Source organism: Rhyacophila brunnea, unplaced genomic scaffold, assembly GCF_057557595.1.
Source record: "Rhyacophila brunnea isolate RB1 unplaced genomic scaffold, BYU_Rbru_1.0 scaffold_21, whole genome shotgun sequence".
In the NCBI taxonomy this organism is placed as follows: Eukaryota; Metazoa; Arthropoda; class Insecta; order Trichoptera; family Rhyacophilidae; genus Rhyacophila; species Rhyacophila brunnea.
The window spans coordinates 4521377-5063547 of NW_028232871.1; the positions used below are offsets into that span (position 1 = coordinate 4521377).

At 32.9% G+C, this 542171-nt stretch overlaps 5 protein-coding genes and 1 long non-coding RNA gene across 8 annotated transcripts; 5 read left to right on the forward strand and 1 right to left on the reverse strand.

Annotated features, from left to right (window-relative positions):
* The first annotated feature begins 78638 nt into the window (after window positions 1-78638).
* Ugt50B3 (UDP-glycosyltransferase family 50 member B3) lies at window positions 78639-274224 on the forward strand. Its single transcript, XM_085948738.1, has 6 exons — window positions 78639-78695; window positions 241931-242070; window positions 260220-260403; window positions 267454-267957; window positions 268858-269089; window positions 273642-274224. Exons 2-6 carry the CDS (start codon window positions 241931-241933, stop codon window positions 274148-274150), a joined length of 1569 nt encoding a protein of 522 aa, XP_085804864.1. The 5' UTR covers window positions 78639-78695; the 3' UTR covers window positions 274151-274224.
* Window positions 274225-278807: 4583 nt separating this feature from the next.
* Window positions 278808-307338, reverse strand: LOC147070623 (sensory neuron membrane protein 1-like). The gene is made up of 9 exons (XM_085949222.1): window positions 307225-307338; window positions 300931-301088; window positions 298648-298798; window positions 297200-297454; window positions 296091-296305; window positions 295164-295449; window positions 294064-294189; window positions 292093-292334; window positions 278808-278931 (listed from the first exon to the last, which is right to left on the reverse strand). The coding sequence occupies exons 1-9, from the start codon at window positions 307336-307338 to the stop codon at window positions 278808-278810; spliced, it is 1671 nt and encodes a 556-aa protein (XP_085805348.1).
* A 44686-nt stretch (window positions 307339-352024) lies between these two features.
* LOC147070624 (uncharacterized) lies at window positions 352025-362433 on the forward strand. The gene is made up of 5 exons (XM_085948740.1): window positions 352025-352074; window positions 357603-357717; window positions 360456-360611; window positions 360896-361112; window positions 362229-362433. The coding sequence occupies exons 2-5, from the start codon at window positions 357637-357639 to the stop codon at window positions 362324-362326; spliced, it is 552 nt and encodes a 183-aa protein (XP_085804866.1). The 5' UTR covers window positions 352025-352074; window positions 357603-357636; the 3' UTR covers window positions 362327-362433.
* Window positions 362434-379363: 16930 nt separating this feature from the next.
* LOC147070625 (uncharacterized) lies at window positions 379364-395173 on the forward strand. Of its 2 annotated transcripts, XM_085948743.1 has the most exons (6): window positions 379364-379532; window positions 380709-380932; window positions 386581-386695; window positions 389122-389274; window positions 391863-392076; window positions 394020-395173. In XM_085948743.1, the coding sequence occupies exons 3-6, from the start codon at window positions 386615-386617 to the stop codon at window positions 394118-394120; spliced, it is 549 nt and encodes a 182-aa protein (XP_085804869.1). In that variant the 5' UTR covers window positions 379364-379532; window positions 380709-380932; window positions 386581-386614; the 3' UTR covers window positions 394121-395173. The 2 variants fall into 2 exon arrangements, with proteins under 2 accessions (XP_085804869.1, XP_085804868.1); XM_085948742.1 differs by lacking the exon at window positions 380709-380932.
* A 100771-nt stretch (window positions 395174-495944) lies between these two features.
* LOC147070626 (uncharacterized) lies at window positions 495945-508585 on the forward strand. The gene is made up of 5 exons (XR_015070864.1): window positions 495945-496013; window positions 498766-498888; window positions 503245-503400; window positions 506299-506476; window positions 508300-508585. It is a non-coding gene; the product is annotated as an uncharacterized LOC147070626 (long non-coding RNA).
* A 7663-nt stretch (window positions 508586-516248) lies between these two features.
* LOC147070627 (uncharacterized) lies at window positions 516249-535375 on the forward strand. 2 transcript variants are annotated; one of them, XM_085948878.1, is made up of 5 exons: window positions 516249-516335; window positions 522362-522484; window positions 523517-523672; window positions 530529-530706; window positions 534403-535375. In XM_085948878.1, the coding sequence occupies exons 2-5, from the start codon at window positions 522404-522406 to the stop codon at window positions 534504-534506; spliced, it is 519 nt and encodes a 172-aa protein (XP_085805004.1). In that variant the 5' UTR covers window positions 516249-516335; window positions 522362-522403; the 3' UTR covers window positions 534507-535375. The 2 variants fall into 2 exon arrangements, with proteins under 2 accessions (XP_085805004.1, XP_085805005.1); XM_085948879.1 differs by lacking the exon at window positions 516249-516335 and adding an exon at window positions 520444-520478 and having other exon boundaries at window positions 534403-535357.
* The last annotated feature ends 6796 nt before the right edge of the window (window positions 535376-542171 follow it).

Here is a 542171-nt window from a genome sequence, read left to right on the forward strand (position 1 = left end):
GAAGATTTGAGAAACTGCATATAGAACAGGAGGTTCGCATATCCGACTAATTGGTATTTTTAGAGTGCCGTGAAGACGAAAAGAGCGCCGCGAGCTGGGAAAGTTTAAAAACAAATGGTGTAAATAATACGAACATATGACTAAGCAATCACAGAAGAAAAATAAGATGTTTAAATAAAAGATAACAAAAAAATAATAACATCAATAAAATATAACAGTCTCGTGCTTTCTGATAAGTATAATTCTGAATCAAATAAAAATTGCCAACTTCGTGTTATGTCAAGTAAACACTGATGCAATGCACAAAAACACAGTTCTAATCTATGACGATGACGTTTTTATATTATGAATAAATATTATCTTCATTACGTCATATTCTGTGATAATCATGGAACTCAGAAATAGTGGAAACTGAAATAGCTAACGGGTAAGGAGAAGCAGGCAACCGATCTCGAGTTGCGGAAGAATACGTGACAAACTTAATTTAAACACATGTCGAGAATACGTCATATGTCGAATACCGACAACTCTATCGATTTATGTAATGACGCTCATTTAATATTGGTGTATAGTATTGGTGTAGTAATTAAGTAAGGTTGCAATACACACTATTGCACCTCTATTCGGGTTCATTTTCGTAAGATACTCAAAAAAAAAACACATTCAAAATTTACTATATTGGGATATAGCATATCGAAATTGTATTTATTAATCAGTTCTGTGATGATAATAACTCTGCTCAACCAAATCGCTTCGGATGTTGATATATTCCACATACGTGAGGGTGAGTTTAGGTGGACATTGTTTTATAAATTCTTAAAATAGGGTCTGCTTAGCTCATTCGGTGTACTTACTTGTATCTAATTTATAGTTTTTTTGTATTTACACTTTTCTTACTGTTAATAATTGAATACTGATCTGTTCCTTTTTTATATAATACTGTTTTTATAATATTTCTTTGTTTCTAAATGTCATGTTGTGAACGTCTTAAATTAATAATTTGTAATGTTCACTATAAATGTAAAAAAAAAAAAAAAAAGAATTGCAGTCTCAGTTTAACATCTCGCTATTTTCTGGACGCTGTGGTGTCATTATATTATTATGGTTAACATTTTTAAAATAAGTTATTATTTAAAAAAAATCGGTGTGTGTACGCGCGTTAGAAGTTATACTTCTTTGGCGTAACAAAACAAAATAAACCGTTAGGTACCTGAGTCTATTAATATTACAGTGGATAAGGTTGATGAAAACGTACGCGATTCATCTGTGTCTCATATAGCACATGATAATTGTAATTTAATTATTGTTTTGGACCAGAACTCATCTTTGCCATAACAGCGGTTATAATCGATTCAGAAGTAAGTGCCCATGATGAATTAATAAAAAACCAAATTTATTTATTTATTGATATATAATTTTACTCATAAATAATACTCGTACTTACATAAATATACCCCCAAATCTTGATACACAATCTCTACAATGAAAAATAAATTTCAATATAAATAAAGTTTTAGGAATATAAATTAACAGTGTAGAATGTGAGTCTCCAGAAATTTGATTAAAACATATATATTTATTATGACACAATATTGGTTATGTTTACAACATGTGCTCTTTAATGGATGTATTGAACGACTAACTAAATGACACTATGCGCATGCGGATGCGCATGTACACTTGAGACCGAAATGAATATAATCATAATAATAAATAAATTATGTGTTACATCGGGGCGCGCAACTTCGTCACACGCCAAAAATACACTCTGATCTGTTTTCCCAAACGCGCCAAAAGAAGTATAACTAAACAAAAATCAAAAATTTGTTTGCAAGTTAATTTAAGATACAATGTTGTTGACAATCCATCTAATATTCCAACGACATACTCCTTAAAACAAAATTATTTAAATCAACATACGAGTACATCTTATTCGAAACATCGCCAGTAGTAATGGTTTATTAAAAATTAAAATAATTATATAACTAGTCCTCAGTTAGTGTGTAACGAGAAGTGACAATCTTTTAACCATTCAAGTATGTCGCAACATGGTTAGTAATAATTTGGAAAGTGATGTTATGAGACGCGAAATATGGGAACAATATTTATTTGACATTTGCGTAGGAGGAATATTAATACGTTATTTCCATAACGCGATGTTTTTCCGTCCGTTAGGTATCATGCGAATTTATCCATACAGATATGCTGTCATGCAGCTCTAATATTATACAGTTTTATAAATATAGCTACTATCAGTGACGTCCTAAGACAAAAAGCCGCCCCATTTTTTTATACTGTATTTTTTATCATCCTTTCATGACACCAATATCTAATAAATGTGTTGTATGCAATGACATTAATATAGACGAATCATCTGGAAAAAAATGACACTCACTTTATTGTCGGGTCTGCCGAATGGCATAATCTGTTCTAACGCCATTACAATAAAGGTAATATTGCTATAAATTCCTGATGCTTTTTGTTGGGTCTGCCGAATGGTTCGGTTCGAACAGGTTCGCTCAAATGAATATTGACATTAGAAACACTGCTCTAACGCCATTACAATAAAGGTCATATTGCTATAAATTCCCGATGCGTGATATCGCATAATGGAAATTGCGTGACGTCTACCTATACATGCGAATGCGCAAATTTACTTCCTAGCTACTGTATTGAGTGCGTTGTCCATTAATAATGTCATTGGTTGTATGGATACATTACGAAAAGAGATATACCTACCACAAAACCTAATTTAAATGTCATCTCTGCTTCAATAGACAATATTGCGAGTCCACGGTTTCAGATACATTTAAAAATACACATGACAACTTCCAAAACTCGCGAGTGACTCTCAAAATTATTTGGATAAATATTCAATTAAGTAAGTAGGTATTGATACCGGGGGGAAAGATGAACTCACAGGTCTTCTGGGTAGATGTGTGGATCCGGCATCACTTGGGGTGCTGGTCATGTGTGGACATCAGGAGACACAATTCAAGATAAAACACTCTTTGATTTGACAGTCCCACGTGAAACTACATTTATTTACGCTAGGGCATAAGCAAACATTGATAATATTACATCATTTTACATCTAAAGAGGTCTTAAATTAGTCACCACACTGTCTTTATATTAGGGGTCGGTTTATCATTATTATCCCGCGCACTAAGCACTGATTCACTTTTTCTCTCACTAGGGAATTGATTAACTTTCGTTGGATTTTTGCGCGAGTCACCGATTGGTATTACAACGATTACGGGTTATTAACGATTGATTTAAAAATGGGCCGGGAGCGCCATCGATAGCGCGGTGGCACACCTTGCCGCCGCGACGGTTATTTTTGCGTTATCCCTTCATTGTAGGTAGATTCGAACTGACTTTTCTTTTCAAAAGCATCCTTTAATTTTGGCGGGTCCATTCTACGGAGGGGAAGAGAGAAGGGAAGGTTACTGAACAACGGTACATTCACTCGGCCGCTTGCATCCCGTGCTAGGTAAAAAAAATATGCACCCTCGTCCCTCGTTGGCACGCTGCGCCGCCGACAGAATGCGTTTTGCAATTATTATTACGTGGATCAGGAAAGCTAAACATTTAGCTGGGGCGTTTTGATGTGTTCGTTGTTAAATTGTTGATTCGGAATTTGAAACGTCATCGCACCATAGTTTTTTTTTATGTCTGGTGACAGTATGTACCTACCTATAATTCAATTTTAATTCGCAAATCTTCACATGTCATTGCTGATCATCAAGGACGCTACATCCAAGGACAATGGAAGTAAACTAGACATCGCGAACTCGATAAAAAAATACAGTCCTGTTAAACCTTTTATAGTAATTAATACATTTTGGTTCCAACCAGTGAGCAGATATTTTTAATGGAAAAATATGTTTGTTATCACTAAGCTGTTTAGGTATCTATTTCTATATAAGTATACCTAATGATTCTCCTCGATTTGCCGCCCTTCGGGTAACTGCCGCCCCCAAGCGACGCTCAATATGCCTACCCCCACGGGACGTCTCTGGCTACTATTTATGTGAAAATGATTTCATGCGCCAGGCTCCCATGGACTTACCGTGTACATAATATGCGGAACGCATTCTGACAATTGATATAGGTTCTAGGGGTCACAAATATATATAATATCGATGTTGCCAGAAAATATTAGAGGTCATTTTTTATTGAGGTACTTAATTAAAAACATAATAAAAACCAACCAAAAATTGTTCTTCAATAAAAGTAAGACCGAAGCACGGATCGATTGTAAATGCGATAGTTTTTACCATGCCATCAGCACGGTCGCAAGACGTTTCGTCCTCTTTGAAAAAAATAAAAATAGTCGGTAATACAATGTGTTCAAAATTATCAATTCTTGGGATCATTCTTGGATTAGATTGCCTAATTTAGTAGTAAGTATGTTTATATTATTATCACTCAATTTGGTTTTTTATACCACATCTATAAATATGACATGAATTTTTAGCAATCGAACATGCAAACATCCAGATTTTAGCCTTTCTGAAAATCAAATAAATATATTGTGACTTCACCGGTAATCGAATCCTGAGCCACCAGATGAAACGTCAGCGCATTAGGGACTGGACTACGAAAGCATATTATATCAAAATATTTTTATTCAATACATAATTTAATGTGCTTTACTTAAAGGTACATATTGCAATTTTCGTTGATTTGTAGTGATCTACTAAAAGTCCCCAGGTATTTAGTATGAAATTTAATGACTACCGGAAATTGAGTTGCTTCCAAACATCGAGTTTTGAGATAATCGTAAAAAACCATCAGAGCCCTGTTTTTTGTAATTAGAAGAAAAGTTTTGAACTCCCTTGAATATTAATAAGTGAGTAAGTCGATTTACATTATGAAATATATATATATATATATAATATAATATTCTTAAGGCTGCACCATGGCCCCCACAAGGGGGGGACTGACAGGGCTCTAGTCTAGGGGTTTGGGTTAAGGGAGGCCCCTCGACCACATAATTGAGATGAACACCCATCTTGAATTTGCTCTAATCGTAAGAAAGTCACCTGTGGCGCTATTTTTTTCGGTATTATTGCCATTTTGAAATATATCGTTGTGCAAGGCAATTTTTGGTTATTGTGTGTTGATACTCGACAACTCCAAAATTCGATGTGTTCAAAATCGCTAAAAATACAATGATTTTTTATTGACCTCGAACGCCACTGTAGAACGTCAGACTGCCTATAACCTTAGTGATAGATAGGGGGCCCGCTTCAGGATGTGGGAGCCATGGGCTGCAGATATACAGCACACTATGGGAAATAGACCTCCCTGATTAGTTAGAAAAACCTTGATGACAGAGCATTGAAAAATGTGGTTTATGACACCAACAGTCAACTTTGTCAACTTCACATAGTTTAAAGTGATATTTGATAGCAAACTATTTTTCTCTATATATTATATTAATGCCTTTAGAATCACTTGGTAAATTTAACTAAAAAATGACAAAATTGCAAAATGTGAGTTATTACTTTAGGCCACTCAATTATACTTTATCGGATGTTTTGCTAAGTCAAGCCTAAGTAAGAGCCTCCTAAGTGTCGCATGTACTTCCTATGAAAACTCCACCACCTATGTATAGCAGGAGATGGCAGCCAATTTTATAGTAACAGTTTAGAAGCTTGTTTGTTTGGATCCAGGTAAATGAAATAATGTCTAATTTATATTACTAATTAAAAACGTATGTAAGGTTCTGTCATCCGGGGTGAGATAGTGCATGAGAGCCCGGCTCGGAAGCCGCGCATTTATGTTCGATTTACACTCGGGAAATTTGATCGGGTAAAAAGTTTCAATGAATTTAATGGCCAATATGCTTGATTATGAGTAAATTAAAAAAAATCTATATTACTGTAGAAGTCCATACGCTCTATGTTGGAGACAAAATGGTTGATATAACTAAATAGTGGAAGCCAAAAAAATATCGACATCTAATTTACTACACGTAATTGTGTGATAATAAGAACTATAATTATTACAAACCAAAGGTTACGCTAATTGAGGTGCTGAGAATTGAATTAATAAAAGTACAACAGTAACCAAGTTGAACAAATCAACTTTAAAGTTAAATAATATTTCTTTTTTTTTCTTTTGACCATGATATGGAATATGGGTATTCTGCATGACTGTATCTAATATTTTATAAATGAGATCTCATTCGCAAATGTTCCTTTATTTACTATTCAGTGAAAAGATATTTATATTTCGTGTTTTAAGGAGGATAAGTCAAGCTAAAACATTAAAATTTCATACATTTTAACAAATATGTATAATGAAAATAATAACGAAATTAAATTTTATACAACTCGCAATGAATACACTCAAATGCTTAAAATATAAAGATTAAGTACATCTTTTCATTTATATCAAATACGAGTTTGAATCCTGTTTTACGGGTAAACATGCATTAGAGATGAGTTGGAAATACTGTCACCAGTTGTTGTACTCAAGTTTCGGATGAAACTACCCATACTCAGTATGTGTGGACCAATAAACTTATTCCCCAAAACTTGTGATGATATCATCGCGAGTCGCTGTTCTGTGCACTCGCCAGTTGGTAGACTTTCAACACTATTGACGTCAAATTCGCGCGAACGATATAGCACTTGAATATACGTATATTTTAATTTATTAGTCTACTGCGTTCAAATGTATGAATAATAGGTCATAAATTTTGTGTCGCAGCACAGTGGTGAGATGACGCACAGGCTTAGGTTTGTTATGTGACTGCTCAAAACATGTTTAAAATTAAAAAAATCACTGTTATTCATTTTTTTTTAACAAGAATATTGTAACCTAACAGAAAAACAACTCATAAATATAAAATGTGTTTAAAATTTTATAAAAAATATGATTTTTCGACAAGCGGAGCTCAGCGTATTTTTAGTGATTCTATTGAAGCCGATACACAGTCTGAGTTCCCTTAGCCGATACGTGTTTCAAATACTAATAAGGAGTTGGTTTTAGTTTCAGTTGAGTATGAAACTTTTGTCGCATACGCACGCCAAACGTTCTATATAGTATTCCAAATACTAGTAAGTATTTTGGAACAAATTTCTATACTTAGTATTTTTTATACTGGTAGTAAGTATACTTAGTCTTCAAAATCGACCTGTTTTCCCATCTCTAATATGCATGTAGTGATGTGAAAACTGGTCCAAACTCTTTTTGTAATTATATGTCACTTGTTCTGGCTTAATTCTTAGCATCCTAATTTTCAAAAATACGTATTGTAAATTTACTTAAAAAATACGTATCAATAACAATAAAAAGTAGTGAACAATTAATATTTATTCTCCGGATTTTTATTGGATAATCGCTATAAATTATAGATTTTGATAATAATTTGTGTATTCACGATGAAAGAAATATAACAAAAAAAAATATTTATTATCCATAAAATGTGCTTAGGAGAAAGATATTTTTTAAACAATAATGCAAAAAATATCTAATAATGGCAATTATTGTAAAATTATGTCACACAAAAACACATCCGAAATCATCAATTTATAGTTGAACGACTTTGTAATCTTGTTTTTTTTTTAATATATTTTTTGGTGATTTAAAATTAATTGGTATGTAATGGTAATTACTATTATTTCAGGCAGTTTTCACAATACTGCCTTTGTTATTTTTTTTTATAAATATCGATTTTAAAAGGTTTAAAGCAATAATAATAATATGTACCTTTGTACCGAAAAGGTCGTAATTCAAAGTTACCAGTGGGGGGAAAAAAATCATTTAAATAATTATGACAATCAAATTAAATAAATATGATATATAATTATATTTATATAATTGTATATATATATAATTATATAGATATAATTGCAGAAATAATTTTTAACAATGTTAACAAATCTTAAATATAATATTATAACATACATAATTTTGAAAACACTTCTGAGAAAATATATTACAACCAATAGAAAAAATCTTTTTGAAAAAACTTAGACTCCCCGCAGGAATCGAACCTGCATCTCTCGGGTATCGCGCCCACGCACATTGACCACAATGGTAAAGGAGTCATACTTAATTACTACAAATTTTAACTAATGGCTTTTAATACTCACTGAGCCCTTTCTATATATTACTCAGAAGTATTTTCAGATTATGTAAGTATGTTCAATAAAAAATTCTATATATTTCTCTATTTCTATATATACGACAAATTTTAACTAATGGCTTTTAATACTCACTGAGCCCTTTCTATATATTACTCAGTATTTTCAGATTATGTAAGTATGTTCAATAAAAAATTCTATATATTTCTCTATTTCTATATATACGACAAATTTTAACTAATGGCTTTTAATACTCACTGAGCCCTTTCTATATATTACTATATAAAGTAATTATATTCAATAAAAAGTATGTTACATTCTTAAATCTTGTTAATTATTCGTTGAATAAAAAATAGTTAATTAAATTACTTAATATATTATGTCAGAAAAGCCCTGCTGGCCCACAATTTCATGCGACTTAATATTTAATGTTTGACGTTTATGAGAGACCGTAAGTATTGAATATCTTAGTAAATTAAGTTGTGTGGATTATAGTATACCCACGCGATGGTATTTTTCCAATAACTAATTACAATAAATAGTTCATAACCTACTTAAAAGTTTTATTAGTTGTTTGTTTTAGATAATATCTTCATAAAAACCTCCAAAACACAAGAAGCATTTTATAACCGCTTTCGCTATTAACTTAATACTCACTGGTTTTGCCAAAAATTCATAGTCACATCGTGTTTTTTTGAGAATAAAACGATAATAAATTCAACATAGTTTGTTGTGATAGGGAATTTTGCGAAAAAAAAATCGGCGGATATCGTAAAAATCTGCATATATATATGGCAGGATCAGACCTTGAAATAATTTTAGGAGAAAATCGTAAAATTCCTGCCATTGTCCGAGATAATAATTACATATTGCCAAAATGAAGTGACGTAATCAGGTCAAGGTAAATACAGGTGATATAATATAAAGTTTTTAAGAAACAATTATTAATTAAATTTCTCCGTAAACATACATATACAGTATCGTTACGTATAAATATGCATGGACTTATATTATTAAACTAGAGTTCTGCAGTAAGAATATTCAATTTTGACAATCGATTTTATTCAACAAAAAACGAAAGCACAGTGTTGATATCTTTGAATACTAAGTACATGGCCCCCACAAAGAGGGGTTGACATGGCTATAGCCAGGAGGCTCGGCGTGGCGGTTCGACAATTGAAGTTAATTCCTCCAAACCAACCCGCCCCGCACCACACTCGGTCTTAATCGAGCGTATAACGGGACCCTACAGTGGCGATGTAAAGGATCTATTTAATGTATGACTGGGAATGTCTTGGGAGTAGATACCCAAGACTAAGGTTGCTACGCTGTAAGTGAGCTCTGACTGATTTTAAAGAATTTACTTTAATGCAAAGTGCCGGGAGAGAAGAGCATATGGAAATTACAAAAAAAAAAAAAAATTAAGTTATATGTAACAAACGAAGCTATTCATACAGACAGCAAAACTTATGTCAAGAAATCTTCACGTCCGCAGTAAGACGCCGCAAATTTTCTAAAAGGAAGATAATAAATTGGCCTTCGTAGCAACCAAGTCGGACGCCTTGATGGGCCCAACAGCTGGTTGGACCGACTTAAGCATCTCTTCCCTTTCGGAGCATATTCTCGTACGCGGGTCGACCAGTTAAGTAAGATAAACACACACCACAATTTTTCTCTAATTGCCATTCTTTCATTCGACCATGTCCGATCCTAATATGATCATATGGGCCTCCACAGAGTAGAGGTTTGTATTGACAGATTTTGTTTTTTTACGAGAAATGGATGTCAGCCACTTGCTCAACCTATTAGGTCCATACCCTGACACCCACAAATTGGAAAACAATATGTGTACTTACCAGACCCAGGATTCGAACCTGGGACCCATTGCATTATAGTCCAACGCCCAAGCCGCGCGGCCACCGTGGGCATTGTCATTCATCGGTTTACAATCCGCGACTCATAGTTATTAATTGGGTCGGACTTTTCGGATTTGTCTTTTTTTAGGTGAAACTATGATTAATCCATCATAAATATTACGTCATTATGTCGAATTAACATATTGTGCCATTTTTGGTAAATTGAATACGTGTATTAATTAAGGCGCTAAGTACCAAAGTAATAAAAACTGACATTTTTATAGAAAAATGTTCTACATACCAACGCCAATAACTTCAACTATAGTCTTAGTGCCTCAAGCAAGTCAAAAAAATACAGCAAAATAATTAAACCTGTCGACGTTGTAAGTCCGTTGGCGTGTTTTATTTATAATGGTGTAAGTAGCACTGCAGTGGCCAACGGCATTCAATATAAAATAGCTGACGATGGTGTGTTGATACTTGCGAGTTCTTAATACCTAAAATTATAGAAGCTGCCATGATTGCTTCACACTGTAAAACTACATTTTTCAAAAGGTCTGCTTCATGAAATTTTACTGCAATGACTCGGTATTTTGTAACTACAGGCAATACTACTTTTTGGTACTTAGAGCCTTATTTAATACACGTATTCAATTGTGATATGAATTGAAATTATAACAGAATGATGTTCATTTAATATAAACAAAATAAATACGTATTCTACATGTTGTTTATTATATTATCATTTGCTCATAAATTTGAGAAAATGTGTCGACGTTTTCATTTCGTTGTTTCCAAAAACTCTCCCTCTAGTACCATTAGTTTGTAGCTTGTCCTACGATGTAAAAATATCCTTCATATATTATTATAAAGTATGAAAAAACGGTAGGCAACTTTCTGACGAGGTAACGTGAAGTTTACATGAATAAATAACTGCCAGGATGAATAACAAGCCCTAACCTAGCCAAATATTATATTTTGTTATGTAGGTATGTGGGTACAGAATATTTATCACTGAGTCCAGTAGAATAGAATATTTAAACATTCTTTTGTAGGTATTGTAAGCTAATGACTTCATGTCATAATAATGAAAGCCGCAGACGATCTAGCGAGATTTCTAAGGCCGCATTTAAACCAAGCGAGCGAATGTGTGTTGTCCCCCTACTCCAGCGAAATTCTCTTGACTTAAACTTAATCTAAATGTGGCTTTAGAGAGGGTTGGTTTGATGTATTGAAACATTGCATTTGCCGGTAGATACACTTATTAAAATTTAAAACAAGTAAGTTACGTTTTGATATTATATATAATATTAAACACGGTTACATAATAATTAGGGATTGCAATACCGGTATTCATGAAAACCGAAATATCAGTTTTAAAAATTCGATACACCGGTATTTTCGATATTAAGCAACCAGAGAAATTGTTAAAATTACCTATAAAAAAATAACAGATAATATAATATATTTTGTGTGGAAAAGCTTTTGACTCTCTTTGATTTCAGATGGAATATTTTTTTTATCAATAAGAGGTAAGTATGTAAAAAGCTCGCGACCCAGCTTTGGATGAAATTTTGCATTAATGCTTTCATTTGACTTTCTGAGCTAAATTTCTTTTTATTTTGACCGATAAATTGTCGTTTGATGGAGTTTTAAAGGTTGAGTTTCAAAACCATAACAATAATCACATCACACTTACTTACTTCACCTTATTACGTTCTAGCAATGGCTATAAGGTAAGTACAGGGTCATGCTACATCTTTTTGGCCATCTTCATGTGTTGCTCCTCCCGCCACGTAAGACCTGATCGCTTTTCTAGCAATGCTGCAAGACGAGGAAGAGTTGGCCACGGTGATGGAATCTCTCAAGCTAGTAAGACGTAAAGGTAAGGCGTAAAACCCACTTAACGGAGCGAGTGGGGCTCTCGCGCAAAATTTCACAAGTGGCGTGTAAATCATCTAAAATACAACGTAATCAAATACGCCAGCGCACACTGGATTTGACGACGCATTGTGCCCGCGTGCCCCATGATTCATCGTTTTTTGGCTTCTCAGGCATAAAGTCCACTAAAGCAGGCTTGCGGGGCGCTCGCGCATTTTCTATGTGAATCTTCAAAAATACAACGTAATCAAATACGCCAGCGCACACTGGATTTGACGACGCATTGTGCCCGCCTGCCCCATGAGTCACCGTTTTTTGGCTTCTCAGCGATACGAATTAACGAAAATACAACGTAGTCCATTCATTGAACACGGCAAGCAAAATCACGCTCCTCGAAGCGTCGTCGATAGACGGGCGAGAAACCATTCTTTAAGAACAGTGAACTCTTTGTTTAGTTATTGCGCGTCCGATATTAATTACAAGCCCCGAGAAATTTAATAATATTTGTATTGCTTTGTTATGAGAGACGCTGATAATAATAATTATTTTGTGCTTCTTGGGCCCCTTATTACATAGGCGCGGGTGGGAGAGGGCCTACTCAGTAGTGAGCGCACCGAGCGCTTTTTTGGTGGACTTTATGCCTAAGGATACATAGCATCGTACTCTCTAGAGGCATCCGGAACACTCAACCAAGCTATGTGAATAATCTCTTCATGACTACATTACTTCTATCCAAAGTCGTCATAATTAATATTATAGCTTGTTAAAAGATATCGAATAATATTCTTACTAAATGAAATAACGTAGGCATCTATTTAATATTAATTAAAATTGTCTGCGAACTATCGAACGATAATATGAAGGTCTCACCAAAATATTGTGTGGGTTTTGCATTTTATTTGACCTGGTTTTATAAAATATATTATCATTTTTTTGTTTTTTTTTTGCCACCTTGAGTTTTCCTGAAAAGGATACAGTTACATAATAATATGCAACAATAATATCGATATTTATCATCATGATAATTGGTTGGCATTATGAAGAATACAACCATACAACAAAGTCCTATGGCGAGACTAAGTTTTTGCACATAAGCTGTCTCTTCAATGCTATACATTTTAAATCTAGGTTTTTTATAAAATATTTATTTACTTTATGATCGCCGTATTATTAATGAATGGACACAAAAAAGTCACTCATTTGATTGGATGTAAAATTTTAAAGGAGGCAATCCAATTTGTAGTATTAGAACTAATATAGACTACTGATGACTTGTCAACTGGTCAGAGTATATGAATAATACAAAAATGAGAGCACGCTATCACGCCAAAGCCTACTATATTCAGGCCTTGCCACTGATTTGTGAATTATGATGGTTATTGAATGAGGTGAACTGTTCACAATAAATGCAGTATTTCGATTACTTTTATTTTAATATGCCAAAATCATCATTTTCTACAAAGAATTTACAATATTGCATTCAAATTATGCGCAATAATTATCACTATCGACTGATTTAAGAGTTTTGTGTCACGGCCTGACTATAATGAGCCTTGCACCAGGCCATAAACGTTATTTACCCAAAAAAGTGGTCAATGCTTGAGTCATCTTTTGTAATGTCATAGTGTTTTTAGTTTCTACTCTATTCTATACGTTATGTAAATACATATTATGTATTTATTATGTATTATATAAGTTATGTAAATACATATTATGTATTTACATAACTTAAATGATTTGCATTGATCAAAAACGTGGGCAGTGATACAATACAGATAATAATTTTCATTCATTTAGAACATTAAACGATACATTTGGGAATACTGTTAGGTACACATCGAACTAACCTACCACTGATAATGTAAATTGGGACGGCAATATCTGTGTTCAATGAATTAATCAAATCGGTTCGGATATTGATAGTTTCTATTTCTATTTTTACTAGAGCAGTATCAGCACGAATTACGCGAAAGTCCGATGAAAATCGCGTAAGTCAAATTCGCGTAAGTTGGGGTACAACTTAACATATAAATATATATAGTATATATATATATTAAATTGGGACTAACAAAAACACTTCGTTATAAGAAAATTGCAGTTCTTCGTACAAATTAATATGTATAACATATTAAAAAATAAATAACACACGTAAAAAAGTTATTTTGATATCGATGGCTTCATAAAATCTAATAAATTCGTCAGACGACACACATCATTTCTTTGTAGTAAGCTAATATATTTTTTTATTCCTTGCTTTGTAGCCTATGTGCGAATAAAAATTAATTACTCTACAATAAAATTATATTTTTATTATGTTGGCAGCCTTAAAAACCAAATGAAGGCTCGCATTCTGATTTGAGGTCTGTTGTTTTATTAATATTATAACTTACAAGATTTTTTCAATGTTTCAACGTAATTTTGTATTCATCTTAAAAATAATATTCAAATTATCGTCGCTGTAGGATTGGTTTCCCGAATAGACCAAATGTTCAGGAGACGAAAAACAAATTTCATAATCCTATATTGAAATACATGGAGATACTTATATTGTTATTTTTACAGCATATGAATGATGTTTTCATTACCATTACAAAGTAATTTAAAGAAAGGGATAGTTATAGTCCAATTAGATACAAAAAAACATTCTGCATTAAAAGATCGATTTCGACAAAAACGGATATTCGGGAAACCAATCCTATAGCGACGTTATGTTGATTTTGGCTACCTATATAAAATTATCAAGAGAGTAAGTTTTTACCATTATTTATAGCGAAATTGTATGTTAAATATTTGGTGTGATACGGTAATATGTGATATTTCCACCTTATACGAAAAATCAAGGGCATGGTTAATTATATATAAAAAATGTGAGATTTGAGAAATGTCAAAATTAAGTCAAATTTTCATTAAACTCTATCCAATTATATAAATTTAAATAGTCAAGCCTTATTTTGACAGTATCTGCACATTGAAGAATAATGTATATAATATTGAGTTAATCTGAAATTATAGTGGAATGTAATATATACTAGAAGTGTAAAGTTATCTTCAAATGAACCGGAAATCGGTCGTAGTTAACTTAATCAGTAGACAAGATTTCCTTTTTGTTTGCTTCAATTTCATTGCTCCATCTCTATATATTATAAAAGAAGCATTTTTCAACATTTTTGCATTTATTATGTTTTGTCAGGGTTCTTCAACCGGTGGTCCGCAAGAATCTATTACCGGTCCGCGAAAGCTTTCACCGACTATGTATACCGCTTCACGATTCGAGAAATTTCTACTAGATGAAATGCTAGTCATTAAATCAGTGTTGGCATGTCTACTGAAATTTCAGTAGATCTACTGATATTTTTGCCAATATACTGATTTTTGATATTTATTTGACATCCAAAAAAATCTTTAAGATTAAAGTAACCTCTGGATAAATAATTCCTTTTTGGAAGATATTAAATCATGCATACTTAATCCCAGTGAGAAAGAAAACCTCGATCTATCTTCCGATATGACTCTGGTGACCAGATGTAAAATTCAATCATTGTCTCAATTTTGGATATCCCTCGATAAAGAAAATCCATCTCTGAGTTATAAAGCTGCATCAATCATACCACCCAGTATTATGAGGATGACACACTTCTATATTTATGTTTTGTTGTCAAAACAAATCAGAACAGCAGAAGCGATTGTCAGCATTTTTTCAATCATAGCCTAGTCCTAGATTAACAGTGTCTATTATGATTTATTTAATTGCGACAATGACTCTTGTATCGGGTCGTTTTTTAGATTTCCTATTTGTTGAGAACTGTTTCATATACGTCAGTAATAAAAACCATACAGAGAAATTGAATGAACACTAATGCAGCGCTTCGTCTTTCAGAAACAACGCAGCAACTACATATATCACATTTGTTTACAAATAAACAGCATCAGATGTCGCACTAACCAAAAATTGTAATTTATAACAATATAAGATTTAATAAATAAAATCCTATCTATATTGGTTTTTATTTCTCGCTGAGACCGTCCGTAATATTTCTTGTATATTCACAGGGCCGCAGGAGTTAAAAGGTTGAAGAACACTGGCATATTATGTTACTAGACACGTAAAATATTTTGATGGTGGCGTTCGTTATTCTTTCTCGAAGCGGTGGAAATCGAGTACTCTTGAGAAAGGTTAATTACTGTTACGTAAAGGTTATCGTTATAATCGTATCTCATATCAAACCTCACGAGAAAGTATCTATTACATAACTGCGCACCCTTTTGGAATAATCCTAAGTGATTTCGCTTACTATATGAACATATTATTTTTTTTATAAGAAAATATTGTAATTAAAATATTCCAAGACTGAATACAGAGTTTTAATTATAAAATACAGGGATATACCTATTTCTATTTCTATAAATTAAATTTAATGGATTCGTATGCTAGCGTGACCATAGTCAGAGTTCATTATTTTATTTCTACTTTGACTACGAATGTATCTTTTACTATCATTTTTGGTAATCGTGTAGATAATAAGTAACGAGTAATTAGGGATTGCAATACCAGTATTCATGATAACGCGCGTGTTTGAACATGTGCCGTTTTAAAAAAAAAAGATTTTTTTTTCGGCTAGGTACATGTTCAAACACGCGCATCAACATGTTCTTACTCCCTACTTCAGTTTTAGTTTGTCAATTTATGGGTACGGCCGTATGTTGTAGCTTAGCCACTGGGAAATGCCAATAGAAATGGTGTATTTCAAAAAATTACTACCTTATTCTTAGGTCAATAATTATTATAAAGCAATCATTATTCGTAGAATGTTTATCACACTTGAATGGTCAAAGACATAGCTTATAATTGGTATCTTTAAAATTATCTTCAAATGTGTTAATCTTGCCCATTTTTTGAATAATAAAATGCCTAATTCTTATAAAATTTGGGATCACAGAGATTATCAATATAATTTTTTATCGTAAATATTTCACTATAATAATAATTATACTGATGGTTTTATAAATGCGATTAGAAATTAATAAATGCAAATAATCTTAACACCACTGGAAATTTATGTACTGAAATATGACTATATTCTAAAACATTAGAGCGAGAGGTTTAAAAGAATACTATTTTATGTAATAAAAATACTTAATGCAGTCATCAAATGTTTAAAATAAATATAAAGGATAATAAGGATTCAAAATTATATAAATAGATTATCTACAACGCTTAAGGAATGTCCAGGATCATGCTTTTAAAATACAATAAAAGCTCCATTTTGACCTACGCTGAGCATGTACCCCCTTAAGCGATATCACGCAACGGGAATTTATAGCAATATCACCTTTATTATAATGGCGTTAGAACTGTGTTTCTAGTGTCAATGTTCATTTGAGCGAGCGATATTGATATTAAAATATGAATTATGTCATTCGACAGACCGACAAAAAGCGTCGGGAATTTATAGCAATATCACCTTTATTGTAATGGCGTTAGAACAGATTTTGCCATTCGGCAGACCCGACAAAAAAGTTAGTGTCATTTTTTTTCCAGATGCTTCGTCCATATTAATGTCATTGAACATAATAAATAACAATGACTAACATTATTGACTGACGATATGATTTATGGTTCGACAATTAACTACTAAACTAACTTTTTTGAAGACATCTTTTATCAGCATAGCCACTATAATATTTTTTATAATTTTTTTATAGACTAATTATGTTTTAAAAGAGATTTTTATAAGTATTGTGATTTGAAAGATACTTTTGTTTTTTCTGTATGTTAAACTACATCTGCTACGTACCTACGTTAGTTATAAAAATCAAAATATGTAATAAATTGACTATGACTTTATATGGTTGTGATCCTTGTGATTGATGCAAACTAGCAATTGTTTATTGTATATTTATAATATTGTTAGAGATAACCGAAACGCCCCTATCACGACAATAACGCGACTTAATCCAGATTCAACACGTTCAACAGAATATCGACATGCCATTGATTACGACAGTGGATTTAAAGTTTTTTGGCTAGGGCCCCGTTAGTCCTTAAAAAATACAATTAGTCGTATGGGTTCACCTGGTGTTCTCCAGCCAGTTTCTCAAATCTTTGAATCACACCAGACGTAGCCTCTATTATATTAGTTTACTAAGTTAAATGAACAAATACATATATTATTTTTAAATAACTACTGTACACCTACGAAGCTATTCTATACATAAGGCGACTATCGGTGGTTTTCTACAGTAGTAGGTATGTCATATTTATGTAATGAGTCGGTTAATTGTTACAATAAGTTAACCATCTAAACTACCAAAAAGTGCTATGTTTTAACAATCCCTCTTTTGGTTGTGTTAAATTTTAGAAAAATATACATAGTTTTGACTGTTTAGACCAAAGGGAGGAAAACTGCGAACCGGCCGCATGTGGCCCGCCGGGTATTTTTTGCGGCCCGCCATCATTAATTGTACTTCTAATTACGAATAACTTTTTTATAATTTAAAAAAAAATATTGATTTAGCAATAGTATGCGATCCATTTTCAATAGATATTGATAGTGTACCGACAGAGCTACAACTTGAGATTATTGATCTGCAGTGTGACACTGATTTAAGAGAATTGCATCGTCGTGAAGAAATCTTCAAATTTTACAATGCCTTAATTCAGACAAATTCGACCAACTTAAAGATTATGCAAGAAAAATGTTCGTTATTTTTGGATCAACCTATTATATATGTGAACAAACATTTTCGATCATGAACCTCAATAAAAATTCTTTACGCTCAAATATCTTCGATGCCCATTTACAAGCAGTTTTGAGAATAACAACTACAAAATTAACACCTGAATTTAAAAAAATGTACAACAGTTTCATTCTTCTCATTAATTTTTTGTAATAATTTTTCGTGATAATTAATAAAAAAAATAGTGTATACCTAAAATGGCATTTTACTTGCGGCCCGCCGCTCATTTTAAATTCTTGAATTTGGCCCTCCATCCAAAAAGTTTGCCCCTCCCTGGCTTAGACGGTTAACTTATTGTAACAATTATAATAATTCAATACATAAATATGATAAACCACCATCGACAACCGTAGATAGCTGCCTTGCATATGGAATAGACTGCTTGGACTGTTGAATTGTTGACTCCGGAGAAAATATTTTTAAAATCTGTATTATTTGCATCCCTACTTAATTACTCACCACTAAAATGTGTAAAACTGGGAAATATAAGACGTAACTACAGCCAGCCTAATTTATTGAATCCATGTAAACGTATTCATATTGTCTTCCTAAAAATAGAACTAGTTGCTATGGTGATATCAATGCTGTACAAAAACAAATTTATACCATGACAGGAAGTATTTTACATCAGCGCATCGTAATATTATTATATAGAATTAAAACAGCTTCAATACCACTGATTTATGAGAAACATAATTATCATATTAAATACATTCTGTCATTTGACAAATAAAATATTTTAGCTTATAATTTTTTTTCCAATAATTTTTTATCAAATTTATTATTGTAATTTATTTACTCAAATATTATAATTTAATAAATTTATTTCTCTCTAATAATTTACTTATATCGTCATCATCATCAGCCGGGGTCAATCCACTGCTGGATGAAGGCCTCCCCAAGCTTCTTCCAACTCTCTCGGTCCTGTGTCGCTCTCTGCCACGTATTTCCGCCGAACTTTACCAGTTCGTCAATCCAGCGGCTTTTAGGGCGACCCTGTAGCCGTTTCGTGCCCCTTGAGTACCACTGGATGACGGCATTTGTCTAGCGGCCGTCCTTTTGGCGAGCAATGTGCCCCGCCTATCTCCATTTCAGTTGTTTGGCAACGTCTATTACATCGCGTACTCTTGTCTGCTTCCTAACCCATTCGTTTCTCTTACGGTCTTTTCGCGTGATGCCCAACATACACCTCTCCATGCCTCGCTGTGCGACTCTTAGCCTTTGGAAATCTCTCGTATTGAGGGTCCACGTCTCGCAGCCATACGTGAGCACGGGTAGCACACATTGGTCGAACACCCTACGCTTAAGACACAATGGTAGGTCACTCTTGAAGATACTATTCAGACGTCCGAAAGCAGTCCATCCCAGCTTTGTTCTTCGAGCAATTTCATCGTGCATGCTTCCGTCTATGGACACCTGCTGTCCGAGATAGATGTAGCTGCTGACTTGCTCGAGTCGGGTGCCATTAATACAGATAATCGCAGGGTTTGAAAAATATATATTGACTTTTAATCTGTTTATAAAGTATTTTATTTTGACTATGACTCCTCTAGAATTTGCTTGGTGAAATGTTGAATTTTAGCATGTGAGTACATAGCCTCAAAAGAGCTACAGAAGGAGGCAGTGGCGAAGGGTGGAAGTAGGCTGTTAAAATCCGACATAAATAGTGCACACTAAACTTTGTCAGTCAAATGTATTTGTTTTCATTGAACTAAGTCTACAATTATTATTAACAGATAGTGTTGGTTAGTTTTTTAAATTCAATTAAACCCTGCCTAATCAAATTCATAGTAGATAATAGACAAAAAATATTTGTTTATCTATAAAATAATACTTTTATCTACTATGGTTTGCTTTAGACAGGGCTTAATGAATTTTAAAAAACTACCAACAACATGTCGACTGCTTAATTTGAAAAATTTAAATAAATTAAATTAAATTTCTTGAGATATATTATGTGCCAATTGTATTTCTACCAATCTTTAATAAAATTACACTTTGAATGAAATATTAATAGTAGCAAAATATATATTATGAATAGTAAATTCAATCAAAATGTAAGTATACTTACCTTATATGAAATTTATTATTACACTTCCAAATGCATTCTTTAATAAATGGAAGGTTAATTGGTATAGGTACTTAGATAAACAACTACTTCTTTTGCTTCCTAGATAATAAATTAATTCATATTATTATTTCAATCTTTTATGGACGACTTAAAAAATAATTTAACAAACATTTACATACTGGATTAAATATGACGATACCAACTTGAGTATTTTAAAAATCGATTCATATATTTGTAGAACTGAAAGGTGTACATTGGGCATAATATTTAAGGACTATAAAGACAATTTATTATTGGATTTTAAAGGTTAAGTTTGATAAAAAATAGGTGTGCGTACTTATGTACGCGCGTTAGAGGTTATACTTCTTTGGCGTAACAAAACAAATAATTATTGTATTGGACCAAAACTCATCTTTGCCATACAGCGATTATAATCGATTCAGAAGTGCCCATGATGGATTAATAAAAAAATGAATTTTATTGGCGTGTTATTATGATTATATTCATTTCGGTCTCAAGGGTATTTTATCGATATAGGTACCGTCAGCAATAATATTATGTTTGCGAATAAATATTATTATTGCAGAAAGCACCCACTTTGGAAGAAAAAAAATCTCAAAACCTGTGTTTAAAAAATGTAGCAAACCGCTATTTTGACCATCTTTGCTTAAACAGATGACTGTACAACTATTTTCGTTAGGTAACAATAATATTTTATTACAAATCAAAAATAAAACATAGCCTATTTAATGGTTTAACTGAAACGTGATATTGGCTTTTGTGATAAAACATAATAATTATTATTGTCTTCAATTATTATAAACCGCTAATAAATAAATTAACATGGGATATACGACGAATATTATCCAAAACTGTAAAAATATGTATTTTTGTGTATGAAGGGTCTAAATATTGTAAATTTACAATATACCATTGTTTGAATTATTTACCAACTCAACATTCACAAAATTTATTTATTTATTGATATATTAATATAATTTTACTCATAAATAATACTTACATAAATATAGCCTCAAATCTTGATACACAATCTTTACAATGAAAAATAAATATACACTATAATATATGTAAATAAAGTTTTATGAATATAAATTAACAGTGTAATAATAAATTGTGTTGCAACTTCCGTCACACGCCAAATGCGTTACATCGGCGCGCGCAACTTTGTCACATGCCAAAAATACACTCTGATCTGTTTATCCAAACGCGCCTAAAGCATGGTTCGAAATGGACCGGAGCGCACCGGAGCGCCGTTCCTGTTCGTTAAATCGGTAAAATTATCGCTCCGTCTCGTGGAAAAAAATGGCCGTCTGAGCTAGATATGCCATATACCTAATAGAAAATCGTACACACTTATTTTTATGAAATACACATAAAATTTGATAAATATATAAATATGTTCAGAAAACTGTCGAGCGCTCCGGTTCGTAAACTTTTCCATTTCGAGCGCTGGGCCCTAAAGAAGTATAACTTTAAAAATATTAAATGAAACGACCAAGATATAATAGAATAAACAATCGTAGAACAAATCTAGTAATAATTAGTGGTACCCAGCAGGTAAAAAATATTACAAAGGTAATAATAAAATGATTTCTTTTTTGTTCCACAATGTCATAGTGAATTTTATATTTTCTTCAACATCAAAATGAGAACATATTAGCTTTTTAATATGCATTTGAATGTTTGGTGGTAGATGAGGTGGAGGAAAGTTTATTGATCATTACAAGAATTAATATACTGAATACAATATAATAAGGTTGATAACGTGAGATTATAATCGCGGGTAATGATGTATTGGTGAGATTATGTGATGAACAGATCGATTATATTAATAAACTGAAAGACTTGATTCGAGTGGAGTAATGGTTAACTATGTTGAGTGTAGAACTCGTGACAATAGTAGTACGTCTCGTGGCGGACTAGATGAGTTGAGAGAGGATTCATGCATTGTCCCTCCTATTTATACAAATGCAGTACGTATATTACAAGAGATATTGTCGCAACTATGGATTCCAATCCCGGGATCCCGAGCTATTTTCGATACCTATGAATTCCGGGATTGGTAAACATAATCCCGAAGATTTCGAAAATAAAATAAAAACGAAAATATAACAGAAAAAATACTTTTAATAACCAAATTAGAAATAAACTGAGTGAATGAAATTTGATTTATAAACATATTATATAAGTTGCCGATTCATTTTATTTTTTCCCATAAATTAATAAAAACGAAGGCCATACACCACGATTTGCTTTACTATTTTAAATCTCGCTAACCCATTCATTAAGTCTTTACTATCAGAAACAGCAATCTCATATTAAATTCACATTATTATTTATATTACAATATTATTTACTCCATTAAACTTATGTATTTTCAAGATTGAACATACACAATATTAACAATAAAAATGTCTTAAATAGTATAAATTATACTAGATTTATTTTTGACCGATTTTATCAATGTTATTTCTAAATATAAAAAAATATATTAACTATGGAAAAAATGCCAATCCCGGGATTGTCAAATTATAATACCGAAATCCCGGGATCAGAATTTTGCCTGGGGATTGGATTCTCTAGTTACAACTAACAAATCAAAACAGACGCACTGGTCTTGTTGTGATTGAGGAAATACTGCCGAATTAATCGCTCTATTGTTTTGTTTTGACAACAAAACATACATAATTTAAAGTATGTCACTCATTTAATGCCAAGTGGTATGATTGCTACAAATCTGTATACAAAAATAATTATTAACCGTGGAGTTCATTTCTCCACGTACGATACGAATGAAGGTACATTTTTATATACGCACTATGAGGCTAATTTATAATAGGTATACCTAAATTCTACTAAACATTGAAGTATTGAGTATAATAGTACCTAGCTAATATTATATATCATAATGTATGCATTATTTGGACAAACTGTATTAAATTGATGATAATATTTACGAAAATACGTATAATATGCTCTAAAAATGATTTTCCTACCTAAATACGAAGGTTATTTAATAACGAGTTTTCTTGATTGTTATGGGGTCATCCACGTATGGCGTCACGTCACAAAAGAGAATGATATAAAAATTAAATTCAACGAATTGGAAGGATTACTAAAATTTGCCATAATTTAGACAGATACCTACAAGATTTTATGACGAAGTGTGATTACATGGGCAGGGGATGGGGTGAAAATAGTGATCATCTAATGTTATTCATGGACATCATGTCACATAAAACGAGAGAGGCAAACAGTATTGACAATATTATGTCTAAGAGGCATTCTACATTTTTTTCTGAAGGCTTATTCGGACTGTTCCAGTGACTTAGTCGAGTAGCGAGTGATTTGGTAAATAAACGTGTCTGAACAGACAAATTTAGTCGAGTAGTTTAGTAAAATTGTCAGTCCAGTCGTTCCATTTTATTCTATTATTTTGGCCGAGTAGCGACCCCCACCACCTCTCACTAAATACTAAACAAGCCACGAAACAAGTCTGAATAGGCGAGTTTATTAGTCGCCGACTGCCGTAGAAATGACACAGCATTGGAGCGAAGATACTACTCGAAATAATATAACTTATAATAATTATTATACTCGTACCTACTTCAATGCGACAAATATTAAGATAACCGTGGCGAACGTGTGTTGATAGATCCGTAAATAAATGGCAATATTTCACAGAAAGCTTGCTGTTATTGAGGATTGGTAAATTAAATTATCTTATAAGTTATATTCATTTATTATTCCGTTTATTTTGTATACTCAGTATGAAGGATATTATGTCATGTCGATAGGTAGTGTGGATAATTTGTTGATTAATACGTTGATAAATAATGGCAATATTTCTCAGAAAACTTGTTGTTATTGAGAATCGGTAAATAGGTAGGTACACATTATCCTAGTGTTCATAATAATAATTATAAGTTATATTCATTTATCATTCTGTTTATTTTGTAGTCAGTAAGGACAATGGAGCATAAAGTACCTATTTATTACCTAAACAAACTACAAAAATACGTCAGGTAAGCATACAAAAATTTATGAAACCACAAAAATATAATAGGTATCCTATGTAAATTAGTATACATTAATAGGAATTTGGAGCATAAATCGATTCAATTACGTGAACGCCGTTTTTTATCGTGTCATTTGAATTATTTTTGAAGTTACAGTTTTATCTGACAGACGGCAGCACTCTCGTGTCGCGTGAATAGTGTTCGTTTTAAAATATCCGTCGCTCTCGTCGCTCTGTTCATTTTGACTAGTCACTCACTAATGCACTGTGTTCAGACACTTTTCAGTTACTAATTCACTAAATCACTCGCTACTCGACTAAATCACTCGACCGGTCCGAACCAGCCTTTAGGCTGGTAGCTTCATGTTTCTGTATATTAGAATAATTTTGTTCCAAAATTTTGAAAATTTAAATTAGGAATTACTTTTAAATACTAATATACGCTTTAATTATAAACGTATCGAGAATCCTGGAATGTCATTCTATTTCAGCTATAATATACCATTAAAAAACTTGAATTTGTTATGAGTAGATGATATCATTAAGCAATCAAATAAACATTAAATATTTCAATCACAAACCATGATTTTCTTGTACCAAAATCAAAGCATTCACGCCATAAAAATACATTTATAACAGCCTGTATGAAAACCGGCATTCATCTATTATTTATTGTACACAATATGGCAATCAAATACCAAAAGCCTTTCAATTCGCCAATCTACAAAATATTAATTTCCTTATGACTACTAATTGAACTAGACATACTAAAAAAATTTTACACCGTCGTTTTACATATTTAATTAAGCCGCACTACTATACATTAGTTTAAACGTCTATTTACAGAGTATAATAATTTTTGTTTCATAGTGTTTATTTTTCACCATTCAATTCAACCATTTTAAAGTAGGTAGTAACCACAGAACAGATAATTAATAGAATATCGATAGGCAATATTCAATACACCGCATGGTGAAGCAGGCTTTTGAATGTGTGAGTGTCCTACGAAAATGAAGCACGCATTATGCACGTGCAATAGTGCGTGTAATACACCAACATTAAATGAGCGTAAATTCATAAACCGAGAGCAGTTTTTAGTATTCGACGTAAAACGTATTCTTAACACGTGTGTAAGTTTAACCCGGATTCTTCCTTACTCGAGTCGGTTACCTGCTATCGCCTTACCCGTTGTGTATTTCAGTTCCCATTATTTCTGAGTTCCCTGGTAGTAACACTTTTCGGATGTCATCAATAGGGCCCGGATTTATATGCTAGTGCATGTTTTGTTAGGGTATATTATGCACAGCTATTGGAGTTGCACAGAAATCTATTTCGAAAGACGCAGAATCCAAAAATAAAATTTTATTGTGCATATAAATGCACATTTGAGACGTTAGAGCATATTTGAGACATTGGTGCATATTTCATTAATAAATGCATATTTTAGGGCTTTTGCATTTATCATTTTATCGAAACATAACTAAATCAGGTAGATGCACTTGAATTTTTAATGGCATCCCCGAGCATTTCATTAATTTATCAGAAAAAGTGAAGTCAACTCGGGCACCTTTATTTAAATTTTGCGCTATCACCGCTGTGGACGTTGAGAGATCATTTTCCGCATATAAATAAAATACTGACAATAGATATGCGGAAAATTTAATGCCAGAGAATATTGAAAAAATTTTCGGACAAAAAAACAGCAAACATTATTTAGGAATAGTTAAGTGTGTCATTTTTGTTTTTTTAAGTTTTGTTTCGTTTAGATAGTTAAAATTTACATTTTGCATTTCTTGTTCAATTATTTGTACATACATGTAAACAAACTATTTTAAAAATTGTAATTAGATAATTAACTTTATATTGATTATTTGGGTTTTCTTGTTATTGTATTATATTGTTAATGATTATTAATTTGCTATTCGATTTTTTATCAGTAATATTGGGTTAAGTGGGTATTTACAATATTTTTCCATAAAAATGAAAATTTTTAACTGCATATTTCTTTGGTTTTAATGCATATTTCAATGATTTTTAGTACATATGTGCATGCATATAATTATGTTTTTTGTTGCATATAAATCCGTTCCCTAGTCATCAGTCACTGAGCGGTTGGTGACCTAACTTTCCGAATACAAATAGATAATTCTGTGTGAAACAATACATCATAATATTACAATCAGCAACTTTGATTTTGATTGTCGCTATAAAATAATTTAATAATAATATACATCTTTATGGTTATCTATTATATTTTTTTTATATTTTTTTTCCCTATTTATTTTGTTCGAACAACATTAAACACAATATGAATTTTGTGCGATTTAAAATTAACATAAAAAAATAAATAATAATATGATGTAATTGAGTCAATATCTTGATTAAAAAACTACAAATAATGTTTTTAGATGTAAAAGTTTTTATCATATTATTTATTTTTTATTATATTATCTAAGTACTGTGAGTGCTAAGCTATTAAAAAAATAATAAAAATTAATCTACATAATTGAATACGTGTATTAATTAAGGCTCTAAGTACCAAAAACAAAAAAACTGACATTTTTATAGAAAAGTGTTCTACATACTAACGCCAATAACTTCAGCTATGGTCTAAGTGCCTCAAGCAAGTCAAAAAAATACAGCAACATATTTAAACCTGTTGACGTTGTAAGTCCATTGGCCTGTTTTATTTATAATGGTGTAAATAGCACTACAGTGGTCAACTTCATTCAATATAAAATGGCTGACGATGATGTGTTGACACTTGCGACTTCCTAATACCTAAAATTATAGAAGCTGCCGTGATTGCTTCACACTGTAAAACCACATTTTTCAAAAGGTCTGCTTCATGAAATTTTACTGCAATGACTCGGTATTTTGTATCTACAGGCAATACTACTTTTTGGTACTTAGAACCTTAATTAATACACGTATTCATTATTATCATCACTGTTCTGGCAGAAGACACCAATTCGAAAAAATGACATGTTGAGTTAGTTATACCAAAATGTTCCTTATTTCACAATTTACCGTCTGGAAACCTTCTTAATAAATAAACAGTCTTTATTTTAAAGTCATTCTTTTTACGATTACTTAATAAACTCAACTCATTTCAAACATTTTAACAACTTCAAAGTCAAATTACTCAAAATTGGTATTATCCAGTTAGTGTGTTCTGCCAGAACAGAGACGATATTACCTACTTATATATTTTTTCTTGTATCTACGCACTGTTGTAGTAATTATTAAGCATTTAATTAATAGTTATTAGTGACAATTGACTGATTTTTAAAACGAAAGTTTTTTACGTAATACATTTTTTCGTACGATTTTTCCATATAGCACTTACATTGTTAGATAATATCATTTATATAATATGTACTATAAAAATTCAAAGCAACTGTATTATAATGAGCAATGACCAAACTAGATTACTAGTCTTATTCACTCGCATAACGGTAGTATGTCGAAAAATAACAAAATCATAGTAATATAAAAGTAAATTATCAAAATAACAGCATAACATAGTAAAACTTTAATCCATGTCATCTTGGTGGATGTTATTCTCATTAGTCAACAGGCAAACTCATTAGTTACGGGCCCTTCCTGCAGCATCAGTTCCATGCGGCTCCGTCTTGGGATGGAAAGAGGACTTAAACTCACTTCTTTCAGACACGTTTATAGCGTCATGGAAGGCGGCTGTGTATATTCACGGCTGTACATACATGACGGGTGGTGATAGAAACCTAGGGTCATTCTTTCTATTGATATTACATGTATCCTGTCACTTCAGGTCATGCATTAATCGCGGGGTCATCGGTTTTATTCTGCGGTGACCAAAATAAATTAACTACTGTCAAATGCACGATATAAAATACATTTAAATGTTCATTTGTGTATAAAAGATTTTATCATTATTTTAATACTGGAGAAAATGCTTTTGTTTTCCGTTGCCAACATATAATTTTTAATTCATGTTTTTTTTAATGCAAATAAATAATTCTACGTCAAAACGATTCAATTGGAAAACTAAAAAAAACTTTAATCAATAATTAGTTTTAAAAATTAAAACACAAGTAGTGATTTTCTTTGTCCCGGTGCGTGTTCCGTCATTATTTTTAAATTAAGTTATAAATTTATTTCAGAGCAAACAATGTGAGTGCAATTTCATCGTTAGCTTAGCAATTTAATTAATTGTTGTTTTTATTTAATATATATTATTATATATATTATATTATATTATATAATATAATATATATATATATATAAATATTATATAATATATATATATATATTATATTATATATATATTATAGTACTTATTCCACTTTAATTAATATATTAGGACCGGTTTCGTCCGCCTCACATTTTTTTAAAACAATATTTATCAAACAAAATTCAAAGCGATAGAAATAATATAACAATAGGTACATAATAATTATCCGTCCAATAATACCTTCCCAATAACGGACTAATTTAAAACTGAGGTTGGACATTAATATTTCAGACTACGTCAGGGGCATTAAACAAATTATTTAAAATATTAACAAACCACAAAATATGAAACAATCTACACTTACAATAACATTAATATCAACAAATAATTATGATTAGTCAAAATTTACAATATTTTTTTTTATAAAAAATAAAATAAAACAATATTATCAATTGAAGTGAGATCGAATAAAAAAAACAAATACAACCAAAATATGAGTCAAAATTAAATAAAAATTAAAATAATAAATAATGTACAATATATAAAGTTATGTTATGACAATCCCAAATATTAAATAGGGTATAATAATGGAGAAGACACAAAATATAATTGATCATTTAACAAATTAGAACTAGGCAAAAATTTATACCTATTAATTTCTAGGATTTCCTGCTTATCCAATTTTATAGACTTCTCATTCAAATGCAGGATTTTAAAATTTTTACTGATATTAAAAGAGTGATTATTTAAACTTAAATGATTACCAAAAGCTGAAGATTCATTACCATTTTTGGCACAGGCTAAATGTTCTTTGATCCTAGTATTAAAAGAACGTACCGTTTGTCCAACATATTTTTGTTTATTAAATATAATAATATACATATTTGCGTTTTATAAAATAAAAACAACAATACAATGCAGTTCCACCATGAATTGACAGTTAACAAAATAAAAGAAATTTAATTAATTATTTTAATGGGGCAATGTTTGCATCCTGTTGACATAGCGCTTGTCACCTTCGATAATCATCTCAATATGGAACACACTGTACATTATTAAATACAATTTAAAGTCTAAATAAACCATTAAAAATAATTTATTCTAAATATTAATTTTATATGCTGAGGTGTGATAACTCATCGTTAATTTTCTATAAACACGTATCTCAAAAAAGGCAACTTTTCAGGAGAGGCAAATAACAACTTTATTCTATCAGTTTTTAATTCAGAAAAAAATTTTCTTCTATGAAATATCCATTTAGAATAGTTTCGTATTTTCATAAAAAATGTTATGATTCGTCAATATATCGCACTATACTTTCGACCGATCAGTCATATTGTCTGAGATACGAGAATGCGTTGCAACTTTACTGTGAGTCATTCCACAATATTACTGCAGTAAACACGTATCTTGACTTACGAGAAAGTGCTTCAGTATAATCATCTGTCGCAGTCAATGACATTAATATGGAAGAAGCACCTGAAAAAAATGACACTTTTTTTGTCGGGTCTGCCGAATGGCATAATCTGTTCTAACGCCATTACAATAAAGGTGATATTGCTTTAAATTCCCAATGCTTTTTGTCGGGTCTGCCAAATGGCTCGGTTCAAACGGGTTCGCTCAAATGAACTTTGACAATAGGAACACTGTTCTAACGCCATTACAATAAAGGTGATATTGCTATAAATTCTCGATGCGTGATATCGCACAATGGAAATTGCGTGATGTCTACCTATACATGTGCGAATGTCGCTATGCGCGAATTTACTTGCTAGCTACTTTATTCAGTGCGTTGTCTATTAATAATGTCATTGGTCGGAGTACAGTATTCTATATACTTACAAACACGTAACTCAAGATACGACTTTATAATATTTATAAAAGTCTTTTATTGTGATTCAAGTTTTTTGTCACTGCTTAAATCTGTCATGTTATAAAGTATGTTTTGAGATACGTGTTAGTGGATTATGTGCGTATTCAAATTCTGAATTCATTGCATCAAATAACTGAAAACTGACAAAAATTGAGATACGTGTTTGTAGAAAATTAACGACGAAATAGTATCTACCTATGTATACTTTTTTGTTCACTTGAGCGTGTGAAACAAACATACGTCGTAAATATTAATATGGGGCATCGTTTAAAATTGATTGTTTGCATAAGAGGCAGTGTATATCCTGTTGGATCATAGTCAAAAAACTGATCGATTTCGTTGTTAGGGAAATTATAGTAATAAAATCAATAATCAGGTTCTAGTACTTCGTTAGGGATTATCTGTAAATAATATCACACAATTTCTGGTATTTCAAACCCCGTCCCACCGTCAAACTTTGCCAAAACTTATTTTATTCCTCAGTATAATATTATTTTGTGTCTAAAATCCGAAATTCCAAAAGGCGAGATCTCGAAGGTCGAAATCCCGAAAAATATGTTTTCTCGTAAAGTATGTCAAAAATGCATTCAATTATAATGTCAAATTTAGTAGACAACTTAAAATAGTTATTTGGTTGCTTTAACCCAGTGATCGGAAAACCGCGGCTCGCGAGCCACATGTGGCTCTTTGGCCCCTTGAGTGCGGCTCTGCCACAAATACCCTTTGCCCTATTTTACATGGCTACAAAGAAGAAGCAAAGAAAAACGGATGACGAAAACCGTGAATTTAAAATTGAATGGACCGAGACTTTGGCGTTTATTCAAAACTTAAGTGGCCTACCGACCTGTATTATTAAATTTATCGATAAAAATTGGCGCATAACAAGAAGTCAAATTTGGAAGGACACTTCTTTGAAGGATGCAAGGAAGAAAGCAGTTGAGTAACTCTAGAAGAATCAAGAAAAACAAGTTCTGTATTTAATTACTGAATACAATCTTCCAACAATGTTAATATTGCATGTTTTGTGGTTAGTAAAGAGATTTCTAAGAGAGGAAATCAAGAGTAAACTGAGAAGTCGTCTTATTGATAAGACTTAAAATTAAAAACACCAACATACAAACCTGACTTACCCAAACTTTCCAAGGAGATGCAAGGCTATTATTCACATTGAGTGTTTGTCAGTCCTGTCATTGTGATGATTTAATGTTATGGATACCTTACTTACAATTTAATTTTTATCAATAAATAAGATCATTATGATATCAAGTTTTATTCAGTATACCTATAGTTTAAATAAGACTTAAATCTTTAACTAAAGTTTAGTAAGTTAATAAACAGTGTACCTACATAGGTATATAATTTCAGTTTAATAAAAAAATTGGCTCTCAATTGTTGAACTCTTGGTATTTGGCTCTGTTGACTAATGAGTTTGCCGACCACTGCTTTAACCTAACCTTACTATTTCTTCATGTCCTTCGCCTCATTAAGTAATGGTGATCACTGAGTTAAATAACTTCACTCAGTAAGAATCATATTATATTATAATATATAGGCCTTATATAGGTCAGAAACTAAATTATAATTTATTTGTAAATAATTATATTACAGCTAAATGCAGGTATCTGGGTATAAATCAATATAATATAGGAATTATATACCTACAGTAGAAATGAAAAAAATATTTTTCGTTTGTCCCACACTCCACAGTGATTATTTTTTTTTACAGGAAGTATCAAGTAAATATTATTTCAAGGAGAGTGTGAAAAAATATTTGGTGTTTATTTTCAATAGTATTACAAAAATTGTATCCACGATTTGACATTATAAATAAGTGCACTTTAGCTATATTATTTAAAGCGGATACATAAAATTAATTTTTTCCGGATATCAACTTTCGGAATTTCGACCCCAACCCGTCTAAATTACTTCAAACTCCACTTTCGTTAGTAAACAAATTCGACAAAACTAATCGATTTCTTTATATCAATCTCAAGTAATACTTTATTCTCAGAAAAAATAGCGACCATAATTGGCCCAACCATATAGGTATTGATTTATGTTACCTTAATCCAAATCTGTCTATACATTGACTACAGGTAATCCAGTGTTGTTTCTACTTACTCAGAGTTAATGTTACAGTAAGTAGTTATTTATTACAAAATAGTAATATTATTGATTTAGTTTCTTTGTAGGTACATTTTCTTGTAATATTCACGTAATGAAGTTGTTAATCTGAATTACCAGAGAAACAATAATTATTAACAGTTTAAGTTTGGTTAAGAAAATTCTCTTACTCTCTTAGTGAAGCGAGAATATTATAATATCACGTCACAATGAATCGGAAAATATAGACTAAATAATTATATCGGTTTATGTAACCCTATTACAATAATTATTATTGGTACTCCGTCAAAGTAGCTTAAGACAAAACAGCCGCAGGTACAATAATCCCAGTCAAAACAGCCTCGATAAAACTGCAACCGTTAATAAATGTGGATTAAAAAAACAAATTTGTATAATTGAATATTATTATTAATGATATGATTGGTAATATTAAATTATGTATATATATAATATTATATTATAAATCATAAGGCGTATTTACACATATAAAAAATGTATATGTAATATTTTTTGTTACACTGAATATTCCAATTTTAAAACTATTTCTGCCTACTCAACTCACGATGACAGAAGATTTTAAAAACATCAATGTATACATTTGCTGTCATATTCATATAACGCATTAGCGTAGAGTGGGCAAGTTAATTTTTATTAATCGAATTACTAATTATATGATAATTATGTTCCACTTTTATAAATATATTTATATACATTTTATCACATTTGCTCGCGTAGAGAGTAGTAACGGGCAGCAAGTCTTAATATTAAAATCATAAGGGTAATTTTAATATATTATATTATGTTGTACAAAGTCGAATATTCTAATTTTAAAATACATTATTTTTTACTGAATACAGTGTTCACCATGGCCGCCACAAGGGGGGGTATGACAGGGCTCTAGCCTAGGGGCCCGGGTTCTGCGGAGCCCGTTCTGGCGGGTCGACCACACAATCGAGATAAACACACATCTTAAATATGCTCTAATAGTAAAAAAAGTCGCCTGCGGCTCTATTTTACTTCGGAATTATTACCATTTTAAATTATATGATTATGCGATGCAATTTTTGATAATTGTGTGTTGATACTCCACACCTCCATAATTCGATGTGTTAAAGATCGCTAAAAGTAGACTAAATTTATATTGACCTCGAAAACCATTTAGAAAACGCCACTGTAGATCGCCAGATTACCCTTAACCTTAGTGTTAAGTAGAGGGGCCCCCAAAGATCCTGGCCTGGGGGCCCGCTTCAGGATGTGGGGGCCATGGTGTTCACAGATTGTCAAAACAAATTAATGTAGCGTTAATATTAAATATGTTTATGAGGTATTCCAAATTAATATGTATGCTCAATAACGAATGCTATATTCATAAATATTCTGTGAAAGCGTTAAATAAAATAATTGGTCAACTAAAGCCCTCATGATAGCCAAGAGGTTACGCATGATCCGGATTCGAAGCCCGGGCATGGTAAATTTAATTTACATGTTGTTTTTCAATGTGTGTTTTGAGCTAGAGTTATGCATGTGTACAGGTATTGGTGTATTGGTAAATCACATTGACAGGAATTCGATGGATGCAGATTCAAGTCCCACTCGGTACCAAATATCTTCAAATCAGTATGTATATTTATGAAGTAGGCACCTATATTTATTTTAAAATGGCGCATGCACATATGAAACAGAATATACCAGTAAAACATGCAACAAAGGATAATAATATTAATAAATATTTCGGGCAGGTAAATTAAGACGGTACTTCAGTGAACGGCAAATAATTTTCAACTATAGGTGCGACGAAATTTCGGACTGGCTGGCAATCGGAGAGCGAAAGTCGAGCTGTGAACACGTCAATTTGTTTTGTGATGGCGACGGGGGAATTAATTCTTAAATCGTGTAAAGATGATTAAAAACGTTACCCATTTACTTGAAAAAGAAAACATGTCAATGAATATATTAGTATTATTAGTAATAGAACAATAAACATAAAATTAAATGGACGCATGTTGACTTTTTATGACAAATTATGTTTTGTTCTGCGCGCGTCATTTGCACAATCTACGCGTCGCGTAGTCACGATCGTTTTAGACTGTGCCCCAGCTGAAGTATAGCCTTAAAATTTATACAACAACAATAAATTCATTTATTAAGAAATTTTGAAAAGATGTTGCACTACTTGAGTGCTTGAATGGAGGTATTGAACATGTCAATAGAAAACTATTAACAAAAACAGACTGAAGAATAAACAGAAAAGTAGGCGTTGTATTCCTTATGATGTATGTCATTTAAAGTTATGTCAGTATGTCATTTAAATGGGAACTTTTTTTTTTTTTTTTTAATAAGTCAGTACCTATATTAATATTTGAGATTAGTTCTATTGACTTGCAAATTTTATGGGCAAACATTCTTCATCATCAACAAATAACCAAGCAATTAAAATTATCATTTGTGTATGCTTTGTTTCTTTTTCTTAATCTTTTGTAAATAAATTGTAGGAAAATTATTTGAAAATACCTACTACAGAAAAAATATTTTCCTTTTGGATGACTTATGAAAATATTTGAATACAATATTATAATATATACTTTCACTCATCGGTTTAACTTTGTACTTTGTTTTCTTGGTATTTATATAACATAGATAAAAGCATAATAGGACAGAGATATACCTTCTTGCAAACATATCGTAGAATTATTGTTTGTAAACTTTTGTTGCTACGTGTTGCTTATGATTAGTTTTGAATTTCAACGCATCTCCATAACAGCAATCGTATGTTATTAAACTAATTAAAGCGATTCAGACAGTCTGTATCGTAAAAAATATACCTTGATTTAAAAAAATCACTAAAACGAAAAACTTCACATGATTTCCATCGACAGCGTAATAGAAAAATATAATTTGTAAAAACGTTTAAAATATTTTTATAAAATTTTTGAAGAATTTGTATATATGTATATTTTCAAACAGATGCATCGGAATACATAGATCGGAATGTACTCAGTTTAAACTCACGACACACCCTTGTATTTTATTACAAACATTTGTAAAAGACATTGGAAGATATGTAAAATCAAGTGAGACCATGTTTAAAGAAATAGTTTTATTTTTAGTTTTTAAAGTTGCGACGCACGGTCTCGTGGAAAATGTTATTTTTATTAACTCATTTGTTTGCAGTAGTTGGCTATTAGATATAAATAACATGATATATAAATGTGGTAATTAAAACAATGTAAATAGCTGGTCAGCAGTGAATGTATTTTAATGCACGAACATTTTAAAAGACAAAAATAACTATCCAAACCACATTGAATTTCACAGTAATATTTACAGGTATGGACGTACGTTAGATTCGAACAAAAAATTGTGTACCGACATATGTGTTGAGGATTCGTGTAGTGCACACTAAATTTTGTCAGTCATACATATTAATTTTCAGACTACAATTTGCAGTGAGTGTTGGTTAGTTCTTAAAATTCAATTAAACCCTGCGTAAACCAAGCCATAATTGTTAATAGTCAAAAAATATTCGTCTACCTATAAAATATCTAAAATTATGCCATTAAATCATGCATACATTTGGATATTTTATAGATAGAAGAATATTTTGTATCTATCACGTTTTGGTTTAGGCAGGGGTAATTCTACACCTTATATAATATGTACCTATTCTTAATTCAACGAAAACAAATAAGTATGACTGAAAAGTATGAACTATTTTTATCGGCTCACACCCATAGCATACCAAAACTAATATAGTTTGCTTTAGACAGGATTTAATTATTTTTTAAAAACCAACCAACAGTATCTGCAAACTGTAGTGTTGGTTCAATGAAAACAATACGTATGACTGACAAAGTTTAATGTGCACTATTTATGTCGGATCTTAAAAGTCTACCTCCACTCTTCACCACTGGTTGAGATGGATGCTTGCAGACATTTATACAAGAGTATCAAACACTTCGACAAAATTTATTATATTTAAAAAAAATATGAAATATATATATATATGTTAAGACAGCGATACACGTCTTCTAAATGCAATAATGTAAGTATAAATTTTAGTACAAATAGATTTACTAGAAAATAGGTACCTATATTTAACGTTAATAAATTAATGTAACTTTCGATAAAACAAACATAATTTACTGGGAAAAGTCTGGGACTGTTAAACTTGTATTCGGTTTGTCGTAGTCATACTCCGGTTAATAGATTTTTCTATGTGTACCTCTACACGTAACTGGACGATAGTGTATCTCGATTTAAAAAAAAAATGTTAAAAACATTCATATTCATTATTAATAGTTAAAACTTCTAAAAGGTGAAGTTGTTTCAGGAAGCAGTGTTGTAGCTAGTGCGGAACTTGCTGTTTTCTAGCTTAAGTAGCTATCCGCTGTTCGTATAGCTTGACAATATCATATGGCTGCCAAAACTTTTCGACCGTGGTTGCCTTCACAAGATTGTTGAAGTATTTTACAAATATGCTTTAGTAAAAGTTGTTAAGACTTGGGGAGATAACGTGATACGCCAGTTTAGAGAGAGTAACGAATAAACATGACAGGCAGTGAGCATCCATGGGGATAATAGGTACACTGCCTTTCTACTACCCCCATGGGTAACTACTAGTACTTAGAAAGAAAGATATCAACGTAATAGATATTGTTTTTAATTAATTCTTTTTTTATTCAACGAATAATTCACAAGATTTAAGAATGTAACATTGAACATGTATGTTCAATAATTAAAATGCTACAACACCAAAATATCTTGGAGTAATCCGTGACGTCGGTTAGTAATTAAAGTAATAGGTACCTACATTGATTTGAAATACAAAAGCCGATAGCCAATATTAGCTCAATTTAGAAAGCGCTTCATATTATAAGAGGCATTAGTTAAAATTTGTCGTAATTAAGTATGGTACCTTTAGCATAGTGGTATATGTGCATGGGCGCGAAACCCGAGTGATGCAGGTTAAATTTTCTACGGGGTGTCAAACTTTTTTCAAAAAGATTTTTTCTATTGATGTAGATACGTTTAATAAGTATTGTATTTTATTTTACAATGTTTAATAGATTGTTTAGCTATGATAGAATCTTTCTGTTGCCAACTACCTCAGAACAGATTAAGGGCCCACATGCCCAACATAGGTCAAAATGGAGATTATGGTATTTTCAAAGCATTAGCCTGAACATTCCTTAAACGTTGTAGATAATCTATTTTTATAATTTTGAAGTCTTATTATCCTTTATATTTATTTTAAACATTTGATGACTGCATAAAGCATTGTTATTACATAAAATAGTAGTCTTTTGAACCTCTCGATCTAATGTTTTAGAATATAGCCATATTTCAGTACATCCATGTGCAGTGGTGTTAAGATTTTTTAGGTTTATTAATTTTTAAACGCATTTGTAAAACCATTAGTAAAATTTATGTTGACATTATTATAGTGAAATACTTACGATAAAAAATTATATTTATAATCTCTATGATCCCAAAATTGACAAGAATTAGGCATTTTATTATTCAAAAATGAGCAAGATTACCACATTTGAAGATAATTCTAAAGATACTGATTATAATTCTTTATCTTGGTCCATTTAAATGTGATAAAAAAAACTTACGAATAATGATTTTTTTATAGTAATTATTGACCTAAGAATATGGTAGTATTTTTTTGAAATACGCCATTTCTATTGGGATTTCCCAGTGCTTAAGCTACAATATACGGCCGTAGCCATAAGTTGACAAATGATAACTGAAGTAGGGAGTAAGATCATGTTAACACGCGTGTTTGAACATGTACCTAACCGAAAAAACGATTTTTTTCGGTTCGGTTACAAGATTGCAAACCCTATTGCTGACATGTGAAAATGTGCAGAAAATGGTACCAGATCGAAGGAAATATACTATGATTAAAAAATTATAAGATAAAAAGAACTTCTTATGTACAACGTTATTAAAATCTCTGTTGAACCATATAAACTTGACTTGACTAGCATAAACGATCGAAAAAATTTGTACTTGACACGTCATATTGATTTCCATAGTAACTCACGTATATATTAATAATTTAGTTGCTAGGACCCCAGACCCCTAGCAACCAATAATGGTGTCAAAATAAATTTTCATACAAAACAGAATTAACTGAAAATGAATTCAATTCTACTTAAAGATGGCTGAAAGTATTAAAAAAATGCATTAGCATCGTGTTCTAATATATTCTAAGAGTTTCAAATGTCTAGCTAGTCGGAAAGTTAGTTAAAAATCGATTGCAAGATTTGTACCGGACAAATAAGAATATGAGCTAAGAAAAACGTTGTAAAATAGGAGGGTTTTAGGGTGAATTACAGATCATCTCCCTCTGAGGCGGACGAAACCGGCCCAGATTTATTTATGAAAATTGAAAAAAGTACTATAAAAATTTTGCGTGTTATTAAATTTAAATAATAATGTAGTACCTATGTAACTAAATATATTACTATTACAAATGGTAATCATTAAGATAATTATTAATAACAATGGTCATATTTATTATTATATAATATATATACTAAATACATACGAAAAGTTGCAATACCTATTGAATAAAACTAATTATCATAATCTTCAATGTCACATTACAAAGTAATAATTAATTATTGACCGTATTGTACAAATGGTATTTTATAATACGGTTGTATGCCATTTAGTATTTTAAGTAACTCGAATTTACAGTGAATTAATTAGTAACATGAAGATAATGTAGAAATCACAAGGAAATTAAAAATGATAAAAAGCTAGACTTCAAATATAATTCAGTTTTTTTATCTCTGTAATACCTTTTTTCGAATAAGTGTTATATTATTATCTTGTATTATCACGAGCCCACATTTTGCAATGACAGTGATCGAGTTAGGAACCGAACCGATTCTCCGCCATTCGCGAAGCTACTCCTTCTCCTCTGGGCCAATCTCCAAGAGTCATATACATCATGCAACCGAGAGTCGAACCGCCAACCGGTCAGTCAGTAGTCTTTGGCACACCACGCGACTGCCAGGTGCGAATACCAGGTGTGACTATATAACACGCGAACGAAGCGACAAGTGAATTCGTTTTCATTAGTCAACCTGTGTCGGAACACAGAGAGTTGTTATTATTTACTAGGTATTTTAAAAATACCCCTTTCGCTGTTATAAAAGTTTTTTAGTTATAATAACAATTAATCTGTTTAAAAGTGTTATTTTAAAAAGTTTGTGAAATTAAATCAACAAAAAGCTTGCTTGATATTAATGGTTAAAATAATAATATTAAAGCTCTGTTTCTAATATTTATGATAATAATTTTATTTATACATTTTGTCAATATAAGAGGGTTGTTTGTCTATAAAAACAATAACAAATTAACTTATCATTATTTGAAATATATATACTTTGGGTTGTTTGTATAAAGTTTTCGACTTCAGAAACACTAGAATAATAATATAACTCGTTATTTTTGATTTATGATTTTGTCTATGTTTTAAAGTATTTTTTTTATAATTATTTTATTTCATATGAATAATAATAAATTATCAACTACCTTCTTAATAACATTCGATCGATTTAGAAAAAAAAATACACTCAGAACAAGCTCAATAAAAAATTGCAAAACAGTTCCTAATTGATAAAAAAAATGTACGCCTTTTTAAATATTTCGTGTTGCCAGCAGCGATTTTTTTTGACGCAATTGTCGTAATCGATACGTTAGAAGATTTAAAAATGTGCCTCGAAACATTTCAAACCAGTCATATAGTTATAGCAAGTTCGTAAATATTATATTAATGTTGTCAGTTAGTGCGTCGAGTCTCTGCGTCATTAAACACGCCACTGTGTGACTTCGTATTTTCATTTTTACATTCACAACTAGAAATTATGTAGGTATATAGAATTGAAAAAGACACTTTTATAAGTTTTTTTGTATTCGTTGAAGATACATTAATTTAACCAGGCAACGATAAATTTATAAATCATTATTAACACCTTTGTTTGTCTGGTGAACTTCAAACCCTTTTTTATTTGAAATACTTAATTAAAATAAATGCAAAATCCAATGAGATTAGTGTTTGTTTCTTTCTTTAGACCATGTCCGATCCTAATAGGATCATATGGGCCTCCACAGAGTGGAGGTTTGTATTGACAGATTTTTGTTTTTACGAGAAATGGATGTCAGCCACTTGCTCAACCTATTAGGTCCATACTCTGACTCATACACAAATTGAAAAACAATATGTGTACTAGCCAGACCCAGGATTCGAACCTGGGACCCTCGACTCTATAGGCCGGCATTTAAGCCACTCGGCCATCGTGGGTGTTTGTTTAGTGCAGAGAAATAATAATTATTTTTTTTACATTGACTCTAAAATCTGATGTGCGTCTTGGCTACCTTACGAAGAAGTTTCGTAACGTAGTTCTCCACTAATTGTTAAACATAATATTATAATGGTTTATAATTAACTATTTCTTTTATTCAACGTTTTAACTATTGGTCAATTTTAATACCTACTCAAATCAAGCTACTTTGCCAAAGTAGCTTGATTTGGAAGAGCACTGATGAGTAGGTATTAAAATTGACCAATAGTTAAAATTTATCGCAATTAGTATGTCACCTCGTAGCATAGCGGTAATGCAACGGATGAGGCATAAACTGGGAGATACGGAGTTCGATTCCCCGTCGAGTTAGCTTACTTTTTTTTCAAAAAAGATTTTTTCTATTGGTTATAATATATTCTCTCAGAAAGTGTTTTTCAAAATTATATATGTACAATGGTTTAGTTCAAACACATGTGAATTCTCTAGAGCCAGGATTCATATCCAATACCCATGACTTAACAAGCGAATACAATACCATTTAATATGTGTACTGTAAAACTTCACATTTTCCAATGCCTGGCTAATCACTTTGGAATAATGTACTTTAGCGATTTTTTAGTATGTCAATTTTTATAAATAATGTATTATTAGTGAATTGTTTATTTGTCATAAGTAAGTATGCACAGTACCTGTAGATATCGACGGACAAATACTGGGTTACGAAAAATTTATTCAATTAGAAAAGTACATAAATTAAATCATTAATAATTTAAATTTAAATTTTATCCAATATCCTCTGTTTTAATTTTCAATAAATATTAATTATTCCATATTAATATCGCGTTAAAAATTTTGAATACGAAAATACATTAAAATACCTTCTTCTATATGTATATTATATACTCATACAATGTTCGATGCTAAGAAGATCATATTCACAGTGTTGAGGTTATATTAACATGATTTTGTTTACGAGAAATAAATTAATATTAGCCACTTACTCAACATGTGAATTATCCAAGCAAGGAATTCAAACCCGGGACCTTCGACATTATAAGCCAACGCGGTAACCATTGACTTCTGTACAGATGGAACCTAAACATTATATTATGAAAGCGATGTAAAAACGACACCTAGTCTACTGATTAGATTAGCTTCAAGTGACTTCACATTGCAGGGTAGTTTGAAAGGACTTCATACTGTCTTATATTAAAATTATATAAAAAAAACAATCCAATACAATGAGTAAATCAGCAGTTAACACTACAACAATTCGGCATTACAATTTAGTTGAAAATCTTATAAAATCGTCTATAATTAATTGCATACAAATAATAATTAAGCGGTGTAATTACAATGAATATAAAAAGTGAGCCATTAGTCGAATTAAAAAAATCGGAAATACCAACTTAGCGGTGTCAAAATCTGTGCAGTTTACCAACGTAACAAACGCTTTATTCGTTCGGTGAATGTGATCAAATCATGTCATAATATTATAATGATGTATATTTTAGGTATATTATTATTGAATTCTTTGAGAATTTGTGTTATACATTCTGTTTTTTGTTAATTTATACAATGAACCACCACGAATTGGCATTTGATATCACAACATTGATAATGAATGATTGTTATGTAACTATCTTATAAAACATAATATTATAATCTAGAATTATTGGGAACACGGTTTTATTCAGTTTTATAGTCTGCATAAAATTAATACAGAGACAAAACAAAAACACTCTACGAAGTATAATATTATTCTATTTCATATTTTTCTTTTCAAAATAAGAATTTTATTTTCAAACTGTGTACCTGTGTGTGAGAACAAAACAATACTTATTACTTATGTTATAAATTTATTAGTACGTACGTATTATCAATAATAATTCACTAAAACAAGTTACCATCCAAAACACTTAATTATAACTATGTAATATCGAATACTATCCATAGTTATTAACTTTAAAACAAAATATTTATAGGTTTATTCAGTGTAGTTATTTATTTATACGTGGATATTCTCACTAGAATTTTACCAAACATTTAATAATGAATTTAACAAGTATTAGTTTGTGGTGTAAAAAATAGCGCTGTATTAATTAAAATAAAACACGGCAGACAGGACCGGTTTCGTCCGCTTTAAGAAAACATTCTCAAATAATAACATTATTTATTTAAGTATTTTTTAATCAACGAATAATTCACAAGATTAAAGAATGTAACATTATTTTTATTGAACATACATAATTTTGAATCTCTCTTTGAATTTGCACATCGACTACAATGCTATGGGTGTCCTATCTAATTAAATTATTAGCAAGTTCAAGTTAGTTACAACAAAAAATCTTAGAGTGATCCGTGATGTCGGTTAGTAATAAAGTAATTAATCTCGTAACTCAATTTGGAAAGCGTTTCAAGGGTATTGTAAGAGCCATTAGATGAAATTTGTTACAATTAGATTGGACGTTTATAGCATTGTGGTTGATGTGCGTGGGCGCGAATCCTGAAAGTCGCAGGTTCGATTCTTGCTGAAGAAGATTCCTCAGAAGTGTTTTCAAAATTATGTATATTATGATAATATCGTGTCTGTTCTGGCAAAACACACTAACTGGAGAATACTAGTTTTGAGTAATTTGACTTTGAAGTTGTTAAAATGTTTGAAATGGTCTATCATGTCAGTTTATTAAGTAATCGTAAAAAGGATGACTTTAAAATAAAGACTGTTTATTTATTAAGAAGGTTTCCAGACGGTAAAGTGTGAAATAAGGAACATTTTGGTATAACTAACTCAATATGTCATTTTTTCGAATTAGTGTTTTCTGCCAGAACAGTGACGATATTATGTTTACTTAAAAATATAATAATAATATAGTAATTTTATATCGTTGATTAAATTGGGTAGTAATATAAAATCACGTATTTCCATATGAATGAATGCCTAATATTTTTTTCCTAAGTAAGATAATATTATGGGACAAGTATCGTAGGTACATATTGCTAAATAATAACAAACTTTGGCTATAAAAAAATACGTAAACAAACTGAGATTATTGTTATAATAAAACAACGTAGTTTATGGTTGCAATAATAGTTTTAATTCTTTTTAGTAGATCAGTTGTAGGCAACATTTCCAGACAGGTGGGGTGCATTCAATTAATGTGTCGTCTTATTAGGGAGTGTAAAATAAATATGCATTTTTTTACTTATTTCAATATTTCAAAATACACACATGTTTACAACAGTACATATTAAATTTAATATGAAATAAACATGATTATAAAAATGAAACTGTATATAAAAATAATATTGAGAAAAAATAAAAACTTACAATTATTAATACATAACTATCTGTCCCCTTGCTAAATGGAAAATTTCAATATAATCATAGTTGTCGGTCAGTCGAATAGACAATAATTAGTTTTTTTTTTACCTCAAAGTAATACCCAATATAAAGAGAGTGTGTATTGTTCAGCTATATGAAGCCGTATTTCTTGCATATAACGCACAGTGGAACCTCAATTTTAACATTATTAACTTAACTATGAAACGTTATACCATAATGTTGCTTCTCAGTACGGCTACCAAATTTAAGCACACCATAGTTTACCATATTTTCTACTATATAAGTAAAAATAGTTACCACTATCTTTGGAATCTTTCAAACGAATATTTACCGGCGATGTGTATAAAGAATATTTAATTCAGCCATCGAAATTATATCTTACTCTAACGCATTTTGCGGAGAATATAATCGTGCTGGTTGCTTTCTCACTCGCACTTAATATGATTCGATTTTTTTCAGACCATGGTTTTTTCTAAATTCTCGTAAAACCCTCATGATAAAAATTGTCTTTAATGCCAAATGAATTATATTGTAATTTGAATAAATACATCTGCAGTTGCTTTGATGTCTATATTAAAATGGTACAATAAATCGTATTTTGCTGCTCTTTTTTTTAAATTATAATTTTGATAATACAAAAGAAAGTGCATTTTTGTTTTTGCCATCCAAATACAGCTACAAATTTTCAACATAATTATAAAACAATTTATAAATATAACACTCTTTATTAAACATTCATCATTTGAAAATATCTCAAAGAAATATATAACCATTAGAAGGAATCATTAAAAAACGCGCTCATGTGTTATGTACTAATTACGCTTTGTGCTCCTTAAGGCGTATGGGTTTATTCGCAAGAATCAAATTTGACGTAAGCGCCATGAAAAATAACAATGCTCGAAGCGTAAAAAAACAAAAATCGCTTCGCTCAGCTTCTCGCCTAATAGATACGAAATCAGAGGTTTTAAAAGTGTTGAATTAATAATATTTTTTTCCTAACAAATTTTATAAACATTTTTGTATTCGGTAGAATAAATTATAAGAATAAAAATAGTAGACCTCTAAATAAGAACCTCATATTATTGATATGCTGAATTTGTGAAGTGACACCTTTTCTTGAACCTATCATATTTAGGTTCAAATTCAGTGCAAATATTTTTCAAAAAAAAATCTAATACTAAAAAACACGAAAGTGTAAACAAATATAATTTTATTCATTTTCATAAGCTAACATTACAAATTATAAGTTTAAAACATTCACAAGATGGCATGAAAGATTTCTGTTATTATTGCGTTTTTATTAAATTATAAAAAAATGACTCATAAAAGAAAGCAATTCAATGAATATTTGTCGAGGAACGTTTTTTTTTTTTAAATTTAGTACACAACAATTATGATTTAAGAAACAATTATTATAATAGCATGTATTTGACGGCAGTACGTTTTGGTCGCCGCGGAGGATTTCGGAACATTAGTGTATAGAAAATTAATAATTGGTTCCTTAATTAGTGTATTGGTTTAACGGTATGCAATGTATTAGAATAACTATTATAAATTGTTTTTTTTTTATAATTTTATTTTCTTTTCTATTAATAGCTATTAATTGATAATTGATATTATTATTTGTTAACTTGATAATTATTATATTGAGGGTTTCTTATATCCATCGACCGTGTTAGTCTGATCAACGAGTTCAGGCAATACACAATTCATATAAATCTTGTCACTTGTGATGTGAAGAGTAATATTGTTTTTATTATTCAATGAAATAGGTTCTTACCTCAATATATGTTTTACTTGAGTTAAATAATTACTAATAAATGCCTAAGGTGATTCCATTCAATTCAACTCGGCATTAAATATATTAAATTCTAAAAGTTTTGTACTATTTCATTTGAGTCGTTTTATGCGATCCTGGTTTCGCCTTTCGACATCGTCAGGATGCGCACTCCTCAAATATACACTGACAACGAAAGCAGCTAATTCTCACTTAACAATAAATTAATACAATAAAGTAAGGTAAAAACTTTATCACCTACCTATTAAGTCAAAGTGCACAATGAAAAATTTAACAAACAATTAATTATGAATAGTTGAATTGTGGCAGTATGAAAAAAAAAGATTTTACCACAAACCATCTGAAAAATACATACATCATAAAACATATACGTGATTTTGTGCCCCAAAACACTTATTTTATTATTATTTTGACGATTAGGAAAATTATGACACATGTTTCAGTGGCCATTACTATGACAGCATTCGAAAACGTATTTTACTTTAAATTTTCTACAAATTTACTATTTGTGACATAAACCACTTAAGATCGATAATAAATAGACCTTGAAAAATAATATTATTTTGTTTCTATTGATAATGCCAATAAACATACTCCTGGATACGTCCCTTTGAACATAACAAAACATGGCGACCCAGGTACATAAAAACTGTATTAAGCCCAACCAAGTAGGTATTTATCAAAATAATTAAAGTCCACCTATATTTTATCTAAACTGCTCAAGTCCAAAATATTTTTTTTTATAAATGTTGCACCGAACGAATACCTTTAGGACTTCTTTGTAGCCATCGTGGTTATAAGATTCAATTATCTTACAATATCTCACATGCTGCAACCATTTGTATTACAAGATAATAAATAATATAATATAACTACATTTTTCTCAGTTTGACATTCACTGGTATTTTATGATGTTTTATTTGTCAACACAAATTATAACACCTGGTCTACGTTATGTGGTCTTGCCAATTTGATTGTTACTGCAATGTGAGTAAAGGTCATTTTTCTATGAGTTAAAATACTGTTCGCGACGGATAAAATTTTGGAAAAAAAAGACGTCCTCACCCGTTGAAATTCACAAGCCTACTAAGGTTAGAAATGAGAAATTAGAAAAACTATATGGATTAATCGATCAAATGGTCTCTTTTTGTTAATTTTGCAAAATAATTATATATCTAAATTGTCTGAAAATAGGATAAATACATGAAAACGTACGACGTGTTTTGGTAATATAGCGTCACTAATTGTACCGAATTTATAGGGTTTTATTTATTTTTTCATTGTTAATTATTATTTATAGTATTACGGAAATGTTATATTATAATAAAAAAATATTTTTATTGTGCAGTATATATTATTTTGTGAGAAAAAATCATTCAAAATTGGCTGATGTATACTCAAACTAAAATGGCTTTAAAATCTTTATTTTTCTGAAATTAAAAAAAGTACGTGAGTTAATCAATGAAATGTATTGTTTTACCCATTTCTTTCATACAATATATACCTGCAAAACTATTATTAAGTTCAAAAATTCACTGTGGCGTGACAGTCGTTTTGGCCAATTTCGAAAACAGGACCGACTATTTGTCATTTATTTTAAAAAGTAAAGCGAATCAGAAAATTTTAATGACACAAAAAGTGTTATTTGAATATTATTTATTAGATTTTAAATAAATAAAGTGTTTATTATGTGTCAATTCGTGTTAAACGTCCTTGCCATTTCCACGATTCTGAGAAGACAGGAAAAAACGGGTCCAATGGCCTTAACTAATTGTGACGAAATGATGTATATTATATAAAATTATGTCGGTTTTTTTTTCAATCATCTTAATTATATAAAAAATATCATAAGTATAACTAATTCGCTATAAACCATTTATGGGCAGCATGCAGGTCACGGGTTGCTCGTTGCCGACCACTGGTATAAATTGTTGAATAACACTTACACTGATTTATTCAGTAACCGTGAAGCATTCTGCTATATAACCTGTAGTAACGCATTGTTAATTTTAATTATTTCATCCTACTTCTAATTACTTTTTGTTATACGTACTACAATAGCATCATCAGTAGTAGAGATATATAATATATGCACTGTTATATGAATATCTCCTTTATTTCATTCTGCTTGACTCAGTATTTTGCATTGAAAGATGAAATAATTTAGTGGGTGTGGGGCAATTTTCGGGGCGATATGTATGGTGCAATGAAATGAGGCCGAATTTGTAAAATATGAACCCTATATCGATTAAAATTATTGTTAGTTCTTTTTAGATCAATCCAAATAAAACAATTTTGTATGGAGGATGTACTGATAGATTCAATTTTACCATACCTTCAACTTCAGAAACAATATTAGCTCACTTGCCATCGTATTCGGAAACTTATACATATCACCATGGCCCCCACAAAGGGGAGGCTGACAGGGCTCTAGCCTGAGGGCCCGGCGTGGCGAGTCGACCAGATAAATGATATAAATACACATCACAAATTCTCTCTAATAGTAAAAAAAGTCGCTATTTTTCTTCGTTAATACCTATTATTATTTAAAATTATGTGTTTGTACGATAAAATTTTTATTTGTATATCGATACTCAACAATTCCATATTTCAAAATTTGAAAAAATTTGAAAAATCCATTTAATGGATGTATTAATATACTAAAAAACACTAAAAATGTACACATTAATTTTACCGCGTACAGCATTTAGAAAACGCCACTGTGGAGCGTCACACTGCCTTTATCCTTAGCGATAGGTAGAGGGCCTGCAAAATATCCTAGTCTGGGGGCCCGCTTTAGAATGTGGGGGCCATGCATATCACAGTTCACCGTGTGCTGTTATATTGGAAATATACAACCCTAAAATATTGAGATCGAATTCATGTATACGTAAAATACTTAAAATATACGTAATACAAACTGCCGGTATATAAGAGTCAGTATAAAATAGTTAAGTAAGTAAATTAGGAAAACAATCATATCGTATATAATACTAAAGTAGGTTAGCTTGTAGGTGCTCGTAAGTATCAAGTCGTATCAATACTTAATCTAATAACAATGCGTATCAGATATTTGTTATCAATATCAAATTAATGTTCTTATTGAATCTAATGGTTGGTCCATTTATATTCCCATTCCAATCCTTATCTCCTCACCCACCTCCTAATCCCCAGTGTTATTGTTACCAGACAACCAATAAGCAATTACGGGTGATGAGAGACGGTGTTACAAAGAATATTCAGTTGCATCTCGACAGCGGGTGTGTGCGGGCTCCTAATAGTTTTCCGTCGCTTAAGTGTAAAAAATTTTAATAACAAATTTTAAAAATTATAACAATACCGTTTGCTATATTCGATGAACGACGCGTCATTTTTTTTTTTAAATCTTAATGCTATACGGTTATCTCTTTCCGGTATGACAGCTCGTGGTAAACTTCGCTACGGAGAAATAGAATACATACAATATGTAACTGCTTGCCATACTTTCTTATACTCGTAAGTCACTGCTTCTGGGTTACCAATTATTTGACGTCAGCATATTACCATGTCCATGGTGATGTCTTAGCATTACGTTAACCAAATATTTGTTTTAACCTTTTGTTATAAAGAAAAGTGTTTTTATGCAAAATGAAATTGTGTACAGAAAAAGCTAGTATTTACTTGATTTGAATAGCTGAATAGTATTTTAAAAAGTACTATACCATTGAATACAAAATGTAAAGTACTCAATAAATAAATATGTGCAATAATTAATTAGAGTGCTCGCGTATTGATGAAAGGTTTGGAGTACGTTTACATGTAAATTGCAAATAAAACATTTCACCGTGGCACAGTTCGCCGTGAGCTTTTTTATCGGAAAGAGATGACCGAATACTATATGGTCACCAATTTTATTAGATTCAATATGAACATTAATTCAATTTTAATAGCTGATTTTGGCAAAATTTATGAATTCACGAATGAAAACCCAACATAACCTAACAAATAATCCAGTACCTATATCAGCTATTTTCAAAATTTGTTTTGTGCTGGCTTCCTGTAAAGTGTGAACCGATAAGAACCGTGTTTTATTTAGACATGAATTTTATGTCAGTACTATACGACCCAATGAGGTTGGGCGGTCTTTAATGTACGGCCATATATTTCCGATACAATATTTCACGGTGAAGTGTGATACGGCATACGTACAAGTCTCCGGACACGCCACAATACAAGAGAGGTTCAGTAACAGAGAGTAGCGCAATATGATATAGAAGAGTACATGTTGGGCATAACACTTAAAATTCACAAAAAAATACTTTAATAATTTTAGTTTTGTCCAAGTAAAAATTTAAGAAAAAACAGCATAATTCATGACATAATATACCTGTAACAAACTTAGTCATTAGTAAATTCAAAATAAATTAAAATTCAGAGAGAACCAATCTATTTTTTTAATGCAATAGGTACCAACTACGCATATTATGTTTTATTGATAACGTCAATTATGTCGTAAATAATCTCGGTACCTACACAAAATAATTACTCACGGACATATTAATAATATATGGTAAGTATTATTATGAAACCTCAGGATTTAATTGATTTTTCTGAAAATATTTACATACTTTTATGTTATTTGAGTACTCACAAATTTTTTTGCATAATTATTGATGTCGATATTGCTATATTGTTAAAAGTATATTACAATTATTTTGAGCCATGATCACGTATTTCAGAAGCAAAGGTGGTAAGTACAAAATAAAACCATGTAGTATTTAATGCAATACTATCAGATTTGTTGGTGTTGTCCTTCTGATGATGGGGAGGTCACCACTGTTGTGTTCGATGCCTCGAACGCGAATGACGTAGGTTCGGGTGTCGAGGATGATGATGAAGAAGTCGAAGATGTATGCAGGAGCGAGTTTTATTAGGCGTAATGGTTGGTACAATAGTATGTTACAGCAGTTATGTTACAATACTAAACTTATGATAGGTACGGATCCGAGGTCCGCATCTCGGTACAATCAGATGTTGGGCGAAGCGATATAGAGACTGCGATGGTAACAGACTGGAAACGTATATTCGAGTGACATTTTGATAAATCATTATTCGTTATTTATACAGTCAAAAGTAATACCTAAACATTATATTCCAGTACATAATTATATTGAACGAGTTAGCGGTTTAAATACGAATAGCTGTGAATTTTATTTATTATTACAGTCATAATATAATACGAGGGTGGGTCAATAAGTCCTTAGAAAAGCCGACAAGTGGCGCGACTAGTACTGTAAGCGGTTTATTTTCATGCAGCGGCACTACCGATTCAGTATGCTGCGAAGTTTCAATCAGATTGGTCGGGTTGTTGTGTGTTTTTCGTACATTTAAAAAAAAAATTGCTTGTGGAAAATGGAAAAATGGAAAATGGAGAAAATTGAGTTTAGAGCTGTTATTAAACATTTTAATATAAAAGGGTTAACAGCAAAGGAAATAAAAAATGAGTTGGATTTAGTTCACGGCATATCTGCTCCTTCACTTGCAACTATTTATAACTGGTTAAATGAATTTAAACGTGGTCGTACATCAACAAAGGATGAACCACGCTCAGGACGTCCTGTAGAGGTGACTACACCAGAAATGATCAATAAAATCCACGATATGGTGTTAAGTGACCGAAGATTAAAGTTGAGTGAGATAATTGAGGTTACAGGGATCTCAAAAGGTAGCGTCATTTCTATTTTACATTACAAATTGGGCATGAAAAAAATTTCTGCAAGATGGGTGCCGCGTTTGCTCACAGTCGACAATAAACGCAATAGGGTGGTGGCCTCTAAAGCCCTGTTGTCGCTCATGCAACGCAATCCGGATGAATTTTTTCGTCGCTTTGTGACTGTAGATGAAACATGGATACACCACTATACTCCCGAGACGAAAGAACAGTCAAAGCAGTGGATTGCAAAGACAAACCATGTCCAAAGAAGGCGAAAACCGTAAAATCAGATGGTAAGGTTATGGCTACTGTATTTTGGGATGCACGTGAAATTATTTTCGTTGACTATTTGGAAAAAGGAAAAACAATAATAGGGGATTATTATGCATCTTTATTGGACCAGCTAAAAAACAAAATTGAAGAAAAACGGCCTCATTTAAACAGGAAAAAAATCCTCTTTCATCAGGACAATGCCCGTGTTCACACATGTTTACGATCAATGGCTAAAATTGAAGAATTGAAGTTCGAATTGGTCGACCACCCACCGTATTCGCCAGATTTAGCCCCCAGTGACTTTTTCCTTTTCCCAAACTTAAAAAAATGGCTAAGTGGACAACGTTTTTTTTCAAATGAAGAAGTCATAGATCGGACAAATGCTTATTTTGAGGACCTTCCGAAAACTTATTTTTCTGACGGTTTAAAAAAAATTGAGAAACGTCTTACCAAGTGTATTGAGCTCCAAGGAGATTATGTTGAGAAATAAAAAAAAAATACAAAAATAAAAACTGTTTTAATGCTTTTTTCTAAGGAATTATTGACCCATCCTCGTATGATACCATGGGATGGGAATAGATATAAGACTAATTTTCCATTGCGATACCGTATTTAATATCGCCATTCAATTGGCTGATACAGGTAATAAGTTGTTTACCGGAATATGAGTCGCTGGAAATTTATTATTGCGGTCGAATAATTTGATATATTGAACATAGATATTTGATCAATAATATACTGACAGCTACAAATTTAATTGTAAAAAAAATGTATGTAATATACGTGTTAATTAAAACATTATTTTATTGCGATTTAATGCATTAGGAAGCATATGTATGTACTATGTAATGGTAATTGCGAATAGTAATCCCGAAATATTTGGATTGAAAATTCAATACAATTGCAAGTAGGAGAACGGAGTCCGTCAGGGATGTGTTTTATCTTCCCAGTTATTCAATAATATATGGAGGCATACAATGCGGAGAGTCCTAGGTCATTGGCAAAGTGGAATAACAATTATTATTGGTGATCAGAAACTAAACAACTTAAGATTCGCAGATGATACCACCCTAATCGCTACTGATGAAAGATAACTCACATAGTTACTACACCAAGTAGAAGAAGAAAGTCGCAAATATGGCTACTTTATTAATATAAGTAAAACCCAGTTAATGGTTATCGATCGGGCTTACCTTTACCTCTACCAGCAGCAAGTATACTCCAAAACCTAGAAACAGTGGACGAGTTTACAAATTCGTCAAACTAAGTAAGCTGTTTCAAAGGATTCTTCTGTAAAGTACTTCAAATGTGTATTAGAGATATTATCTTAGTTTTTCTTGCTTTCTTAGTTATTATATTTTTATTTTTTACAATCAATTATAATTTTTGCGTTTATCTCTTTTCGCCGGGATCACCATTTGTAGTTGTTTGGTATTTTAATTTCGTATAATGTCGAACAACTAAGTTTAATTTTATATGTATAAATATTTGATTAAGTAACACTTTTTAATGTTTTTTATTGTTTTATATATATATTAATATTACATGATAGTGTGGCTTTATTTTTTATATAGTTTAATGTATATTGCGGAAAAAACACAGTACATATGCAAGGAACGACTATTCAATTGAGAGATTATTAAGTGTATTATTAACTGCTTGATTGAAAGGTTTGATAACGCCTAATATCGTTAGTTTCATTTTATGTCAATAGATGTTACTATACATTCAATCCATCAAATACCGTAATACAGTGGTTTCTAAACTTTATGTTACCACGCCTCCCTTTTCAAAAAATTAATCTTGGCGCCTCCCCCCCTTTATTTCAATAAATAAACAAGGTTTTTACTTATATTATATTAATTTTTAAATTAATTTGGTTTTCATGCGATGAATGTGCTTATTTATTAGCACAATCAATTTCAATAGAAGTCAATCCAAATTCATTATCGTTCATTGACAAATGGATTCTATCATGAGCCCCACATCCTGAAGCGGGCTCCCAGGCCAGGATCTTTGGCGGGCCCACCTACTTATCCCTGAGGTTAAGGGCAGTGTGGTGTTCTAATGTAGGGTTTCCTAAATTATACGCGGGAGTTATCATTTAAGTATATCAATCATCATTTAGGTATCACATCAAATTGTTTTTTTTTGTAATTGAATTTTTAATGCATTAATGGTCCTTGCATTAATTTATTCACTCATTTTTTTTAAATTTCAACCAAATATACAAGTTTAACAAGAAAAATTATCGTTCCTAAACAAATTTGCCTCAAATTTCAACATTATAGTTTGACCCTTTTATTTCATTTTTTCACGAGATAGCCAGCAAGCTTCACAATAGTATAGAAGTGAGGTATTATAAAATCGATCTCCATATTTTCAGACAGGTTTGCAAACAACCTTTTATACGACTGTTTTTTATATAGTTTATAACTAGCGGCCGTTTTATAAACTATGCATTTGCAAACTGCAAACTTGTAGCTACATTTAATGTGTTAAACTTTTCGCGCCTCCCTTTGCAACACTCCGTGCCTCCCAGTTTGGAAATCGCTGCCGTAATATATTTAGTATTTTTGTCATACTTTCGAGTATAATACGGAAATATATAATACTCGTATGCCAATAATAGGTAAAAAATTCTTTCTTTTCTTTCCTCAAATGGGTAATAAATTAATACAGCAAATATTTGTAAGTATTTCATAAGTCAAGCTATTCATAAATGATATTTTATTGGGACAGAAAACCTCACAATTGGTTTCTCAATTAGTATTGTTTTGTTTAGTTAATATTTTATGGTGTCTTTCAGTGGCAATATTGTTAATATATTGCTTATGATTATTGCAATGTAGTTAAATGCATGAGATACTTAAAACGTAATCTAAAAGCGCATATCTAAGTAGTGTAAATTCAAAACAGTCACGAATCAAAATGAATAGGTACCAATCTACCTACGACGTATTGAAAAAAATCAACTACAAAAAATTTAGAAATTGCGAGAGTCGATAGTTTTACATGGCGTCATCACCATGAAGAAGTTTTTAAGAAATATATACTTATATAGAATATGTAGTATTTTATAAGAGTTAGGTATAATCTAGCCGTTTACCCATTAAATATAGCATGGCCAGCGTGGCGGGGGCTATTAGCTATACCCAATAGTTAAGATGGGAACACGCTTAAATATTTTTTTTATTTTGTTAACTGTCAATTCATGGTGGAACTGCATTGTATTGTTGTTTTTATTTAATAAAACGCATTTTTTGTAGCACTTATTCCACTTTTAATCAATAGATTAGGACCGGTTTCGTCCGCCTCAGAGGGACATTATCAACTTTTATTACCATTAACAACAGTTGATAATGTCCCTCTAAGGTGGACGAAACCGGTCCTAATCTATTTATTAAAAAAAGTGGAATAAGTACTACAAAAAAATTGCATTTTATTAAATAAAAACAACAAGACGTTTAAATTATTTTTATTGTTCCAAAATAACACGGATTTCACGAGGAGCACGTCATTTACAATAATTGTTAGCACAGTTAATAAACACGTCTTACTTGATTCCAAGTGTATTCAATTAGAAACAAGTAAGACGTGTTAACTGTTATTCAACGACATCTGACAGCTCGCGGTTAATGCGGTTATAGGCGGCCGTGTTAAAAATATCACTCCTGATAGTTAACTTCCTGGGATAATTAACTGCCCGAATACGACTTATAATATAGCCATCGTGGTGCAGTGCGTAAAGCACATGCCTTTGATCCGGGAGTTCTGGGTTTGATTTCCGGTGAGGTTATAATATATTTATGTGATTTTCTCAAAGCTTGGGATTGTTTCACTTATATTAGGTACTAAATACGCTACTGTTCACTGCGCTACTATCATTGGGCCTCGTGGCCTGTTGTAGTGTTATAATATAAAGTATATAAATAATATAAATATATAGAATATTTACCACGTTTTTTATTTGTTTTGGATTTAAGTGATACGAGTATATTAGAATCGTCCTGCAGGAACATTCCAGGGATCAATTTTTTTTTTTTACTGATTTTGACTCTGAATCTGCTGGTTGTTACTTTGTCGTTCTTGAGTAAATGTTACCATCTTGGAAAAATGATGCAACCAATGCGATTGTAATATAATCATTCAATAATAAGATGTTTTGATATTTTTTTTTATTTTCTTGACAAACCAATACGCTACGAGGGGGGTATTTCTTGTTTTGGTGTTACCTTTTCGTATTATTAAGACCCTTAGAGAATATAATTACCCACTTTTTCCGCATTGTAATGGATAAAACATGTATATTTCAAGCACATGTGAAATGAACTGATACTTATACTGTCCTTCTAAGGATGAAGGCAGTAACTCAATTGATGGCATTCATAACTCAATTTGTGAAATTGAGTTATGAATGCCTTCCGTTAGGTAATTTTGAAAGCTTATTCTGTTCACTTTAAAATCAGTATTATCACTAAAATACCGTTAAAATCCTTAGTGAAAAAATAGACATCTTCTAAAATAATACATTTAGCAAAAAGGCAGTAATTGCACCTATTTATCACAGTTACTGCTTGTTTATTGTTACGTTGTTTGTATTTTAACATCCTACTAATAAAAATTACCACCGTTTTTTTATTTATTCACAGTACTAAAGTTTGAGAAAAAACACATTATGTCATTTATCTCGAAAGTGTGTGAGAGTCAGTTACTGCCTTCTTCCTTAGAAGGGCAGTATAATGCTATTTTGATTCTAATATGAGGAATAATACTTATTATTAATATATCTACATATGTGTAAACCATGTCCAATTCGAAGAAGATCATATTTTCACTTGAAATTTATATAAGCCATTTGCTCAGCCTATTGGGTGTATACTCTGGTCCAAACAAACATTGTAAAAGAACATGTGAATTTTCCATACCTGGGATTCGATTAAAATATTAATTTAATTAAATTCCAGAGTAAATTGATAAAGTTCAAAATCCATTTTCGCATAAAATAATACAAAATAATATAACAATAAAGATATGATGTTTTTCTTAGTAATATATTACTTAATTCATCACATTAATAAACTTGCTAATTCAAATTTATTCTATAGAAATATATGAATATGATTAACGAACTTACAATAATATCAAAAAACTGATCATTAACATACCCATTTTTAATCAAATTATTCGATTTTTTTTAAAATCATCTAAATCAGTGGTTCTTAACCTTGTTGGAGGTACTGACCCCCACCAGTTTCATATGTGCATTCACCGAACTCTTCTTAATTGGAAAAATAAAATATGTTTTTTTTCAAATTCAAAACACAGGTATATATTTTACTGGTGCACAAAATGAACCGTGCATCAACATCACTGTGTTCAAAGAACAAAACCATTAAAACATGATTTTCACACAAAAACAAAATAATGAATATTTACTGCAAATCAGTGTGACTTCTGCTGTTGCCTTTCAGAGACCAGTTCAGAAATGCGCGGCTTCACCTTGGAAAGTGCCACTCTCATGTAATTTTCGCAACAAAGTCTGTTCCTTTTCTTCATCTTTATGTCCAGCATCCTCGAAAAGTATTGCTTGCAACGATATGTTGTAACAAACGGTATGAAATTCTCCAGAGCTTTCTTAGCAATAACTGGGTACGTTACCATTTCGTCGCTATAGGATTGGTTTCCCGAATATCCGTTTTTATCCAAATCGACCTTTTGATGCAGAATGTTTTTTTTTGTATCTAATTGGACTAGAATCATCCTTTTCTTTAAATTACTTTGTAGTGGTAATGAATATATCATTCATATGCTGTAAATATAACAACTTAAATATCTCCATGTACTTAAATATAGGATTATGAAATTTTTTTTCCGTCTCCTGAACATTTGGTCTATTCGGAAAACCAATTCTACAGCGATGATTTGTTGACACCAAAACGTTGAGAGCGTTGTTGTTCTGAAGAGTTGCGGTTGAACCTGGCTCTGCTGAATTTCAATGATTTCATCGAGGTATTCATCAATGAAATCTGTTGTCTCAACACTAAACGTGAACGGCTGTCTCACCCATGCTGGATATGACTCTCTTGTAGGGAAGTATCCGTCGAGAGACTTTGCAAACTCATCTAAGTGCGTGGCAATTGCTTGCTTCAGTTCCTCCGTTCCACCTCCGCCGAACCCCTGAGACTGACTCACCAAACCTCTGGGGTTCGATCGAAGTTAAGAACCACTGATCTAAATGTTTATATTAGTACTATTATGTGTATTGAAATGTAAGTCAAAAGTAAATAATTATTTTGATACACATTGCATACAAGTTTCCCCAGAATTGAAGATAAGATAATACATGTTTTTATAACGAGGAATGGTTGTTAGGCATTAACCAAAAACATTAGGTATTTTTCTGGACATACTTAAAAGTAAACAAACAGCATACTATTTTTGCCAGAAGCGGGATTCAAACCAGCATTCACCGCTTACGACGAAGGCTATCTACTAACAATTCCACCTACATTCAAAGACATGTGATTTATATCATAATAAATTAAATCATTAAATAATTAATTTAATTGACTTTTTTTAGATTCGTTTCAACAAAATGATTCCCAACATTTGGAAGATGTTTTAATATGTTTTGTAAATAAATTGTACTGAAAAAAACTAATTAAATTCGAATTAAAGAAGAAAAAACATACGTAAAAGAGCCTTGATAAATGGGATCATCAGAGCAATCAGAGAACCGATAAAAATATTGCAAAACACTTCAATTATAATAACATTTGATATCTACTATATTAAATAAATTTAATGCATATTTTTTAAATATTTCAATTAGCAGATATATATTTATTATATATTATTGCAATATTAAATTATTCATCATAATTATTTAATTCCGGCAAAAAACGTTGAATATTTTAATCATTATATCCGGGTAACTGACTTACATGGAAATAAATCCAAATGGAATAACTGCGTAATAATATTATTATATTCAAAAATTAATATTGGTATTTCATTTATAATAAAATAATATATTTGGTTAATTAAACTGCATATATTATAAAGACCAATGAGATAACCACACCATAATTTATTTCGCTATTTAAAGTACCAACAAGTTTTTAACCACTGATCCAACCAATACAGATTGTAATCACATAAGAGCACTAATAAGTTGATATGTCAAATTACTTGACTTCTCATAATCGGTTAGTTAAGTATTATAAAATTCATTACTCGCTTACTTCGTTAACCAAGTGATGTATTGTATTTTTTTTTGATGCAAATATAAAACATCAATGATGCAACTGCAATAATTATTATTTTGTAATTAATGATGTTGAGCTGTATATATATCTTTGGGTTCACGTAAAATCGATCGCAGACAAAACTAAGGCTCCAGCTATAACTTGAGATGCGAGTGTTTGGAGAACCAATAGCTCTTAGTGACGAAGCTCACCAAAAGCGGCGGTCGGGGCGCTAACTACAAAGTAGGCCCCTTCCTACCCGCGCATTACCCTTTACCTATGTAATAAGGGGCACAATAAGCACAAAATATTTTTTATTATCAGCGTCTCCCATAACAAAGCAATAAAAAAATATTTTATTTCTCGGCGGCTTGTAATTCATATTCACGATGACATAATTCTACCAGAGAAATATCGCACACCCAGCAACTAAACAAGGACTTCATTGTTTAATGCTAAGGCTATCTATGGACAACGCGTCCAGAAGCGGATAAAATAAAATAGCACGCGCTTCTTTTGCTTGCCGTGTTCAATGAGCTTTGACATATTTGACAACGTAGTATTTATGTTAATTCGTCCCGCTGAGAAGCCAAACAATGCGTGAATCATGGGGCGGGCGGGCACAGCGCTTCGTCAAAACCAGTATGCTCTGCCATATTTGATCACGTTGTATTTTCGATGATTCACATTCAATATGCGCGAGTGCCCCGTTCGCTTGATTCAATGTGCCCGGTGCCTTAATACGCACGTTGCGACACTATAATCAAGCTATAGTTACCCAAGATTTTTTACCAATAATTATTGTTTGTTTACTTATTAAGTTGATACAGGATATTAATAAACTTTGTTGGGAATTTTTATTAACTTATTGATGTTTTTCTAATCCATACAATTTATCGGAAAAACCAATTCCTTATCCATAGAAGGTATTGATTTACTATTAAAACTAAGTGAATTCTGTATGATAAATTATTTGTATTCACTTTATAATATTGATGGATAAATTAACATATATCATATAAATGAACCACTATATACACAAGCTTCTTTTATAATTTGATACGTGACAAAATAAATAAGAAAAAAAAAACCGTACAATACCTGCGTAATATGTACATATTGTGTATACACGCCAGTGATTCCCAACCTTTCTAAAATATAATGAAATAGCTTGTTAAGTTATACATGGCTGCCAAATATTAGTTAAAGACAGTGATAAAGAAATATAAATTGCCAAATATTCCAATGTTATGTCTGGCTTACTGGTTGCAAACATTCATTTTGTGTTAATGTAGTATTACGAAAATGAATGAGAATATAGATCTTATTTTTTTCTGTGTAAGTAAAATATATAACCAAATCATCACCATACTCAATATCAGTCAGGGTCGATCCACTGCTGGATGAAGGCCTCCCTCCAGTCTTCTCGTTCCCTAGTTCTTTGGTGACACGTACACCCACAAAACTTCTTATGAGTTCGTATATCCAGCGTGTTATAGAGCGTCTTTGTGGGCGTTTAATGCCCCTTGTCCAGCGGTTATTAATTCGCCGAGCGACATTCCAGCCCATTATCTTTCATCTTCTTAGCGACTTCTATTACATCTCGCACTCTTGTCTGCTTTCTTATTCATTGTTTTATTTTTTAATCTTTCCACGTTATACCCAACATGCACCTTTCCATGCCACGTTGCGTTACTCGTTTTTTTTATATTAAGAGTCCATGTTTCACATGCATGCGTGAGCGTTGGTAGCCCATATTGGTTCAAAACCTTACGCTTAAGATACTGTAGCTGTTTATTTAATTTAAGGGGTCACCAATTTGCGGTGTCTTGGTTATAAGTTTATGTTTATGAGACGTAGAGTCAGAATTATAATTAATTAATACGCATAACTGTTTTTGATTGACCTTTCCTGCAGTGTGCTGTATTATCGACTGCGAGTTCTCGCAGTTATATTTTTCATCGATAGATGTTATTATAACACAATAGGAGGTCACTTTTGAAGAAACTATTCAGGCGCGAAAATGCACTCCATAATCATTCGAATATTTTTAACTAGACTAATACTAGATAATTAATTATTAATTTATTAGTTTTGTACATAATTCCAAATTAGATTAGGTTTTCATAATTAATGGTGGTATTACAATAAATAAAAATGAAGATCTCATCTTTTTCTGTAAGTTAATAAAATATAAATCCTTATAAAAAGAGGTTATTATCATAGTCTTGATAATGGTGTTTCAATCTACTTATATACAAGCTATCGATAAAAAATGTGAAGTTTATTATACTTTATATTAGTTGTTGTAAACCTTAATTGTTTAATTATTTACAAAAAAATCTATTTTTTCGCTCGCGTAACCTTGGTTGGGAATCACCGATGTATACCAAAGCTGGAAACGATAAACACTCGTAGAGGTCAAAAGTGTTGTTCTAGCCGCTGAGATTTGATAAAAAGATATTAATTACATATACTTATCAAGTGGATAAAAAGTATCTTGATCGTTTTATTTTAATTATCTGTTGGTGCATATAAAATAATTACAAGAAAAAAGAACTTTTTATATACAACGTTTTTAAATTTTCTGTTGAATCATATAAACTTGACTTGACTAGCTTAAACGATCAAAAAATTTTGTACTTGATAGAAATAAACCTGAAATGTCATTTTGACATTAATATTGAATTCCATAGTAACGCACGTATATATTAATAATTTAGTTCCTAGGACCCCAGACCTCTAGCAACCAGTAATAGTAGATTGGATTATGGATTTCTTCCGAAATAACCTTTCATTCAAAACAGAATTGAGTAGCTTAGTATCAAAGTGGGACAAGCCATTTACAAAATTTTACAGGAGACTCACAAACATGTGTGAAAAGTGTCCGTTTTTCATATAAAATACCAACTTTAAACTCAAAACTCAAAAGATTTTTTGAATAGAACATCACTTGCACTACCATAATCAATTAAAACATGAATTTAGTGGGAGGTGGCGTTTGTCCCACTTTGATACCAAGGTACTCAATTAACTGAAAACGAATTCAATTCTACTTAAAAATGGCTAAAAGTATTAAAAGAATGCATTGGCACCGTGTTCTGATATATTCTAAAAGTTTCAAATGTCTAGCTAGTCGGGAAGCAAGTTAAAAATCGATTGCAAGATTTGTACTGGATAAACAACCACCGGAAAAATAAGAATACGACCTAATAAAAACGTTGTAAAATATATTTTATATATATATATGTATATGGCATTCTGCAGAATGAAATTTATATTAACAGATTTTTTAATAGGAATAATTGTTAGCCGTCTAACATAATAAAAATAACGTCAATTTTTTGTTGAACCGCGCATCTATCTTACGACCAACGGTTAAATAGACACCAGCCCTACCAACTCTACTAATATACCTACACGTCTTCGAAATTTTTCAATTAACCCATCGGTATAACTTCAATTAAGGACGGATAGAGGTTATTTTTATTATATTTATTCAAACCGCCCGATTTTTCTCATTCCTATACGAACTGTTAGTAATGTTTGGTTTTTTTTTAATTTTATTTTTTAGCCATACATATTAGACACACAGGATTTATACTAAAAACATAATATAACGATAATACTTACGTATGACTTCAAACATAACAAAATACAATAAATACACAATTATTTACAGCATATTTCGCAATATATTTATGAGTTATTGCAAGTTTGTCTGTGAATGCATTACAAATATGTATTGTTTCGGTGGGATAAGTAATTATTGCAGTTGACTATTTCTTATAATCACAAACTGCATCTCCTTGACTGCAATGTTGAAAAGTCATATTTCTGTTTTGTCAAATATTTACACAATTATTATGAAAACAACGGTTTCTATGTAGTTATGCTAGTATCATGGAAGATTCTTAACAATTAAGTAAGTACTTATTAAAAAAACATGTTTTTGAAATACCAAATACGGATCAAAGAAAAATTTTTAATCGAAGAAAAATCTATCCTCATAAAATCAATAAATCAAACCATAGGTTGTCAAACTTTTTTTGGCTCTCCGCCTCTTTAGATATTTTATTTCAGATCAATCCTTCCAGAAAATTTTACCTCAACTGAACATAATATATAATATTCAACTAGTAAATTCTGAATTTATCAACAGTACCATGATTGACACTGATGCAATGATAAAAAATGTCCATATCTACGACGATTACGTATTTTCGGAAGTTTGTATAATAGTTTTACATTTAAGTGTAAGTATTTAACACACCCTCAATAGCACGACACAAATCTGGCTAGCTCACTTGTTAGTGCACGTACCATAGGGTGGTTATTAAATGTTTATAGTTTTTTTTTGGAAATGTATACAATGTGAATTAAAGTCTTAAAGAAAATATTAAAATCTGTTTATTTATTTATTTTGTTATAACACGGTTTTTATCATTTAAAACATTTCAGGGTTTATACATCTAATTTTTAACTTTATATAAAAAGGATTATTTATTTAGGAACTTATTTTTTAATATTCAATTGATAATTTTTACTTATTTAGTTATTAACTGGCACGCCATAAAGGAGCGTGGGTTTTATACTATATTCCTAGAGGAGCCGAATCGAACTCAACTATCCTATCAGAAGAGCGAAATCGAACTACATTACTATCTTATTGGAAGGACAGAATCGAACTGATCACACTACTTCTATTTCGGGAGAAGACCTATTTTTTAAAGCCTGTCCCCCTTCAGAGGCACCACCTAATTAGCAGTGCGATCGCGCGTATTATTCCTTAACATTTAATTTGTTATAAACTCTTATTCTAATCTATAAACAATTAGGTAAAATTATTTAAAACATAATTACGGAAGAAAGCTACGCAGGAAGTTAAGTATTTAAGAAGTTATTTCAATTTACAAATTATAAAAACATTGCGAAGAAAAAAATGGATAGGGAATTCCCAGCCGATTCGTTCAAATCGTATCGGTATAACAGTACACACATACTATCAAAATAATCTTCCGACTCACGCATATGCAGTATACAGTGATTTATAGGATAAGGCAGTGCAGTACGTGTATTATTTTAAATTATAAAATGAAGCTACTGAATTTAATTATACAAAACAAAACTACTGAGTTTAATAGTAACTCTCTGCGGTAATTATGCTATACATGTTACTATATTTTAATCCTCGCTTACATTTATTTATCTCAATTCTCATTTACTCCAGCATTCATCTCCTTTATAGTATAACAATTTTACATCTTCCTCACATACCAGTATACATATTTATTATTAAGATATTTCTTTATTTAAAACTTACGTGCTAGGTACATACCATATTATTTGAAAACATAATTAAACAATTTAAATATTTACTTAATCTATTGACTCCATTCGTCACCTCGCATACTTGTTTCAATTTACCAAATTCTTCCCACCTAGTGTACACCAGTGCATACACAGGGCGAGGACTTAAACTGAAATAGAAAAATAGATTGACGATTTTCCAAGGGATTTTAGTTACGAGTTTTATAAAGCCGCCGGGGTAAAGATTAGGTGACAATGTTTGGGCCATCAAATATATATTATATTATCATAGATATTTAAACGGTATTTTATGTTGGTGTTAATTCGCCCCTAATTTTTGATGCACAAACGTCGATCCCAATCTCACGGCCACGTACTTTGTCCTTTGGACGATCGTCAATACATGTTATGGTACATACATTTACATTTTATTTAGTTATACGATTCAAACTTTAAAGTCTTAAAAGACTTGTATTAGCCTACAATCCTGATAGGTTATTGGGGAATCTGGTTATATGTTTTTGTTAGATATGACGTAATTGGTTACGTTGTCAAAAGCGTTAGAACTTACTTTCGTTATTCATTTTATTTAGTTAATTGTTTACTTCTAGTCATCTCCTCAAGATGCCGTTGTGCGGGATTATTGAGTGTGCTAGGTATATTTATTTTATTTTCCAGTCATCCACTCAAGACGTCGTTGTGCGAGATCATTGAGTTTTGCTGGGTATATGTTTTTCGTATTGATGTCTAGAATATCAATCGTTTTTAGTTTTCTTTTTATTTTATTTTATTTCTTTTTGAGCGTCGGTCGCGTCTTTTGTCCACGTCGAGCTCATCTTTTCACTGGGTGAATAAGTGTTGTGTCATGAGGGACTGTACCCGTCGGTACAGTGGTTGTCCTCTGGCGAGAGGCGTCTAAGGCAATTTTCACCTCACTAAGCGGTATATCATCGTCAGTCAATCCTTCTACGTCAGGTACCTTTGTCAAGGAGAGATTATGGTTAGTTGTCCCGGTTTCGAACCCGGTTACCTGCCCCTCTTCCCCACAAGATTCCGAGGACGTTTCTGGAGTCCTGATTCTTTTCCAATTTCTCACTACTTTGTCACTTTTTGACATCGACGCTTCACATGTCCTTCCAGTTGCATCATCATGTCCCAGGGACAAATCATTTGTAGACTCGTCACGATACGGCGACGCAGGCGGGGAGTGTACAGTTCCCTGCGCTATGTCGTGTCCAGTGGTCGTGTCTCGTCTTGTAACGATGTCCTGAGTATCAGGTACTTCCTGAAGGGATGTGTTCGGTGCCTCCGTGTTATCTTCCTCTTCTTCTTCATCGGTATTACTATGCTCCAGTTCTGGTACAATCGGCGGGTAATACTTGCGTAAGTGGTCCACGTGGAACTTAAAAGGTCTGCCCCGACGCAATACGTAGTACGATACCCGACCTACCTTCCATATAATTTTATGAGGCCCCGACCAACGAGGGTCAAGGCCCGAATTCGCCCCTGGCCTCGACTTTGGAAATTCTTATATTTCACACTTTTATTTCCTATATTCTTTACATGTACGCCACTGTCAATTTTCTCAATATGTACCAACACTGCTATTGTATTAGATTATAATATTATCTATATCAGATGCCGTTGCATCATTCTAGAATAATGTCAAGCACGTTATGTTATTTTATTATCCTTTTCTTGAAACCAGCCGATGGTAACGTAATTGTTTTATTTTTATATTTAATAGCTATATGGCGTCATATACAAAGACAAATTTAATTGTTCTCGACTTGTAATATTTCGTAAGTCACGCATTTCACGCGATGACCCGCCACTAATATCTAGATGCGTAACATTTTTATGCGTTGATTTATCGAACGATGTCATTTTCGATGTTTTGTTTGTAGTCTTGTTATCTTGAATATTTCCACATTTATTATGGACATAACAATTTTTATATACATCTATTTTATTAGAATTTATTACATGAAAGGTTTTCAAAGGATTATACTTAAAGTTTTTATTCAACTTTGCATAAGGCATTTTTATATTCTGTGTAGGACAAAGAGAATATTTGTTTACAGTTTCGTAAGGCGTTTCAAAATTTTTACGCGCCATAATATGAGATGGTTTTTCTAATTTTATTAGCTCAGTCTCGGTATTTAAACAATAACTTACTGTTTTTCTGTGGGAATTCTCTCCAACAGCCGCATCGTGGAAGTCACGTACACCATTTTTTCCTGACATTCTACATTCATTCAACCTTTCACACTTATTAATATTTTTATCTTTAAGTAACTTATTATTTAAACAAACGTCGGCGAGCAATGCCTGTGATTTTACATCTCTTTCTTTTGAATTTACATTATTATTTTTTAAAATAGGTATTGGCATTGTCCGTCGAAGTATTGTTTCTATTTTCTAATATACCATTTAACTTCACAGGCTTTTTAAGAAAGTTACTATGACACTTTACACTAGTAGACTTTGGAAGAAAGTTCTCAAACGTATCGCCGTCATGTGGGGAGACATCAGCAGCGTCCGGGCTCCTAACCTTGACTCGGAGGCGGTGACCAGGCCCTGCGTCGTCTCCTCATTGTTGTGACTGGTCTTCTCGTCTTGATGCTTCCTGGTTCCTTCTCCAGGCTGGATAGTCCGGGCACGTGTAATACTCGTGACACCCGTTCCTGCAGATTTGGCACGGCCGGGTTCCACACTCGCAAGGCATTCGAGGTCTGCCACTTAAGAATCCCCTTCCTCCAATCTCCATAAATCCTTTGAAATCGGACCAGCCAGATTGGCCCACTCGTAACTGGTCTCCTTCATTTAGAAGCTCGATGGTCTGATGTCCAGTGATAGCGGAACAGTTCTTAATTTTGAAATAGGAGTCAGCACCTCCTCCTCCTCCGAAAGGTTGGGGTCCTCCGAATTATTTTTGGCCATGGTGCGAGTCTTGGAGCGCGTTAGCATTTATACACATGTATTATTATATTTAAAATTTTTTTTTTTTTTTAATATTTGCGTTTTACCAGGTCATGGTTCCGGAAGAAGCCATGCACTTCCTCAGCCTGCACGTTATGGGCGCCAAAATAACACACCCTCAATAGCACGACACAAATCTGGCTAGCTCACTTGTTAGTGCACGTACCATAGGGTGGTTATTAAATGTTTATAGTTTTTTTTTGGAAATGTATACAATGTGAATTAAAGTCTTAAAGAAAATATTAAAATCTGTTTATTTATTTATTTTGTTATAACACGGTTTTTATCATTTAAAACATTTCAGGGTTTATACATCTAATTTTTAACTTTATATAAAAAGGATTATTTATTTAGGAACTTATTTTTTAATATTCAATTGATAATTTTTACTTATTTAGTTATTAACTGGCACGCCATAAAGGAGCGTGGGTTTTATACTATATTCCTAGAGGAGCCGAATCGAACTCAACTATCCTATCAGAAGAGCGAAATCGAACTACATTACTATCTTATTGGAAGGACAGAATCGAACTGATCACACTACTTCTATTTCGGGAGAAGACCTATTTTTTAAAGCCTGTCCCCCTTCAGAGGCACCACCTAATTAGCAGTGCGATCGCGCGTATTATTCCTTAACATTTAATTTGTTATAAACTCTTATTCTAATCTATAAACAATTAGGTAAAATTATTTAAAACATAATTACGGAAGAAAGCTACGCAGGAAGTTAAGTATTTAAGAAGTTATTTCAATTTACAAATTATAAAAACATTGCGAAGAAAAAAATGGATAGGGAATTCCCAGCCGATTCGTTCAAATCGTATCGGTATAACAGTACACACATACTATCAAAATAATCTTCCGACTCACGCATATGCAGTATACAGTGATTTATAGGATAAGGCAGTGCAGTACGTGTATTATTTTAAATTATAAAATGAAGCTACTGAATTTAATTATACAAAACAAAACTACTGAGTTTAATAGTAACTCTCTGCGGTAATTATGCTATACATGTTACTATATTTTAATCCTCGCTTACATTTATTTATCTCAATTCTCATTTACTCCAGCATTCATCTCCTTTATAGTATAACAATTTTACATCTTCCTCACATACCAGTATACATATTTATTATTAAGATATTTCTTTATTTAAAACTTACGTGCTAGGTACATACCATATTATTTGAAAACATAATTAAACAATTTAAATATTTACTTAATCTATTGACTCCATTCGTCACCTCGCATACTTGTTTCAATTTACCAAATTCTTCCCACCTAGTGTACACCAGTGCATACACAGGGCGAGGACTTAAACTGAAATAGAAAAATAGATTGACGATTTTCCAAGGGATTTTAGTTACGAGTTTTATAAAGCCGCCGGGGTAAAGATTAGGTGACAATGTTTGGGCCATCAAATATATATTATATTATCATAGATATTTAAACGGTATTTTATGTTGGTGTTATATTCTTATCTGGATTTGTTTTTTGAGATCGTAATCATAATATACTTACCTAACATTCGATTCAACGAGCAAATATTATCTATTTGTTTTTTTAGAATACATAGAATTTTTATATTCGATATTCTCATAAATATTATGTTACCCAAAACATGAATACATAGACGCCATGAATATCTTTTTTGCTTAGCGTCAAAATTATTTCGTTAAAATAACGCTGTTAATAATAACAATATAGGTACCTATCTACACACAATTTCTATTTCATTTTTAATTACCTCATAATATACTTGGTAGTTTAAGTGCGTAAATAAACAGCTGGAATAAATAAGGCACTAAGTGCCAAAAACTAAATTAAAATATTGCGGTTTTAATGAATAAACACATTAAATTAGGTATAGGTATACAAAAATTGTAATTGATTAATTGAAAAAAAAGTGTTGTTCGCAAGCGATAACAGGATTCGGCATCATGGCGTCGGTTTTTTTTAATACAAAACACAGGTGCTGTCAGGTGTAACATGGATTATTTTAATAACTATTTATAAAACCAAACAAAGTTTCGATCTGGTCATTTTTTTAAATTTAGTCATAGAGATTTTTTGTGGCACGTTTTAAAGGATATCGACAATGGCACATAAAAAAAACTATTGTTGGTACTTGGTGCTTTATTTATTCCATGTATTTAAATAATGTGTAATATGAGTCGTGATTCTAGGATAACTCGAATGAAAGAACATTTTGATTTTAAAGTATTATTAAAAAAGGCCAGTTAAATCAATAAGGCACAAAGTATGCATCAATATTTAATAGTACATAGTACTTTTTTCATTTACTTTACATTGCATCACAGTAGTTGTCGTCTCAATGGGTCTAAGTAAATACCTACATACGGTTTAAAAGCAAGTCTTTGCCATTTTGTCAAGGTACGCGCTAAATCCACACAATTTACTTTAAGTTCTCAACCGTTGTAAAATCATCATTATTGAATATTGTCATGTATCAAAGTGTATTGCATATCGAATGGTTAATTATTGCTAATATTGAAATGATCCATAATGCACCGGTGATCAGAATGTGATATCTGATGTATATGCTATCGTGATGAACAATGAATTATTATCATGGTATCTTAAATCCAAATTTATATTTAATAACTTTAAACGTGTGGATATTTTTTGTTATTTCATTCACACTATGTTTTACCAAGCGTCACTGTCGTAAATGGGAGGTCTTGTGAATAGATTTCCAAAATGACATGAATTGCAATAATACGATACAATTCCAAAGTGAATTAAAAAATCAAAAAACCCTCTTCATATTATAGGTGAAAAAAACATACTATTCTCGCTTTTATTTCTCGATATGTCGATGTGAAATTTTAGTATTTTGTTTGACATGGTTTATAAAAATACATCAGAAAATGGATAAATAAATAAATATAAAAAAAACATATTTTATTTTGTTGTTTTATTCAAAATTAAATTATACAATAATATTATGTTCTTGGTCAGTTCATTGATTGAATGTCTTAAAACTTAACGCACGTCCACAAATATTGGTTTTAAATTAAACGTAAATGCAGAGTTTACGTCATTCAAATTTTCGCGCTTTAATCAAGACAACATATAATGAGACCACGTATCAGAAATATGGTTAAAATTGCATGTTTGTTACTATTTTCGGACAAGGTTTCAATCCGCGGCGGAAAATAAAACAAAAACTATTTTTTTTATTAGATTTAAGAATGTAACTTATTTTTATTGAACATATATAATTTACACTTTTGAGAAAATATATAACTAATATTGTACAATATAATATTATATAATATACGTAGGTTCTTAACAATTTTCCAAAAAAGATTTTTTCTATTGGTTATATTATATTTTCTCAGAAGTGTTTTCAAAATTATGTACATATGTAAAACAAAAACATTTGAATCAAAATATTTTTAATGTTCAAATACAGTTTTCATACAATATTCATTTACTCACGTATATATTATTATTTGTATTTTGGTCCGGCTAACCATGATCTTAAAAAACCACTACGTGATTTCGGATTTTATAGCAGCCATGTAATTAGTCATTTAGACTATTTAAGGAACTTGGAATGAATGACACTTAATTTTTATGAAATCTTTTGGATTCGGTAAAGAGGAATGCTTTGTAAAAAAATGACATACATAAACGTCAAAAAGACGGTCATATTAAAGCTTGATGAATGGAAATTTGTGTGTTCTGAGTCAAAGTGATTTTACCACAGTATATTTTCTGTTTCTATTACCAACGACAAATTGCGGACATACTAATAACACTATTATAACTAGACAACATAAGCATGGTGTTTTTGAAGTTCGGATGGGTTCGCAAGTTTTCGGTCAGTTACGAAAACGACATCTTGTATTACACGTGGCAAATTGTTCAAATTACTTTCAATATGAATTATTAAATTACTTACAATATAAATCACGCATTACTATGCCATCTTATCCGAAAATAAAAAACATTGTCGTCGTCTGACTCCACACTAATGATTATTATTAAGTTGTCCATAAAAGTGTGCTATTCCTAAATCACTTTCCCTATAATAATCATCGGTTTTTATATCGTGCTCACACCATTTTTTAGTTATGTGACTTAATTAGATGTTTATTTTAATTTAATTTCCTTCGAGCATATTGACAGTAAACAATATTGATAACATGGGTGCCATACAAAAAATCGCTGGGCTTCAAGATAACTCCTTGAATAGCAAACGTCTGATGATAAATACATTTTTTATTCAACGAATAATTCACAATATTTAAGAATTTAACATTCTTTATTAAGAGCGTACATAAATGAAATGGAAAATAATTTTCAACAGTATGTGGGACGTAATTTCAGCCGCGTTGCCAGTCGGAGAGCGATAGTAAACCTGTGAGCACGTCAATTTGTTTTGTGATGGCGTCGGAGGAATATATTATTAAATCGTGTAAAGATGACTAAAAAACGTTCCGCATTTACTTGAAAAAGAAAACATGTCAATGAATATACTATTATTATTATGACTATAATAATAAACATAACATTAAAAGGACGCATGTTGAATTTTTATGACAAATTATATTTCGTTTGGCTCGCGTCATTTGCACAATCCGCGCATTGCCTAGTCACGATCTTTTTAGACCATGCGTCAGCTGAGGTATAGCTTTAAACAAACATAATTTAGAAACAACTCAGAAAAGTATATAACCAATAGAAAAAATCTTTTTGAAAAAAATAGGTAGCCCAGAGGAATTCAAACTAGGACCTCTGGGATTCACACTTATGTGCTCTGCTAACGAAGCTATATACGTCCAATCTAATTGCAATGGAATTAACTAGTAGTTAGAAAGCGCTTCAGAGAAAATGGGGTACGAATCACGTTGGGCGTCATATTTTTCGTATCGACACCCGGCGGGATTCAATCCCAGGGCGCGCGGCTCAATTATATTATTATATATCGACTGTAGAAAGGAAAAAGGATGTAATCTACACAAATCAAACATACATACGTTTTTGTTATGGTTTTTGGTCAAAGTTAAAATACAACATAGACATAACCGAGAAGTGCATGATAATTAATATTTTGGTTTTATATCCCTAATCTGATATTAATTATTGAGTTGATTAAAAGAAAACCGACAAGTATGATGGTTAAGTCATTTTTTCCACTTCACTTTATTCTTTAAAAAAAAATCACCAGCTAAATTAAGATAATAAACTGGCGTTTGCAGCTTACATCCTTTGGACACAACGTGTACTACGTTATTACCCAATAAACCTATTTTAAAAAAAAACTGAGGGTTACTCCTTTTTTCCTTTCTACAGTCGATATCATATTAATATACCTTATATGATGTCTTATAACTTTGCAAAAAAAATCTCGAAAATCAATAAAATAGTCTTCAGATATCTCGCAGTTATGTGTTTCATACTATGTTCAGTCTTGGAGCAAAAATTGTTTCTTGTTCATTTTCTTTTAAACGTTATTTTTTATGTATCATGTACTGAATTACCTAGGTATGGGTAGATACATATAATATGTGCAGCGTTTACCTAGTGCAGGGGTCGGCAAACTCTTGGACCAAAAGAGCCAAATATGAGTATCACAACGGTTAATTTTTTTACCTACATACATTTTTATAAATATAATTTATTTCAGTGAATGTTATTGTTTATTTATCAAGTGAAGAAGATTTTTCCAATAAAACTAACGCAAATATAATTTTTTTTATTGTTGACATTATAAATATAATTTTTACAGAAAATGAGTTACATACAATTTTCACTCATTCCTTAAAACTAGTGTGCACAATAACCTTCCTTGCATTTCTTTGGAGAGTGTCTGTATGTTTGGTATGTAACTTGTAGTTTTCAATTTTAGGCGTGACTCCAAATTCTCATCGGTTATTTGGCTTCTCTAAATGTTATTTATATTGTTTATCGTAGTATCTACCTTATTATGTAGATCTTTTAGAGCGCTCCGCTGTGTTGTGAAATTAAATTGCATTTTTCTCTCTCCAAATCCTCAATTTTGGTAGCAAGACCTACAAATTTGGAGCTACATAACTCTTTGCTTGTTAAAACCACACAAAAAAAAATATTTCAAAAGTGCTCGTGTCAATATGAAATGGAGAAAAATTTAATTTGTCGAGTTTTGCAATGGGCGGATTTAAAACGACAACAATCATACCTTTTTTGTAAAAAATGTGAATTGGGAATTTGGCAAAGAGCCGCATGCCAATACCCAAAGAGCCGCATGTGGCTCGCGAGCCACGGTTTGCCGACCCCTGACCTAGTGTCTGCAAGATATTGAAAAATAGCACAGGAGTGAACAAAATCGGAAAACAGTGTTAGCATAAATGTCACTTTAAAAGAACGTGCAAAGATTGTCGACGATTGGAAAACAAAAATATTTCTCGCAACCTATTTTTTAGTACCTACCGATAAAAGTTTACATGTTTATTTTACAGATTCCAACGGCAACAAAATAACAAATAAATTATTGATTTTTCTGTTGGAAACAGGAGTTATGTAATACTATATAATAATACATAAGGTAAATAACAGCTTCTGCTAAATGATTAACATCTTTTTAAAATATATTATAAAAAGATGTTACCCGTCATTTTCATAGTTTTAATAAAAAGAGAAAAAACTTGAGTGCTAAGTGTTTAATCAACATAAAAATATGTAATATTATAATTGAAAGATAAATTATCAAAAATATTTCAAAATATAATATATTTCGTCTAAAATTCTTGCAAATTCGAAGTCTTAATGTCAAACAACACTATTTACAATAGTACAACTTTACAGGAGAGCCAAAAAAGGTTTTTTTTTTAGTTTCTTGTAACTCAGCAAATGACACGTTTATTTAAAATCTAATGTTCATATTTTATAATTTATTGTGTATTGTACATTTATCTTGCTAATGGTGAAATTTGTAGGTATGGTTTTAAAAAAATATATGAAAACAACGGTAACTTTATGTAGTTACGTTAAACTTTACTGACTAGAAAAGATTGAGTTAAAGTTGTTTGACTATTATGTAGCCAAGAATGTAAAATAAAGTTATCTAAAAAAAAAAAAGTTTTTGGTAGATAACGTAGTTTATTTCAAAGCACTCGATTTGAGAGGTTGACCAAATTAAAAAATATCTGTTTGAATTATCACACTAAGAAAATATCATTTTAATTGGTTGGATTTGGAATTAATACCATATAAATTTTATACTCGTAACAATGTTTGGGAATAATATTTTTTCAATTCTTTTCCAGTCAAGTTAGATGTTTCAAATTTATAAAGCTATTGCCTACTTTTTGACATTGCTAACTTAACTTATGCCACAATTAGAGTTTAAAATTATACGATTCATAATTTGATATTCGCAAATACTTGATGAATACGTCCACGGTGGCCGCGCGGCTTAAGCGTTGGACTATCACGCCGTAGGTCCCAGGTTCGAATCCTGGGTCTGGCAAGTACACATATTGTTTTTCAATTTGTGTGTGAGTCAGGGTATGGACCTAATAGGTTGAGCAATTGGTTGACATCAATTTCTCGTAAAAAACAAAATCTGTTAATACAAACCTCTACTCTGTGGAGGCCCATATGATCCTATTAGAATCGGACATGGTCGAAAAAATATATAACTCTATAATCTCTTCTCTTGAACCTCTTGAATCTATATAACTTGTATTGATCATTCGGGATTATTGTGCAGGATACTAGGACTAGGACTAGAACTACAACTAGGACTAGGATATCGGACAAAGTCTCAAATCAAGGGTTAGGCAATTGATAACTGGCACTTAATTTTCAAACAAACACTTATTTCGATACCAAGTAATTACACATTCGACAAAGCTCATTTTTATAATGATAATTTATACAATATATACGGTTTTGGAATTGATTTTAAAATTTAATAATTAAAAAGGGTTCGAGATTATAATAGGCATTCTTAAGTTAAAAAAGGTTAAATTTTGATTGAAATCTTGTTCATGTTCGCAAGGGTGGAAGATAACTTACCCACGGTGGCCGCGCGGCTTAAGCGTTGTACTATAAAGCCGTGAGTCCCAGGTTCTAATCCTGGGTCTGACAAGTACACATATTGTTTTCAATTTGTGTGTGTCAGGGTATGGACCTAATAGGTTGAGCAAGTGGCTGACATCCATTTCTCGTAACTCCAAATAACGTAAATCCTCTCTGTGGAGGCCCATATGATCTTATTAAAATCGGACATGGTCGAAGAAGAAACAAAATAGATTATTCGTTTCAGCCACAATGCAACGCGTCTTGCTAAAAATGCGCCAATTTCAATTAAAATTAAAATGAACCTGCTTTAATCAATCGATTACAATTATAATAATAATATTATATAATATCGATATGTTATATCTATTTACACGTGTTATCGATATATTATTAAGACGGTAACGGTATATGCTAGTCAATTCAGCGCAATTGCTGCATTTTCATATACCACGTAATATTTTCCACCCCCGTAAAATAAGCCAGCCTCATTATACCTTGATTTTTACTAGAGACATTTAAAAAAATATATTATTCCATCTATAGGTTATTAAATTACAATGAGTGTTTGGCGGTAGCGACATGTTTAAATAATATAAAATTATTCGGTCTATCTGGCAATTTCCACGAATGACGCGAACTTATTCTATTTATAAGTAATGATATAACATCATTAATTTGGTTTATTGTTATTTCCCTAGAGGAAATTCGTGGTATTTACAAGAAATTACAAACAGTCAGTAGTCAATTTTTGTCAGTTAAATTTATTTACGCATGGAATACTTACCAATTTTCTAAGTCGAGTGAAACCTTGTGATTATGCATAATGTTTGATTCGTTAAACGAAAAATAAACAATCAGTACAGTAAGTGCTCGGCCGTAGTGATTTGGCGGACGCGGCGCGGCGGCGTCTTGCGAAACTCATACGTATAACCGTGTGTATTATGCCCCAAAAAAACACTGTCTACGAACATTTCACACACGGTTATACGTTTGAGTTTCGCAAGACGCCACCGCGACGCGCCCACCAAACCACTACGGCTGAGCACTTAGACATTCGAGGAAGTATCAAATTCGGTTAGAATATAGCAGTGGCGAAGAGTGGAGGTAGGCTGTTATAAATAGTGCACACTAAACTTTGTCAATCATACGTATTTGTTTTCATTGAATTAATACTACAATAATTTACAGATGGTGTTGATTAGTTTTTAAAATTCAACTCTGCGAGAATCAAGCCATAATAGATAATAGTCAAAAATTGCAATTAAATCAAACATAATTTTAGATATTTTATAGATGGAATAATATTTTTTTTATCTATTATAGTTTGGTTTAGGCAGGGCTTAATGAATTTTAAATAAATGAACCAGATATATGTGGAAATGTATTCTTAATCCGACGAAAACAAATAAATGTCAATGAAAAAGTATGCACAATTATTTTGTCGTATCGCCCAACGGATACCAAACTTATTATGGTTTGGTTAGGCAGGGTTTAATTGATTTTTAAAAACTAACCACCTGTAAATAAATTGTAGTCTTAGTTCAATAAAAACAAATACATGTGCATGACAAAGTTTAATGTAGACTATTTATGGTAGATCTTAACAGCCTTCCTCCACCCTTCACTACTGATAGATAGAATACTATAGCATCATGGCCCCCACAATAGGGGGCTGAAAGGGCTCTATCCTGGAGGCCCGGGTTCAGGAAGGGCCCGGCGTGGCGAGTCGACCAGATAAGTGATATAAACACACGTCACAAATTCTCCCTAACAGTAAAAAAGTCGCCTGCGGCATTTTTTTATTGTGTATTGATACTCGACAACCCCATAATTCAAATGGATGTATTAAAATATACAAAAAAAAACACTAAATATACACATTAATTTTACCGTGTATACCGTTTGGAGAATGCTACTGTAGAGCGTTACACTGCCTTTATCTTTAACGATAGGTAAATGGGCCCGCAAAAATGCTAGCTGGGGGCCCGCTTTAGGATGTGGGGGCCATGGTTACCATATACACAAGCTATTGCAAAACTAAAAAGTTTTAGTAACAGATCTTTTTTATTAGAAATATAAATATATAATATAGAATTAGAAGAATAATTAGAAATATAAATAAATATAATATAGAATAAAAAGACTCCGATAGGTTTTGTTGTATAATATTAATAATTTTACGTAGTTGTTTCTATAATGATAATATTATAATCAAGTCAGTATGCTAATTAAAATATAACTAAGTGTGTTGAAGGATTTGTTATTTCTGATACCGGGTCTTTCCTTCAAATATTTACAGTGAAATTAATAATAATAATTGATTTTAGAGTGTGATGATTTCGAAAATTTTAATGAAGCAATTCAAATGCTAGAGTTTTAAATATACAAATATAAATTGTTGTTTTTTTTTTTATAAATGGAGGTATTAATAATTATTATTTTCAGCGAGTGATATAAGTGAAAATTGAACAAAAAGTGCTAAAAACAATTGCTTGTTATTTATGTAACTGTAGCCATTTTAATTTATAACTTTATAACACAAAGTTTCTTGTACAGTGTGGATCAAAACGTTGGTGTTTATTTTCGTTTGCTTAACTGAAAAAGTTTAAAACTTCGACAGAGAAAAAAAGTTTTTACAGAATTTAGATTGCTACAATATCTTTGTAACAAGAACAATCGAAGCACAGAGTGTGACAAATTTGTTGAATCATTACGAGAGACGGAGCGAGAAGAGCAACCGGCAGACATAATCAGAAGTGATTTCTCCGGCGGTGAACAAAGTAAGTAAATAATAATGACGGGTGACGGAAAAAATGGAAAGTATTTATGCATAAAATTTTGTTGCTATTCGCAAGTTTGGAACGCTGCTATGTTTTTTGAGCCACATTGTATAATGGTCTCACAAAATTTTATTTTAACTATACAGAATCTTCATACAGATTTTTCTCAATAGAAATACACGGTTCAATCAAGAAAGTTTTATTGCTTACTTACCGCCTATAAATTTAACCTTAATTTCGATTGAAATATTTACTTATTATCGCGGAACCCGCGATAATACGTAATATTTTGCGAAAAAAATATAACCTGAAACCATTTTTGTAATAAGATAATTACACAGTTTAACGTGGCCTATTGTAAAGCGATACATTCAGTGACGTCCCTAGATAAAATGCCGCTCTTAGGCAGCGCCAAAATGCCGCCTCATCTTTTCATGCATTATTTTATCATCCTTCATGAGTCCAATGTCTAAGAAATGTGTTGTATGGATACATTACTAAGATAATATCATTCTAGTTATTCACAAATCTACACGTGTTGTTTCTGGTCACCTAAAACGATAAAGGGCAACGGAAGTCAACTAGATATCGCGGTGAGCTGAATTTTTTAATGGAAAGATATTTTCGTTATTACTAAGTTTAGGTAGCTATTTATATATATTCTAAATGATTTTCCACAATTTGCCGCCCTTCGAGTAACTGCCACCCCCAAGCGACGCTCAATCTGCCTACCCTCACGGGACGTCACATTATTTAGTAGTATTCCATTTCTGTCGTCTTCTTGCACGAAATAAGACAAAAGTTTTCTGATCCAGTTCGTGCCTTGATTATAGTCATATCACTGACTTCGTACAATGTCGTTAATTTGTTCTGCAGTTTATTCATCACCACATTCGTAAATTGTGGAAAAATCTGGTCATACATGCTAATAATGTAGGTATTTGACAGTGACCTATTATAGATCCAAACATACACCGATGTTTTAATGTAGGTAATAATGTGTTTTTTGAAGTTATGCTTCTTTTGGCGCGTTTGGGAAAACAGATCAGAGTGTATGTTTGGAGTGTAACGGAAGTTGCGCGCGCCGATGAAACAAATAATTTATTATAATGATTATATCCATTTCGGTAAGGGTACATGCGCATGCATTATATTGGAGTATATATTTATTTTTCATTGTAAAGATTGTGTATCAGGATTTGAGACTATTATTTATTTAAGTATTATTTATGAATAAAATTATATATCAATAAATAAATAAATTTTGTGAATGTTGAGATGGTAAATAATTCAAAAAATATATTAAAATTTTATGTTTTATTAATTCATCAAGGGCACTATTCTGAATCGATTATAAGCGCTGTATGGCAAAGATGAGTTTTGGTCCAATACAATAATTAAATTACATTTATAATATTGTACTATATAAGACACAGGTGAATCGCGTACGTTTTTATCAACTTAATCCACTGTAATATTAATAGAGTCAGGTAACGGCTTAGTTTGTACGTACATAAGTACACACAACGATATTTTTTTTATTGTAAATTTTATAAACGAATTATTAATCAAATGTATGGTGTTATTAAATAATATTGTGTTATTGTGATTGTTTTATATTTTATTTTATGTTAATAATAATTTACAATACTTGGTTGTGTCCTTAATAAGGTACTATGAAATAATAATATCCAATTTAATTTCAATTTGATTGTTATTGACAAAATATTATTGGCTGGATAATTTAATATATTGGTAGATTATTTGTGTCACCTTTTGAATTTGTTTTGATAAACGCATGTTGTATAAAGATTATTTAGTTATGTTGCTCTAAGGCGGACGATACCGGTCCAGATATAATCAATAAAGCGAGAAAGGTATTATAAACATTTGCGTTTAATTCGTAATAAGGTTGTAGGAAATCACTTCTGCAGTGGATTTGATCACAGATTTTGTTCTAAGTACCCAAAATTCTTTTGTTGGCCATATCTTCTCTTAATTGGGGAATATGGACACTACGCGGCGCCTCCAAGAATCCCTGTCGCTCGCCAGTCGTCTTGCTTCGTTCCAGGTCATAACAGTATCCTGTAGCTCCGCCGTATACACTCTGTAGATAGTATTTAGCGGCCTTCCAAGACGCCGGAATCTGGTCGGCTTGAAGAACAGGCTAGCCAGGTTGAGGTTCTCTTCTGGCATCCGCAGCACGTGGCCGAGCCAGGTACAACGTCGCCTCTTCACTTTCAGCGTGATGAGAGGCTGCTTGGTGTGTTCTCTTATCTCCTCGTTGCTCCTAATGTCATGCCACCCCACCGCACACCTAGTATTCTTCGCAAACATCTGTTTTCGAAGCTCAGTATACGGCTGCTCTGAGCTTTCGTAAGGTGCCATGATTCGCTACCGTAAAGCAGCACCGTCAGAATGCAAGCGTCGAATAGGCGGCATTTGGTTTTGACCGAGTACAATCGTGAGTCCCAGACATTCCGCATCGAGTTGAATGTTGCTCCAGCCATTTCCATTCGGATAGCGAGCTATTTCTGCAAAATGTCATCTCCCGTGATGTGTACCGCCAGGTACTTGAAGCTGTCGACGCTCTCGATATTTTATCCGTTGCTAATCAGAGTTATGAAAATTAGTAATGACGAATAATGTGTAGATTCAATAAACGGTTACAAATTTGTTTACCAACTTAACCATGCTACACGTGTTTGCTAAATAATTGAAAATGTCATAACAGAAATAGCGTATAAGACTTCTTCAATTTATTGTCAAAATTCTTTAATTAAAAGTGATTTTTTCTCTGTAGGTATATAAGACACGTCATAGATACCCAATTAATTTGTAATAATAATTATTGTACAGTAATATGAATGCAAATGTGAAGAAAAATATGTCGACTAGTTTTTGTTAAAAACTTGAAGAGCATGAACAACCACGTGTTTTTTACGTTAACAACCGACTGCCTTGACAATATTTTTATTTATCTAATAAAATTTCGAAAACAATTTTGAGTCAGCGACTCAAAAATAGCCTGCATTATAAAAAAATAATCGATTCATTATGGTAATGACTGACATTTTTTATAATACTGAAAATATTTTCACTGTCGTTGACATTATTAAAAAATATTCAATAGTAGCCATCAATATGTAAATTTATATTATTATATTATGTAAAACAACGGGACATTATTCTTCTTCTTCTTCATTATGTTATTTTTTTATAAGTCTACTTGCGTCTTTCAAATCATCCCAGCATACAGTAGCTCTGTCTTCCATGATTTTGGAATTCAATAAATTAACGTAAAGAAAAGGAAGGTAATGTTCACATTCTTTTGAGTAATCCGTAGCTCATTAGTATCACAAGTTCATTTATATCATTTATATGTGAATTTATGGTCCTTTAACTTACAGTGCAACTTTCATATCGACTATTTTACGTCACTACGGTTGTTTCTGGAACTAAAACCCTCCTCCAAACACGCGCATTAACATGATCTTACTCCCTACTTCATTTGTCGTTTGTCAATTTATGTGATGGGGCCGTATATTCTAGCTTAACCACTGGGGAATGCCAATAGAAATGGCGTATTTCAAAAAAATACTACCTTATTCTTAGGTCAATAATTATTATAAAGCAAACATTATTTATAGAATATTTATCACATTTGAATGGTCAAAGATATAGCTTATAATTAGTATCTTTAGAATTATCTTTAAATCTGTAAATCTAGCCCATTTTTTGAATAATAAAATATCTAATTCTTGTCAAATTTGGGATCACAGAGATTATCAATATTTTTTTTTATCGTAAATTTTTCACTATAATAATGTCGACATAAATTTTACTAATGGTTTTATAAATGCTATAATTTAGAATTTAAAACAGACGATGGACCTCGAAATAACTGAGGTAGATAGTGAATAAGAAAATTTTGAAGGTATTTGTAGGGGCAAATAAATTTAGTTTAGATGTTAACATGTTCTTACTCCCTATTTCAGTACTAACTAGTAACACTAAAGTTTGTCAATTTATGGCTACGGCCGTATGTTGTAGCTTAACCACTGGGGAATGCCAAAAGAAATGGCGTATTTAAAAAAAAAACACTACCTTATTCTTAGGTCAATAATTATTATAAATCAATCATTATTCGTAATATGCTTATCACACTTAAATGGTCAAAGATATAGCTTATAATAAGTATCTTTAGAATTATCTTGAAATGTGTTATTTTTGCCCTTTTTTTGAATAATAAAATGCCTAATTCTTGTCAAATTTGGGATCACAGAGATTATCAATATAATTTTTGATCGTAAATATTTCACTATAATAATGTCAACATAAATTATACTAATGGTTTTAGAAATGCTCTTAAAAATTAATAAATATAATAAATCTTAACACCACTTTACATGGACGTACTCAAATATGACTATATTCTAGAACATTCGAGCGAGAGGTTTAAAAGAATACTATTTTATGTAATAAAAATACTTTATGCAGTCATCAACTGTTTAAAATAAATACAAAGGATAATACAGCTTCAAAATTATGTAAATTGATTATCTACAACGTTTAAGGTATGTCCAGGACCATGCTTTGAAAATAGAAAAAAACTCCATTTTGACCCACGCTGAGCACGTCCGCCCTTAATACAATCATAAATTATACACACTTTCACACAATATGACTACAGGATAGTATTAGGAAGACCGTAAAAACCTGAGCAGACACTCTAAAAGTTATAGAATCATAAATTTACTTATATAGATACTGCCAAAAGTTGATAAGTCGATAATTTAAGTATTTAGAGTTAACAACGGATTTGGTGTCTATATATTATTATTAAATTTATGATTGAAAAAAAAAATCAAGGTCATCCGATATACAGAATATGCACACAAAGCACAAAGATATGAGCTTTTAGCTGATTTTAGAGGGCATGTCAAACCTAAAATATCAATTACTCCATAACATGATTTTGAGACTTTTGGCAATAGCCCCACTATATACAATATGAGCTGAGACGTAGGTACAATATTCTTTTAACAAATAATAATTCTATTGTTTAAATATGTCAAAATAAAAATTATGTGTAATTAATTATTAATATATACCTATCAGGCACCATTAGAGAGGTGTGCAAGGCTAGTTAATGCGCTGCCAAAAATATTTTGTATTTTAGTATTTTGTTATCGAAATTTTATTTTTCTGTTTAAAATTGTATTTTTTTTATATTTACTTATTCTATCTTGTGAGGGTAATATTAGTTATAATGTATCTTATCTCACGCTGTGAAAGACTTGAATTTAGATTTGTTATATCCATTGGAATCAAACAGCGAATATTAAGATTGAAAACGAAATCAGTGGAGAGGTAAAAATTCGTCGCGGTGTAAGACAGGGTTGTATATTGTCACCTTTGCTATTTATATATATCGGTGGGTATTATGGTTAATGGTAAACATATTAACAATATACGATATGCCGATGATACTGTGCTGATTGTTGATAGTTTAAAGGGTTTACATCAACTGGTAGAAAAGGTTAATGAGGTCAATTATTCTTATGGTTTAAAAATGAACCTCAAGAAAACAAAACTATTACTAGTATCAAAAACAGCGACACCAGACACCAACACAAATTTTGTCATTAACAGCGAACCAATCGAACGTGTGACCCATTATAAATATTTAGGTACATGGGTCAATGAGAAATGGGACCAGTCTCAGGAAATAAAAACTAGAATTGAGATCGCAAGGAGCGCCTTTCTCAAAATGAGACGCCTCCTTAGCAATCGAGATCTTAACCTAGATCTGAGACTGCGTATGATACGTTGTTATGTGCTCTCAATTCTTTTCTGGTATGGAAGTATGGACGCTAAACCAAGAGATGTCACGGAGACTTGAAGCTTTCGAGATGTGGCTGTATAGACGCAACCTCAAAATTCCTTGAACTGACCGGGTGACAAATGTTGAAGTTCTCAATCGAATGGGGAAGGACCGAGAAGTTCTACGTAGTATCAAAACCAGGAAACTACAATACCTCGGCCACATTATGAGAGGACAAAAATACAGCATGCTTCATTCTTCATTATATGGCGGAAATAAATAGAATTTATATCACGTTTTAATGTTAATACTTATAATAGTATGTGAGTGAATATTCAAAAATATTTTAAAACATCTTTAAAGATCGCCATATCCAAGTTTTTTTTATAAATTTCCTGAATGGAAAATTACCGAAAACTTTTGTTCGAAAAATAATATATCCTGGTTTTTTTTTTAAAAATTCTCATTTAACAGGTATACAAAAATACTTTGACGGTCAATAAAATCGTATTATTTTTGTATTAATTAACAATATGACGTGTTTTCACACAAAATGCATAATAATCCACTACTGTTTTACAACGTTTTTCTTAACTTGTATTCTTATTTGTCCGGTGGTTTTTTGTCCGGTACAAATTTTTCTCGATTTTAACTAACTTCCCGACTAGCTAGACATTTGAAACTTTTAGAATATATCAGAACACGATGCCAATGCATTTTTTAATACTTTTAGCCATCTTTAAGTAGAATTGAATTCATTTTCATTTAATTCTGTATGAATTTTATATGAAAAGTTATTTCGTAAGAAATCCGTAATCCAATCCACTATTATTGGTTGCTAAGGGTCTGGAGTCCTATCAACTAAATTATTAATATATACGTGCGTCACTGTGAACACCAATATGAATGTCAAAATAACATGTCAGTATTATTTCTATCAAATACATTTTTTTTATCGTTAAAGCTAGTCAAGTCAAGTTTATATGATTCAACAGAAAATTTAAAAACGTTGTAAATAAAAAAATCTTTTTATCTTGTAATTATTTGATATCTGTGTCATTTAAAAAACGTAGTCATCATAGTCTTTAGCCCTACTAAAAACGTGGCTTTTTTATCTTGGAAAAAATTGTTAGCTGCCGCTTTATACCTTTATACTTTGGCTGAACGCCCTTAAAGGTGAGATTTAAAAAAATAACAATTTTCATCTCTTAATATAATATATCAATATATATATATATATGTACTATTGTTCTCTATAGAGTGTGTATTATAATATTAACAGACTTTTTACAAAGAATAGTTTTTAATCAGTCCAACCTATTGGGCTTGACGGTATCAAATACACTAAGTAAAAAAACAATTATGCATCACACAATAATTTTTTGACTTACAATAGGTTTAAATACATTCATTATATAATTTAAAAATCGTAAATTTTTAACTAAGTAATTAAAATTATTGTATTAAATTGCATCATTCCTATTCGTTTAGGTACATGTTCAAACACGCGCGTTAACATGATCTTCCTCCCTACTTAATTTATCGTTTGTCAATTTAAGGCTACGGCCGTATGTTGTAGCTTAACCATTGGGAAATGCCAATAGAAATAGCGTTTTTCAAAAAATACTACCTTATTCTTAAGTCAACAATATGAACGTATGTATTGACTGACTAAAACATTTTATTAGTAATTAAAATTATTGTATTAAATTGCATCATTCCTATTCGGTTAGGTACATGTTCAAACACGCGCGTTAACATGCTCTTACTCCCTACTTTATTTATCGTTTGTCAATTTAAGGCTACGGCCGTATGTTGTAGCTTAACCACTTGGAAATGCCAATAGAAATGGCGTATTTCAAAAAAATACTACCTTATTCTTAAGTCAACAATATGAATGTATGTATTGATTGACTAAAACATTTTATAAGTAATTACAATTATTGTATTAAATTGCATCATTCCTATTCGGTTAGGTACATGTTCAAACACGCGCGTTAACATGCTCTTACTCCCTACTTTATTTATCGTTTGTCAATTTAAGGCTACGGCCGTATGTTGTAGCTTAACCACTTGGAAATGCCAATAGAAATGGCGTATTTCAAAAAAATACTACCTTATTCTTAAGTCAACAATATGAATGTATGTATTGATTGACTAAAACATTTCATAAGTAATTACAATTATTGTATTAAATTGCATCATTCCTACTCAGTCGCTAGATATCCATAGTAGCACTACACTACAAATTAAGTGGTTTTATTTATCAATTCAGTAACCATTGTTATGATATTAAAGAAAAGTAGATGTTATTTTATTTATGTCAAAAGATTAGATTTTCACAAAGGTCAAGAATAGCAAGATTATAATGTAAAAAAATGGAAATTTTTGAACATTTCTGTGATTTAATTAAATTCTAGTCGTCAAGACATTGTGATAGAAATGAAAATATACTTCAGATGTTTTTGATTTGTCTAAAATACACATGTATAATATAAACTATACAATCGCTTGTAAACTTTTGTGGCTACACTGATGTGCATGAGTATAATAATTTGTTTTGTTTGAAACTCAAAGTAATAGTAACACCAAACATTGTTTTTAAATTAAACGTAGTTTGAACAGTCCACATCGTATATTTTACATGCGTTAATCAACACAACGTTTTAATATATTAAGTGTCACTTCTTCCGATGAAACAGTAGACGTAAAAAGAAATGCCTTAAAAGAGCAATCAAGAACAGGTATTGTATTCTACACAAAATAAAAGAAGATGAGTCAGAAAATTCTTTTGATTATCATCATCATATGAATACGTGTATTAATTAAGGCGCTAAGTACCAAAAAGATAAAAACTGACATTTTTATAGAAAAATATTCTACATACCAACGCCAATAACTTCAACTATGGTCTAAGTGCCTCAAGCAAGTCGAAAAAATACAGCAAAATATTTTAACATGTCGACGTTACAAGTCTGTTGGCGTGTTTTATTTATAATTGTGTAAATAGCACTGCAGTGGTCAACGGCATTCAATATAAAATGGCTGACAATGATGTGTTGACACTTGCGAGTTCTTAATACCTAAAATTATAGAAGCTGCCGTGATTGCTTCACACTGTAAAACCACATTTTTCAAAAGGTCTGCTTCATGAAATTTTACTGCAATGACTCGGTATTTTGTAACTACAGGCAATACTACTTTTTGGTACTTAGACCCTTAATTAATACACGTATTCATATGTCGAAATTGAAGAAATCTATGTCCTGTCTATAGATGGATGTATATTAAATTTGATGAAATTGTTCGCAGAGTAAAGCTAGGCTGGAGTGCTTTTGGCCGCCTGAATAATGTCTTCAAAAGTGACCTTCCACTGTGTCTAAGGCATAAAGCCCATTGACGCAGCGAGTGCGGCGCTCGCGCAAAATTTCTACAAGTGGCGCGTAAATCATCAAAAATACAACGTAATCAAATACGCCAGCGCCCACTGGACTTGACGATGCCTTGCGCCCCGCCTGCCGCATGAGTCACCGTTTTTCGCTTCTCGGCGATACGATTTAATGAAAATACAAAGAAGTCCATTCATTGAACACGGCTACCAAAATTACGCTGCTCGAGGCGTCGTCGATCGACGGGCGAAAAGCAATTATTTAATAACAGGGAACTCTTTGTTCCGTGTCCTATATTTCGCTGGTTGAATAATGTCGTCGTAAATATTAATTACAAGCTCCGAAATAATATAATATTTTTATTGCTTTGTTATGAGAGGCGCTGTGATAATAATTATTTTGTGCTGCTTGGCCCGCTTATTACATAGATGAAGGGTAATGCGCGGCGAGAGACGTGTGATTATGGTTATGAATAAACACTTCATACGCCGACTTCGCCCGCTCGACGCGTTCTATGGGCACCATCGCTAAAGCGCAAAGTTTTCAACCAGTGTGCTTCCCGTGATCACATATGGGTGTGAAACATGGACTCTAAGTAAAAGAGAGATCCAGAAACTTAGAACGTGGTATGGAGAGGTGCATGCTGGGCATAACGCGAAAGGACAAAAAGAGGAATGAGTGGATAAGGAAGCAGACAAGAGTTTGCGATGTAATAGAGTTTATTAAAAGCCTTAAATGGAGATGGGCTGGACACATAATACGAATAAGAGACACTCGTTGGACAAATCTAGTCATCCAGTGGTATCCAAGAAGTACAAAACGTCCGCAAGGTAGACCTAGAAGCCGCTGGATTGATGAAATGATAAAGTTCTGCGGAAGTACGTGGCAACGCAATGCACATGACCGAGAGAAGTGGAAGCAGCTTGAAGAGGCCTTCATCCAGCAGTGGATAGATTCAGGCTGATGATGATGATGATGATGTCCTATCAGAACTTCAATAATGTTGGCATAATATTCGACATAAATAATACGTATAATGTACGACGGAAGTAGCACTCGAACAGATGGCCAATATGATAACCACCCGACTCTCAAATAAGAGAAGAAGAAGACATTAAATCAATATCAAATTGTAAGCACAATTTTATTAAAAAAAAAAAAACTTCAATAACCTTATTTGAAAATCACTCGACTGGTGTAGACGTTTCAGAGAGACAATACGATATTAAATTATCATGTCATGCCAAAGCCTGCCTGTCATAGAGACTTTAATGTCTCTGAATAAAACGTAGACAAAATTCTTTTAAGACTCTCACTTTCTGAGTAAGTAAACTTTGTGGTTTTATGAGCGAGTCAACCTACATTTAAAAATAAAACTGTGCCACTTTTGAACAATTTCGTATTGAAAGCATTATGATGCTGAGTCAGTGGTGTCTCTTTCAATATTTTACAACGGTTTTTGCGAACCGGTTGATGGATTAACAACATTATTCATTCGCACAAATCAATAAAAAAATATAATTCTATTTTTGAAATTTGTAACACAGTTACTTGTATAGACTGTGCAACGATAGGTTATAGATAAGTGAGTTGCCTAGAGTCATAACTCACATATTTAATAAATCAAATTTTGAGATAATTGCTAAAAACCACCAGAACACTCTTTTTTGTAATTAGAAGAAAAATATTGAGCTCCCTTGAATATTAATGAATGAATGGGTCGATTTACATTATTTTTATTATATATATATATATATATATATATAATCAACTCTTCCCGTTGTTTGTTGATCGTGTAAGAAGTTAGAGGAGGTGTTGATCCACCTTTATAGCCATTTATCTTCGTTGAAATAGAATACGTCTGCGCGAATTGACAACATCGCTTCAATAGTTTCCTAGGTTGCCAGTTTGCCACTAATTCCAGTCGATGTACTCGCCATAAAAATATGCTCAAATTGTTCTAGAAACGGCCATTTTTCTAACAAAGATTGCCATTTTGTTGCTCTATTTATATCCTCAAAGCTGAACTAATGTTGGTCCAGAAGTTAATATATATTATGTATTTGGTAAGAAGGTTGGCATTTTGTGGCTTTATTTATATTCTCACAAAACCAAACTAAAGATGATCCAGAAATGAATATATTTATTATGTATCTGGTATGAAGGTTGACATTTCGTGGCTCTATTTATATTCTCACAAAACCAAACTAAAGGTGATCCAGAATGGAATGTGTGTGTAGTAGGTAGACAACAACAAAATAAATTGGTAACTAGACACTTTTATTGCGACGACCGAAAGAATGCAGTAACAAAAATATGAACTTTGCTAATCAGAAATTGATGGTACCTACCTAATTGTGAGTAGTGGAAGGCGATTTGAAAAAAATACATGCGTGACTAGTTCTTATCTCGTATCTTTAGTTGATATTGCAATAAATGCCAATGTGTTAATTTGTAGGTGTGTATCTCATGAAACAATATGCGCAAATTTTGATCCACCATAAATAGTGCACACTAAATTCTGTTAAACAAATTATTTTCAAAGTGAATAGGGTAGATTGGTATGGGTGGACAGTAGCGAAGGGTGGAGGTAGGATGTTAATATCCGCCATAAATAGCGCATATTATTTTTTCTTAAACAAATTGTTAGTTGAAGTGTAGCGAAGGTTGGAGGAAGGCTGTTATAATCCACCATAAATAGTGCACACCAGTAGCGATGGGTGGAGGTAGGCTGTCAAATCCACCACAAACAGTGCACACTAAATTCTGTTAAACTCATTGTTCTAAATATAAATAGAGTCGACTGATATGTGTTGACACCAGTAGCGAGGAGTGGAAGTAGGCTGTTAATATCCACCATAAATAGCGCACATAAAGTTTTGTTAAACCAATTGTTCTAAATAAGAATACGGTAGACTGCTATGAGTTGACACCATTAGCGAAGGGGAGGTAGGCTGCTTATATCCGCCATAAATAGCGCACATTAATTTTTCCTAAACTTATTGTTAGTTGTAGTGTAGCGAAGGTTGAAGGTAGGCTGTTAAAATCCACCATAAATAGTGCACGCCAATAGCGATGGGTGAAGGTAGGCTGTCAAATTCCACCATAAATAGGACATTAATTTTTGTAAAACTAATAACTATTCTAAATATGAATACAGTAGACTAATATGGGTTGACACCATTAGCGAAGGGTGGAGGTAGGCTGTTAATATCCGCCATAAATAGCGCACATTAATTTTTCCTAAACTAATTGTTAGTTGTAGTGTAGCGAAGGTTGGATGTAGGCTGTTAAAATCCACCATCAATAGTGCACACCAATAGCGATGGGTGAAGGTAGGCTGTCAAATTCCACCATAAATAGGACATATTAATTTTCGTTAAACTAATAACTATTCTAAATATGAATACGGTAGACAAATATGGGTTGACACCATTAGCGAAGGGTGGAGGTAGGCTGTTAAAATCTACCATAAATAGTGCACACTAAATTTTGTTAAACAAATAACCGTTCTAAATATGAATACCGTAGACTGATATAGGTTGACACCATTAGCGAAAGGTGGAGGTAGGCTGTTAATATTCGTCAAAAATAGCGCACATTAATTTTTCCTAAACTATTTTATAGTTGTAGTGTAGCGAAGGTTAGATGTAGGCTGTTAAAATCCATCATAAATAGTGCACACCAATAGCGATGGGTGAAGGTAGGCTGTCAAAATCAATCATAAGAAGGACATTAATTTTTGTTAAACTAATAACTATTCTAAATATGAATACGGTAGACTAATTTGGGTTGACACCATAAGCGAAGGGTAGAGGTAGGCTTATAATATCCGCCATAAATAGCGCACATTAATTTTTCCTTAACTAATTGTTAGTTGTAGTGTAGCAAAGGTTGGATGTAGGCTGTTAAAATCCACCATAAATAGTGCACACCAATAGCGATGGGTGAAGGTAGGCTGTCAAATTCCACCATAATTAGGACATATTAATTTTTGTTAAACTAATAACTATTCTAAATATGAATACCGTAGACTGATATGGGTTAACACCATTAGCGAAGGGTGGAGGTAGGTTGTTTATATCCGCCATAAATAACGCACATTATTTTTCCTTAACTAATTGTTAGTTGTAGTGTAGCGAAGGTTGGATATAGGCTGTTGAAATCCACCATAAATAGTGCACACCAAAAGCGATGGGTGAAGGTAGGCTGTCAAAATTCCACCATAAATAGGACATTAATTTTTGTTAAACTAATAACTATTCTAAAGATGAATACGGTAGACTAATATGGGTTGACAACATTAGCGAAGGGTGGAGGTAGGCTGTTAATATCCTCCATAAATAGCGCACATTGATTTTTCCTAAACTAATTGTTTGTTGTAGTGAAGCGATGGCTGAAGGTAGGCTGTCAAATTCCACCATAAATAGGACATTAATTTTTGTTAAACTAATAACTATTCTAAATATGAATACGGTAGACTAATATGGGTTGACACCATTAGCGAAGGGTGGAGGTAGGCTGTTAAAATCCACCATAAATAGTGCACACTAAATTTTGTTAAACAAATAACCGTTCTAAATATGAATACCGTAGACTGATATAGGTTGACACCATTAGCGAAGGGTGGAGGTAGGCTGTTAATATTCGTCATAAATAGCGCACATTAATTTTTCCTAAACTATTTTATAGTTGTAGTGTAGCGAAGGTTAGATGTAGGCTGTTAAAATCCATCATAAATAGTGCACACCAATAGAGATGGGTGAAGGTAGGCTGTCAAAATCAATCATAAAGAGGACATTAATTTTTGTTAAACTAATAACTATTCTAAATATGAATACAGTAGACTAATATGGGTTGAAACCATTAGCGAAGGGTGGAGGTAGGCTATTAATATCATATTAATTTTTGTTAAACTAATGACTATTCTAAATATGAATACCGTAGACTGATATGGGTTGACACCATTACCGAGGGTGGAGGTAGGCTGGTTATATCCGCCATAAATAGCGCACATTAATTTTTCCTAAACTAATTGTTATTTGTAGTGTAGCGAAGGTTGGATAAAGGCTATTAAAATCCACCATAAATAGTGCACACCAATAGCGATGGGTGAAGGTAGGCTGTCAAATTCCACCATAATTAGGACATATTAATTTTTGTTAAACTAATAACTATTCTAAATATGAATACGGTAGACTAATATGGGTTGACACCATTAGCGAAGGGTTGAAGTAGGCCGTTAATATCCACCATAAATAGCGCACATTATTTTTTCCTAAACTAATTGTTAGTTGTAGTGTAGCGAAGGTTGGATGTAGGCTGTTAAAATCCACCATAAATAGTGCACACCAATAGCGATGGGTTAAGGTAGGCTGTCAAATTCCACTATAAATAGGAAATATTATTTTTGTTAAACTAATAACTATTCTAAATATGAACACGGTAGACTAATATGGGTTGACACTAATAGCGAAGGGTGGAGGTAGGCTGTTAATATCCGCCATAAATAGCGCACATTAATTTTTCCTAAACTAATTGTTAGTTGTAGTGTAGCGAAGGTTGGATGTAGGCTGTTAAAATCCACCATCAATAGTGCACACCAATAGCGATGGGTGAAGGTAGGCTGTCAAATTCCACCATAAATAGGACATATTAATTTTCGTTAAACTAATAACTATTCTAAATATGAATACGGTAGACAAATATGGGTTGACACCATTAGCGAAGGGTGGAGGTAGGCTGTTAAAATCTACCATAAATAGTGCACACTAAATTTTGTTAAACAAATAACCGTTCTAAATATGAATACCGTAGACTGATATAGGTTGACACCATTAGCGAAAGGTGGAGGTAGGCTGTTAATATTCGTCAAAAATAGCGCACATTAATTTTTCCTAAACTATTTTATAGTTGTAGTGTAGCGAAGGTTAGATGTAGGCTGTTAAAATCCATCATAAATAGTGCACACCAATAGCGATGGGTGAAGGTAGGCTGTCAAAATCAATCATAAGAAGGACATTAATTTTTGTTAAACTAATAACTATTCTAAATATGAATACGGTAGACTAATTTGGGTTGACACCATAAGCGAAGGGTAGAGGTAGGCTTTTAATATCCGCCATAAATAGCGCACATTAATTTTTCCTTAACTAATTGTTAGTTGTAGTGTAGCAAAGGTTGGATGTAGGCTGTTAAAATCCACCATAAATAGTGCACACCAATAGCGATGGGTGAAGGTAGGCTGTCAAATTCCACCATAATTAGGACATATTAATTTTTGTTAAACTAATAACTATTCTAAATATGAATACCGTAGACTGATATGGGTTAACACCATTAGCGAAGGGTGGAGGTAGGTTGTTTATATCCGCCATAAATAACGCACATTATTTTTCCTTAACTAATTGTTAGTTGTAGTGTAGCGAAGGTTGGATATAGGCTGTTGAAATCCACCATAAATAGTGCACACCAAAAGCGATGGGTGAAGGTAGGCTGTCAAAATTCCACCATAAATAGGACATTAATTTTTGTTAAACTAATAACTATTCTAAAGATGAATACGGTAGACTAATATGGGTTGACACCATTAGCGAAGGGTGGAGGTAGGCTGTTAATATCCTCCATAAATAGCGCACATTGATTTTTCCTAAACTAATTGTTTGTTGTAGTGAAGCGATGGCTGAAGGTAGGCTGTCAAATTCCACCATAAATAGGACATTAATTTTTGTTAAACTAATAACTATTCTAAATATGAATACGGTAGACTAATATGGGTTGACACCATTAGCGAAGGGTGGAGGTAGGCTGTTAAAATCCACCATAAATAGTGCACACTAAATTTTGTTAAACAAATAACCGTTCTAAATATGAATACCGTAGACTGATATAGGTTGACACCATTAGCGAAGGGTGGAGGTAGGCTGTTAATATTCGTCATAAATAGCGCACATTAATTTTTCCTAAACTATTTTATAGTTGTAGTGTAGCGAAGGTTAGATGTAGGCTGTTAAAATCCATCATAAATAGTGCACACCAATAGAGATGGGTGAAGGTAGGCTGTCAAAATCAATCATAAAGAGGACATTAATTTTTGTTAAACTAATAACTATTCTAAATATGAATACAGTAGACTAATATGGGTTGAAACCATTAGCGAAGGGTGGAGGTAGGCTATTAATATCATATTAATTTTTATTAAACTAATGACTATTCTAAATATGAATACCGTAGACTGATATGGGTTGACACCATTACCGAGGGTGGAGGTAGGCTGGTTATATCCGCCATAAATAGCGCACATTAATTTTTCCTAAACTAATTGTTATTTGTAGTGTAGCGAAGGTTGGATAAAGGCTATTAAAATCCACCATAAATAGTGCACACCAATAGCGATGGGTGAAGGTAGGCTGTCAAATTCCACCATAATTAGGACATATTAATTTTTGTTAAACTAATAACTATTCTAAATATGAATACGGTAGACTAATATGGGTTGACACCATTAGCGAAGGGTTGAAGTAGGCCGTTAATATCCACCATAAATAGCGCACATTATTTTTTCCTAAACTAATTGTTAGTTGTAGTGTAGCGAAGGTTGGATGTAGGCTGTTAAAATCCACCATAAATAGTGCACACCAATAGCGATGGGTGAAGGTAGGCTGGCAAATTCCACCATAAAAAGGACAATAATTTTTGTTAAACTAATAACTATTCTAAATATGAATATGGTAGACTAATATGGGTTGACACCATTAGCGAAGGGTGGAGGTAGTCTGGTTATATCCACCATAAATAGCGCACATTATTTTTCCTAAACTAAGTGTTAGTTGTAGTGTAGCGAAGGTTGGATGAAGGCTGTTAAAATCCACCATAAATAGTGCACACCAATAGCGATGGGTTAAGGTAGGCTGTCAAATTCCACTATAAATAGGAAATATTATTTTTGTTAAACTAATAACTATTCTAAATATGAACACGGTAGACTAATATGGGTTGACACTATTAGCGAAGGGTGGAGGTAGGCTGGTTATATCCGCCATAAATAGCGCACATTTATTTTTCCTCAACTAATTGTTAATTGTAGTGTAGCGAAGGTTGGATGAAGGCTTTTAAAATCCACCATAAATAGTGCACACCAATAGCTATGGGTTAAGGTAGGCTGTCAAATGCCACTATAAATAGGACATATTATTTTTGTTAAACTAATAACTATTCTAAATATGAACACGGTAGACTAATATGGGTTGACACCATTAGCGAAGGGTGGAGGTAGGCTGGTTATATCCGCCATAAATAGCGCACATTTATTTTTCCTCAACTAATTGTTAGTTGTAGTGTAGCGAAGGTTGGATGAAGGCTTTTAAAATCCACCATAAATAGAGCACACCAATAGCGATGGGTTAAGGTAGGCTGTCAAATTCCACTATAAATAGGACATATTATTTTTGTTAAACTAATAACTATTCTAAATATGAATACGGTAGACTAATATGGGTTGACACCATTAGCGAAGGGTGGAGGTAGGCTGGTTATATCCGCCATAAATAGCGCACATTAATTTTTCCTCAACTAATTGTTAGTTGTAGTGTAGCGAAGGTTGGATGAAGGCTTTTAAAATCCACCATTAATAGTGCACACCAGTAGCGATGGGTGAAGGTAGCCTGTCAAAATCCACCATAAACAGTGCACACTAAATTCTGTTAAACTAATTGTTTTAAATATAAATAGGGTCGACTTATATGGGTTGACACCAGTAGCGAAGAGTGGAGGTAGGCTGTTAATAACCACCATAAATAGCGCACATTAAATTTTGTTAAACCAATAATTGCTCTAAATATGAATACGGTAGAGTGATGTTGGTTGACACCAGTAGCGAAGGGTGAAGGTAGGCTGTTAATATCCACCATAAATAAGGCATATTAATTTTTGTTAAACTAATAACTGTTCTAAATATGAATACGGTATACTGATACGGGTTGACACCATTAGCGAAGAGTGGAGGTAGGCTGTTAAAATCCACTATAAATAGTGCACCCTGAATTTTGTTAAACTAAATATATGTAAATAGTGCACATTAAATTTTGTTAAATAATTGTTCTTAATATAAATAGGGTAGACTGATGTGGCTTGACGCCAGTAGCGGAGGGTGGAGATAGACTTTAAAATCCACCATAAATAGTGCCCGCATTAATTCTGTTAAACTAATAACTGTTATGAATATGAATATGGTCAACGGATATGGGTTGACACCATTAGCGAAGGGTGGAAATAGGCTGTTAATATCCGCCATAAATAGCGCTTATTATTATTTTTTTAAACTTATTGTTAGTTGTAGTGTAGCGAAGGATGGAGGTAGGCTGTTAAAATCCATCATAAATAATGCACACCAGTAGCGATGGGTGGAGGTAGGCTGTCAAAATCCACCATAAACAGTGCACACTAAATTCTGTTAAACTAATTGTTCGAAATATACATAGGGTAGACTTATATGGGTTGACACCAGAAGCGAAGAGTGGAGGTAGGCTGTTAATATCCACCACGAATAGCGCACATTAAATTTTGTTAAACCAATAATTGCTCTAAATATGAATACGGTAGGGTGATGTGGGTTGAAACCAGTAGCGAAGGGTGAAGGTAGGCTGTTAATATCCACCATAAATAGGGCATATTATTTTTTTTAAACTAATAACTGTTCTAAATATGAATTCGGTATACTGATATGGGTTGACACCATTAGCGAAGAGTGGAGGTAGGCTGTTAAAATCCAATATAAATAGTGCACACTAAATTTTGTTAAACTAAATATATGTAAATAGTGCACATTAAATTTTGTTGAATAATATTTCTTCATATAAATAGGGTAGACTGATGTGGCTTGATGCCAGTAGCGGAGGGTGGAGGTAGACTGTTAAAATCCATCATAAATAGTGCACACTAGTATCGATGGGTGTAGGAATGCTACTAATATCCTCCATAAATAATGCACACTAAATTTTGTTAAACTGATTATTCTAAATATAAATAAGGAAGTGGCGCGAACTTGTGCTTGCCCTATGCCCCAATGTTGGGACATGCCAGGGTGGAATAAGAAGAAGAAATAGGGTTGACTGAAGTGGTTTGACACCAGTAGCGAAGGGTGGAGGGCTGTTAAAATCCGCTATAAATAGTGCACACTAAATGTTGTTAACCTAATTGTTCTAAATATAAATTAGGTAGACTGATGATGGTTGATGTCAGTACCGAAGTGTGGAGGTAAGCTATTAACATCCACCATAAATAGTACACACTGAATATTGTTAAACTAATTGTTCTAAATATAAATAGGGTAGGCCTATATGGGTTGACACTAGTGCGAAGAGTGGAGGTAGGTTGTTAAGATTCAACGTAAATAATGCACAGTAAAATTTGTCAGTGAAACTTATCTGTTTTAAAAATTTAACTAAGAATACAATTTGCAGATGGAGGTGGTTAGATTTTAAATTTCAATGAGACCCTACCTAAATGAAACCATAATAGTTTAAGTATGCTATGGGAGATCCGACAAAAATATTGCACACATTTTCAGTCATATTTACTATTTGTTTTCGTAGAATTCAGAATACATATTAGGAACAGATGGTGCTTGTTAGTTCATTTCAATCAGGTTTAATTCATTACACCCTGCCTAAACTAAACCATAATCGATAAAAAAATATTCTTCTATCTATAAAATAGGTAAGTATCTAAAATTATGTATGGTTTAATTTTATATGTCTTATGGATAAACTAATATTTTCTACTAAAACCTACTATGGCTTGGATTAGGTAGGGTTTAATTAAATTTTAAAAACTAACCAACACTGTCTACACGTTGTTTTAGTTCAATGAATACAAATACGTTTGACTGGCAAAGTTTAGTCTTAACTATTTATGTCGGATCTTAACAGTATACTTCCACTCTTCGCCACCGGTGTATTATCAGAATATGTTTAAGTTGTACATATAGTACGTACCTTTCTATAAAGTTTAAAACGTCAATTATATCCAAAATGAATTAAATAAATGCAGTTATCCAGTTATTTAGGGTAGGTATATTTATATAATTAACGTGTTATTTCAATGTGATAATTAAAGGGTAATTAAAAGTTCAGCAGTGATTGTGTTTGGTGTTTTGGTGACCCCGAGTTGTTGGAGCGATTGTCTATCAAAAAGTGGACCCAATCAATTTAAATGTTTGTTAATACAACGAAAATACAAAATGGGTTGGGCGAATGGCTAACAAGTTAAAACCATTCTTCGTAAAAGGTCTGTTAATGAAATCTCTATTCTGTTTAGCCCAATGTGTTGCAGTTTGGAGCAAAAATGTTATTTATTTTAGCTACCTACTGTATTTCGTTTACAAAGTAACACATACATACTTTATAAATATGCGCGTTTCATTTACGTTAGAAAATTATATGCATATTATGATACATAATGTAACTGTAAATTAGAGCTGAAAGTCTGGAAATCACATATTCAATATTTTCCAGGAGAGCAGTTTTAACCAAAAACAAATCAATCAACAAAACAAAAAATCAGTCTAATGTCTACAAATGAAACTTTTCAGATATCTCTGATTATTTTGCTAAATTAGTAAATTGTAAAGGCCATTCGAGGTTAGACTTTTTTTAATTATTTAATTCATAATTGTGAAATTATCTTCAGCTGCTCTAAGTTGGGCTTGACTTGAAGACTTGGGCTTTTGAATATGTAATAAAACGATAAAATAATATCAATTAAAATTATATTTTTGTAATAATAATCATCATAGGTATATTTTAAGCCATTACACACAATGCAAATACAAAAATAATAAAAAATAACAAAACACTTGTGTAATATTGTATAAATTTGATTTATTTTGATTTGCAGAAATTTTTTGCATTATAAAGTTTAGGTATAGGACATATTATTGTATTGTGCTTTCAACCAAAATGTTTTGTCTCCACGGACATAATATCAGATATCGGATTATAATATTTTATTCAATAAAAATACTTCACTCAAGAGGTGTGAAATCGTCAATACTGTGAACAATATCAACGTACCTATTGGGAATTTATTAGCTTTCTTTTGTAGAAACTTTAACTATTGCTTAGCAGTGGTATTGGCAAACACTTTTATAAATCCATCGATTCATGTTCATTTGAATTAAGCATAGTAATCCATTAGTAATTTTGAGAGATGGTGTCAAAGAAGAAAGATTTTCTGTAAGTGCAAGTTATCAGTAGACGTAAAAACAAGCTTTAGTATTATAAAACAAAAAAATAAATATAAGTTCGGACTACGTAGAATCTGATAATTCTTTTCAGTATCATTGCAATGAGCAATGTAGTCTTGTCATTCAAATCGCTAGTCTGCATCGAAGTTGAGATGCTAGCTACAAATTAAATTCACCATTCACCACTATAGAAAGACAAAGGTGTATGATATTATATAATATAGAATCAAGCCTTGATTAATCAAACTTGTATAACATAGTAAACCATCCTTATTGATTAGTTCATGAAATATTACACCATTTTTTTTAGGTTGGTTATTAGTATTAGCATTATCTGTAAACAAAAGTTAGGAACATGATAATAAACGAATGATTGAAAATGTAGGAATTCTTGGCGATAACTTACCTTTATTAAGTTTTTCCCTCACTTCCCGAATAAGGGATGCCCTTCTTGAAAGAATATTGTTTGAGACTGGCAAAGGGTGGAAGCAGGCTGTTAAAATCCGACATAAATAGTGGACACTAAGCTTTGCCAGCCATACGAAAGAATTTGTTTCCATTAATTGTCAGATAGTGGTAGTTAGTTTTGAAAAAAATAATTAAACTCTGCGTAACCAAGCCAAATAATATTTGATTGTAGTTTAATTTTTAAACCTTCAACAGACTACAATATTCGACGAGGCGGGTGATAGCCAATAATGCAGTCCAAGTGTCACTTCAGCATTCCTAATCTATTTTAAAAAAATACTCCCTCGCATTCGGACTAAAACTCCGTATATTGGACTTCCGCACTTTTGCAAGTCTTTTTGCTATAGCTCAAAGCAAAAATGACTTAAAATGGACATCCACTCTTTCAGGTCTAAAGTATAAATTGGTCTACCGTCGTTTAAGAAGTATGTATTTCGAAAACTATGTGACATTGGACTCCCAAAATTTCAGCATTAAAAGAACGTGAATACACTGCAATTGTATTGCAGTGCAATTTACCTATAAACGATAAAAAAATTATTTCCGCACTTTCATTTTTCAGGTTTTCATTTTAGACAAAGCCTAATTCTGAAAAATGTTTTTTTTTTTAATTTTTATAGGTATCGCTTAAACTTTATAGTGGTTTTGTAAGCGGACATCAAAATCTATTCATAGCTAGCTCAATTGATACTAATGTAGTAAAGGATAACCCGGTCAATGATGAGAATATCGTAATAGATCTTTGGGTTTCCCCCGTGTGTACTTCCTTCTTTCCTCGACGTTTCGGGCTCATTGCAGAAGCCATTATCATGCATTATCTACAACGAGCCCTAAACGCCGGGGAAAGAAGGAAGAAGTACACACGGTGGAAACCCAAAAATCTATTACGATAAAAAAACAACCATGAAAGTCTCAAACATTAATGATGAGAATAATTTACAGTTTATCAATTATTAGAACCTTCTTAACTGTATCCATTTCTCGAATAACAATTAATTATAATTATTTACACTATTTCCAAAATACTTTTAAATTATGTCTATATATTAAATCCAAAAGCATTTTATTTATACAAGTTTAAAGCCAAAACCCTTATGTATAGAATTTTTTATTAGCTAGGATCATTATTTTCCTCAATCCATGGTTCAAAGCCATTCACAGCGTGCGGGTGACTTAGTTTAGTCAGACATAGGTATTTACTTATAAATATTATCAATTCAAAATAACAATATAGTATACACAAGGAATTGTAAATATAATGTAATTACTATTTATTTACAATATAATATATAAGTGTTTTAATTTCGGTTAACCTACAATATTCATGTCGAACAATCATACGTTATTGTACCTACTTATGATGATGAAATTATATTTTTTAATCAATATAGAATACACACAAGGTTTTTTATTATAGAAATAACATTATTTTGAAAAATCTCAGAAACATACACGTTGGAATAAATCGTAGCAGACAAAGGGTTACGCAAGAAATCTGCAATTCGGTCGGGAAATCCCTTTTGTTTTTTTTCAAATGCTATTTTATCGCGGTGAACTCCCGTACGCGCGTTTTATAATTAGAATAACATACTGTCGTCGTCAATTTTCTACAAACACGTATCTCAGTTTTGAGTTATTTGATGCAGTGAATTCAGAACTTGAATACGTACATATTCCACGAACACGTACCTATCTCAAAACATACTTTATTTATAAACTAATAGATTGAAGCAATGGCAAAAAACTCGTATCACAATACAAGACTTTTATAAATATTATAAACTCGTATCCTGAGTTAGGTGTTTGTAACTATACAGAATACTGAACTCCGACAGATGATTATACAGAAGCACTTTCTCGTCAAGATACGTGTTTACTGCAGTAATATTGTGGAATGACTCACAGTAAATTTGCAAAGCATTCTCGTATCTCCGACAATATTACTGATCGGTCGAAAGTATAGTGCGATAGATTGAAGAAACATAACATTTTTTTTCAGGAAAATATATTCTAAATGGATATTTCATAGAAGAAAATTTATTTCTGAATTAAAAACTGAGTGAATAAAGTTTTTATTTGCCTCTCCTGAAAAGTTGTGTTTTTTGAGATACGTGTTTGTAGAAAATTAACGACAATATAGATATTAGATCTATTAGGTAGGTACATGATTATTATTCTAACTCGAAATATGACGCCGTATCAAGGCGCTGAAACATCCTCGCCGAACTTCAAAACCAATGGCAATGATAATGAATGAATAATGATACTTTGAGCAATAATGAAAAAAAAAATGAGGTGAGTAATTATATTCATTAATTAAATTAAATACGTATTGTTATTTATTTCAAACAATATTTCAAACACACTTATTCACCAGACTGTCAATGAAACACACGATCCCTCCACTTAAGAAGTATCTACCTAGCAGTGGCGAAGGTCAGAGGTAGGCTGTTAAGATCCGCCATAAATGGTGCAGACTAAACTTTGTCAGTCATACGTATTTGTTTTCATTGATTAAAATAAGACTAAAATTTACAGATGGTGTTGGTTAAGTTGTTTTTAAAGTTCAGTTATAGGTGCCCTGCGAAAACCAAGCCATAATAGAGAATAGTCAAAAAATACTCGTATATCTATAAAATATTTAAAATCATGCAATTAAAATCATAAATAACTTTTAATATTAATGATAGAATAATATTTTTTCTATTATAGGTTGGTTTAGGCGGAGCTTAATAAATTTAAAAAATTAATCAACAATATCTGTAATATGTATTCTTAATCCAACGAAAACAAATAAGTATGAATGAAAAAATGTGCATAATTTTTTCGTATCACCCAAAGTATACTAAAGCTTTTATTTTGTTAACTGTCAATGCATGGTAAAACTGCATTGTATTGTTGTTTTTTAAAAAAAATTGTAGTACTTATTCCACTTTAATAAATAAATTTGGACCGGTTTCGTCCGCCTCAGAGGGACATTTTGAAACTCAGTGGAATAAGTACTTACTACAAAAAAATGTTGTATTTTATTAAATCAAACAACTATACTAAAGCTATTATGATTTGGTTTGGGTAGGGTTTAATTGTTTTTAAAAACAACCAACACCATCTGTAAATTGTAGACTTAATTCAATAAAAAAAAAACGTCTACGCCTGATCTCTGACACAAGTGAAAACAATGACTTTGAAGAAGAAGAAAAAGTACCGAAGAGAAGGAAAAAGGTACACTTGAAATGGACAGAAGAAGAAATTCAAATTGTGAAAAAATATTTTAAAGAAAAAAAATCCAGGAAAAGCAAAATGCTTAGAAGTTTTGAAGAAAGAACCTACACTACATAAACGCTCCTGGGAGCAGTTAAATACTTATGTCAATAACATTTACAAAAACAAATTAAAATAAAGCTTGATTATAATAATATTTTATGTTCTATGACAATGTAGTAAGTAGGTAATTGCTGTTTTTTTACCATTATAATAAGTATTATATTCTTAACGGCTATCTAAAAAATAATGTTGATTAAAACAAATAAGTTAGTACCTATAAACAAAATTTATCAGTTTTCATCTTGGCAAGTCTAGTTACATGCGATAATTTTTCAACAACATTTCCTTTTTAAGTCCAGTTACAATTATAAATTATAAATTTGTGTATCATACATACAGAGTCTTGGATTCTTAATTATTGGTCTTATCTATTGTCTTCAATAAAAATATGTTAATAAGTGTTTACCTGCTTAATTATTGTAGTTATAAGCATAAACATGTTGTATACAACCACTTAATAATAATATGTTTTATGATGAAGAATATAATGCTAATAAATAAAGTTATACAAATTTTGTGTCGATTGATTCATTGGTTTTATTTTAATTTTATGGTTCCTTGAAATGTCCGAGCTGTCATAAAAGCGGACCATTTTTGATAAATGGGTCATAAAACTCATTAAACATAAACAATTATTAGGTGTTATACCTACTGCCGACCTTTTTGTAGACAAGAAATGCTTTGTAAGCACAATTTAATGTTTTGGCTATTTTTTACTCCTACCCACTTTCACTTAGTTCTATTAATATGTGCACAAAAATTATTGTTTAACAAACCTCTTAGACATTAAAAAAATATTATTACTTAACTATTAATAATACAACTGAGTGTATTTCTTAATAAACAGCATATTATTTATATAGGTACCTAGTACTTAACATTATTGCTCCAGTCCGGAACACATTGGCTGCACAGAATGGAGATTATCCACAAACATTTAACGAATAATGAATATTACTACTTGTTAGCCAATCTTGGTCTTTACGTTGGATTAACACACATTTAAAAAACAAAATGTATTTTTTGTCCAGTCACGGAATTGAACCCATTTTTTACATACAACCACTCTACCAAGTCAGCTACCATGGGTGTATTATAGTGGCGAGGGGTAGAGGTAGGCTTTAAGAGTTGACATAAATAGTGCACAGTAAACTTTGTCAGTCAAACGTATTTGTTTTAATTATTTAACTAAGAATACAAATTGCAGATGGTGCTGGTCAGATTTTAAAATTCAATTAAACCCTGCCAAAACCAAACCATAATAGTTTAAGTATGCTATGGGCTATCCGACAAAAATACTGCAGTTTTTCAGTCATACATGTTTGTTTACGTTGAATACAGAATCGGTACATATCGCCTGTTTAGAACCAATCTATTCTAGCTCACATGTTTAAGTTTCTGTGTCAATGTAGGTAGATCACAGATTCATTACAATAATGTAATATTAAAGGTTAGTTGTTAGGTTAATTAAGGTTAACCTAACAAATAATCCAGTTTATCGGCTATTTTCAAAATGCGTTTTCCGCTGTATTCCGTATAACCGAACAGTACCATTGGAGTTGTTCTGTAATACGTAATAATTTGTATGGAATGTATTGAATATTAAAAACCACAGAAAAGATAATAAAAAGTAACAAACACTATCTACACTTTGTAGTCTTAGTTCAATGAAAACAAATACGTATGACTAACAATGTTTTGGTTTAGGCAGGGTTTATTTGATTTTTAAAAACTAACCAAAAGGTAGGTACCATCTGTAATTATTTGTATTCTTGGTTCAATGAAAACAAATAAAAATGACTGACAAAGTGTGCATTATTTTTTCAAATCTTTAAAGCCTACCTCCAATTATGGTTTGGTATATGCATGGTTTAATTGAATTTTAAAAACTTACCATCACTATGTGCAATTTGTATTATTTGTTCAATTAATACAAATAAGCATGACTGACAAAGTTTATTGTGTACTATTTATGTCTAAACTTAACAGCCCACCTCCACCTTACATCAGTCTACCCTATTCATATTTAGAACAATTAGTTTAACAGATTTTAGTGTACTATATTTATGGCGGATTTAACAGCCTATCTCGACCCATCGCTACCGGTGTGCACTATTTATGGTGGATTTCAACAGCCTACCTCAAACCTTCGCTACACTATAACTAACAATTATTAGTTTAGGAAAAGTTAATATGCGCTATTTCTGGTGAATTTTACAGCCTACATTCACCCTTCGCTATTGGTGTCAACCTACATCAGTCTACCCTATTTATAAGGTATTTATATTTATAGGGTATATTTCAGAACAATTATTTTAACAGAAGTTAGTGTGCACTATTTATGGCGGATTTTAATAGCCAATTTTCACAATTCGCTACTGCTGTCAACTCATATCAGTCTACCCTATTCATATTTAGAACAATTACTTAAACAATATTTAATTGTGCTCTTTATGGCGGATAATAACAGCCTACCTCCACCCTTCCCGACTGGTGTCGACCTACATCAGTCTACCCTATAAATATTTAGAATAATTAGTTTAACAGAATTTAGTGTGCACTATTTATGGCTGATTTTAACAGCCTACCACCACACATCAATACTGGTGTGCAATATTTACGGTGGATTTCAACAGCCTACCTCCACCCTTCCCGACTGGTGTCCACCAACATCAGTCTACCCTATTTATATTTAGAACAATTAGTTTAACAAAATTTATTGTGCACTATTTCTGGTGGATTTTAACAGCCTACCTCTACGCTTCGCTTCTGGTGTCAACTCATATCAGTCTACCCTATTCATATTTAGAACAATAACTTTAACAATATTTAATGTGTGCTATTTATGGCGGATAATAACAGCCTATCTCCACCCTTTGCGACTGGTGTCGACCAACATCAGTCTACCCTATTCATATTTAGAACAATTAGTTTAACAGAATTTAATGTGTACTATTTCTGGTGGATTTTAACAGCTTACCTCCACCTTTCGCTACTGGTGTCAACCTACATCAGTCTAGGCTATTTATATTCAGAACAATTAGTTTCACAAAAGTTAGTGTGCACTATTAATGACGGAATTAACAGCCTACTTCCACCCTTCGCTTCTGGTGTCAACTCATATCAGTCTACCCTATTCATATTTGGAAGAATTAGTTTAACAAAATTTAGTGTGTACTATTCAGGGTGGATTTAACGGCCTACCTCCACCCTCTGCTACTGGTGTCAACCCACATTCATATACCTTATTTATATTTAGAACAATTAGTTTAACAGAATTTAGTGTGCACTATTTATGGCAGATTTTAACAGCCTACCACCACACATCGCTACTGGTGTGCACTGTTTACGGAGGATTTTAACAGCCTACCTCCACCCTTTGCTACTCGTGTCCACCAACATCAGTCTACCCTATTTATATTTAGAACGATTAGTTTAACAAAATTTAATGTGCACTATTTCTGGTGGATTTTAACAACCTACCTTCACCTTTCGCTATTGGTGTCAACCCACATCAGTCTACACTATTTATAGGGTATTTATATTTATAGGGTATATTTCAGAACAATTAGTTTAACAGAAGTTAGTATGCACTATTTATGGCGGATTTTAACAGCCTACCTTCACCCTTCGCTACTGCTGTCAACTCATATTAGTCTACCCTATTCATATTTAGAACAATTACTTTAACAATATTTAATTGTGCTGTTTATGGAGGATAATAACAGCCTACCTCCACCCTTTGTGACTGGTGTCGACCTACATCAGTCTATCCTATTCATATTTAGAACAATTAGTTTAACATAATTTAGTGTGCACTATTTATGGCTGATTTTAACAGCCCACCACCACCCTTCACTTCTAGTGTCAACTCATATCAGTCTACTCTATTCATATTTAGAACAATTGCTTTAACAATATTTAATGTGTGCTATTTATAGCGGATAATAACAGCCTACCTCCACCCTTCGCGATTGGTGTCGACCTACATCAGTCTACCCTATTCATATTTAGAACAATTAGTTTAACAGATTTTAGTGTACTATATTTATGGCGGATTTTAACAGCCTATCTCGACCCATCGCCACCGGTGTGCACTATTTATGGTGGATTTTAACAGCCTACCTCAAACCTTTGCTACATTATAACTAACAATTATTAGTTTAGGAAAAGTTAATATGCGCTATTTATGGCGGATATTAACAGCCTTTCTCCACCCTTTGCTACTGTTGTCCACCCATATCAATCTACCCTATTTACATTTAAAACAATTTATTACCTATTTATATTTAGAAAAATTATTAGTTAAAAAAAGATTGTGTGCACTATTTATTTATGGCGGATTTTGACAGCCTACATCCACCCATCGCTATTGGTGTGCACTGTTTATGGTGGATTTTGACAGCCTACTTTCACCCTTCGCTACTGCTGTCAACTCATATCAGTCTACCCTTTTCATATTTAGAACAATTACTTTAACAATATTTAATTGTGCTGTTTATGGAGGATAATAACAGCCTACCTCCACCCTTTGTGACAGGTGTCGACCTACATCAGTCTACCCTATTCATATTTAGAACAATTAGTTTAACAGAATTTAGTGTGCACCATTCATGGCTGATTTTAACAGCCCACCTCCACCCTTCGCTTCTAGTGTCAACTCATATCAGTCTACTCTATTCATATTTAGAACAATTACTTCAACAATATTTAATGTGTGCTATTTATGGTGGATAATAACAGCCTACCTCCACCCTTCGCGACTGATGTCGACCTACATTAGTCTACCCTATTCATATTTAGAACAATTAGTTTAACAGACTTTAGTGTACACTATTCATGGCGGATTTTAACAGCCTACCTCGACCCATCGCTACCAGTGTGCACTATTTATGGTGGATTTTAACAGCCTACCTGAAACCATCGCTACACCATAACTAACAATTATTAGTTTAGGAAAAGTTAATATGCGCTATTTATGGCGGATATTAACAGCCTTTCTCCGCCCTTCGCTACTGTTGTCCACCCATATCAATCTACCCTATTTACATTCAAAACAATTTGTTACCTATTTATATTTAGAAAAATTATTAGTTAAAAAAAAATTGTGTGCACTATTTATGGAGGATTTTGACAGCCTACCTCCACCCATCGCTATTGGTGTGCACTCTTTATGGTGGATTTTAACAGCCTACCTCGACCCATCGCTACCGGTGTGCAATATTTACGGTGGATTTTAACAGCCTACCTCCACCCTTAGCTACTGTTGTCAATCCACATCAGTCTACCGTATTTGTATTAAGAACAATTTATTATTAGTTAACAAAATTGAGTGTGCACTATTTGTGGCTAATTTTAACAGCCTACTTCCACCATTCTCTACTGGTGTCAACCTACATCAGTCTACTTTATTTATATTTAGAACAATTATTAGTTAATATAATATGTCCTATTTATGTCGGATTTTTACAGCCTACCTCCGCCCTTCGCTACTGGTGTCAACCCACATCAGCCTTTCCCATTTATTCTTAGAACAATTACCAAGTCAAATTATCAAGTAAACTGTAAGGGGCCGTTCATATACGACGTCACATGATTTTAGCTATTTTAGCACCCCCCCCCCCCCCCGCCTATCGTCACAACCTTTACCACTCTGTTTTTATTATGTCCTCCCCCGCCACATTCGTCAGAAATCATCACATTATAATAAATTAGACCCCTTCTAGAGCGTGACATAATATATGGATGACCCCTGATAGAATAAATCTCAGCGAAGATTCTCTTGAAAATTGCAATCGCAAATATCTATTTATTAGTTGCGCGGTTGTATTGATTTCATTAGAGTGCAAATCATAAAAATGTTCTTGAACGAATCTTTTAGGAGTAAACAAATGCGTCACATGCATTCAAACCAATGCCGAACAAGAAGCCCTCTGATTGGTTCATTCAAATTGGATCAACAGAAGCTAAAAGAGTAAAATGTATATGGGAGGGGAAAATGGGCGGGGCTTCTATTAATAGATCGAGACTTTTGTTGCTCCAAATGGATCAATTTCGTATGTCATCTTTGGCAATGGAGCAACAAATCAGGGTAGATCAACAATTACAAAATGTTCAACAAATACCTGGTGTACCGTCGCGTAAGATCAACTTAGAACGAGAAGAGATATCTATATATATATATATATATATATATATATAACTACTAAGGTTACAGACACACAGAAAAGAAACAGAAACACTATGAGAAATAAAGCTCCCTGATTGGTTAGAGAGGCCTTGATAACTAAATTGAATCATTGAAAAATGTGAGTTATGACACCAACAGTCAACTTTGTCAACGATTTTCACATGGTTTAAAGTGACTTTTGATAGCCGACTATTTTTCTTTATATAGATTAATACCAATCACTTGGTACCTATATTTAACTAAAAAATTGCAAAATTTCAAAATTAGAGTTATGACTCTAAGCGACTCAAGTGTCCACAAAAAAGTTAAAAAATATTTATTGAGCTAGAAATCTGTAACTAAATTAATAGTTTGATAATAAAAACATTATTAGAATAAACCTTTGAAAAATAAGGTAGATTAATCTTTTACTGTCCAGGTGAGTGGTCTTATTCTTTGATCTATTAATCCACATATTATACCTAACTCATGCGAATTAATTATAATAATATCTACCATATTTTAAATGTTTAAAACTCTCATAGAAAAGCACAAACAATTTAATATTAAATCGAACGAACGAAACAAACGAATCATGCGTACTAAAACAACATTATACATAATATATATATATATATGAAGACCTCCTTAGCTCTCTCTACTCTTCTCGGTCCCTAGTTATAGCTGCCACATAGGTACCTACATCCATCGAATTTTATGAGTTCGTCTATCTACCGAGTTTTATGGCCTCACTATGCCCCTTGAGTACCACTATATGACCACGATTTCATCTGCTTATCGCTCTTTGTCACATCGCGTACTCTTATTTCCTTCATTATCCATTGGTTCCTTTTGTGATCTTTTCGCTTTATGCCCAATGTGCACTTTTCCATCTCACATTGCGCTACTCGTAATTTTTGTATTTCTCTTATTTTATGAGTCCATGGATACATGAATTGCCTAGAGTTATAACTCACATATTCCAAAAATCGAGTTGTGAGATAATCGCAAAAATCAACAGAGCACTGTTTGTAATTAGAAGAAAGGTATTGAACTTGAATATTAATTAGTGAGTTAGTCGATTTACATTATGTTTTAAAATATATATAATACTCCTAAGGCTGCAGTATAATTAGAAAAGCCTTGGTGACAGAACTCACATTATTCATTGAAAAATGTGAGTTATGACACCAATAGTCAAGTTTGTCAACGATTTTCACAAGGTTTAAAATGACTTTTGATACCCAACTATTTTTATTTACAACGTTTTTATTTGGTCGTATTCTTATTTATCCGGTGGTTGTTTATCCGGGATAAATCTTGCAATCGATTTTTAACCAACTTCCCGACTAGCTAGACATTTGGAACTTTTAGAATATATCAGAACACGATGCTAATGCATTCTTTTAATACTTTTAGCTATCTTTAAGCAGAATAGAATTTATTTTCAGTTAATTCTGTTTTGTATGAAAAGTTATTTCGGAAGAAATCCGTAATCTAATCCACTATTATTGGTTGCTAGGGGTCTGGGGTCCTAGCAACTAAATTATTAATATATACGTGCGTTACTATGGAAATCAATATGAATGTCAAAATGACATTTCAGTATTATTTCTATCAAGTACAAATTTTGTAATCGTTTTAGCTAGTCAAGTCAATCTTATATGATTCAACAGAAAATTTAAAAACGTACTAAACTAAATTTTATTCAAAAACAATCACAGAATGCGATCAAAATCAGAACATATGACAGAACAGAGTGGGGTTTTCCTTTTAAAAATAATGTCGTCAACCAAACCGGTTGATAGATTTTTACGAGACCACACTACTTCAGATGAATTAAAAATTATTATCGAACATACCTAAATCAATCCGTACAGAAAAAATAATAATTATATCTGCGACTTACGCTTTTAACGAAAAAAACTGGTTCTTTTAACAGCTATGAATAGGCAAAGTACGTGGTGTACTTATTACATACATTTTTTCACTCGATTCCACCGATAAGGTATTACCAAACGCATGTGCGACTTGTACACATTAGTGAGTCGTGCTCACTTGGTAGAAATGATGAAATTCACCAATACTGACCTATGAGATTCAATACTATACTCAGATAAAATTAATATTGATTTTTTTCCGTTTCATTTCATTCGAGACCCACATTAACAAATATAATATTTAGTGAAACCAGTTTTTTATTCAATCAGCTGATTTTTGAAGGCTGTTTTGTGTAACATTTTTTTTTACAATTTTAATTTAAATATTTTGAGTTTCCATTGTTGTAACATTTTTGCCAGCGGTGTGACTTATTTTTTGAGTTTCTTTAGCAAATAAACCTGTATCCTCCTCATGATAATATTATGTAGAACTTGTTGAAATGAAATTGTATTTCGTTTCATACAATTTAATTTATTTCAATGACATGAAATATATTAAAAAAAGCTAATATAAAAAATAATAAAAAAGTCAGTGTTATTAAAAAATATATAGCTACACACACACATTTATATGAGGTACCTAGAAGAAAGTGCGTCGAGTTAGCCAAATAGATCTGCTGGCACTTTTAGCAGTAGACTGTATTTTGAAGGTGATGCTGGATGAATGGATTACGGATCTAGGGGAGGGGTTACACAGGATACCAGACACTGATCCCTATGTTGAGAGGGCTGGAGCCGCTTCGGTATTCACGCACTCACGCATTGGTAAACGGACTGTATACTTTGATGGATGATATATTATGAGGTTGATAAATAATGATGATAAGTTTAGGATGGATGACATAGACGTGACGTTCACTCAAACCGTAACAGATTTAGTGCGACATATATGTTTTGAATCACTCGGTAGTTAACGCGGCGCGGCAACACGCACCCGTTCGTATTCTTGAGATGACTGAATGTTCTTCGAAAAAACGGTCGATTTATGACCCGTAACTGTCGGTCACTTGGTCTTGTGACAATAATACATAAGGGGATTTGAGTGAGTGAGGAATAAGGATGACGGCCACCACAATTAGCGCAACCAAGAAGAATTTATATAACATTGTCACCTGAACTCACCATCATTCAAATAGAATAATATACCGATTTCTAATGTAGATTGGTATAACATGGTTGTTGCCCTCCCAATTGGCATCTACGATAAGAAGAGAGTTCTTCACTGTTAGAGAACAAACAACTAATGTATTCAGTCCATTGTCGACTCAAGAAGAAAGCCGATACATTCACAACGATTGGTCCTACTTTTCCCGCCCATCCCGTTGTTGTATATGGATGACCTGTCATTGTTCTGTACAGATAGAGTGCTCATACTGACGCATCTGTCGTATTCACACAGGGAATGGTTTGATTTGATAAATGAGTTACATGATAAATAATACACTAGCATTAACACACCTTCTACAAATGTAATCCGTAGATCAATGCTACATATTTTTTGGAAATCGATATTACCACTGGTTTTTGTGTGAAAAACTAGTCTGACTTTGACAGCTGATAAATAACAGAAATGTATACTATTTATAAATAACACTGATAGTTAATATATTTGCTTTGAGAATTTTTTATAATTGAATTTGAAACGAGAAAGGGCGAATCAATAAGTCAAGCAATCTGGGATCTGATTTTGACAGCTGAACAGTGGACTACTCGTTGCTTGTGCAAAAAGATAATATGCTCAGGCTTTATTAATCTAAAGATGGCGCTGATTTAGTCTCTTGGATACTTAACTTGGATTCGAACGGGGCCTCAGCTATTGGCGTGATTTAGTCAGGAGACTGGTAGGGCGGGTTCCAAAAAAACTGTATTAATTATAGAGTCGTGATACAGTTTAAATTAGGTATCGACAAGTTGAGAGTAAAGTCTATCTGACTATGTCTTTTTGGAATTTATTACGCCGACACATGATAGCAGGTATCGCATGCCTTCTCAGAAATGAGTGGTCTCAATCAATCTAACTCCGCTTATTTTATTACCAAATACAGCCATATATTTTTATTTAAACGAATAATACACAAGATTTGAGACTATTATATTCTTTATTACATATATCATTTTTAAACCTGAGAGAAATATATGGGGATAAACAACTCAAACCGTGTCAGCATATTGATCGGCAATATTAAATAACTGACGACAATTACAAATATTTTAATATCCATTTCCCGTACTGTCCAATTATGGCAAACTCAATAAATAGCTTACTGCAATTATTATAATTTCCTCAATATTCATTTTTCTACATAATCAGCCATATCCAATGACGTAAACTCCATATTATAGAGTAGCTGACTCAATTATAATAATTATTTCCTAAATATTCTTTTCAAGATATTATTTTGATTGTGAGTCCATCAATAAATAGCGGATCATAATTAATTGGACATGTCACTCGAATATAAATATAAGTTTCTGGTCTGTTAGTATCTTAGTCTCTATATCGCTCCGCACAATATCTCATTCTACCGAGACTCGGACCTCGGAACAGAATCATATTAGTATTGTTACATAACTACCGTAATATACTCTTGTACCGACAGTTTACGCTCCAAATAAAACTCGCTCCTCCATCCATCGGAGCAACGACCCCTATAGGTATATAACCATTGGAAAAAACTTTATGAAAAAAATACGTCACCCAGCGGAATTCGAAGCAATATACTTACCAACTAAGCTACGTATATCACTATTATAATTTATTGAAAAAATATATTATATGTGTCGCTGAGTTTCAAAACCCGCTATAACACTTTTTTTTTTTTAAATAATTAAGATATATATATCGTTGGATTCGTTATTCGTTAGTCGCCTCTTTCAAAATCCGCTAAGATTAACTGTCATTTATGAAACAAAGTCAATGTGTCTATCAAATTCCGCTATAACACTACTGAAACATTCAAAAACTTTTTAGTTTAAAAAGTTTTTGTTGATTTTCTCAACATAATGAAAAAGTGTTATAGCTGGTTTTGAAACTCAGCGACACATTGTTTCGCTAATGACAATGCTTATGAACCTATTTATGAACCACTGAAAAATATAACAGAGTATCTTATGCTCAACTCAATCATGCGATTACAATTCGAAAATGAACAAAAGATACTGTATTTTTGCGAGCGTTTGTGTCACTGTCTGACACTAAATTTACGGAAATGGCTTTTTATAATACTTATGTGACGGGATTCCCGAAAACCTTTGGAGAACATGTACAGTATTCTTTTAGAATATATAGCCATATTTATTCGTATTTTTTTTTACCTGATTCGTGCCACGGACGAATTAACTTGCCAAAGCATGTATGACGCGTCAGGCCACGGACGAATATATTCGCGGGTTCTTGTCAACATCATAACTTCAACATGTGTATATTTTCTAAACAATATTTATCATTTTAGTGTGAAAATATTCACGATAAACTCGATAAAAATGTTGTTTTGCTAAGTTTTCACAAATACGTATCATTCCGTTCCTATTTTATATTTTTTAAAGGATTTATTTTATTCCGAAAATAGCTGGCCTAAAAGTGTCCACCTAGTAAAAATTGGCTGACAGTGATAAGGTATGTAACTTCTTATTCATATAACGCCTGATTATAAAGAAAAAAATTGTATATAAAGCAATTAATATGTACTATTCTATTTGAATTGTTTTTTGCGACCCGTGTTTCGTTTTTCGGCATCTTCAGGCACTATGTAAACTCACTAAAAGGTAAATACACACTGACAACGAATACAATTAATTCTAATTTATATAATATATTAATACAATAAAGTAGGTTAACACTTTATCACCTACCTATTAAGTCAAGGATCACAATTAAAATATAGCATAAAGTGTAAGTTGTTTGGATTAATTTAAAAAAAATGTTAATAATTCTATGCAGTATTAATTTAAAACTTTTAACACTGTTCGACATCGTCCAACTACTGATGATCTTTTTTTTTTATTCGGCCGTGTCCAATCTTAATATGATCATATGGGCCTCCACAGAGTGAAGGTTTGTATTGACAGATTTTGTTTATACGAGAAATGGATGTCAGCCACTTGCTCAACCTGTTAGGTCCACACTCTGACTTATATACAAATTGAAAAATAATATGTATACTTATCAGACCCAGGATTCGAACCCGAGACCCACGACGCAATAGGCCAATGCTTAAGCCGCGCGGCCATCGTTTTAGGTATATCCAAATCTAAATTTGTTGATTTCATCAATGTAAAAACAAAATAAGCGAAATATTGTATACATTCATACAAATAATATTATTTACGCATTCAGTGATTGACCGAAACTAATTAATTTCTTAATTATTTAAAAAAAAAATTAATGGTTGCGTTAGCCAAGAAATATTATATTTTATAATAATTATGTTAAAGTACTGTTTATGAACTTTTATAAATGAAAATAAAATAAAAAGCTATAACCACCTAATTACATCAATAATTAGAGTTAAATTAAATAACATCGAATCTAATAGGTACAACTAAAAAAGCTCGATTAAATTTCGATGTACAATAATTATAATATTAAGTCCATTGCTAAATAATAATTGTATCTACATTTAAAAAATTGCGTATCTACTGTTAATAAATATTATATGTCATTTTTTATTTGTTTTAATACATATCTCGTAATATATTATGTACTTTTGTAACTTCGAGGTGGTGAATGTCATTTTTTAGTATATAAATAAATTTGTTATTGAGAAAAAGTAAATATACTTAAAACGTAGGTATGTCACTGCGTACCATATTGCGTATGTAAAATCGCAGGGGCGGCTCTACCTTAAGGGTTCGTAGGGACCATCCCCACATCGTTATCATGACGTCAAAAATACACGTCTGATATTTTATCATTGTCTTAATATGCCTATTTCTTCTTATTATTGTGCCATCCCCTAGCGGAGGTCGGCCACCATCAAGACGATCTTATCTTTGTCATCTGCTACCCGGAATAGTTCAGTGGAGCTGCACTCGTACCAATCACGGAGGCTCTTAAGCCACGAAATGCGGCGCCGTCCTCTGCTACGCTTCCCATTGATCTTTCCTTGAATGACAAGTTTACAAGTTGGGGAATGCTGTATTTTAATTAAATATTTATATTTAATTAAATGATTAAATGAACTATTCAATTTATTTTACCCATCTAAACCTGTCGCGATTTTATAGAAATATTTATTGTAATTATACAAATAAATAAAGCAATGATTGTAAATTATTTAATGATTACGCGGTATTGAAATAATTAATTAAATTAAATACTGTCTACAAATTAAGAAAGTTATGGCGTTTATTTTTCACTGATTCAGTTCTATCCCGTCGCCGCGATGCAAATCTCATTCTACATAATAATGTTAATGCATTAGTATTAGTATCGCATACTGGGGAGTGAATCAAAAGACCCTAGGTGAGTAAAAACGCTCGCTGTATGTCGTTGTTCAAAACTGATAATTTATAATAAATATTATTATTGACTAAGTTAATATTTTTAAGCATGCTTTTTAGATGTGATTAAGTAATGACTCAGATAATTCGATTAATTATTCTGAAAAATTACTCATTTCGTCATTAATAATATAATTATACGTGGTACATAAATTATAAAATGAGGAAGTAGGTAGGTATATATATATATATTTAACAATAATTAAATGACTAAACCCTACCATCTAGAAAGTCATCAAGCCGACTGGTAAAATGCATGTTGTCTTGGCGTAAACTGTAATGTCGTATATATATATATATATTTTTTTTGTGTGTAAATCATTGAAGTGTAAGTAATATTAATCCACCACAAACTATACTATTTTTATCTAATTTAGAATTTAAATCTGACAATGGACCTCGAAATAACTGAGGTAGATAGTGAATAAGAAAATTTTGAAGGTATTTGTAGGGGCAAATAAATTTAGTTTAGATATCAGGGATACTCGTGACTTTGGTCAAATCGAGGTTCACCTCTGGTTTGAATTGAACCTAAAGTTATGGTATAAATAATTTTGTATCTGGTTAAGGGGGGACATGCTCAGCGTATAAAAAAAAAGATTTTCTTTTCGGTTACGTACATGTTCAAACACGCGCGTTCAAACGAACTCCCTACTTCAGGTTTAGTTTGTAAATTTATGGCTACGGTCGTATGTTGTAGCTTAATCACTGGGGAATGCCAAAAGAAATGGCGTATTTCAAAAAAATACTACCTTATTCTTAGGTCAATAATTATTATAAAGCAATCATTATTCGTAAAATGTTTATCACACTTGAACGGTCAAAGACATAGCTTATAATTAGTATCTTTTGAATTATCTTCAAATGTGTTAATCTTGCCCATTTTTTGAATTATAAAATGCCTAATTCTTGTCAAATTTGGGATCACAGAGATTATCAATATAATTTTTTATCGTACATATTTCACTATAATAATGTCGACATAAATTATACTTATGGTTTTATAAATGCGTTTAAAAATTAATAAAAGTAAAAAATCTTAACACCACTGCACATTTATGTACTGAAATATGACTATATTCTAAAACATTATAGCGAGAGGCTTAAAATAATACTATTTTATGTAATAAAAATACTTTATGCTGTAATCAAATAATGTTTAAAATAAATATAAAGATAATAAGACTTCAAAATTATATAAATAGATTATCTACAACGTTTAAGGAATGTCCAGCATCATATTTTGAAAATGCAATAAAAGCTCCATTTTGACCTACGCTGAGCATGTCTGCCCTTAATAAAATGCATTATTTAATCAGGTACCTACGCTAGATTATAAATGCCAGTGTTAGGGATGAATACATAAAACCATAGAACACATAAATTATGGGTGTTTAACGTTAGCTGACTATTCAAGTCACTAAAATATTAAGATACATATTATAACGGCAGCACTTTTTGCAAGAAATTTAAATGCGATCTTCCACCATACATATCACATATTGGAGAAAGGATGAGGAAGGCTGTTAAAAACTGACATAAATAGTGCACACTAAACTTTGTCAGTCATACGTATTTGTTGTCACTGGACTGAGACTACAATATACAGATAGTGTCGGTTAGTTAAAAAGAATTAGTCCCTACGTAAACCAAGCCATAATAGATAATAGCCAAATTATGGCATTAAATCATATATAGTTTTAGTTATTTTATAGATTAAAAAATATTTTTTATCTCTTATGTTTGGTTTAGGTTTTAGCTTCATGAATTAAAAAAAAACTGACTTTATTCTTAATTCAACAAAAACAAATAAGTATGACTGAAAAAGTATGCTTTATTTTTGTCGGAGGGCCCATAGTATACCTAAACTATTTTGGTTTGGTTTAGGCCGGGTTTAATTGATTTTTGATATTATCACATTACATGGAATTTATGTCACAATACGTACTTAAAGACATAGGGGTGGAACAAAATGTTTTAGCGACAGGGCAGTTAAAAATGAGGAATTTTAAAAAAAGCTTTTTCTCAATAATAAACTTACATAATGTGTTAAAAGATTGATAATATTTTCCTACAAAGTTCATTTCATTTGAACATGTAAGCATGTGTCAGATTTTATGTGAGTTAGCTGGAATGCAGCACTGCTTTGTCATCTCATATTTAACAGAAAATAAACAGATTGTTTCAGAAAGTTGTAAGCGCTAGTTCGTAAAATTTTCCATTTCGATATTTTGACGAGGAAAATTAATAAAACTAAAAAGAAAATGGTTGTACGTAATAAAATAAAGCTGATTAAAACATACAGAGTGCAAGATAACTTAAAAGTGAACTTGGAAAATTCTCTAGAGATTGAGCGATGCATGAAGCCTCTTAAATAAAACTACTATTTATTAAGCTCACATAGCAAAATTTGTAATGGAATTTTATATATTACATATACTTATAAAAGTAAAATTTAAAAGTTATTAGGTGTATTACATTGTACATATTTTTAGATATATTTTGGATAAGCTTGCTCCTCAAAATTCTAGTTTGGCAATTATTAATTAAAAATAACATTTTATAAAAAAGGTGAAAGATGAATATTGTGTACGATTGTAATATTGTGTACGATATGTATGTACGATTATTGTTGCTATTCCAATTTAAAATTTGAGTTATTTGTCACATTTCAAATAATATTATTATCATTATTGTTTTTTCTTATTGTAGACAACATTTTTTCTATATTTCTGGCTGTTGATTTCCAAGAAATATTATTTAAATTTTTATTTGCAGTTATCGACAAAATTACGAATTTATATAATATTTATGATAATTGATTTTATGAAATACTTTTTCAAAACACTAATTTTCAAAAGGTATATTTTGTCAGCAGTGATTTTACAGTTCATAGGGTTGCAAATATTCAGCAAAATCGCGACAGGGTGTAGATATATCATAATGAAAGTCATTGCCCCCACATCCTGAAGCGGGCCCTCAGGCTAAGTTTTTTAGCCCCCCCCCCTACCTATTGCTACGGTTAAAGATAGTGTGATGCTCTAGAGTGGTGTTTTGTAATTGGTGTTTAAGTTAAAAAACAAAATAAGAGTATTTAGTGTATTATTAGCGATTTTTGTAATTTTAATGCATTATCTTGAATTGTGGAGTTGTCGAGCATCAACACACAATGATCAAAAATTATACCGCACTGTCACGTAATTATTTGAAAATTGTATTGGTCAAGAAGTAAAGTAGCCTGAAGGCGACTTTTTTAGTATTAGAGCAAATTTGTGATGTATGTTTATCTCAGTTATCTAGTCTACCCGCCACGCCGGGACCTCCTTGATCCCGGACCCCCAGGCTAGAGCCCTGTCAGCCCCCCCCCCTTGTGGGGCCCATGATGACAGCAGTGGCGGCTTTCCATGAAGTTAACGATGCTGTCGCTTCATTATAAAGTATCCATTGGTATCCTAAATTAAAAAAATAATTTAAGCATAAAAATTCCTGACAACATAACTGTTGTATTTTGATAGCCATTGTAATACATTTGTGTTTTATTACGCAGACAACATTTTCGCAAGGGCACCTGTTTTCCAGGTACCTAAAATCACCACTATTTAAAGTAGGTTTAATTGAAGGTGTGTCTATCAATTTAAAGATTGTTTGCGTGTGTGTGTCTGTTTCAGGTAGGTGGCTGAAAATAAATAATAAAATCTGTATGTAGATACCTAACAAATTTGCAGACAATTTGAAACAAAAAATAATTACAAGATAAAAAGAACTTTTTATATAATTACCACGTTTGTAAATTTTCTATTGAATCATATAGACTTGACAAATTATATGTATTAATAAATACTTTTTTTGTACTTGATAGAAATACTGAATAAATATAGAATACTGAAATGTCATTTTGAAATGTCATATTGATTTCCATAGTAACGCACGTATATATTAATAATTTAGTTGCTAGGATCCCCTTAGCAACCAATATTAGTGTTTTACTTTTTACGAATTTCTTCCGAAATAACTTTCCAAACAAAACAGAATTAACTAAAAATGAATTCAATTTTGCTTAAAGATTGCTAAAAGTATTAAAAAAATGCATTGTCGTCGTGTTCTGATATATTCTAAAAGTTTCAAATGTCTAGCTAGTCGGAAAGTTAGTTAAAAATCTTCAATCGTCCAATACAAATCGTGGACAAACAAGAATACGAGCTAATAAAAACGTAGTAATTAAACAGAACGGCATTCTAAGTGTGTTTAAGGGTGGCACTGGATGACAATATAGAAATTTAATATTTATACAGTCAAGAAATAGCTATAAAACTATGGAGACATCGATAGAACCAGAATGCATGCCAACAAGTTTTCACCAGTCAACAGTAAACTCTTCAGGAAAGACGTATAGGATGCAAACATCGTTATTGAACGTTGGCAATGATTATGAAAATATTTTCCCCGTATGTCGTCCCTCTAAACTAAACAGTGATGGATTGCTAAGTATCGTTATTTATCAACTTCTCAAAGAATGAAAACTGAGAGTTTTAGATATATTTAATATCCCTAACATCATCACCCTACACAAGGCAACACAACTCTTTTAAATAATAAACTTATAATTATAGCAACATCCAAAATATGAATTAGAGAAGCACACATTATTTTTTTCCCGTAATAATTCAATTCGATTTTTTTTTTTTTTTTTTTTTTTTTTAATACTGTGGACATTACAAATTATAAGTTTAAGACGTTCACAACATGATATTTAGAAACAAAGAAATATAAAACAGTATTACATAAAAAAAAGAGATAGCTCAGTAGATAAATTAGATAGGTACAAGGAAGTACACCGGTTGAGTTAAGCAGACCCTATTTTAAGAATTTATAAAACAACGTCCACCTAAACTTATTCTCACGTATTTGGAATATATCAACACCCGAAGCAATTTCGTTGAACATAATTATCGCCCTCCCAATTGGCATTACCAGTGGCAGGTTGGTTCTGAACCTTGGGAGAATAAACAACTGATGGTCTCTATTTCTAAGATAGTTATCAGGGACACACAGGTCAACACTTACCAGAATGGCAGAGTTCTCATTTATTATTTCTCTTATTAATATATTCTGTCGTAATGATTTTGGCCATCTTTTTCCTGTATATCTCTTATAAGGGATGTAGTCGCGTATTTGCTTTGTTCCAACTACATCCGTTATTCGTTTGATATCTGAAGGTTGCTCGTGTGTGTGACATGTGTTCGGACAGAGTTGAATTATATACGAGTTGGTGTTTTATATCGTTTTCATTATGGCGCACGTTAACTCATTTGTTATTACACGGCAAATAACAATATGGCATTATGTTATATTCTATCGCTAAGGTTTAACATGAATCTTTTAACTTGATAATTCAGCGAAGGACTAGAACACCCCTATAACCTCTACATAGGAAAGAGGTCTCTAGACAAGAGCCAGTTTCTTATTTCCGCTTTGCCGCTGTCTCTGCCTCAAACATAAGCATAAGCCATAGGGGCATATACGGTGTCGTGATTAGGGCCCGGATTTATATGCTAGTGCATGTTTTTTTAGGGTGTATGCACAGCTATGGGAGTTGCACAGAAATCCGTTTCGAAAGACGCAGAATCCAAAAATAAAATTTTATTGTGCATATAAATGCATATTTGAGACATTAGTGCATATTTCATTAATAAATGCATATTTTAAGGCTTTTGCATTTATAATTTTATCGAAACATAACTAAATCAGGTAGATGCACTTGCATGTTTAATGGCACCCCAAGAATTTCATTAATTTATCAGAAAAAGTGAAGTCAACTCGAGCACCTTTATTAAAATTTTGCGTTATTACCTCTGTGGACGTTGAGAGATCATTTTCCGCATATAAACAAAATACTGACAGATATGCGGAAAATTTTATGCAAGAGAATATTGAAAAAAATATTGTAACTTATTTTATCTGACAAAAAGCAGCAAATAATATTTAGGAATAGTTAAGTGTGTCGTTTTTGTTTTTTAAGTTGTGTTTAGTTTCCATAGTTTACATTTACTTTTTGCATTTCTTGTTCAATTATTTGTATGTACCTACTTGTAAACAAACTATTTTGAAAATTGAAATTGATTAACTTTATATTGATTATTTGCGTTTTTTTGTGATTGTACTATATTGCTTAAGATTATTAATTTGTTATTCGATTTTTATCAGTAATATTGGGTGAAGTGGGTATTTACAATATTTTTCCATAAAAATGTAAATTTTTAACTGCATATTTCTTTGGTTTTAGTGCATATTTCAATAATTTTAAGTGCAAATGTGCATGCATATAATCATGTTTTTTGTTGCATATAAATCCGCTCCCTAGTCGTGATAGTTGTAGAGTTGGGTAAAACCTCTACACCTTTATCTGATGGAGTTCTGAGCTCATACCATTGGTTGAGATTCCTGTGGTAGAATGTTTTCTTTCTGCCAGGACTTCGGAAAACACATATTCGATAAAGAAATCAGAATGCAGAAATTAATATCCTCTGGGATGATGCGTGACATGCCGATCGCTTTAGTTTTCTTGCGAAACGTAGGTACATAACATCTCTCGAGACACCACATGATTTGGCCAAAGTAAAAAGTTAAAACATACATTATCTATAAAACTACTTTAAATGTCGCTTCGACATTCATACGACGTATTGTCCCATGAGAGCAGTTGAATATTATTTCAAAGGGTGGTTTTATAACCTGTCAGAATATTATGACGTGAAATTGTCTGGTTTTATATTAGTAAAGAAGACAGTTTCAAAATATCCTAAAATCATTTTTATATTGAAGAAGACGCTACAGTCTACATTCTTCTTAAATATTTATATTAAATCCTGAAAAACAATATACCTATTCAAGAAATAACTGAATATTTAATGGAATAAAATTATTGAATATACGTAATTTTGAAAACACTTCTGAGAAAATATATTATAACCAATTGAAAAAATCTTTTTGAAAAAAGGCAGGCATCGAACCTGCATCTATCGGGTATCGCGCCCATGCACATAGACCACTATGCTAAAGGCGTCATACTTAATTTTGATAAATTTTAACTAATGGGTTTTAATACTCTCTGAAGCGCTTTCCATAATATTTTTTATCTATTATAGTTTGCTTGGGCAGGGCTTAATGAATTTAAAAAAATGAACCAACAATATGTTTAATTATGTATTCTTAATCCAACGACTACAAATACGTATGACTGAAAAATGTGCACAATTTTGTCAGATAGCCAAAAATATACTAAAACTATTATGGTTTGGTTTAGGCAGGGTTTAATTGATTTTTGAAAACTAACAAACAACGCCATCTGTAAATTATAGTCTTATTTCAATAAAAACAAATACGTATGACTAACAAAGTTTAATGTGCACTATTTACAGCGGATCTTAGCAGCCTACCTCCACCCTTCTCTACTACTATATACCTACGTATTAATAAAATAATATGTATAACAGTTCTTAATAAAGCTGATTTTTCTCTAATTTTGTTCTTTTATATAGCTGTTAATACGTTATGCGAATAAATGCTACTTTGGACATTTTAAGTCCCGCTTACTATCTCGTCGAACTAAAAGCACTCTTTACAAAACACTTGTAAAGCCAGTGCTCACCTACGCATCGGAAACCTGGACATTAACTCTGCAAAATGAACGAGCCCTGAACATCTTGGAAAGAAAAATTCTCCGCCCTATATATGGACCGATCAGGGATGGCACCAATTGGAGGAGAAGATATAATGCTGAGCTCTACGGACTGTACGAAGATTGCAGCGCAGTTCAATCAATTAAGATTGGGAGACTGCGATGGCTAGGTCATGTGCACCGTATGAATGACAATGAACCGGCAAAGAGAGTGATGTCCAGCAATCCAATAGGACGTAGAAGAAGAGGGAGACCAAAGATTCGCTCGTGAGATGGAGCTGCCAGTGACTGCCGTATTCTGGGGGTACCAAATTGGAAAGCGGCCACACTGGATAGGGACAGGTGGAGGGAGCTGTTGGAGGAGGCCAGGACCCACACCGGGTTGTGACGCCCCTGATGATGATGATGATATAGCTGTTAAAAAAAATCTCTTTCCAAGTAGAATTCGCATAGGTTCAATAAAAACTATGAAGCGATATCTAAACCAAAATAAGCTCAACATTTGAAATGATTATTCTATTATTTAAATAAATATAAATCATGTTAAATCTTTTCTTTAGCCTATTTCAAAAAGGTTTCAAGTTGTACTTACCTTTTGGTTGAGCATTATCGAATTCTTGCAGAGCCCTGTTGGGAATCACTAACCTAGAATAGGGATCGATCGATTGTTTGTTCTGTGAATATAATAACATGCATAGTAAGTTAAGGAGTATACCCATATGCTACTTATAATAACAGCTGTATGTACTTGTATAGAGGAAGTGAAGTGAAATTTACTTGCACCGGTTTGTTTTCGCATCAGAAAATGCATTGCGTCACACAACCCACAACGATATTGTAAACATAATATAAATTATATATAATATGTAAAGTATTTCCAAGATTTTCGACGTAGAATCTTTGAAATTGGTCCCATATGTAGTACCATCCTGAAGTTGGTATGGTACGAAATAATTAGTAGTATTTTTTAACAGCTAGGTATTCATTAGTAACCAGCAATACCAATTGATATTCCATTGTAAAGTCAAAATTTTTCATCACGATATAGCGAGCAAAATGCGGGACGCGCGGGGAGGGGAAGTGAGATAAGCATGCCTCACACAAAAGGGGAGCTGACAGGGCTTTAGCTTGGGAATCCGGGCTCGATCTGATAAGTGAGATATACACACATCCCAAATTTGCCATAATGGGAAAAAAGTCGCCTGCGGTGATAATTTACTTGAATATTATTAAAATTTTTAAATATCTAGTTGTGCGATGCAATTTTTGATTATTGCGTGTCGATATTCGACAACTCCATGATTCAAGTAGATTTATTCAACAATATACAAAAATCGCTAAAAATACACCGAATACCCTTAATTTTACCTATTACAACATTTAAAAAACGATTCTGTAGAGCCTCTTACTGCCATTAACTCTATCGATGGGTAGGGGGGGCGATTAAAAGTGTGGGGGCCACGAGGATAAGACTGGATTGCGTGGGACCGTATCTAGGTTTAAAGTACTCCTGTTTGCTAACGCCATTTTTTGGACTACTGCTATTGTAAGCGCTTTTTTTAAATATTTTGTGAGCTCTTTTATGTGGTCAACCCAAATCGTTTAAATATTTTTAAAAAATCTGGCTATATATTACGTTATTGAAAGTACTAAGTACACACTTCCGTCGAGCTTTTGGCTTTTCAAATTTATTGGCGCGAAAATTTATTTTACGTGCCCCGGGATACTTCTCAATCAATCTGGGGTTATGGGGTGCAGCCGCTTTATCCTAATGGTAAATGCAGGCCTCCTTATTTTTATTTCCGTTTCGGTGAATGTTACCTGTAATTGTTTTGCATTATATAAAGCTCTAGCATCAGCTGTTAAGGCCATACAAGTCAAATAAAATGCGTTAGTTACGTGGCGGAAGTTGAATGAAGTCAACGTATATAAAAACTCATATAATTTGAATGGTGTTGCGATTTGACCTTGATCGGATTTATTGATATTTATATAACTCACCGTAACGTCGATAGGTGCCATAAAATGATACTATATACTGTTATATGTATAGTACGTAATAATATTAGGCTTGGTAAAATAAATATGTTACTTCAGGTGTGTACAACCGGTGAATCAAAGTGTAAATATACAGGTTGACATGTAAATTAATATACCTACAGTATTATTAATTAATAATTCAGACATTAGCTACAACTAGTAATAAAGTAAAAAATAAAAGATGGTTAAGTAATATACAAGAAATAACTGCAATTTTTTAATTAAAATATTTTTATTCAATGAATAATACACACCTTGATTAGGAAAGTTAAACCCAGTCGCACACATAAATTAAAAGTTTATACGATTAAAACGACGGGGAATCACGCCAGCTTTCAAATGTTTATATAGGGAATGGGACAACTGGACGCCCGGACAATTGGACGCCGCACTGTCGTAGTCACGTAAACCGAACGTAGACGAGGAATTTTTATCAGTTTCTATCTACTACTTAGTAGTTTTAATTCATTTTATTCTTAAAATAATGTTTTTTTATTGCTGATGGAGAATTACTATTCCTAAGGATTTATATGAAAATAAAAAAAAACCCTTTTTTCGTTGGAACTTAAACATACTATATGCACGATTAAATCATTATTTACGTGTGCATATTTAAATTTTTACCAACTATTAAACCATAACATAATAATTTAAATAAGTATAAATAATAATATTAAATATATTTCTTAAAAGTAACTATAAGTACATAACGTCTATTTATTTTCGAATTCCGTGGCGTCCAGTTGTCCTGGCGCCAAATCGTCCTAGACCCGATTTGGACACGTCGAATTTGTCGATGTGATTTTATTGTCATTCAAAAAACATAATATTTATATAACTTAATATACCTACTGCCGAAAATAGCGTAGGCGCGACATTTTCGTAGACAAAAACATCTAGTTGAATCACTCAATATATGACGCAGGTTGAATATAATATTGGTATAAAGATAATGTTTTTTCATTCGTTTCGGCTAGCCGTGTGACGCCACTATCTCGGCATCGTTCCGCCTGTGCGGTTTTGATTTATGATCATGTTCCAGTCGAGACGATTTTGTATGTGCGACAGAGCTAATAACTACTAACAGTATCTAGCGACAAAATACAAAGCACGTTGTTTAATACAAGTATTTGATATTTACATTTTAAAGTGTTTTTATTAATACATAAAATTTTATTTAAAAACATTATATGTTTTAAATTAAAAGTTAATACATCATTTATGTTGTATTGTTCTTTCGATTTTTTTTTTAATAAATCATAGTTTTAATGTATTTTATAATTAAAAAAAATATGTGTATAAGTTGAAATCTGCAGTAGTTACATCTAATCGGTCTTCAGTAGGGTAACTTCCGGTTTCGGAAAAATTACAGCACCCATTACTTGATCTGTGAATTTGAAAGAAACTCTTCCGCGCCCTCTCTGATCATTTACTTATAATACGAGTAGGATGTCTTATATTTGTAATAAAAAGTTTTCACACAGACTATTAAATACATATTAAACGAGATAACCCATACAAAAACGTGCTTTATCAATCTATATTATAGATACTTAAAATTTGATACGTAAATACATAATTGTCAATATTGACTTAACACTTAGACATATGACTATTAAACTCCATAGCTATAAAGCTATAAAAAAATGGGCAAAAGTATGTGGATAGATTTTCACCAAATGGCATCATTAGTAAAGTGGAAATGGTGTAAGTCTATTCTACCATCACCACGAGAGGTGCCCTGGTTTGTAGAGTCTTCTTTGACGAGGAATGAGCTAAAGTTAATACTGAGGCTAAGAACAGGGCACACAATGGGCAAAAGATGTGATGTCCTCGTGGAAAGAAGCGAATCGCAGCACTGCGATGAATGTCATGTTTTAGAGGACATTGTACATACATCACTACAATGCCTTAAATATGAACTTCACAGAGTACAGCTGCGAATTGCGGATATCTATGAGAATGTCGACGAATTGAAAGGTGTCCTGGCGGTGGGTAAGACGGAAGAGCTAGGCAAAATTATAAAGTTATTTAACAGAATATGAGTGAGGACCTGATCGACGGATCCCCTTCTAGAAGAAAAGAGGCGATATGACAGTGAGTCGCAGTCAAAGCCTCTGTAAAATCACAAAAAAAAAATATATTATTAGTATAACAATGAAAAGGTTGTACTTCCATGTGTTTGTTAATCAGACTCAATTTCATTAATACCATTGATTTTTGACTTGCTACATATAAGTCATTTATTTCAAGTTTTTTATTGCATCTATTACTTAGCTGTATTTCTGCAATAAAATATCAGCTTAACGCTGTTGTAACAACCAATAAATATATTACTAATTGTTCCATTTATAAAAAAAAAAAATATTTACTTAATACTATCGACTGACAGTAGGTAGGTATTCGATGAATTTTATATTAAATTCTAATCTATGAGAGATTTTTACTTTTCCATTGGAATTGAGTTTATTTTCAGACTTCTATGGTAAGTATTCAACTGATAAATTATACTATTTTAGTTATATATTTAATATATGTAAAATATTATACATATAGCCTGTAGATGCTTGTAGCGAAGGGTGGAGGTAGGCTGTTAACACAATGCTTACGGGCCCTTTTAATTAATTTTGTAATTAACGTGTTAATTTGCATTTGAAAAGTAATTAGCAAAAACACAATTTTGTGCGGCCCGTAAGCTATGGGTTAAGATCCAGCATAGATAGTGCACATTAAACTTTGTTAGTCATACGTATTTGTTCTTATTGAACGAAGACTCCAATAATTTACAGACGGTGTTGGTTAGTTTTAAAAAATGCATTAAACCCTTCCTAAACCAAATCATAATAGTTTTGGTATACTTTGGGTGATTCGACAAAATTGTGTACACTTTTTCAATCATACATATTTGTTTTCGTTGGATTAAGAATACATATTACACATATTGTTAGTTCATTTTTTTCAAATTCTTTAAGCCTTCCTAAACCAAACTATACCTAATCGATAAAAAATATTATTTTATGTATAAAATATCGAAAGTTATATACGATTTAATTGTGTAATTTTAGATATTTTATAGATAGACGAGTATTTTTTGACTATTATCTATTATGGCTTGGTTTCGCAGGGTTTAATTGAATTTGAATAATTACAAGACAAAAAGAACTTTTTATATATAACGTTTTTAAATTTTCTATTGAATCATATAAACTTGACTTGACTAGCTTAAGCGATCAAAAAAATTTGTATTACGAATTTCTTCCGAAATAACTTTTCATACAAAACAGAATTAACTGAAAATGAATTAAATTCTACTTAAAGATGGCTAAAAGCATTGGCATCGTGTTCTGATATATTCTAAAAGTTTTAAATGTCTAGCTAGTCGGGAAGTTAGTTAAAAATCGATTGCAAGATTTGTACCGGACAAATAAGAATACGAGCTAAGAAAAACGTTGTAAAAACTAACCAACACCATCTGTAGATTGTAGCTTATTTCAATGGAAACAAATACATATGACTGACAAAGTTTAGTGTGCACTATTTATGGAGGATCTTAACAGCTTACCTCTACGCTACTGGTAGATGCCTATAATAACTCAAAACGTTTCCGATTACTGATGGAATAGAACAAATTTCTCATCAATTCTACTCAGTTAGCGGGATTTGAACCAGTAACCTACTTAGTAGAAGACTAGCGTGCTTAGCTCCACAGTGATTACCCATTTAAATCACGAATGAAAAATTACGGTACATTATGATTATTGTTGTTTGGCTAAAAAGGCTAAGAAGTGAAAATAATGCAATTATCTAACATTATTATATAGGTATTTGTCTAGAATTATCTGTAACGGATGAGAGAAAACATGGAGAAAGCATATTAAGCAAACACGTATAAACGCAAATTCTAAATTTGAAAAATCGGAACAATCGTTTATATTAATTGGGTCGTGAAATAAAATAAATGATACTCTCATAATAGTTTGACGTATGAGAAATTAATGTCTTATACAATAAATTTATGGGTAATAATAATATCGATATGGTTCTGTAACCTTCTGTAACCTTAGGCAACATATACGATCAATTTTAAAATATAGAAACATTATGGATGAGGAAGAACCATTAGCTGAGGGTCGGCGGTTGTCAAATGAATGAGTTCAACGATGGAGTTCAACGATCGGCAAAGTCAGGAGACTCTACAAAGCTCCACTATGTTGATGCAGGAGCTCACAGATAAATAATTGAGTCTGAAACATCAGAGCAAAGACAGACAGAAAATGTACGTAAAATATGAGAAAGACAAAGAGAGAGATGAGGAGAAGATATATGATAATGTTGACAAGTGGTACTGCCACCTGGTCATATTTGCTAATTTTTAATAAAACATAATCTTTGTGTAGTTATAAGAAATCGACGTAGCTAAGCCAATGGGTACGGGAGATATTGGTAAAAATTAGTCATTTATTATAACGTTTTTCTTAGGTCGTATTCTTATTTGTCCGGTGGTTCTTTGTCCGGTACAAATCTTGCAATCAATTTTTAACTAACTTCCCGACTAGCTAGACATTTGAAACTTTTAGAATATATCAGAACACGATGCCAATGCATTTTTTAATACTTTTAGCCATCTTTAAGTAGAATTGAATTCATTTTTAGTTAATTCTGTTTTGTATGAAAAGTTATTTCGATACCATTATTGGTTGCTAGGGGGTCCTAGCAACTAAATTACATATTATAAATAATATATACGTGCGTGACTATGGAAATCAATATGAAATGACATTTCATTATTCAGTATTTCTATCAAGTACAATTTTTTTTGATCCTTTAAGCAGTCAAGTCAAGCTTATATGATTCAACAGAAACTTTAAAAACGTTGTATATATAAAGTTCTTTTTATCTTGTAATCATGTACTTAGTAAGACAGTATTCATTTTTTTAATTTTTTTTTACACTAGAATATTAAAATGTTATGTTAAATTCCATATTTTATTAAATAATTGATAAAACATGTAAAAGATGACACGCTAGAAATCCCCCAACAAGTAGAACACCTTTCGAACTCAATTTATAGCCTGTATTGTACCTAAAACAGCGGCTGCATTAGTTTTACTCACCCGATCGGTAGTCACCAGTTTTCCTTTAAAATGACAGTGACAAATAACAAAATGACTCAGTGAAGAGGGTCCTTAACTTTCAAACGTTTCAAACCCCTCAGGAGGCAGTTGGATTGTTTCGAATGCCATATTCAATAGTTTCGATGGCTTAAAATAGCCATTTAATAAGTAGTTAGCTTATTTTGAAAATCATTTTCAACGTCCAAAAAGTGCCTTAGCAAGAATTATTCTGTCACAGTTAGAAATATTTTGAGAAGTGGTAATTAGTGCACAATGTAGTATAAAAGCCAATAAAATTTTCTATTTTTACAAATTGTCATCCAAGCTCTTTTTGCTTAGCTAACTATATCACTATAATGTATTATACATAGTCAGTAGCGCTTTTATTGTTTGATGTAGATAATGCATTTGATTCTACAGAAGATTTAAAAAGGGGTCTCGAAACAGTTCATACCAGTCATAAAATTATGCTATAATTTTTAAATTCGAAAGTATTCAAGAATTTCTTTTATTTTGTTAACTGTCAATTCACGATGGAACTGCATTGTATTGTTGTTTTAATTTAATAAAACGCATTTTTTTGTAGTACTTAGGTATTCCACTTTTAGTCAATAAATTAGGACCGGTTTCGTCCGCCTCAGAAGGGTATTTTTCAGTTTTCATTTTTCAGTTGAAAATGTCCCTCTGAGGCGGACGAAACTGGTCCTAATTTATTGATTAAAAGTGGAATAAGTACTACAAAAAAAATGCATTTTATTGAATTAAAACAACAATAGTATTCAAGAATGTTATTCACCTACCAAATAAATTTTAATCCGTACAATACATCTAGTCTATTTATGCAAAATAAATACAACAAGACCAAATTTTATACAAACAATATTATTTAGTATTTATTGTTTTTACTTAATTTTTCATCGTTAGGTCTCATATTTTTAATCAGTCCGTCGGACTTCCACGGCCCTAAACCCATCATTGACTATTTATAATAGTGATGCTAAGCTAGATAGAATACAAATTTTATTAATGGTAATATATTCTAACTTGTAAAATACTTTTTCATGCACGAAGTGCCTAATTTTATTTTAATTTTCGATTATATTATGTGAATAAATAATTGCGGTTACGTAACGCACAGTCAATGGAGATATTTATTTACGCATATTCACATTTTTAAGCACTTTTTTGATGCAATATTTATAATAATTTCTCTTCTCTGGTATGTGCGTCAAATTTTCACTTCGGATATTTGTCTGTTTTCTCTCATTATTGGCTTTTTGAATATAGGTAGTATATTTTCATGCAAGTATAAGAAACGTGCAGAGGTTTCTCTAACAGAAAATAAATTTAAAAAATAATTAATAATATTATTGATAATTAATAATAGAAAAAGTACATAGATCAGCGTTTCCCAAAATGTATTACAGATATCTATCTCATTGACATGCTCTCGTATTATTTATTACTGAAAGTAAATCACTATTTACTCTCAAACGCAGAGCATATAAGCGTCTACAGAGTTCAGACTTTATATGAGGAACGGTTGTTGGCTATTTGGTCCAAGACCTACGTTGGCTTAGTTGGTAGAGCGACTGCTTTTGTATCATCATCATCATCATCAGCCTGAATCTATCCACTGCTGGATGAAGGCCTCTTCAAGTTGCTTCCACTTCTCTCGGTCCTGTGCATTGCGTTGCCACGTACTTCTGCAGAACTTTATCATTTCATCGATCCAGCGGCCTCTAGGTATACCTTGTGGACGTTTTGTACTTCTTGGATACCACTGGATGACTAGATTTGTCCAACGATTGTCTCTTCTTTGAGCTATGTGTCCAGCCCATCTCCATTTAAGGCTTTTAATAAACTCTATTACATCGCAAACCCTTGTCTACTTCCTTATCCACTCATTCCTCTTTTTGTCCTTTCGCGTTATGCCCAGCATGCACCTCTCCATACCACGTTGTACTACTCTAAGTTTCTGGATCTCTCTTTTACTTAGGGTCCATGTTTCACACGCATATGTCATCACGGGAAGCACACACTGGTTGAACACTTTGCGCTTTAGGCACAGTGGAAGGTCACTTTTGAAGACATTATTCAGGCGGCCAAAAGCACTCCAGCCTAGCTTTACTCTGCGAACAATTTCATCAAATATACATCCATCTATAGATACTTGTTGTCCCAGATAAATGTAGCTTTTCACCTGTTCGAGCTGAGTGCCATTGATGAGGATCTCTTTTTGGCCTGCAAAGCAGTTGAACATGACTTTTGTATAAATAAATAAAAATCGTGGATCAAAAAATGCGTGTTATATTTCAAGTGTATATTTGAACAAGTGTACGGACTCAATTGATTATGCGAATGGCTGACAACTTTTTACGTATAGAAAATCTGTTAATAATATAATCTACAATCTTCAATGCTTTGATTATGAATGAGTACGGTAATTTACCTATTTTACTAGATCGAGAAATGTAATTTTTGCCAGACGTATATAATTAAAACCAACATTCACGGTGTTCGAGACGGGACTTTATAAAGCTTTGTTATACACTTCAGGTTAATAATGATTAATGAATAAATGAGCTTTATCAATTTCTTGAATTGAACTGAGTGGGGTCGGATTGTGATTGCAAGCAATATCTCAAGAACGGAAGATAAATACGTCATGATGATCTTCTTTGATATAGTACTGAAAGGCAAAATATAGTCAAAGATACCTTAACTAAACTGTGTAGAAAATGACACAGCACCTCTGTTTCTCGTGCAGTAGAACGCGCTTGTAGCAGAATAAAAGTTTTTTATTGCAAATTGCCCACTGATCACATTAAATTAATATGTGAGTATATTATTCTAATTTAAAAAAAATAGTACATTGAAATTGTTGTATAAAATTTTGTAATTGTGATCTTTGACGTCAAAATTACAAAATAAAAGGGTTTCTAGATGAATTAAAGTAAAGTAAAGTAGTTAATAGTATGAGTATAAGACAAGAGACAAGGGCCGTGAAGTTACCTGATCTTTTTCAAGCCGAACTCCGCAATCCTTCAGAAATCTCGCAACTGACAACTGTAATTTGAATTTAAAAAAAGGAATTACACGGCTGAAGGCTCGTGCAATCCAGGGTTTAAGATGTACATAATAAATTTCTGGACGAATTGGGAACAATAAAAAAAGAGCGATTTATACTTGACAGAAACAGATATTATCGCAAGGACAATAATTTAAAATTACATTAAAAAGTTATTCAGCGGCTCGATACTGAAATTTGAAATATTTACTTTAAATACAAGCAGCTAAGTTTGAAAAGAAACATAGGAAGAATAGTGAATCAAATAATAGTTTTAAAATACCTAAATTGGAACGATCAGAGACTCCTGACACGACGGCTGCATCGTGCTCCGTTAAGTGACGTCCATGATTAATATTGGGTAAATCCAAACGGAGCACAACTGTTCTGGTTGGCAGACAAAATCAAAAAGCCTGGTTGCTTCTCTCACACCACGCGACTTGCCGTTGCGGCCGGAAATTCCATTAGCGACATCTGTCTAATCGCATACGCCCTTTCAACGTGACCATCGATAAGAATCGGGGTTGCCAGCGGTATCAAAGTTAGTTATGTTAAAAATGAACATAACAACATGTGAGAAAGAGAATGATTATATGTAACACATTGCACACTGATTAGTTCTAAATAACTGCAAAAAATTAGAAGCATTCCAGATGCGGTTGTACATGCGAATAGGTACTGCATTTTTCAAGATAGTACAAAATTGTTGACCTACCTGATTGTACGGATTTGTTTTAAATTATGATCACTATTCCTTGGAATGATGACATGTAACCAAGATCACCAATACCAAAAAAAGCCACCCACCGAGTTAGCAGATGAATGTCTCGAAGATGAACCAACACCTAAAGACAATTATTATTATAAGCAATGCCATTCAGCTCTAGTAGGTCTGCAACTACAACTGTCTCTAAGAACAAGACGTGGTATGTATGCCGAAATTATACACTGTACAAAGTTGGAGTGGAGTACATTTAGACGTTTGAACATCAATGACGACCTTCAATAATTGTGCCTCCAGCGCAGGATGTTTGACAAATGTATACTACCAATGATCACGTATGCATGTAGAACATGGTCTCTTAGAGACATAGAAATTCCAGAACATAGACAGAAAAACAACCGATTGGATAAAAAAGTAAATGAGAGTATGCCGCCCCATTTTTTGTAAAGTGTTTTTTTATCATACTTTCATTACTACAATATCTAAGAAATGTGTTGTACCTATAATATAACATTACTATCAAATTATATACGCTTTAAAACATACAACATTTAATTTACATATAAAAGGGGAATAAATATAATATAATCAAGATAGACATTTACCCAAATCTCCAGTCTGAGGTCTTATTTGGTTGATATTTCTGACAAATTTGTTCTGTACCATTTAGCAATACACGATTTATTATTTTCAGACCATTTTCACCATGCTATCTATTATTGTACAACATGTAAACAAAATATTTTTTCTTGGTATTTATTTAATATTAACCTACTTTTTATCATAAATACACTATTTTATTAATAGTCTCAACACTCATCAACACTCAACGATTAAAATAAAAAAAGTTTCCTGGCCTTTTTTGCAAAGTCAGTAATTATGTCATCCAAATCTAATTTAAATGCCTCTCTGCTTCAAAAGACTACATTAGCAGTAATCTCTTTTTTTTAATCGAAAGATTTTCCGTTATTACTATGTTTAGGTAGGTATTTCTATATTAGCTATATACCAAATGGTTCTCCTTGATTTGCCGCCCTTCGAGTAACTGCCGCCCCCCAAGTGACGCTCAATCTGCCTACCCCCACGGGACGTCACTGAGAGTATGTGACGTAATTAACAAACGAAATATAGCACAGAATAACGTTGAATTGAAGAAGAACAAAGGAATTGGCAAGAGCAGATGTCACCATTAATCTATCAGTGAATTGAAATAAAGGTGTAGATGTAGAAATTATAACTTATTACCTTAATCAGCAGATTGATTGGCGATATTAAATACGGTATCGCAATGAAAAATTAGTCTTATATCCATTCCCATAGTATCATATTATATTATGACTGTAATATTAAATAAAATTCACAGCTACTCGTATTTAAACCGCTGACTCGTTCAATATAATTATATACTAGAATATAATGTTTATGTATTACTTTCGACTGTATAAATTACGAATAATAATTTGTCAAATGTCACTCGAATATACGTTTCCAGTCTGTTACCATCGCAGTCTCTATATCGCTTCGCCCAACATCTGATTGTACCGAGATGCGGACCTCGGATCCGTACCCATCATAAGTTTAGTATTGTAACATAACTGCTGTAACATACTACTGTACCAACCGTTACGCCTAATAACACTCGCTCCTGAATACATCTTCGACTTCTTCATCATCATCCTCAACACCATAACCTACGACACATCGACAACCCCCAAAGTGATAACACACACACATCGAACACCACAGTGGTGACCTCTGCCGCAATCTTCTACCGGCAAGTTCAACAAACCACAAAGGTATCACCATGACGGTGTATATAACATCATAGAGTTCTGAGCACCTAAGTAATATAATATAGATATAATATAGTACATAATAAAAGCCCCCAAGTCTAAATAGATTCAATATCCATGACCTAGAGTGTGATAACCGATATTTTTTTCATGTTGAATGCCAATCCATTGATTACGGTAAATAATATTATTATCGTCACACAGTGTGATTATCTAACATTTAAGTGGCCAATCGACATAGAGGTCGAGACGTTTTCAAATATTGTTGACATTGTACGCGCTCGAAAGTTTTGCCTACCGATCGACACCAATAATGCACCTTGTTGTGTAGCTCTCGATTTTAGCGAAATCGTCTTCTTTTTCTACTGACGTGACTTTTTTGTTATACAATTATTTATGTTATTATCAACATGATAATGCATTAATCCTATGTATATGAAGCAATTCATTATTAGACAGCGAAAATAGTTTTTGTGATAAATAACAACTTCATTTTTTTAAATACATACTACGAAAACATAGTAAGTTCATTGTGCTACGATTCCTGAGCAAACAAATTCACTCCTTTCCATGACCACCTTTTAATTGCCTACATCTATTATTTTGTAGATAATAAAAAAGGGAAGACGAAGAGGGGATGTTACCAGGGCTTGAAATGAACTGGAGTGCACCAAAGCGACATTCCGGTCCATGAAATCCCCAAAATTATCATTCCGTCTCGTGGAAAAATTAATTTTAACATCTGAGCTAGATAGGCTGGTAATACGTAAGTTGTACGTAAAACATTTCACCGTGGCACAGTTCGCAGTCAGCTTTCTATCGAAAAGAGATGACCGTATACTATACGGTCTCCAATTTTATTAGATTCAATATGAACATTAATCCAATTTTCATAGCTGATTTTGGCAAAATTGATGAATTCAAGAATGAAAATCTAACCTAACCTAACGAATATTCCAGTATATTGGCTATTTTCATAATAATATCTGCTGCTGGCTTCCTGTAAAGTATAAACCGACAAGAACCGTGTTTTTTTACACATGCATTTTATGTCACTACTATACGACCCAAAGAGGTTGGACGGTCTTTAATATAAGGCCATATATTTCGGATACAACACTTCACGGCAAATTGTGATATGTTGACAGTTTTCGGACACGATGTTTATGAAGCAATTCATTATTAGACAGCGAAACTAGTTTTTGTGATAAATAACAACTTGTTTAATTTTTTTAAATGCATACTACAAAAATCATGTAAATTCATTCTATTACGATTCCTGGGCAAATAATTTGACTCCTTTCCATGATCACCTTTTAATTACAACTATTATTTTGTAGATAACAAAAAAAGGAGGATGAAGTGGGGATATTAACAGAGCTCAAAATGACTGAGCGCAACGGAGTGCCATATAACATTTTCTTTATAAAATACAGATAAAATATAGCTATGTTAATATTTTCAGAAAATGATTGATGTTCCGGTTCATAAAATTTTCCATTTCGAATGCTGGATGTTATATACTATATAGTATGTAACTTATATTTTAATTATTGACTTCTTTGCAAGAGCAAGGACGTCTTTAATGAACTTGCTTCATACCGGACGTTCTATATAAGCTTGTTATTAAGATCATTAAACTTAGTCAATAATTACAAAGTTCGTTAATTTTGTACATTTTTCGTAGATAATCATATTTACGTTATCCATTACAAAGTAAAATTTTTATGAAAACAAAGATCTGGGAAAAATTATTAATTATAAAGACCATTTTTTCAAGACGATGACCAATACATATAAACCTAAATTTTATTTATTTTGTGTTAGTCTTACAGTGTGAATGGCTATAAACACTGCTAACGAGGTTGACTTACGATGTTATCCATCTTAGATTATGGAGTTGACACTATTTGATGTTTATTTTCACACACACCTACGTGGGTTTAAAATCACAAATTAATGAATGCATAATAAAAACTGTAGTTAAATTCTAATGGATTTAAGTTTTGTACTATTCCATTTAAGTCGTTTTTTGCGACCCAGGTTTCGCCTGTCGTCATTTTTTTCAAATTCTTGAGACTCCTTTATTTGAGGTTGTACGGATACTATCCGTGGCTTTATCCAACTGACTTTCTCTTAGGTATGCTTACATACTGCAGTTTGCAATTTAGAAGAAATCTTTATTTAGCTATGTATTTTTTTCGACTTATACGAGGTATAAATGAGAACTTTGCCATTCTGGGCAGTGTTGACCTGTGTGTCCCTGATAACTATCTTAGAAATAAAGAACATGAGTTGTTTATTCTCCCAAGGTGCAGAACCAACCTGCCACTGGTAATGCCAATTGGGAGGGCGATAACTATGTTCAACGAAATTGCTTCGGGTGTTGATATATTCCACCTACGTGAGAATGAGTATAGGTGGACGTTATTTTATAATTTTTTAAAATAGGGTCTGCTTAACTCATCCGGTGTATTTCCATGTACCTATATAATTAATATTTTTGTATGTACATATTTGTTTAATATCATACTATCTATCTCTTTTTTATCTCATGTTGTGAACGTCTTAAACTTATAATTTGTAATGTCCACAATATGTAAAAATAAATAAATTGAATTGAATTGAATTGAATTTTCAGGCGCTGTGTATACTCACCAAAAGGCAAACACACACTGACGAACGGACACTATTAACTCTAACTTATATAATAAATCAATACAATATAGTAGGTAAAAACTTATCACCTACCTTGTCAAGGATCCAATAAAAAAAATATATAATTATAAATAGTTGAAGTAGTGTTAAAAAATATATATAAATAAAAAATAGTGTAAAAAATCCCATACCGTATCAATAATAATGCACTCAATAAGCGTATAATAAATCTTCAAACCTAATATAGCATTAGTAATTTTATTATTATAACCACACGGTGGCCGCGCGGCTTAAGCAATGGACTATCACGCCGTGGGTCTCAGGTTCGAATCCTGGATCTGGCAAGTACACATATTGTATTTCAATCTGTGTGTGAGTCAGGGTTTGGACCTAGTATGTTGAGCAAGTGGTTGACTCCATTTCTCGTAAAAAACAAAACTCTGTTAATACAAAACCTCTACTCTGTGGAGGCCCATATGATCCTATCGGACATGGTCGGAAAATTTTATTATAAACAATAAAATACTACACTCAAGAGGTGTCAAATCGTCAATTCTGGGAGCAATGGAAATTGATGGAGTTAACTAATGAGATATTATATGTCTATAATATCCGTCTTTAAAAATTATTAGTTCAACAATTATTATTCAATCATATTCTTATATTATGATACCTACTTTTTTATTTTTTATAATATTATTTTTAAATAATTATTACAAGATAAAAATATTTTTTTATATACAACGTTTTTAAATTTTCTGTTGAATCATATATACTTGATTTGACTAGCTTAAACGATCAAAAAAAATGTATTTGATAGAAATAATACTGAAATGTCATTTTGACACTCATATTGATTTCTATAGTAACGCACGAATATATTAATAATTTAGTTTTTAGGACCTTAGCAACCAATAATAGTGTATTGGATTACGGATTTCTTCCGAAATAGCTTTTCATACAAAACAGAATTAACTGAAAATGAATTTAATTCTACTTAAAAATGGCTAAAAGTATTAAAAACGTACATTGGCATCGTATTCTGATATATTCTAAAAGTTTAAAATGTCTAGCTAGACGAGAAGTTAGTTAAAAATCGATTGCAAGATTTGTACCGGACAAATAAGAATACGACCTAATAAAAACGTTGTAAAAATGACTCAAATGGAATAGTACAAAACTGAAATCCCTTAGAATTTAAATTCGAATTCCATCAAATACTTACGGTCGATAGTATTAAAACTGTAGTTACTTAACCATGGTAGTGTTATAAATAGGGAAAAAAGAGAAAATTACATGCAACACTGCTTGCTCAACCAAACGAGTGTAATATAGTATAAATACATATATTCTAATATCAATCAATCAATCAAGAATATTTAATTGGGATGGTAGTTAATTAGCTAAATAAAATTACTCACCCAGAAAGTGAAAGATATATATTCGAATACCACCTTTTAGGAATTTTATATGTACATTTTAGAGGATTTTCAAAGATATATATTTTTAACAATTATTTACGTTGCGAAAAATCGAATTGTTATAAATGGATGCGCAATTTTTAAGTATGTTTTTATTTTTGTGGTTGTTATCTCATTAAAATATAATAAAACAGAGAGTAGTGGCCACTTTTGCTGCCGACTCCAATGCTCCTCCAGCCAGTAGAAAATCTATGCTTCACCAACTGCTGCAACAACGAACTAAGTCTTCTTCTTTTAATAAACCATTTCTTTTATTCAATGACTAATTATTCACAAGATTTTGAGAATGTAATAATAATTTCTTATATTGAACATACCGTCTCTGTTCTGGCAGAACACACTAACTGGAGAATACTAGTTTTGAGTAATTTGACTTTGAAGTTGTTAAAATGTTTGAAAATTAATGGTCAATCATGTGAGTTTATTAAGTAATCGTAAAAAAGATGACTTTAAAATAAAGACTGTTTATTTATTAATTAAGAAGGTTTCCAGACGGTATAGTTTGAAATAAGGAACATTTTGGTACTAACTCAATATGACATTTTTTCGAATTAGTGTTTTCTTCCAGAACAGTGACGATACATAACTCCCCGAATTGAACCCATATAACCATTGGTGTCTCGCCAATCTATGCATTAACTAATTATGCTACGAGCCTCCTATATAATTACGACAATTTAAAGTAGTAGGTTGTACATGAAATGCTTATCAAATTGCGTTATTATTGACTATATGGTTATACGGGTTCAAATACCGTCGTGTTTCGTATTTTTTTCAAATATAATTTTTTCTACTGGGTATATATCCGAGGTGTTTTCAAGTTATATACGTTCAAGTGCGTTTTAACTAAAATTTGGAGAGATCCTGACACCGGTTAGTGATTATTACGGTAATTGATACTTTGATACTTAACTCATTCGCTGCTGACTATATAATGATTTTTTAATTAGCACCTTTAAAATTCACGTTAATTACATCGATCGGCCGCCTGGTCATTACGCGCATGTGCGTCTTCAGCGTCCAAGGTATTAAATACACAATCTGGCTGCTAAAAATTAACGCAACTTATGAAGCACTTCAAGATATAAAGACTCTTAGTTAATTTCGCCGTAATTAGATAGAAGTCATATGAGTCAATTGGTAAAACATATTGGCGTGAATCCAGTTGACGTGGATTCCAGTCCCACTGGGCGTCGTATTTTTTTATCATAAAATATAATTTCTTAGTGTGTTTACAAATTATGTAAGTTCAATAAAATATTGTTACATTCTCAAACTTGTAAATAATTAATTGTTCGTTGAATTAAAAAATATAGTTCATGATTTATTCATTTGATAAATGTGTTCAAATGTCATAATAGGAAAAGTGTACAATTTGTCTCATTCTATATAACTAAAATTCTTTAGTAAAGAAAGATACATTCGCACGTTTCAAAATACGTTTATTTTCCGACGGTTTATTTTCAAGTCGAATTGCTCAGTAACGTCGGCGTATCAACCGCATGTTATAGCCAAAGTACGCATACAAATAATATAATATTAGTTATAAAACTTTTATGAATACATTTTAAATTGTAAAATTCTCTTGCAATCTCCGCGATCGGCATTCTTCATCTCGAATTGCGATCCAATGGAACTCGTGGAAGTGAAAGTTGGTACACTGGCCTGCAGTTAGCACGGGTTCCGCTAGCTAAATAATAATAAATGCGATAAAAAAAACCGTGATGTTTAGTTCTTTTGAATCTCCGCGAGACGTGACTCGTTCTGACCGATTTACACACAGACATCGATTTACACCTCTGTGATATGACTCGTGAGATTTAGTAATTATTCATACAATGAGAGATTGTAACAATCTTCAACTACATATGGCATTTAATCGATAATAAATCATTGTCTAATACCAACCAAACGAAAAATTTTATCGTAATATTGATGTCACAGAACTTTTGGAATATTTTTTAATTAAATTGGATACTGAACATACATAACTTGAAAACACCCACTAGAAAAAATCATATTTGAAAAAAATACGAACCTCGACGGGATTTGAACCCGTGTAACCATTAGTGGCGCGCCAATCTGTGCATTAATCAATTATGCTACGAGTCTACTATCTAATTACGATAAATTAAACTAGTAGGTCATACATGAAATGCTTATCAAATTGCGTTATTATTGACTATCGGTTTTTGTGTATTAGAATTATAATAATTGGATTAGTAAATTCCAAGCACTTGATTGGTTTACTCACGTTTTAATACAAAAAAATCTAATCCAAATGGCAAGGTTAGGTGGAGGATACTCTACTACTTTCGCTATTGACGGTAAAATTTCATCAAAACATCTATCTGTGTGTAGTTCAATTACGTACCTGCATGTCTGAGATTTCGTGCGCTACTTGCCCGCTGGTTGGTAAAGAGATTATTCGATTGGTTTAGTTGCTTCATGTTCCAGTTCATCTCTGGACGGTTAACTTGTAGCCCAGTTCACCCCTGACTAAATTTATTACCCACGATTAGGCAAATCAGAATATACAGATCGCCAGCTGAATGCAAAACTATTCTAACTCAAATTTTAAATATTTTACTGAGTTTTCATTGAAACATCCTATCTAAAGCTATTTATAACTTATATAGGCACATTTATGAATCATTATTTTCATCAATAGTTTTACTAAAATATTATGTATAAATTTATCTATACAAATAATAAATGATTTATATAGGTTGTATCAAAAAACTCCCTTCTAAAATATTTCAATTGTGAGTTCTGCATTCAGCTGACGAGACGTTAGAGGGTGTTTTGGTGTTAATGATCATTTTTGTCATGTTTTATAACGTGTGCCTACTGAAAAGCTTATCTCTGAAACCGTGGGATCAACCTCGGGTTTGTAAAAAAAACCATGTCAAACGAAATATCCATATTAAACATACATACTTTGAAAAGACCTCAGAGGCATATATAACTACTAGAAAAAATCAGTTGGACTCGAACTAAGGTTCAATGGATTCATACCGAAGTGCTCTACCGACTAAGCTATATGCATCCTATCTAATTGCGATAAAATTAGCTAGTAGTTTTTAAATTTTTGAAGCGTAGTCGGCTTGTATATTTTAAATCTAAGTATAAAATTACCTTACTTAATATTACCTACTAACCAGTATCAGGATCTCTCCAAATTTTAGTTATAATGTATTTGCGCTTCCTAATAATTAAATAAACTATATTTTTATCGAACGAACGATTCACAATATTTGAGAATGCAATATTTTTTATTGAACTTAATTATTTAAAAACACTTCAGAGAAATATATAACTATTAGAAAAAATCGTTTTGATTTCTTTTCTTGTGAATTATTTTTGAGTAAAAAAATAGTTTATGAAATGTCTACAGTACGCACCAAATTAAATTATTGAATAAATAAAGGGGGATAATCGTAATTATGATATGTGACATATTATATTCACTTAGATACAAAGCCTATTGCAATTTGAAGGGACTATTTTATTATTACAACGTTTTTATTAGGTCGTATTCTAATTTTGTCCGGTGGTTGTTTATCCGGTACAAATCTTGCAATCGATTTTTAACCATCTTCCTGACTAGCTAGACATTTGAAACTTTTAGAATATATCAGAACACGATGCCAATGCATTTTTTAATACTTTTAGCCATCTTTAAGTAGAATTGAATTCATTTTCAGTTAATTCTGTTTTGTATGAAAAGTTATTTCGGAAGAAATCCGTAATCCAATCCACTATTATTGGTTGCTAGGAATCTGGGGTCATAGCAACTAAATTAATAATATATACGTATGTTACTATGAAAATCAATATACATTTCAGTATTATTTCTATCAGTACATTTTTTTTAATCGTTTAAGCTAGTCAAGTTAAGTTTGTATGATTCAACAGAAAATTTAAAAACGTTGTATGTAAAAAGTTCTTTTTATCTTGTAATAGCCATTTTTTACGCCTAATAATATTTCAGAAGCAGATGCCGAAGACTGAGGTCACCACGTTCTCAAGTGAGCTTTACCCTAGTTTACTGAGTTAATAATAAGTTAATAAAAACTGCCAATGGAGAGAAAGGCACGGAGAACTAACATAAGATGAAATGAATTTAATATTAAATATAATACAAAAACAAAGCCAAACAATGCGGACATTCAAAAACTATGTGAAGAGATAGCTGGTTGTATCAACACTCTCGGAGCACATTCTTAGACATTCCTAAATGATGTGGCTTGCATCTTGTTGTTTTTCGCCACATGAACATGTTAGTCGGTTGACAAATCCCAGCTCAAAAAGCTTTGCAGTAAATTCACCATGACCAGTCAAAAAATGACTTTGTATGTATAAGAAAATGCAGTTAACATGGATACATAACTTGAAAACACCTCAGATATTTTTATAACTACTAGAATAAGTCACATTTGAAAAAAATACGACGGCCGACTGGATTTGAACCCATGTATCCATTGGTTTTGCGTCAATATGCTTTCAATTAAGCTACAGGCCTCCTACTTAATTACGATACATTTAAACTAGTCGGTCCTACATGAAATGGTATCGGTATCTGTGTTTTAATTCAAGGAATATTAATTGGTTAAATTACTAACCGACGCCAGGCTCTCACCAAATATTTAATTATAACGTCTACTTGAACTTGCTTATAATTTTCAATAAAGCATTTCTTTCATTCAACAAATAAATCACAAGATTTGAGAATGTAAGTGACATTATATTATTTATTGAATTCTATATATACCTATATAATATAGGTGTTTACAAGTTATGTATATTCGATATATAGAGTGTTATATTCTCGAATCTTGTGAATTATTCGTTGAGTAAAAAAAATGGTTTATTAAGACTGCAGTTAGATTAGTTTTAGTAGACAAAAATTACGATTTGCGAAATCATAAAATACGGTGCATTACCTACATTTACGTCACCGAATGATTATGGATCCTTTCACGTTTAGTTTTTTTTAAAACTATAATAAAACGAATTTATTACATCAATCTCTTCGTACCTGATATTATAACATATGAGTAGAAAAAAAGTTAAATACGATATATAAAATTAATCAACCAGGCATGACGTATTGGCCAATACTAATTCTTCGATTACTTTAAAAATCAATTGCATTCAAAAATCTGCATAACGAAATCAATATTGTGCAAACTGATAATGCAGTGAGTATAATTAGCCATTACGATATCATTTCATACTACAATATTATCGTATACCTACTTTTATAATTATAATATTATTATTCATCGTTCACAACTATTACAGTTATATAAGAAATGTAGCATAACTTACTTGGACCTTAATGCTACGATTACATTATGATCCCGTCATGTGCTGTCACGTGCACGGCGACAAATTTAGTCTATGGTTTCGTCATTCCACAGAATATTTCGATTGGGCACTATCTCTATAAATTCAATTATGGAAAGTACCAACTCTACTTAATTAGAACTTTGAATTATTATTATTCATTATTCATTATTCATGGTCATTTCAATTAATTTTAACAGCATACGTTAAAATTACTTGCGCATAACCTAACCAGCATAACACCAAACGTAGATAATAATTTAATGAAAAACCCAAAGAGAAAACAACTAAAAACAAAGAACACTCAATTTTGATGTGATCAAAAATGTGTAAGCCTGCAGAAAATAGAAAAAACGTTCACTGACTAGTGCGATGTGACCTCATTGTCGTTCTGGCAGATTTTTCTAACTGACAATGCTTGTTTAAAGATTCTAAATGTGCTATGGGATGGGAGCATCAGTCTGATAACATTTTCAATACCAAGAAAAACGACATTACCATTTTTTTCGTAGTGGCAGCTTACTGTGACAGCACATGATAGCACATAACGTGATAATAATGTATTTGAGGCATTACTCATATTTTATGAAATTCATGAGAAATAATAAGTTTCTGTGGCAAGACAAGTTCAGTCTTCGGTAAATGCTACAATATACAAATTAATACTACAATGTAAATGCAAATATATTTATTTGTATATTTTAAGTTTGTGAATAAACTGTGACATCTATATTATACTTTCAATGGAATCTATGGATTATTTGTAACACATTTTAAAAAAACCTACAATTATTTAGAAAATTACAATTAAGAAATACACAGCGTTTTTTGATGGTAAAAATACATTTCACAGTTTGGACACTATTTGAAATTAGAGAGAAAGGAAAGATCATCAATAAAGTATTGTATTTTTTTGTGGCACTCTTCTTTAAAATAATTTGATATGATATTATTGATAAAATAAAATTGATTCTACGATGAAATAGTGCTAAAATGTCCGCTTATGTGTGGCAAATTCATGTATTGTTTTAAACGTGTCTTTGAATCCAAAGTATGGACCTAATATCGTCTCTGTTCTGGCAGAACACACTAACTGGAGAATACTAGTTTTGAGTAATTTGACTTTGAAGTTGTTAAAATGTTTGAAATAATGGTCTATCATGTGAGTTTATTAAGTAATCGTAAAAAGGATAACTTTAAAATAAAGACTGTTTATTTATTAAGAAGGTTTCCAGACGGTAAAGTTTGAAATAAGGAACATTTTGGTACTAACTCAATATGTAATTTTTTCGAATTAGTGTCTTCTGCCAGAACAGTGACGATATTATATCGAGTGAATGACTAAAATTGTATATCTTATAAAGATAAAAGTTATTAAAACCTATTTTTCTGGAAGCGATCAAGACTCCCCACATCGGATTCACAAGTCAATGAAAAAAATCATGTTGGCTACTTATAATAGCAAATAGAATTAATATGTAGTTATTTAAATTTGGTAAATTATAATATAATAATATCGTGTTTTACAACTCGTGTTTAATTTTTCTCTATTATTTTTACAGCCATTAATATTTACATTACGTAATTGACGGTTTTAAATACGTGAATACCTAATCCGCTAACTAGTTTGGAAATCACGTTAAAAAAATAATACCTATATAAAAAAATCTACATTAATAAGTGTAACAGATTTAATTCAGCAATAGTTGTGTTATCTATATTTTTTTAATTGATACTGCAGGATATTAAGAGGGTAGTTTTAAATAGGTAATAATATAGTAATGAAAAAATTGTAGAAAACCATAGACTTCAGAGAATCACATAAGATGTAATTGTGACCTTATTGGGAGTTGAAACCGGAATACTTGGTATGAGAAGCCAGTATCTTACGCATTGGACTATGAAGCCAGCAATGATTTTTTTGCATGTTAATTGATTATGAAACGTACATACCCATATTTTTTTTTTAAAGATTTTCATATTTTTCATCTATTGACAGTCTATTGACGATCTGTTGAAAGTTCGTTGACATTCTGTTGACAACTTGTTGACAGTCTGTTGAAAGTTTGTTGACATTATGTTGACAGTCTGTTTACAATGGGGTGCATCCGTTATTTGTTCTCCCATGGTGCAGAGCTAGCCCGCTAATAGTAAGACCAATAATTGGAAGGGCAATAACTGTATTCAATCAAAGCGCATCGGTTTTTAAGATAGAGCCCACTTAGTTCACACGGTATGCTTCCATGTAGTTTTATTTTTATTATTTACTCATATAATCCTGTATTTGTATTTGGATATTATTAATACTTTTTCTGTCATATTATGAAAGTTTTGGATTTATAATGTGTCATGTTCTTTATATTAAGTAAAAATAATGAATTGAGTCTGTTGACAGTCTGGTGACAGTAACTGTCTGTTGTAAAACTCAAATTTCCACCTAGAACCTTTAATACCAATTACCCAATTAATTTGTCACAGTAGTCAAATATAATCCTTTCAATTTTCATAAGGGCAATGCCTCCATAAGTCCCCGATGCCCATATGCGTCTAGTGTCAAGGCTGTACAGATGTAAACAGAAATTGAATGCATTAACTCACAATATAACATGTACCGGTGGTGCTATTATGGCGATTGCTTGCTGGTAAACATAAATAAATAATAAATTAAACCTCACTTTTACTTTGGAACGGTGACCAATAATAACTGGTTTTGGCAAAGGAGACATTTTAGTTTCAAAACAATTCAATTAAAATGACGTCACACTGTTATTATTGCTTGCCTAAAAATATACTATATCTGCTTATTTTACATAATATAATATAAATTATACTCTAAAGATCTTTAGGAGATAATTATTATGCCTGAATAATTTGTTGAATTTGTAGTAGGTATATAATATCATAATGACGCTCTGTGTTTTTTTCATTCTAGAAACAACATTTTATATCAAACCGTTTTTTTTTATTTAGAATAATTAATTAGTATTTTGGTACATGAGCAATCCTTAGTAATAGTGCCCACTTTTTCTTTTCCTTTTCACTTTTCCTTTTCAAGGACCAATGAGAAATGGGACCAGTCTAACGAAATAAAAATAAGAATTGAGATCGCAAAAAGTGCAGTTCTCAAAATAAAACAACTCATTAGCAATCGAAACCTTAACCTAGGTCTGTGACTGCGTATGGTCCGTTGGCGAAACCCCGGTCGCAAAAAACGACTCAAATGGAATAGTACAAAACTTAAATCCATTAGAACACACTATTTTGTAGGATCCCCACAGTCTATCTGCACTCGTGTCCGTAAACTTGCACGTATGCAGTTCGCCGTATCACACTTTACCGTAAAATATTGTATCGGAAATGTATGGCCGTATATTAAAGACCGTCCAACCTCTTTGGCTCGTATAGTACGGACATAAAATTCATGTATAAATAAAACATGGTTCTTGTCGGTTTATACTTTACATTCTTTACAAGAAGCCAGCAGCAGACAATTATGAAAATAGCCGATATACTGGAATATTAATTTGTTAGGTTAGGTTAGGTTTTCATTCTTGAATTTATCAATTTTGCCAAAATCAGCTATGAAAATTGAATTAATGTACATTTTGAATTTAATAAAATTGGAGATGTATAGTGTACGGTCATCTCTTTCCGATAAGAAAGCTCACGGCGAACTGTGCCACAGTATTTTACGTACGATTTACACGTAACCAACTGAAATATGATAGAAATGTGAAATATGAGTTTAATTGAATTTAAAAAACTAACCATCACCATCATAGCTCAGTAAAACAAATAACTATGACTTACAACGTTTGCTGTACACTATTTACGTCGAATCTTAACAGCCTACCTTCACTGATAAAATACAAACATGTATCTCAAAATACTCATTATGATTTTAATAACTATGAAAAGAATCACTTTGTCACAGTTTGGGAAATTCTGTTCCATATGCAGAGTTTAACGAATATTGTACATAAATTTAATTATTTTATGCATTACATACTTAAATATTTCATTCTTACTGTATTCGATAAAAAATAAGTTTACAGTTTTGTCCTACATTATAAATAAATGTTGAATTATTATTTTTGAATGGTATGAGTGTCTCAACGTTATTTATTGTTATATCCGCCTGTTATTGATACAATTACATATTAAATTAATTTGGTTGCAATATGTACTTCACTTTAAATATTATATCCTTGTGATTTACTTAGTTCGTGGAACTTTATAATTATTAGAATCAAAAGAAAAAATCTTAATCATAATAATATACACTTTGGGTGTCATTGATAGTATAGTTCCGGTATTTTTCTTCACTGTGAAGTGTCACTCTTTTCGTCTTAACTGGTAGACAGGTTATATTCTTAACTAAGGCTATCGACCTGCAGCTCAGTTTCCCAACAGCCTTCAGGTAGTTCCGCTGACGCAAAACTGCATTATTGCAAACGATACGCGTTCCAAGTTCTAACCAACGTATTAATAATATTTAATGTGACAGTGCATTTATATTGTGAAATATAATTTATACTTGCTACACACAATATAACTTGAATATGTCAGTGCTCGAAATGGAAAATTTCACGAACAGGAACGTTGTATAATTTTCCGAAACTAAGTACTTATGCTAATCCTTTCTTTACGTACGTACGTACTTTTGATATAAAAATGCAACAATAAACTTTAAACTTCTTACGTGGATCTATATTGGGCAGGTTGGTAAGGATTGTCAGCGCCGCAGGCGAAATAATCTTGTTTTAACAAAGTATACCGTCAAAAATTGTATTATTCTTTATTTTTACTTTATCTACCACTATAACCAGTGCATGATACCTCTACCACCACTCGTCACTGATTATAACTTACTGTCTCATTTGGGATAGATAAGTTTGTAATTAATTAGTCATAACAAACAACATATCCACATAAGTACCTTATAGATTCAAATTAAAAAAATATTTACGTACTTATAGAAAATTTTACAAATTCCATTTAAATACGAGCACAGAATATCAAACATCAAGAAATAGTATTAAAATAGTGTTTAAAAAATAAAGAAATAGTATTAGAAAAAACAGTAAGTGCCTACCTATACCAAGAATTTATAAAATAGCGTTCACATAAACTCGTTCTCACGCAGGTGGAATATACGATTATCCGAAGCGATTTGGTTGAACATAGTTATTTCCTGCCCAATTATCATTAGCAATTATTGCACCTTGGCAGAACAAACAACTTAGATTATCAAGAAAGTTATAAAATAATATACTTATAATAAAATCAATACTAAGTACCAATAATGGCAGAGTTCTCATTTGTACTGGGTAGATATAAGTTGGAAAAAGTACGTAGCCTAAATACCTAGCTCTCTTTTTAACTTTCAGAATGCAGTATGTAAGCATACGTCTTGAGAAATCAATCGGATAAAACCATGGATAGTATCCACTATCCACACAGCTTTAAAGGATTCTCAAAGATTTATTTTGAACCTTCTCCACTATAAGGGGCATAAGGCCGTACCTACATCTAATAAAAGTTTCAAGTCATCCAAACAACGTAAACATAGCATTATTTGTAATTAAATTACCAATGGTGTGTCATTTTCATTTATATAAGATAAAACATGACGGAAGGTGAAACTCAGGTTGCTAAGCGCGATTCTTATAGAATAATATAAAATTGTCATTAATTAGTACCTACTATATTCAACATTATAAGGACTAATATTGTATTGTATGCATGTTATGTTACAATGGTGATGCTTTGGTTACAATTATTGTAATATACATCTACCACCGTATTTATTTAATAATCTATGACTAACACCACCTAAGATAATTAGATGTCCGCACTGGACTAGTAGGTACCTAATTTGTTAGTACCTACTTATTCTAAACGATTCAATCTATGTTGTTTGTCCTTCCCTACTCACATTATTATTGCCATGGAAATGATAATAGGTACCTACATACAATACAGATATTATGATAGTCGTACATTTTTATTAAAGGATATTCCTATATTTTTTTTAAACAAATTTACAAACAAAAATTAAATAAAAGTTCTCTCCACACTACCTATGTATTATTTCTATTATTTTTAAAGTCACAAGCTACAATGCATGTAATAATAATTGTAATACAATAGGAACGTCCCAAATAAATAAACTCTGCAGAAGGCTATTCAATATTTTCTGCCCAAACCATCAATGGCCCAAACACATTTTTGTAGAAAAAATCATTCATTATTCATTGTGAAAATTGGGGTTTACGACTTATCATAAATATTTTTTTAACACAAGTCAAGTTGTTGAGATGATAATAATTATTGAATCACAGAACAGATGTTGCCACTGTATTGTCCACCGGAAAGAATTCCTAATGTTTTAGCAGATTTACACGAAGTACCTACTACGTAATTAAGCCTTCATTATTTTTATAAATATCCACAAAATTATCAAATTGTGCGTGTGGCCAGAATTATCTTAAATCAGTTTGGATACCAGCGACAATAATATATGTAATAATATAATTATGTAAAAAAGGCGAATTTGTATCCCACAGGAAAGTACTTATTAAAAACGATAATTGTAAGGGTGATTATCCACTTAGTGTTACGAAGAAAAAGCGAATTTAACATAATAGACTTTTTAAAATATTATATTATAAAGCCTATTATAAGGAAAGTATTCATCCACAGGTAATTAATAAATAAATGTCAAAGGTTAAAAATTCTCCTCCTGTAATAGTATTTTGGTTAATTCGCCATTTTTACAATACACCGACGATATAAAGGTATTCGTATCGCCTGCTGAGAATTTTAACTAACTTTTAAGAGAAAAAATTGTTATTAAAAAATATGTTCAACACAAAGTTAAAATTAAAACACAAAACTTACCAGAAGCAACAAAATTCACTTACAAAAAAGTATGCTCATCATAACCTATGGCAAATAAATGAATGAATGTAGTAGTTATATCACAAGATTTATTGTACTATAGTCGCAATTCAACAATAATGTAAATTACAAAACAAATGTAAACATCGTAAAAAGAGGGGTTTACGACACGTCATAAGCTTTTTTTAACAAAAGTTAATTGTTGAGATGAATACCATCTGTTGCCACTTAAATGGTTATTGGAGTGAATTCCTAATGTAATGTAATGTGGTTTTAGCAGATTTACACGAATTACCTACTACTTTATTATACCTTCATTATTTTTATAAATAACCACTCAATATCATTTTTTAAATGATCAAATTGTGTAGGTATGTGGCCAGCGTTACGTTACCTGCGACAAAATATTTTTCAATAGTTTCGGTCAACACGTTACGCCTGATGACATTTTTGACCAACTTTTAGAACAATTTTTTATTAAAAAATCAAGTTAAACACACAGTTAAAATTAAAACACAAAACTTACTAGAATGTAGCAAAAAAACACCAAACTAATAATATAAACAATTTTGTTTAGAAACGTATTTATATCTTAAATAATACAAAATATTTTAAAAGGCAACTAATAGGAATATTATAGCGGATTGCACGAGTCAAATTATCAAACTTTTTTGTACTAATTTAACCATCGAAAACACAATTCATTCACCCGAAAATAAATGGCGAAGTAATAATTTTTGTCACTCCGAATAAAATAATATAATAAATTAGTAGGTAAGTAAATTAACAATGCGTAAGTCAAAGGCAAGATTGTATTGAGATTTGAAATGTTTCATCCTTTAGAAATTATTAAACAATGTATACTTTATTTTTTAAGAGTTTTCAAATAGTGTCAGCAAGGCACATTTTTTTGGGTAATAAAGTAATTTACGCTCGCTTGCAGCTGGTTGTTTCTTGTTATTTAGACAATGCATTTAGGCATGGACATATCGACACAAAATAAGAAGGTTGAAAGAAATTTAGGGATGTCATAATTTTTATTTTTAACCCTTGCACGCCCGGCATAACATAACTTCGTTAATTTTTAATTTTGAGAAAAACTTTAAAAGATACATTCATATATAATTATCTCAATCTAACGAACCGCAACGCAATTTTAAATGAATCCACGAGCCGGAACGGTATATTTTGGAATTCCACGAACCACAACGGCGCTCCGGTGCGTTCCTGTCCATTCCGAGCGCTGGAATATGTATGGTTTTCTTTTGCAATTTTACTATGTATTACTTCCCTCCATTTTGGTAAGTGAATAGCAAACTGTCACTTTTATTTTGTTGTCTGATTTTTTTTCCGTCTGGGTTCAGAATGTGGAGGTGAACAATAACACACCGGAATTGTTTCGGAAACGACGAGTTTATTTGGTGTTAATATATACTAGATTACTACATTTTATATAATTCATTTTTCGGATGACGAAATATGCGTAGCGCGAGCGAACAGTGTTTTCTGCGTGCTGTCAAAGAAGCTTCTGCCGCCAAAACAAACGGTCACACTTGCGAGCCGTGCAAAAATGCGGCGTTGCCATTCGTATTTTTTTTGACAATGTTGCCGGTCAGATATTTATTAGACAGATATTAAACATTATTTAATTATTTTCGCAATCAGCCGTTACTATTTGTTGGATTCGATACCGATTCGGGCCTCTCCGGATACACAAAGACGTCCCCAAATGGGGACCATACGGGGGTGTAACATATAGTTATCGAGTTTTTTGCTACGGTATAAATCGTATCTTAATAATTGAAATAATATAATGACATAATATAAATAATTTATTATATAATATAATGTAATATGCAAATTTACGCCCACGATAACCGAGCGGATAATCTGTTCACCACAGAACAGATTAATAAATAGAATTCAGATCGGTTGTATCCTAATACACTACATTTTGAAGCAGGGCATTGAATATGTGAGTGTCCTACGAAATTAGTCGATTTCACTAATTAATATTTTATTATCAGAAAAATGAGTTTACAATATTATATTGGTATTGTGACGTCACACTGTATACAACGCTTCTATCATTTTTATCACAAATCATCCCTCTCCCGTCTTAAACTAAGCCATTATTTTCAATGGGGTCCAATTAAAATCGGGCAAAATCGGAGCTGTGATACCGCAATTTGCGTGAATTTGCAGCCTCGTGTGGCTTGGCCCCTTATTTTCGTATTAAAAGATAACAAGATAACTAAGAAATCGGGAGCATAAATTGTTTGTTTTCTCCAGGTGCAAAACTAACCTAGGATTGGCAATGTCAATTGGGATGGTATTAGGTAATAGGTAATAACCACAGAACAGATTACTAAATATAATTCAGATAGGCTATACCCCAATACATATTGAAGGACGGTTTTGATTGTGTTGTTTCCTACGAAAATGAAATATATATTATAGACGTGCAATCGTGTATGTTGCAACCTTGAAATACACCAATATTGAATGAGCGTTTGTGCATAAACCGAGAACAGTTGTCAGAATGATGGACAAGCTTAGAATGATGTATTCTTGACACGTGTTTAAGTTTATCCCATATTCTTATTCATTCGAGATCGGTTACCTATTACTCCAAACTTGTTAGGTATTTTAGTTCCCATTAATTCTGTGTTTCCCATATTGTCTATAATGTCGTGGGTCTCGGTTTCGATTCCCATTTCTGGCAACAAAAAAAAACACATTTTCAACTCCCTTGTTCCTGCAAGTTGAAAATGTCCCTCTGAAGCGGACGAAACCGGTCTAGATTTGGAAAAAGTACTATAGAAAACTTGCGTTTTAAAATTAAATTAATAATACAATGCATTTCAACCATGAATTGACAGTTACGACAATAAAAGAAATCAAGATGAAAGTCTACTAAATTTAGTAATACATAGTAGGTAAGTATATACCAAATATTTAGTAGTAAGTATATACATTATAAGCTGTGGAAGTTTCATCAATATTGGTTCAGTAGTTTTAGAGTTATGTTATAACGCCGTCATATTATTTTATTGCCTTGTTACAATATCTTTATGTAAAAATAGGTTGATATTTATGTCAGTATGATTTATTTAATGTGCTACTAAACTGTGACTTATTTGAGCATATATACATTATATATTTTGTTTTAATGATATAAGCCTAGGATACATATAAATAGTACGTAACACATTTCACCGTGGCACAGTTCGCTGTGAGCTTTCTATCGAAAAGAGATGACCGTATTCCAATTTTATTAGACACAATATGAACATTAATTCTATTTTCATAGATGATTTTGGTAAAATTGATGAATTTAAGAATGAAAACCTCACCTAACCTAATCAAACAAATAATCTAGTATATCGGCTATTTTCAAAAATTTGTCTGCTGCTGGCTTTCTGTAAAGTTTAAACCGACAAAAACAGTGTTTTATTTCGACATGAATTTTATGCCAGTTCTATAAAAATATGATCCGGCGAACTGCATACTTACAAGTTTCCAGACACGATAAGCCTAATTCGGTATAATTATCTCATTTTTGTTCGTGTTAATTTTATCAAATTCTGTTTAAAAAGGTGGTAGTAAAGTTGGAAGAAGGGGAAAACATCACATTCACCCATGACCTGGATCTAAATTCAAAATGCATGTCAGATAGCTGGTTCTGAAACGCTGTAATTTTCCTACGGAGGCAGTTCTAAATTATTATGATATTAAACACATAACGAAACAACCCACGTAACATCTCTACATGCTCGAAGTTCGCGAGAAATTTTTGGTCAAGGTTTCTATTACGACGTTTTTGTGGTATCATTGTGAAAGTGAATATCGAATTAAACAATATACTTATAAAACAATACGTCATGTAAGTGCCTACTTAACTTAAAATTGGTATTAAAATATTCCAACATAATATATAAGCACATACTTAAATATATCGGAGATAATATATTCAAATAAATTCTAAACGTATTAGAGTTAATTATGTACAATTGCTTACATTATTCATATGACTACTGGTGGATACTAAGCTTCTGAGGCCTGGCTATATAACCACACTTTACAGTTTTGTGTGAAACTGCTGCGGTCGGCCGCAATTTTACGAGATCTTGCGACGTTTTGCGGCTTGGTTTTCCCTCAAAGAATTGTCATAGGAAATGTGATTTACAAATACGGACTTCACAATTTGTTAGCCATTAAAAACAAATGGAAGGATATGGTGTTAAGTATTTATTTAAAGAGGAAAATGGTCTAAATTGGTGAAAAAATTAAAAAAATTGGAGAGTTTAAAGCTAAAATGTTCATAAATTTTATCAGAAAGAAATGTATTTCATTGTGGTGCCCCATTTTCTCTTTATATGTTAAATACCTACATGATAATAATATAGTATTATATATATAGTAATAATATAGTATTATAAATATTTTTAAAATGCAAAACAGTCACTTTTTGAATAATGTTCAAATTGGATCAAATATTTTTTATTTTCAATTTAAGCATTGATCAAGGTAACTAAGTACCTAAACTATTTTAATAAATTAAAATAAAATGTATTATGTATCTAAAAACCTCTTGGAACTGTCAGAGAGAAACCCCTTTGGTTTTGACCCAGTCGTATGGTAAATAACGTTGTTCTTGCAAGATTTATCTAACATTTTTTAAAGGGTTGCATCTATTTAATACACAATACTACTAACGGCCACTATCGGTGGTTAACGAGGGTAGCTTATCATATGTTTGTATTGAATTATTATAATTGTTACAATAAGTTAGCCGTCTAAATAGTCAAAACTGTCTATCTCGCTCTAAAATTTAGCACACCCAAGAGAGGTGCTGTTAGAACATAGCACTTATTGTAACAATTACAACTAAATTATTACTTAGATAAAATAATATGAAAAACTACCCTTGATAGCTGCTGATAGCGGCCGATAGCCGTCTTGTGTGTAAAATAGATGCGCTGGTGTATTATGTTAAATCTAGTCTTTTTTCCCGCCACAAAGAGTTCAGAAAACAGAAAGCAAGAATTTTATATCATAATATTCGTTTAAATTTAATCAATATATTGGTCTTTTGACCGTTAAATTAAAAATGTTAACACACGATATTGAAGCGATTACCAAATTTCGTGCATACGTTCATTTTTAATTGTAGGTTGGTACAACTTATAAGTTTCAGAAAAATAAGTTATTTCTCAACCTTTGTTCTCGTAAAATCAATATTTATAATTGAAACTGATTTAAAAAACGGTATTTTATCGATTTGGAAACTAAGTACCCTATTTCACCATGTTACCATGTTTTTATTAGCTCGTATTCTTGATTTATCTTGTTTGTCCAAGATTTTTAACTAACTTCCCGACTAGCTAGACATTTGAAACTTTTAGAATATATCAGAACACGACGGGAATGCGTTTTTTTAATACTTTTGGCCGTCTTTAAGCAGAATTGAATTCATTTTCAGTTAATTCTGTTTTGTATATTTCGGAAAAAAATTCGTTAAAAGTAATATTTACTACTCACTATTATTGGTTGCTAAGTGGGTCCTAGCAACTAATGCTTCAAATACACTCTATGACGATCGGTCATATATATGTCGAAAAACCAGTTTCTTTTGTTGGCGTCCTGTGTCACAGGGTGTCACAGAGTGTAAATATGAAGTCATAGCTGTCATACAATATGTATGTATAAATGTCAGAATGGCATAGATTTGATCATAGACACTAAATCGCTCTTAGCATATATGTGCCCGATCGTCATATAGTCTATTTGAACCATAAATTATTAATATATACGTGCGTTACTATGGAAATCAATATGAAATGTCAAAATGACATTTCAGTATTCTATATTTATTAATACATAGAATTGTCAAATTTATAATATGATTCAACAGAAAATTTAAAAACGTGGTATATAAAAAGTTTTTTTTATCTTCTAAGTATTCTTACTTCGTTTGGAATAGTTTTGATAAAGAGAGTTAGTTGTTAGCAACAATGTTCATATCACTTATTTCAAATTATTACAAATTTGATTTAATTTACTCCAAACATTATCCAATACAGTATATTCGCTATAACTGTCAACTGCATTTTATATTTAGCATTTTGCGATATTTACATATTTGTCTTACTATTTATATTCCGCAATTATTTAGGTATTTTATAAAATCACATGCCATTATGAATTATATTTTAAAAATCTCATTAGTAGATAATAATTATACTAACTATGCTTTTGTATATTAATCATCCCCTTCCTGTGTTCAGTTTTATAAAAAAAAATCGGTGTGTGTACTTATATACGCGCGTTAGAAGTAATACTTCTTTGGCGTAACAAAACAAAAACAAAACCTGTGATAAACTAGATTCTTTGACTAGCTCTTAATTATCTTGTTAAATTGCACACTCAAGAAAAAGGACCGCTTATTGGAACGCCGTTGGTTTATTTCTATACACTTTAACTTATATTACTAACTGACGTTTAATCGTTTGTTTACGTAAAGAATTGCAAATGGCCGGCAATAATAAATTCGCTGCCTAGGCAACGGAACGATTCTAAACTATAATATTATACTGTATAATCGTCACGATTTCAGTATCATACTGTGGCGTAAAGGTAGTGCGTTCGGCAGATAACCGAACAATCGGTGGTTCGAATCGAGTGCGGTTTTTTTCGTGTGAAAAAATAAATTATGTGTTACATGTCACACGCCAAAAATACACTCTGATCTGATTTCCTAAACACGCCAAAAGAAGTATAACTTTAATAAATAAATTATTTGGCATAAATGAAATTTTCTACAGTTGGTATTATTTCACATAATTAGATAAGTTTAAAATGTTATGACTTATTAAACTAATTTCACTCAATAAACTACATTAGCATTGCATTATTTAAAAAAATGCACGAAGCATATTTTAAAAATATCGTTTGTGGTCATAATGAATTACGTGTGAAAATCGTTCGTTATAATTTTTAATAACACGTTACAATCTAATAAAAATATAATGAGTTCGTGTGATAATCGACAATTAAATGCCATCTTGTCAAATATTTTGACAGCGGTTCCATCACCGCTATCGTGTTTTTAATCACACAATTAATTACAGAAATGAATAAATTAGCTACTTACTTTCGTAATTTGCCAAGTATTCGATCACATCGTGTAAAGCGTGAAAGATCATTCAGTTGTCGATCAAAGCAATTACAACTCTAATATTGAACTACAACATCAATTAAAAAAGTGATCAATATTATTCAGATATTAATACTTAGGTAAGGGATGAAGTGAGATGGGGTAAGTAAATTCCAATGAGTAGAAGATTTGTGCGTGATAAAGTAGTCCCAGTTTATTTCCCTTAACCACAAAAAAATTCAATTCTTAATACAGATTTGAACTATGAGATCAATCAATTTTACAATTAATAATTACGTAGATTTTGTTGCGAGAGGATTACAAATCGTGAGATCGTAGATGCAACTAGAGTTTAAAACGGCTTTAATACGTGTGTGTTTCTTGATATCTCGCCCCCTTGGCTTTTATAGTGAATTGAGACAAAAGAAACGCTGCTATCAACTACTTAAATATTTTGATAATGATGCTTATGAAGTTTATTGTGCAATGCATGATTCTATCGTAAATTATAAACAATTGATTTTAATTTGAACAATTATGCAGTTTCAATAATTGAGTTAGATTGATTTTCAAACAAACAACCTTTGTTCATATCATAGCAAACTTACATAGCACTATTTCTTAATTTGCGATATTATTGATTCATTAAATTATTATATTATTTTGCTAAATTAGCTTTCTGTTGACATTTGATTGAATTTTAACAATATTATTTTGGAAAATACATTGTAGTTATAAATTAATGGTTTTCTGCCAAGTCATGCTAGATGGTAGGGTATTAAAACAAACTTAAGATGCTAACTTAAAAGTAAATTCTGCCTGGAGATCCGTTAGGCACCCACAATACTATCAACCGAAGCTAATGGATTCAAGTTTTGTACTATTCCATTATTTTGACTACTTTTATTTTACTACTCAAATGAAATAGTACAAAACTTAAAACCATTAGAATTATTCATTTATTTAATTATTCCGAGATGTGTTTTTTAACACGGCTATTTTATGATGAACGTGTTAGATTATTTTATGAACATGTTAGATAGAGTACGACATTATTTATTCAGAATTGAGATGCAGCGAATTTGAAAATCTACCGTGAGAAGTGTTATCGAACAGTACCTACTGCAACCTATTTTTTGAATATGCCATATTTGATTGCAAATGCGTCCGATAAGAATTTCCAATTGGATAAAAGATAAATTTAGAAAAAAGGGTGTAACCCACATAGGACAAATTTTACAGGAGGGGCAAAAAACTTACTTCCTTTTTATAGAACGTGTATTTAGTTGTACACATTGTTAATATCTAATAAAAGCACTTTTAGAAAAACGCCTTTTTTCCTAAACACAGTCGATTTGGAATCAAGTAAGATGCAGTGTGTTTTAGACCGTTTATCACCGTATTACCAAGTATTGTGATAAGAAGAGTACAGGGATTTCTGATATCCGTGTTATGTTGGATCAATAAAAATAACGGAAACATGTTAACTTGTTAGAGCCTTGCTGAAGTGAAGGCAGATTAAAATGGAATGTTAAAATCGCTGAAGTGTAGATTTTCCCCCTTTATCAACTGTTTAACGGATAGCGACAAATGCAAATAAACAAGATGTGTGTAAATACATGCGCGAATACAGTAGTGACAGGTGACATCTATCGGTGATGACTCACAAATAATCACGCAAACAATAAACACCATGCAATCATTTGATATATTTTGAATATCGATTAAATACGCAAATACGAAAGATAATCACTATTAAACAAGCCTTATTATGATATCAACAACGTTGACATGTACTTTTATAAACAGACAATATTTTATCGCGATATACGAATTTCTTGCCATGTTAATAATAAAATATATGAGTTCAATATAACTAGTGTTACACTGTATCCGTACCTGATGCATTAATTAATTGATTCAGTTAACCCTTGGTAAAGTCACTTAGTTAACATTGATAAAGTAAAGTACAAAGATTTAAAGTTTATGTTAACTATTAATTTATAATTATTTTTCTTATTGTGCCATCCCCTAGCGGAGGTCGGCCACCATCAAGGCGATCTTAGATTTGTCGTCTGCTACCTGGGACAGTTCAGTGGAGCTGCACTCGTACCAATCACGGAGGCTCTTAAGCCACAAAATGCGGCGCCGTCCTCTGCTACGCTTACCATTGATCTTTCCTTTAATGACAAGTTGGGAAATACAGTACTTTTGTCCTCTCATATCAGTATCCGTGACATTTCTTGGTTTAGCGTCCATACGTCCATACCATCGAAAAGCATTGAGAGAACATAACAACGTACCATACGCAGTCTTATATATCCAATATATACCAATTTATAATTACCTAATTAATAATATTGTACATTTGTCACTCCTTGTATGTCAAATATAAAAATATATTAATAATTATAGGGAAATTTATTAAAAAAAAAATGTGAACAATAACGCTAACGGAACGCGATGTGATAGTAACGTCACTAAGAGTTTTATAACTGTCATTATAATTTGATATAAATGCTTATTATTTTCACATTGTTCTGATTTAATTTTCATTCAACTAATTCAACATTCTATGCATCTCGGCTTAAGACGGTGATTAAAACAATGGTAACCTTTCGCCTCGAACATGAATTCCCAAAATGGGCACTAGAGGGATCTGGGAGACGTTGCTGTATCGAAGGGCAGTAAGGGCGGTAAGAAAATATACACTATACACAGAATCATTAGGTAAATTGATAGCACAACTTTACTCTAGGTTCAGGTTTCTCATTAGATAGTATTTTAGTAAGGGGGATGATAGTAAATACTATAATCATTTTTACAACGTTTTAAGCTCGTATTATTGTTTGTCCGGTGGTTATTTGTCCAGTACAAATCTTGCAATCGATCTTTAACTAACTTCCCGACTAGCTAGACATTTGAAACTTTTAAAATATATCAGAACGCGATGCCAATGCATTCTTTTAATACTTTTAGCCATCTTTAAGCAGAATTGAATTCATTTTCAGTTAATTCTATTTTGTATGGAAAGTTATTTTCAGAAACATTCGTAAAAAGTAAAAGACTATTATTGGTTGCTAAGGGAGTGGTCCTAGCAACTAAATTATTAATATATACGTGCGTTACTATGGAAATCAAAATGAAATGTCAAAATGACATTTCAGTATTATATATTTGTTTGTTTGTTTTTTATTTACTTCATATTATCATCTACAAGTTTGAATATATTGAGCATAATAATTCAACAGAAAATTTAAAAACGTTGTATATAAAAAGTTATTTTTATCTTGTAATTATTTATTTTTTTGAATAACTGAGTATTGACATAATCACATATTATTTTTAAGTAAAATTCGAAATTACATAAATTTTATATATTACATAATTACATACATCTATAAATAGTAAATACATTTTACGACATAGTTCTTATTCACTTTTATTAGCTAGCGTAAAATCAAATAAAAAAGGAAACAAAATTTTACTTTCATTTTTATAGATTATTTATTATAAATAATACCTAACGTGAAAATGCATAAATTTGAATATATTTTCGTTTTTTATTTTGTCCTTGTATCAGTCGAGACCTTGAGTCTAATTTACTACATAATATTATTTGTATTGCAAATAAAAATAAGGAAAACTGTGACGCAATTTTATAGGACAACATTATCAATAATTGACAACGTTATTTTAATTGATGCTATGTTCTCCAAACTTTAAGCAAATAAAATTATTCTTTATTCGAAACTAAATATAATTGAAAATTAATTTAAGAATGTAGCATTCTTTAAAAAAAACAGAGGAAAGCACTTGGGTCAAGAACTTTTGAAGGGAAGGTTTTTTTCCAAGTTTTCTCTTCATATTGTTCCAATCAAAGTATTCGAAGATTATCTAGTGGAGTCGTGGTCGAGAAATGGGTGTAAGCTATTTGAACAAGTGGCTTACATCCATTTCTCGTAAAAACAAGAATCGGTACTGTTCGGTTATCAAGAATACAGCGGAAAACACATTTTGAAAATAGCCGATAAACTGGATTATTTGTTAGGTTAACCTAACCAAACCTAACCTAACCTAACCTAACCCAACCTAACCTAACCTAAACTAACCCAAACTAACAAATAATCCAGTATATCGGGTATTTTCAAAATGTGTTTTCCGCTGTATTCCTGATAACCGAACAGTACCCAAAAATCTGTTAATAGAAACCTCCACTCTGTGAAGGCCTATATTTATGATCTTATTAGGATTGAACATGGTAAAAAATTAAATGCACACTGTATTTAAACACAAGATATAGTTTTTTTTTATTTCACTGTACATCAAAAGCTACCAGACTAATATTGACGAAACTGTAACGTAGATCACATTGACTTTAAATCAGTTCATTTCTTCATTATGTATAATCCGTCCACTTTTTATTTCTGTATTTCAGGCATACGAATAGGCCGATGATCGCTAGATGGTAGTGAAAAAATTTTAATGTGATATTATTAGGACCGGCTTGATAAGGTTTTATATTCCCTTAATTTCAACATTTCTAAAGGTGTTTTTATATGATGTAGTTAGCCTTCGAATTACTTTTATGATTTTTAACTCAATTTCAAGTACGAAACATATATTTAACTGTACATTACTCCAATGAGTTTCCAAGTCCAAAGCTTCACGTCATTCATTTAAAATAACTATACGACATTAGGTTATAGACCATAGTATATGCGAAAAAGAATGGGGGCGAGTTTATTGTTCCACTGAATACCAGTTGGTCAGTAATTTTGACAATGTCTTCACGAGCCATAGTTTCAAAAACGCTACAAAAATGATAAAATAAACATTCTTGAATGTGATAACACTGATAGTGGCACCATTAAAACAGTCGGTGGTCCTCGTATTATTATGCGTAAGGCACTGGCTCCTCACACCAGATGTCCCGGGTTTGATTCTCGTTGAGGTCACAATGAATATTTATAATTTTCACAAGACTGGATGTTTCTGTGATTATTTCACTGTCAATATTACACTACTGTTTCACCACCTACTACAAGATTACTATTATAATTGGACACTAAAAAAAACGGTATGTGTACTTATGTACGCGCGTTAGAAGTTATAATTCTTTGGCGTAACAAAACAAAAACAAAACTTGTGATAAACTAGATTCTTTGACTAGCTCTTAATTATCTTGTTAAATTACACTTTAAAAAAAAAGGACCGCTTATTGGAACGCCATTGGCTTATTTCTATACACTTTACTTATATTACTATATTATATAATGGTTTCTCGTTGTTTTATTTTAAGTACCAACTGTCACTCTGACGCTTAATAGTTTGTTTGCTTACAATTCTAAACTATAATATTATACTGTATAATCGTCACGATTGCAGTATTATACTGTGGCGTAAAGGTAGTGCGTTCGGCTGATAACTGAACAATCGGTGGTTCGAATGCAATCGAGTGCGTTTTTTTTCGTGTGAAAAAATAAATTATGTGTTAGGTACATGTCACACGCCAAAAATACAGTCTGATCTGATTTCCTAAACGCGCCAAAAGAAGTATAACTTCAAAAAGAGACAGAAAAACAGCAGCTTTAATTTAATTATTATCATTTTAAAGTATTAACATCCGCGTCTGTGTCCTGATACACGTCAAGGAAACAAGGTTTACAAGTTTATAATATATACATACAATAATAATAATAATATGTCAAAAATATTACACACTGCATATTATGAATCATTTCGAATTTCAAATTTCGAAAAGAAATCGTTACATAACATCCTTTCGACCTCTTTTCATTTTATTAAGTAAAAGTTTGACCTTGCAAACGTCAAAAAATCCAAAATGGCTGACCGTGAAATTAATATCGGCTCACGTATTAACAACATTTTAGTTTATATAACAAAATTGGTTATAAAATGTGCATTGTAAATAAATTACACTTGCATGTCTTTAATTGACATTCACTTTATCGCCAGCTTAACTAAGCAGTTGGTACACTTCCGTACAGTTTTAATAATATCGTCGATATATTATTATTATAATTATATTATACTTAATTTCATTGCTTTTTGTTTTAAAAGAGAAATAATATTTTTTTTCACGGACATTCCAATATTTTCATAGCTCACAATATTAAGGAAGCATTTCTTTATGACATAAATTAACGTGTTTATTATTTATAGTATTATTACGTTAATAAAAAATTCATGGTTGAAATTATATATTAATAGCAATAAAATATATAGGTGAAAAGTTGACACAAGTTTTTTTTTATTATCCATTTATTTTTTATTATTAAAATATATACACACATACAAACATAATATTATATACATATATAATAATGTCAATGGCGAAGGGTGGAGGCAGGCTAATAAGATCCGACATAAAATAAATAGTGCACATTTTTTCAATCATACTTATTTGTTTTTGTTGAATTAAGAATACACAATTTATTACAGATGGTGTTAGTTAGTTTTTATCAATTCAATAAGCCCTATCTAAACGTAACAATAATAGATAATAAATATTGTACTATCTACAAAATATCTAAAATTATGTAGATTTAATGGCATTATTTTAAATATTTTATAGACAGACGATGTTTTTTTCACTATTATATAATATTATGGCTTAGTTACGCAGAGTTCAATTGAATTTAAAAAAAAAAAGCTAACCAATACTATCTGCAATGTGTAGTCTTAGTTTAATATATATATGTGTACTATAAGTACACATATATTGAATATACTAATATATTATATTCTTTGATAACACTACAACATGCCGTAAGGCCCAATGACAGTAGTGAGTGTAATTAGTAATACAAGTGAAACAATCATAAAAACCTAGACCAGAAAATTTATAGAAATAATATACTGTGACCTCACCGGAAATCGATCCCGAAGCCCCAGCACCTTACGCACTAGACTACGAGGGCCGACTAGCGTAGAGCCGCACCTTGAATAAACCTTTTACCCATACAAATGACATGACGCGATATTACAAATGCATTCACATACATTATTATACTTATATATTTTTTACCACGTTTTTATTAGCTCGTATTCTTGTTTTTTCGGTACAGATTTTTTCTTGTGTGTTCAGTACAAATTTTTTCTTGTTTGTCCAAGATTTTTAACTAACTTCCCGACTAGATAGACATTTGATACTTTTAGAATATATCAGAACACGACGACAATGCATTCTTTTAATACTTTTGGTCATCTTTAAGCAGAATTGAATTCAATTTCAGTTAATTCTTTTTTATATGTTTCGGAAAAAATTCGTTAGAGTAATATTTACTTCTCATTATTATAGGTCGCTAAGGGGTCCTAGCAACTGAATTATTAATATATACCTACGTGCGTTACTATGGAAATCAATATGAAATGTCAAAATGACATTTCAGTACATATTCTATAATATTTATTCAGTATTTCTATCAAGTACAAAAAAAGTATTTTTTAATACATAGAATTGTCAAGTTTATAATATGATTCAACAGAAAATTTAAAAACGTGGTATATTAAAAATTTATTTTTATTTTGTAATTATTATTAAATTGATAGTGGTTGAGTAAAAAATATTTTTGACAATTGGGAAATAACGGATGCTGCAGTAAACAAATTTTGTGTATTTTGTAAGAAGTGTGCATCATTTGAAATATTACGTTCTGACGCGAAACCAGGGAAATCCGTTGAAAACATGTTATTATTATTTTGTATTGAGACATCTAAGCAGTGGCGATGCTCCCTTGAGAGCGCTGGAGCGGTGAACACCCACCCACTCAATTTATGCGAAAAGACTTATTTTTTTAAATAAGTATTTCATTTATATTTGATTAATTAAAAGTGTTCTGATCTATTACCGTAGTCATTAATTCATATACAAAAACAAATTCTAATATGTGTTTTTAACCGGCTATTTTAAATATTATATGTTGATGGGAGCGATATCCGACATCGCTCGACCAAAGCGCCCAGTTCGATTTCTTTGCAATGAGAAAGAGCGTCGTCTGTCGCATGGAATAGCAATATGTAAATATTTTTTCTGCGTGCTCCGGAGCGACAGCTTCAGTCGCTCCCGGCCCGAATGCGGCTTCGTCGGTTTTAAAACAATACAGCTCGTATCACACGTACAATTATTGTTTTAATTAATTTTTATTCAATATTATTATACAAATTAATTCTTTTCACAGTACGTATATTAAATTTCCGCACATGTTGACAACATTTCTCAAATTTAGGCGAAGTACAATTTAAAAATAAACTTCAAGTTGTTTTCAGTTTGATAACTAAATTCACAATGTTTATCAAGTATGATATCTCTCCAAACTAGCTCTGTGGGGGGTTTAATATGCGTGGTAGGGTGGAAATTGTAAAATATCACGGCTACATGCTTTAATTATGTCAATTTTGATGAGTTACTGCTTTCAAGAGCCACATTAAATCAGGTCACCTATTTTCTTAATTTGTTATTGAAGTAAGCCAATCCTTAATATGTTGCTTCTCATTAGCGGAAGTCCTATTTTTTATTGGAATTGAATGATAAATGGCATTGTTGATGATAATATTCTCAATAGTTTTTTTTTTATTTTTTGGTGAAGTTTTGATGAAGGCAAAGGCCTTTTTACGGCAATCAAAAGGTAAAAAAGTGATCTCCCAGTAAAATAACTCACCGGTCGCCACTGCATCTAAGAATAGTATTTTTTTTGCAAATTAATCGATAATATGATGATACAATAATGGACTGCAGGGTTGTCAGTAATATGTTTATTCTATATAAAAATATAATTTTCACCAGGTAATATTACGAATTATGAAAATAACATAGTTTCTTTACGCTTTACAGTTTTGATTCACGTCACAAAACCGGTTTCTTTTTGCAAGTGCTTCTGAAACTTTTAAGCGTTACGACACACTTTTCACGTTAAAATAAAACTATGAAATTAACATATTGTTTGTATTTAACATGTAAAAATAATTACGAGATAAAAATAACTTTTTATATACAACGTTTTTAAATTCTGTTGAACCATATAAACTTGACTTGACTAGGTTAAACGATCAAAAAAATTGAACTTGACATGTCATATTGATTTCCATAGTAACGTTCGTATATATTAATAATTTAGTTGCTAGGACCCCAGACTAGCGACCAATAATGGTGTCGAAATAACTTTTCATACAAAACAGAATTAACTGAAAATCAATTCAATTCTACTTAAAGATGGCTAAAAGTATTAAAAAAATGCATTGACTAAAAGTTTCAAATGTCTAGTTAGTTGGGAAGTTAGTTAAAAATCGATTGCAAGATTTGTACCGGACAAAGAACCACCGGACAAATAAGAATACGACCCAAGAAAAACATTGTAATACTAGAATTTGGGCAATAAATAAATATTCAGTAAAGTCTTGTATTGCGACTTTTTAAAATAAATTTAATTTTAATAAATGAGCAAGGTCTTGCAATACGAAAAAAATATTGTAAAAATGCACTACCCGAATAAGGCTGTAAAATTGCGAGGGATGACAATTCGATAAACGAATGCTTTATATTACACACACGTATATACTCGTATAATGAATTATCTTAGCAATCGCAAAATAAGGTTTTACTCTATGTATATAATATTATATAAATATTAAAAATATAGGTTATGTTTTGCGGCCTTCGTACTCCAGTTCATAAGGCGCTGGTTTGTCATTCAGAGACTCCGGGTTCGATTCCCTGTGAGGTCACAATATATTTATGTGATTTTCTCAAAGCCTGGGTGTATGTGATTGTTTTAGTTCTATTACTGATTACACTTATGTTTCACTACACAATTGTCATTGGGCCCCATGTCATGTTGTAATTTAAAAAAATGTTTTTTCAATCTAATCTATCACTGTGTATGTGTGTGTATTTGTATATCATTTAATGGCTATACTACAACGATTTTATTGGGGGTAAATTGTATGAGAAAATGCCGATTATTTATTCTTGTTTGTATATAATATTACTTATGTTGACATTATGTCATGTACATAATATGACATATTGTTTATATGCGATTATTTATTAACATCATATTACACTATATAAGTTACAGGATAGTCACAGTTTCAAAAGGTTTTTAGAATAATATTCTACAAAAATAGTGTCTTTTCAACACACAAAATAACGAACCAGACAGAAAAGTGCTAAACAACAACTATACCTATAAACGTTAACGAACAACAATTACACCGCAGGTGACATTTTTTACTTTATTTACAATTCATATAAGTAGAATTAATTGATGAGATAAATGTAGGAAATATTATTTTAATACGAATTTACGTGGTTTATAAAGAAAGTGGAGTGACGTCATGCGTCACACTGGTTGGGAAGTTCTGCGTTATGCAATAAGAGCATTGCACTTAATACCTATTTAGCACTATTGTTTTGTCACGACATCTTCCCACTTTGCAGCGGTATTAAATGGTTCTAAAAACCATTATTATTGCATAATATAAACATAGGATCTTACTTCAAAATTATTTATGCCAATCGTATAAGTTTTTTTTTTGGCTTATTAGATATAAGTCTTTCTCGAGCCGGATATTTTTTCTAATGTATTTTTTTCATGAAAATATGAAAGCTCGTTTACACATTACCTAATTGGCTGGTATTTAGCAACGAAGTGGAACGACATGGTGTAATACCCAGCACTGCCAGGGGAGAGGGGCAAGTGCTGTCATTTATAATGTAAATAATATGTACGTATTCGTCATTATTATATTATAAAAAAAGTAAGTTATAATTGTGTCGCTACATTTCAAAATCACCCAAGTCCATAATATATGAATAGAAGAAAAACAGCTTTTTGTTTTCTCAAGTAGGTACACAGTCACAGTGGTGAAAGTTTATATTAGTTGGAGTATAGAATATTTAAAATTAATAGGTTCCACATTCCGATAATGCAGAAATGTTAGAAAGCAGTATTTCTTCAGGAATTCACAAAAAAGTAAAAAATACCTAAAGGTGGACTTGGCTGATTTTGAAATCTAGCGACACAATTGTAGGAATACGGAGGTGAATCAAATACAAATATTACTTATGCAAAATATATCGTTACCTCAATACTACAACTAGATAACTCTAATTTGGCCATTGTTGGGAATATTAAAATTAAACTTTACTTATTAAATCAAAGTAGGTAGTTATTTTACTATTACAACGATTACTAACCGACGTCTAGGAATTTCTCCAATATTTTTTAAGCAACTTCTTGTACTTGCTAATAATTTTTAATTAACTATTTCTTTTATTCAAACGAATAATTCACAAGATTTAAGAATATATCATTCTGATTATTGAACATTATATTATTTAGAAGAACACTAACTGAGAGAGTATATCACAACCAATATAAAAAACTTTTTTGAAAAAAGTAAGCCAACCGGTCGGGAATCGAACCCGGCATCTCCAATGGGTAAACGCCCCAAACTAGTCGCATTCAGCCATTATGCTACGGAAGACATACTAATGACGACAAATATTTAAGCTATTGGCTATTAAATACCTACCACTCAGCGCTCTTCGAATTCCTAGACGTCGGTTAGTAATCGTTGTAATAGTAAAATAACTACCTACTTTGATTTAATAAACAAAAATCGATTGCCGAAGTAACATGATTTTGAAGAGCGCTGAGTGGTAGGTATTTAATAGCCAATAGCTTAAATATTTGTCGTCATTAGTATGTCTTCCGTAGCATAATGGCTGAATGCGACTAGTTTGGGGCGTTTACCCGTTGGAGATGCCGGGTTCGATTCCCGACCGGTTGGCTTACTTTTTTCAAAAAAGTTTTTTCTATTGGTTGTGATATACTCTCTCAGTTAGTGTTCTTCTAAATAATATAATAAACTTTACTTGTTTAACATAAATCTAGGCTATAATGATTATTAAAAAAAAAACGTAAAATTCTGCTTGTCTAATTGGGAATAAATAAATAATTTTCAATTGTATGAAAAAGTATAGTAGATATACTTATTATTTTATTTATTTATTGCAAGTATGGTTTTCAAGTTATCTAATATTTTCAAACACAAAATTAATACAGTTCCCATAAACTTCTGACTTACTTATCTAGTTTTATTATTTTGTAGAGAAGGAAATATAGAATCATATTCAATTGCTATCTCAAAAACAGTGAAAATCAAGTACCTAATCTAGTTATAGTATTGAGGTGACAATGTGTTTTCTTCTTCTTGTTAAACTTAGGAAAATAGACATCGCTCACATGTATAATTTTTGACAAGGTTATTTTTATTATTTAAACTACAAAGTCTCAGGTGAGGTTTATTTAGCTATACATTTATACGCTGTTAATTACATTTATAGAATATTAATGTTTATAAAAAAAAACATAAGAATACATAATATTAATCATATTAAATTGGTGATTTGTACATAATATTACATATTAACATCAATCATGTGGTATGATATTATTTTATACTTGCTGGTTACATTCTCCCAGAAACATTTAGAATGTAAACGGAATAATTACAAGATAAAAAGAACTTCTTATTTACAACATTTTTAAATTTTCTGTTGAACCATATAAACTTGACTTGACTAGCTTAAACGATCAAAAAAATTTGTACTAGACATGTCATATTGACTTCCATAGTAACGCACGTATATATTAATAATTTAGTTGCTAGGACCCCAGACCCCTAGCAACTAATAATGGTGTCGAAATAACTTTTCATACAAAACAGAATTAACTGAAAATGAATTCAATTCTACTTAAAGATAGCTAAAAGTATTAAAAAAATGCATTGGTATCGTGTTGTGATATATTCTAAAAGTTGCATATGTCTAGGTGGTCGGGAAGTTAGTTGAAATCGATTGCAAGATTTGTACCGGACAAATAACCACCTTATTTTATTTGTTTTTTATTTACTTCATGTCAAGTAAAAGTTTGAGCAAATTGAGCATAATAATTCAACAGAAAATTTAAAAACGTTGTATATAAAAAGTTCTTTTTATCTTGTAATTATTGACTCTCATATTATGTTGTGAAATCGAAATAAATGTAAAAAATAATAGTTATTTAATTATAAAGTTTAATATACCTGTAGGTACTTGCAGTTACAGTATCAGCGTAATTCAGCGCTGTAACATTCAGATAGCGAGAACTGAATGGCCGTTGGTCAAATGGTACAGACATTGCGTCCGGCCATATCAAATTCTATCTTACTCAACATTAATTAACTAGCTGAAAGCATGACAAGCAGCTGATCGTCTGAAAATAATGTTTACTAATAACGTTTCCATGACAACATTGTTGTCAAGACAGAAAATTGAATTTATTTTGAAAAACCGTTTTCAAATTTGGAACTCACTCAATTTAAATGGATGTGTTTGGATAATGTTATGGAAATAAACAAATTTACTCCAGATACACTATTAGAATTTTTAGCTAGCCTAATATCATCCCCTATTTCAATTAATTTAAATGAAAAACAATACAATAGTAGATACCTATCTATTACACATTATTGAATAAAGATTAGGGCTCGTTTCGATGACTTGGAAACATATTCTCAACTGAGTCATTTATTTCATCAGGTGAGATTATCACCCAAGTGAAAGAATACAGTCCGGACCGGTTTCGATAGTGGCAATTAATTGCTATGTATTTTCTTTAACTCAAGTAAAAATGCGCAATAAATATTTAAGTATGGTATTATCGGTAAGCAGTATTGTGACACTATTTAATCATCTTTTTCGTGCCATCTCCTAAGCAGAGATCATTCACCGTCAAGACAATCTTTGTTTTATCATCTGCTATACGGAACAGTTCGGTGGAGCTGCAATCGTACCAATCACGGAGGTTTATAAGCCACGAAATGCGTCGTCATCCTCTTCTACGCTTACCGTTGGTCTTTCCTTGGATGACTTGTTGAGGAATGCTGTACTTTTCTCTGCAATAATGTAGCCGAGACACTGTAGTTTTCTGGTTATGATACTTTGCAAAACTTCTCGGTCTATTCCCATTCGATTCAAATGTCAAAATTTTGTGAGTCCGGTCCGGAATTTTGAGGATGTATTTATACAGCATAGAGCAACATCTCGAAAGCCTCAATTCTCATAACATTTGACATATTATCATTTCATTCTTTTTATAGGTACTGAGATGATCTTAGTTCTAAATTCGAGCACCTGACGATGTATACACTATATGACTATAACATCCACGTTGGCCGCGTGGCCTTAGCGTCGGCATATAGCGTCGTGGGCCACAGGTTCGAATCCTGGGTCTGGCTAGTACCTACATATTGTTTTTAAATTTGTGTTTGAGTCAGAGTATGGACCTAATAGATTGAGCAAGTGGCTGACATCCATTTCTCGTAAAAACAAATCTGTTAATAGAAAACCTCCACTCTGTGGAGGCTCATATGATCTTATTAAGATCGGACATATCTAAAATAATACAAAGTGGTTGCGCCAAATTATGGTGGCCGTAATCCTTACTTCCCACCTCCCTCAAATCCCAGTATTATTGTCACAAGACCAGACAATGAGCAGTCACGGGTCATGAGAGACCGCGATGAAAATAACATTTAGTTACTCCAAGACCGCCGTCGCGCGTGAGTCACCTCAACGATACGATCGGGTGTGTGTTGCCACACCGCGTAAAATTCAGACTGATTCACAAGTAGTTCATGGACCCCGGCCGGGTCAGCTTGATATAGTTTGACCGTCGTTCAAACGATACTTCTGAATACCTGCCAAGCCGTGATACCGGCTTTCATCATTCATCAACCACATTATCATCCATCAAATAGTGTACCGCCAAGTTTCGCACACTGGGTAACCCAACAAACAATACCGCGCAAGTGACAGTGCAACCAGACCACGGAGCTATCATCAACATCATAAACGTCACTGCCTGGAATCCTATTAAATCCCACCCCCTAGATCCACCATCCACCATCACTTTCGAAATTATACAGTCCACTGCAAAAAAGCGCTACCACAAAGTTTCAAATGTAACTCTCTTTTCATATACATATTATAAGTTAAGACAGTAAGTTTTGGATATAATTAACTGTGTTTCATTTTTTGTACGATTTACTAACTTAAATGTAGTGTGGTAAATGTAATGTAGGAATAATTCATTCAATTAATTCAATAATTAAATATACACGTAAGCGTATACTAGTTACTACCTTAGCCGTTTAAAAAAACACACTACACAACTAAACCATTATTTTCCGCTTTGTGCAATTTTTACGCTCCACTTCCTATCACCTATTTGGGGTCGTTTGTTTGTTTGTTTGTTTTTTTACCTTACGGATTCTTTTTAAATTCCTCTTTGAGAAACAGAATAGCTCTTTCGATTGCTGGTGCGAACAGAAATCGTTGATAATGCTGTTTTTTGTTTGTTTGATTCGCTCGCTTTGCACTGCGATTGATTAAGGTGAGTTTTATATCGTAACCGAAATGTAGAGTGTGGCTAATAGTTGCGCAATCTTCAACGAGACTGAAGATTACAGCCACACTTTAACGAAAAAAAAAATGACTATTATATACAATGAATTTAATTTACTGTACTTACCGCCCTGATATAATGGGTCATTTAAATTCTACGAAAAATCCACTTGAATGCATGCCTACTTATTATTGTGCAAAATTATATGTAGTTTAAATAAAATTATAATAAATTCTGCTCGTTGATTTATTCGTATATATGTATTTTGATAGAACACGTTCACTCTGCTCTCACGTGGTATAGTTTCCAAACACGATATTCTGGAAAATTTGAATGTATACCTATTTTGTGTGAAAACTATCAGGCTCACCAGGCACCATTGGTGAGAGCTGTGCGACTGGTCAATGCGCACCCCTTTTAAATTCTTATTTATTGTTTAATTTGTATTTTTTTTTAATTATTGTTGTTTTTTTATTTTATTTCTTTTTTATACAATTATTTTTTGCTCCGTTTTTTCTCTACTAAGTTGATTGACCTATACTTTTAAATGTCATGTTGTGAACGTCTTGAATTAATAATTTGTTATGTGCTCACATGTTGATACTTTTCCTAGTTAATTAAATCCTGTGTGAGGATGCTCAATGAATATTCATTTTAGATTTGATTAGGGGGAGGCTTTGAGTATGATTTTTACATCTCCACGAAAGGTTGGTTAGGTATATTATTTTTTTAATTTGAACATGAAAAAATGGGTAGATTTATAAAAAGTGACCCATTAAATATATTACACACATGGCGAAGGGCGGAGATATGCTATGGAAATCCGACATAAATAGTCCACACTATTATATCAGTCACACTTATCTGCTTGTATTGAACTAAGAATACAAATTACAGATTGTTCTGGTTAGTTTTTAAAATTTATATTTCAAAAATCCTAAACCATGCCATCATAGTAGAGGTAAGACGTGGAGTTTCCATAAAAATAGTATGCAGAATGTCAGTCATACTTATTTGTTTTCAGTGAATTAAGTGTATAAATTGCAGATGATATTGGTTAGGTTAGTTAGGTTTTTTTAAATTCATCTTACCCCTATTAAAAATAAACAAAATCAAAACAGATAAAACTGTTTTTCTATCTATAAAATATCTAAAATTATATATGATTTAATGGCATACTTTCAGATGTTTTATAGATATTCGAATATTTTTTTAATACTATCTATTATGGCTTGGTCCACGCAGGGTTTAATTAAATTTTAAATTTACATCATCTGCAATTTTTAGTCTTAGTTCGATAGTCTGCACTATTTATGACGAACACAGAACAGATAATAAATAGAATACCGACAGGCTATATTCAATACGCCGCATGTTGATGCAGGCTTTTGAATGTATGAGTGTCCTACGAATATGAAGCACGCATTATGCACGTGCAATAGTGTGTGTAATACACCAACATTAAATGAGCGTAAATGCATAAACTGCGAGCAGTTTTCAGTATTTGACGTAAAACGTATTCTTGACACGTGTGTACGTTTAACACGGATTCTTCCTTGCTCGAGTCGGTTATCTGCTATCGCCTTACCCGTTATGTATTTCAGTTCCCATTATTTCTGAGTTCCCTGATGTCGATTCTCAATAATTTATCTCTATCTTTCGCCCAGACAATTAGTAGGTATATAATATGGGCCAACCAAGAATTTAGATTTCGGTTTGTTTACACGTTGATTGTCACTAACTGAAACAAAAAATGCATTACCATAGTCACTTGCATGTATTGACGTCGAAAGAGTATTGATACGTTAATACGTCGTTTCCATATGCTCCATCTAAGGAACGGATATAGACTTAGGAAGAAGATCTTACATACTCTTTCGGGTACCACGTTTTTCCAATTTCCTCAGGTACCTAGCTCATAATATCAATCATAATTCTTCTTCTTATTGTGCCATCCCCTAGCGGAGGTCGGCCACCATCAAGGCGATTTTATCTTTGTCATCTGCTACCCGGAACAGTTCAGTGGAGCTGCACTCGTACTAATCACGGAGGTTCTTAAGTCACGAAATGCGGCGCCGTCCTCTGCTACGCTTCCCATTGATATTTCCTTGAATGACAAGTTGGGAAATGCTGTATTTTTGTTCTCTCATAATGTGGCCGAGGTACTGTAGTTTTCTGGTTTTGATACTACGTAGAACTTCTCGGTCCTTCCCCATTCGATTGAGAACTTCAACATTTGTCACCCGGTCAGTCCAAGGAATTTTGAGGATGCACCTATTTAGCCACATCTCGAAAGCTTCAAGTCTCCTTGACATCTCTTGGTTTAGCGTCCAGATCATCAATTAACAGCACACAAACGTTCCATAGTTATTTCATAGTACAGCTATACTAAAAATTCAAAGGTACTGTGGATTCTTTGGTAGGTACTTGTTGTATTGTATAATAATATAATAATAATCGTAGGTTTTTATTTGTAAAATACCCAACAACGTATAATTTTCTAATACAAATTAGGTACAGTAAGAATGCAGTTTGAATAATAATTATTTATTATCTATGAAACCTGTTTGGTTAGCAAGCTAATAAAAATAAAGCGAATGAAAATTTCTGTAAAAACGTAATGGGAACATGTTACATTATCACAGTGTAATATTTTTTTTGTTTTTGTATGATAAAATTTGGCAAGGATTTAATCGTAATATTATTTAAACAACTTTTACAAATTTATTTCCTGTAGATTAGTCACCTATATTTAGTTGTATTTTACTACGTTTTTATTAGCACGTATTCTTGTTTGTCCAGTACAATTTTTTTCTTGTTTGTCCAAGATTTTTATTGGACGATTGAAGATTTTTAACTAACTTCCCGACTATCTAGACATTTGAAACCTTTGGAATATATCAGAACACGACGACAATGCATTCTTTCAATACTTTTAGCCATCTTTAAGCAGAATTGAATTCATTTTTAGTTAATTCTGTTTTGTATGGAAAGTTATTTCGGAAAAATTCGTAAAAAGTAAAACACTTTTATTGGTTGCTTAGGGGTCCTAGCAACTAAATTATTAATATATACGTGCGTTACTATAGAAATCAATATGAAATCTCAAAATGACATTTCAGTATTCTATATTTAACATACAATTGTCAAGTTTATATGATTCAACAGAAAATTTAAAAACGTGGTATTTAAAAAGTTCTTTTTATTTTGTAATTATTTATTAATTAATTATATGCACCTATCAATTGCCTACGCTCTACCCGGTCGCAGCCATGCAGCCGGTCAGAACCGTTTCCTCGAGTAAAACCTATCAGGCAGCATTAGCGAGGGGTACAAGACTAGTCAATTAAAACTACTACTAGCTCTAGACTAGCTCTTTAAAAACATAGACATTTTCAATGATGTTCTGTGCATTTTGTTTTTGAAACACTATTTTACTGTATAAAATTGTTTATGTTTTTTTATTTTTTATTCTTCTCTCTTGTAAGGGTAATATTTTGTTGTAATGGAAATCTCATGTTGTAAATGTACTGAGTTTTGATTTTTTTGTAACCAAAATGTTTTGTTTTCAATAGATTGTAAAAATATACGTTGATTTTAATTTGAATGTTATTTTGATATGACAATCAACACTTCATTAATTATTAAGCTTTTCAATATAAAAACTTAAAAAAAAACTAATTTTATGCCAAGACTAATGTCACAAGTATACGACAAGAAATTGTATGAAAAAACTACTAGCAATTTAACAGGGAAATAATAATATCTATTTATACAGTATTCAGTACAATATATTAATAATACATTATTATGTAGTGTCATTTACGCTCTAGTATAGAATATAAATATAATGACTTACTCGTACATAGTTTAAAAGTGTCATAATCAGGATTTGTTTTTATCTATGCACTCAAGTTTTTTGGTTTATACCTGGACACACAATTATTGTAATAATGTTGAAAAAAACATTTGAATTTGATCCAGTGATGGAATTTGAACCCGCATACAACCGATCAGGGGGTGAGCGTGCTAGTTGCCGATCCAGTGTGAGCCTTTATTATTTGATATTCTAAAATCTAAATTATTCTGATTTACTTAGTAGGTATCAAAATGTCAAGGCCAAGTAACAAATCTAAATTAGTATTAAATTATTTTGATAGTATATACTTATTTTGATAGTAGATAAAAAGTATAAAACTATTTTGATTTAAAATGGTTCAGATTTTAATATTACCCTCCTACATTCGCTAATAATAATTTTATTGAATCACTCGGAATAATTAAATTTAAATTTTTAATCGATGAGCTGGAAATAATGAATTATGCAAAAAACACCAATCTAAATATTATAGTCTGTTATTATTGAATCCATGATTATTTCCAACATGAATAATTTTTTTAATTTAATTAAAAAAATATATTGTTATAAGTATCAGGAAAGGGATAAGTAACAGAAAACGGAAGCTTTCCGTAAATCCACCAATATAATTTATTATGATGCGTAGCTCAGCATACACCCATAATTATTATCCCTGTATGACATTCCGTTTTTTTCGTTTTTTGTTTCCGCAAACTATCTTTGCTGTCTTGTTTATCCTTCCTTGCCTGATAACTGTTTTTAAATCTAGCCATTCCAACTATATTTTATATTTGGTTTGCAGTTGTACCTTCCCTGTATACGGCTTCGATGACCCTTGACAATAATTAACAATTTATCGTCCTTTTAAAGATATCCAGTTTCCTTTAATCTTTGTTTGATAATTTGATTCTATCTGTATGTTAATATACTGTGTTTGATGGTATATTTTGAGCAGTTTTGTTTGAAATCCGAGTCTCTGTAAAATATAAGCCATAAAAGGATTTGTTTTTCACTGTAAATTATTCTACTATTTTTTTGTTTGATATCATTTTGAAGAATGATAAGTGATACCAGATATATGAGGCATCTAATTACAAAAAGCGACAAGTCCACAATTCAATATTATCGGGAAACAACGTTTTTATCTTTATAGCTTTAATTATTAGTTTTAACGTGAGATTTTTTTCCGTTGTATTCTATGTCAAAATTAGAACCAAATGGCAATTTGTTTCAGCCGATAAACTCTTAAATGTAATAAATATAGGCAAAATAAAATTGGACTTAGCGCTAGTTGTACTTCACTTTTTAATTTATCCCGCATATGGCATATATTTCCGTAGCACTGTCATAAGTTTACCAGATGCTACAGCATGGGAGACGCCCTTTTAAATATTGAACGTTCCCTTATTGGTTGACTTAAACACGCGCGAAATCAACCAAGATTTAAATTATATGAAACACGGACTTGGCGCTTTTTGTAATAAATCGAGACATAAAATATTTTTTTTCGTAGGGTTATGTCGCGTTTTGGAATTTATAGATCAATACATATTGTGTAAAATTATACAAAGAATACGTGCATATTTTTTTCTTGATTTTGACCAAATGTGGACTTATCGCCGTTTGGAATTAGAAGCCTCATATAGTATATTATATTAGTTAAACTACCGATTTACCTGTAAGTCATGCGAATTAATTATCCGAGGTGTTTTAAAATCCTTCAATAGAGTGACCCAGCTTTATAATTAATCAAATATTTCGAAAATGTCAACCATACATATAAAAAAAAGAAAAACGCAGACGGAGCTTAAAGTAGAGATTCGCAAACACATTTGGCTAATTGTCCCTCTTTTAGAAAAAAAAAATGCCCAGCTTCCCTGAAAATCTATTTTCTTTAAACGAACAAACAGAAGGTTCCTGTGACATATTTGCATTATTTTGTGTAGTAATTAATATAGAAAGACGTTATGTGGATAGATTTTTACCATAGGGCATCATTAGAAAAGGGGAAATGGAGTAAGTCTATTCTACCATCACCACGAGAGGTGCCCTGATTTGTAGAGACTCCTTTAACGAGGAATGAGCTTAAGTTAATACTGAGGCTAAGAACAGGGCACACAATGGGCAAAAGATTTGATGTTCTCATGGGAAGAAGCGAATTGCAACTCTGCGATAAATGTCATGTTTTAGAGGATATTGTACATATAGCACTACAATGCCCTAAATATGAACTTCACAGAGTACAGCTGCGAATTGCGGATATCTATGAGAATGTCGACGAATTGAAGGGTGTCCTGGCTGTGGGTAAGACGGAAGAGTTAGGCAAAATTGTAAAGTTTTTTAACAGAATAGGAGTGAGGACCTGATCGACGGATCCCCTTCTAGAAGAGAAGAGGCGATATGACAGCGATTCGCAGTCAAAGCCTCGGTAAAATCACAAAAAAAAGTTGTTGTAAGATTGATGCTATGATGCTTGGTTTATATAAATATTTATAAAAACCACATTAATAACTTTTCCATTAAATACATACAATTAATTAAGATAACAAATCAGAATTATAATAAAAAAAATACGAATAACATTAAAAATAATCCTAATGAGAAAAATAAACCTTATGCGCTGCTAGGAATTTATTAATATTCGGGTCTACTTTTATCAGCCGCATTCTTAAATCAATACCAATAATTATGTGCAGTTTCTATTTTTTATTGAACAGATTTGTAAATATAGTAACCACTATATTGTCACCGTTCAGGCAAAAGTCACCAACCCTGAAAATGGCAGTTTTGAGTTGAGTATGTCACCCGAAGCGTAAAATTATGTTCTTTAAGATGCAAAACTCACCTCGGTGCATTAGTTAGTAAAATTTTGCTTAAATCCGAATTATTTGTTTTTCACTAAATGACTTTCGATAAAATCTTAACAAGCAAAAGTCATTATAGATGAATAGACATTATTGACTCTATAAAAAAAAAATCCTTCGTTATAAATATACAAGCAAAAGTCACTATACTATGGATGGTGAGTTTTACTGATGCTTCTTTTGGCTAACATTGTTCAGATTATTAACAAGCAAAAGTCACCAAACCATAATTTGAGCTACCTTGCCTCCTTTAAAACCTTCCAGATGTTTTAATTAGCATCAAAAAGTAAAAGTACCTTAAAGAAATTATTAAGAAGACATGAGAAAATAATTTAATGTAGATAAAACCTTAAAAACATTAAAATCTGATTTTTCCTGCATTTTCAAACTTTCAAATTGCGATATCTCAAAACTATGTTTTTAGGGTTGGTGACTTTTGCCTGAACGGTGACGATATTATATTTTATCCGTATGTTACACAAAGTATGAAATATATAGAAACACGTCTTTTCCATTTTTTTTCTTCTACTTTATACTTTATACTACTTTACGAACTGTTTGTTGGCGAATTAAACAGCGGGCGATTCAGCTACTGCGATTGCGATGATGACACACAACACTTTCCATTCGCTGAGAAGCCAGCAAGCTAGCGACTATTTTGACAGAACGTAGTTCGTTTTTTACCGGGAAGGCTCTACTGCGCAGACGCAGTAGGCCCACACGCCGGCGTGTAGCGTTTAAAGTTGACCGGCTTTCAACTTTTCTCGGTAGATTGTTTACAATCTGCTCGTTAGCTTGTTCGATGATGACACCGGGCGACTTTACAGGCAGATTGTAAATTTGCCAACAAACAGTTCATAAAGTAGCTCAATGTAATTGACGCATAAGACGATACATCAGTGAAATGGCAAATAATTTTCAACTATAGGCGCGACGAAATTTTGGACTCGCTGGAATTCGGACAGTGAACGTCGAGGTGTCAATACGTCACTTTGTTTCGTGATGGCGACGGGGGTATTAATTCTTAAATCGTGTAAAGATGACTAAAAACGTTACCCATTTACATGAAAAATAAAACATGTCAATGAATATATTATTATTGTTACTAATAGAACATATTATATAAGTGCCCACCACCACCCGTCATATATGCACAGCCGTGGATATGCACGGCCGCTTTCTATGACGCTTTAAACGTGTCTGAAAGAAGTGATTTTAAGTGCTCGTTCCATCCCGAGACGGAGCCGCACGGGACTGATGCTGCAACTATGCACCGTAGTGCTATAAACAGAACAATAAATGGACGCATGTTGTATTTATATGACAAATTATATTTCGTTTGGCATGCGTCATTTGCACTCGCGACCCGCAATCCGCGCATCGTCTGGCCACGATCTTTTTAGACCATGCCTCAACTGGGGTATAGCCTTAATATTGCTTTCGAGGTTACTGCTGCTCCCATGGATCGCTTCAGAAAAAAATTACTTAAAGGATAAGTGCACCCAAAAGAACAGAGAATAATGTACGTTCAAATCTCACTACATTTTCAAAAATATGTACATATATTATTCAATAATAATAATCCAACATTTTTTAAACTTGTGGGTAAGTATATTAATTAGTATTGAAAAAAATAATGACCTAGCTGAAATACATACATTTTAATGGCAAAAATTTTGTTATTTTTTTATCAAAGGTTGTTTTAACCAGGCGTATAAAATAAATGATTACAAATTGTACTCAGTTAAATTAAAATGCAGCATGCACATAGGAAATAATTCGAAATATCAATAATATGTAGGTACATACGTTAATCAATTAGCTGGCGTAACATATTTTTCAAAGTGAGCACTTTATTTGTTTTAACAGGTTAATTACTTACGCGACGATAGAATGATAATATATCTTTTTGAAATATTCTAAAATCGTAAATATTGAAATTAATTCTACCTGTTAATTTGATGTAGGTATTATTCTGATTTTTATTTTATGCAGATTAAAATAATTTCACCCGTTTAGATAAAAAAATATTTCAAGTTATACACATTTCTTTTCTTAGGAATATCAATGTTTTTAAAAATATATATAAAATACAAATACAAAACTGTAAAGTATTCAAAAATATTTTCGCTGGAAAAACTTAATAAACTAAATAATTTGAATGATAAAAATAGGTAATAATAAGATAATTAGTAATAAAAAAATCGGTGTATGTATTTATTTACGCGCGTTAGAAGTTATACTTCTTTGGCGTAACAAGACAAAAACAATAGTGATAAACTAGATTCATTGACTAGCTCTTAATTCTCTTGTTAAATATTACACTCTCAAGAAAAAGGACCGCTTATTGCAATGATACTCAACCTTTTTTTTTCTTCGGGCCAAATACATATATTTGTAAAGTAACGCGGGCCGCATGGTGTGACGAAAAAAATCATGAAACCCTCCCTTTTTTACAAAACATTTTTGAGATTTTAAAAATTATAAACAAAAATAATGTGTATCCAAGCGTTTATTTCAAAATTAAAAATCATGTTCCTGATAATAAATGTGTTACGGGCCGCACATAAAAGCTTGAAGGGCCGCATGTGGCCCGCGGGCCGCAGGTTGAGTATCGCTGGCTTATTGGAATGCCGTTGGCTTATTTCTATACACTTTAGCGTATATTACTAAATTAAATAATGGTTTCTCGTTGATTTTATTTTTAAAGTACCAACTGTCATTCTGACGTTTAATAGTTTGTTTGCGTAAGGAATTGCAAATGGCCGACAATAATAAATTCGCTGCCTAGGCAACGGAACAATTCTAAACTATAATATTATACTGTATAATCGTCACGATTGCAGTATCATACTGTGGCGTAAAGGTAGTGCGTTCGGCTGATAACCGAACAATCGGTGGTTCGAATCCAATCAAGTTTCGTGTGAAAAAATAAATTATGTGTTACATGTCACACGCCAAAAATACACTCTGATTTGATTTCCCAAACGCGCCTAAATAAATATAACTTAAAAAATCACATATAGTTTTTCAATGTACATTTGGAGCTTAAAATAGATAAAGCATATGGCTAACATATATACATCTTGCAATCGATTCGTGAGGCCGCCAATGTCCACATCTGATTGTGGAGCACATTTATGAATAAGAAGTGTAGCTAGAAAGCATTAAAGCCTTCTAATCATAAGATCACGTTTGTATGCAGTAATAAAAACATAATTTTCATAGCAAATGAAATATGAATATCGGTAGACATTTCGCTTTCTTCGCTATTACTAAAATATGACATTACGCATTACACACTTCCTAGATTATATCAAAGCTATTAACTTGGAAATATATTATTGCAGTCGTAACACATGCAAGCTGGTACAACAACAACTGTTTCGAGAATTTAATAAAATATAATGTTGTAATGGTAATACTAATTTCTAGGAATAGAATTTCGTTAGTTTAATACAATAAATAATTCTTGTTCAGCCTTTTTGTTGGTATAATAAAACATATACGTACGTTATATCTAAGTTAGTTAATTAAGACTTACGTCGTCTGTAATGTAAAATATGTAAAATAGTAAATGTGCAGAGAATTTTTAATTAAAAAATGAGCCTTTACTGCTGGATAACGCTTATATTCTAGATTGTATAGAAGATAATTCTCTCTAATGATCTAATACACCGGCAGACTCGAAGATTTGACGACTTATACTACTAGTACAACATAGCAATAATTGTCAACTTTAAATTTAATAGCAATTACACTGAACGATTCAACCGATAACGCGGGTTATTGGTTTATAATACACATAAATGTTGCTAGAGATAAAAAATATTTATTTGTCAGTTTAATATCAATATTAAACTGTTTTCCTTCATAATTTTCTTAAGTTGTATGCCAATAAAATTGATTGGTGATTGCATTAATTTGTTCTAGTAATAAGTTACTGGTCGTATTTATAACCATATTATTATTTTATCAAACTCGCGTTTTGTCTATAATATCTGTATTCTATTTTGGGTGTGCCTCGAACTTGAATAAATTGTAATTCGGATAATAATATATTCGTACGTTTTCGATTTTTAAACTACATTTTCTCGTATATTAAGTAAAATTATTGAATTGTTTTGACAGATTATCAAAATTTAATAGACACTGCTTAGAGATTATGTCGAAAAATCCAATAATTTTACATAATATAATATGAGAAAATCTGTCTTATTTCAGTAATAGTGCAGGATCCCATAGACTTTTCGTATAAGTACATAATATGCGAAACGCATTCTGACAATTGGAATGGGTTTGAGGAGTCACAAAGATATACAATGTCGATGTTGCCAGGCGAAATTAGTAGTTAATTTTTTTTATTGAGGTTTTAATTTTTTTTTCTTATAAACCACCAAAAATTGTTCTGAGTTCTTCAATAAAACCAAGACCGAATCAGAGATTGATTGAAAATGCAATAATTGTACCATGCAATCGGCATGGTCTTAGAACCGTTCGTTCCCATTTGAAAAAATAAAAATAGCGGGTAGTGCAATATGTTCAAAATTATCGATTCTTAGGATCCTCTTTGGCTTAAATTATTTTATTTAGTAGAATTTTTGTACATATATATATGCATATGACATTAGTTTTAGTATTATGGTTAATCCAGAAACAAATAACGATAACCACTAACCACACTAAGTACACATTTATTTAAAAAAAGAAACCACCAGTCAAGTGTTCCAGTTTTTACAAAAACTGCTAACACATTTGCACAATGCAATAAAAATAAAAAATAAATTGACCACTAATATCGCCTGGCAACATCGACATTATATATCTTTGTGACCCCTAAAACCTACAGAATGCGTTCCGCATATTATGTATACGAAAAGTCTATGGGATCCTGCACTATAAAACCAAAAACAGTGCCGGTCCGGTGGCTCGACTCTGCAAACCTATGAATCATTTTGCTTCTTTCAAATTAAGTTATTCCAAAATTTACAACTAATTATTGTATCTGGACGACTGCTATTTTGATTGTATTTTTCTTTTCTTATATTGTCTGTCTTCTCTTTATAACATGTTATACGTCTTTATATTTTTCCTATGATTAATACTTATGTGTTTTTCTTTTTTTACCATTTTCAATAAGTCTTCAATATATTCTTTGTAACTGTACTTAATAGGTACTTGATCTAATTTAATTTGATTTATTATGCTTTTTGTGTCCGCCTGTTATTGGGACCGTCGCATATTTTTTTAATCTATATTTTTTGGTGGTAGATGAAGATGGAGGAGATAAAGTCGTTTGAGCTTTGATGTTTTGAGATGAGAGTTTATTGACCGATACAATAATACATAAATATAATAATCATGATAGCGTGAGATTATAATCGCGGGTAATGATGTACTGGTGAGATAAATGTGATCGAGAGATTGATTATATTAATAAACTGAGAGACTTAATTCAAGTGGAATAACGGTTGACTACAACGAGTAAAAGACTCGTGACAATAATAGTGCGTCGCGTGACGGACTCGATGAGTGAGTAAGAATTCATATATTATTGTCCTTCCAATTTATACAAATGCAGTACATATATTAAAAGAGATATTATCACAATAATTAACAAATCATAACATACCCTACTGATCTATTTGATATTATTATCGCTCTATTGTTTTATTTTGACAACAAAACATACATATTAAAGTGTGTTACTCATTTAATACGGAGTGGTATAATTGCTAGATTTTCATTATACGTATTCTCTCTGATTGATAATGTTGGTTGACTTACAGAATATAGACTGGCGACTATAGGTGTCGCTATATTTCAAAATCAGCTAAGTCCACCTTTAGCTATTTTCGACTTTTTTTTGAATTGTTGAAAAACTACTACCTTCTAACATTTCTGTATTATCGAAATATGGAACTACTTAATTTTAAATATTCTATAATCGAAATAATATAAACTTTCACCCTTGTGACTATGTACTTCAGAAAACATAACGCTGTTTTTCTCCTTTTAATCCATTATGGACTTGGCTGATTTTGAAATCTAACGACACAATTGACCAATACTATCTTTGTTAAAAATCAATAAAATTACTTCGAACAAATTGATATCTTATTATTTTAAAAATAAATCAAATCTATGATTTTTTGTGATTACAATTACGTTACATGAGTGTCTATAATAAAAACGGCATTCCACGAACTCTATTTCTCATTACACCCATTCACAGAATCTCCGGACTTGTTCGCAAGATGTTATAAAGACACTATGCAACTAATATAATACAGCCGTACTGCTTTTATTACATTGTTTTGGTTTAAGTATACCCAGTGGGAAAATGAGAGTGACTACAAAACAACATTTCAACATTTTTCTAGCGTATAAAAATTTACTTGAAAATACCATATCCGTCCAGACTCCGGTAGAACAGGAAGTACGTAATAATATCGTGTTTAAACATTCCCCGAGTGACAGAGTAATGTATATAGCTCAGTTACAGAAGCTACGTAATTACTAATTAGTGAATATCTGAGACGTCTAATAATTTCTAAACTTCAAGTATAATAATTATATATTATTTATTATTCAAATATGACACATATGGAAATTCACGATACAGTAGTTCCCAACCTTTTTCATGTCACGGCACGCTTTTAAAATTATACAATATTTGCGGTTCACGGTATAAATTAACAACATTTTGCGTAATTAAATGAATAATCAATGATTGCGAATCAATGCAAGTGTCAAATCCTTGGTCTGGCAAGTACACATATTGTTTTTCAATTAGTTTATGAGTCAGAGTATGGACCTAATAGGTTGAGCAAGTGGCTGACATCCATTTCTCGTGAAAACAAAATCTGTCAATACAAACCTCTACTCTATGCAGGCCCATATGATACGGTCATGGTCGAAAAAAAATGAATAATTAATGTTTAATTATAATAATTAATGTTGTGATGAAAAAAATCTAAATATCAGTTGCTTTTAGATGTAAAGAAAACACATAGATCTTGTTCAATGAAAAATAATTAAGTTAGATAGAAGTTAGATAGTAAGGTCAGACTTAATAATACATCACATATTGTATTGTTTCGATGCTTGAAAGACCTACTGATAAATCATGGTCAATAAAATTTAAACTTCTATAGCCTACTATAAATACTAGATATGGAAATCAACGCTATTAAGTCGATGTCACCATGCCAGATGGACAACATGGAACGAAAAAAAATTGTGTAACGTTGGGTAGGCCCACCGTTTGGGGAGCGCTGTCATAACAGGCCGTTTGTCAAAAATTGGTTGTGGTCATTCCCTAATTTGTTCCATATTATATATTTTAAATTAAATACAACTAACATTTTATTATTATAAGCTTGTCTTCCGTTATTACAAAAATAAAGTAATATTTTTTTAAGATAATGACAATCATATTTTTTTTTGAAAACCGGTGGAATTTAATCACATATTTTCGCTTGACGGGGAAGTAGTCTAACCATTGAACTATCGATCCAAAAGCATTCCCTGCAAATCTACTCTATTACATATTATTATAATCTGATGGTTATTAACTTTCAGCGAGGCTATTCTAACATATCACTTAACATTCAAAAAGAGCTAAATGTGATAAATATATCACATTTATCACTTTACTACTTACGTATTCAAGCGGTTAATTATTACAATAAGTTAACCGTCTTAACTGCCAAAAAGTTTTATCTTTTAACCACTTCTCTCTTGGCTGTGTTAACTTTGAGAGCGAGATAGAGTACGTCAATTTTACATAATGAGAATTGAGATGCAAGAAATTTATATTTTGAAAAATAATAACACGGTTGCCGCCTTAATTTATAGTTCACCGAGAGCTATCTAATATTGAGTGGCTAGTAGTAACATAATATTTGTTTTACTACATGCTACAATCGCAGTGACATGACTAATGAAATTGTAGGTTATGTTGATATTTTTGACGTTTCAATAGAATATTTTTGGGTTCAAGCGTATCCGCTAGCACGAACACATCCGAATTTGACCGATATGTCTACCAACCTAAATTTAACCGCCGATAGCCGTCCCTAACAGCTTTCTGTATGCCTTCTGTGTTAATTTGGACCCATAAAAATGACGGAAACATGCTTAAGTGCAGGTTTTTTTATGACAAAATGGTAGAGGGGATATCAATGCGCTAAGTCACGTAACGTAGCGTCTCCCTGAAATGGTTATAAACATTGAGAGAAAATCACAATGTATTTTTTTTGCATCGCGGTCTACGCTCTATTTGTTAAGTGAGTGCGAGTAGGCAAGACGTAAACCAAAGTAAATCACACGGCATCGTTACATTAGTTGTTGACCCAACATAATTACTTAGTGGTGATATAAAATAAAGGACAGTTTCGTTTTCTAAATGCAGCAACTGAAAGTGACGTCACACGGGCGCGCATTGGTAAAGGGTTGATAAAAACCACATACCTAAGTAAAATAAAAATCATTTTCACATATTATATTCAATCATTATTACCAACTTAATTCACAAAAATATGCCAGGCACTGTCAGCAAAATCCATTCGATCCGGTATCTCCATATTATCATCTCTTGATAATGGCCTCTGCAACGAAAGCAAAACATCAAGGAAAGAAGGAAGAAATACACACTGTGGAAACTCAAAAATCTATTACAATAAAAGAAACAACCGTGAAAGCCTCAAACACTATATGCCAGATAGAAGAAAATAGTAAGAAAATAAGCTAGACAACTGAAAAAATTCGAAAAGCTTGCATTTCAACATTGTTTTTAAAAGAATGAATTGAATTGAAGATGAATTTTATATAAGTTACAAAATACCAGCATGTTGATTTTTAAGCAAATCTGGTATAATATTCTACCTTTTTTATAAGAAGCTTTAAGCTGTTTGCGATGTCGAAAAATGCAATATTAATACTAATTCATAAGTTATCCATTGTATTTAATATGTATATTCTTGAAAATATATTAGGCACAAAAAGCCAAGTAACTTATACATTGTATATACAATGTATAATATTGGAAAGCTATAATTTACAAAAAGCTAGCATGTTAATTTTCAAATGAATATAGTGTAATATTCTACCTTTTTTAATGGAAAGTTTTGAGGTGTCTCTGATATTAAAAAAATAGTTACAAAAAGTTAACTTTATCAAAAATTCGAGAACTAGTAAGACAAATACTGTTGGAAACGGTGTAGTAAATTAATATATTTATTTGTACATACACAAAATCACTTGCAGTACAATATTTGAAAGTTAAGCAAATATTAAATTACACCCTTCTGAAACGAAATCTGAGTAGCCAAGATTCTCTACCTCTCACGGCCAGCTGCTATAAGGTCAGAGTCAAGGCTGCCCCCAATAAGTTTCTTCACTTGGTGACTCTTCTCTTCAAGTTCGCCTTCCCTTAAGGCTACCCATAGCCACTAATTTCACCAGGTTATCTGATCCCCGACGAAAAATGTATCAAAAAATCTGCAGAATGCGTCTCAGACATATTGTCGAGAGCCGTTCCTTTATTTTGAATCTCTAGAGTCTAGATGATTGACTGGTTCGTCCTGTACTCTATCTAAGACATACGAAGCATTCGGTGTAACACCATTTCGAAGGCATCAATTGGCTTCTACTTCATTGCCTCTTGGGTCCATGACTATACTGGTACAATGAATAGAAGATAATAATGTTTGCATATTAAGCATAATTTTGGTGGCAATTCAAATTTTTCGATCCTTCCATATTTATTTATTTATTTAAGAAAACAACCTCGGCCACATTATGAGAGGAAAAAATACAGCATGCCCCAACTTGTCATTCAAGGAAATATCAATGGGAAGTGTAGCAGAGCACGGCGTCGCATTTCGTGGCTTAAAAACCTCCGTGATTGGTACGAGTGCAGCTCCACTGAACTGTTCCGGGTAGCAGGATAAGATCGCCTTGATGGTGGCCGACCTCCGCTAGGGGATGGCAAAATAAGAAGAAAACAAAACATTGTGGACATAAAAAATCTAAATTTAAGACGTTCACAACATGAGATTTACTTTATAACAAATAAAACCCTATATATATATACTATACTATACTATATATTATACATCCACGATGGCCGCGTGGCTTAAGCGCTGGCCTCTCGTGTCGAGGGTCCCAGGTTCGAATCCAGGGTCTGGCATGTACACATATTGTTTTTCAATTTGTGTATGAGTCAGAGTATGGACCTAATAGGTTGAGCAAGTGGCTGACATCCATTTCTCATAAAAATAAAAATCTGTTAATACAAACTTCCACTCTGTGGAGGCCCATATGATCATATTAGGATCGGACATGGTCGAAAGAAAAGAAAAATATTACCCTTACCAAAGAGAAGAAGAGAATAAACAACGTAAGTACAATTTTATAGAGAATTTATATACTGGTAAGAAGTAGCATGGCATTTATCACAATCTGTGTGTACCTTCTTATTTCTACTTCACATCCACTTTTTCACTAATGGTTGATCCCAGATATATAATTAAAATTTTACGCACATATAAAAAGATAATTCAATTATTCTCAATACAAGCCTGCATCGAGCTACTTTCCGAAGATAAATTTTGGCAGAGAAAACTAACAAAGACGCGACAAGACAAATGACATTTTAAATTTCGACATTTCTTTTATGGTCCACTTTTATTCCACGCCCATAAGTACTTGGCTCACCAACACTTTTCTCCCAATGGCAACACTTTATTATTCACATTGAGATGTATTGTTTATGGCCAAGACTTTCGTTTTTGAATCGCCGTAATTCCGTCGGCCGGGTCCAAACCACAAAATATTTTGAATTATAATCCGTACTATAAACAGTATAAACCAGTATTTCCCAACCATTTTATACCTTTGAACCGGTAAAAATAAGATAAATATTTTGGGGACCGTTAACGCATAAAAAATATTATTACTTAATACAGTAAGTGTTTATTAGTATTTAAATCATTTATTATATTTAATATATAAATTGGTGGGGTTTACTACTAGAAGTATGGGTACTGTTCGGTTATCAGTAATACAGCGGAAAACACATTTTAAAAATACCCGATATACTGGATTATTTGTTGGTTTGGGTTAGTTTAGGTTAGGTTAGTGATACACTCTCACATTAACCTATTGCTATGCCTACACTGCAACTTCAGAAAAGGCTGAAACATGTTACCTAATCTCAAAAATCGTCGGCTTGACAAAACATGCAACCAAGCTCCTTGATAACCCGTCAATATATTCTAGTTAAGTATTAAATGTATGTTTAGTTAATGAAACGTAAATTGTACAGCGTGATGGGTGAATGTAATTTAAATTCAGTAGAATCGTTTATAATAGTAAAATCATAATTCTAAATACTAAATACGCAATAATATTAAAATGGCAACACCATTGTAAAAATTATTGTTTTGGTCGCGTTACTGAATAAAGAGAACCCCATCGCGTTTTCGATATATATATTTTCTTGACTGGGTATTGTGAACCCTGTCGAAGTCAATTAGCGTCTAAGGTTCAACCGCTAAACACTGACTGTCGGGAAGTTTATTAATGTGCTCGTAAAAAGAAAATATTATAATAAAAGTGAAGCTGCCAAAAATTTGTGTTGCCCGTGAATTACTTATTATTTCACCCGTGTCCCTTTATAACACTACAGTCCCGAGTCTACCGAAATAAAGTTTAATAGATATAATAAAATCTTTGACACCTCGGGTCGCCGACTGAGCTAAGCCCCGAAAGACCTGAGGATATGTCATTAGGTTAGGTTAGGTTTGGTTAGGTTAACCTAACAAATAATCCAGTTTATCGGCTATTTTCAAAATGTGTTTTCCGCTGTATTCCTGATAACCGAACAGTACCGAAGTATGTAAGTCTTCCATGTGGAGTAATTGCAATTTTAAAGTTTGACATGCGCTCTAATATTAATTTCTTTTTGATTTATGTGCATGTTCTATATATCGGATGACTTTGAATTTTTCTAGCATACATATTATTCATATCTAGGCACTGATAGGTATAGGTTTACGTAGGGTGTTGATTTATTGATTAACTGATTCAGGGACATTGTAAGTATATTTCGCTTAACAAGTAACAATTAATAACATTTGTAAACGCACGCTTTGGCGCAAAAAGGTGGCAAATCGTATTTAAAGGCGACGTTCAAGGCTCAAGGGTAGGTGACCGACTGACCGTACTACCTACTCTCGATCCTTCGTCCGCCCAGAAACAGATAACGGTAACTATCTTTTTGTTTGTTTCGCTGTGCATCCTGGTCTAGCCTTGGCTCATTTACAGTTATAATAATATTACCATTATATTCCCAACTCTGTCGATTGGAGGATTTTGGCATTATGATATTTGGTATCAGCACATTGTCCGTTATTAACTTTAAATATCTAAATTATCCAATTACCAACTTTTGGCAGCAACCCCACCATATAAGATACAAATTTAATAACAGTCTGATTGAAAATATAACATTACACAAATACTTGAAAATACTATTGTTGGATTGAAATAATCAGAAACTGATTAGTTAATACATCGTAAATTTATAAGGTACTTTTGGAAATTTGAGGAAGTTAGTTTTAAAATAATTACAAGATAAAAAGAACTTTTTATATACAACGTTTTTAAATTTTCTGTTAAATCATATAAACTTGACTTGACTTAAACGATCATACAATACTGAAATGTCATATTGACATTTCATTTTGATTTCCATAGGAACGCACGTATATATTAATAATTTAGTTGCTAAGACAATCCGCTTAGCAACCAATAATGGTGTCGAAATAACTTTTCATACAAAACAGAATTAACTGAAAATGAATTCAATTCTACTTAAAGATAGCTAAAAGTATTAAAAAATGCATTGGCATCGTGTTCTGATATATTCTAAAAGTTTCAAATGTCTAGCTAGTCGGGAAGTCACTTAAAAATCGATTCTAAGATTTGTACCGGACAAATAAGAATACGAGCTAAGAAAAACGTTGTAAAATAATGCAAAATCTACTGCCACATCTATACGAGAGTTGATAACCATTAAGCTTCAATTTTATTTCAGATATACGATATTGCTACGACGTCCATTCGGTTTCTCTGTTTGGATTTTGTTACTGACAGATGAAAAAATTTTCTCTCATGAAAAGGTACTTATGTAGTCGAAAATGTGGACAATACTTTATTGGTTATGTAACTAAACATGTTTTTATTTTATATCTGAATACCAAAATGGCATCAACAGACAACTCGTTTAGTCTTCTTTATTGTCAAATATCAATTATATGCAAGCATATGGATTTTAAAATCAGAGATAACTATTTGTTGACCGGCACCGGTACGAGTACCGACGATTGGGAAACACTTTTCAAAACGACACCAGAGGTTATCTTTATGTAGTTTGTTTTAATCCGCCAGTTAAGTTCATGACAGTTTAATCTGCAAAACATTAGAAATTTAATGTCACCATAAAAAAATTGCGGGAAACTTTTTTTTTTATTACAAATGCTAACTACCTACTTTAAAATATGAAATCTGTTGTCGTTAGACAATGCATGACCTAATCGATTCCCAGAAACACCTTTTACGCTCCAAAACAAAACATTTAAACTGCTGTAGTTTAGAGCAGAGGTTGTGATTGAGAAATCTCGTTGTTTTTATTCGACTATCTACCACAGTTATTTCAAGATGTAGCATTTGCAAATTCTTGCGTAGCCCCTAACATGCCTCTCGAAACGCCAGTTGACAATCATTATATTAGATCGATAGTGTCAATAAGTTGTTTAAAAAAATTATATTTAAATTTCATTCAGTTATTTAATGGACATCTAATCTGTGAGCCCGACCAAGTTTGCATTGTGGCAATTCACGCGGATAAAGTCACAGGTTAACACTGGTAATTTGATATAGTGATTAATATATGTCGTTTAAATACTTCTTACAAATTTTTTTAACGATTTTCTTGTCACAAAGTGACCTGTGCAAACAATGAATTTTCTTAATAGTCACTTCAAATTATTTTACATAGGTATACTTTGTATAAAAAAATTAAAAATATCTCATGCATACACAAGAATAAATCATTTTATAGAAGAAAAAAAAACACCCGACGAGACTACATTCTCAAATCTTGTGTCTCATTCGTTGAAGAAAATAAATAGTTTATTAAATTATTAGCAAGTCTAATTACGTTATAAAAACTAAATAATGGAGTTATCCGCAACGTCGGTTAGTAATTAAGGAATTAATTGATACCTACCTTAATTTAATATTAAAACCGATAACCATCATTATAACGCAATTCGATAAGCATTTCCATGTAACTTCTACTACTAGTAAGTTTAAGTCGTCGTAGTTCAGTAAGATGCCCGTAGCTTAATTGGGAAAGCATACTAACTCAAATCCAGCAGATACATGTTCAAGTCCCGTCGGGTGTCGTATTTTTTTCTACAACATGATTTTTCTATTGTTTATGCATGAGATGTTTTCAAATTATGTATATTCAGTATATAGAATATTACCTTCTCAAATCTTGTGTTTTATTCGTTGAATAAAAGAAATAGTTTATTACATACACTTTGAATTACAATATTCATTAGAAGCCTAGGAATTTATTATACAGGCAAAGAACGGCATTCATTCAAAAAAACCAGCATGTTGATTCCCAGACAAATCTGTGTACATAATATTCTAGCTTTATAATTAGAAGTTTAAAGCTATTTGTGGTGTCAAAAAATGATAGATTTAACGTCATTCGCTAGATCGAAATTTTTAAAAATATATTCATATTAAAAAATGCTAGATCTATTAATAAACTTGTTAAGTTGGCAACATTGGTTCTTATACGGTAAAAAGTCAGACATTATTATATATTATATGATGCTACGATTCGGTGATTTTCAACACGTAAATACAAGACCAAACAAACATGATATATTATTATACAATAAAAGCAATATTACGCTCAACTATTTGTATCGGTCATATAATAAACATTACGATTGTCTTTTTAACAATGCCGTATTTTAAAATAAACGCTGTTTTATGTTTTCCATGGGTGCATTAGGAAAAATGATCATTGTTAAAAATGCATTCAAGTACTTACCTGATTCTATTACAATATTTTTCACGTTCAATTGCAATTAGACTGTTTATCTTCTTCCGCGCTATCAGATCGTGTCCACTTTCTAACGTTGGCAAAATCCATTGCATTTCCTGGGCCAAAACATACCAGTAACTATAACCTAATAACTTGAAAGTGAATATTTTCATTACAAGTTTAAATCAAGTTAAACTGTTAACCACAAAGGTTTAGTAGCACCACGCTATTAACACAATATTATTCAAAACATATATGTTCTAACATAATATTCCATCGTCTTTTTCTATGCATGATCTACCTATACTAATAATACAATAATTTAAGAGCGTACCTCAGTGAAACGGCAAATAATTTTCAACAGTAGGTGCGACAAAATTTATCACTAGTCACCAATCGGAAACAGATAGTCGAGGTGTCCGCACGTCGATTTATTTTGTCATGGCGTCGGATGAAAATATTTTTAAATCGTGTAAAGATGACTAAAAATTTTTACGTTTGTACTTACTTAAAAAAGGAAACAAGTCAGTGAACATACTATTATTATTAGTAATATAACAATAAACATAACATTAAATGGACGCATGTTGGATTTTTATGACAAATTATATTTCGTTCGGCACGCGTCATTTGCACAATCCGCGCATCGCCTAGCCACGATCTTTTTAGACCATGCCTCAACTGAAGTATGTGTGTAATATTTTCTTTTTGATCAGAGTTTTGGCAATTTTTACGTACGCGTGCCAAAATTTCCCAAATACTATTTTTCAACTGTCTGACGTGCCGAGCAGTTATAAAAAAATAGTTTTTAAAATTCCTATTTAAAAATTATCTATATATTCTAGATACCACTCACAGAACATGACACACATACTTAGAGATTTATCACTTTTTTCAATTACGCCATACATTTCGGGTCACCAGTTTTGAAACTGTCTGTCAGAATTACTACTTCTGGCTTCACCAAGTTTTTGTTCCTTATTTGGTGCAGTCATTTTTTGAATGTAGAAATGAAATTCTTTATTAATGTATTAATCATTACCATTAGTTGGTTATCAAAATTGCACCGATCAGATGAGGCATTCTCTCGTTACAGTGGTCTCAAGCATTGTAAATCGATCAAAATTAGAGGTTCATGGCGCGGCATTCCCCGCCGCCTGATGAGGTTAGTGCGATAATATTATATGACGCATAAAGTTTAAGGACCGATCTAAGCAATTATATATTTAAATTAAACGTAATGCTTAATCTTGAAAAGTATTTGCTTACTATATTTTATACGATGCGATCTGTCATTTATTATTATTATAGGTATTTTTTTCTTCAAACGTACGCCATAGGTTTGCCACCACTGGTATATAACCATAACATATTTTTTGTCTGTTTATTATGATTCAAAAACTACTTGGGTATTAATATTAATGAAACTTGCACATCTTATATAACACATAATTATTGGTTTGACTTGCGTTTCCCTCCACCACCCGCCACGTCTCCACACCCGTTATGCAGGCGTATACCGTGGCGTAACGAACGATAGGCGCTGTTCAAATTTGTGCTGAAAGTGCCCCAGGAGCAACTTCCCAAGACCTTGGTTGGCGTGCACTAGAGTGTGCGTGATCCCTAATTCCATATAATGCATTACGGTCAATTCTCGATGAGAAAAGACCTTCTCGCTCGCCGTATAATGCCGCAAACTTTTTAAAAGCTGAGAAATTTTACCTCGTAGATACCAAGTCGCAATGACCAACCGGTCCAACTGAGAGTCGGACCGACTTGAGAAGCTCTTCCCTTTCAACCGACATATGGGGACACTCCCAGAGGATGTGATCGGCATCCTGCAATTCGCCACATAAGCAAGTCGCAAGTTGATTTGACAGTAGATGAGGTGGATTTTTATTTATCTTGATGCAGTAGTACAGATAGTCGTTACAATGGTCGGGGTAAAATTACGGTGTAGAGTGACCAAAGGTTTGGGGATATTTATGAACTGGGAGACTTGATTCGATTGGGATATTGAGTGAAGGACTCGTGACAATAGCATTGCGTCTAGTGACGGATTTGATGAGTGAGTGAGGATTCATGCATTGTCCTTCCAGTTTATACAACTGCAGTACATATATTACAAGAGATATTGTCGCAATTAACAAATAAAAACAGACCCTACTGATCTAGTTATGATTGAGAAAATGCTGTCAATAATTATCGCTCTATTGTTTTGTTTTGTCAACAAACTATACATATTAAAGTATGTAACTCATTTAATGCTGAGTGGTACGATTGCTACATCTTGGTAGCAATTTTTGATGAATCTTCTCGGAAACAACGCACTTCCAACAATTTATTGTGAGTAGGTAAAGTTGTTATATAGTAACGGTGGAGAGGCGCGCTCCTAGATCCAACCGTTGTTTATAGCATTTAATTATTTCATTAAATTTTGTATTTTTCGTATTTTGCGTAGAATCTCGGCCTATCAATGGTAAGTACTGGCACTAAGCACGGAGCATAGATCAATTGAAAACGAAGCATGTTTTAGTATGCCAATTGCATTGACTCACATTCCATTCTGGAATAAATATATTATTCTAAAATAATACATAAATTCTAGCTATAAATTATAATATTTTCGATTGTAATCATATATATTTTTTTAAATGTATTTAATAACCAGCTGCAGTGACCATATTTAATGTGTATGATATAAAAGATAAAAAGTTCCAGCTCACAAAATCATGAAGCATAACATACATTCTATTTGTTCGAATATAATAGATGATTAATAATATATTATCATACAATTAATTATTATAAAAAATCGACGGGCATATGCTGTATGTAGAATGTGGGCTTTGAAGTGAGCAACACTTTCTACACAGTAAGTGAATAATTCAATTTAATACTTCTTAATATAGAGTACTCAATTAAATCATATTTGACATAGAATATAATTATTTAATTATATTATAATATTTATAATGTATGAAACCTAAAAATAAGTTTAAACCATTATAATAAATTACAGTAACTACGTAATTAAACTTAACTGTCCCTAATAGTAAGCAGTACATATTGCGTAAGACTACCTTTTTGTAAATTGTATAGCACAAATAAAATTTAATCATAAAATTACATACATAACGTATTCATTATTCGAATTTTTTAATGAATCTATGTAAAATATAGAAGAAATTATGTAGAATATAAAATATAGATATAGAAATGCAGAATAACTATGTAACTTTAAATTTAAATAATATTGTAAAAATATGTAGTTATATTTAAATAATACATAATGAATACACGAAATAAAATAGGCCCTAAGTACCAAAAAGCTGAATCTGAGATATAGGATGTTTATTAAAGGAATAATTCATTTATTTTTCATAAAATCACTATTTTATTAGCATCTCAATAGCTTTAACATACAATCTTATTAGAAGAAAAAATACACTATGTAAAACACGTTTGAACATCGAGCACTACGTTGGTACACTAATTTCTTAAAAAAAATGACTAAGTGGCAAACTTTAAGTATATCAATAACGAAGAACTAAGTCTCATGACTAGGGCCCGGATTTATATGCTAATGCATGTTTTGTTAAGGTGTATGTACAGCTATGGGAGTTGCACAGAAATCCGTTTCGAAAGACGCAGAATCCAAAAATAAAATTTTATTGTGCATAAATGCATATTTGAGACGTTAGAGCATATTTGAGACATTAGAGCATATTTCATTAATAAATGCATATTTTAGGGCTTTTGCATTTACAATTTTATCGAAACATAACTAAATCAGGTAGATGCACTTGCATTTTTAATGGCGTCCCCAAGAATATCATTAATTTATCAGAAAAAGTGAAGTCAACTCGGGCACCTTTATTTAAATTTTGCGCTATCACCTCTGTGGACGTTGAGAGATCATTTTCCGCATATAAACAAAATACTGACAGATATGCGGAAAATTTTATGCCAGAGAATATTGAAAAAAACTTATTTTCTCGGACAAAAAACAGCAAATAGTATTTAGGAATAGTTAAGTGTGTCGTTTTTGTTTTTTTAAGTTGTGTTTAGTTTCCATAGTTTACATTTACATTTTGCATTTCTTATTCAATTATTTGTACCTACTTGTAAACAAACTATTTTGAAAATTGTAATTGATTAACTTAATATTGATTATTTTTGTTTTTTTTGTTATTGTATTATATTGCTTAAGATTATTATTTTGTTATTCGATTTTTATCGGTGATATTGGGTGAAGTGGGTATTAACAATATTTTTCCATAAAAATGTCAATTTTTAACTGCATATTTCTTTGGTTTTAGTGCATATTTCAATGATTTTAAGTGAATATGTGCATGCATATAATGATGTTTTTTGTTGCATATAAATCCGCTCCCTACTCATGATACAATGTTAACTAAATAGTACCTACTTAGTGCCTATTTCAAAAATAATCACGCTGCCTCTTACACCAAAGCCATCTTTAAATATCCATAGAAGCTCTAATATATTTTTTGGCACTCATTTGGGCACTTAGTGCCTATTTTATTTCGTGTATTCATATGATCATGATTAAATTTGTATTATTTTATAGTACAACATAAATACTACAAATATATTATTAAATTGTAGTGCTGATCATACCCTCATGATATATGAGTAAAATTTCTTTAAAATGGAATTATTTACGTATTCAATCGAACGAAAACATAGTACAAGTTATATGAGTAAGATAATCAATATCTGACTATAATTGAATTTCAATTATATTTGATTGAAACGTAATTAATGAAAAAATCATCTCTTGAAAAGCTGTTCTTATATATAAAATAGTTGTAAAGAATCTTTAACCATTTTCAACTACTTATAATTTTTATAGAGTGAATACCCCACCAAACATACGAGCACATACTAACAGCCGTATTCATACAGTCTTGAACCGCGCTCAACGCAGTTAGTGGTTTATCGGCCGAATAAGAAAACTATAAAAAATGCATGCGTCACGAAGATGCGTACAGGAATGCGCACCAAACTTAAAATGGCGGCGATCTGTCAGTGTCACTTTAATATAGTCTAAAATGAGTTCATCACAACAAGCGTTTAGTAGGTTTAGTTCGTCTTGATTGAAGTTAACTGCCCGTCGTCGTTGGGCTATAGATGGATACATGATGGTAAAAATGCTAAAATTGTAAAAATGTATACAGATATCGAGGATCGATGGAAATGTCAATATTGTCAATGAGCACGCGAAGCTGTATTGCCATATTATGGAAATGTTTACTGGGTATACTGTATCTTTTTGTGCATTAGGAAGTATAAAATAAATATTATATTATAATAAATAAATTATCAAAAGTTCATGATCATTATTAAATTTATATGGTACCATTTGCACATTTTTACGCCTATTCACAATTTCAAAATTTTAAATTAATTATCGGGGAATCAAAATTTAAAGGTTGGTAACATTAGTCACGGTATGACGCATATTACGTCAGCGACGTGACGTCACTATTCAACGGACTCTATTTAGGTTTATTCATGCAAATTTGCATCAAATAGCTTGAATGCAGTTTGCTGTTATATGCATACGCCAATTCGAGACATTCATATGAGAATTTACATTTTAAAGTTTTTTAATTAATATATACGTGTCTAAAACATATCTCAAAGATTAAATTACAATTTAAAAGAAAAAGTTACAAAATGTGCAAGGATCCCATCTGATTAAAATGTTAATATTTTATGGTCATGTTTATTTTTAAAATTAAGATTAATAAGTTTTCTCTTACTCACAGAAATGACGTTTGACTAATTTTATTCATAGTTTTAAAGTTTTATATATTACTTACTTAATTAAAAAAAACATCTCTTTCATAAAAAAATATAATGTGTACAAGTTGAATTCCGTTTTATTTTTATTTATATTATAGTAATACATATTCACGTATCCTGATATGTTAGGTGTATAAAGAAAATGCTAATATAAATGGTTATATTTAGAAATTAGGGTTATAGAATCACCACAATTCTGTTTTAAATGATCAGGAGATAAATAATAGCTGTAAAGTTTTAGACATTACAATTTTAATATTTATACAAATTCAAGTGAATTAATAAAATTTTCTATTAATTGAACAATATATTATTAAAACATTTCATTCATATAATAATCGTCAGGATTGATTTCGCGTGGGTTATGATATTAACAATTCTATGAAGAAATAAGTTTTTTTAAATAATGAAAACGTAAATGATATTATATTGCTATTTTTAGTATGCAGCATTTATTATAAATCTATAGAAAACAACAAAAAAATCAATTTATTTTTTTTTCAAAATATTTAGTTAAATCATTTTTCTTTTTTACAGTGGATATAGCGATGCGAGAGTAAAACATTTAGTTTTAACCTTCCTTTTACGATGCTAATAAATTCCGTACGTTTTGGTGATGTCACCTCGGATACCATACCGAGATTGATTAGTATTTCTATACATACGCTTAGTTTCATATCTCTCTTTCTCCCAATTATTGAGTATGTCTCTCTTTGTCGCATATACTTCTATATCTCTCTATTTTTTAGGTAGGCAATGGAATGTGACCCTCTGTTTGCAATGAGCATTTATAATTTATGACAGGAAAATAAAATTTGATGAATATTTATAATTATTTGTATTTTACTGGGAAATGTTATCGGATTTTTTAAAGTATAATCTGTAATATTGATGATTCTATGTTTTGAAATATGAAGTGATGAGAAATATTGACTGCTGACTAGAAAATTATTTTTTAATTACCACATTTAAATATAATGCTAATTATATCGAATGGCCACCTAATCGTTACGCGCTGGGCGCATCTTTAGCGACCAATGTATTAATATATCGGGGGGAGGTCTGACGTTAGAATCTTACCCCCGATATTATGTATAGTTGAGACTGTTGCATCGTGTGTATGACATGTGAGGGGCAGCGTTGAATAATAACACGTGTTGGTATTTGTATCGTTTATATTATGGAACCAATAGATTTGTTGGTATTACACGGCACTATGAAAAGACAGTATATTAATAATAATTGAAGGTTGGAGGAAAGGTTTATAAACAGATATTAAAGGGAACGGTGAGCTGCTCGGGTTGACTACATTTTAGGAGTGCTTTATGACAACTATGTCATTTCCGTTGCGTTCTTGCCTATGCTCTAGAAATGAGCATAGACAATAACATGTCAGTTGTAGGCTTGTATAAAATCTCTACAAATATACTGTGTAACCTAAGGTAACATTACAGTAACAGGAGTGTTAATAACGTGGCTTATGTATATACATATAAATACATAATATAAATACACGATACGTCGTATTACATCAGTGAAAAACAGTCAGGTAAGCACCTACCTACTTTCGTGAGAGCAATTTTTTTAGTTCCAATACCAATTATTACATAACCAGCCTATAACCTTATTAAAACCGAGATGGAGTCAATCAGCAACAATCATTAATCACCACAGATGAATAGGAATACATAACGTAATACATAATAAGATTATATACTTTTATGCTAAGGTATTACCTACTTACATCAACTATATTTTTTATCGTAAGATCCTGTTCAAACATGCAATGCAAAAAAATGTTCAATTATGATTGAGAAGTCATTAGATTAAATTTTAAAACTAACGACCAAATTATTCAGTGTCGGATGATATCTGAGAAGTGAAGGAAGACTTTCTTTTAGCTATAAATAATTTTAAAAAAAAACTCTTTTTAGTGAGTTTATTTTATAAATTTGAATGAAATTTGAATTAAAAATACTCGCGTAAAAATTTCTCACCCTCTTTTGTTAAATTATTATTAATTTCTTTTTCGTTATTTTCGGTGTAAAAACTATGATAGTTAGCTTACGACATTGACAAATAATTCGTCGGCCTAATTCTAACACATCGTGAGTAGGGATTCCAAACCCGGAATCCCGAGCTATTTTCGATACCTATGAATCCCGGGATTGATTTTTTTATCAATTTTTATGGAAAATTAAATAAAAGCGAAAATATAACAGAAAAAATACTTTTAATAAAAAATAACTACATTAGAAATAAACTGAGTTTGAATGAAGTTTGATTTATACCCATGTGTAGGTTACCGATTCATTTTATTTTTTCACATAAATTATTAAAAATTAAAAGATTGGAAAAAAACAATGCTTCGCACTATAAACAAAGTAATTCCACCATGATATCATACGTTTTACGGCAGTTTCAGATTTGGCTGACTAATTAGATTTATGAAGCGGAAAGGCCACAAGTACGCCATGATTATTTGCTATACTATTTTAAATCTCGCTAATCCATTCATTAAGTCTTTACTATCAGAAACAGCAATCTCCTATTAAATTCACATTATTATTTATATTACAATATTATTTACTCCGTTAAGTATAAGATTGAACGTATACAATATTAACAATAAATGTCTTAAATAGTATAAATTATACTAGATTTATTTTTGACCGATGTTATCAATGTTATTTGTAAATATAAAATTTTTATATAAACAATGGAAAAAATGCCAATCCCGGGACCAGTCCCGGGATCCCTGGATTGTCAAATTGTAATCCCGAAATCCCGGGATCAGAATTTTGGCTCGGGATTGGATTCCCTAATCGTGAGTCAGTTTAACCTAAGTGTTCAGGAGGCAGTTAAAACTAAATATTTCAACTTAAGAAATCAAATTCATGTACTATTTTTGTTGTAGGTCAATCTTTCACTATTCTGAATTATACTTTAAACAATGAAATATAATGTATATATAGGAATTACATGTTATTAGAACTATCAAGCGGATGAGTTACGTGTTATTATCAAGTCAATGGTATTCGACTCCGATAGTTAGCTTACGACAAATAATTGATGATATCTAATTAAAAATAATACTAATTATTTGTTTTTATATTTTTAAACCCTAAAATTCTTCCACCAAACATTGGTTTTTAATGAATCCATATATTTTCAGCCATATGACGTAGCGTATCCAAAGATAATATTATAATAGGAGCATCATAGGGAAAAAAATCCGATTCATTTGTTGCAATATAAGCATAATATTCACAAGCTTATTTTTAAGACTATAAGAAAACAATATGTATCTATTTTTCACTTCGTTTCAATACTCATCTCCCTTCATGACTCCTACAGTCTTCTCCATGGCTTGGCTCCATACCTCTTGGCATTCAATGGCACTCACGGTTTTTATCAATGTGAAACCTGCGGCATTCTCGATTTGGTCTGTCTATCTGGAGGGTTTCAACACAAATAATCTTTAATAATATGGATAGGTAGTTATGCATATTATATTGATTCATTCCAGAATTATATAACAACCACAAAGCAGTGGTGGTGGGTGGAAGTAGGCTGTGGAGATCCGACACAAAATAGTCCAAAAAACTATTATAGCTTTTATATGTTTTAATTTAACTAATAATATAAATTGCACATGGTTTTTGGATAATTTTAAAAGTAAACCATAATAGTAGAGGTAGGCTGCGGAGATCTGGCAAAATTAGCGCACACTTTGTCAGCCCATAATTATTTGTTTTCATTGAACTAAGAATATAAATTGTAGATGATGTTGGTTAATATTTAAATTTCAATTAAGCTCTGCCTAAACGAAACCATAATAAAAATTATATATTTAATCGTTTAATTTAATTTAAAAATTTTATTCTTAGTATGACACAGTTTAGTGTGCACTATTTATATTGGATCTCCACAGCCCAACTCTACTCTTCGCCACTGCCAAAGAGTAAACAAAGAAATTGTCAAAAAGATCTAGAATAATAATAATATATCGTGACCTATTATAATAATATTACTCATGATTCTGAATGTAAAAGAGTCCTTGCACAGTACTGCAATGGTACAAGGAAACCAAGCTACAATTAATACTTAATTGTCCCAGTTAAATGGTGGAAAACGTTGAATAAATAGTTCTTTTCTTAAAGACTCTCTAGCATTTCTTATCATGAGTATTGATGAGGATGAGGATATTTCCTCATTTAAAAAAATGTGAATGTATGTGTGTTTTTACTAAAATGCTGGAGCTACACTGATAATGCAAGAAGTTCGTGCGCTGTCTACATCACTCACCTCTTTAGATTTGTGTCATAATCAGTGGGCAGTAGCGCATTTTTGGCATTTAGACTTTCGCTTTCATTAACAAACGTCGAAAGTCACGCACTGTCATCGTTATTATTATTATTATGCTATACCATACAAAACCAGAATTTACTGGATATTGGTTGTACACGTGGATCAATAAAACTGTCTGGTGCCCACCTACAAACAGATTAAAACATAAAGGCTTGTTGGCATAGAGAATTTTTTAAAATAAAATATGTTCTATTTTATTATAGTGACTAAAATTTAATGTGACCTCACCGCATATCAAACCCATAGCCCCCAGATGAAAGTCCAGCGTCTTACGCACTAGACTACGACGGTTTTTTGTTATGGGGCCATGGTATTGTGGATGAAGAAGTCGAGATTTGGTGATAGCTCCGATGAATGTAGGAGAGCGTTTTATTTGCAGCGTGAACAGTCGGTACAAGAGTATGTTACAGTACTTATGATACTGCTCCGAGGTCTGAGTCTCGGTAGAATGAGATGTTTTGCGGAGCGATATAGAGACTGAGATACTAACAGCCCATGAACTTATATTCGAGTTACATGTTTAATGAATTATGATCCGCTATTTGTTGACGTAGGTACTCTCAATCAAAATAATATATTGAAAAGAATATTTAGGAAATAATTATTATCAATTAAGTCAGCTACTCTATACGAGGTTTACGTTATTTTGTATGACTGACTATGTGAAAAAAAATGGATATTGCAGAAATTATAATTGCAGTAAGCTATTTACTGAGTTTGCCATAATTGTACACTATGGGAAATGGATATTAAAGAATTTGTAATTGCCATCAGTTATTTAATATCGCCGATCAATATGCTGACACGGATTGAGTTGTTTATCCTTCTAGTATGTTTGTGAATATCTTTGTTGTCGCTTTCGTTCCTACTGCGGAAATAAATGACTGAATGAATAAGTAGTTTTATTTTTTATTGCATAAATATAATTTCGTAAAACCTCAGAAACATAGGTACATAATTCGTGGGATTGCTACCAAAAGTTGATAAGTCGATAATTTAGGTATTTAGAATTAACAACATATTATGTGTCTATATAATATAAATAATATGTATGCTGGAAAAAATCAAGGTCATCCGATATATTATAAATAACATGCACATAAAGCACAATAAAATTACCATTATACTTGATTTTATAGAGTAAGTATGTCAAACTTACAATTGCAATGACTCGTAACATGATTTCCAGACTAATCAACTTTTGGCAGCAACAACATTATAAGAAAAAAATGTAGACAAAGGTTATCTTGAGGCTAAAAGTAACTCAGTTAAAACGAGTTTGGTTTATAATAAATTATTCGCATGAATCGTAAACATATCGTTATATTAGATGCATAATCACTCACCCGGAAAGTGAAAGACGTGAGTTATAGTCCCACGCGGTTATTTTTTTTTTTTTGTTTAACAACTCAAACATATACCTACTTGTACGTAAAAAAAAACACACTGTCATCATCAATAATAATTATTTTTAGTTGATATTTTCTGTTAGGTATGTTGGGGTCTGAAAATCTACTATCAGTTACTAGGGCCTCCACATCCCTAAACCCACCACTGCCTGTATGGTTACGTATTATAATTATTATAATCTGAAAAAAAAATAACGACGTATGGTGATTTTGGCAGATCAAGTACAACGAGAATTTGGTCGCTCTATAGCTTTAGATAAACATTTAAAAATAGTTTTTTTTTCTAGCATAACTCTACGGCTAATTATAATTGCTATAAAAAGATGATGAATCACATTTTTTTAAAACGATTATGGTATAATTATAGAAATGTACTACTTATGTCCAATACTTCCGAGAATATAAGAAAATCATTTTTAAATGTAGCTCATTTATGCAACTAAAGCTTAGCGGCCATTTAATTATATTTTCATACAGTCAAAATTACGTTTACTTTCGAAACACACAAATGAATTTCTTACGTAAATTTTGTATTTGTTTATTTCTTTGAAATCCATTCCAAAATAAAAAGTAACAGATAAAGAATTAAAAAGTATATTATCTGAGAGTATTATGAACATTATTATCTCACTAGTCATCACTTTTGGAATACTATTTTTATTTTAACTTTTGTTGAATATACTTTATTTACAATTTGGCATTTTCAACCATTAAGCGCGAATCAAATTGAGGTGCATGTCGCTTACTGTCGCGCTGTAGCGGTGTCTAATTTAGTCTATAGTTTCGTCATTTTGCAGAATATTTTGAACCATCACCATCTTTGTAAATTAGCTAAAGAATGACACTGATGAAGAGTGCCTACTATAATGTATTAGTAATTTGAATTATTATTAATTATTCATGCTAATTTCAATACATTTTAACATTTTCTACGTGTACGTACGTTAAAATACTTGCGGCATGACATCCATAGATAATATTTTTAACAGAATCCAACCTGCAGACCATGGATAATAGACATCGAAAATACATAGTGCCAACCGCTAAAAACAAAATAACGTGATTTTGACATGACATTCGAAAGGTGTAGGCATGTGGAATATGATAAAAACATTCAAACGTCATGCAGGTGTTGACGCAATGCAGAGGTGACCTCATTGTTGTTTTAGTGACTTCGGCAGATCTTTCCAACTGCAAATGTTTGTTTAAAGGTTCAAAATGTGCTACGGGATGGGAGCATTAGTCTGATAACATTTTAAACACCAAGAACAACGACAACACACACTTCGTTCCCGTAACGGCAGCCCGTGACAGTAGGCGACATGCACCATGACATACACCTCAATTTGGTTCGCGCCTAAATGCATTTTTTCAAATTTCGAATAGGCCTAATTCTATTGTGGTGCTCTCTGTCTGGTCAAATATGTATTATAATATTCTAAACAGTATGTACTATCAACTGCCATGCCATGCTGCACTTTCATAGATGATGTCGCGACAATAGATTAAATGGTGTCATCGTCAGCTCTTTATGAATACAGTATACTACAATAGAAATCGATTATGAGCTAAACATAGTATAATATAATTACAAGATAAAAAGAACTTTTTATATACCACGTTTTTAAATTTTCTATTGAATCATATAAACTTGACAATTCTATGTATTAATAAATACTTTTTTTGTACTTGATAGAAATACTTACTGAATAAATATAGATTATTGAAATGTCATTTTGACATTTCACATTGATTTCCATAGTAACGCATGTATGTATTAATAATTTAGTTGCTAGGACCCCCTTAGCAACCAATAATAGTGTTTTACTTTTTACGAAGTTTTTCCAAAATAACTTTCCATACAAAAAAGAATTAACTGAAATTGAATTGAATTCTGCTTAAAGATGGCTAAAAGTATTAAAAGAATGCATTGGCGTTGTGTTCTGATATATTCTAAAAGTTTCAAATGTGAAGTTAGTTAAAAATCGATTGCAAGATTTATATTGGACAAACAAGAAAAAAATTGTACTGGACAAACAAGAATACGAACTAATAAAAACATGGTAAAAATTGAGGGTGAATGATAAAAAAAATCGTTAATATTTTACTGAATTTTTTTTACTTTATAGAAATGGATACTAGCCACTTGCTCAACCTATTAGGTCTATACTCAAACATAAATTGAAAAACAATATATTATGTATTTTCCAGACCCAGGATTCGATTTTGGGACCAACGACGTTATAAGCCGACGATTAAGCCACTCGGCTATTGTTGGAGATCAATACAAATTACATTGCAATGTAATTTTACAAGCTTTCTCGAGTATTTACAGAAATATTTTGAATAATATTCGTAGTTTTAATGTTGTTTCTTAATGTTAGGTTGGTACTTAAAACATAGCGCTTTTTTATGAATTTAAAATCCTTTTTAATGTATAGGTAACTTGTCAGGTTTTTGAATTATGACAGATAATATTATTATCATCACATTATTAGTGTTATGACATTTTTTTAAATTTAGAACGCCTCCCCTGGCGTTCAATAATTGCATCATAATTATTATTATAGTATTGTTGTTTTTATTTAATAAAACGCAATTTTTTTTAGTACTTATTCCACTTTTAATCAAGAGATTAGGACCGGTTTCGTCCGCCTCAGAGGGACATTTTCAACTGAATACATTTTTTTAAAACAATATTTATCAAACAAAATCCAAAGCGATAGAAATAATATAACAATATGTACATAAATAATTATCCGTCCAATAATACCTTCCCAATAACAGATTAATTTAAAACTAATGAGGTTAGACATTAATATTTCATACTACGTCAGGGGCATTAAACAGATTATTTTAAATATTAACAAACCACAAAATATGAAACAATCTACACTTACAATAATATTAATATCAACAAATAATTATGATTAGTCAAAATTACAATATTTTTTTTTATAAAAAATAATAAAATAAACAATATTATCAATTGAAATGAGATCGAATACAAAAACAAAAAAACCAAAATATGAGTCAAAATTAAATAAAAATTAAAATAATAAATAATGTACAATATATAAAGTTATGTTATTACAATCCCAAATAATAAATATGGTATAATAATGAAGAAGACACAAAATATAATTGATCATTTAACAAATTAGAATTGGGCAAAAATGTATACCTATTAATTTCTAGGATTTCCTGTTTATCCAATTTTATAGATTTCTCATACAAATGCAGGATTTTAAAATTTTTACTGATATTAAAAGAGTGATTATTTAAACTTAAATGATTTCCAAAAGATGAAGATTCATTACCATTTTTGGCACAAGCTAAATGTTCTTTGATCCTACTGTTAAAAGAACGTCCCGTTTGTCCAACATATTTGGCATCACAAGATTCACAACTTAATAGATAAATTCCACTTTGGTTAAGTTTATCTAATCTATCTTTAGTATTCAGTTGAAAATGTCCCTCTGAGGCGGACGAAACCGGTCATAATCTCTTGATTAAAAGTGGAATAAGTACTACAAAAAATGCGTTTTATTAAATAAAAACAACAATACAATGCAGTTCCACCATGAATTGACAGTTAACAAAATAAAAGATACTATTATAGTCTTGTAATAATCAACAAATACGTGCAAATAAAAATATTAAAACTATAAAATACCACACCCATTTTGATTCCAATCAAAATGGCCGACCTATTAATATTGGAGTAAGTATATATTTTCTATTACGCTGTACAATCTAGTTTACATACGTCAGCTATGATTAATATTCAGGACCAAATAACATATATATTATTTTAATTAAATATACCTGAAAACCTGATTCATACATAGTAAACTATTTTGACCAAGCTAATGATATCTGCATGTTGAATTCATCACACAACAATTACAAAATATGTTAACGGATTCGCCGTTATGTGACGTTACATTACTTTTAAACACCCTATAATTATTGTATACCTTTAATTCAGATTAAAATGTCTGAGCTTAACCGGTCTGCTTTGAGTAGGTATGTAACATAATATATTTGTAAGTAGATCGTTGTTTCAAGTTGGTACAAGAATGAAATAATTCTTTAATAAAGGATGTGAACGTAGAGATTATAATAGCAAGGTAATGATGTACTTACTGGTGAGATCAATATGAGCAAGAGATTAATTCTATTAATGAACTGAGAATCTTAATTCGAGTGTAATAACAAATGAACTCGTGACAATAGTAGTGCGTCTCGTGATGGACTCGACGAGTTCAGTGAGGATTCATAGATTGTCCTTCTATATTAATGCAGTATAGGTATATATTACAAAAACTATTGTTGTAATTATGAATCAAACCAAATACTACAGATTTAGTTATGATTAAGGAAACTCTGACGATTATTATTGATCTACTGTTTTGTTTTAACAACAAAACCTACATATTAAATCAAAGTCATTCATTTTATCTTGAGTAGAATGATTGCTATATATATCTTTGTATTATTTCTATCAGATAACTCGATAATATGTAAGATGACAAATATTAAAAAAATATATTTTATTAGAAGCAAAAAACGATTTTGTCTTACATTATATATTATTTGAAGCAGGTATTCTGTTATAGATATCCTAACAAGTAAATTTGTTTAATTATTATGTACCATTTTCCCTCAAGGGCGACATGCTTAGCGTATGTCAAAATGGAGCTTTTATTGTATTTTCAAAGCATGATCCTGGACATTCCTTAAACGTTGTAGTTAATATATTTATATAATTTTGAAACCATATTATCCTTTATAATTTATTTTACACATTTGATGACTGCATAAAGTATTCTTATTACATAAAATAGTATTCTTTTAAACCTCTCGCTCTAATGTTTTAGAATATAGTCATATTTCAGTACATGCATGTGCAGTGGTGTTAAGATTTTTTACATTTATTAATTTTTAAACGCATTTATAAAACCATTAGTATAATTTATGTCGACATTATTATAGTGCAATATTTACGATAAAAAATTATATTGATAATCTCTGTGATCCCAAATTTGACAAGAATTAGGCATTCTATTATTCAAAAAATGGGCAAGATGGAGCATGTCCCCCCTTAGTGAAGTTGTTTTCATAGAATAAAGGCTACAATATTATTAACAAACATTTTTTATTAAAAGTTGGTATTAACTATTTGTCAAACCCTCGAAATAGTCTATATCAAACACGACTTGAAAAAAAAGAGCAGCACTTATTTCTTACAGATAAAATATTACATATTAATGTTCATTCTTAGATAAGAAATTTTATTCACTGTTTACAGTTTGATTTAATATGACATTCTCCGATTGGAAAACAATCGATATTTTTGCAAGAATCGAACATCTCTACCCACCGAAAATAGTTCGACGGTTGTCCGTTTAGATATACCTCTCTGGTATAATAATATTATTATTCTCTGGCACTCTCTTCCTATTACGTTTAGGCGAAACCAGTTCTGGATGTAGAAGACCAGTTTCTTGAGATGCCGATCGCCGATGCTCTCCTATCTACGAGTATTGGCAACAGCGCCGAAGAAAGTTGCAATTTATTCGCGACCTGTTTGTTACAAGTCGGATGTGATTACGTAGAGAAATGCACGAGTACGCATGCATTATTTGCGGAATAATCATTGACTCATACCAAGACAAGTCCTCATATACCAGGGATGGCGAACCTTTTTATGAACGCGTGCCAAAATTTCCCAAATAATATTTTTCGACTGTCTGACGTGCGAACAGTTTTTTTTATGGTGAAAGTTTTCTAAAAAAATAGTTTTTAAGAATTCTGTTAAAAAGTTTTAAAAATTACAATTGAGTTATTGATATTCTATCTTTCATCATATTTCTAGCCGAAGGCATAGGTATATCTTTTATTCTTTGAATATTTTTTCCTTGTTTTCAAATTACTCAAAGAGATCGTGGAAGCATTTATACCACTCTTCTTTCATATTATATTCTCCACCTCTGAGCGGTTTTCCACTTTTCAAGATTATGTTTGAGGTAAAATAACAAGCAGTTATTATATTTGAATGACTGCCGATAATTCATTTCATAAGGTTTGTTGATTGAATATTTTTATTTTTAATTCCCTGATCTTAAGGACTGATCTATGGAATTGTATATTTACATTAAACGTAATCATTATTCTTTAAAATGATTTTCTTGCATTTTTTTATACAATGCGATTTGTCATTATTTATGCATGAATTTCGTAGTTTCCGTTTCCGCATCGATTGGTACCTAAACATAATATGAAAAACCGAAGAAAATATGCATGGGCATGTCGTCATTATTTTTTAATATTATATATAAGTAAGTACTTAAGTACTTATAAATTTATTCGTAAAACATTTTTATAAAAAAAACATCTTTTAAACATTATAAAATTCTTTTCTCTTAAAAATGAAACATTCGCGTGCCATGCAAAATCATCTCGTGTGCCACTGGTGGCATACGTGCCATTGGTTCGCCATCCCTGTCATATACCATTCAAGTATCCAAATGTCTTACGTACACTCTACGTCTTATAAGTGCGTAGCATTCTTGAATATGGGTCGATTATCTGGTGTCCTTATGAGGTTTCTTATAAGCTTATTTTAGAACGCGTCCAGAAGAAACTTCTTCGATCTTTTTATTTTATGACATGTAACTATTGTCCTTTCGATAATTCATCAAATGATTATTTTCCGACTGCCTTTCTACAAGGCATGCTTCTTTTCACTCTCTTGAATCTCGTAGGTTTCTTCTGCTCTTGAAACACATTTGCCTGTTATCGCGACGGATGATTTCCAATTCTGGTCTCCTAATGAATTTGAATTCAGACGCGCCTGTCAATTACCTACCTGGTCGTAGCCATAATTTATTCTGGATAGATACCGTTTTCTCGTGTCAAGCATATCAGGCACCATTAGCAAGGGGTGCGAGACTAGTCGTAGTAGTAGATATTTTCGGTGACATGCTATGTATGTTGTATTCAAAATTTGTTTTTAGTTTAAAAAAAGATTTTTTTTCGGTTAGGTACATGTTCAAACACGCACGTTAACATGATATTACTCCTTACTTCAGTTATAGTTTGCCAATGTATGGCTACAGTCGTATATTGTAGCTTAACCACTGGGAAATGCCAATAGAAATGGCGTATTTCAAAAAAATACTACCTTCTTCTTAGTTCAATAATTATCATAAAACGATCATTATTCGTAGGATGTTTATCACACTTAAATGGTCAAAGACATAGCTTATAATCAGTATCTTTATATGTGTTAATCTTGCCCATTTTTTGAATAATAAAATGCCTAATTCTTGTCAAATTTAGGATCACAGAGATTATCAATATATTTTTTATCGTAAATATTTCACTATAATAATGTCGACATAAGTTTTATTAATGGTTTTATAAATGCGTTTAAAAATTAATAAAATGTAAAAATTCTCCACGTTGACCTACGCGGAGCACGTGGGCCGTTAAGAATGTTTTTATTTTCATTTTATTTATTATTATTTTATATATTCTCTTCTTCTCTCTTATTATAATGTAAATCTCACGCTGCGTATGTCTTGAATTTAGATTTGTTATATCCACAATGTTTTGTTTTCTTAAATAAATATACAAAAGATCAATATTAAAGTTGGCGCTCTAGCACATACAGGTCTCGGGAAAAATTTTAACACAGAAGCGACAGATACGAGTAGTACAAGAGGTAGATAGCGAGCTTTATGTCATTAAGCCTTTAAAACCTAACAATAAAGAAAGAAATCCAATATATAGACATATTATACCGGCGCAATCACATCTAAAATCAAAGAAAAGTTTTTTTTAGATTATCTAAGGAAATCTCAGAGCCAACTGCAGTGGGAATAATAGCCAAATAGCGTCGGGGGTTAGGGTTGCGACAGCTTGGAGAGACTGAAGAAATGGAAAGAACACCCGCATGTAGAAAGTTGTTATCTTTGCTCTGTAAAGGGTATTATTAGGATTGGGATGTGGCAAATTCAATAATCAGCATCTTTGGTGGAGAACGGTTTTTATGTTTTTAAAGATCTAGACAAATAACATGCAGTTTACAATGTTTTTTCTATAAATTAGAGATATTTGATTAAGATAAATGCCAAGTAAGGAAGACCATATAGGAAGACCCGGTAACTGGAGAAGTGTGGCGAGAGACCGGAGTGAGTGGAGAGCGGTTGTGGAGGAGGCCAAATCCCACCCCGGGATGTAGCGCCGTGGAAGAAATGCCAAGTAATATTAACATTTGTCTGCATTGCTGCAATTCCTTGCTATGAGACCGTCAGAAGTCAGTTTCGGCTTAATTCCCTGTGGTGGGTCAATTTAACTAGATAATATTCACAAAATGTACTTATAATATGCGGACACGTTAGCAAAATAGGATGATAGTTCTGTAAGGTCATAAATACTGATTTGCTATATTCACCGCAATGTATGCAGAGTTTATAAGGTATATTTAATATATGTTTACAGAATAATTACATTTTAAGTGAGTGGACGCAGATGTCTATGACCAGAGTGATTTTATATTTTAATTGCTGCATCCATTAGCAAAAAAATAAAAAAATACTTAGAAATTTATCTTTTTGATAACACATTTTAAGATTTGTACATTTCGTTCGAATGAACTGATTTGTTCCATGTATTATACATAAAGTGGTTATGATCAAACGAGTGACCTCTACTATGTTATCAGCATAATATTCGAATTAATGTAGTATAGGGATATGCTCACGCAGATAAATTGCATATTGGCAATTAAAATCAACAATAGTGGTTTAATAGTTTTCCGGTATCTTTCTAAATAACATTATTACAATTTACTAAACGACATCGCATGACCAGTCGCGAACTAATCTTTAAAACGCCAAAGATGCCAAACTAATTCCAACTATACCTTCGTTGATATGATAAAATTACGTAAGTCAAAGGAGAGTACTCTACGCCACCTATTGTGAAAGCTGGAGAGTAGCATCCAATAAAAAACAACTTGGGTAAAGTCGCGTTGGCACGGTCCAAGTACGATCCAAGTACACTTAGATCGAGTGCTATCCAAGTGACAGCTTCATACTAATTATTCCTATCCAACCTAACTTGGATGAGTAGGACGCGGTCCAAGTAGCTTGGATAGGATTAATTAATATGAAGATGTCTCATACGAGTGCACTTGGATGGCACTCGGTCCAAGTGTACTTGGATCGTACTTGGACCGTGTCAACGCGACTAAAAGAACATTTAACATTTTTATACAAAACAGAGAGCGTACAGTTTACAATCATAATCCTATAAATTATAAACTTAAAATGAACCGTGAGTGGCGGGCTCCTGACTGTGATTGCCTGTAATACTTCTCGCGTAACAGAAAGTGGCGATACTATCTAATTATCGTCCCCTCCCGGTATCAAAGTGTCATCTTGTCGGAAATGGGTCACTGGCAGAACATTCAGGTTAAGGTATGCTATGATAATACTGCTATTCAAATTGGTACTGATACATAAAATACAACTAAATCTTAATATATTTTTTTGACTCTGTCCGATTCTAATGAGATCGTTTGGGCCTACGAGAAATGGATTTTAGCCACTTGTTCAACCTATTATGTCCATACTCTGACTCCAAACACAAATTGAAAAACAATATGTGTATTTGCCACACCCAGGATTCGAATCTGTGGGCGTAATCTTAACATTTTGTAACGTAAAGTGTAATCCTACTTCTTACATATTAAATGTAAGCTACTCCTAGTTATAAGACCACCAGACGTTTCTTCAGGCCTAATCCCCAAAATATCGCGCCTTCTTCTAAAACTGTGAAATACTGGCGTCAATCTCATATCTGGCAAATTTACAGTATGGTGTTTCTAATTATTGTAAAATAAAAAGAAAAGTGTATCAGAAAAAAAACAAAAATACACGTACGCGTAAATAAGAGGTGATGTTAATTATTGTTATAATTTAGTTTATTAATTTTTCTCTAAACTACAGAAAATATTTTTGATAAATTCAAAGTTTTAACGCAGGCAACGCTACACTTCATATCCCGGGATAATTAACTGTCGAAATACGACATAATATGGTGATAAATAACTCATTACTTATATGTCAGCAGATTGATACAGCGATATTAAATACTGTACTGCAATTACAAATTCTTTAATATGCATTTCCGTAGTGTCAAATTATAGTACAATAAGTAAGCAAAGGCTATTTCCGCGATATCTATATTCTATACAATACATAGTCAGCTACTCGTATGTCCATTGACACAAATAACAGTAAGTATCTGACTCGATTAATATAGTTATTTCTTAAATTATAATGGATAGATATTATTTTGATTGTATGAATAGCGAATAATAATTCATCAGACATGTCACTCAAATCTAAGTACCTGGTCCGTTACTATCTCAGTCTATGTACTGTCAGTTTATTTATATTATCCGATTGTACCCTTGTACTTATATAACCATAAATAAACTATCACTCCTCCATCATCACGAAGAATCACGATCGTCTTTCATCTACATCAACACCATCGACCCTCACATCGACGACTCCTACAGATATATTATATTTATCACTTTTTTTTTATTAATTTTGGAATTAAGTGATGTGTTAGAATAGTCTTGCATGTGCCTATCCCTCACTCCACCACTGCACTTGTCTGGCGCACAGCGATAATTTGTAAACAAGAGTGAACCAAATCCGTTCCTTCTGGTCATCGAACAACAAAAACTTGCCCTTGTATTTTGATAATATTGTTAATTCTGATACGGAAACCAGTTTTTGTTACACGATCAGATCTAGTTTATTCACAAATAGCATTGTGATACTAATACCATTACAATCATTTTTTGTAGGTATTTTTTTTCAATTAACTTGAATTTTGGAGGGTAAAATAACAACCAAAGTTTAATAAATACTAAGACAATTTTATAATACCTAACTTTATTATATGTTCATCTTTTAAACACTGAAGTTAATGGCTCCACCAAACCACACCCAGTCTTAATCTAGGTTTGGATGTGAAGCGTCATTTTATTGTGACTGTGAATGTCTCAGGAGTAGTCACCCAAGACTGAGATTGCCATGCATTCAAATGTGCGTTGACTGAATTTACATGACTTTAATTGATGGGAGTTAAGAAAATTAATGGGAGAAATGAGCATGTAGAGGCAATATTAAAAATTGTAGTAAGTAACAAAAACTAAAACAAAACTGTGAAGATTCTGAGTTAAGAATTGTCCTATTGATATCTCAGATAGATTTTTGTCTAACGTATTTAGCCATCAAGGTGTAGCCCGGGCAACTCAATAATAATGGGAACTGAAATACTTAATGGGTAAGGAGAAGCAGGCAAGCGATCCCGAGTAAGGAAGAATACGGGATAAATTTACGTCAAATACGTCATACGTTGAATGCTCTCGGTTTATGCATTGGCGCTCATTTACTATTGGTGTATTACACACACTATTGCACGTCTATAATGCGTGGTTAATTTTCGTAGGACACCCTGCACATGCAAAACCCTGCGTCAAAATTTACTACATTCGGAATTCCATCTATTATCTGTTCTGTGGTGAGTAAAAGTAAAAGTAGTAAAAGAAGAAAAAAAGACAAAAAAAAAGAAATATTTAAGTTTTGGATTATAATTAATATTAAAATGTTTTTATAAATAGTTAGATGTCTTCTCATATCGGTAATTTATTTTAATGGTCGCTAATAATAAATTTATGAAATCCTGTATATTATATTATTCTTTTGTGAAATCTTTTCATTTTATTGTATGATTTTTTTTTTTTTAATATTTTCTGTAGCAAATTACACAATTCAATTTATATTTAGTGCAAAGTTTTTACCCATTGAATTAATTATTTTTACTATCAACTTAATTTTAAAATTACTAAACATTAAGTATTTTATTTTTAAAATTCTATTTTATTGTTTAATTTGTATTTTTCTTGAATTACCTTTGTTTTTTTTCTTGACTAATGTGATTTATTTACCTTCACTTTTTATTCTAAATGTCAAATTATGAACGTCCTGAATTAATAATTTGTTATGTGCTCAATGTGTTAGCTAATTTTTTTTTTATAAGTTGCTGATTACTTAAATCTGGATCAGTTGACGGCATTAACTGTCACTAAACTTGTAACGGATTGACATAGAATACTATTATTGAATACAATAAAACCAACTATATTATTATAGATGTTTAATCCAAATATTTGAATTTTAATAGTAATAATTATCTACCTTCAAAAGAACGTCGACGAGTTTTATTTAAACCATTAATTTTCAGAAAGTTTCTTTGCAATAATTATAATGCAACATCTTAATTATGTGAATTTTTTGAAGTACTTATGACAACAATTTCTTACCTTATAATTATAATATATGTAAGTACATGTGGAGTATAATGAAACCATTTACCTACATACAAATAATTAAAACCCGATTACAAAATTTAAAATCCGCTATAAAATTCTCAGGTGTTATAATTATATTATTCCGCTATTGCAAACGAGGTTTTTAAATTGACATTTGGCAATATCAGGTTAATAAATCTAAAGTAATGGTACATATCTAATACTTACACTTAAAAAATACTGACTAAAAATTATGAAAGTGTTATATACGAAATGCTTTTTAAAGCCCTAATTTATATTGCAGTTTTGAGGAAGTAATTATTGTTTTTAATGATATTTTTCAATAAAATTTAAAATATTAACATATTTTAAAGTTAATGAAAATACGTAATAACTGTAAGTACAGAGAAGGTAGAATGAGCTGAATGCAGAACTATTCTAACCAGTGACGTCCCGTGGGGGTAGTAACAATAATAATATATTCATTGACATGTTTTATTTTTCATGTAAATGGGTAACGTTTTTAGTCATCTTTACACTATTTAAGAATTAATACCCCCGTCGCCATCACGAAACAAAGTGACGTATTGACACCTCGACATTCGCTCTCCGAATTCCAGCGAGTCCAAAATTTCGTCGCGCCTATAGTTGAAAATTATTTGCCATTTCACTGATGTATCGTCTTATGCGTAAATTACATTGAGCTACTTTATGAGCTGTTTGTTGGCAAATTTACAATCTGCCTGTAAAGTCGCTCAGCGTCATCATCGAACAAGCTAACAAGCAGATTATAAACACTCTGCCGAGAAAAGTTGAAAGCCGGTCAACTTTACACGCTACACGCCGGCGTGTGGGCCTACTGCGTCTGCGCAGTAGAGACCTCAGAGTAAAAAAACCAACTACGTTCTGTCAAAATAGTAGCTGGCTTGTGGCTTCTCAGCGAATGGAAAGTTTTGTGTGTCATCATCACAATCGCAGTAGCTGAATCGCTCGCTTTTAAATTCGCCAACAAACAGCTCGTAAAATAGCTCAATATAATTGACGCTTAAGGTATGTGTAGAAATAGCTACCCAAACTTAGTTATAATGGAAATATCTTTCCATTAAAAAAATCAGCTCACTGGTTGGAAACAAAATATATTTATCAATATAAAAGGTTTAACAGGACTGTAACATTTTTGTCGGGTTTGCGATGTCTAGTTTATTTCCGCTGTCCTTGTACGTCATGTCCTTGATGACCAGCAATGACACGTGCAGATTTGCGAATTATATTTGAGTTATAGGTAGGTACATACATACTTACCTAATTTAAAATTTATTGCCAGTCACTCGCGAATTTTAGAAGTTATCAGGTGTATTTTTAAATGCACCTGAACTCGCAATATTGTCCATTGAAGCAGAGATGGCATTTAAATAAAATAAGATTTAGTGGTAATTATATTTTTTTAGTAATGTATCCATACAGCACATTTCTTAGATATTGGAGTCATGAAAGGATGATAAAAGATACTGTATAAAAAATGGGGCGGCATTTTGGCCCTGCCTAGGGGTGGCATATTGTCTAGGAACGTCACTGATTGTAACTCACAGTTGAAATATTTTAGAAGGGAGTTCTTTGAAACATCCTATTTAAATTATTTATTATTTGTTTAGATAAATGTATAAATCATATTTTAGTATTAATGCACATAAGGATGCATAAACGTGTATATATAAATAATAAATAACTTGAATAGGACGTTTCGATGAACATTTCTTTAAAATATTTTGATTCTAAAATGCCCAGTAAAAATTATTCAAAATGAATGCATCATCCAGTGTAATAATATTATTATGGCGAAATCCCACAAGTGTACTTGATAAGTATACAGCGGTGATTTTATTGAACGCAAATTATGTAACCGATACGTCAGAAAATTTTAAGGTGGCCTCCAAAAAGTTTAACTTAGTTATATAAATATTAAAATTAAACGTTAGGCAGATTATGGGTTGCTAAGAGACAAATTCAGGCAGATAATAATAATGTAAATATTATATCATCATAATCATCATCAACCTGAATCTATTCACTGCTGGATGAACGCCTCTTCAAGCTGCTTCCACTTCTATCGGTCCTATGCATTGCGTTGCCACGTACTTCCGCAGAACTTTATCATTTCATCGATCCAGCGGCCTCTAGGTCTACCTTGCAGACGTTTTGTACTTCTTGGATACCACTGGATTACTAGATTTGTCCAATGATTGTCTCTTCTTTGAGCTATGTGTCCAGCCCATCTCTATTTAAGGCGTTTAATAAACTCTATTACATCGCAAACCCTTGTCTGATATTATATTATATATAATATTATATACCTATATATTATTTTATAGGTATTTCGTGTAATTGTTAATTTTTTTTTATCGTAACTTGTTTTAAAATCAGTCAGTGCATCTGTCCTAAATGAGGTTGACCTACTTTAAAAAGTACACAAGAGAATATTGTCAATTGTTCCTACGACTATTGTATTTGGGAAATATTTATCCTCAAGCCATAAAACTATTCGCTGTTATTAGACCATGTATGTAGACCGTCGGGAAAATATTTGTCGTAAACACTGATCGCGGGATTCTGCCTTTGTGCTATACCACACGCATACACAATATCACATGTACATATTGATTATAACCGCACGCTATGAAGGACATTTGACTCGCTGCAGGCAATGACGACATTAATATGGACGAATCATCTGGAAAAGAAAATGACACTCACTTTATTGTTGGGTCTGCCGAATGGCATAATCTGTTCTAACGCCATTACAATAAAGGTGATATTGCTATAAATCCCTGATGTTTTTTGTTGGGTCTGCCGAATGGTTTGGTTCGAACGGGTTCGCTTAAATGAACGTTGACATTAGAAACACTGCTCTAACGCAATTACAATAAAGGTCATATTGCTATAAATTCCCGATGCGTGATATCGCATAATGGAAATTGCGTGACGTCTACCTATGCATGCGAATTTACTTGCTAGCTACTGTATTGAGTGCGTCGTCCATTAATAATGTCATTGGCTGCAGGGATCGAAAAGCCCACAGTTAACCGGTGCAACTGGACACCGCTTTGATACCCGCGCACATTCTCACTGCCCAGATACACCTTGCTTTGATTCTAGTGATAAACATATTGTCGTGTTCACAGAACAGATTAATAAATAGAATTCCGATAGACTATATCTTAATACAATGAATGGATGAGTGTCCTACAAAAATGAACCACACATTATAGACCTGCAATAGTGTGTGTTGCAACCATAAAATTTACCAATATTGAATAAGCGTCAGTGCATAAACCGAAAGCAGTTGTTAGGACAAGTTTCTTCTTTCTTTTTCTTTCAACCATGTCCGATCCTAATAGGATCATATGTGCTTCCACAGAGTGGAGGTTTGTATTAACAGATTTTATTTTTACGAGAAATGGATGTCAGCCACTTGCTCAACCTATTAGGTCCATACTATGACTCATACACAAATTGAAAAACAATACTTGTACTTGCCAGACCCAGGATTCAAACCTGGGACCCTCGACAGTATAGATCGGCGCTTAAAGTGAAGCCTTTACTGAGCCGTTTTTAAAGAGGCACCTAGCGGAAAAAGACGAAGCTTGCAATTTGCAACTTAATAAATTAAATTTTAATAATAAATATGACCATAACATAAATGAAATAATAAGATGCGGTCCGATTCAACAAATTCACATTTTATTCACAATATATCACAAGTTTATCTTTTTAATGTTTTCAGATACATATTTATTAATATTAATACAGTTGAAATTGTAAATTATCAAAAAAAAATCTCAAATTGCAAGCTTCGTATTTTTCCGCTAGGTGCATCTTTAAAAAAGGCTCAGTAAAGGCTTCACCTTAAGCCACGCGGCTATCATGGGTGTTTAGACAAGTTTATAATTACGAATACTTGACACGTGTTTAAGGTTATCCCATATTCTTATAGATCGGTTACCTGCTACTCCACACCTATTTCAGTTCCCATTATTTCTTAGTTTCCTCCACGTGTTGGCAGATTTATGGTGGGGGGGGGGGGGAATCTTTTAATAAATATATTATGATGTTGTGCCCGAGGATGATATTCGATATTAATACTCCGCACTAATCTCTCGGAATTAAAAATATACCAGACAAAATAATAATATTATGACATATTATATTGTAATATTATGTCATTTACCATGAAAATAAATAATACTAATTGTTTTCTTTAGATCTTATATTCCCTGGAATCTGATGAAACATAATATTTTCTTATATTTTTTTTCCTTAAAGATTCAGTAAAAAATTCGCCTGCGAACAATTTTATGTAATATGAAATAGATATAATATATATATATATATATATTATATGTAATCAATATGCTTGCTTAATAACTACTACATATTTTTTTTGTTTAGTATCTAGCAGTAGCGAAGGGTGGATATAGGCTGTTAAGATCCGCCATAAATAGTGCACACTAAACTTTGTCAGTCAAACGTATTTATTTTCATTGAAATTAGACTATACTTTATAAATGGTGTTGGTGAGTTTTAAAAATTAAACTCAGCAAATCCCAGCCATAATAGATAGTAGTTAAAATAATACTCATATATCTATAAAATATCAAAAGTTATGTTGAGTTTGTCTCTGTCACTGTCTCTTTGTAGATTTTAAAACCGCATATGACTCTATTGATAGAGAAGCTCTCTGGAATATATTGAAAGAATTTGAAATACCGTCAAAACTTATAAATATAATAAAAGTATGCATGGACGGATCCAGAAGTAGAATTCATATGCAAGGTAGTATATCAGAATCTTTTGAGGTGACAGCAGGACTAAAACAAGGCGACTCCTCTGGAGTTGCACTTTCACTCCTCTGGAGGACTTTTTCACTCCTCTGGAGGACACAGCGAAAAGGTTGAACCTACGAGTAAATGTGGGAAAGACCAAGTATTTGAAAATGACAAGAGGCATTGAACCCTCTGGAAACATTGGAATAAGAAACTCCTCGTTCGAGAGAACCTCTCTCTTCAAGTACTTGGGCTCCAACATTACCTCTAAAAATGAAATGTCCCTAGAGCTCTCTGACCGACTGAGAAGTGGAAATGCAGCGTACTTCGCGCTGAGTCGTCTGTTCAGGTCCAAAATGCTGTCCATCAAAACGAAATTCCGGGTGTATAACGTGGTCATCAAGCCAATCGTCATGTATGGATGTGAAACGTGGGGTTTAACAGAAAAACAAGAAAAGGCGCTCCAAGTGTTTGGAAACAGAATCTTCCGGAGAATACTTGGACCCGTCAATGAGAACCACCGGTGGCGCATCCGCACAAACGCTGAGCTCTTCGACCGATACCAACCTAGAATCACTAATATTCTGAGGTCAAGAAGGCTCAGATGGGCGGGCCACGTTGTACGATCTGAAAGATCTAGAACTCTCTATAGGATTTACAAAGGCACACCAGCTGGCACTCGACCTCTTGGCCGCCCTCGACGGAGATGGGCGGACAACATTCAAAGGGATGCGGAAAGGCTGGGGATAGTCAACTGGGAAGAGAGAGCGCTGGACAGAGATGCCTGGAGAAACGTTGTGCAGTCGGCCATGGACCTGAACGGCCCCTAGCGCCAGTTTAATAATAATAATAATAATAATAATATGTTGAGTTTAAGTTATCAGGGTTTAGGCAGGGTTTAATTGATTTTAAAAAAATAACCAACACCATCTGTAAATTTATTGTAGTCTTTGTTTAATAAAAACAAATATGTATTACTAAAAAAGTTAAATGTGCGCTATTTATGGCGGATCTTGACAGTCTACCTCCACCCTTCGCTACTGGTATCTAGATACCAGTAGAGTACGGTAAATATATGCTGGAGATGCTCCGCATCCCTAAAAATAATCGATATCAATAATATTATGTTGTTATTTATTATGCAAATCGTATGATCAATTTTATTTAAGGGCCCACATGCCCAACGAAGGTAAAAATGTAGATTTTACGGTATTTTCAAAGCATTAGCTTGAACATTCCTTAAACATTATAGATAATATTATATTTATATAATTTTGAAAAAACGATTTTTTTTTGGTTCGGTACATGTTCAAATACGCGCGTTAACATGATCTTATTCCATACTTCAGTTATAGTTTGTCAATTTATGGCTACGGCCGTATGTTGTAGCCTAATCACTCGGAAATGCCAATAGAAATGGCGTATTCCAAAAAAATACTACCATATTCTAAGGTCAACAATTATTATAAAACAATCATTTTTCGTAGGATGTTTTATCACATTTGAATGGTCAAATACATAGCTTATAATCAGTATTTTTAGAATTATCTTCAAATGTGGTAATCTTACCCATTTTTTGAATAATAAAATGCCTAATTCTTGTCAAATTTGGGATCACAGAGATTATAAATATAATTTTTATCGTAAATATTTCACTATATAATGTTAACATTAATTTTAGTAATGGTTTTGTAAATGCGTTCAAAAATTAGTAAACCTAAAAAATCTTAATACCACTGCACATGGATGTACTGAAATATGCTATATTCTAAAATATTAGATCGAGAGGTTTAAAAGGATACTATTTTATGTAATAAAAATACTTTATGCAGTCATCAAATGTTTAAAATAAATATATATGATAATAAGGTTTCAAATTTTTATAAATAGATTACCTACAACGTTTAAGGAATGTTCAGGCTAATGCTTTGAAAATACTATAAAATCTCCATTTTGACCTACGTTGGGCATGTGGGCCGAAGGTAATTATTTTCAAAAAATATCATAACCATCAGATTACAATGCCACATACTTGTACCAACCATACGTCATCGACCACCCGGCAAGATTCAATTAGTTACAGACCCTAAATATATAATTCCCATATAATATATGTATTTTTAAGAGCATTCCTACAAGCAATGTGCCCATGGAGATTTTAAAGTTTTGTGTGACGATCTACATTGGGAAAATGTTGTTGACCTTTGGTTTAGGTTTAGGGGAACCAACACTTTGGATAATATGTTTTATGGGTTGACGAATAGTCTTCTTCGGAAGTTTTGTCAGTTATCCAATTACAGGCGCGTAACTATAGAACGTTATTCCATTTTCAAAAAACCTTAATATGCCTTCAGTGGATCCCATCGCACATGGGTATTGAGGGCAATGAAAGGGCGGATGATCTGGCAAAGGAAGCTGGCCATTAGAAAATGGGTCAAAGTATTTGGATAGATTTTCACCATAGGGCATCATTAGAAAAGGGGAAATGGAGTAAGTCTATTCTACCATCACCACGAGAGGTGCCCTGGTTTGTAGAATCTTCTTTGACGAAGAATGAGCTTAAGTTAATACTGAGGTTAAGAACAGGGAACACAATGGGCAAACGATTTGATGTCCTCATGGGAAGAAGTGAATCGCAACTCTGCGATGAATGTCATGTTTTAGAGGACATCGTACATATAGCACTACGATGCCCTAAATATGAACTTCACAGAGTACAGCTGCGAATTGCGGATATCGATGAGAATGTCGACGAATTGAAGGGTGTCCTGGCGGTGGGTAAGACGGAAGAGCTAGGCAAAATTGTAAAGTTATTTAACAGAATAGGAGTGAAGACCTGATCGACAGATCACCTTCTAGAAGAGAAGAGGCGATATGACAGCGAGTCGCAGTCAAAGCCTCGGCAAAATCACAGAAAAAAAACCTTAACTGTTTAAAATTTTGTGACCATTGTTACAAAATATTACCCACAATACGTAATGATAAAATAGATTTATCTCACAATAAAAAGATTTGCGCAAAGTGGACGATCATTGTATCGGTGAAAAGTGAGCGTCGATCGAAGTAATAATAATATGTGCGCCATTTTAAATATTAACCTGTTTATTTTTTGCTGCACAAATATCTTTTACGAAATATTCATTACAGACTTGAATAATTTTTAACTCATTCGCACACGGTGAAAATATTTAAATTTGGAACAATGTTTATTTTTAAATATGTAAATTTAAAAAAAATATATTACAGAACGATCAAAGTCATCATATATTATCGGAGTCGTTATAGTCCGGCGGCACAGCTAAAAAACTGTTGATCTTTCATCACATAATGATTTAGTAATGCCATACTATTATTGCAGTCGAGGTTTTCTTGTTTTGATACTACGCAGAAAATTTTGGTCTTTTCCCATTCGTTTGGGAACGTAACATAACTCAATTAATTTTATTATCTCCAGGATAACTGTTTTACTCTTTCTATAGTTTATGACGACAAGCATTTTAAATACGGTTTGTATTCTCTAATTTCTCAACAAAAAATAGAACTAAGAGCGGAATGCAGAAACATTTGTCATAACTAAAATTTCCTTAGCAGAAAACACTATGCAGAAACATTGTCCTTAGTTAAGATCATTTCTATTGAAAATAATACCATATTTAAAAATTCTCTTTCCTATAGTTTAGGTAAATTATTTTATAATTGTTAAACGATGACAAAAATCTGACAACTGCATTTTATAAATGCAATTACTAAAAATACATATTAATATTTAATTATAATACTCTTATGTTTCCGTCATAAGTCATTATACGTGATTCCACAGGCACTGCAAGATATTTTTTTAACATGGTAACACTAGCGTCAAGTGTCATTCTATCATCTGGCATCTTGTATTTCTGCGGGCTGGCGTATAAAAGTAAAATAATATTCTGCAAGTACATGCCAAACGAATTAACACTATCAATATCCATATTGAGATACATTGTTAAATGAATTTGAGTGTTTTATAGACATGCGAATTTATTTAGACAGCAGCTGTCAGTGGTAAATGGTAATACAGAAGAAGGCGTGTTCATAACAAAATTAGTCTATGGTTAAGGATTCCTTAACTCTATACTCAGTATTGTCTATAGTTAAGTCATGCTTTTCGGCGACTTATCCTTAAGATCGACATCTTAGATTGTGCATGCCGCTCTAAAGATCTCAGTCGATAATGAAGAACTCGTCACTCGAATTTATAATATTATATTGTATTAGAGTTATTAGACAATATAATGAGGAATAGATATTAAACTTTTCAATCGAGCAGTTTACAAATAATCTCTAAATTTAATAATCGTTCCTCGCATACTGCTTGTCCGAGAATAACGTAAAACTAATACTAAATTCATATAAGTAACTAACTTAATATTATCTTAATATATACATTCTCTTAATATAATACAGTGTACGAGTACAACAGTATACAATAAAACAACCATAAAAACAGTTATTAATCAAATATTCAATTTCAATTTCAATTCAATTTATTTATTTTTTTAGCATATTGTGGACATTACAAATTATAAGCTTAAGACGTTCACAACATGACATTTAGAAACAAAGAGATATAAAACAGTGTTACATAAAAAAAAAGAGATAGATCAGTAGATAAATTAGATAGGTACAAGGAAGTACACCGGATGAGTTAAGCAGACCCTATTTTAAGAATTTATAAAACAGCGTCCACCTAAACTCATTCTCACGTAGGTGGAATATATCAACACCCGAAGCATTTTCGTTGAACATAGTTATCGCCCTCCCAATTGGCATTACCAGTGGCAGGTTGGTTCATATAAAATTATGCTCAGTAGTTGGACCTCATACCAGGTTAATTTTATCATCAGTCGATTGATATTTTTTGTTAATTATGAATGTATCTTATAACTTTGTAGAAAAAGTTCAACCCTTTACGATTTCAGTTTTTTCTGCCAATAATTTCCGCTGATTTTTGATCGAAATAGACTAGCTCAACGGGTCATGGAAATGTGCATGTTGGTCATAACGAGAATCACAATTAAAGACAGCTGACATGTCATTCGGCAACTACTGTAATACCGAGGTATATAAGAGACACTTATATTATGAACTGCCTCAAAATCCTGTTGTAAGTTTTTTAATTACCAGTTTCAAGCCTTATAATAATAATTATACTTGAACACGAATTGCACCCATATGTAATGCCAAATCTATGAATTTTGTTTATCTGTAAAATGTGGACATTAAATATACAATATTAATAAAAGTTATTAATAATAGTGAAACGATTGTTATACTATTTTTTTTAAATGTTTCCATCTTAGAAATGCGTCTTAAAATCAATCATTACATCACTTTTTTTTTAATCTTTAGTACCTTTCCCACATTTTTTGATATTATTACAATCCCACGATAGATTTCGTATTACAACGTTGTTACATTGGTCATGATTGGTTAAATGTGTAAAAGGAATAAAAAAAAAACAAGCGTACTTACATAAATAATATGTAATGTTTATTATCTATTTTAATATAATATTGAAGAAATAACAGTAAAAAATAAATTAATTATATAATTACTTATTAAAAGGAACTATCCAAGCAGTGATAAAGTATTTTTTTTAATGCCAAAAGTTTTTTCTTTAATCCAGATATTTGTTTATTTGGCGATTAATAACATAAAATGGAACTAATTACAACAAAATATAAAATACACTCATAAGTTTAATTGAATTCTATTGAGTCGTCCATTTCCAGAAATCATCTTGTCCAGTTTTGACCAAAAATGAACTGAATATGCAATTTTATTCCTATTTAAACTGGCACACACAAATTCTATTAAGAGTTCAAAACTAGTCTTTTAGAGTCAGTATAATGGTTGAAAAACAACGTCCAATTTCAAAATGCATCTTGTCCGTCTGGTGGCCACTTTTAAATATCATCATTTCTATTGTTCACAGAGTGAGTATTTGAAACTTTCGCTCGATACGGGAAAGTATATCATGTTCCGAAAAACTTTCAAGTGTTTGATTGGAAAAGCTTCAAAGTTTAAATATTAAAAGCACTCGCTCAATGGCCCAAGAAAAAATGGCTATATTTTATAATTAAAGGTTCCATACACGTTTTTTTGTGAATATCTCAAAATAAAACAAAATGTACATGGTGGATTTTAGAAATGGGAAATAAATCAAAATCATGCGGTGACTATTATTTATTGTAAGGATTCTATTGAAAAATATTCACGTGCCTACCTACTATGTGATTTGTAGAAATAATGGGAACTCAAATACCTAACGGGTAAGGAAAAGCAGGCAACCAATCTCGAATAAGGAAAAGTGCGGGATAAATTTTATTTAAACACTGACAACTGCTCTCGGTTTATGAATTGACGCTCATTTAATATTGGTGTATTACACAGTATTGCACGTCTATAATGCGTGGTTCATTTTCGTAGGACACTCACACATTCAAAAACCTGCATCAAAATTTACTGTATTGGTAAATACCTATCGGAATTCTATTTATTATCTGTTCTGTGGGTATATATTATTATCTTCAACTTAGGGTTTATTACTATTTGAATCTTGGCGGGCAGTCGTAGCGGATATATTTTTAAAATAACACCATAATATTAATAATAAAGAGTTTATATTCATAATGTTATACTATCAGTGGTAGTCAACCTTTACCGCCCACTTGTGTATCTCTGTAGTAGTAAATTTTTCTAACCGCCCACCGGTCCCACAGTAATTATTTATAAAGTAGGGAAGTAACTTTACTTTATAAATTTTATAAAGCAGAGTTACAGCGAGTTAAAGCATATAATAATATTTACTTACCAAATACAGGTCTAATAATTATAAGTCTGATTAAATTACATTTAATTAATTAAATTATTAATGAGATCCCTGAGGCTTGCTGCAAAACTAAATACTGGATATCCGGCTTAATATTTGTGAGGAAAAAACGAAGGTCTCCTCTTTCGGAAATATTCAGGCGGTTTTTTTTTTGGATCATAATATGATTAATAACACTAAAGCCTGATTCCACAAGATATGAGGTAGATAAAAGCATCAATACATGAATATAATTTTTTACATATTATTTAGATATAAGATAGGCATTTTTTATTTTGCCATAGGTTTACTATCGAATTTACGTTTACTTTCTTCATAATATCTAATTTCTAACAGCTTTTCTTGGCAAGTTGTGTCAGCTTTATTTATCAACATTTTTTAAAACCCTTACCGCCCACCATGAAAGCTGGAACGCCCACTAGTGGGCGGTAGGGACCAAGTTGATGTACAGAATCTATGGACTGCACGCAACTGGAAAATATAATAGAACAAAATTATCAATTTCTCTGTTAAATGAGTCTTTTGTTTTCGCTTTACTGTTTATAAAAAGTTTTCGTAATATCAAAATCGTTGCCTCCCTGTATAAAAAGAGCTAAAAATGTTCTTTTTTTGAATTTGTCATTTATCATTAAATTACTTATTTGCAAAGACGTTTGTTCTCTTTGAAACGGAACAAAAGATTTCTTAGATTGGTATACCATAATTGAATGCCAAAAACATTTCAATTTCGTCGAACAAGTAGGAAATCTAATATTATTATGAGCAAGGCTAGTTACGTAATAATTGAGAGGGTGATAGACCTACGTAAATTTGTTACCTATTGAAATTATTGGAGTATACTGGCATAACAGTGAAACACAATCTATTGTAATGCTTTACTGTTCATGCACAATAAAGAAGAATTTACTTGACTGATGTAATTGTATTACCATAATGATGTAATTTTAAAAGATATAAAGGCGTGATGCGCGAGTGGTGCTCCACGAGCTAATTGCGGCACTTTTTGGAATTAATCATTTAGGGTAGGACAAGATGCTGCTTGAAAATCTAATAAAACGTTTAAAATAATTTAAAATAATAATTACAAGATAAAAAGAACTTTTTATATACCACGTTTTTAAATTTCCTGGTGAATCATCTGTACTACTGTGGATTTCCACGACTGGTTTACTTGATAAATGTATCAATAATTTTATTAGGCATTCATATACCTAATTATCATAAGTGCCTAAGTCAGTATTTTTTATTATTAACTATACACACGACAAGTATATTTAGGAAATATTCATTCAAAACGATTTCCGACTCCTGCTAAATATATGAATGGGCAATATTAATTATTAAATAATTACAAGATAAAAATAACTTTTTATATACCACGTTTTTAAATTTTCTGTTGAATCATATAAACTTGACAATTCTATGTATTAATAAATTCTTTTTTTTGTACTTAATACTGAATAGAATACTAAAATGTCATTTTGACATTTCATATTGATTTCCATAGTAACGCACGTATATATTAATAATTTAGTTGCTAGGACCCCCTTAGCAACCAATAATAGTCTTTTACTTTTTACGATTTTTTTCCGAAATAACTTTCCATACAAAACAGAATTAACTGAAAATGAATTTAATTTTGCTTAAAGATTGCTAAACGTATTAAAAGAATGCATTGTCATCGTGTTATGATATATTCTAAAAGTTTCAAATGTCTAGTTAGTCGGGAAGTTAGTTAAAAATCGATTGAAAGATTTTTACTGGACAAACAACCACCGGACAAATAAGAATACGAGCTAATAAAAACGTTGTAAAAATGTGTACAGCTGAATAATTAGAAATTACATTATTCTGCCCTTTGAACTGTATCGATAGTCACTTGTTTTAAGTCGTAGGCGTCGAGAAATATATATTTTTATTCAACGAATAATTCACAATATTTAAGAAACTAACATTTTTTTATTGAACAAATATTCTTTTTTGACCATGTACGATCCTAAGAAGATCATATGGGCCTCCACAGAGTGGAGATTTGTATTAACAGAATATTGTTTTTACGAGAAATGGATGTTGGCAACTTTATCAACCTAATGGCGGGTCCACATTGGCAACATGTCGCCGGCAACCTCGTTAAATTTTACGATAATTATCATACTTATCGTAAAATTTAACGAGGTTGCCGGCGACATGTTGCCAGTGTGGACCCGGCATAATAGGTCCATACTCATACTCGAACAGGAATTGAAAAACAATATGTATATTTGCCAGACTCAGGATTTGAACCTGGGACCCACGACACTATAAGCACGACGCTTAAATCGCCCGGCCATCGTGGGCGTTAAAACAAGTTAAATAGTTTATTAAATAGGATTTCAAGTTATACACATTTAGATTTTTATAAAAATCGATGTTTTTTAAAATAAATATAAAAAATATTAAAACGATGAATTAGTCAAAAATCTAAACGTTAAAAAAACTTAATAAACTAAATTCAATAATAAATATGACCATAAAATATAATGTAATAATAAGATGTGACCCTGCAACAAATTCACATTTTATTACAATTGTAAGTTTATCTTTGACTTTAAAAAAATCTTTTTAATGTTTTCAAATACATATTTATTATTTAATTAATACAGTTGAAATTGTAAATTATCAAAAAAAACTCAAATTGCAAGCTTCGTATTTTTCCGCTAGGTTCTCTGTTGGCATAAGGATCCCCCTTAAAGAGATATACATCGACTTATTTGAATAAGTAATACTATGCAATGGCCCCTATTTTAGAACGTTTTTATTAGGTCGTATTCTTATTTGTCCGGTGGTTGTTTATCCGGTACAAATCTTGCAATCGATTTTTAACTAACATCCTGACTAGCTAGACATTTGAAACTTTTAGAATATATCATAACACGATGCTAACGCATTATTTTATTACTTTTAGTCATCTTTAAGTAGAATTGAATTGATTTTCAGTTAATTCTGTTTTGTATGAAAAGTTATTTCGGAAGAAATCCGTAATCCAATCCACCATTATTGGTTGCTAGGGGTCTGGGGTCCTAGCAACTAAATTATTAATATATACGAGTGTTAATATGGAAATCAATATGAATGTCAAAATGACATTTCAGTATTATTTCTATCAAGTACATTTTTTTTGATCGTGTAAGCTAGTCAAGTCAAGTTTATATGATTCAACAGAAAATTTAAAAAATGTTGTAATTATTTTTGTTAGCATGTTGGTAGTCGAACGTATTTATTATTTATTTCATTTAAAATGTCAAGCCACTACTTATTCCAATTTTTCATATGACGTTTAAATTATTTTTATTCAAAGAGTTAAATTTTAATTAAATACATTAGCTCTAAAAGTGTAATTTAATCAACAGTATCTAGGTAGAAAATAAAGACGTATGCATTTATGATTCATATTTTAGAAACATTTGCGAGACATTCTCTTACGCGGTCGATCAGATAAATCGTTCTTCGTTTTGCTTTATTTTATCTGACGCGAACGAATAATATTACATTGAAGACCGGCCGAACAAAAAGCGTTATTAATTACTCAATAAATCGAATTGCGTAAACACTTTCCATTTTAGACTTGTATGAAACAATTATCTTACTAATAATGAAGTACGAATTGGAGTTATCAAAATAATAACATGTTACATTAATATTTACATAAAGATATGATTTCAATAAAGACTCAAACCAAGGACAGAATAAAAACGATGCATAAGTGCGAGTGAGAAAGTATTCGGCACCCTTATAATATCTGCGACACGCGCTAGAGTAAGATAAAAGGTTTACAGATATGTGAGATGATTTGCTGTGGTGTCGCCGCCAAATATTAGTTTGTTGCATAGCTAAGCGTCGATAACCTGCGAGCGCGTTGCTAAAATTGATATTTTTTGTGTTAAACATAAAGTCAGTGGTAAATATTTTTAGTTAATTAAGTTAAAAATATGGTTTTGTGTGTTGTATTAAAATGTGGTAACCGTACTGATAAGCAAGAAGATGGTATTACGTTTCATATGTAAGTTGATACACGTTCGTGATAATTTATTTGTATATTAGGTATTATATATTTTAATATCAGTGACCTAGTGTTTCTTTAAAATAACTTAAATTATGGATATCTTTACCTAATTGTTGCATTTTGACCGCTTAAAAATACTATATAACGTAAAAAAAATAGAAAATTATATTTTAATTTTGAGCGTCTAGTGCGAGCACTAGCGAAATGGTCTATGGTCTCAAAAATTTGTGTACGAATGCGTTTGCTCGCCCACAAACCAAACGCACGGCACGCAGCTTCATCTAGCAATGAAATGGGTGGCGTCTAGATGTATCTATAGTCTAAGACCCAAACGCTTTGATTTGAGTATGACAGTTTATTCTATTACAACACCAATACCATCAATAAGGGCACAAGTCTATTAGTACTGATTCTAATAATAATATGTATACAGTACACCCTCGGTAATCCGCCGCTCGATTATCCAACAGCTACTATAATCTCCGTTATTTTTATTAGTTTAAAGCACAAAATTAAGCTCTATAATTCGCCGGTATTCGATTGTCAAATTCAGTAATTCGCCGCGTACAAGTATACAACGCAGATGAGACGGGCTTATTTTGGAAAATTCTCCTTCGTAAAACGTACGTTCATCGCGAAGAAAGTGCCCGAGGACCGCATCACAATTATACCCTGCTCCAATGCAACCGGGAAACACAAACTGAAGCTTTTGATCATAGGGAAAGTCAGGAATACTTAGCCATTCAAGAATATCTGTCTCACTGAACAACTGTTTAACTGCCGAAAGCGCGTTTACACACCGTAATTACAACAATTATTACGTTAATTACTACTAATTTATTAACTTAGTTTATAAATATGTATAATTTAGTAATTACTTAATTTTGATTATAAATAAAACCGTAATTTGCTAGTACAATTTTTCAAAAAATAAATATTTTTACGAAATACCTACCTGTTTTAATTTTTACCATATTTTGTATGTATTCACTATAATCCGCCGCTTTTACTAATTGGACACTTGTCTGGTTTTTGCGATGGCGAATTACTGAGAGAGTACTGCAGATCATTTACTTAAAAAAAGTGCATCCCTATTCTGCTAAGCTAGATTTCTTATTGTTCTGCTTGAGGCGGGGACGTGCCTTCCGGGAGGCAAATAAATTATGATGCTGTTATAATTAAACTTTATGCTCCATCAGTGATAGTTTAGATTAGTCTTTAGATCAATGTTTGATTATTTACGATAGGTACCGAAACTGATACATTATCTTTTTAAGATATTATATAAATAATATAGTTTATTTATTATATACTGTGTGCAGCTGGACGAAATTGTAATGTTTTAATAAAAAAAAATTCATGTCACCTACCTATTTATAATTAAGTAAGTGTAGCTGGAACATGTTTTTCATTAAATAATAAATGTTTCGGCTGGTCCTTACTCACCATACTATATAGTATATAAAAGGTAAAATTTGATACTGAATGTGCAGCAGTTTATTTATGTTAGATACGCAGAAGCTTTGTTATTTAATGTAAAGAGTATAATTAACAGTGGCGAAGACTCCATACTAGGCGATTATTTAAAGCCTACCTTCTTAAGAAAAATAATTTTTATTTTCATGTTGACGTATTTATATACAAATAACAATATATTCAATATGCCCAAAGACATCTATCGTATATTCGTCATAATTTTATTATCTTTTCCCATATGTCAATAAGCACCATCAATGGCATCTCTCGAAAGTTTAAAAAAATAGAACACACCGCGTTTTGCTTCACAAATTGTATAGGATTATTTTCGCGTGAATCGGCGGGTTTCTCAATATGAAGTTTTTTTCTAATTATTTTAAAATGTATGGCGTCCCGCATGCAAATGTACAAGCTGTTTTGTTAGCGCTTACGACGCGAGAGCACATTTAATCAAAATAATTAATAAGATAATTTAAATAATAATTTCTATGGGATTCAATCACATAAATATGTATTGATTGTTGTTTAAAATATAAAATAATTTATCTCGTGATTTTTATTTATTTATTAGTTCACTCATTAGACAATTTAGATATCTGATATTGTACCTACCTAAGTCTGTGTTTTAAATATAGAAGTATTTTAAAATGTCTAGTTTTACGGGTTAAATTATAAATTGTTATGGAACATAATATATATATACAACAACAGATATTTTCATAGATGATAGGTAATATATTTTGAGCGTATGTTACGTTTATAAATGTTTAGGAAAATACATAAGTAATTCAAACTAATTGCTTATTTTTATGAACTAATTATAACAAACCAATTAAGCTTTTGAAATTTCTTCGTTTTAGCGTACCTATTCATCAGTAGTAATATTGGGTTATCTTCTTATTTCCCGCGAATATATCTGACAAACATGGTTACTCCCACAGCCTACCTCTTTCAAAAAGTCACCCTTCGCCACTGATATAGAACATGTTATGGAAAACAGATTTACAATGTATCAGTTATCAAATTAGCCTCATGAAACAAATAAAGAGCAATAAATAAATATTACAACGGTCCAAATACTATCAAATTTAGTATTTTAATCACTCTTATTCTCTCTTAAAACAGTTTTAACATACAGGAGATGTTTTAAGTAATTAAAAATTTAAAAAAAAACAATTTTCAGTCCCGTTTTTCACGCTTTGTTTCAAAATATTTTAAAATTAATAAATAGCCAATATAAAAATTAAGCTTGACCACGTCACTGTCGTGTACAAGGGACGAAACACCCCTGTTTCCAAAAATTACCCCTCTCCATTCTGTCACAACGTGTGAGGTGATAACTAAAATTTGGTGTTTTAATATTTTGCTTTTATTTAATGACAATAAGTTATCGCTTGATTATACGGAAGAATTTTTAAATTAAAAACTGCTGGCTGATGGCAATAAGAAAGACAATTATTGTAGAATTAATAAAAAATATAATAACATGGTCATATTAATTCAATTAGAGTTTATTAAAAGTCTTCAATGGAAATGGGCTGGACATATAGCTCGAAAAAGAGACAATCGTTGGACAAATCTAGTCATCCAGTGGTATCCAAGAAGTACAAAACGTCCGCAAGGTAGACCTAGAGGCCGCTGGATCGATGAAATGATAAAGTTCTGCGGAAGTACGTGGCAACGCAATGCATAGAACCGAGAGAAGTGGAAGCAGCTTGAAGAGGCCTTCATCCAGCAGTGGATAGATTCAGGATTATGATGATGATTAATTCAATAAAGTGTTACTGCTCTCATTCTGGGTAATACATTAACAGAATTGTTATTTTTTCCAGATGCGGTGGTTGGCATGGTCCTGTATCCTGATGCTGTGTTGCAGGGCAGGAATCGGATCCGAGATTTTCATGGCGACGATGGGAGGCACCAAGTCACACAAAATACCATTTTGGGAACTAGCCAGAGGACTTATAGCAAGGTAAATTATTATCTTCCTACACAAAAGCATGAATCAAAAGTATAATTATACATAATATAACGTACTTTTACTAACGTAGTTTAATTAGCTGAAAAACTTTTTAAAATGTAAGTGTAGAAAATTAGAAGCGATTATAAAACCAAGCAGATAAAAACAAATTAGTCATTAACTAACATTTTTGACGTGCAGATTTAGCTGTCTGACCGTTAGAGCCGCTTAGTATCACTAATTAAAATTTACCGGCTGAGCTTTAAGCCGCATTTTTGACGATTGGCTTGAAAAAATGGCAAGTAAAATTACATTTACAAAACCTATTTTACTAATATCGACGAACTAAGCCTAATGTGTATAATATTAGTACCCATCAATGGCGGACTCCATACTGGGTTATTATTTAAAGCCTACCTTCTTAAAAAATAAACTAATTTCATATTAACGTATTTATGTAAGAAAAACTTGATCATTTTATATTCTACAAAAATAATTTAATTTGCCAATAACATCAGACAATTCTGTTGTATAATGTTGAAAAAATGTATTATTATAAATATATATAGAACCATCTGTTAAGGGGGAAAGGCACGCCAGCAGAAAACCTAGCGGAAAAATTCGAAGCTTGCAATTTCAGATTTTTTTTTGATAATTTACATTTTCAACTGTATAAATTAATTAATATGTATCTGAAAACATTAAAAAGATTTTTTATTTTTTTTTTAAATTTAAAGATAAATTTACAATTGTAAAAAAATGTAATAAAATTTGAATTCGTTGCAGGGTCACATCTTATTATTGTATTACATTTTTTTGTTAATATTTATTATTAAAATTTAGTTTATTAAGTTTTAAATTTTTTGTTGTTTAGATTTTATTTTTATAGTATTTTTTCTGTTATATTTTCGTTTTTATTTTATTTTCCATAAAAATTGATAAAAAAATCAATCCCAAAAGTTTCGGGATTAGGTTTATCAATCCCGGGATTCATAGGTATCGAAAACAGCTCGGGATCCCGTGATTGGAATCCCTAGTGTGTACTTCTTCATCAGTAGGTAGTAATATCGTATTATATTCTTTTTTCCCGTAAGTATATCTGAAAAGTGTGCTCTTTTTCTCTGATCTCTACAGCCTACCTCTTTCTTAAAGTCACCCTTCGCCACGAGAACCTACATATTTGTGAATTTTGAGATAAACGCTAACGCATCAGGAGACCGATCGGACTTGTAAAATGTTTGGGTTCACAACACCGCGTTTGACAGAGTCAACAATTTTGTATACTTGGGACCTCCCTAATAGTGAGAGTAGCATGAAATCGAAATTATGTGAAGAATTTTTCGAGTCAACAAATGTCGCGTTCCAAGGAAATTATACTGATACTTGATAATATAATCTTGTTCATCGTATTCCCGGCACTATAATACTATATAAATATTGGGCTCATCTAGCATCTGTCTCTATCCAGGTTCGTCCAAAGCTACTTTCCTATACTTTATGATATAAGGTCTTTAAATTCAACTATCATAATATATTGATCGGAAACCTGATTCGTGAGCAAAAACATGGAAAGAGTAATGAGCTGATTTGAATGGAGTGTGCTGCGACTTTAAACCCATCGATGCAGAATAATCCACAGCTGAAACATGAGTGGGTGATGAATATCCGATCAAACCCGTACTACTTGGGAGATGTATTGTTAAGATTCGACATAAATAGTGCACATTGTCAGTCATACTTATTTGTTTTCTTTGAACTAAGAATACAGTTTGCAGATGGTGCTGGTTAGTTTTTAAAATTCAATTAAACCCTGCCTAAATCTTGTCAAAATGTCTTAAATATGCGATGGGCGATCCGAAAATAGTAGTGCACACCTATACAGCCATACTTATTTGTTTATGTTGAATTAGGAATACATAATTATTACAGATTTCGTTAGTTTTTTTTTTTAATTCATTAAGTCTTGACTCAAACCATAATCGATAAAAAAAATATTTGTATAATTACAAGATAAAAAGAACTTTTTATATACCACGTTTTTAAATTTTCTGATGAATCATATAAACTTGACAATTCTATGTATAAATGAAAATTTTTTATTGTATTTGATAGAAATACTGAATAAATATCATAGACTATTGAAATATCATTTTGACATTTCATATTGATGTCGCAACGTATATATTATTAATAATTTAGTTTCTAGGACCCCCTTAGCAACCGAAAATAATAACTTTCCATACAAAACAGAATTAACTGAAAATGAATTCAATTCTGCTTAAACATGGCTAAAAGTATTAAAAGAATGCATGGTCGCCGTGTTCTGATATATTCTAAAAGTTTCAAATGTCTAGCTAGTCGGGAAGTTAGTTAAAAATCTTCAATCGTCCAATACGAATCTTGTTATTGGACAAACAAGAAAAAAAAATGTACTGGACACACAAGAAAAAATCTGTATCGGACAAACAAGAATACGAGCTAATAAAAACGTGGTAAAAAGAAGGAGAATACATGAATTATATAGTACAAAATAATATCTAACCATATTATCTAAATCCCTATTTTTTGTAATCCTGCCCCACTTGTAATAAATGCAAAATAGTATTTCCTGAATGAAAAGGAAGCGTATTACTATTGTCGATGTGGTAATTATCATCAGTGGACTTAGTCAATATGTCAAATTAGGCCCGTTTCAGACGGGACACCGGTGTCGCACTCGTTATAATACAGGAGGCCTTTGTATTATGTTTATGGACGCCCCAGAGCTAATGAGTCAACGTGTGCCCGGTACACTTTTCCGCCGGCCGCTACATTCTCAAGCCGCCGATACACTTGGTTTTATTACCGCAGCCAGTTTTATGTTCTAATTTATAACGCGAAATTATGCGTTGACTCATTTGCTCTGGGGCGTTCATAAACATAATACAAAGACACCTTTATTCGAATACAAAGGCCTCCTATATTATATCGAGCGCAATATCGGTGTCTCGTCTGAAACGGGCCTTAGTATCGTTGATTCCGAATAGTTAATTATTGGTAGTACGGCAGAGCAAACAAGAAATGACCTACATTTCAGCCAAGTAACAATATATCTATGGGCACATTGGACTCTTACTTGTAGACATTTCATTAACAATATCACGATATAGTCAAGGTAGATTCAGTGTATCATTTCAATGTCTTTGACTACTTGTATGTTAGATTTACTGGAAAAAAATATCGCAGATTTTTTTAAGTATTCTATGCTGTCAATCTAAAAAAATCCTTCATAACCGGATCAGAGACTATTTTTAAACTTTATAGTTTCCGTAAACATATGACTGGTGACTTAATTTATAAATAATTACAAGATAAAAAGAACTTTTTATATACTTACAACGTTTTTAAATTTTCTGTTGAATCATATAATATAAACTTGACTTGACTAGCTGAAACGATCAAAAAAATTTGTACTTGATAGAAATACTGAATAATGAAATGTCATTTCATATTGATTTCCATAGTAACGCACGTATATATTATTTAATTATAATTAAATTATAAGTATATATATTATAGTAAATTATAAGTAATTAAATTATAAGTATATATTATTTATTTGCTAGGACCACCCCCTTAGCAACCATTTACTTTTTACGGATTTTTCTGAAATAACTTTTTATATAAAATGGAATTAACTGGAAATGAATTCAATTCTACTTAAAGATGGCTAAAAGTATTAAAAAAATGCATTGGCATCGTGTTCTGATATATTCTAAAAGTTTCAAATGTCTAGCCAGTCGGGAAGTTAGTTAAAAATCGATTGCAAGATTTGTACCGGACAAATAAGAATACGAGCTAAGAAAAACGTTGTAAAAAGCAGCGATTTTATGAACATTTGATTTGAAAAAATCCAAAGATAACGCTATACATAATTGCCAGATGCTATTTTTTAAGGTAGACGACTGGTAAAGAATGTAAGATCTGGGAAAAAATGTCGAAATGTTTTTATTTTTGAAGCTTTTAGTTTCAATTTCCTCCAGCCTAAATTCAATATTATAAATAAATAATGGTTATTTTACCATGAGAGATTACATATACTAAAACATCCAGTGCTCCAAATTGTAAAGTTTGTGAACCGGAGCGCTCGATGATTTTATGAAAATATTAAAGTGTGCGAGTTTGTTAATACGTAATATGCATCTTATATACATTCTAATAGAAATAAATGTTTATATTAAATTATATGAAACAATTTTTTAGATTTTGTTTCATATTTTTTGTTATATTAATATTTTAGAATAATGTGTTTAATGTCCCTAATGATGTAGTATGAAATATTAATATCCATTCTCGTTAATTTTAAATTGATTTCTTATTGAGAAACTATTATTGGACGGATAATTCAATGTACATTTTGTTAGATTATTTCTGTCGCTTTTGATTTTGTTTGGTAAATACTGTTTTAAAAATATATTCAGTTGAAAAGGTCCAAATTTAATTAATAAAGTGGAATAAGTACTACAAAAAAATTTGCGTTTTATTAAATCAAACAACAATACAATGTAGTTCCACCATGAATTGACAATTAACCAGGGCTCGAAATGGAACGGAACGCACCGGAGCGCCGTTCCGGCTCGTGAAATTTGTAAAATTATCGCTCCGTCTTGTGAAAAAAATATGCTGACCGTCTGAGCCAGATAGGCCATAGAATGGAAAATCTGACACACTCATTTTTATAACATACACATACGATTTGATGACTATGTAAATATCTTCTGAAAATTGTCGAGCGCTCCGGTTCGTAAACTTTTCCATTTCAAGCGCTGCAATTAACAAAATAAAAGAAATTTATACAATACGTAGTACAGTTTACAGTTAAGGGGGTTTACTAAAAAATGTATGTTGTTTTCGGTGTGTGGGTTATCGCTTTGGGAGTCGTCGGTGTGTCGTAGGTTATGGTGTTGAAAATGATGATGAAGAAGTCGAAGATGTATGCAGGAGCGAGTTTTATTAGGCGTAACGGTTGGTACAGTAGTATGTTACAGCAGTTATGTTACAATACTAAACTTATGATGGGTACGGATCCGAGGTCCGCATCTCGGTACAATCAGATGTTGGGCGAAGCGATATAGAGATTGCGATGGTAACAGACTAGAAACGTATATTCGAGTGACATTTTGATAAATCATTATTCGTAATTTATACAGTCAAAAGTAATACCTAAACATTATATTCCAGTACATAATTATATTGAACGAGTCAGCGGTTTAAATACGAGTAGCTGTGAATTTTATTTATTATTACAGTCATAATATAATATGATAATATGGGAATGGATATTAGACTAATTTTCCATTGCGATACCGTATTTAATATCGCCAATCAATCTGCTGATATAGGTAAATAGTTGTTTACTGGAATATGAGTCCCTGGGAATTTATTATTGCGGTCGAATAATTTGATACATTAAAAATAGATATTTGATCAATAATATACTGACAGCTACATGTAGCGTCGCTGTAGGATTGGTTTCCCGAATAGACCAAATGTTCAGGAGATGAAAAACAGATTTCATAATCCTATATTTAAATACATGGAGATATTTAAATTGTTATTTTACAGCATATGAATGATGTATTCATTACCATTACAAAGTAATTTAAAGAAAGGGATGGTTCTAGTCCAATTAGACACAAAAAGACATTCTGCATTAAAAGGTCGATTTTGACAAAAACGGATATTCGGGAAACCAATTTATAACGACGGTATATTAATATAAAGGGTGTTTTTGAGTAGTGTACGGGATGTCACGAACTGAGCTGCGCTCCGGTGCGTTCTGGTCAATTGCAAATGCTGCAAACTTCAACAATAAAAATAAACCTCTACCAGATTATAAATAATTCACTGATTATATCTGATTGAAACATAATTCAATTCAAAACAAACAATCTAAAATTTCTAATAACAAACCGTGAGACAAACTAGTTACCTACTAATAATAAAAATGTTTATTTTCACAACATGACTGTTCTAATTCACGTCTAATATTTTGTTTTCTTTTGGGATTCGGAATTATGATCTGTTTTCTTGTATTTATATATGTGAGGAATTATAGGTTTACCAAAAGAATATACATATTATATATATATATTATAAATATAATATTTGAACAGATGGTTAGATTACACAGTGTAATATTTGTAATTAAATACCTATGTTTAGATATTATTTTAGGCTCATAAATATATTCCATAATATATTTAGAAATATTGCACGAATGTTTTTCTAACCTTTTATATTCCAGTATTTTATTTATCATAGAAAAAACATTCCATATTTACCTTTGGTTATTTTTGGAGATTTGGACAATGTAAATAGATTAATTATTATCTTACACGTGTAGCTTTCTTCTGAAGGAAATTTTGTATGAATATTATATATCTCATTTTTTGTGATTTGTCTACTTGCGTTGATATTATACACGAAAGGTCATGCTGCTAACCCTGGAAATAGACTTACATCCCACTCTCTAATTCTATTTTAGGGAACCCAGGTACTAGCCACAAAATACACTTTGACTTTGGATATGTGTTAAATAGCTTCCTATTATTTACTCGTCTTCATCAGGACCTCATGGTTAGGGATTGCAATACCGGTATTTCAAACCCGGTATTCCAATATTTATCAATACCGAAATGCCTGTTTTAAAAATCCAAAATACTGGTATTTTCGGTATTAAGAAAGCACACTCGTTTACGTTTTTGAAAATGAATTATAAGTTATGTGCTACTAAAATGAAAATATATTGAGTGAATCCAACAGAGGTGAAAAAATAATAAAACAATTTTCATCAAATATATTTATATAAGTGATTGTCATCGCTCATCGCCTAGTCACGATTTTTTTAGACCATGCCTCAGCTGAGGTATAGCCTTGTGTCTCTGGATTCACAATAATATAAATTCGGCGAAAAGCCAGTTGGAAGTTTAACAAAATGCATTATAGATTTATAACAAAAATTAAATTAATTTAAGATAGGTATGTACAAACATATTTTCCTTTGGCATTTAAAATTTGAATATATTAATTTAAATTAAAAAGGTGGAAATGTGTTTAAAAAATGTATTCGTGTTTAATTTTTTGATTGCATGGAGAATGCGTCAATTATTCAAGGAACGAGAGCTTTTGATTGAACACGGAACGATACGCCGGTTTTATAATGGCAATTCCACAAAATAATTAATTCAAAACTGAAATGCTTCGGAATAATTCAGTAATTAATTTCGTTCTGTTTATTTAATTATTTGCGTGTTAAAAAATTGCACTGCTTAGGTTTTACAAGAAAGTGATATTTAAATTACTTCAAAATATAATTATAATACGGGGACAAAGATCTAAAAGGTATAAGTTCCAGACAAGTAGAAAATATTTTAAATTCAACAAACAATCAGTAAAAATTGAGTTTTATCACGAATTGATATTTGTACAAAGTTATAAGAATCTTAATTTTGAAACCATTTTCGGTACTGTTCGGTTATCAGGAATACAGCGGAAAACACATTTTGAAAATAGCCGATAAACTGGATTATTTGTTAGGTTAACCTAAGCAAACCTAACCTAACCTAACTTAACCTAACCCAACCTAACCTAACCTAAACTAACCCAAACTAACAAATAATCCAGTATATCGAGTATTTTCAAAATGTGTTTACCGCTGTATTCCTGACTAACGAACAGTACCCCATTTTCTTATTCATTTTCCATTTGTAACAAGGCGCTTAAGATGTTGGGCTTCGTCATGCGTACTTCCCGGGTCTTTTCGAATGTTACGGTAATAAAACTTTTGTTTAATTCTTTAGTTCAAAGCAGGCTTGAGAGTGGGCACCGCATCAGTTGAAGTACGGCCTTATGGTCAAAAGGGTTCAGAAGAAATTCTTGATACTCCTTTACTTGAAGTTGGATAATATCCGTAGCTTTATCCAACTGACTTTCTCTTAGGTATGCTTAAATACTGCAGTCTGCAATTTAGAAGAAATTTTTATTAAGCTACGTATTTTTTCGACTTATACGAGGTATAAATGAGAACTCTGCCATTCTGGGCAGTGTTGACCTGTGTATCCCTGATAACTATCTTAGAAATAGCGAGCATCAGTTTTTTATTCTCCCAAGGTGCAGAACCAACCTGCCACTGGTAATGCCAATTGAGAGGGCGATAACTATGTTCAACCAAATTGCTTCGGGTGTTGATATATTCCACTTGCGTGAGAGTGAGTTTAGGTGGACGCTATTTTATAAATTCTTGAAATAGGGTTTCTTTAGCTAACTCGGTGTACTTCTTTGAAATACTATATATGTATAATTGTATTTTCACTGCGTTTGTATGTTTATATTATGTTATCTTTTTTATATTTTCATTTTTATCTCTTTTATTACTTTTTTTTTCTTATTATTATTCTGTGTAATGTCTTTCTTCTTCTTGGTCGTGCACTCATGGCTGAGGATCGTGACCACATTTAAATTTCGCCATCCTTTGAGCGACCAAGACTTTCCATCCTTGTTATGTCCACAATATGTAAAATAAATAAATTGAATTAAATTATTTTAAAAAATCATTAACAATAATTTTGACCGAGTGAGATTTTAACCAATATCAATTCTCTTTCCAAAATATGGCTGTCTTAAAAATACTTGCTAATTCCATAATAATCTATTATTATCTAAAGGTATTTTAAATTCCAGTAGGGAATATCTAAAGGTACGGTTGGATCGGTAGCTTAATATACAAGATCCACTGTCCGTCCTGAAAGTGAAAGATGGTAGTCCAAATCTCACTATCTCACAATCTAATAGGTTGAGCAAGTGGCTGACATCCATTTCTCGTAATAACAAAAATCTGTCAATACAAACCTCCACTCTGTGGAGGCCCATGATCCTATTAGGATCGGACATGGTCGGAAGAAAAAATGAAAAGAATTTTATTTCATTACAATATTCACCATACCACTTGTATATGAATACTAGATTTGCTTTTCATAGTAAAGTATCTAATTTTAGTTTTATCTAAAAAATGTGTCTTTAATGAAAATGGAAATATTTTTATAAAAACACAAACATTAAGGTTAAGGTTAAGAATAGTTTATATTACATAAGTAATTACGAATAATTTACATTTGCATATTATTATTAATTTTTTAAATGAATTTACTTAAACTACATACCTACCAAGAAATCAATGTACCTACTTTGATCCGTTGTGCTATCAGAACCTTGACAGCAATTTATATTTATAGCAGTAATTTTATCTGTTAAAAAAATAATATTTAGCCTTATACTTCGTTTAAAAATTTACGAATAAGTTAGAAGATTATGTTATTTTTAAATTTTTCTTTCTCTCTCGACCATGTCCGATCCTAATAGGATCATATGAGCCTCCACAGAATGAAAGTTTGTATTAACAAATTTTGTTTTTACGAGAAATGGATGTCAGCCACTTGCTCAACCTATTAGGTCTATACTCTGACTCAAACAACAAATTGAAAAACAATATGTGTACTTGCCAGATCCAGGATTTTAACCTGGGACCCACGACGCTATAGTCCGACGCTTAAGCCGCGCGGCCATCGTGGGAGTTTTAGATTTAGTTACCTTATAATAATTAATATTGGATTATTTCCAGGAACCGGGAATTTTGCGTCACTTGTGTAGTAATGGGTTCGGAGTTTTCCAGGGCTATTAGAATTATTATGTACTATATAATATTGTACAACATGTCAATATTTAGTAGCACTATTCTGTCATTTTCTATCCAAGGGAATAGTGTAGTGATATAATGGGACCGGTGCGCGCTACAGTATTTACTTGGATAGTCCCCATGAGTATTGAATAATATTATACATACAAGATAAAAAGAACTTTTTATGTACAACGTTTTTAAATTTTCTGTTGAATCAAATAAAATTGACTTGACTAGCTTAAACGATCAAAAAAAATTGTACTTGATAGAGATAATACTGAAATGTCATTTTGACATGTCATATTGATTTCCATAGTAACGCACGTATATATTATTAATTTAGTTGCTAGGATCCCAGACCCCTAGCAACCAATAATGGTATCGTAATAACTTTTAATACAAAACAGAATTAACTGAAAATGAATTCAATTCTATTTAAAGATGGCTAAAAGTATTAAAAAATGCATTGGCATCGTGTTCTGATATTTTATTAAAGTTTCAAATGTCTAGCTAGTCGAGAAGTTAGTTAAAAATCGATTACAAGATTTGTACTGGACAAAGAAACACCAGACAAATAATAATACGAGCTAAGAAAAACGTTGTAATGTAATAATAAAAATTAATAATTAATTAACTAATAAATTTCAATTTGAGGACAAGAAATATAACACGAATATAATATGCGTTCATGTCCAGTAAACTGGTCAGTCTAATTGAAGTGAGAACCTACGGGAAAATTTATTGGCTTTTTTTACTGGGTATGGTAAAATTTACTCTGTTCACTTATATTATTTACTTGCCGAGAATAGTTTTAATTCTATTAGGAAATTTTGGTATCTATCTGTCGGTATATTGAAAAATGTGCTTTTAAAAGTGGGGATTGATAAACGTTTAAATATCAGTGACCTGGCATTGTTTTATTTAGCCCTAACTAATGAAACAATATTGAATATTTATAGAGAGCGTGATGGATAAGTTTAATCAAATTGTTTTACATCAGCAGCTAAGAGTGGCGAAGGGTGGAGGTAGGCTTTTAGCTTTTAGGCTTACATAATGCAGTTTGCAATTTAGAAGAAATCTTTATTTAGCTACGCATTTTTTTCGACTTATACGAGATATAAATTAGAACTCTGCCATTCTGAGCAGTGATGACCTGTATGTCCCTGATAACTATCTTAGAAATAGAGACCATCAGTTGTTTATTCTCCCAAGGTGCAGAATCAACCTGCCACTGGTAATGCCAATTGGGAGGGCGATAACTATGTTCAACGAAATTGCTTCGGGTGTCGATATATTCCACCTACGTGAGAATGAGTATAGGTGGACGTTGTTTTATAAATTCTTAAAATAGGGTCTGCTTAACTCATCCGGTGTACTTTCTTGTACCTATCTAATTAATATTTTTTGTATTTACATATTTCTACTGTTTAATAACATACTATATATCTCTTTTTTATGTAATACTGTTTTATATTTCTTTGTTTCTAATTGTCATGTTGTGAACGTCTTAAACTTATAATTTGTGACGTCCACGGTGTATTAAAAAAATAAATAAATTGAAAAATATTGTACAGATTTAAGATCCGCCATATAGTGCACATTAAACTTTGTCAGTAATACATATTTGTTTTCATTGAACTAAGAATACACTTTACAGATGGTATTGGTTAGTTTTTAAAATTCAATTAAACCCTGCGAAATCAAACCACAATAATTTATAATAGTCAAAAAATACCTCAATCTAAAATTGTGCTATTAAATCATTCATAATTTTGGATATTTTATAGGTAGAATAGTATATTTTATATATTGTAGTTTGGATTAGGCAGGGCTTATACCCCAAAATAAAAATTAACCTGAACCATTTGTAATATGTATTCATAATTCAACGAAAAAAATTAAGTATGAATGAAAAAGTGTGCATAATTTTGCCGAATCGCCCAAAATATACCAAAACTATTACGGTTTGGTTTGGGCAGGATTAATTCAATTTTTAATAACTAACTAACACCATCTGTAAATTATTGTAGTCTTGGTTCAATAAAAACAAATATGTATGATTAATAAAGTTTAATGTGCACTATTTTTGTCAGATCTTAACAGCCTACTTCCACCCTTCGCCACTGGAAGATAGTTTACTAATAAGAAGGATAGGTATAAACACCTACGTAGTTATAACATGGTTAAATTACACAACCGTGGTTTATTATAAAAATATCAGACCTTTCGATATTATATTTCAATATTCAATTAAAAAAATATTAGGGCTATCAGCTACCGGCCACCTTACTTAACCTTATAATATTTAAAAATCTTTTTATTGAAAAATTAAAAATAAATATATTATTATAGACATGTTTTTTCAAGTATTCAAGGTTTAAAGCCTTACGGGGCTGGTTGACAAACAAGCTTCTTTTCGCGAGTCCTTGAATAGAGAAGAACGAAACTGACTTTCTGCACTGTAAAATAATATTTTATTTAATCGGATACGATCGCGGCTAGTCGATTTCAGGTTCGCTTTTTTAAATTTGAATCGGCTTGTCAAATTTAGCATGTGTTCGATCTGGAGCTTTACCTTCGAAAATCAAAAGCTGGGAAGTTGTTGCGTAAAATACTTGAATATAAAAACTGAAAGTCGTTCACTTTTTTTTAAATTTAATTGGACACACTACTTGTTTTACCAATACTGCAGTTTCAAAAAGTTGATATTGCACATATAAAAATAATATATATAATTATTACTTGTAATACCATTTAGTGTATACTCTTATAACTAGGGAGCGGATTTATATGCAAGAAAATACATGATTATATGCATGCACATATGCACTTAAAATCATTGAAATATGCACTAAAACTAAATAAATATGCAGTTAAAAATTGACACTTTTATGGAAAAATATTATAAATACCTACTTCACCCAATATTACCGTTAAAAGGGGAATAACAAATTAATAATCTTAAGCAATATAATACAATAGCATAAAAACACAAATAATAAATATAAAGTTAATCAATTACAATTTTCAAAATATTTTGTTTATAAGTAGTTAGGTAGGTACAAATAATTGAGCAAGAAATGCAAAATGTAAATGTAAACTATATAAACTAAACACAACTTAAAAAACAAAAACGACACACTTAACTATTCCTAATACTATTTGCTGTATTTTTGTCCGAAAAAACAAGTTTCAATCATATTTCAATAGTTTTTTTCAATATTCTCTGGCATTAAAGTTTTCACGTCATATATATCAGTATTTTGTTTATATGCGGAAAATGATCTCTCAACGTCCACAGATGTGATAGCGCAAAATTTAAATAAAGGTGCCCGAGATGACTTCACTTTTTCTGATAAATCAATGAAATGCTTGGGGATGGCATTAAAAATGCAAGTGCATCTACCTGATTTAGTTATGTTTAGATAAAATTATAAATGCAAAAGCTCTAAAATATGCATTTATTAATGAAATATGCACTAATATGTCAAATATGATCTAACGTCTCAAATATGCATTTATATGCACAATAAAATAGTATTTTTGGATTCTACGTCTTTCGAAACGGATTTCTGTGCGACTCCCATAGCTGTGCATACACCCTAACAAAACATGCAATAGCATATAAATCCGGGCCCTACTTATAACAACAGGTTTTCAAAGAAGAAAATGAATTATATATTTACGGCAACAAAATATATTATGCAATAATTATAAATGTGACATTATCCATTATCGAATAATCAAAACCTGACCCAATACAAGGGGCGAATAATTACTTTTAGTAATTTTAAGTGAAAACCGGTATTAATTAAAATAACCGATAAAATCAATGGGCGCCGATAAGATAGATAATAAAACATGCTTGTTTTTGATGGGCGCATTGGCGTAGTAGGTAATAGCTACTGAAAATGACATAAATTAGTTTTAAAGACCTATTCTAGTGTGTTTTACAGATAATAATATATCCAATTACAAAAAAAAATCAATAATCTATTATATAGATCTAGAATTTACTTTGTGAATCTGAATTTTAATTTGCCAATAAAATCTTATCTTACGACTTGGTGTTTTATTTTCAAATAATTCGTATATAATAGTTACACACTAACAATAATTATCAATGTGACATTTAGGTAGCTGATTTTAAATTAGGCATAATTAATTATTAGAATATCATATTATATCGTCGCCCCAAAAGCAAAAGGGCACATGTGCAATTTTGACGGTTTTTAGTTATGAATTCAGTTTTCTTCGTAATTTTTCTTTCTACATTATGGGCAAAACGGCATTTGATAAGCAAAACCCATAAATTCACAATTGAGCAAAGAAAATAAAGGTTACTTGTGTATTTGTAAACTGATCTTCATTTAATTTATAGGAAAAAGGTAACAAGTGTAATTTAAAAGTGAGTAAGGGCCTTTGTACAAAAAAAATTATTTCGTTGCAGAAAAAGGGCACTTGTGAAATTTGTGAAAAATTTAAAAACATGTTGGCAGCGGATAAAGAGGCCCAAATAAATATTTTGGAAGATCACAATAAGCGTAAAGTAGACGCTCGCAAATCAAAAGATGAAGATAAAGCTATTCATAAATGCATATAGGAAAAAGGTAACATGTTGACTTAAAACCTCCTAAAAATCAAAAATTGACAAATTATAAAAAAAAAAATTGCATCTCAATTTCGAGTAATTAGGTCACATGTGTTCCAAATTTTATTTCAAAATATTCAGTAAAAACCTCTCCACGATTTTTTTCACTTCAAAAATACTTAAAATGCGTTTTTCTCAAAATTTAATTAATGCACAAGTGCATTTTTGCTTTTCGGACGACAATATATAGCTCAATATTTTGATGTTAATTAATAATTATATATTTTTTTGAGTTGCATCCCAGCATCATCAGAAATATTTTGAAGAGTATAGAATACATAATTATTGTCAAAGTACCTATATTCTATGAGAATTGGTGATTGTCCATTTTCTATTCAACTTTGTCTCGTTTTCAACTTTAAAATAAATAGTAAAACGCTGATGACGCTTTTTATGTGGACTGTATTTAGGGTTTTTCTATGCTGGGGGATTATATTTATAATTAAATTAATTTTCTTTTATGTTAGTTCTCCGTATCTTTGTCTCCTATGGGACTTTTTATTAACTTAGGTCAACTCAGACAAAGCTCACTTGAGAGCGTGGTGACTTCAGTCTCCTGAGATCGTAAAAAAACCACGGATGCTTCACACCAAACCTAGAGCCTCGTGATACGCTCGATTAAGACCGAGTGTGGTGCGGGTGGGTTGATTTGGAGGGGTCTTTATTTGCGTTGTTCGGTACACTTTTGATGGATAAATATGAGGTTGATGAATGATGATGATAAGTTCAGGGTGGATGACATAGACGCGACGTTCACTCAAACCGTAACTGATTTAGTGCAACGAAGGTTGAACATATACGTTTAGTGTCACTCGGTAGTTAGCGATAGCTAAGCTATTAACAAGCTTGCAATACGTCTGCTTTCTGGATAGCACTTGAGGTAACTCCATGTTATTCAATCACAGTCGATTGATAACCTGTAATTGTTCGTCGTCTGGTCTTGGTGGGAAGAAAGGAATGCTAGCATATTTGGCCCAACCACACACGTTGAAAAAATAATGTACGTTTTTTGTTAAGATCAAACCGGCGACCCATGACTTCAAATGCGAAATGACCAAGCCCCTGTAGTTATAATATTATGTGCGTAGTGCGGATTTGCTTCTGATCTTACTAAAAAGTCGTTTATTTCTCCTTGCATTCTTATTTGTACCTAAGTTTACTCACTATATTACAGAACTGAGTAACCTAGGTTTAATCTACCTACAGATGTCAGTATTATAATAAAAAAAAAATGAAAAAAAGTGATATTCAATAACGCATGCGAAAAATGTACACATTAAGTCGACGCAATTGAGTATAACCTTATTTTTTTGTTACACCACCAGTTGAAGGTGTTGTCTAAACTCAAATTGTAGGCAGAATCAAAGTGATATATGAGAGTGAGTCGACGGAGTATACGACGGAAATGCCTCAAATTATATTGAAGAAATATTGAGTTACATACCTACATCATCGGCTGGAATTTTTTGAAGTTATACTTCTTTTGGGGCGTTTAGTAGAGAGTGAAATTGAGAGCTGCGCGCGCACACCGTTACGAAAGTGCGCGACAATATGAAGTTAGCTGCGAATCAGTAAGCTGTATACAAATGCAAGTTTGATAGTAAAATTTTTCCGTTGCATAGGCAACGAATTTATTAATGTCGGCCATTTGCAATTCCTTACTTAAACAAACGATTAAACGTCAGAGTGACAGTTGTTACTTTAAAAATAAAAATAACGAGAAATAATTATAGAATTTAGTAATATAAGTTAAAGTGTATAGAAATAAACCAACGGCGCTCCAATAAGAGGTGATTTTTCTTGAGTGTGTAATTTAACAATATAATAATTAAGAGCTAGTCGAAGAATTTAGGTTATCACAAGCTTTGTTTTTGTTTTGTTACGCCAAAGAAGTATAATTTCTAACGCGCGTACATAAGTACACACACTGATTTTTTTATACTGTGTCACTGTGGGAGCTGGAAAACTAAAAGTCCGATTTGACGCTTGTTGCGGTAGTTAAATAGGGTCCGTTCACTCCGTTTATAAAAGCAAGCATCTGATCCTGAGAACAGAGAATGAAAGGCCAATAATTCAGTCGATAGTATTAATAAAACACATTAAATCATGAAAAAAATAATTTGGCTACTAGTCACTTGAGCCCCTAAGAACTGAATTACTATAACTACCCATGTCACTGGAATATTATGTAGCGACCTTGCTGTTGATTATATTTAAGATGCATTTTTTATTCACCCTTGCTTTACCCTTGGCCTCGTTAAAAACAAGAGATTTTCTTTAACTGTGCAACTTATAAATAAGCTTATAAATATTGGCAAAGCAAATACTTCCACGAGAAAGCTTTAGAAAGCTTTTATGTACCAGACGGTTTAATCTAAACAGGTTTTATTAATTCACAGACTGATTCAACCCGTTTGTAGTTTTTCTTGGGAAAATTTTAACTTTGGACAAGTTTGGTAGGTAATTAAATAATATATTTAAAGCTGGTTTATTTACATGTTAAGTTTTAAATCGTTCCTATACAATCAAAACTAAATACGTAGTTAATTAATCATTATTGTGTAAAGTAAAGTTTCACAAAGTGGGCGAATCTGGAGAGTAAGTGAACACTAAAAGACAATAAAATTATTGTACTATTTAATTAAAAGTAGGGTTAGTACTATCGCATTCAAATCTTTTAATTAAAACCAGGAACGATTAGAAATAGTTCGCGGAGCTTTGACAATGTTGTTGACATATATTATATATATATATTACAGCGACTAGTACGGATAAATTGGCAGCATAACACCATGCTTATCTTTGGGGCCGGATTTACATTACATGGCTACCAGCGGTGATTTTATTTGACGCAAATGATGCAATCGATTCGACATATTATTTCAAAAGGAGCCTTGAAACAGTTCAAACCAGTCATACAATTATTAAATTATAACACAATTTTAAATGATATTTTAATCTTATTAGTCAGTGCGTTGAATGTCTGCGTAACTGAATACGCCAATCATGCGACAGTGAGCTAATAAATTTCACGGCTCCCTAAAAAACAGCTTACATTATTATTATAAGTTTGGTTTTAAAAAAAAAAATCATTTTTAATAATATTTTTTTATTAAATCATTTCTTTAATTCAACAAATAATTCACAAGATAATATGAGAGTATAAGATTCTTTATATTGAATATACATAATTTGAAAACACCTCAGATATTAACCTACTAGAAAAAACTTGTTTTGAAAAAAATACGACGTCCGACGGAACTTTTACACAGGTTCACACACTTTAACCATCGTGTTTGAACTATTAGTTAAATATGTCGTAATTAAGTAGGATACCTGTAGCTTAATTGGTTAAAGCACATTGGCGCGGATCCAGTGGCTACATGTTTAACTCCTGTCGGGCGTCGTATTTTTTTTTCTAGCAGGTATAATAATATAATATTATACTTATATCTGAAATGTATATTCAATATTTTTTTTGCTTTTTGGCTATTAAATCACTAATCATTTCAGACTGTATCCCGTGACTTATTTGAGCAAATGAACACTTAAGAGCTTGGTCAGATGTCGCTCGTCTTGCCGCGATACATCGCGAGTGTATATGGACGGCTCAATTAGGTCACATGTAACTGGAATGTGCGCGAGTCAAATCGCGCCATCTGGACAAGGCCTAAACAATGAGCCAATTGCGTGGCAAAAATAATTTACTTATTACTACTGTCAAAAATGTCAAGTTAAAAGTGCGGGAGAGAAAGATTAATGCAATATTTACAACAACCATTTCTTTCTTTTCAGAAATCACAATGTCACCTTCCTGAGTCCGTTCCCTGCTGACTTTCACATGCCGGGCCTTGAAGAGATTACTCCAGCGGGGCTGGTCTTCTATGTGAGAAACTACACCAACTGGGATCTGGTCGGGTCGAGGATGAAAGGAGAAGAACCTGTTCCGCCATACGACGTGATGAGATATGCTTATGAGGTACATAATATAGTTATAATGAATACGTGTATTAATTAAGGCGCTAAGTACCAAAAACATAAAAACTGATATTTTTATAGAAAAATGTTCTACATACCAACGCCAATAACTTCAACTATAGTCTAAATGCCTCAAGCAAGTCAAAAAAATACAGCAAAATAATTAAACCTGTCGACGTTGTAAGTCTGTTGGCGTGTTTTATTTATAATGGTGTAAGTAGCACTGCAGTGGTCAACGGCATTCAATATAAAATAGCTGACGATGGTGTATTGACACTTGCGAGTTCTTAATACCTAAAATTATAGAAGCTTTTGTGATTGATTCACACTGTAAAACTACATTTTTCAAAAGGTCTGCTTCATGAAATTTTACTGCAATGACTCGGTATTTTGTAACTACAGGCAATACTACTTGTTGGTACTTAGACCCTTAATTAATACACGTATTCAATTACATTTTTTAAGACATTTATTGATTGGATGGCGCTATATACGAAGAAATCAACTCACACTGTTTCGCAAAACGGTTTGAACTGTTTTTGAGTTAGTTCTTTTTTGGAAAATGGCATAATATGGGATATTTTTTTTTTTTGAATAATCTATGAATGAACTATAAAGTTATTGTACATTATTGTTATGTTATCATATATGTTATTAATTATAGTCAATCAACTTCCTCTAAATATTCAGTTTAAAATAAATAATAATTATTTATACTTCAAGAGAGATTTTTTTACCGAATGGGATTTGAACTTACAACCATCGTAATATGGGTGCTGTGTTTAATGAAGTAATTAACGCAAGTAAGTTTAAATGTCCTAATAATGCAACAGGGGTGTTGTTTAAAATACCGTTAATATTGGCTTCCATCTTTTCTTAAATGATGACGTGTAATCAGTGGAATAAATATTTTTAAGCAAGTATGTAAAATATCTTGGGGTTGCTGGAACATGTTGGTAAGTCGATAATTGAAGTATTTAGTGTTAAAACAGATGATGTGTAGATATATTCACGTCATAAAGTAAACTTGTGTGCACATAAAGTACAAATAAATTAGCAATATACCTGATTTCAGAGGGCATGTCAAAGTTGCAAATCAAAAATTACTCCATAACATTATAAATTAGAGACTTACAAACTTTTGGCAGTAACTCTCCCACAACTGTATCAAAAATAGTTGAAATCCATTGAGTCAAAGCTACAAAATATTGTCGCTAATAAATAATGCTTCATTATTAATTCATTGAATAAAAATATTTTTTTAAAACGTGCAATAACTTTTATACTGTTATTTTTTCTTCTTATTTTGTTAATGTCTCCTATTGAAGGTTCCTGGATATAGGCCAGTCGTATTATATACACTAACGCTTTGAACATTGAGACACTTACGGAGATTGCGTAGTCAAAAAACTCTCCCTATAGATACATATTCTTACTGCCCTTTACCATACCTTTACTTATCTATGTAGCAGTAGCGAAGGGTAGATGTAGGCTGTTAAGATCTGCCATAAATAGTGCAAATTAAACTTTGTTAGTCATGCGTATTTGATTTTTTTTTTGAAAGACTACAATAATTTACAGATGGTGTTAGATGGGGTAATACGAATAATGAACATCCTATCCAAAAAAAAATTTTTTTTTTGAAAATGGTACATGTTCAAACACGCCCGTTACCATGATCTTACTCTCTACTTCATTTTATCGTATGTCAATTTATGGCTACGGCCGTATATTGTAGCTTAACCACTGGAAAATGCCAATAGAAATGGTGTATTTCAAAAAAATACTACCTTTTTCTTAGGTCAATAATTATTATAAAGCAATCATTATTCGTAAGATGTTTATTACATTTGAATGGTCAAAGACATTGCTTATAATCAGTATCTTTAGAATTATCTTCAAATGTGTTAATCGTGCCCATTTTTTGAATAATAAAATGCCTAATTCTTGTCAAATTTGGGATCACAAAGATTATAAAATATATTTTTTTATCGTAAATATGTCACAATATAATATTAATATTAATTTTACTAATGGTTTTGTAAATGCGTTTAAAAATTAATAAAACTAAAAAATCTTAACACCACTGCACATGGATGTACTGAAATACGACTATATTCAAAAACATTAGAGCGAGAGGTTTAAAAGAATACTATTTTATGTAATAAAAATACTTTATGCAGTCATTAAATGTTTAAAATAAATATAAAAGATAATAAAGCTCCAAAATTATATAAATAGATTATCTACAACGCTTAAGGAATGTCCAAGGTTATGCTCTGAATATACCATAGAAGCTCCATTTTGACATACGCTGAGCATTTGGTCCCCTAAGTTGTAGCTATTAATTAGTGATCTTTCCGTATTCGCTATTTCGATACGTCGTTTAAATTTGTCAGATGGTTTGTTTCTGCGGAACTCTTACAAACAATTAATAATTATAATACTATATATTATGTATACTTCTGTAACAAAGGCAATATTTTGTTTGTCATATTCGTATTATGTTGATACAAATTATTTTTCAATACAATTATGAGTATAATGGAATCATAATAAGTATTAGATAAGTACCTACATAATTATTATATGTACCTACCTACTGTATGGTATTTACTTGTAAAGTTAGTCAGAGTTGTACAATACAGCGATTATCAAAGTTCTCGTTGCGTTGGCCGTATTCATCTCCTGCTTTGTTGATATTGTATATACTATATAATATCATTGATTTAAAACGCATTTTTTAGTACTTTTTCCATTTTTACAACGTTTTTTTTAGCTCGTATTCTTGTTTGTCCGGTAGTTTTTTATACAGTACGAATCTTGCAATCGATTTTTAACTATCTTCCCGACTAGCTAGACATTTGAAAATTTTATAATATATCAGAACACGATGCCGATGCATTCTTTTAATACTTTTAGCCACCTTCAAGTAGAATTGAATTAATTTTCAGTTAATTCTGTTTTGTATGAAAAGTTATTTCGGAAGAAATCCGATGTAAAAAGTAAAATAATATTATTGGTTGCTAAGCGGATGGTCCTAGTAACTAAATTATTAATATATACGTGCGTTACTATGGAAATCAATATGAAATGTCAAAATGACATTTCAGTATTCTATAATATTTATTCAGTACCTATTTCTATAAAGTACAAAAAAAGTATTTATTAATACATAGAATTGTCAAGTTTATATGATTCAACAGGAAATTTAAAAACGTAGTATATAAAAAGTTCTTTTTATCTTGTAATTATTAATGAATAAATCTAGACCGATTTCGTCTGCCTCAGAGGGACATTTAAAAAAATGCTTTTTATTAAATTAAATCAATAATACAATGCGTTTCCACGATGAATTGATAATAAACACAATGAAAGAAATTGTATAATATATCAATAATTCTGTGGTTGCAGGTTAAAAGTTATTAAGTCGCATTTTTACGAAATTAATATTTTAATGCGAATGTGTATAAAGAATTGTGCTCTTTTTGTATGTCATAGACTTTGTCCATTGTAAGCAAAATAGATATTTTAATTTGTAGAAATAGCTTAAATTGAGAGAATCATTTTAACTCTAAGTAAAATGATTACAAAACATAGAATATAACACAATATCAAAAACATAATTATATACAAATAATGTAAAGTAAATAAAAAAAGATACGAAATTGATTAATACAGTCACATTGACTGCTGACTATATAATTACTTTTTAATTACGATATTTAAATAGCATGCTAACTATATCGAATGGTTACCTAATCGCTACGCGCTGGGCGCGTCTTTATCGTCCAATGTATTAAGATTACATAATATACAAAAGATCAATCTTTCCATAAAACTTTGAGAACAATAAATTTTTCTATATTTTTTTTTCCAAAAATTCTTAATTTTTGAAGGTCCCATATATTTTATTAGCTTAATTAGCTTCATTAATATTTTTTTATATCTTAGTAAGTTAGGTACTGAATTACATCATGACGCACCGTGAGTGTAAAACCAAGGCATCTGCAAATTTTTCAATTTCGAGATTAAATGCAAAACAACTGCAAAAGTCGTAACTTGATAATGTAAAAGTGAAGTAACTGAAAGAACATGCAATATAATGTAGATAGAAACCAAATATTATGGTTTTTTTAGAAACTCTATTTCTCCTAACAAAACGAACCCTAATATATCCAAAATAATATGTATTTTGCAGATGCCTCGGTTTTACACTCACGGTGCGAATTGATATTATCATAAACTTTCAAACTTAAACTTCGCTCTTATTTTAGAAACCACTGATAAATGAAGTCAGTGACCTACGTTTAAAATGGCGTTAATGACTTATAATAATACGACATTATGCTATTTTCTTCCTTTTCATATTTTTAAAGTCGTCAAAGGGGCAAACATCCTTTGAAAAAGCCTATTTGAATTGGATGAACAATGGCTGTTTATCTAAGAGGATAATATAATAAATTATTATATATAAAAAAAGAAAAATAACTATTTGTATTGATGAGTATGGAATGGATTTATTTGGGATTGTTTTGTTTCCATTTTAAGCTCAGTGGCGGAGTAAGTAGATATAATTTTGAATATCGAACATATAAAAAACTGTCTTATTTTGTTTTGCAAACTATAGGGTAAAAATAAGTCATAATTGAACATTCTTTTGGAATAGATACGAAATTTAATTATTATTTTAATATTGTAACATCCATCTTATTGGTATGCATATGGTATAAAATATAAAAGACCAGCTTGTCGATTTTCATGCAAACCTAGGTTTTTTATGAGATATTTGTTTAAAAACGCTAGATTTAACGTCATACGTCAGAAGTGTATTTTTCAAGTTAAATGCTAAATTGGAAAAGTTGTTTTTGGCAATACCAGGAGAATGGTACAACTGGCCGTCAGGACAATTGTGCCCCGCACTGTCGAATAAAATAAATAGATTTGATTTTGTACAGAAAGTAGACGAGGAATTTTAATAAGTTTATGTCTACTACTTGTGTTCTTTAATTCATTTTGCTATTAAAATAATTTTTTTTTATAGCGGATTGAGAATTATTATCATGCCTGAAGCTTCGTATAAAACTAAAAGAACTTTATTCTCGTTGCAACTTAAATATATGCACAATTAAATTATTATTTACGTGTGCATATTTAAATTATCACCACGTATTAAATAATAATATAATAATTTACATATAAATAATATTATTAAATATATATTTTAAAAGTACCCATAATATTCACGAACGTCTATTTATTTTCGAATTTTATTCGATTGCGTGGCGCCCAGTTGTCCCGGCGCCGAATCGTCCTAGACCTAATGCCAGGTATTGTAGTACCTGGTACGTAGCAAAATAAATCATTATTTGCGAAAACAGTTTGTACAGCAGACGAGAAAAAATATCTTCAAAATCGAGATTTTACTTGATTCATCCCACAGAATTAAAATGTATTATTCAAATATTGAAATTGAGAGCTTTATCTTATTTTGAAAATATCTGACTGGCAGTTTTCCTGTCAGATTATCAAAGAGAGAACAATTTTGTTACATATAGGTATTGAATGTATGTGAATATTTTGAGCTTTAAAAAGAAAATATGTTATCCTTCTGAATACCATAATACGGTATCCCCAACCCTGGCTGACAACCTGTCCGCTTAGTACACTACTGGTGTAAATATACTATATAATATTACACCATTAACACTACAGTTTTATATTTTTGCATATAGGTAGTAGGTATAATACATTCCTTCTAATGAACATACTATTTTTATAATTATCGTATTCAATAGTGAATAAGACCGCAGTCAAAGGATCTTGTTGCTATTTTAAAAGTACGTTGACATTGACTAATATTGACCACGTAATTAGTAGCTATCTACGAACTGAGCTTTTGTGAAAAACTATGGAGCTTTATCTCACGTACGTATGTATTTCAAATCATTGTCTTTTCTGTTTTTTTTATATATTAAAACTATTACTAGTTTGGTAGGTACCAATTTATATAATGCTTAAAAGTAAATGAGTACACTAATGGTTGTTTTTTTGTCTAAATTTAAAATCATCAACTCAATTTATCCGTGGGAGCTTAGTATTAATAGAATATAAAGTTATTGGCATGCAGACAATAGATAAAAACAAAATATTCGTGGAAGAAAAGTAAGATGAACTAGTCTTCTCTGACAGGTTTTGTGCAAAACAAGACGTTCTATCCTAATGACATAATATGATATTGAATAAGCAGCATTTATCTAACATTTGTATGGTTGACAGGAAGTAGAACTCATACTTATAATTAATATTATCCTTTAAATTTGTTGTGCTATTTTTGTAATTTTTAAATATTTTAACTACAAACACCTTCCACATGACTTTTTATGCATGATGTGTGGATAAACCTTGCCATAATATTACGTAATTGTGGATGAAGGAGTTATGTTACAAAATCAAAGTTTTGAGTAAATTGAGGTCAAAGTTTTTTTGATGTATTTTTTTCAGTTGAGGATAATTTAACTAGTGATGTATTCAAGTGGTAACTAAGGATCACACAATTTTACTAACGTCAGAAATAGTTTGTTAAAACTTTCAAATGTGTAATTTATTTATAAAAACGTATACATGACACCTACATCCACTAGAGAAAATAACAAAATAAAACTAAAACCAAAAAAAAAAAGGAACATAGGCCCTTCATCCCTTGCCGTAATGCCAGACCAATGATTATTTTAAGATGTTTGATACATCCATATGAAAGATGGGTATATAACACCTTTATCCACGCAATAAAAATACTTTGTCATAAAATGTAACATAACACCTTTATCCACTTGTGTCTTCGTATGTATGTATACAAAGAAGAAGGACTACAATTCTGCCCTGCTAAGTAAAAAGGCAGTGTTTTTGGTTTTAGTGAAATGAGAACCCAAGTTTTAAACTACCTTTTCTTTTATATTATATAAAATTATTGGATTGTTTTGACATAATCTCTAAATTAACACTGTCTATTATGATACCATTAAATTACCATGAGAATTCTTTGTTACAGGCCTGTGATGCTGTCTTGGATGATCCAGAAACTCAAGAGTTACTATCCTTACCAAAGAATCGTTTTGACCTCTTTATCATCGACGGTGCCTTTCCTGAATGCGTATTGGGCTTCCAAACTCGCTTCGACGTCCCCTTCATGTTCATCAACACTGTAGGCTTCTACACTGGCAGCCTATCTCTCTCAGGATCACCAGCGCCATATGCTGTCACTCCAGTCTTCAACAAAGCTTTCACAGATGACATGGGCTTTGTTAATAGATTGTTCAATTCTATGTGGCATATGGTGATTGAAGCGTGCCATTATATCAGCATAGAATATATGCTTTATAATGTCTTGAAGAAGCACCTGGGTCCAAGTGTTGATAAGCCTTACGAGTCTGTGAAGAATGTCAGCTTCATCTTGCAGAATGGACATCATTCTGTGACGTACCCTCGACCATATCTGCCGAACGTAGCTGAGATCGCTTGCATTCACTGCAAACCGGCAAAGCCACTTTCTAAGGTTTGTATTGTGACGTTAGCATATTTAATAATTATTACCTACAAGAGAAACACCTGCAGTTGCTGGCTATTAGACTATATCAGCGTTTCCCAATTAAATTATATTACAGAATCCTTATTTATTTATAATTAATTATATTTTGTAGAAGTGAAACTTTTTTGTACCCAGTACCCAGTGGCGCGTTTAGTTACGTAGAGCCCGAAATTTAACCTTTTAAAGTACCTACTTTTATTTATCAAGACAAATTTAAAACATTAAAAAGAAATACAAATAATTTAAAACTTCAAAGATACGTTAACAATAAAATTATTAAAAAAAAACTGTCGTAATTCGTATTCATTGAAACGCCGAAAAATGTAGTTTAATAAATTCTTTAGTATATCATCAAGATACTTTTGAATAATTCGTATTTTTATCGTATTTTATATTCAATTAAAAGAACATTGTTTCGTTTTTTTTAATCGAAACGAGCTACGTAAGTATTACCATTCTGAAGTAGAAATAATTACTATTCAAAACTACGTTGTTTATAGGATAACACTAATTTAATCATATACCTATTTTTTATTCTATTGTTACTAGATTATTCTAATGAATTTCCACTTTATTTTTTATATTTATTTTCTGAAGTAAAAGTATAATATAATATTGTAATTAATTATCGGCAGAGACATCTATTGCGGTGCGTGGAAACGTGGAATTACAAAAATATTTTTTTCTGTACACAGATGTCAGTTTAATAAAAAAAAATCTTTTAGCGCAATATCATACTTTTTGCATTAATTATTTATTTATGATAATATTATAATATTCACAGAAACTCTTATATTGTTTTTAATCCAATTTGTAAATAAATATGAATGATAATGAATATTGTAATACTGTTTAATTTCTTTTCAGGATCTTGAGGATTTCATCCAGCAAGGCGGAGATTCCGGGTTCATATTCGTCTCGATGGGTTCCTCAGTGAAGGCAGCGAACATGCCTGAAGAACTTAGACGACTTTTCGTGAGGACCTTTGCCAGGCTGCCCTACCAAGTTCTTTGGAAGTGGGAGGATGAACTGAAATCCATGTCTGACCTCCCCAGCAATGTCATGCTTAGCAGATGGTTACCGCAGCAAGACCTTTTGGGTTGGTATAATTTATTAAATACAGAGGCGATTTTCTTTGACGCAAATGATGCAACCGATTCGTCATTTTTTTTAAAGTGGGCCTCTAACCATTTCAAATCTGTCATAAAATCATTAAATTATGTAAAAATCTATAAAAAGCTCCGTATTTCGCACTAATTAATGATTTTATTCTACTATTATTAAAAAAATGTTAATATCAATGACGTCACGTTCTGATTATATTATGCTGCACGTCGCATACTATCACGTGACGTCACAGTAAACTGTACGGGAAAAATGTGTGTAATGTCGTTTTTATAGGTGCTTAAAATATTATCAGACTGGTGCTCCCAACCCGTAGCACATTTTGAACCTTTAAACGAACATTGTCAGTTAGCAAAATCTGCTGAAATCACCAGAAAAACAATGAGGTCACCTCACGTTGTACGCACTGCATCGATACCTACATGACTCAATGAACGTTTTTTTTATTTACGTTTTTTTATCATTTTCTACGTGCCTACACATTTTCGACTCATGTCAAAATTGCGTGTTTTTTTTTTGTTTTTAGCGGTTGGCACTATGTGTTTTCAAAAGAATCTATGGTCTGCAGGTTGGATTCTATTCAAAATATTATGTTATTGTGTTATTACGTTAGTAGGCTACTCCATCATTGAATTTACAGAGATCATGATCGTTCAAAATATTCTGCAAAATGACAAAACCATAGACTAAATATCTCGCCGTGATAGCGTGACAGTACGTGAGATGCATCATAATGTAATTGAAGCATAAGAAACAGCAAATTAAGTCAGAAATTGTAAATATCATATACCTACCTAATTACTTACATCTTTTATAGTTTATTTCATGGACACAAAATTGTCTCCCATATCCTACCTTCATCGAATATACTCTCAAACTGCAGCATGTTTTGCTATATATTGTAAATTGCAATATATTGTAGCCAATGACATTATTAATTGACAACGCACTCAATACAGTAGCTAGCAAGTAAATTCGCGCATAGCAACATTCGCACATGTATAGGTAGACATAGTGTATAGATAGATTTCACGCATAGGAAATTTATAGCAATATCACCTTTATTGTAATGGCGTTAGAACAGTGTTTCGAGTGTCAATGTTCATTTGAGCGAACCCGTTCGAACCGAACCATTCGGCAGACCCGACAAAAAGCATCGGGAATTTATAGCAATATCACCTTTATTGTAATGGCGTTAGAACAGATTATGCCATTCGGCAGACCCGACAAAAAAGTGAGTGTCATTTTTTTCCAGATGCTTCGTCCATATTAATGTCATTGATTGTAGCCAATACAATATAATTATAGGTATTGTACACGTTTTTAAAACTCCAAGGTCTAACTAATTACGATATTATGACATTATCTCGTTTGATAGTTTTGAAAGTAGTTAAAATACTTCCTAAGTTTGTTGGCTTTGCCTGGTTATTCCGACGGGGCCAAGAAAACTTTTACTCGAACACGAAGCTTTAAGCGAAATTCAATTAGGGGATGCAAAATGTTCTCGATAACCGTCCAAAGTCGTTTTTATTCCGATTAATACGTGGGCTACCAAATTTAATAGCGTGTGACCTCAGGGACCTCTGAATTAATTAATGAATAGTTTATTCTCAGCGGCGTTCTCAGTTTTTTGATGCAAATGAGGCAATCGATTCGTCAGAAAACTTTAAAATTAACATAAACACAATTGTTTTTTTTTTAATTAAACTTACATGGACACAAAAATGGAATCTTTAATAATAATACATTTAAAATATATACCTAGGTATATGATTTCAAAAAATCTCATGCATATACATACACACTAGAAAAAATCTTTTTGTAGAAAAAATACGAGTCTGACAGAACTTGAACATAATAGCGTCTCTGTTCTGGCAGAACACACTAACTGGAGAATACTAGTTTTGAGTAATTTGACTTTTAAGTTTTTAAAATGTTTGAAATGGTCTATCATGTGAGTTTATTAAGTAATTGTAAAAAGGATGACTTTAAAATAAAGACTGTTTATTTATTAAAAAGGTTTCCAGACGGTAAAGTTTGAAATAAGGAACATTTTGGTATAACTAACTCAAAATGTCATTTTTTTGAATTAGTGTCCTCTGCCAGAACAGTGACGATATACCCTCTGGATTCGCGTCAGTTTGCTATTCCAATTATGCTACGGACATCCTACTTAATTACGATGATTTAAACTAGTAGTTGTTACGTGAAATGCTTATCGAATTACGTTATAATGGTGGCTATCGGTTTTAGTGTATTAAATTAAGGTAGGTTTCAATTAATTTATTATTTACTGACCGACGTCGCGGATTACTCCATTACTTAGTTTTTATAACGTACTTAGACTTAACCTTAACAAACTATTTAAATAAGACACAAAATTTAAAATAATTTAAGTCAATGATTAAATAAAACAAAGAAGTATATCTATGAATGATCACAAAGCGTCGGATAGGTACTATTATAAATAGAGTGTAATTAAATTTCTCTTTCTTTGTGAAATAAAATAAAGCAGTAATTGGTATCTTCCGTTAGTGACAATATTATTTTTGTAAATGCCGTTATAATATAATTATCTATGGATTTTCCACGCGTTTAAGCAGGCTAATGGCTTTGGCATTGATAAATTAAATAATAAATGTTTATTTTTAAAAAATATTCAAATAGGTAAGTACCTAAATATTTTTAACAATTCGAAACTGTTGAGGCTAAAAGGGCGTATCCAAGTGACAATTAGATTTTTTTTAGGATAGTGTGTTGATAACAGGTAGTTATGTGTTGTACTACTTCTACTACCTTTCGTCCCTATAAAAAAACTTGTAACTTCATCACGAAATTACTCTTTCTGACGAAAGTATATGATTCTGAAGAATAAAAGACTAAATAACCTGAGTCCATAAAAAAACTTATTTACACCTTAGATACCTTATATCATTTTGGGTAAAGAAGAAGAAATTGATACTTTGTATTCAAAGTTTTTTAATTCAAAGACAGAGTCCAGTGGGACTTCTTTCTTTAGAGGAGGCCTTCACCCGATGAGGGGTTCTTACAAACCAAACAAACTAGTATCTTAGCATTAAAAATATTATTTAAGCTACAAATACAAAAATATATACTAATATTATAAACGTTACATAGCACTGTTTAATATATAAACATTATTAGTATTATATAAAAATAAAAATCTTAATATAATAATATATAATATGTATTATAAAAAATATCATAGATAAAATATAAAAAATCATAAATAGATAGATACGAGTATATATACATGATAGATATAATCATAGGTCATATTATATACATTAGATAAATAGTCAATTCACTGTCATTTACTTTTTTTGTTTGTAAGAAATAATAAAGCTTTTTTTATTTTATATCATTTTGGGTAAACAATCTCTAATCACATACAAATGAATGAAATTGTATATTTTTCTAAAATACCTACACTAAATTAATAATTGAGAGGGTTAAAATTTTATGACAACTAAGTGACATCAGCTCTACCTTTCCAACCCTCTTTGCGATATCAATTAATTACTGTACCTAACACAATGATTATATTGTACATTAAACTTGAAATTAAACAACCCAAAAAAGTATTTTATAATATTAGATTTTTGTGTTTACCCCGTAAAGTTCTTCTTTCCTCGACATTTTCGGGCTCATGATGACCTTCAGTCGTATTAAAATGCCAGTTCTACATAATATTTGATATAAATCTAGTTTCTGAAATACGCATCTGACGTATCGCTTTAACGCTTCGTAACAGTTTAAAATTTCTTACAAAAAGCTAGAATATTACACAAATATGCTTAAAAATACTACTAAATTACAATATGTAACAATGATAATATTATCAAGTGAAGTAATTATGTTTTGGTTGTATGAATAATTACGTATGTATTATTTGCGAAACAATTTATTCTACTTTGTTGGTGCTAGTTTCTAGACATACACAAGGCTGCTATCGGCGGCTATCGATAGTTTATCATAGTTATGTATTGGGGTATTATAATTGTTACAATAAGTTAGCCGTCTAAACTGTCAAAACTGTCTATCTCGCTCTTAAAATTAACACAGCCAAGAAATCTGCTGTTAAAACATAGCACTTTTTGACAGTGTAGACGGTTAACTTATTGTAACAATTAACCGCCTCAATACATAAATATAATAAACTAGCCTCGATAGCCGCCGATAGCCGCCCATAGCAGCCTTGTGTATATAATAGATGCGCTGGTATTGCAATGGTAATAAAATGATTTTATCAAAGTATTCGTCACGTGATAATTATGTGAAAACTACTAACTAACGTCGCTAAAAAAATAAAATAAGCTCACATCAGTTACTTTCAGAATTGAATAAACGAATTTGTCCGTCAAAACCGTACCTATTATCCACTCTACTCCATCCATTCACAGATAATCTTCATAGAACTGGCAATATTCAGTACTGCAGTTGACATTAATTTGTGATACATTGATCGTTTACAGTGATTTACATATATTTTTTTTTTGCTTCAGGTCACCGCAAGATCAGAGCATTTGTCACCCACGGCGGCCTCCTGAGCATGTTCGAGACGGTCTATCACGGTGTACCAGTTGTCACGATGCCTGTCTTTTGCGACCACGAGTCCAACGCGGCCAAAGCAGTAGTTGATGGATACGCCCTCAAATTGGAGCTCCAAGAACTGACATCTGAAATGCTATTCGATGCCATCATTGCCGTTGTACACGAGCCAAAATACAGAGAAGACGTCAAACGGAGACAATACCTCTTGAGAGACCAGAAGGAAACCCCACTAGAAAAGGCAGTCTATTGGACTGAATACGTCATCAGGCACAAAGGAGCGAAGCATTTATTATCACCAGCAAGAAATTTCAATGTATTACAATATTACGAAATCGATGTCTTTGCTACGTTGTTAACAGTTTTTCTGTTATTTGTTTGTCTTATGGGTTGGTTGTTGAGAAGTGGATTGAGATATCTCAAAGATCACTACACGATATCTAGAAAAGTAAAGTTTGAATGATTTCTAAGCACTTGTGAATTGTGATCTATTCTTTATTGTCTAGTTATTTAAATATTATTATTGGTAACGATGTTGAGAATTACTGAATGATGTGTGACGTACAATTCAAAATGGCGATTAATAAAAAAAGTAAAGATTGAGATTCTTGGCAGTGCCGGCAGGACACTTAAGGCAAAGCTGCTAAAAGCTCGTGGGAAAGTTCCTTTCGTTAGTTTTACAGTTTGAATAGAGGATTTTTAATAGTTTATTGTGGCCCACCATCAGAATGTTTATTCAAATATTCTAATTTTGTCAATTTTGTTCTTGGTCGCAAGACTTACTGGCGTATGCATATAACAGCAAACTGCATTCAAGCAATTTACTGCAAATTTGCATGTATAAACCTAATTTGAATCTGTCGAATAGTGACGTCACGTCGCTGACGTAATACGCGTCATGCCGTGGCCAATGTTACCAACTTTTAAATTTAAATTTACCGATAATTAATTTAAAATTTTGAAATTATGAATAGGTGTAAAAATGTGCAAACGGTACCATATAAATTTAATAATTATAAATGAATAATTATCATGAACTTTAAATAATTTATTTGTTATAAAATCATGTTTATTTTATACTTCTTAATGCACAAAATGATACACAAAAGTATACCCAGTAAATATTTCCATAATATGGCAATACAGTTTCGCGGCCTCATTCACAATATTACATACATCTCCATCGATCCACGATCTGTATACATTTTTACCAGCATTTAGCATCATTTAGCATCATCATGAATCCGATTATAGCACAACGGCACGTTCCAAGTCTCATACTAAACGCTTGTTGTGATGAACTCATTTTAGACGTATATTAAAGTGACACTAAAAGGTCGCGCAGATCGCCGCCATTTTAAGTTTGGTGCGCATTCCTGTACGCATCTTCGTGGCGTATGCATTTTTTATAGTTTTCTTATTTGGCCGATAAACCGCTTACTGCGTTGAATGCGGTTCAAAAGTGTATGAATACGGCAGTTAGAATGAATTTGGTACTGCTAGACTGTTACCCTGCCTTTGTTCTACTTGGATTTTTTCAGTCTTACAAGATCTCAGTTTATTGTCTTTAATAAGTAGTGATGTTCATAGGTAGGTCATAAGCACCGCCCATTAGCAGAATACAAATAGTTAATATTTTATAAATTCTTAGCTTACATTATTTTATTCTTTTTATTCAACTATTTTAAACAGATATTTAAACAATATATATCTGCTGACATTCAAACTATCAATTAATCAGCGCTGCAGGCGAAAAAAAAACTCTTTTTCACAAAACCTACTCTTTCTTTTCATTTCTTGTCGCCTTTGAACTATTAATAGAAATAACCTGCATATCCTCACAGGATATCATTAATTTAAATAAAAATAATTTGATTTTATAATGTCTGTCGCCAAAATGGTTGCCATGTCCTGTCATCGTTCGGTGTATCTCAGCAATGTTACCTAATTATTGTTTTACTGGATTTCGGTGGTGGTAATGGGAGAGTGTTGTTATTTTTAATTTATGTGAATAATTGAAGGATTGAGAACACGTTGGGAACAAGTACGCTTTTTATTCATCTACTCGTATGGCAGCAGGTTGTCAATACTAAAATCAAACTCATACAAGTTCATAATTAACTATTTCTTTTATTCAACGAATAATTCACAAGATTTAATAATGTATCATTCTAATTATTGAACATACATAATTTTGAAAAACACTTTCTGAGAGAGTATAATATTATAACCAATAGAAAAAATCTTTTTTGAAAAAAGTAAGCCACCTCGATGGGGAATCGAACCCTGTATCTCCCTAGCAAGTTCAAGTAAGTTACATCATACAAAATATTGGAGAAATCCACGACGTCGGTTAGTAATCGAAGTAATAGGTATCTACTTTGATTTAAAAAACAAAAATCGATTGCCAAAGTAGCTTGATTTGGAAGAGCGCTGATGAATGGTATTAAAATTGAACAATAATTAAAATTTGTCACAATTAGTATATTATTGCGTAGCATATTGGTAAATGCGACGGATGGGGCGTGAACTCGGGAGATACAGGGTTCGATTCCCCGTCGGGGTGGCTTACTTTTTTCAAAAAAAGATTTTTTCTATTGGTTATAATTATTATACTCTCTCAGAAAGTGTTTTTCTAAATTTTGTATGTTTCGTTAAGTTCATTATAAACACATGCTGGATCTTTTTTTTAATACAATATTGCTTTGCTATGATAAATATCATGAAGCCTATAGGTACATGGAAGTATCATACTAAAAATAGACAGATTATCTATGTATTTTAATCTCCATACTATAAATCTGAATTGTTCGGGTAAAATTAGTTAAGTGGATTTTTCTCGAAAAAATATTTGATTACATTTTTTTGTAAGTCAGAAAAAAGTAAGCTCTTAAAATTTGATTTTAAATACTGTCAAAGAAAAATATATTCCATTTCAGATGTTCATAAAAACTACCTAGCGGCTATTTTACCGATTCCAATTTACTATAAAAAATAATAAGATTTGAATAGCATTAAGTATAGGAATCAATGTATTTAATTTAATTTATTGTACGCAGGAAAAAGTATAAACTGATTAATATTGTTCAAAATATAATATTTTCGAGTTACGTAGTTTAAATCGAATATCATATAAATGTTGTATACATATTATATATTATTGCGATATACCCACAGTGGCCGCGCGGCTTAAGTGTTGGATTATCACGCCGTTGGTCTCAAGTTCGAATCCTGGGTCTGGCAAGTACACATAATGTTTTTCAATTTGTGTGTGAGTCCAGGGTATGGACCTAATACGTTGAGCAAGTGGCTGACATCCATTTTTCGTAAAAAACAAAATCTGTTAATACAAACCTCTACTCTGTGGAGGCCCATATGATCATATTAGGATCGGACATGGTCGAAAAAAAAATATGTATAATAATTATTATAACAATATTATGAACTCGTGCTTTACTGGAAGTTTACCTGCGCAAACCGGTTTGTATCGGGAAGCCCGTATGTATGGACGGGAAAACTGTAGCTCGCGCAAACCGAAAAGCACTGTAAAAGTGTTCCGTATTTTTTGCACAAACTATACCGCGCAGGCAAGCCGCTGCCGGAGACAATGTTATCAACGTATTATAGGTTTTTTTTTTATAGATTACTCAATAATACGATTTTTGATTGCGGTGTCAGTTACTCCCTTCGTGTTCTCTTCTGTTCAATTGATTTTGTAGTATATTTAAAAAAATATTGGTGAAATGTATCGGAATGTAGCCTGTAATAATAATATTTTAATAATCTATTATATTACCTAAACATAGAGTATTAAAAAAAAACGTAATATGTCCTCCCACGAAAAGGATTTTTTTTAAATCGGGCATAATAAAATAATAGAACCAGTTTTAAATACACCTTTATCTTAGTTGAAGTTTCGAAATCTTTTTGAAACAATTTGTACCCAAACTTTTTAAATAACCACTAAACTTTCAAACAAAAAAAACTGTCCAAGTAGTAATTATCATTGAAAAATAATCAGTCAGCATTTAAAAAATATCCACTTGTATTTTGGGACCTTTTTAAGAATTCGGCATTTTGAATAAATCGCCAAAAATATTTCGTGTATAATATATTATAAGTATTATTAACATATATGTTTTGTATATTTTTTTTATTCACCTGTTGACATACATATACACTTATAAAACATTATTATAATCAGTGCGTTCTTAGTAATGCTGCACGACGCTAGCAATTTTTTAATATCTGTTGACAAATTTAATATGAAAAATAATTTCTTGCACACTTGTCTTGTTATTGGGGTATAATAATATGATAATTGATTTGAAATCTAGATCTCTCCAGACGAGACAAATTTATAATACCAATAGAATGATATAAAACTTAGGACCGTGTGGGCTTCATGCGACGCGGCTTTTCCAATGATCTTTAGCGAAGGCCAGATTGTTTGCATACCCTAAGGTTCTGCTAGCATCCCTTGAGTTTTACCGTTTACCTATACATATGTGGTTGGTGCTAAAACTATTAACCCTTAAGTGTGTGACGGCAACCCTTAAATATGTATACATATTTCTGTAATTCTTCTTCTTATTGTGCCATCCCCTAGCGGAGGTCGGCTACCATCAAGGCAATGCTATCTTTGTCGTCTGCTACCTGGAACTGTTCAGTGGAGCTGCACTCGTACCAATCACGGAGGTTCTTAAGCCACGAAATGCGGCGCCGTCCTCTGCTACGCTTCCCATTGATCTTTCCTTGAATGACAATGACGATGAATAATTGACCACATTATTTCATGTTTAATATTAAATTGTTATAAATTAGCAGTGGCATCTGTGAATAAACACTATAACAATTTTGTCAGCACACTTTATACCCTGTAGAAAACTGCAAGTTTTTAAATAAAATTTCATTTCTATACAACTATATTAAAAATAACACAGTTTGTTCTTCAAATGCAAATGCAAATGCAATCAAACACTATGCAATTAAGGGTTAAGAGGTTTTCTATTATCTCGGTGTTTTCTTGGAATATCCATAGCATGTTGCCAAACCAGGAATCAAATCGTCATCTTAGATGTGATAAGAGGACGTATGGTATATTTTATATTCATTCTTCTTCATTCACCCTGTGTCACCTTGAATTGGGGCATAGGGCAAGCAGAAGTTCGCGTCACTTCCCTCGACTCATCGCCAACTCCTCCGCCTCCCACTATTCCAGACCTGCAGTCTTCATCTTCATTACTATTCCAATAAAAACTTTGAAGTAGAAATTTTCGCTTGTTATTTCCCTTTTTTTCTGGCACTACACCTTTTCCACCTCAAAACAGATGTCCTTAATCTCTATTATATACTATTATACTCGCAACTCTGTCTATAACCTATAAAATCACTGAATACGTACTATGTCGTTTGATCATCCCATGTGTCACGTAGCCAATCAGCTGTGTTTTAATAAATCTGATGAAGTAAAAAGTCAAAAAGCTTATCGAGCTCATGATTGTAGCTACGTCACCAGATTCCATCGTTGTAGATTAGGCTTAAGTTTTCGATTGTTGCTAATTTGTATAATAGACAACAAAACCTATACTTAAGTACCTTCCTCCAAATGTATATATTTTCTATTAATTCAAATACATAAATCTTCGTTTTCGTATGGTTTTTTCCTAGATCTCGTATGGAAATCTCTCTAACGATCCCTATATTCTGCATATTTCATAGCTGAAGGCATTGAGAGATTCGTAGTGTTTTTTATTTGGTCAGATAATCATATGGACCAAGCAAGTCCAACGTGTCCATCACAGGATGAATATTGGTCGACACAGACATCCTTACCAGGGCAAAAACGCACTGATTATAATACCATTATCGCTCAATAAAATATAAGCTAAGTAGGGTTATGAGTTAAGTAGGTAATAGGTTTATACTAATATCAATTTACTATGTAAGTCTTAATTGTGTTATGTATATAATAATTATTCTTATTAATCATTATGTTATTTCTTTTGCAACTATATAATTGTGTATAGACTAGTCTTAATAATCTGTATGATTTGTGGGAAAGATGCATTTATATGTCGACACACAGAAATTACGAGCCAATTGCAACCTTTAATAGAAAGTTAACCAAAAATTTTTTATGCAATAATGTTATTTAACAATAAAATCATTACTTTTCAACAAAGGCTTTCGACATCTGTATATAAAAACTTCAGAATTTTTGAGACAATTAATTATTTATAGTTGATTCGGCTTGATTTTTATCTAGTCATTGTGATTAATTTAGAATATCCCTTTACTGCATGAGTTTTTTTTTTGAAAATTTTTATTTTTCTTGGTGTCAAAATGCCTTGTTCCATTAAATTTTGTATGTTACTGCGTGGTGTCGCAGATTTACGACATTAGGAAATCTTACATTTCAGTATGACAAAATACAAAACCAAATGATAACAATTATAAAAAAATAATGTACACACTTATTTGATGTGCAGGTATTTTTATTCAACCAATTTCAATCTTCTGTACATTTTTTTTTATTTATTTACAAATGCGGATTTTCGCATACATACGAATTCGTCAACTGTCAAAGCAGAAATGCAGAGACTATAATGCAGAAATGCTTTATTCCTTGAAATGTCCAAACAAAATCGGTAAAGTAGGATGTTTATGATAAAACAGTTTTCTAGGCATCGAAAAAGGATATTATTTGATAATTAACACAGATGGCATTGGCTATATCTAAATAGTTTGAAATGTCGCAAATTTGCGACACTATGCAGTAAAGGGATATATAACTATTTTTATAATTTCAAGACTAATGTAGAGCTTATGGCCACGGATATCTCATATATCTGACGTTCTGAATATCGTTTTTTTTTTATTGTAAAACAACAAAATTTATAAGAAACACAATGATAATGACATATTATGCACCTTTTCTATAAAGCCTACAAATCATTCAGGCTTGCCTCTCAAATAAACTCAAAACTATTCATTTTTGAACCTTTTGATAAACCAACATTTTGAACCAACTGATAAAACAAGACGAAATAAATAATTGTCGAAAACAACATGATTTGTGGCTATTCAGAAAAGTAATTTTCCCCTTACAACAGGCTAGAAATGGGGTGATCACTAAAGGTGGGAAAACTGGTCGATTTTGAAGACTAAATATACTTACTACCAGTATAAAAAATTCCTTAGTATCAAAACTTGTTCCAAAATACTTACTAGTATTTGCAATACGATATAGAGCGGTTGGCGTGCGTATGAGACATAAGTCTTTATCACATATTTTGTTAGTATATCCGAGTTCATTATTTTTTGTAAATGCATAAGAATGATTAATTAATAACATAGGTAACCATATCTTTGATTGAAAAAAAAATGTGGCAGATTTAGTTTATAACTGAATTCTTGCCACTGTAAAATATTTTACCAAAGAATTATTATGCAATAATACATAATATTTTTTTAATTACATCTCATTATTATCGATTTAAAACATTTAACCGATAGCATTAAATATTAATATTTTTTGTAGTAGCGTAAAATTATTTTAATTTTAAATTATATAAAATTATTTTTAAAAACCGATTTTTTAATTCCAGCATTTTTCCACTGTATTATATTTTAAAATTAGAACAGTATGCCCATTTTTATTGGAATAAATAGAAACAAATTAAAATGATATATTAAGAAATCTATTTTTATTTTTTTACTAAGTTTAAAAAATATATTATTTTAGCAGATTCTAAGTTGAATATAATATTATTTTTGTGTGAAATTACACAGAATACGTACGTATTTTGTGTTAGATTTTGACTAATAGTGAACTTATCGGTTTTTAGGAATATACGACCCATATAAATAGGATACCACAGTAATAATAATTATTTTAAGGAATGTTATTTTATATTATTGAATGTCCAGTAATCCTTCAAGGCATTTTTTATACATACATTTTTATTATTATGATTTTTTGTTTTACTTACTACTTATAAAATATAAATCGTGTAATTAATTAAAATAACACGATATTTGGAATAATTTAATAATGTTCACCGACTAAACCCGTCCTGTACCACATCTTAATCGTATCCCGATGCACAAAAGACTATATAACGCATATGCAGTCGTTTAAAACGGGAATGGGATAACTGGACGCTAGAACAATTGGACGCCGTACTGTCGTAGACACGTAAACAGAACGTAGACGATTCATTTTAATCAGTTTCTATAAATATTACTTAGTAGTTTTAATTCAATTTACTCTTAACATAATGTTTCTTTAATTGCGGATTGAGAATTACCATGCCTAAGGCTTTATATAAAAATAAAAAAACCCTTTTTTCGTTGGACCTTAAACATATGCATGATTAAATCATTATTTACGTGTGCATATTTAAATTCTCACGAACTATTAAATCATAATATAATAATTTAAATATAAATAATAACATTAAATATTTTTTTTAAAGTACGTGTACGTACCTACCTAACGTCTATTTATTTTCGAATTGCGTGGTGTCCAATTGTTCCGGCGCCAAATCGTCCTAGACCATGTAGCTTCTACAGAAGTATGAAGTTTCTTTTTGAACATGTAGTCACTGGGAGTCCTGAATATTATGTTCTTCGGCGCACAAATGTTCATGACCACTATTTTAAAATCCCAGTATCCCAGTATTCTAGCGATGTAAAACCATTCTAATTTTAATTATGTGTAAATATATATTAATTACTAGTCTTTGAAATGACAACACACTTGTTTTTTATGTGGATTTTATTTTAATTTAATTTTATTAAAATAAACATTAGTTTTTAAATAGGATTGAAATACATCTACTTACCAATATTTTAATTGTACATAACACTAATTATATTACATACTTATAGGATGTTTCTACTACTATTTAATAATTTATTGTGTATTTTTCATAATATTATTTTTATCAATATAATATACTTCAATAAAAGTCTACATGATAATTTATATCGAACAAAAAAATATCATTGCTTATATTATTATAAGCAATTTTCTCTCAAATTTAAAAATTTGCTGCGAGGAATAAAATATTTCTACTCTATATATTTTTTCTGGCGCTTTATCAAAACATTTTAAATTTTTTTGTTTATTAATTTTTCAATAATAATGTGCACGGCCGTAGTGATTTGGCAAGCGCGGCGCGGCGGCGTCTTGCGAAACTCAAACGTATAACCGCTACGTTCTTGCACTAAGCCTTCAACTAAAAAACAAAATTTTGTTATAAACCGAGTTACCAAATCAGTGGTGTTTACATAAATGATAGCGCATCTATTTTTATACAGAAGGCTGCTAACAGCGGCTATTGGCGGCTATCGAGGGTAGTTTGATTTGATTGAAATTGAATATTTATGTATTGATGTATTATGATAATTGTTGCAGCGAATCCACCATGGCCTGTGGAAAGTTTGACAGTTCAGACGATTAACTTATTATAACAATTAACCGCATCAATACATAGATATGATAAACTACCCTCGATAGCCGCCGATAGCCGCGGATAGCAACCTTATGTATAGAACAGATGTTCAGAAGAAACTATGACTGTAAGTAAGCAATATAATATTATCCATGTACTAAGTAATTATTATGATATTAAGATAGAATTCAGATTACAGATAAATATCGATATTCCAACATTCCAACTCGATTTCCAAACTTGACCTTTGCAGTGTAAACAAGTCTCTATTACAAAAAAAATACCTATTCACACAAGAGAGAGTACTCTCGGTTGTTTCTTTATAATTATGTAGGTACTTATATATGTTTTTCCATAAATGTGTGGAACCTACTACATGTCTTTTTACATCGATGACAAACTAGGGAATGCAATACCGTTATTTCATAACCGGTATCTCAGTATTTTTAGATACCGAAATACCGGTTTTAAAAATCAGACAATACCGATATATTCGGTATTGAAAGTGTGTAAATTTGGGTTACGCGATGTCTGGTTTACTTCCATTGCCATTCGACGTGTAAGTGTAAAAAGTGCAATAAACTAATAAAACATAATGCCGTGTCCACACTGGCAACCTCATTAAATTTCGATTAAGATAATTTTTGGTCAAACAAATTTTGATAATTATCGTGAAATTTAATGATGTTGCCAGTGTGGACACGGCATTAGGTAGAATTAGCAGTTACATCTAAGATCACTTCATAATATAAATTTTCTGAAAGATCATTCGAAGAAGAAAGTGCCAATCATTCAACTACCAAGTATTTGTAAACATCAACGTGTCTTGCGCATATTATCTTACCATTACCTATTTTTTAAAGGTTTACATATAATATGTACGTATTTAGATATTTTTTCTATGAAATATTAATGTTTTAAAGAGATTTATATATCTATATTGATTGGCAAACACTTATATTTTTTTCGTATATTTCACAAATACTCGTATTCAATAGGGATTACCAAAATAGCGGTATTGGTATTTTCATTCGCTATTGCAATCCCTATGTCAAACGTAACTTTATCCATACAAAAAGGTGTAGGTACCTAATTTTTAATTTATTTAAAGTTTTGGAATCTTTAATTAATATAAATCACATTAAATAGGCATTTGAAAATAAAACAACCCTACTATCTAATATAATTTAATCACCATTAATAAGTATCTGTTATCTTGATATTAAATGACTTTATTTGTTATAAATTTATATATGTTTGTAATAAAATTGTACATTTTTATATGCAGAGTTCAATAGTTTAAAGGTTATAATTAAACACGTGGTCTTCCATTTCTAGTTATATTGCAATATATAAAAAAACACATACCTTTGTTTATGTGTCCAAATTGTAATAATTAACGTGTCGGGGTTTTCCCAATGGCGATAATACATTATCGTATAAAACGGAGGTAACGTAATATAATATTATAAGAATACAAACAAAAATGTCCCAATTAAAACAATCCATCTTGTTATGAACATTTTAGCTCCGCTAAGTGTATTTTTTACTTACGTCTCCCGACTGCACGGGTTCAATTGCATCAATGCAATTAGGCGTTGTCCATATATGGAGGGCTGACAATACAAGTAGATCAAGCAGTGACATCCCTGGACAAAATGCCGTCCCTAGGCAGCGCCAAAATTCCGCCCCATTTTTTATATAATATTTTTTGTCATCCTTTCATGGCTCTAATATCTAAGAAATATGTTCTATGGATACATTACTAACAAAATATATAATACAAAATTGAATTTAGATATAAAAAGCGAATAAATATAATATAGGTAATTAAGTAAGACACCCAAATCACCAGTCTAAGGTTTTGTTTGATTGATTTTTCTGACACGTTTGGTTTGTACCATTTAGCAATATACAGAGTTATCATTTTCATACCATTTTTACTATGCTAATATTGTACAACATGTAAACCAAATAATTTTAGCTATTTCTATATAAGTATCATATTTCTATATTCCAAGTGATTCTCCACGATTTGCCGCCCTTCGAGTAACTGCCGCCCCCAAGCGATGCTCAATCTGCCTACCCCCACGGGACGTCACTGAGACCAAGCTTAGCTTAAGCTTTAAACGTTTTTGTCTACCTTTGATTAATTTATACATTTTCTTGAAAAGTTTCTGACTAACTAATGTGTAATAGGTAAAACAGACAAGTCACATATATTATTTTGAAAAATCTTTTTATTTTAAGATCTACTCATTGAAAAATTTCATTTTTTGGACATAGTCGATTTTTTCGAAATACCTCTCATTAACCTTACCACTACCAGCTAATTTTTACTAGGTGGACACTTGTAGGCCAGCTATTATCGGAATAAAATAAATCCTTTAAAAAATATAGAATAGGAACGGAATGATACATATTTGCGAAACAAACACAACATGTTTATCGAATTTATCATGAATATTTTCACACTAAAACGATAAATATTGTTTAGAAAATATAAACAGAATGTTTATTTAGAAGTTATGACGTTTACAAGAACCCGCGAATATGTTCGTCCGTGGCCTGACGCGACATACATGCTTTGGCGAGTTAATTCGTCCGTGGCACGGATCAGGTTAATACGCACCTTTTGGTATAGTTAACTCAATTTCGTACAAAAGTGGGCTTTGTCTACTTGTATTGTCAGCCCTCCATATGATATCGATACGATAGACTATATTATATCATATCAATCAATAGTATATCATAAATAATAATTGATAAAATGTACATTTATAAAATTTGCAGTGGTCGACAATTATTTCTTAATACACAATATTATTGTGCCAATTTATTATACTTACAGGTGTGTAATGAATATTGACGTTGATACAAAAATATAAATATTATTTTAAAATGACAATTAAACTATTGAATTATCTCCATATTAATATATAGGTAATATATTTAGTGCCTTTGTGATAATGTTTAATATGTAAGGTGTACTTATGTTAGAATACTATGAATTTATAATTATTCGTAAATAAAATGATATTTTTATAAATATAAAAATATGGCCTATTCATTTTTATATTATAATAAATACATCTACAGTATTTGTTTCGTTATATCATCATTGTCATTTTTATCACTCTTAAATTTAATGCTATACGAAAAGCTCTCCTTATTACATCTAAGCCGGCTCTCACATCAAAACTCGTCTCGTTTACAACGTGTCGAATACTTCGATGTGACATCATCGCTATTCACAAAACACACGTTGCCTTATGGAGCTCCGGAGATTGGTGGAATGCGACTGTAAATTTTGAAAAAAAAAATACTGTTGCAATCGACAAGTTGCACGCTTCTCGGGCTGAGAGTCAAAGACGCCAGGACGCATAAAAACACATACAAATTGGTCATTCCTATATCGGCTCACCGATCGCCGCATCAAAATATCTATACGTTTCGAAGGTTACATGTGACCGTCGATATGTAGATGTGTGCGGTCATCATATGTGACACTGGATCGGCGTTCTTGGAAGGTTTGATTCATGGTTGTGCGGCAGACGAGGCGAGTTTAGATGTAAGAGCCGGCTAAGGTACTATATATTAGTTGTTAGTCAATTGAAATGAAAGCTCAAATTCACGTCATACAAAATGATAGATTAAAACTCTGCTTAGTTTGATAGAAAAGGGATGATGAAATATGAAAATTTTCAACAGCGAAACTAAACTCATAGATCTTCCTTTTTAACCCTTTACTGCATGATTTTTTTTTTTTTGAAAAAAAATATTTTTTCTTGGTGTCAAAATGCCCTGTGAATGAAGGAAAAATAATAAAAAAAATATTTTTAATATCATTAAATTTTGTATGTTACTGCGTGGTGTCGCAGATTTACGACATTTGGAAATCTTACATTTTAGTATGACAAAATACAAAACCAAATGAAAACAATTATAAAAAAACTAATGTGCACACCTTATTTGATGTGTAGATATTTTTATTCAACCAATTTCAATCTTCTGTATATTTTTTTTTATTTATTTACAAATGCGGATTTTCGCGTACATACGAATTCGTCAACTGTCAAAGCAGAAATGCAGAGACTATAATGCAGAAATGCTTTATTTCTTGAAATGTCAAAACAAAATCGGTAAAGTAGGATGTTTATGGTAAAACAGTTTTCTAGGCATCGAAAAAGGATATTGTTTGATAATTTACACAGATGGCATTGGCTATATCGAAATAGTTTGAAATGTCGCAAATTTGCGACACTATGCAGTAAAAGTAAAATAAGTGTAAATATAGGACTGCACAGAAAATTATATCTATGTGAGCAAATTAAACTTTACATAAGGTGAGTGGAGAGACTTATTGGAAAATATTGATCTATCTTAGAAACTGCTCTCACATAATATTTAATTGAATACTTTCATCATTACATTTTACACTACCTACACATTATTTGTATTGAATTTTCTTTATTATATTATATGCAGCAACGGGTCTAGTAAAACTGGTAAAATTCGAGAGTGTAAGGATACCCGTTTACTAATTTTTTGAATATGAAAGTTTGTAAACTATGTACCCAATCAGGAAATTAATAAATATAATTACTTGAATCAATCACGCATTAAAAAACGACATGTCAATATTCCAAGCTGTACCCACAGCTTTAAAGACGAACAATCTGAATACTCCACTATTAACAACTCAAAAAATATCTTAGAATTATCAAAACTTTGTTTTAAAACCACAATAATTACTTGCACATAGGTATTAATGTCAAAAAAGTATTGATGTTTTAAAATATTAACACTAATGCCTGAACAAAAACGGAACCATGAGTGTGCGAGTGAGAAAACATTCTGCACGCTTATAATTTATACGGCTGAATTAAATATTTTTTGTAGGTACACGTCGCCGGTAAATATTGATTTGAATCAGAGCGTTGGAGCGGAGCTCGGGGCAGTGGAGCGATGGGGTTTTATCCGGAGCAGGAGCGGAGCCGGAGCACCGAAAATTTGTAGTGCACCACTGCTCCGGATGTTTTTTTATTATCAAATTTTCCTCCTATAATCCGATGAAAATATTAAATTTGACACTTAGCAACACTGGAATTATTTGAAATACGGCAATACTGCTGAGTGATAAATAATCTCACTTTTTTAACAGATGAGGCAGATAATGAAAGACGGTATGCTGACGGGAATTTTGTTTAATAGAATTAAGGTTATACCTCAGTTGAAGCATGGTCTAAAAAGATCGTGGCTAGGCGATGCGCGGATTGCGGGTCGCGGGTGCAAATGACGCATGTCAAATGAAATAAAATTTGTCATATAAATCCAACATGTGTCCATTTAACGTTCTGTTTATTGTTCTATCAGTAACAATAATAATATATTCATTGACATGTTTTCTTTCTAAAGTAAATGGGAAACGTTTTTAGTCATCTTTACACGATTTAAGAATTAATACGCCCGTCGCCATCACGAAACAAATTGACGTGTTTCCAGCTCGACGTTCTCTCTCCGAATGGCAGCGAGTCCAAAATTTCATCGCGCCTATAGTTGAAAATTATTTGCCGTTTGACTGATGTATCACCTTAATAATGAAAAGTACGAATAATAAACATTATTTCAAAACTACTTATTTTTTATTTTTTTAGCATTTGTATACATATAACACCCATTAAAACTTTTAACCCAGAGCGGAGCAGACCCTGGAGCGGAGCTGGAGCAAGTATTAGGTCCCGGAGCGGAGCTGGAGCAGAGCAACTCAAAAAGGGTCTGCTCCAACGCTTTGATTTGGATGACTACATTCATTTAAAAACTGCGAGCACGTGTTGCTGAAGTTTATTGTTTGTTAATTTAGTAGAAAATATTGTTACTATGTTGTGTTTAAATTTGCTAGCCGTATTGAGAAGCAACATGATGGTATAACGTTTCATAGTTAAGTTAATAATAATAAAATTGAGGTTCTACTGTGCGTTATATATTTTAGGTACCGAACAATACCCACTCTCTTTATTATTACTCTGAGATCAACACTAATTTTTGACCGATACTTCGACACTAACTCTAGTAATATGATACCTGTGTTGACATTTCCTTTCTATCTATAGTCTATACCAGTGGTCCCCAACCCCCGGTCCGTGGATCAAATGGTACCGGGCCGCCCAAGAAATTATTTCCATAATTTTGGATATCAGTGGAAGATGAATATCCATCTTTCAGCTGTAAAGCTATACATTTATTAATGTAAAGCAAAGATGCAACAGCAGGTTTCGCATTAGTTTGTTGAATTTTAATTGTATCAGACTGTTATATGTATATTTGTTATTTAAAGTTATGTCCATCTGTCACAATATAAGATTTAAAAAATATTACGTAAAAAACCTTTTTCTTTTTTTACCGGTCCGCAGGTGGAAAAAGGTTGGGGAACACTGTTCTATACGATACCTACGTACCACTACTTTAGTTACAAATTTTATTCTTTTTCAACTTTTTAGAGCTTAATAGAGAAGTTCTCTTCAACGAAAATCACTCGATACAAATATCACTACTTTTTCTTTATATAACATCCCTATTATTTGTAGGTATTAATTTTATATACTATTATATCAATACTCTTATTGTTACTACATGACATTCAATTTAACTAATTCTCATTATAATCTAAAGACCGTTTTAATGATTAAATATAATATTAAAGAAAATAACTATCAAGGTAAATTATATCCAAAGTATTAGGCCACCAATACAATTATGAACTGACTTTATTTTCATCTTATGTTTTCTAGACTTTCTTTACCAACAGCATGACCGTTGTGATATTGTTTATTATAAGATGTAATTGAATAACTACCTACTAAGATATATTGTATTCTTGAAACTATGACATTCGATATCAAATATTTCACTTAGTAGCTACCAATACAGCAGATAACATCCTACTGGATGAAAGTCTACAAAGATATTTCTCTCATAACATGTAAGTAGTAGTGTAATTGATACTATGGGCATCTACCGACAGAATACGAAAAATGCATTTTAATATATTATGATGTACTTACTGATAATTAACACATGAAAGTATTTAAAAAAAATCCATACATACCAAAGAATAATACAAAAAATCCAAGATAATAAACATCCAACTTTTATTAAACTATGTGCTTTATAATGTTTATAAGATATATCTAAGAAATACGTTGATTTTTGTAGAAAATAAAAATGATTAAAAATCCTTTTATTTGATACAAGCTGAAGTACCCGGCTTCGCACAGGGTCAGGTGTTACCACAACAACTGACGAAGGTTTTATCGCAATCGGATGAATGGTATAGGAACCATAGGAATAAAAGAAAATAGAATGAAGAAGAAGATGATGAGAATGATGATTTTTCTAATTCTGAAACCTTTGCGGGTGTGCATACAACCACTTACCAAATATCATCGCATTCGGGTGAATGGTATAGGAACGCATACGGGACAGACAGACAGACAGACAGACATTCATTTTTATATATAAGATATAGCCTATACTCTTCGCGCAAGTGCAAGCAATAAGTTGACAAAGTTTTATCGCAATCGGATGAACGGTATGGCAGCGCATAAAATACGAACAAACAAACAAATATTGATTTTTATATATTAGATTTGGTATTTGTCGATTATTTCAACATCAAGGAAATATGAAAAAAATGAGATTCAAAGATTGTGTAATTGTGTCATGCTGTTTTGCTACCGTATTACTTACTATATGACCACAGGATAGTCTAAGCGTGTGTTCATAGTTTCTAAAATATAACCCTCGTGAGATATATTGTATGATTTATTTTTTTATCTATTCCAATATAAAACACTACGAAATCAAAAAATACATATATATTCTAATTGCTAAATCTTATCGGTAAATGAAACGACAAAAATAGCGTTTGTTAACATCACCTCTGCCGGCCACGTTAATTAATAGAAAAACCCGCGAAGATAGATACTAACTTGAAAATTTGCCTATGGCCGTGCTACCAATTATTTTAGCTAACAATTAATAATACATTGTAGCATGCTATATTTATCTCGGATTCAGAAATATAACGATTAGGTGTTATGGTGTCATGGTGTTACGTAGTTGGAATAGATCTTCTGTAAGTCAGTATTTGTGTGGGTGATACATGGATCTTCAGACAGAGTGTATCTTTAATTTAGCATCTTAAGTTTGCTTTAATACCCTACCACCCAGCATGACTTGGCAGAAAACCATTAATTTATAACTATAATGTATCTTGCGACATAATATTGTTAAAATTACAAAACAAGCAATTTATGCGAGTCAATGAAATTTTAACAGAAAGTTAATTTAGCAAAATAATATAATAATTTAATGAATCAATAATATTGCAAATTAATAAATAATGCTGCGTAAGTTTGCTATGATATGCACAAAAGTTTTTTGTATGAAAATCAATCTTGCTCAATTATTAAAACTGCATAATTGTTCAAATTAAAATCAATTGTTTATAATTTACGAAAGAATCATGCATTGCACAATAAACTTCATAAGCAGGATTTCATAAATTGATAGCAACGTTTCCTCTGTCCCAATTCACTATAAAAACCAAGGGGGTGAATGATTAAAATAACACAAGTAATAACGCCGTTCTAACCTACAGTCGCATCCACGATCTCACGATTGGTAATTTTCTCTCAACACCAGTACATAATTATTAATTGAAAAATTCATTAATACCATTGTACTAGACTGCAATTCAAGTCTCTTATACTCATCGTAACCTACTGGGTCATCTTCATCTACCTCCCTTATCTCATTTGTATTCTTATTTTACTCATCAATAATAATCACATAATACACTGTGCTATCACTCATGCCCTTACTAAATATATGTATTTTCCAGACACATCAAAACCTCTCCAACCCGTGTCCATTTTCATACAGTTTTGTAGGCGGCGGTCTTGGAGGCTGGATAGCGGTGCCATCGGGCTCCGCTCTGGCCTCCGCGGACGCCGGCGTCACAGCGAATTTCATGATCCTGGCCTTATAGTGGAGAAGGGTTGACGCCAGGATGCCGATGATTCCACAGCAGACCATGGACCACTTGAGAACCCCGACTATTCGAATAGCTCTGAACAGCTGGCTATCTAGCATGTGTATAAATGTTGCGTTCAATGCGAGTCCCTGGAAAAGTCAAGAAGTATTACAATATATAGATCATTTGTAAATTCAAAATACACCCAAAAATTCAAAAACATATTGCAAAGTTGAGGATTATAAAGATCCAAGTGCATATTTTGCTAAATTAAGTAAAGATTCTCTAAAATAATTATGCAATTAAAATTCTATAATTGTTTTTAGCATTGTACGAGTATGATATGTAGTCAGGTATTGAAATAATAGATAATAGATAAACTATATATATATTCTTTAAAATAGTATTTAGTATTTGAAGAAGTATGAATTTTATATATGGAAGTTCATGGAATATAATCAAAGATAGAAATAAAATGTTTAACTATAAATTCTTTTGTTTCTTTTATTTTGTTAACTGTCAATTCATGGTGGAACTGCATTGTACTGTTTAATTTAATAAAACGTATTTTTTTATAGTACTTATTCCACTTTTAATCAATAAATTAGGACCGGTTTCGTCCGCCTCAGAGAGACATTTTCAACTTTTATTAAATTGAACAATAATTTAATTCTTTTGTATGCATTGTGTCATAATACAACCATAATATCGCAGCCGGGGAATAATAGTGCCACAAGTCCAAAGTTGTCATTTTTTAGTTAAGTATGCAGAAATGTTCCAAGATATCATTTCTATCCGCACAAATAGCGGCATAATTCTTAAAAATATAATGGTGGCTTTAAAAGCATTGTTGTCATTATCATATTATAACATTATACTTTTTTCAAGCATAAATAGTGGCACGATGATCATTGTGCCATTGTTATTGCGGATAACATTCAAAATTAGATGACTCAAGTGTGCCAACTTCACGTTATTATAAAGTAAATTTAAAAAACTGATTTAACACACCAAATTAAAATATTCAAACTGCTCTCCTGCGATAACAAGTTTTTCGAGTTGTGCCACTATTATTCCCCGGGTGCGATATGAAGAAAAAAAAACCTTTTTTAAACCAGTAATAAATTTTCTTGCTTATCCTGAATATTTTCTAAAATAATAATTATTTCACAGCGAGTTACCTACTGGAATTGTATTTTTTAATGCTCAACTACTCAATTATGTACATAATATAATATAATAATATTATATACAGTATTTCAGTAATACTATCCAACAAAGAAAGCGATACGTAATGCATTGTCATACTGAAAAGGAACGATTTGTACTTTTGAAAAACGGTTACCGCGGCATGGCATCGTTGTTGCAGCTGCTAAAATTATTGTCCTTCATCGCCTTTGATTATTTCGGTTTTATTGGAGCACCACTCATTGTAAAAACTAGTTGCAATAATATACTGATGTTATTGTAAAATATAATAGGATTTTATATGCAATTTTCATCAACCTAATTGATAGTGTTAGTCGGCTCTCACATCTAAACTCGCCTCGTTTACCGCACAGTCATAACCCAAACCTTCTAGGAATGTCACTCCGGTGTTGCATATGAAAATTGCGCACATCTACCCAGCGACAGTCGCGCATAACCTCTCGAAACGTATATATTATATTTGGAAGCGAGTCGGTATAGGAATGACCAATTCGTAGGTGTGCATATACGTTCTGGCATATTTGACTCGCAGCCCGAAACGGGTGCGATTTGTTTATAGCAGCACTAGATATTTTTTCAAACTAAAAAGTCGCATTAAACCAATCTTCGGAACTCCATTTGGCAACGTGTGTTTTTTGAATAGCGATGATGTATTTTAAAATCCAATACCTCTTCCACCCAGAACATTGGTATAAGTGTGTCCGGGAGATCTTTGAAGAGATCAAGTTTGTCAATTTTCTGCAATCTTATGTTGAACTGTAGTCGTTTTCTCGCCTGAAGAGGAGTTCCAGACGTCTGTATAAATGAATACTAAATATTAGTTTTAAACACATTATTAAGAGATAAAAATTAAGAAATGAAATATCATAAAACCAAAACGTCATATTTCAACTATCATTTTTTTCGTTTAAACTTATAAAACTATTTTTTGTATTTTTTTTTTTGTATGGAAAATTCCAGTAATATTATTACAATATTATTGAAGTAAGTTGTTATTTTATTGACAGTAAAATTATACATAAATAAATACCTACACAAATTTAAAATTCAATTTGAATAATATATAATATAAGTAATGTTAATATTAATAATAAATAGCTAACGATCTGATCTTAAAGATTTACTTAGGTTAGTGGTCTGACATAATAATGTCAGACCTCTAATATTATTATGGCGACCACATTCTGAAGTGAGCCCCTCTAGCTATCGCTTGGGTTAAGGGTAGTGTGACACTCTACAGAAGCGTTTTCCAAATGTTGTTCCAAGTGAAATTAAGGGGATTCAGTATATTTTTAGCGATTTTTTTTTAATAAATTCACTTGAATTATGGAGTTGTCGAATATCGACACACAATATTCGAAAATTGCATCACACAACCACATATTTATAAAATGTTAATAACCTTCGTCTAAAATAGCGCCGCATGTGACTTTTTTACCATTAGAGGAAATTTCTAATGTGTGTTTATCCCACTTATCTGATCGACCCGCCACATCGGGTCCCCCAGACTAGAGCCCTGTCAGCCCCCCTCTTGTGGAGGCCATGGGCAGGGATCCCCCGCTTCACGATGTGGGGCCATACTACTAATAATTGGCCCGTCTGTATCGACATTTTGGCGACTACTAGTCTAAGATATTGAAATGATATTGAATCCAATAATTAAATATAATGAAATAAAAAAATAATGCATGGATTATTTAGATGTACCTATCTACTATAAAACACATTATTTGTCGACTTATATTACGATTATTATTAGTTATAACTACCGGTTCAAAATCAACATATATCCCATGTTCATCCACATCAGGTCTGAGACCTTTGACGGATTCTTGAACGGATATATCAGTCCCCAAGAAGTGCGGCATGGACACGATTAACGGAGCCTTGACGCACTTTCTAATCTCCATCAGTCCTTTGCCTGGACATGTATCAGGAGTGTCACAGAAGCAGTGCCACTTGGGCTGGTTCGCCAAGTCTCCAAGGCCCGATACGTATCTGTGTCCTGGGATACCGCTGTAGACGGACTTTCTCTCGTACCAGGCGCCTAGAGATCTATAAAGAAGTAAATGGAGCTTTAGTGATTATTATTATAAAAGTGAACCTACACAAAACTTTTTTAATGTGCTCATTTTGTTACAAATTATTCTCAAAAATTGTTAGCGTATGTATGTGACTCTAACTTAAATTAAATTTAAATAATTACAAGATAAAAAGAACTTTTTATATACCACGTTTTTAAATTTTCTGTTGAATCATATAAACTTGACAATTCTATGTATTAATAATTTAGGACAAATAAGGCAATTGTCAACAAACCATTTTTTTGCTATTTAGCAACAAACAAACAATAATATAGAATACTGAAATGTCATTTTGATTTCCATAGTAACGCACATATATATTATTAATTTAGTTGCTTGGACGACCCCCTTACCAACCAATAATAGTGGATTGGATTACAGATTTCTTCCGAAATAACTTTTCACACAAAACATAATTAACTGAAAATGAATTCAATTCTACTTAAAGATAGCTAAAAGTATTAAAATAATGCATTGGCATCATGGTCTGATATATTCTAAAAGTTTCAAATGTCTAGCTAGTCGGGAAAATAGTTAAAAATCGATTACAATATTCGTACTGGATAAACACGAATACGAGCTAAGAAAAACGTGGTAAAATGATTCTATCACCTGCAAATATCCGGGGTGAACGACAATAATTCGTCATTGGCGGTAAGAAATGGTGGAAAAATTGTAGAATCAGTTCCGCCAAAGTCATTGCATTCAGGACCTCCCCAGATTGTCTGCGAAGTTTCTCCATTGAATTCCAGAACCTTGCCTAAATCCATCACGTTCTTAACTCCTCTTAGAACTTTGAACTTAGGAACCTCTATGGAGCCATTTTTCTGAAACCAATTTTATACGTAAGTAGTAATTTATAATAGTAAATACAAAATAAAACAGATTCTGATACGCCGGCTAGACGGCAGCGACTTTCCAATGCTGTATAGTTTGTGCAAATTACTTTTCCAGCGCTTTTCGGTTTGCGTGAGCTACAGTTTTCCCGCCCATACACACGAGCTTCCCGATACAAACCGGTTTGCGCAGGTAAGCTTGTGGTAAAGCATGAGCGTCTAGCTGGCACTTGACACAGTGTACTGGTACACTTCGTTTATCTAATGGAAAGTTTATACGATTAAAACGACGTGGAATTACGCCAGCTTTCAAATGTTCAAATAGGGAATGGGATAACTGGACGCCAGAACAATTGGACGGCGCTCTATCTTAGACACGTATACAAGAACTTAGACGAGGAATTTTAATCAGTTTCTATCTATTACTTAGTAGTTTTAATTCATTTTACTCTTAACATAATGTTTTTTATTATTGAAGATTGAGAATTATCATGCCTAAGGCTTTATATAAAATAAAAAACTCTTTTTTCGTTGGAACTTAAACATATGCACGATTAAATCATTATTTACGTGTGCATATTTAAATTTTCACCGACTATTAAATCATAATATAATAATTTAAATATAAATGATATTATTAAATATTTTATTAAAAAATTCCTATAAGTACCTAACGTCTATTTAATTTCGAATTGCGTGGCGTCCAGTTGTCCCGGTGCCAAATCGTCCTAGACCAGTTTAAATATTAACAAGGTGTTCGACAAAATGTGCATATTGTTATTTACATTAATAATTAACATCTATGATTAGCATAACACAGTAAATTAGCACTGGGGTTACACTATGCCACAGTATTGAGTAAATAGGTTAATAAGTAAAACTAACTTGCCCAAAAAAGGAGAATTTAAACTGATTTTTGCCAAACTGTTCCAGATCCTTTGTTTCCTTCTTCATTGCGGTGCATACGGCTTTTGGAGCAAAGTCAGTCCTATCGCAATTGATAACAATGCCATCAAATAAGATGTCTTTCGCCTTTGCCGTAAGAAACACTGAATCCGGTTCGTCGTAGATTCCTTGAATCGCCTTCCCCACCAGCGTAAGCATTGATGGTTTTTCCAATGCCACTGTAAATGCTGTGGTCTGGAGATATAAAAGTATAGAAGCTCAAATAGACATAAATAAATAATTACAAGATAAAAAGAACTTTTTTATATGCAACGTTTTTAAGTTTTCTGTTGAATTATTATGCTAAATATGTTCAAACTTGTACTTAATTAAGTAAATAAAAAACAAACAAACAAACAAATATAGAATACTGAAATGTCATTTTGATTTCCATAGTAACGCACGTATATATTAATAATTCAGTTGCTAGGAGCACCCCCTTAGCAACCAATAATATTGGATTGGATTACGGATTTCTTCCGAAATGACTTTTCATACAAAACAGAATTAACTGAAAATGAATTCAATTCTACTTTAAGATGGCTAAAAGTATTAAAAGAATGCATTAACATCGTGTTCTGATATATTCTAAAAGTTTTAAATGTCTGGCTAGTCGGGAAGTTAGTTAAAAATTGATTGCAAGATATGTGCTGGATAAACAACCACCCGTCAAATAAGAATACGAGCTAATAAAAACGTTGTAAAAATATGTTATGTTCCATCTTGCAATTTAGATAACCGCCTTATTGGTAAACATAATTTATCCAGAAGTTATTTGAGTTATCTTGAATTAAGAAAATAACTAAACTATTATGTTATGGAGTTAACTAGTTGGAATATAGCTGTTGGTATTTAAATTGATATGGATTAATTATACCATCGTATTATTTTCTCGAAATCATAAACATACTATAATAGTATTTGAGTATCAACCTATGTTCAATTTGAACTGGGTTATAACAATAATATACCCGTATATATATATATCAATAGTATGTTTGCTACAAAATCCACTCAAGTTATCAGTACGTACTTGCACAGGTTTGATTAAAAACTATGATGAAATTAACATTTTAAAAATACTAATTCATAATATTATTTTGACAGCCCTGTTTTCTGATCGGCGTACATCTTGCAGGTTTTTATAAAATAATAATAATGTTCAGCGGCAGACAATATCAATAATAATAATAATGTTTCTTGAAATTAAATCTCCGATGATTAGTGATTTTTGCGAAAAGATCGATTTAAATTAACATACTTACGACGCCGAGGTCCTTTTTATACTAAATTATATTTGAATGTCGAGCTCTTCAGCCCCCCATTAAAACGGAGACTGATTGTTAGAAAAATAAAATGCTTGTTATGAGTGTAGTACTCAAACTTACCATGATAATAATATGCGGCATGACAATTATCTCATCTCCGGTAAGTCCAGGGGCGGATTTTTCTTTGTTGAATATAAAAGTGTCTCGCCTGTTGTAGTAAATTGCATCTTCCTCTTCAATGTCCACCATGTTTACCTTTTCCTTCCATTCACTAAAACAATAATTACACACATGAGTGAGTAGAATGAACATAATATAGCGTCCAATCAAAGAATTTCGACTATAACAAGAAGAAGGACTATTACAACAATCCATGACAAAGCTGGAACGTTTTATCTTCTGCTTATAATCATGTACCCATCCTGTAATCATGTAATCAATGTATCCAAAAGTAATCACATAATTAATGAAAATTTGGTAATGCATTCGTCGCCACTATTAAATATAATTTAAGAGCATTATTAACAACATTATACTAATAATATTTTAATTGATTAATAATGTCAAGAAATAACCAAAGCACTTGAACACCGTACCTTCGATAAATTTTGTAAATTTTGATATCCATTAAAAAACTCACTTAGGGTTTCAAAGTATTAATAGTATTACAATTAATAATAAGTATACAAAGTCGTAATATTGTTTGAACGAATAAGAAAATGTATTCTGTCTCTATCTAAGCGTATAGTATTTAAGCAAAGGCCTCTGAATAGTCTTGATAATGGTGTTACAACCGAAATAGCTATCGACAAACCTTTTTATAAAAAAACCTGTAGAATTTAATATTAATTATATTTTCATTTATTTTAAAATGGAATTCTACCAAGTAAATGCTAAATCAATTATTGTACCCATCACCACATCCCAGTGGCGAAGGGTGGAGGTAGGCTGTTAATATCCACCACACTAAACTATGTCAGTCATACGTATTTGTTTACATTGAAAAAATTTTAAACAATTTTAAATTTTAAAAAATTGTTTTGAATTTTAATTGAAAATAAAATACTTGAACCAGATATTTTGTGTTATTAATAATTCAAATGCCATTAAGCACAATTTGTGAATATTGTCTCTACTAAAACTATTCCTTCTCCTTTGTGGTAAAGTTTCACGCTGAATAAAATAAACTTCACTTTATCAATTTCGCACCCAATAAATGCAGGGCTTGTCGCGTCGTTCGTGGTAATTTTCAAACTGCAGGCGCCGCCACTATCCGGCTAAAGTTGTAAAATTGCTTTTTCCGCTGCTCGGCACTTTGGAATTTTTAAAAACCTCGGCGGCAAAAACCTGACTCAGGCTTGCCAAGTTTTGCCGCTGACGGAAAATAAGTGAACATAAATTAAACAGAGCGATGTCGCTCGGTTGTGGTTGCGTTTTAAAAAGTTTCATAGTATTTTTTTGCTTTACATATAGACAAGCGCGTACACAGATATTTAAGATCCGAACCCCACCTCTAGAAACTGTAAAAATCCTAATTGAAGGGTTGAAAGTCTATAGGGTCTAAGTGCCAAAGAAATACGACACCCGACGGGACTTAAACCTGTATCTGTACATTTTTTCTACAAAATGATTTTTTCTTGTGTGTATATGCGTGAAATGTTTTCAAAATATGTTTAGTTAATAGTATGTCTGTATACTTTGGATGCCCACGGTGGCCGCGCGGCTTAAGCATTATACTATAACGCCGTGGGTCCCAGGTTCAAATCCTGGGTCTGGCAAGTACACATATTGTTTTTCAATTTGTGCGTGTCAGGGTATCGACCTAATATGTCGAGCAAGTGGCTGACATCCATTTCTCGTAAAAAAACAAATCTGTCAATACAAACCTCTACTCTGTGGAGGCCCATAATATGATCCTATTAGGATCGGACATGGTCGAAAGAAAGAAAGAAATAGTTAATAGAGAGAATTTCCAACATCGTTGGCTTACTCCATTTTATAGTGGAAAATTTTTGTTTATAATACTCTGAAAAATATTGTCCAATGTGCTTATAAAACTTTTAAAACTGAAAAGTTGACAAGTAAAAGAATATTAAAATAAAAACTTCATTCAGGCTTGCAGCACTTGGGTAAGTCATGGTCGTTATAGCCCTATCGGGATCATTGCGAGATTGACTTGTAGCTGACTTACACCGTAGACTTTTTGGATTTGATATCAAATAATATATATTTAGACTCACCGTATTTGGAAAGTTTTTTTCGGCATGTTTCCTACTGTCTCATTTTTTTTCAAATCTGCCCAAGCCACTACGTACATTTTCAGAAAATTCTGAGATATTGGAAAGTGATTTCATCACCATGAATGAACCACACTGTCTCATGTACAGAAAAAAATATACTAACTCATAAAAGTATGGTCCAATTTCCTGGACGATGGGTTTGTGTCCTTTCATCACATCAGGAGCATTCGTGCAGTTGAAGAGGTAGATTTTGAAGTCCAGAGGAAACGGAACCTTCGTCCACATTTCACGAATGTCCGTGCCTTTCGCCAGTGTCATTTGCTGTAACACATAAGCATATACTACTACAACTATCATTTTAATAATACTACTCCAAGGGTGGGTATTACTAATCAATAAGTATATACGCGAAACCAAACTTTGTACCATATAAGTCGTAGCGGTCCTAATTATGCACAAAACTCTTTTACTCGGCGCTCTCGTTTAAATTATAATAATATTATATATTATGTATTTCTCCACAGTTGATCCTTTTAATAATTAGATGGTCAGTTTATTAATGTGTGCAAAGTATTTTTTTTAAATACCTTTATCATTTATTACTACTGCACTATCTAAAAATTCTGTCGGAGGAATTGTTGAACACGATAAAAGGGGAAAGCAACCGCCATCAACAAAAATACCAGAATTTATTAAACAAAATGTTCGAGATCATATTAATAGATTTCCTGTTTTGCAATCCCAATATTCGAGATTATTATTAAAACATACATATTTTTGTAATATCATTAATTAATATACATTTTTAAATCAATATTGAGTGTACTTTATTCAACATAAAATATCCCTTCACTGACTGTTAATGGCACATAATACTATTTGAAGCAGTACTAAAAGTAACATAATATTTTTTTCTTAGAGCTAAATTGTATTAAGTGTTTATTTTCTATATAACTAAGTTAAAACACTGAAATATGCACATAGACTGTGATAAGTATATAAAATAATCAAATGTCTTCTCAAAAAAAATTAAGAACTATAAAATTTTTGTCAAAACGTTAATACAGAAGAAAAAAAACATTTCAATAAAATTAAAATGGCTCTACTGAGAAATTTTTGATATGGCACTTAATATAGTTCAGTTCTAGGGTACAGATATGTATATATTATATATATATATTTTTATGTTACTTTATTTTGTATATAATGTAATTATTCATTATTCTTCCTCATTTTTCTCATGTAAGTAATTTCTTTATATTTACGTTATTCTTAATCTCTATCTTGTTAGGCTTAACTATATTATAATGTAAGTATACATGGAAACTTTGCTGGTTGCAATAACTTTTCATTATTATATTTAAAATTTTTGTAATCAATATGTAACTGTTTGTTTCAAAAAAATAAAATAAAAAATATAAGTATTGTATTCCAGAAGCTCCTAAATCTGTTTTGATGGAATCAGATTTATAAAGGATTAACATGTATCATAATATTATGTAAGCACGTAAAATTCGATGTTTTGTCAATCTTGCAGTTCAAATGCAGCCTTACAAAATGAGAGAGTGCAATCAGCGCTCGAAATGAAAAAATACCAACCGGAAAACTCGATTAATTATCAAAAATATCAATGAATTTACATAATTACTATAATGAAACCAAGTGTGTTTGATTTTTTTAAAACAATATATATCTATCTAGGTTAGATGGGTATAATGGAATAATTTGTGACATGCATATGTTGTCACTTCATAAATAGTATTTATTTCAACATGAATCCGCGACAAGTTTCATATAAAATTGAAAAAAAATATGAACAATGTTAGTGATTTCAATTAATTTTTATAGAAGACGGAGTGATAATGTCGGATCCATTTCGAGCCCTGGGTGCGATACACATTAAACTTATTTTTGTACATCATCAATAATATTGTAATAGAGTAAATATGTAGATATATATTATATATTTCAATACAGTATCAAGATAATCTACTGTTACAGCTTTCTCTCTTAGAAATATATGCCAAAGTCAACTTAAGATTTTGTTATTTCGCTTTTTTAGACATAATATTAACAAAGCCTCCATAAGTTTCATTGTAATATAATGGTAAGTATAAAAATCGATCATATTTTAATGGTATACATGACCAGAGAAACATAAAAATTAGAAAAACATTTTTGATTGGTGTGGAGTGGAATTAATATGCATTGGAATCCTGCCACTGCGATTTCCATATATACATAAGCACGACGAAATTAAGGCGAATCCTCTACCTACCTGAGGCACCTAGCGGAAAAATATGAAGCTTGCAATTTGAGAAATTTTTTTAATACTAAGTAATAAGTTAAACTGTATTAATTACTTAATAAATATCTGAAAGCATTAAAAATAAAACTATTTTACAACGTTTTTATTAGCTTGTATTCTTGTTTGTCCGGTGGTTGTTTGTCCAGTACAAATCTTGCAATCGATTTTTAATTAACTTCCCGACTAGCTAGACATTTGAAGCTTTTAGAATATATCAGAACACGATACCAATGCATTCTTTTAATACTTTTAGCCATCTTTAAGCATAATTGAATTCATTTTCAGTTAATTCTGTTTTGTATGGAAAGTTATTTCAGAAAAATCCGTAAAAAGTAAAAGACTATTATTGGTTGCTAAGGGGGTGGTCCTAGCAACTAAATTATTAATATATATATACGTGCGTTACTATGGAAATCAAAATGACATTTCAGTATTCTATATTTGTTTGTTTGTTTGTTTTTTTATTTACTTCATATCAAGTACAAGTTTTAGCATATTGCGCATAATAATTCAACAGAAAATTTAAAAACTTCTTATATAAAAAGTTCTTTTTATCTTGTAATTATTTTATTTTAAAGTCAAAGATAAAATTAATTTACAATTTTAAAAAAATGTTATAAAATGTGTATTAATTTGTTAAAAGATCCCATCTTATTATTACATATTGTTTTATGGTAATATTTATTCCTCAAATTTAGTTATTAATTTTTTTATATTGTACTTAAAATATGTTTGACTAACTCGGAGCTTTAATATTTTAGTAATTATTTAAAAAAAAAACATCGATTTTTTTTAATTGTTTTCAGACAAGTACATAATATTTATTCATTATAAATTGTAAATTATCAAAAAAAATTCTCAAATTGCAAGATTCGTATTTTACCGCATTCATACAATATCCAGTCTATCTCCGTGAAAAGCGTACTAATTATTAACGTCGCATATTATTCTTGGTTACTCCCTTATAATATAACATATTAAATTCTTTTTCCATCTTTATGCATGTTGCCTGACATACGCCCCTCCATGCTAGATTATAGAACTCATCCTTTCTAAATATCTCTCATACTACTGTTATTAAATTCAAAATGATGTTCCACAGTATGAACACTGCCATCTATCAAATTTCTGTCAAAATACAAACAGCTGACATGTTTTGGTTGTGTTCCAAAATAAAAATGGCGTGCAGTCTGATGTTTTATAATTATTTATAATTTATAACAAATTTCATCAAGAGAATAGTACTTTTCATAAATTTGTACTATTTATATATATATATTACAATAACATTGTTGTATAATATCGTTTCTGTTCTGGCAGAACACACTAACTGGAGAATACAAGTTTTGAGTAATTTGACTTTGAAGTTGTTAAAATGTTTGAAATGGTCTATCATGTGAGTTTATTAAGTAATCGTAAAATGGATGACTTTAAAATAAAAACTGTTTATTTATTAAGAAGGTTTCCAGACGATAAAGTTTGAAATAAGGAACATTTTGGTATAACTAACTCAATATGTCATTTTTTAGAATTAGTGTCTTCTGCCAGAACAGTGACGATATGCGAGTTTGGCTCTGGGCTTCTTACATAATAATATTACATTGTCCATATTGTGAAAGTTTAAATTTTTCATTCATTATAGTGTAAATGAAAATAAATATTAATAATTAGGAGAAAATGATACAACATCCATGGTTAAATTTAATAATGTCCCCAGCTACAGCTAATTGAACAGAATAATTAATAATTAATCATTTGTGATTTCAATTACAGCATGTGGCCATTCATTAGACACTGATTGCTTATTATGTATGTATTAATAAATAATAGGCATGAATTGATTGAAGGATGACTCGTCGGCTATCTACTTATATGGTTAACTTAGAAGTAAAATGCATTTTGATCTTATGATAATAGATTAATAATTACTTACACTGTTATTACTAATTATTAACGAAGTTAGAGGGATTACATTATTATGTTATTCTTAGAAATAGTAATCGTTTTACACGAAACCTGTTATATCAACAAAACACAAGAAAAACGAAAAAATGAACATTATGTTTAAAAAAAAATAAAGTATGTAGGTAGATACCTACATTTAAATTTACAATAATAATAATTGATAAACACAGTGGTTTTGACATATATTTATTACTTCTTTGAGAAACGTAAATGCGATATTTTTATTCAACGTATTGCTAAGAACCAAAAATGCATTGTAACATTAATTTTAAGTTACTATGAATAACAAAATTATCTATTTGGGATAATTATGATATGGGATATGGGATCGTAAAAATAATATACATAATATAATAATACTATAATTAGTATGCATATAACTATGATAAACTGTTTTGCCTACTCAAAAATAAACCTTGTAGAAAGTTGAGAAACTTGATGCTCGTTTTTCGAGATTTATTTTCAAAAAAATTTAATGAGATTCTAGAGATTTTTAATAAATTTCAATACCTACGACTAAAATAAATAAGTACATTAGATTCTTCCGATGTTCGGATTCTGGAAAAGAGTAAATAAAAAAAAAGAAAAACCCTCGATTCCGATTCTGAAGGACGGATAAAACTCTACATACTCCTCGGTTGATATATTCCACCCAGTGACGTCCATAGACAAAATCCCGCCCCTAAGCAGCGCCAAAATACCGGCCCATTTTTTATACAGTATTTTTAATCATCCTTTCATGACTCCAATATCTAAGAAATGTGTTGTATGGATCCATTACTAACAAAATATATACCACTAAATCTAATTTAAATGCCATGCCTACTTCAACAGACAATATTGCGTGTCCATGGTTTCAGATACATTTAAATATACACCTGACAACTTTCAAAACTCGCGAATGACTGGTAAACATATTTGGATAAATTAATTAGGTCAGTATGTACATACCTATGTTGGTGTCACTCTAGTGTAGTGTTCGATGTGTAGGTAGAGGATGATGATAATGACGAAGTCTACGATCTAGCAGGGTGAGATTTATTAGCAGCGTATCGGTACAATAGTATATTATACATGATAGTTACTAGCTAAGTACTCTGATTCGAGTGACATTGAGATAAATTGTTCTTCGTTATTTATACAATAAAAATTAACACATTAACATTAAAATTCTGTTACATAATCATATTGAACTAAATATAGAGTCAGCGTTTTAAATTGAGTAGCAAAAAGAAATATTATTTGTTATTACAGTTGTAAGAAAATACTATGAGAAATGTTTATTCAGCTCATACACCGTAATGGTATAATGTGCTGTGATATGATGTAATAATACACCGTCTCTCATTTCGCCTAATCGACTTACTGGTCTAGCTGAGTTATCAACTGGAAATGGATTGGGAATATATTACTGCAAAGTAATTTGATATTTTTATAAACAATATATATTCGATCGCTTATTATTCTGCAGCTATACCTATAATTCAAATATAATTCGCAAATATGTACGTGTCATTGCCAGTCATCAACGATGTGACGTTCAAGGACAACGGAAGTAAACTAGACATCGTGAACCCGATAAAAAATCAGGCTTGTTAAACCTTTTATAATAATTAATAAATTTTGTTTTCAATTAGTGAGCTCAATCTTTTAATAGAAAGATATTTCCGTTATTACTATGTTAAGATACCTATTTCTATATACACCTAATGATTCTCCTCAATTTGCCGCCCTTCAAGTAATTGCCGCCTCCAAGCGATGCTTAATCTGCCTACCCCCACGGGACGTCACTGATTCCACCTACGTGAGGATGAGTGTAGGTGAGCGTTTTTTTATAAATTCTTAAAATAGGTTCCACTTAGCTCATTCGGTGTGCTTTCATGCTTTATAATTTTTGTACCTATTTACTTTTTTTACTATTTTTGTGATACTGCACATTATATTTCTTTCTTCTTTACACTGTTTTAATACTATTTCTTTATTTTTTAAATGTCATGTTGTGAACGTCTTAAATTTATAATTTGTAATATTCACTGTATCTAAAAAAAACCCTTTTTTTAATGAATTGAATTGACAATAAACAAAAAAAGTGAAAAAAACTGAATTTCTTTTTTTAATTCCCTAAAAAATATTGACGAATTGATATAAGTAATATTTATAACACAAATGAAATAATTAATTTACCTTCGATATCTGGCTGTGCAATATCTTGGGAAATGCCACCCATCCAAAAAGCAGTCCAAAAACCAACGCAGCCCCTGACCCCGCGCCTACTTTTACGGGCAATTGCATTTTCATCTTGAAAGTACTTATTATTAAGTATTCACTTTTTATAATTAATATTTATCCACATATCACTTAATTAATAGATATTTGGTGTCTTATTTATAACGTTTTACTTTTAAAAATGTAGGGAACAAAAACGTGATATTTTATGCTCGAATATGAAGTATGTAGTTTAATATGGAAAAGTTATCAAAAAAAAAATACACCCACATACAATCATATTTTTCTTTGCAAATATTTAGTATTTTTATTATTAGTATCATTATAAACGGCAAGTTCTATTAGTGTAGTAATAAATCGTGGGGTTACAGCAAAAAAAGTTGCTAAGTCTCAATGGAATAATTTCGATGTGCTTTTTGTGCATGTTCTATAGTATATCGAATGACCTTTTCTGGCATAGATATTTATATAATATAGACACACAATCCATTGTTAACTCTAAACACCTAAATCATCCACTTACAAACTTTTGGCAGCAACCCTAGCGATTTCGAGAAACGATTATCAAAAATAAGCCAGTTTTTTGTTTAATATTGTAATAATACTAGTTGATAATACTTTAATCATTGGCGTAGATGGTTGTGGCTTTTCCGTTTAATAATTGTTTCTCCAATATTTATTTTCCTTCTAAATTTATTCGCTGCTTTCGTTTCTGTAAGTTAAATCTTGCGGATCATTTCCTCTATTAAAATATTTTTCTATGCTTTTGTGGACAAATTTTGAAACCGGATATTCTTAAAATTAATATTATGTTAATATACCTACTCCTAATAGTAAATTATCCGTTCGGTAAATGTTATGATCATTTTTAACTTCCAATTTGTTACAAATTGCTGTTCGACTCATCAACGTACTGTCCAGATAACATATTCGACTGTGTTTAGGAAAAAGGGCGTAACCCTCGATTTTTCGAAAAGTGCTTTTATTAGATATTAACAATATATACAACTAAATACACGTTCTATAAAAAGAAAGTAAGCCGCAAATGCCGAATTATTATCGAAATTTAGGTTTTAAAATTAACTAATTTTTAATTTATGGAAAAACGCATTTATCCGCAATTTTAATGATTTTTCTGTAATAACTTCTTTAATCAATATTAAATTGTCCATCGTCATCAATCATCATACACCCAATGTCTGTGCCTATTTTTAAAAAAAATATTAAACTAAAAACTCTCAAAAAACGTTTTCTGCCTCTCCTGTAAAATTTGTTCAGTGAGGGTTACGTCCTTTTTCCTAAACACGGTATTAATTTGTGACGTGTTATTATGTTTATTGTTTCTTATTTATGTTGGTTGTCTATAACTATGTTTTTTTCACGAAACGACGTTCGTCAGTTCCCAGTTAAGTTCTATAGACAAATACACATATTATTTTTCAATGTGTGTTTGGAGTCAGTGTAGGTATGGACTTAATAATTTGAGCAAGTGGCAAACACCCATTTCTCGTAAAAACATATTTTTTTTATACAAACCTTCATTCTGTGGAGCCTCATATTATGATCTCCTTAGGATCGGACATGTTTAAAAAGAGTTCAAAAAAGTATGCGCCTAAATATAACATTAACTATGAGAAAGTCAGTCAGATAGAGCAACGGATAATATCCATACAGCCTTAAAAGTAAAGCAATCTCAATGTTTTCTGTTAAAGCCTCTCCACCATAAAACAGTACTTCAACTGATGCAGGACCCAAACAGTATGATTTCTGTATCCACCATTTATTGGAACCTTTACTATACAAAAATTTTCTAACCTACGATGATGGGATTAAATTTTGAAATCCATGTATTGATAGTTAGTAATTAATATTGACACTGGATTATGACAAAAAATGTTATATTATGCAGTGCCAAGCCCACCATCGTCAGGCCATAACGCAATATTATGGTAAACTGTTCGTAGAAAATGATGATTGTCGCAGATTGATTTTCTTTAAACAAAATATTATGCAATCAATAATCTTCATTTATTGCCAACGGGTTACTGCATTGCATTAAAAAAAATCAATAAGTAGCACTACTATCGTAATTGGCTGAATATATATTCGATTATATTTTTATGATATATTATGTTTTATTATTATTGCATTAATTCCATTAAGAATCGACAGTTCGAACCATTGAAGTAAAATATATGTTTTTTTATTCCTAATTCCGGGATTTAAAACTCAGCAAATGGACCGGAATCTTAGAATTCAGAATTCCGGGACTACAATTTTATTTATATATAACTAGCTGACCCGGCAAACTTCGTACCGTTTCAGAATCAATAAATCTTGTGTTAACTTATTAGCTGAATTAAATTCAGTTTTTTAATAAGTTAAAATGAATACTCAAAATGAATTAAGTACAATAAATGTGCAAAAATCAAATCAAAATGAAAAGTATTTTAATAACATTGAAATGAATGTAATTCACGTGGAAGAAAGGCATTTGCTTTATTGAAGCGAATCAAAATGATTCGCGTAGCATTGTTGCACTACTTTCTGTTAAACTATTTGCTGGATGCGTTTCACTCGGGTTGATTCCCTTCATTGAAGCACCTTGTGATATACGACATTTTTTGTTTTGTTGTCAGGTGCGAAAACGAACAAAGGGGATGGTTTGCCGACACGTGAACATGCTACGTACAATTGACCGTGAGAGAAACATTCATTTTCTAGATTCAGGCCACAAACATTCAAGGATTGGCCTTGTGATTTGTTGATCGTCATGGCGAATGCAAGATATATCGGAAATTGAATTCTTTTAAACTCAAATGGCATATCGGTTGGGATCATCGAAATTCTCGGAATAGATAACTACCTCACCTTTGAACATTCCTTTGATTATCGTCGCGTGCATCACATTGCTCATAAGTTTTCTCACCACCAAAAGCGTTCCGTTACATAGTTTTGGTTGGTTCAGATTTCGAAACATGATGACTACCGAGCCAACCTTCAGTTGTAAATTGTGGGGTGGCAAGCCACGCAAATCCAATGAGAAAATGAATTTTCTTCATAATTTTTTTTCCGTGATTTTATCCGATGTTTTAATAGTTATTCTGCTATTCGGGGCGAAGACAAATCCAACAAATTAAAGATCATCAAAATCGGTCCAGCCGTTCTTGAGTTATAAATGGTGTAACTAACCTGACTTATTTGTTTTAACTATAGATGAACGTGTTTTCTTTGTAAACATTCCTGCTAGTAGACCTAAATATTTTTATTTTATATTTGATGATAATTTGACGTCAAAAATATTCTTGTTTGCTGGAACATATACCAATTACCTATACTATTAGCTATCACTTAATCACCCAACCTTACACATATTATTATGTGTTTACACTGTCATTTCAAACAACTTCATCTTAATTATTTCCGAAGTATTAAATTACGCAAGTGAGGTCAAACAATCAAGCAAAGCGTAGTAAGTATGTACCTCATTTTTTGGTTCACATTCACATTATTTTTGCTCAATATTAAATAGTTAGTCACCTCGTTTATATTATTTATTGAAATTGTTAGATGTTACCTATTAATATGTTTGTATGGTTGGTAAATATATGATTAGTCTTTCTTCTTTTGTATCACTCCTAATGAAGAATAAAGTTGTGCTTATATTGAGATGCATGTCGCGGACAATTTTAGTCTATGGTTTCGTCATTTTTCAGAAAATTTTGAACGAACACGATCTCTTCAAATTCAATGATGGAGTAACCTAGTAACGAGTCTCTGTAAATTCAATAATATTTTGAACAGAACCTAACTCGCAGACCATAGATAATAGACAACATTTTTATAGAAAAAACATGCGATTTTGACATGCTCTGAAAATTTGATTTCGGCAGATTTTGCTAACTGACAATGTTCGTTTAAAGCAGCGATCTCCAAACTGGGAGGCGCGGAGTGTTGCGAAGCGAGGCGCGAAAAGTTTCACACAATTAATGTAGCCACAGGTTTGCAGTTTGCAAATACATATTTTATAAAATGGCCGCTAGTTACAAACTACATAAAATAACAGTCCTATAAAAGGTTGTTTGCAAACCTGTCTGAAAATATGGAGACTAATTTTATAATACCTCACTTATGTACTATTATGATGCGTGCTGGCTATTTCGTGAAAAAATTAAATAAAAGGATCAAATTTAATCATAATGTTGAAATTTGAGGCATATTTGTTTAGGAACGTTTAGTTGAAATGTTTAAAAAATTGAGTGAATAAATCAATCCAAGGAGAAGGAGGATTATAAAAAATTGGAGGTTTGGAAATCAAAATTACATAAAAAATAAGTTCGCCATGTTTTCACTTTTAAATGATTTCTGCGCCAGATATATTGAAGCAAACAAAAATCTATTTACTGAGTTCTTGGTTAATTTGGTAATGCACTTTTCACGCTATTTTATTAATGGTAAAAAAAATAGCCTGCGGCGCTACTTTGTTATGGGAGTGTTATTTAATATTTTATATATGTGGTTATGCGTTGCAATTTGATGTGATACCTATATGATGATTGAATACTTAAATGATAACCCCCGTGTATAATTTAGGAAACACTACATTAGAGCACCACACTGCCTTTAACCTCAGCGACAGGTAGGTGGGCCCGCTTCAGGATGTGGGGCCCATAATAGAATCCTTTTGTCAATGAACGATGATGAATTTGGATTAACTACTATTGAAATTGATTGTGCTAATAAACAAGCACATTCATCGCATGCAAAACAAATTAATTTAAAAATGAATATAAAGTAGAAAACCCTTGTTTACTTTTATATATTTTCTTCTATTTTTGTATTAGTACATTGTTGATTATTTAAAAGATGTATTATTTAATGAAATAAAGGGGGGGGGGAGGCGCCAAGATTATATTTTTTTTAAAGGGAGGTGTAGTAACATAAAGTTTGGAAACGACTGGTTTAAAGTACCTATTTTTCTGATATATTCGATTTGTCAATACAAATCGAATATATCAAAAATAAATCTAACCTTGCGAACAAATTTAAATTTGAGCAAAGTAAAATTAATAGATTTTCATATACCGCTAGTCGATACCTGAAAGCACTAGTGGCATAGTGAAAAAAAACTCGCTTTTGAGATACGTAATATGCCAATATATTGCTGAAAACTATACCAACATAATCAGTTTTTTTAAGTTGTAATACACCATTAAGAAAATTGCCACTATTGCATTATTTATTAAAATTGTCCTGTAAAATCAAAACAATAGTGGGATAACTAAGATACTTTTTTTCCTGCATCGCAGCACTTGGGTAAGTCATGGTCGTTATAGCCCTATCGGGATCATTGCGAGATTGACTTGTAGCTGACTTACACCGTACACTTTTTGGATTTTATCTCATATAATAGATATATATATATATTTTTGAACTTGTTTGATCCTAATAGGATCATATGGGCCTCCACAGAGTAGAGGTTTGTATTAACAGATTTTGTTTTTTTACGAGAAATGGATGTCAGCCACTTGCTCAACCTATTAGGTCCATACCCTGACTCACACACAAATTGAAAAACAATATGTGTATTTGCCAGACCCAGCATTCGAACCTGGGACCTACGGCGTTATAGTCGAACGCTTAAGCCACGCGGCCACCGTAACCAATAACCCGCTGTTAATAATCTTATACGAAAGATTCTATTATAATCCGCGGAAAAAAAAAACAAAATAAACATATACATAGACACTAGTATTTTTGACTTATCTCACTCTTCCTTTCATGGTGCGATATATATCCACTAAAAATAATGTACGATAACTTAATCATAATAACTAAAAACCAATGAAGACGTATTATAGTCATTCTATTGGAAACATCTAGTAACGGAATTACTAAATGTGCATTTATAGGTACATACAATTGACTGAAATGTACATTTAAAAGAACTTTAAATTATCCAATGTGTACTTATCTACATTTTTTTAAATCAAAAATTTTAAGTAAGCTCAAAAGCTTAGAAAATATTTTTATAATAACTTAAAGTTATTTTTTATTTTATTAAAAAATTGTTGTAACTTAAAATCATTTTACAACGCTTTTATTAGCTCGTATTCTTGTTTGTCCGGTGGTTGTTTGTCCAGTATAAATCTTGCAATCGATTTTTAACTAACTTCCCGACTAGTTAAACATTTAAAACTTTTAGGATATATCAGAACACGATGCCAGTGCATTCTTTTAATACTTTTAGCCATCTTTGAGTAGAAATGAATTCAGTTTCAGTTAATTCTGTTTTTTATGGAAAGTTATTTCAAAAAAATCCGTAAAAAGTAAAAGACTATTATTGGTTGCTAGGGGGTGGTCTTAGCAACTAAATTATTATATATACGTGCGTTACTATAGAAATCAAAATGAAATGTCAAAATGACATTTCAGTATTCTGTATTTGTTTGTTTTTTATTTACTTCATATCAAGTACAAGTTTGAGCATATTGAGCATAATAATTCAACAGAAAATTTAAAAACGTTGTATATAAAAAGTTCTTTTTATCTTGTAAATATTTATTTATGTCTAATTGAGCTTCTGTATTGTAACGTCAGTTTTTTTTGTCGTCAAAAAGTAACAATACTACATTGACGTGTGTAAAATGAATGAATATGAATAATGTAACTGATTATATTGATTATAATAGCATATATGTAAAGTTAATACATACACACTTAGATTATTACATCGATTAGATATGGGTAGACACTAAATTTAATAATAATCGGTCATATTTAAAGAAAATGTAACCAATTTCTTCAATTATCTTGTAACTCATCTCAGCGCTATCAAATAGCTGTCATTTATTATCAATGAAATAGATTATATTTATATTTCGATTCAAATAATAATCATTATTTTAAATTCATTCAAGATATTCAGAACTACTGACTTACTACGGTGGCATCACTTCACAATGTTAGTGTGGATATAAAGGTAATTTAAATCTTTACAAAATAAAAAGAACTTTTTATATACAACGTTTTTAAATTTTCTGTTGAATCATATAAACTTGACTTGACTAGCTTAAGCGATCAAAAAAAATTGTACTTGATAGAAATAATACTTAAATGTAATTTTGACATGTCATTGATTTCCATAGTAACGCACGTATATATTAATAATTTAGTTGCTAGGACCCCAGCTCCTGAGGGACAGCAGAAAATCGATTGCAAGATTTGTACCGGACAAACAATAATACGAGCTAATAAAAGCGTTGTAATAAAATAGGTGTCTTTAATCGTAAGTTTTAATGCAAAAATAAGATTATTTCATCTGATCACTGTCAATTTAATTCTAAATATTGTCTAGATTATTTAATATTTTTAATTATGTAATGGAAATCAGATATATTAATACTATCGACCGAAGGTACTTGATGGAATTTGAAGTTTAATTCTAACAGATTTCGCCTTTCGGCATTTTCAGGCGCCGTGTACACTCACCAAACGTAAACACACACTGACAACGAACTCTCTTTACTCTAGCTTGTATAATAAATCAATACAATAAAGTAGGTAAAAACTCCATTGCCTATCAAGTCAAAGGTTACAAAAAATACAACAAACGAATTATGAATAGTTGAAGTGGCAGTACGTGTTGTTTGTTTACCTTTGGTGAGTGTACACGGCGCCTGAAGATGCCGAAAGGCGAAACCCGGGTCGCAAAAAACGACTTAAATGGAATAGTACAGAGCTTGAATCCATTAGAATTGAAATCAGATATATAACTGTAGTCTAGTATAGAGCATAGGCTTCTGGAGGGGAATGTGACGACTGGCCTCCGGACAATTGGACGCCGCACTGTCGTAGACACGTGTAGACGAGGTATTTTAATCATTTTATATCTACTACTTAGCAGTTTGAATGCATTTTACTCTTAACATAGTGTATTCTTTATCGCGGATTGAGAATTACCATGCCTAAGGCTTTATATAAAATAAAAAACTCTTTTTTCGTTGGAACTTAAACATATGCACGATTAAATCATTGTTTACGTCTGCATATTTACATTCTCACCAACTATTAAATCATAATAATATAATCATTGAAATATAAATAATAATATTGAATATTTTTTTTAAGTACCTATAAGTACATAACGTCTATTTATTTTCGAATTCCGTGGCGTCCAGTTGTCCTGTGCCAAATCGTCCTAGACCCATCTGGAGTACCTACTCAAATCATATAATCAATACTATTGTTATTTTCATACTATAGTTTACAGACACAATCATTAATAATTTTATAATTTAATTATTATTTTTAAAACACATGCACAATAGTTAGTTTATCTTTCCTTTAAGGATTTTTAAGAAGTTAATTCAAATTGTTATTCATGAAAATGTAATTCGTTAATACAATCTTTCTATGACTAGATTGCTAGTCAACTGATGGGAAAAGCGACATAATTCCTCCATATTGTCACATCAAACTAAAGGGTATTTCAAATTCGATAAACAATTTTAATTTCCGACCATCTTCGATCCTAATAGGATCATATGGGCCTCCACACAGTAGAGGTTTGTATTAACAGATTTTTGTTTTTTTCGAGAAATGGATGTCAGCCACTTGCTCAACCTATTAGGTCCATACCCTGACTCACACACAAATTGAAAAACAATACGTGTACTTGCCAGACCCAGTATTCGAACCTGGGACCCACGACGTTATAGTCCAACGCTTAAGCCGCGCGGCCCTATACTCCCAATAGGGCCAAACCATTTCAATCTTTTTATAAATATGCCAAGAGACACAATTACAGTACCTAGTGAAATACATTACAGAAACAGATATAGATGTTACCATGTGCATGGGCCCCACATCGTGAAGCAGGCCCCAGGCTAGGATCTTTGGCGGGCCCCCCTACCTATCTCTAAGGATAAAGGCAGTGTGACGCTCTACAGTAGCCAGTTTCCAAATGGTGTACGCGGTAAAATTAATGTGTATGTTTAGTGTTTTATTGTATTTTTTTAATACATCCATTTGAATTATGGAGATGTCGAGTATTGATACATAATTAAAAATTGTTTTTTTTTTTACTATTAAAGTAAATTTTTGATGTGAGTTTATCTCACTTATCTGGTCGTCTCGCCTCGCTGGGCCCCTCCTGAGCCCGGGCCCTCTGGCTAGAGCCCTGTCAGCCCCCCCCCCTTGTGGGGGCCATGACCATGTGTCCGGGATCAAACACGGAGCCCCCGGAAATAGAAGCCAATGACTTACGCATTAGACTACAAGAAACGCCGAAAGATTTTACTGACATCTGTAGTTATGGTTACTTTTGGGTTGTAAAATTTAATATAATTAAGTACTATCTTCTTATTAATATAATACGGCCTATACTTTATTTTACTTATAACGAAAATTAACAATTATTTTAAATATTTCTATTGTCCAAACTGAATCCAATAAAAATATTATTAGTAATTTTGATTACTAATATAGTAAAGCATACCAATATCTACATATATAAAGAACTATACTTTTGTACAATGATTAGTTGTTATCTATTTGATCACGTCATATTCAGTGGGTGGACGTTATATCCATAATCTGATGAAGTTCATAATAGTATTATATTGTCTTGTAATGAAAATAGAGTAACCGGACAAAACAGAACATGACAAAACAGAACTGTGACAAAACAGAACAGCCAGGGGAAAATGAAACATTAATTTTTGTGGAATCTATTTAGGTTAGGTTAGGTTAGGTCATTATTTTGTTGTACCTAGACACCCAATCATTTTGAACATATTATATTGATTAGGATGAGATATCCTAAGCTTGCCGGCATAGTCCCGTTTATTTGATGGCTTTCTAGCGATTAGGAATGCAGAAATTAGGTATATAATTTGATTAATTATGGCGTATTGAAAATCTGTGCTATTAAAAATCTATTAACATAATAGAGATAGGACAATTTCAATGTTAAATTTATATTTTTCCTGAAAGGTCATAGTTATATTTATCGTTGTTCTGTTTTGACACTGTTCTGTTTTGTCACTGTTCTGTTGTGTCATGGAATACGTGACACGTATGGATGATTCTGCACCGAAAAAACGTCACATCTTTAGAGGATTAGAATAAAACAGGATGAGGTAAGAACATAGTTTTGGTAGCTTGATGTTTTATAGAAGAGTTTGCGAGCTGCAGGAGTAATACTCGTATTATATGAGAAGAACGTAGAACACCAGAAAACTGGACAGAGTTGGAGAAGTCTGGTTCAGGCGCCCAAGGTCTATGCCAAAGAAGAAGATGAAGAAGGTAAATGTATTAGATTCCATTTGTCCGAACGTTATGAAAGAAAGACTTACTTCAATACAATGTCATTTCGTATTGAGAAATGTATTTAGTTTATGAAAATAAATTTAATTGAAAAAAAGTAACTGCTCTAACTTGACACACCTTCAAAGATCTGTAAATGGCGCTTGTTAGACATGATACTATTAGAGCCGTAATATTGGATTAAATAAAAAAGGTGCTACCTTTTAAAATGTAAGATTAAAAAAATAATTGAATTAAAATTAAAATAAAAAAAAACTTTTATATACTTACTACGTTTTTAAATTTTCTGTTGAATCATATAAACTTGACAAATACTGAATAAATATACAATATTGAAATGTCATTTTTACATTTCATTTTGATTTCTATAGTAACGCACGTATATATTAATAATTTAGTTGCTAGGACCCCTATAGCAACCAATAATAGTGTTTTACTTTTTACGATTTTTTTTCCGAATTAAATTTCCACACAAAACAGAATTAACTGAAAATGATTTCAATTCTGCTTAAAGATTGCTAAAAGTATTACAAGAATGCATTGTCATCGTGAAATGTTATATTCTAAAAGTTTCAAGTGTCTAGCTAGTCGGGAAATGAGTTTAAAATCTATTACATAAAGGGCATGTGACAAACAAACACGATTTTTCAGGAGAGAGAAAAAACTGTCCATCCTGGGTAATAATAAAAAACAAAACAAATTATTTAAAAAAAAATATATTTTAATAGTGAAGTATATGAGACATGGTTTAAAGAAAAAATATTTCAAAATAACATCTAGAAGTGCGAGAAAAAAAATACTAAACATTTACTAGACATTTTTGTAAGAAAACAGCTGAAAAATCAATCATTTTTAATTTAAACTTATTACTATTTTATTTACTAAGTTAATTATTTATTTACTAAGTTATTTTATTTACTTAACAGTACTAGGTATGAATAATTAAAAATAAAGCTCTTGGCTCTTAGAGTAAAATATAGATTTTAAATTTTAAACACCAAATATTTTTTTATAAGGTATTATACAAATAAAATAGTAGAAAAATATTTAATGGATTTATAAATCAAATTTTATCTCCACTACTATTGTCAAACACCTCAATATCATGGTCTATGTGGTCTTCAGATCCCATCAAATTATCATAAAACTTACGATTTTCAACCAATATCTTTCTCACAAAAAGTATATTTGTCAGTGAGTGACATATGACGTTTTTGTTAGAAACTCTTGCAACATATGACGTTTTTGTAGAAACAACGATTTTTCACACTTCAATATCATCTGACCTATGACGTATTTGTAAAATCTAATAACAGGCATAGATAGATATCGTGAACGGCCGCAAGATTGCATTCAAATGTCGATTTCTATAAAAATTGACAAATGCCCATTTTGTAATAGACTCATCAATCTTCAATCGTCGAGCATAGATTGATAAAAAATGCGAAAATTCGGCAACATTCACCATATCGTTGGCTCGGTTTTATGACAATATTATTTTTTCTTTATGGTAAAATGGTAAGTAGCACAGCGTATTCTGTATTGTAAATTCTCGGAATTGACTTAAGGGGACGCTCTACAGAAATTCCCTTGAGAATTGAATTGGTCCGAAATAGTTTCTCTACTAGTAATATTAAAAATTTGCCGCCGGTGCGTGCTTAAAAAATAATGGTCACTAAATTAAATTTAAAACAAACAAACTCACTCCCGCTAAGCGAGTATGGGGTGACCTAAAAATAGTATCTTCTAATATACTTAAATGTTACTAAATTCAATATGTTAATCAGCTGTTTGATGGGAAGTATTGCAACCAATATGGTGGATATTGTGACGTTTTTAAACTTAGAGTTAAGTTTAGTAGTTTAGAAACTTAGAAATAGATTAATAACTTTTTAACCTGAAATTGTACGAGAACTAAACATACGAAGGATGTTGAAACACATATTATCTACATACATTTTTATTTCATGTGCTATCCAAAAAACATTATTAATGAATAGTATTTATTTTTAATGTGTAAGACCTACATCATTATTTAAAAAAATAAGTAAGTATTGTTTAATTCTAATGCATATTTTTAAAAAACGTAGAATATATCTAGTGATGTACCCAATCGGTTTAAGTTTAGTCTGACACTTTTACAAACTAGTAACGCAACCTGTTTAATTTGTACTAGTGAAACAATAGGTAGGTACCATTGTATTTTGTTGGTTGAGTAAAGCCAATGCACGAAATAATTTATAACGCCTAAAAATAAATATTAGGTATCGTGCAAGCACCCCATATTATAGTTTTATTATTTTTCACATTGTTTTACATTCGGCCGGCCGGCGAACAGCGGTGGAACCTAATGAATCATTGCAATGAATTGCTCTACCGACAATAATTATTATTATGTTTTTAAAATAAAATCTTCGATGACCAGGGATTTTGTTGTAAATTTGATTTAAAACGACGTGGTACTCGCTCTGTGGACTCTCTTCGACTGAAATATGAATCACATTGGATCCTGTTATACCCACTCTTAAATGATTTAGCATTTTTTTAGACAGTGATATTACTATATGATGTTTGAGGCTTTCACGGTTGTTTTTTATCGTAGTATATTCTTGGGTTTCCACCGTGTCTTCTTCTTCCTTCTTTACTCGACGTTTCGGGCTCGTTGCAGAGGCCATTATCAAGAGATGATACGAAACGTCGAGTAAAGAAGGAAGAAGGAGACACGGTGGAAACCCAAGAATATACTACAGTGATATTACTGTATAGAAAAACTTCATATGTTTCTTTAATACAATTTATTATCAAAGAAAAAAAATGTCAGACATTCAGAAGACATTCAATGGCTTATTATATAATACAATAAGGAGACGTGCATGTTAACAAATAAATGGGTAAAGACGCAAAGAAAAATGTTTGAAATAACTGAATATAGGTACACCAAATCGCCTCGAAAAAAATGTCATTATCCAGTGGTCTCCAAGAGATGTTAATATAACTGAAAGCCGCAGTGGCGAAGGATGGAGGTAGGCTGTTAAGATCCGACATAAGAAGTGCACAATAAACTTTGTTAATCAAACGTATTTGTTTTCATTGCACTAAGGCTGCAATGTGTAGATAGTCACGGTGGCCGCGCGGCATAAGCGTTGGACTATCACGCCGTGGGTCTCAGGTTCGAATCCTGGGTCTGGCAAGTACACATATTGTTTTTCAATTTGTGTGTGAGTCAAGGTATGTACCTAATAGGTTGGGCAAGTGGCTGACATCCATTTCTCGTAAAAAAAAAATCTGTTAATACAAACCTCTACCCTGTGGAGGCCCATATGATCCTATTAGGATCGGAAATGGTCGAAAAAAATATTTTTTTTTCAATTCCAATTAAACCCTACCGAATCCAAGCCATAGTAGATAATTAATATAGTAGATAGTAATAATTAATATTAACAAAATATTATTAGAAATTTTAAAATTAAAACTAACCCGGGATGCAGTATTTTTGACATCAGAGGAGGTTTAAAAAGTATAAAGTCAACGTCAGGATTAGCTGAGATCTTACGGGATTATTGGCATAAAATGGCAGCCAGAACGCAGTTATTGGTATTCGATGACAGATTTCCGAAACACACACGTCAACCATTGGGGTCCGACTTTCAACATGATATTGATCGTCAGGGGTCCTTTGTCTTCTTTGACCATGTCCGATCTAATAAGATCATATGGGCCTCCACAGAGTAGAGGTTTATATTAACAGATTTAGTTTTTACGAGAAATGGATGTCAGCCACTTGCTCAACCTATTAGGTCCATACTCTGACTCATACAGAAATTGAAAAATAATGTGAACTTGCCGGACCCAGGATTCGAACCTAGAACTCACGACGCTGTAGGCCGGCGCTTAAACCGCGCGGCCACCATATCTACACAGTGATATAATTGTGCATTCGCTGTACATATTTATTTCTTCAAAAAAGATTATCAGTGGATTAGTAATATTTAACTACAAAATAGTAATTCTTGAAAAATGCAATTACAGGATTTTTACACTTAGACATCAAAACAAAACATTGTGAACAAAAGGAAATAAAATTCAGAATGTTCACAACATGAAATTTATATTTATATTAATAAATATTACTCCCACAATAGAGAAGGAAGAAAAATAAAAAAAACGTACTTCAACAATTCTCTATAAAATAAAATAAAGTTTCAAAAGCGAAATGCACAGTACATCATTGAAAATGTCTATGTCTTTAGGGAGCGCATTGATTAGGCTTGCACCCCTTTCTAATAGTGCCTGATAGGCTTGATTCGAGGACACAGTTATGACCAAAAATAGGTACAGGAAGAGCGATCACGTAGGTAATTGACAGGCGCATATAAATTAAAATTCTATAGGACGCCAAGATTAAAACCGATCCCTCGTAATAGCAGGCAAAAATGTTTCAAGATCAGAAGTGACCTGCGAGATTCAAGAGAGTTAAAAGTGAGTATGCCATGTAGAAAGGCAATCGGAAAGTAATCGTTTGACAAATTAATAAAATAATAATAATTTTAGTTATAAGTTATAGTATGTTTATGTTATAATGTAACACTCTTTTTGGACATTATTAAAGACGTTTTCTTTAAGTCGAAAAATACAATGAAATAAAAGTGTCGAGTACAATTTATAAGCAGTCATACTACATCAATTTTCTCGCATCTATCATTATTGAAAGACAAGGTCAGAAGGACTACCTAAGAACATCATCTTTTATTCTTTTACTTCTTTTACACACACCCATTTTCATACAGAAACCTTTGAAAACATTCGTAAACAACGTAATAAAGCCATTACGATATAAAATTTCTCACAGACTATTATTTGTATCAAAATATCATATTATGGCATTCAATCTATACCATAAAACACAAAGTTTGTCCGGAATTTAAAGGATCCAAATGGCAAATTCTAGAGGGCTGAAATTTTTATTAAAGCAGAAATATCGTTAAAATCAATGCAAGAAAAATGAAACTAATTTGTGATTAAATTCAACAGAAATTAATATTTAAAGTTTCCCATATATTATCAAAATTTAAATTTAAGTAAAAAATAATTTTAGTAAAAGATAAAAAGAACTTTTTGTATACCACGTTTTTAAATTTTCTGTTGAATTCTGTTGAACTTGACAATTCTATATATTAATAATTTAGGACAAATAAGGCAATCGTCAACAAATATTTTTGCTATTTTGCAACAAACAAATATATAATACTGAAATGTCATTTTGATTTCCATAATGACGCACGTATATATTAATAATTTAGTTTCTAGGACCACCCCCTTAGCAACCGATAATAGTGGATTGGATTACGGATTTCTTCCAAAACAACTTTTCATACAAAACAGAATTAACTGAAAATTAATTCAATTCTACTTAAAGATGGCTAAAAGTATTAAAAGAATGCATTGGCATCGTGTTCTGATATATTCTAAAAGTTTCAAATATCTAGATAGTCGAGAAGTTAGTTAAAAATCGATTGCAAGATTTGTACTGGATAAACAACCACCGGACAAACAAGAATACGAGCTAAGAAAAACGAGGTAAAATTTGACATTATTCGACATGAAAATTTACCTATATCGATTTGAATTCAGAATGAACGGAAAAATATATACAATTTTACAATTAAAATAATCGATGATGATATTCTCGAAATTGCAGGAATCGACTTTATTTTAAGAATAAAGGAACTAAAAATATAATATCATTAATAGAGGCAATTTTCTGGTATGAAATTCGAGAAAATGATAATATCGAAGATTACCGAACATTACCGACGCTTTAAGATTATTCGTATGGCCTCCGTTACCGATGATGATGAGCAGTGGCGCACCCAGGGGGAGGGGCAAGGGGCCCTGACACCCCCCAAACATGAAATTTATCAGAATGATTTTAAACATTGAAATTGAAAGGCAATAAACTATACCTAGACCTTAGACAAATAAAAACATGGCAAAAAAATGATTTGTAATTGGACGTATTTCTGCAAACAAGATCCAACCCACATGTGTAACATGTTGAGAAAATTCAATATTTGAGTTAGGATTGATTTAAAATGATGTGTGATTATTTGATTTTATTATTAAAGTATCCCATCAGATGTTTAAATTAAATAATCACAAATCATATTTTTTAAATCAATCATCCCTCAAATATTGAATTTACTCAACATGTTACATGTGTGGATTGGAACTTGTTTGCAGAAATACGTCCAATTATTCTCCAGCACCCTTTTTAGACAAATTTCTTAGATTTAAATTTCTAACACAAAAATTTCGAAACACTAATGTCGGGTTTTTTTAGAAACCCAATCCCTAATGGAACTGCAAAAAATTCTCTATGTCCACCCGAATTCCGGAGTAGTGTAGACTGTAGGTCATGGCTGAGGAGGGCTGATAGGGCTCTAGCCTGGGGGCCCGGCGTGTCGGGTTGACCAGATAAGTGAGATAAACACACATCATAAATTAGCTTTAATAGTAAAAAAAAGTCGCCTGCGGCGCTATTGTACTTCATGGCGATGAACATTTTAAATTACATAATTGTGCAATATATTTTCTGATTATTACGTGTCGATACGAGCGGGTAGCACAGCCGATATTATTTGAGTAATGTTTTAGCATACTAGGCGCACATGTCCAGCATGGTCGCTGTTAGTCACTTCCAATCTGCCAGTCGCTGATGACACGCTCAACGGTTACCGCCACTATGCCTCCAATTTAATAAAAACTAGGAGAAACTGTAAAAATATACTGTCGTGTATTGTGAAAATATGTAAAAATAATTATATAAAGAAGAAAAAGAGCCTATGGGACTAATTGATATTCTCCTCCTTGCCCCCACCCCAATATTAAATCCTGAGTGCGCCACTTATGATGAGCATTATAAAAATATTTTATGTATGACTAGGGCCGTCAAAAAAGTATAAGATCATTCGATACTTTATATCTAGTTGGCATATTTAAATACTAATTGGCGATTAGAGTGTGTTACAATGTTTTAGCCATAGAGGTATTAAATTTTAGCCATTATTTCCAGCGTTGTTTTTATGACATTTTATTTTAAATGTTTTGTTTATATAGTCTTCATTCATTGTTTCCCAATAATTATATATTTGGATATTAATGAGGTAGAGGTGATGTAGGTAGATAAAGGCAGCAGTAGTGGAGATGGATGTAGTGTTTATTATCTCGATGAAGAGTTACAAAGGGTTATAATGGCAGCAGTAAGGATAGTTGTTATTTTTTGTTTTAATATTAAATACTAGCAAATATTACCAGGTGGCAGGAACGTTCGTCAACTTTATTGTACTTCTACTTCCTGTCATTCTCTCTCTCATACGTTACCGAGTGGGTTATATCTTGCTGTCTTTGTCCTGATGATTTAGACTCAATTATTTGTCTATGAGCTGCTGCATCTGCCTGGCCGAGCCTTTTGTAGAGTCTCTGACTTTGCCGAGCACGCCATCGCCAAACTCGTGCATTTGTCAAACGGCGACGGTTAGCTGATGGTTCTTCCTCGTCAATAATGTTTATAATCATTGATAAATTATGTATGTTTCCCAAGGTTACAGTAAGTTACAGCAAACTATCCCTATTATAATTATTACCCTTAAATCACTTAACAACACTGTAATATCTCTATCTAATTATTATATACTATTTCTGCACTGTAAGCATCTGTCAAACTATTATTAGAGTATATCTGTTTTCTTTCACGACACGATTAAAACTAACTAATCCTCCGATTTTTCAAATTCAGAATTTGCGTTTATGCTAATAATATGTTTAATACGTCTTCCCCCTGTCTCGATCTGTCTTACACATTTTCATATGTTTTTACTCGTGCATTACAGATAATTCAACTCAAATATATATAAGGTAAAAATTGGAATAATATTATCATAATATCATAATATTACCATATTACTAATCACTAATTATTATCGAACAAGAACTTCTTGTCTACGTGTTAAAACTGTGAACTAACAAGCCCTTCCTATGCAGTTAATCGTACTTCCCTTTCAAATGAGGAACGCCCCTAAATCAGTTTACGCTTCCGTCGTGTACGGATCTATCGATTTACGTAATTTGATGCTTTTTATAATACATATATATATTAAACAATCAGGAGTGATATTATAATTATTATGAGTAAACTTTTAGTTTATTGCCAAGAAGAAAAGGAGTCGCAGCTTAATAGAGAGCTTATACATTATTTAAACACGCGTTGCCGCCATGACAGATACGTCACTGAGAAGTCTACTATATGCGACTTCCGGTTATCGACGAGATCTTTTTATCGGACAGTAGTTTGTGAATAAATTAATTAGATTTAAATTACTAACCAGTGGGTACCTAATGAGAAACAAAATATTCTCTTAGGTAAGTATCGGGTATTTAATGAATAGGAATAACTTATTTTGAAAATGGAATATGCTGCAAACACAAACTTTTACATTTATTGTCTTGTTACATCTGAAAATACTAAAATTCTTATTAATTTTGATGTGGCAATATTTATTTTTTTTTATTGCAAAGGTCACTTGCGTTGACCTACATATTTCCTATTTCCGTAAATTGTTTCTCTTTTCCACACCCCATTTAATGACTAAATGAGAGACACAGAGAAGAGAAGTGGGTATAATCAATCCATCATAATTTTTCCAGGTGTCGACAATCACTACTCTAAATTCTTAATATTATACCGTAATTAAATGGTATCTGATTAAATATATCAAAATCTTGGTTTTTCAATGGTCACTTGAATCCAAGGCATGGGCAGCATTGACAAATTATTATTTTACCAAATAAGGATTTTTACCATGTGAAATAATAAAATCGGGATTTAGGAGCAAAAAGGCAGACACCCTAACAACAATATGAGTACTTGCCAGACCCAGGATTCAAACCTGGTACCCACGGCATTATAGTCCAACGCTTAAGCCGCGCGGCCACCGTGGGTGTATAATATCAATCATAAATGACACAACACAAACTAAAAAACTTTTTAATTATCAAAATAATAATACTTATTTAAAAAATATTTTTGACACTCACCTATTTGTATAGGTAAATCGTTTTACAGTGGCACCATGGGTACGGCAAATGCGGCTTGCAGTTGTAGTGGTATTGTTTGCTAGCACTGAAACAGGCATTCTCACAAGCAATTCAATACACGCGCGAATCGCCTACGGTGCCACTGTAGAATGATTTACCTATACTTGGCTGTAGTTACTTGTATTGGTAAAATTCAGCACATTGGTATAATATCATGTTGAATCGAATAAATAATACCGATTTTATCAACTCAATAGAACATCAGTTGTTTCTTGTATCTGATCATTTTAAATTATTCATCTGAGAAAATACCCGTTCAGTATTGCAATTAGAAGTTGGTATGCTTAGAATAAATGAAATTAGCTTGAAAATATTTGCAGTCTCTTTTCCGAGAATAACTTGAATATGTTTGAACCTAAACGCCCCATTTGTATTATTTATTGAATAATCGTGAATTTAGCTGTCCCGCGTGGGACAATCTATTTTTGCTTAGAAAGTGGGTGTCTGGCAAAGCTGGACCTGTGTGTGTGGGATGCCTTTTAGTACAGTCAAATTAGACCGAAAAATACGTTATGGTTGCAAAAGGTGGTGTAGAAGATTTTTTTTCTTACTTGTATATATTATGATAATGAGTAAGAAAAAAACGAGTTTGCCAATTCGAATGACTTCGGCACAACTTTTGGCGGGCAAAAAACCGTAAAATTTTGGGTTTTTTTTTGGTTTTTCGCTTATATCTCAAAAACGGTCGGTCGTAGTAAAAATATTGTTACACACAATTTTAAGGGTTATTAAATTTCCTAATTTGTATGAAATACATTTTTTTTCTATCTCTGACCGTTTATGAGATATTTGCTGTTGAAAACAGTATAATATGTATTCGAAAACATGCATTTTAATAAAAATCAATCTTACAAATAAACAGTTTGGGGTTACAAACTAAACTTTATGGTCAATGGGCCCAATATTCTAGATGGTGCGTGGGAGTGGTAGAAAGGGCCACATTCCAATACCCCACCAGTACCACAAAGTCAGTACAGTGCAACCAAAAAATACAGATTGACTGGACTATTTTCCTTCTGCCCCTTTTTTCATAACGCAAATAGCATTGCTATAAATATTAATACTAATAAAAAATATTTTAGTTTTATATATCGTGGGGTAACTGCCGAAAGTTGGTAAGTTTCGAAATCATATTATGGAGTAATTGCAACTTGAAGTTTGACATGGCCTCTAAATTCAGGCATAGTGCTAATTTCTTTGTGCGTTATGTGTTCTAAATATCTCATATACACATAATACGTTGTTAACTTTAAATACCTAAATTATCGAATTACCAACTTTTGGCAGCGACCCCATGATAATGTTGTTTTCATCGATTTCAAAAGCGTGTATGTTATTTTTTGTCATTTTTTCAGTAGACACAAGACCATTATTGTCAGAAATGGCATGAAGAAAAGGAAAGAGTGCAGCAGTTAAAAATCTAGGAAAACAATCACTACAATATAAACAATAAAATTAATGATTGTTAAAAAAATTGATATTAATTTATTAGCTTAGCTTAGCTTATCACGATCGTCACTATTATTTCTGTGGACTAAAAAGTTGTAGAATTTTTATTCTATAAACATTATTTATTTGAAAATTTATAGAACCTTACATTGAACATCAATGAGACACTGTGAACCTTGGTCTATGAAACAAGAAAAATGACAATATAATAGAGAGTACTCAGTACGGGGTCTGTTATTAGGCCACCCATTGCAATAAAACTACTTTATTCTAATAAATTGTCCTATATAGTTTTCATTATTAATGCTGTCCGATTTGATTATCTCTATAGAAGAACGCGAAATACAGAGAGCCGGTTGTAGAATTTTAACAAAAATAAAAACATTGTTATCACTAAATGAAAATATTAATTTAATTGAGGTTTGCGTGGTAGGTCTTCATTATAATTGCTATAAAACATGATTATATATAATAGTATAATAAACTATTTCTTTTATTCAACGAATTAAACACAAGATTTCAGAATGTAACATTCTATATACTAAATATTATACATAATTTGAAAACATCTCATGCATATACACACTAGAAAAAATCATTTTGTAGAAAAAAAAATACGACACCCGAAGGTACTTGAACATGTATCTGCTGGAATCGTATTTTAACATGGAACATGTTTTACTCATGATCTCCGACGCAAAATAGACGTAGAATAACTATAGACGCGCAGCGTGCCGATTTATTTCATTTTACGTTCAGTAGCCTACGTTCTGTGCGACGTTTGTTCGTCTGTTATTATTACTTCTTTAGTTTTATTATTGTAATTATATAATTTTCAGAAAAGTAATATTGTTTGAATCCTTTGGATTCAATTATTTGACAAAAATGGTTTAGAGAATCAGTAGGCAAAGCGTGTTCCATGTTTAGTAATATTAGCCATCAGGGTTTAAGTAACCATCATCTGAGGGGCCCAGTTTTTCTACAAAATAATTTTTTCTAGTGTGTATAGGTATGCATGAGATATTTTCAAATTATGTATATTCAATATATTATAATATTATAAATTTATAAAATGGTCATTATAATAAAATTTTTATATTATTTAATCTCATTGTCATTCTGAAGATGACTCCATGGTAAAAAACAGCTGTCAACATAAATAATTCAATTATTGGAGAATTAATAAAAAAAATCTTTTAAAACCACGAAATTAACTTCATAATGATTATACAATATTGAGAAAATTCTACATATTTTTAGGTTAATTATTTTTAATTTAATTATTAAATAATTAAGGAGGGACATGCTCAGTATACGTCAAAATGGAGCTTTTATGCTATTTTCAAAGCATGATCTTGGGCATTCCTTAAACGTTGTAGATAATCTACTCGTATTTACATAATTTTGAAGCCTTGTTATCTTTCATATTTATTTTAAACATCTGATGACTGCATAAAGTATTTTTATTACATAAAATAGTATTCTTTTAAACCTCTCGCTCTAATGTTTTAGAATATAGTCATATTTCAGTACGTCCATGTGAAGTAGTGTTAAGATTTTTTATATTTATTAATTTTTAAAAGCATTTATAAAACCATTAGTAAAATTTATTCATGTTAACGCGCATGTTTTAACATGAAATTTACCTAACCGATTTTTTTTAAACGGTACATGTTCAAACACGCGCGTTACCATGATCTTACTCCCTACTTCAATTATCGTTTGTCAATTTATGGCTACGGCCGTATGTTGGAGCTTAGCCACTGGGAAATGCCAATAGATTTTTTTGCAAATAGTTATGCCAATAGTTTTTTTTTTCAAAAAACTATTTAAGTAGGTAATTATAACACATCTGTACTGCACTTTTGTACCTATATCAAATATCTTCTTCTTTTCAAGGAGCTTGGCCATCTCAAGCGGACTCCTCGATTATTCTACCTCGGTTTTTCGCTTCCTTTCTCTGGGGCATGAAAGCCACTTACCATTACCATTACCGTTACCGATTTCCATAAAATAGATGAAGCAATCGTTTCATGAAAAAAAATAGACATTTGTGACATTCCAGTGACGTCCCTAGACAAAATGCCGCCCCTAGGCAGTGTCAAAATGCCGCCACATTTTGTTTATACAGTACTTTTTATCATCCTTTCGTGACTCCAATATCTAAGAAATGTATTGTATGGATACATTACTAACAAGATATACCACTAAATCCAAATTCCATTTCTGCTTCAATAGACAATATTGCGAGGCTACGGTTTCAGATAGGTACAGTTAAAAATACACCTGGCAACTTCCAAAACTCGCGAGTGACTGGCAAACATATTCGGATAAATTTTAAATTAGGTATGCACGTGTCATTGCTGTTCACGAAGAACGTGATGTCCAAGAACAACGGAAATAAACTATACATCGCGAACCCGACAAAAAAAGTCATGTTAAAACTATTATAGTACCTAATAAATACATTTTGTTTCCAACGAGTGAGCTGATTTTTTAATGGAAAGATTTTTCCGTTATTACTAAGATTAGGTAGGTAGCTATTTCTATATATACCTAATGATTATCTTCGATTTGCCGCCCTTTGGGTAACTGCCGCCTCCAAGCGACGCTCAATCTGTGTACCCCCACGGGACGTCACTGCATTTATCACATTATAAGCATACAAATTATTTAGCAATAATTTTCAGTACGTATAAAATAATTAAGATGATAACTAATGCTATGTTTTTCATTTTTCGGATAGAAACAATTTTTGTATGAAAGCCACGTACCTAAAACCGGCTCTTGTATCTAATTCGTTTTCCTTTTTATGGACAATCTTTGTTAAAGGCTTAGTATTTTAAGAAACTATTACAATATCTAAGAACGCGCGTGTCTTCGTCGTGGATCAGAAGTTGTGATTCTTCTTCCTGGTGCTACAAGCCTGTGTGGGTATTAACCTCCTCCAAAATCTGCCTTCGTCCAGATCTTTGGAAAGACGCTTCCCTCCAGTTGAAGACGCTCGAGGTATTTAAATCCAACTCTAATCTATCCCTTCATATTGTACAAGGTCAACCAGGTCTTCGTTTGTCTACTGGCTTCCCGATTGTCCAGATCGGCAGATCCACTACACAGATACATGGGTACAACATTTTAGATACACTGGGGCTTGCCACAAAATTGCATAGCCGTATGATATCCAGAGAAATATCCAGAAGGCGGCCAACACCGGATTCTTTGACCAATGATGATGGTCTATCTTTTCTCAACAAATTAAAACTCATTGATCTAAAATAAAACATAATGCCATCTTTCAGTTTAAATTAACATTTTTTTTGATCAAAGAATAATTCACATGTTTTAAGAATATAACATTCTAATTATTGAAAATACATAATATATATATATATCTCAATAATTAGAATGTTACATTCTTAAATACGGTGAATTATTCATTGAATAAAAAAATAGTTAATTAAAAACTATTAGCAAGTTCAAGTAGGTTATAACAAAAAATCTCGGAGTGATCCGTGACATCGGTTAGTAATTAAAGTAATACCTACTTTGATTTAAAATGCGAAACCGATCGCCAATTTGGAAAACGCTTCAGAGAGTATTAAAATCCATTAGTTAAAATTTGTCGCAATTAAGTATGACTCCTTTAGCATAGTGGTATATGTGCGTGGGCGCGATATCCGAGATACTCAGGTTCGATTCCTGTGGGGTGTCTTACTTTTTTCAAATAGATTTTTTTATTGGTTATAGGTAAACAAGAATGGCCAAACCGACATGGGGTGTATCTTCTGAAGCTCTTCGAATTCTCTACACTTGTGCTATTGAGCCTATGATCACGAATGCGGCCAGCATATGGTATGAAGCTGCCAAACGGAAAAACATAACAAAAAAACTCAATACGGTTCAGCGAGCACTAGCGATACGAATATGCAGAGTTTACCGTTTTAGCGTACGAGTTTGCTCAATTCAACGCAAGCTCTAGCAGTCTAGCAGGACTTATGCCTCTAGATTTACGTTTAAAACAAATCGCTCTCATTTACAGAGCTAAGAAGGGCGAGGAGGGCCTCGAAGATTTTCTGCCTGACGACAGGCTTTACGAAAAACCGGTGGACTATAGAAGGCTGCCACACCCGGCTAGACTATTTTCTGAAGTGGTTTCTTATCCTGCAACGTTGGAAAGCAACGAATGCAATAACATGCCGATTTTCACGGATGGGAGCAAAATTGATGACGGTACTGGTGCAGGGTTTGTGGCATACATTAATGGCGGTGAGATAGCGGCTCGTAAGTACCGCCTTGCCAGCTATTGTACGGTAATGCAGGCCGAACTCTATGCCATCTAATGCACTCTGGAGTGGGCAGTCTCAGATCCAATCCAACGAAAGCTCACCGCGCGTTCTTAGATATTGTAATGGTTTCTTAAAATACTAAGCCTTTAACACTCCCGTTGCCACGATGGTCTCGCAGTTTAGAAATGACCTTAAATCATAGATACCCCACTTATTATTATGTATATAAACGTCTACTTTTAGCTATTTGTAGATAAAATATTTAGGCATAAAAAGAAAAATATATAGGTGGTTGAATTGAATGTTTTATATGTAAAATTAATCATTTTTCGAAAGTCTAATCAATATTTTGATAAGACAGTGATAGGGCTATCTAGAAAGATATACGTTAGAGAAACGCGCATAATAGTAATGTAAACATGAGACACTATTTTAAAATGTCATTTGTTAGTCAGAGATAGAAATGTATGTCTTTGTTCAACATAATTCTGTGAATAATGCAATCAGTTATAGCCTCCCATAATATATCGAACCTTGAAGTATACATTGTTCAAATACATCTGACGATAAACGCCAAAGCAACCCTTAACGCAATGTTATTAGTGTTCATTTTACCGTGTTAACTTCGCTACATGTGGCGTTTATTCATAAACAATTAACGAAAAGGATCCAATGCTATTGACCATTGTCTAGTCAAGTCATAAAACCTTTTTTCCCGGATTTAGAATACAGACCCTTGCTACAAGGTTTGTAAAGATTACATCAGTTTGTGGGACATAGGCAATTGAAAAAAATTCTCGAGCGGGCTAAATAAAAACAGCACAGCATGTGGCGTGGCGTATTCACATGTTCTACATTTTTATACTATTATCATATTAGGCAATGCAATATGTTAAATATTGGCAAGGGTAATATTATTTCATTCTGTTTTAGAATTTTAGGAAAATAATACAATGCGATAAATTTCATAATATTGATGTACCTACCCATTCAAATGTTGTATTCAAACCCAAATATTAAACCCGTTTAAATAAATACCCTGCATTGAAATCAGACAGCTACAGAAAATGTAGGTATGTTCTAATGACTAGCATCAATAATAATATATTTGTATCTATAGTTAACTGTAGCTTTGTAAATTGCGGTGCGGTGCGGTTAATACGATATTCTAAAATATCCTTTTTTTGACGATATTACTAATACCTACCTATATTAGTTTTTTTTAATTATAAAAGATTATAAATGAGACATTATTTTGTTGGTCCATGGTTGAACCGTAATAAATTGTATTGTCGTCGTAAATCACTAATAATAGCTTTCATCCGAAAATAATAATGAGTCAGCAAATGCAATTTAAGTGCAACTAGGTAGTACATGTGGAGTTTCTTTTGTTTATGAAGTAGACACACAGTTGCAAAAAATATTTTATAGTGTTTGCAGCATTTTTATTTTTTAATTTTACAAGTACCAATAATAAAATTATAAAGTAGGTACCTACTTACATACCTAATATGTAAATAAATAATCATAGTGAACCTGTTGTGTTTACATGATATTGTGTTATAATATTATATATTATTATTAACTATATATAATAATATGTCCATAATATCGGTGGATTGTATGTAGGTACAAGAAATTCATATTAAGATTACTGAATCATTCTAATTTCATAAGTACTTACCAAATAATATTATTATATAAATAAATATTATCATACTCAATCTGATGTAGGTATATACATAATAATATACTATTATATTATTTCTCAGTGGTGAAGTGTGGAGGTAGACTGTTAAGATCCGACATAAATAGTGCATTGTGAGTCATACGTACCTATTTGTTTTTATTGAACTAATACTACAATAATTTACATAATATGGTGTTATATAGTTTTTAAAAATCAGATAAACCCAGGCCGAAATAAAACCATAATAGTTTCGGTACGCTTTGGGCAATCCTACAATTTTGTGCACACTTTTTCATTCATACTTCTCTTTTCGTTAAATATAAAATACATATTATTATTACACGTCATGTTGTTGGTATTTTTTAACTCTTCAAGTGAAGCGCCTAGTTTCAGAAGCCCTAAAAAGGTTTTCATAAAATTTTGAGTTTGATATATATTTAGATATATGTTTTTGTCCACTATATATTGGACAAAATGTAAGCAATAAAAATTAATGTGTTCATTAAAATATATCGAAGCCAATATTATTTCATAATATGCTAGGTATCTATTATTTTATGTGGCGAACGTAATAACGAACGCCTGCACACGTGTTATTCTACCTTACAACACCCTCGTCCGCTTCGGATGAATTAGCCATCCCCACTCTCCGTGAAATGACAGCGTGTGTTCGTTGTTCCATTTAAAACAGATCGAGACACACCGTGGTTTGGTTATGACGTACATTTATCGATGTCCGATTATTATACACGATTATAAGATAATTGCATGTGATATACACAGAATAACATGTTAAACGATGACTAAATAGTATTTAAAAACATACTTTACCTTTTGAAGCAATCAATTAGCTTTTAAAATGCCTTAAAATGCCAAATTTCTAGCGGGACACTGAGTGGACGGCATGGGAACGGGCGTAATTTTTTTACCATGGTAAGGGAAAGGTTAACAAAGATTGTCCATAAAAAGGAAAACGAATTAGATACAAGAGCCGGTTTTAGGTACGTGGCTTTCATACAAAAATTGTTTCTATCCGAAAAATGAAAAATATAGCATTAGTTATCATCTTAATTATTTTATACGTACTGAAAATTATTGCTAAATAATTTTTATGCTTATAATGTGATAAATGCAGTGACGTCCCGTGGGGGTACACAGATTGAGCGTCGCTTGGAGGCGGCAGTTACCCAAAGGGCGGCAAATCGAAGATAATCATTAGGTATATATAGAAATAGCTACCTACCTAATCTTAGTAATAACGGAAAAATCTTTCCATTAAAAAATCAGCTCACTCGTTGGAAACAAAATGTATTTATTAGGTACTATAATAGTTTTAACATGACTTTTTTTGTCGGGTTCGCGATGTATAGTTTATTTCCGTTGTTCTTGGACATCACGTTCTTCGTGAACAGCAATGACACGTGCATACCTAATTTAAAATTTATCCGAATATGTTTGCCAGTCACTCGCGAGTTTTGGAAGTTGCCAGGTGTATTTTTAACTGTACCTATCTGAAACCGTAGCCTCGCAATATTGTCTATTGAAGCAGAAATGGAATTTGGATTTAGTGGTATATCTTGTTAGTAATGTATCCATACAATACATTTCTTAGATATTGGAGTCACGAAAGGATGATAAAAAGTACTGTATAAACAAAATGTGGCGGCATTTTGACACTGCCTAGGGGCGGCATTTTGTCTAGGGACGTCACTGGAATGTCACAAATGTCTATTTTTTTTCATGAAACGATTGCTTCATCTATTTTATGGAAATCGGTAACGGTAATGGTAATGGTAAGTGGCTTTCATGCCCCAGAGAAAGGAAGCGAAAAACCGAGGTAGAATAATCGAGGAGTCCGCTTGAGATGGCCAAGCTCCTTGAAAAGAAGAAGATATTTGATATAGGTACAAAAGTGCAGTACAGATGTGTTATAATTACCTACTTAAATAGTTTTTTGAAAAAAAAAACTATTGGCATAACTATTTGCAAAAAAATCTATTGGCATTTCCCAGTGGCTAAGCTCCAACATACGGCCGTAGCCATAAATTGACAAACGATAATTGAAGTAGGGAGTAAGATCATGGTAACGCGCGTGTTTGAACATGTACCGTTTAAAAAAAATCGGTTAGGTAAATTTCATGTTAAAACATGCGCGTTAACATGAATAAATTTTACTAATGGTTTTATAAATGCTTTTAAAAATTAATAAATATAAAAAATCTTAACACTACTTCACATGGACGTACTGAAATATGACTATATTCTAAAACATTAGAGCGAGAGGTTTAAAAGAATACTAATTTATGTAATAAAAATACGTTACATCAGATGTTTAAAATAAATATAAAAGATAATAAGGCTTCAAAATTATGTAAATACGAGTAGATTATCTACAACGTTTAAGGAATGCCCAAGATCATGCTTTGAAAATAGCATAAAAGCTCCATTTTGACGTATACTGAGCATGTCCCTCCTTAATTATTTAATAATTAAATTAAAAATAATTAACCTAAAAATATGTAGAATTTTCTCAATATTGTATAATCATTATGAAGTTAATTTCGTGGTTTTAAAAGATTTTTTTTATTAATTCTCCAATAATTGAATTATTTATGTTGACAGCTGGAGTCATCTTCAGAATGACAATAGAACATTTCTGACAGGGTCGCAAGCGTGATACTTAAAATCAATGCTAGGTACCGGATTCAGATTTTGCAAGTATATGCTCCGACACAGAGCTATCCTGATGAAAAAGTGGAAGAGTTTTACGAGGAAATAACATCCTTGAAAAATAAAAGTAAATGCCACTTCAACATCATAATTGGAGATTTCAATGCACGTATTGGATCATACCAAAGAGATGACGTAGCCGTCGGACATTTCGGACATGGCTCAAGGGATGATAGAGGAATCATGCTTGTGGAGTTTGCTGAAACCAACAATCTTCACATCATGAATTCCTTTTTTCAACATAAACCTACACGTAAATAGACGTAGAGAAGCCCGTCAGGAAGGACCAGCGAAATCGATTACATCCTCACTGACAGAAAATATACATTTTTAAACTGTAAGGTGATCAATCAGTTTAACACCGTCAGTGATCACCGGATGGTGAGATGTAAGATAAGATTGAACGTCAAATCAGAAAGATCCAAACTGCAGAAGAAGTCAAATGCTCGCGTATACCTGCAGAACAATACTGAATTCCAAAATGAACTCAAAAATGCACTATCGGCTTTCTTAGATGAGAATGAAACCGTTTCCCTATCCAACGCGGAGGATATAACGAATATCATTCTACACTGTGCAGAAAAAACAGGCGTAAAAAGCTCGGAAGTTAGACCTTCCACCAAGCTTTCGAAGGCAACATTGTATCTTATGGAACAGAGAAGGAAAACCAAGAGCGATAGACAGGCACAAAACGATATGGAGTTTTCATCACGTTGCAAAATCCTCCGAAGGAAGATAAGAGAAGACCTTCGTAAATTCAATGTAAACCTCATACAAGCAATTATGAAAGCAGGCAGAAGTTTAAACAAAAACAAGCAGAGCTTGTCAATAGGAAAACGTCAAATCACAGCACTAAAAGCAAAAGATGGTTCTATCGTCAGAAATTGGGAACACTTGTTAAGCCGAGTTGAAGAGTTCTACAGCGATCTCTACAATGATGACACTGACAATACGACTATAGACTTAGATCTTCAGAAAAATGGAAATTCGGAAAACCATACTCCCGAAATCACATCCTGGGAAGTAACCCATGCTTTAAATTACATGAAAAGTGGGAAAGCTCCCGGGGAAGACAGTGTAACGATAGATATCCTCAAAAAAGCGGGAAAGGATGCAAATGAAGTACTTGCACAATTGTTCACAGCCTGCATATGCAAAGAGGATGTCCCAGAGGTATGGAAAAATGCCAGCATTGCCATTCTTCACGAAAAAGTTGACAGAGAAGACCTAGCAAATTATCGTCCAATAAGTCTACTCCCTATTCTCTACAAGACGTTCACAAAAATTCTCTCAAGCCGTCTGCAAAATGTACTAGACGAGAACCAACCGAGAGAACAAGCCGGATTTAGAGGAAGATACAGCACTATGGACCATATCCAAGTCGTCAGAGAAATCATAGAGCGGTGCCAGGAATACAAACTGCCACTATGCATGGGTTTTATAGACTATGAGAAGGCGTTTGATTCGATAAAGAAATGTTCAATACTCGACGCACTCAGAAAACAAGGAATCCCTGGGCGCTATATAAATATTTTCAATAATATATACAGTAGCGCAGCAGCATTAGTAAATCTCCGTAAACCATCGCGCAGATTTCCTATCAGCAAAAGAGTCCGACAAGGTGATACAATCTCACCTAAACTATTTACAGCTACCCTTGAAGACTTATTCAGGCAACTTGACTGGAATGACAAAGGGATCCCCATAAATGGGAAATACCTGAGTCATCTGCGCTTTGCCGATGACATAGTAATTTTCTCGCAAGACTCAGAAGACCTCCAAAGCAGAATGCAGGAACTCGCTGAAGTAAGCAACAAAGTAGGTTTGAAAATAAATGTAACAAAGACGAAAGTCATGTTCAACTGCTTTGCAGGCCAAAAAGAGATCTTCATGAATGGCACTCAGCTCGAACAGGTGAAAAGCTACATCTATCTGGGACAACAAGTGTCTATAGATGGATGTATATTTGATGAAATTGTTCGCAGAGTAAAGCTAGGCTGGAGTGCTTTTGGCCGCCTGAATAATATCTTCAAAAGTGACCTTCCACTGTGCCTAAAGCGCAAAGTGTTCAACCAGTGTGTACTTCCCGTGATGACATATGCGTGTGAAACATGGACCCTAAGTAAAAGAGAGATCCAAAAACTCAGAGTAGCACAACGTGGTATGGAGAGGTGCATGCTGGGCATAACGCGAAAGGACAAAAAGAGGAATGAGTGGATAAGGAAGCAGACAAGGGTTTGCGATGTAAACGAGTTTATTAAAAGCCTTAAATGGAGATGGGCTGGACACATAGCTCGAAGAAGAGACAATCGTTGGACAAATCTAGTCATCCAGTGGTATCCAAGAAGTACAAAACGTCCACAAGGTAGACCTAGAGGCCGCTGGATTGATGAAATGATAAAGTTCTGCGGAAGTACGTGGCAACGCAATGCACAGGACCGAGAGAAGTGGAAGCAACTTGAAGAGGCCTTCATCCAGCAGTGGATAGATTCAGGCTGATGATGATGATGATGATGATAAGTACAATTCACAAAATGGTGTTGGTTAGTTATTAAAAATCAATTAAACCCTGCCTAACCAAACCATAATAGTTTTGGTATATTTTGGGCGATACGACAAACTTGTGCATACTTGGCCCACGTGCTCGTCGTAGGTCAAAATTGAGTTTTTATCGTAATTTCAAACCATGATCCTGGACACTCCTTAAACGTTGTAGATAATCTATTTATATAATTTTGAAGCCTTATTATCCTCTATAGTTATTTTAAACATTTTATGACTGCATAAGGTATTTTTGTTACATAAAATAGTATTCTTTTAAACCTCTCGCTCTAATGTTTTAGAATATAGTCATATTTCGGCACATAACTGTGCAGTGGTGTTAAGATTTTTTACGTTTATTAACTTTTAAACGCATTTATAAAACCATTAGTATAATTTATTACGAGATAATTTTTGTAAAATATTCACGATAAAAAATTATATTGACAATCTCTGTGATCCCAAATTTGACAAGAATTAGGCATTTTATTATTTAAAAAATCGGCAAGATTAACACATTTGAAGATGATTCTAAAGATACTTATTATAAGCTATGTTTTTGACCATTCAAGTGTGATAAACAGGTTATGAATAATTATTGCTTTATAATATATATTGACCTAAGAATAGGGTAGTGTTTTTTTTGAAATACGCCATTTCTTTTGTCATTCCCCAGTGGTTAAGCTACAACATACGGCCGTAGCCATAAATTAACAAACTATAATTAAAGTAGGGAGTACATTGATTTATCAGAAGATACGTCACTGAAAAATAGTTTCAATCGTAAACAGTTAACGAAATTCTGGCTCTCAGTTGCTGATAATTATCCTTGCCTGTTCGATGAAGCTATGAAAGTCCTCCTCCTCTTTACTACCTCATATCTATGTGAGGTCGGATTTTCGGGTATGGTTAATATTAAAACTAAATACCGAAATAAATTGGATATATCAAACTCACTGCGATTAAAAGTAAGTGGAAGTTGATGCTAAAACTGTAATGAAGAAAAATAAGAAACAAATACATCGTTTCCCATTGAAATAACTTTGTAAAAAAACCTTGCAGGTGTAGGTATTTAAGTAATATATTTTTTTTTATTTAAGTTGTGTTTCTTATTTCAACAGTTTTTTATTCACATTGGTAACGCTTATAAAAAATATTTTTTTTATTTCAATTAAAACAAATAAGACAGCATTGAATAGTTCCACGACTCACCACTAGGGAATCTGAGCATTACCAATATTTATGCCCTCTTTTCTCTAAGACAGCTAAGAAGTGGGTCCCAAGATTGGAAATTTTTGTTAGATGGGTCGGAGCCCAGTCAACTTTGGGAACCACTGCTATACGGCAACATTGTATATGATTTGATTTATTATGGCGTATTGAAAATCTGTGCTTTTAAAAATCTATCCAAATATTAGAGATAGGACAATTATAATATTAAATTATTTTTTTTCCTGAAAGGTCATAGTTATATTTTTATCGTTGTTATGTTTTGTCGTTTTCTGCTGTGTCATGTTCTGTTTTGTTACTCTTCTGTTTTGTCATGGAACCGTAAATTGTAGTCTTATTTTAATGAAAACAAATATGTACGATTGACAAAGCTTAATATACACTATGTATGGCTGATCTTAACAGCCTACCTTCACCCTCTACCATATGTGGACGCTATGTCCCTGGTTATGACTATAAGTTTCTTTAACCAACTTGTTTCGCAGATTTTTGTATTGCAGGTGGGCTTCATATTCTCATTCTGCAGGTACGTACTGTCACAAAATTCACCAAATATCCGTAAAGCCGACGACTTACAGGCAGCCTTCTTTTCTGGCCTTGTTGAAACAATTATGTCATTCGGACTATTATTAGGAATCTATAAGGTACGTATAGAAACAGTCGAACCATCTTTTATATTAAATACACCGTAAAAAATTAGGGATTGCAATACCGAATGAAAATGTCAATACCGGTTTTTCGGTATTTCTTATTGGATACTTTTCAGCACTCGATATTTTAACATAGCTTATTATAACCACACCCAGCAGGGTAAGTCCATTCTCAATATTTTTTTGTTCCCTGGTATGGTGCCTATATAACATATAAAATTACCAATAGGTACTTAATAAAAATAGTATCATTATAAGTTGTTTGTTACATAATGACGTATAATATTATGAGAAAGTAGGTAGGTATATTTAATAATTAATGGCTAAATCCCACCCCAGTGTGTTGTTTGAAAACAAGGGTGAAAGTACATTCGATAAATAATTATTGTTATGAAACCATGGGGAATTTTTGTCAATACGCATGTACATTTGTACATGTGAGTTCAAGGATTTTACACTTGGGTTATGAATTATTTAATAAAATATTTTAATAAAATATCAACACTATAAATAATATAGACATGGCCCCCACAAGGAGGGGGGCTGAGAGGGCTCTAGCCTGGGGGCCCGGTCTCAGGAAGGGCCTGACGTGGCGAGCCGACCAGATAAGTAAGATAAACACAGATCCCAAATTTGCTCTAATAGTAAAATTAGATGCGCTTTTTTACTTGATGATATTAATAATTAAAACTATTTGCTTGTACGATGCAATTTTTTACTGTGTGCCGATACTCGACAACTCCATAATTCAAATGGATGTAGGTACTCGTACATCGACGTACATTAAAAAAAACGCTAAAAATACACCATTTTTGGATAACGTTAATGCAGCGCGTCACACTGACTTTACCCTTAGCGATAGGTAGGGGGGCCCACCAAATATCCTAGTCTGGGGACCCGCTTCAGGATGTGGGGGCCATGAATATGGGTATTACATTGGTTTTAGATTTATAGAACTTAACCCGGAATGCAAGGTTGCGGTTTGTAATGAGGTTGAAACGAAACCCAAGTGACTTTTCCACTGGAATCGAACTTTTAAAATATTAGAGGTTCATACTCCAACAGCTCTGTGCAGTGGTCACATTAATTTAGAGACGTAATATCGAAAGATAAACTATCGATACCTGGTATCGGTAATGTATCTAAAGAAAGAATTTAAAAAAATATAATATCGCAATATTTTCATATTAATAAAAAAAAATGTAAAACTTTCTTCCAGTCCGTGTTACTGATCACACTGTAGACTTGTATAGTGTATAAGTTTGATGTTTTTAACACATCGACTCAAAACAATCAAAAGTATTATTTTCAAAACAGTATAGGTATTGATCGACGTAATATTTTATGTTATTGAAGGGTGATTGCTTTTATAAACCATTTGTTTTAACGTCTTCGTGGGTTCATTTACAATCAGTCAGTGCTCGAAATGGAAAATTTCACGAACAGGAACGCTCTATAATTTTCCGAAAAAACGGTATGCTTAATTTTTTTCTTTACATACGTACGTACGTTGGATGTATAAATGCAACAATAAACTTTGAACTTCTTACGTGGATGTATATTGAGCAAGTGGGCAAGGATTGTCAGCGCCGCAGGCGAAAGAACCTCATCTCAACAAAGTATACCGCCAAGAATTGTATTATTCTTTACTCTTACTTTATCTACCACCCATAATCAGCAGGCATGTTACTTCTACCACCACTCGTTACTGCTTATACCTAACTTATATTACTGTCTCATTTGGGATAGTTCAGTTTGTTAATTAATTAAACTTAAAAAACAACATATCCACATACCTACCATAAAGATTCAAATTAAAAATTAATTTACATATAACAAATTTTACAGATTATAGATTCAAGACGAGCACAGAATATTTTTTAAAAAATCAAAGAAATAGTATTAAAATAGTGTTTAAAAAATAAAGAAATAGATGCAGCAACTATTAGAAAAAATAGTAAGTACCTATACAGAGACGAGTAAATACAAAATTTATATAGTACATATCTGTACACCGATAGAGCTAACTACGCCATTTAATTATTTAAGAAGTTATAAAACAAAGAATTTATAAATCCTTCACATAAACTCGTTCTCACGCAGGAGGAATATACCAATATCCGAAGCGATTTGGTTGAACACAGTGTGTAAGCGTTCTTAAGATAAATCAATCGGATAAAGCCATGGATGGCATCCACAAAGCTTCAAACAAAGGATCCTCAAAGATTTCTTTTGAACCTTCTCCACCATAAGGGCCATTAGGTCATACCTACTTCTAAGAAAAGCTTCAAGCCATCATCACCAAACTACGTAATTATAGCATTTTAAATTACCAATGGTGTATCATTAATTATCGGCTTTTGAGCTTTGAGAATCGATGTCTCCGCCGAATCTTAGGGGTACATTGGTACGACCGCGTTACAAATACCCGAGTTCGTGAGCACAGCAGCCTTCGGTGATTGAAGTTATCACGAAGAGACGATTTACGTGGCTGGGACACGTATTCCGGATGCCGCCAAAGAATGCGGCACTTCGTACCCTTGTGGCACAGCCTCAAGGGTTCCATCGCCGTGGCCGCCTCTCCCTCACCCTGCAGCGGTGCTACAAAAGCGACCTATTTGCTGCAGGTCTGACATGGCGGGAGGCGCATGGCGATGGACCGAGGGAAGTGGCGCCAATGCTTGCCCTATGCCCCAATATTAGGACATGACAGGGTAGAAGAAGAAGTATCATTAATTATATAAGATAAAACATGACGGAAGGTGCAACTCGAGTTGCTAAACACGATTCCTATAGAATAATATAAAATTGTCATTAATCAGTAGGTACCTACCTATATTCAACATTATAATGACTGATATTGTAGTGTATGTATATAGCTATACCATGAGCCCCACATCGTGAAGCTGGCCCCCAGGCTAGGATCTTTGGCGGGGCCCCCTTCTTATCGCTAAGAATAAAGGCAGTATGTACGGGGTAACAATAATCTGTATATTTAGTGTTTTATTGTATATTTTAAAACATCCATATGAATTATGGAGATGTCGAGTATTGATAAACAATTAAGAATTGTTTCGTATAACCACATAACTATAAATAATAGTATTGTAAGAAATTTTTTTTTTTTTACTATTAAAGCAAATTTGTGATGTGTGTTTATCTCACTTATCTGGTCGATTCGCCTCGCCGGGCTCCTCCTGAGCACGGGCTCCCAGGCTAGAGCCCTCTCAGCCCCTCGTTGTGGAGTCCATGACCTATATGTTACAATGATGATGCTTTGGTTACCATTATTGTAATATACGTACACTTACCACCTCAGATTAAAGAACTTACCACCGTATTTATTTAATCTATGACTACCATCTAAAATTATTTGTTGTCCGCACTGAACACGTACCTACCTAATTTGTGAGTGTATTTTAAACTAAACGATTCAATTTGTGATGTTTGTCCTTACCTAGTCTCATTATAGTCATTATTATTGCCACGGTGATGAATAATGATAATACAGAACAATAATTTATTATTATGATAGTAATAAAATTTTATTGGAGGATATTCCTTTTTTTTTTTAAACAAATTTACAAACAAAAATCAACTAAAAGTTCTCTATATAGTAGGTATCTATTATTTCTATTATTTTTAAAGTAGCAAGTTACAACGTATGTAATTATAACACAATAGAAACGTCCCTGAAAAATAAACTAATTACGGTAGGCTATTCAATAGTTTCATACCAAAAACATTTTTGTAGGAAAATGGCATAATGGTGCATTCATTTATTATTCATTGTAAAAATAAGGGTTTACGACACGTCATAAATATTTTTTAACACGTCGAGTCAATTGTCGAAATGACATAGAATCAGAAAACCCTGTTTCAACTATATTGTCGATCTTAAATGCTTATCGGAGTGAATTCTTAATGTTTTAGAAGATTTACACGAAGTACCTACTACTTAATTAAACCTTCATAAAATTTATAAATATCCACTCATATTTATCATTTTCAAAACGAAAAAATTCTGCTTGTGGCCACTGGTCGACAGCATTATATGTTAAATCAGTTTGGATACCAACGACAAAAAATATACTTATATGTAATATATAGAAAGGTATCGCCTGCTGAGATGTTTAACCAAATTTTAAGAGAACAAATTTAAATAATACAAAATGTTTTAAAAAACAAGCGATTATCACTAATAAGTATATTTTAGCGGAATTGTACGATTTAAATTACCAAACTTTATCATATTAATTTTACCACCGAAAATTTTGCCCGCAAAAATAGACGTGGGTATAAAATTAACACGGCGATTAGATGGCGATGAAAATAAATAAGTTTTATCACTCACAATAAAATATAAGTAATAAATTAGTAGGTAAGTAAATTCGCAATGCATACCAGTCAAAGGTAAAAGCGAGACTGTACTGAGATGTTTCATACTTTAGAAATTATTATACAAATATGTAGGTGCCAACTTTATTTTTCATTGAATCTACGTTATTTAAGTACAAAAGGTTTTCAAACAATGTCAGCAAAGGCACAATTCTTTTGTAGCTTGCAGCTGTAGTTACTTTTTTTATGTAAGTATGCAATTATTTGGAGTGTTTAGACAATGCATTTAGACACGGATGTATCGACACAAAAAAGAAAATTGAAAGAAATTTAGGGATGTCATAAATTTTATTTTTAACCCTTGCACGCCCGGCATTCGTTAATTTTTAATTTTGAGAAAAAACTTTAAAAGATACATTCACACATAAATATCTCAATCTAACGAACCGCAACGCAATTTTAAATGAATCCACGAGCCGGAACGGTATATTTTGGAATTCCACGAACCACAACGGCGCTCCGGTGCGTTCCTGTCCATTTCGAGCGCTGCAATCAGTCCATACTAGCAAATATTAATTGTGAACTTTGAACTAACTTTCCGACTAGCTAGACATTTGAAACTTTTAGAATATATCAGAACACGGTGCTAAAGTATTCTTTTAATTCTTTTAGCCATCTTTAAGTAGAATTGAATTAATTTTCAGTTAATTCTGTTTTGTATGTTTCGGAAAAAAATCGTTAAAAGTAATATTTACTACTCACTATTATTGGTTGCTAAGTGGGTCCTAGCAACTAAATTATTAATATATACGTGCTTTACTATGGAAATCAATATGAAATGTCAAAATTACATTTCAGTATTCTATATTTATTAATACATAGAATTTTCAAGTGTATATGATTCAACAGATAATTTAAAAACGTGGTATATAAAAAGTTCTTTTTATCTTGTAATTATTTTTGTTTTGCTCACAGTTCGCATCTACCTACTTAATTAACCTTTTTTTACTTTTCATCAGGAGCTATTAGAAGTTAGTATTAGAACCCCTACTTTTATGCAGGAATCTCGTTATGCTTTGGGCAATACTTATTTTCCACTCAAGTTTGTGAAAAATATGCTTTCAAATTTCAATATAATTTTATAACTAAGTGGCAGTCGGAAGCCAACAGCGGTGGAGTGAGGTTGTACAACTTCGCTTGCGTATTCGGGACGCTATTCGCCTGGTTACTCGCGAACGGTTATAAATACGGGATACAACAAAAATAATATTGTTTGTAAATGAATTTGACAATAAACTCAACATGTGTGGTCCCATGTGATTTTGACAATCAGTGCCAGTGCTTGAGAAAAAGTGAAAAATATTTATTGTTGCACGGATAGTGCACTTTGTGCGGGGAGTGCGTCAAACGCTGTGAAGCGAGGGGTTGTCCACACTGTTTTTTGTTCACACTGTTGCGCGAATTCCAAGACCGCGTGAACGGCAAAAGCAATAAAATGGAAAACACCACGATGGAAGTGAATGAAACCAAAAAAACGAAGAAGAAAAGAAACGATGATGAAGAGGAAGTGGTTGGAGAAAAAGAAGAAGAATGGCAAACGGTGACCTCTGGAAAAAAACCCAGAAGAGACTCTGGGGTCACTCCAAAGGGAAACCAAAACATCGTCATGATAGCGACGGGAAGTAAAATTCCATTAAAATTGAAAATAGCGCAGATGCTGCATAAGGCAGGAGTTAAAGTACAGAAAATTTACAATAAAAATTTAAAGACGTACATCCAAGTAAAAGACGAAAAAGAAGCAGATAAAGTGAAACAAGCTGGAGAACTCAAAGATCTCGGTTTTGTGACCAAAGAGAATGACTCCTGCTCTTATGGAGTAATAAGAAAAGTCGATATTGATATGGACCTCCAAGAACTGCAAATGGAAATCAAAAGTGATGCAAAAGTAATCAACCTTAAGAGGTTGACAAGAAAAGGTGATACAGGAGAGCTGACAAAGACCTCGTCAGTCAGTATTAAATTTGGGGAGAAAATATTGCCGAGAACAATTTACATATATGGAGTCTCTTTTGCTGTAGAACCGTATGTATTCAGGGTTATGCAATGCTACAAATGCTGGCGATATGGGCATATCGCGAACAATTGCGGACGTACAGTAGAAACGTGCCCTAAGTGTGGTGAAAACCACAAAACCTGCGAAAAAAATGAGGAAATTACGTGCATCAATTGCAAAGGTAACCACGCGGCAAACAGCCAAAAACGCCCAAAGTGGCAAGAGGAAAAGAATTGCAAAGAAGCAATGAAAAAAATGAACATACCTTTCAAGGAAGCAAAAAAAAATATGTTAAATAATAGCTATGCTGACATATTAAAACAAAAAAAATCGTAGGAAGAGATGAAAGCGAAACAATTCAAAAAACTAAGGAAAACAAAAAGAAAGAAGAAGCGGTGGTAGAAGCTTCAGGCTCAACAATAATATCTACAGGTAGTAGCGTAAAGCCTACAAAAAATAAGAAAAATTCAAAGGGGAAGACAGAGGTTAACGCGATGGGAGAAATTATGAAAGTCTTGCTGAAAGGGGGAGACTGGCAGCAGATCATTAAACAACTAATAATTAAAGCAGTGGACTGGGTATGCAAACAATTCAAAGAAGGACACTTAAAGGAAATTCTAGGGGAGGTTCTGGAGCAAAATGGATAATAAAAAACAAATTAGGATTTTACAATGGAATGCCAGAAGTATGAAGCAAAAAAAGGATGATATAGAACTCTACTTAATAAGACAAAAAATTTCAATAGCATTAATCTCAGAGACTTGGCTGAGGTCTGAATTAGACTATCTGAAATTCAATGATTACACGATGTATCGAAAATACAGAAGGGATGGATACGGAGGAGAGCGATTCTGGTGCATAAAACACTGGCGTCTAAAGAAGAAAGAAAGAAAGACGGAAGAGCTAGACAAAATAATTATAAAGCCATTTAACAGAATAGGAGTGAGGACCTGATCGAAGGATCCCCTTCTAGAAGAGAAGAGGCGATATGACAGCGAGTCGCAGTCAAAGCCTCGGTAAAATCACAAAAAAAAAAAAAAAAAAAACTAAGTGGCCGGTTTTAACTCTTCGGAGGCCCCCTTTTTATTTTTTCTCATGTATGTTGAGTCATGTTGCGTTAGGGAAACGCGCCTCTGCAATCGTAACTCTGGTGTCTTCATGATACCCAGTCGCAGGACGGATGTGATGTTTCATGATGCTGTGTATCGTGCGATTAACCTATTTGATGACACCATAAAGGTTGATTTTTTTGAAACTTTATAATGTTTGTGGACGTGTTAAATAGTTATAATTTTTTTTTATCATTCTACTTTAATATTTACAATTTTACATAATAACATACTTTCTCTTCTACTTTCTTGTTAATACTTTTTAAGTCAGTTTTATAATTTGTATTTATTATGTATTATGGCGCATTGGCCAATCGCTGTAATACCATAATATTCTTTATTTCTAAAATAAATAAATTATTATATTTATAGGCGAACAACAAACCGGTGTTTGTACTTATATACGCACGTTAGAAGTTATACTTCTTTGGCATAACAAAACAAAAAACTCATCTTTGCTATACAGCGGTTATAATCGATACAGACGTGCCCATGATGAATTAATAAAAAATCAAATTTTATTGGCGTGTTATTATGATTACATTCATTTCGATCTCAAGGGTATGTTATCGATATAGGTACCGTCAACAATAATATTATGTATGCGAATAAATAATATTCTTGGAGAATGTACCTTCTTTGGAAAAAAAAACTCAAAACCTGTGTTTGAAAAATCTAGCAAACCGCTATTTTGACCATATTTTCTTAAACAGATGACTGTACAACACACGTTAACAATAATAATTTATTACAAATCAAAAGTAAAACATAGCCTATTTAATGGTTTAACTGAAACGTGATATTGGCTTTTGTGATGAAACATAATAATTAGGTATTATTGACTTCAATTATTATCAACCGCTAATAAATAAATAATTGATGGGATATGCGACAAATATTATCCTAAACTGTAAAAATATGTATTTTTGTGTATGAAGTGTCTAAATATTGTAAATTTACAACATACCATTGTTTTAATTATTTTCCAACTCAAAATTCATAAAATTTATTGATATATAATTTTACTCATAAATAATACTTACATAAATATAGCCTTAAATCTTAATGAATAATCATAATGAAAGTTGCAACATTATTTGGAACACCCGAACGTCGCCGCGCAAAATAAATTATGTTGCATCGCCGGGCAAAACTTCCGCCCCACGTCCCACGCAAATTAATGCGTTATATTTGCGCGCGTCACACGCCAAAACACACTGTGATCTGTTTTCCCAAACGCGCCTAAAAAAGTATTACTTCAAAAATATTCAAACAAAATACTTACCTTATAATATTTCAATGAAAATAATTACTAAAATATTGAAAATATTTTAATGGATTGCCAGCGTCAAAAATAGCATTTTTAACTATTTTAAATATGAAAAAAAATATCGATAAGTACAAAAGTATTGAAATATCAGTCAAAAGTAACGTTATTTAGAGTATCAATACTTTTGTGACAGCCTTAATCACATTCTGTCACACATTATTTGCAGTTCATAATATATGTCTACACCTATTCACTTCGTCATCCACTTTCTCTTCAACTTATAAATTCTGGTTTTAACACCAAGTAGCTTTGCGCATGCCTCAAGCGGAGTTTGTAGGAAGCATTCGTCTCGCTGTCTACATTGTCCATCAAAGTCTTCGTCAAATCATAGATAATATCTACACGTAAATGTAGAAAAATTCGTAGACGAACAAAATTATTCTCGGTAATGCAATATCAGCTATCATCATGGATAAAACTACTGAAAAAAGTTAATTCCAAATAATTATATTAGTAGGTAACTATTATATTCATATGTTTTACTTATTTCTATTTATTATCACATTTTATGATATTTGATTGTGTCCTAACGTCAAAATCGGTCTTGAAATTAGATTTCTGCCATCTAGTTGGTGTACTTTGAATTACACGAATGATACACATTGTTGTATGAATTATTCACGCCCGTAAACGTCATTATTTGTTAAAAATATATACTGATTACAACAACTTATAGCGCCTGTACACGTGTATGTATTTATTTGCACCAATGGTGTGAATTTAAAATTTTCGCAATAATAACTGTTCACACGTAAAAGTGCCGACTGTCTCTCCCTTAGTCTATAGATACATGTCTCTCCAATCTCATTCTTCAAGAATAAGCAAAACATTGTCGTTGTATGGTGCCATTTGAGAGGTCGTAAAAATCTGTAAACGTTGAAATGCGCGGTGTAATTCGTTTTTATCCGGTAGGTTCGCCACTATCGTTCTACTGCGCACGCGCAAATACCTCACCGACCAATAATTGTCGAATGGAAATTCAGAAGCTACTTATTTTTTTTGATCCATGCATGCAATCTTGAAACTTGCACGATATGTGCATTTTTTTGTTATTACCGCGCTAATACGTACTGTCAGCAGTAATAATCTAAGTCGTGTAAACGGGGTATTAAGTTAAAGCGATTTAAATGTAATATTAATATTAAGGCCATACATTACCTCAGTTGAGGCATGGTCTAAAAAGATCGTGGCTAGGCGATGCGCAGATTGCGGGTCGCGGGTGCAAATGACGCATACCGAACGAAATATAATTTGTTATAGAAATCCAACATGCGTCCATTTAATGTTCTATTAGTAACAATAACAATAGGTATATTCATTGACATGTTTTCTTTTTTCAAGTAAAGTAGTAACGTTTTTAGTCATCTTTACACGATTTGAGAATTAATACCCCCGTCGCCATCATGAAACAAATTGACGTATTCACACCTCGACGTTCGCTCTCCGATTGCCAGCGAGTCCAAAATTTCGTCGCGCCTATACTTGAAAATTATTTGCCGTTTCACTGAAGTATCGTATTAAGTACATACTGACTATTGTCAAATTTCATGGAAGTAACTGATGGTGCGTTGTTTCCATAACTTTTTGATGTTCTTTGGAAAAATATGACGCCTAGTACTGTCATGTCGTACTTTTTGGACAAAACTGTGAATGCATCACTTCTTTTTAATTTTTTTTGTATAATCCTATGGGTTATTTGTATAATTTCTCTACGCAATTCGTAAATAATAATCTCTCTATCCAATCTGATAATAATTATTACTATATAAACAAATAACGACCATTTTTAAACCGGTATGATGCACGCAATGCGCAGACGACGCATGCACTGTGATGAATTCATGAAACAAACGAAAATAAGTCTGCATGTGGACGGACAAATGTCACTGTTGTGTTCGTTTATTTCTGGGAAGTTTTCAGGTTAGTTTCAATTTTGCAGCTAGTCAGATTGCGTTAATACGTTTTTGTAGCGTGCATTGCTTAATAATATTAATTATTTTGTACCTACATCGGATGTATTTATTGGTGAGCATTATTAATCATTTTAATTAGGTAGATACCTACATAATATTATTATTTTATACACGTACTTACCTATACATAGACAAATGTGTGATTTCTTTATTTATGTACCAACGTATAAACCTACATAAATATTTTTATTGTTTTTAGTGTTGCTAGGTATAGGTATTCATTGTTTAAATTTATTACATTGTGTGGTGATGTGGTGATGTGGTGATGATAATATTAATGATTCCGGTTTCACCGGATTGAGTTGACTTTTGTCTACCTACTAGGTTAAAACGCATTTATCGTTTCATACTTTGAGAAATTCATAGATGGCGCCGTGTGACGAAATTTGTGCAAATGTTGTTGTTTATAATAAAAATAATGTTGCGTACCTGTCAGAGAACTTTTTGTTTAGTATTTTACCAAACTCTATAATGCGTAAAATATTGTGGGTTAATATTATTATTATATTATTTCTTGTGATCTTACATTTTGAAACGAAGTGTTAAAATATTGACAATACTATAGTAATATTATCTATGGGTTTGTTCTAGTAAACCAAAACAAACTGATACCTATTATAATCTTGCTGGAACTCGATTTTCGACAACTAATTAATTAGTGGTGCAATATCTAAAATGAATTAAATATTAATTTGTTTCCAAAACACCATCACATTTTATTCAAATGTCAACTTTCCAACCAAACACGTCATGAAGTCATGAAAATTCAACCTGATATACGCAGTTGTCTACAAGAGCAATTAAATTTAATAAAATTGTCATATTATTCATTTATTTTAAATATAGGTCCCGACATTGGTGCCTATCTAGTTCATTTGTAAGACAAAGGTTTTAAAAAATTACTCTTCTCTTGCCCAAACTCTATGCCGAACCGTAAATTTGTTTTATAATGATTTTTAAGACGACGAGAGAACATGGGTTAACGAAATCGAGGTGCCACTGACTTCCATAATAATTTACCCCTAGATTCAAGTCGAATCAGTGGCGGATTCCCCATATGCAGATACTTCAATTTGATTCAAGCAATACACACCTGGCTTGGCGGTATGACTAAGGAGTAAGGACGTTCACCTAAGAGTTATTGCGAGTTGTCGAATCCACAAGTGGTTATCGAATGCGCGTGGCTTAACGGTCAAATGTAGCGGTGCCAGTGGCGCACCCAGGATTTAATATTGGGGGGGGGGCAAGAAGGAGAATGCAAATTAGTCCCATAGGCTCTTTTTCTTCATCATATAATTATTTTTACATATTTTCACAATACACGGCGATATATTTGTACAGTTTCTCCTAGTTTTTATTAAATTGGAGGCATAGTGGCGGTAACCGTTGAGCGTGTCATCGGCGACTGGCGGATTGGAAGTGACTAACAGCGACCATGCTGGACATGTTCATCTAGTATGCTAAAACACTACTCAAATAATATTGGATATGCTACCCGCTTGGTCTACAGCACTGGTCTAGAGAGCTACAATATTTATGCCGAATTCCACTGAAAAAAAATGTTCTTTTGATTTACACCACCACCGACTGTAGTGGGTGTAGTCGTTCTTTTTGCCGAATGTTTATCGTAGATTTTTGGTTTTTTTATATAGAGGTTCCAAAATATTAATTGAAAATGGACAAAAAAAGTATTATTGCATTTAACTTATACACAAACCTACTAAACAAAACACAGCCTAATTTCTCGTTTATCGGTCTTTTGTCTATAGCACTCCGTGTACCTACACCATGGCCCCACATCCTGAAACGGGCCCTCAGGCTAGGATATTTGGCGGACCCCCTACCTACCGCTTAGATTAAAGGCAGTGTGAAACAGTACTTTAACGTTTTTCAAATTGTGTTTTAGTTCAAGTTGAGGGTACTTATACAGAGAATTATTGGCGATTTTCAATACATCTACTTTAATAATGGAGCTGTCGAGTATCGACACATAATAATCAGAAAATAGATTACACAATTATATAATTTAAAATGTTCATGGCATTTTTTTTACAATTAAATCTAATTTATGATGTGTGTTTATCTCACTTATCTAGTCAACCCGACACGCCGGGCCCCCCACAGCCCAGCCCCTTAGGCTAGAGCCCTGTCAGCCCTCCCCAGCCATGACCTACTTCACTCCAGAATTCGGATGGACACCGAGAATTTTTGACAGTTCCATTAGGTTGATTCCATTAGATAGATTGATTACGAAAAAAAAGTTTTTAAAAGTTTTCTAAAAAAAAATAGTTTTTACGAATTCCATTAAAAAAGTTTTGTTTTGTTTTTAAAATTGATTTATTGATATTCTATCTTTCAACGTATTTCTAGCCGAAGGCATATCTTTTCTTTGATTATTTTTGTCTTGTTTTCAAAATTCTCAAAGAGATCGTGAAAGCATTTGAAAAACGCTTCTTTCATATTTCTCCTTTACTGAACGGTTTTCCATGTTTAGAGATTACGTTTGAGTCAAAATAACAATTTGAATGACTGCCGATAATTAATTTCATAAAGTTTGTTGATTAATTGCCCGATCCTAAGGACCGACCTACTATGCAATTGTATATTTACATTAAACGTAATGATTACCTTGAAAAGGATTTTCCTGCTATTTTTTATACAATGCGATTTGTAATTTATACATGAATTTCGTCGTTTCCGTTTGCGCATCGATTGGTAAACATAATATGAAAAACCGAAGAAAATACGCATGGCTATGTCGTCATTATTTTTTTAATATTATATAATATAAATACTAAGTACTTACAGTAAGTATATATTAAAGTAGGTATAATAATATATAAAATAGTAATTTCTTTTCTTGTCAAAATGAAATATTCCCGTGCCATCCAAAATCATCTCGCGTGCCATAGGTTCGCCATCCCTGGTCTAGAGTCTAGACCAGGGGTGACTAACCTACGGCCTTCTAGGATCTCAAGTGCAGCCTTTTGACTGAATCAAAATTTTACAAAATAACTCCTTTTATTTTTATAAGTACCTACTTATAACTTTATATATTTTATTAGGTACTTATAAAAAAATGTTAGATAATTTCTCTCATTTCTTTTAATTGTATCTTACATCAACAACATCTCTGTGCTAAAGCTACTATTTTAAGTGATACTTTGCAACAAGTTATAACTATTGTTAACTATATTCGTGAAAATGCAACACGGCATCGGCAGTTTCGTCACGTCATGACCTGAAATGATGCCATATCATTCTGAAGTGCGTTGGCTATCGCAGGAACAGGTGTTAGCCAAAAATTTTCTCTGCGAGAAGAGATAGTTGAATTTTATGAAGAACAGAATATGCGATGTGAGTTATTAAAAGTAAATTTCCATATGAATGTTGCATTTTTGTGTGATATCATGTTAAATCAAAATTCTTAAATATTTCTTTGCATCTAAGTAAAACTCTTATAGGTATGTTATGATAAAACAATCCAGGCATTTCGTAAAAAGCTATCTTTTTTTAAAAACACTTCTTCAAAAAGAAATTTCGCCTCTACGCCGCAACCAAAGAGCAAACACAACCCAGTCTTAAAAGCTTGACATTAAAATATGTCAAATTAATAAATAGTTTTCATTAATTTTAAATATTTCCTATATCCGTTGATAGGTATGGGTTTACGTAGGGTGCTGATCTATACTTTTCACTTATTAAAAACACTGACTCAGGGGCATAAAGTTACGTAAGTATATTTCGCTTGACAAGCTACAATTGAGTCGCTTAGAATCATAACTCACATATTTCAATTTTGTCGTTTTTTAGTTAAATATGCCAAGTGATTCTAAATGAATTAATCTATATACCGAAAAATAGTTGAGTATTAAAAGTAAATTTAAACCATGTGAAAATCGTTGAAAAAGTTCATTGTTGGTGTAATATGTCGTATATTTCAAAGAATAGAGTTTTGTCACCAACGCCTTCCTAACCAATCGGGGAGCTCTATTTCTCATAGTATGCTGTATGTCTGCAACGTTAGGAGTATTAGGTATATAATATATTAAAAAAAAAAAAAAAAGTTATTCGACTCTCTCACTCATTAATATTCTAGGGAGTTCAATACTGTTCTTCTAATTACAAAAAATAGTGCTCTGTTGGTTTTTAGCGATTATCTCAAAACTTCATTTTTGGAATATGTGAGTTATGATTCTAAGCGACTCAATTAATTATTATTAACAACATTTTTTTGTAAACACACGCCTTGGCGCGAAGAAAAGGTAGCAAATCGTATTTAGAGGCGATGTCCAAGGCTCAAGGGTGGTAACGTAACAACCGACTGACCGTACCTACAGTACCCTCGACCCTTCGTTTGCCCAGAAACAGATGACAACGGTAACGTTCTTTTTGTTTGTTTCGCTGTGCATCATCGTTTAGCCTTGACTCATTTACAGTTACAATAATAATACCATTATATTCTCAACTCTGTCGATTGGAGGATTTTGATGGGGGATTTAGGCATTATGATATTTGGTATCACCGTCCACCGTGTAAATATAATAATATGTATTTTAATATAATGTAGGTATGTATACATTTTAAAGGGTAAACCCGTTAATAAATATTTTTTTATGTTTTCCTTCATCTTCATTCTCTTACTTTGACAGTTTTGTTTCTGGACCAGACGGATGCATTGTCATTTAAACTAATACCAGATTATAGTTTAATGCGCCATTGTGTTTACTGTTTATCGAGATTTTTCTATAAGCACGCGAAAGCTTCACAGAGTTCTTCAAGAGAAAACTTTATGCTCTAACTTATGGCTGCCATCAGATATCCTGCTTGCACTATCCAACGAATACATATATGTATTTGTTGTGAACATTTGACAATAATTGGATGGCTTGGACATCCGATGTCATCCTACATCATCCGACAAGCCTAGTACGTTCTAATACCAATCAAATTGATGCCAACACGTCGTGTTTATTAAAGTTTTAAACATCACAGTGTGTCTGATCAGTGGGAAGAAATTTCATTTATACTTAATCATATTTTTAAAATAATATTATTATTGCCTTTGGAATTATATTATCAGAGTCAATTTTGATTCTTTATAAAGTCATCCTTCGATTTACGCGGTCGAGAAAAAACAAAAAAAAACATAATCTTTTGATAAAAATAACATTTTTTTTTCTTAAAAAAATCCTTTGGAACCTATCTACCGCGTAATTGAAGGATGCCTGTACATGCATTTTTAGGTATGTTTCTTAAATGCGGTCTTCCTTGATTTAAGATAAATGAATGCGGCCTTCCGATAGGAAAAGATTCATCACCCCTGGTCTAGACTCTAAATGAAAATCCTTTTTCACAAATAAAATTGATGTAGGTTGCCTGAGATTGTTTTCAACTTAGAAAAATTCTTCTCCTCCTCCCGAAATTTGTGAAATTACTTATATTTTTATTCATCAAAACTTTCTTCTATTTCAGATATTATAATCTTCAGATTGTAATCATCAGCAAAATGGGGTTTCCACGTTTACATACGTGCTGTTGTGGCTGTGAGCTACGGTCAGGATCGTTGGTCATCGCATGGATAAATATGGTAATTTCTCTATAATATATTTTTCATTCCACTGGTACTAGTAATGGATTTCTATCCATATACAATATAAATATACGATGGCCAAGCGGCTTATCCGTCGGCTTATAATGTTGTCTGGCAAATACACGTGAGTATTGATTATCAATTAGTGTTTGGAGTCAGAGTATTGACCTAATATGTTTCGAACGAATCCGAACGAACGGAGCTGCTTGCCAGGGTCCGTCCTCACATGGGCCTAATTGGCCACGCGGACCTGATTGCAACAGAGGCCAATTTTGCGGCATTTGAAAAATTTGCAGCGTCTTATGAAGAGCGGGATAATCCCGACTCTTCCGTAGAATCAGATTAAAATCTTGAGCATCAGTACGCGGGTACACTATAATATATAAAGATAGATATTATTCTAACTATAAAATATCAAAAATTATGTATGATTTAATTGCATAATTTAGATATTTTATAGATATACGAGAATTTTGACTATGTACTACATTTATAATGCGTTGGTTTTCGCAGGGCTTAATTGAATTTTAAAAACTAACCAACACCATCTTTAAGGGGGGACATGCTCGTCGAAGGTCAAAATTGAGTTTTTATTGTATATTCAAACCATGATCCTGGACACTCCTTAAACGTTGTAGATGATCTATTTATATAATTTTGAAGCCTTATTATCCTTTATAGTTATTTTAAACATTTGATGACTGCATGAAGTATTTTTGTTACATAAAATATTATTCTTTTAAACCTCTCGCTCTAATGTTTTAGAATATAGTCATATTTCGGTACATAACTGTGCAGTGGTGTTAAGATTTTTTACATGTATTAATTTTTAAACGTATTTATAAAACCATTAGCATAATTTATTACGAGATAATTTTTGTAAAATATTCACGATAAAAAATTATATTGATAATCTCTGTGATCCCAAATTTGACAAGAATTAGGCATTTTATTATTCAAAAAATCGGCAAGATTAACACATTTCAAGATGATTCTAAAGATATTTATTATAAGCTTTGTCTTTGACCATTCAAGTGTGATAAACATCTTATGAATAATGATTGCTTTATAATAATTATTGACCTAAGAATAAGGTAGTGTTTTTTTGAAATACGCCATTTCTTTTGTCATTCCCCAGTAGTTAAGCTACAACATACGGCCGTAGCCATAAATTGACAAACTTTAATTGAAGTAGTGAGTAAAATGATATTGACGCGCGTGTTTGAACATGTACCGTTTAAATAAAATTTAAAAAAATTCGGTTAGGTACATGTTCAAACACGCGCGTTAACATAATTTTACTCCCTACTTTAATTATAGTTTGTCATTTTATGGCTACGGCCGTATGTTGTAGCTTAACCACTAGGGAATGACAAAAGAAATGGCGTATTTCAAAAAAACACTACCTTATTCTTAGGTCAATAATTATTATAAATCAATCATTATTCATAAGATTTTTATCACACTTAAAAGGTCAAAGACATAGCTTATAATAAATATCTTTAGAATCATCTTCAAATGTGTTAATCTTGCTGATTTTTTGAATAATAAAATGCCTAATTCTTGTCAAATTTGGGATCACAGATTATCAAAATAATTTTTTATCGTGAATATTTTACAAAAATTATCTCGTAATAAATTATACTAATGGTTTTGTAAATGCGTTTAAAAATTAATAAATGTAAAAAATTTTAACACCACTGCACAGTTCTGTACCGAAATATGACTATATTCTAAAACATTAGAGCGAGAGGTTTAAAAGAATACTATTTTATGTAACAAAAATACTTCATGCAGTCATCAAATGTTTAAAATAACTATAAAGGATAATAAGGCTTCAATATTATATAAATAGATTATCTACAACGTTTAAGGAGTGTCCAGGATCATGGTTTGAAAATACAATAAAAACTCAATTTTGACCTTCGACGAGCATGTCCCCCCTTAAAGTGTGGTCAATGAAAACAAATACGTTCGGTTGACAAAGTTTAATATGCATAATGTATGGCTAGAGTTGGGTATTTCCAGAGAAAATCTCAATCTCGAGATTCGGGATTTCCCAAAATGATGAAAGTTTGAATTTTCGAGATTCGAGATTTCCAGAAAAGATTTCTCGAGAATTCTCGAGATATCGGGAAAATTTAAAAAAAAAAACCTGTAAAAAATCCTAAAATCAATGTCATTGGTAAAAACAGACAAATTCCAAATATTATGATTTTTTTATTTTAGTAAGAAGACAATCCAATAGAAGTAGAAAAACAAAAGAAAATCAAAAATTACTTTATAAAATAGAATTTCAAAAAACACAGACTGTCATTGGCTGCGTCTGACAATCGCGTACGCTTTTGAGACACAAATTTCCCTGATGTTGAAAAATTACACTCATTTTGAGTCGACGTTGGCTTAATTGTGTTGAACTAAAATCACACGATCGCACACTAGCATTCGAGAAAACGACAAACTTTGTTAATTTATTTCAATTAAGAAAAATCGTTTTTTCAATTAATATTTGATAGATAATAAATCTCGAGAAAAGATTCTCGAGAACCGGGATTTCCCGAAATGTTAAAAATTTCAATTCTCGAGATTCGGGATGGAAAATCTCTAAAATTTCTCGAGAATTCCCGTCGGGAAATTCCCGTGGCTGATCCTCACAGCCTACCTCCACCCTTCGCCACATTATGACTACAATTTTCTTTGACCAACGATTATCGAAGATTCTTTTTTTATTGCAGGTGTGTTTCATATTGTCATTCTGCAGCCAGGTATTGAAACTGTCACAAAATAAGCCATATTTCCATGAAGCCTACAACATACAGGACGTGGCAGTTTTAATTTCTGGTCTTGTTGGAATAGTTATGTCATTAGGACTACTAATGGGAATCTATAAGGTGCGTATAGAAACAGTCTAAACATTTTTTTTTATTAAATAGACCGTAAAAATTGACTCTGGATTTAAAGCCTTGCGAGCATTTATTGCGATTATTTGGGGACCGGCATCGGTCCGCGGACCAATGGTTGAGAAACACTGCTCTAAATATTCATAATGATAAAAAATAATATTAAATAAGTGCAATTTGGCGTACTTATAGTAATGCGTAAACGTATAATGGCAAAATTTGAAACATTTTGAGGAAACACTGCTTTTTAAATACAATTATTTAATGATTTTCAGCGTAACACCAGCATACTGAAAACCTGGATGATAATGTCAGCCGTTCTAGATATTTTGAGCTTTATCGCCACAGTGTGTTTTGCAGTCCGTGTGTTGTCAATAGATCCAACAAAAGATCTACCAGAGGAGCTACAATCGAATCTATCACCGGACGACAAAGCCCTTGCAATTATTATCATGGCGTGTATGATCATTGTATTGATCGCACTGAGCATGGGTAAGTACTTATATTAAAGTTTATAATAAAAATAATGTTATATACCAGTGGTGGCGAACCTATGTCACGCGTGCCACCAGTGGTACGCTAGATGATTTTGCATGGCACGCATTAGAAGAGAAAAAAAATACCTATAATAGGTCATAAATTACAAGATAAAAATAACTTTTTATATGCAACGTTTTTAAATTTTCTGTTGAATCATATAAACTTGACTTGACTAGCTTAAACGATCAAAAAAAATTTACTTGATAGAAATACTGGATAAATATAAAATACTGAAATGTCATTTTGACATTTCATATTGATTTCCGTAGTAACATACGTATATATTAATAATTCAGTTGCTAGGACCCCAGACCCCTAGCAACCAATTATAGTGTTTTACTTTTTACGGATTTCTTCCATGCAAAACAGAATTAACTGAAAAGTGGAAAGATGGAAAGTTATTTCAGAAAAATCCGTAAACAGTAAAAGACTATTATTGGTTGCCAAGGGGGTGGTCCTAGCAACTAAATTATTAATATATACGTGCGTTACTATGGAAATCAAAATGAAATGTCAAAATGACATTTCAGTATTCTATATTTGTTCGTTTGTTTGTTTTTTTATTTACTTCAAGTTTGAGCATAATAATTCAACAGAAAATTTAAAAACGTTGTATATAAAAAGTTATTTTAATCTTGAAATTATTTCTTATAGTGTTACAGTTGCGTATGGCAGCAAAAATGTATTATCCGTGAGCATCCGGCGATCCCCCTAATACCACCCTACCTCACATACTAATTGATTGTGATTGATGAAAAATCAATCCCGAAAGTTTTGGGATTATGTTTACTAATCCCGGGATTTATAGGTATCGAAAATTGTCCGGGATCCCGGGATTGGATTCCCTAATTCCAAGTGTGATGAAGATAAAAATGATTATCTTCCTAAAACATGGATATACATGATAATAATGATTTAATATAATATGTAGGTGCAATTTAATCGCGTGCAAGCAGAATGTCTGCGAGTGTCACAAGTGGCACGCGTGCCATAGGTTTCCATAGGGAAAGTCATTCTAATTATTACTGAGCTTTGTGATTTATTATTTATTTTTAAAAAATGTTTCAGTTTATGCTGCCTTCACCATTTACGTCATATACAGTTACCGTCGAGAGTTGATTGAAGAAAAATTCGATACGACGCAGTTTTCCGTTCTACTACAATAATCGTAATCACTATATTTTTTTTACAGTACTTATATATTTTTATTTTCAAAAGTATTAAGAATTAACTTAAGAATGTTGGAATTTTATTAAATATGTGAATAAGAAAATATTGTCTGTGTTACTTGTCTTGTACCTACGTTAGTGAGTGTGAATATTGCGTGAAGATTTCAAAGGGGAACATGGGTTGCAAAAATAATTCAAATTGAAAAGTAAAAAATCATAGTTTCTTTTCATTAATGTTCAATTCAGATAGTAATCGAACACATTTGACAACACTAATAAAAATAAAAAAAACATGACAATGATCTCAGTTATGTATAGGGCCATCATATCGAAAAAAAAAGAAGATGACTTTCTTGGTTTTAGATTTATCACTAGATTCCTTTCACATCCGGCACATCTATTCTATACACAATGCTGCTGTCGAGGGTAGTTTATCATATTTATGTATTGAGGCGGTTAATCATTACAATTAGTTAAAATGTGCTAAGTGTTTTAACAGTATATCTCTTGGCTGTTTCAACTTTAAGAGCGAGATAGACAGTTTTGACAGTTTACACCAGCGATTTCCAAACTGGGAGGTTCAAGATCAGGGTTAAATTGATAACCATTACAAAACTGTCACTGACCTCACCGAAAGAAAGTGCTATATTTGTGCAATTTTAGGTGATAGTTAATCTAAATAAAGATTATTTACTGTATGAAAAAACGTTTCCAACTTTAATGCAAGACGTTATTTCCATGCCTCGCAGGCAAATAAATGTCATAGATAGTCGTAGTAGATTTTTGGGTTTCCACCGTGTGTCCTTCCTCCTCACTCGATGGATACAGGACACAAATTTGGCTTTGAAACCAAGGTATTGGGTCTGAATAAAGGATATTTCGCACGATTGGTAAAGGAGGCCATTGAAATCCATAGAAACTCTGAAAATATTAATAGGGTTGATGGATTACGGTTAAAAACGTCATGGCTTCCGGCACTATCAGCAAAATCCAATATTCGAGCCGGTATCCCTGGTCGTAACGATTGACAGATTACTCTGAGCAACGTTTGCTCTTAGCTAATCGGATTCCTTTTGACATTCTTAGAGCAACGTTTACATTCACATACCCACACTACATTTTCATCATGAAACATATCATCTCTTGATAATGGCCTCTGCAACGAACCCGAAACGTCGAGTAAAGGAGGAAGAAGGACACACGGTGGAAACCCAAAAATCTACTACGATAAAAACAACCGTGAAAGCCTCAAACATTATATGTCATAAATAGTGTATGTGGATTAATTTGTAATGTGAAGTTACTTACAGATGGTTTAATTATTAGTCTTATAAATACACCACATTGTCAGCAGGAGGGTGGCCGAGTGATGCAATGCAAACACTGTCAGCGATAGAATCCTAAGAATTTATGAAAATAAGCTTCTGCCTACATCTTGTGAGCGTGAAGAAATGGTATGTGCATACCTTAGAAAGAAAGCCTACAGGAGATGCCATGAAGAGATGTAGAATTTGCAATGGTTGACGAGGAATTCCTCAGCTTACACCGATCTAAATAGTAGCGGATTAGTGAAATGTTAGCCTTCTGTAATCTCAGAAAATAGATCGATGGCATATTTTTTATTACATTTATATTTAAAAACTGACAATGACAGATCTCAATAGGACTGATAAAAACGGTACGCTAGTGGTGGCGTAAGGATCATCACCTCTTGACCACGTTTCTAGGAAAGTAAACTGAGTGACCTGCGCCCATTCTGCCCCACTACATTTAGTGTGCTCTGTGGTATTAGATCATATTGTATTTTGAGTTGTGCTGCTAGAAAAATTGATGTGCTCGCTGTATCCTGTCGGCTCTATTCTCGCAATTGTACAGTTTTACTTTCAAATAAAGTATGTAGGTTCTGTCTTCTTAGTTTGAAGTTTTTTTTAAACAACTTCGCACAATAAATTGTGCATATCTTTACAAAAATAGCAATGGCGAAGGGTAGAAGTAGGCTGTGGAGATTCGACTTAAATGGAGCACACTACATTTCGTTAGGTATACTTTTATACAATTTCATTGAACTAAGAATACAAATTGTCGATGGTTTTTAAAATTCGATTAAATCCAAACCAAACCATAATAATATAATATTGGCATAATTTTAGATATTTTATATCTAATATCTATTATGGTTTGCTTTAGGCAGGGTTTAATTGAATTTTATCTACACTATAGGTATTTATTATTATGTATTAGACAATTTTCAGGAAGCATTTTTGTTATATACAGGTAATTCAACTGTTAATATACCCAATGTCATCAATTAAAAACTATATCGCAGTTAGGTTTAAAGTGATAGGTACATTAGTGAAACGGCAAATAATTTTCAACTATAGGCGCGACGAAATTTTGGACTCGCTCGCATTCTGAGAGAGAACGTCGAGCTGGAAACACGTCACTTTGTTTCGTCATGGCGACGAGCGTATTAATTCTAAAATCGTGTAAAGATGACTAAAAACGTTACTTATTTAGGTACTTTAAAAAGAAAACATGTCAATGAATATATTATTGTTAGTAATAGAACATGGTGTGTAAAATTCCCACCTCCGCTCCCGTTATGTATATGCAGCCACGTCATACGCGGCCGGCTAACATAACCCTTACGTGTGCCAGATCAAAGAATTTAAGCCCTCATTTTGTCCCGAGCAGAGCCGCACGGGACTGGTGATGCAACCTTGCACCGAAGTGAGAATGCATGATGTTAATTTATATGGCAACTATCAGAGTGACTTTAGTTTGAAGAGTCGCAAGGGGAGTCGAGAGTGTCCCGCCCCCCGTACGCTCTGGCGAATTTAGTAAAGGCCGCAAAATTGGCCTCGGTTGCTACCATGTCCGCGTGTCCTATTGGGCCCGAATGGGGTCGGACCCGGGCAAACAACTCCGCTCGTTCGGGGGCCATAAGTGGACAGTCCTACAGGACGTGCTCTGCGTCCTGCTGGTCGTGTCCACATGAGCAACCCGACCCATGTCCTGCCAAACCAAACCCCTGCAGTTTGGCCGCAAAGTTTCCATGGCCAGTCATGAATTGACTAGTCCAGTGGGTAGGCACCAGTCTCCTCGTCATGTGTCTCACCGAGACATCTGGAAAGTATAGAAAAGTCTGGCGGCCCTTAGAGGAGGCCACCCATCTCGCCTGCCATGCCGCATATGCGGTCTTGTAGACCAGCTCAGATACAGTTTTTCTGTAGCTCACGCCCTCCACTCTCGATGGCGGTGTCAGAGGGACACCGGCGAGAGTTGTATTGATCCTCCTCATAAGGAGAGTGATCGAGCCTCTAATTTGAACGTGCAAGTCGAGGGGAAAGACCCCCGCAAGGACCGCCAGGGCATCCGAAGATGTGGTCCTATAGGCCTTAGTAAGGCCAATCAGAGCAGCCCTCTGTCCGCTAAGCAGAGCCCTCTTCACAATTGTCAGCGAGGCTTTGGTGTGCCACACGCTGGAGGCATAGCCAGCGATGCCCATGAGTATAGCCTCGTAGGCGATTCTCAGGGCCCGAGGCTTTAGGCTCCAATTGTTGCCCGCCAGGCGAGCAACCTTCTGATAGGCTAAGTTGGCCTTAGCCACAATTACTTTAGCATGCTTCAAAAAGGTCTGCTTCTCGTCCAGAACGACCCCCAAGTAGGTCACCTCTCGAGAAAACCTTATAGCAGAGTCGCCGAAGCGCACTGCGGGTGATCGCTTATTTATGTTTATCCTTGAGCTGCCCTTTAGGAGGGTAGCTTCCGTTTTGCCAGGTGTAAATGCAAGCTTATTAAGCTTACCCCAGTTAAGGATTCTCGATAATGCGTCCTTAGCTACGCGCTCGAGTGTCGGACGGCTCGACGAGCCAACTAGTAAAAGAAGGTCATCAGCGTACGCGACGAGCGCGCAGCCCGGTGGCAGAGGTAACGTCAAAACATCGTCAAAAAGTATATTCCATAGCAAGGGGCCAAGCACGGAACCCTGCGGACACCCCATGGTGGTCTCCCTGTAAATCAATTCAGTGCTAGAGTCGTATATAACTTCCCTTTTATTAAAATAGTTTTGCACTAGGGCAAAGAGGTCCCCCGGGATCTGTCGGAGCCGAAGCTTAGATAGAATTAATGGCCACCATGCGGTGTCGAAGGCACCGGCTATGTCCAAAAAGAAGCCTGCCACAATAACTCCTTCTGAGTCCTCAACAAATTTCTGTGCAAATCTGATAGCGTCCTCAGTAGACTTGCCGGGTCTAAAGCCAAATTGCCTCTCCGAGATAGGGTAGATTCTCTCAAGGTGGTCCTCCAGTCTTCTGCTGATTAACCGCTCCAATATCTTACCCAGCACTGGCAGAAGAGTGATTGGACGGTACGCTTTTGGGTCATGCGGTGGTCGTGTGCTCATCTTAGGTATAATCCTAAGGAGACCCTTCTTCCAACAGTCCGGGAAGATGCCCCTGCTCATGCAGTCAGCATACAGCCCGACTATCTCATGAGGTGCTCGAAGCCACGCCCTTCTGGCAATCACATTGCTGATCCCATCAGGTCCGGGGGCTTTGCCCGCCCTGAGGCCATCAAAAATTAATCCCACCTCCGACTGGGTAAGCTCAGGAGAATGGTGAGTTTCCAACGGCAAGATTGCAGATAGTCTTAGTTGACAGGTTCTGTCATCTTCATGTGCCGTAGGTATGTCCTGTGGAATTAGAGCTTCCAGCAATATGGATGCAGACTCTGCGCTGTCCATCGCAAAGGTGCCATCAGGGCGCCGCATAGCCGCCATGACTTTACCAGGCCTTGAGCCCAGCTTTATCACGCGGAAAGGCGGTCCCCACGGATCATAGCCCCCCATTTCAGAGACAAAATCCCGCCAGTGCTTTTTCTTGGCTTTATTTAACTCTTTTTTGAATTTTGCCCTTGCGGATTTATAGGCAATCTCCGTAGGTTCGTCATTTCTGGGTAAGTCATTCTGAGATCTTCTAGCTCTTTGCAATTTTCTTTGGGCAAGTCTCATGGTCCTTCTCAAAGACGTCAATTTTGGTATCCACCATGGCGCAAGGTTGGGTTGCCTCAGAGAGGTTCTACCCAGCGTGGACTCCGTAGTTTGAGTAATGAACGCAGTCAAGTCATTGGCTCTTTGGTGGAGATCGTCAGCCGACATGGCAGAGGCCAGTCCACCAATTTTGACGTCAAAAGCATCCCAATTGACACCGCTCGTCCGAAAGCGCCTGGGAAGTAGTAGGCTCTCGGTTTGGCTCAATGGGGCCGCATCTCCCGCAACTCTGAACGAAAATGTGATCAGACGGTGATCGCTAGCCACCGCGTCCGTGTGGACCTGCCAGTCCACGGCGCGTCTGGCAACGCCACTGGATGTCAGAGTGACATCAATATGTGGAGAAAGTGGCCGGCCCGTTAGGGTCATTTAGCACCGTCAAATCAAAGGCGGCCAAGAGCTCCTCGAGTGGCTCAGGTTTGTCCTTGTTACGTCTGGGCCCAGAGGGGGCCCAGAGCAAGGACTGGACGTTAACGTCCGCCCCAACAATTATCTGCTTGCCTCTGCAAGCATATAAGATTTTCTCCAGTTGTTTTGTGCAATACAGGGTAGAAGAACTGCACTGAAAATACGCAGATATAACTACAATGGAGAACCCCCTGTTATTAGCAATCTCCGCCACCGCGAAGAGCTCATTGGATAGATGCGAGAGATGCAACACAGTCAGTGCGGTGTCAATTACAAATATGCAAGCTAGAGATTTCGGGGTAGCTTGTATGATACGGCCACCGCTTAGGCCCCGATTGGGACCAAAGGCGTATGGCTCTTGTATCATAATTATGTCCGTATTCTGATCCCGAGCAACCTCAAACAGCTCGGCAGATGTGGCTCGACCTCTGCCCACGTTTATCTGAGCGAAGGAGATCATTGCGGACAGTAATCAGTGCGGCTTCTTTCCTCCTCAATAGCGTGTAGGCGCGCGGGACAGTCGGGATCGGTGGCCAAGTGGCCGTTCGGCTTCTTGTAGTGCGTGCACGCAGGGCACTTGCCCGGTTCGTCAGCGGTGGGGCAGTCTGCTCTGTCATGCCCTTCTTTAGTGCAGTGGCCGCACGTTGTAACCTTAGCGTTGCAACCCTTAGCCATGTGTCCGTATAAGTGGCACTTTGCACACTTGACAACTCCGCAAAAGTCACGCACAGGGAACGAATTCCACCCCATGAAAAGTCTGCCATCATTAAGCAGCGCCTCTCGAGCCTTTCCAGGGATCGACATTATTATATGACAACGTTCGGTCTTCGGTCCCGCCTTGTGGCTCAGTTTAGTTCCAGCGTAACCCTCAGATGCAAGGCCAGACGCCTCCTGGGTATTGTTTATGATTGCCTCCTTGAGCTGCTCTTCTGTCGTCTCAATGGGTACATTAAAAATTATGACGCGGGGAAGCTTTCTCCCCGCGACTTGGGCCTTTAAGCCGGCCTCAGTCAGCCCAGGGGCAGCCATGAGCCGCTTAGCCTCGTCGTCACTTTTGGGATGCACGATGATCCCGCCTCCCCGGATCTTGCGTACCCCGGTGATGTGCACTCCCAAAGTTTCAGGCACAATAGTTTTCATGACCGCTTCCTTTGTGGCAGTCGATGTTGGCCCTCCTTAGTCGGATAAAACATCACCCCCGGCCTGGCGACAGTTTTCGGAGGAACTGGTGGCCATTCGGAGACTCTAGTTGGTTGAGCCTCTCTACGGGTTACGTCACTCCAAAGAGCCCTGGGAGGAGCATTAGAAGGAGCCTGGATGATGGCTCTCGTTAAGGAGGCACGATCCTTCACAATTGCCTTGTGTGCCTCCAGCTCTATCGCCATGGCCCACGTTTCAGTGATTGCCATCTCAAGCTCCTCGGCAACTGCGTTCACGGTTGCTTTGGCAATACGACTGTCCTTCTCGAGGGTGGCAAGCGCCCTTTTGATGGCAATCGTCGCCCTGGACGCACTCTCCTGAGACTCAGAGAGAATACTCAAAGCCACGGGACTGATCTCCTCGCAAGATGCTGAGGTTGAACCAGCCCTTGACTTAACGCCCTTGCCCTTTGAAGTGGTGGAAGCGCTCTGCTTGTCTTTCTCTTTTTCTTTCTCAGGCCTTTTATCCTTGACCTTGGGGTCCTGCTTTGGGTCACCAATACCCTCAGCCACGTCCGACTTCCGCTTCCTAGTGGACATTCCTTCCACTTGCATGTGGTCCCCTTTGTGGTTGACCATGGCGCTAGGTAACACTCGTCACACGTCACTCACTCAACCACAATTTATCGCACAATAAATATTATTGTTACAATAATTACGTAACTATTACTAAACGAATTAAAAGTCACAATTCCCGGGAAAGTCCAAGGGGAAAACACACAAAAGTTTCACAAATCGTATTCCAAGGGCAGGCGAAGGTATTAGTATAGAAACGGGATCAAAAACTTGTGAATAGCAGGGTCAAAATTGAAGATAACGAAAGCGAAATAATAGCGATGCAAAAACACGTCCGCACGGCTCGACAGTTCAGTCGCAACTGTTAGTGCAAGAACGTAGTGGTCGCGCGGGGGCGGCGCGGCGGCGTCTTGCGAAACTCAAACGTATAACCGTGTGTAAAATGTTCGTAGACAGTGTGTTTTTTGGGGCATAATACACACGGTTATACGTTTGAGCTTCGCAAGACGCCGCCGCGCCGCGCCCGCCAAATGACTACGGACGAGCACTTAGTAATAGAACATACGTTAAAGTGCCCACCACCACCCGTCATATATGCACAACCGTGGATATGCACGGCCGCTTTCTATGACGCTTTAAACGTGTCTGAAAGAAGTGATTTTAAGTGCTCATTCCGTCCCGAGACGGAGCCGCACGGGACTGATGCTGCAACCATGCACCGTAGTGCTGAAAGAAGAAAGTTAAGAAAGAAAATGTTTGTTTTTGGACTGGCTCTGCTGTCCGCTGACGTTAAGCGCTTTGTGTACCCGCATACTGAGTGTCACGAATTGAAATGGATGAGTCTACAGAAGAGTCGGGACTATCCCGCTCCCCATACGACGCTGCAAATTTCTCAAATGCCGCAAAGTTGGCCTCGGTTGCTACCAGATCTCCATGACCAATTGGGCCCGTGTGAGGACGGACCCTGGCAAACAGCTCCGCTCGTTCGAATTCCATAAGCGGGCAATCCCAGAGGATGTGTTCAACATCTTGGTGGTCATGCCCGCAGGTACAACCCGGCCCATCTACTATCAAGCCAAACTCGTGGAGTCTGGCGGCGAAGTTGCCATGGCCGGTGAGGAACTGGCTAATCCAGTGCGAAGGTTGGAGTCTTCTAGTTTGGTGCCTGCAGAATACGTCTGGAAAAAAACGGTAAGTGTGCCGCCCCTTGGGGGAGGCGGTCCACCTCGCCTGCCATGCCGCAAATGCGGTCTTGTACACAATGTCACTTACAGTCTTCCTGTAAGGAACGTCCTCGGATCTCTGCGGTGGTGTCAGATGGACACCGGCGAGTATTGTGCTGATCCCCCTCAAGAGGAGGGTGATCGATCCTCTGACTTGGACGTGCAGATCGAGGGGTAGCACCCCCGCGAGTACGGCAAGCGCGTCAGTAGAAGTTGTGCGGTAGGCTTTGGTAAGCGAGATCAGCGCAAGTCGCTGCCCGCTTAATAGTGCGCGTCTCACGAGAGTTAAGGAGTTTACTCGAGAATGCCAAATGCTGGAGGCGTAACCGGCAATTCCCATGAAAATTGCGCCGTATGCAACCTTAAGGGCTCTAGGCTTAAGTCCCCAATTGCTGCCCGCCATTCGGGCCATTCTCTGATAGGCCGAATTGGCCTTAGAGACGGCCGTCTTGGCGTGGTGAACGAAAGACAGCTTGTCATCAAGAATTACTCCCAGATACGTAACCCTTTCGGAGAAACGCACTGAGGTCTGGCCAAAACGAACCGTGGGCGGCCGTCGAGTTATGTTGACCCGAGAACTACCCCTGAGGAGGACAGCTTCCGTTTTGCTCGGGGCAAAGGTCAGCTTGTTCAGCAACCCCCAATTAAGGATTCTGCCCAAGGCGTCCGTGGCTGCACGCTCAAGTGCCGGTCGGCTGGTCGCCCCAACAAGCAGGAGCAAGTCGTCGGCGTACGCAACGAGCGTGCAGCCCGGAGGCAGTGGCAGGGACAGAACGTCGTCAAACAGAATGTTCCACAGAAGGGGTCCCAGGACGGAGCCCTGAGGACACCCCATGGTGGTCCTCCTATGAATCAGGCTGGGGCCGGAGTCGTAGGTTATCTCCCTATTGCTGAAGTAGCTTTGAACTAAGGCAAAGAGGTCCCCGGGGATCTGTTTCAGCCTAAGCTTTGCCAGAACCAAGGGCCACCACGCAGTATCAAACGCGCCCGCTATGTCGAGAAAAATCCCGGCAACGAGGTCCTTGCCAGAGCTCTCCACAGAATCGATCACAAAGCGAATCGCATCCTCGGTGGACTTTCCGGGTCTAAACCCAAATTGTCTTTGCGAGATTGGACAGTTTTCCGACAGGTGGGACTCAATCCTGCTGTTTATCAATCTTTCCAATATCTTCCCGAAGACGGGAAGGAGCGTAATCGGTCTATACGCTTTCGGGTCACAAGGAGGGCGACTGCCGGCTTTGGGGATCACCGTGAGATGACCCTTTTTCCAGCAGTCGGGGAATATGCCACTACTCATGCATTCTTTGTAGAGTTGCGTGATCTCGTGTGAGGCAAGAGACCACGCCCTTCTCGCTAGCGCGTTATCTATGCAGTCAAGCCCCGGGGCTTTGCCAATCGGGAGGCTGGCAAACAGGATCCCTAGCTCGGACATGGTAGTGGCTGCGGATCGCGGAGTGTTTAAGGGGAGCAGCGCATAGACGCGAAGCTGCTGAAATCGGTCGTTGTCAATGTCGAGCGACTCGTTGTCCTGCGGGATAAGAGCATCCAACAGGACTGTGGCGGACTCTTCAGAGCTATTGGTGAACGATCCGTCGGGGCGCCGTACCGCCGACATGACTTTTCCGGGCCGTAGGCCAAGCTTCATCACGCGGAAGGGGGGGCCCCACGGATCATTGCCACCCATTTCAGTGACGAACTCTCTCCAGTGCACCTTCTTAGCCTTACTGATTGCCTTTTTGAACTTGAGTCTAGTGGTCCTGTAGGTGACCGCAAGCGGATGGTCCGCGTGCAGCGGCCCCTCCAGCGATCTTCGCGCTGCTTGTAAGGCCCTTCTGGCCCTCCTCATCGTGTCTCTCAGTCTTGTCAGTCTCGGCTTCCACCAGGGTGCGAGGTTCGGCGGTCTCGGGGTCGTCCTTCCGATAGTGCCCGCCGCTTTTTCAATAATGAGATTCGTGAGGTCCTCAGCCGCAGCGTGCATGTCCTTTGGCGGAGGGCGCGAGGCCATCCTGTCCAGACCCTCAGCAAACTCGCGGTCAAAACGTACCCAGTCGGTTCCCTTGGTCCTGAAACGCCTCGGCAGTGACTCGCTCACAAGTGGAGCGAGAGACGCGTGGCCCCTCTCGGTCCTGTAGGCGAACGTGATCAGACGGTGGTCGCTTGCTGACGCTTCCAAATGGACAGTCCAGTTCACGACGCGTCCGGCAGAACCATTGGATATCAAAGTGACATCAATGTGAGATTCCCCATTGTTGGTAGAGAATGTGGCTGGACCATTAGAGTTATTCAGCACCGTCAGGTCGTGAGTTGCCACGAGTTCCTCGAGGGGCGCCGGATTGTCCCGGCCAGACCGCGGCCCCCGGGGGGCCCACAGCCATGATTGAACGTTGACGTCCGCTCCCACTATAATCTGTTTGCCGCGGCATGCAACCAGAATTTTATCGAGCTGCTCGACGCATTTCAGGATGTTTACGCTGAATTTAAAGTAAGAAGAGACCACCACAATGGAGTTCCCCGATCGGTCGGAGACCTCCGCTACGGCAAAGAGTTCGCTCGACAAGTGGGCAAGGTGTAGCACCACTAGGGTAGGATTCGCAACGAAGATGCAGGCCATGGACCCCAGGCCGTGGTGCATTACCCGACCCCCACTGAAACCCAGGTTGGGGCCGTAGGAGTAAGGCTCCTGCACCAGGACCAAATCGATGTCCATTTCCCGAACCGTCTTGATCAGCTCCGCCGTTATAGCCTTCCCTTTGCCCGCATTTAACTGACCGAACCGAATCATTGAATCGAATAATCCGTTCGGTTCCGCTCCTGTGCCATTGCGTACTTGCGCGCTGGGCAATCAGGGTCGATCGCTGCATGTTGATGCGGCTTCTTGTGCCTGGCGCAGGCCGGGCACTTTCCGGGGGCCTTAATATTAGGGCATTCAGCCCTATCGTGTCCTTCCTCGGTGCAATGGCCGCATGTGGCGCTTCTCGCCGAACAATTCTTTGCCATGTGGCCGTATAAGTGACACCTTGTGCACTTGACGACGCCACAAAAGTCTTTGGTTGGGAAGGATTCCCATCCCATATATATGCGCCCGTCATTGATGAGCGCTTCCCTCACCTTTGCCGGGACTGATATCACCATGTGACATTTTCCGATTCTGGGGCCTGCCCTGTGGCTCAGTTTAACATGGCGGTATGCCTCCGAGGGGAGACCCGTGACCTCTTGAGTGTTGGCCTTAATGGCTTCCTTAAGGTCGTCCTCCGTCGTCTTGACCGGCACGTTGAATACAATTATCCGCGGGAGCCTTTTTCCTGCGATTTCAGCCCGGAGACCGGCCTCCTTTAGACCAGGAGCGGCGGCCAGTCGTTTGGCCTCTTCCTCGGTTCTGGGGTGAATGATTACCCCACCTCCACGTACCATTCTCAAGCCCGTTATTTGGACTTTTAGTTCCGCGGGCACGATGGCTTTCTTGACGACTTCTTTAGTGGCCGGAGACTCCATTCCTTCTTGTGTAGGAAAAAAGAACACGCCGGGCCTTGCGGCGGTTGTTGGTGGCACAATTGGCCATTCCGGAGAAGTCTGTCTGACCGGCTTGGCGCCTTTTCGAGTGACGTCGCTCCAAGAATACTTGGTTCCTTCACTGACTGCGTCACCAGTGGCAGCGGCAACCGCGTTTATGTAGGAGGCACGATCTTCCAGTATGGCTTTGCTGGATTCAAGCTTGATTTCGAGAGACCAAGTCTCCGCAACGACTGCCTCCAGTTCCATTGTTATCGCCTTAATTGTCGATGCGGGGATATTTCCGTCGCCGGTGAGTAATTCTTTCACTCTTTGGATTGCTTGAGCAACCTTAGTAGCCCCGTTTTGTGAGTCCGTAACATCCGAGTCGGCTATCCTATCCCCGGGAGGGGCAACGCTCTTTGGATTCTTGGCGTTTGGCTTCGGGGTTTCCTCGGAGTCCTGTGGTATTTCCTCAGCCAGGGAACGTCTTTCCTTCCTGACCTTTTTGACCTTCTTGTTGGCCTTGGTGGCTGCCGCCTCTTCCTTCTCTTTTCTTTCTGTGGCCGCTTGGCGTTCGGATGCTTTGGCTTTCACGGCAGCTTCCGCTAGGATTTTTTCCGCTTTCAGATCCGCAGCCTTTCGAGCAAGGATTTTCGCCTTTGTGGCAGCCTCCGCCCTAGTTCTCACCGTTTCCTTTTCGGATTTGGTGGTGTCAAGCACTGCATCTGTGTCAGAGTCCTCGGAGGAGGGGTCGGATTGCGTATTGTACCAGTCCTCGGGAACTATTGGCTTATCCCCTCCCGGGGGCGGATCGACTGCAGGTTTTCCCATGCCGTTGCTTTTCTTGTGGAGTTGCTGTGGAGAAGCTTATTATATAATATATATATATAAGATTAGTGGCATAAGTAAATGACTAAAGTAAAAGAAAAAGTAAAAAAAAAAAAAAAAAATTTTAAATTAAAAAAAAAAAAATTATATATTTTTTCAAATTATTGAAAAAAATATTTAAAGAAAAAAAAAAAAATGTTAATTAAAAAAAAATATTAAAAAACCATTTAAAAAATCCTTTTTTAGAATTATAAAAAAAAATTAAAAAATATTTCTAAAAAATATATATAAAATATATATTCTTTATTAAAGAAACTAGGTAAATGATAATATTCAATTCAATAAAATAATCTAAATTAAATTTAAACTTAAAATATATATGCAAGTAATATTATTAATAAAAAAGTCCCTCGAAGTTTTCGATTTGCTCCAGTAGTTTCGAGAAACTTCTAGAAGGATTTGCAGTTAAGTGTAATTGCTATGCGGATTTCGAAATTTGATTCTTCCAGATCATTCGAGAAAGTTCTGGAAATCGTTCAAATCAAAACATGAATAATTTGCACGTGTTCGGGGAATGGTACAATACAAATTATGGTTTTTTGGAGCTAGAATCGGTTGGTCTGAACCGAATTTCTTCGGACAAACACCAAAACGTTGAGGGCACATACGCCTGTATCCCACAAACAATTTATCACTATAGCCCAAAGGGGGCCTTCACAATGTCACAAATAGCACAAAAAAGACAAAAAAAAATGGTTTTTCACTCGATTCACGAAGAACCTTGAGATTTTCCCAAAACTTTCCGACGACTTCGAATGCAAGGGGGCTCCCGTCGACGCCTGGGAGCAAAAACCGACTTTTCTGAAACACTTTCTCGCGACACTTTATCAAAAAACTAACATTCAAAAAGATTTTCCGGCTTTACGGCTTTCCGGAGGAATCTCTCGGAAAAGTTTTGTATCACCAGGTTGACATTCATGAGCCAAAACAGAGAAACCTTTTTTTTTTCAAAATCGGATGACTTTTCGATTTTTAAAGCACAAAAGACCCGGGAGCTACACGATGTACGTCTTACTCGAGAGTTTGTGGCAAAGCCAGTCCTAGTAATAGAACAATAAACCGAACATAAAATGGATGTATGTTGAATTTATATGATAAATTATATTTCGTTTGGCATGCGTCATTTGCACCCGCGACCCGCAATCCGCGCATCGCCTAGCTACGATCTTTTTAGACCGTGTCTCAACTGAGGTACAGCCTTTTAATAACAGTCGCCTGTTGGGAATATGAAAAATCATTTATTTAACATTGTAACCTACAATGTAAGAAAAAACGGTGGCCATGTGTCAGATCAAAAATAATTATTGGTTTGACCTTTGTCATTAGCCGAAGCAAATAAAATTCTGACAAAAATCACAATAAAAGTTATAATTGGTAACAAAAAGAATTACATATTATAATAAATGCAAAATATTTATAAAAAAAATCATTTGACATTTTAAATTTAATTCTGGCAGAATGATATTATTATGAAGAAATTGCATATTTCATGGATGTTGGTCAAATAGTCAAAGACATAGCTTATAATTAGTATCTTTAGAATTATCTTCAATGTGTAAATCTTGCCCATTTTTTGAATAATAAAATGCCTAATTCTTGTCAAATTTGGGATCACAAAGACTATAAAATATATATTTTTATCGTAAATATGTCACTATATAATGTTAACATTAATTTTATTAATGGTTTTGTAAATGCGTTTAAAAATTAATAAATCTAAAAAATATTAACACCATTGCACATGGATGTACCGAAATATGACTATATTCTAAGACATTAGAGCGAGAGGTTTAAAAGATTACTATTTTATGTAATAAAAATACTTTATGCAGTCATCAAATGTTTAAAATAAATATATAGGATAATAAGGCTTCAGAATTATATAAATAGATTATCTACAACGTTTAAGGAATGTCCAGGATCATGCTTTGAAAAGAGTATAAAATCTCCATTTTGACCTACGCGGCGCACGTCCACCCTTAAGGGTGATCATATATGGCCAACAGAGAACGTAGCGGAAAAAGACGAAGATTGCAATTTGATTCAGATATCAATTTGTTTTTTGATAATTTACAATTTCAACTGTATTAATTAATTAATAAATATGTATCTGAAAACATTAAAAATATATATTTTTTAATTCAAAGATTAACTAACAATTATTGTAAAAAAATGTGAATTCGTTGCAGGGTCCCATATTATTATTACATTATATTTTATGGCCATATTTATTATTAAAATTTAGTTTATTAGGTTTTCAAATTTTCGCCGTTTGAATTTTTGACTAATTCATAGTTTTAATATTTTATATCAATCTATTTTAAAAAACATCGATTTTTATTAAAAATATAAATGTGTATAACTTGAAATCCTTTTTATTTATATCAAATCGAGCTTAAATATACCGGACACGTGTTGACTCATTAGCTCTGGGGCGTTCATAAACATAATACAATGACCCCTTTATTCAAATACAAAGGCCTCCTATACTATATCGAGTGCGTCACCGGTGTCTCGTCTGAAACGGGCCTAACGGTGTCCGAAAGTGCAACGGAAATATGCGACGTAGGTACCTGCATTATTATGATCGCGTAGGAATTTTAATTATACTTTAGTTGAGTCCATGACAGCTAGTGACAGCTCAATGTTAACATGTAAACAAGAAAATACTTATGTTAATGATAGTATCATATTTTATCAAGCCGCATTAGTTGCACTAATAAAACGATTATAATATTTATGTATATATAAATGTGTATAATAAACGATGATCATATGCCAACAGAGAACCTAGCGGAAAAATACGAAGCTTGCAATTTGAGATATTTTTTTGATAATTTATAATTTCACCTGTATTAATTAATAAATATGTAAGTACATATTATGTGAAAACATTAAAAAAATATTATTTATCTTAAATCAAAGATAAACTTTCAATTGTAAAAAAAATGTGAATTTGTTACATATTTACGTATACGTTACGAATTTCAAGTTATACACATTATTTATATTTTTATAAAAATCGATTTAAGTATTTTAAAATAAATATAAAAAATATTAAATCAATGAATTACTTAGTCAAAAATCTGTACGAGGAAAAATTGAAAACTTAATAAACTAAATTTTAATAATAAATATGACCATAAAATATAATGTAATAATAACATAACTGTGTAGGTACGTATATATTAATATGTAACAAATTCACATTTTTTTACAATAATTGTAAGTTTATCTTTGACTCTTTATGTCTTTATGTTTATCTTCTTTTGAATGTTTTCAGATACATAATATTTATCTCAATTAATACAGTTGAAATTGTAAATTATCAAAAAAATGTCTCAAATTGCAAGCTTCGTATTTTTCCGCTGGGTGCCTCTGGTAGGTAGAAGCATCCCGCTTAAAACAGTTTAGGTATTGGTTGATAATAAAGTATTGACGCTATTGTTATATTAATTATTGGCGAACAACAAACAAAAAAGTATTAAAACAAAATACTTTCCATTTCATTGAAGATAATAACTAAAATATTGCAAATATTTCCATGAATTATTGGCAGCGTCCATCCATTAGCACTTAAATATTCAATATATTATGGAAGAGTATCAAATGAGTCGATATTGATAAAGGATATCGACGTATCGGTCAAAAAAAATCAATTCTTTTTCGATAGCACGGCTCTAGTCCTAGTCACATTCCACCAGTGTTGCCAACCGTACTATAATTATAGTATTTGTACTATAATTTTGGTCCGCGTACTATGTACGATATAAAATAGGTATAGTACGCCCAAAATACTATAATTTTGAAAATCGTACTATAATTTTATATAAAAGTACTATAATTCTGCATTTGCCATTTCGCAATCGAGTGGTCTTCGAAAATTTGGAAATCTGCGGCCCGCGGCGAAATATTTTTCCCAAAAAAAACAAGCCGACCACGAAAAATCGGAAACCTGCGGCCCGCGACGAAAATTTTTTCCTAAAAAAAACAAGCCGACTATGAAAAATCGGGAACCTGCGGCCCGCGACGAAATATTTTTCCTAAAAAAACAAGCCGACCATGAAAATTTGGGAACCTGCGGCCCGCGGCGAAATATTTTTCCTAATAAAAACGAGCCGACTATGAAAAATTGTGAAAATTTTCATTTTCAACAGATGACAACGCGTACTATATTTTATCTCCAAATACTATAATTTTGGAGGCTCTGTACTATAATTCCACTTTCAAAATATGGCAACACTGCATTCCACACGCTGCCTGTTCAAACGTTACTGCGTCTTCGTTCATTTAGGACGTTTAGGTTAAGTTTTCAACTTTGTTTTCATTTAGTCACAAGTCAGTTTACATTAATGTAACATTAGCAAGTTTCTATAGCGTACTTACTTAAGAATATTAATTATTTTGTGCATCGGATGTACTTATTGGTGAGCATTGTGAATACCTATTTATAATTCGGAACTTTATACGTTCATAACAAAAAGTTTATGCCATAAACAAATGTGAGATTTCTTTATTTAAATACATATATACCTATACATTATTTGTATTGTTTTGGTGTTGCTGTATTCATTATTATTTTAAAAAAATGCTCTTTTGTGTGGTGATTATAAAATATTATTGATTATTGATAATTCCGGTTTGGCCATGTTATTTTCACCCACTTTTACCGTTTCATACTTTAAGAAATAATTGATAGATGGCAGCGTGCGATTAAATTTGTGCAAATTTTGTTTATAATATTATAATCATAATTAATAAACAATAATATAATAATTATTATACATTATTTCTTTTAAACACTACAACAGGCCCAGAGGCCCAATGCCAACAGGTACTGTAGTTTAACAGTAGTGTATTTAATAATAAAGTGAAACAATCACAAACACCCAGGCTTTGAGAAAATCACACTTAAAAATATATTGTGTCCTATCCGCTATCGAACCCGGAGCTCCCGTATGAAAAACCAGCGCCTTACGGACTGCTGACTGCACCACGAGAGCTTATGTTGTGCAACTATCGGGGGATTTGTTTTGGTATCACCAAGTCTAAAATATTTTATGTGTACATTTTTGTAATCTGGGTGGCGAGTAAACATTTTATATTTTTCGTATTTCATAATACAATCAACACAGTGCTCGAAATGTACAAATTTAGGAAACGAAACGCTCGATAATTTTCAAAACTGTATAATAGTTAACTATATTCAGGGGTCGAAATGGACCGGAGCGCACCACCGGAGCGCCGTTCCGGTTCATAAAGTCCTCCGTCTCCTGGACACTAATTTGACCGTCTGAGATAGATTTTCCATATAATGTAAAAATCTAACACACTTATTTTTATAAAATACACATGCAATATTAATTATTAGATAACTATGTTAATATTTTCGTAAAATTATCAAGCGCTCCGGTTCGTAAAATATTCCATTTCGAGCGCTGCCTATATTATATCTCTTAGTTTTTACATACTTAATTTACTTTATAAAACATTTTTTTTAATCTTCACCAAATACACTATCGGCTATAACAATCATTGCTAGGTAACATATATTACATATTATAAACATAATATAGGTAATTAAAGTTTACGAAATCGTTTAGGTACTAAAAAAACATTAATAATAATATGAACATTAATAAGTATACAAACATAAATATCTAAACATATATGAATCTAATTGGAGTGGGAAACATTATTACTAAAAGACTAGAATAATGGACAAACCAATACAGTTTCCCATTGGTTTCATTAGTAGTTTGAATAAAAACATGTACCCAGGAGCCGCATGGAGATGGATACCTACCTTTATTAAACCAAGATCTAGGTAAGAAAATCTATTAAAAACTCTGATTTTTCGTAAGTAAATTGGAAATATGTTGATCAAACTATTTTTTATTCAAATCAAAACCTTGCGCAAAAAGCAAGGTCAAGGGTTCGCAATAAAATATTAACCTCAAAAGTATTCGTATGAGAAAAAAATATATAAATATTTACACCATGTGGGCATGTGGGATAATTTATTCTAAAATCTAAAAATATTTTTTAATTCTAATTCTATTCTATTCTTCTATTCTAAATTATTTCTAATGTTGCTGAAATCGTTATTTAAAGGAAATCTTTTCGTATTATTTTCCCTCTGGATTTTCCGATGATTAGAATATTTTTCCATGTAGACCTATCAACCTATTTTATTTCGTCATCGTTCCTCGCATGAGTTTTCGCAATGAAGTTATTACCTATTTGCTCAATATAATATGTATACCCAGTGGCGGCTCGTCCTTATGCACTGCGGTACTGCAGCACCCCCAAGCAAATTGAGACAAATGTAATATAATATACATAAATTTATGTAGGTATATTATATGAAAATATCAATATTATTAAGCGTGTAATCAGCTCGCCCGCGCATCGATACATCCAATGTCCAATAATAATATTATCATACACCGCGGTAAGTACTTGATGTTGCACAGTACCGATTTCAATAGAATATTCTCGAATGGGTGACGGAGGGGCGCGGGCAGCGTTGCTCGCAACTTCGTGCTGCCGGGCAAACAGTCCGATTTCAGTATTTCTCCGTTTCTGCGCCACAGCGACGAAAGAAATATAGCTATTATGATTTATTAACAATGTTAAAATTTATTTCTGCAAGCAATTTATTCAAAAATCTTTATTTTAATTATTAATATAATTAATTATGTATATTTAATTCTGATGTTATCAGTAAAATATAATCCAAATAAATTTATTTTTATTTTTCAAATTCATTTATTTTTATTTTTAATCAGCCGCAGCACCCCCAGATATCTTATCCATGAGCCGCCACTGTGTATACCTATATATTTTCTGAGATTATATGAAATCTAATCAGATAAATTATATTAAATTTACAATACTCTCAGTCATGGTAGGTACCTACATGGGAAGATAGTTGCAAAAAAAAAAATTATGGTATTGACATGGTGTCTCGATTTTTCAACCATTTAAAAATGTTATCATTAACCAAGGTTACCATTAACTTGGCGTTGGCTAGGGATTGCAATACCGGAATTTCAAAACCAGTATTTAATAATTATCTATCGGTAGTGAAATACCGGTTTCAAAAATCCAATAAGTATGTCGTAATTTTCAGTATTAAGAAAGCATACCTACACGTTTATGTTTTTCGAAAATGAATTTAATGTTATATTGTATATTCAATTACGTTTTATGCTACCAAATCGCAAAGATATTGACTGAAACCAACAAATATGTTAAATAATATTAAAACAAAATCCTTCAATTAATATACTTATAGCATTGTCGCGATAAATTAACATATTTTTAAAAAGGAAACAGTCATGGCAAATATTTCCAATTATTATATAACTAAGTACTAACAAACGTTGATTTTGAGGAAGATTTTCCTGAACCCGGAGTATTTGTAAAAATTAGCAGTTCTAAAATATTATGATCTAAGTATAGGTACATATTTATAAAGGTCAACATAATAAATGTAGATAGGTTGGTACAAAATAGTAGATTTTAATAGTTATATTAAATTTATTAATAGGTACTTCTTTTTTATAAGTAAATGTTTTGACGAATACCAGTATTCAATAAAAAATACCGAAATACCGGTATTGATATATTCCTTCGGTGTCGCTATCCCTAGCGTCGGCGTGCGTGTCGGCACGGCATTAGAGCCAGTCTTACAAGGTCAATAATTTATTATGGATAGGATATGCCCGAGATGCTGCACCTAGTCAATTTAATAGCACATTATATATAATATATACATATTATAGCTTCGATACGGCCACGATGGCCCAGCGGTTCTAATGTCTTGGGTCCCGGTTCCAAGCCCGGGACTGGCAAATTCACATGTTGTTATTCTGGTTGGGCGCACTGTGGGGCGGTTCCCAATCTTTTAAATATCGCGACCTCCTCCTGTCTGTGGTAACCGGACAGAACAGAACATGATAATATAACAGAACTTGAAGAAACAGAACAGTGACAAAACAGAACATTCATTGTTGTCGTATCTATTTATTAATTAAATACTTATAAAACATACGTTTACAAAATAAATAAATAAATAAATAAATAAATATATATATACATATTTAATATATAACTATAATCACAGCATTTTGGCCATTCGGCGTGAAATATTCAATTTATCTGCTTGATTTTGATAATCATGCACAACCCACAGAATTATTAAACTCATTGTTTCGTTACAGTCACCGTAGCATTTTGATCATATTGGATTGATTGAGACGAGATGTACCTAGCTTGCCAGCAACACCGAGTTGAGTCCCATTTAATCGAGGCTTTCCAGCGATTAGGAATACACAAATTATATACTTAATTTGATTTTTACGGCGTATTGAAAACCTGTGTTATTAAAAATCTGTAGAACATAATATAGAGATACGACAATTTCAATATTACATGTTATATTTTTACCGAAATGTCATAGTTCTGTTGATCGGTGTTCTGTTTTGTCACCGTTGTGTATCTTCATGTTCTGTTTATTTATGGAACTATCATGTCTAGTTTGGTTTATTTTTATTTAACGGGCGTTTTGCAAGCCCTCAATTTTATTAATAGTTCAGGCCATAAATAAAGTCTTCGCGTGGGTGCAGGCAGTGACGTCCCGTGGGGGTAGGCAGATTGAGCGTCGCTTGGGGGCGGCAGTTACCCAAACGGCGGCAAATCGAGGAGAATCACTAGGAATATATAGAAATAAGTAGGTATATAAGTAATAACGGAAATATCTTTCCATTAAAAAATTCAGCTTACTGGTTAGAAACAAAATGTATTAATTAGATACTATAAAAGTTTTAACAGGATTTTTTTTGTCGGGTTAGCGATGTCTAGCTTACTTCCGTTATCTTTGGATGTCACGTTCTTGGTGAACAACAATTACTCGTGCATACCTCACTTAAAATTTATCCAAATATATTTACCAGTCACTCGTGAGTTTTGGAAGTTGTCTAGTAAATTTTTAAATGTACCTATCTAAAACTGTAGACTCACAATTTATAGTCTATTGAATCAGAGATGGCATTTAAATTAGATTTAGTGGTATATATCGTGTTAGTAATGTATCCATACAACACATTTCTTAGATATTGGAGTCATGAAAGGAAGATAAAAAGTACCGTATTAAAAAAATGTGTCGGTATTTTGGCACTGCCTACGAGCGGCATTTTGTCTAGGAACGTCACTGGGCGCAGGTCTGATTCCGCGTTAGTTATTTTTTTTTTAAATATATTTTTTTAATAAAATATTATATTTTTAAGTGTTCCCATTCAGTATGACTATCCTACCTTCCTCCAAGAGTCACTATTCAGCACTTGTATTTGGGGTCTAAACCAAAATAATCAAACAGTGTTTAGTCTCAAGTAGTTCATACCAATGGTGTACGGTGTCTTTTGAGATCAGGCATGATCGTCACAAGCATATCGTCACCTCAATACTACAACTATACACATAACTTGATTTTCATTGTTTTTGAGATAGCTATTAAATATGATTCTTCATTTCTTTCTCTATAAAATGATAAACCTTCGTAAGTCAGAAGTTACAGGGAACTGTTTTAATTTTGTGTTTGAAAATATTACATAACTTAAATGCATTAAATAAATAAAATAATATACTTATTTACAATATTTTTGCATACAATTGAACATTATTTAATCGTTCCCAATTAGACAAGCACAATTTTCCATCTTTATTTTAAATAATAATTTTAGCCTAGATGTTAATCATTTTCATTTTATTCATTCGACCATGTCCGATCCTAATAGGATCGTATGGGCCCGCCCCCACAAAGTGGAGGTTTGTATTAACAGATTTTATTTTTACGAGAAATGGATGTCAGCCACTTGCTCAACCTATTAGGTCCATACTTGTCAGGCTCACCAGGCACCAATAGAGAGGGCTGTGCGGTTGTTCAATGCACTCCCTAGAGATGTAGATATTTTTGGCGATCCATTATATATTCTGTTTTTTAAATTCTATTTTATTGTTTAATTTGTACTTTTTGAATCATTGTTGTTTTTTTAATTTTATTCTTTTGTATAAAACTATTTTTGCTTTCTTTTTTCCTCCACTTTGTTTTTTCTGATTTTCCGAACTAATTACTTGTAATTTTTATTCTAAATGTCATGCTGTGAATTAATAATTTGTTTTAATTTTATGTTTAATTTTATTGTTATTTAATGTTTAAAAAACAATATGTGTACTTGCCAGACCCAGGATTCGAACCTGAGACCCTCGACACTATAGACCTTAAGCCACGCGGCTATCGTGGGTGTATGTGTTAATCAAGTAAAGTTAAATTTCATTTTCCCAACAACGAGCAAATCAGAGTTATCTAGTTGTAGTATTGAGGTGTCGATATGCCTATATTCCAATTTTAAAGTTCATTATTTCAACTGAATGCTTGATTACAGATTTACCATAACAAATAAATATAGTGTTATCATTAATTGAAGGCGTCCCCCGAAAAGGGATCTATATAATACCGGGTCCACACTGGCAACATGTTGCCGGCAACCTCGTGAAATTTTACGAGAAGTATGATAATTATCGTAAAATATGTCATGTCAAAAAGTGATTTTATTGACTAAAACGGGTGTATATAGGCATTGCTCACGTTATTGGAAGGTTTTATTATTTTATCTGCCACAGTTTTTGAGATATTAGTAATACTAAAACGCTTATCGTAGAAGAGGGGTCTATATGATTTATTTTATTATCTAAAATATTTCAAAAAAAATTGTCAATGATAAAGAGTGCTTTCATGAACATAATTATTATCACAGATATACTCCAAATGTCCGCATGATCGAATAAAACGTTTTTTTTCCTCTGCTGAACAATTTTGTTCTTGCATATGGAGCCCTTTCCGGGGGACGCCCTCAATTCTCAAAATAATTATAAATTGTCAACTTTATATTTAAATAATGGGTATGGGGTGCAGTGCGTAAGGCGCTGGCCTTCCATCCCAGAGTTCTAGGTCGATCCCGGTGAGGTGAAAATATTTACATAATCTATTTATGTGAACTCCTCAAGCCTGGGAGTTTTACCACCATTATTGGACTTCGCGGCCTATTGTGGTGTTTAATAAAGAAACAAATAATAATAAAAAATATTTATATGAAAAATATTCTACCAAATAGCAGCCCACGCCACAGTGTTCTTATATGTAGAAGTATCGGGCCGCTAATATATAAGTGAATTTATTAATTGATTTTTTAGATAAGTACTTAAATTATGATATTATGAAATAAATAAGGCATGCGCTGAATCCACAGCATCTATGGAGCGCACGCTACTGGTTCAAATGTATTAAAAATCCTTATTCACAAAATGTAAGTCACCTGATTTCCTGTTCAACTTAGAAAAATTGTCTCTACTCCTCCCGAAATGTGTGAAGTTACAAATATTTTTATTCATCAACACTTTCCTTTATTTCAGACATTATAATCTTTAGATTGTAATCATCAGCAAAATGGGGTTTCCACGTTTACATACGTGCTGTTGTGGCTGTGACCTAAGGTCGGGATCGCTGGTCATCGCATGGATAAACATGGTAATTTCTCTTTAATATATTTTTCATTCTATCCATTCTATATTCCAGAGAAAGGTCGTAGGAAAATGGAGCAATTGCTAACAACCATTCTTCATAAAGAGCTTGTTAATATTATTGACATCATATAATTGAAGTGAAGTTAGTCATAATAATAAATGTATGTATTCAGTATTGCCACCAAATGGAAATGTTTACTGGCAATACTTTATCATTTCGTACAGTAGAATTATAAAATAAATGTGATAAAATAACTGATAAATTATTTAAAGTTCATAATAATTATTCATTTATATTTATTAAATTTATATGGTACCACTCGCTCACTTTCATACACATTTATAATTTCAATATTTTGAATGATTGATCGAGAAATAAACTTGTATAAGATTGCCATTATACGGACACCATGACACATGATGACGTCACATTAAACATCGAATCACGTTTGTACTCATGCATACAAACGTGCAGTATATAGCCTATAAGGTTTTTGGGAATCTCATGCATACGACCCATATTCTCCACTCCATAGCAAGGGTGGAGGAGGTGGTAAGAGGGCTCTAGCAGTAGCAAAGGGTGGATGTAGGCTGTTAATATCCACCATAAATAGTGCACATTAAACTTTGTTAGTCATCCGTATTTGTTTTTATTGAACTAAGACTACAATTTACAGATGGTGTTGGCTAGTTTTTAAAAATCAATTAAACCCTGCCTAAGCCATACAATAATAGTTTTGGTATACGACAAAATTGGTCACACTATTTCATTCATACTTACTTGTTTTCATTGGATTAAGAATACATATTACACATATTGTTGGTTCATTTTTACATTCCATCATTCTAAACCAAATTATAATAAATAAAAAATATTATTCTATCTATAAAATATCTAAAGTTATGTATGATTTACTTGCATAATTTTATATATTTTATAGATTGGCGACTATTTTTTGACTATTATATTCTATTGTGGTTTGGGTCGCAGAGTTTATTAGAATTTTAAAAACTAACCAACATCACCTATAAATTTTAGTATTATTTCAATGAAAACAAATACGTATGACTGACAAAGTTTTGTGTGCACCACTTATAGCGGATCTCAACAGTCTACCTCCACCCTCCACCCTTCGCCACTGGGCTCTAGCACGGGGGCCCGGTGTGACGGGCCAGACAGGTAAGTGAGATAAACACACACCCCAAAATTTCTTGAATTGTAAAAACCAGTGCGCTGTTTTGCTTTGAGCTTATTAAATATTTTCAATATCTGACTGTGCATAATGCCTACATATCAGGGCACGAAATGGAACGGAACGCACCGGAGCGCCGTTCCGGCTCGTGAAATTTGTAAAGTTATCGCTCCGTCTCGTGGAAAAAATATGTTGACCGTCTGAGCTAGATAGGCCATAGAATAAAAAATCTGATAGACTTATTTTTATAAAATACACATACGATTTCATAACTATGTCAATATCTTCAGAAAATTTGTCGAGCGCTCCGGTTCGTAAACTTTTCCATTCCGAGCGCTGCTACATATAATTACATTATAATTCCCGTGTAGGTACGCAGAACTATACAGTGTAGAGCAGTGGTTCTTATGTGCGATCACCAGCGCTTTACAGAATAATATTTCAAAAATTTATTTATGAAATCATGAAATTGGTTGAATACACATGACTTGTCTTAAATTTCTTTCAAATGATCCAATATGTGTTCTTGTGATTATTGGTATCCGTGAGCATCCGGCGATTCTCCCTGTGACATGTGCAGGTACATACACTATGACCCCCACAAAGGGGGGGCTGACAGGGCTCTAGCCTAGAGGCTCGGGCTCAGGAAGGGCCCGGCGTGGCGAATCGACCAGTTAAATGATATAAACACACATAAATATTCTCTCTAATAGTAAAAATAGCGCTGCGGCGCTTCTTTTCTTCAATAATATTATTATTAAAAATTATGTGGTTGTACGATACATTTTTTTTTTATTTTGTACTTGACACTCGACAACTCCTTAATTCAAATGGACGTATTAAAATACCTATACAAAAAAATACTAAATATACATATTAATTTTACCGCGTACACCATTTGGAAAACGCTACTGTAGAGCGTCACACTGTTTTTATCTTTAACGATAGGTAAAGGGGCCCGTCAAAAATCCTAGCCTGGGGGCCCGCTTCAGGATGTGGGGGCCATGACATACACTTCACTAACATAATTTTATACACATACCAATTGATTATGATTGATTAAAAAATCAATCCCGAAGGTTTCGGGATTATATTTACTAATTCCGGTATTCATAGGTATCAAAAATTGTCCGGGATCCCGGGATTGGACTCCCTACACATGGGGACGCGGTGCTCCTGACTGTGAAAATAATTTTCTTTGATCAACGTGTTTGGAAGATATTTTTTTTTATTGCAGGTATGTTTCACATTGTCTCTCTTGAAGCAGGCATTGGTGGTGACACACATGTCGAAAGTTAACCAAGAAGTTAGCATGCAGGACGTGGTATCTTTAATTACTGGAATTGTTGGAACGATTATGTCACTAGGACTACTGATAGGAATCTATAAGGTACGTATTGAAATAGCCATGTTTTTATTTAATACCCAATAAAAATTGTTCTAGATTTTAACGGCCCACGTGCGCCGCGTACGTCAAAATGGAGATTTTATGGCATTTTCAGAGCACGACCCTAGTCATTCCTTAGACGTTGTAAATAATCTATTTATATAATTTTGAAGCCTTATTATCCTTTTTATATTTTTTTAAACATTTGATGACTGCATACAGTATTTTTATTACATAAAATAGTATTCTTTTAAACCTTTCGATCTAATGTTTTAGAATATAGTCATATTTCAGTACATCCATGTGCAGTGGTGTTAATTTTTGAACACATTTATAAAACCATTAGTAAAATTAATGTTAACATTACATATTGAAATATCGACGATAATGCGGTATATAATGTATATATATAATATGTATATAATATATATTATATAACAGTGGCGAAGGGTGACTTTTGGAAACAGGTAGGCTGTGGAGAAAGCACACTTGTTAGATGTATGTACGGGAAATAAGAAGATAATCTGACATAACTACTGATGAAATTTCAAAAGCTCACTGATGGTATAAAATGAAGCAATTAATTTGAAATGTGTATTTTCTTAAATATAAACGCAAGATACGCTCAAAATATATTGAAAATACCCGTTGTTGTGAATCTGTTCCATAACAATTTTATAATTTAACCCGTAAACTAGACATTTTAAAATACTTCTATATTTAAAACACAGACTTAGATACAATATCAGATTTCAACTGACATAATTGGCTGAATAAATTGTCTTAGTCTATGAATAAACTGACTGACAAATAAAAATCACGAGATAAATTATTTATTATTTTTAACAACAATCAATATTTATATGTGATTGAATCCCTCGAAATTATTTTAATAAATTATCTTATAAATTATTTTGAATAAATGTACACTTACGTAAAATGTAATCGCTCCTTAAATAGCTTAGCAATTTATGTGGGCCGCCTCAGACGTCTTGGAATTATGAGAAACAAACTTCATATAAAAAAAGTTTTCGATTCACGCGAAAGTAATCCATACAATATGTGAAGCGAAACGAGATGTCGCTTATTTTTTTAAACCTTCGAAATATGCCATAAATAGTGCTTATTTAAATAGTGGAAAAGATCGTAAAATTATTATGACAATTATACGATAGATGTCGTTGGGCATATTGAATATATTATTATGTGATTATATTATTTAATATGTTAATATAAAATTAAAACATACTTTTATTAAGAAGGTAGGCTTTAAATAATCGCCTAGTATGGAGTCTTCGCCACTGTTATATAATGTACTTATAGATATATATGACGATAAGCGGTCCTTTTTCTTGAGTGTGTAATTTAACAAGATAATTAAGAACTATTCAAAGAATCTAGTTTATCACAAGTTTTGTTACGCCAAAGAAGTATAACTTCCAACGAGCGTACATAAGTACACACACCGATTTTTTTAAAAATAAATTGTTAATAATACAACTTCTGGAACTAGTTTTAAAAAAATAGTGCGAAATCTGCTGCTGCACCTTAGCTAGAATAGTTGACATTCAGTCCATTAACATCAAAACGATTTACCTGTTTCTAATATTGACATGCTCTAAAAAGTCTTCTCATATGAAGAGGTACACGCAAATGTAGACTATAATCTAATCTAATAGCATTGTATCAAACAATGTTTGTATCGTAAAATACTAGGAAATCGGTATCGTTGATATCATATATATTAAGGAATGGCGTATTTCAAAAAATCACTACCTTATTCTTAGGTCAATAATTATTATAAAGCGATCATTATTCGTAAGATGTTTATCACACTTGAATGGTCAAAGACATAGCTTATAATTAGTATCTTTAGGATTATCTTTAAAAGTGTTAATCTTGCCCATTTTTTGAATAATAAAATGCCTAATTCTTGTCAAATTTGGGATCACAGAGATTATCAATATAATTTTTTATCGTAAATATTTCACTATAATAATGTCGACATAAATTATACTGATGGTTTTATAAATGCGTTTAAAAATTAATAAATGTAAAAAATCTTAACAACACTGCACATTTATGTACTGAAATATGACTATATTCTAAAACATTAGAGCGAGAGGTTTAAAAGAATACTATTTTATGTAATAAAAATACTTTATGCAGTCATCAAATTTTTAAAATAAATGTAAAGGATAATAAGGCTTCAAAATTATATAAATAGATTATCTACAACGTTTAAGGAATGTCCAGGATCATGCTTTGAAAATAGAATAAAAGCTGAGCATGTCCCCCCTTTACTAACTTGGCCTAATAAGTCTTTTCATATGAATAGGTACTCGCAAATGTAGACTATAATCTAATGGCATTGTATCAAACAATGTTTGTATTTTATTTCTGGATAACAAAATATCGTCAAAAGATAAAGGTTTCCATACTCTCGAGTATTAATTGCGCATCGATTGACGTCTAATTATAAAAAAACAATTTTCAATTAGTTCGATTTGCTAAACACATAATGTTAAAATGTCATACATTTGGAGAAAATACTGCTATTTTTTTAAGTAAAATGATTTAATGGTTTTCAGCGTAACATCTGCATACTAAAAACCTGGATAATAATGGACACCGTTCTAGCTATTCTGAGCTTTATCTGCACAGTGTATTTTGCAGTCAGTGTGTTGTCATCGGATATATTGTCAAAAGATCTACCAAAAGAGCTACCATCGGATATACTAAAAGACGAAAGATTTATATTTATAATGGCTTATGTGTTCCTTGTAGTGATCTCACTCATGATGAGTAAGTATATAAAATTTAATAATATATAATATTATATAAGTAGGTAGATATCTACTGATATGGAAGGATCTGTGGCTATCAACAGATCCATGTGAACCAAGACAGACGAATAGTTCTCAAATTAATATAAGTAATTTATTTAATTATCATGTATTTATTTAATGGTTCACAGGCCGTCAGCAGTTTTTAATAATGCTGAATATTACATATATTTTCTTGCATACAAAATTCACACAGTCAAATCATTTCTTGCAAGTAAGCAACTTATTATTTAATTATTTTTTTGTTTAATTAAATAAAACACAATTTTATAGTACTTATTCCACTTTATTAATTAAATTTTGCACTGGTTTCGCCATCTTCAAAGGGGCATGAATTATTATTAATATCTAATTAAATTTTTATTCTATTTTTCGGTCTAGTAGCACCCCTAGTACCTCTCACTAAATACCAATCAAGTCTGAACACGTTCGGTCACATTTTTAGTCAAGTTCATCAGTTGTCGTAGAATTTCTTCCTTCATTTCTTCTAATATACCCATTACAAATGAAGATATTAACTTATTTATTTTTTGAACATACATAATTTGACATCATTCGTGTGACGAATTTAAACAAATGGTTCTTACAATACCTACTCTCTGAAGCAGAGACGCAGGTTCGAACCTGCTGGGTGTCGTATTTTTTACAACGTTTTTATTAGGTCGTATTCTTATTTGTCCGGTGATTGTTTATCCAGTACAAATCTTGCAATCGATTTTTAACTAACTTCCCGACTAGCTAGACATTTGAAACTTTTAGAATAAGTATATCAGAACACGACGACAGTGCATTCTTTTAATACTTTTAGTCATCTTTAATTAGAATTGAATTCATTTTCAGTTAATTCTGTTTTGAATGAAAAATTATTTCGGAAGAAATCCGTAATCCAATCCACTATTATTGGTTCCTAGGGGTCTGGGGTCTTAGCAACTAAATTATTAATATATACGTGCGTTACTATGGAAATCAATATGAAGTGTCAAAATGACATTTCAGTATTATTTCTATCAAGTACAATTTTTTTTGATCGTTTAAGCTAGTCAAGTAAAGTTTATATTATGATTCAACAGAATATTTTAAAACGTTGTACCTACTTATGTAAAAAAATCTTTTTTTTATCTTGTAATTATTTCTATTGGTTATATATTTCTCAAAAGTGTCTTCAAATTATATATGTTCAATAAAAGAATGTTACATTCTTAAATCTTGTGAAATATATTTATTTTTGCTTTGATACGTTGTGCTCTGTTCATTTTGACTCTCACACTCACTAATATACTGTGTTCGGACACTTTTCAGTTACTAAATCATTCAGTGGTAACTAAATCATTCGCCACTCTAATATAAACTACTCGACTAATCTGAACCGGCCTTAATTGATAGAAATTGCTTCACGATTGACCTGTGGCCATACTTGATATTCCATGGCAGGAATTTATGACACTTGTCTTATTTTCCCTCTTGGTTTGAGTACCATAGTTTAAGGCTATACGCTAATGCATGGTCTAAAAAGATCTTGACTACGCTCCGCACAGATTGTCCAAACGAAGCGTGACGAACAAAACATAATTTGTCATAAAAATTCAACATGCGTCCATTTAATGTTATGTTTATTGTTCTTGAAGTAATAATAATAATATATTCATTGACATGTTTTGTTTTTCGAGTAAATACTTAACATTTTTTAGTCATCTTTACACGAAGCACTTTAAGAATTAATTCCTCCGACGCCATTACAAAATAAATTGACATGCTCACAGGTCGACTATCGCTCTCGAATTGGCAACGCGTGCGAAATTACGTCCCACCTAATATTGAAAATTATTTGCCGTTTCACTGAAGTATGCTCTTATTATTGAATGTTGTGGTTCATTATTAATTACTTTAAAACAAATGTTTCAGTTTATGCTGCCTTCACCATTTTCGTCATATACAGCTATCGCCGGCAATTGATGGATGAAAAGCACGCGACGACGCAGTTTTCTGCTATACCACAATCGTAATCACCATTTTGTACAGTGCCTATATATTTTTATTTTCAAAAATATTAAGAATTAACCTAACAATGTTAGAATTTTAGGTACAGTACGCTTTTACCGGATACACTCGGGATGTAGCACTCAACTTCTGAAGATAGAACACAGTGGGCGTGTCTTTGGTCGTTGTGACAAAATCATTGACCAATCTGTAAGTAGGTAGGTACCTACTGATCCCCTAATAATAAATCACCATCGGGTATTGTATGAAATAAAACAACCTAACCTAATCTAATCTAACTTAACCTAATCGCAAGAGTAGATGTTTTTTTCACAGATTTCATACAATACCCGATGGTGATGTATTATTAGGTGATCAGTAGGTACCTACCTACTTACTGATTAGTTTGTCACACCGGCCAAGGATACGCCCTCTTACGCACAGTGTTCTTTCTTGAGAAGTTGAGGGCTTCATCTCGAATAAAGTGTACTGTACCGAATTTTATTATACGAATAGTACATAAGAAACTATGCTCTGTAACAGTTGTATGTTGTCGAGTGAGTCTAAATATGCCAAAAGGCGAGACACGAGTCTCAAATGTGACTCAAATGGAAAAGTTAAACATCTATTTTTATATTATTACTTATTAGGTAGGTATAGGTATAATAAAATCATATACCTACCAAAATTATTATTTAAGATAATGTTTTCTTATTAATACTCACTTCACATATTATTAATTAATCGAACACTTGAACAACAATAATATAAACTTAACAAGATAAGAATCTCAGCGCATCTATTCTATACACAAGGCTGCCATCGGCGGCTACCAATAATAGTTTATCATATTATTTATGTATTTAGGTACCTATTATAATTGTTGCAATAAGTTAGCCGTCAAAACTATATATTTCTCTAAAAGTTAGCACAGCCAAGAGAGGTGCTGTTAAAACATAGCACTTTTTGACATTTCAGACGGTAAAAATTATGAATCATCTCAGTACATAATATTATAAACTACCGTCGACAGCCACCGATAGCCGCCAATAGCCGCCTTCTGTATAGAATAGTTGAATGCTATATTTCAAAAATGTTACATGTCACTATTGTGTTTTAGTCAAAATAGTGAAAACAATCCTATATAAAAATAAATACCTAGTAAAAAGTTTTTATTTAAAATATATTAAGTATTTTATAGTAAGTGTTGAGCGTTGTCTTTAAAAAAAATTATCTTACATTTTGTGTATTTATGTACTTAATATGTAGATTTTTGCAACTTATGTACTTAACTCTTTTTTTAAATGTGACATGTAACGTTTTCGAAATACAGCATTCAGTTACGTATATGGCTCATATAGAAAGAAAGACAAAGATACCGGGAATCGGTACGGTATCGAAAAAAATGTGTGGATACTTCAAAATATTGATTCATTTTTGACGGTAACAATTATTAACCACCTCAGTACATATGATAAACTACCGTCGACAGCCACCGATAGCCGCCAATAGCCGCCTTCTGTATAGAATAATTGAATGCTATATTTAAAAAACGTTACATGTCACTATTGTGTTTTAGTCAAAATAGTGAAAACAATCCTATATAAAAGTAAATACCTAGTGAAAAGTTTTTATATAAAATATATTAAGTATTTTATAGTAAGTGTTGAGCGTTGTCTTTAAAAAAAAAATATCTTACATTTTGTGTATTTATGTACTTAATATGAAGATTTTTGCAACTCATGTACTTAACTCTTTTTTTAAATGTGTTTTTTTATATGGCTCAAATAGAAAGAAAGACAAAGATACCAGCAATTGGTACGGTATCGAAAAAAAATTGTGGATACTTCAAAATATTGATTCATTTTTGACGGCCCTAGTTACGTGGTAACCGGTTTTATTGAATCACTTCCATGCTATAGCAATCTAACAAAATGTCAGTGTGAAAAGAAATGAAGGAAAGGTCTAAAAAATATATATATAATCATATAATTGGTTGAATACTTACGCTAAATTAATTAACAATAGTGCGAATATGCATTAATAACAAAAGTGACAAACTTAATCATAGAAATTCACATTCGAAGTTTTGCAAAACTCGTCCGACATTCCTGAAAAGTGGTGATTTTAGTTTTTTCACTTAAAATTGTTTCGTATCAAGACCAGGGATCGAAATGGACCGGAACGCACCGGAGCGCCGTTCCGGTTCATAAATCTCCAAAATTATCACTCCGTCTCGTGGAAATATTAATTTGACCGCCTGAGCTAGATATGTCATATAATAAAAAATCTAACAGACTTATTTTTATAAAATACATATACAATTAAATAACAACGTTAATATTTTCATAATATTATCGAGCGCTCCGGTTCGTAAAATTTTCCATTTCGAGCGCTGATCAAGACTAAAACTGGACGGTTATGAAAAGGGGCAGCTATAGTGAAATGTTTTACTTTCATTTTGTGAACATTATACTTACCCAAAACAATGTATCCGATAAGTGGAGAGCTGTATGATTCCATGTATATAATAATAAGTGCATTTTATATTATGTAATAATATAGGTATTAACTTTAATCTTAATAATCCACGTATGATTCGACATTATTTTTTTTATAACAATGTAATTTTTTAATACAAATAATAAAGATAAAATATTATTAATATCAAGTTTATTATTTTATTTCTGGTAAATTACATTTTGATGGTCAGGGGCGAACCAATTTTTTTAATAGTAAAATGTATGTAAGCATGTACCAGAATCAATTGTTTAAACTGAATATTATTTTGAAATATATTACCTAAGTATGCATTTCCAAAGGGCGGCGGCAACACGAAGATTAACCTCGAGATATTAAAAAATATATTATTATGTACCTATTCCTATTTAAATAATAATTTATGACGAAAATACAAAAGTATTACCTACTTATCTCACGGTGCTATTAAAATGATTCCTAGAATAATAGAGGTATTCAACGAAAGTGCATTTTTTCTAATATTATCCCACGTTTAGCAAAAAAAAGTAAAAATATTTTTTTTAATAAACATTTTCCAAATTATGTATTGATGGACCGCCAAAAGTTTGTAAGTCTCGAAAATATGTTGTAGAGTTGTGGTCATTTCAAAGTCTGTCATCTACTATGACATCAGTCTTAGCTTAAACTTTTTAATAAATACTAGTATAGTCTAACGCTTCAGAATGTTAAATAAACCACAAGAATTAAGAATTCTACATAAAAGTTTTATATTAAGAAGCGGTCCTACTTACCAACTTTTGGTAGACAAGATATTACACATTTAGATAGTTTACTGTTAATTCCTATTGATGTCAAAAAATGAAATCATAAAAAGTTTAATCGGTGTGGTCCAATCATACAAATCGCACCCCTAGTTTTAAACTATTACAAGTCAAAAAATTGAGATTTTGAGTTAATAATGCAGAAAGGTTGAAAATATCATTATTTATCTGGCCAAAGACTATCAGAAGTCTAAATGAATTCTACGGAAATGCAGGACAGAAAGAATAGTCTATAATTTTTAAAAATAGTATTGTGTGATATTTAAAGACTATGCTATTTTGAGTTGTTATGGTCTTAAATTAGGATTCAAAATTTTAGCGAGTTTAAGACTATGACATCTTGAATTATCATAGGTCAGGAATGGACAAAGTAAATAAAACTTGTGTTGTGGTCACACTGGTGACTGGCCATTCTGAAAACATTGACAATTTGACAGTAGTTTCTTGATAAATACAGTAATAAATAAAAAACAACAGTGATGGAATCATAGAAAAGGATCTTAGAGAAACACATGAAAATCATAAGAAAATTGATTCCAAATTAAAACATGTTAGAGATTACATCAATTGCATTCCTAGGGTAGAATCCCACTTCCTGAGAGATCAAACTTCCGACCATGTCCGATCTAATAAGATCATATGGGCCTCTACGGTGTGGAGGTTTGTATTAACAGATTTTTGTTTTAACGAGATATGGATGTCAGCCACTTGCTCAACCTTTTAGGTCCATACTCTGACTCATACACAAATTGAAAAACAATATGTGTACTTGCCAGACCCAGGATTTGAACCTATGAGCCACGACGCTACAGTCCAACGCTTACACCAGACTAACTACCAGACAATTTATTGATGGCTCTTTAAATTTAGCAACACTATATATAGGCTATACAAAGGAAAGTGCCAAGAAAATGATCGACCTTTCGTGAAGTTATCTCAGTATTCTACGATCTTTAATACAGAATTGAATATTGGGTGCTTTCAGTCAAAACAGATCAATGGTCAGCACAGCATATAGAAATTTGAATGATACACAAAAAGCAAAACAATTAATTTCGTTCAATGATCATAATATCTCAAATAAAGAAAAGCACGAGGAGAAAAAAAGGACGTGAAAAATGGAGTTATCCCTGATCCATATATGATAGTTTCATGCTTCGATTTGCAAGTAGTTCTTTCATAACCTTGTGGTGAAGTCTCAAACTCCAGAAAAATCTTTGATATTGTTGAGAAAAGGGGTTTTGTTGTATCTGGAACGAAGTGACTGCTAAAAGAGGTTCTAATGAAATTGGTAGTTGTATTTATATAGGTACCATTACTTGAAAAGGGAATTCTAAATAAGAATGTGCATTTTTGGTCTGATAACTGTGCTGGAGAAAAGAAGAATAAATATTTAGTTGCGTTGTATTTATTACTGGAAACAGAAAATGTAAAGGCTATAACGAAAAAATATTTGATCACGGATCGCACCCAAAATCAGAGGATTGCGATGCATTCAATCATTGAAAAGGAAAAAAAGAGATTGCTAAAAGTGCTCTTGTCTTCATACCAGCTCAACGCATACCCATTATAGCCATGGCTGAAAAGAATGGTGAACCTTATAGAGTTAATACAATGGCAACTGATGATATATTTGACCTAAAATTGCTGTCCGATGAGCTGGAACAAAATTATGTTATAACTACCGTAGGTACGGTAACATGGTAACACGGTAACAAGGTAACATGGCAAGCAATCAAAGTCAAGTATTTGAAAAAAAATCACCGTATAGTTTTTCATTAAAACCAATTTTACAAGAGAGATTTAGACAATGAATATATAACAATATGATTACTTTACAGAAAGCTTATAATGAGCCACCGGGAATAACCATGCAGAAAAAGCTCTTTTAACTTTATGCAAAAAAAAATGATACCGATGACGTACCACGATTTTTACAATAATTTGAAAGTCGCTAATCGTATTCAAGTTGCAAGAAATGACTTGGTTCAGAGAAGAGAGTGATAGAAATTACTCTGATTAATTCTAAAGTATATAATAATTTTCATTACATAATGTGCAAGAATCTTGAATAGGTAATCATAATCTTATACAATTATATATTTGAAAAATTCGGTAGGTATGTGATGGTTTATCTGTTCCAGTTATTTTATTATGAAATAAAACATTTTGTTTATTATTTTACTTGATATGCATAATATATTGAAGAGATTTTATGTTTTTTCATATTAGTTTGTATTGTGTGGAATATGGGTTATTTCAAAATTTATCAAAATAGTCCAATTTTAGACTATGACATTTCAAAAATACCACTAAAAGTATGTTTTCAGTACGATTTTTCAATAAAATAATAATTTCATTTAAAAATACAAGCCCTGATACACATTGAGCAAGAAAATCGGCTCGGTACATATATTTTTAGATTTAGTTGAGAGGGTTTGAATCTTTGAATCCAATTATCTCAGAATGCTGTTTTTTGACTTATCATACTCTAAAACTAGGGGTGCGAAATGTCATATTGGTTCATTTTATTCACTATTATAGAACTATTAATTTATCTCTTCCAATGATAGCAAAATACATTGAAAATAGCATTTATTACATGAATAATAACACTGTGTAAGTATAGTTTAAAACTTTTAGAATATTTAGAACATTATTTGAATCGGAATGCTATATTTTGACACGAAGTTTCATATAAGAATTCCGTAAGTGGTCTTACAAATATTTAGCTATACGAATAAATGCTGTAAATAAATTGTTAATTGTCGTCTTAAAAACTTATCTCTGACCACATAACGAAAAATCAGCAAGTACATACTTACTTATATCAATAATATAACTATCTGGAAAATTAATTTTCCGTGGTCAGTTAGATCCATTTTTTTTTTAAATCAAAGTTGATTAGTTACCTATCGTTTTTTTAAATTGGCTCCACAATCCGACGCGGATCTTGGAACCTCACGAAGAGGTTTCGTGACATTTGTTTCATGTAAGAGCAATGGATGTTAGTCACTTGTAAAACCTATTATGTACATACTCTGGGATTCACACACACATTGAAAACAACTTGCCAACATTTGACACCAACCTCACAGTATGTTCCTTAAAGAATGGTAAGTTCTGAGATTTATTGAATTATTCATTCGATAAAATATAACTAAAAGTATTAAGAAGTGCAATACCTTACGTTAAGTATTTCTAAAATTTGGAAAGATCCTGATGCTGTCTAGGAATTACAGTAAGTACCCACTTACCTATCATTAACACCTGGGATGCACGTTAATTTCATCGTGATTAGGCAAATTTGTTTCAAATTCGTGATAATGAAGTTCTACCACGTAAACGCCAGTTCAATTAACAAAAATAAATGAGCTGAAAATCGATCTCAACAATCGATATTGATTTTGGACAGATCCGAAAAAATTATAGAAGAAAGAGCTAAAAGACTTTCGACTTTAATTTTGCACATTTTTTTTAAGCTGGCTTAATATGGCTACGGCCGTATGTTGTAGCTTAACCACTGGGGAATGACAAAAAAAATGGCGTATTTCAAAAAAACACTACCTTAATCTTAGGTCAATAATTATTATAAAGCAATCATTATTCATAAGATGTTTATCACAACTTGAATGGTCAAAAACATAGCTTATAATAAATATCTTTAGAATCATCTTCAAATGTGTTAATCTTGCCGATTTTTTGAATAATAAAATGCCTAATTCTTGTCAAATTTGGGATCACAGAGATTATCAATATAATTTTTTATCGTGAATATTTTACAAAAAATATCTCATAATAAATTATACTAATGGTTTTATAAATGCGTTTAAAAATTAATAAATGTAAAAAATCTTAACACCACTGCACAGTTATGTACCGAAATATGACTATATTCAAAAACATTAGAGCGAGAGGTTTAAAAGAATACTATGTTATGTAACAAAAATACTGTATGCAGTCATCAAATGTTTAAAATAACTATAAAGGATAATAAGGCTTCAAAATTATAGAAATAGATTATCTACAACGTTTAAGGAGTGTCCAGGATCATGGTTTGAAAATACAATAAAAACTCAATTTTGACCTTCGACGAGCATGTCCCCCCTTAACGTGAGAATTTTTTTTCCGTTGTATTATGTCGAAATTAGAACCAAATAGCAATTTGTTTCAGCCGATGAACTCCTAGATGTAATAAATATAGGCAAAATAAAATTGGTCGTTGCGCTACTTGTACCTCAATTTTTAATTTATTCCGCATAAGGCACATATTTCCGTGGCATTGTCATGAGTTTACCAGATGCTACAGCATGAAAGACGCCCTTTTCAATATTGAACGTTCCCTTATTGGTTGACTTAAACAAGCGCAAAATCAACCAAGCTTTAAATAATATGAAATAATAATATATATTAATAATATATAAATAATAATTGTAATAAATCGAGACAGATATTTTTTTTCGTAGGGTTATGTCGCGTTTTGGAATTACAATTATACAAAGAATACGTGCGTATTTTTTTCTCGATTTGGCCAAATGTGGACTTATCGCTTTTTGGAATTAGACGCCTCATATGACCCCTGAGGGTTTTGCCTTCGACTGATCGTATTGTACTCATTTTTATAGGCTTAAAAACATATATTTTGGTTTTGGAAATTTCTGTTTTGCTGTATATTATTTGTCTTGTAGGCAATTTTATAATATTCTTACAATACATTTAAATACAGTAAAAACAAAACAATGATTCGGTTGGTCGATGGTGTGCGTGCGGATGTTTAACTCCACTATTTTATTATTACAACGTTTTTCTTAGGTCGTATTCTTATTTGTCCGGTGGATGTTTGTCCCGGTGGTTGCTTGTTCGCTACAAATCTTGCAATCGATTTTTAACTAATTTCCTGACTTGCTAGACACTTGAAACTTTTAGAATATATCAGACGATGGCAATGCATTTTTTTTAATACTTTTAACCATATTTAAGTAGAATTGAATTCATTTTTAGTTAATTCTGTTTTGTATGAAAAGTTATTTCGATACCATTATTGGTTGCTAGGGGGTCCTAGCAACTAAATTATTAAATAATATATACCTACGTGCGTTACTATGGAAATCAATATGAAATGACATTTCATTATTCAGTATTTCTATCAAGTACATTTTTTTTGTTCGTTTAAGCTAGTCAAGTCAAGTTTATATGATTCAACAGAAAATTTAAAAACGTTGTAAGTATATAAAAAGTTCTTTTTATTTTGTAATTATTTTAGGATAAAAAATGCTTCCTTAAATGGTGGATGATATTATCAACTGCTCTAGTTGTTCTGCCTGTTATCATGAACGTGTACATTGTAGCCCGGCAGTCATCATGTGAGGGGTGGTTACTCCTCGATGAAGATACAATGATAATTACTGATTCTTCTCATGCGATAGCAATCCGCGTACTGTAACTGAGTAAGTGTATCAATTTTTTATATTAAGTATGTGAAGGGTTGAGTCAAACATGCAGGTTCACCACATCTACAAATAACAAATAGTCTTATATTCTTCTCTTTCTTTCGACCGTGTCCGATCCTAATAGGATCATATGGGCCTCCACAGAGTAGAGGTTTGTATTAACAGATTTTGTTTTTTACGAGAAATGGATGTCAGCCACTTGGTCAACTTATTAGGTCCATACCCTGACAGACACAAATTGAAAAACAATATGTGTTCTTGCCAGATCCAGGATTTGAACCTGGGACCCACGGCGTGATAGTCCAACGCTTAAGTCGCGCGGCCACCCTGGGTGTAAAATGAAGTCTTATATAGAGGGACATAATATAATATATATATATTGAGTTGGTATTAGTATAGAGCAGGGTTGGCGAACCTTTTTACGTACCCGTGCCAAATTTTCCCAAATATTTTTTTTTTACTATCTGGCGTGCCGAAAAATTTTTCGTAGGGGAAAAATGAACAAATTCTAATAAAAAAGTTTAAACATAATAATTGAGTTCTTGAATATTATTGTATTAGGTACTTAGTTTGGTTATTTACGCACAAATTGACACCAGAATTTCTCCGATTGAATGAGGCATTCTCTAGCTACAGTGGTGTCAAGCATTGTAAAATGATCGTAAATCGATCAAAATCAGAGGTTCGCGGTGCAGCTTCCCCCGTCGCCTGATGAGGTCAGTGCGATAATATTGTATGTGACGCAATAAACTTAAGGAACACCATATGTAATTAAAATTAAAGTAATACTTATTCTTGATCTGTCATTTATGCGTGAATTTAGTCGTTTCCGTTTGCGATCCGAATCGATTGGTAAAAAATATTATTAAAAACTTACAATTAAACTTAAATATTATTAGGTACTTACCCATATATATTATGTTTTTTTCTCTTCAACATAAAAGATTCACGTGCCATGCAAAATGACCTCACATGCAACTAAGGCACGCGTGCCATAGGTTCACAATCACTGGTATAGAGTAGGTATCACTGCATTAGGAAAAGTCATCCTAATTCTTGTAAATTGAATGGCTTAGAAACAAAAATGGCAGTTTCCATTTTCGTAAAATATTGATGAGTCATTAAAAATCTATTAGGTATCTTTCTTGTACTTAGTTATAATTTCTAGAAAAAGTATTTTTTATGTTGTGTGTAAACTAACAATTAATATAAATAACGTTATAGGTATAATAATTGTTTTAAAAATGTTATCAGGTGGACTAGGAGATATTTAAAGATAATTTTATTTTAAAAAAGTAAACAGTTTTATATTAAGAAATAATTGTTCTGAATAATTCTTTACACTTACCTCATACTATTCTTATACCAAATACAGTGCATTTAAAGTACCATGTTCTCACTTGCCTCATTTATGCGGATAAGTGTAAACTCGGATCTCCATCCAAATAATATTAAAAAAAAATACTCACTGTACAGAACTGATAATCCAATAAACTAAATTTAGTAGCCAAAAGTAGACTATCTACTACAAAAAGAATTTATAATTGTGTCGCTAGATTTCAAAATCAGCCAAGTCCATAATAGATGAAAAGGAGAAAAACAGCTTTTTTTTCAAAAACGCAGTCACAACTCACAAGGGTGAAAGTTTGTATTATTTCAAGTATAGAATATTTAAAATTAATAAATTCCACATTTTGATAATGCAGAAATGTTAGAAAGCAGTAGTTGTTCTTCAGCAATTCACAAAAAGCCAAAAATACCTACAGGTGGACTTAGCTGATTTTGAAATGTAGCGACACAATTTATCACTTTTCGTTTTCGTGTAATTTAATGTCAAAATCAACTATTAATCGGAAACGCGTTCACACTTTTACACCAGTGTACCTTAAGGGCCCACATACACCACGTAGGTTAAAATGGAGGATTTATGGTATTTTCACAGCATAAGCCTGGACATTCCTTAAACGTTGTAGATAATTTATTTATATAATTTTAAAGCTTTATTATCCTTTATTTTTATTTTAAACATTTGATTACTGCATAAAGTATCTTTATTACATAAAATAGTATTCTTTTAAAACTCTCGATCTAATGTTTTAGAATATGGTCATATTTCAGTACATCCATGTGCAGTGGTGTTAAGATTTTTTAAATTTTTAAATTTTTAAACGCATTTATAAAACCATTAGTAAAATTGTTGTTAACATAATATAGAGAAATATTTACGATAAAAAATTATATTTATAATCTTTGTGATACCAAATTTGACAAGAATAAGGCATTTTATTATTTAAAAAAATGGGCACATGAACACATTTAAAGATAATTCTAAAGATACTGATTATAAGCTATGTCTTTGACCATTAAAATATAATAAAACATCATACGAATAATGATTTTTTTATAATAATTATTGACCTAAGAATAAGGTAGTATTTTTTTGAAATACGCCATTTCTATTAGCATTTCCCAGTGATTAAGCTACAACATACAGCCGTAGCCATAAATTGACAAACGATAACTGAAGTAGGGAGTAAGATCATGTAAACGCGCGTGTTTGAACACGTATCTAACCGAAAAAAGTTTTTGTTGCTCTGAAAATACCATAAAATCTACATTTTGACCTGTGGTGAATGTGGGCCGTTAAGTATACCTATAAAAGTAAAATAAGACATTTATATTGACTTGCTAACATTTTTCAAAAATCTGTTAAATGCTGTGGAACAATATAATATAACAGATTTTTTTTTGTTTTCAGTTTTTGTTGTTTTCGCCGATTTCATAATATACAACTACATCCGAGAATTGACTGAAAAAAACGATGGGGCAGTTCAGTTTCAAATTTTAGATAGATAGATTAAACATAATCTTTTAGAATTTTACAGTACCTATCAGCTATCAAAATATAAATTTAAAAAATATATAATTAATCTACTTTAATATAATTATAGACTTCACCATAATATTAGTATTTATCAATATGTTTGTAATCATTTTTGAAGTATCATTTTAATAACTCGATTCTCATTTTTTTTATTAAATATATTTCATGAAATTTGGAGGTTATCATTTTTTCTGATATTATAAACTTTTGTTTCATTCAGTATAATACTGCACACTAACAAGCACATTGTTTTCACAAGCGCAATTAATGATGTAGTATTGTAATTATCTTAAAGTATGTTTTATTAATATTAGTTTAAGTAAAAAGTAAGTTTAATTTAAGTAAAATATATTGTAATCCAATTGACATGAAAAAAAAAGAAATTACTTCGCTATCACTGAAATTATATAATTTTCCGATATTTTCCTGTTTACGATTTCCTGTTTTCATGCTGTATGACCACAGACTGAGAAAAATAATTACTGTCTATAGGTTCTTTCTACAGTGGCACCATAGGCGATTCGCGCGTGTATTGAATTGCTTGCGACAATGCCTGTTTCAATGCTAGCAAACAATACCACTACAACTGCAAGCCGCATTTGCAGTACCCATGGTGCCACTGTAAAACGCTTTACCTTTACGACACAATGACATTGTTAAATGATTCAGTAACCTTACGTCAGTAATTTCAATTCCGTGTATTGTTGTTTGAGAAACTTTTAAGTATTATGTTTTCAATTCTCAAATACAGAGTTGATATTATTCAAACTCAAATTACATTAGCAGATTCTCACACCGACTGTCTAGAACAGGGGTAGCAAACTATTGCATACCTTGCGCAAATTTTTTTCACAGACGAGTTCAAATGCGCCATACAACTCAAGCATCTTTTCTACTAGGGAATCCAATCCCGAGCCAAAACTCTGATCCCGGGATTTCGGGATTACAATTTGACAATCCCGGGACTGGTCCCGGGATTGGCATTGTTTTTCATTGTTAATATAAAAATTTTATATTATTTACAAATAAAATTGATAAAATTGGTCAAAAATAAATCTAGTATAATTTATACTATTTAAGACATTTTATTGTTAATATTGAATACGTTCAATCTTGGAAATACATAAGCTTAATGGAGTAAAAAATATTGTAATTCAAATAATAATGTGAATTTAATATGAGATTGCTGTTTCTGATAGTAAAGATTTAATGAATGGGTTAGTGAGATTTAAAATAGTAAAGAAAATCATAGTTTACTTATGGCCGCTTCACAAATCTAATTAGTCAGCCAAATATGAAACTGCCGTAAAACGTATGAGATCATGGCGAAATTACTTGTTAATAGTGCGAAGCATTGTTTTTTACAATCTTTCTCATTTTTATTAATTTATGACGTGATGAAAATGAAAATGAATCGGCACCTTGCACATGGGTATAAATCAAACTTCATTCAAACTCAGGTTTATTTCTAATGTAGTTATTTGTTATCAAAGGTATTTTTCCTGTTATATTTTCGTTTTTATTTTATTTTCCATAAAAATTTATAAAAAAATCAACCCGAATGTTTCGGGATTATGTTTATCAATTCCGGCATTCATAGGTATCGAAAATAGCTCGGGATCCCGGGATTGGAATCTCTATTTTCTACCTTCTTACGTTCACGGTTGGGGTTGGAAAATAAGGATAGGTGTAAGGAAGAAGGGAAAGTAATAACTCAATCACGCAATTAAATTAATTAATTTATACCATTTCAAAAAACACACGTTTATGGGAGCACCAATCTACAATAGTCAGAAACAGTGGCGCACCCAGGGGGTGGGCCAAGGGGCCCTGGCAGCCCCCAAACATGAAAATTATCAGAATGATTTTAAACATTGAAATTGAAAGCAAATAAACTATACCTTTGGGCTTAGACAAATAAAAACACGGCAAAAAATGATTTGTAATTCTCCAGCACCCATTTTAGAAAAATTTCTTAGATTTTGATTTCTAACACAACACTAATGTCAGGTTTTTTAGAAACCCAATCCTTAATGGAACTGTCAAAAAATTCTCGGTGTCCACCCGAATTCCGGAGTGGTGTAGGTCATGGCTGTGGAGGGCTGACAGGGCTCTAGCCTGGGGACCCGGCGTGTCGGGTTGACCAGATAAGTGAGATAAACACACATCATAAATTAGCTTTAATAGTAAAAAAAGTCGTGATCATGAACATTTTCAATTACTTATATAATTGTGCAATATATTTTTTGATTATTATGTGTCGATACTCGACAGCTCTAATATTAAAGTAGCTGTATTAAAAACCGCCAATAATTCACTGTATAAGTACCCTTAATTTGAACTAAAACACAATTTTACGTTAGTGTAGTGTTTTACTTTTACCTTTAATCTTAGCGGTAGGTAGGGGGGCCGCCAATCCTAGCATAAGGACCTGTTTCAGGATGTGGGGACCATGGTGTAGGTAATAGACAAAAGACCGATAAATGAGAAGAAGGAAAAGAGCCTATGAGACTAATTTACATTCTCCTTCTTGGGCCCCCCCAATATTAAATCCTGGGTGCGCCACTGGTCAGAAATGATCTCTTGGACGAGAAGGTGATCGCTGTCGTGGACGCTGATGGTGCTACAGCTGCTGGAGAGTCTCGTTTGGTGAAGAAAACTCTGGACCACATTTTTTGGATGTGATGAGAGAGAGAGAGAGAGCTCTGAGCGGGATGGAGCACTGAGAGCCTTTGAGCGTTTGGATTTCGCTAATCTTTCAATGTTTAGTGTTAAATTTGTTACTGAGAGCAGCAGAGAATTCTTCAAATTTGAATCAGTTATTCGCGACCATGTTTTGCTTTTAATCAATTTCATGGATGGAAAATGCTTGTTAACATCTGTATGTCGATTCAAAGCGACATATATAACTTTTTGCAAATTTTCTTAGCTCTGGGAAATGTTCACAGGGTAATGAACGCCAGAAATTTATTATGTCAGAAGCATTTTGATCTGGAATCTCATCAAATTTCATTTTCAATAATGAATTTGTTTTTCAGTTCCATTTGTATGTTACTAGGCATCTGTATTACAATTTGTTCACGAAGTGAAAATGGGTTTATAAATGCGAGCAAGCAGTTTTCTTCTATAGTAAAGTCATGAAAATGACTTTCAAATGACCCTCTCTCTCTCTCATACATACAAACATTGTTTACATCCTACAACTTTATTTATTGTAAACTGTCTGGACAAAAAAAAGTAAAAAAATGGGACGAACTGATGAGTATGCGCCACTTTTAATCATCCAATGCGCCATGGTTTGGCCACCACTGGAGAGTCTAAACCGAGCGTTAGCCACGATCGCACCCGATCGTGAAAAATCACTTTTGAGTCGTTCCCTGAAATCGTGACCGAATTGAAACGATTCTTATTTTTGGGCACGATCTTATCTAAGATTACCGAGAACGTACGTAAATATCCGAATTAATCTTGAACTTACAAGAGTGGCCACACGTGCGTGTTATATTTGATATAACAATACAAATTTGACGTTTAAATAATGGAATTAAGGTTACCTGATTTTATTTATTATTTTAACAGACAATAATTATACAAAATAAAAATAATATCTTAGTAAATACAACCAGCAACTCGTTATTATTTGTCTAAATGTCATCTCTAATTTAGTATTTAAAGTAACAACAACGACCGTTGAGTGTTGTACCAAGCTGACCAGTAGATTTTCATTGGTTAACTTATTAACCAATCAAATCAAACGTCAACACGATCGAGTTGGTAACTGAATCGTTCCGTGTGATTGTTACTTAAAACCGACGATTGCTCACGACGATTATTGGATCTGGTTGGGTCTGCGAGTCTGTTGGTGTAGTTAAGCCCTACAAGATAAAAAGAACTTTTTATATACAACGTTTTTAAATTTTCTGTTGAATCATATAAACTTAACTTGAGTAGCTTACACGATCAAAAAAAAATTGTACTTGATAGAAATAATACTGAAATATCAATTTGACATGTCATATTGATTTCTATTGTAACGTACGTGTATATTAATAATTTAGTTGCTAGGACCCCAGACCCCTAGCAACCGATAATGGTGTCAAAATAACTTTTCATACAAAACAGAATTAACTGAAAATGAATTCAATTCTACTTAAAGATGGCTAAAAGTATTAAAAAAATGCATGAGCATCGTGTTCTGATATATTCTAAAAGTTTCAAATGTCTAGCTAGTCGGAAAGTTAGTTAAATATCGATTGTAAAATTTGTACCGGACAAATAAGAATAGAGCTAAGAAAATCGTTCTAAAATGGCAAATTTAATTAATAGTATAAAACATAAATCCATTAGAATTCAAAACACAATATTATTATGTTACTCAATGTACCCTTGAACAAAACATTGATGCAACAATATTAGTTCATCTGTTGGCGTATATTACAATCTACAGTAGTGGTCAACACATAATGACTTACCCTACTCCACACGATCGTACCCATAAAATATGAATACGATCGGGGGTGATCGTGGCAGATGGTTGGTCTGAGAATCTGCTAATGAGCCTAAGCCGGCTCTCACATCAAAAGTTGTCTCGTCTCGAACAAACCTTCCGAGAACTGAGATCCAATGTTGCTTGTTGCATCTACCTAGCGACAGTCGCGCGTAGCCTTCGAAACGTATATTATATTATATTATGTGAATGCGGTGATTGGCGAGCCCGTATAGGAATGACCAATTCGAAGGTGTTTGTTTGTGTCTTCGTCGATGTGACTTCGAATCTTCGACTCGGAGCCCGAGAAGGACTTGTCGATTGCAACAGCCAGATGTTTTTTTCAAACGAAGCAGTCGCATTTGACCAATCTGCGGAGCTCCATTTGGCAACGTGTGTTTTGTTGTTTGTGTTGAATAACAATGACGTCACATCGACGTATTCGTCACGTTTTAGGAGAAACGAGTTTTGATGTGAGAGCCGGCTAACAGAGGCGGCGTCTCATATATTATATTTGTGCATGATTGTAATTATTTAGTCACAAGATTTTTTCTATTTTTGATTGTCTAATTAGGCTTTGAAACCATTCCAATTCCGAGACTCTTTATCTATGATAGGGCTGTGTTCCTAGATTTTTCACATTGTTTCCTCGTATGTTGTAATTGATTCCTAAGTAAAATTCATTTGTTGTTAGATTAGTTTGGATCAGTAAGGTCTTGTGGTGTGTGCGGTTAGTTGATGTAAGTTATTGTGTTTCAATATTACTTTTGGATGAGTGAGTAATTTAATTTCAACTTTACATGCATATTATATAACATATTAAAGTATGTGTGACGTGCAATCACAGAAAAGAGTTCCCTGTGTGCAATTATTCTCGTATGTGAGTAAATAGAGTGCCATTGCCATTTTTCTACCTGTCCTTATAACTGAAACCTTGTGAGGCCTGAGAGGCATACCTCGGTTACCTGGCTAATGATATTTCTAGGATTGGTCTTGTAAGTACATGAATGCCCTTCCCCACATATAATTTAGGTATATATTGAACTGTTGAATGTAGATTTACCCTAACTTTTCAAACAAGTCTTTAGAGCCCACTTTGAATATTCTCATTGTGGATCCAACAAACAAAATTTTATCCTTTAATGGGATGTTTAGCTTGAAGTTCTGATCTTATTAAGATAATTTGATAATATGAAAGATATTCGCCCTGTTTTTAGAGTGTATACCGCGTTTTTTTATTATTTATAAGTAAAGCTCAGAGTCCAAGTCTCATTATCATATAGGTACCGGTAGTGAAGTGTGGAGGTAGGCTGTTGAGATCCAACATAAACAGTGCACACTAAACTTTTTCAGTCAAACGTATTTGTTTTTGTTGAACTAAGACTACAATCTATAGATAGTGTTTGTTAGTTATTAAAATACAATTAAACCCTGCCTAATCCAAGCGATAGCAGATAAAATCTATAAAATATCTAAAATTATGCTACGAGTATTAAAATTAAACCATAAATAATTTTAGGTACGAGGGTGGGTCAATAATTCCTTAGAAAAAAGCATTAAAACAGTTTTTATTTTTGTATTTTTTTTTATTTCTCAACATAATCTCCTTGGAGCTCAATACACTTGGTTAGACGTTTCTCATTTTTTTTAAACCGTCAGAAAAATAAGTTTTCGGAAGGTCCTCAAAATAAGCATTTGTCCGATCGATGACTTCTTCATTTGAAAAAAAACGTTGTCCACTTAGCCATTTTTTTAAGTTTGGGAAAAGGAAAAAGTCACTGGGGGCTAAATCTGGCGAATACGGTGGGTGGTCGACCAATTCGAACTTCAATTCTTCAATTTTAGCCATTGATCGTAAACATGTGTGAACACGGGCATTGTCCTGATGAAAGAGGATTTTTTTCGTGTTTAAATGAGGCCGTTTTTCTTCAATTTTGTTTTTTAGCTGGTCCAATAAAGATGCATAATAATCCCCTGTTATTGTTTTTTCTTTTTCCAAATAGTCAACGAAAATAATTCCACGTGCATCCCAAAATACAGTAGCCATAACCTTACCAGCTGATTTTACGGTTTTCGCCTTCTTTGGACATGGTTCGCCTTTCCCAATCCACTGCTTTGACTGTTCTTTCGTCTCGGGAGTATAGTGGTGTATCCATGTTTCATCTACAGTCACAAAGCGACGAAAAAATTCATCCGGATTGCGTTGCATGAGCGACAACAGGGCTTTAGAGGCCACCACCCTATTGCGTTTATTGTCGACTGTGAGCAAACGCGGCACCCATCTTGCAGAAATTTTTTTCATGCCCAATTTGTCATGTAAAATAGAAATGACGCTACCTTTTGAGATCCCTGTAACCTCAATTATCTCACTCAACTTTAATCTTCGGTCACAACACCATATCGTGGATTTTATTGATCATTTCTGGTGTAGTCACCTCTACAGGACGTCCTGAGCGTGGTTCATCCTTTGTTGATGTACGACCTCGTTTAAATTCATTTAACCAGTTATAAATAGTTGCAAGTGAAGGAGCAGATATGCCGTGAACTAAATCGAGATTTGATAGAAATTGATAAAGTGAGAGACGCGTGACGCGTGTCGACTACATTATAGGAAGGCCGAAAGACAACATGTCTATGGTTTATAAATGACTATAGACAATAACATGTCAGCTATAGGGTATACGAAGCCTCTACACTTTTGAAAGAATACTTAGCTTGCACTCTGGTTAATAACTGGGATGATACTATTGAACTGAAATGCGTTGTCGAGAAGGCAAGGGTGGATTTTACAAAACTGTGGAAAATTCTATGTAGGGATGGGTCACGACCTAAACCTGAAACTCAGAATGGTACGAAGCTACTTTAGTTCTGTTATACGCAGTGGAAGCATGGACACTCACATAAACGACTCCTAGAAAATTTTTGTATTGTGGATGCGCATAGGTACTCAACATCAAAAAATGGAAAAATAAGCACAGTCAATAATATTGGAGACAGCTTTAAGCTTAACGTTTTAGAGTTTCCCATGTTTAGAGTAGCGAAAGATAGAGAAAAGATAGCCATAATTATCGTTGACTTTGATAACGGATGTGGCACTGACAAAGAAGGACATCCCTTAATTCAATATATAATTTAATAATTGCTTCTGGTGTTACTATTTAAAATAATAAATACTATTGTAAAAAAAGGAGACACGGATACCGAAGGAAACCCAGAGGGGAAAATGCCAGTGGGAATGCCACGCACACGATGGGGTGATAAGATGACAAAAGATGCCAACCAGCTGCCAAAATTCAGGAACTGGAGAAGACGTGCGGAGGACCGTTCCGGCTGTAGGACGGTGGTAGAGGAGGCCAGGGTTCTACTTGAGCTGTAGCGCCATCGAAAAAGAAGAATGTAAAAAAGTGTTGTATAAATCATGACTGGTGTAATTGAATGTTGAAAATAAAAATATATAACAGTGAAATTGTAAACTGCTATTTTTTATACTCATGTCACAAGTTGTACCTCTTTAATCTTCAGCCAATCAATTAATTTATCGCTGCCTACACTCTTTAGGGGGTTGTAGGGTGATAACTAGTATAATAATTAATTGTATAATTCAGGGGTATGGAAAATACAGTCTTAAGACTTATCGAGTCCGGAATTATGAATGGATCCTAAATTCCATTTTTAAAGTTAGTTAGAATATATTACCTATTTTGTGTGTATATAATATGTGGCTACACTCAATGTTTTACTTAATATTTTATTGCCATCTGGTTGCGATCGACCAAAGTTTTTAGTAACACATTTTTATAAAATCATGGTAGATGCCTTTAGATGGCGTTGAAGTCACATTTTATCGTAAATTGAGCCAAAGACTTCGCCTTAAAATGAAATTTCTTGAATGCAGCCTTTTTAGAAGCTCATATACGCAAGCAGTAAATTGAAGAGATATACCGTCGCAAACATCCCCAAACTGCTCTCGAATGTCTAGTTACCCACCAAAATGTTTCCTGATTGTCTATCCTACCTGGACACTTAAGTACCTATTTGGTCTTCTCAATGTTATTCGATTTGCCACATCCTCCAGAGGGGTGAATATATCGTGAATAAAATTGGGTTGAATATAAAAATAGTATGCCCTTCAGTTTATGATATTATTATTCAAAAATATTTCCTTATTTCAGATTTGATTTCATAATCTCTAGATTATAAAATCGTCAGCAAAATGAAGGTTCCGCGCATAAAGACATGCTGTTGCGGTTGCAGCTTGAGATCAGGATCACTAATCATGGCTTGGCTGTATTTTGTAAGTTCTTTATGAAATCCTATAATACCTATCTCAAAGATATTGGTGTGAATCTTGAAAGTATCACATAGTCTGTCCAGCCTTCTTGATACAACCATATATTTTAGTTTTCTCCACCTAATAATATTTACATTATTATCTTTAATTCGTTTACCTTATAAAGTATATGTATATCGAATAGTGATCATTGGGTCATAAATAGGGAATCCAATCCTTAGCCAAAATTTTGATCCCGGGATTTCGGGATTACAATTTGACGATCCTGGGATTGGCATTTTTTTCGATAGTTAATGTTGGGAATTGTGGATTGTTTTGAGGATCGTAAATAAGCAACGTAGTTTTAAAATACGATTAACTTTATTTATATTAATCTGCATGAATATTATTATACAGAAGGATCACATTTTATATGCGCGTGTGCTCTAAATAACCAATGAAAACTATCACGCCACACACAGGTGCGGCATAAGAGGGGGAAGGAGAAACTATCTCCCTCTTACAAACAATAGTCGATATCTAGCTTCGGCGGAGCGAGCGCTAGATGTCGACACGTACTTCTTTATTCTATTATATTATTAGTATTAGACGGCTATATCTTAACAGTTAATATTACATTTTATATATTATACAAATAACGTTTAATAGAGTCAGTCAAAAATGTCTAGTAGGTAAAATTTATACTATTTAAGACATTTATTGTTAATATTGTGTTCGTTCAATCTTGGACATACATAGGTTTAATGACGTAAATAATGTTGTAATATAAATAATTACAGTTTTATTTATTCATATTAAAATAGAAAAAATAAAATAATTAAACAATTAAACAATTAAAACATTATAGTGTTACAGAATAGGCAAATTTCAAGGGGACCACCATGTTGTGACTAATCTTGTAGACAAATTACTAAATTTTATAAATCCCGACTTACGGTCGGTGATAGTCGATTATAATCAAAAAATCTCGTGTGTATGTGTGTGTGTATCTTCATTAACAAATACTTTTTTGCATTTTTCTTCTTCATCTTCACAGCTGATTGTATTGCATCATCATCATCATCAGTCATGACAAACGCGGGTTAAAAACCAAACAATATGGATGACTCATCCAACGAAAATATCTCGCATTCATCTTAATTTGAAAGCTTATATTCGGTTTTGGGTGATCGAGAACATTTTTGATCGTGTACGATATTATTTAAGATTCTGATGTTGGTACTTTGACAAAAAAATGTACTTGTCTATCCTTCCTTATATAGATAGTGATTCAACAATAATTTGTTGTTTTAGAGCGTGTTCAGAAAAAAATTCTTCGTCATCTCTATTTTAAAGTTTATAATTATTTTCCTTTTGACACCTTCTCAAACGAGTCTTTTCCAACTAACTTTCTTCAAGGCATGCTCGCCTTGCATTCTCTTGAAGCTCGTAGGTCACTTCTGCTCTTAAAGCATTTTTCCCTGCTCTCACGTGGTATCATTTTCAATCCCGATATTCTAGAAAATTTATTTTTTTACGCACCCGTCAATTACATGCGTGGTCGCAGCCATGACCTATTTTGGGTGAAAGCTGTTTCCTCATGTCAGGCTCACCAGGCACCAATAGCGAGGGCTGTGCGGTTGTTCAATGCACTTCCTAGAGATGTAGATATTTTTGGCGATCCATTATATAATCTGTTTTTTTAATTCCATTTTATTGTTTAATTTGTACTTTTTGAATCATTGTTGTTTTTTTAATTTTATTTCTTTTGCATAAAACTATTTTTGCTTTCTTTTTTCCCCCACTTTGTTTTTTCTGATTTTCCGAACTGATTACTTGTAATTTTTATTCTAAATGTCATGTTGTGAACGTCCTGAATTAATAATTTGTTATGTACTCAACGTGTCTTTTTCAAATAAATAAATATATGAATGGAAACTACCGAGTGACAGATATTCCTTGACCACCGCGGGTCGGGCGTAATATGCGTTGTTTATAATTCAGAAATGACACACTTACGCACGCCACCCGTTACGACGGCTGAAAACAACCACAAATCGCAAGATGTACCTATCTGTCTATGTAAAAATTTCAGGGACGGTTCTGACATGAGGTTATCACTAGAAACGTGCCGGACTGTATGTTAATCAATTCGAACGAGATGAACTCGCGACGCCTTCGCATCCTTTTGAAAAATATTCCCATGTCAATACCGTCTCTGAAAAGGTTCTACGTCATGCAATTTGCCCACCCATATAATATGCCTGCAATACCAATTGATTCTTCTTCTTTGTCCATATCCGCCCCTTAACTGGAGCATATGGACACCACGCGGCGCCTCGAAGAATCCCTGTCGCTCGCCAGTCTTCTTGCTTCGTTCCAGGTCAAACCGGCATCCCGTAGCTCCGCCGTATACACTCTGTAGATTGTATTTAGCGGCCTTCCAGGTCGCCGGAATCCGGTTGGCTTGAAGAACAGGCAAGCCGGGTTAAAATTCTCCTCTGGCATCCGCAGCACGTGGCCGAGCGAGGTCCAACGTCGCCTCTTCACTTTCAGCGTGATGAGAGGCTGCTTGGTGCGTTCTCTTATCTCCTCGTTGCTCCTAAAGTCATACCACCGCACATCTAGTATTCGTCGCAAACATCTGTTTTCGAAGCTCCGTATACGGTTGCTCTGAGCCTTCGTAATGTGCCATGATTCGCTACCGTAAAGCAGCACTGTCAGAATGCAAGCGTCGAATAGGCGGCATTTGGTTTTGACCGAGTACAATCGTGAGTCCCAGAGATTTCGCATCGAGTTGAATGTTGCTCCAGCCATTCTCATTCGGATAGCGAGCTCTTTCTGCAAAATGCCATCTCCCGTGATGTGTATTGATTAGGATTGATAAAACAATCAATCCCGAAAGTTTCTGGATTATGTTCACTAATCCCGGGATTCATATGTATCGAAAATTGTCCGGGATCCCGGGATTTGATTCCCTAGTCATAAATATATATATATATCATTGCGTGTCTCTGGCGCAAAGCTCCAAATCTTTTATGTCATTATGATTAATCCTCAAAGGTATAAAATCTGGGTTGTATAAAATATGTAAGCAGACAAATACTACTTATAATATAAGTACTTACTTTATATATATGTTACACCGAATGTGCGAAATTGACTATTACATGAAATGGGCAAAATTTTGGCTAATTCATGTAATAGTCAAGCCTGTTGCCTTATTCATGAATTAGGTAAATTTTCTGCTAAGTACATGAATTCGCCAGGGTATGGAATTCTTGAACTGTCAACATGACAGAAGAAAAAGTAAATTTAATACGGATGGTTTTATTAGTTATAATTGGACATAATATAATAATATTATTATTAGGTTAGGTTAGGTTAGGTTTTGTAATTCTGAATTAAATTATTCAACTGAATGTCCATTTTGAGGTTAGCTATCAAGTGTCAACAAATTATCACAAACATTCAATCGACCATTGCACGATTGATACCCAAGCACGAATCAAATCGCTAAAATACTTTTCAATAAAATTCTTCCGTTATCATATTATAGTTCTAGATTTGTTTTGCGCATAGTAAATGGATATGAACATCATTGTAGTTATTGATTGGTATATTTTTATATTATAATCAATGACATTTGACACATTTGTTTAGTTTGATTAGTTGCAAAAAACACCACCGGAGCACGATCATCTATTTTAGCCATAGATAATATATGTACATTTTGACCAATGCATGAGCATTTGATACATTTAGTTTAGTTGCAAAAAATACCACCGTAGCGCTACTATCTAATTTGTCCAATACATGAACTAGGCAGAAAAATTACTGCCGAATTCACGTACTCTCCAGATATTTTGCCTAATTCATGAATAAGGCAACGGGTTTGCATTTTTCATGATTTAGGCAAAATTTTACCCATTTCATGTAATATTCAATTTCGCACATTCGGCGTAGCATATATAAGTAGTACATTATAATAAACTACTTATAATATAAGGTTTTAATGTAATGTCGAACATATGGATCTGTACATGGTGATGGTGTAATTATGATGTCCTTGAAATGTATCAACCACTGCTTGCATTTGGGTCTAGGACGATTTGGCGCCGGTAACTGGACGCCACGCGATTTGAAAATAGATAGACGTTAGGTACTTATAGGTACTTTTAAAAAAAATATTTAATATTATAATTTATATTTAAATTATTATATTATGATTTATTAGTTGGTGTGAATTTAAATGTGCACACGTAAATAAAGATTTAATCGTGCATATGTTGAAGTTCCAACGAAAAAAGAGATTTTATTTTGATATAAGGCCTTATGCATGGTAATTCTCAATCTGCAATAAAAAAACATTATGTTAAGAGTAAAATGAATTAAAACTACTAAGTAATAGATAGAAACTGATTAAAATTCCTCGTCTACGATCTGTATACGTGTCTACGACAGTACGTCATCCAATTGTCCTGGCGTCTAGTTGTCCCATTCCCTTGCATTTTTGTCAACGTGTTTTTTGACTTATTGTTTTAATTTAATAAAACGCAATTTTTTTTTGTAGTACCGATTACACTTTTAATCAATAGATTAGGACCGGTTTCGTCCACCTCAGAGGGACATTTTCAAGAGGCGGACGAAACCGGTCCTAATCTATTGATTAAAAGTGGAATTACTACAAAAAAATGCGTTTTATTAAATTAAAACAACAATACAATTCAGTTCCACCATGAATTGACAGTTAACAAAATAAAAGTGTTTTTCGACAACAAATTTTAAAACTTGATCAACATGTTCAATATTTTTTTTTGCTTATTGCAGATATTTGGCTTATATGCATTATGTGAGGGGGTAATATCAATAATTAAATTGGAAGGAACAGGCGATGTCGGCATAAATTATTGGTTATCATTTGTTTTCTCCAGTACTGAGTTTCCCTTGGCATTAGTTTTGTTGATTGGAATTTATAAGGTATGTAAAGAGTATCAATACGATGCATAAACGTATTTTTATTTAACATACATAATTTTGATAAACACTTTCTGAGAGAATATATTATAACCAATAGAAAAAATCTTTGAACCCTGCATCTCCCGGGTTTACGCCCCATCCGCGCATTACCTCTATGCTACGCAGTGACATACTAATTGCGACTTTTTCAAAATTATGTATGTTCAATAATTAGAATGATACATTCTTAAATCTTGTGAATTATTCGTTGAATAAAAGAAATATTATTATTATTTAATAAAACATAAAAACTATCCTGTATTTAAGGTTTGATTTATATTTTATGTCGCCCATCCATGCATGACGTGTTCGCAGATGTCTTGGGGGAGTCCTTTCAATACGCACTGCAGCTTGCATCACAGATTTGCATTTATACAAATTGTACTTGCTTTTCCCTTCACCTTTCGCCACGTCCACACCCGTTATGCAGGCGTATACCGTGGTGTAACGAACGTTATGCGCTCTTCAAATTTGTGCCGAAAGTGTCTCAGGAGCAACTTCCCAAGACCTTGGTTGGCGTGCACTAGAGTGTGCGTGATTCCTACTTTGATATAATGTATTACAGTCAATTCTGGATGAGAAAAGACCTTCTCGCTCGCCGTAAAATGCCGCAAACTTTTAAAAAGCTGATACGTAGTATGGGTACTACAGGTGAGTCGTATAGTTCCCATATACGATAAGTGCACTTTTGGTCAAAATTGATATAATGATGACATTTTTTTCTACCGCCAGCGCTCCACAATTTGGTTCAGTTGATTCGTTCCTAAAAGCTATAAATTCATATGAAAAGAGAGTTTCAAAATCACGATGAATTCCTATCGGCGATAAATCCACGGTGCGGTTGGTTCCTAAGGCCGATAAATCCATGCGACCTTGTAGACAGCCAATTAGCATCGAGCATTTGCTAAAATCAACATAGCCGTTGTAGCAGTTCGCGTTATCAAAAGTGTCTCAAGTTTTTAGTAGAAATACAACGAAATAATGTTTGATCTTAGCCAGAATGTTGCTAAAGTGGAAGGAAATACATCAAGGAAACGATTCATCAATTAGGAATTATGGAAAAAGAACGTGGATTATCGGGAAAGGTATTTAAAATAAGACTATTTTGCATTAAATGTTGGCAAATACTGGGTGATTGAGAATTTCTCTCGAATTAAACAATTGTTTTTATTTTAGTTATTTCCGTACTTTTTTGTAATTGTTCTACCTGCACAAAATAAAATCTGTGTGAATGTAAACTTCCCTCGTTTCAAATAATGGTTTTTTAATAAGATTTTTTTGTAACATTTTTTTCTGTTAAAAATTACTCGGAATACGATTATTTAAAAAAAAATATTGTGATTACATTCTTGATAGTAAAAAAGTGTCAAAATTATACATAATAGGTACATTGTGTAAAAGTACATGTTGTTTTTTCAATGTACGCTTGATCCAGTGCAAGGACCTAATGGGTTGGGCGAATGGCTAACAACCATTCCTCGAAAAAAAGGGTCTCTTAATATAACCTTCACTCTGTGGAGGTTCATATGCTCTGCTTAGGAGCGAAGACGGTAATTACATTTGTGTATCTTTTTCTACTATCACTTACCTAAAAAATCTTTTTAAGTTACCTAACCATGTTATATTTTTTTGATTTTATTTTACTAATCATTTGTCTATTAGATGAAGAGAAGACAAAACTTATGTTCGATTCGTTCTAATGTATTAGGTTTTATGATAATAAATAAATTTTAAAAAAATACGATTTTTATTTTACTGACGAAAATTCTCAGATCACCAATGAATGAAATCATTCTAACAAATTATTTTTGTATTTATTGAAATAATAATTGTTTTTTATTTACCCTATACTTGTCAACCACTTATCGTTAGCGTTGAGAAACAAAGACCGATAAGTCACACCTACTGGGTTCCTAAATACGATAAATTTGACAGTTAGTTCCAAATGCCGATAAATCCATCACTGTTTTGTCAATTTCTCCTTTACTGCTATGAAAATGATTAATTTTATTATGAATATTTGTATAAAAACAACACACCACCATAATATAAATTCGATCATAGGTTTTCATAAGAAGAAGTAGTTTTAAATGAAAATATTTAGTTTGCCAACATTTTATCAAAGTGGACTTATCGTATATAGGAACTATACGACTCATGTCGAGACTTGAGTACGCAAACTGGTGACAGTATTTCTAACCCACCTCTAGTCCACAAGTATTTGAGAGAGGACTGCTAATCTTTTACAATATTCTTACAATACATGTATTATTTTTTTAGGATGAAAAATGCTTACTTAAATGGTGGATGATATTATCAACTGCTCTAGCTGCTCTGCATGTTGTCATGAAAATGTACGTCGCAGTCAGATTGGCGTCATTGGAGCAGGCATTCGACAAAGATACAAATAAAATTGCTCAAGCTTATTTTGAGATAATATACCCTTTATTGGATCTGAGTAAGTGTATCAATTTTTCTATTAAGTGAAGGGTAGAGTCAAACGTGCAGGTTTGCCACCTCTACAAACAACCGATGGTCTTATAGAGGGGGTTTCACTTACCTGATGACACCTCCCAGAATGTTAGAGCCATTTCACACGTGACACATGTGTCCAGCCACCGGTGTGTCGAGATGCCGCATTTACATATAAAGGAATGCGACACTCGTGTGTCTCCGTCTGAACGCGCCTATTTAGTTATGCGTAAATGCAGCCACTCGACACACCGGAGGTTTGACACAGGTGTCCCGTGTGAAACGGCTCTTACCTTTCTGTCGACACTCCTCTTAGAACACCAGACGGCCGAAACTTGTAGCTCCGGTCTCGTAGTCAACGGGTGAGCTATCGAACCGCGTACTTTAATTTCTTGATTGATATAAGTCGGCCGTAAAGACTATGAATCCTCTAGTAATCATAAAGAATATATGATACATAAAATATAATAAAAATCATAAATATTGAAATAAGATAAATAATTGTGTACTATAAGAAAAATAAAATTGTACTACAGGATTGGGGAAACTTTTTACGTACGCGTGCCAAAATTTCCCAAAGAATATTTTTGACTGTTTGACGTGCCAAGCAGTTTTTCATGGTGAAAAATATGAAAAAATAGTTTGTAATTCTATAAAAAAGTTTAAAAATTACCATTGAGTTCTTGAGATTCTATCTTCCACTGTGTTTCTAGCCGAAGGCATATCTTTTATTCTTTAATTTTTTTTTCCTTTATATTCAAAGTTTTCATAGAAATCGTAGAAACATTTAAACGTCTATCACTGAACGGTTTTTTATTTTTAGCGATTATGTTGGAGCGAAAATAACAAGCCGCTATTATATTTGAATGACTGCCGATAATTAACTTCATAATGTTTAATATTTTTAATTGTGCAATCTTAAGGATCGACCTATGGCAATTCTATATTTACATTAAACGTAATAATTATTCTTGCAAGACTGTTTGCCTGCTATTTTTTATACAATGCGATCTGTCATTTATGCATGAATTTCGTAATTTCCATTTGTGCATCGAATGGTAAAAATAATATTAAAAACCGTAGAAAATACGCATGGCTATGTCATCATTATTTTTAATACTATATATTATATTATGTATTAGTAGGTATACTTATATTTATTTAAGTACTTACCTATAAAACTTTTTTTATAAAAAAAAATATTTTTTATTTTCATATCTTGGTATTTTTTCTCCTTTAAAAATGAAACATTCGCGTGCCATGCAAAATCATCTCGCGTGCCATAGGTTCGCCATCCCTGTACTAGAGTATGCGAGGGAGGAGAAGCTATATGAACTGAGAGAGACAGAGACGCAGATAGGCGTCGTGATTAAGTTTCGATTATATGAAATGTAATAATCGCTTAAAATAATGTAAATAAAGAATGATATGTTTGGGGGGAAGAAAGTCAGCGTAGGCCAAATTCAATATTTAATCTTAAGAAATAGCTAGCCAAGGCGTCGCGACGCTGACAAACAAGTTTCCTTTCGCGACGACGTCTTCAGATTCATTATTTTTGTAACCAGTACAGCTGACCAATCAAACTCTTACGTAGGCTCAAGGATTGCGTCTGTCTAGCTGCTAAACTGTGCACCGCAAGAAGTCTCAGGGTGTGCCGTGAAGGAAGAAACCTCAAAACTGTTCATTTTAAATAATGCCTATAATTTAAATAATTTTCATTAATTTCAAATAAATTCAACATCTACATACCTGAAACTAACGGAGTAGGAAATTTTAATACATCTAATAAATAATGACCCTGTGCACAAATCCTTATTTTCTGAGCTAAAGTTGACAGCATTTTCAACAGCTACAACTTGCTTTCAATAACATTAGCAACAATGAAGTTAAAGTCCCTCCACCAAACCCGCCCCGTACCACCCTCGGTCTTAATCGAGAGTATCACGCGACCCGTCAATTGGTAATGTGAAGCATCTAAGAATTGGCCTGGGAGTGTCCTGGGAGAAGATGCCCAAGACTAAGATTGCTACGCTCAAAGTGAGCTCTGACTGAGTTTACTGAGTTTACTCTAATGCAAAGTGCCAGGGAGAGAAAAAGCACATGGAAATTACTAAAAAGAAAATGAAGCTACTTGTTTATTAAATTAAAGAACGAAGCTAATCATACAGGCAGCAAAATTTAGCATTAGCAACAGTCAATATCCTCGATTGGCTACAACAGGAATTAAATCTCTGTTGCCGTTTGGATAGTCGTATCTTTACGAATTTGGTTTTTCAGCGCTCGTGGAAGTGTAGAGATGGTAGATGAGCAGTTACTTGTTTGTATATCTAATTTAGAGTCGCGTTTTGACAGAATTCTATCTAAAAATCAATTGCATTCTTCTCACTAATAAAACTGTTGCCAATGTTATATACTCGTACGTTATATTATAATAATATACATTAACAATGTTATACTTATATACATAGATAAGATAATAAAATATTAAAAAATGTTACCTAGACTACGATTTCCTTTATTCGCATTAATAATGTACATTTCCTTTTTGTAAGGCATTGTTATTTGGTGTGCCGTGGATCAAATCCCATTCGACAGTGTGCCTTGAAGTAAAATAAGTTTGGCAGACACGATTTTTGCCAGACACGAAACGATTTATTTTTCGGTTCGGTACATGCCCAAACGCGCGTTAATATGATCTTACTCCCTACTTCATTTATCGTTTGTCAATTTATGGCTACGACCTTACCTACGTAGCTTTACTACTGGGAAATGCCAATAGAAATGGCGTATTTCAAAAAAATACTACCTTATTATTAGGTCAATAATTATTATAAAACAATCATTATTCGTAGGATGTTTATCACATTTGAATGGTCAAAGACATAGCTTATAATCAGTTTCTTTAGAATTATCTTCAAATGTGGTAATCTTGCCCATTTTTTGAATAAGTAATAAAATGCCTAATTCTTGTCAAATTTGGGATCACAAAGATTATAAATATAATTTTTTATCGTAAATATTTCACTATAATAATGTCAACATAAATTTTACTAATGATTTTATAAATGCGTTCTAAAATTAATAAATCAAAAAAAATCTTTGCACCACTGCATATGGATGTACTGAAATATGACTATATCCTAAAACATTAGATGGAGAGGTTTAAAAGAATACTATTTTATATAATAAAAATACTTTATGCAGTCATAAAATGTTCAAAATAAATATAAAGGATAAATAAGGCTTCAAAATTATATAAATAGATTATCTACAACGCTTAAGGAATGTTCAGGCTAATGCTTTGAAAATACCATAAATCTCCATTTTGAAAGGTTGTCAGTAAGGCGCGAATCAAATTGAGGTGCATGCATGGCCCCCATAAGGGGGGGGCTGACAGGGCTCTAGCCTGGGGGCCCTGTCTCATGGAGGGCCCGGCGTGGCGAGTCGGCCAGATAAGTAAGATAAACACACATCACAAATTTGCTCTAGCAGTAAAAAAAGTCGCTACTTTACTTCAGTAATGTTAATATTTCAAAGTATGTGGTGATGCGATGCAATTTTTAATTGTGTATCATGTGTGGTACTCGATAACTCCGTAATTCAAGTGGAGTTAAGTAGGTACTATAAATACACTAAGTATCCATAATTTTAGTGTGAACACAATTATTTGGAAAGCGCTACTATAAGGCGTCATCCTGCCTTTAACCCGCTTTGCCCGCTTCATTATGTGGGGAAAACCATGGCGGCTAATTTGCAATGATTGTGTATTTAAGTGCCATTCGGTACTGATATTAATTAGTTTGTATAGGTGCCTTACAAATTATACAAGGATATTTTTAAAATAAAAACATTCTTATAATTTAATATAGGTTTGTGGTTTTCCGGTATATAATATATGAACGTGCTAACGGAAAATTGTTCGTTGCAATATTCTTACATAACGTAGACTAAACCTTGAATATATTTTTCAAAATATGAGTTAATATTTTTGTTTACAGCGAATCGTTCTAGATATTATCAATAATGTATAACAAGAAAATTGTCGAAAGTTTTTGAAGTTATACTTCTTTTGGCGCGTTTGGGAAAACAGATCAGAGTGTATTTTTGGCGTGTGACGAAGTTGCGCACGCCGATGCAACACATAATTTATTATTATGATTATATTCATTTCGGTCTCAAGGGTAAATCCGCATGCGCATAGTGTCATTTAGTTAGACGTTCAATACAACCAAATAAACCGCACGTGTTGTAAACATAACCAATATTGTGTTATAATAAATATATATGTTTATAAACAAATTTCTTGAGACTAACATTCTACGCTGTTAATTTATATTCATAAAACTTTATTTATATTGGAGTGTATATTTATTTTTCATTGTAAAGATCGTGTATCAAGATTTGAAGCTATATTTATGTATGTATTATTTATGAGTAAAATTATATATCAATAAATAAATAAATTTTGTGAATGTTGAGTTGGTAAATAATTCAAAAAATATATTAAAATTTGATTTTGAGATAAACACACATCTTAAATAGGTATGCTCTAATAGTAAAAAAAGTCGCCTGCAGCGCTATTTGACTTCGGGGTTATTACCATTTTAAAATACAAGTATGGTTGTGCGATGCAATTTTTGGTTATTATGTGTTGATACTCGACAACTCCATAATTATATGTGTTAAAAATCGCTAAAAATACACTGAATTTTTATTGACCTCGAACACCATTTTGAAAACGCCACTGTAGAGCGTCAGACTGCCTTTAACCTTCGTGATAGGTAGGGGGCCTGCCAAAGATCCTGGCCTGGGGACCCGCTTCAGGATGTGGGGGGCATGGGTGCATGTCATGGTGCGTGTCGCCTACTCTCACTCTGTCGCCGCGAAAATTGATTCTATGGTTTCGTCATTTTGCAGAATATTTTGAACCATCACCATCTCTGTAGATTCACTGAAGAATGACACTGATAGTGCATACTATAATGTATTAGTAATTTCAATTATTATTAATTATTCATGCTAATTTCAATTAATTTTAACAGTTTCTACGTGTGCGTACGTTAACATACTTGCGGCATGACATCCATAGATAATATTTTGAACAGAATCCAACCTGCAGACCATAGATAATAGACAACTTTCTTATCAAAAATACATAGTGCCAACCGTTTAAAACAAAAAAACGTGATTTTGACATGACATTCGAAGAGTGTAGGTATGTTGAATATGCAGGTGTCAATGCAGTGCAGTTCAATGTGAGGTGACCTCATTGTTGTTTTAGTGATTTCGGCAGATTTTGCCAACTGACAATGTTCGTTTAAAGTTTCAAAATGTGCTACGGGACAGGGAGCATCAGTCTGATTTAAACACCAATAACAACGACATTATACACTTTTTCCCGTAGCAGCGCATACTATGACGTCACGTGATTGTCCGCGACATGCACCTCAATTTGGTTCGCGCTTAATTCGCATAATCGATTGGGTAGATAAAAAGGGGCAGGTCTATCTACTTCTACATCGTGGGAGCTTACAACATATTATATCTTTTGGATTTGTATGAAGTGTCTCTGCATTAGACATAGTCATCCTAATCATTGTAAATTGAAGGGCTTAGAAAGAAAAAAAATAATTTTTATTTTCGTTAATTATTGATGATTCATTAAATGTTTTATTTTTCTTTTATATTATGTATAATTTCTAAACTACCTTATTTATAGCCCTATAATATATTTCAATTTATCGAAAAAAAATGTTTTCAGTTATTACTCTCTTCAGCGATTTCCTACTATACAACTATATCGGACAACTTACTGGACAAACGGAAGGAGCAATGTAGTTTTAAATTTTAGACAATTAAGAAAAATAATATTTTAGATTTTTAGAGCATCAAAATGTAATTTTAAAAAAATATGATCACTCTACCTCAGGGGAGGGCAAACTGCGGCCCGCCGGGTATTTTTTTGCGGCCCGCCATCATTAATTGTACTTCTGATTACGAATAACTTTTTTTATAATTTTTAAAAAAATATTGACAATAGATTAAAATTTGAAGAATTTGTTGTTTCGTAAATGTATTATCTCAGTACGTCTTCCTTGCGTCTTGTCGCACACTATGTAACCACTATTTTCTACGTTGAACATCGATTTCAATAGATATTGATAGTGTACCGACAGAGCTACAACTTGAGATTATTGATCTGCAGTGTGACACTGATTTAAGAGAATTGCATCGTCGTGAAGAAATCTCCAAATTTTACAATGCCCTTAATTCAGACAAATTCGACCAACTTAAAGATTACACAAGAAAAATGTTCGTTATTTTTGGATCAATATATGTGAACAAACATTTTCGATCATGAACCTCAATAAAAATTCTTTACGATCAAATATCTCCGATGCCCATTTACAAGCAGTTTTGAGAATATCAACTACAAAATTAACACCTGAATTTAAAAAAAATGTACAACAGTTTCATTCTTCTCATTAATTTTTTTGAAATGTTTATTTTTCGTGATAATAAATAGTGTATATCTAAAAATGGTATTTTACTTGCGGCCCGCCGCTCATTTAGAATTCTTGAATTTGGCCCTCCATCCAAAAAGTTTGCCCCCCCCTGCTCTACCTTATAGACTTCACCATGATTATACGAGTAGTATGTATCAATATTTTTTGTAATAATTTTTGAAGTAGCATTTTAATAACATTCTCGAGATTCTCATTTTTTCAGAAATTATAAATAAAATTCACGAGAATTCGAAAACTTTTAAAAAAAAGAAAACGAAAATATAAATAATTTTGTGAATAAAAAAAACTTTTGATGTCAAAAATATTCCAGTTTAAAATATAACACCATATTTTTTTTATCAGAAGAATGAAATCTTATGGTTTTTTTATTCCTGGATATAAAGTATATATATCTCCAATTTTATAATGCTTTACATTAAAATATTATGTGTGTATTATTATTATTATTAGAATAAATAATATTGTAGCTTAATAAAATGTGTTTTATTTTTTTTATCTACACTCAGTGATTCACTATGTTTCTCAGTCGGGAGTCATGTGCCCTAAAAGCCAGAGATCAAAAAATAAACTTGTGGGGGACAGGGTCCACCATAATGCATATGAGAAAAAACACTAGACAAATCGATACCTCTAAATTACCTACTTATTTTCACATAAAAACTATTCCCATATAAAATTGTCTCATAACTAAATTAAATGCTCTTTCGGCTCTTCTGAAAAGTAATGATTTTATTTTCGCACACAGAATTACATCCTTAGGTACCTACGTTAGTTATGTACTTCATGGCCCCCACAAAGGCGGGGCTGATAGGGCTCTAGCCTGGGGGCCCGGGCTCAGGAGGGGCCCGGCGAGGCGAGTCGACCAGATAAGTGAGATAAACACACATTACAAATTTGGTTTAATACTAAAAAAAGTCGCCTGTGGCGCTATTTTCCTTCAATGATATTTTTGTTTAAAGTTATGTGGTTGTACGATACAATTTTTAATTGTGGACATCTCCATAATTCAAATAGGTGTATTAAAATATACAATAAAACACTAAACATACACATTAATACAACCGCGTACCTACACCATTTGGAAAACGCTACTGTAGAGCGTCACACAGCCTTTATCCTCAGCGATAGGTAGGGGCCCCGCCAAAGATCCTAACCTCGGGGCCCGCTTCAGGATGTGGGGCCCATGATGTACTTACTACTTACTTAGATATATTCAGGCATGAATATAATATATAGTGTATGTTGAGTATACAAGAATGTTTGAAAGGAAAATTTTCAAATTAATAGGAAATGAAGAGTGATATTTTACCAAAATAAATGAAATAGGTTTTAAAAAATATGTAGGTATATACGTATTCCACATATAGAGAAGAATACACAATTTTTTCCCCTCATAATGAATGCTTCACATTATAAATTCCTACAATTACATATTATAAAATAAAATCAATAAGCAACTACGTATACTGATATTTGAGTCCTTGAGAAGTTACGTGAATCAACTAACATTTTTTAAGTTAGATGCTTTGTGGTTGTAAAAACAAGCGTAATTACCTTTCTTATGTATCCTTCGCATTACATTTCATTGGAAATTCAGAAAAAATATTATTTTCACCCATGGCTGACAATAGGAAAAATATACACGCTATGGAAATATTGAATGAATGGAAATAATCCAGGGCCTACCGGTGTTTAATATATAATATTAGTACAGTCATTTTTTTGATGATTTCAACAAACACTTAATAATGAATTTAATAAATCTTATAATATTTAAATTGTGATACAAATGAGGCCATTACTTGAAATACGACATGCCGGTATAATATACTCCAAAATTTAGGGGAAAATATAAATCTGGAGCAAAAAAATTAAATTAAATGATAATATACAGTAAACTTGTTGACTTGAATCATTTTGTAATGTGATATCACCATTTGAACTTTCGCCTTTTTGAAAAAATAAAACCTTTGAAAATCCTAACAACGAATTATTTTATATTGTATTACCTACTTATAGGTACTTTGAAAAGTCTGATATAATAGGGGTGAGTAAAAGTAAAATTCATAGTCAATACATACAGTGGGATAAATTTAATTATACGGATAACAGAATATAAACTGAACCAATTAATAAAAAATAGATAAGGTGACTGTAATTAATAGTGAACATGACATATTATTGTCTTAAAGTAAATCAAGTGATCAAGTAGTGATATTATAATAGTTAACGGTGAACAACGGACTACAATACGCTAAAGTGAACAAAGTGACAATAATAAGTAAAAATGAAATAAACTACACCCTTTAAAATCTTATTACACTCAGTATATTATCGATAAATACCTTTTTTATGATCACTTATGTAACAAACTATTACTAACATATTAAATATAGTTCAATAAAAAAAAATAAGTAAAAACTTCATCGAATGAAAACTTTCAATAAAATTTTGTCACTTGGTTCACTTTACTTCTTATGGTTTCATTATTTAATCTGATTAAGATAGTACAACATAAAGAATTGGTGATTATAACTCACTATCGCAACTATAAGTTTCCGATATTTTCCTGTTAGCATGAAATTTCCTGTTTTCATACAGTATATCAAAGATTAAAAGTTAATGATTAATGAGTACGACACTATTAAAAGTTAAATAATGATCCAATCACCTCACGTCAGTGATTTCAATCTTTTTTTTTTTGTTATTGGAAGAACCTTTGAAATATCTTTTCAAATCTCAGATACACGTAAGCCAGCTCGCATATCAAAACTTGTCTCGCCTGCAACTTGTTGAATACGTCGATGTGACGTCGTCGATATTCATAAAACACACGTTGTCAAATGGAGCTCCGCAGATTGGCCGAATGCGACTTTTTAGTTAAAAAAAAATATCTAGGGTTACAATCGACAAGTTGTATGATTCTCGGGCTGTGACTCGAAGACGCCAGGACGCATACGAAAATGTACGAATAAGTTATTCCTATACTCGGCGATCGCCGCATCCAAATATCTATACGTTTCGAAGGTTACGTGCGACTGTCGCTAGATAGATGTGCGCGGTCTTCATATGCAACACCGGATCGACGTTCTTGGAAGGTTTGATTTATGGCTGTGCGGCAAACGAGGCAAGTTTAGAATGTGAAAGCCGACTAAAGTTTAACATTATTGGTAAAAAATACGTAAGTAAGTTACAACAAAAAATCTTGGAGTGATCCGTGACGTCGGTTAGTAATTAAAGTAATACCTACCGTAAAATACAAAGCCGATCGCCAATAGTAGCTTAATTTAGAAAACGCTTCAGAGAGTATTAAAAGCCATTAGTGAAAATTTGTCGCAATTAAGTACTTATGACTCCTTTTTTTAGCATAGTGGACTATGTGCGTGGGCGTAAAACCCGAGAGATTCAGGTTCGATTCCTGTGGGGTGGGGTTGGGGTGTCTTACTTTTTCAAAAAAAAATCTTTCTATCGGTTATAATTTTATATTTTCTCAGAAGTGTTTTCAAAATTATGTATGTTCATACGTCTTAATTGTTTTCATTGAATAAGGAGTAGGTACAAATTGCAGATTGTTGGTTTTCTTCAATTCATGTTACCCCCCTGCCTAAACCAAATCATAATAGATATTCTATATTAATCTGTCTATGAAATATCTAAAATTATGTATGATTTACTGGCACAATTAAAGATATTTATATGTAGACGAATATTTTATGACTATTATCTATTATGGCTGGGTTTACGCGGGGCTTGATTTAATTTTAAAAGCTACCAACACTAAACTGCAAATTGCAGTCTTAGTTCAATGAATTACTGATAAAGTTTAATGTGCACAATTTATGTCGGATCTTAACAGCCTACCTCCAACCTTCGTCAGTGCTACTCTCAGGGGTTTATGTTGATTTTTACAACGTTTTTCTTCGGTCGTATTCTTATTTGTCCGGTGGTTGTTTGTCCGGTATAAATCTTGCAATCGATTTTTAACTAACTTCCCGACTAGCTAGACATTTGAAACTTTTAGAAAATATCAGAACATGATGCCAATGCATTTTTTAAATACTTTTAGCCATCTTTAAGTAGAATTGAATTCATTTTTAGTTAATTCTGTTTGGTATGAAAAGTTATTTCGATACCATTATTGTTTGCTAGGGGTCCTAGCAACTAAATTATTAATAAATAATATATACGTGCGTTACTATGGAAATCAATATGGAATGACATTTAATTATTCAGTATTTCTATCAAGTACATTTTTTTTGATCGTTTAAACTAGTCAAGTGTATATGATTAAACAGAAAATTTAAAAACGTTGTACTTAATATAAAAAGTTCTTTTTATCTTGTAGTTATTTCAATTTATTTTTTGAGCTTCGGAGTTTGGAGGCTTACCACATAAGGAACTCTTTGGTTTTGTGGTAAACCTGGACCTAAACGTCACTGGTCGACTGAATGTAATTAATTTTCCATGTTTCCTTGTTTGTTTTAATGTATTCTCATGTGAGATTATATTGGATATAGATTAGTTAAGATAAGTACGTTCTTGTGGCGTGTACCGTTGGTTAATTGTATTGTGAATCGACATTACTTTTTGGTAAGCGACTTATTCCATTTTTACATGAATGCACTCAAAAGAATTTGCCATGTGCTAGTCCTTTGTATATAACAAACCGTGTAAAGTAAATAGAGTGCCCTTAAAAATAGAACTTTCTATTATGTACAGATTGTTTTTCAGATGCCTTTATGGATAGGTACCGTGCGTTTACTATCAAGGAGGTTATTTTAAAGACTTTTGCATATGTGTCGCTGAGTTTCAAAGCCCGCTATAACACTTTTTGATTATGTTGAGAAAATCAATAAAAACTTTTTGAATGTTTCAGTAGTGTTATAGCGGGATTTGTTAGACACATTGATTTTGTTTCATAAATGATAGTTAATCGTAAAATTTTCATGTAGAGATTTTAATAACGAATCCAATGATATATATATATATATATCTTAATTACTTCAAAAAAGTGTTATAGCGGGTTTTGAAATTTAGCGACACATATTATAAACTACTCTATTATTGATTTGGTGCTAATTCAAAAACATCTGCCGGCTGAGAAAAATGCCTTATTGGAAATCATTCGGCTAACTGCTTCGGGTATTACTGATTCCTTCAAAAACCCTGAAAATTTAATGGTACGAGTAGTATATGAAAATTTGTAAACAAGGAAGAGCCCATCCATAGACTGAAACCGTAGCTTAGTACCGTGTGCCGTACTAAACTTATAATTTATGTTCATGGAAATAATTTTTTACTAACTTTGTAAGTGTAAGTGTATGGTATATAAATGGATACGATCAGATGCTTACGTACTACCTACTTTGTGAAAATATATTTCCATGAACATAAATCATAAGCTTAGTATGGCACACGGTTCAAACCACATGTGGTTTCCCTCTATGGATGGCCTGGAAGCATGCCCCCCAGGCCAGGATATATGGCGCCCCCCTACCTATCGCTAAGTTCAAGGTCAGTGTGATTTTGTCCAGTAGTTTTCCTCAGGTGGTTTCCACAGAACCCCAGGGTTAAGGGTATTCTGTGTATTTTAGCAATTTTTAAATAAACCCAGTTGGCACGTCTCAGCATAATATTATGAAACACTAATTACGACCTCCTTCTCTGGTACCTAAGTAACATGGAACCCTTCGCCATGTTGGATAAAAAGCCATCTTGCAAGTCTAAGGTCTAAGACACGAAACACACTTACCTTAGCCCAAAATTCTCTCACCTCCAACCAAAAATAAATACATGGGGAAATATGATAGACGTCAAGGAAACAATATAATTAGTATATTGTCATCAAAATATTTAACAATAATTATGACATCTTTTACCTATTATAATAATATAACATTCTGAAGTTTAATGTAATTATTATAAAGCGTTTCAATTCGATAGGTATGTATCGAATGATGGCACATATTGAGCATACATATTTTGACAACATCTCATGCATATTATAATACCCAGTAGAGAAAAATCATTTTTAGAGAAAACACGGCGCTTTTCGCCTCGATGTTTACTTAAACTCTGATGGCCAAAATTATTCTCTGAAAATTTATAAGTCAAAGTAACCGAATCCAAAGGATTCAATTATATGTAATTACAAAAATATGTAATTACAATAATAAAACTAAAGAATTAATAAAAGCAGACGAACAATACATCGCACAAAATATAGGCCACTGGACGTAAAATGAAAATAATCGGCGCGCGTAAGTAATCGGGGTGGGCCGCGGGCCGCGGGCGGGCTGCGTGTCTATAGGTAGTTATTCTACATCTATTTTTCACGCTTTTGCGTCGGAGATCATGAGTAAAAAATGTTCCATGTTAATACGATACTCGACGAGACTTCAACCTGTCGTTGAAACTTAACCCGTCACGCCGGGCTCCCCTAAGGCCAGAGCCCTGCCTTGTGGCGACCACCGGGGCCATTTTTCGTTCAGTGTATTAAAATTATGAAAATTAAAAAAGCATGTCTTTATTTCAGGCTTGATTTTATAATCTCCCGATTGTAATCAACGGAATAATGAAGATTCCACGTGTAGAGACGTGCTGTTGCGGTTGCGATCTAAAATCGGGATCGCTGGCATTCGCTTGGATAAATATGGTAAATTCTCTCTAATATATACACATTATTTAATTTTTCTTCTTCTTCGTCATGACCTGATGACTGAGCATCGTGACCCGGATGATACTGGAAGACCCGTGGTACTCATAAATTGGTGAAACTATCTGAGCCATCCGATGTTCGCTTTAATATTCATACGCGGCTTGACAGCGCGGTCGACGCAAACGGATACCAACTATCCTAAGCCCTCTTTCAGACGGGATTCCGGTGTCGAGCCACCGGCGTGGCTCGATTCCGCATTTACACATAACTAAATGGGAGCGTTCAGACGGAAGATACCCGTATCGCACTTTTTTTAAGCCACCTGTGTGGCGGAGATTCCGCATTTACACATAACTAAATGGGAGCGTTCAGACGGAAGATACTCGTGTTTACGAGAATCGCACCCTTTTCCTTTGCCCGCCACAATGTCAAGCCGCTCGAACTCATTATTATTTGCGAGCGCGGTTTTTATTACCTTTTTTTATGCATTGCCTCGGCCGAAGCTCCGGCGATCGTAATAAAAATAATAATTAATACAAAGACCGCTTTGATGCGGTGACACGTGTGCTATTATTATTATTGAAAATGAATTTATCATTGACACATAATTAATATTAATAGGCATGTTTTTTAGCTAAATAGAAATTTCTTCAAAATAAAATGCATAAATGAAAACAGTGTTTCATACTGATCCAGATTCTGAAAAAAAAAATTAATATTATTCTGTTTTCAATAAAAAAGACAATTTACAGATGGTGGTGTTGGTGAGAAAATTTCTTACGATCGAATTGATGAAATTCATTATTGACAATAGTTTATAATCAAATAGATCAGTTTGGTCGAGCATCTTCAAAATACCTACTTAAGTAGGTATGTAAAGAAATAAATACTAACAAGTTTTTCTCTCAATGTATTTGCCATACTTTGTCGTGTAATTATTTTTATTGCTGAAGCCAGGTCTAATTACCTATTGTCTTTTCATTGAACTCCTCGGCGCTATTTATTTTGTAAATTTTAATTTATCATTGACGCATAATTAATATTAATAGGCATCTAAAATATCTAAAATTATGTGATTAAATTATAGGTAGGTACATAACTTTGGTTATTTTATTGATATGATAATATTTTTTATTATTTGATTAGGCAGAGCATAATGAGCAGAATAAATTTTAAATTATTGTTTATTGTTATTAAATCGTATTTAATATTATTCTGTTTTCATTAAAAAAAAAACTACAATTTGCAGATGGTGTACTAAGTTTTTTTAAATTCGATGAAACCTGCGAAAACCATAGCTAATAGTAAAAAATACTCTAAAATTATGCGATTAAATTATAGGTACACAACTTTGGATATTTTATAGATAGGAAATATATTTTTTTATTATTTGGTTAGGATGGGAATAATGAAGTTTGTATTTATCGAGCGTTCATAACTACAATGCACAATATAAAATTTGTCATTGATAGGGAACCTTTTTTTTAACATACGGTAGGTGAATTTTAAACACAGCAAATTTTTCTATGATAAAATTAGGCAATCTCATAATGTATATAAATAAGTACAAATATCACCAACAAGTTAATATTAATTTAAGTAAACAATCGAAACCGACGTTCTCTATAATTTTTTTTATTCAATAATATGTACCTATATTTTTACTGTCATTCAATTGAAAATTTACGCTAGGATAAAAGCGCTTGTATATCAAAATTATGAAATAAAATGTGGAAAAAGTAAAAAAAATAAGAACCTTTTATTTTCTAAAAGTGTTTTTTGAATGAAATATGTAGGAAGGTACCTGCCGTTGCATGCCATGAATCATGTGTCTTTCCACGTTATATATATTTAAATCAAATAATAATACCTCAGTAGCGAAGGGTGGAGGTAGGCTGTTAAGATCCACTATATATAGTGCACACTAAACTTTATCAGGTATTAGTATTTTTTTCATTGAAATAACACCACAATTTACAGAATCTGTTGTTTCGTTTTTTTAATTCAATTAAACCCTGCGAAACCAAGCCATAATAGATAATAGTAAAAAAATACCTATCTATAAAATATCTAAAATTATGCAATTAAACCATACATAACTTTGAATATTTTAAAGATAGAATAATTTTTTTTTAATCTTTTATAGTTTGGTTTAGACAAGGCTGAATGAATTAAAAAAAAAAACAACCAACAAAATGTGTAATGATATTTATTCTTAATCCAACGAAAACAAATAAGTATGAATGAAAAGGTATGCACAATTTTGTCGTAACGCCCAAAATATACCAAAATTAGTATGGTTTGGTTTAGGCAGGGTTTAATTGATTTTAAAAATCTAACCAATAATATCTGTAAATTGTTCAATAAAAACAAATACGTATGACTAAAAAGTTTAATGTGCACTAATTATGGCGGATCTTAACAGCCTACCTTCACCCTTCGCTCCTGTAATACCTAAATATATGATTGAATAGAACGGGCGTGTGTTCTTTTAGAAATGAACGTTAGCCTGCATATTGTTAGTGTGACATTTCGGATTAGTAGATATAAAATATTCTAAATCTAAATAAATTAACGTTTAGTATATTTTAGTTAGTTATAGTATTACTTTAGGTATATATTAGTTGGTATTTGTATGTATCTATATTAGTTAAAGGTACCTGCGAAAAAGCTATTAGATATAATATAATTATTAAACAACGTATTCTATACGCATTGTATAAAATAAATGGTTTGTTAAAGCTGCATCGACTAAAGAACATAGTTTATTGCGGCAAGTAATTTCTTTATGATTCAACGTCGTAATAATAATACGTAATAATAATAATAGTATTATATTCGTCGACCAACATGTGATTATTATTATATTATTATTAATTAGACGACCGTAATGAAACCGCACCATATAAATTAAACCGCCTAACGCAAAATTGGTTTGACCTTTCACATTTTTGTACTGTGTTTCCAATATATATTTAGAAATTGAACGATCTTTTCACTTATAGATATGAAATTTTCGGTACATGTAGGAGAAGGGTGTACAAAATGGCATAGTGTTTAGTTTAATGAAAAAAAGAATATCAAAACGTATAATTTATTATAAAAACGGAGCACGAATAAAGTAAAACTACAAAAATAAGAAGTAAAAACGTGTAGTTAGAAATCATTTCACCCCTCCGGTTGTACAAAGTGGCAAACGACATAAATATTTGTCAAAAATAGAAACAAAAATATATTATCAAATAAAAATTTCATATTTTGACATTCAATTTCCACTGGAAAAGTAGTCATAAATCTTCCAAGATGTTCATCTCCGTTTTTATTGTTTTATTTCTATTTAAAAAATGCCTTCTTTAAGTTCTTCCATTCATTTTCACAGCTAAAACTGCCTGATTTATTTTCATTGTATCCCATGTCTCTTACAGAGTTTTACGTAGGTAATTTCGGAACATAATCTTTCAGAAACAATAAAATCATAAATCACATAATATGCCGTTTTAGCCTACCATAATGTATGCCATTTTATCCCAATCAAATGAATTTGGCAAATTCGTTAAAAAAAATGCAGTTTACACTTCAGTAATTATGATAAATTTACATCGTACATGAACACTAATAACGGCTACTTAAGCTGGTTTATATATATATATAGATTTAATAATATAAAATACATGTAATATTACCTTTTGTCGACAAGCTGCAAAAATATTCGTTTGGTTCACAAATCTTTCGACTGTATCTTCTTGTACGGCTGTTTTGAGTAAACTCAATATGGCTGAATATTTAAAAGAAGGGTCATGCATTGTTCCTGAGCTAGTTGCATCATGTTAGACTGCACCATTTCGCCAGTAGAGCAAAAGTTTATTTTTCCCCACTGTGCCATTTTGAACACATTTCCCCTACTATGAATGATAGACTATTAATCCTTACAGCGCTGACAGCACAGCTGTTGTATCCTCATTTGGTGGCCATTATATATAATTAGCATGCTATTTAAACATGGTATTTAAATAGTAATTAAATGTTCCGCGGTGAAGCGATTTAACGTAATAATTAACTCAAATCATATAATTTTGCACTTGTGGCGGTTTAGTTGTGATGGTGCGATATGAATTCAGTGGCTGCCATAGCCACTGCAGTGTAGAGTGGCTGGATTCTTCGGTGGCTCGACACCGGAATCCCGTCTGTGAGAGCTCTAATAATCATTACTGATAAGCCACACGCATTCGATGACCACTTGTGGATAGACAGGTCGCAATAATTGTGAACTAAGTTATATATGTAGGCCAGGTTTTTATTGCTTTAATCTAAAGTTAAAAGTGTCTGGGTATTGGAAATATTCCTGTAAATGTGCGGTATTTCGCAATTAAAGCGACTAAAATCTAAGGGTTAATATGGAAGTTACATAGTGACATCTACTAGATTTTGTTAACTCTGTCCCCTGGATAAGGGATGTAGTCGTTACTTTGTTCCAACTACACCCGTTATTCTTTTGATATCAGATAGGTTGCTCGTGTGTGTGACAAGTGTTCGGGCAGTGTTAAATAATACACGAGTTGGTATTTTATGTCGTGTATATTATGGAGCACATTAACTTGTTTGTTATTACACGGCAAATAGCATGGTCTTAAATTATATTATATCGCTAAGGTTTAACATGAATCTTTTAACTTGATAATTCAACGAAGAACTGGAGCGTCCGTATAACCTTTACACAGGAACGAGGTCTCTAGACAACTGTCAGATTCTTATTTCTGCTTCGCCGTTGTCTATGCGCCAAACATGAGCATAGATAGACAAGTGACGAAGGGTGGAGGTAGGCTGTTAAAATCAACCACAAATAGTGTATACTAAACTTTGTCAGTCATACGTATTTGTTTGCATTGAAATAAGACCACAATTTACACACGGTCGTGAATAGTTTTTAAAATTTAATTAAACCTACCAAGGCATAAATAATAGTCAAAAAATACTCGTCTATCTATAAAATTTATGAAATTATGCAATTAAATCATACATAACTATGGATATTTTATAGATAGAATAATATTTTTTTCTATTATAGTTTAGTTTAGGCAGGGCTTAATGAATTTAAAGAAATGAAGCAACAATATGTGTAATATTATTCTTAATTCAACGAAAACAAATAAGTATGAATGAAAAAGTGTGCACAATTTTGTCGTATCGCCCAAAGTCTACCAAAACTATTATGGTTTGGTTTAGACAGAGTTCAATTTATTTTTAAAAACTAACCAACACCATTTGTAAACTGTAGTCTTAGTTCAATAAAAACGAATACGTATGACTAATAAAGTTTAATGTGCACTATCTATGACGGATCTGAACAGCCTACCTCCACCTCTCGCTACTGGCATAGACAATGGCGTGGCAGTTGTAGAGTTGGGTAAAACTTCTACACCTCTTGCAGCTGCATTAAAAACCAATAAATAAATATATGGATATTTTTTCTCGCCTCCAAATTATTTTTCTGTGCACGCCTGATGTGAGACTTCTGTAGAGGTTTAAGCTAATTTGACCACAACCAGGATTTTTTATCATTCCGCGGGGTCAAATGGGTATACTAATTTGCCAACAATAGGTAACACATTTAGTCAGTAATTGGTGAACGAAATGGATTACTAATATTTTTTGTTTATTGCAGATTATTGACATTATATTCAGCTTCGAGATAGCAGTTGGAATAACAGAATTTCATGTGACAGTGGATGTCAACAAAGCGATAGTGTTACTTTTCTTCAGTGCAAGAATACTTTTGACATTAGTTTTGGTGATAGGAATGTATAAGGTATGTATTGTCACCAGACGAAAAAACCCCTGGTCCGCAGTTTCAAATCACAAATCCACAACCTAATCAAACGCCTTCGAATTAGGGTTCACCACCCCTGATTTACGAAATAACATCATCACGGCACATTTCAACAGCGGCAAAAAGGGCGAGTACCTAAGCCCAGCTACTAGGAAATGGTAACTTGCCGGGAGACAAACAAAAATTTACCGTAAGTTGTTTCATCCCTCTGCCCCTCCCTCCTGTCTCACCACCCATAGGTTCGTGGCACATAAAGGAGACAGTGGAGATTGTGCGGGGAAAGTAAAAGGGGCCGTGTGCCACGGGCTGCGCGCTCGGCATAGCCGGGCGGTGTTCTTCCACGCGAAAAATACCGCGCTTTTCTCGACGTTGTAAATCAGTGAATCTCTTTTCCCATTATCGTGTTAATAATAATTCGTGTGACCACCCTCAAACGGATCACGTGCCCGATAAAGTGTTTCGGTGTTGATCCCAGCGATACGCCTAAATATATTAACCCGCATCAGTGTTTGCTTCGAATAAATTAAAAGTGTTGCGGCAATGGCCAGTAATAATAACGTGTCTTCTCTGTTGTAATCTACAATGTAATCTATGATATAATACCCGTCAATGTATTTCTAACCTGTATAATTTAGTGTAAATAAATCTAGTCTGCGCAGGCTGTTAAATCAAAAATATGTGTTATCTATAATTATAATCATATCCCGTAATGACGTCACACATCCCTCAATCGAAGTGGTACTTGTGAAGAACCTGCCAGTCTACGTGTGAGTTAACCATTCTTCTCGGTATCAGTATAGACTATTAATTTATAAGAATAAAATTATTATTAATGAACTTTTGGTTCATGGCGAAGAAGAAAAGGAGTACCTAGCATCTAAAAGGACACCGTGACCGCAGGCCAGATCACAATATGGAGTGATGGTTTTATTTAGTCTACAGTCAATGCAAAGAAGCGACCAGGAAAGAGCTTACTGCGGTCAGCCTTTCACTTTCCCCGAGAGAAACCGAGAACAGTGAGGTCGCTCAGAAGATGACTATAATTTTATAAAATACTATTAAATATTGTTGAATTTGTTCACTTTTCTCATAAAGTTAACATTAGACATACACCATAAATGTTGCCTGCTGCAAAGTTATAAATTTGGCGGCGATGAGGTGGAGGAGATAGAAAGTCGTTGTTGTTTGGATGTTTGGAGGAGAGAGTTTATTGGTCGATACAAGAATACTATAAACACAATAATAAAGATGACAGCGTGAGATTATAATCGCGGATACGGATGTACCGGTGAGATCGATGTAATCAAGGATGACGATGTCGAATGAAGGACTTGTGACGATAGAAGTGCGTCGCGTGACGGACTCGATGAGTGAGTGAGGATTCATGGATTGTCCTTTTTAATTATACAAATGCAGTCCATATAATATTACAAGAAATGTTGTCGCAATTAACACATCATAACAGACCCTACCAATCTAGTTATGATTGAGGAAATGCTGACGATCGTATTGCTCTATCGTTTTATTTTAACAACAAAACATACATATTAAAGCATGTCCCTCATTTAATGATTGCTACATAAATATGTAATTAGTTTATTAAATGTGTGGCTATCAATGGTTCTGTGAGAACCATGCAGTGTCAGTAGAATCCATGACATATGAATCGCTTTCAAATTAATATTAATTAATTTGTTAAATTGATAATTATTGTTTAGTATGTGTAATTTCTTTGTATACATTTTTCACACAATCGAATTACTACTTAGAAGCACTTTGTTTAGATCAGTGATATTCATTAAACATTTATTATTACTCATATTTCTCACCAAATGGCTGAGATCATTTTCCATCGTGACAGGTTCAACAAAAGGCTGTCGGGTGGAAACAAGTCAGTCTCTCCGTAATATTCACTTGATAAACTAATTGTATCTAGCTAAAGAACTTAGTGCCTCGGAAAATAACACCTATCTACCTCTATTATATTGTACCGATTGGGTTTGGGTCGAAATCCCGAAGGCCGGAATCCCGAAGGCCGAAATCCCGAATGCTGAAATCCCGAATGGCCGAAATCCCGAAAGCCTAAATCCCGAAAGCCGAAATCCTGAAAGCCGAAATCCCGAATGGCCGAAATCTCAAATGGCCGGAATCCCGAAAAATAAAAAAAATACAAACATAAATAATTGCGCAATCTTGATTTGCGCAATTTTCGCAAGAGACAAACACATTTTTGCGGAAAATGGGTTTTGCAGATTGCGCAATTTTATACAGTGAAATTATTTATGTTTATATTTTAATTTGAGTTTATAAAAATGGGTTTTGTCTATCTTGTAAAAATTGCGCAATTATTGATGTTTGCATTTTTTATTTTTCGGGATTTCGGCCTTCGGGATTCCGACCAATCGGGATTTCGGTACTCGGGATTTCGGCTTTTGGGATTTACTTGTACTTATGAAACCATAAATAAACTCTCACTATTCATCATCACGAATAACCACGAACGTCTTTAATCTGCAACACCATCTACCACACCATCGACCACTCCTACAAATGTATCCCATATTTCTCTACAATACACCAAGGGAACCCAATCCCGAATATTATTGTGTTCCTTGGTTTCACCCACTCTTTCCACGTATGCATTACATAATTTCCTTTGTCTTGTCCACTATCTTAACTATCTAGCCAAATCCTCAACTTTACAAGCGCCAGACGTATTTGAGAGAAGACTGCTAAATTTTACCACGTTTTTATTAGCTCACATTCTTGTTTGTCCAGTAAAAATTTTTTCTTGTTTGTTCAAATCTTGCAATCGATTTTTAACTAACTTCCCGACTAGATAGACATTTGAAACTATTAGAATATATCATAACACGATTGCAATGCATTATTTTAGCCATATTTAAGCAGAATTGAATTCATTTTCAGTTAATTCTGTTTTGTATGTTTCGAAAAAAAATCGTAAAAAGTAAAACACTATTAATGGTTGTTAAGGGGGTCCTAGCAACTAAATTATTAATATATGCGTGCGTTACTATGGACATCAATATTAAATGTCAAAATGACATTTCAGTTTTCTATATTTATTCAGTATTCTATCAAGTACAAAAAAAAGTATTTATTAATACATAGAATTGTCAAGTTTATATGATTCAACAGAAAATTAGAAAACGTGGTACATAAAAAGTTATTTTTATCTTGTAATTATTTAAATATTGTTTTAATGATTTTCAGGGTAAATCGCGCATACTTAAATGGTGGGTGATACTGTCAATCCTACTAGCTGTTCTGACATTTATCGTCCTAATGTATTTATCAGCCATGACTATATCGTCGCATACGCCATCGGATAATGATACGATCCAAATAGCTTATAATAGAATAATAGCAATTTCACTGAACCTGTGTAAGTACTTTTTTATATAAATAACCATCTAATACCAATTAGGTACTACCATAATAATTGTGACTTTTAACAATGACCCGGATTGATGTTCTACTATTAATACGGTGTCATAGTTTTATAACCTGCCACGACATCGTTACATGTAAGTTGTACGCATGCAGTTCATCGTGGGACAATTATTCGTGCGCCGCAGTACGTGAAACATGGGTAGTTCGTATAACATTTTATCAAATGACGAGTAGTTCTTCGTTGAATATTTCACCGTGGAATACATTTGTACGTATCTTACAAAATGCGGCGATAGTTTGCAAATAGTACTGTTCCAATTTGATTAAACCTAACCTAATGACATGACCCGGCTCGCAGCTAGCTCTTAAATGTGACCGGGCTGTCACTAAGGATGCAGAGGATGAACTGAGGAGGTGTGGATCTCCCTTGTAGTAATACAACTTTTGATTTTCCCAAATAAAACTCTCAGTTGGTGTGATACCGAATTTATTCAGGTTCTAGTTCATGGTTTCACAATTAAGTTAGTTGTCATTGTTCTCACAATTAAATCTCTTTAAAGTGTCAGTAAACTATTTATTTGTTCGCTATAGAATCTCTGTGAAATCTTTCACAAGTTTCGAAAAAGTCACACCTAACTCAGGGAATGTATACATAGATGTTCTTTAAATACTTTTATTTCATGAAATGTTTTCTCGTAAGAAAAATTATAATTTGTTCTTTAGTCACATAGTATTGAGTTTATAAAAAAAAATAGAATTTATTTTATTGTTGTTTACAAATTTGTTTACAAAATTTATCTATGTTTACAGCATGTTTACAAATATTTATTTGTGTTTGCGAACTTGTTTACAAAAGGTTTGTTTATGTTTACAAACTTATTCACTATTGTTTATTTATGTTGACAAATTTATTTACTAAAATTTGTTTTTATGTTTATTGTTTACTTAATAAAGTTTCAAAAATTTATTTTATAATCCCGAAATAATTTCTAAAATTTATTATTACAAACTGAATTTATTAATTTGTTTTTATTAAACAAATTCGATCGCGTAATTTATTCCGATTGCGTCACCTCGTTCGATGCGTAATGAAAAAGAATTACTCCGCGGTACACGTCACTATCGACAGATACGCGGTATTCGCGCTACGTTTCGCCCGCCGATGGGGTCTTATTATACGTAGATTTCACGAATGCTAATGAGAACCATGCCTCGCGACGGCAGAAAGAACTGCTGCACTGTTGAAGATAGCTGGTGACTAGTATAAACTGACGTCGATAACTAATGATTATATGGGAAAAAGTGTCACCTTTTATACCCTCAGGATAGAGGTCTAATAGGAAACAGTCCGTAAAGGATGGCAGATCTGTCTCTTTCTCTCATGAGATAAATTTACGTATATCTCCTATTCCTGACAACTTTCTAATAGAGATAACTTTCACTTTAGTCGGGCTGAATTTACTCTACGTTATTCTTGCAAAATAAGGTTTCAATTGGGGTGTTTTTAACACCCTCTAAAACATGTTTCTTAAATGCGCAGTTACGATGACGTAACCAAAATAGTCGATTTTGTATAATTTTACGTATTCAAATGAAAGAGAAAGTTTTTAGCTTTCCAACGAGGTATCGGAATAGGTATTTGCGTACTAAATAAGGGGATGGCAGCCCTTAATTTAAAAATGACAAAACGAAATCGCTATGCCCATGTCCCAGTTTTTCCACCACTCTAGGTTATTTTAGGCCAATAGAAATTTACTTAACTTTAATAAAACTGTTTGGTCCCGTAGCGGCTTTCTCATTCGATAATTACCTTTCGAACAAATATTATCACGTAAAAATACTATGATGTCACACCTGACATTTACACGTAAGTATATAAATGTTTGATTTTAACAAGATGTTAATTATGAGCAACTACTAATTTATTCATTCTTTCATAGTAGCTTTTACGTAGTAATTTAAATGCAATCTTCAATCTATTTTTATCTCGCAACGTATTACAGCCGGACCAAATATTTGACCGGGATAGATTTTTTTTAAAGTTCAAGGTCGCGCGTCGTTTTTCGTTTTACGATGCGAAACTTTGTTCTTTTATTTACCTAGGACGCGATTGAGATTTATTATTGTTTATGGATAGAAACCCATTTATACCATTGTCTCAAGTTTTCCTAATAGTTACTTTTATAATATTTATTATAGTTTGCGAGTTATAGTATTACCAAAATCTGTAATTTATGATTACGCGTCTATAACCATAGTGACGCGTTTACAATATTTTTATAATGATAGCTCGCTTTTATCTTGTTTCAATAAAATTAGTATAAAAATTCGTCGCTCATAATTGTACAGTACATGAATTTATAAATGTTAATTTTTCAATTTTCATACATTTCTATTACTCATACAAAGATTATTCAAGTATGTACTTATCAAATTTTACGTAAACAATTTTTCTCATAATTTATTTTCTAAGTTTAATGAACATTAACCGGTAATCTATATTTCAAATATATCGCCGTCAAAATATTTGACGCGTATATTTCGAGGCCTGTGATCACAGTGTTACAATTACACTTGAGCACTCTCGATTTTCTGAAGCGAAAATTTTACGTAAAATTTTTATTACATTTACAAAAAATGTTAACAATAATACATTTATCTTCTACTAATAAACGATTACTCTAACCTGTTACCTGTTCATGGTCTTTTTCGACCAATTTCATTTCTGCTTCTTCTATAGTTTAGAACCATGGGACTTATATATCCTGTTTGTATTTTGTCGTGAGGTTGTTGCACGGCTATTGAGAAGTAGAATTGACTATAAGGCTAGATTTGTATAGTTATGTCGTCAAACCATACTCTGCCATAAACACTAACTGAAGGTCGGCGTTTTTGTTCGTGTCACTAACCTAACCTAGTAAAGACATCTCCACATGTTGTAGCATACGTACAAATATACTCTATGGTGAAATGTTCAACGAAAAACTCGTCATTTGATTAAATGATACACGAACACGTGTTTCACGTACTGCGGCGCACGAATAAGTGTCCTGCGGTGAACTGTTTACGTACAAATTTCCGGATACGCCACGACATATATCGGTGCTAGTGCAGTGTCGTGGAGAAATATCTATAATGTGTACAATTTAAAATCGTTTTTATTTATATCGAATCTAATTTTGGTAGGTATAGTCTGCAACTGCGCATGGTTCGTTTTTATGTTCTCTCAATTATTTTCAATGGTACGGACATGGCCCCCACATTCTGAAACGGGATCTCCTGGCTAGGATGTTTGGCGGGCCATCCTACCTGTTTTTCTATAGCAATTTTTCCCAAATGGTATTCCACGGTTTCCACTTGGTAAAATTAAGGGTATTTCATGTATTTTTAACGATTTTTAGTATTTCTAAATAAATCCACTTGAATTGTTGAGTTGCCGGGACTTATTTGTATTATATTACTAGCTGACCCGGCGAACTTCGTACCGCCTGAGAATCAATAATATTGTGTTAACTTATTAGCTGAATTAAATTCAGTTTTTTATTAAGTTAAAATGAATACTCAAAATGAATAAGTTCAATAAATGTGCAAAAACCAAATCAAAATGATAAGTATTTTAATAACATTGAACTGTACACACTGTATACCCACGATGACCGCTTGGATTAAGCGCCAGTGTATAGTGTCGAGGGTCCCAGGTTCGAATCCTGGGTCTGGCAAGTTCACATATTGTTTTTCAATTTGTGCATGAGTCAGAATATTGTCCTAATACGTTGAGCAAGTGGCTGACATCCATTTCTCGTAAAAATAAAATCTGTTAATACAAACCTCTACTCTGTGGAGGCCCATATGATCCTATTAGGATCGGACATGGTCAAAAGAAAAAAAAAGAATGAAATTCACGTGGCAGCAAGGCATTTGCTTTATTGAAGCGAATCTAAATAATTCGCGTAGCATTGTTGCACTACTTTCTGTTAAACTATTTGCTGGATGGGTTGCACTCGGGTAGATTCCCTTCATTGAAGTACCTTGTGATATACGACATTTTTTGTTTTGTTGTCAGGTGCGAAAACGAACAAAGTAGATGGTTTGCCGACACATGAACATGCTACGTACAATTGACCGTGAGAGAAACATTCATTTTATAGATTCAGGCCATAAACACTCAAGGATTGGCCTTGTAATTTGTTGATCGTCATGCCGAATACAAGACGAATTGGAAATTGAATTCGTTTAATGGCATATCGGTTGGGATCATCGAAATTCTCGGAATGAGAATTTCCTCACCGTTGAACATTCCTTTGATTATCGTCACGTGAATCAAATTGCCCATTAGTTTTCCCACCACCAAACGCGTTCCCTTACATAGTTTTAATTGGTTCAGATTTCAAAGCATGATGACTACCGAGCCAACCTCAGTTGTAAATTGTCCGGTGGCAAGCCAGGCAGATCCAATGAGTTTAAAAATTCAGTTGGATAGTTGGTTGCTTCGTCTTTGTTTGTTACACAGTCGATAGAGTTGAAGGAATGCAGTGGACCAACGATTTCATTTTGAATTGTGAAGTGTAAGTGATCCACATCTTTATTCTTTGCCGCAAGAATGCTCGTTCACTCAACCAATTGTGATTTTTGTGGTTAGCAATGATATTCGGTAACACTTTGTTGATGAGTTCGTCCATAGTTGAGACTAAATTGCAAAAATTCAGCGGAAACTAAATCAATCCGTTCGATTCATCGACAGGAACACGGCCGTTACCAATAGTCAGCAATTGCTTGGAGAAATCTTTGGCAGATGGATCGTTTAGCAATGCAATTTGCATGTTTGTCGTCAGCCGAAGTTTCTTCACATAGCGCCACAGAGTCGATGATTTGAGGCAAGCATTTATTTCATCGGCAGCGGCCGATCTTGGAATGACTGGTAGTGTTTGGCGGAAATCGCCAGATAGTAGAATCATTGCGCCTCCAAAACTTCTTGAGTCGTTACGCAGATCTTTCATGGTTTTATTAAGTGCTTTCAATGCGCGTTTGTGCAGTGGTGCGGTGCCAGGTGATGATTTTACTTGCTAACAAACCTTCGGCCATTACTGAGTGTTTCGCAATGTTGCATGTCAGTTTTTCAGTCGTTTGCAGGTTTAGGGGCCATTTCAACTTTAAATGAGGCGTTCGGCATCCTTCTAGCAACGTGGCCGCTATCCCAGAAGAAGCATTTGCTACAGCATTTTCAGATCTCGCACTCACAGTATCCAAAATCAATGACATGAGGAATGTCTTCATACTTCCACCGGGCGCCTCGAGGAAAAATAAGCCACCATTTCCATCATTAATTGCCTTCATTAATGTATCGTACACTTCTTTCTGTTGGGGGTTCAACAGTGGTACATTCGTTCGAAATGATTGGTTCAATGCATCTCGATCATAATATTCACATTCATGTTCCAATTCTCGATTGAAAGCGTCGTACATTCCACGATGTGGCATTGGCATTCCTAACTAACAAATTGCTGCACGTGAGGTAACACATGTCTTCGATCAAAAGCAAAGCCTGTTTATATATCTCCTCATTCACCTCGCGATCGGGATTCCCTGAACTGACACAAATTCGATGTAAAATGTCTTCTGACATGTCATCCTTGTATTTGTTCTACAGTTCAGGTGGATTTGATGGGAAGCATGTCGAAATAATGATAGTAAATAAAGTGCGTATCTGACTTAGAGATGCAGAAACAATTGCTTCAGCGATTATCATATCGCAATGAGTATCGTTTTCAAGCAAATTGAGCTGTTGACATGAAGCACGAAATGTTGGGCACACTACACTATTGACAGTTAGACATTTCGACTATCATTCTTTCTTTTGTTTGTTTCTTGTTTATTGTTTCTGTCATGTATCAGAGATGGCGTTGTATACGGATTTAATTTTTTTGTGATTTTATTTTATTTTCGAATGCGTGAATGGTTCATTGTTAAAAATGTCAAAATGTATGAGAAAATTAATTTTATTAATAATTTTCTTTTCCGTGAATTTTTCCAATGTTTTAATAGTTATTCTGCTATTGGGGGCTGAGACAAATCCAACAAATCAAAGATCGTAAAAATCGGTCCAGCCGTTCTCGAGTTAGAAAATGGTGTAACTAAGCCGACTTTCTTTTATATATTATATAGATCAAGCACTGTTATCTAGTATCATGCGACCCTTGGATAAATAGCCATTTTTATTAATCAAGAAACAATGATTACAAAATGATTTTTTCTATTTGAATTATAATTTAATTACTTATACCAATCGTTATAACCCATCAAATTGTTTAGCGTAGCCTCATATTTTTAAATATTAATGATTTGTAGGTAATTAAAATAATTCCGCAGGCTTTTTTTTTACTGTTAGGGACAAATTTATGGTGTGTTAATTTTATTTTTATTGTTTATGTTTATACAATTTGCTCTAATAGTAAAAAAGTCGCCTGCGGCGCTATTATACATGTGGGTTTTAAACGTATAATAATTGTTAACATGTTTCCTGACAATAATTTATCTAATATGGGGGAAGGTTACATGGTACTTGGCTATCACCACAGGGGTTCGTGACCAGTGCTTCATAATATGATGCCCAGTACCGACAATAATTCAAGTGGATTTATTTAAAAATACCAAAAATCGCTAATAAAACATGGAATACCCTTTATTGTATACGAACCCTGGAGTGCCACGGAATACCATTTGAGGGACACTAGTGTAGAACATTACACTGTCCTGAACCTTAGCGAGAAGATAGGGGGCCCGCCAAACATCGTAGCTTGGGGGCCCGCTTCAGGATGTGAGGGCCATGCTCGTAACTGCCGGTCGCCCTGAAGGCCAATTCTTGAATGAAGCAGTAAAAAACACCGCTTTAATGAAGCACGTAAAATTTTTAGTTTTACAGGAGATATTGTGTGTATAAAGCTTCGAACGAAATGCATTCGTGCGAGTGAGAAAGCATTCAGCATGCTTATACCTTATATCCATGTGTTAGAGTAAGATAGAAAGTAAACATGCCAAAACGAACCGTTTGTGAATTTCATAGAAAATAAATAACATTTTTATCCATTTTGGTAATGACTTCATATTTAATCAGTACTTACCGTTAACGTTGCATGATTAAATCATTCATTGTTGAAGTACGTAGCCAATTAATCTTTAAACAAGCTAGTTACATCTCTAATATAACAATATTACAACACGGAATTTCCGTTGTATTTTGCAAACAAACATGTGTGTTTCTGTATTACAAAATCACAATAAATATTTAAGTGAGAATTTAAACACAAACTAATACTTTCAGCGGTAATAGTTGTGTAAAAGATAGAAAAAATAGAATAACAGCCTGCTCACAACGTACAAATTTTTGACGTTTAATAATATGTCAAAGTCAAATGGAGAGTTATTAGCGCCTCTACCGGCAAAGCGTGTATAGTTAAATTGCATACTGTACTCGACATTTAATATACTTCGTTGTAGTAGGTTTGCGCTTAGGTTGTGCAACCGGTAATACTGCTTCATTCAAGAATTGGCCTTCTGGTCTGGCGACAATAATAAAAAAGGGATTTGGATGTAGATGAGAAGAAATGAATAAATGTGAATGTTGACCAAACCAGTACATTAAAACTATAAATTATCAAATATATTTTAGCGCATAAGAAAAAACATAATAAACTACCTACAACCTAAAAATATTATATAATAATAATATGGGATCCTTTAACGAATTCACATTTTAAACACTTAAAATGTAAGTAAATGAGGCGTCTAATTCCAAAAGGCGATAAGTTCACATTTGGTCAAAATCGAGAAAAAAATATGCACGTATTCTTTGTATAATTTTACACAATATGTATTGATCTATAAATTCCAAAACGCGACATAACCATACGACAATGTCGCCAGACAATAATAAAAAAGGGATTTGGATGTAGATGAGAAGAAATGAATAAATGTGAATGTTGACCAAACCAGTACATTAAAACTATAAATTATCAAAAATATTTTAGCGCATAAGAAAAAACATAATAAACTACCTACATCTTAAAGGATTATATAATAATAATATGGGATCTTTTAACGAATTCACATTTTAAACACTTAAAATGTAAGTAAATGAGGCGTCTAATTCCAAAAGGCGATAAGTTCACATTTGGTCAAAATCGAGAAAAAAATATGCACGTATTCTTTGTATAATTTTACACAATATGTATTGATCTATAAATTCCAAAACGCGACATAACCATACGACAATGTCGCCAGACAATAATAAAAAAGGGATTTGGATGTAGATGAGAAGAAATGAATAAATGTGAATGTTGACCAAACCAGTACATTAAAACTATAAATTATCAAAAATATTTTAGCGCATAAGAAAAAACATAATAAACTACCTACAACCTAAAAATATTATATAATAATAATATGGGATCTTTTAACGAATTCACATTTTAAACACTTAAAATGTAAGTAAATGAGGCGTCTAATTCCAAAAGGCGATAAGTTCACATTTGGTCAAAATCGAGAAAAAAATATGCACGTATTCTTTGTATAATTTTACACAATATGTATTGATCTATAAATTCCAAAACGCGACATAACCATACGAAAAAATATATTTTAAGTCTCGATTTATTACAAAAAGCGCCAAGTCCGTGATTCATATTATTTAAAGCTTGGTTGATTTCGCGCGTGTTTAAGTCAACCAATAAGGGAACGTTCAATATTGAAAAGGGCGTCTCCCATGCTGTAGCATCTGGTAAACTTATGACAGTGCCACGGAAATATGTGCCTTATGCAGGAAAAATTAAAAAGTGAAGTACAAGTAGCGCTAAGTCCAATTTTATTTTGCCTATATTTATTACATTTAAGAGTTTATCGGCTGAAACAAATTGCTATTCGGTTCTAATTTCGACATTAGACAATTAGACAATTAGACGCCTCAAATGATCAATCTCTAGTATCTCAAATTTCATTGGCATTTTGTCACTGGGTATCTCTAGTAGAACGCAATTACACTAAGCGAAGGTATCCAAATAATCATTTTTCTTTTTTTTCCAACCATATCCGATCCTAATAAGATCACATGGGCCTCCACAGGGTGGAGGTTTGTATTAACAGATTTTGTTTTTACGAGAAATAGGTGTCAGCCACTTGCTCAACCTATTATGTCATTACTCTGACTCAAACACAAATTGAAAAACAATATGTGTATTTGTCAGACCCAGGATTCGAACCTGGAACCCACGACACTATAGGCCGAAGCTGATTGATGATTAAATATTTTTCTAAATATATTTTTTTTCTTTTCAGTTTACGTTGGCTACTCTACTTTCATCATACACACCTACCGTTTAACGTTGACTGATCGAACACAAAGGGCAATGCAGTTTGAAGCCTTAGAAATTCTGTCATCACCATAATAATATTTACAGCATTAGATTTTCGATATAAAAGGTTACTTTACTAATAATTTTAAATGAAATGCAAAAAGGGCTATCGGCTCCGAATCAACTACTTTACCTCGAATATTTCTCAACTCTTGAACTCTTGAATTTCAACAATCGAAGAGACAAGAAATAAATGAACCTACATTTGTCTAACTTTCCGTGTACGAAAGGAAACTTGAGATAATATTAAAAAAAAAAAAAAAAGAGTCACATATTAACAGAAAATTCTTCTGTCAGTTATTCTGAACAGTTAAGTTGGTAGTGATTTTAGACTTACAACTTATATCTTCATTCATTTCATACAAAAATACAGTTAAGAACGGACGTGCTCAGCGTGGGTCAAAATGGAGCTTTTTTTCTATTTTCAAAGCATGATCCTAGAAATACCTTAAACGTTGTAGATAATCTACTTATATAATTTTGAAGCCTTATTATTCTTTATATTTATTTTAAACATTTGATGACTGCATAAAGTATTGTTATTACATAAAATAGTATTCTTTTAACCTCTCACTCTAATGTTTAAGAATATAGTCATATTTCAGTACATAAATGTGCAGTGGTGTTAAGATTTTTTACAATTATTAATTTTTAAACGCATTTATAAAACCATCAGTATAATTTATATCGACATTATTATAGTGAAATATTTACGACAAAAAATGATATTGATAATCTCAGTGATCCCAAATTTGACAAGAATTGGGCATTTTATTATTAAAAAAATGGGCAAGATCAACACATTTGAAGATAATTCTAAAGAAACTGATTATAAGCTATGTCTTTGACCATTCAAGTGTGATAAACATTCTACCAATAATGATTGATTTATAATAATTATTGACCTAAGAATAAGGTAGTGTTTTTTTGAAATACGCCATTTCTTTTGGCATTTCCCAGTGGTTAAGCTACAGCATACGGCCGTAGCCATAAATTGACAAACTATAATTGAAGTAGGGAGTAAAATGGTACCGTTTAAAAAAAATTGTTTAGGTACATGTTCAAACACGCGCGTTAACATCATTTTGTGAACACGAAAAAAATGAAATGTAAAATATGGGGTATCACATACATCGATAGCTCTACGGTGCCATGGTAATTCACTGGCTATCCCTTGGGGTAGGTACGGGAAGAGTTTGGTGGGGGTACGCGCTACATCGAACTTTGGCTAGGCCTGGTGCAACAACCATTAATACGACATCAATACAACATCCTTGCTAGAAGGTTTATCGCATGAGGAAGAAGACCGATTATTGGAATTAGCTTCAGACGGATTCTTGAAAAATAAATATAAAGAGTGTATTTTAACATCTTTCTGGTTGCAAATGCAACATATGTATCCAGTTTTAACAGAGAAAGTCCTGAAAAACATCTTGCCTTTTCCAACTTCATATCTATGTGAAGTTGCCTTTTTAGCATATTTTGTAGGCATTAAGTCAAAACAAAGGAACAGGCTTTTGGATGTGGAACCGTATCTCAGATTAAAATTAACAACCAGGGAACCAAATTATGATGATCTGTCTTAACATAAATAATTTCATCCCTCTTATTGATGTTGAATTGACATTGAATGTTAATTATAATATTACTTTTATTTACATATTTTATTATGAATGAATTTTATTTTTCGTTTATTATTATTTTGTTTATGTAGGCACTAAAAAAGAGAAAAAAAATATATTTTGATTGATATTAAAGTATATGCATTTTTGTGGACGAGGGGTACTCAGTTTTACGAAAATTATAGAAGGGGTACACAGATGTCGAAAGTTTGAAAGTTTAAAAGACTGTCTACTGCTTTAAATAAGTAACTACAGTGCGACTTCTATATCAAGTCTACTACGTTACCACGGTCGTTTCTGGAACTAAAAATCTCCCTCTACTTCTACTACATTCCCCATTCAGTGTGTGTTGATATCGCGTGGAGTTTTATTAACATAACATACCTAATCCTTTGCGAAAGCAAACCAATTGAATTATTTATAAAAATAATTGGAAGTATTGTGAGGAGGAGAAACAGTAAAGAAAGCCAGTGATAGAGTATCTGCCACAGAAAAGATTAATAAATATAAATCTAAATGGACAAAGGTTTTAAAACCCGAGTAAAAAAACCGCGTCGACTGTGCCCAAATATTGAAAGCATGTTAAAGTAGCGTGACAAACTAAAATGGATATTATTATGATACATACTGAAAATGAAAATAAAATATCCTTTAACACGTGTTTAAGTTTATTCCATATTTTTCTTTATATATTTTTTTTTTTCGTAATCTGTTATACCACAGCCAATAGAGTAAGTTAGTTCATATTAATTTTGTGTTCCGTGGTACCTAGTGAATTATTTACTCAAATCAAATACAATGATAACATGTTTTCAAATTGATCATTTTGCTTCTCCTGAATTGTTTTTTGAACGACCGTATCAATTCTCGTGTCGATAATAAATAAACATAAAACAGCAATAATCAGCTTTTATGGTATAGGTCAGCGCCCGGCAACCTATGCCACGCGTGCCGCACACGAAAGGATTTTTGAAAATTATGTTGTATTAAAATTTTCGGTACGTTAAAAACTGTACCGTAATGGATTAGGTAGGTATATATCAACTTTGCAGAAGTATTTCATAAACAGATTTAACGATTTACAAGAACACTATATAAACACAAATATTATATTTTGCAGCCTGACATTAAAGACAGTTACAAAATTGATAAAGAATATTTTGAATTTTTGAATATTGAGTATGTTGATTTAGAGTTAATCGAATTTAACTATTCTGAAATTTGGAAATTAAACTTCAAAACTGCCAGAGATGAAATTATGAAAAACGAAGACAATTATCTTGACATGATAACCAAAACATGGAATGAACTCCCAGATAGATTTCATTGTATGCAAAAAGTCGCATTCGCTCTTTTAAGTGTTTTCTTTACAGCGTACTACTGTGAAATATATTAAGGCTATACTTCAGCTGGGGCACGGTCTAAAACGATGGTGACTACACGACGCGAAAATTGTGCAAATGACGCGTGCAGAACGAAACATAATTTGTCATAAAAAGTCAACATGCGTCAATTTAATGTTATGTTTATTATTCTATTACTAATAATAATAATATATTCATTGACATGTCTTCTTTTTCAAGTAAATGGGTAACGTTTTTTAGTCATCTTTAGACGATTTAAGAATTAATTTCTCCGTCACCATCACAAAACAAATTGACGTGTTCACAGCTCTACTTTCGCTCTCCGATTGGCAGCCAGTCCGAAATTTCGTCGCACCTATAGTTGAAAATTATTTGCCGTTTAACTGAGGTACCGTCTTAAAAACCCGTATCGAAATCGTTTAACTGAAGAAAATTCGGAAATGTGCATAAAATTAAAAACTTCAAACTATGAACCAAATATTGAGGTGTTAGCTTCCAAAATTTAACCTCAAGGGAGTCACTAATGTTTAAATATTGTAATTTTAATGATGTTTTTATGTAGCGTGTATTATTATATCAAATAAAATTGTCTTACAACAGATTTACTAGTTTCATTTCAGCGGCACGCTGAGTGTCCAGTACTTTGAATAACCTGTTTTGTGGCACACCAATGTATTTGGGTTGCCGACCGCTGGTATATGTACTAGTAGATAATATAGCCGACGTAGCTTAGCTGAATGTAACCTCGTCATCATCATCAACAGGGGAGCGACAACCCGGTGTGGGTCCTGGCCTCCTCCAACAGCTCCCTCCACCTGTCCCTATCCAATGTGGCCACTTTCCAATTTGGTACCCCCAGAATACGGCAGTCACTGGCAGCTCCATCTAACCAGCGAATCTTTGGCCTCCCTCTTCTTCTACGTCCTATTGGATTGCTGGACATCACTCTCTTTGCCGGTTCATTGTCATTCATACGGTGCACATGACCTAGCCATCGCAGTCTCCCAATCTTAATTGATTGAACTGCGCTGCAATCTTCGTACAGTCCGTAGAGCTCAGCATTATATCTTCTCCTCCAATTGGTGCCATCCCTGATCGGTCCATATATACGGCGGAGAATTTTTCTTTCAAAGATGTTCAGGGCTCGTTCATTTCGCAGAGTTAATGTCCAGGTTTCCGATGCGTAGGTGAGCACTGGCTTTACAAGTGTTTTGTAAAGAGTGCTTTTAGTTCGAATGTAACCTCAACTGAACTCAAAATGCCTTTTAATCATAATAATTATTATTGAATTATTAGAAATTATATTTCGTTCAATTAGTTATTGGTATTTTTTTTGTTCAAATATCGATTGGTTTTAACATAGGTGTCGTGGGTTTGTCCAATCTCTCTGCCAGTCTGCAAAGTCTACTTTGGTACACTAATAGCAGTATTATATTATAATATCAAGCAGGTTATAAATTTATCTCTGACTTCGCACAAAAAATACTCCAATTCCCACTGTTCTTGAAAATTTCGATGTTTGTCAGCAATTTTCGTTTATTTTTATCACCACTTGGTTTCGAGAAACAAACAAATTTTTCTTATTTTCCAAAAGCGAAATATTTCCTGTTGGGCGCACCAAAATAGTAAGTGGGACTGAAATGGCGTGGTAGCTATTATTATCGGCTGCATCCGTAATAAACACTGAACAATATTATTATGACACACATTTTAAAAGACCAACTTAAATCTCCATGAATAGCACCTGTACACGTGCATGGATTTACTGTCGGCAATAGTGCTTATTTTAAACTATCATGACAATTAAAACTGTTTACACGTAAAAGTGCTGACTGTCTCTCCAATCTCATTTTTCAAGAGTAAGTGAGACGCGATGTTGTCATTTATTTTTATAGTACTATTTTGACATGTCGTATTGAAAATCGGTTAACCTCAAAATGAGTAGTTCGTTTTTTTACTGGCAGGTTCGCCATTATCGTTCTTGCTTGCGCATAAAAAATCAGAACAATTCAGAAGCTTCCAAACTTGTTTGATTCGTGCACGCAATCCAACTGCAGGATAAAACATGTTTACCCATACATTTTCTTACTGTGAACAGTAAATCCATCCACGTACAAATTTGGTATAATGTTAAGTATGTAAATAAATTCACCAATCGGAGCGCAATTTTTATGTTTGAAACGAGGCGGATCGATTGACAGAAGGATTTCACGAACCGAAACTGCGTTCTGGTTCACTCCTGTCCATTTCGAGCACTGAATTCTTAATTTAAAATGTTATAATATATCGAGTGGAATTCCCGCAGTCTCTATCATATATGTATTGATTGATGTTCGGAGATAAGCGTGTTATAGGTGAATGCCATCTGCACCCTGATGGTTATATAACCACAAAGAAAATAATAAACACGCGAATCTGCGAATTTCGCTAACCAAACATGTATGTTTTTGCAAATAATGATAGTAAATCATACTTTAAAATCAATAAGTAATTTTTTATCGACATGCAATACTAAGGATGAACAGATTTAACTAAAAATAAGTTTGCACCATTTTATCGTAAGACTAATATTACATAATTCTGAAACAAAACATAACAACATAAAAGATAAAATTTTAAGCTGAGCGGCAAGTCTGTCTGTGGTTTAAAGGGGCCCGTAAACGAGCATCAAAGATTGCAGATTGTCGATACAGTTGTCAAAAAAATGATGCAACTATTGCCCAGTTGCTGGGCAATGTATGACCCGTCATCAGTGTCGGGCAAGTGAGGCTGATTTGGCGGTATTTTGTGCTTACACGTGACAACAGCGGCCGGCAATGAAGTTTCTGCACCATATCTCGTCCTAAATAAACACATACGAGGGTGGGTCAATAAGTCCTTAGAAAAGCCGACAGGTGGCGCGACTAGTACTGTAAGCGGTTTGTTTTCATGCAGCGGCACTACCGATTCAGTATGCTGCGAAGTTTCAATCAGATTGGTCGGGTTGTTGTGTGTTTCTCGTACATTTAAAAAAAAATTTGCTTGTGGAAAATGGAAAAATGGAAAATGGAGAAAATTGAGTTTAGAGCTGTTATTAAACATTTTAATATAAAAGGGTTAACAGCAAAGGAAATAAAAAATGAGTTGGATTTAGTTCACGGCATATCTGCTCCTTCACTTGTAACTATTTATAACTGGTTAAATGAATTTAAACGTGGTCGTACATCAACAAAGGATAAACCACGCTCAAGACGTCCTGTAGAGGTGACTACACCAGAAATGATCAATAAAATCCACGATATGGTGTTAAGTGACCAAAGACTAAAGTTGAGTGAGATAATTGAGGTTACAGGGATCTCAAAAGGTAGCGTCATTTCTATTTTACATGACAAATTGGGCATGAAAAATATTTCTGCAAGATGGGTGCCGCGTTTGCTCACAGTCGACAATAAACGCAATAGGGTGGTGGCCTCTAAAGCCCTGTTGTCGCTCATGCAACGCAATCCGGATGAATTTTTTCGTCGCTTTGTAACTGTAGATGAAACATGGATACACCACTATACTCCCGAGACGAAAGAACAGTCAAAGCAGTGGATTGCGAAGGCAAACCATGTCCAAAGAAGGCGAAAACCGTAAAATCAGCTGGTAAGGTTATGGCTACTGTATTTTGGGATGCACGTGAAATTATTTTCGTTGACTATTTGGAAAAAGGAAAAACAATAACAGGGGATTATTATGCATCTTTATTGGACCAGCTAAAAAACAAAATTGAAGAAAAACGGCCTCATTTAAACAGGAAAAAAATCCTCTTTCATCAGGACAATGCCCGTGTTCACACATGTTTACGATCAATGGCTAAAATTGAAGAATTGAAGTTCGAATTGGTCGACCACCCACCGTATTCGCCAGATTTAGCCCCCAGTGACTTTTTCCTTTTCCCAAACTTAAAAAAATGGCTAAGTGGACAACGTTTTTTTTCAAATGAAGAAGTCATCGATCGGACAAATGCTTATTTTGAGGACCTTCCGAAAACTTATTTTTCTGACGGTTTAAAAAATATTGAGAAACGTCTAACCAAGTGTATTGAGCTCCAAGGAGATTATGTTGAGAAATAAAAAAAAAATACAAAAATAAAAACTGTTTTAATGCTTTTTTCTAAGGAATTATTGACCCACCCTCGTACTTAAATAAATCTAAAATAAAATATGGATTTGGATCGGGTCCTACGTGAAGCAATAAGTAATATAAACCAGAAATTAGTTATTGATAATTATGTATTTAAAAACTTTACAAGAATGACAAAAATTGACTTTTAGTAGGTTTTTGTTAAATACAATTAGTGCGAAGAAAAAGAAAGTAGATACAGTTATGAAGAAAGCAACACTGATTACTGTTATACTGCCAGTCACTCTTCGATTTTTGCACACTGGAGATTCTTACAGGAGTTAAATTTATTTATTCAGGGTGTTCAACTCTTCGATTGCTCACATTGTTTCAGATCCAGACGATTGTGCAGCTTTGATAATTGGCCTTTTTATAGTTAAACATTATATAGTTTGGCTTCCACGTTCCATAGTTCAAGACGTAAATAAACCCCGTTAATAAGCTTCTATACCCTGCGGTTTGTTCATTTATTCATTGTACGTAGTGTGAATTGACGATTAGTAATACACCATAATACGAGTACTATTAATAACGACACAGAGAAAAATTATAATAATGTATTGTCAAATCGGTTGTTGTTGTGGTATGTTTGTCGTGTAGGGCACCGGGGCAAGCCCCATATCCCTTTCGTCTGTATGATGGCGTGTGATGGAAGTCTCCTCCCTTGCGGGTTTTTCTGTGTTGTCTGCATCTTGGCTTGTTGGTTAGAATTGAATTATGTTTCTTTTTCTTCTTTCTTCTTTCTTCTTTCTTCACTCTTGTCGGCGCTCGTTCGTTTCTATCTATACTTTGTGTGGATCTAGGTCCTTTTGCTGGTTAATCTTTTCATGAGTTCGTTGGCGTTCTTGAGCGCCATCAGCGCTTCATTGATTTGGTCTGGCTCCGAGGTTCTGGTGGTGGTATTCATCCAAGCTGGTCTGAATGTGTTTTGCGGTTCTTCGCGTTGTCTGGGCTGTTGTTGGAATTGCTTATCGGCGTTTGTAAACGCATATCTGGCGTGTTTGGGGTGCTTTGGGCAACCTCTGTAGTTGGCCGGGTGTGGGCCACCACAGTTGGCGCATTTGGCTGGATCGGTCGTATTCTTCTTCTTGCAGTCCGAGGTGAGGTGTTCGCCGGCACATCGGACGCACATCGGAATTGCGTGGCAGCAGGAGGCGGAGTGGGCGAAGCCCTGGCAGCGATGACACTGTCCATCCGCCGTTCTTCTGCGTAGCGGCTCCACCTGGATGGATAATCCGAAGATGGAGGTGAGTTTGAAAATGTTCATGTCGCCGCTCTTCTCGACGTCGAGGAGAATCAGCGGGATCTGTCTCTTCTGGCTCCCTTGGGTCATCCTGAAGGCGTTCTTGATCGGGTATCCCAGTGCAATGAGTTCACTGCGAATTTCTTCGGCAGTCGTCTCTTCAGGGATACCTCTGATCACTATCTTTAGTGGTTTTTCCTCTTGGAGGTTGTATAAATGGTATTCTGTCTTGTCTGCGTCCAGGATCCGTACTGCTAGCCTGTAGGAGTCTGAGTCTGGCAGGGTGAGTAGGATTCCTACATTGATATTTTTCGCATCAGAAATAGTGACACCAGCCTCTTTCAGCTTAGCCATTGTATTCCTGAATACTTTTTTATCATGCAGGATGATCGGCGGGATTTTTTTTCGGTCTGTCTGTTTTTTTGTTATTTGTTGGTTCTGCCGTTTTGAGGATTGGCATGTCTGGCTTTTTCGGTGTCAGTTTAGCTGGTTTTTTTGCAATTTTGAGATCGGGGCTTTCGGTAGCTAGGCGTTTGCTAGCTCTCCTGATCTTTCTTCTTTCTTTTTCTTCGTCTTCTTCTCGTTCGAAGCGATCGTTGACGGCTTTGAGTTTTTGATAGTAGTATTCGTCCTCGCTCATCTTGGTCTTGGCTGCGGCTGCGTCTGTTTTGGCTGCAGCTGCGTATGTTTTTGGTGTATCTTTTCTGAGGCTGGGAGTTGATGGCCCCACTGGAGTGGTGTCCATCTTTTCGGAGCTGGTCGTGGTTTTGGCGGTGCTGGTCGTAGTTATGGCGGTGGATGTTGAAGGTACGGCTGGGGCCGGGGCTTTGGCGGTAGCCTCAGCGGGGGCCTGGGCGCTGCAGCATCCAAAGGTGGCGGACTGGATCGGCGATAGTGGCGGGATTATTTCAACGAAGGTGGCAGCTTCGTATTGAAATCAATCGGCGAAGGTGACGGAGCAAGATGGCGGAGTTATTCCAATCGAGAAAGGTGGCGGAGGTGGCGGAATTCGTATCGAATTTTCTTTGTGTCGAAATTAGGATCGGAATTATTTGTAATCGAAATGTCTTGAAAGCGTTAATAAAATCGAATCTGTATCGATATTATTACTCGTATCGGAGCTTGAGGTATGCGATCGCGGTGAGTGCCAGTCTGTGTCAAATCGGCTGTCACTATAATGTTTTTATTGTTGCTTAGGGGTGAGGTCAAACAGAGACGCATACATGTGGCAGAGCGAGAATGAAATAGATTTATCTAGAAATTATTGCCCTATTTTCGACTGCGTTCGATATTACATAATATATGACCAATCATGTTGCCAGAGAGCATGGAAAATAGATGTAAAGTTTCGACAACGTAGACTACTATTGTCGTATTTTGGGGAACTATTAACGGCGACATAATTGCGGATTACAAGATTTTAGTTCAATTAACAAAAGAGAGGTGAATCCAGATTAATAAATAAGTACTTAGCTGTATATTCTTGCAAACGAAAATACTCTCAAACCGTCTCGAAACAGTTCTAGACGAGAACCAACAAAGAGAGCAAGCCGGATTCAGAAGAGGCTACAGTACTATGGATCATATACAGGTCGTCAGGGAAATCATAGAGCGCTACCAGGAATACAAACTGCCATTATATCTTGCTTTTATAGACTATATAGGCGTTTGATTCCATCAAAAAATTCTCAATTATAGACGCCCTTAGCAACCAAGGAATTTCCAGACGCTACATAAACATATTGAACAGTATATACAGTGATGCCACAGCATGCGTGAAACTCCACAAACGGTCGTGTAAATTCCCCATTAACAAAGGTGTCCGGCAAGGTGATACCATTTCACCTAAACTATTCACCGCTACTCTTGAGGACTTATTTAGGAAACTTGATTGGGAGGAAAAAGGTGTTCCAATTAATGGAGAGCACCTCAGTCACCTGCGCTTTGCAGATGATATTTTTATACTCTCACAAGACCCGAAAGACCTCCAAGGTAGAATGCAAGAACTAGCGGATGTCAGTCAAACGGTCGGTCTAAAGATAAATGTCTCAAAGACAAAATTGATGAGGAACTGTTTTTCGGACCCTGCGATTATCTGTATTTCTGGCACCCAACTCGAGCAAGTCAGCAGCTACGTCTATCTCGGACAGCAGGTGTCCATAGACGGAAGCATGCACGATGAAATTGCTCGAAGAACAAAGCTGGGATGGAGTGCTTTCGGACGTCTGAATAGTATCTTCAAGAGTGACCTACCATTATGTCTTAAGCGTAGGGTGTTCAACCAATGTGTGCTACCCGTGCTCACGTATGGCTGCGAGACGTAGACCCTCAACACGAGAAATTTCCAAAGGCTAAGAGTCACACAGCGAGGCATGGAGAGGTGCATCTTGGGCATCACGCGAAAGGACGTAAGGAGAAACGAACGGGTTAGGAAGCAGATAAGAGTACGCGATGTAATAGACGTTGCCAAACAGCTGAAATGGAGATGGGCGGGGCACATTGCTCGCCGAAAGAACGGCCGCTGGACAAATGCCGTCATCCAATGGTACCCAAGGGGTACGAAACGGCCACAGGGTTGCCCTAAAAGCCGCTGGATTGACGAACTGGTGAAGTTCGGCGGAAGTACGTGGCAGCGAACGACACAGGACCGAGAGAGTTGGAGAAAGCTTGGGGAGGCCTTCATCCAGCAGTGGATTGACCCCGGCTGATGATGATATTCTTGCAAATGATTTTCTACCTTCACAGTTGAATATTGAACACCAAAAACTTCCTCAAAGTCATGCTTTCAAAATACATTTCAAGAGTTCAGTTTGTCAGCAAATCAACAAAATATTTTTATTATGTCGGTACCTATATCCCTATGTGGGATCTTTAGGTTTCCAGAGGAAAAATTTTCATTAAAGGTTTTGGCATTTTCTTTCTCAGAATAATGTATCTCCACATTCGTTAAATTTGGCAGGCTTCAATAATGAAAGGTCCAAATAGCAAGAATAGACAGTGCTCAACCTCTTGAACTACAATCTATTTATTGTAAGGGATGATTGAGGGTAGCTAGATCGAATGACTGCAATGAATAGAAAGTTGATGCGTGATGAAAGTAAATACCAAATATATTATCCCCACAATAAATGATACAATTTGATACAGACCAGTTACAGTGATTGATCAGTTAAGTATTGATTGATAATTAATATTATTATTACGAGGCGTTTATAAGAAATTATGCAACACGACGGACGGCGATGTTACTGAATGAAAGATTTGAATACGTGATTTTTTAATAGATCATGCCATCGAGTTTATGTATTATTTTATAACAAAGGAAGTATCGCAAATTGGTACTTGCCTTGGGGTAAAATGACCGTAGAGCATCGTTTATTGTTTTCTCGTTTGAACTCTGATGGGTTGAAGCTTAGCAAGCAGTATTCTTTTAGGATATTGATGCGGTCATCGCAAGTAGCAAACTGCTTACAAAGTTGCGAAAACAATTAGAGAAATAATTTAATAAATGAATTAAAATATCGAATTATTATTAAAACTATGAATCTAACGATATAATTCTTCGTAATACCAGTGAGCGAGATATTGGAATTTCACCATTGTGTGAGGTTTTTCACCTGTGTTTTGCACACCGGTGGACTGATAGTGCTCGCTGCTTGGTTTACATTGTTGAGAAAATACCTAAACATATTATAACTTACAATTAGAGATTCGAATCCCGGGATCCCGAACTATTTTCGATACCTATGAATCCCGGGATTAGTGAACATAATCCCGAAACTTTCGGGATTGATTTTTTTCTTATCAATTTTTATGGAAAATAAAATAAAAACGAAAATATAACAGAAAAATTCTTTTAACAACATATAACTACATTAGAAATAAACAGAGTTTGAATGAAGTTTGATTTATTACCCATGTGTTGCCAATTCATTTTTTTTTCACATAAATTAATAAAAATGAGAAAGATTAGAAAAAAACAATGCTTCGCACTTTTAACAAAATGATCCCATCATGATCGCATATATTTGCCATCGCATATGTAAGGCCATAAACCATGATTTACTTTACTATTTTTAATCTCGCTAACCCATTCATTAGGTATTTACTATCAGATACAGCAATCTCATATAATAAATGTAAACACAAACACAATATTGATTCTACGAAATTTTATAAATGAAAATCGTTTAGATTTGTGAATAGTTTAACATAAAATAAAAATTCTACATAATATATACGATTCTGGTAACATCCGTGATATGAATTTGAGAAATAGAATGAATAAATTAAGAAACATTTAAGAGACGTTTCTACCAGAAAATACTATTCTGGAGACCCACTGATCAACACAATATGTTATCTTTTATTTTAATTGAACTTGTATTTGTTATATTATCATAAATAAATAAAACTGTTTTCCTCTCACATTATTATTTTTATAACAATATTATTTACTCCAATAAAACTATGTATTTCCAAGATAAAACGTACACAGTTTTTACCAGTGGCGCACCCAGGATTTAATATGGGGGGGGGGCAAGGAGGAGAATGTAAATTAGTCCCATAGGATCTTTTTCTTCTTCACAGCCTAATTTCTCGTTTATCGGTTTTTTGTCTATTGCACTCGGTGTACCTATACCATGGTCCCCACATCCTGAAACGGGCCCTCAGGCTAGGATATTTGCCGGGCCCCCTACCTACCGCTAAGATTAAAGGCAGTGTGAAACACTACATTATCGTTCTTCAAATTGTGTTTCAGTTCAAATTATTAAGGGTACTTATACAGTGAATTATTGGCGATTTTTAATACATCTACTTTAATAATGGAGCTGTCGCGTATCGACATATAATAATCAAAAAATATATTGCACAATTATTGCACAATCATTGAAAATGTTCATGGTCATGAAGTATAATAGAGCCACACGCGACTTTTTTTGCTATTAAAGCTAATTTATGATGTGTGTTTATCTCACTTATCTGGTCAACCCTACACGCCGGGCCCCCAGGCTAGAGCTCTGCAGCCCTCCCCAGCCATGACCTACAGCACTCCGGAATTCAGGTGGATAGTTCCATTAGGGATTGTGTTTCTAAAAAAACCTGACATTAATGTTTCGAAATTTTTGTGTTAGAAATTAAAATCTAAGAATTTTTTCTAAATAGGGTGCTGGAGAATTATTATAAATCATTTTTTTGCCGTGTCTTTGTTTGTCTAAGCCCAAATGTATAGTTTATTGGCTTTCAATTTCAATGTTTAAAATCATTCTGATAATTTTCATTTTTGGCGGCTGCCAGGGCCCCTTGCCCCCCCCCTGGGTGCGCCCCTGGGTGGTTTTTACAATAAATGTCTTATATAGTATAAATTTTATGATACTAGATTTATTTTTGACCGATTTTATCAATGTTTTCTGTAAATATACATTTTTTATATCAACTATCGAAAAAATGCCAATCCCGGGACTTGGATTGTCAAATTGTAATCCCGAAATCCCGGGATCGAAAATGTGGCTCGGAATTGGATTCCCTACTTACAGTGTATTACATTCTTAATTATTACAAATTTATATTAATATGATTGATGATTCGTGATGTGCACCAATATATTGATGAGCAATATGATTATAGATTTTTTTAGAATAATTGGCTTTGTTTTTTTAAATATTTTTTTGGAGTGGAAAAAACACGAAAAGAGACCAAAGAACGGCGTAAGTACAAACAATAGTGTTTCTTCTTGTGCCATCATGTGCTTCGAGAGGGAAAAGATGCTTAAGTTGGTCCAACCAGCTATTGGAGCCATCAGGCCGTCCAACCTGGTCGCCACAAAGGCCAATTATATTGAATTAAAAAAAATTGTTGCGTATTATTGCGGACGTGAAGATCTTTTCACATAATTTTGTTGGTCCGTATTGTTTTAACTATGTTTTTGTATCTTATATAATATCATTAAATTCAATTATTTCTGTCTTAAGTCTTCGTGCTTTTCTCTCCCATACGTCTTTCAGTAAACTCTGTCAAAGCCAATGACATTAATATGGACGAATCATCTGGAAAAGAAAATGACACTCACTTTATTGTCGGGTCTGCCGAATGGCATAATCTGTTCTAACGCCATTACAATAAAGGTGATATTGCTATAAATTCCTGATGCTTTTTGTTGGGTCTGCCGAATGGTTCGGTTCGAACGGGTACACTCAAATGAACATTGACATTAGAAACACTGCTCTAACGCCATTACAATAAAGGTCATATTGCTATAAATTCCCGATGCGTGATATCGCATAATGGAAATTGCGTGACGTCTACCTATACATGCGAATGCGCGAATTTACTTGCTAGCTACTGTATTGAGTGCGTCGTACATTAATAATGTCATTGGTCAAAGCTCACTTCATAGCGGGGCGATCTCAGTCTTGGAGATCTGCTCTGAGACATTCCAAGGTGTAAAAAAAATCACATCCAAACTTAGGGCCTCGTGATACGTTCGATTAAGACCGATTGTGGTGTGGGGCGGGTTGGTTTTGAAGGGTCTATGTTTGTATTGTGCCATGACGTGTCCGGAAATCTGTACGTATGTATTTGGCGGTATCACAGTTCATCATGAACCGTTGTATCGGGAAAAGATGGACGTATAGTTTTAAGATCAAATCTTTGTCTAAATTAAACACTTAAAAATACGTAATGTAAACTACCAGATTACGAGGGAAAGACAAAAGTTAATTATTATTGGTAGGTAAGTAGATTTGAAATGCAATCATATAGATTTATGAATGATTCAAAAGTAGGTAGGTTAGCAACTTAGTGCTCGTAAGTACCAGTCGTAACTATCAAATATTTGATAATAATGACAGCGTTATATATATATAGTATATATATATAGTAATAAAAAAAGAGGTAATATATTTAATAAAATATATTACGGACTGCAAAGTTATGAAGTGACAACTCTACGTTTATCATAAAAAAATGTTCTAAAATGGCGTTGAAGGTGGAAATATATGTTTTAAATTATTAATTGTAAGAGTACATTATTCTCAGAAGGAATATCGGAAAACCATCTTGACGAAGAGAATATAATATATCGTCTCTGTTATGGCTAGGGAATCCAATCCCAAGCCAAAATTCTGATCCCGGGATTTCGGGATTACAATTTGACAATCCCGGGATCCCGGGACTGGTCCCGGGATTGGCATTTTTTTCCATTGTTAATATAAAAAAATTATATTTACACATAACATTAATAAAATCGGTCAAAAATAAATCTGGTATAATTAATAATATTTAAGACATTTATTGTTAATATTGTATATCTACGGTCAATCTTGGAAATACATAAGTTTAATGGAGTAAATAATATTAAATATAGGTATATATATATATACATAAATAATAATGTGAATTTAATACGAGATTGCTGTTTGTGATAGTAAAGACTTAACGAATGGATTAGCGAGATTTAAAATAGTAAAGCAAATAATCATGGCGTACCTACTTATGGCCTTTTCGCTTCATAAATCTAATTAATCACCAAATATGAAATTGCCGTAAAACGTATGAGATCATAGTGGAATTACTTTGTTAAAAGTGCGAAGCATTGTTTTTTCCAATCTTTCTCATTTTTAATAATTTATGTGAAAAAACAAAAGTTGAATTGGCAACATACACATGGGTATAAGTCAAACTTCATTCAAACTGAGTTTATTTCTAATGTAGTTATTTTTTATTAAAAGTATTTTTTCTGTTAATTTTCGCTTTTATTTTATGTTCCATAAAAAATGATAAAAATCTATCCCGAAATCCCGGGATTATGTTTATCAATCCCGGGATTCATAGGTATCGAAAATAGCTCGGGATCCCGGGATTGGAATCCCTAGTTCTGGCAGAACACACTAACTGGAAAATACTAGCTTTGAGTAATTTGACTTTGAAGTTGTTAAAATGTTTGAAATGGTCTATCATGTGAGTTTATTAAGTAGGTAATCGTAAAAAGGATGACTTTAAAATAAAGACTGTTTATTTATTAAGAAGTTTTCCAGGCGGTAAAGTTTGAAATAAGGAACATTTTGGTATAACTAACTCAATATGTAATTTTTTCGAATTAGTGTCTTCTGCCAGAACAGTGACGATATTATAATAAACAACATAACGGTGAAGTGTGATACGGCGAACTGCATACGTACAAATTTCCGGACACGATAATGATCACAAAATATGACAAAGTAATTATAATGAAAGTAAAACATATCACTATTGTTGCCACTTTTCAATATAGTTCAGTTTTGGACAGCGCATCTATTCTACAATATACACGAAACTACTATCGGCAGCTATCGAGGGTAGTTTATCATATTTATGTATTCAGGTATTACAGTAAGTTGTTACAACGAGTTAGCCGTCTAAACTGTCAAAACTATCTCGCTTTAAAAGTTAACACAGACAAGAGAGGTGCTGTTAAAACATAGAACTGCATACGTACACATTTCCGGAAACGCAGGAAACTCTGGTCCTGTGGTAGACCTGGCACTGTACGTCACTTCGATTGAGTGTGATTAATTTTGCATGTTTCCTTATTTGATTCCCATATACGATTATATTGGTTATAGATTAGTTTGATTAGTAAGTTCTTGTGGCGTATACTGTTGGTCAATTTTATTGTACTGTAATTATTGACATTATTTTTTGGTGAGCATCTTATTCCATTTCAGAAACTCGTGCATGTATTTATACCGTAAAACCTGCCATGTTCTCAAATATCATAACATGTAAAATAAAATTATTATAGTGCCTCTAAAAAGAGAATATTCTATTATATACGTCATAATCTACGTTCCTTCTAATTTATCTATTGTGTGTGCGGATCATCAACGCATCTGAGCAGTGTCGTAAATAGGGTTAATGTCACCGAGTGACGGGGCGTCACCTGGTGCGGTAAATTTACACCCCCCCCCCCCCCCACCAGCAGAAACACACATACAATTTTTCATTAAAACTTACCTATATTTATTTTGATATTAGTGATTTCATAATATAATAACACTAACAACGATAATAGTATGCGCTCAGCGATCTCAATCCAATTATTTTGTTCTTCGGGTGTTTTCGTCATTATTTTCAAAAGTCCACCTCTTTTTAAATTTTTTAATGTCGTAGCAGCATTTTGGGGTAAACCTACATTCAATCCACTTCTTTCCAGACGTGAATTGTCATTGCATATTTGCTGCGGAGCATATGATGCATTTGACACAATTATTTGTTTCCGAATAAAAAAATATATCACCAATTCTTACTTAAATTAAGAGATTTTTGTTTTTTTTTACTAGAAATTTATGTCAGCCACTACTCTGGGTCCGAAACACATATTGTAAAACAACGTGTCATTTTTTTACCCCAGACCCTGGTTTGGAACCCGAGACCCACGGCACAGGGCAATGTGATGCTCTTCAGACTATATCAGCGTTTTCCAAATGGCATTCTGCGGAACCCAACGGTCCGCAAGGCCAAGCTAAAAGTATTTCGTGTATTTTTAGTGTTTATTTTTTGTATTTTTGAATAAATCCACTTGAATTATTGATTTATCGGCACCACTCGGCATCATAATCGGATTGCGTACTCTTTTGTTGTAGCCAAGTAACACGCGAACTCTCGCCATATTGGAAAAATAGCCATTTTTATTATAATCAGGAAACACACTGAGAATAATTATAATAAAATAAATTTTACCGTAAAATACCATTTAAGTATTGATCATATTAATTAATATCACACCATATTGCATCGCACAACCACATGTTTTCAAGTGTTAATAGCATGGCCCTCACAAGGGGGGTGCTGACAGGGCACTAGCCAAGGGGGCCGGGCTTAGAGGGGGGCCGGCGTGGCAAGCCGACCAGTTAAATTAGAAAAACATAGTTGCACCACAAATTTGCTCTAAAAGTAAAAAAAGTCGCATTTTCCTTAGTGATTATTAACATTTTAAATTGTGTCTGCGCGATGTAATTTGATGTGATATGATGGTTGTACAGTGGCGCACCCAGGATTTAATATTGGGGAGGGCCCAAGGAGGAGAATGTAAATTAGTCCCATATGCTCTTTTTCTTCTTCACATCCTAATTTCTCGTTTATCGGTATTTTGTCTATTGCACTCGGTGTACCTATACCATGGTCCCCACATCCTAAAACGGGCCCTCAGGCTAGGATATTTGGCGGCCCTCTACCTACCGCTAAGATCAAAGGCAGTGTGAAACACTACATTAACGTTTTTCAAATTGTGTTTTAGTTCAAATTAAGGGTACGTATACAGTGAATTATTGGCGATCAATACATCTACTTTAATAATGGAGCTGTTGAATATCGACACATAATAATCAAAAAATATATTGCACAATTATATAAGTAATTGAAAATGTTCGCAGGCGACTTTTTTATTATTAAAGCTAATTTATGATGTGTGTTAATCTCATTTATTTGGTCAACCCGACACGCCGGGCCCCCCACAGCCCAGGCCCCCAAGGCTAGATCCCTGTCAGCCCTCCCGAGCCATAACCTACACCACTCCGGAATTCGGGTGGACACTGAGAATTTTTTGACAGTTCCATTAGGGATTAGGTTTCTAAATAAACCTGACATTAGTATTTCGAAATTGTTGTGTTAGAAATTAACATCTAAGAATTTTTTCTAAAAAGGGTGCTGGAGAATTATTACTAATCATTTTTTATGCCGTGTTTTTATTTGTCTAAGCCCAAAGGTTATAGTTTATTGGCTTTCAATTTCAATGTTTAAAATCATTCTGATAATTTTCATTTTTGGGGGGTGCCAGGGCCCCTTGGCTCCCCCCCTGGGTGCGCCACTGATGGTTGATATAGTTAAATAATAATTCACGCGTAAAATTTTGTTTTGTAATTATTTTATGTGTGTTTCCTGACTTAGGCGAATATATGGCGAAGGGTTCCATGTTACTTGGGTACCACAAAATGAGGTCGCGATCAGTGCTTCATAATTTGCCGAGTGCCAACAACTCAATGGATTTATTTTAAAAACGGTAAAAATACACGGAATACCCTTAACCATGGGGTTCCGTGGAAACCTCTTGGGTAACACTACTGTAAAAAATCACACTGCCTTAATCTTAGCGATAGGTATTGGGGCCCGCCATAGATCCTGGCCTGGACGGCAATTCCTGAATGAAGCAGTGCAAAACACGTCACCGAACCGCTTCAACTGAAGCTCGTAAAATTTTTAGTTTTACAGGAGATATTGTGTGTACAAAGCTTCGAGTGAAACGGATAAACGGCATATAAGTGCGAGTGAGAAAGCATTCAACATGCTTATACCTCATGTCCATGCGTTAGAGTAAGATAGAAAGTAAACATGTCAAACGGCACTATTGTCAATGTCATGGAAATTAAATAACATTTTTATCCATTTTGGTAATGACTTCATATTTAATCAGTACTTACCGTTAACGTTGCATGATTAAATACATCCTTAAATGAGAATTGAAACACGAAATAATAATTTTAGCTGTAATATGTGGTAATAAGTGGTAAATGTAAAACAATAGATCAACAGCTTTCTCCAATATTACGTACGATACGAAATCTGACGTTTATTATGTCAAACGGAGAGTTGCGAGCGCCCCTACCGTGAAAGCATGTGTACTACCAAAGCCTGGCCTAGTGACACCCAGCGGTTGACTTTTAATATGCTACAGTTGAAGCAAGTTGTGTAATGTTTGCGCAACTGGTCACTTGTGCTTCAGTCGTGAATCGGCCTCCTGGGGGCCCGCTTTAGGATGTGGGGGCCATGGTTAATAGGAATACCTATATTGTGGAGTAGGGTTTGTAATACAGAAAGAATATAATATATTATTATCAATACCCGTATTAAGGTATTCATTACTGAATACCGGTATTAATACCGGTATTCGACAAAACATATTATAGAAAAAAAGAAATACCCACCATTAAATAAAACTTTTTATATATAATATATTTAACCCCATTTTATAGCAACCTACATTTATTATGTTGACCTTAGTAAATATGTATAGATCATAATATTATAGAACTGGTAATTTTTACAATACTGTAAGTTTGGGTGCAAAAAATCTCTGAAATTTAACGTGTGTTGGATGTACCTACTTACTATCAACGTTGAATCAATACTTATAGAGTAATAATTAATAGGAAATATTTGGCACAAATGTTTTCTTTTTCGAAATGTTAATTCATCGCGACAATATAATATGAAGGATTTGTTTAATATTTTTTAACGTTTGTTGGGTTGCATTCATTTTTGAAAAACACATGCAATACCGAAAATACCGGTATTATGGATTTTCGAAACCGGTATTCTTATTATTTCGGAATCGATAAATTGTTAAACACCGGTTTTGAAATACCGATATTGCAATCTCTAAATTGTGAAGTAAAATATTCTATGACAACATCTTCTTGGCTACGTGTTAAAACTGTGAACTAAGATGCTCCTCCCATTTTTAGCCACACTACCATTATAAACTAACAAGCTCCTCCCATTTAGTCGACAACAGCGCCCTCCTTTATGTAGCCAAGAAGATGTTGTCGTACAATAGTTCCACATACGACTTTTATTATACTATTAGAGCAACTTTGTAATATTATGTGTTCATTAGCTTACTAGCTACTTACTCACTTAGCTAGTCGACCCGCCACGCCGGGCTCTTTTCAAGCCTGCTAGAGCCCTGCCTTGTATGGGGCATGGGGGCCCTTTTTGTTCAGTGTAGGTACTATAATAATTATGATAAGTAATTAATTCAACAAAACATATCTTTATTTCAGACTTGATTTTATAATCTCCATATTGTAATCAACGGGAAAATGACGATTCCACGTGTAGAGACGTGCTGTTGCGGTTGCGATCTAAAATCGGGATCGCTGGTATTCGCTTGGATAAATATGGTAAATTCTCTCTTATATACATACCTACATACCATACCTAATTAATATGTTTTATTCCACCGATGCTAGTCACGGATTTATATTCTAAATTCATTTAAAAATAGATACATATTGTTTTTTCAGTGTATACCTATTATTGATCCAGAGCAAGGTCATACTTAATTATTTGATTGGGCAAATGGCTAATAACCGTTCCTCGCAAAAAGTTTGTTAATATAAACTGACCTCCTTGGAGGCCCACGGCCACGTCATGTTCTATTCAGTTAGGTACTAAAATTGGTGATTTACTCTTATCTTTAAATACAGTCGATCTCCGTTATTACGATGACGGATATAGCGAGATCTCTGATGTAACGAGAAAACATTCGTTGACATTTTAGTTTATGATTTTCTCCATACATTTATTCACTTTTATAACGAGCTCCTTATCGTATAGGTATATACCGAGATAGCTAAAATATCGTCAAAAATTTTCCTCAAACTGTGAATGTATGGATCGTTTAATCGACCCTAAGCAATAATATCCGACGGACAGGATGCCGCCGGGCTCGGATTACGTTTATGACGTTCTACAGAATTGGCCTTGAGAATTAAAAATATGATTTTTTTACATGTGGTCTATAATATCTGGTCTACTAGTTAATATAAAAAGGTCGCGTCAAAGTTGTTTGTGTCAATAAACTTTCTCCACGACTCGATCGACTCATATTTCATATTTATTTCATCAGGGCTGTCGAAGACATAAATCATAAAGATTTATAATTTTAAATTTTTGTGAAAAAATGTGCAATAAAATTATGATGATTATCGTAAAATTTCTTAAGCAATTATAGTAAGTATCGTAAAATTTAATGAGGTTGCCAGCAACTTGTTGCCAGTGTGGAAATGGCTTAATATCCACTGTGGTTCACGTAGTGGCATGGACCTGTGGTTAACTAATTCAGGAAGTCAAAACCCATGATAGAATTTTTTCCAGTTTTGGTTGCATTATATTCCAAAACTCTTTTGTAAAAATCGTTTCCGATTTTATAAATGGAAATTTCTCGGTGTACATAGTAAACAAACCTACGAATAAAAAAAAGACAAGAAGGAACATACTGATTCATCGCAGTAAAATCTGGCAATCAAATTTGCCATTTTGAAAAGCGACGATTTTGCGTAAACAAATATCACGTAGTCTGTACGTGTGCGGCAAACTTCGAATGTATTTGTAATTTTGTGTATTTTATGTTTGTGTATCACGCATTGTCGGCCATATTTGCCGACCTTTCTGATTGCCGTGATTTGTACACATCTTCCTTCCTGTCTTTTTTTATTCGTATAAACAAACGGTATTTTTTATTAGTCATATGAAGTTGGCCTTGAATCTGTAATAAAATAATACACAATAAAAGATTTTGAAATAGAAAAAAACACATTTCCAAGCTTTCAGCCGTGCTCACTCATGAATGTCATTCGTCATTTAGATAAGTATATACACATTTTGATGTTATCTTGCAAAGTAAAAAGTTATCTGATCTTTACACTATATATGTACATGCGAATGTAATGTTTTCAAATAATTAATATGGATTATATACCATTGTATTATTTTCTCGAAATCATAAACATACTATAATAGTATTTGAGTATCAACCTATGTTCAATTTGAATTGGGTTATAATAATAATATACCCATATATATATATCAATAGTATGTTTGCTACAAAATCCACCCAAGTTATCAGTATGCACTTGCACAGGTTTGATTAAAAACTATGATGAAATTAAATTTTAAAAATATTAATTCATATATTATTTTGACAGCCCTGTTTTCTGATCGGCGGACAACGAGCAGGTGTTTATAAAATAATAATGTACAGCGGCCAACAATATCAATAATATTAATAATGTTTCTTGAAATAAAATCTCCGATGATTAGTGATTTTTGTGAAAGGATCGATTTAAATTAACGTGCTTACGACACCGAGGTCCTTTTTATACTAAATTATAATTGAATATCCAGCTCTTCAGCCCCCCCCTTAAGCGTCTAAGTACCTACCTAATTGGTGTTTTCGCCTACAAGATTTGAAAAAAAAATATAAGGTTTGTGAAGTAAATAGGTACCTACCAGCGTTCATTACGATAAACAACTTCCTTTGTAGTTTATAAATGCCATGCTTGTTTCGGGGAAATATTATAATTTTGTATTTTTGTTTGAATTGCGACTTTTTGTGTTATGTGACCGCTCATTTAAAAATACCTATTCTATCGAGTAACACTTATAATGAGCAAATTCATTCGGTCCCATCTTCCTCGTAATAACCAAGTTTGACTGTATAGTGATTCACAACCTTTTTTATATTTCGATGAACCCAATATTTTCGCCTACTAATTACTTCTTAGATTTCAATATAATAATCGCCATTTCGGCGTCTGATGGCATTTTTGTGCAATGACGTTTAATTTTTGTTGTCCACGTTGAGGGCGAGGAGGCCGACGTTGGTGATTTTCACCTCGTCCCCCCCCCCCCTCGGCTAGCTGGCGAAGGAGTAGCATTATTGAGGCGCAGAATTAGACTCATGTCGCTCGATGCGGCCTTTAAGACCTGGCAGCGAAAGTGGAACGAATCGACCAAGGGCCGGCACACATATACGTTTTTTCCAGATATACAGTGGCGAATGGAGATAACCAAATACCTGACTCCAGACCATTACACCAGTCAATTTGTGACTGGTCATGGTGGATTCGCTGGCAAGCTCTTCGAGCTTGGACTTGCAAACCGTCCGACATGTCCATGCGGAGGGGAAATACAGGATGCCAACCACATCCTATGGGAGTGTCTGAGTATGTGCTCCGAACGGGAGGAAATGCTCAGGTCGGTCCAACCAGCTGTTGGACCCATCGGCCCGTCCGACCTGGTTGCTACTAAGGCCAACTATCTTGCTTTCAAAAAATTTGCGGCGTCTTACTACGGGCGTGAAGATCTCTTCACATAAATTTTGCTGCCTGTATGATTAGCTTCGTTCTTTAATTTAATAAACAAGTAGCTTCATTTTCTTTTTAGTAATTTCCATGTGCTTTTTCTCTCCCTGGCACTTTGCATTAGAGTAAACTCAGTAAACTCAGTCAGAGCTCACTTTGAGCGTAGCAATCTAAGTCTTGGGCATCTTCTCCCAGGACACTCCCAGGCCAATTCTTAGATGCTTCACATCACCAATTGATGGGTCCCGTGATACTCTCGATTAAGACCGAGGGTGGTACGGGGCGGGTTTGGTGGAGGGACTTTAACTTCAATGTCCACGTTGACGTTTCGAGAGATTGCGCCCTTTATTTCGCTAGGTGGCTATTTGCGAGGCGATACATGCAACATGGATGCGACATTCTCACATCAAAACTCGTCTCGTGTGCCGAACAAACCTTCCGAGAACTGAGAACCAGTGTCGCTTGTGAAGACCGCGCACATCTACCTAGTGACGTAAACTACTAAACGTATAGATATTTGAATGCGGTGATCGGCGAGCCGGTATATGAATGACCAATTCTTAGGTGTTTGTATGTGACTTCGACTCTTCGACTCGGATCCCGAGAAGGATGCAACTGGTCGATTGCAATAGCCAGATGTTTTTTTCAAACGAAAGGCGTCTCTTATATCAAAACTCGCCTCGTTCGACGCGACCGAATTCCGAGCCGCGCTAATCATTGTTGCATGTGACGAACGCGCAGATCTACTAGCGTCATTATCAACATTCACATCGCGAAACGTCAAAATATTAATTACTATGGCCAGCGCCATTAATCAAATATGTCATAGGACGCTGAAACAGCGATTAATATGTATTGGTACCGCAGAATTTTAAGCAGAAGGCGAAAGTATTGAATTCATCCGCCAATTATTAGGCATAATATCCATTCACAGTGGATCATTCATCGCAGCAGAATTCATCAAGCACCTTGTGACCGGCGTGCGCGCACACGTCCAGATAAAAATGGCTCTATCGACCGCTTTGCGCAGGCGTGGTCTGGCATGTTCTTGGCGCGCGCGACATTCAACATGTTAGAAGAGTCGATAGTTGACCTGTCGCATTTGTCATCCGGTTGCATTCGGCCAATCTGCGAAGCTCCATTTGGCTGCATGTGTTATGACGATAACGATGACGTCACATCGACGTATTCGACGTGCGGCGCATGAGGCGAGTTATGATGTGCGAGCCGACAATCAGTCGCTTTCGACCAATCTGCAGAGCTCCATTTGGCAACGTGTGTTTTGTTATTTGTGTCAAATAATGATGACGTCACATCGACGTATTCGACACGTTTTAGGCGAGACGAGTTTTGATGTGATAGCCGGCTTATGTTTGTGTCGCAGACGAGACGATTTTTTATGTGAGGCAGGCACGCACACAAAGGGGGGGGGGGGGAGTTGAAGGAGCAAAAAACACGGAAAGTACAAATTATTTACATAAATGGAATATTACTTTTTCTTCTTCTTCGGCAGCACCTCATGACTGTGGATTGTCACCCGAATGACACTGGAAAACCCGTGGCACTCTTAAATTTGTGCAACTATCTCAGCCATTCGATGTATGCTTTAATATTCTTATGCGGCGTGACGCTACACGCGTTCGATAACAACATATGGATGGACAGCTCGCAATTGTGAACTTAGTAATATATGCAGACCAGCAGGCGTATTCTCACATATTATCACTTAATATCTAAAGAGAGCTTATTATGATAAATATATCACATTTATCACTGTATGTATTCAGGCGGTTAATTATGTAATTAAGTTAACCGTCTAAACTGTCAAAAAGTGCTTTCTTTTAACAGGCACTCTCTAGCCTAATATGTTAACTTGTAGAATGAGACAGAATACGTCAATTTAACATACTTATTGAGAGTTGAGATGCGAGATTCGACTATTTTGAAATATGATGACGTCACGGCCGCCGTCCTTATTTATAATTCTCCGCGAGCTGCCAAATATCGAGTGGCTAGTAGCAGCTAGTAGTAGCATAATATTTGTTTTACTAAGTACACTTTGTGGTGCAATCGGTATGGCATGACTAATAAAATTGTAGGTTATGTTGATATCTCTGACGTGTTAATACAAAATTCTTGGTTCAGGTATATCCGCTTGGGTTCGCACGTATCCGCTTGAGTTCGCCCGTTATCCGCCAGCACGAACATCCCCGAATGTGACCGACACATCTACCAACCTAAATTTTTGTGTGCACGCCTGGACGGCAATTCCTGAATGAAGCAGTGCAAAACACGTTACCGAACCGCTTCAACTGAAGCTCGTAATTTTTTTAGTTTTGCATGAGATATTGTGTGTACAAAGCTTCGAGTGAAACGGATAAACGGCATATAAGTGCGAGTGAGAAACCATTCAACATGCTTATACCTCATGTCCATGCATTAGAGTAAGATAGAAAGTAAACATGTCAAACGGCACTATTGTCAATGTCATGGAAATTAAATAACATTTTTATCCATTTTGGTAATGACTTCATATTTAATCAGTACTTACCGTTAACGTTGCATGATTAAATCATTCATTGTTGAAGTACGTAACCAATTAATCTTTAAACACGCTAGTTACGTCTCCAATATAACAATATTACAACAAGATTACAACACGGAATTTCCGTTGTATTTTGCAAACAAACATGTGTGTTTCTGTATTACAAAATCAAAATAAATACATCCTTAAATGAGAATTGAAACACGAAATAATAATTTTAGCTGTAATATGTGGTAATAAGTGGTAAATGTAAAACAATAGATCAACAGCTTTCTCCAATATTACGTACGATACGAAATCTGATGTTTATTATGTCAAACGGAGAGTTGCGAGCGCCCCTACCGTGAAAACATGTGTACTACCAAAGCCTGGCCTAGTGACACCCAGCGGTTGACTTTTAATATGCTACAGTTGAAGCAAGTTGTGTAATGTTTGCGCAACTGGTCACTTGTGCTTCAGTCGTGAATCGGCCTCCTGATGTCAGACCCGGCTTATGTACAGCCTTGAACTATATTGATGACAGCAAGGATTTTTTGTCATTCCGCGGGGTCGATCCCACGACATATTTTGTCAACGATATCTACCTAACAATTTTAGTCATTAGGTCAACGTTTATGTAAGGATATCTAGTATTTTTTGTTTATTGCAGATATTTGACATAAGTTCATTCTGCGTGTGGACAATATTAATAACCTACTGGCAAGACGAAAATACTTTCTACGTACCGATAGCATTACTAATTTGATGCTGTGCAGGAATACTTCTAACATTAGTTTTGCTGATAGGAATCTATAAGGTATGTATAAAATATCAAATGAAAAGCATATAAACCAAGGATATTGTAACTTGTGACATGAAGTCGCCCGGCGACATGACGTCATATGACATCATTGTGACGTACTACCGGAGTGAGTCAATAGTCTTCCAGAAATTAACGCTACTCTAATACTGGCGTTATTCATTGTCCCCATACACAAATAGGTGTTTCAGCATAATAATATATATGGTGAGCCGTGTGTATTGGGCGGCTCGCCTCGATGCGTGTATTGAGCATACGTCACAATTACATCATGTCATCGGGTGACTTCATGTCACAAGTTACAACATAGGACTGAAGGCCCCTGAACCATAAGTGCGAGTGAGAAAACATTCGGCACGCTTATATCTCTGCAATATGCGTTAGAGTAAGATAGAATTTCTACAGCTAAATTATATATTTTCTGGACACGTCGCCGCTAAATATTGATTTGAATTACTACATTCGTTTAAAAACTGCACTTATTGCTGAGATTTATTATTTTTGTGTTAAATATAAAGTTATTGGTCATTATTTTTACTAATGATATTGGGTTTACACTTCAGACGCGTGCACAAGGGTGGGGGGGGGGGGTGAATTCGGGACCACCGCTCCCTCCAGAAACAGAAAAAATACGAATTATTTTGGTGAAAGGAAAATAAGTGTAAGAAAAAAACTTATTTTCCACTTCATCATGACTGAGGATCGTGACTCGGATGATTTGACTAACGAATAGCTCTCTCAACGGTGTGATATCACTTATCTCGGCATTCTACGATACACAATTCCTGTGGCAACTGGAAGACCCGTGGCACTCATAAATAGATAAATAGGTGGAGACATCTAGAGCATCCAATATTTGCTTTAATATTCTTATGTCACATGTTTAAAAGTCACTTTAAGTCGATAATGACACAAACGGACACTAATGATGCTAATAACTATTTATTCATACATATAAAACCATAGATGTATTAAAAGTATAGATAGGTAACGATTTGGCTTCCTCATAGAACTGAATGAAGCATGCCTACAACAGCCGATAACTCACGAGAAATGGCGACGCGATAAAAAAAAATGCAGGGCATCAAGGAAGTTTACTTTGGTCATTATAACGTACCCATATAATATAATGTCAACGTGGAGATTTTGCCGCAAATTGATTACCAACCTGTTTCACCATACTTTTTCGCCATACTTGCCGGCTTCACCATACTTTCATGTACCATCCCGCCCCTAGTATAAAACATACACATTCATATTCATCACATAAAACCAATCCATGTTTCTATTGTCCTGTGGCTCGACTTTGCAGAACTATAAATCGTCACAGTAGTCGAGTGGAACAACTGTTTTGTTCTCTTGCATCTTTTAAATTAAGTTGCTTCAAAATTTACCACTAACTGAACAACTGTTTTTTTTTTCTTTCTTAATTGGCAGTCTTCTCTCCATATTATATACTTTCATATGTTTTTCAGTAAATTATTTTATTTTCCATTCTCTTGTAAGTACTGTTACACCCCCGAATGGTCCCCATTTGGGAATATCTCTGTAGATCTAGAGAGGCTCGAACCATTATCGAGCCGACACATAGTAAGGGTTGATTGCAAAAATAAATAATACAACTGACAATGCTGTAATATGTAATTTAACAAAAATGGCAACACAGCATTTTGCGCATTGCTTTCTGCACCGGATCCTGGCGCGCATGCGCAGAAGAGGGAAGAAAGATTTTGACAGTTAAATTATAAACACTGAACATGGATGTACCGAAATATTACTATATTCTAAAACATTAGAGCGAGAGGTTTAAAAGAATACTATTTTATGCAATAAAAATACTTTATGCAGTCATCAAATGTTTAAAATAAATATATAGGATAATAAGGCTTCAAAATTATATAAATAGATTATCTACAACGTTTCAGGAATGTCCAGGGTTATACTTTAAAAATGCAATAAAAGCTCCATTTTGACCTACGCGGCGCACGTCCCCCCTTAATCGTTTTTAATAGCTCACTATAATGTATTTTTTGTATAGTGTATAGCCCTAGTGTATATAATAAATTTTAATTTATTTTGATGTGAGACTAGAGGTAATGGAACGAATCTCGACAACGTGTATGAGACGCTTTCTGCTGAAAAATTATTCGGCGTAGACCAGATAATCTGGAAAAATCGGTGGAAGCAAAGGAACGACCAAGCAAAAAAGCTTACTGGGGTCAGTCTTCACTTTACTTTCCCCGAAAGAAGAAGAGGACCGTGACGGTGGAGAACCTCGTCACTCAAAATATGACTATATTTCGAGGTCCTCACGATCCTCAGTCATAAGGTAATGGCCAAGAAGAGAGAGAGAGAGTTAAACCGAAATACGCGCCCCTTTTTGAAATTTTTGATAGTGCGATATTGCGACTATTGAATGTTGTTTCATCTTCACTTTTTGAATAAATTTAACATTAGACATACTTACATCATACATCATCGTAAATGTTGCCTGCGCATGCTGCGAAATTGCAAATATAATATGGTGATAAACAACTTAATCCGCATCAGCATATTGATCGGCGATACAAAATACCCATTTCCCATAGTGTCCAATTATGGCAAACTCAGCAGATAGCTGATCGCAATTATTGTTTCCGCGATATCCATTTTTCCACATTGTCGGCTATATCCGATGACGCAAAATCCATATTATAATAGCTCTTTCCTAAATATAACTTTTAGATATTAATTTGATTGTGAGTAGGTTGATAAATAGCGCACCAAAATTGATTGAAAGGTAATTCGATTATAAGTTTCCTGTAGAAACACATCGTACCGCATTGTCATTGTATTTATTATATTGTACCGATTGTACCCGTGTACTTACGTAACAATAAATAAACTCTCGCTTCTCCATCATCACGAACAACCACGACCGTCTTTCATCGGCATCACCTATTCACCGCCGAAGTAGATACCTACAAATATATAATTAATTAGTTTAATAAATGTATCCCATATTTCTTCACACCCCACTCAGAAGTCAACCCAATAATTTTTGTGATCCCTGGTTTAACCCATCCTCTCCACGCATGCATTCCATAATTCATTTTCTTTGTCTTGCTCACTATCTACTACCTAGCCACATCCTTAATTTCGCAAACGCCATATTATTATGTATTTGAGTGAAAACTGCTAAACTTTTAAATATTGTTTTATTGGTTTTCAGGGTAAAACACGCATACTTAAATGGTGGGTGATAATGTCAATCATCTTAGCTGCTCTGAGTTTTATCGCATCAGTGCATATATTAATCACACGAATAATAGCGATTTCTCCTAACATCCTGTTAGGATATTGTGTACACGTAATAACTTCACTTAACCTGTGTAAGTAAATAAAATTTTACAATTGCTATGCACTAATACTACTATCATAAAATAATTTTAACAATGATCAGGGAATGTTCTATAATTATTACGGTGTCATCGTTGTTGTCATAGTTTTACGACCTGCCACTACACCGCACCGTGGTGCAGTGTCGTGAAGAATTATCTATAATGTGTATAATTTAAAATCGTTTTTATTTATATCGAATATAATTTTGGTAGGTATAGTCTGAGACTGCGTATGGTCCGTTGTTATGTTCTCTCAATTATTTTTAATGGTATGGACATGGGCCCTACATTCTGAAGCGGGATCCCCAGGCCAGGATGTTTAGCGGGCCATCCTACCTATCTTTCTACAGCAATGGGCCCCAAATAGTATTCCATGATATTTTTTTAACGATTTTTAGTAATTTTAAATAAATCCACTTGAATTATTATTGACTACTTACACTATACTTTACAGTCATACGGGTGATTATAAATTATTCTACCAAGAAATATTAGAAATAAATAGAACACAGTTACAGAGCTTACCTATCTTAAATGATCAACTTAGCTTTCCTAGTAGCCCTTTGTTATATCCTATATTAGTATATTATGATGTTTTACATAATATGAGACTAGGTATATTATGGTCAATTTTATTGAAACAAAATTTATATATGTATGAGGATTTAGGATTTTATAGGTATATATATTTACTAGTTAGGTTTTTTACTGACACTTCAACTATTCATAATTTGTTTGTTGTGTTTTTTGTGAACTTTGACTTGATAATATGTAGGTAATCGAGTTTTTATCTACTTTATTGTTTTGATTTATTATATAAGCTAGAGTTAAGAGTGTTTGTTGTCAGTGTGTTTTTACCTTCGGTGAGTGTACACGGCGCCTGAAGATGCCAAAAGGCGAAATCCGGGTCGCAAAAAACGACTTAAATGGAATAGTACAAAACTTAAATCCATTAGAATTTAAATTCAAATTACATCAAGTACCGTCAGTCGATAGTATTAATATTTTTTTTTGCTTTCAGTTTACGTTGGCTTCTCCACTTTCGTTGTATACAACTACCTTATAAAGTTGACTGATCGAACAAAAAAGCAATGCAGTTTGAAGTCATAAAAAAAATTGTCATCACCATAACACTTACAACATTAATATAATATTATAGATTTTCGATATTATAAGATAGGTACTTTACCAATAACTTTAAATGATATCCTAAAATCAGCTATCGACTCCGAATCAAAAACCCGACCTCGAATGTTCCTAAATTCTTGAACTCTTGAATCTCAATAATTGAAAAGAAAAGAAATAAACTAAACCTACATCTGTGTGCGAAAGGAAAGTATGTAGGTATAAACAAAATGAAAATCAGTCACGAATGAAAACTTCTCTGTCGGCTATCCTGAACAGTAGTGGTATTAGCCGGCTCGCACATCAAAACTCGTCTCGTCTGCAACGTGTCGAATACGTCGATGTGACGTCATCGTTATTCACAAAACACACGTTACCAAATAAAGCTCCGCACATTGGTGAAATGCGACTTTTTTAAAAAACATCTAGTGCTGCTAGCAACAAATCGCATGTTTCTCAACCGAATTGGTCATTCCTTTACCAGCTCGCCGTCCGCTGCATCCCAATGTATCCACGTTTGGAAAGGTTACGCGCGACTGTCGCTGGGTGCCTATATGCGCGGTCTTCATATGCAACATCGGAGTGACGTTCCTAGAAGGTTTGACTTATGGCTGTGCGGCAGACGAGGAGAGTTTAGATGTGAGGGCCGGCTTAGACTTACGACTTATATCTTCAGTAATTTCGTACAAAATTATAGTTAAGACCATAAATACCATTGATATCGCAAAAAAAGGTGGTAATCATTATAATTGTTCTACTTTAATTTTGTGAACACGAAACCTTAAAACGTAATCCTAAGTCCTAAATCCTAAGTCGATAGCTCTACGGTGCCATGGTAGTTTACTGTTTACCGCTTTAAATAAGTATCTACAGTGCGACTCTGTATCAGTCTACTACGTCACAACGGTCGTTTCTGGAACTAAAATCCTCCCCCAGCATTTACTTTTCTTCCACTAGTTTGTGTAAGTCTGTAGTTCAGTGTGTTTTCGATATCGCGTGAAGTTTTATTACGAGCGTACATAAGTGAAACGGCAAATAATTTTCAACAGTAGGTATATGGGACGTAATTTTGGCTGCGTTGCCAGTCAGAGAGCGATAGTCGACCTGTGAGCACGTCAATTTGTTTTTTGATAGCGCTGGAGGAATATATTCTTAAATCGTGTAAAAATGACTAAAAAACGTTCCGCATGTACTTGAAACAGAAAACATGTCAATTAATATACTGCATATTATTATTACGAATATAATAATAAACATAACATTAAAAGGACGCATGTTGAATTTTTATGACAAATATATTTCGTTCGGCTCGCGTCATTTGCACAATCCGCGCATTGCCTAGTCACGATCTCTTTAAACCATGCCTCAGCTGAGGTATAGCCTTAACTAAACCTTAGCGAAAATCGACGAAGACTATTTTTTCGAATGAAACAGTATTGTGAGGAGGAGAAACAAGAAAGAAAGATTTTAATTCCTCTCAATAGTGCCACAGATTGAGTATCTGATACGCAGTGACGTCCCATATGAGTAGGCAGGTCATGCGTTGCATAGGGGCGGCACACTATACAGGGCAGCGAATTAAGAAACTAATACAAATATTACAACTTTTGACAACGGTGGAGGTTTTCAATAAAGCAGGCGATAGACGATATAAAAAATTCTAGCAACGTTACTGTTGTTGAATTGTAATATCCATTATAATACATATTGTTATTGCGGTTTATCGTTTAGGCAGAATTTTCGCAAGGGTGCCTCCAAACCTGTCAGCGCCACAGACCTCCACGTACCTAACACCACCACTGTTTGAGAGTAGGTTTCATGGAAATGCTATAATTTTCAGTAGACGGTGCTTATGTCAATTTAAAAAAATGGTGTAGTCCGTTTAAGAAACCCGAAAATAAATAATATACTTAATCGGTATGTACCTAAGTAGGTAAGTAGCTGCGTGTACTTCTCTACGCGCGTTCAAAGTTATACTTCTTTCAAAAACAAAACTTCTTCGACTAGCTCTTAATTATCTTGTTAAATTACACACTCGAGAAAAAGGGTCGCTTATTGGAGTGCCGTTGGTTTATTCCTGTACACTTTAACTTATATTACTAAATTATATAATTATTTCTCGTTGTTTTTATTTTAAAAGAAACAACTGTCACTCTGACGCTTAATCTTTTGTTTACGTAAAGAATTGCAAATGGCCGACAATAATAAATTCACTTTGGGCCTGCTTAGGCAACGGAACAATTCTACTATCAAACTTGCGTTTGTATACAGCCGACTGATTCGCAGATAACTTCATACTGTCGCGCACTTTCATAACGGGTGCGCGCGCAGCTCTCAATTTCACTCTCTACCAAATGCCCCAAAAGAAGTGTAACTTTAAAAAAATTGCAGACAATTTGAAACTAGAAATAAAAGGGGGAGGTATTAAGCCGCACCAAGTGTGCGAATGTTTGCTCTTCCCCACTCCAGCGAAATTCTCTTGACGTAAACGCTTTTTTTGATGAGCGAGCAGAAGAATTTCGCTGGAGTGGGGGAAGAACCAACATTCATTTCGCTCGCTTGGTCTAAATGCGGCTTTATAGTGTGTTTAAAGGCGGTTGTTTGTGAAGGGACGTCACTGCTGTTATGACAAGACAACTAACACGCAATGAACACGTGACGTAACAATGCCAGCGCATGCAGAGCAGTGACGTGGAAGACTGATACATAAGTTGATCTATATATATTAATTATGTCAGGATTTATTTACAATTCATTGAGAATTAGTATAAGTATGTAATAATTTTGTATATTATTTAAATGAATTTAATAAAGTTATAATATGTTTTCAAGTGTATCATTTAGTTTCTGCTGAATTGTTTTTTGATAGAACGTATCAATTTACACGTCGATGATAAATAATCATAAATAGTAATAATCAGCAAAACCGCATTGTACCCGAGGTTGCTCGAATCGAATATGACCAATTGAACTTAACATGATTTTTAATAACATTATGTTGAATTATTATTCTATAGGTATAAGATTTATTTAATAATTACTTCTTAGTGAACTTTCTTTGTTCAAATATCTATTGGTTTTCACACATATTGTGACGTGGATATGTTCAATTTCCTTGCCAATTTGCATATCGTCACTGTTCTGGCAGAAGACACTAATTCGAAAAAATTACATTTGAGTTAGTTATACCAAAATGTTCATTATTTCAAACTCTACCGTCTGGTAGCCTTCTTAATAAATAAACAGTCTTTATTTTAAAGTCATCCTTTTTACGAGTACTTAATAAACTCACACTATAGACCATTTCAAACATTTTAACAACTTCAAAGTCAAATTACTCAAAACTAGTATTCTCCAGTTAGTGTGTTCTGCCAGAACAGAGACGATATTATACTCATATCATACTTGTATGCTATGTATGGGTAGGTATATGGAAATGTATCTGGAAAAGTGCGGTATTCCTCGTTTGAAGTGACGAAAAGCTATAAGTAGTAGGTAGGTGGAGTAAATAAGTCAGGAGCACCTGCAAAGCTATTCTATACATAAGGTGGCTATCGAAGATAGTTTATCATATTTATGTATTGAGGTGGTTAATTGTAACAATTAGTTAACCGTCAAAACTCTAAAATGACAAAAAGTGCTATGTTTTAACAACCCCTCTCTTGGCTGTATTAACTTTTAGAGCGAGATAAACAGTTTTTGTAATTTAGCGACGGTTAACACAATAATATTATTGTCAATGTAGAGGCCAATTGGCGTAACCCTCAAATATCAAATTGTTCAGGAACTGAAAAAAACTGTGGGCACTGGATTTGCTTATTATTTTATATACTATATAGGTATTTATTATTTTACATACTAATATAGTGTTGTATTACAAATGGAGAATTTTCTTTTATTAACACACCAGTGGCTTACGTTTAGAGGGTTACAGCATTTGGCTGGAATACTTTTTGTCAAATAACAAATAGCTTAAAAATAGTTTTGAATTATTTTTAAATGAAATATTTTTTTGGGATTTATAATACTTGGTCAGTTCGTGTGAGTATGCAATAAGTCCATTAGAATCAAAATGTCACTTCGGTGAAAAGTGAGGGTTACGTCAATTGGCCTGTACAGTGACGATATTGTAACAATTAATCATTACATAAATATAATAAAGTGATAACATTTATCACTTTAGCTGTCGATAGCCGCCTTGTGTATCGAATAGTTTCGCTTATAGATTTAATTCCGCTCCCTCTCGACTTCTTAAAAACAATAAAAAAATATCAAAATGGACACTCCCCTCAAATCATTTTTCTGTGTGTGATTTATGGTTTTTATTTTTTTATCGTAGAAGAAGGTCAAATCAGTCCATGTTCCTAAATCCTCCACTAAATATACTAATATGACATAATATTGTTATTGACATATTGTTATATTATGACATCGTATCGTTCATTCAATGAATGATTGCTTTTTTAACGTGAAAATCTTTTATTTAGTCAGCATATTTTTTTTTATTTACCATGTCCGATTCTAAAAAGATTATATAGGGCAGGGTTGGCGAACCTTTTTACGTATGCGTGCCAAAATATCCCAAAATATTATTTTTTGACTGTCTGACGTGCCGAGAAGTTTTTCAAAGGTAAAAAATAGACATAAAAATTTTATTAAAAAAAAATTATACTTAATCAAAAATTATAATTGAGTTCTTCCTTGAGAGTATTACTATATTACTTAGTTTGGTTCTTTAAGAGCGTACTTCAGTGAAACGGCAAATAATTTTCAACAGTAGGTGCGACGAAATTTCTCACTAGTCGCCAATCGGAGACTGAGTACGCATGTCGATTTGTTTTGTCATGGCGTCGGATGAAAATATTCTTAAATCGTGTATAGATGACAAAAAAATTTTACGTATGTACTTAAAAAAGAAAACATGTGAATGAATATACTATTATTATTAGTAATATAACAATAAACATAACATTAAATGGACGCATGTTGGATTTTTATGACAAATTATATTTCGTTCAGCACGCGTCATTTGCACAATCCGCGCATCGCCTAGCCACGATCGAAAAAGACCATGTCTCAACTGAAGTATTGCCTTAAGCACAAATTGACGACAGAATTGCTCTGATGAGATAAGGTATTCTCTCGCTACAGTCAGTGGTCTCAAGCATTGTATATCTAATGGTTGTAAATCGATCAACATCAGAGATTCGTGGCGCGGCTTTCGCCGCCGCCTGATGAGGTCAATCCGATAATATTTCGTCTGACGCATAAAACCTAAGGACCGATCCATGCAATTTAAATTAAACGTAATGGTTATTCTTCAAGAGTATTTGCCTACTATTTCTTATACAATGTGGTCTGCCATTTAAACATGAATTTCGTCGTTTCGGTTTTCCCATCGATTGGTAAATATTATTGGTAAAACTTTTATTAAAACGGAAGAAAATACGCATGGCTATATCGTCATTATTTTTTAATATTAAATAATGTATATTTATTTAGAAAAAATTCGCGTGCTTTGCAAAATCATCTCGCGTGTCACTAGTGGCACGCATGCCATAAGTTCGCCATCACTGTAACAGGGCATGCAGACCATCAAATAGTGGAGGTTTGTATTATCAGATGTTTTTTTTAATGATAGTTATTTCCTCTACCAATTAGGTTCATAATTTGACTCCAAACACGTACTGTAAAACAATATGTGTACCCACGACATTATAAGCCAACGCGTTAGCCTCTCGGACCATCGTGGGCGTATAATGTTAGTTATTTGAAATTTTAAGTTTCCCTTTTTTATTTTTTTTATGTACCTACCTAAGTAGGTAATCGTAAAATGATTTGCAAAATCATATAACTCACTAGAAAAGTAGACTGATAAGGGGGAATACCCGTGACCTGAACGTTTCTATTCTTGTCTTCTTATCACTTTGCCTCGTTGTGGATGTTATTTCATTATTTACCGTAACTATATAATTACCTATAATATATAGATGGATATAGATCAGTGATGCACAAATCGCGGCACGTGGGGCGCATGCGGCCCAAAATGGCATTTGTTGCCGCCCATAATAAAATTAACAAATTGTTATCACCAAATTTGTCATTGAATACGACAAAATTCTTATTTCCTATATTTATCCTTAGTAGGTATAACTAAGTCTAAGTTCTATCGTGAAAATACATATTAATTATGTACGTTATGCAGAATGGAGAGTAATTTGGAGTAGCCGATATGTAACTATTAAATTTAAAATGTATGTCTCATCTAGTAATATATCATTTAACACTTTTACTCACTGCGGCTCGTGAAAAACTTGGCTCTTCTTTCAAATAAGTTGTGCAACACTTATATACATAGATCCATCAATACATTTTTAATCTTTTCTTATAATGTTCATGAACTTTACTTGTTAATAATAAAAAATAGAAATTTAATTCCCCGCTTTCTCGCATACAATCTCTATCTACGCTTACTACAAATCTCCTATTTACAGGGACGCGCCAAGCGCGGGTATTAGGGGTGCGAAACAAACGGGCGGTAGTACCTATTGAGGGGACGGCAAAAGTCCGACAAAAACATTTTAATAATATTATTAAGAGATACATAATAATATATTTCTTGAAACACTTTTGCTTGTTAGCGCGAGGGATGGTTTCCAATCCTGGTGTCCTAATAAATTTGAATTTACATGCGCCTGCCAATTATCTACGTGGTCGCAGTCATGATTTATTCTGGATCGGAACCGTTTCCTCGTGTCAAGTCTATCAGGCACCATTAGCGAGGGGTGCAAGATTAGTAAATGCGCTCCCTAAAGACATAGACATTTTCAGTGATGTACTCGTACTTTGCATTTTCTTTTTGAAACTTTTCTGTGTAAAATTGTATGTTTTTTGTTTTCAAATTTTTATTTTTCTGTATTAAATTGTACTTAAGTACTTATGTTTTGATTTAATTTGTTTTTCTGTTATTATTATTATTATATTCTATATTGTAATATTTGTTATAATGTAAATCTAATGTTGTGTACGTCTTGAATTTAGATTTGTTATGTCCACAATGTTTTGTATTCTTAAATAAATTATTGAGTTGTTTATATTATAGATATTACTGATTCAATATAAGTAATATATAAAATTAACTCTGTGATGAAAAAGTCGCCTATTGTTAAAAAGGAGCATTTCTCTTTCGTGTATTGAATATTCATTTATAATTAATGTTTCCATGATTCATCTATTTAAGACGCTTTATTTTACAATTCACAATGTTACATAATTTAATTTGTAAAATAAGTCAATATTTTGATGATTATAAAATAATTATTTCAACCTTTCTTTGACTAAAAAAATACAAATTATTATACCGACCCCCGGCCTCAGTTCTGTTTTTTCACACCATATACAGCGCTTTCACGTGTCAGTCTCAATATAAAAGTTGCACGATACATCTTTCTTGATCATGTTTTAATGCTGAAGAAAATAATATGAAAACGATTGCGTATACCTACTTATGTGTTTGACATGATCCGCAGCGACCTAATTGGACTTCGTGATAATGTGATAATCTCTTGACTCCGCTCGACATTATCAGCTTTGGAGCAGTATCAGTGGCGCACTCAGGATTTAATATTGGGGGGAGCCCAAGGAGAGCCCAAATGAAAATGGACAAAAAAATATTGCAGTTAACAAACAAACCTACTCAACACAGCCCTATTTCTAGTTTATCGGTCTTTTGTCTATTGCACTCGGTGTACCTACACCATGGTCCCCATATCCTGGAACGGGCCCCCAGACTAGGATATTTGGCGGGCCACCTACCTACCGCTAAGATTAAAGGCAGTGTGAAACACTACGTTAACGTTTTTCAAATTGTGTTTTAGTTCAAATTAAGCGTACTTATACAGTGAATTATTGGCGATTTTTAATATGAGGGTTAATTCCAAAAAGCGATAAATCCACATTTGGTCAAAATCGAGAAAAAAATACGCACGTATTCTTTGTAAGTATAATTTTACACAATATGTATTGATCTATAAATTCCAAAACGCGACATAACCCTACGAAAAAAAATATTTGAAGTCTCGATTTATTACAAAAAGCGCCAAGTCCGTGTTTCATATTATTTAAAGCTTGGTTGATTTCGTGCGTGTTTAAGTCAACCAATAAGGGAGCGTTCAATATTGAAAAGGGCGTCTCCCATGCTGTAGCATCTGGTAAACTCATGACAGTGCCACGGAAATATGTGCCTTATGCGGAGTAAATTAAAAAGTGAGGTACAAATAGCGCTACATCCAATTTTAGTTTGCCTATATTTATTACATTTAAGAGTTTATTCGCTGAAACAAATTGCCATTTGGTTCTAATTTCGACATAGAATACAACGGGAAAAATAATCTCACGTTAAAACAAATAATTGAAGCTTGAAACATAAAAACGTTGTTTCCCGAAAATATTGAATTGTGGACTTGTCCCTTTTTGTAATTAGACGCCTTATATATCTACTGGAGCTGTCGAGTATCGACATATAATAATCAGAAAATATATTGCAAAATTACATAAATTAAAATATTGATGGCCATGAAGTATAATAGCAACGCAGGCGACTTTTTTTACTATTAAAGCTAATTTATTATGTATGTTTATCTCACTTATCTGGTCAACCCGACACGTTTCACACGCATATCTTATTACTATACGTAATACATCTATAAATACTATATATATCGAGTGCACGCTCGTCCGTGACGTAGGTAAGTATAGGTCGATACACCTGAATTTTTGTCCGACGGGGTAGTATGCGAGAGTTTGGCTGCTTTAGTAGACCAAAGTGGTACCCGTTCGCTGATATGACTCCGTTCTACTTCCTCATTTATGATATTCTTGTTAGTTACCAAGGAACCGATGTTATGCACTCCGGTCCATTTCGAGCACTGTTAAAATAATAATACAAGTTAGTTTAGTTGAGATGCAGCGGCTCTGCTGCCTAGACTTACTGTACTATATTAATAGTAGTATGGCATTGTATGTACCAATTGGCAGCAACATTGTTTGTATTATGGGACGCAGTAGAAACGCACTTACAATTATTCCAATTTTAAAATTTTGCACAGTATGGCAGGATTCTTTATCAGGGATTTTTTAACGAGAAAAGACAAAAAAAATGAAAGTTCGAAATAAATAATATTAGATACAACTTTTTTAGAATTTTATTAAATTATAGTTAATTATATCACTCTTAAGAGTAAGACTTTTACACTAAATTGAGAGAATATAACAACGTACCATACGCAGTCTCAGACCTACATCATCATTATCATTATAAGTCACCCAGAAGTATTATCTATCCTGGGTCAGTGTCTTCCAGATATATACGACGGCCAATCTAGAATCTCCGTTTGCACAATCCAACTACCGGAGTTTGGACCTACCAATAATCGCCTAGTATCCACGATTCCCGTCGGTGGTTGACCACCGTCTAATCCAATTATTCTTGCTACATGACCCGCCCATTGTTGCCTGCCAAGATTAACGAATGCAGAAATATTTTTTTTTTCTAAGAGGTTGTAGAGCTACAGGTTGTGCCGAATAGCCCATTCTTCTCCTTCTGGTATGGCTCCATATATCGCGTTATGCCCAGCATGCACCTCTCCATACCACGTTGTGTTACTAGTTTCTGGATCTCTCAAAATGTCGAACTGTATTATAAATAGTATTTTTTTTCACTTTATTTGCTCTTTAGTTTCTCAGCATTTTATTGATAAGTATGATAATAAAAAATATTAGAGATTTTTTTGTGCAACGAGAGGCTCAAATTTAATATTCTTTTTATAATGTTCAAGAAATCTATAATTTTCATCGTTGGCAAATAGTTTCTCGTCCCCGTCTGGCGTATTTTTATGTTCGCCGACGAGTTGGCAAGTTGGCAACTCTGTATAGTCTTATTTAGTATGATGTAATTAATGTAAACAACATTGTTTTAATTTAGTCATCTATGATATTTAGTCACTACTACTCATCAGTCGGATTAGCAATAGTGTTTGTGGCGTGCGTGTTATTAATTTTACCGTGCGTCTAATTTACTTTTCGGTGAGCATTAACATAACATTTTGTCATATTATCGACGCTATTTTGTTAAATTTGACGTTTATATTAATACTTAATAATGATGGTCGGATAGTAATTATTTTTAATAATGTTTTGGTGCTGCCATACTGAAATATTTTAAAATCGTTATTTTGCGTTGTTGGCGTGGTCGCATAGTGACGTTGCTTGCGGATAGCATCAATAATTTTCGTTCGATATCAATATCGGTACCGATATTTTTTCTTTCGATATTGCGGCCGTACTAATAGTAGACATCTACAGTGCCTCTAGATCAGGGATGGCGAACCTTTTTACGCACGCGTGCCTAAATTTTCGAAATATTATTTTTCTACTGTCTGACGGGCCGAGCAGTTTTTCATAGGGAAAAATAAAATAAATTAAAATTTAAAAATTCTGTTAAAAAAGTTGGAAAATTACAATTGATTTCTTGAGATTTTTCGCCGTGTTACTAGCTTTTTTATATCTTTCAGTCTTTGAATATTTTTTTCCATGTTCAAAGAGATCGTGGAAGTATTTTAACCACGCTACCTTCATATAATCTTCCATTTTTAGCGATAATGTTTGAGTCAAAATAGCAATCAGCTGTTTGTATTTGAACGAATGTAGATAAATTTTATCAGGTTTGTTGATGAAATATTTTCATTTTTAATTGCCTGATTGATCTCAAGCATTGTAAATCTATCAAAATCAGAGTTTCACGAGACGGCCCCTCCCGCCGCGTGATGATGTTAGTGCTATAATATGATGTGTGACTTTTAAAGCCTACGGACCGACCTATAAAATGATATATCTACATTAATTTTGCAAACGTAATGCTTATTCTTGAAATTTGTAGTATTTGCATGCTATTTTTTATACAATGCGATCTGTCATTTTCGCAATTCGTTGTTTCCGTTTGCGCATCGATAGGTAATAATTATTCGTAAAAATATTAATAAGAAGAAAATACGCATAGCTATGTCGTCATTATTTTTAAATTTATTTGTAAAACTCTTTTGTATTTTTAATGGGTCATTTTTTTCTCGTCAAAATAAAACATTGGCATGCCATGCAAAATCATCTCGCGTGCCATTGGTGGCACGCGTGCCATATGTTCGCCATCTCTGCTCTAGGTGAAAATTTGAAAATTCAATAGATTTTTCAATAGATAATATTAATAGGTTGCCACTAATTGCCACAAGTGTAATAAACCAACGATTTTACTTGAATGAAGGGTCAGATATAGGGTATTGACATTATTTAGACGATCGATACATTATTATAATATGACAAACGATTTTCTGGTATGAAATGACATATGAGCGGCAAAGTTGTTATCCTTGCTGGTGAATTTTGTCAAAACATTGCCATTAATTCATGGAGATAACTTAATTCACATGATCAAACCAACTATTCATGGGATTATTGTTATCTCATAAAGAACATATGATGGGTTTACCAATTCGATGAGATGGCATGTGGCAGAGTGGCCGTACATGAAGTAGGTAGCAAAAGCGTCAATTACTACTCACTTCAGATCAACTGACTAGACAAGTACCTAGTATTCCGAATCTGGCCGTGTTTCTTCAACATCAAGAAAACCGTCATAGTATGGTTCCAATTCATCGATATATTATTAAGGCTCTACTTCAGTTGAGGCATGGTGTAAGAAGACCGTGGCTAGGCGATGCGCGGATTGTGTAAATGACGCGTGCCGAACGAAATATAATTTGTCATAAAAATTCAACATGCATCCATTCAGTGTTATTTTTATATTACTAATAATAATAGTATATTCATTCACATGTTTTCTTTTTCAAGTACATACGTAAAGTTTTTTAGCCATCTTTACACGATTTAAGAATAATATATTCATCCGACGCCATGACAAAACAAATCGACGTGCTCTCTCTCTCCGATTGGTGACTAGTGCGAAATTTCGTCCCACCTACTGTTGAAAATTATTTGCCGTTTCACTGAAGTACGCTCTTAAATTCCAATAGAAGTGGGCGTATTTAGTTGTATTAAAATAATTAATATCCTTATATTTCCGGTAATCCTTCGTAATTATCATATTTTGATATATTATATGTTGTTCATAGTAACATTGTTATATAACTTTGGTACACTAATAGCATTATTACAAACATATCAAGCAGATTATGTTATCTCGTACTTCTCAGCAAAAATACTTCAATTCTCAATCTTCTTGGAAATTCCGATGTTCGTCAGTAATCTTCCGTTTAGTTTAATAAAATAATAATTTAGTACTAAATCCTACGAAATAATAAGCGTAAAGTAAATAAAAGCAAAATATTTTCTATTGGGTGCACCAAGCAAGTCAGTACACGCAGTCACGTCCCGAGACAAAAAGCCGCCCATAGGCAGCGCCAAAATGCCGCCCCATTTTCTTTTTAACAGTACTTTTTATCATTCTTTCAAGACTCCAATATCTAAGAAATGTGTCGTATGTACAAAATATTATATACCACTAAAACATACAAAATAAAATCTATAAATAATATTCCCCCATTTTTTTGATGGTGATACAGTGGCTTCTTACTTGTAATTTCTGAGGTACATTAATTTGCTATGTTTTGATGAATTATTAAGGGCGGTCCGTGTAGCTTTTCTTCTTAGCAAAACTTTTCGACATCTGTAGTGATATTTTTAGCTTTACATTAAAATGTACCCTCTAATATATAATATAAAATATACTTAATATGTTTCTTGATCAAAACTTTCTTTATTTCAGATTGTATTTTTTAATTTATAAAATAATATAATCATCATCAAAATGGGAATTCCACGCGTACGAACGTGTTGTTGTGGGTGCGATCTGAAGTCCGGATCGCTGGTCATTGCATGGTTGAATATGGTAAGTTCCCTTTAATAGTTTAATATGGCTTCAAATATGCAATAACAAGTATCAACAAAAAAGTATATATATGCAATAACAGCAAGTATTTTATTAAAAAGGTGGGAATTATTTAATATAAACAGCAAGTAAAAAATGATTAATGGTAAGTATTCAAATAATAACAATGGAAATATTTAAATTATTGTAGGGAATTATTAAAATTATTATAGGGAATTATTTAAATAAATAATGGTAAGTATAGATATCAATTTGTCAGAATGAAATCTATTTTGGACAGATTTTTTTTTTTACAGTAATAACTTATTTCGTAGCTTCCTTATTATGTTAAATTTAGTAGGATAGATTGTTCTTTCTATCTGGCTCTCCAGAACAGATTGTACTAGAATAGTATTTCTCTATTATTTCATCCCTTACGCCTATTTACTGTATCAGTATTTGTGTATCTATAAAATTGCTCAATGATGCAATGTGAGTCTCCTGAGCAAGCTGCTAGTGCCTTTAAGATACTATTTCATTTTAACTATCGGTTGTAACTTAACTGCACATTCCGAACCATCAGTTGTAGATAGCTGTTAAGCATACACTCTTGATCTAAGCGCACTTCAAAGATCTAATTATGTAACCTTACCTTGTAAAATTCAAACCCTTTATCTCTACTTCATTGCGGAGTTAAATACAATTGTAGTGTATATTATATATATGTTCAACTTTGCAATAATAACAAGACATACTTCAGACTTATATAGTATTTATTACAAAATAATTACTATTTTCAATATCAGAATTAAATACTAAGACAGACATCAGTTGTTTACAATAAATATATTTCTTATGTTCATAAATTCACAATAATAATCAATGGTAACAAACATATGACAGAATAAGACGTTTTCTTCAATTACGTATCAATTACATACAATATATTACTAAAAACGACCGATGTCGATCAATGTGAATGATTGAAAATAATAATCTAGGACAGTGCTCCGCAACCTTTTCTCACCCATGGCACACCAAAGGTATTCCCATAATTCCGCCGCACACCACAGGTAAAACAATTTATACATCAAAATATGAACCCCAAATGCTGAAGCGGGTCCCCTACCTATCGCTAAGGTTAAAGACAGTGTGATACTCTAAAGTAGGTAGTGTTTTATAAATGGTGTTCGAGGTAAAATTAATGGTATTCATTGTATGTTTAGCTATTTTTTGTATTTATTAATACAAACACTCCCCAATCACATATTCAAAAATATTAGTAACAGCGTAGCAATATAGCGCCGCATGTGACGTTTTTTTTTAACCATTAGAGAAAATTTGTAATTTGTGTTTATCTCACTTATCTGGTTGATCTGCCACGCCCCCCTTGAGCCTGGCCCCTCAGACTAGAGCTCTGACGAAAGAGAAACCCGAAGTTCTTGTCACTCATCAAGTATGACTGCTTATCATTTTTAATCATAGCTTGAGTTGAAAAAAGTTGCTCACATAGGTATTTATGTCGTATAAAATGGGAGCTGAACTGCGATAGCCTTGTCGGAAGTCCGAGGACATTTTTTATTAACCAAAATCCAGAAAATACCCAATAGAACAACGGTGAAATTCATTTTTAGCGTCATGTCGTTCCTCAATTCAACAAAATTCCTCACGAAAATAATTATAGTGTTTCTATAGAATTTCTGGCATTTTTCGCAAAAGGTTTTCGAATCCAGTCGTATTGATTGTATGAAAGTAATGATGAAATTTCTTTTGCAGCAAAGCTATAAGTTTTTGAGCCGGACCCAAAATTCATTGCTTATTTTCAATGGTAGTGAATTTATTTAATATCCCTATGGTAGTGAAGCATATCAATATATTTCCATTCTGACCTTGCATTTTTTTTATTAATTTTATTCAGGTGCTCAAATATATTACCAGCCATGCACGCAAATTTGGCCATTAAGGGGGGACATGCTCGTCGAAGGTCAAAAATGAGTTTTTATTGTATTTTCAAACCATGATCCTGGACACTCCTTAAACGTTGTAGATAATCTATTTATATAATTTTGAAGCCTTATTATCCTTTATAGTTATTTTAAACATTTGATGACTGCATAAAGTATTTTTGTTACATAAAATAGTATTCTTTTAAACCTCTCGCTCTAATGTTTTAGAATATAGTCATATTTTGGTACATAACTGCGCAGTGGTGCTAAGATTTTTTACATTTATTAATTTTTAAACGCATTTATAAAACCATTAGCATAATTTATTACGAGATAATTTTTGTAAAATATTCATGATAAAAAATTATTTTGATAATCTCTGTGATCCCAAATTTGACAAGAATTAGGCATTTTATTATTCAAAAAATCGGCAAATGCTATTCTGGAGATTACTTCGGGCATATTATTCAGAATAATGTTTTAATGAAGTACCTACTTAAATCTTAATTTTTTTATAACACAATTAACACAATATGTTATTTTTTATTTTATTTATATTACAATATTATTTACTCCATTAAACCTATGTATTCCCGAGATTGAACGTACATAATAAAAATGTATTAAATAGTATAAATTTTACTAAATATATTTATTTTTAACCGATTTTATCAATGTTATTTGTACATATAAAAAATTATACTTACTATAGAAAAAATCCCAATCTCGGGATCCTGGAATTGTCAAATTGTAATCTCGAAATCCCGGAATCAAAATTTTGGCTCGGGATTGGATTCCCTAGTCGTGACATGTATTATTTGATAGTGTGTCCAATATAGGTAAGCTTGCGAGTTCAACCAATGTATTTTGTTTGCTGGCCATCAGAAAACATTGAGAACGAGGGAATATGTCATTCAGCTGCTCGTAAGATGAATACTTCTGGCGTTTCCGACTTGCGGTGTTCGCAGAAGTGTGGAAAAGTAACTTAGCTTGTGAGTGGATCCACATGGCTAAGAGAGATATAAGCTGCCGGTGCATTTCGCATGTGCTTTTGGACGAGCTTAGAAGCTGCTCTGTTAGTACATATAGTCTATATGTGCGTAACAGGATGCAGAGGAGTAGTTCAAAAGTGCGTTATTGAAACTATGAAGGGATGTGAAAAATGGTTGGTTGAGTTTTGAAAAGTCTAGAGTTGGAGTATCAAAGGACGCCTAAGACAATTACCCATAGTCAGGAATCTATCTAGTGTTAAGAATAGATCCTTCGAGTAAGAATGTCTTAGGGACAGAAGTCAAGGGTTGCTGCTTCTAAATGTAACTAGAGATGCTAATTTCGTGGTGTGTACCTATGTATGAATGTGTGTAGGAAAACCTTGAGCTTGCCTGAGCGGAGTTAACACCTGTCTGCATGCACAACTGGCGGATGACGGTGGTCAAAGCGGTCTACTTTGCGCTCTCCGTCGTGACGCTGGTGATGCTCTGTCCAGCTGCTGGCTGCGCCGGAACTGCCTCTTCCTGGTTTGCTGAGGAGTTCATGGAGTTCCGGTGATTTGGCTGTGCTGGCGGCTGGATGGATGTGGTTGACGGGTGCAAGGATGAGAATCCTTGGTGGCTTGGTGGTCTGCGTGGTCCGGTGTCTCATTCGACTTGTCTGGACTCTGGAGTGGGCAGAATCTGATTGGATTGTTGTGGCTGGCCTCTGATGGTGAAGACAGACTGTCGGAATCGTGGAAGCTGTCATCGAAAAAAGGAATTGGTGGTGCCATTAGCGTGCACCGTAGTGGGTCCTGGTGCGTTGTAGTTGTCGATGTTTGTATGTGTCCAGATGTGACGTGAATCTTTGATAACTGACTGACTGAATTGCTTTCTCCTACTGAGTGTTTTATACAGATTCGATACAATAGAAAATGCTGCTATCGCTACTTGGATAATATATTGATAAGCATGCTTATTAGGTTTATTGTGTAATGCATGGCTCGTTTGTAAATAATTGATTTTAATTTGAACAATTAGGCAGTTTTTAATAATTAGGCAAGATTGATTTTCATATAAACCACTTTTGTGCATATCATGATAAATCGTTTTGTAAATTATAAATAATTGATTAACCTTACAGTACATTATATGTCGACTCACATCAATGTTATAGTGCAGATTGCCTTCGGGCTCACTGGTCGCGAGGAACTAGGAGAAGGAGGAAGAGGTGTCGAGAAACGGACTGATTGGGTGTGACGCCATTCGCTCGTAACACTAGTCTAGTCCCTACTCTGGCGTGAGCTGATTATATTTTTTAACACATGGTGCCAAAATGAATGTGGATCTTCAATGACGAGTTAAAATTTAAATAAATATAAACATTCATCAAGGCAATAATTTTAAATGTCACCATTAGCTATACCGATGTATAATATAATATCTTGATTATATTACAGATCGCCTTCATATTGAATTTCTGCAAGCAAGCTATGGTTATTGGATTAGAAGATCCGCATAAAGTATTTATTCATGGGGTGTATACCTTTGTACCACTTATAACGTGCATTATCGGAATGTTACTAACCCTGGTCCTGATGATAGGTATCTATAAGGTATGTATAAAATATCAGTGTTTTTTTTCCAGTTATATAATATAATTCGATAATTTCGGTCTAGATTAAGAGTGAGGCATTGAGGTGACGTGATAAATATGATTTAAAAAACACCCACTATGGCCGCGCGCCAGGCTCGAATCCTGGGACTAGCAAGTATATATATTGTTTTTAAATTTGTGTATGACTCAGAGTATGGACCTTATAGGTTGAGCAAGTGGCTGACATCCATTTCTCGTAAAAGCAAAATCTGTTAATACAACCCTCCACTTTGTGGAGGCCCATATCGTCAGTGTTTTGTAAAAAGGGTGAATCAACCATTTTGGTAAAATCGAGATTTTAATAAAACTACAATATGTACCCCACTAGCTTTTTTGTGTAAAAACAGCGAATTTGTATCTCCACAGGAAAGTACTTAAAAACGATAATCGACTAAAATTAAATTAATTAAAATTACGAAATAAAAAGCGAATTTGACATATTAGGCCTTTTAAAATTTTATATAGTAATACCTATTATAATGAAAATATTCTTTCTTAGCTTTATTATAAACTTGTTAGATATTTATAATAGTCTACAGTTAAAAAAAACAAATAAATGTCAAAAGTTAAAAATCCTCCTCCTGCAAAATATAATTTTGGTTAATTCGCCCTTTTTACAAAACACCGACGATATGATCTCATTCTATGAAAAAATACGAGACAGTTTCCCCTACGCGAAAGAATTTGAAGGATCCAATGACCCGGCAAAACTTGATAACTACATGTTACATCAAGAACGGCATATACTATAAAGTATTGAAATCAACTTACTACAAAAATTATTATACCACGGGAAAAAATGCAGCGTTAATATTTTATAACATTTTAAAATTTTACGAACCGAAGCGCTCGATAATTTTCCGATAATAATAAAATGGGTTATTTTCATTATATGTCTCCCATGCGTTTCGTATTAAACCTTATGAAAGAATATGACAATGTAAATAGTTTTAATTATTTTCTTCTCATCTCACGAACTAGAGCTGAGTTCCGGTCGGTTCCGGTTCATTGGAGCCCTGGGAAGAAAATCTTCAATACATGCAATGTTGTAAATTTTGATAACTTTTTAAATTCTTTCGCATTTTTTTAAATGCAGTTATAAAACAGGTTACTGTAAATTTAACGAGGATTATAATATTGAAGACTAGCAAATCATGCATGACAATTTTATGAAGGATGTGGTTTTATATCAGTTGTTGATACTTAATAATAACTACAGTATGTAGATCAATGCATAATAAGTAGTATGCGTGCGAAATGATTTTTTATACAATTATTGATCCACGCCCAGTGAAGTGACCATTTTTGGCACCCAAGGTCAGGAGGGATTACATTACCAAGAATATACAAATCCATTTTGTCTAAAAATAAAATATTGCGTTAGAACATTACACGAAAGTCCAAAAAATGTGATGTAATAATAAGGGAGTAAAAGATTTTGTGACGAAGTGTGACAATGGGGGGAAGGGGAAGGACAAATATAACGAAAATCATGGGAAGTGGGTTGCTATCTGGGCGAGACTAACAAATTTTAAGCCTCGAGTGTGGAGAAACACGGGATAAAAAAAACTACTTATAAATAATATGGTATTCTGTATCATAGCATGCACTAAGTGACTAAGGTTTCAATATTCGTCATATTTCAGAATACTCATGGCGTTTTCTGTTTCTTGGATTTTATGGCCTGTCCATCGTAAAGTACAAAACCTTGGTCTACCTATAGCTATTACATTTCTATCTTGTTGATCTATTTTGTAGGCATGAGCGACTCATTTTATCAGCACTCTATTATTATTGGTGAAATTTTTACATATATATGGATAATTTATTTTCAGTTTTCAGATATAATTGTAAAAAAGTACCTATGCCATTGATCTACCAGTTAAGCAAGTTTAAAAATGGTGCATACTGATATACCTAAAATGCAAAAAGTTTTTATCGGTGGTGACAATTTGATATTTCTGTTTTATCAAAGAAGTGGGGAATAATATCTTTCAATCCTGGCAATACTTTCATAATACCTACGTCCATAATAAAATGAGCACCGCCGCCAAGCATCGAGTCAAACTTGTCGCATTCTAGGTATAGCAGCGCTCGAAATTTTGACGAACCGGAGCGCTCAATAATTTGCCGAAAATATTAACATAGTTATCTAAGTTTATGTATAAGATTAGATGTTTTATTATAAGTATAGCTTATCTAGGTCAGCGCAACTATTCTATACACAAGGCTGCTATCGGCGGCTATCGAAGGTAGGAGTATACAATAAGTAAGCCGTCTAAACTGACAAAGTTGGCGGTTTCATAGACCCTAGCCGAATTGAAATTAGCAATACCAGATGCGGGTAGAAGAATAGTTTTCAATAAGACACATTTCTCAGCCGGCACAATTTTCATTTGACTAGCATCAAGTAGAGTATTTTGTGTGCCAAAGTCCTTAAAGAAACCTCGATAGTAAATGCGAGGTATCTATAAAGGCATCTAGAAGGGGGAAAAAAACTGACATAGATGTCTATCTCGCTCTAAAAGTTAAAACAGCCAAGAGAGGTTGTGTTAAAACATAGCACTTTTTGACAGTTCAGGCGGTTAACTTATTGTAACAATTAACCACCTGAATACATAAATATGATAAATTACCTTCGATAGCTGCCGATAGCAGCATTGTGTATATAATAGATGCGCAAATGGTCGAATTCATTTTTCCACGAGACGGAGCGATAATTTTGGGGATTTCATGAACTGGAACGGCGCTTCGGTCATTTCGAGCCCCGAGGTATAGTTAACGCTCATGGTAAAATTCCACATGAGCATGACACAACGCTGATAGTCTGGAGTTCAACATATTGTTTTTTTTACAGGGTAAAACAAGGTTCCTTGATTGCTGGATGATAATCACAATCATTATAACTCTTCTGAGCTTCGTATACATACTATATACGGCAGTCAATTTGATGAACCTAGATATACCAACAGATAAAAAACAAATGGTATTATCTGTAGGCTATGCGATGATAGTACTTATATCACTTAACTTGAGTAAGTACAAAATATAATTTATTACTATCTAAGAACCCGATGGATAAAATATCTAGCGAAAAATACCGGAGATTTCCTTCGTGTTATTGTTAAGTATAATATTATTTTTGGTTGCAATGGTTTGATGTGATGAAAGTGATGTTTGCACAAACTGAAAAGCTAAACAATCTAACGTTCTCTGTTATTTTAAATCACATATTAAACAAATAGTTTTGAAAGTCATTTACTTGTGTGATAGAGTTATAGCTGAAGGCCAATTCTTGAATGAAGCAGTATTACCGGTTGCACAACCTAAGCGCAAACCTACTACAACGAAGTATATTAAAAGTCGACCGGTGGTGTCGAGTACAGTATGCAATTTAACTATACACGCTTTGCCGCTAGAGGCGCTAGTAACTCTCCATTTGACTTTGACATATTATTAAACGTCAAAAATTTGTACGTAGTGAGCAGACTGTTATTCTATTTTTTCTATCTTTTACACAACTATTACCGCTGAAAGTATTAGTTTGTGTTTAAATTCTCACTCAAATATTTATTGTGATTTTGTAATACAAAAACACACATGTTTGTTTGCAAAATACAACGGAGATTCCATGTTGTAATATTGTTATATTGGAGACGTAACTGATTAATTGGCTACGTACTTCAACAATTCACAAACGGTTCGTTTTGGCATGTTTACTTTCTATCTTACTCTAACGCATGGATATAAGGTATAAGCATGCTGAATGCTTTCTCACTCGCACGAATGCATTTCGTTCGAAGCTTTATACACACAATATCTCCTGTAAAACTAAAAATTATACGTGCTTCATTAATGCTTCATTAAAGCGGTGTTTTTACTGCTTCATTCAAGAATTGGCCTTCAGGGAATGTGAGAGGAGAGGTATGGTTGATTGACCCCAATAAATTAACAGGTTGACGTGTGAAAATTACTCCCTAATTTATCTTCTCCTTTCTAAAGAAAATTGATTAATTTTAAAGGACGATGAGTATTTAAAGTTACTGATTCTAAATTATAATAATTAATAATTATGAAGATCGTGGTTGAGATGAATGACGGCTCGACGGACGCTATTGCGTTGCGAGAGATTTGAACTGAATGTATATTGAAAGGTAAAAATACCTCCGTTTTATATTGATTTATTACAATGGAAGGTCATTTATATAAGGCTGAGGTTAGCACCTTCTTGAACGTGCTTACGTAGCGGTCATTGAACTCGCCGTTGCGTGCGTCTTTCTTTCGAAAGAATTCGATTACAATGCGCAATTTGATTTTGTTCCGTATACGCATGAAACACAGTTTCATTTTGCCGAAAAATATGCGCTCTCTATATATTATCATTACTCTGAGATAAGTCCCTTAAAGTTTTTTATTACGTAATACACGCATTTGTGTCCTACATTTCAAAATCCACTTTTAGGTATTTTTTACTTTTTGTGAATTGTTGAAGAACTACTGCTTTCTAACATTTCTGCATTATCAAAATGTGGAATTTATTAATTTTAAATATTCTATTTTCGAAGTAATATAAACATTCAACCTTGTGACTGTGTATTTTTTTGTGAAAACTAAAGGCTGTTTTTCTCTTATTCATATTTTATGGACTTGGCTGATTTTAAAATCTAGCGACACATTTATCGTTACTGCCCAGAGCGCTAAAATACCTTTATACGTCCCTGTGTATCCATTTAGTAAATAATCATTCCATCTCAAATTTTTCCAAAGCTGAGATAAAACAGTCAACTTCTAAAGAGTTTATCAAACTACATTTTAATGATAATATTCATAACATACCTATTCTATTTTTTATTTTCAGTTTACGTTGCCTACAGCATTTTCATCATATACAACTACAAGCTACAGTTGACTGAACATAGGGATGAGAAAATCGTGCAGTTTACAATTTTAGAGAATGCCTAATCACCATTAAATTACTTACAAAACCGAAATATATTTTTATACATAGGTACTTATTAAAAATAAATTCTTATATTTCAACATAATTAGAATTAGTAGGTATATTATTAATATTCAACAATTTTATGCATATTAAATTTGTAAGACTCTTTTTCAATTCAATATATTACGCTATTAATTTCAAAGTTGGTAACCCCCATTTTTATTATTTTTTTAATATTTTTCTTGATTCTGATTGTCAAATTCAAATTGATTTATTTCGCATATTATAATGAACATGACAAATTATAAATTTAAAGCGTTCACGAGATGACATGTATGTGTTAACAATTTTCAAACAAAAATAGAATACAATAATAAAAATAAAAGTACATGGATGCACACAAAGTATTAGTTTGATAGAACTACAACTGGTAATAGACTAAAAACTTATAAAACAACGTCCACCTAAATTTACCCATACGTAAGTGGAATATATCAATATACGAAGCGATTTGATTCAGTGGCGCACCCAGGATTTAATATTGGGGGGGGCCCAAGGAAGAGAATGTAAATTAGTCTCATAGGCTCTTTTTATTCTCCTCGTTTATCGGTCTTTTGTCTATTACCTACACCATGGTCCCCACATGCTGAAACGGGCCCTCAGACTAGAATTGGCGGCCCCCCTACCTACCGCTAAGATTAAAGGCAGTGTGAAACACTACATTAACGTTTTTCAAATTGTGTTTTAGTTCAAATTGAGGGTACTTATACAGTGAATTATTGGCGATTTTTAATACATCTACTTTAATAATGAAGCTGTCGAGTATCGACACATAATAGTCAAAAAATATATTGCACAATTATATAAGTAATTGAAAATGTTCATGACCGTGAAGTATAATGGCGCCGCAGGCGACTTTTTTACTATTAAAGCTAATTTATGGTGTGTGTTTATCTCACTTATCTCGTCAACCCGACACGCCGGGCCCCCCACAGCCCCGGCCCCCAGGCTAGAGGCATGTCAGCCCTCCCCAGCCATGACCTACACCACTCCGGAATTCGGGTAAACACCGAGAATTTTTTGACAGTTCCATTAAGGATTGGGTTTTTAAAAAACCTGAGATTAGTGTTGTGTTAGAAATTAAAATCTAAGAATTTTTTCTAAAAGGGGTGCTGGAGAATTACAAATCATTTTTTGCCGTGTTTTTAGGCCCCAAGGTATAGTTTATTGGCTTTAAATTTCAATGTTTACAATCATTCTGATAATTTTCATGTTTGGGGGGTGCCAGGGCCCCTTGGCCCACCCCCTGGGTGCGCCACTGATTTGATTAAACATAGTTATTGCCCTGTAAGTACTTTTCCATCGTATGTGAATTCACAAAAAAAATATCAAATCCACCTTAGTTAGTTATTTAAATACAATTAAACCGGAGGTTGATTGCGAAGTCATTTAATTATATTCATCTCAGCCGCCTTTTTTCAGGTCATTTTATTTTCGTATTCACTTTATCGAACTGTTTAATATTAAATAAGTATTAAAAATAAATTAAGTGTTCTAAATTAAATGTGCTCGACGGTTTTTTTTGAGATTATCTCAAAATTTATTATTTTTAGTAATTATTAATAACCATGATCTTACTTTTACGCACAAGGTGGTTGTTAGTAATTTGAATAATCACAAACATCCAGGCTTTGAGAATTTCACATAAATATATTGTGTCCTCACGGGGATCGAACCCAGAACTTCCGGATGGAAGGCCAGCGCCTTAGGTACTGCACCACGAGAGCCGCTTGGTTACATCGAATTGCCGGAATATGGAGGTTACCAACATCGAAACTAATATGCCAATATTATGTTTATTTGTACTTATTAAGCAACACTCATGATACTTATTAATATGACCAGAGTCTCAGTTATGTAGTAAGCAATTTCTTGAATTGCTTCGATTCTTAGGCCAATTAATTTTATATGACACACAAGATGTTGGATGGAAGGAAAACAATCCAAATACGATCTCCAATAGATATTATGTATGATCGTATGATATTTTTATAATTTTAATATAGCTTAAATGTCAAATGATTATGTCTGCCATTATACAATTAAGGGGAGGCTTCTACCTACCACAGGCACCTAGCGGACAAATACGAAGCTTGCAATTTGAGACATTTTTTTGATAATTCACAATTTCAACTGAATTAATTAATAAATATGTATCTGAAAACATTAAAATGAAAAATATTTTTTTATTTAAAGATAAACCTCGAATTCTAAAACAAATGTGAATTTGTTACATATTTTATGTCCACAGTTACGTTATTATTACATTATAGGTCATAAATATTATTAAAATTTAGTTTATTAAGTTTTTTATTTTATCTCGTACAGATTTTTGACTAATTTAAGTTTTAATATTATTTATATTTATTTAAAAAAATATCGATTTTTATAAAAATATTTCTTTCGACCATGTCCGATCCTAATAGGATTATCTGGGCCTCCACAGAGTAGAGGTTTGTATTAAAAGATTTTGTTTTTTACGAGAAATAGATGTCAGCCACTGGTAGGTAGAAGCCTCCCCCTTAATAACCCATTGATTAGTTAATAAATAATGTTTATTGTGATAATAACAATGGACATTCGAACCAAATAAAAGTAGTATAATTAAAATAGTGTTATTTTATTCGTATTTATTTTGTTTTATTAAATTGTTCCAGCAGAGTTATGTTTACAAAAATAATGTTTCTTTGCGACGTCCGGGAAACGTCTTCACCCCCTCACCCCAGCCGCCCCATCTACCTGGCGCAAGCTCCTTCCACCGTAATATTATTTTCCTCTCTGGTCTATTGAAGTCTCTTTGGTGATGGGATGTCTTCCACCATTGAGACACTGTATGGTCAACATTGCAACGACACACTTAAATATGTATGTTTTGTTGTCAAAACAAAACAACAGAGCGATAATGATAGTCTAGTAGCATTTCCTCAATCACAACTAGATCAGTAGGGTCTGTTATTATGTGTTAATTGCGACAATATCTCTTCAAATATATCATAACCTGTATTTGTATTAATTGGAAGGACAATCCTAACATATTGTAACAATTAACCGCATTAATACATACATATAATAAAGTGATAATATTTATCACTTAAGCTGTAAATAGCCGTCTTGTGTATCAAATAGTTTCGCAGATAGATTTCACCCCGCTCCTTCTCGACGCCTTAAAAACAATAAAAAATATTATGTACTTAAGTAACGCCCACGGTGGCCGCGCGGCTAAAGCGTTGGACTATCACGCCGTGGGTCCCAGGTTCGAATCTTGGGTCTGACAAGTACACATATTGTTTTTCAATTTGTGTGTGAGTCAGGTTATGGACCTAATAGGTTGAGCAAGTGGCTGACATCCATTTCTCGAAAAAAAACAAAATCTGTTAAAATACAAACCTCTACTCTGTGGAGCCCCCATGATCCTATTAGAATCGGGCATGGTCGAAAGAAGTATCTATATATTTTTTTAAATGGACACTGCCCTAAAATCATTTTTCTGTGTGTGATTTATGGTTTTTATTTATTTTTATTATAGAAGAAGGTCAAGTCAGTCCATGTTCCTAAATCCTCTATTAAATATACTTCTTCTTTCACCCTGTCACGACCCAGCATTGGGGCATAGGGCAAGCACAAATTCGCGCCACTTCCATCGATCCATCGTCAATTCTTGCGCCTCCCGCCATGCCAGACCTGCAGCGCGTAGATCGCTTTTGTAGCACCGCTGCAGGCTGAGGGAGGGCCGGCCACGACGACGGAAACTTGAGGCTGTGCCACAAGGGTACGAAGTGTCGTACTCTTTGGCGGCATCCGGAACACATGTCCTCCTACCCACGTAAATCGTCTCTACGTGATTACCTCAATCACCGAATGCTGCTGTGTCCGCTCACGAACTCGGGTGTTTGTAACGCGGTCGTACCAATGTACCTCTAAGATTCGGCGGACACATCACATTCTCAAAGCTCAAAAGCCGAGACCTTTGAAGCTTAGTAAGATGCCATGTCTCACAGCCATACAGGAGCACACAGGTAGCACGCACGCGTTAAAACTAAAAATATACTAATATGACATAATATTATATTGTGATAGTTCATTTAATGAATAATGTTTTTTAAACGTGAAAAACTTTTATGTAGTCAGCATATTTTTTTATTTACCATGTCCGTTTCTAAAAATATCATAATAGGCCATAGGGCATAAAGGCCATCAAAGAGGTTTGCATTAGCAGATTTTTGCTTTTGTCTTAGATATTTGCTCGACCTATTTGGTCCATAATTTGACTCCAAATACACACTGAAAAACACCCCCCCCCCCCCCCGCAAACAGACACATACATTTTTTCATTAAAACTTATATTTTCAAAAATTCATTATTAGTTTTGTAATTACCACATTGAATGCTGAGTAGATAATTACTTTTTAATTATCACATTTCAAATGCATGTTAATTACATCGATCGGCCGCCTGATCGTTACGCACCAGGTGCGTCTTTAGCGTCCAATGACTTGTATAAATATGTTAAGTAAAAAACACAGCTTATTGGCACGCACACTTTTACCGTTTAAAAAATATTGTAAAAACTCTGATGTGTTCAGTTGTTGAGGACTGTACGGGGGATGAAAACATGTTTGCGGACACATATTTTGGTAGGTGTGCGCTCACACACGCGCACACTTTACGGGGAACATTGCCTGGGACTCACGACAATATAAGCCGACGCATCAGCCTCTCGGCATTCGTGGGCGTTATAATATTATTTGTTTGAAATTTTTAAGTTTTACATTTTTTAAATTTGTTTATGTACCTAATACTCGAAAAATTATTTGCAAAATCATATATCACTCACTAGAAAAGTAGGCTGTTAAGGGGGAATACCGAATATTTGTCAAATTGAAGTGTATATTATTTAATTTTTTTACGTATATAATTACCTATATTATATATATATGGATATAGATCAGTAATGCACGAATCGCGGCACGTGGGCCCGTGGGCGTGAGAGGAGTGGAATCAGATTAGATTCAGACTGTTGGTGATGATTATGTTTTCCGCATGATTTTACAAAAAAAAATATAATGGTAGGTATTTGTTTTTCACCATGTAGTAAGTATTATGAAAAAAATCCTTTTTGAATTGCAGAAAATCAACAGGTAGGTTTCTTTCTCATCACAGTGATGAGAAACCCACTTGTTGATATAGCGACTTATTCGAACAACGATCTAATGTCTATCAATGAGCAATATCATAATGGCTGTAGGAAAATGATCTTAGAAACAATGATTTTAAAACATTTGGCGGTATTATAGTAACTATCAGTGGCGAAGACTCCATACTAGGCGATTATTTAAAGCCTATCTTCTTAAGAAAAATAGTTTTTATTTTCATATTGACGTTTTTATATAATCACAAATAATAATATCTTCAATATGCCCCAAAGACATCTATCGTATAATTTTCATAATTTTACGATCTTTTCCCATATTTCAATAAGCACCATCTATGGCATCTCATGAATGTTTAAAAAAATAAAACACTTCGCGTTTCGCTTCACATATTGTATAGGTTTATTTTTGCGTTAATCGACGGGTTTTTCAATATGATTTTTTTTTCTCATAATTTCAAAATGTCTGGCGTCCCGCATACAAATCTACAGGCTGTTTCGTTAGCGCTTACGTCGCTAGAGCACATTTATTCAAAATAATTAATAAGAAGATAATTTAAAAAAAATATTTCTATGGGATTCAATCACATAAATATGTATTGATTGTTGTTAAAAATATAACATAATTTATCTCGTGATTTTTATTTATCTATTAGTTATAAACTAATTATAACAAACCAATTAAGCTTTTGAAATTTCATCGATTCAGCGTACCTATTCATCAGTAATATTGGGTTATCTTCTTATTTCCCATACCTGACAAGCATGGTTACTCCCACAGCCTACCTCTCTCGAAAAGTCACCCTTCGCCACTGGTAACTATAAACTAAAGTGTTTATAATAAATATCGGAAATAAATGGCCGTATTTTAAAATTCATGTCTAAATAAAACATTTAAATATAAGAACGTAATAAAACCCACCGGGATAGAAGAGGTAATTAAATTGGAAAAAAAAAATAAGGAGGTAAGTAAATTGGAAATACAATCATATCATATCGTATATAATATACAATTAAGTATATATATTCTGAATGATTTAAAAGTAGGTAACCAAGTAATTGCTTGTAAGTATCAGTCGTAACTACATATTAAATATTTGATAACAATGACAGCTTCATTATTATCAGATATTTGATACAAATCAATAGGTATCAAATTAATGTTCTAATAAAATTGGAATGTTACTCTCTGCAATGATCCACGAACAACGCGTATTTTTTTCATCTCAATGCTATACGGTCTCTCACTTTTCGGTGAGATAGATCGTGGTGAATTGCGTTATGGCGAAATATAATACGTACAGCGATCGAAATGGAAAAGTTTACGAACCGGAGCGCTCGACAGTTTTCTGAAGAACAATACATAGTTATCATAGTAAGAAGACATAGTTATCAAATTTTATGTGTATTTCATAAAAATAAGTGTGTTAGATTTTCTATTATATGGCCTATCTAGCTCAGACGGTCAAATTATTTTTTCCACGAGACGGAGCGATAATTTTACCGGTTTCACGAACAGGAACGGCGCTCCGGTCCATTTCGAGCCCTGAATACGTACAGTTTACATAATATTACTGTAACCGTGCCATCTCATATCGGAGATAGGACGTCAACATGGCGATATTTGCTATTTAAATAAAAATATTATAAATAGTATTTATTTTAAATATATGCAGGAAGCCGTAATCTGAAGTTTCTCATATTTTTTATGGCAAGTATATTTTAAGTAGGTGCATTATAATAAGAGATATATTTTTTTATTAGAGATTTTTTTGTTCAAGGAGAAGCTCAAATTTTCAAATTCAAGAAATCTTTAATTTTCATCGTTGGCAAATAGTTTCTCGTACCCATCTGGCCATAGATGTAATATAACTGGCATATTATTATATCCCCGACGAGATCTTGTTGGCAACACTGTATAGTTATTTCTGAGTTCCCTGTTGTATAGTCTTGTAAAAAATGTGATGCAAACACAGTGTTGCCAATCGTACTATAATTTTGGTCCGCGTACTATGTATGATCTACAGGTATAGTACGCCCAAAATACTATAATATTGAATATCGGAAAAAATATGTAAACAGTACTAAAATTTCGATATTTTCGTTCGATATACTGGTGCAAAGTACTATAATTTCGCAATATAAGAAGATTTGGAGACTTGGGAAAAAAATGCTCGAAAAACGTAAAAAAATCCCTTGACTTTGGTTTAAAATGAAATATCTTGAATTCTTCGGTAAGCATTTTTGGTTGGAAGAGATCTCGGAGTTTCTCAAATTCTCCGACATTTTTGAGAAACAAAAAACCTATATATTTTCAACAGATAACAACGCGAACCAGTGATGCCAACCGTACTAATATAGTACAATACTATATTTTTAATTCCGCGAAAAATGTAAAATACTATAATTTTACGCCAAATATACCAAAATACAATAATTTTAAAGGATTCAAGATGAAAAATGTTCCTGTACTATATATTTTTTAGAAATGCTATAATTTCTACGCCTTCGTACTATAATCAGCATATAACAAGATGGCAACACTGACGCGAACTTTATTTTTCCCCCGAATACTATAATTTTGGTGGCTCTGTACTATAATTCCACTTTGAAAAGATGGCAACACTGTGTAAACAACATTGTTTTAATTTGGTTTAGTCACTACTACTCATCAGTCGGATTAGCAATAGTGTTTGTGGCTTACGTGTCTATTAATATTACCGTGCATCTAATTTTCTTTTCGGTGAGCATTAACATAACATTTTTTTATATTATCGACGCCATTTGAAAATTTTATAATAAAAAAACATCCAGAGCAGTGGAGCACTACAAATTGTTGGTGCTCAGGGTAAAATCCTATTGCTCCAGCTCTTGTTCTGAGCTCCGCTCCAACGCTCTGGTATTATATAACATATAGCAGGCAAATACTTTTCAAGGTTAAGCATTGCGTTTAATTTAAATATATAATTACATAGGTCGGTCCTTAGACTTATGCGTCACATATAATATTATCGCACTAACCTCATCAGGCGGCGAGGAATGTCACGTCGCGAATCTCTAATTTTGATCGATTTTCAATGCTTGAGACCACTGTAGCGAGAGAATGTCTCGTCTGATTGAATCAATGAATTTGATAACCAAAATAATTAATACATTAATGAAAAATTTAATTTATACCTACAAAAAATGACTGCACCAAATAAGGAACAAAAAATTAGTGAAGCTAGTAGTAGTAATTCTGTGCAGTTTCAAAATTGGTGGACCGAAATGTAGCCGAAACGTCGTCGTTTTTTAATAGAATTTTTCAAACTATTTTTTCGTCATAAATGCTCGGCACGTCAGACAGTTGAAAAATAATATTTGAGAAATTTTGGCACGTGTACGTAAAAAAGTTAGGCAACTCTGCTCTAGAGTCTAGCTAGATGGAAATTTAAATATTCAATGGATTTTTTTGTTTTATTAGTTTTATTAGCCAAAATATCGATGGATCTACTGAAAATTCAGTTGATATGGTAACACTAATATCATTGGGGTACATCGACTTTCTCAGAACAAAAAAGAAGGTGAAGTGAACATTATCTTGAATGAATGTTGGGCGATTTTCTGGAGATAACTTCATTCACAAGATTAAAAAATACTATTCATCGGGTTATTGTTATCTCAAGTAACTCATTCGAACATGAAGTGGCAAAAGAGTCAATTATTGCTACTCACATAAAATCTGTCTAGGGAAGTAGTATTCAGAATCTGGCCATATTTCTTGGACATCAAGGAAACCGCCATACGTGCAAATTTATCGATATATTTCCAAACGATAAGGGCATACTTAGGTGTATTAAAATAATTAATGTTACATTCCCAAATGGTCCCCATTTGGGGATGTCTCTGTGAATCTGGAGAGGCCCTAATCGATATTAAGCCTACAAATAGTAAGAGTTGATTAAGAAAATAAGTAATAATAAACCGGCAACGTTGTACATGGTTGCCGGCAAAATTTCATATTGGCAACTCCGCATTGTATCGCTTTGTATGCGGCCGTTTTTTTTGGCGCGTCAGAACGCTGCAAACAACCAAATCGTAAACACGCACATTTCGTTCTCAGTAAATTATATAAAATGTAGTAACTTAGTATATATTAACCCAAATAAAACTCGTAGTTTCTGATCACAATTGCGGTGTATTATTTGTCCACCTCCAAGTCCCGAATCCAGACAAAAAACCATACAAAGATACAAAGTGCCAGCATCTCACCACTTTCGCAAATGGAGGGAAATGACATTATATTTCTCGTAATCCTTCATAATTAAATTTTGATACTTATATTATTTTGTTCATAGTAATATTAAATGTGTATAAATTTGGTACTCTAGTAGCCAGTGACGTCCCTAGATAAAATGCCGCCCCTAGGCAGCGCCAAAATGCCGCCTCATTTGTTCATACATTATTTTTATCATCCTTTCATGAGTCCACTATCTAAGAAATGTGTTGTATGGATACATTACTAACCAAATATCAGACTAATTTTATTATTCGCAAATCTGTACGTGTCGTTTCTGGTCACCAAAGATGTCGAAGAGCAACGGAAGTAAACTAGATATCGCAAACCCGACAAAACCAGTGAGCTGATTTTTTTAATGGAAAGATTTATTTTCGTTGTTACTAAGTTAAGGTACTTAGCTATTTCTATATATTCCAAATGATTTTCCTCAATTTGCCGCCCTTCGAGTAACTGCCGCCCCCAATCGACGCTCAATATGCCTACCGCCACGGGACGTCACTGCTAATAGCATTTACATCAAGAAGATTGTGTTATCTCGTACTCTCGTACAGCAAAAATACTTAAATTCTCAATTTTCTTGGAAATTCCGATGTTCGTCAGTAATCTTCTGTTAAATTTTACTACCACTTGGTTTCGATATAGATATAAGTAGGTACTGAATAACTGTACAAAATAATAAGCGTAACGTAAATAAAGGGGCCTTTCATCCAATATTTTCGAATGCGATTTTACGCCAGATGGCGTGCAAAACGTATACTTAATCCCGTTCATGGAAATTTTGTACATAAGCATCTCGCCGAACCCGAACACCTAATGCCCCTCTACCATAAGTTTAGCGAACCGATTGCTAAATTCGGCAGAGTCGATTTTTGATAGATTGCAACTGACAGCCCGCGTTTGTTGATAATTGTGATACCTAGGTACTTGTTTTCTTCCGTATTTCATTATGATTCAGTGAATTATTTTGATTATTGTCTAATGGTATTATCTATTTTACAATTGATCCTATAATTGGTGCTTCATTTTATTCAATCATGAATGCTTTATTTCTAGGTACTAAACTTTGCTTTCGTAGATGAAGCTAATTTACAATGCCGCAAATTTCGTAAAAGCGGCGACGCTTTCGAATTTAAGAGTCTCGTTAGTAAATACACATCAGACGCAGATTCATGAACATCAAATAAATATAATATAATATTTTTAACAACTCAATTCACATGATTATGCTGGAATCGATTTATGCATAATAATTATATGGTAGGTAGGTATACTATCACAATAACCATTTACTTTCGTTTGTTCGTATTGTAATGATTATATTTATTCAATAACGTTTATTCGGCATTCGGATTATCCGGCCATAATGTAGTATTAATCTAAAAATATAAGAAATAATGAGTATGTAAATGACGTAGCGATTTTAACATCTTTCATTTTCAATATTGGCATTGTATTACTACTAGAGAAGGGGGGAGCAAACTGCGGCCCGCGGGCCGCATGTGGCCCGCCGGGTATTTTTTTGCGGCCCGATATCATTAATTGTACTTCTGTTAACTGATAACTTTTTTATATTTAAAAAAAAAAATTACAACAGATTAAAATTTGTTTAGCAATAGTATGCGATCCATTTTCAATAGATATTGATAGTGTACCGACAGAGCTACAACTTGAGATTATTGATCTGCAGTGTGACAATGATTTAAGAGAATTGTAATGTATTGTAAGTATCTGGTATTTCAGTTTTTTTTAAACACAATTACAAAAAGACAAACCTAAATCTCCATTATATTGTTAAGCAGGTATATAAATTCACTAACCGGAGCGCATTTTTTATCTTTTAAACGAGAAGGAACGATAGAGACCGAAAAATTTAACGTGAGGCTTGGCGGCGGCGCTCGTTTTGTTTTCGATTTCGAAGTATTGTGAAAGTATTACCAGGATTGGAAGAAATTATTTCCCACTTCCTTGAATAAGTATATATTATTTTCGCAAATTTCAAATACAATGAGAAACATTTTTCCCAATAACTAAGGATAAATTGTATATGGCAACATTAAAATTTCAAGTGTGTTTTGTACCTGTCATCGCGGCAACTTTTTCGATAACGTTGTTGAAGGGCCGAATGAGTTTATTTTGTCGTTTTTCTTCTTCACAGTAGGAGATAAGATGACTTATAATCTTCCTGCTGTCACTTTTCAAATCTTTTGTCATTATTAACACGTCTAAATGACTAATACCACGTACTTATAATAAACGTCAAATACTTTCAAGGTGAGGGGGATGAATACTGAAACGCGAGAGGAGGGGATTCTATTTCTTCAAGCCACCGCACGTCAACTTAAACTTTTCGCACTCTAGTCTGAAGAATTTTATGAACCAAAGCTGTGGGTTCACTCCTATCTAATTCGAGCGCTAGATAATCATATTTTTGTAGCACACACTTCTGTTATCTTACTTAAAGTTGTTACATTTCGTGTCTTACCATTGATATTATAGTCTTAACATATCGGCTGCATCGGTGCGTTCCTTTGACGCAAAAGACTCAATCGATTCGTCAGAAAATTTAAAAGGGAGCCTCTGAAGAGTTCAAACCAGTCACTTAATTAAGTAGGTATAACATATAAGCACATTTCTCACAAATTGAGTGTAAAATATTTTCCAACGCTTAACCAAATTTCATTCCAAAATGCATTTATTATTTGGAAAATTAAAAATAGATTGTTATTTTTAACTTATCTCCTATTGCTGGCCTCTAAATGAGTCGGTGCGTCGGGTATAAACGCGCCTCTGATCGGATGGAATTCCTGCAATTTTTTCTTTGATTTATTTATTTATGCTCAGAGTGGGTAAAAGTATGTGTGCATCTTGCTCTTTAGATAATTCAAGAGAAAATAATAAACACAACTTTAAATCTTAGAATTTTACTGACTAAGCATGTATCTATATTTTTGCGAATAATATGGTTTTTTTTAAATATTAATAACCATGCCCTTGCTTTTTCGTACAAGGTGGTTGGGTGAGTTAGCTGCATTGATGTGGGGCTAATTAGGTTCCTCCATTTATATGTTTAATTTTCTTTATGACCAGGATAAATATGTTGTGTAGTGTTCTTGTGTTGTTCTATTGCTTAGTACTTCGTGAGGCTTTTGGAGGTCAATTTCATGATTTTGCTATCTACATCAAGTCCTGAGAGTCCATCGCTCCCTTTCTAGTATAGGGCAGTCGTTGATGACATGCCACACAGTTTACACGAATAATATGGTTAATCATAATTATATTATGAAGATGGATGGGTTATTTTTTAAAGATATAGATACAATACTGCGAATGAACAAATTAAATTAAAAAATTAAGTTTTTTATTATATGCATAATATGAATAGAGCAATTATTAGAAAAATTACAAACCATTGATATAATATTACTTAAATGAATCGTATAGAACAGTGATGGCGAACCTATGGCACGCGATATTAAAAATAAAAAAACCTTTAAATTAATTAAATAATAATTTCAAAATAATTTATAAAAAAAATACAAATAGACAGATACCTATACCTAAGTACTTATCTATATAATATTAAAACATAATGACGACATAACAGTGCGTATTTTTTCGGTTTTATTAATAAAAATATTCAATCAATAATCCTAATGAAATGTATCGGCTGTCATTCTAATAAAACAGTTACCTACTTCATTTTTTGCCTCAAATATAATTATTGCTAAAAATGAAAAAAACCGATCAGTGATGGGTAATATATGAGAGAAGAGTAGTTAAAATACGTCTCTTCAAATCAAGTTTTGAAAAAAAAGGAAAAAAATATTTAAAGAATAAAAGATATGCCTTCAGCTAAAAACATTGTGAACGCAATTGCAATTTTTAAACTTTTTAAAAGCATTCATAAAAACCATGTTTTCATTTTTTCCTATGAAAAACTGCTCGGCACGCCATACAATCGAAAAATAATATTTGGGATTTTTTTATAAAAATCGATGTTTTTTAAATAAATAAAAAATATTAAAACTATGAATTAATCAAAAAAATTTATAAGGTTAAGCATATAAAACTTAATAAACTAAATTGTAATAATAAATATGACCTTAAAATATATGTATATATATAAGATGAGGTCCTGTGACAAATTCGCATTTTATAACATTTTTTTATATAACTTTTATTTATGTTTTATTATGAATGAATTTTATTTTTCATTTATTATTATTTTGTTTGTGTACTAAAAACAGAAAAAAATCTTTATATTTTGATGGTTATTAAAGTGTACCTAAGTATGCATTTTTTGACGAAGGGTACTCAGTGTTACGAAAATTATAGAAGGGGTACACAGATGTCGAAATTTTGGGAAACAATGTACTGGTAGGCATTTGCTGTTCGGTATGGCTGATTTCCACTGACATTAAAACGTGTACCATCCAGTAATTCAATAATAATAATATTATGTTTATTGATCAAAACTTTCTTTATTTCAGATTGTATTTTTTAATTTATAAATTAATATAATCATCATCAAAATGAGGATTCCACGCGTAAAAACGTGTTGTTGTGGGTGCGATCTGAAGTCAGGATCGCTGGTCATTGCATGGGTGAATATGGTAAGTTATCTTTAATATTATATTTTGTATATAACTTTCTCTATCTTGTCTTCATTGTATTCCTTGAAGGGTAATAATAATTAATTAAGCAACAGACTTTTCACATGTTTTTTTTTTTTTTTTTAATCAATCGAAAACGATCGCGTCACTATCGTCGCATTGACGACTTGGCAGAGAGCGGACGTAATGCAGCGTTAAGGATTTGAAGCGGGGGGATTTAGGAATTTAATTTCACTAGTTCATAAAAGAACCGTGATGACGTGTACGCCAGCTTATAGAAATCAGACTCTAGTCCCAACTCTGGCGTGTGCTGTTTCACTTATTTATTTTAATAATTACAATTTAGCCGGAAGTTCGGAATAATTGTTTATTTTTTAAGGGCCCACATGCCCCACGTAGGTCAAAATGGAGATTTTATGCTATTTTCAGAGGATAATCCTGGACATTCTTAAACGTTGTAGATAATCTATTTATATAATTTTGAAGCCTTATTATCTTTTATATTTATTTTAAACATTTGATGACTCCATAAAACATGTTTATTACATAAAATAGTATTCTTTTAAACCTCTCAATCTAATGTTTTAGAATATAGTCAAATTTCAGTAACATCCACGTGAAGTGGTGTTAAGATTTTTTAGATTTATTAATTTTTAAACGCCATATAATATGAAACCATCAGTAAAATTAATGTAAACATTATAATATATAGTGAAATATTTACGATAAAAAAATATATTTTATAATCTCTGTGATCCCAAATTTGACAAGAATTAGGCATTTTATTATTTTAAAAAATGGGCACAATTAACACATTAGAGTATAATTCTAAAGATACTGATTATAAGCTATGTCTTTGACCATTCAAATGTGATAAACATTCTACGAATTATGATTGTTTTATAGTAATTATTGACCTAAGAACAAGGTAATGATGAGTTAAAATTGAAATATACATTCATCAAAGCAATAATTTTAAATTTCACCATTGACTACACCGATGTAAAATATAATATTTTGATTATATTACAGGTTATCTTCATATTGAATTTCTGCAGGCAGGCAATGGCTATTGCATTAGAAGAGCCGCAAGAAGTATCTGCTCATGGGGTGTATACCTTTCTACCATTAATTGCGTGCACTATCGGAATGTTACTAACCCTGGTCCTGATGATAGGTATCTATAAGGTATGTATAAAATATCAGTGTTTTTGTTCAGTTATATAATATAAGACCTCAAAAATTAGCAGCACCGGATTTACCATAGGGGCTCTAGATCAGCGGTTCTCATGTGCGGCCACCAGAGGATTTGCTGCGGCCTGCTAATTTAATTAACTGGGCTAGCGTTAAATATGCGTTATTGGAAATGAGTCATGACTAAGTACTTAAAAACCCTATATTAATAATACCACGGTTGAAAAATTTTGGTCGAAGTAATACGTTGACCAAGAATCAAGTAAATTCCACGCCCAGTGACGTGACTATTTGTGACACCCAATGTCAGGGGGGATTACATTATCAAAAATATACAAACCCATTTTGTCTAAAAATAAAATATTCCGTCCATATTTTTTTAGCGATTGGGTCCAAAAAATATGACGTAATTATAAGTGGGTAAAAGATTCTGTGACGAAGTGTGATAATGGGGGAGAAGGGGAAGGACAAAAATAACGAAAATCATGGGAAGTGGGTTGCTATCTGGGTGAGACTAACAAATTTTAAGCCTCGGGTGTGGAGAAACACGGGATAAAAACTACTTATAATTAATATAGTATTCTGTATCATAGTATATACTAAGTCAGTGCTTATCAAACTTTTTCATACCACGGCCCCCGAAATCAGAAAATAAAAATCCCGAGGCTCCCGTCCCAAAAAAATTTTGTGTGTAGTAACCAACAGTAGATACTATATTTACCATTACCTAATTATTATTATAGGTACATTTTTATTAAAAATAATAGAAAATTTCATTTACATGCTTGTAAAGCAAAAATTAAATAAAAAATAACTTAAAATTTAGTACAGCTACAGCCTACTAACACAATTATTTAATGAGAGGGGAATTATCGCATATTTTTACATAATACTTACATCAATATCTGGTACAATGTTTGAAATGATATTTCGCAAGGTTGCTCCAAAGTCACCGTTGAAAGACACGACCTTTGTTTATTTTGTATTACTTACCAGTAATGATGAAAATGCAAATAGGTATGACTTGTCGCAAGTCAATTCAATTTTATAAGTAGGTATAATATTTTGTTTAACTAAAAAAATTAAATAATTTATATCTAAATATTAGCAGATTATTTATCCATATCGGATAAAGTGTGATTGCGTGAAAATTCGACCCGACATTTTAACTGATTTGTATCAGCTACTTTTAAAATACTGAAATATTTCGCGGCTCCCTAGCAGGAGCTCCAGGGCCCCCTAGGGGGCCGCGTCCCCCAATTTGAGAAGTACTGCACTAAGTGAATAAGGTTTGTCATGAATATGAAATACTCATTCAATATTGGTCATGTTTCAGAACACTCAGGGCGTTTTGTGTTTCTTGGTTTTTATGGCCTATACGCCGTAAAGTACAAAACCTTGGTCTACCTACAGCTATTACATTTCTATCTTGTTGATCTATTTTGTGGGCATGAGCGACTCATTTTATCAGCACTCTAGTTTCGATCACATAACACGTGCTTCGCCGCATCGTTTTTTGCCTATTTTTATTTATTGGTGAAATTTTTACGTATGTATATATGGATAATTCATTTTCAGTTTTCAGATATAATTGTACAAAAGTACCTATGCCATTGATCTACCAATTAAGCAAGTTTAAAAGTGGTGCATACTGACATACCTAGAATGAACCTAGAAAGACATTGCACTGTGCCTACAGACGGAGCACGTAAATGTCAGACTGAAAGCACGTTTTGTAGGCAATTGCCTACAGATGAAGTGGGCCTACTCAGACATAAAAACGCATTGAGTATTTTTTTTTTATCAATACTTTAGCTTGCAACCAATTTATGATGAGCGTATTTTCATTATGAAAAGTTCCCGCAATAAAAACTTTATAACGATTGAGGGTAAGAAAGAATAATGCAAATGGCAGTATTTTATTTTTAATAGCAATACAAAAAACACATAATATTTTGAAAAATTAAACACAAATCGGTTAATAACAATACGTCCATGTTTACAAATGGGTAAATCTTGAAATAAAAAAATATGATCTTGTGTTTATAATTATATTGTTCATAATAAGTATATAAAATTACATATTATTGTTGTTTAAATAAAACTGTTAAATACAAAACACAGATGTTGAAAAATAATTACACAGTTAATTATAAACAAAAAAAGTTAACTATATTAACTTTTCACTCATGTGGGTATGTGTATTTTGAAAATATTTTATGAAAGAAAAATATAACATGGGTTTGTTTTCGACATATTGTTTATACATAAAATTACTTAGGTACTGTTTATATAAAACGATTACACAAAATACAGGTATATGTTGAAAATTTCATTATATAGTTAACTAGCTGACCCGGCGAACTTCGTACCGCCTCAGAATCAATAATCTTGTGTTAACTTATTAGCTGAATTAAATTCAGTTTTTATTAAGTTAAAATGAATACTCAAAATGAATAAGTTCCATAAATGTGCAAAAATCAAATCAAAATGAAAAGTATTTTAATTACATTGAACTGTACACACTGTACACCCACGATGACCGCGTGGATTAAGCGCCGGTATATAGTATCGATGGTCCCAGGTTCGAATCCTGGGTCTGGCAAGTTCACATATTGTTTTTCAATTTGTGCATGAGTCAGAGTATGGTCCTAATAGGTTGAGCAAGTGGCTGATATCCATTTCTCGTAAAAATAAAATCTATTAATACAAACCTCCACTCTGTGGAGGCCCATATGATCCTATTAGGATCGGAGATGGTCAAAAGAAAAAAAATAGAATGTAATTCACGTAGCAGCAAGGCATTTGCTTTATTGAAGCGAATCGAAATGATTCGCGTAGCATTGTTGCACTACTTTCTGTTAAACTATTTGCTGGATGGGTTGCACTCGGGTCGATTCCCTTCATTGAAGCACCTTGTGATATACGACATTTTTCGTTTTGTTGTCAGGTGCGAAAACGAACAAAGCAGATGGTTTGCCGACACATTAACGTGCTACGTACAATTGACATGAAACATTCATTTTATAGATTCAGGCCACAAACACTCAAGGATTGGCCTTGTAATATGTTGATCGTCATGCCGAATGCAAGACAAATTGGAAATTGAATTCGTTCAAACTCGAATGGCATATCGGTTGGGACCATCGAAATTCTCGGAATGAGAATTTACTCACCTTTGAGCATTCCTCTGATTATCGTCGCGTGAATCACATTGCCCATGAGTTTTCTCACCACCAAACGCGTTCTGTTACATAGTTTTGGTTGGTTCAGATTTCAAAGCATGATGACTACCGAGCCAACCTTCAGTTGTAAATTGTGCGGTAGCAAGCCAGGCAGATTCAATGAGTTTAAAAATTCAGCTGGATAGTTGGTTGCTTCGTCTTCGTTTGTTACACAGTCGATTGATTTGAAGGAATGCAGTGGACCAACGATTTGATTTTGAATTGTTTAAGTGATCCACATCTTTGTTCTTTGCCGCAAGAATGCTCGTTCCCTCAACCAATTGTGATGTTTGTGGTTAGCAATGATGTTCGGGAACACTTTGTCGATGAGTTCGTCCTTAGTTGAGACGAAATTGCAAAAATTCAGCGGAAACGAAATCAATCCGTTCGATTTATCGACAGGAACACGGCCGTTACCGATAGTCAGCAATTGCTTGGAGAAAACGTTGGCAGATAGATCGTTTATCAATGCAACTCGCTTGTTTGTCGTCAGCTGAAGTTTCTTCACATAGCGCCACAGAGTCTATGATTTGAGGCAAGCATTTATTTCATCGGCGGCTATTTCATAGTTCGATTGAGTGCTTTCAATGCGCGTTTGTGCGCCATTGTGCATTCATTCCAGGTGATGATTTTACTTACTACCAAAACTTTGGCCATTGCTGAGTGTTTCGCAATGTTGCATGTCAGTTTTTCAGTTGTTTGGATGTTTAAGGGCAATTTCAACGTTGCATGAGACGTTCGGCATCCTTCTAGCAACGTGGCCGCTATCCCAGAAGAAGCAACTGCTACAGCATTTTCGGATCTCGCACGAACAGTAGCCAAAATCAATGACACGAGAAATGTCTTCCCAGTTCCACCGGGCGCGTCGAGGAAAAATAAGCCACCATTTCCATCATCAATTGCCTTCATTAACGTATCGTACACTTCTTTCTGTTGGGGGTTCAACAGTGGTACATTCGTTCGAACTAATTGGTACAATGCATCTCGATCATATTCACGTTACAATTCTCGATTGAAAGCATCATTCATTCCACGATGTGGCGTTGACATTCCTAACTTGACTAACAAACAGCCGTGCAGTTCAGGTGGATTTGATGGGAAGCATGTCGAAATAATGATAGCAAATAATGTGCGTATCTGACTTGGAGATGCAGAAACAATTGCTTCAGCGATTGTCATATCCCAATGAGTATTATTTTCAAGCAAATTGAGCTGTTGACATGAAGCACGAAATGTTGGGCACACTACACCATTGACAGTTAGACATTTCGACTATCATTCTTTCTTTTGTTTGTTTGTTTATTGTTTCTGTCAAGTGATGGCGTTGTATACGGATTTAATTTTTTTATGATTTTTTTACTTTTCGAACGCGAGAGGTTCATCGTTCAAATTGATCGATATCAGTCAAAACCCGTCCCACACAAAATGTATGAGAAAAATAATTTGCTTCATAATTTTTCCTCTGTGAATTTTTCCGATGTTTTAATAGTTATTCTGCTATTCGGGGCTGATACAAATCCAACAAATCAAAGATCGTAAAAATCGGTCCAGTCGTTCTCAAGTTATAAATGGTGTAACTAACCCGACTTTGTTTTATATATATAGATTATATATCTTTTAGGTTATATTATATAGGTATTTATCTTTTCCCCATAATATTATCAGAGAAGCCATGCATAATATATTATATGAATATATTCATACAAAAAACGATTATATAACATTACAAAATTGCCACATATACTCCATTAGGTACATGCTTCATATAAATACAATTTTTTATTTGGTACATATTCTTAAAAATATATTTAACTCTGAAATGAATTATAAATTTATCTAAATAATGAATGTCATTGACTAGCACTAGGTAATATTTTTTACTTTGAAAAACAAATCTTATATTTTGGGTTCAAAATATTATTACGTGTACGGCCCTGGCACATGACATTAGAGAGTAAATATTTTGACGTTTGACATAATTTTTATTGTAACAGATGTTTTAGGGAAAACTATCAATATATATAATTAATAATATGCATATATTGTTCTAAAATGCTGTTACTCCTTTGTATTCTTCCATTAATAAACACTTTTTTAGCCGAATAACATCTGAAATCTTTGTAACAATGCGTGAGCCTAATACTACAAGGTTCTAAGTGTTCGTCCTTGAAAAACAAACCCAACAAAGAAGTAGTATTCTAAGCTACCTCATTGTTACTTTTGTTTCTCGAAGGACAAACACTTAGAACCTTGTAGTTCTCCACTCGCGAATATCCGCCATGTTTTTTACAACACAAAAGCAAACGATAGTGAAGTAGCAGCTTACAGTAATACCAGCAGACTTTTTTTTCTGTTTCGTATTGCTTCGTACGTGTTCGTACGAAAATGACGATACTCTTCACCAGTGTTGCCATCTTTTCAAAATGTAATTATAGTACAGAGCTTCCAAAATTATAGTATTTGGTGAAAAAATATAGTACGCGTTGTCAGCTGTTGAAAATTTACAGGCCTTTTGCTTCTCAGAAAGAAATAATGGAGAATTTGAGAAACTCTGAGGCCACTTTTTATTTCGGTACCTACCTCTTCCGACCAAAAATACTAACCGAAGAATTCAAGAAATTTCACTTTAAACCAGTCAAGGGATTTTTTTACGTTTTTCGAGCAATTTTTTTCCAAGTTTTCCAAATCTTCTTATATTACGAAATTATAGTACTTTGCACGAATTTAACGAACGGGAATATCGAATGGGCGTACTATACCTGTTTTATATCGTACATAGTACGCGGACCAAAATTATAGTACACATACTATAATTATAGTACGGTTGGCAACACTGCTCTCCACAGTCTTATCTCTTTGCTAGAATGCGAAAAGTTTTTATTAATGTGTGTGACAACTTGATATTTCTGTTTTATCATCTTTCAATCCTGGCAATACTCTCATAATACCTACGTCGATAACAACATGAGCGCCGCCGCCAAGCATCAAGTCAAACTTGTCGCATTCTAGGTATAGCAGCGCTCGAAATGGAAATTTTGACAACCGGAGCGCTCAATAATTTGCCAAAAATTTTAACATTATCGTTATCTATTTTTATGTATTATTTTACACGTTATCTAATTTTATGTATATTTTATAAAAACAAGTGTGTTAGATTTTTTTATTATTTGTATGGCTCAGCGCAACTATTCCATACACCAGGCTACTATCGGCGGCTATCAAGCGTAGTTTATCATATTTATGTATTGAGGTATTATGATTGTTACAATAAGTTAGCAAACTGACAAAGCTGAAAGTTAAAACAGCCAAGAGAGGTACTGTTAAAACATAGCACTCTTTGACAACAGTTCAGACGGTTAACTTACTGTTACAATTAACCTCCTCAATACATAAATATGATAAACTACCTTCGACACCAGCCTAGTAAGTGTGTAGAATAGATACGCAGATGGTCAAATTAATTTTTCCATGAGACGGAGCGATAATTTTGTAGATTCTATGAACCGGAACGGCGCTCCGGTCATTTCGAGCCCTGAGGTATAGTCAACACACTTGGTAAAATTCCACACGTGCATGAAACAAACCTGATAGTCTAGAATTTAACATATTGTTGTTTTTTTTTTCAGGGTAAAACAAGCTTCCTTAATAGCTGGATGATAATCACAATCATTTTAACTATTCTGAGCTTCGTAACCATATTATATACAGCAGTCTGTTTGATGTCCCTAGAGTTACCAAGAGATGGAAAACAAGTAGTATTAACTGTAGGCTATACACTGATAGTACTTATAACACTTAACTCGAGTAAGTACAAAAATATAATTTATTATTATCTAAGAGCCCGATGGATAAAATATCTGGCGAACAATACCGAAGTTTTTCCTTCGTTGTTAACGGCCCACGTGCTCGTCGATGTTCAAAATTGAGTTTTTATTGTACTTTCAAACCATGATCCTGGACACTCCTTAAACGTTGTAGATAATCTATTTATATAATTTTGAAGCCGTATTATCCTTTATAGTTATTTTAAACATTTGATGACTGCATAAAGTATTTTTGTTACATAAAATAGTATTCTTTTAAACCTCTCGCTCTAATGTTTTAGAATATAGTCATATTTCGGTACATAACTGTGCAGTGGTGTTAAGATTTTTTACATTTAATAATTTTTAAACGCATTTATAAAACCATTAGTATAATTTATTACGAGATAATTTTTGTAAAATATTCACGATAAAAAATTATATTGATAATCTCTGTGATCCCAAATTTGACAAGAATTAGGCATTTTATTATTCAAAAAATCGGCAAGATTACACATTTGAAGATGATTCTAAAGATACTTATTATAAGCTATGTCTTTGACCATTCAAGTGTGATAAACATCATATGAATAATGATTGCTTTATAATAATTATTGACCTAGGAATAAGGTAGTGTTTTTTTGAAATACGCCATTTCTTTTGTCATTCCCCAGTAGTTAAGCTACAACATACGGCCGTAGCCATAAATTGACAAACTATAATTGAAGTTGGGAGTAAAATGATATTAACGCGCGTGTTTGAACATATACAATATTAATAAATTAATCGTTAAATTATTTATAGTTTATAATATTAATTTATAATTACGTATTCCATTTACCATTCTTGAGAATTTAAAAATTTATGAATACTTATCCGTGTCCGGAAATACGTATGCAGTTGACCGTATTACAGTTCACCGTAAGATTTTATATCCGAAACCGATGGCCGTATAGCATTGAGATCAAATTAATATCTAAATACGGATACACTTAAAAATCCATAATAAAAACGGTAGGCAAGGTAAGTAAAATTTAAATGCAATTATCTTTCCTTCACGATAGCTCACGGCAAACTGTTATACGGCGAAATGTAATACGTACAATTTTATTAACATTGTAACCAGAATAATAACGACTAAGCAACTAAGATTTTATCAACTTGCATTGTTAGTTGGTCTATGCATGTTATAAATACCTATTGACGTTATTTGAACATAACTTAAGTTAACATTCTACGCATATAGTGCTAAGAACCACTTATTAAATCTATCAACTGACTCTTATGCCGGGTCCACACTGGCAACATGTCGCCGGCAACCTCGTTAAATTTTACGATAATTATCATACATATCGTAAAATTTAACGAGGTTTCCGGTGACATGTTGCCAGTGTGGACCCGGCATTATGTTACGTCATTTATTGCACCTTCCATCTAATTGACGAAACTATTTTTCGAAGTCTATTAATTGTATGATCTATAAGATGTATGGTGTCAAACTACGAAATTTTAAACTATTGATGCATTTTGTACAGCTATATACAATATATAGAGTAGTCACCTTGTCGATATCCGCAGTGGCGCAATAAGTGGTGCTCGAGCGGGCTGCCCTGGGCGCAGATTTGTTGGGTAAAGTAGAGTTAGAGTAGAAATAGAGTTTCGTTAAACGCGCAAGAATGCGAAGCAAATATTTTTGGCGTTTATTATCTTTAAAAAAATGTGTTTATTTAATACTTAATATTACGTTTTTAACTATTTAATCAGTCATCCGGTTAAATATATCATATTTATTATAATGGAGTAAATTCGTCCATAATAAAGTATTTTTGAAGTGTTCTGCTAAAAATTAAGGGAAGATCATGAGGTCTTTTAACTTTTAGGGGACCGTAAAAAAAACTTTATTAGCTATTTAATCCGTACGTGTAACTTAATTCTGTCAGTGGTAACCGGACATCATCGTTATCATATTTTATAGGTTAGTGTAAGTGTGCATACCCATGCACACTTACCTACCAAGGCCTGATGAAAAACGAACCATGAGTGCGATTGAGTAAGCATTCGGCACGCTTATATCTGCGCACTGTTTGTTAGAGCAGTGCTCCGCAACCTTTTCTCACCCATGGCACACCAAAGGTATTCCCAGAATTCCGTGGCACACCACAGGTAAAACAATTTATGCATCAAAATATGGACCCCATATGCTGAAACGGGGCCCCTACATATCGCTAAGGTTAAAGACAGTGTGATACTCTAAAGTAGGTAGCGTTTTTCAAATTGTGTTCGAGGTAAAATTAATGGTATTCATTGTATGTTTAACAATGTTTTGTATTTATTAATACAAACACTCCCCAATCGCATATTTAAAACTATTAGTATCAGCGTAGTAATATAGACTTTTTTTTAACCATTAAAGAAAATTTGTAATTTGTGTTTATCTCACTTATCTGATTGATCTGTCTCGCCCCCCCATGAGCCGGGCCCCCCAGACTAGAGCTCTGACGAAAGAGAAACCCGAAGTTCTTACCACCCGTCAAGTATGACTGCTTATCATTTTTAATTATAGCTTGAGTTGAAAAAAGTTGCTCACATAGGTATATGTCGTATAAAATGAGAGCTGAACTGCGATAGCCTTGTCGAAAATCCGAGGATATTCTTTATTAACCGAAATCCAGAAAATACCCAATGGAACATCGGCGAAATTCATTTTTAGCGTCACCTCATTCCTCAATTCAACAAAATTCCTCACGAATATAATTATAGTGCTTCTATAGAATTTCCTGCATTGGTTGCAAAAGGGTTTCGAATCCAGTCGTATTGGTTGTAGTAAAATAATGATGAAATTTTTTAAAGTTTTTGGGCCGGACCCAAAATTCATTGCTTGTTTTCAATGGTAGTTAATTTATTTAATATCCCTATGGTAGTGAAGCATATCAATATATTTTCATTCTGACCTTGCATTTTTTTATTAATTTTATTCAGGTGATCAAATGTATTACCAGCCATGCACGCAAATTTGGCCATTAAGTAAGTATTGTATAATATATAAAATTATTTGCATTTTTTGACACAATGCGTCACGGCACACCTAGCATCGTCTCGCGGTACACCAGTGTGCCGCGGCACACCGGTTGTGGAGCACTGCGTTAGAGGATAAAATTTCTACGGCTGATTTAAATATTTTTTCAAAACGTCGCCGGTAAAAATGGACTGATTTAAAAACTTCGAGCATATGTTACTGAAATTTATTGTTTTTGTGTTAAATCTTAAGTTAGTGGTAATTATTTTTAGTTATTTTATTTATTACATATATTAAAATATTGTTAACTATTATGTGTTTAAATTTGGTAGCCGTGCTAGGAGCAACACAATGGTATTATAACGTTTCATAGTTAGGTTGATAATAATAAAATCAAGGTTCTACTGAGCGTTATACGCAAGAAACACGGCTTCATTTTGCCGAAAAATAGGTGCTCTCTATATATCATTACTCTGAGATATGTACTTTAAAGTCTTTTTATTGCGTAAGAGACGCATTTATCGTTACTGCACATGGCGCTAAAATACCTTGTTAGGTCCCTGTGTATCCATTTAGCAAAGAATCATGACATACAGTAAACTTCTAAAGATATTATCAAACTACACTTTAAATGATAATATTCATAACATAGTGTACCTATTATATTTTTTTTATTTTCAGTTTATACTGCCTACAGCATTTTCATCATATACAACTACAAGCTACAGTTGACTGAACAGAGGGATGAGAACATGGTGCAGTTTTCAATTTTAGAGAAAGCCTAATCACCATTAAATTACTTACAAAATCGAGATATATTTTTACATTATTTTACCATGTAAGACTCTTTTTTTAATTTAAACACCCAGGCTTTGAGAATTTCACATAAATATATTGTGTCCTCAGCGGGTCGAACCCATAACTCTCGGATGGAAGGCCAGCGCCTTACGCATTGCACCACGAGAGCCGCCTGATTATTTCAAATTGCCGGAATATGGAGGTTACCAACATTGAAACTAATAGGCTAATATTATGATTATTTCCTACTTATTGAGCAACAGTTGTGATAATTAATATAATACCAGAATCTCAGTTATATAGTAAGCAATTTCGTGAATTGCTTCGATTCTAAGGCCAATTAATTATTATATGACACACAACATGCTGGATGGAAGGTAGAAGATAATATGGAAACAGTGCCACATTCTATTTACTTTATGAATAAGTATTTTATTAGAACCTAAAAACTATCTCTAATAGATATTCATGATCTTGGGCCTTATGTTGTAACTTGCGAGTTGAAGTCACCCGGTCGACATGACGTCATATGACATCATTGTGTCGTACTACCGGAGTGAGTCAAAGCATTCGAGAAATTAACGCTACTCAAATACTGGCGTTATTTAATGTGAGCCGTCTGCGTTGGGCGGCTAGCCTCGAGCGTGTATTGAGCTTACGTCACAATTACGTCATGTCGTCGGGTGACTTCATATCACAAGTTATAACATAAGGCCCCTTATGTTATTTTTATAATTATAGTTTAAATGTCTAATCATTATTTCTGCAATAATACTCGTACAATTAATAACTTTAAATAATATTTTATTTTAAGTACCTTACTACGAAAATTCGAACCAAATAAAAATAGTATAATAAAAATGTGTTATTTTATTCGAATGAATGTTTTATAAAATTTATTATATTGTTCCAGCAGAATTGTGTTTACAAAAATAATGTTTATTTACTTACTTTACGACGTACAAGAAACGTCTTTACCCCCTCCCCCCCCCCCCCAACTCATCTACCTGCCGCAAGCTCTTTTCATCGGTTACATGTAAATTATACCAGCGCTCGAAATGGAAAAGTTTACGAACCGGAGCTCGACAGTTTTCTGAATATATTTACACAGTTATCAAATTTGATGCGTATTTCATAAAAATAAGTGTGTTAGATTTTCTATTATATGGCCTATCTAGCTCAGACGGTCAAATTATTTTCTTCACGAGACGGAGCGACAATTTTACCGATTTGACGAACATGAACGGCGCTCCGGTGCGTTCCGGTCCATTTCGAGTCCTGAATTATACGTCAAACATTTCACCGTGGCACAGTTCGCCGTGAGCTTTCTTATCGGAAAGAGATGACCGTATACTATATGGTATCCAATTTTATTAGATTCAATATGAACATTAATTCAATTTTCATTGCCGATTTGACAAAATTCATGTATTCAAAAATGAAAACCTAACCCAACAAATAATCCAGTTTATCAGCTATTTTCAAAATTTGTTTGCTAAGTCTCTTTAGTGATAGGATGTCATCCATCGTTAAGACATTGCAAATGTTCATCGGAGTCGTTCCACTTTCAAATGTAAGACAACGGAGGAATCATCGTGTAACGCTTATGCTAGAAACACACCACCGTCACGTCATGTGAGCTCATATGCTATGAGGGTGGGTCAATAAGTCCTTAGAAAAGCCGACAGGTGGCGCGACTAGTACTGCAAGCGGTTTGTTTTCATGCAGCGGCACTACCGATTCAGTATGCTGCGAAGTTTCAATCAGATTGGTCGGGTTGTTATGTGTTTCTCGTACATTTAAAAAAAAAATTTGCTTGTGGAAAATGGAAAAATGGAAAATGGAGAAAATTGAGTTTAGAGTTGCTATTAAACATTTTAATATAAAAGGGTTAACAGCAAAGGAAATAAAAAATGAGTTGGATTTAGTTCACGGCATATCTGCTCCTTCACTTGCAACTATTTATAACTGGTTAAATGAATTTAAACGTGGTCGTACATCAACAAAGGATAAACCACGCTCAGGACGTCCTGTAGAGGTGACTACACCAGAAATGATCAATAAAATCCACGATATGGTGTTAAGTGACCGAAGATTAAAGTTGAGTGAGATAATTGAGGTTACAGGGATCTCAAAAGGTAGCGTCATTTCTATTTTACATGACAAATTGGGCATGAAAAATATTTCTGCAAGATGGGTGCCGCGTTTGCTCACAGTCGACAATAAACGCAGTAGGGTGGTGGCCTCTAAAGCTCTGTTGTCGCTCATGCAACGCAATCCGGATGAATTTTTTCGTCGCTTTGTGACTGTAGATGAAACATGGATACACCACTATACTCCCGAGACGAAAGAACAGTCAAAGCAGTGGATTGCGAAGGCAAACCATGTCCAAAGAAGGCGAAAACCGTAAAATCAGCTGGTAAAGTTATGGTTACTGTATTTTGGGATGCGCGTGAAATTATTTTCGTTGACTATTTGGAAAAAGGAAAAACAATAACAGGGGATTATTATGCATCTTTATTGGACCAGCTAAAAAACAAAATTGAAGAAAAACGGCCTCATTTAAACAGGAAAAAAATCCTCTTTCATCAGGACAATGCCCGTGTTCACACATGTTTACGATCAATGGCTAAAATTGAAGAATTGAAGTTCGAATTGGTCGACCACCCACCGTATTCGCCAGATTTAGCCCCCAGTGACTTTTTCCTTTTCCCAAACTTAAAAAAATGGCTAAGTGGACAACGTTTTTTTTCAAATGAAGAAGTCATCGATCGGACAAATGCTTATTTTGAGGACCTTCCGAAAACTTATTTTTCTGACGGTTTAAAAAAAATTGAGAAACGTCTAACCAAGTCTATTGAGCTCCAAGGAAATTATGTTGAGAAATAAAAAAAAATACAAAAATAAAACCTGTTTTAATGCTTTTTTCTAAGGAATTATTGACCCACCCTCGTATATCGATCAGTGCATCCAATAATAAAAATTCACAACGAGTAGCTCATTTCTAAACTACAAAGCTAGAATTATATTTAGTGGTTGTAACTTCCCCATCACGTGTTGTCTTCGCACTAATGATTGCTCTAACGCAGTGAATATATTTTCGAATATGAAATAGTATCAATAAATTGTTTCAGAGTTACAAGTTCAGCATTTTTCCACCAGATGCCTGTGGTGTGCGAAGCAGTGACGTCCCTTGACAAAATGCCGCCCCTAGGCAGCGCCAAAATGCCGCCACATTTTTTAATAAAGTATTTTTTATCATCCTTTCATGACTCCAATATCTAAGAAATGTGTTGTATGGATATACATTACTAACAAGATAACCACTAAATCTAATTTAAATGCCATCTCTGTTTCAATAGACAATACATTTTTAAAAATACACCTGACAACTTCCAAAACTCGCGAGTGACGGGCAAACATTTTACACAGAATTAAGTAAGTATGTACCTACTCAAATATAATTCACAAATCTGCACGTGTCATTGCTGTTCACCAAGGACGTGAGGTCCAAGGACAACGGAAGTAAACTAGACATCGCGAACCTGACAAAAAATTATAGTACTATTAAAACTTTTATAGTAATTAATACATTTTGTTTCCAACTGGTGAGTTCAATTTTTTAATGGAAAGTTTCCGTTACCTATTACTAAGTTTAGGTACTTACTTACCTAGATATTTATGTAAATACCCAATGGTTAAGGAACTTAGGATATAACGGACAACAATTCCGGTCAAATGTTATGATTTTTAAAAACATTATGTTAATGTTATACATGTTTAAATCCAAGTGTCATTATTTATTTATTCAACCCATTTATGAAAACTTCACTTGCCTTGTATTGTGCCGTTTATTTTCTTAAGAGCGTACTTCAGTGAAACGGAAAATAATTTTCAACAGTAGGTGCGACGAAATTTCTCACTAGTCGCCAATCGGAGACAGAAAGCGAGGTGTCCGCACGTCGATTTGTTTTGTCATGGCGTAGGATGAAAATATTCTTAAATCGTGTAAAGATGACTAAAAAACTTCACGTATGTACTTAAAAAAAGAAAACAAGTCAATGAATATATCTACTATTATTATTAGTAATATAACAATACACATTACATTAAATGGACGCATGTTGGATATTTATGTCAAATTATATTTCGTTTCGCGTCATTTGCACAATCCGCGCATCGCATAGCCACGATCTTTTTAGACCATGCCTCAACTGAAAAAGCGCATTCGGAAAACCTACTTTACACCCCCTCACCACCATTAGTCCGTTATATCAAGGTTCTACTGTATTACAAAACATATGATATACAGCAATCATACCACTCAGCATTAAATGAGTGACACATTTTAATAATATGTATGTTTTGTTGTCAAAACAAAACGATAAAGCGATAATGATGGTCAGAATTTCCTCAACCATTATTAGATCAGTAGGGTCGGTTATGATGTGTTAATTGTGACAATATCTCTTGTAATATGTACTGCATTTGTATAAATTAGAAGGACAATCCATGAATCCTCACTCACTGCATGTGAAGGGTTGGAATGCAAATAAGGCAGTTAAGGGCTGAGAATGTAGGTACGCGGGTTATATAGTATTTTTGTTTTGATAAAGTATTTGCTGTGTGTATTACATATTATATTAAGGTTGCATGTCTACAACCTGTCCTGGATTTCAAGAAGAGTAGATATTATATGAACATAATATTGGATGTAAGCCCGGAGCACCGCCGATTTTACACGGAGTGTTGTTTAGTATATCAGTTTGTGCGTCTCTTGTGGGCGTCGTTCTCAGTCGTCGTCAGCTAGTAAATACAAACTTAGAAAAACTGTAAAAAATGCCGTCTTGCGTTTTGACAATAAGCAAAATCAATTTTATGAAGATAAAAGGTTCTACATGTAAGATGACGCAAACAATATTTATTATATATATTTAACATTATATAATTTAGAAAAACACTTTCTGAGAGAGTATATTATCATAACCAAAAGAAAAAATCTTTTTTGAAAAAAGTAAGCCACCCGGCCGGGAATCGAACCCTGCATCTCCACGGGTAAACGCCCCTAAATTAGAAGGACAATTCATGAATCCTCACTCACTCATCAAGTCCGTCGCGCAACGCACATACTTACCACGACATTCGTCTCCCGAGCTTATCACCCGATCATCATCACTACTGGATCGCGGCTCGGTCTGAGCATCTAGCTCACCGCGATACTTTGTACCGTTATCTTACTCCGACTACTGTATCGACTATTGTCGAACAAGAACTTAAACCCATCCTGTGCAGTTAATTACACTTCCGTTTTCAAATGAGGAACGCCCCCAAATTTATCATTTCATTTTACGCTTCCGTAGTGTACAGATCTACCAATTTACGTAATGTGACGGTTTTTATAATAAAAATATATCTAAAACGATCAGGAGTAATGTTAGAATTATTATTAGTAAGCTTTTGGTTTATTTTGAAGAAGACGAGGAGTTACATCTAAAAGGTGAGCCGAAACAATATTTAAACACGCCTGCCATGCCGTGACTGAGAATTCTTCTATATGCGACTACAGCGACTTTCTGATATCGACAAGATCTTGTTGTCGGACAGTATCTATACACTGCATCAAGATAAATAAACATCCAACTACACTACCGCTGCTTTCAGCATTCACCACCTGCTCCCTCATCTATGGCAAAAGATAAAGGTAAGTAATAATTATTATGGTATTATCTTATTAATTGATTTGAAGTAATTGAGAGCACACTCTATGTGTCAGTGTGCTAACTCTTGGCTGCACTAAACTGACTCTTCGAAACAGAGTTTTAGTTTGTATTATTTATTTATATAAGGTCATGTGGTCTGCTTCCAATAATAATTATTAATTATAAACATGAGTCTGGATAATGCTGACGTATTCAGACTAGATGGCGTCAGTAATGGATTAAAAAGAAGATTGTTTACTAAACAAATATCCATTTACTGGTGTATGTATATAATCAGTGTTGCCAACTGTCATTTTTACAAAAATATGCCGGATTGTATAAGAGTTATACGACAGAACAAATTATAAATTTTCTCAAAAAAACCATATATCTATATAATAAACCATATATATGCTATAAAAATTACCATTACAAAAAAAATCGTAATTTTAAACAATTTTTCACGATTTTAAAAAACCGCTAAACAGGTCAAAGAAATAAAAAATAGTCCGGATCCGAAATCTGTAATGAATTATTATACCTATCGTCAACGTTATTAGCTTGTATCTATCCACTGCTGGATGAAGGCCTGTCCAAGCTGATTTCACTTCTCTCGGTCCTGTGCGTTGCGTTGCCACGTACATCTGCAAAACTTTATCATTTCATCGATCCAGCGGCGTCTAGGTCTACCTAACGGACGTTTTGTACCTTTTAGGTACCACTGGATGACTAGATTTGTACAACGATTGTCTCTTCTTCGAGCTGTGTCAAGCCCTTTATTATATAGGTATTATATAATTAAAATCCATTCTATCGGTAAAATATATTGTATATTATAAATGCTTGCATGTTTATATGCAAATCTAATATACAAGCTTTTTTATGAGAAGTTTTAAGCTGTTTTTGGAGCCGAAAAACACTAAATTTAACGCTTTACGCCATATCTTATCTCGCAATTTGGATTCCTATTAAAAACGCTAGATCTGGCAAGAAAAACGTTAAGTTGGCAACCCTGTAATCTACACACAATGTTACCAGGCGTAGCCTATTTCTACATTTGCAAAAATGTATTTTTTTATATGTACGATTTGGAAAAATAGTTCCTTATAATAATTGCAATATTACCTATCAAATATTTACTTATTTGTGTACAAATATTATTATTGAGCAGACCTAGATAACCCATAATATGTTTATTCCAAAGAGGGATTTTGAGTAGGAAAGAAAAATAGTGGAAATATAAAAGAAACTAAAGAAAAGTAGAAATAATTATTTTATTGTCATTAAAATATTCATATTATATGTAACATATATTACCTACTTAATATAATATTATAACACTCTTAATGATAATGTGAAACGATTGATATATTCTATCAATGGACTTCGGAGGCAGACTTCATGAAAAAACCCATCACGCGGAACACCATTTGGAAAACGCTGCTCTCAAGTGTCACACTACCCTTAGGCTAAGGCCACATCGTGGGTATTCTGCGAAAAAGCACTAAGTCAAAATGTTGCTGTTTTGACTTAATGATCATGTAATCTTATTAAGAGTATGCTCTATGGTCTACAAAAACACACACAGTCATATCTATAAATCTGGCGAAGATAATTTATGTTATAAGTCAAAAAGACATACATGTATTCAGAGAAAAAGCACTAAATGGACTTAGTGCATTTGCTTCTCTCATTCTCAGGCTATATTCACAAAATTCTGCGTGCGAAACTACACTAAGTCATACTCAAAGCAATATCGCAGAAAGGTATTTGCCTTTTATATATATAAAAAAAGTTAAGACCGTCCACTTTCAAACTCGATTATCTCAAAACTAGTATTTTTGACTTAATGCTTATTCGCAGAATACCCACGACATAGGCAGGTCCCTTGCTTGGTTGCTATGTCCTAGGTGACATATCCTAGCGAACGGACGCACACTATACTATCGCAAT

Bases quoted from the DNA above. Each gene is read 5' to 3' on its own strand.
- Ugt50B3 (XM_085948738.1), top strand. From the start codon at position 241,931: ATGCGGTGGTTGGCATGGTCCTGTATCCTGATGCTGTGTTGCAGGGCA. The intron at 242,071-260,219 runs GTAAATTATTAT...CTTTCTTTTCAG, and splicing joins GCCAGAGGACTTATAGCAAG to AAATCACAATGTCACCTTCC. The intron at 260,404-267,453 runs GTACATAATATA...TCTTTGTTACAG, and splicing joins TGATGAGATATGCTTATGAG to GCCTGTGATGCTGTCTTGGA.
- LOC147070623 (XM_085949222.1), bottom strand. From the start codon at position 307,338: ATGAAAATGCAATTGCCCGTAAAAGTAGGCGCGGGGTCAGGGGCTGCG. The intron at 297,455-298,647 runs GTAAGTTTGAGT...TTATATCTCCAG, and splicing joins TGCCGCATATTATTATCATG to ACCACAGCATTTACAGTGGC. The intron at 296,306-297,199 runs GTTAGTTTTACT...AATTGGTTTCAG, and splicing joins AATTCTCCTTTTTTGGGCAA to AAAAATGGCTCCATAGAGGT.
- LOC147070624 (XM_085948740.1), top strand. From the start codon at position 357,637: ATGGGGTTTCCACGTTTACATACGTGCTGTTGTGGCTGTGAGCTACGG. The intron at 357,718-360,455 runs GTAATTTCTCTA...TTTTTATTGCAG, and splicing joins TCATCGCATGGATAAATATG to GTGTGTTTCATATTGTCATT. The intron at 361,113-362,228 runs GTAAGTACTTAT...AAAATGTTTCAG, and splicing joins ATTGATCGCACTGAGCATGG to TTTATGCTGCCTTCACCATT.
- LOC147070625 (XM_085948743.1), top strand. From the start codon at position 386,615: ATGGGGTTTCCACGTTTACATACGTGCTGTTGTGGCTGTGACCTAAGG. The intron at 386,696-389,121 runs GTAATTTCTCTT...TTTTTATTGCAG, and splicing joins TCATCGCATGGATAAACATG to GTATGTTTCACATTGTCTCT. The intron at 389,275-391,862 runs GTACGTATTGAA...AATGGTTTTCAG, and splicing joins TACTGATAGGAATCTATAAG to CGTAACATCTGCATACTAAA.
- LOC147070627 (XM_085948878.1), top strand. From the start codon at position 522,404: ATGAGGATTCCACGCGTAAAAACGTGTTGTTGTGGGTGCGATCTGAAG. The intron at 523,673-530,528 runs GTATGTATAAAA...TTTTTTTTTCAG, and splicing joins TGATGATAGGTATCTATAAG to GGTAAAACAAGCTTCCTTAA. The intron at 530,707-534,402 runs GTAAGTACAAAA...TTTTATTTTCAG, and splicing joins ACTTATAACACTTAACTCGA to TTTATACTGCCTACAGCATT.